The sequence below is a fragment of the Centropristis striata genome, chromosome 4 (assembly GCF_030273125.1).
Source record: "Centropristis striata isolate RG_2023a ecotype Rhode Island chromosome 4, C.striata_1.0, whole genome shotgun sequence".
Lineage (NCBI taxonomy): Eukaryota > Metazoa > Chordata > Actinopteri > Perciformes > Serranidae > Centropristis > Centropristis striata.
This window is the reverse complement of record NC_081520.1, coordinates 34,567,719-35,144,434: the sequence shown is the minus strand read 5'-3', so window position 1 is coordinate 35,144,434 and position 576,716 is coordinate 34,567,719. Positions and strand designations below refer to the sequence as shown.

The 576,716-nt window shown below is 39.0% G+C and overlaps 13 protein-coding genes across 14 annotated transcripts; 9 read left to right on the top strand and 4 right to left on the bottom strand.

Annotated features, from left to right (window-relative positions):
• The first annotated feature begins 12,915 nt into the window (after positions 1–12,915).
• Positions 12,916–102,631, top strand: kcnab1a (potassium voltage-gated channel subfamily A regulatory beta subunit 1a). Its single transcript, XM_059330788.1, has 14 exons — positions 12,916–13,651; positions 56,273–56,316; positions 72,385–72,422; positions 82,014–82,093; positions 83,170–83,214; positions 85,757–85,801; positions 88,715–88,758; positions 88,886–88,972; positions 92,320–92,405; positions 95,257–95,377; positions 95,666–95,760; positions 99,233–99,353; positions 99,892–99,980; positions 100,690–102,631. The coding sequence occupies exons 1-14, from the start codon at positions 13,443–13,445 to the stop codon at positions 100,777–100,779; spliced, it is 1,194 nt and encodes a 397-aa protein (XP_059186771.1). The 5' UTR covers positions 12,916–13,442; the 3' UTR covers positions 100,780–102,631.
• A 2,825-nt stretch (positions 102,632–105,456) lies between these two features.
• Positions 105,457–108,149, bottom strand: ssr3 (signal sequence receptor, gamma). The gene is made up of 5 exons (XM_059330770.1): positions 107,935–108,149; positions 107,351–107,477; positions 106,695–106,793; positions 106,367–106,498; positions 105,457–105,751 (listed from the first exon to the last, which is right to left on the bottom strand). The coding sequence occupies exons 1-5, from the start codon at positions 108,065–108,067 to the stop codon at positions 105,685–105,687; spliced, it is 558 nt and encodes a 185-aa protein (XP_059186753.1). The 5' UTR covers positions 108,068–108,149; the 3' UTR covers positions 105,457–105,684.
• Positions 108,150–138,475: 30,326 nt separating this feature from the next.
• On the top strand, positions 138,476–162,112 carry tiparp (TCDD-inducible poly(ADP-ribose) polymerase). 2 transcript variants are annotated; one of them, XM_059331865.1, is made up of 7 exons: positions 138,476–138,725; positions 139,777–140,826; positions 149,866–150,061; positions 150,538–150,725; positions 156,039–156,341; positions 158,087–158,344; positions 160,662–162,112. In XM_059331865.1, the coding sequence occupies exons 1-7, from the start codon at positions 138,655–138,657 to the stop codon at positions 160,849–160,851; spliced, it is 2,256 nt and encodes a 751-aa protein (XP_059187848.1). In that variant the 5' UTR covers positions 138,476–138,654; the 3' UTR covers positions 160,852–162,112. The 2 variants fall into 2 exon arrangements, with proteins under 2 accessions (XP_059187848.1, XP_059187849.1); XM_059331866.1 differs by lacking the exon at positions 138,476–138,725 and adding an exon at positions 138,838–139,416 and having other exon boundaries at positions 139,506–140,826.
• A 31,933-nt stretch (positions 162,113–194,045) lies between these two features.
• On the top strand, positions 194,046–283,750 carry lekr1 (leucine, glutamate and lysine rich 1). Its single transcript, XM_059332154.1, has 11 exons — positions 194,046–194,114; positions 197,391–197,494; positions 219,311–219,840; positions 233,221–233,298; positions 236,460–236,623; positions 244,100–244,181; positions 253,355–253,432; positions 256,869–257,072; positions 266,573–266,648; positions 270,802–270,966; positions 283,334–283,750. Exons 1-11 carry the CDS (start codon positions 194,111–194,113, stop codon positions 283,748–283,750), a joined length of 1,902 nt encoding a protein of 633 aa, XP_059188137.1. The 5' UTR covers positions 194,046–194,110.
• Positions 283,751–291,167: 7,417 nt separating this feature from the next.
• ccnl1a (cyclin L1a) lies at positions 291,168–301,421 on the top strand. The gene is made up of 10 exons (XM_059330808.1): positions 291,168–291,493; positions 291,725–291,799; positions 293,034–293,143; positions 295,148–295,268; positions 295,487–295,551; positions 297,945–298,044; positions 298,189–298,293; positions 298,828–299,078; positions 299,226–299,324; positions 299,507–301,421. The coding sequence occupies exons 1-10, from the start codon at positions 291,254–291,256 to the stop codon at positions 299,982–299,984; spliced, it is 1,644 nt and encodes a 547-aa protein (XP_059186791.1). The 5' UTR covers positions 291,168–291,253; the 3' UTR covers positions 299,985–301,421.
• A 4,023-nt stretch (positions 301,422–305,444) lies between these two features.
• Positions 305,445–422,639, bottom strand: veph1 (ventricular zone expressed PH domain-containing 1). Its single transcript, XM_059331038.1, has 15 exons — positions 422,532–422,639; positions 409,028–409,575; positions 407,800–408,018; positions 400,588–400,762; positions 370,851–371,014; positions 369,198–369,407; positions 358,340–358,560; positions 354,857–355,075; positions 353,222–353,586; positions 345,110–345,249; positions 344,633–344,767; positions 330,082–330,199; positions 313,332–313,468; positions 309,618–309,671; positions 305,445–308,836 (listed from the first exon to the last, which is right to left on the bottom strand). The coding sequence occupies exons 2-15, from the start codon at positions 409,163–409,165 to the stop codon at positions 308,654–308,656; spliced, it is 2,478 nt and encodes an 825-aa protein (XP_059187021.1). The 5' UTR covers positions 409,166–409,575; positions 422,532–422,639; the 3' UTR covers positions 305,445–308,653.
• Positions 382,007–392,423, top strand: ptx3a (pentraxin 3, long a). Its single transcript, XM_059331040.1, has 4 exons — positions 382,007–382,260; positions 385,442–385,601; positions 386,781–387,226; positions 390,432–392,423. The coding sequence occupies exons 1-4, from the start codon at positions 382,122–382,124 to the stop codon at positions 391,094–391,096; spliced, it is 1,410 nt and encodes a 469-aa protein (XP_059187023.1). The 5' UTR covers positions 382,007–382,121; the 3' UTR covers positions 391,097–392,423.
• A 2,365-nt stretch (positions 422,640–425,004) lies between the features above and the next one.
• On the top strand, positions 425,005–433,061 carry LOC131969436 (lysosomal amino acid transporter 1 homolog). Its single transcript, XM_059330434.1, has 8 exons — positions 425,005–425,156; positions 425,415–425,795; positions 425,890–426,019; positions 426,575–426,662; positions 428,094–428,203; positions 428,319–428,420; positions 429,078–429,263; positions 430,647–433,061. The coding sequence occupies exons 2-8, from the start codon at positions 425,593–425,595 to the stop codon at positions 430,761–430,763; spliced, it is 936 nt and encodes a 311-aa protein (XP_059186417.1). The 5' UTR covers positions 425,005–425,156; positions 425,415–425,592; the 3' UTR covers positions 430,764–433,061.
• A 1,122-nt stretch (positions 433,062–434,183) lies between these two features.
• Positions 434,184–463,507, top strand: golim4a (golgi integral membrane protein 4a). The gene is made up of 16 exons (XM_059331867.1): positions 434,184–434,826; positions 447,467–447,541; positions 449,079–449,128; positions 449,316–449,369; positions 449,562–449,712; positions 450,072–450,154; positions 451,604–451,687; positions 453,997–454,218; positions 454,318–454,596; positions 455,571–455,857; positions 456,623–456,696; positions 457,907–457,974; positions 458,966–459,175; positions 460,097–460,165; positions 460,625–460,714; positions 462,325–463,507. The coding sequence occupies exons 1-16, from the start codon at positions 434,640–434,642 to the stop codon at positions 462,478–462,480; spliced, it is 2,139 nt and encodes a 712-aa protein (XP_059187850.1). The 5' UTR covers positions 434,184–434,639; the 3' UTR covers positions 462,481–463,507.
• A 4,001-nt stretch (positions 463,508–467,508) lies between these two features.
• Positions 467,509–475,042, bottom strand: LOC131970493 (uncharacterized). The gene is made up of 7 exons (XM_059331894.1): positions 474,904–475,042; positions 473,679–473,811; positions 471,564–471,657; positions 470,848–470,984; positions 468,937–469,079; positions 468,181–468,378; positions 467,509–468,060 (listed from the first exon to the last, which is right to left on the bottom strand). Exons 1-7 carry the CDS (start codon positions 474,912–474,914, stop codon positions 467,943–467,945), a joined length of 834 nt encoding a protein of 277 aa, XP_059187877.1. The 5' UTR covers positions 474,915–475,042; the 3' UTR covers positions 467,509–467,942.
• Positions 475,043–478,528: 3,486 nt separating this feature from the next.
• On the bottom strand, positions 478,529–503,162 carry serpini1 (serpin peptidase inhibitor, clade I (neuroserpin), member 1). The gene is made up of 9 exons (XM_059332055.1): positions 503,061–503,162; positions 489,380–489,671; positions 487,627–487,857; positions 487,193–487,387; positions 484,092–484,296; positions 482,955–483,052; positions 481,370–481,456; positions 480,599–480,688; positions 478,529–479,445 (listed from the first exon to the last, which is right to left on the bottom strand). The coding sequence occupies exons 2-9, from the start codon at positions 489,648–489,650 to the stop codon at positions 479,369–479,371; spliced, it is 1,254 nt and encodes a 417-aa protein (XP_059188038.1). The 5' UTR covers positions 489,651–489,671; positions 503,061–503,162; the 3' UTR covers positions 478,529–479,368.
• Positions 503,163–504,692: 1,530 nt separating this feature from the next.
• LOC131970551 (programmed cell death protein 10-like) lies at positions 504,693–515,158 on the top strand. The gene is made up of 8 exons (XM_059331972.1): positions 504,693–505,038; positions 508,032–508,225; positions 510,300–510,353; positions 510,537–510,654; positions 511,557–511,683; positions 513,180–513,258; positions 513,349–513,431; positions 513,861–515,158. The coding sequence occupies exons 2-8, from the start codon at positions 508,136–508,138 to the stop codon at positions 513,940–513,942; spliced, it is 633 nt and encodes a 210-aa protein (XP_059187955.1). The 5' UTR covers positions 504,693–505,038; positions 508,032–508,135; the 3' UTR covers positions 513,943–515,158.
• A 5,340-nt stretch (positions 515,159–520,498) lies between these two features.
• On the top strand, positions 520,499–556,512 carry LOC131970732 (WD repeat-containing protein 49-like). The gene is made up of 17 exons (XM_059332152.1): positions 520,499–520,583; positions 521,534–521,842; positions 525,282–525,455; positions 525,825–525,908; positions 526,287–526,379; positions 526,531–526,702; positions 530,936–531,103; positions 531,492–531,640; positions 532,233–532,466; positions 533,292–533,456; positions 536,835–536,950; positions 540,141–540,271; positions 546,637–546,762; positions 546,900–547,013; positions 549,303–549,493; positions 553,063–553,260; positions 554,657–556,512. The coding sequence occupies exons 1-17, from the start codon at positions 520,503–520,505 to the stop codon at positions 554,807–554,809; spliced, it is 2,658 nt and encodes an 885-aa protein (XP_059188135.1). The 5' UTR covers positions 520,499–520,502; the 3' UTR covers positions 554,810–556,512.
• Positions 556,513–576,716: the final 20,204 nt, after the last annotated feature.

Genomic DNA, 576,716 nt, shown 5'->3' with positions numbered 1-576,716 from the left:
GGCAATCAATATGTAACTGCTTACTTATTAATTTGACTCTTGAACTGTACCTGCTGAAGTGTTAAATTCAGATGAACTTTTATGATTATAGAATGATTAGTGCAGTGCTTTCAAATCCGGCCTGGTCGCAAAATGGCTAATTACTTGGCTTCTCGTATTGTGGCTTACAGCTTTCTTTAAAATTGCTCATCCAAACAACTTCATACTGTGCTTCCTTGGATCTTTTAGAAATACACCTGCCATAACACAGTGACGTTCCCTAGCAATGCCTTATTCAGTTCTAACAGCTAACAGGACAGAACAAACTCATCATGATCCAGTGATCATTTCAAAATTTACATTGCTTGGAATGTCTTCATCACATACTTTTAGGCGGCAGTTAATCTGGGTCCCTGGCAAAATACTACAGTGTGGCCTTAAGATGCATGTCATCCCCTCTCTCTCCCCCCTTTCTTTTCCATCTACTGTCTTATCAGATAAAAGCATCACCACCACAACACAAAAAACTCAATACAGTAAGTAGCGTTTTTTGTGTGTAATAAATGTGTTCAGTAGATCTCAAGAGCTTGCACTCAATTCTGCGCGTGAAGTCGATCGGATGAGCGGTTGCACAGTGAGTGGAGGTGACTTGTTGTGGTCGTGATATATAGAAGGTCATGATAGTTTGACCCTCCATATCTTCACCAGCTGTCTCAAGTCTCATTACTAGCTGTAATCTATCATCCTCTGAGAACAGTGACTGCCTCTAAATGGATACACTTGGGATTACGACCCAGTGGTGACCTGCCTGTGTGTGTTGTGTGTGTGTGTGTTAATTCCTAGAACCAAAAGCACTGCAAATCTCACACATAGGTCCTGCTCCTAAGGTACTTCACCGAGTTTCTGAGTCAGTTGTATCTGTGTTTCTATATTTGTAAAGCACTATACTATATATAATATAATTTTGAGAGTCATGGATATGTCTACAAGTTATTAGAGAGCTGTTTTGTTTTGGCATGCTTTTAATTTTTTACTAGAGAATTGCAAAACAAAAACTTAATTATAAGCTCAACTAAAGGTGAGCTTAATTTGGACAGTAATTAAGTCAAGTCATGTACTGTAGTAATTAATGAGCACTCTGTTGCATAAGCCCTCTTGGTCTCGAGGAGATGCGGTTTAATTTCCAGGGGTAATTTTGTCGATGCTTTGAGTGGAGGTGGCAGCTGCAGAAGCTCTGGCATCTTTCCACTGCACACCTCAGTGCTCAGCCACTGGATAATGGAAACTCTGGCTTTTATGCAAAGCTGAGTGGGGATGTTTTCATGAGAATTGTTCTTGTGCTCATTTGCCACTGCTGAAGAGTGAACTAACCCAGTTTACTACACCTTCATATTTATAAAATAGACTTTTATCTTTCCTTTTTGTGCTGACACGAACAAATTATGATAATTTTAAAAACATAGAAGACGTTTAAGTTTCATGAGGGGATCTTTAAATGGACAGTTCAAAATCAAAAATACATATTTAACTCGTAGTGCTATTTATTGTTAATATTAATGTTTTAGAGTTGGAGGACCATAAAGTTGTCTGACTTCTCTCCACTAAAATGGATCTATGCACTTTGCTTGTGGTCCTCAAAGCGCCAATAAAATACAGTTAAAAACTTAACAGCAATGTCTTTATAGAAATCATGACCGGTTTACTCAATATAATCCATGGACCTTGTTGGTAGCAGTTTCCTGTAGTAATTATTTTTCATCAAACTCCACCTGCCAACTGTATCACCATGCAAAAAGAAGCATGCATTAACTCAAGGACGAAAGGCGTGAGCTCATAACTACAACATTGATGACCTAGCTAGCACAAGGTCAGCTTGCAGTATCAAATTATTGGTTCGAATTTTATTGCACACTGATACAGAACATAGTTCCTACCAGGTGGCAACCTCCAGGTCTGAGCAGGGAGGCAAACCAGGAAGTGCCTTAAGCTGCATTCTTCCGAAAATTCCAGCAGGGGGCGCTAAGTTTGGCTGCAGAAAATATCTGTCCATTCATTTCAATGCAAAATGAGAAAACTTCTCACTTGATTTATTACCTCAGAATTTTTTTTTAGGACAACACTATGGTCTCAATTGCTAGTAAAAAATCTTCTTCAAGACAATATGATGTTAATAGTTCTAATAATGGCCACATTTAGAAGAAAATAGAAGATAAAGAATTGTATGATTTGGGGCGTGGCTACCTTTGATTGACAGGTGGCTAACAGGGTGAGCTGTCATCAGGAGAGAAGGAGAACAATGCATACCCATGGCAACTTGTCAATAAAGTTTTATATAACATTATATATATATAAAAAAGGACGTTTACCGGTTTGATCTCATAACTCTGACCCTTTTCACTATATTTTTTACTTAATGACAGTTTATTTGAACGTTTTGTTCATTAAAATGTCTTGTTCAGCGTTTGGTTGGACTAACAGACACTCCAAGGAGTCGCTGTTCTTTTTTCTGAGGTCAGTAACAAACATTTTGTTTTTGTTTTTTGCTAGCCAAAACTAACATCCCAGTTAATGCTCCAGTTACTGCTAACATGAATTAGCAGTGACTTCTCTCTGTCAGGTTGAGGTGTAGAGAGGCATGTAGTCGGTGTCGTCAGATCCCTCTCGCTCCTCCACAGTCCAAATATGGTCTGCTCCCTGTATCGGAAACAAGATGGCGATGAGTGTAACGCTGAACTTGATGCTTCCAACGGGCAGTTCACAGACCAATGGGTGATGTCACAAAACTGCCCACAACAAGATCTGTGGATTATCATGAGAAGCAAGAAGTTGAGCCCATGATATTCGGGGAGCGGCAGACACTTGATATCTTCACTTTGCAACTCACAGCACAACAATTTGGATTGATTAAAGCACCACATGCATTTTTTTGATTTTGGGGTGAACTGTCCTTTTAACTGCAGATGTTTGACTTTTAGTGATCAAAACTCTATCAACTTTGTCCCCCAATCTTTCACTTGCACATGACAAACTATAGCGGTTGATGTATTTCCACAGGGACGTACAATAATTGCCTTGTGGTGGCCCATAAAACGGATTGGGTTGCAATAATAAAAGATTTATTAACAAAAACAAAACAATTAAGGCAACTAAAATGCAATTACAAAGCTCAGAGATTGGTCATTAAAATCACATTACAATCCATCTTAAGCTTGCATGTGCTTCCCCTGAAAACATGCTCCGTCACAGTGAGGGGATGAATGAGGGGATTCTCATTTGAGACTTGGCACAGTCACGTCTTCACGGCATGGTCCTTTATTGACATGTGGATGACCTTAGGGTCAAGACTCATCACTGTAATAAGTTTATGGCTGCTGTATCCTTGACCCATGGTCGACCCTTGCTTTAGTGTGTAACCCCTCAGACGACATAAAAGAGCCAGGCATAAATCCCCAGGAGTAATAGCACATTCAGTGTGTACATGCATTTCAAGCGTATTACGCAGAATGCTCTATTAATATTACATAACTGCACAGGAGATGAAATCATTCTCCAATTCCAGTGACACATTTGAGCTCTCCCCAAGATGATTTTCAATGTTTAATATTTCTAATATAGCAATATGCTGATGCTCGTAGTGTAAATTTGCCATATTCATATTTTAAAGTAGTTCCCATAATTCATTTTTAATGAATTCTGCGGAATATTTCATCTTTAATAATGTTTGCACAGGGATTGAGGAGATAAACAATGTCACTTAATCAGAAATAGACCTATCATGTTGTGAGTTAAGTCCTGGATGTCTGAAACATAGACTGCATACAATATGGATGTAGTCTACATGACGTCACCCATAGGTTTCTGAAGAGCGAACGTGAAGCTTAATGTGGTGGCTCTGGCGGTCACCATCTTGGTAATGCCTGACTCCACCTTATACTGGCCAATTCAAAAATAGGCAAAGAGGTGAAGCAGAAATTAGCTATTGAGACCAAAGCCGTTTTTTGTACCAGGCTGTAAAAATGTTTATTTCTGCTGTAACGTTATGCATTTTAACCATGGCCATCGATGGGGACTGACTCTCTCTTGGATCCAGTCTCAAGTGGCCCTTTGAGGTATTGCAGTTTTTAGCACTTTTGCATTGGCTTCATTTTTCAGCCCCAAAGGTTGACACTCCTACCATTAATCAAATTTTACCTCTAGAAAAAAGAAAATGCTGTTATATTGTGTGATATATATTCTAAACACAATTAACATAAAATCTAACATGTAAGCTGCCTTATGGTTGCTTGAATGAGCCCTGAGCTTTGGAAGTGATCAGAGTGCGACCACTTCATGCTCATGCTGAGAGCGACATCAGTGACAGGGGTGAAATTGAAATGCTGCTTTTATTTATTATAATGGAACTAATGAAGCATTTATGCGCTCCTTCTTTCTTTGTCATTCTGCCCTTTGACCTGTGGCCTCAGTCATGGCTGGAAGGATTTACTGATAGTGTGACCCTGTTTAATATATGTGTGCGTTTCATGAGAAGTCACTTTAAAATGACAGACTGAATTGTTCTTTTGCTCTCCATGAAGCCCTGCTGTAATTGTTTTCTCCATCTAAAGCCACTTAAATCAATCTGTTGCCTGTGAACCACATTAACAGCATTATTCACGTGTACTGGTCAGGAATAATTTGGATTTTTTTTCGGAGCAACAGACTGTTGAAATTCTTTGTTCTTCTTTGGAGGATACCCTCAGTCATTTCAGCAAGTGCCCTAAAACAGCATGTGTATGTTTCAAGCAGCAAAGAAGAAAATAAGTGAACCTTGTTTAAGTGCAACAGTCAGTTTCAGGAGGTGGGTGGACTGGGCAACAAAATGTCAGACTTTAAGTTAACATTTTGAAAACCAATTGTTTCCAGTACAGATAATTTTCCATTAATACTTTGCTTCTGGGTTTCATATATATACACAAAACCACACTGCTACTTTTAGGAAATGTGAAGTCACTTTACCTCTGCACTACAGACTTTTTTCAACTGTTATTTTTTTTTGCAATGTTATGAAAAGGCAGTGCGTACAACCTACTTCTAACACCTGGAGAAGCTTATTAAAGTACATGACTCTCCAAGGGGTGGCACTCTGAAAGTTTGTACATTAAAATAAGTTCTTGAACTGTTGGAGAAACAGGCTGAATCCCCAATAAGGGTCATGTTCAACTTCTCTTTTCCCTGAGTTGCAGACCAAGTCTTTTCTTCTCTTGTTTTGCTTACTGTACACTTTTGGTAGGAATATGAGGACAAATGCAAAGTCAGGCTTGCTCTACAGCATCAAACATCACTGATAACAACTCCCCTACAGCTGCTACAAATGGTTCAGTCTGTGGCAGTGGGAACAGCTCAGTCCTATGGGCAGGAGATGAGGAGCTAACAGTCATAAGGAGGGCTGATGTCCCTGATGTTGGCCTGTCAACTTGCGTCATGGCACTCCAAGCAGAGCTACAAACAAGGGCACACGTATACAGTACGTACTGTACTCTGTGTGTCCGTTGCAGTACACATAAAAATCTAGTTTGGTGATAGTCAATGTGGACCTATACACGTCCTATGTAGTGATGTCCCTGTAATCATTTAATTAACATTTGACATGTATAAAGAAAGATTTTCCAAATATTTATTTTTTTGCAGTGTAATGGTGAATAACAAACACTTTTATAGCAAATGCATGAAGGTCTTATTTATACAGTCGATTTTTTTAGGCTGACATCAGCAGTATGTTACATCTAAAAGTGATGTGCAGCATTGTGCTGCAAAACAAACATGTGCAGACAATAATTAGAATAATCAACATTTTTTTGCACAGCACACATTGATTGTAACAAAAGTAGCAGGCGTCCTTTTGATATGATTCTTTTTTTGCAGTTTAAATTTACTAGTCTGTGTTTTATGAACATTCCTTAAAAACCTTAAGTTTTAGTTTTTTTCCTAGGAATTGTTGTGTTGCTTGTTTCAAACAACACCTCACCAGTATGCAAATTGGTTGTTTTTATGCTTTTGTGGTTTCATAAGCGTGTCATGTATGTACGTGTTTGTTTTGTGCACTCTGTATCCTTTGCTTAGCAACTTAAAAAGTGCAAACGTCATTTTTATCACAGAAATGATATCCTCAAACACAGTTCATCACTGTCCAAAATTCTGCACATGCATACAAACATACATGCACACACTGTGTGGGGCGTCTCATGGGGATTTCAATGTAGTGTGTGGGCTTTTGCTGACAAAGCTCATGACCCAGCATGCAGTAAATCACACATACACACACACAGGTGCAAAAGTAGGACACAGTCACTGCCTTACGCTCAGAGTTATGAGTGTGTCATCACTTGCTGCTTGCGGGGCAGCTGCTGGGAAAACAAAAACAAAACGTAGATGATACTCATAAAAATGGTGAAAGGAGCTGCAAATATGTGCAACCTGACTAATAGATCATAGAAAAGGGGACGTTTTCTGAACCCACAAGATTTCATTTTTAGACACAACCAGTCACTGTAATGGTCGGTCAGTTGGTTAATTTCTAAACATTTCACACAGATCTGTGCACAGACCGTTATGGGCCACAGCTGCACAGACTTTCATCAGACTGACTGCTGCATCAGTTTAACTTGGCTGGAAGAGCAGAGACAGAAATCCCAGGCTATATATCTGTGGTGTATCATGCATCATGTGTTGTGTGTCTCTCCCTCTGAAGTGCACACATATACATAGATACATCATTAATCTGTAAATCAGACCCATGGTTTTGTGTTGGAGATTTCAGACGACAGAACAGCTATCAGTCACATTTAAATGCTGACTAATGATGTACTCTATTATTGGTCGGCATACACTGCAGAACTTCTTTTCACCCATTTAATGTTTCTCTGCATGTAGCTGACCGTTTCCTACACTTAACCTAAACATTGGACTTAAAGAATATAACGTTTCTTTGTGTAATTATTAGGGTTGCAAAATTCCGGGAATTTTCTAAGTTGGAAACTTTCCATGGGAATTAACAGGAATTTATGGTATTTGACGGGATACAGAAATGGAGATTTACAAAATTGAAGGCTCGCCCTTAACATGAAACTTAAATATAGTTGAGGAAAATATATTTTAGCATAATCTTGACTAAAAAAACAGATTTCATGCAAGTACACTTATATCTGCTATTCCTCAATCACATGCACAAAGCAGACTGCTGACTGCAGAGCTGATGAGGCCACGCCCCCTACTGAGGCCACGCCCCCTACATGCATTGTGAATTCCACCATCATGTTCAATAGGGCCTTTTTGGAGGGAGAGGGCATCTCTTCATTTTTTTCATTTAACATTTTGAATTGGACTTTTTGGGGATTTTCGGAAGGGGCATTTTACTTAATTTTTGAATGGGTGGGGTTGGGAGGGATGGGTAAATAAATCTGTTGAAATGTCAGTTTTTTTTAAAATTTGGAATATTTCCAAAGTTCCCCAGCTTAACTTCCCATGGAAAGTTTCTGGTAAAATTTACTGGGATTTTTCCACCCCCTACACTATTACTACATTCCTGTAGCTTAATTGTAACAAATATGGCTGGAAGTCACCAATGTCAAAATAGATAGAAATGCAGTAAAATGAAGTGGTCATATTGTTTAGTCACAGTCAAGAGAAATTGAACCAGACACCATGCTTAGGGGTGGAACAGTATTGTGTATATTATTTACAACAAATTGCGTGACAGTTTACTTCAGGCGATAAGACTACTGCAGCCAGAAAGTTTTTTCAATTGCAATAGAGCCCAAGGAAAAGAGTATAAACTGTACACTGAGCGACACCTCACAACATTGGAGACGATGCAGTAGCTGCTGCAGAATACAAGCAAGCGACAAGACTTACAGTACGCAACACTCACCAGTGATTAAAAGAGCAGCAGAGCTGCTGTCACACACATTAATATTCTCCTCAATAAATACAGTTTATCAGTAGCTCTCTGAGTGCACATTTTCCTCTCATCTCAGAGCTGCAGAGAAGCTGTAAAACTTCCAATAAAACATGAATGCCTGTATTGATTTCTGCTAAATTGTAGCCTCTTTTATTGGGCAACAGAGCAATAAATGTGTGCTGTTTCAGATAATTTAATAGAACTTACTACCTGTATGTGTCCATGTGCAGTGTTCATGTGAGTGTGTTTTTTTCCTGTGTTGCTTGTTAGGAATATTGATTTATGCTGTTACACACTACTCCTGTCAGATGTGTTCCAGTCATTGATTGTGTGCATATGTGATGAAAATGTAGGCCTATTTTAAACTGTCTACAACCACACTAGCAGCTCTGTTAGGACGTGCTCAGGCACAACAGTGCACAAGCTGAATGTTAACATGAACTGATTTATTCACTATGATAATGACATATTGAACTCTATAATTTTAATTGTTTAGCCACCATGTTGTTAGCATGCTAATGTTTTTTAGACGATATCCAACACTTAACTGCTTAGATCCACAGAGTCACTTAGCTCCTCTTATACATTGACAGGAAGTTAAGCACTCTGCAGTTCATTTGCAGTATTTGTATATTGTGAGTGAGAATGTGTTGCTCTGGCGTGAGATGAGCACAATGGCGACAGTTTCATAGGATTGCGCCAGCTTGTTGCTCCACTTCTCAAATTGCCTGCACCTATCCGACCTCCCAGCTCACCTCTCACAATTTTCACATTTTGCACACATACATACAAGAATTATGCAAAAACTACTGTATTTGCAAAGTTAAAACACTTTTCCATAATTCCCTTCCTGTACATACAACTCCCACGGGCAGCTACAAGTCAAAGCCAACAGAAAGTACAGCAGAGGCTCATGGGAAAGTCTTAAGTTTAGCAGGTATTTGATCGTGAACCAAAGTATGGGGGGGAAAAAAGGATTTCATGATGGTGCAAGATGAGAAGTCTTGAGACCACCACAGTTATTACCGTCCATCCCAAGGGGAACGTGTGGACCAATTTCACTTAAATCTATCCAGTAAGTTGAGACATGTCACTTAAAACCACAAATGTAACCTTTACTGTGGCGCTGTGGGAAAACTCAGGGGATTTCAAGGATCAGAAGGATTAATCTTTGAGGTAGTCCATGCAGCAGTTATATTTCAGTGTGGACCAGAGGCTGACTAACCAACACTGTCATGCCTGGAGCCAAGTCGTGAACCTGGCTGAAAAAAGGTGCTGTGAGAGGAATGCAGCATGTCTTTCTGGTGTTTCTCTCACTCTTTTCAGTGACCCTGATTCATTAACTATCGGGTTACAGCTGTGCATAATCATCACATCTAGGACTGAGGCTGAGCTGGTCATTGAAGGTCGCAAGAGTGATTCACAGTTTAAATATCAAATTTGAAACTTGTACTTTGACACATATTTCTTATGTTAATTACAAGACAAAAAAACATGCACATGCTAGTAAGCTTTAACAGTGGTGAATGGCACCTCCATTAGGCGAAAGAGGATTTAAAGCAGCTCCAATTCCATGTGGTTAGTTGGAAATCTGCTGTTCTCCTGTGAAGTGGAACGCAATCGATCCAGAATGAGCTGCTGAAGAATGGCTTACCTATTAGGTGTGAAATTGATATGAGGCTGTGAACATCTTCTCAATAAGGGGGGGAAGATTGGACAGGAAGATTTGGGATGACATGAAGAGTTCATTTCTAAAGGGCTGAAATTGGTTAAAAAATGCTGTAATATGATTTGGCCTTGTTGAAAACAGAGGAAACACATTACACATTACATGCACACATACACATTAAATGACATAATATCACATTTACTGTCTTATATTTATTTTCATAAATTATGTTTTTCTTTTTTGTGCAAGCTACAGAATATCACTGAAGTGTTGCGTTGTTTTGATAACTAAACGAGTCACATGTTATTTTAATTGTGTAATACATCAATATCAATCAAGCTGAAGTTGCTTATGTTTAGAATGACTTGTTTGTTTTTGCACATCAACTCTTCAAATTAATTCTGAGAAAAGATGGAGTAGTTTGAAGATGAGAAGGGGTTCAGATGGATTGATTAAAAGGCTGATTGCACAATGCTATTGAAATGTAATCCATGAAATACTGCAGTTTAAAACAATGGACTATACCCAGTTCAGTCACAGTCAGACATAATGAATTGCCTCAGTTCTGGCTGTTGACCTAGACAAGGTCAGTTTAGCAGGAGGAGCTTCAGTAATGGGGTTAGTAGCATGGAAGAATTTATCATGTCATGTTTATAGACTGCAGACATACATTTCTAATACCGGCAACAGTTATTATATATCTGAACACCTGTTACATCTACAGCCTGTCTGATTTGAACTCTGCTTATTAATTGATGAGACAGCCAACTGCCCCAAATGGGGATAAAAATAATTCATTTGTTAGTATAAAAATACATATCCTGAAGTAGGGCTGGGCAATATGGACCAAAAGTCATATCCTGATATATTTAGGCTGAATATCAATATACGATATATATCCTGATATTTTTATCGCAAAGTGAGAGCAAATGTTCAGTCAAAGTCAAAGCAAAATATGACATGTCACGACTAGTTTTATTGAAACCATTTATTTAATTGAACATAAATACTGTATAACAACAGGAGTACCTTTAAAAACAAAATCAAAGCTCCATAAAGTGCACATTTAAGTAAAATGTTTTTATCTTAAATTAAAAAAAAGCCTATGAATAAAACAGGCCAATCATTGATCTGAAATAAATATTTTTATATGGAAAAATAATAACGAACATTACAAAAGAACTAAATATGATCAACCCTAGTAAGGGCAGCATTTATATATAAAGAAAAAAAAATCGAACTATATTGACATATGGTCTAATTCCATATCACATTTAAAAATATCGATATATTTTTTATATATGGCCCAGCCCTACCTTGAAGTAAAGTATCATATGAACACTCTAAACATAATCAGAAGTGTTTGGCACTGATCTTCTCCTGTGTGTCTGGAAAACCAACTTAATGAACAGAACATGTGACTCACATTTTGTTTGTGTGCTCACTGACGTGCTGAAGGGATCATATATTATTTCAATGTAGAAATATAGTGGACTAACAAACCCTTGTATTTTACTCTGTGCCTCCCACCTCGACTTTAGCTGCTGATTTTGAAATCAGACTGATGGCATGCATGTTTCTGCTACATTTCTGTTTAGAACCACATTCCCTTGCTTTAGATTTTTTTAAATACACTCTTTAATGTGTGTGCGTTAACATTAGACCTTCATCAGTTGCTGCAGTAAAAGCACTTTCTGACACGCAAGCAGACCAAAACAGTACACATACATAATACATACTGTATTTAGATTTTCTACTGTGTATTTGTCCAAATAATGATATGCTCCGTTTCTTCTGTCCAAACACTTGCATATGTAAGCACTGCAGTGCTGACATTTAAACCACATGTGCTCATCCAGTGCACACACACACACACACACACACACACACACACACACACACACACAAAAGAGACACTGTTGAGAGACCCCGCAGCAAAATGCTCCATTTACCTCCGCTTGACACCCCTTATAGAATTACTGGAAAGCACACAAAATAAACACCTTACTCTAAATACACACACACACACACACACACATACACACACACATTCATATGCAGGCAGACACTTGGATGTGCTGCTGTAGTCAAACACAGAATGAATTAATTCTCTTCGCAGCTCTGTTACGCCTCAGCCTGCTGTTTTTAGTCGTTTTCCTGCTCGTGATTCCAATCTCTGCACACCTCCCCCATCTCGTCCATCCTTCCTCCTCTTGTTAGCTTTGACTTGTAGCTGCCTGTGGGGTTTGTATGTATAGTGATGCGAGGGGATTTGGGGAAAAAATGTTTTACTTGTCAGCAAATATGTTTCTGACTTGCACATACCATAGTTTTTGCATAATGCTTGTATGTGTGTGTACAAATTATGACTTGAAATTCAATTTACCAATTACACTATGCTGCCTTTGAATATATATAGTGAACCAAAAGGTGGCTCAGTTGAAGGACACAGAGCTAACAGATATTTGTTCCTTTTGTATGGTCTTGGAAATAGAGAGAAAATGGGAAAAAATGAATACTATAGAGAAAATGTGCAGAGGGAATAAAGGTTAAACGCTCTGCTGCATTGAAATTACTTGAAAGGAAGAGAAGAAGAAATCTTCAAAGATGGGTGACAGGTGAGAATCGAGAGTGAGAGGGTGAGTGAGACAGGTAGAGTGGGAGCTAAAGAGAGAGAGAGAGAGAGAGAGAGTGGGAGTGAGAGAGAGAGAGAGAGAGAGAGAGAGAGTGTTGCGCTACATGCCTCTCAGTTCCCTGAAGGTGCGCTGTCGGCAAAGTAGCTGCCCTGCTGAGAAAAACAAAAACAGCAGAAAGAAGGAAAGAAGAGTGGAGCCTCCAAATATTAGATAGAGAGCAAATATCAGGGAGATGGAGAAGGGGAGCAGAGTGAAAGAAGAAGAAACTGGGGCACAAGCATATTAGTGACACGCATTAACATCGGCAGGCAGGAGGAGCAAGGGAGCGCTGAAGAGAGCGAAGAGGAGGGAGGAGATCAAGAGCGAGGAGAGGAGGAGAAGAAGAAGTGACAAGACAGGGGGAAAAGTGCTGATGGCAGAAGTGTGATGGTGCACCCTGCCAGGACCTGAGCGACTCTCCACCTTGCTTCCTCCTTCCTCTCTGCCTAGTCTCCTTATCCGTTCTCTGACCCGGTCCCCTCCTCCTTCACTCTCCTCTCCCCTCCTCTCTCTCTCTCACGCTATTGCTGTCTCCCTCTCTTCCCACAGGCAGACCAGAGAGAGTGGAGCGCCTGGGTCGCATCTCCGTCTCTCTCTCTCTCTCTCTCTCTCTCTCTCTCTCTCTCTCTCTCTCTCTCTCTCGTTCTGTGCCACCCCTCTGCACTCTCCCCAGCTCCTCTGCTTGTCATTCTGCAGCTGAAACGGTGTTAGAGAAATCCCCGTGCTCGGCATCAGAGGCAGGACACAGGAGCAGGGAAGACCGTGGGGGAATAAATTGGGGGATCCCTCAAAGAACTGACAAGTATTTTGTTCTTTTTGTGCTTTTGATGATTGACCTGTTCTGCTGCCTCTCTTCTGCGAGGAAAGACTTTAAATGGAAGACTTGATGTGAGAGAAAAAAAAACACAGTAAGAGCTTTTGCAGCTTTTTTTTGCCTCACAGAGCAAAGTGATGCAAATGGAGACACAGCATTTGGAAGTGAGCAACTGAAGACTTAATCTCTAGGAAAAGGAACTGAAAAAGGAACAGGAGCACTTGAACACAGATGAGACGCTGAATCAAGAGATTTTAAAACCAAACGCTTTTTGAGACTTCAGGCTTCTCTGCAAGTCTCCACTCCTCCTGTCCCATCTGCACTTTTCCTCCACGTCTCGAGCTCTGCTCCCTCGACTGAAGCTCAGCCATGCAGGTGTCCATCGCCTGCACGGACCACAACCTGAAGAGGGGGAATGGGGACCACAGCAAGCAGAGCGCCACCAGCCCCAACGTGGTGAACCAAGCCAGGGCCAAGTTCCGCACCGTGGCCATCATCGCTCGCAGCTTCGGCTCCTTCACTCCACGGCACATTTCACTCAAGGAGTCAACGGGGAAACACACAGGCATGAAGTACAGGTGTGTGTGTCAGAGTTAGGAGTGTGTATAAGGAGACTTTAATTTGTGTTTGTTGAAAAAAGCTTATTTGTTTATTAAATTAGTTTTTTCCTGCACATGTTTATGTGTGTGTGTGTGTGCTACCACGCTACTCATGTTTCTGTCTATATTTCTTTTCTCGCTCACTTCACCTCCGCTGCTACAGCTTCATTATTCTTTCATTATGCTGCTCAATATTTCATTAGAATTGAGTGGTCCACACACTTGTAATTTTGAATGCAACTTAAGTCCTTTGTTGTGCACTTCACTTTCTGAAAAGTTTCAAAGTTGGGGTTTAAAATCTTGTGAAAAAGTACAAGATACCTAGAAAGACCCTTTGATTGGTGGCAATCATTTATTGTTATTCATCAACTATTAGTGGAATGGGATCAAATAATCAAATTCAAATTAAAACCTCAGCATCAAAGAAATATCAGTATCAATATCTTGAAACTATTGCTGACCCCTGCTTATGTTGAACTCACATAAATTTGTAGTTCTTTAAATCTTTTTTTGTAAATGAGCATAATGTATGTCCAAAACTCAAAGAGTTTCAGTTTATTATGAGAACAGCAGGGGAATCTCCATATTTGAAAGTTGAAAACAGCATTTTTCTGCCATTGTTTCATGAAAAGTGACTTAAACGATTAATTGATTACGAAAATGTTTTGTAATTATTTCTCTTCTGGTGGGGTAATCTATAAGTAGTCTAATCATTGCAGCTGTGTAAATGAGAAAACTGCTTTAAATCACAACCAACTGCCCAGCTGAAAGACTGACAGAATTCCCTTTTTCTGCCTTCAAGTCCCGACTCAGTGCTGACGTCATATTGTGGCATTTCATGAAGCCGCTCTTGCCAGCACCATCTGAAGCTCCTTCTGCCAAGCCTGCAGTATGTTTTCACTGAGCTTTTGCTCCACATTTGAAATTTGATCGTTAGTCTCTCCAGACTTATCAGCAAGTCGTACAGAAGCAGCTCATTCACTTTGACTGTCACAAGCAAAACCTGACAGCGTCTACGAATAAATGCTACCTGTAGTGAGCTTACTGACACTTCCTGCAGGTTCTTTGTCTGTTCTGTCTGTCACTATGTCTCCTCTCTCCTTCCAGCTTTTCTCCAAACAGTTAATTTACACGTTCTCACATGCTGGCTGTCTCGCACAAATCTTAAACCTTGCTCCTTCTTTTTCTGTCTCGCTCACAAATGCTCAAATTCTAATGCTTTCTTTCACACGCCATGAATGGAAGAGGACTCTTCTGCTTTGCTCCCACACACCTAAACACTTTTTTTCTCCTAACACTCTCTCTCTCTCTCTCTCTCTCTCTCTCTCTCTCTCTCTCTCTCTCTCTCTCTCTCTCTTGCTGTGGTTTGGTGAGACAGGCAGCTCTGCAGTGTGGGCAGAGTGTCTGAGTCGGATTTGACCTCAGCAGCGCTGTTGCTCAGCTGACTTGTGTGTTTGACTCTCATGGCCTCGGGCTGTGAATCTTACGTAAAATATGGTGCCATTACTTTCTTTTCAAGCTCTGCAGATCACTGCGAAATCAGACTTGTGCGTGTTTGTGTGTGTGTGAAGAATTGTCTTGTGTGTGCGCTAGCAAAGAGACAGTGACAGATTGCAGGCTGGAAGCAGCACTAAGTATCCAGCACTGCTGTATTTTGTGGTGGTAATTTTCTAATGAATAAAAAACCTTTATAAAAACTCAACCAGACAACAGTTTTGCTTCTGTTTTAGTTTTTTTTTTTTTGAGGGCTTGCATGTGTCGTAGCTGATGGCAAATAAAATGTTCTGCAGACCGCTCTCTCAGAGAATGAGGCTGCTTATCTTGCTATGCATATGATAAAATAGCTTAATGATACAAACGTTTTTTTTACAAATATTTTGTTTTTTTCCTCTTATTAGAAGATGTGACTTTCACATGTTTTTCCACCTTTTTTCTGAAACAAATTTGAAAAAAATGCTGAGTGTAAGCATCTCTCTCTTAAAATATACCCCATGATAGATAAGATATCAGAGGCATAATTTAATTTAGTGTTATTGATCTGAATTTCTTCTGCTTTAGTAATACATTGTGTTAAAATGTTATTGACTTCTCACAGTGCATACAGTTTCCTCAATGTATTCTACTGCTGTATGTGTTGTGCTATAAATGGAAATGTAAGTGTTTTTCACTACTGAATTGTTGAACAGGACAGCAGTGAAGAAAATGAGGCATTAAATGTGTTCTATGATGATTAAAACAGCTGAGTGGTATAGCAATGTTTTATCAAGTGTTACTCATTTTAGCTTGAACACCTGGCTATGGTTATCATAACACTGTTCCAGCTGAATAGAAAACTGTCTTGGACTCCGTTTTGAAACTGGACTTACATTACATATTGTCCAGACGGTGAACTTGTCTAGACAATATGTAATGTAAGTGGGCTGTGATGTGGTTTCACCAGTAATGAGAGCTGGGAGACAGTTGAGCAGCGTACAGCTCATGGCTCGGTGCCATGACAGCCCAGAAAGGTGGGGGGCAGCGGGTAAACATGCCTGGACCAAAAGTGAAATTTACAGAGCAACACCTGGCAGGCGACACTGAGCTGAAAGCAAATAATTCTGCTTGGAAAACAAATGATTCAGTTCTGTTGAGCGAGAGGAATCCAAAAAAGTTGTTTTTTAGGTCCGATCTCAAACTTCACAGTTTTGTTTTACGTAATGGACCACAGAAAGATGTTAATAACATAAAAACCTGAAAGCTTTAAATGAAGGTGGAGCACACACTGCTGGATGTGTATCTCTATACCTGGATGACCTTCTGCCAATATTGTTGTATTGATTTGTCAGCGCTGCTGGGAAGAAGATTGATCAGGCTTCATGGAGTGAACATTAGAGGCTCAAACTATGTTTTTTGAAGATGAATACCTGAGATGACTGAGATGACTGACAGGCATGTGTCTGTAGCTGAGAAATCTCCTGACACCTCTCAATGAGGTGTGATTGTTCAGAGTATTGACCGGTATGCTTTAAAAACAGACATGATGGTAACGCTTCTGGTACTACAGCCTTTAAAAAAAAACACACCTTAATCACAGACTATCACGTGAAAGTTGTACGAAATAACTGAGGAGAGGAAAAAACATTTTAATATCCTGGAAAACAAGGAATATGTGGTGAAGATGTTGAGTTTCTGCCTGATCTTATTGCCAACAGATTGTGTTTGTATCTGTAGAAGTTATTGGGTCGAGAAGTAACATGCCAGAAGCCTGAAAAAGACTTGACATATGCCATTTTGTGCTGAGTGCAGTGATGTTGTTAAGATGTAGGTTCGGGAACCAAAAACTCCTTAGTACACACCCTAGAAATAAAAAAACAACATAACAAAAATAACAACAACAACAGATGAATTAAAACATTTGTATTTTCTAACTTCTCCTAAAGAGGAGATTCTCCAATGTTGAGCAATTGGGTCAAATAACTTCATCATTTTACAGATGATTTGATGGATAGTAGAGATAAACAGAACACATGCAAGTCTCAGAATTATTCGACTTGAAGGTCTGGCTGTTCAAGGTGCGCTGTACTATTAATGCCATTGTATATGTCTCATCTGTGATGTAGGAGTAAACAGGGAGGTATGCAGAGACTGACAGCCACTTACAGGGTGTACAGTTGTGCGTGCCAGGATTTGTAGTGTTAGTCATATATTCATGGGCGCAAATGGGCCCAATACGTCAGGCAGCAATAAAGAATGTTTATAATACATATCTCTCTGTGCTGCTGTTGGCTGTCGTTGGCCACATGTTGACAATCCAGATTTATATTTAGGTTCATAAAATGCTCCAGAATTAGCGCGTATGTAGGCTAATACTGCAGATATTGTAATCTTCCATTGACCGATGACATGAGTTAACGTTATAAGTAACTATCAACCTTAGCCACTTTTGGTGAAGATATTTCCATAGTGTTGGGGGCAGAGTTATGATAAGGAAGCTCCAGTGTTTCATATAATTTTTTTATTACGATTTTTAAAATAGGTTTCCACCAAAATCTCAGATTCTACTTTACCTGGACTTTAAGTTCTTATTATTTATTGTCTTCATTCTGTAAACTACAGAAATAAATGTATTGGGTGATCGATTGAATAGTTGTTGAGTGTGAGCAGAATTACAGCTGTTAAAATATACATAAGCATACATACACACACACACACACACTTCCTCTATAGGATTCCACTCCATATGCCAGTGCAGTCTTCCTGTCAGTTTGTCATTAAAAGTTCAGTAGGCAGAGGATAGTGAAAATTGCTTCTGACAATAGATGAGGATGGGCTAGAGTTTCTGCTCACAGCTCTATAGGAACAATGGGAGGAAAGATGGAGAGAGACGAAAAGAGAGAGATGACGAGACAATACCTGTGTGTGTATGTGTGTGTGCTAATCACTCAGTGCTGCATTGTCTCCTGCTGACAGTAATTCTTTGGGAGGGACAGTCGTACCCCCCCCCCTCCCTTTCTGTCTCTGTTTCTTTTTGGTTTCAGGAAGTGAACTCGAGGTTGTACTAACCATCTGCTCTGGCACGGAGTTGTAGGTGAAAGCATGACAAGTGAGGGACAAGAGAGGACGTGATGCTTCTCAGTGTGTACCTGTGTGTGCACTTAAATTCATGTGCTTCTTACAGCACGGACACACATGAAAGATTTTTAACTGAAAATAAAATGTATTAACTCTGATGTTCTGCTGAGTCAATACACATTTTTTTTAACCGCATCAACACATTTAAGTACTTTTTTTACTCAACTTATTTACTGATGTAGTTTTTTTTTTTTTTTACTGGTGCACTATTCCAGTTTGACTGAGCAGAAATCATTTAAATTTTAATAAGTCCTGACCACAGCAGAGCAGCAGAGTGGGAGCAGGCTCGGTTGGTGCATGTGTGGCAGGGTGGGGGTGGTGGATGTACCGCTGTACATCTGAATACAGTGATAAAATGCTGGATTATGGCAGATTTATGCTCCCACTCTTTGCACATCTGACAGTACAGCAGAAACAAAAGGTTCTTTGGGCTGTTTTCTGAGTCTGTTCCAAAAAAGTGCCAGGTCTTCTATCCTCACTCTGATGCACTGTGTGGAGAGCTTATTCAATTGATAACGATTTCCTGTACTTTCAGACTGGGTAAACAACATTTGCATCAGTCAATCAGTCCGACAGGTGAAAGGAGATATGCAGAAGGGAGAGCAGGAGCGTGTTTAGATGACTCTCCTGAAAGGATTCAACCCCCCTGGCTGTGGTGTGACGACTCTGTGCAGTATGTAGTTGTATAGATTGAGCCACCAGGGTGCCACTTGCTCCCAGTGTCCCCTTCACTGCAATACGGTGTGTTGTGATAACAAGCTCTGAATCTGTCAGAGTTCCTAGCTTGGCAGCATTTGAAATGAGCGGAGAGAGTTTGTTGGATTTAGATTTCTGTGCATGTTTCCTGCACACACACACACACACACACACACACACACACACACACACACACAGAGGGATAGCGTGTGTGTCAGAGACAGAAGCGTACGGATGAAAAAGGGAGAGCAGGAGGTATAATTGATAGATGCAAGCATTAGAACGCATGAGGCTGTGCCTGATTTAATATCAGATCTATTAATAAACCACCATTGAGTGTGTGTGTATGTGTGGCACACCCCACTAAAATCTATGAAGCTTTAAAATGTTTTATTTAGCTGCATACGTGCCTTGGCCTCTAACAGGCTTCATTTTAAGTGAACCTCATCCATTCTCTGACCTTTCTGTTCTCACTCACATCAGCTCCAATCAGGTGGCAATCTTGCAACCCTCTGGTCTTTTGATGGCTTCAGGGATTCCAGAGTTGCCAGCAGCCAAGACTTCCTTTTGCATTTGCCAGTTGTTGTTTACAGTCCGATTAGCAACTTGAGATGAGAATAAAGTTGGAGTTGAGATACGTTTACAACCAGATTGTTTTAAAAGTTGCTGGTTTAGTAAGTAGTGGTAACTGCCTCTTTTGCTCTCCACACAAACTGTACCTAAAGTCACCCAAAGCCCAAATGTGATTGGTCAATACTCCTCTGACTGAATGGACTACAAACGGAAACCACAACATTTTCAACACCAAAACCTGGCTCGTTGCATACTGCATAAGCATTAAGCTTTATAATTATCTGTGTGGATGTACAGGTGTAAACAGTGGAGGCTACTCTGCGTTGTGTGAGTGACGAAGCCCAGACCGGATCTCTTTTGGAGGCGATCTCCATATATTTTGACAGCTGACAGATACAGAAAACAACATAATCTCCAGTCAGTCCTGCCCTCAACTTCAGCTCCTATGCAAAGGTATAGAAAGTATATTATAGAATAATTAAGTTTAACCGTCAATTAAGGTTAGCGAACATACATTGCAGCTTACCTCTCCCATGAACACAGTGACAAAAGGGGAGAGGTCAGAGCGACAGCCCAAATATATATATACAGTAGATGGACACAAAAAAATAAAGTGGGTTACAGGAGCTTAATGTAAAACATTCCACAGGCAGACTCAGGAGGATAACATGTCAGGTAAGAACTATATATACAGATTTTGGGTAATTATAATACAATGAATCACAACTAAATATTTAACTCTCTTATTTGCATTACTTCTATACAATAAGCCTTGTTACATGGGGTCGTATATAACACTGTTTTCTGTTATGCTGATGCTGAGATTTAGTTTCAGTGAGAAAGGGAGCAGATGTGGGAGATGGGAGACGTTTAATGGGTGACAGCAGCCAAGGCCAGAGATTAGTGACTGTTAAAGACACGAACCAATCATCACAGGATTATAATCACATACTCACAAAGTGGTTTTTATTTTGCATTTTTAAAATATTATAAAAACTACTTTTGATGGCAGGGAAAAATAGAGCCTAAAGATGTTAATCTCTGATGTGTCCATATGTGGGGAAGAGAAAAGAGGAAAAGCTCATCCCTGATGACATTTCAACATGTGTTGCATGACGATTTTATGAATACTGGGCCAGCAAAAACTGGGCTTTTGCATGAGCCAACTCACAAACTGCTAATTTGGCAGAAGAAGGCCAGTGTCAGCTCAGCTACTGTATGTGGCCAGCTGAGAGCTTGCACAGCATAGTGGTGTGAAAGGCCAGATTAGCAACTGCTGTAAAAGTGTCCGTGTGATGTGCCATCCTATGGAGGAGGTGTGAAGGTGCTCTTTGTGTGTACGTGACAGACCTTAATGTTTTAGTTGTTATTAGCAATGATTTTTCTGTAACGTATGAAAACACTGACACTGTGAGTCCCTGTGTCCATGTGTGTTTGTGCTATAGAAAGATGGCAGCTGTTCATTTCCACGTAGTCAACACGAAAACAAATAATATATGAAGGAAAAAAAGGATAAAATGAGAGATGATAATGAATAAAGGAAGGAATCTTTTGTGCCTGCTGGTTGCGCTCCAAACCACCACACAACAAATGCTCAGCGGCCCTAACCAACGCATTATCTCTGCTTGTTGCTATGGTAATCATGTCCTTGGCTCTGTAGTGCCATCATTCAATTTGGAACACTTTAAAACACACACACACACACACACACACACACACACACACACACACACACATACACACACAAAACAACAAACACATTTAAGTATGACTTTAAGCCACTGGGAGTAAACTAAAAAGGCAACTCAACTAAAGAGTGTCAGGAATAAAGGGAATATGATGTGAAGCGATGACAGCAGACAGAGTTAAACACTAAGGGTATATCGTGAATGCATGAACATATTGATATTAGTTTTGATTTTGAGCATAGTAGACAGAATAGTTTTTATTGTCAAGATTTTGTCTAAATTTGGGGTTATTTTAAGTGGAAATAATGATCTAAAAAATGTAAATATGTAAAAAAAAATGTTTTTCTTCTGTAGCTGTGTAACACAACTTCAAGAAAAAAAAAACATTTAAACCACTGAGACTTTTAATAAAAACAATGTTTTTTAAAGAGAAATTTAAGAGAAGGGTTGCTTTCACATATAAAGTCTGGTGGACTGATGGGTGCGATTCAGTGGTGAAGCTGCAACTCCTAGCACTCCTGTAGCACTTAGCGATAACAGTTGGCTCTTAAAAAGTTATGTACTGGGTTCCTGTGGTCTGAGGCTTGTACCACTAGGTTGAATGCAATTATTGTAAGTCGCTTTGGACAAAAGCGTCAGCCAAATGACATGTAATGTAATGCAACATTGTCATTGTCAGTCAAACATTTTTCATTTGCTTTGCTTTGCTTTCACACTGTGCTTTATCAAGCACACCAAGCATTGTAAACAAATCATGCTGTCAAATCACGTCACGTTGTCCTTGGTCTATTAGACAGAATATCTGACGGAAAGAGCTGCCACTTTTTCAAAGCAAGTCACAGATTTCAATGTATTGTTGGCGGACCTTTTTCACTGTTATGCGGCATTGATCACCACCATTCTGTCACTAAATAGTTTGAAGACTTTTGTGTGTCGCCACAAGCAACTGTGTTATGTGATCGTCTGACCATATTTGGATGAGGACCTTTACTTCACCATTAGACCATTTTTCATTCATTCAGTCATTTTTCAGCCTGCTACTACCTTGCCTGATGTTGATTCTCAAGTATTCGCCCAAGAATGTGCTGTGATTTGGTTCGCTTCCTTCCTTTGATTCAAACTGCATTCTCACATGCAGTGAAAATCCTGGTGCCCTTGGAAGTGAACCTAGACCCCTGTTTTTTAGGAGCAAAGTTCGGTTCTTTGGTCTGTACCAGGGTAGGTGTTAATGCCTCCAAAATGTAAAATCACTAGGGTCCAGTTTGGTTTACAACTGTATGCACTTTTCTCATTCAAAACATGCACTAGGAAATGTATGTGAATGTATGTGGGAATATGGGAGGGTAGAGAGGGGGGCTGTCTGTGAATGTCTGTGAATAGCTGGACAAGTATGTTTTATTTTGTCTTGTATTATGTTAGAACTCCATTTGCCTTTATTTATTCATTTTTAATTTATAAGCACCAAGAGGACTGCCATCCAATTTCGTTTGTATTTTTGTGCAATGACAATAAAGAATTCTATTCTGTTCTATTCTATTCTATTCTATTCTATTCTATTCTATTCTATGCCCACAAAGACAGAAGACAGATGGAGACGTTTTCTCTCCTGGTTCTTTTTATAAATCTCAATCATTGTGGGACTTAGTGCAGCTGCACTCATTTCCACTCCCACAGGTAGCTATTAAAGGATGTCAAATCGCCCTGAAGCATATTGACACTTGTGGCTGCTCCACCACTCATTAGACCTGTCAATGAGAAATACAGCAAATTTTCAATTTGTGGGGCAGCTGTGGCTCAGTTGGTAGAGCAGTTGTCTACTGATCGGAAGGTTGGTGGTTCGATCCCTGACTGTGGCAGCCTAAATGTCGAAATATCTTGAGCAAGATACTGAATCCCAAATGGCTCCCGATGCTGCGTTCATTGGTGTGTGAATGCATTCCCAATGGTAGCAGGTGGCACCAGTGTGCCCTGGTAGCCTCGGCCATCAGTAAGAATGTGTTTGTGAACGGGTGAATGAGCGTAGTGTGTAGTTTAAAGCGATTTGGATAAAAGTGCTATATAAGTGCACTCCATTTATGTTTGGCACCAGTTAGGGTTAGGGTCAATTTGACCTTTTAGACGATGATTCATGTCAGTTTTGGATTTAAGTAGTGAAGGCTTTGCCATTGTTAAACTATTTAGCCTTGATTCGTAAAGATCAACAGATCATTGGCTTTATGTCCTGAAAACGGGCATTTATTTTTTAAATTCTTCTACATGATAAGCTACATATTATTCAGTTATATTATAACTTAATGTACCATACGAAGGCTGTCTCCATCAAAGACATTTTTCCCAGCTGAAAAGACTTGGACTCTTTTGTAAAAGTCCAGCTAGTAGTGCTTGAGATCACTTTGGAGGCTCAGTATATTTTTCTCCTGAGATGCTTTGGTTCCACCTGGTTGCTATGATACAAAATATCTGCAGAAGTAAAAAGGGCTGGAACAAGGTAGAGTACATTTCTCTGTTTTGTTTTGATGGCTGTACATTTGTCCTGCCTGAGGTGGCGTATGGTATTTGCATATAACCCACTAATTCTGTTCATGACACATTTGTTGTTTATCTCAAGGAGGCAAACTGTCGCTACAGTGGTGACTTCAGGTAAAGAGGAGGATTTTCCAGTTCTGTTTCTCCTTCGTCATAGACTCCGGCGGCGGCCTTGGTGTCTGGAAAAGTGCAGCTGCAGACTGCTGTGTCATCTTTGAAGTGTTTTATTTCTTTCTGACATGCACACGTAGTCCATGGTTAAGAAAAGGAAAACTTGGAGAATTGCTGACCTTGCTTTTGATTTCAACGGTCAAAATAGAAATGATTATAATTAAACGACAGGAGTATGATCAATAATTGATTCTTAGCACTGATGTTGCAGATTATCACTAATAGGGGAATGGTGGCTCAGATATAAATGAAATGAATGATTAAATTCATTAATGTTATATAATTTCCTTGATATATACCAGTTTATGTAGGAAAAGGCGTACCCACGGTTTCTGCATGTGCGCATACATTTGGCCCCATCGCTGTGGAGGCCTTAAGGCCTTTGACACTCTGTTCATGCTGAGAAACACACGCAGGTATTGTTGTCCCTCAGAGTGAGACATGGATGGTAAGGGCAGGGAATCACAGCACAAACAGTGTCTCAAATCCATGAATGATTACACTAGTTAATCCCCACAGGGTCCTATTAGATTGAACTGTGGGCAGAAAAACAAACTGTGATTCTCTGTCAGTTTTTCTGTGAACTGTTGCTGTGCCCTTGGGCGTCCTGAATACACTCCGATACTGATAGTAATATTAATTATAGTGACAGGTCTGCAGCTGAAACCAGCTTCAAGTAAAAACCTTTTATCTGCCTGTGGCAGCAATTGATAAGACTAATAGCTCTCTGTGCATAGATGAATAAAATATGTCACTTGTTCCGTGGTAGCTGACTGTGAATTTACAGTCTGCTTGTTCCCTAGTTAGGAATGTGAAATAAAGATATAATAATAGGACAGTCGATCATGTTATGGTTGTTCTCGTTGTTGTTACTGCTGTTCTGATTTGATCCCAAAAGCACCATACAGCTTTCTCTGACTTAAGGATAATGGGGTCTACCTCATTCAAACGCTTCAAGTGTTTTCGTCACTCACTTTCGCTTTTTAATTAAAAGAAGTGCCAGGAAGGCTTGTCAGGTTCGTTCCATGGTGTGGCAGGAGAGTGATTCAAACAGGGCTGAGAGCCAAAAACTGACAGCAAGCATCAGCACAGACTCATGTTGGATTTTACTGCTAATGTTGTTCCCCTCTCCCTCCGAACTGAAGAAAGTTCATCAGTGGTTTAACTTTTTTACTCGCCCTTACCGTGTTATTAAGTGCTTCCCACCATGTTGGTCCTTTAAAAGTGCAGTCCTTTCTCCCAAAAAGAATCTGTCCTCCCAAAAGCCTTTTAAAGTTGGTAATTAATCCTTCATCACTGAAACAGTGTCACTGTAAACACACAGGCTTCCTAGCAATTATCACAAACAAGTTTTTTTTTCTTTCCAGTAATTGTTGAAAGAATCTATTTTCAGTGTGTTCTGTTCTTTGTTGTTGTACAACACAACATTTTGCTCATGGTTTTGTTTCTTGCTAGCAGCCCACCAGCAGCAGGATATTCCTTAAAGTGAAGCAGATGTGACAAACTGGGCTGCAGTGGGGGCAATATCATTTGCGAAAGGAAACATTCTACCCATATATCAAGATGAAATATGATGAATAAATGTCTTTCCCTGTAGATTAGCATGTATGGATAATCAGTAGGGCTGATCTGCTCTTCACTGGATGCCAGTTTGAGATTATGGGACTGCAGTATAGAGCGCGTGCCAAGAAAGCAGATAGTTTCTATGCAAACTGAGCTGAAATGCCTTAATCGGTGTCATTATCAGCCTGTTAATCTTTGGAGTTGGCTCCGGGGATCTACAGCAAAAAGTCAACTTTGTTCTCCTTTCTCTTCCATTGATGATTCCAAAACACAGAGCAACTACGCACACAACACAACCCCCTCAGTCAGTATGTCTACCTCCATGCACAAGTTTTTTGCTCTTATTTTGAAAAAGACATCGCTGATAAAAATGAGTATTCCCCAGATATGTTTACATGCTTGTGCTAACACAGCTTCCGTCTCTCATTCCTTCAACCACATTCTTTAAAAGGTCAGCACTGTGATATTAGTGCATATCCAAAAAAAACGTATTTCCTAATGCCGACGACCAAACCTTCTTTTGGGCATGCATCTCTACCCCAGCCTTGAAAACTGTTGGCTAGTCGGTTTGTGTGAGTAAGTTAGTAAGTAAAGTTTATTTATGGAGCACTTTTCACTGATAAAATCACAAAGTGCTTTACAGGAAAAAAAAAATAGGATAGGAGAACATGAGGCAATTAAAACACAATGAAACATAAAATTATAAATGCAAGCTGGTTATCCAAATGCTTGTCTAGTGTGAGCTAATAGTAAACAGGCAAGAGGTCGTGTGTCGCAAATCTTTCTGATACTCCATGTTAGCAAAACAGAGAGTTTACAATTTGCTCCAACTTGGTTCCCAAGTGCAAGGATCAGAACGTAAAGTGTTATCCAATTGATGTAAATATTGGCGTAACTCAATTTTGCCGCTGTGTTTTCAACATGATGATAGAAACAATAAAGAAAAATGTAGATAATAGACATTTTTTATATTGTTTTGATGACATTAATTGTCATATTGCCGAGCCTGAGTGATATGCTGTTTACACGACCTGTGTGCAAATTCAGATATTGTCATGTTCTGAGTGCTGGTGGAAAACTAGTTTGCATGTGTACAGTTAATATATTTTTAAATGTGATATCGATATAGTTAAAAAAAAAGTTATTTCTTTATATATAAATGCTGCCCTTACTAGGGTTTGTCATATGTAGTTCTTTTGTAATGCTCGTTATTCTTTTATCCTATAAATATATTTATTTCAGAAAAAGATTGGCCTATTTTACTTCATAGGCTATTTTTATTTAAGATATTTCAAATGTAAAATTTATGGAGCTTTGAATTTGAAAAAAAGGTACTCCTGTTGTTATACATTATTTATTCTTAAATAAACAGTTTCAATCAAACTACTTGTGACGTCATATTTGGCTTTTACTTTGACTGAACATTTGCTCTCACTTTGCGATAAAAAAATCAGGATTATATCATATATCGATATTCAGCCTAAATACATCAGGATATGACTTTTGGTCCATATCGCCCAGCCCTATGTACAGTCATCCTTGTTTAGAGGTAACAGTCCTCACACCCCAATGTTGTTGAAAATGCAGGCCCATCAGACAGACTGCTGCTGTCTGTATAACAACTGATAACCTCAGGGCCCCTGTCTCTCACACACTAGCTCTCCTGACAGCTCTTTTACTGGATTTACAAGGATCCACTCTTCCTCTGTCCAACAAAAGGTGCAGGGCAGCTGGCGTACAGAAGATATTTGTACAGCTGCAGCTCGTAGGTCTGTTCCTTCCAGGAGTTTTCTCCTGTTATACTCTTTTGTATGCGAGTTAATGAAAGCGATTACATCTTCAGTAGTCAGAAGAAGGAGTTCTTTGTGGACCCTTGTATTTGTAGCTGATTTTTCCCTGTTCAAGCCTTCCTCTCTTTCAGTCTCTCTTGCAAATTCACAAATTGGAGTTAAAAAAACGTTGATATTCTTAGGATTTTGTTGTACTCACCTCGTTGAAATTCTGCAGGTGTGAACTGTGAGGAAGCAAAGATCATAACAACCTCTGAGGACCTAACTGCGTTGTAATTTGATACGACATAACTCTGCTTTGATCTCTGGCATATTGCAAGAGAAATATTAATATCCATCTTGGTAAGGATGTACATGGCAGCTATACGGATCTATTTCTCTCCTCTACATCATTGTTTAACAGGGGAGACATTTTGCTGATCTGGTGAAGGTGGAATTGCATTGAATTACTGTCAGAATGTTGCACAGAAAGGATTTAGAGAGGTGAAAAGAGGATGGAGAGATGAGAGAAGTTGTCAGAAGAAATATTAATTGGTTTTATTCATTTTTTACTGACTTTGATGTCAATGTCAGCTTGTTTGTGTGCCTGCCCCTAATGTGCGGATAATACAAGTACATGATTCTGCCAGTACTTTATGTAGTGTGTGGATGTGGATTGCTCATTCCTCAATGTCTGTATGAAGTATGACCCACACACACACACACACACTCACACACTCACTCACACACACACACACACACACACACACACACACACACACACACACACACACACACTTCCTTCCCTAACAGATGTTCTTTTAAAATGTGTTCTTTCTCCCTCCGATTAAACCCCTCTAGTCTTTCTTTTTCTGTATTTCTCTCTTTCCTTTTTTAAATTTCTCTCACTTTCTCTCCCCCTTCCTCCCTCCTCCGCAGACAGCAGTGGCATACTAAACGATGTGAGGAATATGTGTTGCTGTGCGGCGTCTGCTGAGCTCAGTGCCTTTGATCCATGTCGTAATCAAAATCACCTAACTGTGCCCCCGAGGCTGATGTCATGTTTTCTGCATGGTGGGCTGACTTTAACATACTGTATGCACTAACACATAGAATACACCTACACATTACATTTACATTTTACACATTCAGCTGAACCGGTAAGCCTTTTATATTTGGCTCACTGAAACACACCAAAACACTTTCTCGTGGAAGATCTCACTGTAAAGAAGAGCTGCAACAAATTATCATTTAAACATTAATCAGTCAACAAAACATATTCTACAACTACTTTGGTAATCCAGTAATCATTAAAGTTATTTTTCAAGCAAAAATGCAAAACTTTTCCATTTTTCCATTGTTGAGGCTTTGCTTCAGCCTGTTCAAAAATGTCAATCTAGGTTGCGTGTACAGGCAGCGAAAAACAAACTATATTTTCGAATTTCATCGCCCGCTGTAATGCGGCGGCCTCCATCTTGCTGATGTAGTAGTGATTGAAAGCCAAGCAAAGTTTAAAAAGCGGATTCCCGCGTTTGGAACAAGCAGTGGACATTCTCCCAGGAGAGGTGGGTTGGCGTCCCGTGTGAAAATAAAAGTAACCCTTTTTCTTAACTTAAGTTACGTTCTTTACGTAAGTTACGTGAATCATGTTTTTTAACATAAATTGCGGTAATCATGTGACCCTTGTAACTACATCACTTCCGGCACTTACGTACATTTATTTACTGCTTAAACTGTCTTTTATAACGCCTTACCAGAAGTTTTTTGCCCTAAACCTAGGTCAGTGGTTTTATAACATAAATCCACAGAAACCACAGTCTTTTTTACAACCGCGGACCGTATGTGTGTTTTATTTTTAGAATGCGCCGTTGTACATCGAGCCCGATATGTGCCCTAATTTGTGTTACTGACACACGACCTCTTCTGCCGTTTATGTTGGATAACTTGTTGTTTGCTTAGTAGCGCAGGGTGCTTGAGGCACAGGGGCTCCGCACAACAAACAGTCAGGAACCCACACCAAAACAATCTAGACTGAAAAATAGCTTGACAGATGAAGTATGTATTTGTATACTTTAAACTGTTCCTTTAACCAATGTGATTACTGGGTACATTAGACCATGTGGCCGAAGCTTGGGGACGGAGGGAGACAACCCTCTGAACCCCATGCCTTCTCAGGTTTTTTTTTTACTTACTGTGGCCTTGTATTCCACTGCAATGTATAATTCATGCACCTCTATGGAATCAGCACAATCATGACTAGAAGTTGGAACAACTCAAAAAGATATTTTGTGCAGTATTCCACACTTCTAATGCCAAAAAAGCAGAAGTTGAATTTCTCTGATTTAAAAAAGGAGTTTGTACATGCTATACATATTGAACTATTTGCATCTTCTCTCCTCTCGGCTCTGTGTAAACAGCCTGCAGTTATGTCTGATTTTCAGTCCTGTCACCATTCGTCTCGGCAAAATCAATCATGCCATCACAATGTCGCTTTTTGACGGAATCTAGTTATTCCAAACAGTTAATTTTCTGCGACGATTTAAATGTAACATGTACAATAGAGTGATTTTGGCAAAAATATCACTTTTTCATTTTAAGCTTATTTTTTGCTTATTATGATACATTCAAGGACTGTCAAAAAGTTCAATATGATGAACAGCTGTGTTGGTGAGTGAGGGGATTAGGTGACTAGAAAAAGGCAGGTACACATCAAGGGCAACTATGAGGCAGGTGGTGAATCAGGAAAAGGTTAATGACGAGAAAAACAGGAAAATGTGCAAAATTGACTAAACATAATTAGGCGTTAAATAAACAACAACAAATAAAGTAAATTGGTGTCCAAACATCTGACAGACCTGGGGTCAGTGGCTGCTGGCTGGTTAGTGTCTATCCAAGAAAGGGAAGGAGCTTGAACCTATATTGGACGAGTCACGTAATAGTCGCCGCCCTGCATTTGAAATTGCCCTCTCACTCTTATATCTGCATGTGTGGTGATGGTGTGGGGGAAGAGAGACCGTGTGTGTGTGTGTGTGTGTGTGTGTGTGTGTGTGTGTGTGTATCCATACGAAGGGCATATAATTGACTTCTGTCTCCATGGAGATGTGAATGAGTGCTGCAGTTGTGTGGGTTTGTCTAATGTGTTTGTTAGATTTGACTTAGTGGAGGTTTTGTGGCTCTTTTTCGGTTTTTGGTTTGTGCAAACTGTGGTCCAACAATGTGGTGTTGAAATGAAGCATCATGTGGATATTTCCCTATTTCGTATATGAAGATGTACATCCAGGAAGTTCTGATTCTTGCACTGGCGTGAATCACGTTATCTGTTTAAAGCTGAGATCAGTTTCTCACTTGGCCAGTCTTTTTGTTCTGGTCTCTCTCTCTCTCTCTCTCTCTCTCTCTCTCTCTCTCTCTCTCTCTCTCTCTCTCTCTCAGAAACACACACATTCAGGCATAAACACACTCATAAGCACACATCAGGAAATCCTACCATCACATGCCTTTGCAAACACGCATAACATATGAGCACACACACCCTGTAAACACACTCTCTTGCAGTATCCAGATCGATAAGAGTGAGTCTTGAAGGGAGCACAGATGAATTAAAAGGTGTGTGTGTGTATGTGTGTCTCTGTTTGTGTGTGTGTGCCTGTGTGTGTGTGCCTGCCTGTGTGCCTGCGTGTGTGTGTGCCTGCGTGTGTGTGTGTGTGTGTGTGTGTGTGTGTGTGTGTGTGTGTGTGGTGTTAAAGGCAGTGAGTGAACAAAGACGAGGTGTGTGATGAGTGAAGCAGGATGAGATGAAGTGTGTGAAGAATGCAGAGAGGTAAGAGAAGAGATGCTGATAGAAAGCCCCTCGGCTAATTGTTTAATACGACTAAAATGGATTTGTTCTTCTTCTTCTGCACTTTTTTTCACATCTACGTTTGTAAAACACCAAAGCGAACACAGTAAAATCTACCTGAGGAGAGCCTTGAACTCTTATGTTCACTGTGCTCGTCCTCATACAGGAATCAGTTGTTACTTTAAACCTGCTGTAACACACACGGCATTATTATAAAGCACTTCTTAGTACCTGTCCATTAAAGATAATGGGTGTTCCTTCAAATGTCCATTAAGTCTCCTGATCTTAGGAAAGTGGGGATCTTAATCTCATTTATTCCAAGCTGAAAACTTACATCTGTCATTAGTGAAGAAAAGTAATGTGGAAACTTACTCCTGGCCTTGTTTATGGACTTGAAACTGATAAGAACACTGGCAAGGTGGATGAACTGACTCCATAAATTCATTATTGTAATAAAGAAGCATGAGGCTTGTGTTTCAGCGGTCTTGGTTTCACTTTATGGCTGCTTGTGGATTCTTCTGGATTCAGCTTACATTTGCAAACTCTTAACCTGTAAGGCTTTGTTAGCTATCAGTTTCATATGACCCTGTCCCCTTTATGCACTTCTTATTTGTAACAGCAAATACATTTTTCAAAGAGCGTAATAACATCTGAGTTACATTTACTATAAATATAATGAGAGCATGTTATAAATTAACAGTATGCTAAGTTTAATGTTGAAACTGAACTTATCGGGACAATTAATCAACGTTTCATATATGGCTGGGCGGTATATCGGTATTACGAGTTATACCCATATATTTTAGAAAGAGATATGTAATTGAGACAATACCGCCATACTGATATATAATACCTTTTGATGTTGCCTTAACTTATGACCTCTATTTTTTACGGGATATGAGTTTTGGTCCATATCGGCCAGCCCTAGTTTCATATAATATCTCACAAAAACGGACTGTTCTTTTTAAACTTGTGAAACAGTGGCTATTTTCAATACGGGGCAAACTTTGTGAAATTACCTGGTAAGGCTAACTTACAAGATCTCCAACCGAAACGACAGAATAGACCCTTTGTCAGTACCACCCATAATGACACATATAAGCATTTGTCAAAGGTGGCTTGCAGTACTGCAGAGTTCTAAAAATAGCACACGTGTCAATATACATATATGTATGGTTCCCAGTTGTAAAAAAGGCTGCAGTTTCGGTGAATTTATGCTAAACCACTGAGGTTAAGGGCAAAAAACTGCCTGGTTAGGTGTTATAAAAATAAATAAAACGTTAATGCCGGAAGTGAAGTAGTTACGAGGCTGACGTGACTACCGGAAGTTACGCAAAAAAATGTTCACTTTTATTTTCACAAGGGGAAATGACCCCGTTCTCCTGTATGGAAGTCTGTTGTTTGTTTGACCCATCGACCTCCACTTCCTTCAGCCCTGGTCCGCAGTCTGCCATTTAAACTCTGCGTTGCCGTCAGTAACTACTACAACATCAGAAAGATGGCGGCAGAGGACAGTCGAACACTGCCGTATTTTGCTGCCTGTACAAACGCCATAAATCGACGTTTTTGAGGGGAGACCAGTCGGGGCTAACGCACCAAAACTACTTTGTTAAAGGTGCAGTGTTTGATTCTGGAAAGAGGATAGTTGATTGTTGGCTCATCCAGGGAATAAGCCTCCTGAATAACAGACTGAGCTGCACTTACATAACTTAAAAAAACAAAGTGGACTTTTGGGTTTCAACGGCACACAAACATCTCCTGGATGCAAATACTTTCATTCATCTCAACCTCCTTTCTGTGTGGACTTTATCACCTTTATACTACTGTTCTATACTTAAGAAGAATATAATTCAACTTTATTCTTCTTACCAGGGCTGTAACAATAACAACATGGCAGTCACGTGACGCTACTGTTATGATGAGGTCTTCTCCATCATCAACTCAGTTTTGATTGTCGGGTCAAATATCCTGTTTCTCCGGTTAGCAATGCATTTAGCTTTTACGTTCACGCCCAGTCAGAAACACAGCCTCTGATTGAGAGATTAAACCCAAGGGTTGGCAGGTGGCGGGGGCATTCGTGGTTAACAGCAAAGCCGCAAGGCAACGTTGACTTTTCACTGGGGTGAGAATAAACTCCATATCAACACAGCCCTAGTTCTAACAGGGCAGCAGTGTGGCCACTCTGGTACACTTTGCTAATTGCAGCTTCAGTGAATGACCCCTTTTCCTTCTCATGCTCCTGTAATTATCCCCATTTCCTCATTTCTATTCCCTTTTTACCCTGTTCCCTATTGCTATCATCAGGGGCTGATGTGTGAGTGTGGACTTTATGGTGTAATGTGTGTTGGTGTGTATAAAGTTGTTCTGTTTCCGGAGCCGCTGTATAATTTTGAAAATGCTCACATTTTTGGATGAGAGAGCGAGAAACCAGAGAAGCAAAGAGGTCAACAGAGACCCAATAGAGATTAAATTTTTAATGATGTGATTTTGCTTGCGATTTTTTTTTTTTTAAGTTTCTGGGTTTATTATAGTTTAGCCAGCCAGCACCGTATTAATTGCTTTATATCACTTAGCAAGCACTTTTTTAACTGAAGCCTAATTTATCATGTTTAGTCCTTAAACAGCTGACAAACACACCAAGGGACTTCTGATACATAAACCTTGAGTACATTCATGCCCGTATCTCTGTCTGATCCATATTCACTGCAATTAACCTGTGACACTCACTGGGAAGCAGCAGGTGCAGTCTGCTCAGTGGAAAAAGTAAAAAAAATGAACTTCAGCCATGAGATGGTGAATAATTGAAGCAATAAAATAAAAAGTGGGATCCACTGTGTAAAGCTGTCATGAAAGACAGAGCTGTTGACCTGATATATTTTGATACATGGCGATAATGTGTGACTTAATTAGAGTATTACTCCATTTTGTAGACATATTCAAGTGAAATTGATGATAGTAGCTTATTATAGAAAATAAAACTAGGACAAAGGTAAGAAGTCATCTATTCTCTGTCACTTGTTTTATAAAACTGATCACTAAAACAAATGTAAAAATGCCAAACTACACAAAAGTGTGCTCATGAAGAAAAAGTTGGTGCACTTTGGCTGACGCCAAGTGAATAAACAGCAAACTGATACATTTTTCCACCAACACAACAACTTTTTCTGGAAAACTAAACCCTTACAAGGTGCAGTACAGCAGTAATACAATAACTCTGAAAAATGAACAGCTTCAGCACCCCTGATTTCCTGCAAATCCCACACTTCTACCCGGGGATCATGATTCGCTGTGATAATGAAACCTGAGCAAGTCTCTTTAGATCAGATTCTGTGATGATGATGATGAAGCTGAACAGTCCATACAGCGTGCTTTTCTTTGATAGAGTGTATAAGAGCCTTTTATTCTTGTCTTCCTGTAAGCTGCTGTTCACACATTTTCTGTAAACGAAAGAAAATAAGAACGAATATTTCTGTGATGGATAAACCCTGGAAACAGTCCAAACAAGAGAGAGGAGGAGAGAGTTTTTAAGGTGACGGCATATATCATATAGGTGGATGGAGAGTTGGGATGCTGCAGTGTGGTGCACGGCCGAGTGAGCAGCAGTGCTGTGCTGTGAATAATGCAGGATGGAGTAATCAAGCAAGATTTACTTAGTGTGTTTATAGGCCAGCTCCACATGTATGTTTTTTTTTTTAAACATAGCTTTTATATGCATTTTGGCCTTTCACCCACACGCAATCAGCATTTTAAGTCACTGACAAAGAAGTCTCAAGATTTCAGAAACTCTGTTTTCAGGACACAGGAAATGTAGTTATGTGCTTGTATGTATGCCAATGTGTGCAGGTCCTCTTTTGCCACAAATGAGGCAACATTTAGTGCATTGGTGGAAGTGGCCAAAAAAATGCCGTTTCTAAAACAGACTTTTTGCTAGAGGTAGGAATCACCAGAGGCCCCACGATACGATTTTATACTTGATACTTGAGTCATGATGCAATAATATTGCGATTTTCAGCCAAATTGAACTGAACTGATATCAAACATTTATGGAGGACAACAATTACAGCATTTTCGCAAACTCTCCTCAACTTTAAGCTTCACTGCTCTGAATTGTATTGAATGAAACATAAAGAAGCCTAAATTTGCAGCGTTATTTTGACAACTTTCTGTTTTGACAACACGATATCCTGATGCACATGGTGCTTATAGATTCCTTAGATCTTTTAGTTCCATATGATACCATTAAAGTACTTGGCGGCTAAATTGATATAATATTGACATGCAAAATATCACGATACTATACTGTATGGATTTCCCCCCCACATCTACTTTTTACATTTTTAAACATCTTTACACATACGTAAATGTACAGTTACTCTTTCACTTTATTAATGAACAGAGGCGTCATAATGCACTACGGAGTGACAGGTAACTTTCTGGTAATAGCATTTTTTTCAAGTTGTGATGGCCAATGTTATTTTCTTATACATACATGGCTTTAGGGTTAGGGTTATATCCCCACCTGACGGTTTGGCATGCTCTTTAAAGCATTTTTTATTTAAATATGTTTATTTTTCTTTTGATGACGGAGGAGGAAAACCCTGCCATTGTACGTGTGGACTCGGTCAGGCTCGCCCACATAATGGCGAATATTTGGTAAAAAATGAAAAATGGTTATAATTGCTTATGAGCATCATTAATACTGCCCTCAATGAGCCCCAGAAAACTTTCCCCTCCCCTGCAGCATGCAAATACTGTTGTGGTTGCATAACATTTTCTTGTGAGACGTCTTTCAGCGTAGAGCCGCTAGATTTCTAAACCTACAAATGTATTTTAAATCCAACTGTAGTTCAGCAAAGGTCACCTTGTTACAATTCATTCAAGATTTGCTTCGTTTCATTAACCTTCATTTATCTTACAATTGAATCAAAGAGCTGGAGACGTTTGTTGATCCCTGAAGGGATTTAGTTGTCACACAGCAGGCAGGACGCCGGGGCTGGATTCAGTTGCTTTGATTAGCGGTTCAGTCTAAATGTCAAACAGTCACCTTGTTCTATTGTAACCAACAGTATAAGAGTGTTATGAATTAAAATAGATACATTAAAAGCAAGTCGGTGCTTTGTGTTTGAAACAAGGAAGAAAGAAAGAAAGAAAGAAAGAAAGAAAGAAAGAAAGAAAGAAAGAGAATACTTAGTGGCCTATGTTCGACATGCCAAAATTGAAGAGACAATGTCCAGCACAGAAAAACACAAAAAGACTGCAAGAGTGTGAACCCTGCCCCCCTCTGCTCTTTGAAAGGCTGCAGCTGCTTTTTCCTTCATGCAAACAGAAACTCTCTCTCCTTCTCACTGTCTCTTTGTCCTCAACACTGATTTATCGAGCCTTAATTTGCTCCTGGCAGGACATTTAAAACATCACTTCGTTTTTATATGATTATTGAAAATCCATCCTTAAAAAAAGGAAAGGTAGCTCATTTTATTGTAGCTTTGTTAAGTGTCATTAAATAGCACTATAAAACAAAACTGTAATAACAACCATAAAGCAGCAAAAAGTAATAATAAGCTGGAGATTCAGCAGAGCCTGGGCTTGTAAATCTCACTTTTTACGGTCCGCGGCAGTTTCATGACATTTATTAAACTGTTCATTTCAACTGTGTGTGGTTTACAGTGTGTGTGGGACATGTGTATTTGTATCGGCACCTGTATCCGTGTAGATGGTGTGTGTGTGTGTGTGTGTCTGTGTGTGTGTGTGTGTGTGTGTGTGTGTGTGTGTGTGTATGTGTGTGCGTGCATGTGCAGCGGAGTCTATAAAGCAGTAATTTAGTGAGTCTCCATCGGAGCGTTTCTGGTTCTGTAGGATTTATTGATCGTGTCCCACACACTGCAGCTCCCCAACATACACCCTGATGGGCAGAAAAAACTGCTGGCTCCGACTTTTCTTTGCATCCCACAAGAAAATTTAATTTAATCTCTCGGGTGTGTGTCAATACTACTGTTTGTTGTGTTGGAAGCAAGTTTGTATGCTGGTGAGAAGTGTTCTCACTACGTACAACCTCCTAACGTGCATGCATCTGCGTTTGTATGTCTGTGTTTGTGTTGTGTGTGTGCATGCATCTATGAATATGTATGTGTGTGTGTGCATTTGGATATGTTTCAGAATGCATGTGTCAAAGGTTTTCCAGTTCAGTTACAGATTTACACATGAAAAGTCCCGTAAACGCTCTCACAGCCTATCAGACTGAGTAGATTCTGCTTTAATCTGAACAAAAGATTGGAAGTAAACACTGTGTGTGTCTGTGTGTGTGTGTGTGCGTGTGCGTGTGCGTGTGTGTGTGTGTGTGTGTGTGTGTGTGTGTGCGTGCACGCTTCAACAACAACAGTGTCAGTGTGTCTTTAGGGAGGAGGAAGCTTTTAATGAAATAACAAACATTACTATATATTTCTGGGAAAAGTACTGAGGGAAATGGAGATCTAATTACCTTAAAGTCATGCTTACTTCAAAATAAAACATTTGTTTACCTCCCCATAACAAATAGTTATTTTTTTTGTTGAATTCAGTATATAAAGCACCACTAACACTGTAAGGTGGGGTGGGATTCACCAGAGGACCCCAGATAAAATTATTTTTTCACAATACTTAAGTTATGATGCGATTATATTGCAAATTTAAACACTTTGTGTTCTCATGAGTATAACTATAGGCCTATATATTGCAATTTACCTCAATTTATTACCTTTTCAACTGCATAAAGGAAAACTTTGTCTTAATGCATTTTATCCAATAAGTAAAAGTTTTTTAGTTTATTCAACTTACTTCAATCAGCTTTATTTGCAGCAAAATGGGATTGTCAAGTTTACTATCTGACTGACATCATCAAAAAAACTTGCCATAAGTGTTACATGCAAAATGTTTGTATTACAGTCTACATAGTTGAACTAAACTGAATTCAAGCGTGTGGACAAATGTACAGCTATTTGACCAATGCCACTACTGTAACTTATCCTGTCCCTTTTAACAGCTGGGGTATTGTAGTTAAATCAAAATCAAAATAAAACATCTCAACTACCAACTACTAACCATTTAGTGAACTAAAATACAATGCATTTTATTATTTTAGTACCAAAAAGTTTGTATTTTCAATATGAATAATTCATATCATAAAATATCAATACTAGGAAACCTTGTATTGATACAATTTTGCCAGGCAGAATATCGCAGCTGTATCTAGTTTTCTCCCACCCATACACTAAAAACACTCACATCAGATACTGGCGGCTAATTAGCTCCAAAGCTTGTGCAGGATAGAGTAATAACAAACTTGCATGATAACCTGCTTCAAAATGTCCATGCAACCAACTGTGATTTGGTTTATTGTGAGAGAAAATGTAATTACATCGACCTAAAACATATGTTTTCTGAGAATGTTATTCATTGCCATATGTTTCTACAGCTAGAAGGAAATGGATGCTGCAAAACATTAGGAAATTAATTGAATGCAACACGCAATCTGAACCGATGCCCGTATTCAGCTCTTTCTCTTGAGTTGCATGAAGACCAGAGAAGGTAAATTATAACAATGAGAGAAGACAAGTCCATCATGCTTTTGTAAAGCCAATTGGACTGAATGCACTGTTCTTAAAGCTGCAGAATGAAAGGCTCAAACTCAGTGTGAGTCCATCTGACCTTTTGGTGAAAAGTGGTTTGAACTTCTCACTATTGCTCTCTTTTTTATCATTTGTTACACAACAGTTTCTGTCACTTTTTATGTGAAAAACAGAGTGCGACATAATGAACCGTGTGACCTTACATCCATATTTTAATGATGATTTTCTTTCTCTACAATGTTCAGCTGCACTCCACCTTCCAGTGTGGCCGTTCAGGACAGCTATAAAAATGTTTTTATCACTGCTCGTTCTGATTAACTTAATGTGATACATTAGTGTCTGAGTGCTACACAGTGTGCATGACTTTTGTTTACTACTTTTAGACCTTTATTTATAAGATTGCCAGTGGTTCTTTATGTTTGCATAAGTCCTTTTTTTGACTAATATTGTAATCACTCTATATACGGGAGAACAGACTACTGTAATTATAGTAATTCACATTTGATGCTCTGGTAACAGCACAGTTGCAGCACTGTTTAAAGCCTCACTTATGCTTTCTGCATGGATGGACGCACAAATATGAGCTGATGTGCAATTACGATGAGGAAAAATGTGGATCTTTTACACTCTGGTTTCTCTTAGCCGCCACGAGCAGCTCCTAATGTTCTTTATTTTCTGCACCCATCCATCACCATGTAGCTAGAAAATATCTGATGCACGAAGACAGGAGAAAACCAGCCCCACAGGACATCTGCAAAGGGTCACACCATGGCTGATGGTGTGACGTCACAGCCATGGGGACACTGGTGACCCTCGCGAATGGAAAACAATATTCTTCGCCTTGCACATAAGTAGCTTATCATACATCCACATATATTATTCCTGCAGTGAATTACAGAGATGATGAGACTATTTCGGTGTTATTATTATTCTATAATGATGATGGTATTCGTTCTCTGAGGAGAACTTTACTCCTTTTCTGAAAAGTGGCTGCTGGAAGCTTCATAACTACCTCTCATTTTCTTAGTAATAGCATTATTTAAAAAAAAAAAAATTTTTTTAGATCTAGCCAAATGCTCTTGGTGATTCAGGCACAAGTTTTCCTCTTCTGCAGTTTGAATCTGAACAAACCAATCACAAAAATATAAGAGTAAAAACCAACAGACCGAATGTTTGGTAGGAATAACACCAACAATAAATACACAGGAGAATACTTATAAATGTACACTTTTTTTTTTTTACATGTTTTTTTTGTAATAACTGCAACAATGGAGCCACACATTGTGATCTATTTGCTTTCTTCTTTTAGTAACACAGTTCCACCCCTGCATATTGAAGCAAACTACTGCATGCTATGCTTTCCTTAACCAATGAAATCTTTTAATTTATTGAATGTTAATTGATGCACTAAGACATTCCTGGTGGACTTTCCCATCTATTCATGTAACGACTTGCTAGTTTGTGCTTCTCTAATGTGATGGCCATGACCCAGTAGATGAAAGGAATGCTTATCGGTTTAAATTATTAATTAGAAGCCCAGTCTCATTGTCAGATAGTCATTGGATCGACATTGTTTCTGCGCTATAGGCTGCATAAATTAGACCACTTGAATGGGAGGGAATGTCAGGTGGTCTGATCGTATCTCCCAATATTAATCTCAGACTCACTGAGTATTATACACACTAATCCCTGTGATGATGATGTAGCCTGTGCATCAAATGATTCCTAATAGACTTGTCAGATATTGTGAGTGTTTTGCTTATGAACAGTATGCATCAATGTATTACCACAGCTCTCATTCAATTTCTATATGTGAATATATTCATTTTTAATGGAAAGAAGGGTTTGTGTCCCATGCTGCTGAGAAAATACTTGAATCAATAGTGCTAATTAATTATTTCTAATAATATCTTCAGTAAATCAGAAAGAACCCAGATTGTAAGAATTTACAATATTATTCAGAAAAGCAATTCATTTTATATAGTAGGTGATGTTTCTTTTGCAATTTAAATCTTGTGAAATTAAATGATGCAGTGAAAGATGCATACGCCGTGAACAGAATTGTTGTTTTTAAATATAATTAGTTTGTGATCTCATCTCAAAATTATGTTTTGTGGTAGCCATGACAAGTGATAAGAAGAGAAGAAACGGGTGACACAAACAAGTTTGTGCATGAATATGTGTGAATGTGTCTTACAGTGTATGTGTGTGTCCACACATCAATCTGCTTTATTAATTGATGTCTTAATTAGTGAATTTAATGACCCATCAGGATAAGTTGAACATGTGATGGACAGAAACATGAGCAGAATCACAGCTATCTGTCTTTTTATTACTTGTTAGTCTGTGTGCTTGTTTATTGATCCACCCATTCATGCTGGGAAATTAATTAAATGTTATTTTCAATTACAGTTTTGGCCTTAAAGGATTATGAAAACAAAATAATCGAGATAAAGCAATTATTGTGCTCTACCATGCATTATAGATCAAATGTCTGGAACAGACAGTCTTGCTGAATTATGGACAGCATTATAGTAACTTGTTCAACTGTCTCAGAAGTGATTTGTATAAGTCAGTACACATTGAGAGGAACAATTTAATGGTGATTAGGTCACATGAGGTGTACCATGCTATAAGCAAACTGCCATATTACTGCAGTCTGATTGATAGTATGCATTTTGTGGTTTGATAGAGGAAGAGAACAAGTGGAGAAGTGTTTGTTTCATGCAAATTTATTCCATCTGATGTTCTTGGACTCATCTCTGCCATGCTTACAGAAGATAAATCAATTGTGACAGAGACTGGACACTACATGTCATGGCACGGTGCCAGCTATTTTGGACACACACAGATGAAACATATATGTGTCAGGTGTACTCAAACTGGTCAGACTGGCCACAGCCTATATGGTCAGACTGTCATAGCTGAATGAAGTGGTCAGTGTGTTGTCAGCATATCAATATCTTACTCAAATGTACAGTAGACGCAAAGTCTGTTCCTCAAAATACACACATACCTAAGTATCTGTGTGCTGAGTTTACCAATGCATGCTGTGGAGAATTACTTAAGAAAGGCATACTAACATTTATGATAGCTCCTCTCCTTGCTTTTTGCTTTACTGGCTTTATAATTCATGGCTTGTTACCAAAACCAATGTTGTCTGTTCTATTATATATATATATATATATATATATATATATAGGGAAAAAATGTTGGCTTCTACCTCACTTAACATATTCATTCATTCATTCGGCTGGAGCCGATCCCAGCTGACATTGGGTGAGAGGCGGGGTACACCCAGGACAGGTTGTCAGACTGTCACAGGGCAGACAATCAGGCTCTCATTCACTCCTACGGGCAATTTAGAGTCACCAATTAGACCTAAGTGCATGTTTTTGTAGCCCACACTGACACAGGGGAACATGCAAACTCCACACATAAGGGCCACAGGCCGGAGTTGAACCAGCAACCCTCTTGCTGTGAGGCACTTAACATTAACATAGGTTTAATATATGATCTAATAGTCTTGTGACGAGACCACTTGTATCCAGTATCCCTGAGTTGGCTGCTGTCTCAGTTTGTCTAACTTCCATCTGTCCCTGGCCGGCTCTCTGTAGCACAGCACAAGAAAATAAATCAACCTTGTGTTCCCCTTTATAAAAACAGAGATGCTGCTCAGGTGGCAACAGTAAGCAGACAGATTTTTGGACATCAGACAGAAAATTCTGCTGAGTCTGATTTCAGGGCCATTGGCCTGGCACGCTCCGCTGTCTTTCAGTCTAATCTGTGAATTATAATCATGCACAATGCAAAGTCAGCACTGTAAGAGGCTGAACTTTCAGTTTGTATTAATGTGACAGCTTCATTCACTGCTACGAGTCTTTGAAAATGAATGAAAGTGTCTCCTCCTGAGTGTGAATGTGTTTGACAGATCTATGTGTAAAGACGGACCTTTGACAATACTTTTATGTCCTCTTTTACATTTCATTTCGTATCACAGCATTTAAAGTTGTTTTCTTCCCAGCAGTTTATTCATTCCTCATTTGGCTTCAGGGAGCTGCTGACAGAAAGACAAACTAATCCCTATTTAAACTGGATTAGAGTCTGCTAATAGTGGATGTTGCAAGTGGCATCTTTAACTTTAATCCATTGTGAATCTGATGTGGCTGTAAAGTATAAAATCCAGAACAGCCTACTTGTGCTCAGCCAACAAATAACTGCTAAAGCCAGACTAATTTGGCCTGACATGTAAGGTAATACTACATTATGTTTTTTGTCATCCAGCAGATTGTCTGACCAGCTGCTTGTGTAAGTAGAAGTGCAGATCAGCGTGTCTTCCATCCGGGCTTAGAGCTTTATCCTGATTCTCTGGAGTTTCACACGTAATATGTGAAAAAATTACATTACAGGTCCTCTCCTGGTAAAATGAATCCCGGCTGAATAGAGATATAAATCCTCACTGCAAAATGCAAGGTCGTGAAATCAATAACACTGGAGTGCTCACAAATAGGTATGGTCCACACATCTGCTTGTTGTACATTTTATAGATACATTGCTCTAATATACATACATACACACACACACACACACACACACAAACACACACATACACACTCACAGTGAGTTATGTGTCGAGTTAAATGGCTAGACAAATGAACCTGAGACCTGAAGTGACATTTTGTGTGTTGGTGCCCACATATATCTGTGTAGACACAAACACATGGTAGGTTATTTTATATTCATACCACAAACAGTATGCGCCCGTTGGTAAATAGACACTGGCCTGTTTATGAGTATACACACGTGCTATGAAAACCCTGAAGACTTCCTGAAAAACAAAGTAAAAGCAGCAACAAAACAGCGCCTCTCTGTAATTATAAAGTTAGTCTATTAAGTTTTATCTATCCATTTTTCTTGTAATGATGCTGAAAATGCAGGATTTGGGAGTAGATAGTTATCCCAGTGTGAAGCTCCTCACTCGTAATGAAACAAGATGAAAACATATTTATACCTTGTGGCGTCACATAGCCATGGGCATTAACACTTTACATAATCTCTTTAAATTGGTTTTCAGTCGTAGAGGAGGTCTACTGTACGGTAAAAAGACATCCATCTCTCCATCCTTCTTTCTTAATTCCTTCCTCCCTCTTTTTTGGGAAGCAAGCCAAACTGAAACGCAGATACGCACTACAAGTGTATGAACTTCAAGCTGTGTGTGTGTGTGTGTGTGTGTGTGTTCAGTCTTTGCCAAGGGAGGGAATCTCTAAGAATCTCATTTGGTGTTTGTTTTGTTTTGCCTTGGGGCTCTGAGTCTTCTAGGTTCGGGGAAATAAACCAGAGCTAGCTGTTCTTACACACTATGAAGAATGCATTGATTTTTCTTTCTTATCAAATAAAGAGCAACAAACAATGTTGCAGCGATCTGAAACAGTGTTTTGTTGAGCAATGCGTGAGATTGATCCACTTGCTGCTGGTGTCTTGCAATATTAACACGTTCAGAAGGGAAATGGTGAATCTGTGCCACTGTCGTTTTAAAAAGTTGACCCCAGAGTGCTATCATTTCCACATCTTTGATTTCAACAAAATTCTACACAACAGCTGTCATCACAGACAGAAGCAGTCCATGCAGCAAATGCAATACGTGCCGGTTCTTTTAAAACAATACTGTAAGGAAAAAAAGTTTCTTCCACCATTACTTCTCCTTTGTCAGCATTTCCTCCACAGTGTCCTTAGTTTGCACTTGGAAGTTGCTGCAGCTCCTCACAACAATATCATAATCTTCTGCCCCTCAACTATACAGTGTTTGGCAATTGTTTGAATTGCATTGGATTTCCAACAGCACCTCTGGAAATGGAAGGTAAATTGATTTGTGTGAGAGGCAGGTGGGGCACTGTTTTAGCCACAAGGAATAGTGAAGGGAGAGAAAGTAATAGGACAAAAGATGACAGAATTACCTTACCGTCTGCCAAAAAGGATTGTGTCGTGTTATAGATCTTGCTTTGTGGAAATTGGTTGTCCTTCCTTGGATGCACTGGCTTTACATAGCCTTGGAAACCAGTTAGTTTCTGTTGCTGAACAGCAAGGCCACTTGACAACAAATAGATCAGAGACTTTGGCAGAATGATTCAGGCCTGAAATGTGAAGATCCTTTGCCCACGCAGCCACTCTGAGTCACTGCAGGCACATATGGGGTTGTGCTTGGCTTTGTCCTTCTGTAACAACTCAACTGTGCACACAATTACTGGTATGTATTCATACATACATACATACATACATACATGATTGCATCTGATTTGTCTTAAACACAGTATAAACATCCACTCAGCCTCTCATCAGTGCCTTTCTCCTTATAAAGCACTACAAGAACACCATTGCACATGTACAAATTCATCTCGAGCTTGTCTCTGTGAGCGTGACGCTAATTGTAGGCAATTTGCATTCTGAGTACCTAACTTAATGCAAATTTGCCTCAGGAGAAAAAATCAAGAGGTATGTGTGTATTTTACATAACAAGGGGACCACCATGACAGCAAACCTGAAAAGGTTGGAAGTGGCTACAGTGCATAGTCATATATTATAGCTCCTGGTAATGTGATTTTACTGTGGGGGTTGTACCACACAAGGCTCTTTATTATTTTTCCAACTTTATATAGAGGACTGAGTGTCCAAGCTTGCCTCTATTGAATACAATTGCAGTTCTCTCTAAAAGCGGTTTGAGATAAATTACTAAAAACATATCAGAGATAGTATCAATGATGTCATCGTTCAATTACTACAACTCTTTTTTTACACTATTTTTTACACTATTAAAAATGATTGTCTGGACCCAAGGAAGACTAGCTGTCGTCTTGGCGTCAGCTAATGGGGATCCTTTTAAATGAACAAATAAACAAATGAGTCTCAGCCATGTGGATGCGATCAAAACCTCATCAGACTTGTAATTTATTACCATTATATCATCATTTTGCATTTGTTAAAATTATTGAGAGTTTGTATTTAGATTTCCAGGACAGAAACATATGAAGAAAAATTTTCATACTGCCGGTTGTAGCAGCAGGCTGCATGCAGCATAGTCAATTTTTAGATACTGGAAGGCTACAAATTAACATGTATGAATTTAAACAAAAATAGTATGTATGTATATATGTATGGGTTGTTGGAACATTGCATTAGTATATTGCAGAAAACCAAGAGTTACATGAAGCAGTTTGAATATGAGTCTTTCTATTTCTATCAGGTGGTTTATTGTTTCCTCATGAGAGCAGGACGTGATCTCAATATGCGTGTGTTAATAAATGTACTTTATACTAACTGCATTCAGCTGTTGCATACACCAAGGGTACAAATAATGTACAGCAATGCATGTTTGCATCATCCAGTGCTGAATCCAGCACATGTGTGTACTGAGGGACTGCCACAAATCTCTCCGTACTCACAATTACTGCTCTCGTCACAGTATGTATTGCAGCTGCAACTGCGAAGGTGTCAAAAGACTGATTGGCTGAAAGTGTGCTTCCTACTGGTCCCCATTGGCGGTGTTATCTCGCCTTGCCTTGCAAGGTGACAGCTTTTATATTACTCTCATACACAGGCTGCTGCATTACTGTGCCTGGATGCAGGCTTTGAGAGCTGCCCCCCCTTCACTTCTTCACACACCCCCTCCCACTCAGAGCTCAGCGCTTGATAGGCATGAAATAGCCCCACTGCTGAGATTGCTCTGTAGTTGACAGAAACAGTTGAGCTCATATGGACGTACAGGTACAGACACACACAGGCACAACATGCAAGCGGGTGCAGATGCCTGTACAGCTGAGCTGCACCCACCATATACACAAATGTATTCATGTATTTATGTATGCATGACTGCGTACAGTAAGCACATTCACACTACCACACGCACATACAGATTGCTTTCAAAAGACACTTTCCAAGAATTTGATTTTAGAGTTTTTCTTAAGAACTTTAAAGGCACTGTCTTTTTAGCAATAGGTAAAAGCTGAATGGATGTGATCTGGAGCTACAGCCTGCACAATATTACACATGAGATAGCATGATGGATATGAGTAGGGAACATTCACTGTGTTCTGTTGGTTTGTAGCCATTTTGCTCAGATGTTTCTCAAAAGTGGAGTGGAGTTATCCTATAATTTTCATAATGTCAACAAATGTTGAATAATATCCTGAAAAGACCAAAACCAACAATAAATCGATCTCTGACTTTCTAAGTCATTTTATAAAACAGCTGGGCGTTGGCATTTTTACAGCCTGTCATGTCCTCTCCTCTCTGCTCTGTGTAAACAGCCTTCTGTCATGTCTGATTTTCAGTGAGTAACTGTCATGTGAACGTTTGTCTCGGCAAAATCAATCATGGCTTCATAGTCAATCATAGAATTTAATATTTTTTTTAGCAATATCTGGTTAGGGCAAACGGTTACGTTTTAAATGAGACATGTAGAATAAAGTGATTTTGACATAAATATCACAATTTTTACCTTCTTTTTGGTTACTTTTTCATATGGTAACTTTTGTAATCTATGATCTGTTCAACGACTGTTGGACAATTCAAATTAGGATGACAATGCCTGTTTTTACAGTTTCTTTCTACGATAAACTGTATTCTTGGTGGTGTTTTCAGTTCAGAGGGTTGAAGCCCATTGAGAAGGATGGCATTCACAGTTGCTTTTGATGTGTAATAGTGAAACAGAATCAGGAAAAGGACGGTGTAAGGTCATAAACGGCAGGAAACCAGGTGAGAAACAGCCGGTGAAGTGAGAGCAGGGAGTGTCGGCTCATCTCCATCTCTCTCCATCTCTTTATCTCTCCATCTCAGTTTCGATGCTAAGTATGAGTGTGATTAATTGATGTTTTTTTCTCTCTCTCGCTGTCTCACTTTGTTGCTGAAGGCAACTTCATCAATCTAAATTTTCAACCCTAATTATAATTAAATCTTTATCATAATCACCATATACACAAACCCAGTTTCCCCCTGGAACAAGTGCTTTTTCTCATCCGTGGCTCCACTTTATCACAGTCTTGTTTGTCTTTTTCTCACCCTTTGATTTTTCTTCTTCCCTTTTTTAAATTTTTCCATCTGACCAAGACATTTGGATTAAACTTTGCACATCTTACACGACTTGACATTTGTGACATTCCATCAGAGGATTCAGAATCTTTGTTTTCTCATCTGAATTTTATTGATGTGGTTGGCTAAAGTGTCTCATAGTTTAAATCTCAGCAGATCTGTGTCAGCCCTTTAGCTTTTTTTAAACCCACCATTGCAACTCTCTCCCTCTCTTAATTACTCAGTCAATTAGATATGGAGAGATAATTAGTCCGCACAGTGTGATGATTATCTACAGATGGCTCTCTTTCCTCTCAACTCAACTCATTAGCATTGCAGCCTTTTAACCAATTGAAGATTTTATGCAAATATATTTTTACAACTGGCTGTTACTGATTATGAATCTGTATTTCAGATTCTCTCCCCCCCCCCAAATTACAGTTATACAAGCTAATAGGCCAATAGAATATAATGACTTTGTACTGTACGTCTCTTCTTCTCTACATCCCTGTCACATGAGCAGACCTCTAACAGGACTTGGCCCACTTATTCCCTGATGATGTAAACTCAGCAAATGTGTCGAGGAGTTGGAAGAATCTGAGGTTGAAGATGTTCAAAGGAGAACACAAGAAAAAACACATCAGCAGCAGCTATGAGACAGAAAGTGAAAAGAGGTTTTTGACAAGTTTTTGCCAAACTGCTGTGTAATTCAGACGCGTTGACAGTCCTTCAGAGCTGAATATGTGATTGATGATGATGGATGAGCACGGTGGACTGAGTTTTCATGTTTACTGTAAAAGATGACGGCATACAAGTGGGAATGAAAGTGGGGTGAGATGATGATGACGATATTGTTGGTCTGTGTGAGAAGAGGAGAGGGATACACACGTTAACTACAATGTCAGTAGATGCTTTTGGCTAAATCGTAAAAACTGCATGTTTTCGTTTTTTGCAGATAAAACCAAACTTGGTTAATACTGGGGATGAAACAGTTTGTGTATTCATGCTGAACTGTCATGTTACAGGGTTCACAGTTATATGATGCAGATACAGTATGAAGCTTGTAATTTGGAAGTTCGCAAAGCAAAAGTTCTGGCGGGACTTTTTTAGCTTTACGTTGTTTGCAATATTTGCTGATCTTAGCCCAAACTGCAGTGAGTACAAATTCAGTGTTGGAGCTGGAAGACCTGGTCAGCTACAACAACAACAACGACAGTCGGTCTGCATACACCCACCAGCCACTTCATTAGCTGAAGAGTGTGCCTAATAAAGCGGTCGTTGTGGTCTTCTGCTGCTGCTGTAGCTCATCTGCTTCAATGTTGGACGTGTTGTGCGTTCAGAGATGCTCTTCTGCAGACCTTGGTTGTAACAAGTGGTTATTAGAATTACTGATGACTTTCTACCATCTCCAACCAGTCTGCCCATTCTCCTCTGACCTCTGGCATCAACAAGGCATTTTGGCTCAATGGATATTTTCTCTTTTTCAGACAATTCTCTTTAAACCCTAGAGATGGTTGTTAGATCAGCAGTTTGGGAAAATACTCAGACCAACAACCATGCCACATTCAAAGTCACTTAAATCACCTTTCTTCCTCATTCTGATGCTCACTTTGAACTCCAGCAGCTCATATTCACCATGTCTACATGCCTGAATGCATTGAGTTGCTGCCATGTGATTGGCTGATAAGATATTTATGTTAACGAGCACTTGAACAGGTCTATATAAAAAAGTGGTCAGTGAGTCTACAGTCATGGATTTTTTTAAAAAGTATTTCTTGATAATGATTTTGGTTATTATCAAGAAAACCATGGACAATGGCTAGATATCAGCTCTTAAATTAAACTCTTATGAGCAATGTTTGTTTTTATCATTATATTTGTATTTGTTAACAAATGTACCTTTAGTTGTACCAGACATTAAATTAACAAGAAATTGAAAAAAATAATAATCTAATCATTTTTTCCATGACTGTATGTGAAGATGATGGAAACAAGAAGGAGAGAAAATAATAGACACTAAGATGGCAATAAAAAGGGATGAATATAAAGACAATGCAGAGATACAGAAGAAAAAGAAAGTGGGGACAGAGAAACACTAGGAGAGGCAGAGAATGACAGAGTTATGATGACAGTGGTGAAAGAAACGTGAGGCACAGCGCTCTAACTGCTGTGTTTAATACCAGATCTTGGGTGATTATTACTATAACATTGTAACCTACTTTATCTGGAGCTCAGGTGGCCTTAGGCACACACTCCTGCTTTCTGTTTCTGCCCCCCCTCCATCTCATTCACTGTCTCTGAAACACACACACACACACACACACACACACACACACACACACACACACACGCAGACAGAGTCTCAACAGAGAAGTGTGTCAGGCAGTCTCTTGTGGCCCATAACTGTTTCTCAGTATCATAAACAGCAATTCAGTGTTCATTTTCAAATTGGTCACAAAAGTGAAACCAGTCCCTCTGGAAGGCATTCACAAAAGCATTAAAGGAAAAGTACACCCAGAAATAAAACAATTTACGGGCAGCCAAGTCAGCACTTATTTCTGTACTGTATTAACTTTTATCACACTAAAGTGGTCAGGGCTATATTATCATAACGTGCATATAAAATTAAAATAAATAGTATTTTTATACCTTACAAAGTGCTTCACCATTACAAATAAAGTAATTTTAGCACAAATAAAACCAAAACGAAAGGAATTGATTACAAAGGAAACATCAAATTGCTCTCAAGAAACACATCAATGAATGTGTATGTCTCAAAGATCACAGCTAAGTCATTTCACTAAGAGAAAACAATTTGTTTCTATAAGTGTAAAGTCTTGAGAGTCTAGAGAGAAAATGGTCTCGAGATCAGATGAAAAAACTAAAGTTACACTCTCAATCATAACCAAGATGCCAAAATGAAGTTATCACTCAGTGGCCCTCATTTATCAAACGAACAGAAACGAGCACAGATCTGAGCGTATATTTCGTCTTATGGCAGAGTTCACGTATGATTTATCAAACGTTCGTATCTCGCTAATCACATCGGAAGAATGAATAGCTGTTGATAAAGATAAAGATAGCCTTGGTCCTGGTGGTTGCCTGGTTTACTGGGCCTGGTGGATGGTGGCTGCTGCTGTCAGGGCCTAGGCCTTTTTAATCAGATATTGATAAACTGATAAATGATATAGCCTAAACATGCTTTGTTTTGTCACCATTAAAAAACAAAACACGTCAGAGTTTTATCAGCTCCAGGCATCGATACAATAGTCTCAGATCAATTCTCTGACTCAGACGTGTGGACTTCATGATGACTCAAATTTGCCCACACAAGCCCAGACCAGACGTGAGATCTGATCGTACCTTCCACTCACCTCCAAATTGATAAATGCCGAGCCTTGTACAGAAATGATCGTACACCCACTTTACACTCACTTTACACTCACTTCTGTCGTACGCTCATTTGATAACCAGTCACAGTCTTGTAAATCACCCTAATTAATATTTTTAGCAATTAATCTCATGATTTTAAATAATGAGGAAAAAGGCCCATTTGTCTCCGCAACTCTAACCAGCCGTTTGCCAAATTTAGACGCTATGCTCTAACCGTAAATTCTTGGGCCATAACAGACAACTATTTTCTAAAAAAACTAATCTTAAGTGATAAGCCGACTTGAAGCATAACCTGTTTTCTTGTCTTCCTGAATACTGAGCAGCTCGCCCTGCTACTGTAGTGGAGGAGGTAATGGGCCAATTTGTGACAGATCCATAGTGATGACTGTTGACATGCGGGAGAGAGAGAGAGAGAGAGAGAAAGAAAGAGAGAGTTTTGGCAGATGAAGAGAGAAGATAATATTGCCATAGTACCAGGGATATTAGAGAAAGTCATCACTGTCCATCACCAGGCAAATGAAGACATGTTTAAGTGGAGATGAATAGCCTCATTGGTGGCGAAGGCTTGTTATGGTGGATCTGTTTAGAAAAGCATCTACAGGGGGTTCATATTTCAATAAATATTTGATGGGCGAGGACGGCTGTATAAGTGTGTGTGTGTGTGTGTGTGTGTGTGTTTGGTGGGGGGGAGTTTGCTTATTTATGTGTGGCTGTAAGCATTTGCATATCTATGAAGAGCCATTTGAAAAGGCTTTTAAATGAGGGAGAAGATCGCTTTCTCACTCCATCTCCCCACTGGGGAAATCTTATGTTCTTATTCTCTGCATCACTCTCTCCATCACATCTATTATCCTCTCCACTGCTGTTCTTTCATCCATCTCGCAATCCATCTCCGTGAAAGCTGAACGGGGCGGACGCGTTGTGTACGTTCAGCAGTATCCGAGCCAACTGAGCTGATCTGAGAAAAGTTATTTGTTGCCTTTATTATCAGTCAATATAAGTCAAACAGTTAGCGAAAGAAAGTATAAATGCATGGTAGCCAGAAATGTAGCCAACCACCGCTCCATTTGCACAAAAGTTCTCTGTGTGAATGGATTGTTGGTTGTCATATCACTCATCTTAGTGTGCAGTTTTTGGCTTTGACAGGTGCTCTGTCTGTGCTCCGCTCTGGCTCTGACCAAGCTTTTCTCTTTAGGCTTGAAATAGAGGTCTCCTGTATTGTAATCATTCATGGCCGTGGCCAGGGAACAGCGACATCATCATTAATCGCCTGCAGGGCATCCAGTGCCTGACTCAGCGCCTCAAGTCCACATGATCCAAATTCAAAAGATTGCCCTGACTATAGGCAGGAATGTACTTTAAACTTTAGAAAAAATGTCTGTATGGTTTTTTGTGCAAGAAAAGCAACCTTGCATAACTTTTATTTGTGTTATTTTTGTAACCTGCTCGCTCCTGTTTAGGGTCACTGAGGGCTGGAGCCTGCAAATATTTGGTGAAAGATTTCAGCTGAGCACAGGGTTTCAGTCACACATTCACTCCTGTAAACGGTGAACTGTTTTTATCTTGGACTGTGGAAGGAGACTTGTGCAAACATGTGAAGAACAAGCTAATTACATGCAGAAATCCAGGCCCATGTTAATGGCATAAAGCACTTATGTATACTGGTGCATCTCAATAAATTAGAATATCATAGAAAAGTTACTTTATGTCAGTAATTCAATTCAAAAAGTGGAAATAACACATTATATAGATCCATTACACACAGAATGAAACAGCTTTTATGCTGGGCCCTGGAAGTAATAACACTGAACTGTGAACTGCTTTAACCATATTTATTGTATAAATGTGTATTAACCTTTGTGAAAATTTTCAATAAAGTATATTTTCAAAGAAGTAATAAAAAAAGCAAACTAGATGCGCTGAACTTGAAGACAAGTCATCTGTTGGTGATGTTTCCGAAAAGTTACTCCTGTTATTTGTAGTTCAAGAGCACCTTGTCTAAAATGTTCAGTGCCCTTTATGGATATGTTGTAGGTTACAGAGGATTTAATGCATCATCCATAATCGATTCGATGAGGGTGGCTTTATTTTTATGCCCAATTAACTATTCTGATATTGAAGGTTGCTGAAGGATGCAAAGCAGAACTAAAGTGTTTTTGACAGGTGAGCAAAAATGAAAGATTGCTGACAGCTGTGAATAATGTAGTCTTCAATCGATACACAAGGCTGAGCCTGTAAATCTAATGCTTGTAATGAGGTCATGCATGTGTTACATTAGAATAGAGTTTGCAAAGGCATTTTCCATTGTTTTATGTTGAGGGCAGAACCCTATCTTCAGGGGCTTATAGTGAGTTATTGGATCTGGTGTTTTGAGGAAATCATTGTTGTTTCAGGAATAAAGCTAGGAAGAACAATCTGTACTGTAGCCCACGAGACTAGAGACACAATTATGTTTAGTTTTCTGCATTTCATTTGGATAAAAATAACATTTTCTGCGTGATGTTGTCCTGTTTTACTTGTTTTATGAGTTGTGACATAAGTTTATCACCCATTTTATTCAAGGTGTATGCAGTGTGGAACACTGAAGGTCCCTTTTTCTCTCTCCACAAAAAATTATGACGTGGATTTTAATTGAGATCAATTCTCAAGTTTCCTTTCTAAATAAGGTTCCCGAGCAAGTCTGAAAGTGCAGACCTAACATATTCAAAACTGTGCCACCTGTACTGCCTACAAGCTAAAGAATTGGAGCAGTGGTTTTAGCATTGCACCTGCCCAGAACTTAAAAAGCTGTTCTCGTGTGTGTCCGTGTGTCCTGTAACATCGGTTTAGTCATCAGTCCATAGACGCTCTCACAGGAAGCTGACATGACAGGACAATAACTGTTCCTCATGCTTGATTGCACATGGCGGGGATCTGTCAGTCCACAGCAGTGGAACCGACAGGAAGGACCTCTGCTGTATTACTGTAACCTGAGAGTGAAAGTATGCCTTTCCCATTGTTAAGTCAAGCATTTTTCAGCACATTGTTTTGTGTTTTTTGTTCACTCTCTCTGCTGTCTCCGGCATAACTTTTCTAGATACAGTAGGGATCTGTTTTTAGCAAAAAAAAAAAAAGGCTCTGTAAACTCCCCTGTATGCTCCCTGTCTAGCACCAAACAACAGATAGAAAAAGTTAGCAACTAGCTGACGAACACAGCTGAGTACGTAGCAGCTGCAGAGCAAACACTTCCCTCAGGAGTTGGTGGAGACCAAAACAGAACAAGAAGGAGAAGGATGGTGTTGGGTTAGGGTTATCAATCCAACAAGTTCTCCAACATAAATGGCAGAAGAGGTTGTGTGTCAGTACCACAAATTACGGCACGTAGGTAGGCACGTATCGCGGCTCGTGTTTCACAGCACATAATGCAATGGGGCACTCCTCGCGGGCTCGTGGTACAGTGGCGCATTCTAAAAGTAGCACACACGTACAGTCTGCAGTTGTAAAAAAGACTCCAGTTTCTGTGGATTTATGTTGTAAAACCATTGACTTTAGGTTTAGAGCAAAAAACTTCTGTTAAGGCGTAATCAAAGACAGTTTAAACAGTAAATAAATGTATGTAAATGCTTATGCAAGTTATGGTCAAAAACATGATTCACGTAACTTACGTAAAGAAAAATCATTTATTTTTGTTTTCACACAGGATGCGAACCCCACTCTCCTGGGTAAAAGTCTGCTGCTTGTTTGATCCATCCACCTCCCCAACCTCCAACTAAACATGGGAATCCACCCTTTTAAACTTAGCTTGGCTGTCAATCACTACTACGTCAGCCAGATGTAATATGTAAACATGTTGATTTTACTTAAACCCTCCCTTTCATATTTTACACATTACAGTAGTACAAGTGTCGAAGCTTGCATACAGAGTGCAGGATTAAAGTAATCATTTGATACCAGTCCTAAATTCGGGCTACCAGTTTCTACTCAACCCTATTATTGGTCTTCATGAGGTTGACAGAAACTTCACATGAATGTTAATGTCGGTCCCTGTCAGTTAGATGTGTAATGGACATAATGATAATAATACAAGCAAAAGACAGAAAAAAAACACACACTGGTATTAACTACAATAATCATTATTTATTTATTCATTCTAGAGGGGTTCCTTGGCTGAACAGGGTTAAACAGGGTGATTACCTGAGTCAGTGTCGTCAGCATGTCCTGGATTTTTTTAATGAGGTTGCAAAGGCACATTTGCATTTATAGGAGGACAGACTAAATAATGTGTATATTAAGGGACACATCTATATACTGAGGATACCAAATAATGTTCAGCAAAGAGTGTGCATGGTGTTAATTACACAGCTAATGAGGCTATTAGCAAGCTAATAACATGCAATCGATATCTGTAGTACACACACACACACACACACACACACACACGCACATGCACGCACACACACTTCATCTCCATCCAGGAGTACACAAGTTGTAACTTTCTCATTCATTAATATTTTTCACTACTGCAAGCACTGTCAATTAGTGTTTTCCATTATGTCCGTTCAGTGGTCTTCATTAGTCTCTTCCTTCTCGTCCTGTTTCTGTGTTTGTTCTCCTCCCGGCTGACTGCAAAGTCACATTAAAGGGCCGATAAGCATTTCATTCCACTCTGGCGATTCCTCCTATATACGTACACACACATTTATACATAATAGCAGGCTGATGATGCCAGAGCGTCTACCTAGAGGTCTGGGAAAGTGAAATTCAATTTCCTGTAGTGGAGAAAGAACTGTCAAGCTGTCATGTGATTAACTGAAGCAAAGCCACATCCAGCCTCTTGTTAAAATGAGACACCTGTTTGTTATTCACTTGGCATCAGCCTCCTTTATGTCATGGAGCAAACACGTTTTTAATCTTTGGAATTGAAATTGAAATGTCTGACAAAATATAACCTGTAACATGACTAAGTTAGAGTTGCTAATGTGTTAAAGACAAATAGCTGATTCTTTATCTTTTCAAACCATCCATGAACATAATCTAAAACCAGCATTGCAGAGTCTCTGTTTGAAATACAACAAGATTTTTGCATGTACATGAGATGTGATTCCCTTTTTTCTGTTTTTTTTTGTTTGTTTTAGGAACCTTGGGAAGTCGGGACTCAGAGTATCTTGCTTAGGACTGGGTGAGTAGACTCGGCTTCACTATCCATAATGCATTTCTCCTTCAGGTCTTACAAAGCAAACAACACCATTAACATGGACGAAACTAATAATATAACACCACAACAGAAAGCACCTTTTATTAAAAAAATCAGTTTCTATTGTGTTCTGTAGAATACTTGTAGTGATAGATGAGATTTAATTGAGTTAAGACTTCAGTTCAGTCTAAGCAACATCGACATTTAATTCACATATGGGCTGGGAATTAAACTATTTAGTTCAGTCTGTTTTCTTATTAAACCAACAAATCTACTGTGGTGGTATATTTTCCCCGACATGGTTCATACGTTCACACACACACACACACACACACACACACACACACACACACACACACAACGTCCAATCAGTTCAATTAGGTGGTATTCTTACAGAGTTTGTAGTATAGTCCTGCGTGTGTGTGTGCGCGCGCGTGTGTGTGTGTGTGTGTGTGTGTGTGTGTGTGTGTGGGTTGTTATAAATTCTTCACTTACAGGAGGGTCAAACTCACCTCCATTTCAGCTTCAATATATAGCATGAGAGTGGGTAGATGGTAACACACACACAGCGTACCTATATCTGTCACCATGGAGAGCTCTTTAACAACAACAGAGGTTGTGTGCGTGTGCATGTGTGTGTTTACTTGTTCCTGCTCTCTTGGACAGAGTTAGAAAGTTAAATAGAAGCTGGGAGGATAAACGCTACTGTACACCTTAGCGCTGGGCGATATATCGTTATAAAAAATATATGAGTATACTTTTCAATGTGATATTGAATTAGACCATATCACATATATCGATATAGTTCTCAATATGTTTCTTTCTTTATATATAAATGCTGCCCTTACTAGGTTTTGTCATATTTTTTATATTTATTCTTTTCTCTTATAAAAATATTTATTTCAGAAAAAGATTGGCCTATTTTATTTCATAGGCTATTTTTATTTAATAATTTTTTTTATTTAAATGTGCACTTCATGGAGCTTTGATTTTAAAAAAGGTACTCCTGTTGTTATACAGTATTTATGTTGACTTAAATAAACGCTTTCAATAAAACTACTTTTGACATATTTGGCTTTGACTTTGACTGAACATTTGCTCTCACTTTGCGATAAAAATATGGGGATATATATCATATATCGATATTCAGCCTAAATATATCGTGATGACTTTTGGTCCATACCGCCCAGCCCTAGTACACCTGTATCTGTATAAATTCACTCTATGAAGGCTTGCAGTATTATAAAGGTAATGTTTCTGCAAATGTACCTTTGTATACAATTTGCAAATTGTGATGAATCCATAATCATTGTTTTCACTATTAATTCACTTCACGGTCTCTACAATCTCTCAAAGTAGAATAATGACAGGATACAGAGCTTTAAACTGAACATCTCAGAAAACTTTTTGTGTGTGTTGGAATGTTTCTCTGAAAAGATGGTTTATTCATGACAGTCAGACCAAAACACACTTGAATTGCTGATTAACTCCTCAGAATCATGTTGGACACAGAGAAAGGAAACACAATCTGGTGAAATAAATCTGACGAGAAAGGCTGCTTTTACATTAAGTCATGTGTTACGACAATTCGGTAGAAAATTTGGTCACATTGTTTCCTGCAAGAAGTGGCACAAGACAAAGTCATTCCTTCTTTTGTTGTCAAGCTGAAATTAATCAAACTGCCTTTAAGAGCAGTAGGAAATGTCCCTCTGATGGCAAGTAATAAGTGTGAAATATAAAGTCTACTTGTGCTTCATTTGGGGGCTTAAAGTTCATGACATGAACATGACGACACACAAATTGACCATTTATATCAGTGATATTCCTACACTGCCACACAACCCTGAGCTAAAACTTCACCTCGCCTAATTTTGTGTGAATGTAGATGAACATTGATTGATTGAACATCACTCAACAGTGATGATTTTCTGAATAATTTAGTATTGTAACAATGTGTGAACTCATTCAGGAAAAGAAAAAGTTTTAAAATTGTAATTAGTTTGTTTCTCAAATCTTCAGGATAAGTAATCTCAGTTGTTGTGAAGCAACATGATTTTAGGTTCCTGGCAATCAGAATACAGAATGAAATTTGTGGTTAATTGTTGATTTAGACAGAGAGAAAATATAAACCATCACCATCTCCATTTCACAAAAATGTAAATATTTATTCATTCGTTTATTCCCAATCCAATTTCTCATGAACTGAAATGGCACACACACTTTCAATTAGCTGCTCTCTGATATCATTCATAAATAAATCATGTATCTTCTTGAGAGTCCACTCCACTTCTATGAAATCCCATGTAGTTGTTAGAGAAGGAAATAGGAGTCTGGCTCCACCAAGATTACTTAAATTATTTAAACCAGTCGAGTCCTTACAGATTTCTAAATTTTTACACGCATTTTTATAGAATTGTTTTCACTTTAATAGGATCACAACTGTGAAATGTAAAGAGGTACTGTTAGTTCAACACTGCCACACCTGCAGGATCCTCTGGATTAGCCCACGTGACGTTAGAAATTAGATATCAATACAACCACAGTGCTTTTATTTTGAAGGCACTACTACTTTACTATATCTGCCTGCATCATAGACTGTATATAAATAATGGACGTAGTCACCGTGACGTCACCCACTGGTTTGTGGACTGCTCGTTGGAAGCCTCGAGTTCAGCGTTACACTCGTCGCCATCTTGCGTCCCCATCTTGTTTCCGATACGCGGAGCAGACCATATTTGGACTGTGTGTCTTTTTGGTACTTTATATCAACTTTATATGAATTACGACACGCTCGTTACTATTTACCATTTGTTTTTCATTTTACGGTTCCACCTGTTATTTCTTGTCACTACCTTTCAAAATTAAAGAACCCGTTTCACACTGGACGGCACCTTTCAAAATAAAAGCATCACAACATTGTAAAATACCTAAAAAATTTTCAAACATGAAAAACAAGCTGTATAATACAAAAACACCAATAGGAACCTTGCTAAAGGATAATTACAGTTGTGTTTAAAATAAATGGAAAAGTGATATAGTGATTGGAGTCTTTTACTTTAGATTACTGTATTTTATAAAGTGATTAAATTAATATTGAGCAGAATTTAGTTCAGAGTTTTGGTTCGGCCCCAGCAACCTTCATGGTATTAGTCATGTGGCATTGTGGCCCCTTGGGAAAATGAATTGCCCACCCCTGCTTTGTTTGTTGTACTTCTGCTGACTAAGCCTGCATGGATTTTCAACTTGGCCGACCATGACGTTGTTTTCTTGGTTACAGTTGTCATCAGCTGCAGCTCCTCCTTTACCAGTTAACTCAACTAAATCACCACTTTTGGCACAAGATACCTGCTGTTCTAACGTTGTGATTCATGCATAAATAACACAGTGGTTGATTCCTGTTTTTAATACAACTTGGACAGGCCTGACCTGATTGGCATTTTAAAGTCCCCTGCCACTCAAAAATGTGTTTTGCTTATTAATATTTGACCTTCACACAATGTATGTGCATATGAGAGTGACACTGCTGTTTAACATTCATCTGCTGAAGTGGGAACGTTCGCTTGTTTTATTTAACGAGGTAGAAGGAGTAGATGCACTTTCAGAAGTTTGAAGTGGTTGTTTGAAACTATAATTGTAATTCAATGCAGTGATTTGCCCAGTAGCACTTTAATCAAATCAAAATCAAAAAATCAAAATTACTTAATATATCCCCGAGGGTAAATTCAGTTAGTCTGGTAACTTTGGAAGTCTACTCCTTTGCTCCTACAGTCTGATGGCTGTAGGAGCAAAGGATCTTTTGAATCTCTCCGTCCTGCAACAGAAAGAGAGAGGAGCCGTCCACTGCTGTTTTTTTGGTCCATAAAGGTTTTGTGTAGCGGCTGATCTGGGTATTTCAGGATGGACTCCAACATCTTGACAGGTCATCTCTCCACCACCTCCTCCAGTGTGTCCAACCTGGCTCCAAGCCTTCATCTCTGTGTCTGATGCTGCCTCCCCAGTAGACTGCAGCATAAAACAACACACTACCACCACAGACTGATGAAACATCTGCAGCATCTTACTACAGAGGTCAAGAGATCTGAGCTTCCTTAAGAAAAAGAGGCGGCTCTGTAGAGTGTCTGTCTTTAGGGACCAGTCCAACTTATTATCCAGCTATACACCTAGATACTTATAATTAGTATTAGCTGAAGGGGGGGCTTGAACCTGCAGAAATCTATGATCCTTTTTTCTTTGAGGTGTTCAGTAGAAGATAGTTCTTGTGACTCCAGTCACTGAAGGCTTTTATCAGATCCCTATATTCAGATTCCTGTCCATTTATATGAGTTTATTCTTATCTTTCAGCGCCAGGTCACTAAGAGCCTGTTCATAAAAGAGTATTTACATCAGTGAGGGTGAACCGAACGGATTTTCCCTGCTGTCATTGGTAGATTACATACAAAGAAGCCTTTTGGTGCCATGAAGAACTTTTGTTTTTTCAGGGTGTAATGTCTGGCTCTCAGGCCGGCTCTAAGCGCTGTTGCCCCAGGTGGCTCGCGGTAGACTGAGAGGTCTGACTCAAACTGGCTGAGCTGCGCAGTGCAGAAAAGGTCAGCAGAATGCCAGCTGCCTGCCACATGCTGCGCCTGGGGCGGACATGATGCTGGCAGGGGAGAGCAGGAAGCGAGGGGGCACAGAGCAGGATGCTAAATGGTGTTTTACTGTTTAACTTGAAGGAACAGTGGCGAGACAGACGAGAACGGAGTGTGTGCACATGTGCATATATACAGTACCTTACTGAGTGCAGCAGGCGTAAAATGAATAACGCACACATTCAATCATGTTAAATAGTGATTGAGTCATTTGTCTCCATTTGTCGCTGGTTGTGTGAACCGCAGCCAGGAGGAGATGTAACTGTCGCCCAAGTCACACAAGAGCCATTCTGCAAATGCATGATGATGCCCCGAGAGAAGCGTCGTCTCACCAGCACTGGCTTCATTTACATAATGGTTTATAATCGGTCAGAGACCTCTTTTTCACACAAATTCATCATTCCTTGCTGTTCAGACTTCCTGCACGCTATTTATACACTTCATAGAAGGGAAGAAGCTGTTTCAGAGCTGTAACCAAGTCAAGTTTGTATATCAAAACATGAGATTCAAACAGATAGTTTTGTTTGTCCAAATTCCTAAAAATGTATTTTGGAGCGGTATTATCTTAGCTGGCTGCATTTTCAGCAGCACTGTGACTTCAGACCCAAGGCTGCTTTTAAAACTCTGAAACTTGGCCAGAAACCAGGATGTGTTTTACATGAAAACCCCAAAAGTTATGTAACAGTAAAGTAGCAGACTAACCTTGATATGGAGTGGCTGGCTTACATCTACTCCACTTTGTTGCTACGAGGGAAAGTGATTAATGATTGCTGCAGGATTTAGGATGCAGTGCTGAAGTGCAGTCCTGCTGAAACTCTGACTTTTATTGAAGGCATGTATGTGAGTCATTGTGTGTATAGGTAGTAATGTAAATTGAATCTTATATGTATGTTTTTTCCAGTTTTTTTTTTAAAGTTTGCAAAAAGTTACAGTTCTGTGTATGAAACGAACCCTTATGTTTAATTAGCTGCACAATGTGAAAACATAGAAGGCAGCCGTCAGCTGACTAACCTTTTATAAAACTCTACTTGAAGGAATTATCATATTCATAGTTATAGCTTTCTTCTATCAACTTTTCTCTGTTTATTTAAAATTCAAATTGAGTTTGAGCACAAGATCTTTCTTTCTTTTCTGTCAATTATAATGTTCAGCGTACCGGATAATTTTCTACTCTAGATTTATTCTGCATCCCTTTTTAAAAAGAGAGAAATAAAATCACACTCACCACCATATTTAACTCACATATTTATACACACAATAAATGAGGAATTAATCGCAGTATTAATTCAAGATTCTGGGAGGATTTAAAGCGGTTTTCTTATTGATGCTGATTCTTTGTGTTGGGTTCATTTGCTGTGTGCTAATGTACGTATGAGAGAATGTGAACAGGCAGATAAATTAGTATTCCTCGCACAGCCTCATTATCCCAGGGACAAGACGGAGGGAGGGGTGATGGGATGTGAACAGGAAAAATTAAGAGCAAAGATGTGACTCCTGTCCCGACCGTCTCCACCTCTTACACTCTTTCTCTCTCCCCTCCATTGTTGTCAAAACTTCTTCAAGATGAATAAATTCTTCTCTTTTTTTCAGACTTACACTCTTTGCACTTTTTCTCCCATGTTTCCCAACTCTTTCTCCACTGTGTTTTTTTCTCTCTATCCCTCTGAGGATTGTTCTCTCAGGGCCCAGCTGCTGGTGAACAGTTTGTTATTTGGTTAAAGAGGTTGAATAGAGGTTAACTCTGTGCTCAGGCTCACACACACACACACACACACACACACACACACACAGTTTGTTGTCCAGTAGGCCAAAAAAAGACTTTTGACATTTACAGATGATATACATGTGACAATGGTGATTTATTATTGACAGATAAAGTCTATATCCTCTCAAAACTCTTCCAAACATATCACAATGAAAATGAATAAACAATTAACAGAGGATTGTGCCTGAAAACATAATAATTCCAACTTTATGGGAAACTGTGTATATCTATATATATAATTAGTTATTTTTAAAAAAATCATATAGCAGAAAATAATAAGTGTTTATTAACTATACAGCAGCCTTGTATAATAGCACAGTAATATAATTATAAGTACCTCTCTGTCTATTTGTCTGGCAGCAGTCCAGATTGAGAAACTTTTCACATATTTACTGTGAAAATGACTCTACTAGGACAGTACCTGTTCAATACGTGTCTGTTATGGATGGGCCGATTGCTGCTTGCAGCTTTCCTGAAAATCGCTGATCCAAACAACTTCGACACTGCGCTTCTTTTGGTCCTGAGCAATACGCCTGTTATGACATAGCTGTGTCTCCTACTAATGTTAGAGTACACATGCTAACAACCATGGAAGGATTACTGATGGAGCACCTGGACCAGAGCTTTTGTTTAAAGTGACACTTTCTTTTGTTTGAAGTGACTTTCCGAAGTGACTTTTTACAGTGACATTTTAACCACAAAGTAACACAAACGACTGCTAAGAAATCCAAACTGCAAAAAGATGCAAACAGAGAGAAGAGACACAAGAAAGGCCTCCACAGTGTGTAAATCAAACACTGACTTGGTGTTTAAAGATTAGACAGCTTAATGTAGACCTGGTTTGAGTCTGAGTGGCTTAGAGGAGGGTTACTGGGCCTTTGACATGTTACTGTAGTGCCCAGGGTCACATAGTCTCATCATCCGACCAAGCTAACAGCTAGCTAACATTTCAGTTCATTTAAAGGTTGAAATGTTTGAGTCTGCTGCAATGGAACATCTCCAGTTTCACTTCTCTGGGTGCTCTGGGTGCTCAGCAATAAGCCCGGCAAGTGTGACTTTCATCGGATGAATGACAGATAGGTTCCTGCTAAAATTCAATCTCTTGTTTATTATCATAACAGCCATATTTTCAGAAATATTTCCACTCCACTAACATTGGAAATATAATACATTCCAGCAGAATATAATTTAATCAGTTCAATTTCCATGAATCTGAAATGGTCACATTCTGTGTAAAGATGTCTCTCTTTCTCCAGTGTAAAACACTATCAACATTTAATGGAAACTGAATTGATTTATAAAAAAACTGATTATCTCAGGAGAGAGGCCTGGGCGGCGGATTAATTGATAATTGAAGTGACGTAGTGAAGTCATTGTGAGCTCTCAGCTGTCGGTCTGCTGCAGGAGATAACTCACTATCTCTTCATTTACTGATAAAGGACTGACTAAGGGGTCTAACAGTGGTCAGTGATTCAATATTTTTGATGCGGAGTGAAAATATCAATACATACACTGTAAAAAAATCTGTTTAATTTTCGCTAAAATGCCAGCAGCTGTGGTTGCCAGAACTTCACCGTAAAAAATACGGTGAGTGGGTTTTCTACTTTAAATTTAAATGTAAATATCAGCAAAAACTGTAATAATCCCATTGTTTTCAGGGTAATTGTGTCCTTGTGCAATTATGGCATTTCTCCTTTAATTTTACATAAAAATGTGTGTTTCATTCAATTTTTTCATTTTACGCCCTATTTCTGATGCAATTTGACACAGTTGCACTGTAATTTCTACAATTGTTTTACAGTGTATCTTTAAAACATCCCTTTATTTTGATGTTTTTGATAGTTTTTAATTTTAATGTCTATAAAAGCAGTATGAAAATGTTCAAATCATATTTTAATTGCTTTTTGTGCTGTAATTGCAGCTCATAATATTGGATCCAAACAGTCGAGATAAAGTTGTGTTATATTGTGATCAAATTTGTTATTTACATCCCTAAGACTGACCACAGGGAGGTCTGCTGTGGCCTCACTGTGCTGTCAACACACACACACACACACACACACACACACACATACACACACACACACTGGTTCCAATGACTCTAATTGGTTGGAAAAAACAACAACTAGTGTTTGTGTGTGTTCAAATGTGCAAACCCATTTTAATTGGCTGACAAAACAGAAAAAAGTCGATGCAGAAGTTCACAATCAGCATTATCTGGACCATCAGCAATTCTGTGTGAACCCACAACTTCCTTCCACATTCGCCACATGCTGTCCAGGTCCGTTCTCGTGCCTGAATGGTTGCTGCACTGCTGCAGCTATAGATTGATGAATTCTAAAATGCTTCTCCCAGAAAACCCTGCAGTGTAGAAAAGACAAGGTAAAAGGATGGACCTTGGTGTGTTGTCACTCTTGTGCTTTTGCAGCAGAGATACAGAGTACTATATTCTCTTTGTGTCTACTTCTGCAGCACTTGCCTCCCTCTCATCTGTTCTCTACTTTCTCTTGAACTTTAACATCATCTGTTAAAATCTGAGGCTGTGTGGCTCAGCATCTAAATGCCATTACATGTCCTTGCAGTACAAAGGAGAGCAGACAACCATAGCCATGTATCACTTTTCACTTCACTGTCTTTACTCTAATTAAAGTGAAAATCCAAGTTGATCTAATGTGTGCCTTGACACATAGCTGCCTGCAGCTAAAGTAGAAAGTCATAGACGGATGCGTCAAAGAAGCTATGACTTTTACTTTGACTTTAAGCATGCTGAAAAGTGACGTAGGCTACATAACTTTAGTTAATCCATGATCTTTAACCACGTGTTCATTGTGTTTAAAACTGCGTCATAGTTTGACTAGTAGAGCTACACAGTGACACCAAGAGGTCCTGCTCATGTCTCTGTATGTGATGGGCATGGTGAAATGTAACTCAAGTACTGTACTTGAGTATTTCCACATATGTAACTTAAAACTTCTACTCCACTTCATTTAAGGGGCAAATTTTGAACTTTTCACTGCATTACATTTAGCTAACAGCTTTAGTTACTTTTCAGGTTGAGCTTTAACATAAAAAAACATGATCAATTCAAAATGAAACCAAATAAAAGTATATTAAGTAGTTAAAATGAGCCCTAACTGGATGACAGTAAAATGATGCTTGCATAAATGCATCAAAAATAATATTCAAATAATATATTTGGACTATATATCACAATCTTGCATGAATTGTACTTTTACTTACAATACTTCAAGTACATTTTGATGCTGAAACTTTTGTACTTTTACTGAAGTAAGTTTTGAGTGCAGGACTTTTACTTGTAGTGGAGTCATTCCCCAGTGTGCTCTTAGTACTTTTACTGCAGTAAAGGATCTGAATACTTCTTCCATCACTGGGGATGGGTTAAAATGACAATGCTTTGTGATTTTCAGTCCGGCTGTGATGACATCAGTTCATCATAGGTAACAATGTGCAGCGTGTGGACACGACTAGCTGTAAACTATGTTGCAACTCAATGCAAAAGCCTCTCAACAAATCCTGACGCTTATTATCAGTTTCCGTTGACACGTCCTTCGAAAGATGTCGATGAAACTTTGATCATTTGTGAGGCTGCACTTTGTGGTGCTGTTTTCAAAAGCACTCTATTATGTCAACCGGGTGAGAAAATAACAGAAACATATTTCTGTGCTTCTTGTTTTGTTGCTTTTTGTAATGTTTTGTCCACCCAGGTAGGCCGCGGCTGAAAGAGTAGACAAGACAGAAACAGGAGGAGATATAGGAGTGTAGATGAAGGCGATGTGGAATTGTTTAGAAGAAATCAATATAACTTGAGGAGGCAGTGGAGGAGACAAGGGTGTGCAGCAGAACTGAAAATAGGTGCAAAATAGGATGAGACGCTTTTTCTCTGTGTTTGTCTTCTGAAACACAAAGTGCCATGAAGGACCTTCAAACTCTAACCAGCTAAGGCCGTTTGCTCTGATCCTTTCAAAACAAAAAAGAGTCCTGTTAGAAAACTTTATGGGATTTAAAGGAGTTTCTGCACAACAAAACACATTTCAGATGCTTCAACTACAATGATAGTGGGGACACATAGGCTTCTGCATAACTAAAATCTCCTCTCTCAGTTTTCCCCATGTTTCCCGCCTGATTTCATGCTGTCAGCAAACAGATGCAGAAACAATTATTAAATAAATGATTAATTCATTGAGATATATAATTCATTAATGATTTATTTTTAGCTCCCTAAAAAGTTTAAAAAGTACCGGTACAACTTTAAACTGTCTCCTCCTGTCTTTCATTTGGTTAAGCATACTTTGCAGGCACAACTAGCTCAGAGATGTACTGTGCCTTTTTATTGGAGCTGGAAATTAATCCAAGAAAAAAAATATGACTCAGCCTTTCTATCTGTAGGCAGACGAGCTGAAAAATGCTGAAAAGAGAGTTAGGAGGTCAGTTAAACTGAGACACCAGAGAGAAATGTTTCATCTAAATGTGTGCCATCTATCATGCTGCCAGCACACAGACTGGATTCAACACTGAAGAATCAGGTTAAAAGGATTCACACAAGGATGAAAAAAATAAATGACACCTTGCCAAATCTACAACTCTATCTCATCATTCTCTCACTCCTCATTCCCTCATTTTATTTTACCTTCACTGCTTCTCTCCTACTTCTCTGGCTTGTATAGTTGGGCTCATGACAGTTTTGTCTTGTTTCTTCAGACCTTTCAGTTGACGTGCTTGGCATCTGTGGGTGCAGGTCAGAAACATCACTATAATGTGAAAATAAGAAAGTATAGAAATGTAGCAAAGACAGATATCAAGTGAGTGAAAAGCTTGAGGACAGTGAACATGGATGCATTACAGAATGGGCCTAAAGTACCTGGCCTTCACCTGCACAGTGTCACTTGAAGAGACACATACCGACCTTAAAGATTCAACGACTACAGAGAGGCTCAGAGCAACTGTAAAGTCGTACAGTAAATAAAAAAAGGGGCAAAGCAACAACAAAGATATACCAAAAGATACAAAATGACACAGACATTGCTTGCTTTACATACAAAGAGATGTAAAGCAACAGCAAAAGATACAGAATGCCTAAAAAAAGAGACACAAAGATACACAAAAGAGACACAAAACAACCATGAAGATACACAAAAGACAACAAAAGATACAAAATGACCACAGAGAGACACAAAAGGACTACAAAGAGAAACAGTATGACTACAAAGAGACACAAAACAACCATGAAGATACACAAAAGACAACAAAAAGATACAAAATGACCACGGAGAGACACAAAAGGACTATAAAGAGTAACATTATTACTACAAATAGATGCAAAATCATTTAAAAGAGGCTCAGAACAACTCAAAGAGACAGAAAATGGCCACAAACAGAAAATCACAAAACATAAATAACAACCAAAGACACACAAAACAACGACACCTACAAAAAAGACAAACCACCAGAGTCTGTGTTGCCTATATGTAGGTAAGCTGGTCGGCCTTTTCATTGTGTTAAAATTCCACTTTCAAGTGGACAGTCAAGTGATTATAAATGTGAGTCAAGACAAACAACAACTTCCTGATAGATCTTTGTACAGATTATATAAATGTTACAGACTCACTCAGCCACTTTGTCAGGAGTTGCTTTGAGGTCGTCTTTTGACTTCAGCTTTTAGAAATGAAACTCCAAGGTCATTAGATTTACTGTTGTTGCATAGCAACATAAAATTCCACTTCTGGCACCTTCCATCAGCAGCTGCCCCTAAAATAAATAAAAAGAGCTATTTGTCATTCATTCAAACTCTGTAGAATCTATAAGAGCAGAGGCCTTGACATTAAATCTCTGCAGGGAGTTGATCCCGTGCTGAGCCTCCCGCTCACAAACAAAGCTCAGAGCTAAACTGGACATTGTTAGCTGTGATTATAATTTCACCACAGAGCTTAAAGGGCTTCTTATACAAGGACACATACAAAGGCAAACTCTGCATGCATGTGTGTATGAGAGTTAGCACACAAACATCATGCACAAACTGTATAATGAGGGAAATCTCTAATGACTGTAGTGCAGGTGAGGTTGAGGCTAAAGGAGGTTGCCATCGTTACTTGTCTTAACAATGTCTAAAAGCAACTTTTCCCACCAGTGGTTATGGCTATTTCACCCAACATCTCTGATTAGGATTCTGCTGATGCTGCATGTTGAGAACTGCAGCTTTCTGCTCCTTATTAAGTTTAGATAATGTCATTATGCACCAACAAATCCAATTTATCCGCAGGGTGTCATCTGTAAGTTAAACCTCGGCGGAGTTGATGCTATTGCAATGTATGGAGTAATGAGCTCCACTGTATCATAATATCCTGTCTGTTGAAATGAGCAGCTGGTTAAGTGCCGTTTCATCTTCGCCCATCTCGCATCAACTGTTTCCTACCAGTCGAGCAGTGGAGGTCAACGGAGTCAAAGGAAGAATTGTCTTTTCATTTGGTGTGAAATTGTGGGCACTGGGGCACAGGGTGAGTGTAAAGAATTGAGATGAAACAGAGAGCAGAAGGAGCAGTATTATTGCCTGAAGGAAATTAATAAATATCCCAAAAATAATACATAGAGAATACATAATTAGCTGGAAGAGTTGCATTGTTCTCCTCTTCACTATTCTAATGGAAGGCGGGCTGAAAGGCTTAAGTAATGTTTATGCCCAGTGTGACAGGGCTCTCGATTCAAATTTAAACAATAGATAAAGATTACTTACAGCATTAGGGCCAATATTGCTAACTGATATCAGGATTTTTACGGTCATATTTATGTCATCAAGTATTCTGGGTATAAAACTTTTTCTTCCAATGTACACTCGCCAGCCCTGTATCAGCAAGCAGGGTGTATCTAATAAAGTGGCAGTGTGGCCTTCTGCTGCTGCTGTAGCCCATCTGCTTCAAGGTTGGACCTCTGGCATCAACAAGGCATTTTGGCTCACTGCATGTTTTCAGTTTTCGCAGATAAAACCAAACATGGTTAATACTGGGGATTGAACGGTTTGTGTATTCATGCTGAACTGTCATGTTACAGGGGTCACTGTTCAATGATGTAGAGACAGTATGGAGCTTGTAATCTGGAACCGAAGTTCGCAAGCAAAAGTTCTGGCAGAACATCTTTAGCTTTACACCATTTCAATCTGTGGTAAGCACAAATTCAGTGGTGGAGCTGGAAGACCTGGGGCCTCATGTGTCAACGCTGCGTACGGACAAAAACATTGCGTAGCTGTTTTTCCCGTACACGCCATGCATGAAAAGTGAGAATGTGCGGAACGCTGCGTCTTTTATGCTCTATTTAAAATGTGTTTAATATCAAAACTTAAACTTCACACAACTGGCTTTGTGTTTACAGTTCATAGCCCTCGGACAATGGAGGAAAAATGCCGTTCTCCACCCTCAATAACCTGTTCTAAATATGAGGGGATCGATTATTTTTTTCCATCCATTATAATATTTTATATTTCACCTGCGTACTGCTGCTTACTTGTGCAATAATAGTATGTTGATATCTATATTGTATATTTTTCTTCAGTCTATATATTTTGCTAATTCCACTATTGTTATAGACATATATACCGAATTTCCCTCCAGGGATCAATAAAGTACTTCTGATTCTGATTAATATAGAGCGCCTGCCTTAATCACTGTGTCAAAGTCCCGATCACCGATTGTTTCCCCTTTGGTTTAACAAGGAGATGTTAACGCTGCAGGTGTACAGCGATCCATAACGCACAGATCCCAGCTCAGTTCCACACTGATTGGGATGTATCACTGAAAGGTGCAGAACCTGGCATACGCACAGTTTGATACATGTGGAGGTGAGTTTGTACATACTTTTCTAGGTTTGGGAGTACGCCATCTTTCAGTATGAAAGCTGCGTATTCTTTGATACATGAGGCCCCAGGTCAGCTACAACAACAATAGTCGGTCTACAGACCCTCACCGGCCACTTCATTAGCTGAAGAGTGTGGCCAGTGTGGTCTTCTGCTGCTGCTGTAGCTCATCTGCTTCAGGTTGGGCGTGTTGTGCGTTCAGAGATGCTCTTCTGCAGACCTTGGTTGTAACGAGTGGTTATTAGAGTTACTGATGACTTTTTTTTATCATCTCCAACCAATCTGCCCATTCTCCTCTGACCTCTGGCATCAACAAGGCATTTTAGCTCACTGGATATTTTCTCTTTTTCTGACCATTCTCTGTAAACCCTAGAGATGGTTGTAAGTAAATCTGCAGTTTCTGACACCAACAACCATGCCATGTTCAAAGTCACATTAAATTACCTTTCTTCCTCATTCTGATGCTCCCTTTGAACTTCAGCAGCTCGTCTTCACCGTGTCTACATGCCTGAATGCATTGAGTTGCTGCCATGTTATGATTAGATATTTGCATTAACGAGCAGTTGAACAGGCGTACATAATGAAATGGCTGGCGAGTGTATTCATGCAGGTGTATTTCAGTTAATTTTGTCAGTTATTAATCTTGCTTGGATCAAGTTTGACTTCAGACATTTGTAGAACAATAACAGTATAAGTTCATAGAACTACTTAATTGATGATGATGAATTTAAAGCAGTACTGATAATGATAATAACAATAGAAAATGCCAAATGTTCTTAGGACAGTTAAAGTGGCAGTCGTAATACAAATATTCACAGAAGTTGAATTAGCAACTTGGGGGGAAAACGTTGAAGATTTTAGGCACATCTTTGTTGATGAAAATCGCCACATTTTCCTTGAAGTGCAAGCACAGAGTTTTATTATCAGTTATTCTATATCTTATTATGTAGGTTTAATGGCTGATGTATTGTTATCAGATTTTCTTTCAAACTTCCAGTACCTGTCAGGCTTTAATATATTGTATAGATAAAGTCTGATATACTGTAACTGCAATACCATGAAAAGGTCATAAAATGTAAAATAGCAATGTACTTAATTTTCATGTGGAGAACAATGTCATTGGTCCTCCCTTGCCAAATTTCACTGCAACACTGGCCTCCTCACATCTTGTCAGGCAGCCACACAGACACACATGAGCCACGCAGCGTTTACAGGTTTGCACCACACTTTTTTTCTGACACAAAAAGGTCTTCCTCCCTCTCACTGTCTGGGACAGTTTTAGAAAGCTAAAAGCTGTTTTGACATAATCTGAATGGAAAGCATTTCCTGCCACAACAAAGCTGCATAATTCAGAGCGGGAGTGTGAGGAGGATTTAGTGTCTCCTCTGGTCGGGGTGGCTTAGCCTTTTGTCTGGCGAATCAACATTGTTTGCAGAGCAATCAGGAGCATGTAGTCATATATTTGCACGTGCACATTAGCATACAAGGTGAGGACCATAAGGTCTTCCAAATATGCACGACGGTCCAAAACACAAACACCTGTGAAGACAGAAAGTGCAAACAGGCGCTCACTCAAGATGATCCTTCAGTATTGAGCTGCAGCTCCAAACAGGACAGATTTTTCTTGTGGTAACTTGACAGCCTCCCTTGACTAGTAACACAGCCCCGGGATTAATAGTGTTTACATCAGGATGTCAAACACACACACACACACACACACGCACACACACACACACACACACACACACACACACGTAGTAATGTTTTCTAATGATGAAATCTCTCTCTGTTCCTTGCAGGTACATGGGTGACATTTGGAGGACAGATAACAGACGAGGTAAGAAACATTTTTGGATTATCTTACATCTACATTTAATCTTAATGGACTTGATTGATTGATTTTGGTGTGTTGTATAAGTGATGAGTATGAATATGAGTGAGTGAATCTATTTGATATAAACCTGTGTGCCTGATGCCATGTCAGCCAGTGTTCTGTGCTGAAAACACTGCGGTAGGTGTTTGGTATCATCATAAATAAAAATACTCTGCTATGATCAAATTTAGTTTAACATGGTTTTCTTACTGCCGCCATAGAATGTAGGGAAGTGTAAAGAGATCTCCCCCTTCAGTGTGAAATCACCTTAATGGACCATAAACAACACAGGATATGTAATTTGATATATAAGATGCTCGTTGTGCAGTTGACTTTGTAAGAACTTTAGCTGTTGAAAACATCTGGTTTCAGGCCCACTGTCTTTGTACCGTTTGATTTGGACTTTATATAAAATTGTCTTGCTTGATGATGGAGTTTAAGTAAGGCACTAGGCATGATTCCACTGAGTACTTTCTGAGTACTTTTTGGAAAGTGTTTTGGCTACGCCCACTAGTTAGTTCCCTTTGACCTCTGCTTCCATACAGGTACTTTTGTAGCGGCTAACCAACAGTTCGAATGTGACAATAGACAATATTTAACGACTCTAGCGACTATTTTCAAAAGCGCATCGAGCAACAAATATAGCAACTTTTTCTGGTGTTATTGGAGACTCGTTCATTGTTACTACTCTTCTTAACGAGTCGCGCCGTCCCAAAGCACTCACAAGTGGCCCAGTCCTCCCGCAGCCTCTCCCAGCTGCTGCAGTCAGCAGAGCAGGAGCAGTTAAGTCCTCAGTGTCCAGTTTGCACCAGTCTGCAAATGAAACACGCATGCCGAAATCGCCGACTCAACCATATCCAATCAGCGTCGACTAGTTGATAGCGGCTTAGAAAAGTAGCTACCCGAGGCAGGTACTTTCTGAGCCGCTAACCGGTGAAGTTGGGCGATCTTGGGCCGATCCTCTCTCCCAAGCCACACCCATAGCTGCTCACTAGAGGGAAAAGTACCTAATGGAAAGGCGCCTACTGTTTTCGTGATGAAAGTCCAACACTTTTGACAGACAGTCCCAAGAGACAAATGTCACTCTAACACTGATGAACAAGCAATACCTCAGAAATGTCACTCCAGAAACCTTACACTAATGACCATTTATGGCAAAAACGTGGCTGCATTCAAATTCAGAAGTGACTGACCTTTGAAAATGGAGCCTGCAGGCCAAAAAAAGTTGGCTGAACATTTGGGGATCCGTGTCCAACCATAGCCAGTTAGATTGTTGTGTCCACTCTGTATGCAAGCTGCAATTTTTAGTTTGACTCAACAAAAAAAAAACAAATAAACAATAAGGAATGATTAGTTCAGCCACGTTTTTAGTCGTCTGTCTCCCAGTCCTATGTCAGGGAACATACACACACAGCTGTTGTCAGGCGACCTTGATCAGACCATTGGCTGGCTGACAAAGTTGTAATAGCTACTGTCTGGATCTTAATTTTTTTTCTTGCTCCCTCACATGTTCTAATGAAAGCAGCTGGACAACCTTCAGAAAAGACTTTAGGTGTGATGATTCAGATGATGATGACTGACTCAAATAGGACAGAAAAAGGGCGCACTGCGGGTCAACACATTGTGTCTACGTGTTCATACTTAAATTCCCTTTTACACTCATGTTAATGAACTCTAACATGCGCTGATGTTGCTGCTGGGGTCTTGGCCATGGTCATCACACACACAGATACACACATGTATGCGCACACTTAGAGTGACACTTAGGGGAAGAGAACAAAGCTCACTCCAGGGGACACAGAAACACTAAGCTTATGTAACACTATTATTTTTTGCACCTTAAGGCTTAGTGCCATCATCTCACATGGTATGCTCGAAGCTTTGTGCCCCTCTACTTTCCATTATTGTGAATGTCCCCACTTCAATGACACTGGTATCAGTCAGACACAGTCAACAGGCTGAACAGCAGAGATTCACACGGGAAAGGCTGTTTGACTCAGATAAAATCTGTTTTTAAATATTAGGTTGTTGACTCAGTTCTGGAGCCAATGTTCAAACTCTCAGTAGCTCTCAAACTCTCAACTCAACAGTACATTTTTGCCATCGACAATAAGCAGTAAACAATGCTAGTGCTGTAGACAGAGAGTCTCCATGGAGTGACCATAAAGCAGCCTCCATCATCACACAAAATGCTGTGGGGTTAAAAAGTCCTCTGCTGCCCTGAGTGCCCCCTGTTCAATGTCATTGTAATCAAAAGCACCAAAAATATACAACATGTCCTCAGCAGAGTCCAGTGTCCCTGTCCTCATTAAGAAATGCACAACAACTCTGGCACACAAACACACTTACGACTTTAATCTGTGTCAGTGCTGCAGAAATAGGCACAAACACACATTCAAACACTGAACAAAAGTCTAATCTTTTTCCTTACTTAATTGTATCATGTACAGTATAACCGTGCATTAAAGAAAGCTTATTAAATCCAACCAATGGATGTATTAATATATAATACTAATAGCCAGAAAGACCTTTCATATGGACAGTCAGACATATACATCAGCACATTAATTATTTTCAAAAAAGACAAAAACCACTTCAAGCGAGTGTAAAAACTTTTATGCGCATTTTCGAAAGTTGTTTTGAATTTTGGAGTTTCCATCATGCTTTTCTTCAAAATAGGCATCGAAATTTGTTGATGGAAACGGAGCTACTGTTACCTTTATATCTGCTCAGTCTGGCCATTCTCCTCTGACCTCTGGCATCAACAGGGCATTTTCACTTAACTCACCTTTCTTCCCTATTCTGATGCTTGGTTTGAACAGCAGATCTTCATTACCATATCTACATGCTTAAATGCATTGAGTTGCTGCCATGTAATTGACTAATTAGATACTTGTGTTAATGAGCAGTTGAACCGGCGTACCTTATAATTTGCCACATATACATGCCTTTAACAAAGCTATTAGTGACGGCTAATAAAGTATATCCCATCAAAGTACTACTAAGTTTGTTTTACTGCAGTCTGCGCAGCAACACATTCCCAGACAGACAGCTCACAAAAGTGATGGTGGGCTGCAAGTTAACATTGCTTACTCACTCAAAGAAGCCAAAAGTGGATCCATAAATCATAAAGTGAATTTTAAGAAAGTGTGTCTTGTCGATTTTGAACTTTGATGTAGGGAGTGTGGAGGGGAGGAGGCAGTGCAGCCATAAAATCATTTCAAGGCTGTGTGGGTAGTATGTGGGAGGCTACCAGGGCCTTGATTCTGGGGTTGTGAGAGAGAAAGCCTTTTTTTCTCAGCACGTCTGTTCTATGTATGGAAATCAAATTCTCCTGCACCTTTTGTGCCCCCAGAAACAAAACAAAGACAGAAGCCTGAAGCGTAGCCACCCATGTATTCCTGCAACTTCACAGTGACTCAGTGTTTTTCTGACGCCGAGGGTGGAAGCGCATGAGTGTATGTTTGTGTGCTGAAGACCGATTGTCTCTGCAGTTTGTCCTTCATTTACAACAAATGGCCGCACCATTTGAAGGCTATTAGTCACGTTTGTTTCATCCAAAATGGCCAGACGTCAGAAATCTGTGAAAGCGACGATGCCTCATCGTCTACATGAACTTCCTGACCTTGTGAATGTCACTATGACAGTGACTGACCTTTTAGCGTCTCATGAGACTCTTTATGAATGAGCAATCAGCAAAGGCCAAACAGTCACCCTCCAAAAACTGACTCTATCACTCGTCTGCCTGTGATTATCCGTCTCTTCTTCTGTCTTCAGCATGTTTATCACCTTACCTTATCTTCGCTGCAAAAAGTTTATCACCCACTGTGATCTGACCTGACGTTTCTCTGCTTCAGAGATTGTCTCCTATATGTGCACCATAGACTGTATAAATAATGGACGTAGTGAACGTGACGTCACCCATTGGTTTGTGGACTGCCCGTTTGACGCATCGAGTTCAGTGTTTCACTCGTCGCCATCATGTGTCACCATCTTGTTTCCGAAAACTGGGAGCAAACCGTATTTGGACTGTGGAGGAGCGAGAGGGATCTGACTGAGTAGCGAGGACACTACTCGCCTCTCTACCCCAGCAACCTGAAGTCGCTGCTAATTCATTCAGTTAGCATTAACTGGGATGTTCATTTTGGCTAGCAAAAAACTAAAACAAAATGTTCGTTATTTACCTCAGAAAACTGAACAGTGACTCCTTGGAGTGTCTGTTAGTCCAACCAAACGCTGAACAAGACATTTTTACTGAAGAACAAAACATTCACATAAGCTGTCATTAAGTGAATATACAGTGAAAGGGTCAGAGTTATGAGACCAAACCGGTAAACGTCCTTTTTTTATATGTATATAACGTCATATATAACTTTATTGACACGTTGCCGTGGATACGCTTTGTTCTGCTTCTCTCCTGATGATGGCTCGTCTTGTTAGTGACCTGTCAATCAAAGGTAGCCACGCCCCAAATCATACAATTCTTTATCTTCTATTTCCTTCTAATTGGGGCCATTATTTACACTATTAACATCAAATTGTCTTGAAGACGATTTTTTACTAGCGATTGAGACCATAGTCTTTGTCCTTAAAATAAATAAATTCTGAGGTACTAAATCAAGTGAGAAGTTTTCCCATTTTGTGTTGAAATGAATAGACCAAAAACGTTTGCAGCCGCCGTCAGCGCCCCCTACTGGAATTTTTGGTAGAATGCAGCTTTAGACACTTTGCCTCCCAGCTCAGACCCGGAGGTTGCCGCTTGTTGTGCACTCAACAGAGATCAGCTAGACAAAGAACACATGGTCCATTTTCTCTGTCATCCCTCTTTTTTTCCCCAGTTTTCTCTCTCCTTAACTGACCCCTACTTTCTTTAACTTCTCCATTATCCGTCTTTGTCTTCTCATTCTGCTCTGTTTGCCTTAATGGCAGTCTGGGGCTTACAGGCTGAATGAGCCATTTTTTCTTTTTTAGAAAATGTGGCCACTGTTCTCTCTGTCCTTCACTTTGCTGCCTGACTGCCCATTCAACCTTCTCTGAAAGCAGTGGATTTGCATCTGATAATGATGTGGTTTTTAAAGATGAATGCATCCTCAGATATACCGGAGATGGTACTGGTTAAACTGAGCTAGAAAACATTAAAATATCATTAGTTTTCTTTCGCATACCCCACATGGGAGCAGTTTTCTGGCTGCAATAATGGTTTGAATATACTTTTTAACACCTATTTTTACTGACTTGCCATCCCTTTATTCTTTTATTTTAGTATATATTTTTTAATCAGCAATGGTTCTGTCTTTATTTTATTTATGTTATTGCATCATTTTTCTCTGCCTTTGTTTCATTACATCGATCTAAAATCTCAGTATACGTCATTTTATTGTGTTGCTTTATTTCTGTACTATCATTCGACCAAGCACTGTCTTTAAAGACACTAATTAAATAAAATGTATTATTATTGTATTATTATCACACATAGGCTTGGACTGTTGCCCAGTCTGCAGAAGGTGGAGACAAATTCTCAGAGGAGAGATTATCTAATTCTTCTAGAAACAACACCTCCGCTGTCTGCCGCCACTGAAACAGCAACACACACACACACACACACACACACACACACACACACACAGACACACACACACACACACACACACACACACACACACACACACAAACACACACACACACACACACACACACACACACACACAACCCATACACAAAGGCAGTCAACCAGATTTCGTGCACAAATGTAAACACAAACACACAAGCACCACGTGTGCAAACACACCCTTCTGTTCACACACAAACTCAACCGATGCGCACACATAACTCCACAGGGAGAGGATGGCAAATTCACTTTAAAGTCCCCATGTAATAAAACTCACCACAGGGACAATTGGATTACGGTTGGATGATTTATGGTCACCATGTCTGCAAAAAATATACACGAATATCTGCACATATGCTCACACTTATATATAAAGCATGAGCACTTATTAACTGAAGAGGAATCCGTTGACACTACCATACATCATGGAGTCACAGATAATTACACTGTGATCCCACTTCAAGTCTGTACTCCAGCAGACTTAGAGTACAAGCTCTGTTTGAGTATGTGAGTTCAGGCAGGCTACTTGAGTGCTGCAGCATACTCACACAGGACATAATGTACGGCGCTCTGCTCACTGCAGCATATACACTACCCAACACATCCTTTGCAGTAGGGCACTGTGGTTAAACCTTTGTGCTCAGCTGACTCGTGCCTGAGATCAGAATGAGTTGATACGATCTTATAGTGTTAAGTGTTTATACTTGTTCTGAATGGCTACACTTCAGTCAATTGAAAAAGCAATCATCATAAAAAGAGGGAGAGCACAATATCAATATGGGATAGTTCACCACCAAAACTTTCTTTCTCTTACTTGTCATGCTACTTATCAAACTAAATGTGTTTTGTGTGAATTGCAGACTGTTGGAAATACAGTCATGGAGAAAAAATATTAGACCACTCCTTTTCTCAATTTCTTGTTCATTTGAATGCCTGGTACAACTAAAGGTACAGTTGTTTGGACAAATATAATGATAACAATTAAAAAAAGCTCATAAGAGTTTAATTTAAGAACTGATATCTAGCCATTTACTGTGGTTTTCTTGATAAGAACCAAAATCATTATCAAGAAAATCATGGAAAATGTCAAGATATCAGCTCTTAAATTAAACTCATGAGCTATTTTTTGTTGTTATCATTGTATTTGTCCAAACAAATGTACCTTTAGTTGTATACCAGGAATTAAAAAGAACATGACTGTATGAGCCGTGGAGATGTTTGCCTTCTCTCGAATATAATGAAACGAGAAAGCACTTGACTTGTGGTGCTCAAAGGTAATCCACAAGCCTTGTTGTGAGCTGGAATCGTTTTCTTGCTTCCCATCTCCACAGCCATGTTAATGTTACACTTAATGCACTCTTCCTTCTGTGTGGTTATATGGTTGGCAGGTGTGTTTCAGTAGAAAGAAATTGAAACTGCACACAACAAGATCTGTGTACTATCTTGAATATCCGGATCATAATTTCTGCCATCTAGTTTTATTATATTAGAGATATACATTCGTATCTATGGTGGATATCTCCAACATCAGTCAACTCTCTCCAAAACAATCCGGATTGAAAGCAGGTAGAGGAAAAATATGTATTTTTGATTTGGAAGTGAACTGTCCCTTTAAATGCACACAGAAAAAGTGACAGAAATAGATGTGTAAAGAATAAAAAAAAGAAGTGCTGAAGAGAGAATCTGAAACCTTGGTTTACTTTCTCACCTCCACACAGCTGACCAATCACAGCGAGAAGTGGGTGTAAATGTCACTTCTGACAAAGTACAACTTAAGTTCTTCCGTGGCAGAAGTTATTAAAATCACTCCCCAGTCCCTGTTGTGCTGACTCCTGTAGTATCCCTGTGAGGAGTGACAAGAACGGAAGTAAATACTGTACATATTCTGCACTCACATAATGATTTATTCAACATTCTCGTCATTTTGTTTGATGACTTTCTCGATGAATGACACCATGCTTGCATTCATGGTTGTGCTTTTTCAGAGTTGTTTGGCTTGGATCTCTGTCTTTTGTCCCTTCACTTGTGGCTATAGACTTTGCACTGTTGGTGTGGTCTGTATTGAATGAAGTCGCTGTCTTGATTGTCTTGCATAAACATGACATACAGTTAAACAGTGCTCATGCTGAGGATTGCCTCAGGCTGAAATGCATCAGCAATGATATTTTAATAAAACATGAAGCTGCAATGCTTTGATGGTCGGCCCCATTCTTGTGAATTGTAATTTAGGCTTTCCTTGAGGAATTATTTTCAAATTTGACACAAACGTCTACTAAGGGAGGTTTAACAACCCAAAGTTTAGTCGGTTTCAATCAAACTCTGGTGCAGTTAGATCCTTGTTAGGATTAATTTGGTCGATAGTGAACGCTCCAATCGTAGTCTTGTGTGGACCAAAACAACGAGTCCAAGACCACTTGCCAGATGGGGTCTTGATCTCGGTCCCTTTCCAATGTTCATTTTTTTAGGTTTTATTTTAGGTTTTATTTTATTTGCACAGTTAGAATTACATAAAATGACAAAAATAACATATAATGTAAAGTGCAGGGAGAGGCAGACAACCCAGTTAATTGGTTCAACCCAGTTACTTAATCTGAAATTAGTTCTCAATTCAAACAAAACCAAAGACTTGATATTCTCAAGAGCCAGGCATATTGCAGATGATGGTCTACATATTACCACTTTAACAGGTCACAGCATTGAAAGGGTTTCACAATACAAATATCTGGGTGTCTGGTTAGATCAAAATCTCACATTCACATGTCTTATTGACATACTTGAAAGTAAATTAAAACAAAAAAAGGGTTACTTATACAGAAACAAGACAAACCTCCCTCTGTTCTGTAGGATTGTTCATGCTGTCTTTTTATCAGTTCTGGATTATTCTGATGTTATCTATAGAGAAGCTTCTGCCTCCAATCTCACCTCGCTGGACTCTGGTTATCACTCTGCACGCCGATTCATCACTGGTGACAGTTACTCTACCCATCATTGCATTCTATACAACAAGATGGGATGGGCACCTTTATCTGTGAGACGAGACATGCATTGGTTCCTCTTCATTTATAAAGTCTTGATAGGCGACGTGCCACCATACCTCAGCACTTTATTAAACTGGTCACATAGTAATTATCCAACATGCCCTAGCGATTGCTTAATGAGGTCTGCAAATGAGTCCTACCTGGATGTGCCTAAATGCAGCTAAAAACAAAAGGCGATCGCTCTTTTGCAGTGGCTGCCCCTAATCTGTGGAACAGTTTACCGCTGCATATCCGGTCGTCACAGACTTTGGACAATTTTAAATTTTCTCTTAAGACTCATTTTTTCTCCAAGGTTTTCAAACCTGCGTGAGAAGAAAGTTGTTTCTGTGTGCTGTATTGTACATCTCATTTCATATATTATTAGATGAAATTGTCTTTTATTTTTATTTGTGAGTTTATTGTTATTCAATTATGTATCTTGTGTTGGATTGGATTTTTTGTTGTTATTCAGTTATGTAAAGCTCTTTGGTCAACCTTGGTTGTATATAAGGTGCTCTACAAATAAACGTGACCTTGACCTTGACCTTGAATGTTCCCCGGACAAATACTGAAAAAAAAATGCTTTCAGTGTCTCTGCTGCATCTACCTGGAACATCTGACAACATTCAGTCAAACTCAACACAATTATAACTATGGGCCAGTTTAAAACTATGATAACCAATAACTCTGCCTTTCACTGTAATTGTTTTTAATATTTTCAAGTGTTTTGTCTGTTGTTGTTTATTCTTCATTGTGTTTTCTCTGTACTCTCGACATCATATTGATATGCCAGAATGCTATTTCATGAATGCTTCCTTTGAAAGGTGTCTAAAAGTAGAGTTTCAGCCCACTGACCTTGTTTGTATGTGTGTGTGTGTGTGTGTGTGTGTGTGTGTGTGTGTGTGGGTTTGTGTCCTGACCTCTTGCCAGATTGCAGAGCAGCTAATGACGATTGCCTATGAGAGTGGAGTCAACCTGTTCGACACAGCTGAGGTCTACGCAGGCGGCAGGTGGGTGTTGAACAAACCTCTCCGTTTGTTTTCAGTTCATTTGAGCTCATAACAGCTTATTCATGTTGGGATGTGATCAGGTGCAGACGTCTGGCCCCGCTGTGGCTACGAGAAGCGTTTTATATTATTCATGTCTAGCCAGAAGCTTTCATACACAAAGAGTCTAATTTGTTCCACTCATTTAGTGATGCGATAAACAACCAGCAGGTCTGGAGTGTCACACAATTTGCAATTAGACATGACTTGAGAAAAAAGTTTTCACATTATAAATGATTTTAAATTAATTGGACCTAAAGAAAATCACTGCTGTTAATATGAATCTGAGATTATTATGATAGACTATTATCCTCTTTTGCTCTTAATAAGCTGAACCTGTGCCTTTGGATATTGTTTAAATATGAAGGAAAATGTAAAATATTCATTTTTATGCAGAGTCTTAGGTTAATCTTTAGGATTAAAGGGATGTTTGTCTTGGAACAAAGTGCGTTCTGCTCTGAAAGCTTACGCTGGGAACTAATTACCAGCATCAGATGTTTATTATTTATTATTCATTCTAACAGTCTGAGTCTGATGCAAACATGAGGAAAATCCTGCAAAACACGTTTTTAGCCTGTACCGGCTTTATCAGGGCAATATATTTCATTATTATTTTAACTCATAGCAAGTTTAAATTTGGAGAAATCCACAGTGACAATATTTTGAAAAATTTGAAAAAATAAAATTAACAGTCCAGTAATATTGGGGTTTTGTCTTTTTACTGTGAAAACAACACAACAAGAATGATTGCCTTTAGCTGTATCATAATCTATCAGAATATATAAAAAATGATATGCAATAAAACACACATTCTGTCATAAAATGCTATAGGATGGCACTTAATATTAAATGTTTTAACGTCTTTGCAAATGTACCATCTAACTGCCTCTTTATGGACAAAGTGCCTCGCCATCTTTTTAATGCACAGGAGGGTTGTTTGGTGTGGCGACAATAAATTGCGGCAGTTGATATTGTGGAGGAAGCGTTTATGAATTCAAACTGCAGTTTAATAACGCCAACTCATTTCTGTTGCCTTGCAGGGCCGAAGTCATTCTAGGAAACATCATCAAGAAGAAATGCTGGAGGTAATGGAGACGTAAATGTGTGTGATAGCTTCATCATTGTTATGAGAGACAAAGATGGAGAAGGACGATTTGTGTGTGTGCATGTAGCAAGAGGCAGTGATAGTGTGTGTGAGGCATGTGTGACAGGAGATGGGAATGAGAGATTTATTTTTCTTGGGTGTGTGCAAACACATGTTGTAAGTGATGTTTGATATATCTGGATCTGAACTGATCTATGCCTTTTTTTTAGGTTTTTGGTTTCATTTCTTTCAATCAGACCACATTCCTAAGTATATCAACACATATGCATTGCATTGCATCACAGTACAGCAGCTTGAAACAGTTATTGTATAAAAATCTACCTGCAGGCATTTTCAGTTTCCACAAATCTCAAATATTCCCTTTGAGTTATTTAAACATACTCAGTCTTTCCCTTTTATTATTGATCAACTTTGTAGGAAAGAGGGAACCCAGACTTACAGTCACATCAAAGGAAGTAACCGATAGTAAGAGTGCGTAACAATAACATCAGCCTCTCTGTGAACAATGAGCTGCTTCTCTCTTCTCAATGTATTGTTACATGTCATTGTGCAGTTTAAAGTATTAATCATGAAGGTTTTTATTTAAATAAATCTATCATCGAATGGTGATTGAACCTAGAGCCTATTGATAAAAGCAGAATGGGGTGTGTGCTGCGACATTCTCTGGAAAAATTACAGACAGATTCACTCTTCAACTCACTCATGTGTGAATCGGTGTACTGACTAGTAGTGATGACTACAGATAATGAAACTTCGAAAACAAATCTAAAGAAAGAAGAGACAAGTTTCAATTGACTGACATCCACAGACCACTGTTTGGATCCAAGTAAAAGTACTCATTATGCAAAATGACCCCACACAGATTGTTTAATATATTCTAAATATATTATTAGATATTTTTTAATGATGTATTTATGTAAGCAACGTTTTAATTTTTTAAAGATAGGGCTAATTTTGGTAATAAATATAGGCCTGCTGTTATGAGTCTAATCACTTTAAGTTGATCATGTTTTTCATGCAAACTCTCGACCTGAACAGTAACTAGCTGTCAGCAAAATGTCGTGGAGTTACATGAAATGAAAATGGAAAACTCAAGTAAAGTAAACGTACCTCAAAATTGTACTTACAATACTTGAGTGAATGTACTTACATTCCACACTGCAAAAAAAGAAAAGTTGGGTGAACTCAAAATTTCAAGGCAACAAACTTCGATAAAATTTTAAGTTGGACAATTAAACTAAATATTTTAAGTTTTGTTTTTGAGTTTGCTCAACTCTGAATTCATATTTTTGTCAGATAACTTATAATTTTACATTGTAATAACTTTTAATCCTTACTTCTGCAATGTGCTGAATTGGCACGATTGTAACGCCGCTATGAAATGTCAGCTAATGTTGCTACCACAATTTTGAGTTAGCATTGATACGCTAATGGCTACTATTGGAGCTGTAACAAGCAGCGCCGCTAGCATCAGTTAGCCGCTAGCATCAGTTAGCTGCTAGCTTTCGCTAATGACCGAATTTCACCGCTTTCCCACATTTCACAACAAAGAAATAAGAGTTAGCAGAACTATTGTCCCTTGTTGTGAATCCCAACTTAAAGATATAAGTAACAACAACTCACCAACTTGTTTCTGAGCATACAACTGGCTTCATTTGTTGTGCTAACTTACATTATTGCCCTAAATGTCAATAATTTATATTTCCAAGTTTTACCAACTTAAATCACTGTTTTAGGCCAAAAAATACAAGTTGGCTTTTTTGCAGTGCACCACTGTTTAAAGGTCTACAACTGGACCAAGTAATGGTTTGACCCATGACTGATACCTGATAAATGAATGAGAATAACACCAGTAAGAGGTTTGATGTTGGTGCAGTAAAGACATCATGAACTTGACATTTCAATTATGAGTTTACAGTGTGAAGATTCATTATCATATGATCATATGATGATCCATTTCTTACTACTAGCTTGTATTTTATTGGAAATGTAAGTAAGTAAGCAGTAAGCTGCTTGTATTTTTTTATATTTTTAACTCAAAATGACGTTCTTCAGGTGTCACATACACAGCATGTACTGATTTGTCACATGTGACTCAAGTCGCTGTTGGAAACGTCCACATTTAATTACTATTTAACCATCATTTGATGAAAAATAGAAAGAGTTTATCCTTTAATGCGATGGGTACAGAATTGCCAGCTTAGTTTCGTGATGCTGAAGAATGTGTGGAGAGGTTTAATGACTTAACAGAGCACCTGATGTGTAATGACAGGGTGTCATCAAAGTCTCTCAAGCGAAATGTGGGCAGCATACTCACACACACACACACACACACACACGCACACACACACAGTCTGAGGAAAGAGAAACGTTCACTCACAATAAACTGCTTTAGACTGGACATGAATTTCCCTCAGTGAGAACAGCTGATTATGGTTTAAAGTCCACGCTGGGAATACACTGAGCAAGTACAAAGTGTTATGTGTCACTCACTTTCTGTATCTTTCTCTGCATTTTCTCAGGCGATCCAGTTTGGTCATCACAACTAAACTCTACTGGGGAGGAAAGTAAGTACGAATCTCTGAACTGTTATTTTCTACCTCAGGGCAGATTGTGAAAAGTTTGTTTTTTTAATGTGTATTTATGTAGGAAATCTCTTTGAGATCATGATCTGTGTCACAAGATCTCAAGATTTCTTTATTTGTCCCCCTTGGGTAATTTGTCTTGGACATAAAGCTTTCCACATAATAATACAGCAGTATGTTAATAGACGTGATATAGTATGACCCGTCATGAGTTTAGGGGATTCACTGAAAAATAGCTGAGAGCGTTTTTTCTATTCAGGCATCTTTTCTGTATCTAATTGGAGCCCTAGAGCATCTACCTGATGGGAGCAGTATGTATTCTGAATACAGGACATGGGAGGAGTCCACAGCAGTTTTCTTAGCCTGTTTAACAATTTTCTTCTCAAAGAGCATTTGGAGGAAAGGATGCTCCCTCACTCCATTACTTTCATTGCTGTGTGGACCAGTCTTTTGATTCTAACATAACTAAGGCATATATACAATCATGTAAAAAAGTATTCTTCAATTTCTTGTTCATTTTAATATCTGATACAGCTAAAGGTACCTTTGTTTGGGCAAATGTAATGAGAACAACAAAAATAGCTCATAAGAGTTTAATTTAAGACATTTTCCATGGTTTTCTTGATAATAACCAAAATCATTATCAAGAAAACCATGGAAAATGTCTCGATATCATAAAATGAACAAGAAATTGAAGAAAACAATGGTCTAATATTTTTTCCATGACTGTATTACCAAACCACACTGAAATTCTATATTGTAATATGATAAACACAACTATAGGATAAAATAACATTATCATCCTCTGTCCAACACTAAACACCCTGAGTCTGCAAAAAGCATAGATGCTGTTGGATCCTGATGCATATAGAATTCACATGAACATTTCAAGATGGAATATTATTGTACACCCAAGCATTTGTAAGAATCCCTGGGTAATACAGGCTTTATGGACCAATATTGGATTGGATCATTATACAAACTTTTTTTAACCTCCAAACTATAGTAAGAAATGTCTGTAAATTAAAGTCCCAAAATGGCAGTATACCATCAGAAAACAGGACAGTGCAAGTGTTAGGATTGGGACTTTAGACTCAGGTCATGTCTGGTTCACTTGTACTTGCTGGGTCCTGTTTGTCAAAAATGAGTTATACCACCTGATGACATATTAGAGTATTTAAAGTAGAACTGAAGTCTACAAAACAGCCTGGTGTTGATGGTTTACAAGGTGTTGCAAAAGAAACTAGTTTAGTCTCTATAGGCAAACTGATAAGAATCTATCCATCTATGTTAAATCAAGAGAGTCCAGGGGGGAGAGGAGGAATGATTTTCCAGAGACAGAACAACACAGTTGCCCATAAAGTTGGAAAAAATTTTTTTTTTTACCTTTTTATATGAAATGATTGTGACAATGTGATTTATTCTTGGTAGATAAAGTGTATATCCTCTCAAAACGGTATTAATTAATATCTTCCAAACATATCACAATGAAAGTGAAACCATAATTAACATAGGATTGTGTCTGAAAACAAAATTATTCCAACTTTATGGGCGACCGTGTATATGTGAATCAAGATAAGACAGACCTAAGACAAATCTACACATTAATAAAGCATGCCATTGCAACAAAAATACTAATACTAATAATAATAAAATAAAATAAAAAATAATAAAAATACTAATATAGAAAGTAAAACTTCAAAACCAAAAACAAAGGATGTTGGCACTACAAATACAATATTTCTCTTTCACAATTTTCACGTGCTATGTGCAGCTGTATTTCAAAGACAAAATAAGTTCCGACTCCCAACACTAAAGTTTTTATCTGTAACAGCCATATCACATACAGTGACCAACTGAACAACCTTTAAAAAATCTGCTGAGTCTGGAAAAAGAGACAGGGGGGATAAAGAATTCAGTTTTGTAACACACACTCTTGGCAGACAGTCCAACTGGCTCTGGCGATAAGGATGAAGTTATCCCTGAGCACTCGTTCATCTCCGTGAGGTAGTTCAGTCCTCCACCTCTCTCCTCCAGAATTTGGATGCATGATGATGCTGAACAGTTGAACGTGCACTGACTCATTTACATAAAACTGACTAATACACACATTCTCACAGCATCAGCCAGGGTGAAAAAGAGATTTCAAATGACTTTGTCTGCTTGATTAAGTGCCATAAAGTTCAGATAATATTAAGTTAGTTATCAAAGTTAGTTAAGCCACTTTCATATGACTTGTACCACTAAGTTTTGGCACACATACAGTCATTGAAAAATTATTAGACCACCCTTAACCATTTCCCATGGTTTTCTTGATAATGATTTTGGTTATTATCAAGAAAACCATGGAAAATGTCTAGATATCAGCTCTTAAATTAAACTCTTATGAGCTATTGTTGTTGTTATCATTATATCTGTCCATACAAATGCACCTTTTGTTGTAGCAGGCATTAAAATTAGAAATTGAAGAAAATAATGGTCTAATATTTTTTTCGATGACTGAATGTGTGTCTTTGTTGTTTGTTGATTTCTTATAGTTCTATTTTATTTTATTATTCTATTTTTTATTATCCTAATCTGTTCTACACTGTACTTGAGCTGCTGCAGCACCCCTAATTTCCCCATTGGGACCAATAAAGGGATATATTTTCTTATTTTAATGCACTGGCAGCCACAGACACACAAAAATAAATAGTCCATACACCCACTCATACTGTCATTTACATTGTTAGTGACATGACACATTAAAAGAATGAGGTGACAACATCACAATAACAACTTTTTACAGCTTTGTTTGTTGGATAAAATGAACACACAGACCAAAGACCAAAAGTGCATTAATGGCTGAAAACGATTTACAGTGTAGCTCATTGTTGGTGTTTTTTGTTCCATCAGAGCAGAGACAGAGAGAGGACTGTCCAGGAAACACATTATTGAAGGTGAGACATGCAAACACACTGACACACACACACAAAACAGCAACTTTTTCTCCTACAACAAACCTTAAATAAAAGTCAGTTGTCTCCCACTGCACCCTCTCAGCCTTTACATCTCTCTGTCTCTTAGGTCTAAAAGGCTCTCTACAAAGGATGCAGCTGGAATATGTTGATGTAGTTTTTGCCAACCGCCCTGACAGCAATACTCCCATGGAGGGTGAGTCAGCCAATCAGCATTCAACTTCATACCCAAGTAACCAATCATGTCCTTTGTGTTTTTCTATCCTTTGTCTCGAGGTCAAAGTGTCTGAGTTTGTCATGTAGATGTGATTTGTTTTGCATCTTATGATTCAGGATATTGAGTTTGTTGTTTTGCAGCAGTATTTACAGTTTTTAATAAAGTTTTGAGTGACTTGAGTTGCTGATATAGTTTTCTGGCTAAAGGGCAACTGTGTGCTTGCAAGAAAAAGTCGTAAAATAACAAAATTGCTTGGCCTGAAACACAACGTTTGAATTTTTCATCCTCAATGTCTGTACTGTGTCGTTCTCAGAGAATATATTTCTATATATGACTGCTGATGTTAGAGCTGTTTCATGTCCCTGTTATATATATATAATAAAAATCTATGTTTCAGTGTTCTTCAGTATAGCTAAAGTGAAGCCGGCAGTCCTCTATGACTCATTATCAAGAAGTTGCTAATTGACATGTATATTAGTTGTGCATTGGTTCCTCATTATAACACACTTTATAACACACTTTATTTAAACTCGCGAGGCACTGAGGTTTCCCTCATTTACAGTGACGATGAGTACATTTACAGACAGTACAGGAATACAAATTCAAAATACAGATAATAGACAAGCAAACAAACTCAAGAAGTCTGGTGGCTTTGAAGAGAGCACAGATAATGTATTGAGCACCCCGTCAGAAAGGTGGAAATCTTCTAAATAATATAACTGATATTGATTTCTTTGGGCCTTCTTGTTAGGTGTCTAAAATATGTTTTGCTGCTGCCCCCGTCCAATATCAATATCCTTGCTGCTTCTCCAAACTTAGGGAGCACGAAGCCAACAATAGATTGATAATACACTGACTGTGGATAAGTACAACCCACTTTATAAAATCCAAATGACCCCTTTAACACGATTTTCTAGGAAAATTGATTATGATTCTTCAAAATCAAATCAAAGCCAAATGACTCAATAAGGTGTAACAGAGATTATACATTATCCATATTCTACTGATAATGTATATAATTGACAAGTGAAGTAATTAGAGTTTTATGTTTTAATTGATATGACAGTTTCCATATGATTATCAGTGTTAAAGCAGTTCATTTTTCACAATAAAGGCTGTTGCCTGGCAGTTCTAACAATACTGTGATATTGTGCAATCTCTGTAAAATTACAATTTAGTGCAGCAGTGTAGGATTTAATACTACACACACACACACACACACACACACACACACACACACACACCTTGATTTTACATTTTTCCCACTCTTGCTTCTTTATAGATTTCTACTTCCCTGCTAACTCAGCCTAATGTTTCTCACCATCTGCACTTACTGTTAATTTCCTATCCAATTCCTTCTGCAGTTCTGATCTATCATTCTTCCTTCCTGAAACTTGTTTTCCACTCCCTATTCTTCTTCTTCTCTCTCTTTTTATATTGGCCGGAAATTGAGGCAAGTAGCATTTTAATGTGGGCACAGTGTGCACAATCACAGCGTGTTGCTGGAGAGGAGTGGAGAGGAAAGCAGGAGACAGGAAAGAGGCAGAATTGTTGACTTTGTTTAATACTATGTTATTTCCCTCGACAGGATGGTATTTAGGAAGATTCAGGTTGTTCACTGTTGTTTACCAAGCTGAAGGGAAAATAAAAAGTCAAGTCTTTTAAGGACTCTTGGAGATTTCTTATTTACCTTCTCTTCCTTCTATTTTTTTTTCTTTCTGTTTGTGATTCTGTTGCTTTTTTTTCTGTCAATGTTTTTTTTTTCCGACCTCCTTATTCCTCATTTTCTGTCGTCTTGCCAAGAGCCAGTTAAGCTGAGTGCAGTACAAGAGTCCTGCCACAGTCGGGGCTTGCAGTGTAATTGGAGTGAGTGCAGGGCGATGATGAATAACCCTAATGACAGTCCTAATCTCAGTTTTTGTTGGCCCTGACCGCCGTTGGCTCGTGCAGTCGGCGGTGTCGGAGCTAATTGCGTCATTAAAAATGTGTGATCAGAAGGGCTTTCGTATGTGAGCTTGTTAGTTTGTTGTTAGAGACGGGTGATGAGCCATAAGCAGGTAAGAGAGACTCGAGGAGGCAGGTGGCCTCAGAGGACTTTTTTTTACTTTATCAGTGCATCACAAAACTGGAGCAAAATGAAAAAGGTTTGTGCACTCACAAGGCCAAACATGGCATTGTCTCTTGGCTAAAGTCGATTCAGAATATGATGGCTGCCTCTGGGCAAGTTGCTTCAAGCCTGATGTTCTTTATCTTCATATTTTATGATTAAGCACTTTCTCAAATACTTCCTCTTTTAGTGCCTGCTCTGTTTTCTACTTTGTATATAGTCATGGAAAAAATATTAGACCACCCTTGTTTTCTTTTATGTCTTGTTCATTTTAATGCCTGGCACAACTAAAGGTACATTTGTATGGACAAATATAATGCAATTTTATATGGTTTTCTTGATAATGATTTTGGTTATTATAAAGAAAACCATGGAAAATGGCTAGATATCAATTGAACACTTATGAGCTATTTTGTTGTTATCATTATATTTGTCCAAACAAATGTACATTTAGTTGTACCAGACATTACAATTAAACAAGAAATTAAAGAAAACGATGCTTTAATATTTTTAATATTTTTTTTCCATGACTGTAAATGTGAATTTCATGCTCAAGTGTTTTAGGATTCACTTCATTCATACCCTTTTTTTTTTTTTTTTTACAGTCTATGATCATACCATGATCTAAAGGACTCTGTGATTTTTTAAATGTCATGCAGTTACTTTAAATTAATACTAATTAATGTAATTAATACTGCAAGGTTGTAACTCCATCTGCTGAGTAAGACTGAAGTTCCCTGGTGGCTTTTTTCAGGTAGTTGGGTTGGTTACAATTGACGAATTGATTGTAATTTCAGACCACACATAATAGTCTCTCCCACATCTATTCATTAAGCCCTAATTAAATCTTTTTCATTTTTTAAATGAATGCTTTACCTGTACTGATAATGGCTTTAATTTCCCTGAATCGTGGCAACAACTGCTTCAAGAGAAAGAGGAAAACACGCTGAGAAATATTTTTGTCTTGGCACACAACAAGGTTTTTACTGTGTGACTCTTCAGAGTCTCAGGAGTCAGCCGTTTATGTTGAATGAATTTTGAAAGTGTTTAGTGTTGATCCAGCAGGGACGGATGTGTTCAGTTTGTTTAGAGAGCAGAACTGAATGTGGCGAGAAGAGCATGTTACACACTGGTGTTTTGTCTGTTACCAGCACTGTACAGGGTGGAAACGATCATTAAATGGATCACTGATGATGTGGGCATGTCTGTATCTCTGCAGAGATTGTTCGGGCCATGACCTACGTGATCAACCAAGGCATGGCCATGTACTGGGGGACGTCCCGGTGGACGGCCATGGAGATCATGGTGAGCTGCACGGAGCTTTTAGTGTCATTTCTGTGTCATTTTAACTCAAGAAGTCGCATCAAAATATACTTAAAGTTTGAAAAGTAAAAGTAATCATTCTGCAGAATGGCCCATTTCAGAAAATTTTCATTATTTTAATTATTGTATATACTGCTGGTTAGTTTAATCTATAATAATAAATTATTTTTAGTTGAATTTATTTTGTATTAATAACTTGAATCTGCAAAGGAACTAAATGTATTTAATAATTATAGTGGAGTGAAATGTTAGGAATTTCCCTTTGAGATGTAGTCAAGTAGAAGTCTAAACAAGAATAAAATTAAAATATTCAAGTAAAAGTACATCAAAATGATATTTAAGTGCAGCGCATAAGTAAATGAGCTTAGTTACATTCCAGCACTGTTAACATAAATACACTTAATTAACAATTTATGTGTTTAATCAGTATTTAATGATAGCAGTAGTATTCTGTGTCTTATAAATGGACCTGCACTACGCTCATTCACCCATTCACACACACATTCATACTGGTGGCAGAGGTTACCCTAAACGGTGCCACCTGCCACCATTGGGAATTCACTCTCACACTGATGAACGCAGCATCAGGAGCAAGTATCTTGCCCAATTATACTTCTGCCATGGTAAGGGATTGAACCACCAACCCTCCAATTGGTGGGCAACCCGCTCTACCAACTGAGCCACAGCCACCGCATAAATGCTAATGCAAATGACTACAACTACTAATATTTTCAAACATAAGTCATAAACAACTGTGAGGTACATATTTTACATTTCCAATGATTGCTCTGTACTTTCAATGTAAATAAAGTGCCCCCCCCCACAGAGATCTAGGAATGTCACCAAATCCTAGAAATGCCCTGAATTTTGATTATTAATTATTTTCATAACTTTTTTTCAGTGGAAAAAAGGGTGAATTAATTAAAGTGGATCATTGAGTTTCTCAGTAAACTTTTCCTACAAGTATTCAAGGAAGGTTGGACCCTGGCTTAGTAAATAAGTACAGAAAGTTCCTAAAGAACACATATAGAGAGCAGAATTAGTGTTAACTTCATTTCACTTTAAATTAATACCTATAATTGAGTTGCTGTACTGCACTCTTAAACCTGCCTGAGCTGCAGAGAAGTAAGGAATGAAATTAATTTGTTTTTGTGATTCGGTGTCTGGGGAAAGTTTCACGCTGCTTTGGCAGATTAGATTTCATATCCCACTGACTAGAGGAACAGAGGATAGACCCTTAGCTTGGCACAATCTCTGATTAAAACCTTGTATTTGCCCTCAAAGGAATACTGATTCAATGATGCATAGAAGAAACTCTCCAGAAGCTATTGCTATAACGGTTATGTTCTATATCTTGACTTTATCAGGGCCTCATATTTTTGTACCACCTTGGAAACATTGCTCATGCAGAAGGAATAAAAAACGATAAAACAGATACAGTCATAGAAAAAAAAATGCTTTCTTGTTTATTTTAATGCCTGGTACAACTAAAGGTACATTTGTTAGGACAAATATAATGATAACAACAACAATAGCTCATAATAGTTTAATTTAAGAGCTGATATCTAGACATTTTCCATGATTTGATCTTGATAATGATTTTGGTTATTATCAAGAAAACCATGGAAAATGGCTAGATATCAGCTCTTAAATCAAACTCTTGTGAACTATTTTTGTTGTTATCATTATATTTGCCCAAACAAATGTACCTTTAGTTGTACCGGGCATTAAAATGAACAAGAAATTGAAGAAAACAATGGTCTAATAATTTTTTCCATGACTGTAATTGCACTGTGTGAAAGTCTGACGAAAACATTTTTCCTCCTATAGCTCCTGTTCCAACTTTCACTACAGTAATGAAGATATACAGGGAGCATGAAGCCACATTATAAAACGAACACATGCCTAAAGTGACATTTAAGGACCTGACACCCATTCTCTCCTTTCTCTGATCTCTTTCTCCCCCTCCCTCTCCCTCCAAGTGCAGCGCCATGTGTTGACATCCTCTCGCTGTGATCACGGTGAAAAGGAGCAGATATCTTTGTAGAACACAAGCCCACATGAAAGCTGTGTAATTTAGATAACATCAATAATGAAGGGGGGGTGAACATCTTCTCAGTGTACGTGACAAGGCGGCAGTACAGTATACACACAGACACACACATACACACAAACGTTACATGCACACACACACACACACACACACACACACACACACACACACACACATTACATGCACACACAGGCTCGAGGCACATGTCATGGGTACAGAAGGGCAACGTGTAATTTGTAAGCTGAGTGATTGCGTTGCTCCAACATTATCCTTGCATTACGCTGAACATTCCAGCCTCTTTTCCTGCTCTCTCGTGCTGACATGTGTTTCACAGCAGGAGTCCTGCAAAATAAAAGAGTGGGGAGTGTTTAAAAAAGCAGAAAAGCCAAATATATCTATGCGTTTCCTTTGGCGTTCTTGAAGGACACATGGAAATCCAGATAAGACGCTATAGGAGGACATTTGAATATGACGCCTTGGAGAGTTGTAATATGGAATATTGATTAGGTGACTTACTGTGAGCTGTGCTTTTGAATTTGTGCCATGCTCCTACAAGCTGATTAACACCCTCCCTCTCTCAGAGTTTAACCCATCACTTTGTACAGCTCCTAACTTCTGCTCTAGCCTTCCGCGTCCCATTTTTTCATTCTTTTAATCTCTGCAAAAGAGAAAAACAAATGTTAATGTGGCACAAGGATGATGCTGCAGTGAAATCCAGCATCATATCAGCCATTCGTTCATTCTCCTTTTCTTTGTCCTCCTTTTTTTTATAATTTCTAGGAGGCGTATTCTGTGGCAAGGCAGTTTAATCTGATCCCTCCGGTGTGTGAGCAGGCAGAGTATCATCTCTTCCAGAGGGAGAAAGTAGAAGTGCAGCTGCCCGAACTTTACCACAAGATAGGCAAGTATTGTGTGTGTGTGTGTGTGTGTGTGTGTGTTAGCACAAACATCCTATGGACAAAACATTTTCCGTTTGTCATAGATGAGTAAAAATACAGGAATTTATTAAACACATGAATAAACATTGTTGCTCATTCTCTCTGAGTTGTAATCACTCACTTTTTTTTTTATCTTCTCATACATTTTCACCTTCCTGGCACTGTTCTCACACATTTTTTCACACCTCTTCCGTCGACACGTCTTACTAAACCTCCTCACGTTCAACTCCCTATGGTCTCCATGGTGACAGGAGTCGGAGCGATGACATGGTCACCGCTGGCGTGCGGCATCATCACAGGAAAATATGAAAACGGCATTCCTGAATCTTCCAGGGCTTCCATGAAGGTGGGCAAGCTCAACATCATGATTTTGTTCTTTATGTTCGGAGTGCGTTTGAAGTGACAGCTTTGATCCATAAAAGATTAAATTCTTTGAATATACTTTAATTACTGTCAGTGTCAGGGAGGGATATTAAAAAATGAGACCTGAGATGAGTTCATTAAGAATTCTTGGTAACTATCCTTTTTCTCCTGAAGCTTTTTTGTCTGTTTGTGTTTATCTTCACAGATCATCAGTGCTAAGATAGAACCACACTAGGCAGAGTTTTGTAACCTTGTGGTTTATAGCAGCGGTCCCATAGATATATTCTTATATTTGTCACAGTATCACTGCAAACATCTCCGTTTTACCTTATAGCTTGAGCCTTTAAAGTCTTGTTTTCAACAAGTAAAAACATCTTCCAGTGCAGTAAGAATATTTATAGTTTTTCCAACAATTAATAAATTATTTTGTTTTAATGTTTTTTATAAAATCAAGTTGTTACCTGCCTCTTCTTCCTTGGCTCAGAATACACGCACTTATTACTTGAAACAATTCTCACTGTTCCTGCAGATTTTTCAACTGGTTTTAAGAAAAACATTATTTGAATTAGAGAAAAAATAACAATTAGCAATAATGAATTAGAAATGAAAGAGAATCGAATATTCAACTTTGCCACTTCTTAAAGCTTCTAAAAATCCTTTCAAAGAGCAGGGACCTGTAACTCAGTAGAGTGTGTGTTTCCCCTCTCTTTTCCTCCTTTGATGTCATTCTACAGCTGCTCTAACAAGTAATGAAGGCAATAAAAGCCCTAACAATAATCTTTAAAAACAGTCCTTCTGAGAGGACAAACTCAATGTGACAAGGATTTGCAAATAGGCATTGCTCAGATTTAGGGTTCACAAGCCAAAAAAGTTTGGGAACCACAAAAAGTAAAAAATCTTTTGGTTTCTTGTGAAACCAGCCTGGACTGATGGGAGGATGAGCAAGCGCACACATTTCTGTGGCCTCGAGCTGCAGCACTGCAGGTTTTTTTTAACGTCAGCAGAGTGTCTCCAGTTCACTCTCCAAAATACTTTGAATTAATAGAAAAGAACTGCAGAGCAACTTACAATAGTCAGCGGACAGTCTTGCTCATCACTGATGCATGAAGGCCCATTAAAGAATGAACCTGAAGACGAGTTGTGTGTGACAGTCAGCAGCAGGTGCAGCAGAGCTCAGGAGGACAATGGAGGTCAAAACAACAGCCTGGTCTGATAAGATACATTAAATGAAATGGAAATTTGTCCTCGGCACTCTGGCAACACAACGTAAACAGGCAGCAAAGGGCGGCAGAAATAAAATACATTTTTAAAAGCAGCAGTGCCCGTGGACTGTGTGTGTGGGGGAGGTGTTGTGTCTGTTTTGGATGACCATAGCAGATTAGTTTTTGTGAGCATTGTCCCTGGCTAGTGGGACCTTGAGTCTCCTGGAATGAGTGGTGAGGAGGACGGGCGGGGTCATCAGGGTCTGCAGTTGCAGTTGTTTATTTCCAAAATAATTGCAAGAATTGTTGACCCAGCTGACCACCTGGCTCAGCTTGTTTCTGCGTCTCTAGTGTTAGTGACCTGTAGAGCACAGTCGGCATGTGTTTGCTGGCGCTGTAGTCCCTCAGTCTCCTGAGGAGAAAGAGCCGCTGCCTTGCCTGTAATGTGAATGTAGATAAAACTACACGGCCCATGCCAAAGCATGAACTGTGGAATGAGATGGTTAATATCCAGGAGATATCTAAATGGCAGTTCTCTTCACTACATTGTCTGGCAACAAGCTAAGAGATTTGGGTCAGATTTGCCCCTCCCAACAATCGCAGAGGTGGTCCCGGTCCGAGGTTAGCCTCAACAGATTATCTGCTCAGATGATACTATGTGCTGTATGTTGAAGGGTTTCTAGGCAGTGATATGAGATACTTAAAAGTCCTGTAGTGTGAAACGAACAGCAATAAAATATTGAGCAGAAACCCACAATAGTCAATGAGATATGTGAAGCATCACCGCTGGGAGGTGTTGGTTGATTGATATAATCGGGCGATATTTGCCTATCAAAGACATATTGTATAAGTTTTAATGTATCCGATTTGTGCCATTTTGAAAACTTTTTTAACATAATATATTGTGCAGAAAAATGCTGCTGGGTGTGATGTTTTTAATTATTTTTTAAATAGCCAGCAATTGACTGGCAGTGAACAGTAATGATGTTTATTTAGCTATTTATTTTGTTTCTATTTATTCTTTATTTTTTCAGTTCATAGAATCGGCTGACACTGTAAAACATTGTTTGTCAAATGTATAATAACATATAACAATGTTAAATATTATTTAATAAAGTTTTATTAAAGTAGCTCTCTGGGGACATTTGCAGAGTTATGTAAAAATCACTGCACATCCACATAAAAAGGGTCTATTTTCATTCCAGATCCAGCTATATTGGCCCCCATTATTGATGTAAAAATATAATATAATATAAAAAACAGTGTAAAAGTGAAGGTTTTACAGGAGGTTATGAAACAGACTCCAATTAATTCTGCAACAGGGAGACAGGATGAAAAGTCTGAAAGTAATTAAACACAACTTTATTGTCATATTATCCATCTGCATGTCCTTGGAATATGTATAAGAAACAGAGCATTACAAGTTAATCAAGTTTAAAAAATATATATAATCAGATAATTCATTCACTATTCATATATCGAGTACTTACAGCCTTGACCTTTTGACTTTTCTCTCCTCTATTAATTCACCTGTTCCCTTACTCTCTCCCTCCGAATACACCTCTGTCTCTACCCTAATCCAGTGATTCCCAACCGGGGGGTCCCGACCCGGCCCAGGGGGGCGCCAAAGATCCACGGGGGGTCGCGAAGCCCTCTTGATTTTAAGGGGTGTAATACATCTAAAGTGTTAAATATAGATGAGTCAGCATTTAATTCATTCGTGGGACAAAAACAACTAAATAAGGGCTACATTAAACAATTTTTCAATTATTTAAATAGAAAAATCGCTATAGAAAAGTTTAAAAATAAAGGCTATATTGCGATAATAAGGACATGTGTAACATCCCCCCTGCAGTATACACAGGTAACCTCACCTAGCGATAACTTCACCTAGCGGTAACCTCACCTAGCGGTAACCTCACCTAGAGGTAACCTCACCTAGAGGTAACCTCACCTAGCGGTAACCTCACCTAACAACAGAAACACAGAGCTAATGGAAAAATGGTGAAGCATCAGGGAGACGAAAATGCTGAATATCTCAAAAAGAAAAAGAGAGGGTACCATGAAAGTCACGTTGAGTTCGGCTTCATGGAAGCAATGGACAATGGGGGGGTCGCCAAAGTTTACAATGGTAAAAATGTGGGTCCCTCAAGAAAAAGGTTGGGAACCACTGTCCTAATCTATCTTGTCATAACCTCTCCTGCCCTTCCACCCTCACTCATTTAATCTCTATCCTCACCTCTCTCCCGACAGTCGTATCAGTGGTTGAAGGAGAAAATCGTAAGTGAGGATGGAAGGAAGCAACAAGCAAAGCTGAAGGAGCTGAACCACATTGCAGAGAAGCTGGGCTGCACTCTGCCTCAACTGGCTGTGGGTAAGACTTCACCTTCTTAGAGCAAACACCGTGGAAGCAGCCTGAAGCAAGGCTTTGAAAAATACAACTGCTCAGGGCTGCCAGACAGGAGCCTTTTTTTTTTTGCAAGCAAGATGTGACCAAATTCACATCACCCTTTTACACAACGTCTGTGTTTGTTTATTGTCTCGTGGGTTTGATTTCCCCCGCAGCTTCCCACTGACACAGACTTTTCAAATCTATTTTTGCTTTGAGCTGCATCATTTTGCATAGATAAAGTATCTAAGCTGCCTGGAAGGTACAAGTAAATGCATTCAAAGATTTAAAAATCTGTTGTGTACTTTTGGAAGAAATGGCTGGCAGTAAAGTCACATTTACGACTGGTAGGAAATGGACTAAAACAAACAAAATACTTTGTGATAAATTGTTATATACATCCATGAAGAGCAAACAGAGGACAAGAGCAAAAGCTTTTTTCTGGTGTGGTGTAAGACAAAAATAAGCAGCAGTGTGCCATCAAGTGGGCTCTTTGTGAACATCAATCTCTCTTTCTCTCCAGCGTGGTGTCTAAGAAATGAAGGAGTGAGCTCAGTTCTTCTGGGAACATCCAACCCTGAACAGCTCACTGAGAACCTCGGGGCCATACAGGTGGGAACATGCATACACACACAGCTGATTTTACCTGTGTGTCTCAGCTGTATCTCGTGCTATCCTCTTGCTAGATTCATTTCTGATCAAACAGTTCCCTGTATTTTAATTTTATCAGTGGCGGAAAGTAACACATTTACTCTGTACTTTAGTACAATTTTGAGGTACTTGTATTTTACTTCAGTATTTTAATTTTATGTGACTTTTCACTTCGACTCCAATAATTTTCTAGGCAAATATTGTACTTTTTGCTTCATTACATTTAGCTGAAACCTTTGGTTACTTTACAGGTCGAGATTTAACATGAAACATATAATTTATTTAAAGTCATTAGACATTTTTTTGAATTAAATCTTATAACAGTATATTAAGTAATTAAATTAGCCCTGTCTTTACAAAATGAAAACACTGCGTGCTAACATAAAAGCATCAATAAAAATAGAGTACTTTTACTTTTGATACGTTAAGTACATTTTGATGCTGATACTTTTGTACTTTTACTTCAGTAAGTTTTGAATGCAGGACTTTTACTTGTAGTGGAGTAATTTCACAGTGTTGTATTAGTACTTTTACTTAACTAAGGGATCTGAATACTTATTCCACCACTGACTTTTATTTCCAAGTTTATGTACTTTTTCCCCTTTTGCCTCGCTGTATTTCTCACTTCCTCCCTGCCAACCGAATTAAGTTTCTCGTCTCTTTTGCCCAGGTCCTTCCTAAGATGACGTCCCATGTGGTGTCTGAAATCGACCACATCCTGGGCAACAGACCATACAGTAAGAAAGACTACCGCTCTTAGGCCAGGCTGGTGGACTTAGCGAGAGGTCAGTCTACCTCCCCACCTTCCTACTTAACCATACTGCTACCACGGACGCACCGTTTAATGTTTAAGTCCACGGTTCTCTCCTTCGGGCCCCACTCAGCTCCAGCACACTTCAGCCTGGAACAGCCCAGCATTGTCCTGCTCAGATCAGTTCTACCAGGTTCATCTCAGGTTCAGTCCAGCTCAGCCAAGAGACGCTTAACAAACTTAGCTTTTCGCAGCCTCAAACGCAACTTAGTCCATGTGAGTGAATCCTCCTTCTCCCTTTCAGTGTCGATCCATTCAGATATTACTATGCAGAGCTTAGTCTTACCCATGCCCATATAGAGCTCAGTTCAGATCCTCCCAGGTGGCTTCTAATAGTTTGTGATACACACATTCACATTATGATTTAAGCAGTACAAAATGAAAAGCACTGCAGCAGTATTTCGAGTAAAAGTGCCTTGCTCAGGGGCACCTTGATAGCGGTTATTGAGTGAAACGCTTATGTTAGTTACTCACTTTTCCTTCCCACATCCTCCCGATGACTCAGACCCTCAGGTCTCGAGCCTTGCTTCTCTAATGTCCAGACTTCCACCCACAACTAATTTAATTTGAGCACAAAAATTCATACTGAGCACATATTTTATTCATGAGAATTGCCGAACCACAAGCTGAATACATCAATACAAGCACCTTAGGCTTAGAAATTAGATGTACCCAAGGAAAGTAGACATGAAGAACCTTCAGTTGCATGAACATCCCCAGTCAGTTAGTCAGTGCTTTCATTAAATTGCTATGCAGTGCAGCAAACAAAACAAAAGAGCGCAATACTTTCACCTCTTCTGTGTGAAAGGTGCACGCTCGTGAAATATGAGGTTTAACAAAGACGGCACTCATACTTCTTCTTCCTCTTAAAAAAAAGCTTTATGAATGAGGCCTCAACACACTAGTTCCCTACTAGCTTGATGAGCTTTAAACTACCTACCAAATGTACTCAGTCCTATATCCAATATAGCACAGAATCATATTCAGTAGATACTAAAGGCTGCAAACCGCGAGTATATTAACCAACAGGTGCATGTTTCTCCTGCTATAGTGTGCCTCTCTTTACTTTTTTCTACAAAGCACATAACGAAACAACAGAAAGGAGTTTGATCAAAAGTACCGCAAGCTTGTCTACCACCCCGACCACCTGTAAAGCAAAGGATTGTGGAGCATCAGTTTCAGTGGGACTCAGTTAGAATGAAGCATGTCGCCCCCGTGTGGTGTTTTTCAGGAACTGCTGCTCTGCTTCAGTAGATTATACTGAGAGAAGAAGAAGAAGAAGAAGAAGTGGACTACTTTTCTCTCCATTTGCATTCATTATGGAGACATTTGACTCTTTTTTTGCCTGTGAACTGAACCCGCATTGCTGATTTCCTCAACAAAACCTTCTGGAAAAAGGACTTAAGCAAATGATTAATATATGGAATAAAAGGATGTCTGGCCTCCTGGCTGGTCATTGTTTTAATAACTGCAAAAACAGCTTGTTAATGGCACAAAGAGGCATATATGTATATAAGTATTTGGGATGTGGCAAAGATTACAATATTTATTCTAGAGTAGATAATAGATAGAACTTTATTTTGACATTTTGAGATATTGTTTTAAAAATTACTGGGATGTTACATGTACTGTAAATACAATGTTAAGGCATACCTTGTAACATAAGCAAAACCATGAAGAAGCCTTTCATGCATATGAGGACTTCACAGTACTGTACACGGCTATTATATATAAATAAGATGTATATAGAATTATTTTGTTGCTCCTCTGTAGAATCATTGCATCAGTCACTCTTCTTCCTGCTCCAGTCTGACTTTACACTGTCTCACAATTCATTTCTAGCTCCTGAACAATATTCCTCAAGTCCATTTTTCTTTGTTATTGCATTGTGAAGTTAGATAATGGAATCTGTATTAATAATGGCATTATTTAAAGGAGCTCCTGTTCAAACTAAATCATCATCTCTGACCAGATGGCTCAGCTCTCCATGCGTTGTTGTTCTGGTTCTTTTTCATCTGGAAAACAAGCCATCACAGACATCAGCAGAAACGTTGGCCGGGTTCCAGTTGAGCCGCTGTCTTGTCCTTGGTGTACATTTGTTGACTTGTAGCACAAACACTTTTAATCATTGGTAATTTCAGAACAAAGCATCAATGAGCAGTGGAGTCTGACGTTGGATAATGGGTATTGTGACTATTAGTGTGGTAAATACAAAGCAGTCTGACCTGACCTTCTCATCATTTTAATGCAAACAACCAGCAATTTACCAACAACGAAAAATATTTTTCCCTTATAAAACACATTACTTACAGCCATTTGACTCCAGAGTACAGGTGCATCTCAATAAATGATCATGGAAAAGTCCATTTCCAGTAGTTCAAGTCAAATAGCCTCAACCAAATATTTAGTGCACATAGATGGATCTACTTTTCAGAGGCCAATATTTCCATATTACTTTTTAAAATTGGTCTTTTGTAATATTCAAACTTTTTTGAGACACTGAATTGTATGTCTTCATTAAATGTAAGCCATAATCATTATAATTAGAAGAAATGAAATTAACTAATACATGAAATGTTTAATTCTGTGTGTAATGGATCTATATAATGTGTTATTTCGGATTACTGACATAAATAAACTTTTCTATGACATTCTAATTTATTGAGATGCACCTGTGTCAGCTTTTCATGTCATTTACTTGGTGTAAGTTGTGTACGAAGATGAATTTTTAGTTTGGTTGCAAGTCAACAAGCTGCCTCTCAGTTAGAGTCAGTGACCATGTCAGCCTGCCGGTATGTGTGTGTGTGTGTGTGTGTGTGTGTGTGTGGACACTTCTCCACCCGACAGAGTGCCTTGACAGGAAAAAAAAAAATATTCAGGGATGTCTTTCATTACAAGTTGTTAAATGGTGTTTGGATGCTGTCCTACAAGCAAAGTGTGAGTCAATATGTACGCAGATTCTTATATTAATCGATTTCCTAATCAACAGTATGTGTACCTCAATTGGACTAAAAAAACAGTAAAGACTCTAAACTTTAAAGTTTTTGTCGGGATGTTTGGGCCTTAGGGTTTCAAGGTATGACAATTGACAGTTATTATGCCTATAACTTAAGATTTTGATTGCAAAGTGCTTTAAAATATATATAAATTGTCTTCATTTTTTTCTTAATGGGATAATGCCAACCAACGAGTTCTTTATCAGAGTCTCCTGAAGCAACTGTCCGAAACAGAGGACATATTGACCTTCCTGTGGTCCATTTATTCCTGATAATGGACACCTTGTCCAGCATTATACCTATCATGTTATTTGCTAATTTGCAATACTGAAAAAAAGGTAATAATTCTTACACATACCTCCTGTTTTCAAGTTTGTTAGAAAAAAAAAACGTAATTTGGTTTTCGGTCCTTAATGATGATAATTCTAAGAATTGTGTAGTCATGTACCGTGATATTTTCTGAAACGATTATATATCGTGAATACCTCAAAGAGTTGCAACCCTATCTGTAATTATCATCCTCCTCTCCTAAGTCCTGCCCTGCAGTTTGTCACAGTGTACAACAATGACTTGCTTCCATCTTGGCCTTTATTTAGGATGTTTCCCTCAAAGTAATCCCACTGGAACAGTTGAGTGACAGAAAGGTAAACCTAATTGTCTTTAATATGGTTTTGCTGGTGCAGCACTAACTTGTCATTTACTTCATGAAGCATCAGTTTGTTTTCAGAAAAAAAAAATGCTTTTCCAGCTAGCTAGTAAAACAATGTTCTTATGGGTCCCAATGTGAGCTGTTGAGCAATTTCACACTCTGGAAAACAGGTCTGAAGGCCAAAATGGAGCATAGTTAAAAACAGTTACACCGTGGCTAAATATTCAACTGATTCCTGCAATGTGACACAGAATTTGACTCACTATTTCCCGTTCTGCTACGAAGCCAGCCGAGATCAATTCTCATTAAAGTTTAAAGTAATCTGTTCTATGGGTCAGTGTTGTTTTCTACAACATGTACATTTGTGGATGGAAAAGACTTGACATCGAGTTTGATTATTTTATGTTAAGGTGACATGCAAACCATCAGTGTATCATTTCTCTCCTGAGCAGTGTTTTCTCTGTAAATAGTCTATATGAAAGTGTGATTCTAAATAAATGCATTGCCAATGGAAACATCAGTGCCTCACTTTTTTAACAATATACAGGTGCATTTCTATAAATTAGAATATAATGGAAAATTCCATTTCCAATAGTTCAAGTCAAATATCCCAAACCAAGTATTGAGTGCCTATAGATGGACATACTTTTCAGAGGCCCACATTTACATATTAAACATACTTAAAAATACTTTAAATTGGTCTTTTGTAATTTAATCTTTTTCAGACACTGATTTTAGGTCTTCATTAAAAGTAAGCCATAATCATTATAATTAGAAGAAATTAAGACATGAAATGTTTCATTCTGTATGTAATGGACCTATATGTCATCTCCACCTTTTTAATTGAATTACTGACATAAATAAACTTTTCTATGATATTCTAATTGCACCTGTAGTTTAAAACAGGTGATTTTATTTTTAAAAAATGTTGAATAGTTTATTCTCAAAGAGCTCTGAAGCAGATTGAAAGTGAACATAAGACAAGTATACCTGGTTGCTTTATTTGTTACAAAAAACAGAAGACAGACCTGGAGAAACACCCTCCAGACATTTGATCATGAATTTCATGAAGTTGAAATGTGGTATGTCGATCCCTTAAACCCCATCCTAACTTAAGTGAAACACAATATAGTGTATACCCATCTTTAACCCTCTGCCTCCCCTCCTACCCAAGCCCACCCTCCATCCTTTCAGCTTTTATTCCCATTTTCACTTGGATCCTGTGGACAGCAGAGCGATGAGTCCTGAGGACGCACTGATGGACAGAATGTAGTTGCTGGAGGAAAAGTAGGTTAAGGCAAAAACAAGTAACGTCAAAGAAAAAATGTAACCTTTTTGAGTTCAGATTTGAAAGGAATTTGTGTGGAAATGTGCACAATCTGCCTTAAGACAGACGTCCAATAAAGATGAGTGCTTGAAGACAAAGTATGTGTAAAGCTTCCAAGACCAAATGTTATGAGTGCCGATGACACGTGCAGTGTGATTAACCCTTAATAGGGCACTCATTGAAATACTTGGAAATTCCAAATTTCAACCCTAGAGAATATTACATACTGCCAGAATGTGTTAAAAAAAACAAAAAAAAAAAACATACGGAAATAATATTGAGAAAAATGTTTACAAGATTAAAGTGGCAAATCTATGAGAAAAAAATGTGCAGATTTATGAGATTTAAAGTGGTGAATCTGGGAGAAAAAAGCTTTTTTCCCACTTTTTTCTCGTAAATCTGCGACTTTTTTCGCAAAGATTTGCCACTTTAAATCTCTTAAATCTGCGACTTTTTTTCTTGTAGATTTGCCACTTTAATCTAGTAAATTTGCAACTTTTTTCTCGAAATATTAGCTGAAGTTACCAAATATAGTTCTTTGCCTGATAAAGGGTTAAAGGATACACGGTGGGGTTGAAGTTCTTCAGCAAGAAGAAGGAGGCGACGATGACGAGCACCAGGAACAGAGTGTTGTTGTAGAAGATGGAGAAGGTGGTGGCCTCGTAGTCGGCGACCTCATTCTTCTTCCACAGGATCCTAAATAAACAGTAAAAACCTTTATGATCTTGTAAAAATACAGTACATCATGCATTTATTCTTACACTAAACTACATTCATGCTTCATGCACATTTATGTTCCGACATAATACAATGAAAATCTTTAAATTTGCTAAAGCTAATTGTGAAACGACAAATGAAAACATCCAGCACACTATCTGTATTCATGTTTCACCTCTCATCTTTCTCCTTGCGGGACATCTTGCGGTTGTCTGCCTCAGACAACTTCCTGGTTACTTCTTTGGAAACAGCATCCTCACGTTTCTGGGCAACTCTGAGGGATGAAGAGACAAAATATTTAGTGCAAACATCCAGGAAAAACACACTCTCTCCGCTCAGCTTTCACATTAGTAATGTGGTTCTGTACCCGAGTACACTTGTACCATCACCTATGTTGTCGCTACAGCGACATTAAGTAATATCTATGAAACTCTACTTGACGACTGCTAAACAAGGTGAATAGTAGTGCACTTCTGTGTTTTGTACAGCAAAGAAGAAACTGGACATTGGGGTCCCTAATGTGAAAGCCTCCTTAGTATCCATGAAAGATTTGAGTACACTACCACAGAGCAGTTAAATAGTAAACAGAAATTGACTGATAAGAAGGAAGATAAAGTGACTTAGGCAAATAAGAAACCCCCCCAATCATTGTTTTATATGATATATTGTCTACCATCTGTATTGACAGTATTGAATGGTAGGGTACACTAGATAATTACTTTGTTTCACAGGTTCCCTAATAAGTGCTGTATTCTGTCAAATTGTTCAAATTACCAGCAGCGTGACAGTAATGTGCATGCACAGGAAAGAGAAACTGTAAAACCTTCTTACTTGTGTTTGAGAACAAACTTGACGTTCTTGTAGGCAAACGCCACCAGGTAGGTGCTGACCAGAGTCATCACACCGTACAACACTGCTGACTGGACCAGGTCCATGTGCCAAATCCTCCAAAACAGCCCTAGAAAGAAAGAAAGAAAGAAAGAAAGAAAGAAAGAAAGAAAGAAAGTCAATATGGGGCGAAACATTTTAAATGATCGAGTAGGTAAGTACACATTTATGATGGCTCAATGCATGTTAAAAACCAGGTGTAACTAAACTGTATACAGAGTAACTTAAAGACTGGGAGTGCATCCTTGGTTATTTTGTTTATTAGACATACTTTAAAAGGACACAACTATACGTTTATTACTACATACCTACAATATTAAAGTTAGCAAAGACAGTAGCCTACTTTAGCATAACCACAGTCAGTCTTACTGATAATATTTTAATTAAAGCTCTTCGATCTTTAAAAGTATATGCTGTATTCTCGTTAATTCAGGTTACTGTTGACAAACACATCATTAATTCAGTTTTCTGCTCCAGTAAATGACTGTTAGCTGAGCTAGCAGTTAGCATCATTCTCTGGTACTCACAGATGGGGATGGCAGAAACGATGAGTGCGTTTCCGTAAAACAGCGCGGTGGACTTGGCCGAAAGGTTTCTGCTGAAGTCCTGGAGGAGAAGGTCTTCCTCTGACTGCTGCTTGCTGCTGCCTTTGGGTGCCATGTCTGCAGATTGAACCGGTGTGTGTGCCGCTCAGCTCTGGACACAAGAGGACTGACACGTCGGAGTATTGAGGAGAAGAGGGACGCGTCAGCATAAGGCCGGAAACCAAACACACCGGCTCTCTTCTTCTTAGTTTCGGCCGCTTCAGATTGTTGCTGCCCCCCACAGGAACACAGAGACACTGCAGCTGTTCCGCCCCACAATTCCTCAAACTCGTGGTTATATAGCCTACAGTCATGGAAAAAAAACTATTAGACCACCCTTGTTTTCCTTAATTTGCTTGTAATCCTGAATAAAATCAGATGGATTAAGTGTATGTTTTTGTTGTGTCGTGGTGTCTTTATGTATCCTGTGTCTATGTGTGTCTATGTGTCTGTAGCCTATATATGTTCGAAGTACATGTGCAGGCTGCAAAAAGAAATTTCCTGAAAAGGACAATAAAGTATCTGTCTGGACAAATATAATGATAACAACAAAAATAGCTCATGAGAGTTAAATTTAAGAGCTTATATCTAGCCATTTTCCTTGATTTTCTTGATAGTGATTTTGGTTATTATCAAGTTGTTTTTTCTTTTGTTCATTATATTTGTCCAAAAAAATGTACCTTTAGTTGTACCAGGCATTAAAATGAACAAAAAAAATTAAGGAGAAAAAGGATGGTCTAATATTTTTTGCAATGAGTGTATTTAGGATTTTAGCAGTGGTGGAAAGTAACTTAGTAAATTTTAAGTATTATACTTAAGTAAAATTTTGAAGTACTTGTACTTTATTTGAGTATTTCCATTATTTATGTAACTTTATACTTCTACTTCACTGCATTTTGAGGCAAATATTGTACTTTTTACTCCACTACATTTAGCTGACAGCTTTAGAGATTTAACATGAAAAACATGATCAATTTAAAATGATTCAGTATTGTTTTATGCTGCAGTCTGCTGGGGAGGCAGCATCAGACACAGAGATACAAGGTGGTTGGACAGACTGGTCTAAAGAGTTGGTTCTGTGGTTTGAGCCAGGTTGGACCCACTGGAGGAGGTGGTGGAGAGATGCACTGTCAAGATGTTCCAGGCCACCTGAAATACCCGGATCATCCACTACACAAAACCTTTATGGACCAAAAAAACAGCGGTGGACGGATCCTCTCTCTCCGTTGCAGGACAGAGAGATACAAAAGACCCTTCGCTCCTACAGCCATCAAGCTGTGTCATTCTTTCAAAGCTAACAGGCTAACTGAATTTGCCCTCAGGGATAAATACATTAATTTTGAATTTAATTAGAATTTTTATAAATTAAACCACATGAAAATATATAAAGTCATTAAAATGAGCCCTACATTGACAGCAGTAAAATGCTGCTTACATGAATTCATCACTAATAATAATCCAATAATATATTAAGAATATATAAAAAAGTCTGAGTGGGTTCGTTCTGCATTACGAGTACTTTTACTGCTAACTAAATTTTGATGCTGATACTTTTGTACTTCTATTTAAGTAAGTTTTGAATTACTTTTACTTGTAGTGGAGTCATTTCACAGTGTGGTATTAGTACTTTTACTTAAACACTGAAAACTTTTTCCACCACTGGATGCTAGGTTATGCTAAATATGTTGCTGACTTTTTTTTAACCAAAGAATTAGACTGTGACTGACACACACGCAACCCCCTAAGACTGCTTCCACAGGAAGACATACACAGAACTAATAAATTAAAGCTATTTATTGAAATTTCCCCAATTAACTTGCAAATATACATAATTAGAATCATTTTTTTAAAGATGCTATTATTGTCCTACTTGTATTTATGCCATATTTTACTTTTCTTTTTTAAAAATACGTTTATATATATAAAAATGTGCTACAGATATTGATATTGTAACATAGACTGTAGCTTGTAATTTTAATATAACCAATGTTTAAGAGCTTGAATTTCCTCACTATTGCTTCATTACCTAACTAAATAAATACACTACAGCATAAGCTGGACTTCTAACTCCAACATGCACAATGCATCAGACTATTAAACTGGTTATTATAATCTGCAAACATCACTTTCAAAGGAAAAAGATCAAATGAGCTGTTCCTCTTTTCTGCAGAGTTCTTACTTCTCCATGAACCATGCTCACTGCCCACCACATCCTGTAACGTTACAGTCACATCAGCACATTTTGATCATGCCATGCCCTGGTCTTTATTATTTTAATAAAATAAATACCTTTCCGGGTAGAACAGAAATTTCCTCTCCTTCCTTTTTAAAGCTCTACCTCCATCTTCCTCTTTGGAAATGTTACCATTTATTCAATACATTTTATTGAAATCAAACCCCCAAAGCCAAATACTGTCATGTTAAAAATCATATCTTCCTGATGGTTTGAAGAATAAAATGTTCTACTAGTGCTGCTACAGAAGAGTGCAGAGTTCAAATACTTGCAGGATTCCCATTTTGCCCACTAGAGGTCAACATCTCCATGTCTGTACATGTCAGTTTAGATATCCAGCTGATTCACACTTCCTGAGGGACTGGAGTGCAACAGCAGGTCTTAAATCACAAGTATTACAAACAACCAAGCTGTAAGATCATGGCCTTCTAGTTTTTATAGTGTCAGAGAAAAGTACTTATTTTGTGTTTTAGAGAGGTGGATATTATTCAGGAGGGAGAGATTAGACTTACTTCTTGAGAAAATGAGGAAAGGTTTGGACGGACTGGAGAGAGTTTTGGAGACTAAAAGGATGAGCAAAGAATACCTCCCTCAAAAACAACAAAATCTTCATGAGCAGGTAAGTAAATAATACTTCTGTCCAGCCCACAGGCCCACATACCTCCTGCAATCAAGTGCACATATTCAAGAAGCTATTTAAAGCTCCTCCTCCTCCACACACACAAATCATCATCTGACAAACATGCCACAGTCTATGGTGTGCATGAGAGTGTGACCACGCAGCTACAGATGCACAACCCATTAGTGGAGGCATGAGCATCTGTAAAAGTCCCCCCTCTCTTCCTTATCTTGTCCTCCGAGCCCGTCACATGCATGCCTCTGGAGACATTTTAGGACGGCGGAAAAACAGATATTTCGGCCTGCTGTTGCTGCCACGGCAGTGCTTAACCCCCCGCTGAGCTGTTCTCTTTCTTTTTCTGTGTTTGCAGAAGCAAGCAGCATGTGCGTGTGACTGAGTGCGTGGGTTTGTGTGGGTTTGTATGCGTTTGTGTGCATGTGTGTTAGAATGCAATGCAGACAGGCAGGTTTGCGTGATGTCCCTGTCTTTAAATGAGGATAGAGCTTAGGGATTAACCGTGCACTTCAGGGGTGCAGGAAGGAGGCAAAGAGGAGGAGAGGGAGGGTGGAGGTGACGCCAAAAGGCCTGCCAACACAATGCCAGGCAAGGCTGGTGATCTCCCTCTCTCTCCCTCTCTCTCTCTGTCTCTCTTTCTCCCTGAAGTGTAAGTGTGTATGTTTGTGCCAGATTACTTTGGCTTTGGTGGTACCACAGACATAACCACAGGGGCAAACACACATACTGACCAGCCAACAGGGAATAAGGACACACACACACACACACACACACACACACACACACACACACATCCTTGTACTTCTATCTTTGTGAGGACCCTCATTGGAATAGTGAATTTGCTAGCCCCTTACCCTAACCCTTAACCTAACCTTCACCATCACAGCTAATTGCCCAACCCTAACCCTAACATAAACCTAATTTTAACGTTAACCCTAAAACAAAGTCTGAACCCTCAAACAAGCCTTTAAAGGCCAAAAATGTCCTCACTTTGCAAAAATGTCCTCACTCTGTTGGTTAAAAACTTGTTCCGGTCCTCACTATGTCGAAAGTACAAGAACACACACACACACACACACACACACACACACACACACACACACACACTGGCACACAGTGGACTTCTCCAGGGCACTGTGCCTGGCAGTGCTGGTATGTTTAAGCTCACTCTGATCGTACCCTGAGGAGCAGTTATGACAGATCACCTATCATAGTGACAAATTCTTTCTGAGTTATCTTCTCTCACTTGCCCAAAGCTAAGCTCTGAGAGCCCTACATCTCTTACATCTGCATGCCACAACATTGTATGTGTGTGTGTGTGTGTGTGTGTGTGAAAATGATACTGTGTAAAGATAACACTATTGTGCCATCGGCTTTCCGAAGCTATGACATCAACATGACTTTCTCACCACATGCTATTTATTTATCAGCGTTTATATTTCTACATCTTCAAATAGCCGAGGCTTTCTGAAGCACAAGAAGACAGAGTAGAGTTGATGAGGTGAGTGTGATATTCATTTAAATAATAAAAAAAAGAGTCTTATTGGATTTAAAAAAGAATCTAAAACAGAACTAAGTAATATTCCAGTGTTGGATTTTATGGAAGTCCCCCACTGCTGCAAAAATAATTCACAAATGGTATAAAGTATGACTGAGGAGGCGTGTGGTGACCCAACATCCTCTGGCTTCTGATGGTTAAAAAAAGGAACTACATTTAATAATCTTTATCACTGACATGTGGCATGAGTTCTTAAGTTGGAGGGCTCGGAGAGGGAGTTTATAGACTTTTTCCTTTTCCTCAAAAACCTTTGGTTTCTCAATTTCCTTTCTGAGATGATTCCAAAAGAATGGCAGCACAGCTTTACTCTGCTTACTACAGCTGAAAAGAGGCCTATGTTTTGAGCTTTTGTCGACAGTGAAATGTCATAATATACACAATAACTTCTCCAGTGTCTTTTCAAATAACGTTTATCTCGTAAAAATATACTATTTTTAGTCAAACAGTCACACCAAATGTGTTTTTAGTGCATTAAGGGCTAGTCAGGTCATCTTTATAGCACTTTAAACACAGCAGATATTATCCAGTCAGCATTGCAGAGTTAGCAATAAACAGAAATAAAACACACAAAGCTAAAAACAAAAGCCATGCACTTTTCAAGCACACTTAAAATCATGCTTTGTTGCATAAAAGAATAACTACGGTTTAAAGTGAGCTGGTAAAGGTCCAGCCAAACCTGAAAGTGACCAAATTTCAAGGAAAAATCAACTGAATAAACTTGACAAACAAATTTGCATCATGGACCAATAGCAGAGCGCCCTGACAGTGCTGACCTTTGAACGCAGAGCAGAAGAGTCCAAAATGAAGGACGCTGTTGTTAACTGTGCTGCACCATTCGTTTTTATTTAACCTCCTCAGTTAGTATGAGTATCAACCGAACAGACTGTGTTGAAGAAGTGAACATAGCCACAGTGACATCAATGACATCATTGGCCTATGGATTATTGTTTTGAATCCTCAAGTTTGGCAGTTTGGTACGTCACCATCATTGTTTTTTTAAACCAGAAGTGACCATATTTGGACAAGACGACGGAACTTGGGAGGAGGATGCTAAGTTAGAAGCTAATGCTAGCATTAGCTTGATAGCATGGTTAGCAGGGTGCATCCATTTTCCAAATGGACAGCTGACGCCTGAGAGCGTGTCTTAGAACAACCAAATGCCAACAAGACATTTTTAGGCAACCAAAACAGGCCTTTTGTTCCGTTTCAGGCCCATGGTTGTGTATTGTGGCACCAAAAGCTTTAGCCCAGTGGGCCTGGTCCTCAGAGTATGACATGTGGTGCTCTGCCTCTTGTGGTGGAACTAGTGAAAACACACACGCAAACTGAATCATAATAAATAAATTATATTCATACGTGTCAAAGTACATAAGTGCCATAAAATTAAATGTATAATGGCTGCTGTTAGCTAATGCATATTTTTTTCCTTCAGTTTTTCGTTTAAGAATGAGGCTGCACTTCTGAGAGTTCAACTGTGTTTACACCTGCAAAAAAAAGCACCAGTTTGTCATGATCAGCCATGCTTTTCTGTTTGACGTTGTGCACCTGCAATGCATTGAGCTCAGAATTTGAAACGCAAGGTAGCATATGAGTTCAGTCAGTAACTGAACAATAGCTAGCTAGCAGCAGAGCTTTTTTCCTCAAAGCCAGGGAGCACTGAGCTTCACAAAGCACATGAAATAGATTTAAAAAATTTGAGAGTGCTGGCTAGCTGTAGCATGTTGCTGGCATGTTTGCATGTTTTCTGTTAGCCCACCAACTATGGAGGTGTGGCAGGGTCTTAATGGTTAGTTTCAGTTGTGCTTAAAGTTTTGACACAAAGAAGTTAATTTATCTTGCTGCCTTACTAGATGTGGCGTATGCTTCGGTTCAATGTTGCCCTGTTTTTGACAGGGGAAAGAACAATTACCCAAATTACTCAAATTATGTTAGGCCTTACTTTCAAAACAAACAAACAAACAAACAGCTCCTGGTTGCTTAATTGTTTTAGAGATTATCACAATTACGCAACAAGAGGTAGAACGTCACCTTAAAACCTTAGTTAAACCTTAAACCTTTTTGTAAATAGTTGATAAATAGGTCATCATAAGATTGTTTTACCTGTTCGTCGACTTCGTCTGGTCTCTTTGCACTTTATTTGTTTATTTAGAGGTGGAGAGCATGTATTTTTATTTTAACCTGTCTTCCCTAAATTCAAGATCTGCCATGTTTTCACCATTTTTAAGAAGACCACAGTGGAAATGGGACAGTTCAGGCAGTCTTATATTTACTCACAGACAGTTGTGTTATTATGTGGATGTTAAGTTGTGTTGTGTTATAGAGCAGAAGGAGGACATTTGTAAGGGATAGAACATTGCTTACTTTCACCTTTGTTTCACTCAGCGTCACCTCTCAAGCCTGTGATACGATGATATCAAACATGACAACAATATCCTTGAGTCAGGGTGAGAGATGAATGAAGAGACTGAACGGATTAGAGGAGGAAAGAGCAGGCAGACAGAAGCACCTGTGTGATGGCACTGAAGGCGCCGTGCAACTGTTTCAGGGTCTGGTGACATCTCTTCTGTCATATCTTGCTTTCATTTAGGAAAGGATAGCATTCCACCATGGGAAAAAAATACACCCAGCCCCTCCACCCCCACCTCCACCTCCTCCTCCACCTCCACCCATAACCCTTCGACAGACATTTGCTCAAATGGTTGCATGTGCTTCTCCACTCCTATCTCGTTTGTGTCCGGTGATTTATGTCCCCCCTTTGGCTAAAAGGCATGAAGGAGAATGTGATATGGTAGAGGTGGATGGTGGTTTGATGGAGGTGAGGGGTGGGGATCCCTCAGAGAGATGAAGGGAGCAAAAGGAGTGAAATATTTGTCTTTTCAAAGGATGCCAGACATGTGTTTACACTTTATGCCCACTTTCACCATAAATAGTTTCCTCACCCTCAGGGTTGTGTGCTTGCACATGAACCTGCATGCGAGCACATGATTGTGTGTGTCTGTGTGTGTGCCTCTGTGTGTGTGTGTGTGTGTGTGTGTGTGTGTGAGAGAGAGAGAGAGACCCTAGAGACCAAAACTTAAACTTTGTTCTATTTTCTCCGTTCCCTTTCCTCATCATTGACAGGGGAATGTGTTGGAGTTAAAAGGAGCAATAAAATGTGTGCATGCCAAGCAAACAAGCAAAAAAAATCCATAACCATCAAAATTACTTTTTTATGGCGGATATATATGGTGTAGTATTCTTTGTGACCGGATGTCTTAAATGGCTTCATAATATTGAAGCCTATTTCTGGAGAACTTAGAGTGAAACACCACAAACTAGAGGTTAAATCATTTACACATTTTAAGGGAAAAAAACTTGACTTTATGTTGTTTCTGTTGATTTTTTCCCCCTTTAGCAGTGTGGTTGTGTTTCTCAGCTGATGATGACGTCCGTAATGAGTGAGTCATGCTGTAGGTGAGGAGGTGTAGCTGCACTCAGATAAACATTACTTATCAGGTCAGCTAGACCCAGGCGCTGAGATTCTTAACTATCCGGACTGCGATGACACAGGCTCAGCCTCCCCTGGTAGAGTTATGGTGACCCTTTAGGCTTAGCTCGGTCCCAAAACAAATGCGGTTATGTGGTTCATTCTTTCACTCCAGCAAACCACAGATTTCACTGTGTGCTCATTGAGAAACCCATTGATAAGATTGTAGTGCTCTGTTTTAACATGTAGATACAGACAGTGTGCACTGTGGGCATGGGTGTCTATTTGCAAGGCTGTTGGCTCTTGAAGGAATTACGTGGGAATTTATATCCTTTGACAAATCTAATGATCAGAACGCTGTGCAAAGGACATTGTGTGTGTGTGTGTGTGTGTGTGTGCGCTAGACATGAAGGCTAACCTGCTGCCAACTTGGCTTGTCTAAGAAGCAGAGAGAGAGCAGAAGATGTTGACATTTTGGCAGTGGAGAGAAGCTGCTGTTCCATCTGCATCTGAAAGGTCACTGCGGTGTGTTTTGGAGCACAGTATGTGTGTGATTTTGTGTGTGTGTGTGTGTGTGTGTGTGTGTCCTTGTGCCTGCCAAAAGCAATGTGTTCAATGTGTGTGTCTTTCTCATCAATTCTGTGTGAAAAGAGCAGAGGAGAGCTATAAACAAAGATGCTGGATGTGTTGGGCATTGCACAAACAGAATAGTAGGAGTCCACCCCCGCCTCCGCCTCACAAACACACACATACATTCGTAAACACACACATGCTTGCTTTGAAGATGTTTATAGGAACTATTTAGGAACAAACATTAGGCAGTTTCAGTTAAAAGAATACTCCTTACCAACTGAGTTAAATTATGTTAATTACGATCAGTTTATTCTTTGTACAGAGTATCGAGATGCCTCGCCGTCTTTAACTAACTAATGCCTGAAATAAAGAGGAGAAACTAATTGCGGACAATGACTGCTTGCACTAAGAGCATGAAATGAAGATGTTTTTGTGCAATGAATAACACAAACAATTGTGAGGGTGACTCTTGGTGAGTTGTATCAAACAACAGCACAAACCTGCAGTAATGATGTGCTGGAAATTCTCATGTTGAAAATAAAGTGGTTCAACTGTCACCTTGTGTGCCTGAGGATGTTGACGAGAGGTTTTGGCAGTTAATCCGTTGTTGTGGAAGCAGCTGCAAGGAGCTACAGCCAAAATATGTTCAGTGCCTGCGATAGTTGCGACCTAAGTCGGCTCTGGTGTCTGGTCAACTAAGTACTGAGTACGGCCCACCCGGTGGTTACAGGGCACTTGTGATCCACACACAGAGTGCTGTGAGCCTCGGATTCACAAAGAACAATTCAGATTCCATCGTGGTCATGTAACCACGGAGCAGCTGCTCACAGTCTCGGAGATAATACATGAATAATGAGAGCTTAGCTAATTGTGTCCGCACATTTTATAGATTTGGAAAAGGTGTGTGGCGTGTGGGGAGCCAAGAGTTTAGCCAGTCTTTATGCACTTTGTGTGAGAGCTGCATTCTTGGCATTAAGTCAAGCTCTTTTAAGCTGGGTGTCAGATGTGCTGTTTATGATGTTCATGGAAGAGATGTCAAGGTGCCAGAAAGGTCTGGAGAGTGTCCAGTCTAGTGACATTAAAGTGGCGTCTCTGTTGTTTGCAGATGATATTGTCCTTTTGCTCTCATGGGATGCTACGGTGGACACATTTGCAGTTTGTTTTTTTTGTCAAACTGATTCTTTGCTGAAACAGGTGTGGCTAGTTGGGGGCTGACCCAAAATGAGGGAGTAGTGGTAAAAAGTGACTGAATGGTAGTTAGTTATCTGTATACCCTACACAGAATAAGGATCTCAGTGAATTAACAGACGAGTGGCAGCGGTGGGATTGTTTGACTGTGTGTGCACACACAGCTGTGCAGCTGCATACATCCTGCACATATGTATATACAAACACATGCCTCTGTGAACATCCCTGGTGTGTTTGTTGGATGTGTACAACACACCATATGGGCAGCATGAGTGATCAGACGGTGCGGTTGGAGAACATGTGTGAGATAACAGAAGGAATTCCTCTTGGATATACTGCATGTCTGACCTACTCCATATAAAAACCAGGATCAAAGCTCTAGGACTGCTGCTGCTGCAGACTGTCTGGTTCTAGTACATAAACTTATCACCAGAGATGGATTTAGAGTGTTAAGCTGAAATTATTATTTCTGCATCTGAGAGTGTATGTGTGTACAGAAATCTGTGTATCTTCAATTTGTTGTGACAAATTTCAATTTCTGGACACTGAACACATGTGGCTTATATTGTGAAATAGAACTGTCTGGCTGTAACTATGTGACGCTGCAACATGGAACATCACAACAAACATCAATGTGCTGCAACTCCTGGCTTACAATAACGTAGGTTATACACAAATTATTATTATTATTATTATTATTATTATAGTGCATAACTTTTGGTAGGCATAAGTACGAACAGTGAATGAATACAGCCTGATGCAAAAATATATAACACATATTAGTTGTAAGAGAGCAAAAAATATTGCCCTTAATGAGAAGAACTAATTCATGATCAGGATTTAGTCAGACAAACTTTTTCCAACTCGCTTTCTGCTCATTATCTCTGGACAAAGCAGGTTTACTCTTTACGCTCTGCGGAATATTTTGCTTAAAGTGAATAAATAATCTAACTAAAGCTTTTTAGATTGTGTTACAGTTTTTAAGCATTCGTTAAAAATATATCAATTATTCAAAACTTTTATGACAAAATGTAATAGTCATCATTACAATTCCTTTAGGTAATTACATTATCTCAAAGTGGTTATGAGTCACTTGAGTCACACAAACATTGCTTTTAACAGATTATGTCACTCGATTTAATAATGATTATTTTTTAAATAATTACATTAATTTAATGCAGCATATTTATAACGAAAATGGAAATTATTCTGTGTAAAAAACGAAATAAATCCTGTTTTTTCTTTTCTTTGTGTTCTGCTTACTGAACTCTTGTGGTGTTTAGCTCAGTTCTGCATCTGTCAGGTTGTCTCTGTCTCAATCCACACAAAGTTAAAGATATTCCCTGCCAATGACGTCCTCGTCCTATGACATGCAACTGTCATGCATGTGTATCTGTGTGTTCGCATGTTAAACACCACCTATGGCTACTGCGTGTGTGTGTCAAGAAGGAATTGTGTGCTGAGGCCACTGATGGCATGGTAATAAAAAACATATTTGCATGATAGTCTGCCTGTATGCATGTAAGGCTGTGAATATGGAAGTACTTTGTTTGCTGGTGTGCGTGCCACTTTGATCATATGTTCAAGGTGCATGTGTGAATTAATGTCCAATTCCCTGTGAGAGGTTGACACACTCGCATGAGAGAGTGTAAATGTGTCTGTGTGTCTGTGTGTGTGGTTGTGTGCTACTGGGTGAGGCAGGGGCCAAGGTCTTATGAGAAGAGTGCTGTTCGTGTTGGCATGTTGGGGGGGAGAGGGGAATAAACGTGTTAGTGAATGGGATGCTAAATGAGGAGTGGACGAGGTGGGCAGGAAATGTGTGAGAGCTAGTGTGTGTGTTTACATGTGTGAACCGCTGTCCTAATGAAATGTGAAAGCCCTCCAAGTCACCTCTGCCCTCCCCCCCGCTGCACTGAATCCCATCAGCCCCTCGCTCCCCTTCTGTCTCTCTCACACACAACAACACATACCGCACACACACTCTGTTATTCCCTCTTTCACACACATAAACAGACGTGCGTGCACAGCTCGTGTTAACATGGAAGCGTTAGCGTGGAAAGAGGTCTTCTCTCTGTCTTCTCTATCCTGTGAGACGAGGCTCTCCCTGGGCATGTTGAGAGTACAGCTGGCAGTCCGGGAGCCTCTAGACACACACACACACACACACACATACATGCATGCAGACAGAGGCACGCTAGGCAGTAGGTCATGAAGCCGCTGGCGTGAAGGATAGACGGGTCTGACACCAGAAAAGCAGACAGCCTCGCTGACATGCACTGGGGAGCATTACGAAGATAACAATGGCGTGTTTCACTGTGACTCCGTGTGTGTGTGTGTGTGTGTGTGTGTGTGTGTGTGTGGATAGGTTCAGGCAATATTGTATGACAGCAGCATGCAGCAGAGTGTGTATGTGTGAGAGTATAAAAAAACATTTAAACACCACCTTGCTGGTGTTTGTGTAAATGAAAATGTAACATTTTTCACCCTTTTGCCTAAATTATTCCACATGTTGATGCAGTGTGCATACTTTGCTTTAACCCTCTCAAATACAAACGCAAAAATAGTATTTAGAGAACTTTACACTCCAGCAACCCCAACTACCCTAGGACCTGCAGTCTTTTAGCACAATATCATGTATGCAGCAGTCAAAAGCCTTTTAAGACACCTTTTTAAGGGCTTTTATCTTAAATAGAATCTGAAGGAAACATTAAACAGCCAAGTTACCAAACCACGGTGGTGGAAAGTAACTAAGTACATTTACTCAAGTACTGTACTTAATTATCATTTTGAGGTACTTGTGCTTTACTTGAGTATTCCCATTTTATGTAACATTATATTTCTAACTGAACATTTTTAGTCAAATATTGTATTTTTACTCCACTACATTTAGCTGACAGCTCTAGTAACTTTTCACATCAATATTTAACATAAAAAACATGATACATCTAAAGTGATTAGACATTAAAAAAAAAAACACTGATAACAGTACATTAAGTAGTTTAAATGAGACCTATCTGGACAACAAGAAAATGCTGCTCACATAAGTGCATCAATAATAACAATCCAATAATATATTTGGTATATATAAAACATCCTACATAACGAGTACTTTTACTTTTGTTACTTTAAGTACATTTTGAGGGTAATACTTTTGTACTTTCACCTCAGTAAGTTTTAAATGCAGGACTTTTACTTGTAGTGGACTAATTTCACAGTTTGGTATTAGTACTTTTACTTAAGTAAAGGATCGGAATACTTCTTCCACCACTGCCAGACTAACCTTAACATTATTAGCAGTAATGAAATCTTCCATATAGTTGTCATTACAGACTACAAAATCAGTTAACAGCTAGAAATGCTTTTTTCTACTTTTATCAGAAATCAAGGACATTTTGTTTAGTGGAACATTTAGTGGAAACCACAATGTGAAATTTCATGCATGCTATCGTTTGTATTCCTGTGAATTAAGGTGTGCCCTATAGAGCAATGATGGTGAAGAACCGTGTGAAGAAAACAGGAACAGTGAGTAATCTGTTCTTTATTACTTCTAGTGAAGTCTTTATAAATTGGTTTCCTGGCACTCCCCTGAACATTCCCAGGATGTTCTGTGACATTTTGGTGAATGCTGGTGGTTGGATCCCGTGCTGTGGGCCCATTGAGAGTGTATATGTGTGTGTGTGTGTTTTTCTATAGATGACTTGTGTGGGATGGTCAGGCAGGATAAGACTTTTCGTTCACAAGAAAACGCAAATGTTTTTACACATGGCTTTATCTCCCACACGTAGGCGGCATAGACACACAGCACACTTGCAGCTGTGTTCCAGATGGGTCAGTGGTCCTCCAGTGAATCACACAATCTCTATGACTTAACTGTTGCACAAAGCCAGTAGCAAGCAGCACATTTTCCATATTACCACCTCCTCCCACTGCTGCGTCAACTCCCACCCCCGTCTGTATTTCGCTTTCCCCTCTCAAGTTTATTTTCCTCTATCTGCTCAACTACTTTCACTGTGCACCTCTGTCTCACTTTTTCTGGTTTCTGATATACATGAGAGATATGTCCATTGTGGTTCACTCCATATAATGTGTCCTTGTTTGTTATTTGACTCCCTTTTTAAGGGAATAATACTTTGACATTTCGGAAAATACACTCTCACGTTGTTGCCATGAGTTAGAGGATATCATGGATACCACTCTCATATATGTCTGTCAAATATGAAACTGAAGGTTCAAAAGTAAAAAGTTCAAAGGTAACAAAATCTGCCTAGGAGCCCCTATAAACTAGAACCCGACAGATATATCGGTTGACAGATATTATCTGCTGATATTGGCCTATCAAAGGTATCAGTGTCGTTGGATATGCTGTCTGATATATGTGCCTTTGGGAAAACTTTCTTTACACAATATATTATGCAGAAAATGTTGCTCGGTGCGATTTAGAAATATTGTTAGATATTCATTTAAAACAAAAAATATATATTTTAATAGTCAGCAATTGACTGAAACTGAAGAGTAATGATGTTCATTTAGCTATTTATTTTATTCCTATTTATTATTTATTTTCTCAGTTATCATTTAGAGAATTGGCTGACAATAAAACATATTTTGTATAATGTATAATAGTATGATATTATTTAATAAAGTTTATTTTTGAAAAAGCAGCTCTCTGGGTACATTTGCTGAGTGGTGAAAAATCTGTGCACAATTCACATAAAAAGGCTCTATTTTCATTCCAGCTAAAAAAATTAGTTATTGGCCACCATATCCGTTATCGATTATTTTTTTCCCATTAAAATCAGTATTGGCATTGGCCATAAGAATCCCATATCAGACGGGCTCTACTCTAAACCTCATTAATTAACGTGTAGTAGTAGTAGTAGTAGTTTATACAATATACAATCCAGTCAACAACCAATACAAACAGTCCAGATGGCATAAGCAAAGTCTTTTAGAGTGAGAGTTAAGTAATGACTAGCATTACACTTAAATTACCCCAACAATAGACACACATCTCCTTTTAATCCACCTTTTAGCTTTTTATATACAGTAAATGTAAAAACAATCTCTCAATTCATATTTACACTCATTTATTGAAACGGATGAATACACAGTCATCTTGTGTATTTAAATAGTAAAAATAACTTATTGGCAAGGCAAGTTTATTTTTATAGCACCTTTCAACAACAGGGCAATTCAAAGTGCTTTAACCAAAATGTTAAAAACATTTAAAAGACACATATATAAAATGACATTCAAATATAAAAATGTAAGACTAAAATATAAAAGTGCTTTCAAATATACTATTTTAAAAATTGAAAGCGAGCTGATATTTAAAAAAAAAATTGAATATAAAATTCTTCTAGTCCCTTCTTCTATTCTCTGCAGGACTATTGCTTAGCCAGGTGCAGTGACTTCCTGTTGTGTCCACTGGAACACGGCAACCTCACAATGACGATGTGACTCCAGGAAGTCACAGGTCCTCGGAAAGAAATAGTCCCACACATAGCTCCCCAAATATCCTCAATTGTTGCTTTTACACTTCTTGTTTAATGCACAGAAATGAGAGTGGTATCTGTTTTCTCATCTAACTCTCAATAAGAAAGTAAACAAGCATATTCCCCAAAACTAGCCCTTTAATTCACATGTGAGAGCAGAAAGAAACAATCCAACTGGTCCCAATTAGTACTGTGTATAAATTCTGGGAAGACTGAATCGGCTCATACCCGCATGTTTAGACTACAGACTAGCAGTGTGTGTGTATGTGTGTTTAAGACTGTTTTGTATGTTACTTAACAGAGTCACTCAGATCTCTGATTCTGACACTATCTCTTCATTCTGTCCCCCATGCCGCAGGTGTATGAAAGCAACAGGCCAGGAGGTGGAGCTAAAGTCTTCATATCTCTCTACTAGGAGCACAAATGAGTGTATTAATAAAGTAATGGCTGGTGGCTCCCTGCTGAGAAACTGCCTGGTGTTTTGTTTCCCTTTGAGAGGAGGTTACAGGGTCAGAGAGAGAGCTGGTCTGATCAGAGTCTTGCTCAAGGACACTTCAGCAGCAGGGAGTGTGTTTATCCTCAGAAGGTCATGAACTGTAGATGGAGGACAACTTGTTGTTCATTATACCACCCTGGTTCATACGCTTCCTGGACTGTGTGTCATAAAAAGAAGATTTACCCTCTGCTTTTTCTCTCCGCTGTTTTACTCCCCTTCCGATTCCTCTGCTCCTCTCGTGCCACTCTGCCCTTTTGTCAGGAAATGAGGTGATTGACTCCATTTCAATCCACGCTGCAACACAAAGGCGACTGCTGTGCACACGCTTCCTGTGGAGAAGGTTCAGGGGATAAAGTTCACCCTCTTTGTGAGTCAGTTGTCCTACAACCCACACACAAACACACCAGTGGGTACACACATGTGTGTTCAGCATCCAAAAAAAACACAAACACACACAAGCCGTTCACATTTAGTTCCAAATTGTTTAATTTAAGAGCTGATATCTAGACATTTTCCATGGTTTTCTTGATAATAACCAAAATCATTATCAAGAAAACCATGGAAAATGTCTAGATCTTAAATTAAACTCTTATGAGCTCCTTTTGTTATCATTATATTTGTCCAAACAAATGTACCTTTAGTTGTACCAGGCATTAAAATGAACAAGTTTGAAAACAAGGGTGGTCTAAGAAGGCTTGTTTTCATGACTGTATCATATCTGCAGCTTTATTGCATAACTTCCATACTGCGGTTGCCATGCAAGCAGGAACACATACAGAACAATGTACAGAACAATGTGTGTGTGTGTGTGTGTGTGTGTGTGTGTGTGTGTGTGTTTGTGTCAGAGAGAGAAGGAAGCAATAACTGAATACTCCGTCCTGGCAACAAGCTGTTTTCCTGTCAACATTGCTGTATCTGTGCACAAATGTGAGTGTGTGTATGTGGGACCATTCTGCTTAAACTGTTTTTCCAGTCAGGAAATGGTGGAGTGTCATTCTTTCTATCATCCTCCACCACTCCTTCAGTCAATATACTTGAAAACTTAACACTACCCCATGGCCCTCTAGCGCTCTTTCTCATGTTTTTTTTCTGTCTCCCTCTTCATTCCTCTGATGTCTTTGTATACTTGTCATTTTCGAGTGATGGATGGTCAGTGAGGGAGGAGGACAAGGAAACATAATATGACAGGATAAGTAGAAGAAAGGGCTATCACAGATCAGTGAGAGAGGGAGAGATGGATGAGACAGACACAAGAGGAGAGTTTGGGAAATGGAAAAGGGGAACTTGGTATTTTTCAACCTGGACCCTATTTGCACATGATTTTGTGTCTCAGTGACTAATGGGGACAACAGTTTTTGAAATTGTTCCAACACTGAGTGAGAGCGATGCAGACGGCAGCTGCAAAATGAGCTGCAAGGGGAGTTCTGCACAATCAGTGTTACATTATATCCACTAAAAATGCTTGTTTTTGTCACTAACGGGCTCAGATTGAACATTATGGAAAGGACCCTACAGAGAAATGAAGGTTATGCTTTACCTTTTGCTTTATCTGGTCTGTTTGTTATTATGTCTAAGTTAGCAGCAGCAGGATTTGCCAACTGCAGTGCTCTTGCTCAATACTGGACCAATTTTACAAAAATTGCTTTACATGTTAATCACTTCAACACAAGACATGGGAAAATAGATGCCGATGTTCATTGAGAATGTAAATTTCACTTTATTCAGCACAGTGGACTAAGAGATATTTTGTGTGAAAAGTTGATATTTTGGTCAAAGAGGAAGTGTCCAGAATAAAAAGGAATCATCCTCTTTTTTAGCTTCAATGTGCTTGTAAATTTAATTCTGCAAATTGTGACCTGTTGATGGCACTAGAAGAAACGTCAGAAAGTCATCAAAATTTTATCATTCCTGCTGAGGGGACCTTGCATATTCACATTAAACTTGGTGGTTACTGGGCCGTTGGTATTTGAGACTTAAGTATTGATCAGGACAGATGAAAACGGTCAGTAGGTCCACAAAATCATTGAGAATCAATCTTTGGGGCCTGCAGATACTGTCTGTATTTCATGGAAATCTTGCTCTTTTGAACAGATGGACTCAACGATTGACACTGAAAACCAGGGGCCCACAGCCAGCAATCAGGATCAATATTAAGATTCTGAGGAGAACATGATCATGTCTGATGGAGAAAAAAAGGCTAGATATGATTAAAAACACATTCAAGTTCCTCTTTCTAAGATGGATGAAACTTGTCTCATAGCTAAGGCAGATATTCCTGTATTTCTCCATAATGTTATCTGCATCCACATACTGAGTAATATGTGGCTGATTATGCAATTTAACAGACGTCCAACATCTTGTCAAATGCCACCACTAGTACCATTTATAGAGATGCAAGCAAAGCAACCTTTGCCACTTCCTGAGCAAAAAGAGATCTTTTATGTCCTCTTTTCTGTCAGTTTCCTCGGACCTCAAGTTTCTGTGGCTAAGACCTGCACGCCAGGGGCGGTACTGGTCACCATGGCAATAATGGCACCACTTGGTCGAGTTCATTCCCTGGTCAACCAGCATAACAGTGTCTCAGACACAGCAGTGTAGGCTGACTTCAGGCTACTGACTATAAAAACTGACTTTAGTTTTATGTCCTCAAATGTATTTTGAGAAAAAGAGATTCATAGCATTTTACCAAGTGAGCTGAGGCTGTTGTGAGTGAATAACAGAATAAGATCCAAGATAATCTAATTCAAAGCAACTTATCAGAAAGGCAGCATCAAGAAAACCATGGAAAATGGCCAGATATCAGCTCTTAAATTAAACTCTTATGAGCCATTTTTGTTGTTATCATTATATTTGTCCAGAGAAATGTACCTTTAGTTGTAGCAGGCATTAAATGAACAATAAATTATCAAAATCATAAAAATCAATAAGTAAGTCAGTTTAAAAAATAAATTGTTTCTATAGTTTATTTATAACACTGAGATAACATTAATACAGCTACAAAGTGAGCTTGTATAACATGGGACCAAAACAGGTACTGAGAATGAAAACAAAAACACCCCCCCCCCCCCCCCCCCCCCCCCCCCCCCCACACGCACACACACACACACACACGCACACCACACCACCACACACCCAACACACACAAACACTCACCGCTCACTCACGCACTGCCAGCAACAATACAGCAGGACAGTCATTTGCTTCAAAACTGATTAGAGAGAGAGAGAGAGAGAGAGAGAGAGAGAGAGAGAGAGAGGGAGAGGGAGAGAGGGAAAGAGAGAGAGAGAGAGAGAGAGAGAGAGAGAGAGAGAGAGAGAGAAACACAGTGCAGCGTGTGACGGAGAAAGGAAAACAGCAGATCACACCACTCTGAGGGATTGTGACGCTCGGGTCAAAGTTAAACTTGGGACATCAGCTGAGGAGGGAAAGGGAAAGGCAACACGTACGCTCTTGTAAACAGAAACCTAAAGGAATCATTAACTAGCTTTGAATAAAAACAGAGAATCTAACCTAAAACACAGAGCTACACAGAGACCACACACAAACTGTAACAGATTATTGATGGCACAACAGGGTACAGAAATAGAGATGCAGCAGATAATGATGCTGCCGCTGCCGCTGATGCGGATGTTCCCTGTAAATAATAACACTTATATTTAACTGAGAGAGGGGAGCTGAAGATATAGAGGAGGAGGACGAGGGAGGTATCTGAAGCATTCCTCCACTCCAAACCTGCTGGGCTTGTTTCTGGGTCATTAAAATTCCTCCTCTCCTCTCCTCTCCTCTCCTCTCCTCTCCTCTCCTCTCCTCTCCTCTCCTCTCCTCTCCTCACTTCTCCTCTCTGAAGCCACAGTTTCTGCCCCAAGCGACATGTTGGCTCATGTCCACCTGCTCGGCCTCGCCTCCTCTCCTCCACATTCACTCTCTCTCTGTTATCTCCCTGCTGCAGAGCACACTGCTCTCCCTGTGAGTCTGGAAGACAAATTTCTCTAGAAGTTTTCTCTCCTTCTGGCTGCCTTGTGTTTCCCTCTCCTTTCACTCCTTTCCAACTTTTTTTCTTCTTCTTTTAAACTCACCTTCCTCTCCCTCCTGTCAGTTCCCTCTCTGTCCACTGAAGTGTGTGAGGCGGTATTCTCTGGAGTGTCACTTCTGCTCAAATCTGAGATGATGAAGCAAACAAAGTAAACGTCAAACCTGCCCAGACTCCTTACCACTTGTTTGAGTATCCCCTGCCAACAACAACAACCACAACAAAAACAGCCATGACCTGACTAAAATATGTACAGGCAACCTGAGCTCCCGAGCACTTCCAAATGTCACCTACACAACAGAAAATTACAACAACAAAAATTTGGAAAACAACTTTGTGCTAGGGAAGCATGTTGAAATGAAGTTGGCAAATGGCATCAGTATCGGATGCCTATTGTACATGTTACAGGATTACCATCAGTCTGTTGAGAGTGAGACACAACATGACCTTTCATTTGTATCAATACAGAGAAGAACCGTAAAGCCTAAAGTCATGGCAACTTCCACTCATTAAATGGATATTTATATACAGTATGTATGACACATTTAGGTCTAACTGCAAGCAAGATATAGCAAGTTTTTTTATTTTTTTATTTCGCTTTCATAATGCAATGATGTGCAAATCCTTTGCAACCTACATTTAGTTGAATACAATACAAAGACAAGATGCTACAATTGGGAAACTTTTGTTTTCTGTAATTTTATACACTCATTCTGAATTATAAGCATTCTGTTTTTATTTTAACTCTTGTTCAGAACTGCTTTTAATGTATGACCATTGTTGTTGGTTTTAATTGTTTGTTTTTATATTTAACTGCATTTTAACAGTTTTAACTGTAAAGCGTCTTTGTGTACCCTGAAAAGCGCTCTATAACTATTATGATTATGATTATTCACAGCATCCCAATTTTTGGGAGAATTGAGGTTGTTCCTTAGTTAAGCTGGCAGGATATGTACCAATAGGCCTACCCTTAACAAGCCTGGCAGTTGAAGGAGTGTTTTTAACTATCATAGACTGTATATGGACTGCCTGCCAAAATTAAAGTCAAAACATCCAGATCGCCCCCTGGTGGCTTGCTGCAGTGGTCAGTCGTAGCCGACGTCTTGAGTCAAAGTCATAAAGAATGAAACACATTAAAAAATAATTGTTAAAAAATAACTAACTGCTCCGGTCAGTGGATAAAAACGGTCAGCTAATGTGTGGTCGTGGCACGATGACCTTGTTAATTGATCACAGTTTACTATTCCATGAAATGTCAAATTAACCAGTGTTCCCTGGAGCCAACCAAACTTCTAATAGGTCACTCAGTATGAGTCACACAGGACAGCATGACCTGCATGTAAACATGCAGAGAATACATCGAAACATACATGATCAAAACATTATATTCAAATCATGTATGTTACTAATGATTCACATCTTATTTGTATTTTTCTTTTATTGTAGGAAAGGTTCAAAATTTGGGGGAAATTGCTTTCCCCAAATGCTATTTGCATGACATGAAGCGACATCCAGCAGTCTGTTAGCTTGCATGGCTAGCTTAGTTTACTTTATATTGTGTTAATATGTGTTATTAAGTGAGGCTTTAAGTTTCTGGTCAGGGTATTTTGCTGACTCTTGGCAGGAAAATGAGTAAGCATATTTCCCAGAATGTTGAGCTATTCCTTCAAAACATTTATCTTCTCAAAAATCATCAGTCAGGCTCAGTCATAGACTGTATATAGAAATAAACAACAAAGTACATTTTTAACATTTCCCAAAGATAGGGGTCTGTAAATTGTAAATTTGTCATTATCAAACTGATATATTCAGGTGTTTTCTGATTTGGTTTCAATTCGTTATTTGATGCTATTAAAATAGGTGTAACATTACCATTGACAGTTGTGATAGATTTCCAGATATCCGGGATATTTTAACCATCCAGCTAGGCACCCGTAATTATTAATAAGTGTTAGCATGCAAGCCAGGCCAATCTTTTGTGATATATGAGCATGGAAATCAATGAGGCCAAGTGCAAGAGGCGTACTATCCAATAAAACTCAACAATAACAACATGTGTACTTTGTGATTCAGTTAATTTAGTCAATTCAAAAAGGCAGTTTTTTCTTAAAATGTCCATTTCATTTTTGTCTCATCAATGAAAATCATCAACCCAAAATCCCAATGTTAGTTAATACATTGCACAGCACTCATGTGACTGTTAAAGAGACAAAACTTCCCTCTAAATTTTATCCCATTTAATCCCAAAACTGACCACTACTCTCTTGATGAATGGCAGGCACACCAGACTTGCTGACCCACAGCACACATGAACAACCACACACAAGCTCACACTCCCTCCCGGGCTAATCCCCCCCCCACCCTCAAGAGCCAGAGCCTGCCTTTGATCAACATACATTGTCAAGGCACACTAGGTGACCTGTGTGTGTGGTAGAGAGAGAGAGAGAGGGACAGAAGTTTGGTGGGGGTGGGAGGTCCTAACCTGAAGTGCCGGATATTGTTGCGCTACTTCCTGCCCTCTAAGCCCTGACCCGGGGAAGCATGGCCAAAGAGCCTTTTGTTTAGCTGACCCTCAACCTCTCCTCTGCCCCTCCTCGTCTCCCTCTCCCCCTCTTTCTTTCTTCTTGACCTTTTTCCTTCTCTCCTTGAACCTCAAACATACACTAATGCCAAACTCTTGGAATTGATCATCAAAGAGACCACCAGAGCACAAGCTCACACAAACACACACACACACACACACACACACACACACAAACACACACACACACACACACACACACACACACACACACACACAAACTCTCTCCCTCTCACACACATGCATTCCTGTTATGTTGCCATAGCAGCAGAGATCTCTGATACCAAGCTTTGAACCTGTATGCGAGTAGGTCATTCTCACCTTTAGGGGTCCATTCAGACAGATCAGATGCGACACTGAGACGGTTCCTTCTAAAGGTTAATGTATGGTTAGAAGCTTTAAAAGCCTTAAGAAAAGCTAATGCATTATACACAGTGACATGGTGGTGAAGAAAACTGGTGAATAAACTCGTCAAGGAATAGCACTAGTGGGAATCTGTCTGTTGATTTGTCCACCACTTTGATCAAGACCGATATATCTCACCAACTATATGATGGATTACAGACATTCACAGTGGAACGAGGACAAATCATAACAATCCTCTGACTTTTTGTCTAGCACCATCATCAGGTCAAATGTTGTTTTGTCAAATACTTTAATTTATGACAATATTCCTGCAAGAAATAATGAGATTTACATCGGCCTTAGCTGTACTCTACTGTGCAGCTCATAATGAAATAGCATGGAAACCGGGACTACCTAGTAATTTTTCCATTTATCGTAATCGTATGATATAACCATGAATGACACACTGCCATTATTTATGGTGAGGTGTTGCAATCAGGTCAGTTTTTCCCTTAAAATCTAAATGTATTTTGATGTACTTCTTAAAAAATAATTTTGTTTCATAATGCTATGGTTAAGGAATGGCTAGGTTTAGGTGCAAACAGTACTTGGTTAGGTTTAGGAAAAGATTGTGGTTTTGGTTAAAATTATCAATTGTATGTCAAAACAAAAAACATTAATGGCAGAGTGTGTTATTTCAGCACAATGGGCTTTTGTTTTCATCAGAAAAATGACATTTTGATGCAATGGGATATTTTTTCAAGTCAGAATGCTGACGTTAGCATTAACTCATAGCACCGCTGTGCCTCAGTCTTGCTGAACCTGATGTAGTTGTTGTGACAAGTAACATTAATTCATAGCCTATATTTAAAACTGAGGCAGACACATGTGCAGATCTTTCCTACAATGTTCCTACACAGCATACTTATTTTCCAGCCCACATCTCAACAACATAAAGCCCTAATACTCATGCTAATACACGTTACTCAGCTGTAAGAGTGTAGGAGAGCACGTAGCTCAACGTGTAAGAAAGTTAATGTCTGCAATTTGATGCGCTGGCACGTGTGAAGACTACACATGCAGGAATGTATGTTCAAAACCAATCTCACGCGTACACATACATACACTGAATGCAGTTGGTATGTCAGGACTTCACTCACGGCTAGCGTGCTTGTCATATCTCTACTAGTTATTTCGGGTAACATACTGTTGTCAGAGAGAGAGACAAATTTACAGGTAGCCTGACTGGTTAGATCACAAAGAGAATGACGTGTTGTATTTCAGAGCAAGAGGATAACGAGAGTGTGTGTCTGCGTGTGTGTGTGTAAAAAAAAGCTGTATGCGACTGATCCCGAGGTGTGTTGAAAGAAAGGTTCAATAGATGTGAGAAATTCTTTGTGCCACACCATACTGCAGCGGTGAGGGGAGCCTCATAATGGGTTAGCACCACCACAGTGTTCCCTCCAGCACTTCAGACCATTAACATCCTGTTCATCCATTTTTGTCACCAGGTTACATAATTTCATTGACTATTTTAAAATTTTCCCCTTTATGCCTTTTAAAAAACCAACATTGTCTCTCAAAAGTAGATTTTGCTACTCATTAAAATGCAAGTAAATCTAACAGACTGCAAATAGTATCTTTCTCTCTGGTGTTTCCTGTTGGGTTTTTTGTTTTTTTTGCATGAGTGCAATTGTAACACAATACACAAAGAGAAGACTCAAAACCATTTCAACTATTTTAGTCCCACATCACCTCAAATACCTCTGGGTGTGTTCACATATCAAAGCTGCCCTGCAAAAAAAAAACATGTTTTTTTTCTGTGCCATCTTTCATCATTTGAGGAAGAATGTACAGCAACATGTGAACATAAAGTAGGAGGAGATAGACAATGCACAATCAGGTTTATCTGGGTACATGCAGGCTGCAGGTAGCGTATTAGTCATTTGTCTGTAAAAGGCTGTTTGCGTTCAAAGCTCATTAATTCAGATTGTTTGACAGTTTGTTGACTGTGTAGATGCAGGTGTGAGGTTGCACTGCTGGATATACAAAGCAGGTGTTTAGATTTCAGTGAACCCATGACCTAGAAATGTACAAAACTGATTTGAAGCAAAATATGTAGGCATGTTTTAATGTTCTGATAAGCTGTACTCTTTTGTCTTAAAGGGATAGTTTCGATTTATTGATTTGGGGTCGTTTATTCACAGTAACAGTATTACCTACACCTCATACAAACCCACCTGAAAAAAATCTGAACTATCCCTTTAATGTCTCTTTGACTTATCTTTCCTCTTCTTCTTGGTACCACACACAATTTTCCATGTGCTGTGTCCTATTTCTAGCTCGATTAGAAGAATGGGAAAAAGCTTAATCATTAAAAAAAGATATATAACCACCCCTCATTCAGCAGTATTGACAGTACTTTCCCAGTATTAATGTGACTATGTCAAACGCCTCATTTACTCCTTTATTTTCATGGTGTCTCACCTCTTACACAAAACAATTAGTCATAAAAAAAAACGGTCTTGGCACAGCTCAAAGGTGGTATAAGACGCACACAGAACCAGTTTCAATGTGAAAGAATGGAACAAGCTGTATCTCTGAGTCACAAAATAAAGCACCTGCTATGGGCGTTGGAAGTTACACATATCTGGAACTTTAGTCATATAAAGTCAATAGTCTCGGGTCATTCACACTGCTTTCTGTTATTCCTATCAGTGAAGGCTACCAGTGGCCAGTGGCGGGGAAAGTATTCAGATAATTTAGTTATTACTTAACTTAAAAGGTTATTTACTCCATTATGTTCTGCATTCAAAATGTTACATCAGAAAAGGTTAAGAACAATTAGAAACTTAAAGTACTCAGTGTGCAGAGTGGTGCATAGTGTGTATAGTGGTGTAAATTCTAGACATTTACCCATTTAAAATTCACATGAAAGAGACATAATGACTGGCCATAATGACGATAATTATACAGCAAGACTTTCATCGTTGTTTATGGCACCCATGGGTTCCACTGCCAATCCAACACCAATTACCACAATAAAATGTATTTTTATGTTTCCACGCTGTGGAGCCGTTTCGTGCTTAAAACAGGCGTGTCAAGGCTGAAGGCCTGTCCCTAGTGTTAACTGATCTGCCTCCAGTATGGTGTCATGCGAGCAGATAAGAGTCAGTGGGTGGGGGCCGAAACGCGGCACCTTTACCGTTTCCAAAGACCCACCCTAATGCCCTTTCATGTGTTTTTGGATTGTAGAGTTAGATTACTTAGAGTCCTTTTTCATTTGGGACTAAACATGATTGTTTAAAAGCACACATGGGTTTAAGTTCCTCCTGCAACCTGTTTTGAGTCGACCTTTGACCTCCTTTTTTTGAAGAAGACAAGTGGGCAGAAATGTACCCACAGGGAACGATGATGCATCAGCACAAGTGCATTTTTTCTCCAAGTTCGAGCATGATCCTGTATTCAAGAGTTTATATGAGTTTGGCCTAATAAATGCTCAAATTATACTGTTAGAACAGATACTGACACAGTCTATGAAAAACGATGTTATTTTTAATCCCTAATGATACGACAATAGTACTTCTGTAAAGTTTTTTCAGGCTTTTACACTTCATATCAGCACTCATTCCCAGATGTATGAAAGGATCATCACAGTACTTGTTGTTTCATGTATTGAGATCACTCACTGACTTTTGTAAGACAACAAGCGAGCTGGAGTTGGCAGACAGGTATCTCTTTTACAGGGCGTCCTCTGAGACAAGTCAAAACTTGAACAATAGGACGTCGTTATGCATGTCAGCCGAGGAGGAATGCTGGAGATCCGTCGGTATGCAACCAGGCAATTACTCTCATATACGTCAGCTCTCCCATGTCTTCAGCAGCAAGCCTGTAATTTCCCAATTACTAACCCTCATTGGACCTGCTTTGACGGCATTGGTGTTTGTCTGGAAGATGGTTGCACATGTTTCTGTTAATCTCTGACCTCTTGAACTGCAGCCTGTGGCCTGTCCATGGAAAATTCAATCATTTAAAGACTTTGCAGGGATCCGTTAGTGGTTTGTGGGTTTGCATGTAAATAGCAGCGGTGCATTATCAGGAGTTGCCCTTTTTACCTTTGTTGTTAAAGTTCAGGCGGTTAATGGGGGAGATGGGAAAAGATACACTTTAAACAGCGTTGAGGGGGTGATTAATAGGTAATTAATCTCATGAATAACATATTCAATTTGGTGTTTCCTCCATAGTGGCTCCCACAGGGATACTGAGAGGGAAATGAGGGTGACTTTAATTTCCTGTTATTTCGCTTTCTAGAACAATAGAATAAAGTACAAGACTGAATGTTTCATCTGACTGTTATCTCTCGTTCTTTCAGAGACATAGTCTACACTAAACCATAATGGGTTAAAGGTTTAAATTGAGTATTTAGGTGCACAGGTTCTTATGCAAACTAGTTCTAGAAAATCTGCATCTAATTCCTGGTTCCTTATGACAGGCTTCTCTTTAAGGCCAATCATCTGATATGTAGAGGTATTTGGAAACAGCTTTCATGAACTTTTAACTCTGGCCACACCAGGCATATTACTTAATATATAATCTGACGTGTGCAACTACGTGGCAAGCATGCATTTTGTTGCATGCAGGCCAGCCCTTCGGAGAAATCCTCTCTTTGGAAACCGTTTGGTTGAGCAGGCTTGTCTGCACACAACGAAACTTACGCCGGAAGGCACAGCAGGTTCCTAAAAAACTACTTCTGGTAAAACAGGGAGGAGAGGGAAGCTGACTCAACATACAGTCAGTAAACATCACACTCCCATATGGAAATGTGACGGATAAGCTGCACAGGACAGCACTCTGGCTTTCTACAGTGAATACATTATGAAAATGAAAATAAACTATAGATAGTAGCATAAGAAAATGACTCACTCTCTTCAGCTTTTGGTGTAATTATGATTATGTCTCAACAAGTTTCATGTTTAGTTTCATGTAAAACGATCTGCTGTAAACCATCCAAATGTTTCCAATGCAGTTTCACTTCTTCACAAGACCTGTCATGAGAGGAGTGATAATCATCTTTAACCGAGACTTAATTAACAAAATATTTGAGTTGGCAAATTTCTTGTGTGCACAAATAATTTCATGTTTGAGACATATTATTACACAGTATTTTGCGTAAAGTCTGTGTGTTTATTAGCCTGTCACAGACATATCGGTACTTAGGTTTGATAAGTTTGAATCTGCTGTGAGGCCCAAAAACCCCGAAAAGGTCCTAAAAACCAGGTGCACTAATTTGTGTTGGAAATTTGATTAATAAACGATTTCTTTTGGAATCTGCACCTCTAAAGTAATCGACTACAAAGGGTCTCGCATTATTACCAAATCGCACAATCCTGTCTTCACCATAAGACCCTATTTCCTTCTAGTTGGCCCACATTATGCATGTTCCTTATTCAATTTCTATTTAATCAGACTGCATCAAACTAAAAGTACTGGTTCAATTTACATGTAGGAGTAATGGTTGTGTGGTGTTATGTGTTTGGTGTTTTTAGGTTCTTTGTGTGAACTTTTCTTTTACTCGGTGACAGTGTGCATAAACAAAGAGAGGTCAGTAGGGGCCCAATAATTTAAAAAAAAAATGAATCTGAAAGAACATTGTAGTGATACACGTGTAGTTTACCGACCTAAATAAATACCTGTGTGACTGATGGTAGGAGTAGTTGTATTCTGATGGATTACTACCTTTACTTTTATAAAATGATCTAAGTTCTTCTTGAGCCCCTCCTGCTGGTCTGCCTTAATTATGTTTTTTTCCCCCAATTTTCTTTATTACAAAAAAGAGGGATAACAATCAATATTCAGCATACATCCAGGGGTTAAGGGGTCATAATTATACTAGGAAAAGAAAATATTCAATGATAAATTTACATATATCAGGAGTATTTTTTTTATGACAAATAGTTTGTATAGTTGCATTTCATTAATAATAAAAATATTTTTGTTGTTAATTATTTGACAAATGTTTTCTGTTATAGGTATTTACTTTTGTGAATGTGGCATTTCACAAGATAATAAAATATTTATAATATAATACTGTTAAAAGTTTGTGTCTGTATAGTTCTGAAAATGTATGGAAATGTTACAGAATAAATTGATTGGTTAAATAATGTATTCTATTCTATTTTTGTTTTAATTGTTAATACTTTTTATATTTCTACCTATATATATTGTAAATTGTTAATACTTTATTTTATTTTTTACTTGTTTATTTGCTTATATTTCTAGTTTATACTGCTGTTTACTATTGATTGTTTTTTGCTACCCACTTTGCTGCTGTACCACTTGAAATGTCCCTGTTGTGGGACTGATAAAGGAAATCTTAATCTTAATCTAAATGTACAGGTGCATCTCAATAAATTGGAATATCATGGAAAAGTCCATTTCTAGTAGTTCAAGTCAAATAGCCTCAACCAAGTATTGAGTGCATGTAGATGGACATACTTTTCAGAGGCCAATATTTCCATATTAAACATACTTTTTAAAATTGGTCTTTTGTAATATTACATTTTTTGAGACACTGAATTTTAGGTCTTCATTAAATGTAAGCCATTATCATTATAATTAGAAGAAATTAAATAAATTAAGACGTGAAATGTTTCATTCTGTGTGTAATGGATCAATATAATGTGTTATTTCCACTTTTTGAATTTAATTACTGACATAAATACACTTTTCTATGATATTCTAATTCATTGAGATGCACTTGTATTGATACTTTTAAAACAACTTTATTGAACATTTTCACAAAGGTTAATACACAGTTATACAATAAATATATTTAAACCTCTGAAGTCCAAAAGATTTTGGTTCAAATTTGTCAACTTCCTGCATTCGTTTCTGTCTCTGTTCAGCATCTTTCAGTCTGTCCTTACATCATATGCATGGCTCCTTTTTCTCCACACAAACTTGACTCAGTCAGATTTTTCTTCTTTTTTAAATTAAAAGTATCAAAACTGCCAGGAACCCAAAATACAAACAAAAGACACAGGTTTACATGGAAATGTACCTCTTTTTAAAAACTATTTATACACACAAAAACAGCATAAAAAACAAATAATAAAACTATAAAAAATTATTTTTGCATGTTAATTAAAAAAATAGTAATCCATTGTAGAAAGGAAAATTCAAATTTCAAAAATGGTCTATAAACATAAATTGCACACTGTGTGAAAGCCCCTATGATTGCACTTTTAACTAGCATTTTCACCTTGTCTACATATGATAATAATAATAATAATAATAATAATAATAATAATAATAATAATAATAACCAATATGTGCTGTGTGTGAGTCTGAGTGTGTGTTTGTGTGCATGCATGACTAAATGCGTGTGTGTGCATGTTTGTGTATGTATACTTACAGATGTGTATGTGGGGGAGGGAGGGGTGGGTTTCGTCATTTTTATTGTCTGTTTTTATTCTTATTTTTTGTAAAGCACTTTGTGTTGCATTTTTATGTATGAAAAGCGCTATATAAATAACGTTTGATTTGATTTGATGATGATATAGGCTATAAATAAAGTTATTACAGTATAAAACATGCGAAATAGATGGACTCCAGAGGGTTAAAGCAGTTCACAGTTCAGTGTTATTACTTCCGGGGCCCAGCATAAAGGCCCCCGAGGGTCCACACACCCCCATGCAGCTTCTTCCGATCACCACCAGACGACTCTCTCCCTCTCTCTCTCCCTCCCTCCCTCCCCCTCGCTGTGGAGCGGAGCTCCGCCTGTGACCAGGTTACGGGGCGGGGCCAGGCTGTGCGGAGCCGGGAGGCAGGCAGAAGCATCTCTCGCCACAGCTGTGCCTCTTCTCTCTTTGTCGGTCTCTGCTCCTCTCCTGCGCTTTTCTATCCGGCAGAAGGATACAAAGAGAGGGACAGACAGGCAGTATGAAATAAAGACAGAGCATGAGAGCGGCGGGGGCAGCAGAGGGACACGAGAAACCTGACCGGACTACGGTCTAGTCCAGACACGGATACTATTATCGCCAGACTGGATACGGAGCTCCGCCGATGTACGCACTGGATTTTACCCACCAAAGAGTGTCGAGACCAGGGGGAGAGGGGCGGACTTTGTCGCGCAGGTAGGGTTTTGTCGTCTCGTTGTTAAATTTAGAGAGGGTGTTCGTGTTTTTTTTTCTTCTCTAAACCGTCTACGGGAAAGCTGCGCTATAACAAATCACCCTGCCTGCCTACTGCAGTGCTACACTGCTCGGGTTTTAAAAGCTGTTTAACTCCGCAGCCTGCACGGCTTCAGGTCGCTGAAGAAGTGTTTGCTAACCAGGGGAAAGCTTGCTGTAGCTACACGGTGAAATAAAGCTCCTGGTCCGGTTTATCTTTTGTCGCTGCTTCGCCGCAGTGCCTTGTGTGTGTATGTGTGTGTGTGTGTATGTGCGTCCGCTGTTGCCTACGTGCAAACTTGCTCGGGCAACGATGTGTACGGCACGTAGACGGCAGGGGCTGCGTATCGGACTCCCGTGATCAAAATACATAGTCCCGGGAGAGAGAGAGGTTTTGTTACAGTGGTGATTTTATCGCTCCTGTTTGGAGACGCAGCTGTAATTGCAGGCATGACGTTAGTGAGAAACCAAAGACACCAGGCGAACCACACTGACCGATTAAATATTCTCATTTTTAAAAAAAATAAAAAATAATCTGAAACTGGTGACTCTGTGCCCAAGTTCCCCACAGCAGGATTAGATAATATTTTTCCGCTTCAGTAGCTGGCTGCAAGGAGCTGCTTCTCTCCTTCTTAATCGTCTGTAACATTCATATGTGGGTTTAAAATAAAAACTGTGTCAGCTGGTCATTAGTGTGGCTGTTGCTGTGTTTCCCCCGTTAATCATTATTAATTATTCCTGCAGGGACATTACGGGATCAAACTAGCCAGTAGTTTTTGTCGGAGAGGTTAAACAGGTTTCGTTTCAGCAGTCATATAGAGGAAGCTTTTCTTTTCCAGGAAAGGAAAGATGAGTTTTCACACTTATTTTTTTACAGCATAATAGCTCGTCCAAGCAACCTATTAATCATCGCTTTATGCGCCAGGATGACTTCACCTTGGAAACTAAGATTATAGGATTATAGCTGTTATCTTTGATGACTACCTCTTTCTCTCTCTCTTTCCTTTTCTCTCAGGACTATCGGGGTTGCGGAGGGGGCCATGGATAAAACTTTGCACATTCTCCAGAAATCCGCAGACGGTGTACCGACTGGGATCTCCCTGGATATGAGTTTAAATATGGACGAAGGGGAAGATTTCACGGAACAGCAGATCGTGGGGCTCCCGGACAAAATCCCTCTGGTGAAACCTTATTTTAAAAAGAAGCAGAGGAAATTGGACGCCAAATGTCTCCACCGCGCCTTGGAAGACCCGATCCTGACCACTCTACTGAGCACGGATACGTTGGTGTCCGGGGATGGGGTGTTTGTTCCCCGGAACCAGCCGGGCCGGACACCGGGTAACCTGTGCGCAGCGGGCGTGGTTAAACAGAACTGTATGGGCCAGGTGTGTCTCAAAGACCCGGGAGCTGCTGACACCACAGCCGGGGCTGTGGTACCGGTGCTGATGGCCAGGGACGGTGATGTGGAAATAGCCGATACTACTGCGGAGCTGGAGGAAACTGAGCGGCGAGGGGAACGGCCCAAGATCACGGATCCTACCCCCGACAGCCGTTGCTTTCAGCCGAAACCTGGCCTCAGGGCGGCCGGGAGCACAGTGACAATAACGCCCCCCGGCAGGGATATACCTCCCACAGTTGCACCCCAGGCTCCTCACCAGGAGGGGAGCATCAAAAGCAATGACCTCTTAACCTCTGGGGCTAAAATCCTTTCAGTCAAAGACTGCACAGGCGTCCAGGACCCCCTTCCCCTCCTCCTGCAGCCCGACAAAGGAGTGCTATTTCAGGATAAAAGTGAAGAGGCCTCCCTGGACCTGGTTTTTGAGCTGCTCACCCAGCTCCAGTATCACACACACCAGTCAGACTCAGTGGACATTTGTGTGGATTTCCTCCAAGGACAGTGTGTATATGGCAATGACTGTGCCCACCACCACACTGTCCTGCCCTACCACTGGCAGATCCGCAGGAGCAGTAATCAGACGTGGCAGAGCATAGCAGACGACTCCCAGGAACAGCTGGAGAGACTGTACTGTAACCCGGACAATGAGCAAGTCAGGCTCAAGTTTCAGTAAGTATCCTTCTGTAGTATATAATGCAACCTGCAGGCTGTGTTATTTTATATTGTGTTTATATGATGTCCCCTGGTTAGACACATGATCTGACTGTGTGGAGGGAAGCAGTGACAGAGTATTTCTGTTTTGGATCTGTAACTGTGTGCAATGAGTCAATTCACTTTCAATTCAATCAATTCAAAACAGGAACTGAGAACATAGTTTGTGCACATGTGGAACATTTAAGTCTCGTCTGGACTAAGACAGATAGACCATTAATAACATTGTAGCAGTTTCCAGCAAAAAATCCTCTCACAGGATCAATAAAGTTAGTACATTGCACGTACAGCAGTATCCTGTGGTGGCGTAAGTACTGCTGAAAAGGGTACTGGTTGGTAATTTAGTAAGTACATTGTTGCCATGTCACAAGTACCTATGAATTAACAAATATTTGACATTTGTGACATGGCAACAATGGTGCAGTAAGCTGATAGGCTGCTTGTGAATGATAAGCACTTCTGGTTCAGCGTGTTGGAAACAGTAGACTTTGGCCTGAGCTTCCTCTTTGGTTTCACCACCGGTGACAAACTGAAGTTTTGGCTCTACGGTATATATATATATATATATATATATAGTGTGTGTGTGTGTGTGTGTCTTTGTCTTGTGGACTGCAGCCAAGTGAATGTGCATGTTTTGGTGTTATTTCCACATTTCTTTATACCGTCAGTGTGGCTTATTGTTGCGTGTGTGAAACTGTGTATCGGCCCCCTTCGTGTGTGTGTTTTGGCCTTCACGTGGCTTCTCGTTAATGTGTAACCGACATGCATCTTTATTTGAACTATCATATCAGCTATCGTGCCCTTGTGTAGTCACGGCACTCCATCTCCCAGCCCTGATATTGGTTATCTATTTCCTCCTGTATTCTTTCCCTGCTCCCGAAAACCTGCCCTGTGATTGGCTGGAGCCTCATCCAAACTAGACTTTACAGCACTCATAGCAGAAAGCTGTGAACTTCCATGACCCCCAGTTGCCTTGTGCGGTCACTGACACAGACGCACTTGGCAGCTTCTCTCCCTCCCTCGGTCATAGACATGCACACCACTGTGTACACACACACACACACACACACACTGCTGCTTGGCACGCAGGCGCTCACACGAATCGGCTGCACAGAGAAGCTCAGTGGCTTGCAGTGCTCACACGCACGCCTTTTAGCAGACAGAGATAAACCTCTCTTTCACTCTCTCACACACACACATAGATACACACACATGCAAGCACTTGGCAGGCCCCAGTGGGGTGACATAAAGGAGCATGCACCGCTTCCTGTGAAACTGTATGCAGGCGCATTCACACATGAGCACTCACGCACAATGAGTGAGTCTACATGGACATCCTATTCTAAACAAAGGTTGCTTATTGTGTTTATATTCCAGTTTACTATATTAAAGTATCCCCTCCAAAGTAGCCAACCATGATAAAGTCCAATCCCACAGCCCTATCAGTGCCAGCAAGCTGTTCTTTTTTCTTGTGTCAGACATATTTTCCTCTGTACCGCTCGGGGCTGCTGCTAATGATTATTTCCATTTACAATATTCCGCCAAATATCTTCTTTATCGTGTTTTTCACAATGACAGTTTCTCAAACCCCAGTGCGATGTCTTCTAATGTCTGATTAAGTCTAACTGACTACAACTTTTATTATCAATTACTCTGCGGACTATTTTCTCAAAAATAAGTGAAGAATGCCCACTGCCATTTCTGAAAGTCCAACATGATGTCTTTGAATGTGTTTTTGCTCAGTTCAAAATCCAAAGAGATTCAGTTTAACATGATATAAAGCAAAAAAAGCAGGAAATCTCAATATTTGAGAGGCTTAAAAGTGTATTTTCTGCTATAAAAACATACAATTAGTGATGAATAGATCATGAAAATTGCCGCCAATTGTTTTTACGTCTTATCAAAATTAATCAAATAGATATCAGCCTATTGTTTCAGTAAAACTTTTTTTTTTTAGTTAATAATATAATAATAATATTTATTTATATAGCACGGAGCAGGAACAATCACAAGACAAGTTATAATTATATTTCAGTTTGAGAAAGCGTACATTGCGAAGCAGTTGAACTGTCATTTTTTATCCCAAAATCAGCAAACACACACAGCCAGTGTTTGATTAAGGTGTAGCCACATCTTCAAGGCAACCACCACATATTTTAAGGTCCCCTGAAGGATGATCTCATAATTTAATCAGGAAATTTAAACACTGTATCGGCACATTATTGTCTGACTCGGGTTAAAAGTGCAGACTGTGTAAACACAGTCAATGACACGGCATTATGTCTTTATACCCTCAAACTATCAACCACATCATCAGGTCTTTCATGATTAACTGAGCCCTTTGAGCGGCCATGTGTGTTTGTCTTTGTTTATGTCTGTGTGGACACTAAAACACACACTCAGGTTTGCGTGTGTGCACAGAGATTTGTATGTGTCTGTGTGTTTTGACTTGTTGACTCATGTTTTCAACTGAAACTCTATGCAAAGTGCATATTGCTCCACAAACAGGATATGCACCTGGTGGTGTCAACCCAAATTCTTCAGAGGCCTTTTGAGTGTGTGTTACACTCTCACTCAGTCAGACAGGACCATCTGGCTTCCTCTGTGGACTGAAACTCCTCGAGGAACTAGAAGAATAATTCGGCATATATTTGTTGTCATTATAATGATAATGATTATTTTCCTCTTGACACATTTTGGGTTTGTGGTTTATCACACAAGCTATTAGAGTTGTTTCTTTTGATTTTCTATGTAATATTTTACATCAGTCAAGTTCTCTAATATCTAATTTTTCGAAATCTCTTGACACACTGTGTTACAAGCTAGATAATTATACCATTCCAGGCAGTGTCAACACATTTTAAATCTCTCCTGTAAGGCCTGTAACATCCTCATCATGGCTTTTCTTTATCATAAGCCTCCTTGTTGCTTCTTCTGGAGTGCATTTCTCCTTATTTACCCTGACCCTTGAAACTGGTTTGACTGTTTAAGAATGGTAGAGTGAAAACATAACGCTAAACATTTGACATGACGTAAAACCCTTTTCATTCCTGACACACGTGAATTCTCTGACACACACAACACTCCCGTGTTTGTAGGTTTTTGTGTCTTTAAGCATTCGTCCACAGTAAGTGAGCTAATTTCTGCTTGTGTAGTGTTGTTTTTTATCTATCTAAAAAGTGTTGTCTTCCTCTAATCCAGTGCTTACGTACACCACAGGTAAGGGCTTAAAAAAGGTGGTTGGGCTGCCTCGTTGTTAGATCAGTTGTTTGGGTGATATGTTGACACTGGGTAAACTCAGCATTAGTTTGTGGCTCTCAAGGGCCAATCAGGTGACGGAAAAGTTGGTAAACTACGCAGCGTTCATTCTGTTCTTGTTATTCAACGATCAGTTCAGTCATTTACCCGAAGCTTTGTGTTGTCCTGGGTGTGTGTGAGCGCTCTTTTGATACTGTTCTTTAGAGACGCAACCCAGCCTGTCTTTTCATGCACGCAACTACACACACACACACAGGGCGAAGGCATCACCGTGGTTACCAGAGCCAAATGATAACATCGTTAGTGATCTAAAGAGCAGCAGATGACTTAACAAGCTCTACTGTCGGTATGGCAACACAGGCCTGTTTTGCCATCTGCCATCATGTGTGTGTGTGTGTGTGTGTGTGTGTGTGTGTGCGAGTGAGGAAGACAGGGAGTGGACAGAAAAGAAAACGTATGAGCATTCTGTGTGTCTGCATCTGATTATGTACTGTGCAGACCTATTGTAGCGTATGTGGCTGTGTGTTCCGCACTGAGCTATTCCCATGTGTGTATGATCCATAGCACAGGTTAATCCCATCCATATGATAAGCAGGAATGGAAGTCGGGCTAATCCGCCTTCGTCATGAACTCAGCAGTAAGGAGGAATGTCACAGTCATCTCTTCTAAAAGTTATACTGTGATAATCTTCGGCTGTACACTTACTTGTTAACAGATTTATGCTGTGCTGTAGTGTGTCCATGTGTATGTGTGAGAGACAGAGAAAATACGAAAATCTGCGCTTTTATTCCTCCTCGGTTTATTAGAGTAGTTATTAGAGTATTACGTGATGATTTTTGTTTACAGGAAATACTAATTCTGAACCAAATTTCCTATAATTACACCAATTTCCTGTTATGTCCTTGTAAAAGAGACTTGAAAGAAATCTTTCAGATGTTTGTGTAACCATGACAAAGAACACATTTGACACATACAGGGTTTGTCTTCAAATTTTGGAAAATGCTCAATTTTAAGGTTAGGAATATGCTTGAATTTATATATACTCTTCGAAAATATGCTCTATTTCCAACATAATCTAGTGTTTCATCGACACAATGACTCATTTAAACCAAAAGTCTTTTCATATTTGAAATTACACAAACCTGTCGCCCGCCATATTTGTTTGTTGTCTCCTGGTGTCTCACACCAGACGACCTAAGCCAGCTAATAACTGGATAAGTCTAGTTGATCCCTTGTTCTGGAAATTTGCAAGCATTAACTAATCATGATCATAACATACAGTCAGAGTTAGTAAAATAAACAAAGTTTTGATATACACAAATACATTTATAGTAATAATTTAGATGTGATGATAAAGGCTTTGAGACTTTTTTGCTGAGGTACGATTTAAAGTGTTTGACAAGTGCTTTGAATTTTACTCTTCAAAGGCCGTATGAACCGCGTATGTGTGTGTGTGTGTGTGTGTGTGTGTGTGAGAGAGAGAGAATGATTGAGAGAAACTCTTTTGTCAGCCAGGTGATAAAAGCCCTGCTTGTCATTAACTGACATAAAGAGTCACCGAGTACCAAGGGCAGAGCGACCTGACACCAGGGTGTGTGTGCTTGTGTAGGGGGGTGTGTGTGTGTGTGTGTGTTTATATCGTGAGGGATTCCATGTTACCTCATTGTGTCACAAAGCAAAGAAAATCAAGGGTAGTTGTGTCTATGAGAGCTTGTTTGCGTGTGGTGATTGTGCGTGTGTGAAAAGAGGCGGTGTCAAGATAATCAGACTGTGTGTGTGTGTGTGTGTGTGTGTGTGTGTGTGTGTGTGTAACGTGTCAGACAACCCATGCCATGAATCAGTCGGGCGAGGTCTGGGTCGCTCTGCCTCTTATTACTCAGAGTCTGCCTTCATCCCTCCATCTTTTTTTCCCCTTCTCCAGTTCTTTTTCTGATTTCCTCAGTGGATCTTCCGTCCTGTTAATTCCCTTTCTCTCACCTCTCTTTTACTCCCTATCTTTCTGTCTTTATATCTCTTTTTCGCTCCTCTATTGTCCCTTGGGGGCCTTAAAGAGGTGTAAGAGATGTGGATCGGCACTCAAGCAGTATCCTCTTCTCTTTTTCTAGTGTCACTAAGTGTTATTTTTAATGTCATTCTCCATTATCGTACCCGTGGTTCTTTCACGTTTTGTACCCTGGGAAGAGTTTTAGAATTTCAAAGAGAAGGTTAAAGGACTGAGAGAGAGGACACTCTGAACTATGAGCTTAATGATGTGCTGTAGAGGAGGATGGAGACACACTCTAGCTGGAACAATCCAGGACATGCCGGAGACGAGGGTGTACATTTTTTCCTGTTCTCTTTGCGGGATTAACTTCATGTTGTTCACGGCAGCAGTAAGTAAGTTAATGAAGCACATTTGGATAGATAACTGGAAAGTGAATCGCTCTGACATGAGGAAATAACACCAACCCATGACATCAAGGTTGTGTGTGTGAGAGAGAGAAGCTTTCGTCAGCAGATTTGGTTGACTGACTGACTTATCAAGGCGTGACTGGATGAAGTTTTGCGCGTGTGTACATGAATCTTTCGAAAGAATGTGTGTGTGTGTGTGTGTGTGTGTGTGTGTACATGAGTGGCTGACTGAGCTCTCATGTTTTTTTTTCCTCCCTAGCCTGTGACGTTCACAATAGCATGACTGATGCTGGTATGCGGGTCCTTGTGTGTGCAGCCGTGAGAAAGTTTCAAGGTGTCTGTGTATGTGTGTGTGTGCTAAGGGCAGTGCGGGGGATTAACAGCCATTTTGACAGTGCAGTGAGTTTCCTTAACCTTTATTTATCCAGGGAAAGGTTTTGCTGATCACGCTTTCTATTCTCTCCAGCAACACTGCTTCCACATTCAGCACTGATCCACACATTCACACTTGGAGGAGCTGCCCGCTACAAGAACAGTATAGAGCAGGTTTTGGTGCATTTCCAGCACCACATGCTTTGCTCAAGGACCTTCTTCTTCCACCTTTAGCATACAAGCACCCCTCCCTAGTCAGCAGTTAGGTTTTCCATTCAAATGTCTTTTTTTTCTCCTCGTAAAAGTCAAACACGCTGCTCTTTCAATTTGCATTTTCAGTTGACTTTCGTGTGTGCGTACCTTTGCACAAACTTGGAGCAGCTCGACATTTCAAGCATGGTCTTGAAAATGTTGAACTTGCCAGAGTGGGCGTGCCCCGCGTCTCTTTCCAACTTTTGATTGGCCTCCACTTTGAAAGCACCGAATCTCAGTGCACTTAATTTAACCGGTGGAATTTTATTTTTAGAACAGCACAAACTAGTCTGGGAGCGAGGGAGGGGAAATGACTCTGTAAAAGGCTTTGAAAACCATTGACTGACCTCTATGGAAACCTCTTCCTCTAAGTGTGTGTGTATGTGTGTGTGTGTGTGTGTGTGTCTGTATGTGTGATAGAGACGAAGGTAATCAGTGAGGTGGGGACGCAACCTCAATCTCTTGTCATCATAACATACCGTTGCAGGCAGAAACTGTTCTGTACTGAGAGACAGGCCGTAAAAGAGAGAGAGAGAGAGAGAAGGAAGTGCAGGTGCATCTTTCTCTGTCAGACACAAAGTGCAGAGAACAGAGATGTGCGGAGAGACAGAAAGAAGCAGTGAAACAGGGAACAGAGATACGGGAGCAGAGAGATGACAGAACAAATTGAGAATGAATTAAGAGAACAAAGTGAGCACACTGACCAGAGGTGAAGTAAAGGATGTGCTGTTTTCACACTTAATTTGTTTCTGCTGCATTTTCAGTTTCCTGCCTTTCACATCCTTTATGTATCCCTGTCTCTTCTCATATTGCCTATTTCTATCAGTCTTTTTATTTCCTTTCTCCGTTCTAGCTCCACCTTTGATATTCAAATGTAATTTTCTTTCGCATGAAACAGAAACCTGCCTTTTAGTTATTTGAATGCTCTAATGCACTTCAGAAATGAATAACTTGTTGACATCTGTGTTATGTATCAACCTTGTCTTCCTGGTAATCTGGTGATTACTGAGTCACTCCTCAGTTACTGTTTTTGTTTCTGCACATGCTCATCAGATTGATCTTTGTTTCACTTCCTCTTATAAAGATGCAGTCACAGTGTGACTTAGCAGAAACACAGACTGTAAATATAGCGCATTTGTATCAGTTTGCTTTAGGAGAATGACTCAGCCTTATCACGTTCCTGACAGAAACTGGTGTGTGTTTGGTGTGTGTGTGTGTGTGTGTGTGTGTGTGCCTGTAACCCCAGTGACCAGTAATTGCACTCACAGTACATGAAACGGAATACTTATATGCAGTAAACCCCATTATAATATGAGGTTTCACTTCTCAAAGCTGTTGAAGTTATAACTCAGCAGGTCCACACACTCCGCTTCTGTGTTTTAGATAGGAAACATCTATTTCATGTGCTTTATGTAGTACAAACCTTAGGCACAGAAATTACCAGAACACGACCCCTGATTTACACACACACACGCACACACACACACACACACACATTTCCAGACAGACACACTCACCGATGTCTAACCTTTGACATGACATCCAATTAGTTCCTCGGCAAAAATCAATGAGCCCATTAACACTGTCAGGCTGTGCGTTTGAAATGTTTGCATGTGTGTGTAGTGTGCATGCATATGTGCATGGCTGTGTGTGCATGTGTGTGTGTCTGCCTCTCTGTCTGGCTGCAGTCCATGGCATAGCGTGCCAGTCTGTGATGCCCACATTTATGTGAGTGGTATGTCTGACCCAGAAAGGATTTGCCAGAGGCTCTATGGAAGACTGATGTAGAGAGACTGATGCACACACACACACACACACAAACACACACACACACATGCATAATGGGGGTTTGACCCACGCTCGTCGAGACAGAGTGGGGTTAAGGGAGGTTGTATGTGCATGATAATGTCATGTGTTTCCACCACTTATTTACTTAGCAGATGCTAACACAACATTAGCTTCACCGTAATCATTGTTCTCTCAGCAGAACCAGCTAGATGGCTTCTCAAGAATTACAAAAATGAGAGGCAAACGAGTAAATATCTAGCTCAACATTTTGGGAAATATGCTCAGTAATTTTTTCTTGCTGAGAGATTAGAAGAATGATGCCACTCACATGTCTGTATGCTAAAATATGAAGCTAGAGCAAGCTAGCTTAGTTTAGGACTGAAAAGCTAAACTCAGCTAGCCATGAAAGCTAACAGCTGGTGGTAGCTTCATATTTACCGGACAGATACAAAAGTATTATCAGTCTTTTTTTATCTAATTCTCTGCAAAAATGCGAATTTGCACATTTCCCCAATTTGTCGAACCATCATGCTACATATTGAAATTGCACAATAGTCCTGCCAGTCCTCATTCTGGTTTTAATATTGACAGGATGTCCTGGAATAATATGTGAATCATAAGTCACATTAATGATCTCAGTGTGTGTAAATATATTGTTTTGATCATGTACATCTTGTTTCCATCTCTTCTTTGCATGTTTACATATGACATGTAGGCAGTGTGACTCATACTGAGTGAGCAATTATAGGTTTGGTTGGCCCCAGGGCACTCGTGGTTAAATTAACGTTTCATGGAATAGTAAACTGTGACCATTTAACAAGGTCACCATGCCACAGCCGCATGTTAGCCAGCCGTGCCAATGTACGTTATGTTTTTGTACACTGACCGGAGCAGTTAGTTATTTTTCTAAACTGTGATTTTAACTTTGTGTTTCAGGGGTCGTGTGTTTTCCCTAGACTTTGGGGCAATGCGAGTGTGTGACCTGGAATTTGACCGTGTCCGACGACTGACCTCTCCCGCCAGCCCTCTACCCACGCCCACGCCCACGACGAACCCAAACCCCACCCCCAGCTGTCACACAGTGTGGAAATACTACTGCAGAGACAACTTTGGCTGGAGGGAATACTCTGAGGTGAGCCACTCGGTCTAATTATGTGTGTGTTTGTTTGCGTGTATGCTCTATGAACATGAGGCCAGACGCATTAACTCTGCCCACACTGATCGATCGTCTAACCGATGTGATGGGATCAATTTAGACACACACACATACACACCTAAACACCCCCTTGTGGCGCAGCTGTCCCCAGACAATTGCAATTTATTTCACCAAATCAGTAAAGATTGACTGTTTTCTATCTTTGCATAAATATGAGTTGCCTCATGATGATGTTGTTATCAGCTTGTTATCTGAACGTTGCACCACACTTGACTGGAAATTCTCTCATAACCTTCCTCCTTCCAGGGTTGAAGTCAACTGTATAAAATGATAATATATATATATATATATACATATATATATATTGAGTCTCATCTCTTCCATGTGTCCTTGTCATCCTCTTCCTTTTCTACTTTTCTTCTTCCTCTTCCACCTCTTCTTCTCCTCCACAGCCGGTTGTGAAGCTCATAGAGGAGGCGAGTTCGAGGGGTCTTAAAGAGGTGCGATTCATTACGCTCCAGAACCAGTATATCCTCAACATCAGGGAGGGCTTCCAGCAGAACGCCGTCTTCGGGTTCAGGCGTCAGATCAAGAAGCGGCCAATGTTCATGTCCTCCGTAATGCTTACACCCCACCTACAGTAAGTAGAGACATTTATTGGTTAAATTTTCCCTTAATGCTCCTAAAATAAGGAGCTAAAGATATATTACCTGGATTTTACTGCGTCTCTTGGGATGGCAATGTCTGCCTGTTGATCAGTCCACTATCAGCCAACTGTTGGATGGGTTGTGATGACATTTTGTAGAAACTTTCATGTCCCTCTCAGAGTGAATTGTAATGACATTGGATTTAGATAAATTTGTTCAATAGTTTGGTTTGTAACCAGATACCTGCTGAACAGTTTGTTGCAAGGTTAGCATGCTAACATGGTAAGCGTGGCAAACAACCTTCAAAACATCATCATGCTACCGTTGTTGTTGTTGCGTGCATGTTAGCATTAGACGTTAGGCTCTAGACTCTGACTTGTTTGTGTCTTGTGTCTTTTGGTAGTCAGGAGCTACTTGGATGCAAAAACAGTATATTTGCAGCATTTTAACAAGGAATCACAATATGGACTTTTTTTCAACAAATATCGATAACTGCTAAGATACCCGCCAACAAGGAGCTTATTACCTGTAGTCTATGCACACTTGAGGGTAAGAAAGGGTCAAATTTAGTGAAATGGATGATTTACAGGTGCATCTCAATACATTAGAATATGATGAAGTCCATTTCCAGTGGTTCAAGTCAAATAGCCCCAACCAAGTATTGAGTGCATATAGATGGACGTACTTTTCAGAGGCCAACATTTCCATATAAAAATTGGTATTTTGTAACATTCAATTATTTTGGAGACACTGAATTTTAGGTCTTAATTAAATATAAGCTGTAATCATTATCATTAGAAGGAATTAAATAAATTAAGACATGAAATGTTTCATTCTGTGTGTAATGGATCTATATAATGTGTTATTTCCACTTTTTTAATTGAATAACCGACATAAATAAACTTTCTATGATATTCTAATTTATTGAGAGGCACCTGTAATATTCCATAGCTCTGACCTAACAAAATATAACAATTCTGACACTTCAAATGTCCATTTGTTTGTCAAGTATAATCAGAAACTTCACAAACATAAATCATTTTGCTGAATAATTCAAATGAAATACTTGGACATAATCTATTAAACCAGACATTTAAGTGTATTAAAATACCACTGACTAGCCACCGCGACCTGCTCTTATCAGTGTGTCAATGCTATTCTTAAGTCAGTGAAGGCAATTTGGCTTCTGTCTTATTTTTCAGCTATGATTTCATTTTGGGATTAATAATTTAGCATCAAGGTTCAGTGTCGGGAACAGTCAGTCCTTAGTTAATTTTAACTAATTAAATTAGTTATCACCTGATTGATAGTTTTCTAAATACTCGAGCTAAGTTGATGTGCATTTTGCTGAAAATGATTAATGTTGGACTCAAGTGAGAGGCGTATTTCTGATGATATGGTCCACTTCCTTTCTTATTATCCCAGTGTTGGTGTCACAAATAACGTACATCACATATTTTCCTTCTCACCAAATTGACCCGTCTTGAACAGTTTTGCCTATTTACCGCCTCTGTTACTACCTCCAAAGGCGATACAGAGCGGAGATCACTTGGTCCCCCCCCATTATGCTTCTGTGGCATTGAGCTTGATGACAAAATGTCCCAAAGGCGTCAATATCACAGTTTGAAAGGGCAGTCTGAACAAGCCTACTGTCTCTATCTGTCACCGCCAACCTCCTTTTCTATTGAAACCTCTGGCAGAGCCTCACTGAGCTGATCGTTTAGCAGATCCCAACCTTGTTAGAGAACATTTTGTACTCTTGATATGAGGCCACATTAAGTATTAGAACAAAGTCCCCATTTTACATAAAGTTCTTGGCAACACATGCACAGTAACACACAAAAGGTTGGCACTTCAGTATGTAATACACCATCTCCCTGCGGCTCTCTGTGTTCTGGGAGTGTCCTGAGTCCCTGTTTGGAGACAGTGAGGAACATAGAGCTCTGTACACAATGCTAATGTCACACTTAGGGCAACACTTTAATAGCATCTGAACACCACATTAACCTTTAATACATTTCCCTACTGTTGCACAGTGATGGCCTCATCTGAACCTGAACACATTTTTACTTCCAGACTGCTTAGTCAGGAGCCATTTGGGGTTAGTTTTTGACATGCAGGGGTAGTCTGATAGACTTCAAGTCACACTAAACTAGCCTATTTTTTAATACCTACTTATCATACTTGCTTATGGTTATTTGTAACAGCTTCACATGGGACAGGAACAGATGTCTCAGCGGTCAAAGTCTATGTTTGTTGGAGCCATCGATCAACTGACTGACAACCTCTGGACTTTTGCACTCCAAATACATCACTTGACTTCCAGAAAATTACGCTAAAGGGGCACCCTGTGTGATAGAAAGTGGCACTATGAGTTGGGAATATGAATGTTTAGGAAACTCATGTGAACACTAGATTTTTGGGAACTCAAACAGAGTCACTGGGACACAGGAGCTGTGCAGAGTGAAGTGGGCCTGAATCAGACAGATGGAAAATTAGATAACGAGGCGAATGAGAACAGATGAGGTGAGAGGTACAGAGAAGGAAGAGCGAACACATAAAGAAAGAGTGAAAGAAGATTTGAGATATATCCACAGAAGTAGTTTAAACTGGTGTTAAATCTTATTAATTCAGTAAACGAGATGAGATCTGTTCACTTTCTTCTCCAGGAAATAAGCAGATTTCAGGAATTTTCATCTCTCAGCTGCCACCTAATAGCAGTGAAGTGATTCGTCTTTCCGCACTCGCCTCAGTGATATACCCGAAACAAGTGATACCAGATTGGAAACAAGTGGAGTCATCTCACCCCATTTGCAGAATTTTTCACTTCCTTTTGCCGGAACAGGCTGCCGTAGAGGTGTCCTGCCAGTGTCCCGCACAGAGTGAACGCTAGTACGTGCTGTTCCTGCAGGGCCTTGGCAGTGGAGAGGAGATAAAATGGAGAGAAATGAGATGGAGGAATGAGGGAGACGGAAGAGGAATGAAGGGAGAAAGAGACAGCGAGTTGGTGAGATAGAGAGCACAGGCAGAGGAAGTGAGAGCGGTCTAAATGGTTTCCAGACTGGGTGCACAGCAAAGTGGAGCTGCTGAGTGAAGGAGTGTGAAATGTGACTGTGGGGAGCTGGAATTTGGATCGTGGGATTTGTTCCTGGGACTTTTCATCTGTTTGTTGTGTGTTCGTGCATGCTTCGATTAACCACGTTGCGGGAACACAAATGTGATCACACAGTCACAATATGGGAACAGAAAGCAGAAAATTATTCAAATCATAGCGTTAGCACTTGTGTTTTGGTTATTATTTCCAGGGGAATTGATGCAGTGTCTTCCCAAGTGACTGTGTGTGAGGAACAATCTGTGCTAGGCTTAGAGGTTGAGGTCATTAGCTTGATTGGCACTCTCCCTTGCTCCCTCCCTCTCTCTCCTTCTGTCATCTCTCTCTCCTGATGATGTTATTTCTAGCCATCTCCTTCCTCCCCAGTTATCTACCCTAATCCGTCTCTTTTTCACTCCTTTTCTCCCGTCTACCCCATCACTCTCTTGTTATCTGTCCCTTTTCATTTCACACTTGTTTTCTGCAGCAGGCTGTGCTGTGATCTCTTCAAAGCACACGGGGGAATAGAAACATTGATTGCGGGGAGAGATCGAGACCGGACAGACATGATAAGAGAGAGAGAGAGAAAGAAAAGATGAGAAAAACTGTCACACTGACTCCCACTAATCACACTCTCTTGATGACAAACACACACACACACACACAGACTCTCTTATGGCTGATCGGGCTAACAGCATTTAGACTTAGAGAGCGATAACTTGACAGCCAAACCACTGGTATTGACTCAAATGCCAGACAAAATAGCTTTTTTTGTCATTTCCATGACAGCTCCGAAAGTGGCTTTTTAAAAAAAAATTCTTCCTTCTCTTGTTCTCCTTCCTGTCTCTCCCTCACTCTGCCTCCCTGTTGTCTTGTTTGGCGACTGGGTTTCATTTTCGAGCGGCCCTGCTGTTTTGTTTGGTCGGTGACGGCTGAGGGCTGCTGTGGAGCTGCTCGGCAGCGCAGTGATGTCATTGTTGACAGTTGGTGGAATATGATTTTGGAAGCAAAGGCGAGTCGGTTCGTCGCAGCAGACTTCGGTTTTGTTTTACATCAGGATGTAGCTTTGATTGGAAACACATGGGAATGAAGCTGTAGGAAGGAGGAGAGATAGGTAGCAGGCTGTGATGCATGGCCTGGGGTTGGTTAGTTAAAGTCTGAGCTTTTTAATAACGTAACATTTAAAATGAAGCACCAAAGCAAACTCTTTTACCCCGATAAAGACATTAAAAATGTTGTTTTTATAAAAAATATGACTGCAACTTTCACTGATGTGCATCATCATTTCATATGCAGAAGGAGTGGTTTATATAGTACACACACACACACACACACATATATACATATATATATATATACACATACATATATATATGTATTTAATGTATTTATTAGAATGTATGTCACTGTTTGCATTGATCATTTATTTATATTATTATTATTATTGTTGTTATTATTATATTTAGGGAAACTATCCCAACTGATCTTAGGGTCAGTGCTACAGTAGTTAAAAAAATACAAAAAACCAACAAGCTAATAACAATGTTGACTGTTGGGAACAGAGTAAATGCCTTGTAGGCAGAGCCTAGTTTAATGGCTGTATTCCAATCTATGTAATTTGCCATTAATTATAGGGAGATAAAAAATAATCATAGTCATATCTTTATACAGATAGCAGTTATCAAGGCAAAGTTACAAATTGCTTTACATAAAATAAAAATATATATATAAGTTAAAAAAATATAATTTTTTTTTATCACTTAAATTTTTATTGGGTCCTTACAAATAATGGCATACAATACAAAGGTAATAAAGTAAATACTAAACATATTACCTATCACATAAGCACAAGGACACACACACACACACACACACACACACGCACACACCCTCACCAGACAGTATTACTCAAATAGAGTACGATCAGAAATCCCTTTGCAAAAAATATATGAAGGGAAATTGAAATAGATAAATTTCAAAATAAATGTTGACCCCTAAAATAAGGACTTACCGTAGTTCAAAAAACTATAAAAGCATAGCTGAATAGTGTAAATATTCTGCATATTTTTTATATGTATGTGTACTTTGATTGTGATATGTCTGTGTCGCAATGTAGAAAAAACTAAACCAAGTAGCCATCATATGATTTAAATCTCATTTGTAATTGTACTTTTTGTTGCTAACCAAATATCTATCACCTTTTCTTTCTCTCTAGGACTTTGGGCGGCCTCTCTTCAACTCCACTCAACTGTTCCTCCTCCTCCTCATCTTCCTCGTCCATGGATCTCTCCGTGTCCCATCCCCTCTCACCGACCACCACCAACCCTCCCAGCCTTTTTCCGGAAACGTGGTTGCCCATGGCGATGAGCCAGGACTTCCTGCAGGTGCCGGTCTCGCGTGAAGACCGCAGCTACCGGACAGTGTACAGCCTTTTCCACAAGACGGTGTCGGAGACCAAGTTCAGGATCCTCAAGATCCAGCGTGTGCAGAACCCCTTTCTCTGGGAGAAGTACAAGAGGTGAGCCAAGGAGCTGCAGAGCATTTTTTACTTTTTCAAGCACTTCCGCGTTGCTGGAGATATGATCTGTTAATCTAACCAGAGAATCAAGAATCATTTCCAATAACCAGTACCCATGACACCATCTTTAGAAATGACAGAAATGCATCCTCATGGGTTTTTTTACAAACCCTGCAGCTGTGGCAAATTTTAACTTTGACACATTTGTGGTTGTTTTTATTGAATGTTACTCTGCTGAAATTATCACCAGCTACTATGGAATGGAAGTGAAATGATTTTAAAGGGACATTTCAGCAAAGTTTATCAATCTAGATTGTTTTGGTGTAAGAGTCTTGGAGATACCAGCTGAAGAGATGTCTGCTTTCTCTTGAACATATTTGAACTATGTGGCAGTTTTTTCTTGTGGTGCTCAACATGCCAAAAAAACATTTGAGAAACTGAACAGCAGTGTCTCGCTTCAGAAACCATATGAGCAGTTTCATGTAGAAAAAAAAGGAAATAAAAGAGTTCCCACATGACATTTAAAAGATGTGGATTTAGTATTCAGTTTGATAGTTTCACAGTCATGAGACCTCAGATTGTATTTCGGAAAAAACAGATATAATTCTTTCATTTATGTGTTTATTATTAACTCAAAGTGGTGCTAAAGTTGTATCCAGATAGTAGTGAAGTGTGGGTTCTGTTGCGTTAACATATTTGGTTCCTCTTTTGTCCTAGTTTCACATATTTTGCTTGTATTGTGTTGAACTTTCTATATCCAGAGTTCTGTGTTATATTTCAGACACAGCTGCATATTTACTGCACACATGAACAAAAACATTTCTTGAAAACAAATACCCTGGGTGAATGAGAAACAAGTGAGACAGAGAGAGAGAGAGAGAGAGAGAAAAAAAGAAAATAGGGCAAATGAGACCAGCTGTGTGTCTTCGTGAGAACGAGCTGGCGGTGGTGTGTGAGTGCAGCGGATGGAGAGATGTTTGGTGATGATGGTGTTCCTGTTGCAACGCAGTGGTTAGAGCAGGGCTGGCTCTATCAGCTGTGACAGTTAAACTCTCCCACACTGACTGGTACCACACGGTTTCACAATGACTGACAGCATGTGTGTTTGTGTGCGTGTCTGAAAGTAATGCCCCCCACCCCCCCCTCTGAATGTCAGTTGATTTCCTCTTCCCACACTTGAGTTTTGACGGGGGAAGCCATAACTGCTTGTTTGCATGTCTCTGTGTGTGTGCTTTGGCTGGCTGTTGATTTTAAAGTTGAGCAGCTTGATCCTGAAATTGGTTATTAGGAAACTGAAGTTGGTGTTTGTGCGTGCAGTGTCTGTCTGTGACGGGTCACAAGCTGCGCAGTCGCGGGAGGTCATGCCCGGGTCACAGCCTCGCTGGCTCGAAGCGCTTTCACCTCCGCATGCCTGATTGATCGGCTCACATCAAACGAGCTGCCTGTGTGTGTGTGTGTGTGTGTGTGTGTGTGTGTGTGTGTGTGTGTGTGCGTGTTGCTCAAGAAAGGGATTAGGCCCAATGTTCTTAGCCTGTTTAGAGCAAACACGGCTGTGATCACAACTTCAGCACAAAAACGGCAGGACGGCTCCCAGCTGGTTATTAATTCATCACCTGAGCGATGATCTGTCTTGGTGCATCAGCCTCGTAGAGAATAAAGAGTTCACAATTTGTTTATTATTTTATTATATTTTGTGTAGTTCTAAACACTTAAACTAATCTTTATGTCTGTCTCTGCTCCAACAGGAAGAAGGAGTACATGTCCCGGCGTATGTCAGAGATGGACCGGCTGCTGAGCGAGCGCCACCTCTTCCACGGCACCTCAGCCGACGTAGTGGAGGGCATCTGCAAGCACAACTTCGACCCCCGAGTCTGCGGCAAACACGCTACCATGTTTGGCCAGGGCTCCTACTTTGCCCGCAAGGCTGTCTACTCCCACAACTTCTCCAAGCGCTCGCCCAAAGGAGTCCACTGCATGTTTCTGGCCAAAGTCCTTACTGGCAGGTGTGTGTGGGCGCAGTTGTTAACAAGTGGATTTTTTTTTAAAAAGTGTTTTTGATTAGGGATGGAATTTTTTCATGTCTGCAATGCAAAGAAGCTTCTTAGGAGATATTGCTTATATTTTTTACAGCAATATTTGCTATTTTATATCGCAGTATATAATAAATGGTATTATAATACATTTCTACAACATTAAATTATATAATAAAATACGTTTTGTCTAGTTTAACGCTAATGCCCTGTATTCAACTTTTTTTTAAATTAAAAATCAGTGTACTTCATCATATTTATGCAAAATCCTATAAATCCAATATTGCCATAAAGCAATCCTGCACATTGATTTTCAACATTGCCAGCAATAACCTAATGCAACCAGAAATTTCTCTCTATAAACAAGCTAAAATAATTTATGATGTTCCACATTGTTTGACAATTGGTGCTTTCACCAAATATTTACATAATGGGATTTTGGATAAATAATTATTAGTAATATAATAAATAAGTTGGTAGAGGCAAATAATATAGATGCTAGCAATGACATCACTTTAATGTAATGCAGCCTTTAAAACCAGGAGGACCAACAGTTATACCATATTATGATATTAAAAAGGTGATATTTAGTGTCATATTACAATATCAAGATAATGAATTTTAATCAAAATTTTCTCCTAATATATTTATTGTAATATTAAGCATCAGAATTTCGTAATATTTGCAGCACAATATATATTTTCCTCAGGGCATCAAGCTTTGATGTGTTAGCTCGAAGTGACATATTTGATGAATGCTAAATTGAAGCTTTATTTATCCCGATGTCACATGTTTTGGTGTCCCTAAATGAGCTGTTAGGTGGGTTTAATAATTACATACCTTTGCATGAACAACATCCCGCTCACTATCTCGCTCTCAGTGCTTTGAACATACATTTACAGAGCACGTCAGCATTCATTTGGGTCATGGAAATGCGGAGGTTCTTTTCCATAAACCATCATTCAGTCATGCTTTGCGTCACGCTTTTCCCATTCCTTTAAAATGGAAGTCAAATCTAGAGCCACACATGTAAAACAGCTGATTTGGCTGAAGCCATCTTATCTCACCAGCTTTGTTATGGTGCAGCAGACAGTCTGCAGAACAACCAGACCACACATAATCCCTCCTTCAACACACCAAACCCGGTTCAGTGTGTTCCACGGCACAGACGGAGACATTGCTTCCAGGCGTGAGCCGAGATATAGCCCAATAAAGAAGATATCTGTACGGTGTGGTTAACTCTCCTGTCTGGAAGCGTATCTGCCACACAGACAGTTTAACGTCTCAGCTCCCCCCACTTAGTCTGTAGCTGAAAATGTTCTTATTTTAATATGTTTTATTTATGACCTCAGAGAAAGTAGAACAAAGATTGATGGATTACGGGTCTTTAGAGTTTGACATGAATATTTAAGAGAGGAAAAACAAACTGGTTACAATGTGCTGGCTCATTTCATATACTTAGTACATTTATTTAATGCACTTACGGAATATGCTTATATTATTTAAGATGCCCTTAAACACACACAGAGGAGCAGCAGTCTTGTAATCATTAAATTTATAAGAGTTTTCTTTTTAGATGGTAAATTATTCTTCTGTGACTCCAGACTTGCAGAACTGAATGGAAAACTGTTGTATAATACAGTTTTTAAGTGTTATTTTTTCAAGATTTGGTTTGGAATATAATTAAAATTGAATATACTCCTTGAAAAATGCCAGATTTGTAACATATATCTATCTAACTATCTATCTAACATCTATGGTTTTATCTACACAATCACTCACGTAAGCCAAAAATATTTTAAATCAACGAACCCTCTACTTGCTTTCCCTCGATAAATCCTCTGCTGTTACTCTTGAAACCAGCAAGCACTAAATAATCATGATCACAACATACAATCAAGTATCAAAAATCTCATATTAAATTCAAATGTTCAATTATTATTTGTTATTTAATAGTTGTTTTTTGTTGTTGTACTGTACGGTAACCTTGAGTGATAAGAAAGGTGCCTATAAATAAAATTGATTATTATTATTATTATTATTATTATTATTATTAATAATAAAAGTGCCTGAAAAGTGCTTGAATTTTACTCTTAAAAAGCTGCACAAACCTTCAGTTAGAACGCTGTCAGGAAACATTATTTTGGTTATTTAAAGAGCAATGACATCTAATTTAATGTGATCAAGAAGTAAAATAATTTGATATACTTTGTATGAATGTATTTCTTTTTGGGACCAGGTGTAGGAACTGTGATCACTAACCTCGCTCCTCTTTCTTATGTTTACACAGATTTACTGTAGGAAATCCCTCCATGCGGCGACCTCCACCCATCAACCTCCGCGACCCCTCCAGTGACCTTTATGACTCCTGTGTGGACAACTGGGTGGACCCCCAGATCTATGTCATCTTCAATGATGACCAGAGCTACCCGTACTTTATCATTCACTACGAGGAGGTACCCGGCACTGTCGCCGTCTAAGCCCTGGATCAGACCTACGCCCGTCTGTGTTTGCAAATACTTAACTCACAGTTTGTTTTAGTCTGTGAAGGTGCCAGATGGGTGGAGTTTGTCACTGAAGATGAAAAGGAACTGTTTAGACCAATAACAAGCTGAAAATTAGAGTACTTTGCGAGAGATGTTGCTCTAACAGAATCAGTTTGCCAGGCTAAATGTCACCCATCTGCAGCTCTTAACAGGTTATAACAAACATGTATGCAAATACTCAATGATTTTTCTCTGCCGTCAACTGGATCCAACCAGACTGGACTGCAGTAAGGAACAGCAGACCGGATCTGGACCGGATTAAACTGGACAAAACTGGACTAGCACAGGACGACACCTGTTTCATCCAGTGTTCAGAGGTGGATGATAACTGACAACAGCTGCAACAGCAACTGACTTGACTGGACTCATGTACCACACTTTGCTATCTAGTATGAACAGGAGCCTAGTGATGATCACAAACAGGATTTTATCTACCTTAGCGATCTGGAGCAGATGCAGGAAAAAACCAAACCTAGTCCTCTTATTGTTTTGACTTAGTTGTATGGATGTAAATTAACTCCACATCAGGACATAAGGCTGTAGTAGACAGTTAGCGTCCTGCCAGTACTGTGAATGACCAACTGGCCGTATTATTCTGAGGAAGCAGCAACCAACCAATCAGACGCTTCCATAGAGAAACTATGGCGACACTGATCCCCGTCATTCTCTTACAAAAATCATTGTGAGTGTTTACCCAGCCTCCGGCCCTTACGTTTTTGTTTTTTTTTGTTTGTTTTTTCAAGTCTATGTGCTGCGTGTTTGAATCTTTTAATTTAGTGGAAATGAATCTTGTGGCCTCTTCAAACAGACAACGGACGTGAGTTTCAGTGGGACTTTTGCAAACGGACATGCACAGGAAAAAAAACCTCCCGGCAGAGGTTTTTGGAAGCCAGTGCTGTGCCCGGTTGGCGTTTTTGCCTTTGCGCCAACCACTTCAGTTCCTCGTGGGGGACTGAAGAGTGTACAGTTTCATGCTGAGACTCGGCAGCGCTGTAGCGTCAACAAACACCCCTCTGAAACTCATCTCTCTTGGACCGCTCTCTCGCTCTGAGACAGTAGACATGTTTTATTGAGACAGACTGTACAGATGTTCTCTTTGTTTATATTTGAACTGTGTGCCTTTTGTTCATAAAATTTTTTATTTATGTTAGTTTAATGTAACATTGATTAAATAAAGAATCTAAAAGAAAAAAATGACCAATCTGTGAATTTGTGCTTTTTATTCAAATAATGTTGAGTCACATTTATTAGTAATGTAGCGGTGATGAAGTCCCTCCTGGACATTCCTGTAAACCAATCAGAACTCTCGATATGGAGAGTATGGAAAATGTTTAGTTTCAATCGCTTTTTTATACTCCTTGAATTTTTTTTTTACTTTTGACAAAAATGGTGTTTCATCTTCACAAATGTGAACGTGAACCAAAAATACTTTCATATTTAAAATAAACTATCCCGGCGTCATGTTAGTTTTTTAAAATTATTTTTTCATCAAATGCTTGGTACAGACATAAAGTGTATACATGAATACAATTAATTTTAGTTTCTAACATTTTATGAACTTTGTCGTATTAGTTTGTTGTCTCCTGGTTTCTCACACCAGATGTGGAGTTGGCATGGTGTTAATGTGTCATTTTCAAGGTTTGAAAGACACTTGGATTTGAATATGGTGCTTGAAACTGCTTGAAATTTAGGCTATATAGGATAATACTGAGAAAAATATATTAAAAAAAAACGTTTAAGTTTAATTCCTCACCCTTTTTCTTCATTTTGGTTGTTTAAGGCACATTAACATATAATTTAATGTGATTAAGAAGTTAAATAATCACTGTATACAGTCATTGAAAAAAATATTTGACCATTGTTTTCTTCAATTTTTTGTTAATTTTAATGCCTGGTACAACTAAAGGTACATTTGTTTGGACAAATATAATGATAACAACAAAAATAGCTCATAAGAGCTTAATTTAATAGATGATATCTAGCCATTTTCCATGGTTTTCTTGAAAATAACCCAAATCAGAAAAACATGGAAAATGGCTAGATATCAGCTCTCAACTCTTATGAGCTATTTTTGTTGTTATCATTAACATCATTGTCCAAACAAATGTACCTTTAGTTGCACCAGGCATTGAAATGAACATGAAATTAGAGAAAACAAGGGTGGTCTAATACATTTTTTTCCATGACTGGTATACAGTAATGGAATAAAATTATTACTGTAACTGTATTTTAGTTGAGCTGGAAAAAGTATAAAATGCTTGAAATGTACTTGAATTTAGTCTGGATAAGGTGTAGCAACCCTGCAAGTAGTTGTCATCTAATTCCTTGCTGAGGGCTCGATGAGGAGATTGATGTGACTCACGACAAAACAAAAAAAGGCTGTTTACCGGATTGTGGAGTAAAAAGCCTTAAAGTACTTCCGGCCCGTACAATATGCAGCCAGAGAAGCATTTCTGCTGACTGTAGCTGTCAGCCATATGCCGTCGGCTGCACCGCTGGTCTCAATAAGAGCTACGTGATATTTCACAGTCAGCGGCTTTGAGGAGTTCATCAGATTATTTGTTCTTGTCAGGGTCCAGTGGTATTAAAGTCAGAAAAGAATTCTCCCTTGCTCAGCCCTCCCTCTGTCTGCCACCTCCCCGGGCTCTCCTTCCCCCCACATCCCCAGCAGTGTATTATCTGAGCGCCATGTCTAATGCAGTCCAGAGGGAGGCTGGCGGAGGTAGCTGTCTGTCCCAGCCCAGAGACAGCACACATGGGGCACAGCAGAACAACTCACCAGCCCTCCTCCTCCTCCTCCTCCTCCTCCTCCTCCTCCTCCTCCTCCTCCTCGCAGCTCATTCACTTCTCATTTCTCAGACAAACTTCTCCCTCCTGCCGTATCTTTAACCTCATCTCTTGCCTTTCTATCCCTAATCCTTTTATCTAACCTCCCTTTCTCTCGAATTGGCTTGTTCTCATTTGCAGCATTTTTGTTTCCAAAGCCAAATCTACCATTGTGGACAATTAGGTGAGGTCCTCACTGCTTAATTATTTTGTATTGCTTTCCTGTCTATTTCTGGACTAATGGAAAAATAAGTTGACAGCTAGCCTGACAAAGGTAATGAAATCTGCCTACCAGAAACTCTAAAACTTGCTAATTAACATGATGTATCACATTTGTTTAATTTGTCCAATTACCAAAGTAGATAAACAACTGAAGTTGCCACAAAATCAGAAAAGTATATAATACATATATATATATATATATATATATATACATACATATTTTTTTATTTTTAATTGCTTTGCTACTATTAATAATATCAAATTTGAATATTGTAATATTTTAAATCCACACTTTTAAAACAGTATTGGTACCTTCGTCCATACTTCTGCCCGCCTTATGAACAACAATTTGTGTTGATATAGGGAGTTATATGCGGGACAATTTTTTGTCCGGACTCAGTGACTGCCTGAAGTCTCTGCTGCTTCTCCTGGGGAAAAAAATAGTCCATAATCCCTGAAAATCCATTTTATAACCCAAATTATTGTTCAACTATTCCTTTAAATGTACACATAAAATTTAATGGTGTGTTTATTTTCTAAGCTTATTCCAATATTAGTAGAGTCTGTGTTTAAATTTGACTTGTTAACAAAACAAATAAAACATGGAAAAAATCCGATAATAATTTAAAAATGTCATATTTTTGTTGTCTGGTTAAAATTATGTGAGAGTAGCGGGGGAGTGTGTGTCCGGGGACTCATGACTTCATTCAATCTAGAATCTTGGCTTCGGCCCTTTCTAAATCATTCACATGGTTTAAAGCAGTGGCTTTAAATCTTTTGGGCCTTGTAAGCCTTTAAATTAAAACAGTGTCTCCCCATGTGAAGTGTGAGCAATAAAACAAAAAAACTGATTTCAAAAATGTTTTTTGTGTAGCTACACAGGGAAAAAAAGTGGAATTTAAACCAAAACCGGCATCCCAATGATTGACAGCCTAGCTAAATTATCTTTATGTGTAACTCCTCATCCATCAGCACATTTTTCTGTGCTCCTCTTCACTCCCACTTCCTTCCTCTCTCTGCACCCCTCTGCCTGCTTTTGGTTGCTCCCTCATTCCCGCTCTGTGCTCGTCCTCGGGTCACCGTGTCGTGTAAGGCTCTCGTGCTGAGCTTCGCTTTTTGGCAGAGGAGAGGGGAACGAGGGAGATAGAGAGAAGGGAGGGGAGGGGGGATGGAGAGGGATAGAGAGGGAGGAGGAGGAGTTATTTTGCTCTCTTCGTGCCTTCTCGCTGAGCTGCGTGCCTGTCTGCTCTTCTCGTGTGCATGCAAGATCGCGCAGGTTGCCCTCTATTTGCCCCCATCCCTCTCTATCTCCCAGTCTCTCTCTCTTCCCTAGCTTCCCTCTCTTAATCCCTCTTACAGCCTTTCGTTCTCTTTCCACTTTTTTTTGTCAATCTCCTTTTCCAACCTGCCCCCTCTCATCAGCTCTTAGCAGCTTAAAATCCTTTTGCCCTTACATCTTAATGATTCTGCCCTTCTCTCTCTCTCTCTCTCTCTTTCTCTCTTTGTCTCTGTCTCTCTCCCTCTCTCGGTCTCTGTCTCTGTGTGAGTCATGCAGCGGGCACTGGCTGGGTTTGTTTGCCTGACTGCCCTCCAGGAATTGCTGCTGGCACACAGAAAGCACTACTCTGTAGACCTGCTGGCTGGGGTTAGAAGAGGAGGAGAAGATGTGGAGGGAGGATGGAGGGGATGAGAGGAAGAGAAGAGATGAGGGAGACAAGGGAAGGACAGGGGGAGCGATAAAATTTAAAAGAGGGACAGAGGAGAGATGTGGCTGCGGAGAGAACGACTGTGTGTGTGTGAGAGAAAGATAAAGGCATGCAGAGAGAGTGAAGTATAGCCTTCATAAGAGCAACGACAGAACTTTGAATTATTCAAAGGAGTCAAGATTATTGTGTGATGTTTGATGCAGTCCCACAGAGACCATTTGGGTGTGTGGATGTGTGTTTTTTACTTCTTATGTTGCAGCATCTGAAGAATGACTGGTAGCTTCTAAAACAGATTCCAAATCATTTTGAATGCATTTATAATTCATCTGGGTCTCATTGTACATTAAGTTCAAATGTGCACCTACACATACAAACACACTCATCAGTTTGAATCAGGCTTATTAAACTTCCCAGTCTAAATTATTCAGTGTGTAAAAAGACATTTTCTTGGTAGAGAAATGAGACAGTTAAACACTCCCACACTGATTTGTAACATGCAGTTTTGCAATGATTGAGCATTTGCAAAATTGCCTTTGCTGATTTTTTTCCATTTTCTTTTTCAATCAAGGGTTGTAATAGACTTGTAGTGTTATTTTCACTTCTAATAGACAATGCTGTTACCAAAAAAGCAGCAGAACATCACCCCTGTTAATCTGCAGGACATATTATCTCTGCACATGAGACACAGCCACCTGGTGACTCACTGAGAGGTGACCTCTAGGTCCACACGGCTGAATTTCACTGCTAAAATCGTCTAAGTTAAACAATTCACCTGAGGTGAATCATTCAGTATTTATAATCCAGCGATGATGCAATTTTAAATGTCACATTGTGTGAGTAAGTGTCTCATTTTGAAGCTGTTTTTATCACAGGAAATGACACAACTTTTTAGAAGGTTTATTAAAAAATATATTTTGTTTTTTTAATATCATGCAATTGTTTTTTTTATAGTTTTAAACGCTCTTCTCTACTGCTCTGCTTTGCTCTGCTACACCAAAACTTTCCCTCCACACACACATACACACACACACAGGTTTCATTCTGCAGCGCCATAAGTTTCCGGCTTAAGCTTTCTCATATTGCTCTAATATCTCTGTCAGTCACACACATGCCGGCATGCATGCAGACACGCACGCAGGAGCTTGCATACATGTGTTTATTTTTCAGACTCGCACTCACACAGACACATGTATCTGGAAATGTCTAAGCTTTGGTACGTATTAACCCAATATCTCGTTGCTCTCCTCTCACACGCATGCACAGATAAACATACTGACATGCATGCACATATGTATGCACAAAGATACACACACACTTCCTGCATTAAGCCCAGGTCCATATTGCTCCAACGATGCCCAGCTGCAACCAATGAACATTCCAGTTGCTTTTTTTTTTCTCTCTCCCTCCCTCTCTATCATTTCAAATTTCAGCTCTAAGCCTTTAAGAGAGCCAGCAGCCAAATATGGTCAGGCTTGTGTCATGAACTTTGTGCGACCTTCTAAAGCAGCATAGAGATCGTGACCTTTAAGACCTTGCCTGAGGCTGAGCTTTAGGCACCGTTCTGTGTGACCACGGAAAGAGTCAGACGTGCGTGAGCGTTTGTCGTGGGTAAGAGAGAGACAGAGTTCATGACCTGTGACTTATTAAATATCTCTGACCGTTTAGTGGCTCACTTTTACTGTTTCTGCACCCTCGCTTTATGGCTTCATAATTATCTCCAGCACTTGTTTTTGTGTTCTTGTTTTTTTTCCGCTTCCTTTTTATTGCTTCCTCTTAATGCTGTAAATGATTTAGGAAACAGAACTGTACAGTATAAAGTGGTAATTCCTTTCAGCCGCTGAGTTTTATTTCTAAACAGGTAGTGCAACCTGGCAACTACCTGATGTATATACAGTATTCATCTGTCTTCTCTCATTAGATTTGGTGGGGTTGTGAAGAGAGAAGATCAAAAATTTCCCAAAGCTTTGATGGGGCTACATCTTGTTTTACCACCTGAAAACACACAAAAACACAGCAGGTAACATCAGTGCTTGTTGTGCCATGATGTGGCCTGAGGTGGATACTGAAATCATAACCAAACTCCTCCGAGCCACATTAAGTTTTTCAGGGCATTTCCTGCTCAGATTGTGGCAAACAATGTCATGATGAGATGTGGAAGTACCAAACACGTGCAGGTAACAAAAGAAAAGTCCACCTGTGTCCAAAACAAAAGCCTCTCACTGTGTTTGAGCTGAGCAGGTACAAAATGAAGGCCCTCTTTCTCTGGGTCCAACTCCCTATTCCTTCCTATCTCTTTCTCTATATTCTCTCATCTATCTCTCCGGCTGTGCTCCACCAGTGCTGCTGTCATCTCCTGTTTATATAATTGGGGTTCAGAGGACTTGAGTCCAGCAGGGAGGAGGGGACAGGAGACAGAGATGAGGAGGAGGAGGAGGCAGAGAGACAAAGGGACTTCAGGAACAGGCCTATCAGGAGCCTGAACAGGCAGGAATATGCCAGGCCCCGGTCTTCGTACTTGGTTAAATGAATTATCCAGATTAAAATGTTGACATGAGTCTGGATTTTTTGGTTCTTCGAAGCTGTTTTAATTTATATCTGGAACTGTTGTCAGAGCAACAAGTCCTAAAGCCCAAACCTGTAAAAGAGCAGGTTGATTAACAGTTAGCTGGATCCTGATACATGAAGTCAAGGTTTCCTTCTTTCATTCACTATGAAAGTGTGAGTGTTGGTGTAATGATAATTTGAAATGAGAACATCCAGGTCATTGTAAACTCACCAGGATCTGTAATTATCACAATTTAATTGTCACAATGAAAATGTTCCTGTTCTTACAAATGATGAAACTAATAAAAAAATAATACAAGTTTGTAAACAAATAAAATATGAATCACAAAAATGTATAAGCTCAGCAACAAGATTCTAACAGTTAAAAAGACCAGTAGAGCGAGATCATTTAACTTAACATTAAAATAGGAATGTATTATTTTAACACTAAAATGTATTAGAACTCACTCACTCTGAATTGTTTATGAAATTAAAGCTGCTTTTACAAGATATGAGCAAGGTTTAATTTTCACAAGAGGCTTATGATTATCACTTAAAAGTGTCTTTCTAGTCCATGGGGAGGACCTCAGCAATCATCACTGATTAAACTTTTTAACAGTGATCAAAGTGTGGAAAATATTGTGGAGAACAATGAAGAACAAAATGACACTAAAAATTCAGGAACACATAAAACAAGATTATTAATTAATATATTTTATTTCAAAATAATGATTTACAATAAAAAGTGTTAGTTAGCCTGATAGTTGTTTTTTCGACTGAACTGCATTTAAAGACCAGACACTGATCTGCACTACTAGGGAGTCTGCAGTGTTAAAAAGGATTCTTGGTGCCCTGGTATACAGTCCTGGTAAGTCCACCAGTTAATATAAGTCACAGCTTTATAGCTTTGCTTGCAATATAGTCCACAGTATGGACATATTATAGGATTAAGAAAAAATAAATCACACTCACAGGGAAATGTAATTGCTAATCTCTGGTAGCTTGGTAAAATTACATAAATTCAACATTTCTGTTGGCTCGATGTATAAATGTTGAGCTGACGTGATAGGATGGTCTTACCAGGCTAAATCTCTGGCCCCTGCTCTTAAAATGTGATGCTAGATTAAATGTAGCGTGTGAGTCTGTCAGTTATAATTCTAGCAAGTACCCATTTCTGCTGTGTCTCAGCAAGAATTTGCTCCATTAACCAGAAACATGAAGACTTATCTAAAGAACTTGCTTTTTAACAGGCCAATTACTGAGCCTGGTTTTGCCACATTTGCTTTAGTGTGTGTGCGTGTGACTGATTAAGTGTTTTACGCAGGAAGACCACTTCTCTGAATGTGGAGGCAGACTTGACAACACCAGCACCTTGGCTGTTTTGTTATCCGAGTGGAGGGTGAACTAAACACGCATTTGTTTAATAGAAATGTATAACTGATGTTGTAAGACTCTAGAAACAACACCATTTGAGGTCACTTAGGTGCTACAACACAAGGAGGAAACTGAATCGATTTCAGCTTTATTCTGCTGGCTGTTAGAAAGAATGCAGTTTTAAGTAGCTTCACTTTTCAGACCAGGAGGTTGCCCCTTGGTCTAAGTTGGCCTGTGGTGAACAACTGCTAACTGTAAAATGTTTGTTAGCAGATGTCTTCTCTTCCGTCTCCAAAGAGGGAGTTCAAATAAGCAATTGTTGGCAACGTGTCAGTTGGGATTACCGCCAGCCCCCCACGAACCTCTAAAGGATAAGCGAGTAAGCTAATGTTAGACTTGGATGGGTAAAAGGCTCCTCGGTGCAAATTGAGATCCTTGTATCATGTTTGGATACATTAATGTGCAGCAGTGCAGTGGATGGTAACTCCCATTTTCAGCTCTTTAATTCAATGGGAACATAGGTTGAATTATATATATAATTTATATATATTTAAATATCTGAAAACTTCAGTGTGTGTTATTCAATCAATCAATCAGAATTTATTTGTAAGCACTTTTCATACAAGAGAAATGTAACACAAAGTGTTTCACATAAAAAAGGGAAAAAAATAAAAAATAAAGCATAGAAACAAATTTATTTGTAAGCACTTTTCATACAAAAGAAATGTAACACAAAGTGCTTCACATAAAAAAGGGGAAAAAATAAAAATAAAGCATAGAAACAAGCTAACAACCTCCACCCATCCCCAACCCTTCACCCCAACACCCTTCGCCCAGCATCAGTTCTCCACCCCTGACCCTCCATCCCATCCATCCCACTATAAACAAAGCACAAACTGAGGAAGCGCCATCTCAACGTCGAGCAGTGAGGAAACACTGGAGGCAGGTTAGAAATGAATTAGATAAAATTAATAAAAAATAAAGTAAGGTACAATAAAATAAAAAACAAAAGTAAATAATAATAATAATAATAAAAACTAAAATAATACAATAATAATAAAAAATAATAATGAATAAAAAAATAAAAAAGTAAAGCATGATTAAATATATATATATATATATATATATATATATATATATATATATGTATATATATATATATATATATATATATATATATATATATATATATATATATATATATATATATATATATATAGACTCATAAATAGTAGCAAATAAATAAATAAAAGAGAAGATGTTGTAACACTAAGATGCATGAGTAGAAAAATAGCATTCGTCATGACGATGTATACCTGAGGGCTCCTCAGCAGCCAAGCTGTACGATGTGACAAATGTTGAAATATTAAATGTAATGCTTCCAAATGATGACATGTATTCAGAAAAGCTGAATGATTCTGTGGCAACTCTAGCGGGATGTTTCGCTCACTTAGCCCATCTATATATACATATAGAATAAACGGGTCTGCATCCTCAGATGGCTTTCTGTTTGGCGTATCAATATAGTTTGAAGAGGCAATTAAATGCGTAGAAAATATGTTGTTGCCGCTCCTAAGATAGCAGCATTCCTTTCTCTATCTAGCAAAGTACTCTTTCTCAAATGCGTGAGAATCGGGTGGCTTCTTCTCACACCAGCCGAACCATGTATAATGTGGCCTTTCAAGGAAGAAGACAGGAATGATGGCTTCTAATCAAGGTTAATTCAGGAGCCTTCCACTTATTCCCACAAGGTTCCGTGTAAAAGTCCATGGATGCACATGTATGTGTGTGTATCTATGTATGTTCATGTGCATCTGTCTGACTGTGTGTCTGTTTGGAGTTCAAAAGGTTAATTGTGCCATATGGAGCGTGCGTGCATGCAGCCTCATGTATGCCAGTGTGCATGCAAACCAAGCTCGTCTGTGCTGAGTTCAAAAGGTTAGCCGTGCCACAGGGCTGTGGATCCTGCCTTAATAATTGAGGCTTAACAAGCACATGTTAAAACATCATGATCCCCTCTCTCAGTCAGTCATGGCTCAGACATGAGAGCAGCTTGTTTGTCCAAATTCAATTATTCACCAGTTCGCATGCCCAATGTGAACCCATTCTCCTCTCATTCGCCTCAGGCTCCCACTTCAGTGGTTATCACTTAATTTTTATGTATTTGTTTTTGTTTTTTTAATATTGTTATGTACAGTAGGAGGAACATACCTGCCCACTCACCTATTAGTCACCAGCAATCTCTCTCTTTTACAGGGAAGTGTGATATTTCTCTCAGTCATACTAAAAAAACTTGGAAGCTGATATTATGAATATTATACATTTTGTATCTGCGAGACAAATCGTGCTTTCCAACAGGAACACAGACGTATTCACAGCTTTATTTTGTCAAGAAAAAGCAGCAGTAAAGTCAATCTTTTGCTATAGTAGTTGCTATAAAGACATAAAAAAAAAACCTGCCAGTTTAGAAAGAAAAATGATGGATGCTTATCGTGATGATTTTTATATCATTGCATTTAATATGTAATTGATCTTGTTGGATTCTTTACCTTTCTTGATTTATAGCATATCTTTGTGAATATAAAATATACCATGCTTCATTAAATTTACTGAAAATGTACTTTTGTTATTAGGGCTAAATGTTTTGATAACTTAATTTGAATGGATAGTTTGGATTTAAAAAAATGTTTTCTAGGCTCTCATCACAGCTATCAGACTCTATTGACAAAAGCACGAGAGTTGCTGGTCAGTCGGTTAGTTTGTTTGTGTTATTAAGTTATTTAATTGTTATTAGTGTTTTTAAAGAGCTAGTTTGGATTAATCAAAGCCAGACAATAATACAACAAACTAACCGATCAAGGCAGCAATAGAACAAGAATTCCCATGTTCTGTGAAGTAAAATTATTGTTTTTGTCAATGAAGTCTGATGGCTTTGGCCAAGGTATATTACAGCTTAATTCCCCCCTGTGTAAACATTAACAGGACTGTTTGATGCAAGGTAAAATAGTGAAAATATTCTAATTCACCTCTTCAAATCCTACCTTTCTCTGTGACAGTAAACTAGTAGAAGTAATCTGACTCCATTGGGTAATTGGGTTATCTGACTAATTATTATTATTATGCAACTATGATGGAAAATACTTTTAAAGTGGCCTGCCCAACCCTGGGTGTTATTTAAATGAACATCATGTTGCCTCTTCCTTGAGTATTGGTGTGTGTGTGTGTGTGAGTGTGTGTGGGCAGTGCAAACAGGCACACACACAATGCAAATGTTCAGCACAGCTGGCAACACCTCAGCTCTGTGAGGCTCATGCACTGTGCCAGTGCTCATTCCCATGGCAACATTATCAAAAGTTCAGCAGCCATGTGGCAGCTGTCTTACGTGTTCCAGTGAAATGGCCATTCAAATGTTGATTTGAATAAATATGCTCATCCTATCCATTCAAATTGTAATGTGTGGAGCTGTGGTTGAGAACAGAGTGTGCAGAGAGGAACAGCATGCAACAGAGGAGAGCAGCCTGGTCTCTCTGGGTGTTCAGTAAAGCCTACATCTGGGGATTTAGACTCAGGGAGGAGTGGAAGGAGGGAGGAGGCAGGAAGGGTGAGGGCCAGCAGGGGCTCATTTCCAGTGTATACAGGTGGAATTAATGGGAAGCAACAGGAAAAGACTGAATGTGTGCACACCTCCCTAAGGCCTCAAGGATTATAGCTGGAGCACACACACAGGCTTTTCACAAATACTCACTCAGTCCTGCAAATCTTATCGTTACTCGGTCTCTCTCACATGCTCATATATGGGCAATCGAGTTCACTTGGTTTTGCATCTCTCACACCTAGATCACTCCAAATCCTCTCCACTCCTTATTAACTCACGTGTTAATAACTCAGGCGTGTGCACAGCTTTAACAATTAGACTGTAGGCTGACTAAGTTCTAGCAGTTGCCAAATGACAAACTAGCGATGAATCAGCACACCCATCCTATTTTCCAGCTCTGTACTGCAGTGTTTCTTAATATAATGGGCTGGGACTTAAAAATGTGTCTGGCCGCTCCCGACATGATAAATGAACTTGCATGTCTTGTTCATCCATCCAAGCCTGCAATTGAGGCTAAATGTGTTGGAGCCTATTCCTGTCCCCCCAAATGGAACAGAAGCTGCTCTGCTCCATGCAGGAACCACTCTGTCCACACCGGTGATTTCATTTAAAAAGGCAGATATTATTACAACTAAACTCTGTGTGGTTTATATATAAATTCAGTATCAAGTAACGTCTCTCTTGTACAGTACATCTATCTTTGGGAAGCTTCCTGTTTCCTTAATACCATACAGGCTCCGTGTCATGTTATACTACCTCAATCCACCAGCCAAGGGAAGTTATTATGTGCTGATTACAGCCAATAATCAGATAATAGTTTGATTAAAGAATTTAAATGGTTCACAGTGAGTCAGTCAGCCTAGTTCACATATAAATTGTAGCACTGCTGTTTATGTGTTTTAATAGGCACAATATAAATAACATGTACCTGCTGCGTTATTACAGATGCCACTGCAGTTCCGAACAATTTGCGATTCTAGGATTGATCAGCAGATTGCCTTATCACCTTTCAAGAAGCTAGCAAAACGCAACTGGAGCATTCGTAAGAAGTTGTTTATTAACTGCATGAGACCTTGCGTAATTATAAGTTAACCCTAACACTATAGTCAGTTAGATGTTAGTTTAGCTTACTAACCAACAATATTTAACAATTTCCCACCAATCCACACTAGATTGAACAAAAGAGTAGTTTCACCACTGCACAGCAGGGTGTTGAACATGCAGTCCCACGTTTGATAGCCCCATGACTCTCAACCAAAGCTAACAAGCCAATTGATAAAATATCCCTCCATACGCTTTTTAAGGTTAACGTTAAGCCAGAAGGACGTAGAGCCAGAAGGACGTAAGGCACGGCCCTGACCGATCATAGTGTCATAGAGCGGGTCTTGTTTGGAACTACGGTGGAGTGGGATCCATGGTAACAAGTTCCTGCTACATTAGCATTAGCTAATCTGGTAAAAAAAAATACAAACAAAAGCAATGGCAGAATATTATTTCTAAATATCAACTCGCATCACAGCAGCAGCTTCTGTCACAAATGTATCAATAGACTTTGAAGGGCTGTTGTCCAGAATCACCATTGAAACAATTAAGAAATTCTCACTGGGCAAGTTATCATTGATCTAATTATTACTGGAGATTGCTCACGTGTAATCAACGGGATAGTCGTAATGATAAAAGGCTGGAAGATATGCCTGATGTGATGTAGATAGCATTTATACTTGAACTACATTTTTCTGTTAATGTTATCATCTAAACTGAGCTATTCTTAGGCCAGGTATATGTCACCATAAAACCAATGTTTACTTCCTTTTTATTTGTCTCTCTTTCTCTCCCCATGTCCCCGTCTGCTGCTGAACCCTGAGGCCAAATGATGCAATAATAGGTTACAGCGAGGGAAGGGAATGTGCGATGGTGACAAACAGGAGGGAGAGCAAAGTCATCTTATCAAAACCATTTTGTTTGCCATCATCATAGGCCAGTGTCTAGGTATAAAATGGAAAACAGCTCTGCCTGTCATAGAAAAAAAATCCCGATAGTGCAGGAAGCCTCATGCCGAAAAAAAATAACGAACCATCGGAAAGAGAGTAGGGAAAAAAGGAATAAAGAAAGAAAAAGGCACCATTTCCTGCCCTATAGGGAGTATGCTGGAGGAAGTGGGCATCATTGTGGGAGTAGGAGGGGTGTTGGAGAGTGTGTGAGGCATGCGTACGTGCTGCGTGGTGTGTGAGCTTTGGTGGAGGTGGGGACGAAAAGAACAGGATGCACGGCCCTTGAGGAATGTGTACAGCCTGGTGGCACGTCTGTGAAACTCATCCCTCCCTCTTCTGCACCACTTTCTTCTCTCCCTTCTTTCCTCACCCCCCCAGTCTCCTCTGTGCCGTCCCTTCCCTCGCTGTATGGGACAGCAGTCACACAGGCAGCGAGAGGGGGAGATCTGTAAACTGAGATAGCGAGGGGAATTAAAGGAGAGAGGACGAGTATGAAAGAGACCGGTGACGGCAGAGGGGAGAGAAAGGGCCTTTGGGATCTGGGACATAAAAAAAAAAGGTCAGAGAGATTGTCTTTGAAGTGAGCATGATAGATAGAGAGAGACTGAGACAACTGCAGTGAATGAGACACGATCCCATTATCACTTTTTTCGCCCTACAACCCCCCTGCAACAACTCCAAAGCCCAGAATTTCCTGCTATACGTCACATCTTGCTGCCGTAGCATGAGTCACAAACTCAAGGGAGACCTGCGAATGACTCCAGCTTGCAGCTCACGACTTCAAAAGGTTGCAGTGGTGACCTTTGTGTCACATCTCTCCATCTCTCCTACACCTGCAGACGCTGCACAATCCCCTAAAAGTGGGAAAAGTCGCCTCTCGCCTGACTTCTGATTGTATCGTTTACCTTGCACCTGCGCTTTTACTTCCTACCTCACTCTTATGTATCAGGCCGGATCTTGTTTTTTTGTTTTTTTATGACAAGTAGCCTTGGGCATGTTCCCTTCACATCCATTTCATCCGCATTCTTTTCCCATGTAAAAACTCTGCCTCCTCCTTTTTGCTCTCCTGCACCCCTTCCCCTCCTCTTCCTTATGCCCCCAAAAAACAGCTGCTCTCCATTCGTCCTGATTATCTTGGAGACCAGAACAGAACAGACCATGTAACAGAACAGCACAGACTGCACTTTATTTACTGTGCTGCATGCTGCTTAGCTCTGGCTGGCTAACTAGCCACAGCAGGCCTGCATTCCAGCCTTCTGCAGTCAGCCTGCAAACTCTGTACCCTACTTTGCAATTTGTAGCTCAAGTGACTCACCTTTCATGTATCCTTCCAATGCTGTAATGAGCTGGATGGTTGCATTTATAGCCAAATTACCTACTGACCTACAGAACAACATTATAATATACAATGACTGGCAAAGAGATGCTGGTCAAGCTTAATTCTTAAAGTGCTCATTTCCTTATGTACAAATCTGTCCTAAAATATCATATTGTTGCCCTATGAGTGACACCTGAATCACATGTTATGATTATAGTGTTCTTGTGTGAAAATTGCTACTTTACTCATCAACAATGTGACTCACTGTACAGTATGACTCACATGTCCTTGTGTTGTACGAACGGCTGCGTCATCAGTTTTAGTGTAAAAGGGTCCCCCTTTTTTCACAGACAGTATCTGTCAAGATGGTATTTTCTTTCATTTTTTTAACCATATCATTCATGTAGATTGCCAATTGTTAATTGTAAAAAAGAAAAAGCTAATTGTACTATGAAAGTGATCTTTTACCTCTTTGGTATATATAGGTGATCATCCATTTTTGTCTTAATGGTTTTCTCTGTGCTACAGTAGATCTCCTTCTCCACTTATGTCTTTAACTGATCGCTCAGAGATGGTTCCACCTGTAAAACTTTGAAGTCAGGCAGTGTGGCAAGGAAAGTCTGCATAAGTATGAAGTTACAGGTTTGATCTTTGATGTCAGCTTAAGCTGCAACAGTGCACTGCCATTGTTCCGATGTCCAAATAGTATGAAGAAGTGATGTTTTTGATATGTGTCAAGGGAAACACGTTTTTTTTTTTCTTACAGTTTACAATTGCAGTTTTGAACACATGGTTAACATTGCACAGTTTTATTAGGTTTAAGAAACACAACTAAGTGGTTATGTTTAGTAAAAGATCCTGGTTTGGGTTAAAATATGTTCTTTCATGATGTAAATAAGACCCTAGTTACACTTGGTTATAAAGTGCGTCTTGGGTGATTAGATCACAAGAAACAAGCAACAATACGCATTGTGATCGGATCACTCAAACCATTTGTCGAGGTAGTCTAGAACAAATTTGGCCTCATATATTTTGTAGTGTAAATGCCGATGTGTCGTGATGCTTCCATGACAAGGACGTTACAGGAAAATATGTTATCAATGCAGGCTGTATGGTGGTTGTTTTGTTGACAAAGAGAGTTCCAAAGGCAGAAAAAATGGAGGGGAGCAGTGATATACGTGGTTGGGGTGCAAGTTAAACCAGATGTCTAATCTCGTTTTCAGCAGAAAATTCAGTCGGAAGAAAACTTCACGACTCATACTGTATCTGGGCCATTTACGAGGGTAATGCTAGCAAGATAGCACTCCTTGCTCAGACAATAATTAGGACTTTTTTAAGTATTGTATTTAATATATCAAAACAAATGTAATCTGTAAGACAACATGTTTCCCTCAAAACATAATTGACATTGCAGTTTTGTTGTATGAGACCACCATTTTGTATAGACGATGAAAAGGAGACAATTTCTCTTCATTTAATGACATTCCTCAACCAAAAAATCAATCAAATTGAAAATAATCAACAAATTAATCAATACTGAGAATATGACCGCCTTGTAAGTGCTTTAAATGTAAAGAAAGCACTTCTTCGCTGGGTTTCTCAGTGTTGGCTGAAAACAAGAGGCTGTGCCTGTTCCTGAGAGAAGGCCTGTAATGCTCTGACAGCCTGGATCTGTCATCTGTCTGTGGTGTAGCTGAGTAAATCTTTGTTGTTATTTCTTTTCTCTCGTAACCTTGACAACAAGCCTTGGGGGCGTAATGGTCCCCAATCATCTGATATTGTTTTGGCAGTCAGAATGTCCTGCCTGATTGAACCGCGCGCACACACACACACACACACACACACACACACACACACACACACACACACACAATCACACACACACACTGTAGTTTGACCAGGTGCTAGGAGGGAGGGGGTGCAGGCGGTTACAGGATATTGGTGGGTCAGGGCCACAGTGTCTGGTACTCTGGGAAGTATCGTACACACACCCTAAACAAGGGAGATGGAGAGAGAGAAATACCAGACCTCAGGAACAGATCGCTGTATTCAGAGGGGACGTGGTTACCTGTTCTGCTCAGTTTCTATTCCAAACTCTCAGAGCTGTTCTGTTGTGCTGGATGGTGGGTGTTTCAGGTCATTTTCACTGACTCAGTCTTAAGCTGTTTGTACTCACAAGCCAACTGATGTTTACTGCCAAACACAGCTGCTCGGTTAGATGGAGATTGTGTGGTACGATGTGAAGCAGCATGAAGGGCAGGATATACATTATCATCACTGTATTGACTGTTCGTCTCCAAAGGCAAAATATCTTTGAAAAATATTGCTGGCATTACACGACAATGAAGCAGAATTTTTTTTTAAAACCGTCACTGTCATAGCTGATACTACGCTTTTTATGTTAATGAGAATAACTAGTCAAATGTGTCTGTCAGTGTCTGTTTTGGAGGTTTTGTTAGAATAGACTGCTTATAATAAAGCCCAAAAATGGCAAAAAAAAAAAAAAAAAAGCTTTGTAGCAACTGTTCTGTAGATAATCCTGACCTTTGACCTTTTGGGGATTCTTAACGCAAGTTTTTAAAGCAAGAATTTGACATTTTCGTAAATATCATTATGAGAAGATCAAGACAACTATCACAAGGGTCCAGTAGATACAACCTTGACTCCAAACAGTGGACTTTCACCCAGGAGAACAGGGTTTGTGTCCTGCGTGAAAACAAAAGTAAAATACTTTTTACGTAATTTGGGTTTTTTACATAACTTCCCTGGCTCACATCACCCTCTAACTGCTTTACTTCAGGCATTTACGTACATTTACAGTTTAAACTGTCTACTAACCAGGAAGTTTTTTTGCCCTAAACCCTAAATTCACAGAAACTGCAGCCTTTTTTACAAACGCGAACTGTACGTGTATGTGTACATGTGTGCTATTCTTTGAACCATCAGTGGTAATGTGAGCTGGGAAATGCTCATTTTTACAAACGCTCATATGTGTCGTTATGTGTGGCATTGACAAACGGCCTATTCTGTTGTTAAGGATGGAGATCTTGTTGGTAAAAACAGAATTCATCAAATTCAGAATTCCCAGTTTTAGCATTAGATATCTTGTGTTTATACTGTAGTCTATTGAATGCAGGTCGCAAAAAAATAGTAAAACATTTTGTTCTGTTTTTATTCTTTTTTTCACAGCATCACAACTTTATGGAATTAGTATTTCTGCAGGAAAATGAATAAGTGTATTTCTCACGATGTTGAACTATTCCTGATGATCAAATAATTCCCCTAAGCCAAAACATGATTTAAAAAAAGAATCTGGCCTCCAAACTGGACCCTAATGTTGCACTCAGTTTAGCGGTTCAACATTTCCTGAGAACACAAAGATGAGAAACATTTTTCCTCTTCCCTCCCTATAGACATATCAGCACGATCAGCCTACGTTTGCTGCTTGACAGGTGAAAGCAGGTGGGAGAGCCGTGGGTGTCGTTCACTCGAGAGGTGAGATGAAAAGCCCAGGACGATGTCATTCTCCGTCCTCCCTCTGTTCCGATTTCTGCTCCTGCGTTGGTGTGGAGTCCGCTCTCGGCTCCAAGGGCAAACAAAAAGAGAAAATGCAGCAGGTTGTCAAGGCAACACGGCAGCCACACACACACACGCGCACAGGGACACATACATACAGGTGATGTATGTAGCCTGCTGAGACGTGCGCGGCGAATACGTCACCCTAGTTCTGTTTGCAGCGTGAGTGCTTGTAGGCTGGAGCTGAGGAACCTTTCACGACTTCAGCTGATGAGTGGGAATCTGGAGTTGGCAGCATGTCACAAGCTTTATTTATATGACACTGTATCTTCTGTCTCACAGCTAGTGTCCTATTATATCACAGAATTTTGAAATGATGTATTAGATGAGAAAATCACACCCTCAAATTGAATTTTTATTGAGATCATATTGATGCAACTTTGTATGTTTCCCATGGGTTCTCCCACATCGTGCTGTGAGATTTTTTTAATGTGGGATTGTGTGAACTTTTCATCCAAACGGTGCTTTGTATTTCTAAAAAAACAAGACATTTATCATCATGTTGCTCCTCCTCTTAACCCCTAAAGAACGTGGCTTTGATAATCTCTCATCTCTTCTTCTCTTTTTCATGTGTCATTCATGTGTTGTCCCCCCCCCCGCCCCCCCGAGAGCACTGCGATAGTTTTAATGGCTGGGCGTGCCTGCGCTTCACATGCAAATGTGGGAAAAGTAACGACCAGGCAAAATCAAGAGAAAGATTCAAAACAAATGCCTAATTAGTAGCTGGGGATTCAAATGGAGCCAACAACACCACAGCCAATATAGCAAACAATTTTGAGAAGGGGAGTCGCGAGAGGCAGAGTGATATAAATGTCAGGTTTTAAAGATGTGTTAATGTGCACTTTGTGGTACAGAGAGAGCATTCATGGTTGGCTTTAGGGGGTTTTGCATGTTTGTGCGTGTGAAAGCGAGTGTGCACATCTGTGCAAGTGTGTGTATGTCAGCCCTTTTCTAATGTGTGTCTAGCTATGTGTTAATTAACTACGATATGCAGCGAGCATTACTGAAGGGGAAAATGGATCTGGAACAGCTCAAATGCAAACACCTTGCTCAACCATGCAAAAGATCAGACTGACACTGTCAAGTTCAGCTTTCGCTGGCAGATTTAATGATCAAAGGATTATAATCTGATTTTGGATCGCGGCCTGGGATGAATCAAGGATTAATTTAGCAGATGTTAACTACGAAGAATGGATTAGGCAGGTATAGAAAGGCAAATACAGAGAAACCGGGGAATGAAATCCACCCTGAACATATTTGCTTACGAGGACAGCAATTCGTCTTTTTCTCGCCTTCCAAGCTTTTCCTTACTGTATTTAAGAGAGGAAATGCTACGCCTGAATGTTGGCCGCCCCACCAACAGGCAACAACAGACAAAACAATATGAGTAGCAAAATTAAAATGGATAACTCTGTATATAAGCAGGCCGCCAAATCCCTGTACGCCCTCCAAGATCCCAATCCTAATAAACTCTCCCCTGGTCTCTGCCAAGTCTAATTTGTTCACTCTGCTTGTGTTTCTACACGGAGCGATCTTGATTAAGACACACACCCCTCCAAAGGCCAGACCAACTCCTTATCTCACAGCAAGGAAGTGAGGAAGGAACCATCAACACTGACACAAAGGGTGGGCCACTTGTGATGTGAGTCGGTCATGTTTTGGTTCGTGCATTTTTCCATTAGCTATTGGGTCTAGAATATAAGTTATTGTAATGGCCCGAGGGGCTGCCCAGACTTTTTTGTTTTGTTTAGGTTTTTTTTATCTGAGAATTACAACATGGATACAAAGCATGTGGTGAGAGAAGGATCTCCTAAGGAATGATGCTACGTGCAAGGAGCAAACAACTAATGTTATACCACTATTTCTAGATCAGACCTCAAGACACACGAACACCAAACAAAAAACACATTATAAAAAATACACATACAAGTACTGCATGATTTTGATTATTTTTGTGTATTTTGTGTGATTGATACCACTCTCATATCTGGCCATTATGTGAAGTAACAGCCTGCCCAGGAGATGGTATGGTTAGCTTAGCTTAGCGTAGCTTAGTTTAGCATAAAGACTAAATGCCTGGGAAAACAGCTAACCCGACTGTGCAAAGGTAGATGTCTATCAGAATTTTAAAGATAATTTAAAGGCCCCTTTTAGAACTTTAACTGTTTTACACTTTAGTTTTTATCCAAGCTTAATCATACTCTGAGTGTGCTAAGCTTAGCTGAGATTACTTTATTAGTCCCACAATTGGGAAATTTAACCCATCATTTTTTACACACCAGTGAACACACCATGCTAAGCAGCAGTACATTTCTGTCCTGGTTATGTTTTCATATTTCAAGGCAAGATAACAGAGTGGTATTGATTCTCTTATCTAACTTGCAGCAAGTGAGCGAATAAATGTTTCCCAAATGTCAAATTGTTCCTATAATTCTGGTTTCTTCCTGGTTTCATAATGTATGCGTGTGATAGGGAGGAACAATTAAAAGGTCATTAAAAAAAGATAGCGTATGAATTAAATAGGAGTCAAGGTGAGAAGAGCAATAGAGTGTGAATGACATAAGAACAGGTGAGAGCTGAGGACAATGCGGCAGGTGTTAAAGAATGACAAGTGAAAGAGAAGACATTGAGGAAGACGTGGGAAAGGGGATGTAAAAATAAGGGTAAGACAAGTGGTGCTCCTGTGTTGCACTCCTCTCCCCTACAGCAGGGGTGGTCCTCTGGCTAGATAACCCCAGCCAGACAGCCGTGGGTGATAGAGATCAGATTGAGATGACAGACTGGAGTGCTGCCCAGAAACACACACACACACACACACACACACACACACACACACACAGACAGACACACACACACACACACAAAGTAATGAGGAGGAAATTAAAAAGGCATTCTGTAGAAAGAAAAGAAGAAAAAAATCAGCATTCTTTGTTGTTTGTCTTTCACAGGAGGAGAAAAAGAAGTGAGTGAAAACAGAAGGCTGGAAGTTCTTTGTTCTGTCAAACAAACACATCAACTTCCCAGAACTGTCTACATGTGTGCTTATATACTGTTTCACTGCACTCTAAATGTCCTTTTGTTTATCCTCAATCTATCTTTTACAGCTGCTTATCCTTTATCATAAAAGAAAAAAAAATTTTTTTCCTGCTACATGAATATGGTTCTGCCTCTATTTACATCTCAGAGTGGAAAGAAGCAGGTATTCAGAAGTTGTGTTATAGAAAGGTTAAAAATGTGGGTTGATCTTTGGCACAGTTGTAGACTGGTTTGGGTCTAACAGATCTAGACTGCTTTGTTTTCCTTGGGGAGTTCTGATCAGGAAGAGTAAAATATTTATTGTGTTGTACCCCAGGGTTCAGTCCTGGGACCCTCTTTTTTTCATCTATAGACATTGCATCTGTTTCTATATCTCTTACTCGATCTTTGCCCAGTTGGTGATCATGTGAATTGTATTTCAGAAAAAACGCAGACTTTCACCTAGTAGAACGGGGTTCTTGTCCCATGTGAAAACAAAAGTAAACAATTTTTTTTCGTAACTTACGTTTTTTACGTGACTTACAGTAGTCACGTCACTCTCGTAACTACTTAATTTCTGGCATCCTTATGTACATTTATTGACTGTTTAAACTGTCTTTTATAACGCCTAACCAGGAAATATTTTGCCCTAAACCTAGGTCAGTGGTTTTGTAGCATAAATTCTCAGGAACTGCAGCCTTTTTACAACCGCAAACCGTACATGTATGTATAATGACGTGCATGCTATTTTTAGAATGCTCCGCTGTACCGCAAGCCACTTTTGACAAACACTCATATGTGTTGTTGTGGGTGGTATTGACAAATGGTCTATTCTGCCGTTTAGGTTGGAGATCTTGTTGATTTTATAGCAACAAAACTGCCACCATTTGCAATTTGTGTATAAACAGGGCTCTTGTTAAACCGGCTCCAGATGTTCAGATTCGACAACTATAGCCTTGATGACATATCTCTGCTTCAGTTGCAGCATTTGATGTTTCATTATCATTAAAGCAAAGCACACCACATTTACCAGAGATCCTTCAGAAACCCACAGTTAACACCAAAGCAGATTTCCACCATGTGTGCAGTAGCATGTGTGTCCACGGACGACAGGTGCCCTTTGTTTGATGATCCATCACAGTAGTCTAATGTCTTGTCATTGCCTCACTGATGTTATTCATGCTGGAACTTTGTGATACCTCGGGGATTCATGAACTGCCGATCCTGCTGACAGAGTGAAAACGTGCAGCTCAGGATGGAATTTACGAGCAGGTGATAAGCGTGTAGATACTCCTTTTTTCCCCACTTAACTCCACCTTTCCGTGAGGATATGTGTTTGCATATGTGTGTGTGTGTGTGTGTGTGTGTGTGTGTGTGTGAGAGCCTCTATCCCAGAGGTCATTGTCTCTGGGTCCAGACGGCTCCGACGGCTCTCAGTGTGGCTTCACTAATCTGCCGTAATTATGTCTCACAGCCAGCTCACTCACAGTCACACACATACATTGACTCCTTGTCTCCTTGACTATTTTTTTCCTCCTCTCTTTCTCAGGAGACCAGAGTCGCCTCAGGATGGCTCTCAGTGCGTGTGTGTGTGTGTGTGTGTGTATGTATGACATGGTGTTACCCATGCGATGGGGCTGCTACCCTGCTGACACACAGCTCAATGGACTCCCTTCACAGCTTCAGGGAGAGAAAAGAGACGCAAGAGCCTTCGTGACTTGCTGCATAGTGAAAGGGGTTTCCAATTCAAGAGTCATCCGCTGCACGCATCACACACATCTCCCTCGTCCTGCCACTGTGACGCATATCTTCCTTGTGTTTCATCAGTCGTCATGCCTCAGGGTGTGTGGTGACGCAGAGGCAGTGTGGGCTTCCTAAATCCAGACTACCTGACCAGGTTCATGCAAGTTCACTTTAAGGAAAGCCCTCGCTATCAAAGAAAAAAGAGTATTACTAAAGTATTACATGAAATTGATTGTTGTTGTAAAGATATAGATGTTTGTTGTAAACATTAATATACAATGATCCAATGATTACTCTAAAAGAGTAATTGCAGTTTATAGCAAGTCATAATTTTGTAAATTTGGCCAGTTATGGGTTATAAAAAAGCCAAATTATTACTGAGATATTGAAATTCAGCAACTAAAACATTGAGGTCAAGTAGGGAGAGAAACATGAGCAGTCAGACACAAAATTACTTTGGTTAGTGCAATATTATCATAACTAATAGGAAATATGGGCAGACACATAAAAGTGAGAACTGAGAACTATTCTATGAAATCAGATTAATAAAGCCAGATGACTACACACACTTACATTTAGGCCTTTGTGTTTCTCAGGAACAAATGTCATCAATAAAAGCCTTTCATCCTTTCCGGTCTTGTGCTTTTCAATCCATTTGCTGCAATGACAGCCCACGGACTTGATCTCTTGTTCTGTTTCCCCCAGGTGTGGTTCTAGATCGTTGTCTCTCCATGTTAGTGCCTGCTTTCTGATTAATTACCTTCGCCAAGGAGGATATGTTTTCAGTGCTGTTTCTGTTTCTCTGTCAGTAGGATTACAGAAAAAAATACTGTCAATTTCAAATATATGAAACTGGAGTGTAGCATTGACCAAGGAAGAACCTATTCAATTTTGGAATAGATCCGAATTATAGGGTGGATACAAAAATTGTTTTTCACTTTCGTTTTCGTTTCGTTTCGTGAGATTGCGTATTTGTGCTGTATTCATGTGGTGTTGGAATAATCGGGGAAAAAATCTGGTCATATTTCATGGCATCATATCCATGGTCTTCATGGACAGGATGTCAAGGCGCAGCCAGGAGGAGGAAGGGATCCGGTTTGGTGACCTTAGAATTGCATATCTGCTTTTTGCAGATGATGTGGTTCTTTTGGCTTCATTAGACCGGGACCTCCAGCACTCATTGGGGCGGTTTGCAGCCGAATGAAAAGCGGTTGGGATGAGAGTCAGCACCTCCAAGTTTGAGGCCATGGTTCTCTGCCGGAAAACGGTGGGAAGACATGGTACTGCCTCAAGCGAAGGAGTTCAAGTTTCTCTGGGTCTTGTTCACGAGTGAGGGTAGAATGGAGTGTGAGATGGACAGACGGTTTGGTGCAGCGTCAGCATTGATGCGGGCGTTGTACTGGACTGTTGTGGTGAAGAAGGAGCTGAGCCTGAAGGCAAAGCTTTCAATTTACCGGTCCTTCTACGTTCCAACCCTCACCTATGGTCATGAGCTTTGGGTAGTGACCGAAAAAACAAGATGGCAGATGCAAGCGGCTGAAATGAGTTTCCTCTGTAGGGTGGCTGGGCTCAGCCTTAGAGATAGGGTGAGAAGCTCAGACATCTGGAGGGAGCTCGAAGTAGAGCCGCTGCTCCTTGGCATCGAAAGGAATCAGCTGAGGTGGTTTGGGCATCTGGTAAGGATCCTCCCGGGCGCCTCCCGTTAGAGGTGTTCCGGGCACGTCCAACTGGTAGGAGGCCCCGGGGAAGACCCAGAAGACGGTGGAGAGATTATATCTCTTGCCTGGCCTGGGAACGCCTCGGGGTCCCCCAGGAGGAGCTGGACGTTGTGGCTGGGGAGAGGGACGCCTGGAAGGCCCTGCTTAGCCTGCTGCCCCCACGCCCCGGCCCCGGATAAGCGGAGGGAAATGGATGGATGGATGGATGGATATTTCATGGCTCACCTGATCTGTTTCCTTCACTCTTTGTTGTCACAGAAACAGCTATCACTGTGTTGTCTAAAGGCTTTTGAGTACCATTGTAACTTATTTTGCTTTCTGAGTGTGCCCACCTCTTCTTCCTTTACTAATTTGAAGTTTTAGGATGATAATGTCTGGCTGGTAGATTCCGAGGAGGAATCACAGGCAGCAGCGGATGAATGTGTTTAGTTTGTTGAGTATATAGGGGGAAATTTCCATGTTTCAGCATCATACAGAATAAGATAGAATGCTACATGAATAGGTTGTATTCATTATTTTCCGAAACTTTTCTTTCTCTCGTCTTTTCCTCTGATAAGCACTCGCTATACCATTCTAAATTATCCTACAGTTTTAACACGATAGTAAGAAAATATCATCAGACTAAAAAGATGACCATGAATTCATTTTATGCTGAACAGCTGAACCTGCAATTTCCATTCTCATTGTTTTCACAAAACACTCTAAAACCACTCCCAATGCTTAACCATGAGCATGACTTGTGAGCACAAATAAAATGTTTATCTTTGGTTTTGCCACCAAAACAAACATTTTTCATAGTACAATAAATCTAAAACTAGAAAATAGAGTGACACTACCACAAGGACAAAAACTGTAATCATCTTAAAGTATGTACATTCACATTTGTCTGCCACTTTTCACACAATTGCTCGGCACAAAGAAAAACAGCTATGATACAAACACCCTTAAAGGAGAACACACAGGATAGTTTGCTCTGTAGAGCATTAAAATAATGCTTAAAGTAAATATAAACCTTAATTAAGTCATTTTTTATTCAGTTATCAGTATTTTCACATTAGATTCTGCACTACTATTCTGCTCAATGTCAATCACCTGACACTTATAGAAAGAAATCAAAGTCTCCTCCAGGAAAGAATCTCTCAAAAACACATCTTTTCATTAAAGTTTGTAAAAATGCAGAGCAGTGAGTTTTTTATTCCGAGGAAATTATCTGGTAGCTATGTGGCATAAACAAGGAAATGAAAAGCAATATAATTTTATTTGACAGAATGGGAACATGCAGATAAGGGAACAGAACATAAAATGAACCCTTGTTTAGGTGAACAATCTAAAAATAATTAATTGAATTTGTTTGAACAATTAGTTAGAAGCTGAACCTTCTGAAATTACATGCTATCACTATAATGAAGAGTTACAACTTTAATGTAGAGCTACAATTCATAATTGTGGTTGGAAGTCATTTATATTGCAGCTATGTATGTTGAAGTGAACTCTATTTAACCCCGTGACAGCGTTAATTTATTTAGAAGGCAGCTTGGCCTTACAGGACAAACCTGTTCCTTTTCAAAGAAACTTTGTGGCCCATGTGTCAGTGTGTGTGAACCCCACTGAGCTGATTAAACTGTTAATATTGCTGTCTTCCTCTCTACAAAACCTCAAACCTCACAAGATATTGCATGCTCAGTGGCTGAAACACACAGCCCTGCACAAACACACACACACACACACACACACACACACACACACACACACACACAAAGCCTCGTAAAGCTTTTCTGACTAAATGCGTGCCTGGCTGCTTGCTTAAACACACACACTCACACACAGACGTACACACACACGGCTGCAGCACAGCACTCTTATTTAAACTGATGTGAGTGCTGTCACGACATCCGACTAGTCCTATTTGTTCCACAGAAGCCTTGGCGTGAGAGAGCAGGGTCACCCCACTGGCTCTCATGCAAATCCATTCAGCACACACGCGCACACACACACACACACACACACACACACACACACACACACACACACACACACACAGACGCATGCACACACTTAATAGTCCTGCAGATAAGCAAAAAGACAGAGAGAGAGACAGACAGACAGGCAAGCAGAGAGCCATGTAGAGATTCAAGCAGAGAGAAAGAGAGGAGTGGACAGGAAAACCCTTGGACAGAGAGACAAAAAAACTGAAGAACAGACATGCAAATCATAATAAAACATAATGAAACTCACGTCCAGATGGACGTTTTCATGTCTAAAGTAATCAATTGTTTCTCAGCATTTTAAAGTCCCGAACTAAGTCACTAACTAGTGGCCCCAACTGGTAACGAGGTATCTGTTTAAATTTAAGAACATAGCAATAACGTGTAACTTTTTCTACTGAGTGATTGGTGCAGGTGGAGGGTGTATCCGATCAGCCATCATTGATGGTCGTTCAGGGTGTAGTGGAAACCAACTAGTACGTACAATGCGCCATCCAAACACGCCTGAAGGCAACAATGTTTATAGCTAGGGCGTTCCCGGTGGCACACCTGGTAGAGTGCGTACCATAGGGGCATTGTCCTCGTAATCGGGCGGCCCGGGTTCGAATCCGACTCGGAGCCCTTTCCTGCATGTCTTCCCCTCTGTCTCCCCCTTCACTCGGTCGGTCAATCAATCAATAAATATATATAGATAAATAAAATTTATAATAAATAAAGCTGTTCTTCATGGACATACTTGTAAAAAAATAAATACAATCTATGAAGCTGTCCCTGGTGATGAAGTAACAGACGGACTTGAATTAGCAAATTTTCTATCCAGTCAGTTTCGTCTTGAATCTACCAAAAGTGTCATTCATGCCGTGGTTTCCTAGGTATGGGTGAAAAAACAAACCTGGTTCGTCTCTTCTGCTAAAAATGAACAAATCACCAACTGGACAAGACACAATAATTCAACTATTAGGATGTACAATAAATACAATGAAAATCCAAATTTTAGACAATCTCTGTGTTAGACTAGCTTATACACATGATTAGAAAAAACTGAAAAAAGAGAAATTCATAGAAAAGTTCAGATCCTGCTGAATTTCTCACATTTGCACAATTTGCTAAGTGTAACAAACAAGAATAAATCTCATACTAACACTACGATGTCAGCTGAGCTAACATCGTAATGTCTGCTGGTGAGCTGGGCTGAATGACTTCTGCTACAAGGGATTCATTTCTAATGCCTTGTTGGCGTTGCTCATCATAGGACCGCTTTTAAATATTTCTAAAATATACTTCCTCAAATAGTAATTATAAAATATTACTCATACTTCTTAATTGCTTATAAATATAAATGCATAAAAAAACAAAGCAACTGAGTTGGGAACTTGTAACAACTGTAACATGGACGTCAAGGCATCCATTTCCTAAATATTTGGGGCAGTCTGTTGCCTAGAGGCTAATTTTGCCTGTAACTGGAGGGTCACTGGTTTGAATCCCGGGTCTCAAGTGCCCTTGAGCCAGACACATGACCCCCCCACCCCCACCCCACCCCACTAGTGTGCTGTCCACTGGTAAGCATGGTGTGTTCACTGGTGTGTCAAAAAAGGATGGCTTGAATTTTTGAATTTCCTCATTGTGAGTCTAAACTACTTACTTAAAACCATGTCACTTAAAAAGTATGTTCCCATACAACAAAACTGCATTCTCAACTTTTTTTTTGTTATAGTTGCAGTTTTAAACACATAGGTAGCATTTTTATTTGAAACTAGGTTCAGGCAAAAACCACAACCCACATGGTTAGGTTTAGTAAAAGATCCTGGTTTTTGGTGAAAATCAGAATGTTTGATCCATAAATAACTGTGCTTTTTTTTGTTTGACCCCACAGACATCCACAGACTGAAACAAACAAACAAACAAACAAACAAACAAACAAACAAACAAACACACACACACACAAAAAACAGGCAGATCAACCATAGACTAGACTATTTTATTTTTTAATATAAAAATATGACACTGAACTTTGCTATCTTCTGTCATGGAAGTGTTATCTGATAGCAGACATGATTATTGCAAAATAGTTTTGAGAGTTTTCAGTCTTTTGCTCTCATTCTTAATTTAGAAGAGTGTAGCTCATTACATATGAGATGAAATATTAGGACAATGACAAATTGCCTGGCATGTGTCAAATTAGTTTTCTTTTCTCTGCTAACAAAGGAAAGAAAAAAAGGCCCAATGAGTGGCTGGCATACCGGAATCAGGGGCTACACACAATGACGCATCAGAACAGGTGGAAAGACTCGGACGGGGCTGGTGGAGTGAAACATCGCGTGCACAAGAGGACCATTTGGTGCCACCCAAAGAAATACCAAGAAAAGCAGCTCACATCCAACAAGCAGAGTGAATGAGTGGGATGGGCTATTTGGGTTAACTGGGTGAGTGAGTGTAGAGGAGCTTATGTCATAAAAGTTATATCATAATACAGAAAAAAAGAAAGAAAGAAAGACCTTTTAATTTCACAGTGTATGTGTCCTGAGTGCCTTTCTGTCTCACCAGTTTCATAATTCTCCTCTTCCATTGTCAGTCACAGTTTTGTGTGTGTGGAGTGCTGGTCCTGCAGTATTTTGTGGGGATTTTGGTGAGTTAAACCTGCATGGTTGGCCATCGGATTTGTCCCGCATAGCCTAGCCCAAATATGTCAAGCGTGACAATATTAGTCATTTCATGCCAAAAAAAGAATAGTGGGTCATATTCACCCCTCCTCCCCCTCTGAAATCCGTGCATGCACACACAGAGACACACATACACACTTTCGCCTGTCGCCCCTCCCCCTCCTTCTCCTTCCTCTCTCTCTCTCGCTCTTACACACACGCACGCAAGCACACACTCAGCATGCTTCATTATACACTTGCCCACACAGCATAGCGTGCCGGAAACAGACTCAATAGATGCCAAGCTCCCGGTCCCTGCAGGCTCAGTGCCCCTAAAACACTGGATGCACCTTCCTAAATTAGGTTAATTTGCTTTTGCCACAGAGACTGCCCAAAATATAGTCTGGTGATTCAACAAACAATTATGACAGAAAATTAATTAGATTTTTTTATTAATTTTTTGGGAGAAATTCCAGCTCTTATTAACTATTAACCTGTCTGGGTTCAATAATCAGACAAGCAAAAGTGAAACAGATATGAGCTATATTAAAATGATGATAATCAAGACAATCAAAATGTTATGGTAACACTGATTGAGTCAAAGTCACAAGATGTAATCAGACAATTCCGAAACGAGGCTTGATTTAAAAAAAAAAAAAAGATTTCACTGTTTGATATAATACAAAAAGAGTTTAGATACACTTCATAAATGACAAAATAATTGTGATCCAGTTATATTACTTTTTGATGTGATGCTGCATCAAATGAAGGCTTCTAACTCCTTCTTTCCATGTCCTTGCCATGGGGTTATTTGAGGATATGACCCGTTTCAGAGAGCGAGTGAGACAGAAAAAGAAGGGAGGGGGGTGTACAGAGAGATTGCTTGCCTTCTTTCTCCCCTCTTTGGCACAGTAGGGTGCGAGGTTTGATTATTGTCTTTGCCTCAGTACAACATTTTTTTCCCTTTTTGTCACGTTCACCAATTCTTTCTGCTCTGGAGGCAGATAAACAAGCACGGAAGGTAGGCTAGACTTGAGTGGGCGAGTGCAATTTGCATCAGAGCGACTGAGTCTGCACGATTCATTGACGGGTCTCGAAATAGCATGAACATGCATCACAAATGAAATCATCGCAAAGACGCATCTCTCCCTCTCAGTTAGGGTGGGGGACTTTAGCACAGATTAAGATACAGGTTTGCTTTGGTCAGCCAGAGAAAAATAAGGGCAATTTTATCACATAAAAATGCAAAAATATCTGTCTGAAGACATTTGTAAGCCACATATTACTATGAAAAGATTGGTCCTGTAAAAGCCCCTGCGGGAATGTCTGGCCGTTATTTCAAATTACTTCTGAGGCAATGAATTAAATGCACACAACCCAAACAGCTCATGGAGTGTGTGACCTATGCATGCAAGCTGCCAGAGCTTAGCTAATGTGACTTAAAGGCTTTGTCTGTGTTTTGTGCTTCTTCATTCTTTATTTTTTACACACAAAAAAATAACTAAGTGTACTCTAAAGGTAAGTTATTCTTAAGAAATATATCAGAGCCTGCTTTTCTGCGTTCTTCTAGGGACTCTCTGACATTTTGGGAACTATACTTGTCAGCTTTTTACCTGGAGTCACATCATGGATGTATTGCATAATCATCGTCCTGTATCTTAATGACTTCCCTCTTCTCATTCCTTAACTCTGTTGTCATATAGCCACAGGAATGCCACTGTATCATTCATGTCAGCCAGGGCCATTCCTGTCATGTGAAGTTTCCAGCTGACAAAGCATAAAATTGAAATTGAAGTGATAGTGTTTCCATCCTCTGAGACTGACGGAGGTTAAGGTGGGTTGTGGTTATGGTAAACTTGCTCAAGAGACTAAAGATTATCTTTTCAGGGAATATTGGAGCATTTCCCTTTGTAATTGGAGCCAATTATACACCCAACCAATGCTCTTAACCCTTAATAGGGCACTCATTGAAACACTTGCAAATTCCAAATTTCAACCCTAGAGAATATTGGAGGATATTATATACTGCCAGAATGTGTAAAAAAAAAAACATACGGACCCAGGGGAGGGGGGTAATATTTTGAGAAAAAAGTTTATAAGATTAAAGTGGCAAATCTACGAGAAAATTTTCTCGTAGAGAAATCTACGTAGAGAAAATCTACGAGAAGATTTATGAGATTTGAAATGGTGAATCTTCGAGAAAAAATTTGCTGGAGAAAAAAAATGCTTTTTTTCCTCCTCTTTTTTCTTGTAAATCTGTGACTTTTTTCATGCAGATTTGCCACTTTAAATCTCTTAAATCTGCGACTTTTTTTCTTGTAGATTTGCCACTTTAATCTAGTAAATTTGCAACTTTTTTCTCGAAAACCCCCCGGGGTTTGTATTTTTATTTTTATTCATTCTTGGCCCTAATATGCCGTCATAGTCAAGTTCTCCTTGTACAAGTAATTGAAGAATAACACGACTGTTTCTTTTAGATTTTTTTCCTAATTTTTCATTTTTACATTGGAGGTCAAGGTCAATAAAGTTAAAATTATATTATTATCATACTGATTGGTCAAATGTGGTGTCACCGTGACGAAGCCTGATCTTTGCTGATTAGCTGGAAGAAATCCATGTGGTTCTACGACCTCACAGAGAAACATGGGAGAGACATTTTGATATCCACTGAAGTTACCAAATATAGTTCTTCGCCCAATAAAGGGTTAATAAATACATTTATTGTGCCTTTATTCTGATAGGGAAATACACTTCCTGTGCTGACTCTCAGTAACCTGCTTGATGGTCATTGGACGTTCTACCGCTCTGCGTGGCTACGTGGCAAGTCTGCGTCGTAGTCATAGCAACATGCAAAGCATGGCTCACACCAGGAAGAAAATCAGTCAAACTTTTTAGTATTTTGTGATTATTTTTGCTGTTATTCCGCAAGGGGCTGTAAAATATGGGTAGGTAAAGGTTTGTTCTGTTTACAAGTCGATACAAATGAAATTAAAAAGCTCTATTTTTGTTTGCATGAAGTGGTAAACGCCATATCAAGCGAGAGACCGCAGTGATTTGTTGACAGTTTAGCTCAATTAAGTGTTAGCTAAACTAAGTTGCGCAGTTTTTGAGAGTAGCGTCATATCAGTGCTGTTCGACTCAGTTTATTTTATTTAGTCGTTTCACGCACGGTTCGTACCTCATTTGATAAATAATAAAGTAGAGTTTATATTAGATACTGTTTACTATGCCTGCATCTAAGATATTCAACGTTACATTTCGTCACACTGTTAAAATAATCGCCTAACTCATTTTTACAAGTTCTGGAGGAAACACAAAAAACTTCACCAAAAGTGTAACGTATGACATTTATTGATCATTTCACTCAAAAAGGACGTAATAAAGGATGGCTATTGGCATAGTAATAACACTGTGTGTAAATTATGCAACTTAAGAGAAATAAATGACTTAGGCAATTTTTTTAACATGCCTTTGTGACTTAAGCAAGATATGGTAACACTTTATTTTGAAGGTGTCTACATAAGAGTCACACAAGCCTGTCAGAAACATGACATGAAAATATGAGCATTAATGTTACTTCAAAGTGTCATAAATGTTTATGACACATCCCATGTCATGTTTATGACACGCTCATGTCACTCTTATTTAGACACCTTCAAAATAAAGTGTTACCATATCTTGATTAAGTCACAAAGGCATGTTCAAAAAATTGCCTAAATCACATTTTATTTTGACTTAGGCACAATAAATCCTCTTAAGTTACACACTTGACATAGGCCATTATCTTAAAGGGATAAAATCACATGATCTGATCAACTGAGGATGTAGGCGATTTTACCATAGGTGGCCGGCATCATGAGGAGATGATTTAGGCAAAAAATCCCAATTTTGACAAAAAATGACTATTATTATGCGATTATTTTAACAGTGTGACGATTTAGGATACAATGCACATTGCAAGTGAACTACTAATAGTCAGGACCAAACTACTGTCATTCTTAATAACAAGTTTAATTATTTAACTTAATTGTTTGATCTACTATACTTAGTAATGTTATATCAACTTAAAACTGCTTTGATTATGTGTAAACTATTTTCTGACTTCTTTCCATTACCCAAACAAAATTTTGGTCAGAAAGGGCTACAGTAGCTCAGGCTGTGGTGACTTTGTACTTGCTGGACTTGGATCGGCCTGGTAACCAAACAAAGTGTGGACTGGTAGCTGGAGAGCTGCCTGGGAACATTGGCAGTGGCAAGCACCGAATTCCTAACACAACTGCATGTTTGTATTTTGGGTTTATATGTGTTTGTGTAAAATAACAATAGGTTGAAAAAAAAGAATTTCTCTGACAATTTATAAAGTAATTCCTGTTTAGTTGTTAGATACCATTACTACAGAACATCCAGCTGCGAGGCTCCTTAAATAAACAATTATCTTGTGGATCAATGAAATCAAATTATTTCAACTCCATCTGCTTCCTTCAGGATGTGGTGGGTGGGGACATTTCTTCATCTTGTCCCCTCCCAAGTAGCCAAATGCTTTTTGCCCCTCAGTGCTTGTCTTTGTGCTCATGCCGAACTGTTGGCCCTCATGAGTTTATGTGTTCGTGCATGTTTCCTCTCACGACTTAGGCATGCGTCCATGCAGAATAGATGAGTTTATGAACAGCTTGCCTCTCTCACATTAGACTGATTAATAGTTCAATCAGGGCTAAAACGGACAAAATGTCACGGGGGAACAGTTGTCATGCAAAATCAGCCCTTTATATCTGCGTCCATCTAAAAGGATAGGCCTGCTTAATGCTGTCACAGGGCGTTACTAATTCATCTGTGTTGTGTGAGCCAGAGATTGAGGATCGCTGCCGTGTTTTAAATGCAGAGCCTAGAGACAGTGGGGGGGCAATCAGGCTATTAGCGTGCATGAGCATGAAGCCTGCTCTTTGACTGGGCAGGGTTTGTGTGTCTGCACTGGTGTGTGAGTGTGAGGGAGTTAAACCTGTCTGTCTTTGCATGACTTCTTAGATTGAATATAGCTGGATGTGTGTCTGTATGTGTGCATTGTGCTTGTGGCCAAATCCTTGTGTGTTTGTGCTGTACATTTTTATGCGTGTCCTCTCACTCTATTTCCCTCTGATGGTCTGCGAGGGCATTTAGTGTCTGGCATGCAGCTTTGCACAGGGGACCATCTGATAGGAGTGACCCCTGGCCCTAAGTTAGCCAGAGGTATTTAATCTGAGGTCAAGTGTTGAGTTAGCGTGATGCTTTTCCCTCGCTAATGGTGAACTGATAGATAAATGGCCTGAAAGCATGCACACATAGAGAGACAGACAGAGGCTGGGTTAGGCTTACACTGTTCTCCTCGCACGACCTCCTGCTCCCATGGCCACAATGACTGTTTCTCAGTGGCCACATTACACAACTTGGGAAAGCTGGACTTTCCTTGGTTTGCAACTAAAAAACTGAGAACACAGTGTACACAATTTTTCTTTTTTGATCCATTTGACCCATTTTGTGGATTTTCCCCACACTTGAAGTTTGAATCACTCTTTGTCAAAACTTGTGTTTCCCCGTGATGGAGGACAGGCAAATGTATAGCTGTGAAGTCAAATACCTTTAGCTGTGAAATGCTATAATCTACAGTCTATAAGCTTATGGCCATAAGCTTGACTGATTAATCTATTGAATAGAGTGTATGGCAAATGGGTTTAATATGGTGGACATCACGCTAAGGGATTTACCCTTACATTAACCTCAAAGACTAAGTGCTATTCATCACTTTAAAAGTACCAACCACTTTTATCCTGAAAAGAGTAATCAATTTTTCTCGGAAATACTGGGTAGATCACAGCAGGGTCGTTAAGAGGCAATGAGTGGAGTTAGAAAATAAAGACATTGTAGCCCGCGGAAAATGGAATACTTTTCAAATGCCATAACTGTCATTAAGCCATCACTGCTTACAGTCCCTAATGTGTTTGTAAGGATAAATACTTTAATATTAGTGTTTTAATTATAGAGTGATCAGTAGTTTTTTTTTCTTTTCTTTATGCTACTACTGATGATTGATTGATTATTATTACTTTAAAAAAACAATAGGAAAGATTAATCAGTATTATTAAAAATAATTGTTAGTTGCAGCCATAGTTTGCAACCCCAATGAACATTCATAACACACACTGTATACCATTTCCAGCACTATAGCTAACTCTGCTTCTTGTTTCCAGGAGACGAGGAGAGATCTATGGAGGCGGAGAAGGAGGGGGAGACGGAAATGAAGATTGTTCTTCACTGTCCTCCGATATACCCACTGCCTGAAGAGATAAAAAAGGTAGGCAGTGATTCAAAAATCATGTTCCTGAAAACCACTGGCAGGTACCTTGCAGGATTTTTTATTTGAAGTTATATGTGAACACCAAAAATCTCTTCTCGGGGGAACGTATATGAAATCATTTTCAGCACACACATACACTCAGTCTGGGACCATACTGTACATGTTACATTTCAAAGCAGCATGTTGATGAAAGACCATATTGACACAAAATATGTTATTAACAAATGTGACTTTTTTTTTTTTTTTTTACAGCCTAGAAATACAAATGTATGTGACATACTGATGAGTGTTTCAACACTGCTATCTCTCCATATGCTGCAGTAATCCATATGATTTGAATAAGAAATGGGACAATGTCTCCTCTTTTAATCTTCCATCTGTTTTAAGATAAAGCACTTAGGAAGTAACATGGCAATGATGGCGTGTTGCTTTATATCCTTGTCAATGTCAGGTGGCAGTTACATATTCCCCATATGATATGCCATATGGTATGAATATAAATTAGCAGGGAATATCCTGTGCTTTAAACAGAAGGCACATAAAGTCTCCTACCAGATCTAGCAGTGTAATCTTTGTTTGTCTAAGGAAATTATTTTCTCCAAAGACAATGTTTTCCAGAAATTATCTTAACTTCCTAACTTTTTTTTTCTCTTATGTACATATTTAATATTTTTACATATACCCTTACATTAAAAATGTACTGAGCACACATGGCACGTACAAGCAAAGTGTTTTGACTAGGACAGTGTTGTAACCAGTGGTTTTACTTCCCTTTGTGACTGTCAAAAAACAAGTTGAGTGATCCTCAGCAAAGTCAATTCAGTTCCTGTCTGTGGGAAATCCAGCCAACGTAGTGTCATTTCTACTTACAAATGTAGCTTTAAATCATCTCTCCAAAGAGAACAACTGGATGTTTATGATTATAACACAAATCACAACTTGCGACCAGACTCGATAACATAGCCCTCTTCTGCACAGTAATTGCCATTAGCAGCATCACTAATTTAAAACCTGATGGCCTATGCATCTTTTAAATTGGTTAGGTCGAAATTACATTGGAGTGTCACATTAGTAATCGAGACATATGGATTGTCAATTTATTTTGATATCTCCATATTAGTATTTATCATAGATGGTCCACCAGCCAACATTGATCTGGCTCATTTTGATTGTGCAACAGCAATTATGTAATTAGCAGAACTGTGAAAATGACCCGAGTATCTGAAAGTGTATTTTGAAAGCTCACAATAGAGTAGTGAATGAGTGAATGAGTGAATGAGTGAATGAGTGAATAAGTGAATAAGTGAATAAGTGAATGAGTGAATGAGTGAATGAGTGACGGACACAGCCAAAGTTACTGTATTTTTGGAACTAATACTTCCACAGTGGAGCCAATTTTTTTTTAAAATTAATTTTAATAATGTGTGTTGCTCCTGCATATTCAGGATGTAGATAAGCCAGCATGTTGCAAAATCAGCAATAATAATATTTTAACATTTATTAACATTTATCACATTTCTCATATGATGTGGTTGTTAACAATCTGTCTCATCATCCCATTCAATGTCTGTGCCCAGTTATATAACTAATAGAAGGGATGGCTACAAAAATAAAACCAAATTTGTAATAAACTGGAATTATCCATAAACATGTTTATTTGTTGTACATTATCAGTCACATTTGTTTTATATGATCAGTGTAACACAGCAGACATAGAGTGTATAGTTGTAAGATTAGCCAATGGATCTATGATGCTGCTGTCTGTCCCTCTGTGCTCTGCCCTCTCTTCCAGTCCCTCTCAGTTCCTCTGTCTGTTGCTCTCGAGTAATTTCTGGAATTTCTCATTGAGGGCAGTATGTCTGTGAACAATACACACCCTGGTATTATGTGAGAGTGGCCTTTCCATGCCCATGTACAGACAAACACCCCCCACCCCCCCTCTCCAGCCTCCCCCGAAAGTCTCCTACATACATCTATGCATGCACAGTGTACACATACACACAAACACACACACACACATACACACACACACACAGGCTATTCTCCTGTCCAGCCATTTGTCGATCTATCTTTCTGCCTGCTGCACCATGGCCAACACACTCAAATGGGAATCCATTTTATTTATTGATTTCTGTGGTGGGCATCCATCTCTCCCCAGTGTGTGTGTGCATCCGTTTCAGTGCTTTATGATTTGTCACAAGGGGCATGTGATAATCAGACACAGAGCAAAGGGAAGCGAGAAAGACACAATAACAAAGAATGAGAGCAGGAGGGAGAGACTGACGTTTTGATCATAGCCCATCTGGTTCAGTCTCAGGACCTACCTCCCTCACTCCTTTTTTCCCTACCCCTGTCATCTACTCAGATTCCAATAGGTCCGTAAAATAGAGGATGTTCTAGGCTTAGCCCACCGCTGAGTACACTTCAGCACCATTTATTGGAGGAGGCTTAGGTGGCTGGGGGCAAGCGGAGAACAAAAAACAACAGAGGCAGTGTGCGTTGCAATCGCAAAGCTGTGGGCAGCACCATGTGCGCTAGTCGGCGTGGGAGGCAAAGAGGAGGTGGTGTACTAACAGGCCCATTTAAGTGCTGTTAATCCTGGTGTGCTGGGAGAGGGCTGGCACCAAGGTTTAATGGTGGGCTGCTGAGAAGGAGAGCGCTGCGGTTACACACAAACACCATGCCTCCCACCCACACACCCGGGCACAGAAACACACATACTTGCACTGAACTTTCATGTCGACAGTATGTTTATCGTGTGCATACAAACACAGGGATGCAACTTAATTACAGCGACACACACATGAATACACCTACTCAAACATACAGTAAAGTCAACAATGTTAGACAGGGCATGACACTACAGACGACCAACGTGGGTTTCCTTTTAATGTGGGTTTTCTCCCACATTAAAAAGGAAAATATGTAAGTTGGATGGATTGAAAACTTGTAATTTTCTGTTGGATATCTTTGTTGGACATGCAGTGGTCCAGTCTGTCCATGGCATCTCCCTGTCTTCTGTCCAGTGCATGATGGGAAATTACTAAAGAGAATTAAGCTGGATAATTCATAACTCACCACTCTTGAAATGTGTTTGTCAAGTGACAGTGCCATCCATTGTTTTGCATTTTCTCTGAACTTTTCAAAATTGGAACGTCTCTAGACCAACAATCTGTGCTGCTCTTATAAAAGCGTACATTTCCACAACTCCCAGCTACCTAATGAAAAACCTTTTAATAAGCAATCTTAAACAGGGGGAGATCAGTATGACGTCAGAGTAGATAATTACAGTGGTAAAGGAAAAATGTAGCATAACAGCACATTAAAGGGCTGGGGCTATATGTCAGTGATAGCGAAATGAGCATTTCATTTAGTTTAGTGTTCTGCTGGACACATTACATGATGATGACCCCATTTCTAAGTAACCTCAAGCATTTGACTACTGGTAGAAAGCTATTGGTTGCATGGCAAGTCTGTCATCAATGCTAGTGCTCCTGGGTATAGTTAGTGATTTCAGTGGAAATCTCATGACTGCATATTTTCTGTGTGACACTAAATCATATGCTAACTCCCTGAAAGGGCACTCATCATGTCATCAAAACATGAGCACCTCTGAAAACCAACTACTCTCTGCCACCATAACAGTTTTTACAAGGGAACTGAAAATAATCTATGTGGTATTATATTTTATTATAAATATGCTGAGAATGCATGGTGCTTCTTAGTTTCACCCTGTGCCATGTGAGTACAGTCACACTTCCCCTCAATCCTGTCTTTGTCTTTCACAAAAGCACATTAACACTTATTATTCAGGTACCAGAGTGTTACTCCCCCCTTTCACTGATGGTCTTAGTTAAAAAATCAACTCATACCTGCTTCTCTGAGCATGTGGTCAGACTAAAAATAGCACTGCATTAAAATAAATGCAAGGGGCTGCGTTGGCGTGTTGCTACAGGTGCCAGCGAAAAGATGAAATATGATCCAGAAAGTCCAATTTGATTAAAACATCAATTCATTTGAAGGTGGTATGATACTGCGACAGCAATGTTACCATTGCAATAATCATATTGTTTTCTCTTTTGCCAACCACAAGGTAGAAAGTAGAATATGCTGTTCCTGATACCTGGATTTTGTGCTTGCACTTATTTGATTGGCCAGCACCGAGTGCTACTGGGTGACGTGCTGTGTGCTGGACATATTTTGTGGGAGCCCTCTGCGTCAGGACCCATGCCATGGTAATGCAATGACACAGTGCTACTGTCAGTCTGAACACATAATAAGCCTTTGTCTATTGCCACCACCAAAACAAAGCTGTTTCACTGTTTCTTTACTTGGCAGAAATGTTCTCAAAGTTGTCAAACTGACACATTTAACTTTTCCAGTCAGTGTTCTAGTCCAAATGTGGCTCAAGGATTAGTTGTTGTCAGTGCAGCGCTGAGCAGAGTACAGCACAGCCTTTTTACGCAGCAGCTGAGCACCTCTTGTTCTCCACGAGGCACTGATACTACATATTCACTTCTCAAGTGTCACACACAGAGGGCCTCGAACACACAGTGTAACAGAACAAGACGTTCACCTCCAAGAGAGAGGGAAGCACAGGGAGAAGGAGACAGGGAGAAGAAGCAAGAAAAGCAAGTAGAGAAAGATGGAGACAAGAGGGACAATACTCCCTGTTAACTTCTCAAATGTTGTGGTCTGTGAAGAGCTTGGAAACACAATGTAACAGGACAAGACGTTCGCTTTAGAGATAATTAGAAAGCGAGTGGAGAGCAAGGGAGGCAGAGAGAGAACGGGGAGCATCCCAGTGTGTGTGCAGGAGAGATAAGTGATTTTTCTGACAATCAATGAAAAGAATAAGACAAGAAAGACACTTTCAGTCATACACACACATACACAGAGATACACATGCAAGCACACAAACACATCCAGCTTCTTTCTTTATACTTTTTTTTTCTTGTTTTCCTTTTTTAACACTAAACATACAAATTACCAAGACAACGTGAGATTTTAGACAAAACATTGCTACTTTAAAAGAGCTGTTTTTCTACCCCTCTCCACACACACACACACACACACACACACGCACACACACACACTGCACGTCATGGCATGTGTTCATTCGCTGTCTGACTCGAGTTTCATTCATAATTGAGGAGGTGCTGGGTTTTGTGAGCCTGTGCATTCACATTATAGTGAATTTCCTTCTATCCCTACTACACTGTCTCAGCAGCATGGTACTTTTTTCTGCCATCTACTTCTCTTACTATATACAGAGCAGTCATGTATGCGTAGCTCATTGAAAGTATATGGACAGCTGACAGAGTGGAGACATTGGTTGTTTCACGATAGGGGTTGCAGAGATTGGCAGATCGTTGTATTGCAAAATAAAGCAGCAGAAAATAGACAGCATTTGGTTGTGGTAACATGCAAGTGAAATGCTAACTTTATGCTACCTTTGTATGCATACAGCTGTGTATGTGTGAGACGCACAATGGAAAACACAGCTGAAATGATTTGGTGAAAACAAGCATTTGAGATGTGGTTTAGGCTGTTCTTAGAGGGTGCATTGTGTAACAACAGTATAAGAACTCATTAAGAATGTAATAGAAACATATTAATTGTGTTGTACTTAAACAATACATGCGGATATGACAGTGGTGTGGCATACACCTGTTACATCAGTGAGAAGAGGAAGTCCAGTTTGATTTAAACATCCATTAACTTAAAGCCAAAACAAAATATCATGGCAGAAATCCTCATATTCTCTTTAAATGATCATGAAGTGGAAAGATAGAATATGCTGTTCATGTTACCTGGATGTGGTGTCTGCACTTGTTTGATTGTCCCACACAGTGCACTGCTGGGTGATGTTGTGTAGGGTTGCTGGACAATCCTGCAATTTTCTCTGGGAGCCCTCTGCGTCAGGACCCCTGCTGTGTTAATTCAATGACACAGTGCTATTGTTGGTCTGAACACAGCATAAGCCTTTGTGCCACCACAGAAACTCAAAGCACACAGTTTCACTCCTTCCTTACATGGAAGGATTTTTTTCTCAGTTAAATGTTTACCACTCCATCCCACCTGACTGGTATAATAAATGTAACAGTCACAGTTCCACATGTAGGATATCTGGTGTGCAGATACAGACCTGCTGGTGTGATCGCTGTGATCATGTGATCAGAGTCCATGCTTTGGTCACACTGCCCTCTGTATGTTGACAGGACAAATACAAAAGGGACCAGGCCTCAATCGTCTTTATTACAAGTTTGAAGTTTGAGTTTTGTTCAGTCTAAAGAGCCTCTGCGCCTCCTTATCCAACTGCTTCAACGCTCCTGAAGTTTGTTGTTATTAACTTGAGTTTCTAATTCTTTTAACTTGCTGAGCCTCTTTGTGTTATCTTTCTTTTTACAAGGAGGTAAAAAAGTCTACTTGATTCAAACTGCCTTATTCTGCCTTACTGTTTTTTTTTGTTTGTTTTTTTTGTTTTGTACTGTTTTATCATCCTTTAAAACTCTTTTAGCTGCAATTGTATGAAATTATACTAAACAACTTGTATAAGTAATTGTCCACTCACTGGAGTGAATCAGTTCCTTTTAATAAAGGCCTATATTATCTCAAAGAAGAACACAATAATATTGCAGTAGCAGCAGGGCAGCAATGTATAGAAAGCTGAGACGTTTTCATGTAGTCTGCAGTCTAATGTCTGGTACAACTAAAGGTACATTTGTTTTGAAAAAAAATAATGATAACAAAAAAATATTTCATAAGAGTTTAATTTAAGTCTAGTCTAGTCTTATATCTAGACATTTTCCATGGTTTTCTTGATAATAACCAAAATCATTATCAAGAAAACCATGGAAAATGACTAGATATCAGCTCTTAAATTGTACTCTTATGAGCTATTTTTGTTGTTATCATTATATTTGTCCAAACAAATGTACCTTAGAGACATTAGAGAAAACAAGGGTGGTCTAATAATTTTTTCCATGACTGTATATACAGTAGTTAAACTAAAAATACTCAATGCGGGTGTGTTTGATGACGAACTCTTTTTTCCCTCTCACTAAATCCTGGCATCTGATTCTAAACACATCTTCTCTCCCTGTTTATCTGTTTCAACACAAAGGCGTAAATCCAAGTCCTGAATGCCGTGTCTTTCCGTGCCTCCCACTGTTGACTGTCCAACCAAGTGCTCTAAACTTCATGCTCTCCTTCTCCCTCCCTCCATCTATCCATTTTTAATGTGAGCATGGCAAAGTCTTTGAGAGGAAAAGAGGAGAGCAGAGATGAGCCACACGTCCCAATGAGCTACACCGTGCTACACATCTCTCCTTTTCTCTTCTCTCTCTGTCTGATTGTCTCACTTTCTTTACCTCAGTTCTCCTTTCCTTGAATAATGGATAGTTTAAAACCAGACACACTCCTCCCATTTTTTCGTCTTGATCCTTCTCCTCAGTAAGACCTCAGGAGGTCGCTGGATAATGGTAGCACATGTGTTGTCTGTTCGATCTAATCAGTGTATCTCAGACTTGCTCCCTTACTGCTCCTCCCTCTTCATTGTCTTCTTCACCTTTTCTGCCCTTTTTCAGTCTGTTTTCTTCAATCTGGCCGAAGAGAGAGAGAGAGAGAGAGAGAGAGATTAAGAGAGAGAAAGAGAGGGGGGGAGGTTTCATCAGGTGAATGCTGATCTGCAGTAATGACTGAGAGACAGCGGGGGGATTATTGTGCAATACTGTCACGGGTGTTGTCTGGAGCCTGGAAATACAAAGTGACAATATTGCATGATAATCCAAGGGTCACTACAAGGTCACCATTGCTTTTATGAAGCAGTTGCCATGCCAGCCACTGTGGCAGTTGTTATTGAAGAATACACATTAATCAAGTGCTCAGACAGTCAATCCCTAAACACAAAAATCCCAGTTATTGTCAGTGTTTATAACCCAACATCCACATAGTGCCTCTGGTTACAACAGAAAAGTATGTACTGCACAAAATGATAAGTGGAAGGTTTACAGAGATACTGAGAGAAATTCACTGTCAAAAGAGAAATCATTTTCTCATTGATAGTAGCCTCAATGGCCCATTATTCACCATATTCACAAAGATGTTTTGTGTTTTCAGCAACTGGTACAAATATCACTTTCTTTACTACCACTTTTACTGTTATTTTTATTTCATACTATCATTCTCACTGTCATGGTTACAGCTTTCACAACTTATTCAAAGCTGAATGCAGCTTGTGGGTGCTGTTAAAGGAATACTTTAACACCCCCAAAAGGATCATTTGTATATGAGTTACTCACCCTGTGTTACCTTGAATAGAAAAAAACTTTGTGTTTCTCCCCTGCCTTCATGTGATGAATCAAAGAACAGAGAAAATTCATGTGCATTTTCCGTAAAAATATACCATTTAAAACCCTTTCATATCCCGCACTTGCACAGGTAAGAAGTGCACACTTGTGAATCTTGTTTTTAAAAAAAAATATTTTAGCAATTAGATTAGAGATTATATCAGCTTTTGATTTTTTTGTTTGGGAAGTTGCAACAAAACATCTTGACAAAATGAGACTTTGAATATACTGCGCAGGTTGTGTGAGTCTGTAAATATTTTTTAAACAATTCAGCTGTTGTTAAATATGGCTCCCATTTACGTTTTGGAATAATTGTTTACTGTTGTACGCAAAAAAAAAAGTATTCTATACAAATTCAAGGTGGTGAGTTATTGATATACAAATGACTTAAAAAGTAATTTAAGAAATCCTCAATTATTGAGGTAAAATTTGAGGCAAAGTGGGACCAACAGAAAGACAAGATACCCCACTTACAGAAGGATCATGCCTAACAGTGCAAGAGTAAACGTAAAATTTAATTTAACTACTTTGCTCCGGAGGTGGCCCCTGTGACGTAAACTTGAGTAAAGTCAAACTGAATTAGATCTTCTGTGTTTTACTGATTCATAAACGACTTTGCATAATGTACTTCAGCACAGATTTAAACACTGCAGGCCACAGCACTTGTTTTCTCTTTCTTAAGAGGGTTAAATGAGGTTGCATTTAGCTTCGCTCCACTGACTGTCATCTAGTCAGACAGAATGTCATTCCATCTGGTTTCGACTGCAAATGAAGAACACTAAAGTAGGATACATTTTAAGAATATATGGGTAAATTGACAAACTACATCAAAAGGAAACAGAACACAGACAGGCAGACACGCATACACATTTCAGCCGGTGTTACCTCCTCTGGCCTCTCCTGGCTTACTGTGCCGTGCCATGTCGTGCCTAGCCGTGTGTTGTGATGCGTGGTCTAGTGGGGCTAACGGAAGCACATGTGTTGTCTGCTAACTCTGATTAATGTAACAGACTATACTCCCCCTTCCCTCTCTGGCTTATTTTTTTTTCGCTGGCCGCCCCTCTGTCCTGGCTTCACCTCTTATATGTATGTCTGCACTCAGTCTGCGTTCAAAACCCGGGCCCAGAGAAAGCAAGAGTCATTAATTTATAATACAGTGCTTCTCCTCTCGTGTTGGTATAGCATATAGTGCATTGGAGTCTATAAAGTGAACAATGCAAGTTAAAATGGTACCATAGTTTCAGGACTCATGAAAGTTCAAGTTGCTGGCACTGAAGGGTCAAAGTAGCTTCTTTATTGTTATTCCTGTTATTATTACATTTCCAGCCAACATTGTTTTTGCTGGTGATTCAAAAGCAATTTAAGAATATAAACCATAAGTCAATTGACAATCCTTTGTAAATTTAGGTATGACTTTTTTGTTTATAAATCTATACATTGATAAATTGCAAGGGCACAGACCTTAACCAATGCATGCCCTATCTTGCACTATTCTGACTTGAGGGGGCATTCACACAAATCTTTCCAATCTGGAGCTCATTTTTCTGATTATTCAAAACAACATGCAAGCAGCACAAATGGACTCAATGTTAACAAAAGCGAAACATAGTTATCGTATCTGCACCATGATTGTGATCTGCTCCCAAATTTTCAGTTTTATGAAAATTGGGCCTGTAGTTTCTCTGTAATCCTGCTGACAGACAAACAGAACCAAACTGAAAACGTGAACTCCTTGGCAGAGGTAAATATATGTATATTTCAGAGTTTGCAGTAGTTATGCAATTAGGTACGAGTGGGAAATATATGATTACCCTAACCCTGCTACACTAACCAGCACTAATAGTCATTTGATCGAAGGTGATTGGCTTAACAGTTATAATGTAAAGTATGTTGTGTTGTATTTGGGAGATTAATGGGAGAGTAATTTAAAATCTTCCCATTTTTTTCAGCTCAGCTATCACCATCATGTTCAATATTACCTTTTTTTTGCTCCAAACAAGCTAATGTTAGTGAAGGTAATGTTAGTTGTCAGTTAGCTATGTGGCTGTTATGGTAGTTAGTAGGTGTGAATATTTTGTAACAGCTAATCTCTAAGCTTGTTTTTGTAAATCTCCACTTTGTATACAAGAATTATAGCAACCAGAAAAAAAAGTTTTTGTCTGCAGAAGAATAAAATTGAAATTAATTGGGTGTTTTACAGTCTAATGCACATTTCATGGCTCCACATTATCCCGACACTAGAGCAGTTTAAAAAAAGATTGTTAAGATAGTGGAGATGTGCTGACGACTGTGAAAAGCTACCTGGCTGCAGTCACCAGTCAGTTCTGCAGACGAGCTCAACGAACTTTACGCAAACACATTAAGACAAGTATGCTGATTGGTTAACTCCCACATGACCGAACCCCCCACCCACACACACACACACACACACACAGAACAAAACGGACACAGCCAGTCTTCTGCATGCTGCTCCTCAGGCTAGTTGTTTGTTGTTATGTGTGCCGTGCCGTGCCATGCCGTGCTGTGCCTCACCCTGTGTTTGGATGTGATGTGATGCATGGCCAAGTGCCGGTCGAGGCAGCCATAGGTGATTCTTTCCCTGCCACTGCCCTTTCCCTGCTTCCACGCAAAGGAGCAAGTGAGGTAGGCGGCCAGGCAGACGGGGGAAGGAAAGGCAAGGGAAGAAAGGATAATGTAACGGGAGGACAGCCAGTCAGCCGACGAACATATAAACCTGGATTATACGGGGGGGTATAAGCCCTCACGTTATTATAGTCCCAAATTCTTATTACTACCCCCATGCCTCAATCAGCCCTCTGACACATGGGTCAGTCAAATCCCTCCTTCCTGCACTTTGTCTGCTCTGCTGACTTTGTCCTGACTTTCTTGTGACTGTTGCTGATCATTTCAACCTCTGCTGTCTGCATGCACACATCTGTCATGTGTGTGCGAGTGATTGTCTGTGGATTCCTATCCGCTACTCATCCACACACAACCCAGAAACTGGTCATCTCAAACACTTTGATTCATCCACTCTACAGTACAGTAAGGCCCTGATCTGTCTGCCCCCTCCCTTCTCTCCTCTCTGCTACTCGCACGCCTCTGCCCCCCCTCTTGCACTTCCCTCTATCCCTTGTGACCGCTACTACCCCTCCCTTTTCCCTCCTCCACACACACCCAGTTACACACATACACACCCAGATAAACAGACATAGAAACATATTCATTCACAAAGACACGCACACCGTGCCATGGTCAAGGAGCTTACACACGTACACACAATATTCACACACATGCCCACATCTACACTCATGCTCTGGCTCATAAACACACACTTGTCATGTGATGTGTGGTGCGCCATGGGGTCCAGATGAGTGGAATCTCAGTGTTGGCTCTCGCTACACTGAGCACCACAGGAGGTCTTTATCGTCGCAAAAATCAACAAAGCCACAGTCACGAAGCGCCGTCTCGATCACACACACAAACACGAGCACACGCACATGTGCACACATATTATCTGCGCACATGCGTCCAGGCATATTCATGCACACACCAGCAACACACAAAAAAGCCCCCCCCCCGCCCCAAAAAAAAGTGCTCACATGAACACACAAAGTGACAAAAGCTCACAAAAACATTCTCGTTTTGACACGCAACGACAAGAGCACAGCTGGACAATGTTTTCAGTGGGACACGTACACACACACTTCACAAGCTCTCACGCACTGTCACAGTCCAAAAAAGAAAATAATTTAGGAAAATTAGGGGAAAAAAACAAGATAAGTCCCTCAACTACTTAATCCCTTCTTAAATGCTTGCGTGATCTATCGTGTCTGTGATTTCACAGACAGACAGAGAGAGAAGCGGGATGAAGTGCCAGCTAAGCAGATGGAAAGGAGAATGCATTTGTTAGATTGAAAGAGGGAGAGAGAAAGAATTTGAAAGAGAAAGAGTTTAGATGGATCCAGGTATGATGTGAGGCAGCACTCCTGCCTTTGTTATTTCCTCTCTAAATCCGCCACCCATCATCATATCACTTGATTAAACCTAATCCTAATGCCTCTAATCCTCTGGGCACCCAAAAAAATGCCTAAGTGCCTTGTAGTCCTCCATAACATCTCTCAGCAGAATTCAGTCTTTGCTGAATTTTGCCTCTGTACAGTATTTCTGTGACTTTGTTGGCAAGCGTGGGTTGTAGTTTTTCGAGCCTCCCCGCTTTCAAAATTACACAAGGGTATTCAGTTTTTTCAAGTACTGAGGATTAGAGAAAATAAATTGTTTAGGCTGTCTGTTTGTGAAGATCTGTTGGGGCCTGCTGTCTACAACACTCTGTTTGTGCTGGCTTTGTATAGACTGTCTCTCCTTTAGTAAAAGCCTACTTATCTGATAAATGCAATTATCAGACTATTTTTTTTGTCAGATTTCAGCCTATTTGCAAGAATAAATGTTGGCATTGTATTTTTTTCTCTTTTTTACAAACCACAGATATGTAAACATGCAACCTGTTCTTATTGTGATGCAGGACGACTGCAAACAACAAATGTGACGATCGCTCTCTTAAACACATTGTTTAAACACTTTAAAAACACTTTGGTTTAAACTGAATCCCCAATTAAAGTTCCTGGGATGGTTGGTGCTGTCAACCATTGTGCCACCCACGTCTTTTAACATCAAGAAGCATTTCAGATAAAAGTAACTGTGGTTTGCAAAAACGTAAAATGCCTTTTTTTGCTGGGTGACTTGGCTTAATGTTAAGGATCGGCTAATTTATTGACTGATGTGTTGGCCATTAAGTACAAAGACACTGTAGTACAGAAGCAAAAGATATGTGATGAGGTGGCGCTCGGCCGGGAAAACTATTTCCAGAGTGGCACCAACTTTTCGGTGGTCTCGAACCTTGAACCATTTACATCAGGGGCTGGGGCGGGATTATTGTGACCAACAAAACAAACTACATCGTGTTTCATTTATTTTATTTTGTTTGTTTAACTGCAATGTGATCAATGCAGGCTAGCATTAGCGGGCTAGCTTTAGCTTACAACAAAGGCTAACATTAACATCTTATGTTCAGTGTTAAGTAAGTAATAGCTGTCCACAGCATTCAAGACAAGCAGCACAAAGGTGTTGTACCAGTCGTGGTTGGATGCCAATAGGCTTGCAAAGTCAAGAACACCATTTGTAAAGAGACAATGTAGTCCGCCATTGTTGTTATTATGCTTACATAGAGCAGAAACATATACAGTGACCTATTGATGTGGCTCTCTAGCCCGGTGAAAAGCAAACAGGTTCCTTAGAAGCTTCGCAAGTTAAACCAACAGCAAACCAGCACCGGCACCAGTCCAGCACTAGAACTAGGCTCGCGTTGGTTGAAAAGGCGTCAAGGAAACTTAGGCCTTGTAAGAAGGTCAGTAGTAACCAAAATATACAAAGTTAGAGGAGCTGCTTTATTCGGAAAAGTGAGAAAGTGTAATCTGCTGAAACAATAAAAATCACTCAATCCTAGTTGTTTTTGGTCCCTTTAAGGGCCTCCTTTTGTTGTCAAGAAATAAAAGTAACTTTGCTGATAATATACCTCTATAGCTTCTCAATAATGTCTGTACTTCATAATATCCTTTAAACAACGTTTTACTTGAATTCATTTGGATGAGGGAACTGCGTGCTTTCATGTGTGGCCACTCATATACAGGTACATGGTTGCTACATTGTGTTTGCACAGTGCATGTTTGTGTGTGTATGTGGCTGCATCAGTTTTCAGTCATGGAATGCAATATTTTGGGCTGTGTATGAATATGCATGCATGCATGTGTGTCCAGTGCCTCTGTGTGTAGCATAAAAGGTCCGTGTTCGTGACAGTGACCCACCTCTGGTGTTTTGATGAGACAGATGGGTCACGGCAGCTGTAGCTGAGGAGGCGGAGGTGGACGAGAGAGAGGAGCAGGAAGATGAGGAGGGGGGGGCGGTTATTCAGGAAGAGCAGCAGGAGGACAAAGAAGGACAAAGAGGAGGAAAAAGGATGCAAGGAGGAGATGATATCAGGGGATAAGATAAACGAGGAGTGCAGAGGTGGCGTGAACGTATAAAGAGAAGTTGGGATAAAATGAGATCTTTGTGTCATGTGTCTTGTCTGCGTCTCCACCCTTCAGTACATGAGACAATGAGCGCAGACATTTGCACACAGACACACACGCAGACAGTCAGGGAGTTAAAAAGGCATCACGTAAATTAATTATGTTTCTCATCTTGGCAAGACACCAGCCACCCACTGAATGCCCCCACCCTGTCGCCCCCACCTGCGCCACTCCACCCCTCCTAAATGTTTCACATCAGGCGAGAGGTAATAGCCCCATGTTTAATTGATGGAGCATGGAGGCTTTGTGGCGATAACATGGTCTGTTGAGGAGGTCCAAGTCCCAAAACACGGACACACACTCACACATGGAGCAGTCTTGGTACCTGTTTGGTGTAGACACATACTGGAGGTTCAGTTGGTGGATGATTCAGCTCTGGAGCTTAGTGGTTAATGACTGATTACTAAGACTGCTGCAGTACATCACTGATGTACCCTGAGGCATTATGCATGTTTTGCCTAGTTACATACAGCATGTTGACTTTATCATAAACTTGTTTGTAAAAGATATTCATTAACTCTATGTATAATAGAATAACCATTACTAGATTAATTCAACTGATGTGCTGTGAGTATATAAGCTGTTGGGAAATTTATTTGTTAAAATTTGTTTTAAACCGTTTTTTGGCAACAGTCCAGCATGCTAATGGAGTCAATCAAGAGACAGAATGAAAGACAGATAAGAGAGACACAAGGGGAGCCATAGAAGTGTTGTGCACACTGGAGGACAAAGAGGTTTTGTGTGTAGAAGAGAAGCATATATTGGCTGCTGGCATGAAACATTTAAAGGACAACAAGACCTTTTTCCTCCTCTCGCTCATCCCTTTTTCTCCTTTTCTATCACTTCCATGTTTCATTCAAACTATCCTCGTGTCTTTTTTCTCCTCTCAGGTATTTTTTACCAGGCATGTGTGGTAGTAGCCGTGCGTGTGTGTCTGTTTGTGTGAGCGTGTGGAGGGGTTTGTTTTGTGGTTTGAGTGCTAAGTGAACGTGTCAGTGCCCAGGGCAAGGGGTCCCCCCCAGGGGCTGAACTCAGTCACGGGAGCACACAACCCACTGGTGGCACAGACATTCTGCCCTCAGGGTGTGTGTGTGTGGGTGTGTGTGTGTGTGTGTGTGTGTGTGTGTATATGTGTGTGTGTTTATGTGTGTGAGCAATTGTGTGAGTTTCCTGTCTGTCTGAAGATACTTATGTGAGTAAATTTGCCTTTGTATGCGTCTGTCTACGTCTGTGTCTTTTGTGTGTGCCCGTGCACATGTTTGTGCTTGTATCAGTGTGGGTTTTAATGCGTGTATCTGTTTGTGTGTATTTGGATATTTTGTGTGTGTTTCTGTTTGTGCCTTTCATCTGCCCCTTTACGTGTGCAAAATGTGCTTTTGACTGTGTTTGTGTTGGATTGAGTGTTGGAATGAGTGCAAGAAAGCTTGCCTCTTTGTGTGTGTGTGTGTGTGTGTGTGTGTGTGTGTGTGTGTGAGTGTGTGCGTGTGTGTGTGTGTGCGTGTGTTTCAAGCCATAGCTAAGGCACGATTCAGCCCTCAGGTCACTTTAACATTGTGTATTGCCCCCTTGTTGTCTGTCTTCATGACTACATCACTTGCATAAAGAGCACACACACCCACCCACTCACTCACCCACCCACCCACCCACCCACACACACACACACACACACACACACACACACACACACACACACACACACAAATTTACATGCATAAGCATTTTTGGATAGAATTCAACCCCCTTTCACAAACCCAGTCACACAAACACACACACACACTTAGTAGTTTTTGCTGTATCTATGCCTGCAGGAACCATGAGGACATCTGCACAGTAAACACTAAAACCCCCTGAGCCCCAGTCCCAAATATTGCTCACACTTGCACGCACTTACTCTCCCTGGCTCTCTCTGTCTGTTTCTCTCTCTCACTCATACTCACACACATACATGCTCGCACTGCAAACAGATAATAGCCGATATTCTCCAGAGTGCATTCTGTAGCAACAAAATGTAATACATTGTTGTGTTGTGGATATTTTTCTCCCTGCACCCACACTAATACACTCCCTCCTCTCTGTCCCATTCTTCTTCTCTCCATCTCGAGACCTTCATCAGGGAAAACGTCTGACACAGGAGAATCCAACACCTTGCAGGGAGATCCATTAGAAACGCTTTATTGTACAAGTATCCAAATACATAACTCAGTGAAGAGCACGAAACAGTACAAAAACAACAAAAAATCTAATCTCATGCATTTTCTTTCCTTGTTTCTTCCTTGGACTAAAGAAGAAGTGAAGAACAAAGAGAACACTATTAAATAAATACATTACATTCAGATGTGTCAAATAGGTGGAGGGTAAGAAGTTTTCTGCACTTTTTCTTGTCCAGTACTGAAGGTTCTGTGATTGCATTTCTTGATGTGCGCACTTAGTTGACTAAGTAATTTAAATGTTGCTAGCCTTGTAGCATATATGTACCATATGCTCCAGACTAACCACCTCACGTTCTATGAATCAATAAAGTGGGCTGACACCAGCTAGCTCAATGAATCAGACTTGCACCCTTGATACTAATAATATAAGCAATGGCAAGACTCTTCTTAAACTTAAATCCTTGCTGGTGTTTCATTAAATATTATTGAATGAATTGCCATGACATTTGGTACGGGTGTCCATGTGCCCCTCAGGATAAATTGCTATCACTTCGCTGTTGCTAGACTCTTCATCTTAGCACCATCATCAAGTTAAATGGTCTTTGTCTAATACTTTGGTTTCTGACCAAATTCCAGCAAAACTACTGACATTCACATCAGCTTCAGCTGTACCTTGCACACTAATTAGAAAATGTGGGAATGCTAAGCAAAGAGGGTAAAAATGGTAAACATTACTGCTGACATTGCTCTGGGCCCCTTCAAATCAAATCAAATCAAGCTTTATTTATATAGTACTTTTCATACAAATGCAACACAAAATGCTTTTAAAAAAAAAGAAAGAATAAAAACAGACAATAAAAATGACAAAACCCACCCCTCCCATCCCCACATAAACATCTGTATGTACACCTACACATACATCCACACACACGCACATAGACAGACACACACACACACACACACACACACACACACACTAAGACTCACACACAGCACATATTGATTGACAGTGTAGAGATATGGCAAGGCACCGAGGATCCAGATGAGGAAAAAAAGCCTTGTTATTATTTGCTTGCAGTGGATCTAAGTTTGTGCAGCCTTCTCCTTTTGTACCTCAGAGTGTACTCTGAGCACAGTGCTCTTCTAAAGTGTTATTCTGGCTGTCTTTCTGTCTGTCATGGCTGCTAGAAGACAGACTCTCGCTGTCCTGAAGACATGTGGCAGACATAATCTGCACCTTGACCTTGACATGGATAGACAAGATGCTAACACAAAGCAAGACGGTAGGTGGGAACAGAGAGAGAAAATAAGTTGTGGCTGATGGGAGACTGAGAGACAGAAGCTCTATCTTCTTAAATGCATCACTTGTCAATCATTTGTCACGTCAAAAGCACTTTCAAGTGTTGCTGTGTATTTTGTCTGTCTGTCTCGTCTGCCACCCTGTCAGTCTTTTCTCCTTCTCTCTCAGTGTTAGGAAGAAAGAAACGAGAGAGGCAGAGATGGAAGAATTCATACAATGAAATCAAATTCAGTGCCTTTTAGGAAAAAGAATTTCAAGCAGTGACTGGCATTTAAAAAAAAAATCTATCTCTGTCCTTCAACTTGGATGTCTTTCTAAGAGTTTAGACTCTTAACATTTGTTGTTGATTTGTTTTAGTTGTAGATCCCCACAAAGGACAAGACAGTGGAACTACCAAACACACTTTGAAAGACATCTTAGTATAGATTTCAGTCTTCAGCCTAGCTTTTATTCTTATTTTAATGTAAATTATGTTGATTTGAATATAACAAAATAGTCCTAAAATTTGCATTTGCATTCCTAGATTTAGAAGGCATATTTGTTTTCTTCCATTCTGTAGATAGAAATTGACCTACTTTGCATTTCATTTTCAGCAGTATTTTAACATTTGAATAGAAAGACATACATATATGCAAACAGTAAACACCATAGGTTTGACCCTGCTTTGGATTTTAACTGTTTATCATTGTTTATTCCTCTCTCTTTTAAAGCCCAGACACACCAACCTGACATCTGAGAACTAACAGTAAAAAAGGCTAACTGTTGCATCTCCTCACATTCTGTCTGGGCCAGAAGGTTACCTAAACACACCGCAATGACTACAACCAACAGCCAACTAGCATGTACGTTTTCGAGCCTGCATGAGAGGAAATACCTCTCCACAACAGCAGGTAGAGGTACTTTGTATTCAAAGTAAAAAAAGAAAGAAAGAAAGAAAAAAATTCAAAAAGGGAAACTCTTTGTAGGCCAACCCGGAAGTTACCATTGCCATGGGGCCTATTGAGAAATGGAATTTTTACTTTGGATTTTGGATTATTGCAGAAAAGAAAAGAAAAATAAACACCACTTTTATTATGTTTGAAGCGTTAATGCAGCTGACAGAAGTAAAAGGCTAACATTATGCTACTAACTACACCACGGTTGCATGACTTCACTACCGTTATGCATCAGACGATCTCCGACAAGCTAACCAGCAGTTTTGACAAGCCACTGAAACTGTAGCCTAAGAAATTGTTTATTATGCTAATCTACAATCTACAAGAGTTTGCAAGAGCACTGAAAAACATGACTAGAGGCTGTGAGGTGGACTAAAGAGAGAGTTGTGGTTCATGTCCAGCATGATGACTTTAATGTTTAAAACCACTGTAGTCTCATTTAGCCACTTGTTAGTAACTGCCTTTTAAAGGACACGTAAAAACTTCCAAATTCACAAGTTGGGCTAACGTGTTTTATGTCGTACAACAAAACACGAACATCTCTTAAGCTGGTGTTAACCACAGATCTTTTTTCAGACATCTAACCACCAACCCATTCAAAATCTTCATTGAGTTTGAGACGATAGACCCCAGGGTGCTAAAATGCTAACTTACCATCCGTGTCCTCTTGACCTTAGTTTTTTGCTTGCTTTCCTCACTTCCGTTTCTTTTCTCGTGCACTGCAAAACACTGCCCACTGACCACCCAAGATTGACAGATGGCAGGCCATCAGCCTGTTGTGTCAGGGCCTTTTTCCTCTTACAAGGATAACTTAAACAGGAAGAGTGTAATTAAACGCTCCAAAAAACAATCAATCTATGGTGCTGTGGGCCTGGGGGGGCAGAGAGAAAAGGTCATGGGGTCACCAAAACAAATAAGTAAGTAAGTTAGTTTAAGCATGAATGTGTGTTTAAGAGCTGTCTTTATTAGAAAATGCCAGGTCTGTTGTGAGTAAATCAATAGGTTTTTATCCTCTTTCTACACCAAAGTACACACCACTTCTGTTATTAGTTTTTGAGACATTTTAGTCACACTCAAAACAAGTGGATGACCAAATGGACAAAGGCAATCATACGGCCTCTGAACCTCATCAGCAGTTATTAAATAATCTATTCGGTTCCCCGTTGTCTTCCCAAGAATGCTGGCTTTGTTTGCTTGTTTCTTTCACCTCGTTTACATCATGTAGTAGTCTATTTGGATCTTTCTGACATGAGAGCTGTCAGCATGCCATCCAAATATCAGCTGCCGCTCTGCCACGTATCATCATGAAGATGAAAGCTCGGGGATGTGATCTTATCCCTCATAAGCCTGAAAGAAGTGACAACAGCTTGGAGAGAATAAACTGACATTCATAGAGAAAGGAAGATAATTTTGGGAGATGTTTTTTCTAACAGACAGCAGTAAAAACAATATCTGAAGCAGGGATTAGAGTATCTGTGTTCCTCTGCTTTGAAGTGCTGACAGATAAAAAGATGTTTTTGACACCGGCGGTTGCAACAGATTTTTATGGATAACGGAGCCTGTAGTTGTCAGTCTAAATGTTTTTATAGACAGCTTTGATACTTGAGTTGTAAAGGCCCCATACAATAAACCAGAAGTGAATGCTATTTCTAGTTACACTCTCAGTTTTATTCCCTGATAAAATTCAAGATAGCTGTTATGATATTTACCTGACACACCTTAAAATCCTCATAATACTTACCTAAAGATATTATCATTTGATTTAATTGTTAATATATTTTTCTAGGGAAACACTCACCATTGTGTCTCATCAGAGCAGCGTATAAGCTGTACGGTACATATATTCGTGTTTAACGTTTTGTGTCCAGGTAATGCTTATTCCAAACAGTCTTTACCATTCAAACTAACAAAACAAACAAAACTAAACTGTCATCACAAACAAAGGGTATTTTATTAATCAGAGCATCCACAATATTTACTCAGAATCAGTAGGGATTTAAAAAGGTTGAGAACCACTGTCCTAGAATAAGGGATGTTTTTCCGTACATATATGAAACATAATCAAAAGATAAATCCAACTCATGACAAAACTACGAGCACTGAATGAAATAGAAACCAAACACATAATCAGAGATAATTGTGTCTATTTTCATCAGCTACTGTAGCCTGCCTCAATTGCCTCAATAGCATGAATAGAAAACATATTTTCTCAATCCTGTTTTAACTACGACAAATGACTAGCGGGTTTACAGTGGGCAGGGATCAATTTGAAAAAGTTTTGAATCTGATATCAGTTGTGAAGCTGTTTGCTTATGCTTAATAAAATCTGATCAAGCACAACTGATCAAGCACATTTTTGCCTTGCATTACTTGCTTGAATAAGGCCACTTGACAAGTATTCCAGGAAAGCCAGATTTGCTAATGGTTGTGCTCAGTATCTGTGTCTATGTGATTGGTAGTAAAATACAAAAGATAGCTGGAATCAAGTAGCAAATAAACATTTTTAAAACTTACCACATCATCCCATGGTTTTGCATAGTTTTGTCCAAGCCAAGCAAGTCATTTGTTGTTGTATCTCTGTACAGTACTGACAATGAGTCATAGAGCTCTTGGTGCCAGAACATGGTGACAATAAGTTGTTACTCCATTTCTAATTATTGGTTACGTCAGGAGAATATCAACACTGATAGGGTTTCCTGACACACAATTTGCTTTTGCTGAAGTTGAAATATAATTTCATACTGCCACATATTACCGTTGCTCTTGATAATTTGCATTAATTTGAGTCTTTATGTAAAAAAATTCGCTTTGCATTTGGTCTGAATGTATCACCAATAAATAATACCAAACAATGTGATTTGAAAACAAGTTTTCAGGGGGTTGCAGTTGTACTTTTATTGTCACTTTAAAATAGTATTCTTATAATCATTTCCTGTATTTTCCCCTTAGATGGAGCACAGCGAGACAGTCTGTCGTTACTGCGGTGTAAGCTACCTCATTTACCACGAGTTCCATCAGCTCCACACCCGATTGGTTCAGATGGAGGAAGAGCTCCAGGAGCTGAGAGAGACCATCCAGAGAGAGAAGGCCCAACGAGAAGCACTGGAGCTGGGCAGGCTGGAGTGGGAGAGGGCAGTGCACCTGGAGGCACTGAGGCAGGCAGAGGAGAAAGAGAAAACCGTAAGAGAAGACATAGAAGAGAGGAATAAAGACACAGAGAGAGCTCTGAAAGACGAGTATGAAAAAAAAATTGAGAAGATGAGGCAAGAAATCAAAGATGAGTATCAGAAAATAAGCAAAGAAAAAGAGAGACAAGTGAGAAGAGAGCTGGGAGACTTGGAGGCGGAGACACTGAGGAAGCAGCGAGAAGAGCTGGAGAGGAGGGCCGAGGGGAGAGAGAAAGTTCTGAGTGACGCACTTCAAAAGGCCAATAAAAATTTAGACGAGCTGAGAAAATACTTCCAACAGCTGAAAGAGAGGTGAGGTTTATGTGTGTTTGTCTGTGCTTCCCGTTCCTGGTGTGAAATGATCTCTAATGCCAGGCTTCATGTGGGCAATTATCCTGTGAGTCATGCTCTTAGCACAAAAACACACAAACACACTCAGACAAATCATGTATGCCACTCGCTGTTGTGTATGTGCATCTCTGGTACAGACCTTGTTGTATAATTATATATTCCAATATCAACTTCAACACATCATTCAATAACTAGAAAAGCAAACAGAAATATGAGGCTTGGCAAAACATCTTAAGGAAGTGAGGGTTTTTTTTCAGGAAAGTTGCACTGATTAAATCCCAAGTGATTCAATTCGATTTCCGTGAACTGAGACTGTTTTACAATACGTTATTAGGTTTGTTTACTGGAATTGTCTTGCTCAACAACAAAACATTCCTCCTGTTGTAAGCAGGGTCTGGCTTAATATGGGGGAAAATAATGTGTTTGTGAACACAGTGTTTGATAAACATCCTCCTCATTTTATCAGAGAATGTCTTTGTTGGTAAAAAACGTAGCAAAAATAGACCACGTTGCTGCGTTTCACTTCGACTCAGTGTCCAGAAATGATACATGAGGGGGCAGACTTTTGTTTCAGGATGTGTGGAGGTGTTAGGTTGACAAAAGATAACCCTGGCAGTTTCACAATGAAGCAAGAAAGAATATATTGTGGGCTGATGCAAATGTATTTAAGCAAAACTCTACATGCTGGGCTTGAAAATGATTTACTCACTCCTACCCTCATACAATGGGACAGGACTCCATGATATAAGTACAGAATAAAAATGTTTTTGTGACTGAACATAACTTGTCTCCTATTCCGTGGCAATGTATTAACCTCTTAAATTAAATGCACCTCAAGTATACTCATAATAGTGGCCGCCTGGGAGAGGTCTTGGATGGCACCATGTGCAATGCATCCCAGTTGTTGTTTCACCTGCAGGGCAATAGGTAACTGCAGCTGTCAGTGGTGAAACTGCTCTTTAAGAAACTGCAATTTTTTTTTACTATCTACAGATTGCTATGTAGTATAACCAGCCTCAAGACTGCAAACTTCACACTGTTCAGTCCACACCAGGGATGGGCAACTTAAATGCTGGAGGGGGCCACAATTTTTCATGGACACTACCACAGGGCCACATATAGGACCGTGCACTTAACCAGATATGATGAAACTGCAATTTTAAAGATGTTAACAGTGCAGTAACTTAACATATTTCATGCTCAAATGCATGTATAACAGTATAAATAAGAAAACAAATGGTTTAAAGCAAATAAAAAATAACCACTTACTGTGATTTTTTTCCAATGCAAGAACAGCAGACCAACATTAATTGCAAGAAGTAATTTTGTGCATTTTGACACTGCACTTTGCATGTAGTTGTACTAAGGGCCACTTCAAGTGAGGGTGCGGGCCGTATGTGGCCCCCGGGCCTCCAGTTGCCCATCCCTGGTCTACACGGTTAAATGTACACCTGTGAACAGATTTAGAGGCTCATTCGGATCCAACCTCGCAGCACCTGCAGATGGTCACCAGTGTTACCATTAAAGTAACACGTGAGCATAGACTGTAAAAAACGTGAGACATGTTGGCAGTCACTGTTATGCAGATATTTCAACATCCTTTCAACTTAATGTGTGAATCATCAAAGAAAACTTTGTTTTCCAAAAGACATACTTGACCAATACAAAATAGTCGAGCATTATTATAGGAAATAACCTTAGATATCCAGTATTTGGGATGTCCCGTAAGTCTCAGACCCTCAGCATTAAAGAGGATATTCACATAAAAATTAAACAGTCACAGAAGCGGAAATTGAATGACTATTTTCTGCATTCACAGTGCTGTTAATACGCCTGAATCGTCAGAGCTGTGTGGTATGTTATGATTTAAAAATAATGGGTGCAGCTCTTTCCTTTTCTATTCATTACTATGTCATCATTCACTGCTATTTCTCTCCCCACCTACACATGTTCTGTATCTCAGCTGAATAGAACAAGTTCAGTCATGTTCTCTGGGGGCTGTACAAAGCTATTCAAGGGAATGCACTAAGTGTAGACCAAAAACAGTCTCATAAATAGGTGTTATATCATTGGTATCTATTTTTGTGAACACTTATTAACGTCAGAGCTTACTTTTATAGCAAATGCACAAAAGAACTATACCGCATGTATTGTCAAAATGTAAGTAATTGGGAAGAATTTACACTTTATTTATTCTTTACATTTTGTGTGTACTAGTGTTTGTATTGTGCAGTTGAATTAGGAAGGTGATGGTAGAGGTATTGTTGTGTTTTTGCCACTAAGTACAGCCAATTTTAGTGAGAGTTCAAGTCATGTATCTATCAGTACATATCCAGTTACACTTTTATAAAACATGCATGTAGGTTTACAATTGAAAAAGAAATTTAAGGTTGCTGAGGATTAACAATGAATGCACCATAACTACTGCCAGCAGATAGACTGAATGACACACTTTTAGCAGGCAGGCTAACTCAGCATTGACCAGAAAGCAAAAGTGTTGTTATATAGTGCCGTTGCATATTTTGCAAATTGCATGTGTGTTGTGAACTTGAAAAAAAAGATAAAAGAGAGATTATTGGTAACATTTCTAAATATAAAGGCATATAACCTATAATAATAATTGTATATAAATAAATTGGATTTCCCATCCCAAATTTGGTGCACACTCATTTAGTTGGGAAAAGGCATCTCCTGGTTTTATGCCAGTGAGACCCATGCAAATTGTTGAATCTTACCATCGCTAGTGTGTGTGAGTGTATATGTGTGTTTGTGCAGCTACCCACATTAAGTGACATATGGTGTGCAAACTCACACATGCACACAGGTGGTGAAGATTCCTATTCCTCACATCAGCTTTTATAATGTTGGTAATCAAATAGCAGGTGTCTGTAATCAAACAGCCATCAAAGGCTTAGTTAAGTTTCTCGGGTAATATGTATGAAATGTTTGCATGCCATGACTCATGGGAATGCTGAGGATAGCTGAAAACTTCTAAAGACTGTCCTGTTGACATACAAAACAATGACATCAATCTGAATCCCTAGTCACACAAGTGTATGCAACCATGCACGCACACCTGCAGCTTCACTTTGTTTTGTTATTCTGTAACTCTATGCCTTGTCTTAACTTCAGAGCTTACAAAGATAGACACAGGTCATCCACATACTTACGTTTCATACACTGTTTAGATTTAAAAAGAAAATAATAATTTGGATTGGATTCTGTACCCATGAGTTTTTCTTAACTCGTGTTTATTCCTTTCTCCTGTAGTTATTAGTGCTAGGATAATAAATCAGCTGGGCTGAAGCACAATAAACAATCTTGTAGAGAAGTGAGGAGAGGTTGCTGGTATGTAGGCCAGGAGAGCTAATTATGAGAAAGAGGGGCAGGTGTGAGTACAGGACGGCATCAGAGCTGTGTCCTAAATAACTATATTTAATGAATAGTGCATTATATGTGCCATTTTATTGGCATGCTCGTATTCTTAGCAGTACTCGTAGTACTCATCATTTTACATAATCACTGACAGATGTTGCACGATGGTAATTTTCACATCTGACATCATGTGGTGCACTACATTGTGGCACTGTTGGCAGAAAGAGTTTTTGTTCCATTGTAGAATATTTGAGGGAACTGTACCGTTGATACATTTTAGACTCAAATAAAATATGATATGAATTATTTAGGAAGTAGGTAGTGATTTTGGTCACAGCCAGTGTCTATGGCATGAACACTAATTTCGGCTAACAAATGAAATGACTTACTGATGGAGTTGCCTACACGATACAAAATGTTGATGATTCATTTATGTCTGAAATCTTGATTTACTGCTCAGTACAAAGCAAACTTTTGAACACAAATAAGTGTTGAGTCTTGTTGTTTCATTTGTGTTGTTGTCTTGTATTTATTGTTGTTCGTTTGTTTTTAAATGTTCATCTTTTATTTTGTGTTCAAATAAATTCTCAAAAAAAACCTACTAATTGTCTATTATATAGGAAGCAAGTGAATGAGTGAATGAGGGAGTGATTTTTGTGGACACCTGGAGAAGTTAGGTGCCAACAAATACATTGGTAGCCGTGGATATGTTGGGAAATTTAGAAGAAGAAATTACAGTCCAAAAATTTCAGAGCCAGGCTTAAGCATTTGGTATGGATTAGTTCATAGTGGGCATTTGGCTTTGATTCTCTGCAGTGTTTGTGTGGCCACAGCCGGTATGCTCATATGGCTAGCTGGGTTTCAGGTTGTCCGTATGTTGTTATGTGTATGGTAGCCTGGTGGGCCAATCCAATATCTGCTCTAATGTAAGCTGATTATCTCTCACATACACTGCCTCCTCATTGAGCCAAAAACACACGCAGATACACACAAACAAACACGTCGTACACACAGTTGTGCTCTGGAGCCTTGGGGCCAAGCGTGGGTCAGGAGGTCAAGGTTCAGTCAGATAATGATGCACGACAGAGTGATGTGTGAGAGGCCAGCATGGACTGACAGCAGTTGATTATCTCCCCTGCTCTTTTGTCTTTCTATCTTTTTAAAAAAATCTCTATCTGTTGCTTTATCCATCTGCTTTTTATCAGCCTTAACTATCTGTATGTATATTCTAATGTTCATTTTATTTCAAATAGGAAAGAGTTATTTTGTCATTTTGAGTCTCATAATTATAAACTAATTTGCTTTATACTTTCTTTCACTCTTTTCTTTTTCTCTCTGTCGATCCCTAAACACTCACACCAGAAATTTGCCAGTACAATTGTACGGCATCACCCACACAGGTGGTAATGAACCGATTAAAAGGCAAAAGAGAGAAACTGAGAAAGATAGCATGCGAGTGGGAGTTAATGAGGATGTTCTGAATGGCTGGCTACACAGCAGGAGTGTGACTCTGTTGTTATGTGAGATGCGTTTATGATTGACAGCCCTCCCCTCCCTTTCTGAGAGACTTAATACAGCTTTTGTTGGGAGATTATGTAATTTGCCATAAAAGGACAATAGATTTTTCACAGGAATGGACAGAAAGGTTTCTAGCCTGCAGGGAACTTGGTTTTTCCAATACTCTTTCTGGACTTTTTCCAGTTTTTCAGGGATCCTATTACTGACCTCCACCCGCACATGCAACTACAACAAAACCCACACATACAGGTTCTTCCTATATCTGACTTAGGTGTTTGATCCAGTGTTGGTCTGGCAGGATGAGAGAAGTGCTTGAGGTGTGTGTGGGTGAGTGTAGTGGGAGAGCCTGACTGATAGCTCGATAAGAACACACATACAAACCAAACCTGATTTAAATGTCACCTGTCAGACAGCTTGTGTGTTCATGACATGAGGGTTTGAGAGTGTGTGTGCGTGTGCATGGCAGGTGTATGACAGAAGAAAACAAGGTGAGAAGGGTAGTCATGTGCAGAGTGCAATTAAACCTGATTTTTAAATGCCACCTGCTCAACAAGTTCAAACACAGATGAGCAGGAGATATTTTGATCTGCTGTTGGGAGAGAGAGAAGAGAAATAGACATGTTCACGTCATATTATACTTACTTTCCTTACCATTCCATGACTTGTAAATACTGTTCATGTCAACATCTCCAAGTAGTGATTTTGACTTTGATTGGCATTCAACTTGACGCCAAAGTTTCTTAAAGGCAAATAGACAAGAATGTCTCACATTGTCCATCAATCAAGATAAGTACACTTCACTGAGATAGTAATGGAGCAAACTATTAGATGCAAAACTGCCTATAGGCTATAAACAGATTAATTATTACTATAGTGACAGTTTGGAGCAAATTACTGAAATGTATTCAAAAATATAAATGATAAACACATCTGTAACATATGATGTGTCTCGCTATTTTCGTCAGGCTTTGGCAGCAGCAGTTTTTTAAGGGGATAGTGCACCCCTTAATAAAAAAGTATTTTTCTTTCTATTATCTGTAGTGCTATTTCTAAATGTAGATTGTTTTGGAGATATCAGCTATAAAGATGTCCACCTTCTTGTGAATATAATGGAACTACATGACACTTTGCTTGAGGTCCTAAAAATACAGTGTAAGAACTCAACAGCAAAGTTTATTTCCAGAAATAATCAGTTGTGAGCAGTTCTATGCCGGAAGTATTTCCTTTATACCAAACTACAGTATAGTAAGGAAGTTTGGAACTACTCCTCTACAAGAGGCTTTTCATGACAGTCCAAGATGTAAATGTTATTGGCATCCTCCATGTTTGAGCTGTAATGTTAGCTTGCTCATCTGAGCTAATTAGCCCCTTTTGTACGGTGTTACAGTAAAACACTTTGATTGATAAATAGCACTCCTGGTAAGAGAAAAAACATATGACTTCCCCTTTAAGATAAGCTTTGGCTAGACCAGGAACCAGACCATTACACTAATCTAACTGACTGATGATGAAGCCATTAAAGAGTTATAGGTGAGCTGTAGACTTAAGGTGACTTTAGGTCAGTCTATGACTACTCCCAGATTCCTGTGCAATGCACCACCCTTTACTTTATTACTTTATTCTGTCATCCAGCTTGCGCACGTCTTATTACAGAACAGATATGCATTTTAATCAATACAGGACTGACGTTGCTGCTGTCACACTGATGATTTGCTGCTCTTGCTGCACCTGTTATTTCAGAGTGTCATTTAATCAACATTTTATATTATATGCTATGCACCATTTTCAAGTTGTTCCTACAGGCTGTGTACATTAATTAGACTGCCACTCAAATCACTTTTTGCCCACTCAGCGAACAAAAGCTGTTTACTTGCTCATAAACTTTAAAAGCTGAATTTAAGAAGATTCTGTTCTCGATTCATTATGGGTAAAATGCCATCCAACGCCTAACTCTGCACTTGGGGTTTTTTCAGAAGCCCACATTCTGTACTCTTTCTCTTTCTATCTCTCTATTTAGATGAGTTATTGGGTAATGTCAGTTTCTTTAAGATGAACTACCCCTTAAAGACACTACACCTTGGTAAAAGACACTAATAAACAAGTATGAATAGACTGAGCTGATCTAACTGAAGACAGGTTGAAACATATCATGTAACTTGTGCGCATGCTTATGGTGTTGAGAGAAGTGTCTGGGAATTTAATATGCTCTGTTTGCTTCTCCTTGGCTGGCTGGTCTCAGTCTTGATCCCAACAGTGAGTCTGGGCGTGAGTCTGTGTGACTGTGTGCGTGTCGGTAATATATTTGCATTCGTGTGAGCGTGTGTGTATCCGTGCATGTGCCTGCACACACTTGTATACACCTGCAGTGGCTAGGATAGTCACTCTTGTGCATGGCAACAAAAATTATACTTGGCAGTTATGAAGAATGAATCATAAAAATGTGTGAAAGCAGAAACACACACACACACACACACACACACACCTGGGGCTGGATGGTAAAAGTGATAAGGAGACTTGCAGGTGGGAGAGTGGGAGTGAAGTAGAGACAAATGATGGATGACAAATAGAAAGGCATCCATTTGTAACAAGGAAGTACTTTATGGCAAATTAGTTATGAACTCATGTGGTTTTATTTCTCTTTACTCTGGTTTCCACTGGCAACCACGGAAAACAATACACAAATCACTATTCTCTCTCTCTCTCTCTCTCTCTCTCTCTCTCTCTCTCTCTCTCTCTCTCTCTCTCTCTCTCTGTCTCTCTGTCTCTCTCTCTCTGTGTGTGTGTTGGGTAATATGTCAAGTCTACTATGTGCGAAGTCAAACAGCCCTCAAAGCCAACATGTGAGGTATTAGCACAGATCCAACTTCAAGTTCACATTACCACATCAAACAGACAGACTGACACACACACACACACACACACACACACACACACACACACGCATATTTTATCCGCATTGGAGGGGAACTCTCGCTGGTAGAATATGACCTCTATCAGCTCCAATGGTGGCTCAACTTTCCTGTGGCGCTCATGACAACAAGATAAACAAAACAACAATATTAATGTGTCAATGAACACACACACACACACACACACACACACACACACACACACACACATACATACAATATGACAAAGTTTATTTGGTAATCAACAATAACATGTTGGAGCAGTAGCATAGCAACCCACACATACAAATGAAACACAGAGACACATTGCTTTTCTGAATTTGGTTTTTAAATTGACAAGCTGGAGGACAAATTAATTCTCACATCCTTGGAGTTCATTCAGTTAGCCATAATATGATATCATTGTTTGTTCTTGTAGTTGGTGTGTGTGCCTGTGTGCCTGTGTGCTGTTTTGATGATCACAATCATTGTTATGGCATCCCTGACATGGTTACCAGATAACTTGAAAACAAAATATATACAGACAGGTGTCCAACTACACAGAACATTTGCTGTAAATGATTACGGGTAATTGACTGATCTAATTAAGGTTTCATCGGAGCATTTAAACCAGCCCAAAATATATTTTAATTTAAAAAACATTAAAACTGTACATACACAGTGTTCGTTGGCTGTTATATTCGTGCTCCCTTTTGGTCACAGTAAAATGGCTTTTAGCTTTGAATGTCCTGCTACTGTGTTGATCAAAACACTCTTTTAACTCACACACATGCGCACACACAGTGGGTGAACAGATGACTCTTTGATATGGGTAAGCTTTTCATGTCACTTCTAATGATGATAGGAAATGCCAGCACAAACTCACGTGAATATGTGACCACATTTACACTGACATCATGCACTCATAAGTTAACAGATCCATATCAAATTCACCCTGACCAAAGGCAAAAGGCCTGGAACAGTTGAAGCTTGACAGTCATTTCAAGGTAAATATCAGTTCACAGCATTAATGTGTGTCCACTGTTGAGAGATGGTCTCTTGTGGCTGAGAAAAGGAATTACATCAAATTGATTTTGGCAGTTTGTTTTGAAAGCACTGCTGATGATTTCCCACAGTGGTTGTGCTTCTAGAAAAATAATAACAGATGAAGCAGCAACATATTGTTGTATACAAAGATACTAACAATGTAAGCAGTAAAACACCAAAAACAAAAATTTTAGATCCAGTAAAGCAAATAAGGGCCTTAAAGCTATTATTTTTTTAGATGTTGGTTAATTTGCATAATTGGATATGAAGGGAAAGGATGTCCAAAAGTTAAGGGTCAGCAATACTAAAATTGCAATCACCCTTGAGTTTGAGCCCAGTACTAAAACTACAGGATAAACAGACATGCAGAACAGAACATTTTGTACACAGTGTGGGGCAGAAAATAAGCCTACTGGCTTTGTAACGTTGACCTTCAGTCCAAATCTCTGAAAATACGAAGGAGCACGAAACTGGTAAACTCTTTGACACGTACACGCCCCAGAAGGGAAAACATTTGACTCGGTAGGTCACGCTAACACGGTGGCTGGCAGATCAGTGTTGTTGACGTGTGTGTGTGTGTTGTCTGTGTGTGTGTGTGTGTGTGTGTGTGTGTGTGTGTGTGTGAGTGTGTGACATGTCCTGATGAGGCAGTTGATTTGGGCTGCTGGTAGGGGGTACTCTAATCTGGCACGCACTCACTGGCACTGCTCTACCTAGTTATTCCACTGACAGCCACTGCCCTGGGAACAGGAGCTCAAACTCACGCACACAGAGCACACACAGATTCATATAAAGAATACACACACACAAAATTTACACACACATTCATGCAAACACACACACGCACGCACGCACCCCTCTCGAGGCAATGTTCTTTCTGATCTCGCTTTGGGACTGGTGGGGACAGATGGGTGAACAGTGGGAGTCTGGGCTGCCATCACTCGAAAAGCAAAGGCATGCACGCACAAATACACACATTTCTCACACACACACACACACACACACACACAAATGGATACAAACAGACACAGGATCACAGGATCACCCTGACTTGGTCAGAAAGTGGCAAACATATAAACAGACAGGCTAAAATGCTCACGGAAAAGTCTAAACTCGCTCTGTCTCAATCACACACTCACACACACACACACACACACACACGCACACACAGGGACGCATGCATTAGCTAAGCCACAACCACACACATACTTATTTATGTGTAAACACGCGCTCATTCACACGCACAGAAAGGATTACTAGAAACATGCCCACTTGTTCACCCAACATTGCTCTCAGCCGTCCCTCTGTACGTCCCCCTACCAGACGAAGTTTATCACACAGATAGAGGGAAAACATGCATTGTTTTTATTTGACGTTGATTTAACCAAGATGGTCTCTTGCAAATAAGAATCTTTTGAAGTACAGGCCCAAATAGCTTCATAAATGCATGACATGCCTGACCACATTTATAGAGAAAGAAAACCTTGCATTGAAACAATTGACTAAAATAAGCTTTTGCTTACACACACATACAAAATGTTGTATTTCATGGATCAAAATGGGAACAGAACACAGAATGAAGAAAGACAGTCCCCTGTGCATGGATGATTGTTCTTGACCTTTGGAAACAATATGTGGTTAAGGTCATCTCAGCTGAAAGGCCCACTTACTGATGATGCTGAGCTTTTAGCTGTATCTTAATTCAGTGATGTCATCACATGACCTAAATTTGAACTCTTGGTCAGGTGATATGTATTGTACAGTATATATTAATTAAAATCTTAGAATAATTAATAAATGCACATTTGAGCTTATTTTAGCATATAAATGTGATTTTCTTTCTTAGTTTTGATTATTTGTCATTAAAAAGTAACATGCTTCTGTTGTAGCTCATCGGTAAGTTTATGATTTTTGTTTTAATATGTAATCAGAGTGACATTTCTTAGCCTATTTGGTTTTCATATTAGTAGATTTTTTTCCTAACTGTAATTTTTTTGCATACTGTCTATGTGTCAAAATGAATGATAAGTGATTTGTTTGCTGGTTAACAGTCATAGGGCACTACCCAAAGGTACACACTGTCTGCAGATCAATATCTCTAACACCCATTTTACAATAGTCACACCCAATACAACATGAAGGAACAGTGCGTTCCTTTACTAGTGGATATAAATCATCAGTGAAGGGTGTTATTGTGTAATTATAGGTTGCATACCTGTTATAAAATGTGTACTGGACACTATGTACTGGGTCACTTACCATTGATGTTCCTTTCATTGTTATATAAACAATGGCGTGTTGGTCTGTACTTAAAGATAATTCTGCTGTTTGTCTTACCGGATATTTTCATCGTTTATGGTCTCTGAATGACTTGCAGAAAGCAGAAAACCCCCTGGCAGGAACAGTGCAACTCATTCAAATTATACACTTTCTTGATTAAACTTTAGTGGTCATGATTATTACCTGTCTGGTTTTAGTCTCTGTTTGTCTCGTCTGCTTCTTGTAATACTTAGTGCTCATGATGTTTATTCCTCTCTCTGGCTGTCTGTCTGGCTGTCACTGCTTATTTGTGGTGTTTTAGGAAAGAACAGGATGTGTTGTCTCTGTTGTTAGGTGTCCAGGTCACACAATCTCACTGTTTATGTGTCTGGTTTGATTGCGGGAATCTGTCTGTCAGATTTGATTGCTCCTGCCTGGAAACAATCAAGTTAAAAGGCAATGCAGAGTAAAGGGCTTGTCCCAATACCTATGCTTGCAGTATTTGCAAGTGGTCAACAGTACTTTATGAAGTTTAACTTATTCATGTCGGTAGATTATTATTGGTCTTAAAACTATTTTATGGCCATATTACCACCAGCAACTGGACTTTGTTGATCAGTAGACAGTCATGAATTATGGGAAATTCTTAGCTCTGAAAACTGCTCTGATGAGTGTTAGGGCTGTATATTGGCAATAATCTGGCATAAGAGGTATTATGTAGCCAGGCTGTCCATCTGTCCTATTCTCATGAACACAGTATGTCAGGAATCCCATCTGAGGCATTTCTTCAAAATTGAACTAACGTCCACTCAAGATGAACTGATTCGATTTTGGAGGTCGAAGGTCAAGGTCACTGTGACCTCACAAAACACATTTTAATCCATAACTCAAGCATCCTACGCTAATTATGGAACAATTTCACATGGATAGATAGGATGGAATGATAAAGTGATGACATTTTATGTCCAAGAGGTCAAAGGTCAATTTCACTGTGACATCATAATGTTATGCAAAAGCACTTTTCCGGCCATTATTCAACACCCCCACTCAAGAAAACAGAAGGGGGACATTGTCACCATAATTTACATCTGGCTGGATACTGAATTGGTGACATTAATTTTAGGAGCCCAATAACTGTGATAGAATATCATGGAAAAGTCGATTTCCAGTAGTTCAAGTCAAATAGCCCCTACCAAGTATTGAGTGCATATAGATGGACATACTTTTCAGAGGCCAACATTTCCATATTAAACATACTTTTTAAAATTGGTCTTTTTTGAGACACTGAATTTTAGGTCTTCATTAAATGTAAGCCATAATCATTATAATTTGAAGAAATTAACTAAATTAAGACATGAAATGTTTGTTTTGTATGTAATGGATATATATATATATATATATATATATATATAATGTGTTATTTCCATGTTTTTGAATAAGTAACCTTTTCTTTGACATTCTCATTTATTGAGATGCACGTGTAGATTTTCTGTGCTGCCCAAAAAAAAAACACTTATTAAGTCTTCACTACATACAACTCCAATTCCAAAAAAGCTGGGATGCTATATAAAAAACTAAATTAAAACTGAAACTTAGGATTAGTGTATAAATATTATATGTATATATTATATATATTTTTTTTTTTCACAGCGTCCCAGCTTTTTTGAAACGTGGTTGTATTTTATATGAGTCTTTACAGACATTGATATAAACTGCAACTTGACTGGATGATGAAGTGTGGGTTAAGTGTACTGTGTGTTGGCCAGAGTTGCCCACTACCTTGCGACTCATAAATATTCCCTTCAGTGCACAGGACTTCATGTGTGGGTAATTGATATAAGGACAGACCATCAAGTCTGTATCTCCAAGCTTCTCTTAAGATTTGTAGCACTTTGACAGTTATTCACTTACTTTCTTCTTTTTATCTCTATTTTGCACTTAATCCTTTTAATTTTTCCCTTTATGCATTGCTGACTCTGCTCATTTTCAAATAATAATTCATTATGTATTAAAGTATCTGGGGAAGCCCATCTCTTTATATCAATTACCTCTGAGGTACATTTTAATTTTTCATCTCATTCCTTTTCATCACGATCATCCTCTGCCCTCTATCATTAAAGTTGCATCATCTATAAGCTCATTTTACCCCATGGGAGTACAGTGGCATTACGTTAGGCTTAGGTTCTCTAATGAGTGAATATTGCTCATGGCTCTTCACCCTCATTCCTCTCACCCTCATTCTCTTCCTTGGCAGGCTGGCAGTTGCGGCTTCCATGAAGGAGGAGGCAGAGAAGTTACTCGGAAAAGAGAAGCAGCAAAATGAAATTCACAGGTAAGGAAACAACCAGAGAGTGAGAGGAGACTATGGCAGGATGGAGATGAAAAACAAAAAAAAAAACAGATAAAAAAAATATTGCTCTGCATCACCCTGATTGGCTGTCAGTTCCTGACCAGATGCATGGCAGGAAGGCTCGGGCAGATGGGAACCAACTGTGTGAGATGAGGGAAAACAATAAAAGAAGGAATGGAAAAACAGAGAAGAGAAAGTTAATTCCGCTGACCCACTGGTTATTTCCTGGAAATAAAGAGAGAGATTGAAAGAGACGTGACAGGAGAGGAGCAGAGAAGAGAGCTGGAGGTGAAGAAAGTGGGAGGCAAGGAGAAGTCAGGTGGGAAAAATGCTTTTCAATTAGTCTGCTGACATTGAAAACTGTTAAATGAGTAAACTATCGGATGAGGAAACGCAAGCAGTCTGTTTCTCTCTCTCTATCTGTTTTTCACTATCTTAGCCTTATCACCGTTGACAGATCTGGCTCATATCTGTTCCTCCATTTGGTGCTGTCAGCCTTATGATTTATGTCATCTGACATTATAAAACTGGCTCTCGTGACAAGCAGTGCCCGTGCTCTCCTCCACTCTGCACGCACTCACACACACACACCCACACACACACACCACAGAGAAGCTCAGAGTCTCCCCTCTCATCCCGCCTCGTATAAGACTCCTTTCATTTTTGATCACCTTAAGCCACAAACCCTGAATAAGAAAAACAACAACCACTCAACCCCGCTGAGCTCTCAAAAACTGTCACGTCACTTGCACGCAAGACCCAGCCATGTTCATGACGTTTGTCTGTGAGTATACAGGCTTGTGTGTGTTTTTGCGGCTGGTGTGTGTAACTGCATGTGTGCCCCCTGTGCCAGGGAAGTATCCTTGTGCTTCACGTGAGTCCCTGCTCACCCACCTTGGTGTGTGTGTGTGTATGTGTGTAAGGAAATAGGAAACTGTTCAGTGTGCTCATGCTCACATGTTCCTTCAAAAGTGTTCTTGGAATAACAGAATGTTCTATTCCAGCACTCGTTTTCCACGTCCGCGCTTTGCATGAGTTTGTGACTTGATTGAGCATGTGTGTGGGTGTGTGTGTGTGCACATATGTGTGTGTGACTTTGTGAGCTGAGCTAGTGATCTTTCATGTTGCTCAAAGTGCTTTTCATCTGAACATATTTCTTTGAGAGTGGGAGAGATGGAGGAGAGAGAGAGGGAGAGGGAGAGTGCTGTAAAACATGGCTGTGCCCTTTTTTAAGGACATGGTAGTTACATCAGTCCTCAGTTCCCCTATATCTCTTACATTCACCTTTTTTATTCTTCTCTTTCTCTCCATTATTTATCTATTCCTCTTTCTACCTGACATTCATTCTCTGTGTCTGTAGAAGCCTATAAATGACAAAATATACGAGTTTATAAAAATCTAATCTAATCTGCATTATTAGAGCATTCAACCAAAAAATTTGTTCGTGCAGAATTAGATGGACAAAATCGTAACATCCAAAATGTTTTTGAAATTGGGGTTGTAATTATTTATTATTAGTCAGCCTCACTTTGAATGCAAGCCTAAACAGTTTGAAGAGTCATCCTGTTCGACCCCTCTGTCCAATTTCAAAATAAAAGCTGGTACACTGGTATTTTTAAACTATATTATTTGTATTTGTCCATGTATGTATTTTTCAGATCAATCAATCAGATTGTGTTGACAATTAATTAATTAAGTCAGATTTCATATGTTGGCAATCAATTCATTTCAAGGCAGAGGATCGTTTTGGGACAGATTCTCTCAAAAGTAGTCTTAAAGGAAAACTTTCACCAATTTCCAATCGACTATGCATCATTTCAGTTTAGGTATTATGTACAGATAGAGGGTGTTTGGCGTCTATTTAGGTTCTATTGCCAGGGCCTGGAGCTCCCTGCTCATTTACTGGCAAACATCTGCTGGAAAGCACCAAACAAGTTGCCTGCAACATCTGGTATCATGGACAATGCCGGTTGAAAATTGGTAAAGTTTAATTTTAGTCATTGGTACCACTTCTAGCTTGATTTGCATCCCTTTTTAATTGGCTACATCTTTAAAGCCTGGCTATTGGCTTAACATTGCCATAGTCAAAAAGTCTCTTTTTGGGGGGTGATTTTGCCATTAATTACAAGAAATAATAATGAATACATAATTTACAGTCATGGAAAAAAAAAATATTAGACCTTTGTTTTCTTCAATAATAACCAAAATCATTATCAGGAAAACCGTGGAAAATGGCTATATCAGCTCTTAAATTAAACTATAATGAGCTATTTTTGTTGTTATCATTATATTTGTCCAAATAAATGTACTTTTAGTTGTACCAGGCATGAAAATGAACAAGAAAACAAGGGTGGTCTAATCATTTTTCCATGACTGTATAGTTGAAAGGCAGACATTTAGGAAGAGATAGAGACAACATGTAACATAGGATCAGGACTACACACTCAAAACTACACTCTCAGGAATCAAAGCCTGGCAACACTAAATGTTGACTTGCAGCCTTGAATAGAACTTGAATTTGTTCTGTGCTCACACAATTATTGTGTCACCGTTTATATACTTTCATACACTTCCATATATCTGTCTCACACATTTAAATGTCACAAAAGTAATTTGAGGTCAGTTATTGTCCAGTAGACCAGACAGTAGCAACTGGTCAAAGTTCTTTACAAGACGGAGACAAAAGTGTAAAAAAACTCTCAATCTTCTCAGGGAGTATTGTCACAGAACGTACTGTGTGCTCTTTTTCAGAAATGCTCTGCTTGAAAAGCCCACAGTTACACACACATTCACACCAGGGAGCAGTGCCCACAGTCCTCTGCTCTTACACACAAATAAAGTCCACTGGAGCATTCAGGGATTAAGAGTCAAAGTATTTGCTAAGGAGGGAGAGAGAGATCCCCACCAGTTTGAGATTCCAACTATAGTCTTTCTGAACCACATCTTTAATGCTTTAAAGTTTTATTCACACACGTGTCACTCTAACAGCACTTCTTAACAGCCACCTAGGTAGCTATTCACAGTAATATCGTATGTGACAGCTCCCATGGCATGTTTCGACATTCTAGCTGTCTGTCACATAGCAAGTATTGTCAATTTATTGAGACAAAATACTGAATCACTCTCTTCTCTCTGTGTGTCAGAGGAGTGTGTGTGCAGCAGCAGCAGGCCCTGCGAGCCACTCTCTCTGTTCTTCGATCCTCCGGCAGTGAGCTCACAGATGTACAGGGTTTCCTCAGCCAGCTGCTGAGGGCATGGCAGGCCTTCAAATCTCAGATACTGCAGCACACCACACAGGTGTTCTCAGGTAAGACACACAAACACACATGACCCAAGCTTCACATGTTAAGAAAGTATAAACAGACAGAGAGAGAAATGGAAAAGTATGTATGAGGGTAATTGATAGGACAGAGAGTGTATATTAATACAGAGCTGGAGTGGACATGAAAGAGAAATGTTGGGAAAAAAAGGAGGAAAGAGCAAATAATCTCTCAGCAGGAGTAAATATTATTTTAACTGCAGTGTGGACTTGTTTAGTTCTAAGGGCAGGACCCACAGTGGATAACTATAATGTGTGTGTGTAAATGTGTGTTTACAGTCCCTACACAAGCTCTTGTAACCTTGAAAGAGAATTTAGGCAGGAAGGAATGTGTTCATACTGTAAGTGTGTAAATGCTGTGAACTGATGAAACTGTTATGGTTAATTTAAAAAAAAAAAAAGAAACAAGATGAGTAGAATGCAGGATGTGTGTGTGTGTTCATCGCTGACAGTAAAGAGCTAACCTCCGGCTCACCTCATGGGTGGGTCTTTCTCTCTGTCGCACGTTCCAAAGAGCTGCCAAGTGTGTGTGTGTGTGTGTGTGTGTGTGCGTGTGTGTGTGTTGGAGAGGGAGGGAACAAGAGAGAATTTGATAGAGGAAGAGGAAGAAAAAGAAAGCAGTCTGCTGTTTGTATTGATGCCGTGTGAGTATGTGTTTGTTCAGTGACGTGAGCACGAAAGGCAGCTGCTGCACGAACCAACACATGCAATAAAATACACACCCAGGAATGCACACAGACACACATGTTTACAGAAACCTATATCTTTTTCCAAACAAATCTACACACTCAGACCCGCATGCCCAGGAACTAGAATTAGGGTTAACTTCATAATTTATATTGTATACTGTGCTTTGGTCTTCATTAAAGGGGACATAGAGTACATGCCAATTTTCAGGTTCATACTTGTATTTTCACATTTTTGCGTGCTTTAATGTTAAAAACACACATTATTTTTCCCAAACTGTCTGTCTGAATATGCCTGTATGCTCCCTCTGTCAGGAATGCTCTGTCACTTTAAGCCCTTTCCTAAAAAGTGCCCAGTCTGCTCTGATTGTCCCCACACTTCCTGTCTTATAATCATCGTTTGTGTTTATTTTGTCTGATTTAACCAAAAAAAGAAACTTTTCAGCAGCATGTGGTTTGCAAATCTGTATCAGATCATTTCAGTGACCAAAGTACAACAACTGCAATCAGTTTGAACTTCTGTCCTGTGTGTTTACAGGTCACAATACCACAAATCAGGTGATGATAAATACAAGACACAACACATGAAAATAAATACAATAAAGAGAAATGGCCATCATACATTTACCCATACATACATTTACAAGCCCAAGGTGATGTCCTAATGCTCGTTTTGTCCGATTTACAATCCAAGTTATTCTATTTATGATCAAATAAGACAAAGAAAACCAGCCAATTCTCCTACCTGAGAATAAAGAAGCAGACCTATGTAAATCTTTTGTAATAATTATATCAAAAGCAAAACTGAATAGTGACAACATTAAATATTTAATGCTGAAGTAGGCAGGGTTTTTTTTGTGTAATTGGTCAAAAATGCCATAATAACATTTTCAGCTTAATGCAGTTCAATGGGTCCAAGAGAACTCGGTTTTCACAAAACTGGCTACCCAGCTTTACCTTGGTTTGTTAAAACACAGAACCTGCAGAATGTGCTTGTGTGAAAACCTTTGGGCCCCGTCTGACTGAGTTGCAGAACTCTACAATGCACACACCTTAGCCAGTCACCTGTACATGACTCCAAGCTGATATGGGCGTTAGCTAGCAATTAAACTGTGCTACCTGTCTATCAGCGTTCTGTGGTTAGCATCAAACAGCAGAAGAAAAGAGAAGGAGAGAGGGGGAAAAAAAAGACAGAGAGAAACATAAGGAGGTTGCTTAATGTGAACAGATGAATGTGGTTTATGGTTAGGTGGAGAAGAAGAGGGAGGAGACGAGAGAACAACCTCAAGGGATGTGGAATTTTACAGAGAACAAGACAAAGACAAGCACTGAGAGCAGAGTGAGATGAAAACATAATTGATTTCTGTTCACTTAGTGCAGATGTCAGCGGCTGACTTGTACAACTTGATTTGAAGGTGATGGACAGAGACTTTGGGAGAGTGTGGGAGTTTTGTGTGTAAAAGAGGATAGATGGTTGTCAGGGAAATCAAGGTGAAAGGCCATGACTAAGTCTGACTAAGTGTTTATGAATGTGTGTGTGTGTGTGTGTGTGTGTGTGTGTGTGTGTGTGTGTGTGTGTGTGTGTGCGTGTGTCGGTGTGTCTGTGTGTGTGTGTGTGTGTGTGTGTGTGTGTGTGTGTGTGTGTGTGTGTGTGTCGGTCTGTGTGTGTGTGTGCGTGTGTGTATGACCGATCCTTGAACCGAAGCCATCTGCCAACACCCTGGGCTATCCTTAGACTATATGGTATCTAATTCCCTGGAAGCCAACTTTGTATGTGTGTGTGTTGATAGTGACAACAGCAATATAAAAACATCAAATATGTTCTCAGCAAAGAGTTTTCCTTTCCATCACCTCCACGTCCAGCATTCCACGTCTCTCTGTGAGCCCTGTGGTATACTATGACGCTACTATGTCATATTATACTGTTGTCAAGAGTGCTAATGTTCATGTAAGAAATGTATCTGTTGTAACATGCAAAAATCATTGAAAGATTTATGGACTGCTTCAAAAACTAGAAGGGCACTCAGAGAGCGCAGACCTCCACAGAGGCCAGTGTTGCATTCACATGCTCCCCAGGTGGTCCCATTTCCCTGAGCTGGGTAGTCGCCCCGACTTTGTTTTGTGCATGAGCTTTGAGTTGTACTGTCAAAACAACATGGACGCTGCAAAGAAGATTTGTTGTATTTTTTTCAGACCATTTAAAGAACAAATTGATAGCTGTTTCCATTATTTGGGTGACTAGGGGAAAGGAAACACATCCGGTGATCCATAAAATATGATGGGGATATCATTTTTTCAGTTATTCTTATACCACATGAATGCAGCACAAATGCCCTATCTCGCAATGTTAACAAAAGTGTAAGTTAATTCAAGGTAGGGCTGGGCGATATGGACCAAAAGTCATATCCCGATATATTTAGGCTGAATATCGATATACGATATATATCCCGATATTTTTTAGCGCAAAGTGAGAGCAAACGTCAAAACCAATTGTGACATATCACAAGTAGTTTTATTGAAACTGTTTATTTAAGTGAACATAAATAGTGTATAACAACAGTAGTACCTTTCCTTTTTTTAAAATCAAAGCTCCATAAAGTGCGCATTTAAATTAAAAAATAAATCTTAGATAAAAATAGCCTATGAAATAAAATAGGCCAATCTTTTTCTGAAATAAATATATTTATATGAGAAAAGAATAACCAACATTACAAAATAACTAAATATGACATACCATTTATATCAATCAATCAATCAACACTTTATTTCGGACACAGGGGCGGTCCATATAACAATAGAATAAAACACAATGATAAAAAAAATAAAAAATAAAATAAAATAAAATAAAGATAAAATATATAAAGAAAGAAAAAAAGATCCGGTCCAAAATGTATCGGCTTCTTCTTTGGCCCACACAACGTCCTTCCGCCATGTTTTGTGGATCGAAATCAAAATCAGTCGAGTAGATTTTCAATCAAAGTCCTTAGCAGAGGTATTAACCTGACCCTCAGCATGAGAAATTAACTGATTCCCTGACATAAGCCTCAACTGGAGTGCAGTTTAAGTATTGCTAAAATTAGTTGCTGTTACCTGGCATTAGAAACACATTTTTGTTGTTAGTTTGGCACCACTTAGTAAGTTTTTGGTAGGACAAATATTAAATTCCATTATATTCCAGTTGTAATAGCTGCACCCCTCCTGGTCCCTGCACTCCCATGGCTTTTTTCCATGCTGCTGCGGTTTAGAAGTTGGTATTGGTTTTATTACGCATAGTAAACTAGGCAGACATCCAAAAATGTTTGTGGTACCCAACCACTCTACGAATGTGATATTATGGTTTTGACTCTCATTAGAATTCCAAGGCTCATTAGAATTCAAGGTCCTGTTTGTGTGTTAATAGATAACAGTGAAGGTAACTGTAATGAACCCTGTAGTGCCACAGTGTGCTGTAGATTAGTTACTTACAGTTAGCTGCTTATACAGTACATTGCCTCATACAGTGTGAATCCAAGCATAACTGGAGGCGCCGGGTGTGTCTGTGTGTGCTTTTGTTGGTTTGTGTGAATTTGTGACCAATTAGTGTGAATTGCGAATCATTTCATGTTGAAATTAGTTAATTAGTTACAGTCTTTGTTACTGCAGAAAATAATATATTGAGTGAAAAATCTCACCAGCTGTGTGGTACAGAGTTAATACAGTTTGGTATTTTTCATTAGTTTTTCTTTTTCTTTTTTTTTCCAATTCAATTTAGTTTCAGTTCCGACAGTGGGTTTCATCATTTCAGTTTAGTTCTTACTGTTTAAAAATGTTAGGTTTTAGTCAAGTTTTTAATACCTCCAGTATTTCAGTTTTTTTTATATGTAATATGGATGAATTTTCCAGCAGACATATTTTATCATTTCAGAACAGGTGTTACAATAAAAACACAACACTTAGTGAAGGCACCCAGCTTAGACATTCCATTCTTAATAAACATTTTGTGACTGTGGTTAACTCCTGGACAGTCAGCTTATTTTATTACTATATAATGCACAGAAATCTGTCCAGTTATGTTGATGTTGTTGTGATTTGCTGGAAAAAAAAGTTGTGCGATTTTCTCTTATTTTACTGCAAACCTTCCCAGGGTTTTTATGATATTTGAGTTAAAAATGATTTTTATGAGGACCGGTCAATAGTAAAATGGAGACACATACTCGTAGTTGTAACACTTTTCCATAGGGTTAATAGCAGTGTACTGTGATAGACATGTACTTTAACTGCAGCTCTGCAAACAACCTGCCCAGTAACAATACTGTAAAATTGTTACAGTACCTTGGTGGCCAGCTGCCAGTAAGTTACTATCATATTTACAGCCACACTGTGTGTGTGTGTGTGTGTGTGTGTGTGTGTGTAAGCACTGAGACACATGATAGAAGCACTGTAGAGAAAGTCAGACATGTTGCTTTGCTTTCATTGCAGAGTCTTCTGCTCCATCTAGTATTTATACAACTATTTCTGTGTGTCTGTTACTGTGTGTATTTTTGTGCTGCTGTGTGTCTTCTACTGCAAGTGCTTCTTTGTGTGTTCTGTGTAGCTGTGTGTGTGTGTGTGTGTGTGTGTGTGTGTGTGTGTGTATGTGTGTGTGCATGCTTTACCCTGGCGGACCTTGTCATGTCACAGTGACCAGAAAGCAATTATCAGTGTATTGCCGCTTTGAGGAGGACCTCCTACACTGCCCTCTTCCTGCTGAGAGAGAAAGAGGGAGGAGAGAGAGAGAGAAAAACAAGCCACAGAAACAGAGGAAGAGGATGGAATAGATGAAGAAAGGCTGAATGGATAGAGTTTGTGTAGAGAAAGATGAAGAAGAGAAAAACAATGAGAGAGAGAGCGAGGAAAACAAAGAGGGAGCGGAGCAGAATGTCAGGCTGACATTGCTGCATCAGTTTGAGAGCTGTCCAGAGTCATAGTCACTGTGCCCTGCTCCTCTGCACTGAAGGACCCTCACAGACATCTCTCTCAATATACAGTAGACACACACACACACACACACACACACACAAATACAAACACTTCTATGACACACTCCACTACCCATATTGCAAGCCTGTCGGCCATGCAAACAGCCAGTCAGACACCCACACAAAGCCTTTGTCTCTTGGCTTTTTTGGCAGTTTTTTTTCTTTGTAAAACAGCAATGCACAAAATACTTAAACTAATGTTAAAATACAGTCATGGAAAAAATGATTAGACCATCCTTGTTTTCTTTAATTTCTTGCTTCATTTTAATGCCTGGTACAACTAAAGGTACATTTGTTTGGACAAATAAAATGATAAGAACAAAAAAAGCTCATAAAAGTTTCATTTAAGAGCTGATATCTAGACATTTCAATGGTTTTCTTGATAATAACCAAAATCATTCTCAAGAAGACCATGGAAAATGTCTAGATATCAGCTCTGGGATTAAACTCTTATGAGCTATTTTTGTTGTTATCATTATATTTGTCCAAACAAATGTGCCTTTAGTTGTACCAGGCATTAAAATTAACAATACATTGAAGAAAACAAGGGTGGTCTAATCATTTTTTCCATGACTGTATATATATAATTTTTATCTTGACTAAGATTTTCCAAAAAAAAATCTTTTACAAATAAGTCATAGAGTGGTATTGAATGGGTATATATTGTATTAGCTGGTGAAAAAAAACAGACTTTTTGTATCTCGCTTCTCCTCGAAGACAACAGCCAACATGCAAATATTTGTACTAAAGACAGTTATGTATGTGCAAAACAACGTGGTGTTTCTCGAAAACGGTGGCGTGTCTTTGGTTATTCACTATTCAGACTGAGATCTTAAGTGCTTTTCTCTTGCGTGATATCCACTCCTGCCTGGAGCTGCAGTAAGTCCAGTGCTCCAGTCTGACAAGTTGCTGGCCTGACATAAGGCCTAAATATTGCAGTAAAACATTTCTTCCAGGTCTGTTTTTTAATAAATGCATTCACCGGCCTGGAAACCTGTTATGTAAATTTGAATTTTCAGGGCAAAATGACACTCTGGACCTTTGAAAGATCACAGCAGGCTCAGAATCAAGCAAGTGGAAATTAGCGGTATATATAGCTGACAAACATGCTTCCTCAAAGTATCTTCAAAATTCAAAAAAGAATTCATGCAACCATCACCGTCCAGGTGAAAATAGACCGAAGTGTAGAAACAGTAGTCATACAGCAGCTACTTTGTTTCAGACACACAACAACAAAGACTGCCAGACTGTGGTGTACAGTTTCATGGTTTCCCTTGAGCACAAACTCCCTCTTACTCCCTTCTTCTCAACACACTCCCCTCCTTCTGCTCTCCCCGTCTTTCTCATTTTCAACTGCTTCCTTGTGTATCAATTTCCCACCTCGGTTTTCTTTTCAGTCCGACTGTATTTCTCACTCTTCCGTCTCACCTCCTGACTGAGGTACTCTCATGTTTCTGTCTGGAACCTTTGTCTTTCTTTTGTTCCTCCTTCTCCTCCACCTCTTGTAGTGTTCCTCCAATCGTGTCAGTCTTATAGATAGATTCATTTGGTGTAGTGTGTCCTCCATTGCTCAAGTGTGAAGTAACAGAGTGATAGACTGTACCTGTCTGTCTCTCTCTGTAAATCATAAAGTGTTACAGCCTCTGGTGACAAGCCTGGCTTTGAGCCAGCATTATACGGAGGCAATCTTTTGTCAGCTTTTACAGCATCTTCATTGTGTCAAATAAACTGAAACCTGTGTGTGTGTGTGTGTGTGTGTGTGTGTGCGCGCGCGTCAACAGTGCTGACGGAGGAGCTCAAGCATTCCAGAGTGGAGTTACAGAAAACGAGAGAAGAGAAAGAGCGCCTAACTCAGCAGGTGATGTAAGTGTCTGCAGAATGTGGTGAAACACACAAAGTCACACACATACTGTATATTAAAAACATGCACATTCACAGATGGGGACGCAGGTGGATTTTGGTATGTGGAAAATGCCGGGTGAGGAACAGGTCACCATAGGGCTTGGCTTTTTGTATAATTTTCCTTTACCAATCAAAACCTTCTGAACAGCCACTTTGGCACCGCCCAAACCAGGAAATGCTCACGTTCCACATACCGGGCCTGTTAAGCTGCAACTACAGAGGATTTGACTTGTATACACTCATACAAAGGTCTAGTCAGGGGTTTAGGAATTCAGAAAAAATATGCCCCTGTGGCTTTTGAAAATATGCTGATGACGGAGCTCTATCAGTTCAGACATTTTGCAGCTCATGTGACATTTTTTTGCCCTTTTTAGTTCAACCTGCAGACACAAATACACACACACACACACACACACAAACACACACAAAAACTGCACAAGCACATACTGCATAAATGCACCTAGAGATTCAGTAAATCGCATAAATCAGGGGTTTTCAAACATTTAAATTCTCATAAGCCTTCGTATTTGCATGGCTCTATGCCAATGCTGGTAATTGTATTGGTTAGCTGCCAGGCCAACAGGACCTCTCCCCAGGCCAATTTTTTTTTAATTCCAAAGTTTTTGTGTTTTTTTAATCTAAAGTCTTTGAATGAGGCAGGTTTCTTTGGTTAGTTCACATGTCTCTTAAAACAGCAGGTCAGTAGAGTGTCTGTTATCTAAACTGCCAAAGTGTCTAAACAGGTAAAGTGAAGATTACGTTGTCAGAGGCCGACCAGTTACAAACAGGTTTGGGAGTAAATTATGTGCTGACAAATGTAGTGTTTTTAGCAGAGCTAACAGAGAGTATTTGGTTAAAAACCGACTGATGATGCTGTTTGCCCCCCTGATTGTTCTCTGTGAAGTTTCATGGAATTGATTATATAATAAGTTATATTGCCCTGGTCTCGTTTTATGTGGAGCGAGCACTGTGCCAGACTCTGTATTTCAAAAAAGCCTTTTAAATGCTACATTGCTTACATTGCTCAACAACCAGTCATGTGCTAGCTTAGAAGACAACTTGGCCTTGTGTGCTTAGATTATATGTCATGCAGTCAACACACCAGTCATAATTTAGTTTTTAATGAAAACTTGATCCTTGGCATTTGTTCCTTCTGTTCTTAACCACTGTTTTGAAAAAATGTTATACCTGTAAGAACAGCCGAACCAGCTTTAAAATGTTGTATTTGTTGTCTAGTGGAACTTATTTTTTGCCAATGTGTACACTACACTGGGTTACATGGATTTCAAGAAAAACAATGCTAGATATTTAAAGAAACTTTAGAGATTTTAAAGCTAAAGTTGAGAAAAGAATTTGGTGTGTTGGTAAAGTGAGTATTTGTTTTTAATGTATTTATTACGAAATACCAAAATGAATAACACTCCCATCAGCCTCAGCTGTGTTTATTATTAGCTGATTAAACTCCAAGAATTGTGTTATAGTGAAGTTTTTTTTACAAGAATGTTTTTAATCTTGGGTTAGTGAACTCATTCATCTTATTAGAAAAAAAAATCAACCACTTCAAAAGTGCACACACAAATAAAAACACACACATGAGCAAACCCCCCATTAACACACACATCCCCCTACACACAAAGGGAGTAAATGTTAAATGTTGCTTTTATCTGATAATCAGAACATTAAAGGACTACTTGACCTGACAGACTGCAGATGAAGCACTCATTTGCTCACCAATATTTCCTCCTTCTCCCTCTAGAACCTCCTCATCAGTCTCTCTTTCTCTCCCCCAAATGTTTTTGTCATAAATCTTCATTTTTGACCTTTAAAAATTACTGGTTTTACTCTGGTTTTGCTCTCTTTTTTATCGGTTTCAACGTGGGAATGACTATCTTATGCAGTGTGCAGTGGTGGAGTAGAATTTATTTCTGTGATAATGGCATTTTGATGAGATAGTTAAAGTTCCCACATCACCATTACCATTGAGTACAGAGTATCAAGATAATGTTACTTGATAAAAATAAAAACAGTTGGTTATCTCTCCAGTTATCTCACCAAACTGGTTCAAGGAAAAGATCGGCGCTCAGCCAAATCCCTCTTTTACTCTCAGAGTTACTATTGACCCCTTGGCCTCTGCGCTGCCACGCAAATTGTACAGGCCACTGTGTGCATGTATGAAACACAAATTGGTCTGTGTGTGTGTGTGTGTGTGTGTGTGTGTGTGTGTGTGTGTGTGTGTGTGTGTGTGTTTGTGTGTGGAATGTGCATGTCCATCCAATACAGGGATCAGGGCTGAGACAGGGAGGATGGAGGGGATGTTTGCAGTCGCACGCGACCCACCCAGACATGTGGACATATGCTATAGGGAGAATCTGCCTTAAGGCATGTTGCATGATGAGGTGTGTGTGTGGAGGGGGAGGAGGAGGAGGAGGAGAAGACATGTGTACTCAAGACTGTGTGTGTGTGTGTGTGTGTGTGTGTGTGTGTGTGTTTGTGTGTGTGTGTGTGTGTGTGTGTGTTCGTGTGTGTGTATGTGTGTGTGTGTGTGTGTGTGTGTGTGTGTGTGTGTGTGTGAGAAGGTTTTGCAGAGGGAAAACAGGGTCTTACATTTATCTTAGCAGCTCAACTCTGCTGTCTAATGTATAAACAGCAACACTGTGTAAAACAGTTAACCTTAAGTATAGGCCTTTTGATTTTAATTTTGCCAGATGCAGACAAAGAGTTATCTTGATTACTTTCATGTTTTCCAAATTATAATATTAATTAATTAGTTATTGATTAATTAAGAAATCTGATTTCAACTTTTTTTCATTAGGTTAAACTGTTGAAATGCAGTTTTAATTGCAGGCATGTCAGTTTCATTTATATTGAATTAAGTTACAATTTAGTCACAGCAAGTTTGAGTCAGAGGCAGTTTTACAACATAACACCCTTAATATCTGGAGAGAAGAAGCAATACTGTGAGGAACATAATTACAATTTGAGGTACAACTCCATAAAAGGTGAAGAATAAAGTACAGGATAATATTAAGGAAGTGAGGTATAATAAGTTAAAGTTTCAGGAAAAAGTAAAATTACGACAGTCACTAAATGCCGTGAGGAGGAAGTTTTCAAATCACAGATAAAGCAGAAAACTATAAAAATAATAGTTACAAGTACAAGTCTTGCTTAAGTACACAGTTGCCCATAAAGTTGGAATAAAATACAGTATATTTTACCTCTTTCCATGAAATGATTGTGATATTGTGATTTATTCTTGACGGATAAAGTGTATATCTTCTCCAAGCTGTATTAATGAATCTCTTCCAAACATATCACAATGAAAATGAAACCACAATTACCAGAAGATTGTGTCTAAAAACAAAATTATTCCTAATTTATGGGCGCCCGTGTATTTTCAAAATGTGCCACAAAAGTGAAAGTATTCAACACAGAATAATGGCTAATCTTTACTATATATATACTGTTGGGTAGTTTAAGCAAAAAAATATATTAAAAAAGATATATTATATTGTATTATAACTAGTAACTATTACTTTCAAATAGATGTTGTGATGTAAAAGCATGAATTCGCATGGAAGGAAATACTCTACTCCAATGATTTCTCCTCCGTTCTATGTGTGGCAGACAGCCAGGCGAGGTCTAGACTGAGACGTCCAGATGGGATGTCTGAGTTGATTGGCTAACTCTCCTTTCACTGTCCAGTTGATCCTGATTGGTCGCCTGTTCAAACACCCTCTTGCACAGCCTCTGTGTGTGTGTATGTGTGTCCGTCTGTGTACCTGTCCATCATATCAGCTCCAGAGCTCCACAAACGCTCGAGATCCAAGAACAAAAAGTACCAGTTTGTTTGTGTGTGCAAGCGGTGTTGCCATGACAACTGCCCAACCTTTGACCCCCACTTCCATCAAACCTCAGCGTTCCGCACCTGTTGCGTTTCTGTGGCGCCAGACCCGTTGCCCTGGAAACGCACATACACACATAATTCAGGGTCGGTCTAAGGACAGCGAACGGCTGTGGAATCCTTCTGATCCTAGCATGCAATCTGATAAGCATGCCAGAGAGACACTCAAGGGCAGCTTGTTTTGTCATGACTATTAACACACACACACACATGCACATATTCTCATACACGCTTCAGGATATTTTAGCTCGTTTTCTATTTTGATATGCCCCTGAATGTTTCTGTATTCACAATATTGGTACATGGACTTCTTTGACATTCGCATAGCATTACTGGTTTTGGTTTTTGTTGGATGTAACCATCACCTCTTGTTACCCGACTTATAATTCACACTATTGGCCAATCAACAAGTCTGTAGACGTGATGGGCAGTTACCAGTGGTGGAAAAAATATTCAGATCCCTTACTTAAGTAAAAGTACTAATACCACTCTGCAGTTACTGCAATTACTCCACTGAAAGTAAAAGTCCTGCATTACAAATTTCTTCTGTAAAAGTACAAAAGTAGCAGCGTCAAAATATACTTAAAGTATCAAAAGTAAAAATACTCATTATGCAGAATGGCCCCACTCAGACTGTATATGTAGTCTTAATATATTTTTAGATTACTTTATTGATGCACTTCTGTAAGCAGCATTTTCATTTTGTAAAGACAGGGCTCATTTTAACTACTTAATATATATACAGCCATGGAAAAAATTATTAGACCTTTGTTTTCTTCAATTTTTTGTTCATTTTAATGCCTGGTACAACTTCAGGTACATTTGTTTGGACAAATGTAATGATAACAACAAAAATGGCTCATAAGAGTTCAATTTAAGAGCTGATATCTAGACATTTCCCATGGTTTTCTTGATATTAACCAAAATGAATTATCAAGAAAACCATGGAAACTGTCTAGATATCAGCTCTTAAATTAAACTCGTATGAGCTATTTTTGTTGTTATCATTATATTTGACCAAACAAAATGTACCTTTAGTTGTACCAGGCATTAAATTAACAAGAAATTGAAGAAAACAGGGTGGTCTAATATTTTTTTCAATGACTGTATATGAAGTTTAATTTAAAAAATATGTCAAATCACTTTAAATTGATTCAAAAAAATTATGTTTATTTTTGACCTGAAAAGTAACTAAAGCTGTCAGCTAAATGTCGTGGAGTAAAAGTACATTTGCATGCAAAATGTAGTAAAGTAGAAGTAAAGGTCACATAAAATGAAAATGCTCAAGTAAAGCACACATACTTCAAAATTGTACTCAAGTACAGTACTTGAGTAAATGTACTTAGTTACATTCCACTACTGGCAGTTCCACTATGCACTTTGCCTGAGGGGATTTTGACAGCATTTGTCAAAACAGGATAACAGAGAGAGTCACTAACCCCTTCTTGTATCATCTGGATGACATGTACGTCAGAGGTGTTTGGGAAGCTTCCTGCTGCGCTCTGATTGGCAGGAGACGTTTAGCTCATCTTTTCATCAGAGGATGAACACATGGATCATCCAACACAGACGCAGGCCAGGTTGAAAGGATGGATTAGAGGGAAGAGAGGGATAGATGAAAGACAGGATGGATGCACCGAGCAAGGGAGGAGAGATGAAAGAGTGGATGATGGAATGAGTGAAGGTCAAGAGAGAAAGAGCAAAGGATTGATGTGATTGATGTGATACAGCTTGTTTTCATAAGGCTGATGCACGCTGGATGCTTAGTGTGTGTGCACAAATGTGTGTGTGTGTGTGTGTGTGTGTGTGCACCGCGTGTCTCTGAGCCTGTGTGACTGCTGGCAGTAAAATAACTATTGATCCCAGGGTGTATCCAAGGACCTAATTTCACACAGGTTCTTGCTCTGCCTGACACACACACACACACACACACACACACACACCTCACCTCAGTCTCTGTTTATCTCATATAAGATAAAATCAGTCACAGCCCTTCAGGAAGGAGGACGTTTTTTTTCTTTCCTCTTTCTTTCTCAGGTTAAAAAGAAAAAAGCCTCTTGTTTCTCTCTCTCTCTTTCCCTCTGGGCTCTGTTATCATGTGAGCACATGCCGCAAAAGAAATGGTATTTTCCTGAAATGCAGAGAGGTTTTTCCCTCTCATGTGGCTGTTTGGTATTTTGGTGACTTGCCATACACCACAGTGGGAGGAGATTCTCAGCAGGGTGTTCCTGCTACTTTACAATTTTAGTGTCAAGATGCACCATGTTTTTTTGGCGTCTGCCACCCGTCTGCTTGGACTGTGCTCAGTTTTCTTCACTTTAATTTTGTGGAGGCACACCCCACATGTTTTGCTTGTCTGTTTTGCTTTTATGATACATTTTTGTGACAGGCTGACACATCTAATTACACAAAAATATAAACTTTCATTATGATTATGGCCGAGAAGGTAGGGTGAAGATTAATGTTTGATGCTTATCAGCAGCTGTCATCCACAACAGCTGATTAACTCTCTTTACAGCAGCTGAAGGCAGCCTGTAATTTGAGTGACACGCGTTGTCAAGCTATGATTATGCATAGCCGATCCGCTGCGTTTAAATTACTAAATCTTATGCAACCAGCAAACTTCTTCACCCCCTAAACATATTCTCTGGTTTCGTTTTAAATTACTTTCTGACAGAATTTCTAAGTTTATGCAGACCAAGTTATTACAAGTGAAGACAGTGATGTTTTCAGGCCACATTTCCATAGAAATTCAAAAGACTGAAACCCCTCAGGTACCCTAATGCCATGATTGATGAACACGCCCACTGAAAATGTATGATAATAGATTCTTCTTAATCTCACCTTGTTTTAATGTGCACACACTGGGTACATCACATGCCTGCAGCCACAAAAATACCCAAAGTGCTCCACCACTCCTTCAGTGCACTTGACTGCACTTTGAACCCTGCACCTTACAGTAATTCACAAAACACTACCTCCTGTTTTACATTTCTCTGTCTCTCCACTCCCTTTTCACCTCCGAAAAAAGGCAGGGAACAGGAAACCAGCAGATAAAGAATAGTGGAAACAGCAGCTGGGAGTCAGATATCAAGTCATCTCTGAACATGAAGACAGAAAGAGGGCCGAGACAGAGCAAGACGAGGGACAGCGGGCTGTAAAGTACGAACAGTATGCTGCAGCTAAACAGGCAGAAAGTAGGAGCACTCAGGGGCCTGCTCTAAATCACCAGTAGCTATGACAGCACGGGAGGAAGAGAGGGTTACAAACAGAGCAAAAGAGCAGGAGGGAGGGGGGGGGAGAGAGAGAGAGGGAAAGAGAGAGGGAGAGATAGAGAGATAGAGAGAGAGAGAGAGAGAGAGAGAGAGAGGGAGAGAGGAAATGGGATGAGAGGAACAAAGAGAGGGAGGCTGATAACTGCTGCCAGACAGTTGTGAGTGTATTACTCTGATTGTGGTTGTGTGTATCTGGGCCTGCATCTCTGTCTGGGCTTCTGTCTGTCTGTGGCTCACATGCTGTCACTGTGAAATTATGAAAATATTGCTATATATATAAATATATGGATAAAAAAATACTCCCAAATATTATTATGTCATTATATGTGGCATCCAGCAACAAGATACGTAGTTATATGCCTACTGGTGTATCGTATGATATGATAAATGATGAGCTGTTCTGGCTGTTTTACCAAATCCACTTTATTTGTATTTTTTCTTGTTTTTTTATTCCATCATTTAATTAGTGCAAAAACATAATAATAATCACTTTACAGGCACAATAATGATAGGAATGAGGGACAAAAATACCCAAGAACAGACAAAGATAACAAGGTGACCTACTTGATTATACATATCTAAAAAAAAAAAAATGAAATACCATCTTACCATCAGTTACTGTAACTTAAATTGGTGTTTAATTAGTCAGTTAATTAAATTAATTACCAAGTGTATAAGAGGGAAAATGTTAATATGGCACACCTGTTAATTTGTATAAATGTGAGTGTGAGTGTGTGAGTGTGTGTGTGTGTGTGTGTGTGTGTGTGTGTGTGTGTGTGTGTGTGTGTGTGTGTGTGTAATATATGGGAATGATAATGTCATAGGAGAAATAAATAATAAAATAAATACATGAATAAATAAATCAATTTGATAATAAAATAAAATAATAATAATAATAATAATAATAAAAATATATACAAATAAATAAACAAATAGATAGATAGTTTGTGTTGCATAGTTTATAAATAGGAGATGCTGGTACTGAATTCACTTCAGTGAAATGTACAAATAATTCCAAACAGTTGCCCGAAAAGTCTGTAGTAGACTGGCAGTGAAAACAGGCTGTCTGCCTGTGAGCTTAGACGTGCGAGCCCTCTCACTCTGTATCCTCATTGCGTGTGGCTGCAAGGTCACAGGGCTAGACAGCCAGCTACACACACACATACACACACACAAACACATTAACTGATCATGCCGCCACAGGGGATTAGGCTGGGAAGCCGACAGGGTTAGGAGGGATGGGGTAAAGTCTTTGTGTGTGTGTGTGTGTGTGTGTGTGTGTGTGTGTGTGTGTGTGTGTGTGTGTGTGCGTGCGTGCGTGCGTGCGTGCGTGCGTGTGTGTGTGTGTGTGTGTGTGTGTGTGTCTGTGTGTGTGCCACAGGAGGCGGCAGTACCACATACTGTCATGGCATGCAGAATTAGAATTAAAACTGATTTTCAATTTACTTTTTCAAGAGCGAGGCAGCAGCTGCACATAGAGGAAGAGGTGATTTTAAAAACATAGCTGCACACATGCACATGCCTTGTTAACTTTTAAAAACAACAAAAAATGTAAATGACTTAAAGGAAGCTGCTCTGCCATAAAATGACAACCAATATAATTTTTTAAGCCAAAAGAGTTGTGATGTACAGGAAGCTTTCTCGAACTTTTGCTGATCCCAGAGGGAGAAAAAAAAGCTTCTTCCACATAGAGATTCAAGCGTAGGAGTACACAGAATAGCAGTTGTATGGATTTGTTATCTTGCTCAAGTACTTTTCAATGTCACATGAAATTGTGAAAACATACTCAGGGGGTAAATATGTTTCCATCTGCCTGAATGTGAAATGTGGGTACAATTAAAGTTAGTTTCATTTTAGGGAAAGAGGAAACAATGACTTTATTTTCTGCTATGTCAGTTGACATTGGTCATAAATTTACCGGCTCAAAAAGTGAGCGACCATGCACTTTGTCTCCCCAGAGAGCAGAGGAGACTGAGCGAGGAGCAGCTGTCCCAACAGAAAGACTCTGAGAACGAGCACAGAGAGAAACTACTCAGGTAAACTGAGCTCTCCTCTCCTCTCTCTTTTTCTCTGCACTTGTGCTGCATCTCGTGATAAATTCCCATCCCTTCCCTTCTCCAACTTTCCCACAATCCCTGTACTCATCCCACTCATTGTCCTCCAAATCAGCCTCTTCCTGTGCTTCATTTCTCCATCTCCTTCCTCCCAGAGAGAGGTGGGGATATTAGTGTCAGCTGAGATCTGCTCTTGGATCAGTTGAGGAGATCTTAGGCTCCATAAAGTGCCAGTGACACAGCGGAGAGTCTCGTGTGAGGCTGGCGCAACAGATGGAAGCACTCCTTAGTTGGCGTGGAGTCATGTTTCTCACACACACACACACACACACACACACACACACACAAACACGCACAAAGGCACGCACATATTGTAGATATGCAGAGGCTTTTCTATTGGAGTTTATCACACTGATACGCATGCAGACACATGTGTGCACACACCCAACCCACATGTGTACACCCACAGACAGACATATACACACAGAGCCTCTCATCTTTCCGTGCAGGCGTTAGATGTATGTGGGGTGTGTATTTTTTCACATGGTATCTGCTGGTATTCTTTTTCTAAGCCACTGGCAGCCTGGTGTGTTCAATTACACTGTCGATTTATTTCCCTTCCCACACAGCGGTCTCTGATCTCACCCTCTGGCTCCTATACAGCTCAACATATGATAGCACTCCACTGGGAGGGGGGCTTGGAGGCTATTTCAGAAGGGATGGGAGGTTGGGGGGAGGGAACACACACCCCCAAAGCTCAGAGGAAATGTAACAGGAGACAACAATTCAACAAATTGTCCAAGATTGGACACCATGGGTGCCTAATGATAATGTTTATCTGGTCAACAAGCTTTGTTTCCCGCAGAGAAATCAATAAGTATACATGCTTTCTAGTAGTTGCTGCTTTTATGTTGAATGGGTTGTGAATCTGTCCAGTTTCACTTTGTTCAAATAGTTTTTTTTTGTGATTGTCCCTGTAGTTTTTATTCATATGTCAACCGAAAAACAGATACAAATTGCCAGAACTCTGACTGTCAACATGCTGGCACGCTGCTGTATTTGTTTAAACTAATTGTCGTTTCTGTTGCCAACCTTTCGTCAGAGTAAAGAGGAGTGATGAGATGAGAAAACACTTCTTCCTGTGTTTGATACTACACACTGTAACTGCTCTTCCTCTTTTTGTCAGTCCATCTTTCTTTACTTGGACCCTCTTTCAAAAACATTTCATCCCACTCGTTTGTCTCCTGATGAAGGGAAAATGTGTGAAAAGATGCACTTATATTGCACAAATACTGGCATATGCTGTATGTACAAGTGTCTATTCTTGTCTTCTTTAAGGATGTACCTGAATTCAAGTACGTTATAAATAATGCTACGGAAATGGATATTTCTTTTACCCTAAATTGCTTGTTATTATTTTGGGAAAATGAGGTATAAGTGACAAGTCAATTGATATCTTTGCGGATGGCCACAAGTAAAAAAAAACAACAACAAAAACTCATTCTCTTTACAACATGGGACTTTGATTTCACTAACTAGTCGTTTAATTAGGCGTGTTTCGACTGAGTACTTTCTGGAAAGTGGCTGAGTGTTTTGGCTCCGCCCACTAGTTAGTTCCCCTCGGCCTCTGTTCCCATACTTTTGTAGCGGCTAACCAACGGAGTTCAAATGTGACAACAGACCGACGTGGCAAGCAGTGTTGCCAACTTAGCAACATAGTCGCTATATTTAGCGACTATTCAGACAACCTCTAGTGACTCTCTTTTTTTAAAAGCGACTAGCAAAAAAATCTAGTGACTTTTCCTGGTGTTATTGGAGACACTGTCCCAAAGCACTCACAAGTGGCCCAGTCCTCCCGCAGCAGTCTCTTCCAGCTGCAGTCAGCAGAGCAGGAGCTGTTAACCCCTCAGCGCTCAGTTTGCACCAGTCTGCAAATTAATCACAGATGTGCAAAATCACTGCTCAGTATGCCGCTAACCGGTGAAGTTGGGCGGATCCTCCCTCCCAAGTCACACCCTGCTCACTAGAGGGAAAAGTACCTAGTGGAAACACGCCTATTTACTTCACATTATTGAAAAATGGAGCACTGCTTTGTCACTTTTTAACCCACCGGGGGCAACTGTGGGTTGTAAGTTGACCCGCACATAACTAGTTCTAAGCTGTTAGTCAGCGAAACTTTCACAAGGAGGAGGAAGGATCTTCGTGTAGCGGGACAAAAGACTGGTGTGGCAGCATGTTGATTGTTTATTATTATTTATTATTGATTGCAACCAAGTGTAGAACTTTTATTTTTTTAGCTGTAGACAATGTGTTAATTTCCCATTTAAAAAAAAAATCTAGATATAAATACGTGGTCGCTCATAAATTTTAAATAATTTTGTTTTCCGACACAATCCTCTGTTAATTGTAGTTTCATTTTCATTGTGATATGTTTGGAAGAGATTGGTAAATTGTGTTTTGAGAAGATATACACTTTATCTGTCAAGAATAAATCACATTTTCACAATCATGTCATGGAATTATCCATATTATTCCAACTTTATGAGTAACCGTGTATATAATTAAGATTTTCCCCTTTAACTGAAGGACTTTATTTCCTAACTGTAGTTAGTACATTTCTATTGTAAATAGTTGATTTTTCCAATGCAAAACAGAATATTTGCATCTTTAAAACATCTTTTTGTAGTTTCTGTTTGTTCAGTTACTGTCAGAAGATTACTTCACTGATTGGCTCATCAAGCTGTTTGGAAAGTTTTTCCTTTGTGTTTTAGTACAAAAACAAACAAACAGAAAGGGTGTTTGACTTACGGGTTTGACCCAGTTTAGATGTGTTTGTGTGTGTGTGTCAACCAGTAGACTATAAGGAGCCTGATAAGGTTGAAGAACAAACAGCTTCTCTCTTATGTAACAGACTTGCTCTGACGCTTACACTCACCTGTTGACCTGTCAGTTTAGAGTTACTTTGTGCCTGCAGGGGAGTGTCTTCACATGGTTGTTCATGCACACACATGTCTTACTGTATATACAGTCATGAAAATTTTTTAGACCACCCTTATTTTCTTCAATTTTTTTTTTAATTTTAATGTCTGGTATAACTAAAGGTACATTTGTTTGGACAAATATAATGATAACAACAAAAACAGCTCATAATGGTTTAATCTAAGAGCTGATATCTAGACATTTTCCATGGTTTTGCTCTTATGAGCTATTTTTGTTGTTATCAAAGGTGTATTTGTCCAAACAAATGCACCTTTAGTTGTACCAGGCATTACAATGAACAAGAAATTGAAGAAAACAATGATCGAATATTTTTTTCCATGACTGTACATGCAGATGAAGAAATGTTCCCTCTATTACCATTACAGTATGGACAGTAGCTGTTGGTGTTTGTGCTCAACTTCTGCATCTTTTTCAACAGGTTAAAAGAGGAGTTGGAGGAGAAAAACAAGATGTGGTTGTCATGCCGAGAAAGGTGTGATGCCATACAGGAGCAGCTGTTGTCATGGCGGCAGAAAGAGGGACAGATGAGCCGGAAGTACTGTGCAGCTGAAGAGGAAGTGACACGACTGGGAGAATCTCTGAAGAAGGCCCAGCAGGAAACAAGAGAGCTGAGGAGAGAAAGGTCACGATTGTGTCACCATATTCTATTCTATTCACAAGTATTTTATTCATCTGATCCTGATTCAAATTGGCTGCTATTTGTTGACCAATTACAGCTCACTGGGAGCCGGCTTCAGTGCACAGCTGCGTTCTGCTTTTCTTAACAGTGACATCACAACCACAGACTGGTTGCTGTGCTAGATCCCTGGTTGGGAAACAGACTGTTTTGTTCTAATGTTAAATATTTACAACCCTTTTGTGTCTGAAAGGACATGCAGTGAGTACAGGCAGGAATCCAGTGCAAGACCAAGGGCCTAGGTCTTTCTCAGAGTACAGAGTGGATCTAATAGAGTGCTGGGAGCTGTGCCCAGTCTCTTATGTAAAGTGTTACCTCTCCCTGTGTGGCCGGTTCACACTGTCCAGCACGCTGCTCAATAACCTTGCATTTATGGGTGTTTGTCCATGTCAGTACTTTATCTAGTTGTTCTTATGGACTACATGTCCCTGATTGCACTGTTTGTAGACAGACAGACAGATCTAAAAGCTCAGGAGTGTAACATCGTGCTGCATTAACCCTTTAAGTCAAATTGTAGTTTAAATTTACATTCAGATGGGATCAAAACAACATTATCTTCATCATCTTATACTTTTTAAGAGAAGAAAAAAGCTGTTTTAGCTTGGTGAAACTATAGTTTTCAGATGATCAAATGAAGTTTAAAAGCCTGCAGCTTTAATTATATTTTCCACCAGAAGGTATACCTACAGTCATGGAATTATTTTTTAGATCAACCTTGTTTTCTCTAATTTATTCTTCATTCTAATGCCTGGTAAAACTAAAGGTACATTTGTATTGACAAATATAATGATAACAACAAAAATATCTCGTAAGAGTTTAATTTAAGAGCTGAAGTCTAGCCATTTTCCATAGTTTACTTGATAATAACCAAAATCATGATCAAGAAAACCATGGAAAATGGCTAGATATCAGCTCCTAAATTGAACTCGTATGAGCTATTTTGGTTTTTATCATTGTAGTCCTGAACTCAAAGCTTGCCTAAGTAAAAAATACAAAGTATCAGTATCAAAAAGTACTCATTAAGCAGAATAGCCACAGTCAGTTTGTTTTATATATTCCAAATATATTATTGGATTATTATTATTGATGCATTTATGTAAGCAGCGTTTTTAATTTTCTCAATGTAGGGCTCATTTTAACTACTTAAGACATTGTTATGAGGTTTAATTTAAGATTTAAAAAAAGTCTAATCACTTTAAACGCATTTTGTTTTTTACGTTAGTATAAAGTTACATAAAATGAAAATACTCAAGTACACACTATACTTAAGTACAGTACTTCAGTACATGTACTGAGTTAGATTCCATCACTGCTCACTACTGGGAAAGAGACGTTTGTTGGCTGAGCAACTATTGAAGAAAAGGGAGAAAAAAAAATGTCATGACCATTTGGTTGTGCTTGTATATCCTATATAATCTTATAAGGGTCATTGTTTTTAATATACTGGATTATGGGGTATTCTTTGAGAGCCTATGAAAGTAAAACCCATGTAAGACATGAAATAAGTGTTTCCTCTGTGTGTCTCTCCAAGCAGGGCAGAGGAATTTGACTCCATGTTAAAGGTCAGAGGTCACAGTGCTGTCCCATAAACCTACAAATCTGTCGAGAAATCATCTCTCCTGCGCTGCAGTACATTGGAAGGAGTAGACTGACTGTAGCACCAACCTGAATCCCAGAAGAAAAACAGTTTCAACCTCTGACACCGGACAATAAAACTGCTATCCTCTCAGACATAAAAATGCTGCTACAAATCCTAAGAATACTTTGAACAACCAGTGAGCTCTGTTCACCAGGTCTGCTTATTCATGTTCAAATACTCAGGCCAATAGTCTCCACCGGTGAGTTATAAAGTTTATGGCTTCAAAGACTATATATAATATAGATAATTTAGGACAGTGCTGCAGCCTATGACCGATAGGAAATACTCCTTGCTTTATCTTTCGTAAGAGGGTTTTCTTTTCTTTTTTTCGCAGGATGTAAAGTAAGTTCATAACGTATATCTTTTCTGGTCAACTCTTTACTTTCTAAAGTTCCCCTATTGTCTTGTAAAGTCAAACTCACCATCCCGAGTCCTTTCTATCCTGTTGGCAAGGTGAAAAGAAATTAAATGAAAGTTGTGATGATGAGTAGGAAGTACAGGTCATTTGTGAAAACGTCCTTTGTTTGAATTATTCTATTAAGCTGTCGGTTCAAAGAGAGTGAAAGCAATAGTTTTATGAGCCCACAGAATCCAAGCAAATCACAGAAGTATAAGAATAACCTCCACATATTTGAATGCTAAAACTCAGCAGTGGACTTGAAAGTGAAAGCTTCCCCCTCAAGGCTGAAGTATTTTAATTTTTCCAGTTGATCTCATTATATGAATAAATATCAGCTGTTCGGCGGGACACAAAGAGACACCCAAGCCTGTTTCTCTGTGATGTCCTCGGCTGAACTGTCTGTTGGTCAGTGTGTGTGTGTGTGTGTGTGTGTGTGTGTGTGTGTGTATGTGCATGCGTGCGTGTGTGTCTAAATGTTCTTTCTTCAGATGTCCAGAGAGGAAACTGCTCGATCACTGACTTGTCTGTACTCACTTCATGTCTCAACCACAAGTATTCACACATATGTACACGCACACACATTCCAAAACTTTTTTTTTTGCGCTCGTTATGAAGAGATTTGACCACTTCCACTGACCTCCAGTGACCCACGAAATGTCCCCTTGATTAGTCTTTCTTACACAGTTATACGCTAATTTATGCTACATTTCTACACTTATATGCTCCTGTGTTTCCTCTTACCAAACCCCTTCTAACCTCTGTAATCTCATTCACACACATCCCCAAACACACCCAACCTCTGTGCCACCCTGTCACTGCACATCACTCTGTGTCAACCCTTCTGTTGCAAGATCTTACCAGAAACAATCATCATCTTTCCACCCCCAGATATGATATTATTAATCATTAGAATTCTATAAAAATCATCGTATATACACGGTTGCCCATAAAGTTGGAATCATTTTGTTTTCAGACACAATCCTCTGTTAATTGTGCTTTCATTTTCATTGTGAGAGATTGATTAATAAAGTTTTAAGAAGATATAGACTTTATCTGTCAAGAATAAATCACATTGTCACAATCATTTCATTGAAAGAGGTAACAAATATTTTATTCCAACTTTATTAGCAACCATGCATTTTTCTATGTCATTTATCTTGAAATGGTGAACCACTAGTGACCTAACTGCATTGCGACAATATGCGACAAGTCATTTTGATGACACTGATCACTCTGACCCTTGGACATGGGAGCAAAGCTGTAGTGAAGCACAAAGGCTTTAGCATACATGTTTTATATTGACAGTTATGTACTTTGTTAGGAGAAAACAACTGTATTGTGATATAAATTGTTATGGAGATAAGAAATGACCAGTGTTGGGGGTAACGCGTTGCTTTGTAAAGCATTAAAGTACTCAGATTACTTATAACAACTTGTTGTAACAAGAAACGTAATGCGTTATCTTTTGTTATCAATTAATTACAGCAACTAAATCATTCACATTTTATTTATATAGCACCTTTCAAACAAATCCAATGTAATTCAAAGTGCTTTACAGTTTGAAAAAAACAACAACAACAACAACTTAGAATATTTAAGAAAAGGACACAGAGACCAATGTACACTTAGTAATAAAATATGAGTAGGTAAAATTATAAAATATTATATATATATATATATATATATATATATATATATATATATAAACAATATATATATATAAACAAATAAAAGCCGATAAATAGAACAAGTTAGTCTTTACTATGTTAAGGCTGTTTTTGTGCTTCAGCAAAACTAGCACAGGTGTAAATAAAGCAGACAGTCATCCGCTGTAATGTTTAACTTTAACAGAGATAACTGTAGAGCAGCAAGTGAACACTAACTTATCGTTGGCACTAAAAGAGATCAGATATATACTGGGTTCTAACCTAGTCTGGTTTAAATCATGTTCACGTTAGATTGTGGCAGATCATTTTTTGTATGTTGTGGTCATGGATTGTATGATCAATATATACATAAATACATCAAATGAAATGTTATGCTTTCCATGTTTTCTTTTGGTAAGAGTTGGTAGTGTGGGTATTTCTTTACAATAAAAAGTGACAACACACCAAATAGCATATTTATAAAGCATTTAAATAGGTAACTTTGAAAGTACTTTTTTAGTTACTTTCAACTAAGAGTAACTTAGTAAAGTAACTAGTTACTATTCTGGCCAGTAACCTAGTAAAGTAACTAGTTAGTCTTGAAAGTAACTTTCCCCAACGCTGGAAATTACCTATATCAGGATCGAAGATTTTCACCCTATCCCCCAGCCCTATTCAATGGCCAGTTATGAGCAAAATCTGTACTCCAAATCTGATGTTTCTTAAATGAGTGGCAGTTGTATAATATAATTAAATCAAAGCCAATTACTGTGAGTGAGAAGTGTCACTCACATACACTAACACAATCACAGTGTCCCTTGTTGTTGACGTGGACATAGCGGTTATGAATCTGGTAATGTGGAGCAGTGCAGATGTTGATGAAAAGCAGTTGTGAAGTGACAGTGAAAAGACAAGTTTAGTAACCAGCAGACAGTGGTCTCCCCAGGGCAGAGTGGTGGGATTGTGGGATGGGAAGAAAGTGAAGGAAAGACATATGAGTGGAGAGGGATGAAGGAGGGAATAGAGGGAAGCAAAGAGAAAGTAATGATGGACAGGGAGGGGGATAGAGAGAAGCATGAGAGGAGGGAGGGAAGGAAGGAAGGAAGAGAAAGGGGTCTGAGAAAAGAAAGTGGGAGGCAGGGTCTGAGGGCTTGTTGTAGGGAGGAGGGATGAAGACCGTGACTGTGGTCGCAGTGGTTACTTCACACACTGTCTGGCTCTTGCATGCACACAGTCCGGGTCACAGGGGCCGCACACGATCTACACACACACATGAAACATGACAGCTCGCCCTTGATTCCGTATAACTGACACAAAGTTAAAAGCAGAGAGACAGAGCGAGAAAGGCAAAGGGGAGGGAGAGGGAGAAAGAAGAGGGAAAGTGGCAGAAAGTGGAGAGAGTAAAAGATTTAAAAGTCAAGAGAGGTCAGGAGTATCTGTGCGGTTCCTCATCCATCTGTTAAATGTGAGAGAACTTGTTTCAAGTGGTTTCAAGCAGCGGAGGAATGTTTTCGTGACAGAAATTATGATCCCAAAAACTCTGTCGCTATACAGAGAAGTGGTTTAATGCCTTAGGCTTTACACAATTAGCCCAATAAAAGACTTTAAGAGATTAATGCCATCTATAAGATGCTTCCTCCTATGTTTATTGCTCTCTTACAGCTCTTGTTTCGCTCCTTTTGTTAATGTTTTTTCACCCAGAGTGGAAAGTATTATATCATCCTTGTCTGGGTCTTTTATTGTGGCTCTCAGTCCTTGTTATTCACTTGTCATAAATTGCCATTCGCTGTAAATTCATATGTCAATTTTTTACAGGGCAGTCCTTTCCTGCTTTGAAAGCGTGGGTGAGTGTGAGAAGATTTTTGACTTTGAAATCTTAATCATCTTTCCAGGTGGAGAGTTATGTCCCTGAAAAAAGCATAGAGGATATATGAAATGATGTCAGCGGAGATGCCTGTTCTCTGTTGATCTGCTTTGTTGATTCATACACAATAAAAACTATTTAAAATTGCCCTTGAGATTGGCTGTAAAAATCGGATATGATTTGGAGTAGAGTCAGCCTTCTTTGTGTGCGTGTGCACATGGAGATTGTATCAGCATAAAGTGGAAAATGGAATGTGCCTTTTGATGAGGTAGCAGCCGCTCACACTCACACACACACACACACACACACACACACACTGCACACAAATACACACTCGCCTGTCCTTAAAAGCAGCCTGGCGTGTGAGTGAATGAGAGAGTGCTCCCAGATTTTCCCATCATTCCTCCCTGTAATCCCCCCAGACCTCCTTCTGAGGGCTGAATTTGCACGCTCATGCTCCCCGGGGGGGCGCACACACGCACAGACACACATGCCAACACACACACACACACACACACACACACACACACACACACACACACACACACACACATGCACATACAGGCTTAAAGTTGATTTAAAAACTTCTACCTTTGCAGGGGTCTACTTTTTTTGATAATCAGAGAGCCAGAATTATATCCGACAGTGGGATACAAACACGCAAGCACTCATGCATCAGCAGTTTGCTACATATTAAAAAAGGCTTCAGCTTTCAAAAATAAAATAAAAAATAAAATCCTCATTTCCAGTGTTTTTTCACCAGCTGAAACTGAAAAACCCCTGAGGAGAACAGTTGACATTGTCTCAGTAGAAATGTCCTAAGTCAATCCTGGGCTGGCCAAAGGACTTAAAAAGTAAATTTGCAAAAATAGATAAATCCATTCCTAAAATGAAAAGTATTAGATTCATTTAACCTTCAGTGCACGCTAAAAATACATGATTTAGGAAAATTTAAAAAAAGATCTATATCTCACTCAAACAAAAACATGAAAACATGAAACATGTTTTTGCAAATGAACTCTTCACTTGAACCGAGTATAATAGTGTGCATGCCACATAATTCCAAAACCTGTCTATCAGAATTGTTCTTACAAGGGTGGGTAGTTTCATATTGCGTGCTTAACAGCAACAGCGTCTTTTTTAAAGCTAATATCTCGTCTGTGATTCCCATCTTTTAACAAGGCTGGGACACATTTAAATGAGCTTCAGGAGTCAGATCTTGGCATCAAACTTGCAACTCTTGGGGAGCATTCATGCATGGCTGGCTGTCTGCATCTATTTTTGTGCTTCTGTGTGTGTGTGTCTGTGTGTGTGTGTGTGTGTGTGTGTGTGTGTGTGTGTGTCTGTGTGTCTGTGTGTCTGTGTCTGTGTGTGTGTCTGTGTGTGGTGAGTAGGCTGATGTGATTAGCCAGAACCAGTGGAGTGAATAATATTGTGTCTGCCCCGACGAGGAAGAGATGGAATGTAGCTGCTGCTCCTTATTATACTGTAGATCATCCACTTCACTATCAGATATACACAGAGTCAAGTGTACACACACAGACATCACCTCACACACTTTTCCTATACACGTACACAAAGTGCTGAAAGGCAGTGGCTGTGTCACACAGGGATTTGTTTGTCTATTGAAATGTTTTACAGCCATTTTGGATGTGTGTGCCTATTCTTTAAGAGCTCCCTCAAAGAGTCTATTGTGCTAGCTTTATCCATAAAAAATATTGGTAGTAAACGCAGTTCCTTAACTTGTCTCTGCCTGGATTAAGATCCATGCTGCTTTATATTTTATCCACTGGACCAACTGCTGAAATTACATTTTATTTAGACAGAAGATCAACAAATCGATGAAATTTACCACAGATATTTCAATTCCAACTCACAGATGTGTCTTTCCCTTCCTCAGCTTGCTCTCTCTGTTTCCCCAGAGACTGTTGGGAGTGTTCTTGTTAAATATTCTTTATGCAACCTGACATGCTGAGAGGATCATCAAAAAAGAAGCATGTGTAAATATTATCAGAGCTTTTTGGATCGTGACAGATATAGATGTGATGTTGGCTTACTTACTTATCTATTCAACTGCAGAAAGTGCTGCACTGAAAAAATGGTTAATGCAATGTTGTGCGTGTGTGTGTGTGAGAGAGAGAGAGAGAGAGAGAGAGCATTTACACTTACTTCACTCACTGTCTGAAAGCTAAAATTTTATGTCTGCCTATGTCGCTGCATAATATTCTGGAACCTGGTCTCACAGGAATCCTTGGAATAGCCACGGATTCGCTTAACTCAAAATCCGTGGAATAGCCACGGAATCACTCAAATTTCCGTGAAACTGACACAGATTTCACTACAATGCTAATGACAGTCATATCCCGTGGCTATTCCATGGATATTTGTTCCTATTGGTTTGTTCCAAGTCACGTGACTTTCAAGGTCCCGGCGGTCAGAACAAAAAACATGGCGGACGGTTCTCTCATTTTTAGTCAAAAAAATCAATATTTTGACTTAGTTTCTGTATAAAAATGGATTTTGACCACATTTCTAGCGAGAAATATATCTTTTATTTTCTAAATATTCCCTCAGTGAATGTACATAATCACTTTGTATGTTGGAATAGCCACGGGATATGACTGTCATTAACTTGCATTGTAGCGAAATCCGTGTCAGTTTCACGGAAATTTGAGTGATTCTGTGGCTATTCCACGGATTTTGAGTTAAGCGAATCCGTGGCTATTTCACGGATTCCTGTGAGACCATGTTGATATTCTGTGTGCAAGTCTCTGATTTTGTAGTCCTACTCTGTTGTGTTGTAGTGTTTTTTATTTGTATTTCCTCTATCTGTAAGAGTCTTTGTAAAACTCCAGAAGCCAAAGCAGCCAGTGACTGTGAACAAGTTATTTGGTCTCATATGGGAATCTTAAGGCATTAACAGCAGAGCGGTAATGGTTTTAGAAGCAGATGGAAGACTGTTGTTGGCAGCTGCTGTGCCATGTAAGGGAATTACTTATTTGGTCCTAGGGCGGTTGCTATTTGTACATGGTTTCAGATGTTTCTGTTGACCTGATGCTACATTTATCTTGTCATCACACTGTGGATGCTTGATGTTGTCAAGCATCTTCAGACTGCATTCTTTGCATTTCCTTGTTCTCGTTCAAATATGGTCATTTCTGGTTCCAAAACAACAACTGGGAATGGCCATAGGCTTCAAAACTCTTCTCCACAAACCAATGATTGATGTCACGGTGGCTACATCCACTTCTTTTATACAGTCTGTGAATGCTGTCAGATTTAGTTTAAGTTAGTAGTTAAAGGTACAGTATTAAGAGGAAATTGAAGTTATAAGTACAAGACATTATTTTCATTACAAAACAAGATATTATCTTGATGACTGAATGCTGCAGTATGCAACTAAGTACATTTACTCAAGTACTGTACTGTACAATTTTTAGGTACTTGTACTTTACTTGAGTATTTCCATTTTATGTAACTTTTTACTTCTACTCCAGCCAGTTTAAGTTACTTTACAGGTTGAGATTTAACATAAAGTATGTAATCAATTTAAAGTGATTAGACTTTTTTTAATTACATCTTAAAGAGTATATTAAGTTATTTAATTAGCCCTGTCTTTACACTGCTTACATAAAAGCATTAATACAAATAATGTCAAAATATATTTAGAATATATAAAACAGTCTGGGTCCATCATTCGAGTACTTTTACTTGAAGTACATTTTGATGCTGATACTTTTGTACTTAATTAAGTTTTGAATGCAGGACTTTTACTTGTAGTGAAGTAATTTCACAGTGTTGTATTAGTACTTTTACTTAAGTAAGGGATCTGAATACTTCTTCCACCACTGACAGTATGTATGTTGTAAGTAAAGTTTTCCTTGTGTGTGTTTACAGAGAGATATTGATAGAGTCCCACACCAGATCTCTGACCAAGATGGAGAAGGGCTATAAAGAGCAAATGTCCTCAAAGGTAATTATTTTTCATTATTAACAATAACTCTATTACTACTGATTACTAAGCACATTGACAAACAAACTCAATAAGTACGTCCTAGTTGCAGGATCAGGATGTGTGCTGCTTTATTCTATGAATCGGTAACAGCCATATCGGCCAGAAATGTCCCTTGTGCTTCTTTAAAACACTGAAACACCACTGTGAGCAAGTAAGCAGCCGTTCAGCATACAGTCATGGAATTATTAGACCACTGGTTTCTTCAATTTGTTGGTTTTCATTCATGGGAAATGTCTAGATATTAGCTCTTAAATTAAAATCTTATGAGCTGTTTTTGTTGTTATCATTATATATATTTTGTGAAGAAATCAGACTAGAAGATAAAATATTCTTATTCTGAGAATATGACTGACTATATACATCACTTATATATAGCTGATATCTAGCCATTTTCCATGATTTTACTGATAATGATTTTGGTTATTATCAAGAAAACCATGGAAAATGTCTAAATATCAGCTCTTAAATTAAACTCTTGAGAGCTATTTTTGTTGTTATCATTATATTTGTCCAAACAAATGTACTTTTAGTTGTACCGGGCATTAAAATGAACAAGAAATTGAAGAAAACAAGGGTGGCCTAATAATAATTTTACTGTATTTCGATCACCTGCTTATTTTCATTGAGTCCAAAAATTAGAGGAATAATACACTATGTAGCTCGAAAAAAATGAAACATGACCCAGACATCCTTATAATTACATAAATGTTTTACCAGTGTAGTTGAATTGTCTAGTGTAACTGGATATTGGTTATATGGTCTATAGATGCAATGTTTTAATTATGTTTGATGAACTCAAACAAATCCAAACATTGCTCTTACGTTTAATGACTGTGGGTGTATCAGTTTATGACTGGCAGACATTTAGCTCCAGTCTGTTCAAGTAAATAGGCGCTAGGACGCCATCCAAGCCATTGTCACAGTTCAGAGGAGTTTAACAGGGAGGATCCTGACACACAATGTGGATAAGATTATGAGGCTCCAAGACCACCAGTCTGTTTGACACCAGATAAACTGAATACACAACCACACACACACACACACACACACACACACACACACACACACAAACAGTCTGTGTTTTATTAGGCAAACAGTGTAGTAGTGTCTCTTACACTGTCTGCCTTTCTGTCTGTCTGTCTCTCTGAGGTTTATTTGAAAGTCACAACAAATAGGACATTTCAAAAAGAAAAGCATTAAATCACTTTAGTCTTGCGTTTGTTTCTGTCTCTTTTGTACATTTTTTTTTTTACAAATTCTTTTAAGGATTAGAAAAACATTTTTTTTTGTACATTAAAAAGAGCACAGTGTCTTTGCTTAAGAAGGAGCAGGCTATTACTAGTTTTAAAATTGTAAACCATGATAAAAAAATGTTGAGGCTGAGGACCATTCGTCCAGTTGTCATGTTATAAGCAAAAGAATCAAACAGAATCCGTTGCATGCAATATTTGCAATAATATTCGTAACAGGGTTGGAAATTAACTTTTTATCAATCTACCAGCCACTCAATAGATTAACATTGTTATTATTATATGGCACAAAATATATGTAATACATACTGTACTGTTGACCTAACGGTACAATATTGCTCTGTAATTTATTTACTTTTTGTTTTAACTTACTAGTGCATTGCTGTTCAAAAATATGCCTGTTCAGAATGGGCCAACTGCTCAGTCTCCAGTATTGTTGATTACAGTTTACCAAGAACTGCTCCTCCAAACAAATTTGACATTGCATATCCTGGGCATTTTACCTGTTGTGACATAGTTGCGTCCACTCAATGCTAGGGTTTACAATGCAATGTAACATCCCTGATTTCTCTTTTTTCATTTGTTCTTGAATGTACAAGGGACGGAGAACAAGCTACTCAGCATGCTGTTTGGCGGTGTAACCAATAAGATAGACTCATATGACCATTTGTGAAAATTACCCATAAGAGCAGTTTGCGGTACAGAGCGTTCTAAAAATAACGCACTTGTCGTTATACATACTTGTGCAGTTCATAGTTGTGAAAAAAGGCTGCAGTTTCGTTAAATTTAGGCTATAAAAATCACTGAACTAGGTTTAGGGCAAAAAGCTTCCTGGTAAGGGGTTATAAAAGACAGTTTAAACAGTCAATAAATGTATGTAAATACTGGAAGTGAAATAGTTAAGTAAAAATGTGATGCAGGAAGCGTGAGGCACGGAAGTTCAGTGATGTTTAAATCATATAGTTTACTTTGTTTTTCACATGCGACACAAACCCCGTTCTCCTGGCTCATAGTTCTGGGTTTGTTCTGCCCATCCAACACCTCGCCCACCTGCTCCGAGTGTGACTTCTGGGTTTTATTCTACGCATCTCCGGCAGTCATAATTACTTTGCCGCTAGAGGGCAGGGGAGGAGAGTCAAAAATGTAAAAATGGGTTGTGTTTTGAGACCTATAGGGTCTTATTTGAGAGGAAGCTAGTCTCCATTTTTATTATCTGCACACTACAATGTTGGTAATCTATGATACTAGTAGGCCTAAACTGTCAATACAGTATATGGTTCTCTTAAGATACGGGTTAAAAATCTTTTGTGTTCTGAACGATGTGTCAGTTGGCACATACAGTACTTGATTAAAACCACTTATGAAATTCTGCTGAAGAAACACATTAAACCTCACATATTGCATCACATTAACCAACCGTGACATCCAGAAGTTTTGTAACAGTCATCAAAGAAAAACTATGTAACAGAACAGATATTATATATGGTTTATTATATTCCATTCATTTCTATTCTATTCTATTCCTGAGCCCCAGAAGTGGTAAACGTGTAGCTAAAAGTGTCAGATGCAGCTGACAGATGAGCACACACTAAAACGTGTGTATGTTCAAGGTAAAGAGTAATGTAACTACAAGGACGGTTCCCACACACACGTCCCTACAGCTTATTGTTCATTATGGTCTTCCTGGCTTATACCCATTGATGGGAAGTGGTCACTTTTTAAATACAAATGGCAGCTGTGTACACACACACACAGGCACAGACACACACACTTACACACAAAAGGATATACACACACAAACCATCCATGGTCCTCACACGTACACTCACCCAGCAAAGAGGAAGTGGTGTTTTCTCATTTCATCCATCACACGCAATCTTAGTCTCTTATACAGTCTCTCAAGCCACAAGCATAACACACACGCACACACAGGCTCCAAAATACACATTTTCACACGACAATCTCTTTTTTTTTCCCTCTGACAACCTCATCCACTGTTTCTCTTTTTTCACACTTGCATGCACAAATGCACACAGGCGCACACACACACACAGATAAACACACAAACCCACAATGATCCCAGCCCGTGGCACAGACGCTCAGTTTGTCTGATCTTCCAGAAAACAAGGTAGCCTTGACCAAGCCAGGCTAAAAATATGTCACATGAAACTTCTGCCCCACTCTTCCAAGAGCCAAATCTGGTGTTTTATGTCCCAGACAATTCAATTTCTGACTGCCAGAGTATGATGACAAGGCCAGTCACACAGCTGTCATTCTCACACTCTGTGACAAAGCTTTGCATAACCCTACTCGCCCGTATATATTATGAAAAGGCTTAAGACACTGTTTCTATTTAGAGCTTGCCCAGTAAAAAATATATATACATAACGCGACATGAAACAGTAACAATATCTTTTAAAGGTTAGAGACTGTGGGTAGGACAGCATTGATGCACTGATGGGTTTTAAAGAGTTAGAAAACAATGCAAAATGTTTTCATAATTTCATCTTTTGACAGCTACAAAATCTTCAAAAGGTTTTCTTTAGACACATTTTCAAGTTTTGAGTGTTTTGTACCCAGCAGTTTGATACACTGTCTCCTCATGTCTGTCTCTGCACTTCTTGTTAGACTCTGTGACAAAGCTTTGTGTGACCTCCCTACTTCCTGTTTATATCATGAAGAAATCAACACTTCACAGTCTCTTTTAGGATTCTCAATGAGAGACAGGCCTTAGGATGTGGGCTAGACAGAACGTCTTCTTATCATACTCTCTCTCTCTCTACATATGTATATATACACTTTTCATTGTTTTATTCATGCTTAAACTGGTGTATTCTTTCTCTTTGTCCTTGGTTTTGTAGCTGGCTGTAGCCCTGGAAGAGCAGAGAACCCAGAATGCATTGCACCTGAGGGAGCAGATGGAGGAGCTCCGCAGGGACCTGGAGTTAGAGCTTACTATTGACAGGGAGAAGAACCGACTGTTGCTTCTACAGTACCAGCAAGACAGCACACAGCTTCAGCAGAAGGTGCATACCTGTTAATAGAAAATTAAAATGACCACTGAACATAACACAGTACTACATTACAGCAAATATTATTTTAATGCATTTGTAATAGGCCATTTTCCGTTCTGTTCTCTCCATCTTTCCTTTCCTATCCCCCTTCCTCTTTACACATCTTTCATTCATCATATTTCCTGAAGAAATCAGACTAGAAGATAAATTATTCTTATTCTGGGAATATGACTGATTGGTATGACTGGTTTTATTGGTAATGATTTTGGTTATTATCAAGAAAACCATGGAAAATGTCTAAATATCAGCTCTTAAATTAAACTCTTGTGAGCTATTTTTGTTGTTATCATTATATTTGTCCAAACAAATGTCCCTTTAGTTGTACCAGGCATTAAAATGAACAAAAAACTGAAGAAAACAAGAGTGGTCTAATAATTTTTTCCATGACTGTAGATTGTTCTTGAGCTGCCTTTTTAACAGATTTTTTTCTTGGTTTCTCCATCTTTCTTCTCCTTTGGTTCTCCTCTGTGACTTCTTGCCTTCCAGGAATTGAAGACCAAAATTCCTGCATGTAATACTTGTCCGATCAGTCAATGCTCCTCTATGTTTTCTGTTAATATTGCATATATGTCATTAAATCACTTCCATGCCTTCCATGGAAACACCATTATGAACACACACTCTACAGACTGATGACACACACACACACACACACACACACACACACACACACATTCATACACACACGCATGCATGCAAACAGACAGTGTGGTAAACAGTGTGGTTAGTCTCTGCGTGTAGCGAGGGGATAAAGAAGGAAGAAAGACACACACAGAGACATTAAATCCAGACAGTGGGGGTGAGACAACAGAAAACAATGACACATTAGGTGACCTGGCTTCCTACTGTTGCCCACATACTGAAATATATATCCACCCACAGCATAGCCACTAACAGTATGAGCAACAACTAAAGCACAAGTAAGTTTTAATGCACTGAAGAGTACTAATATGGCATGAAGTGACAGTTGATGAGTTTCCACAGTGTGGTTAAATTAAGAATTCCACCTTAATCCCCACTTTGTATATTCCCTTCCCACCCACGTCCTCTGCAAAATCTAGATGACGTAAAAGGAAAGACGTTGCACACCAACCTGTGATACAGAACCCCTTTAAAGTCCACTTTGTCAGGTACACCTGTTCAACTGCTTGTTAATGCAAATATGGCAGCAGCTCAATGCATTTAGGCCTGTAGACACGGTGAAGACGAGCCGCTGAACTTCAAAGTGAGCATCAGAATGAGGAGTAAAGGTGATTTAACCCTCAATGGTACGCATTATGATGCCAGTTAGGAAAAATGAGGGCAACACCGTACCATAGAGGTTTAAGGGACTCTAAACGTTGTTGGTGCCAGACAAGCTGGTCTGAGTATTTCACAAACTGCAGATGGACACCTTGATTTCCCTGTAGTCTTTGCAGCAGCTTTGGGTGAGTCAGTGTCAACAAAATGCTGAAGCATAATTTCTTTCATGTGCAGATTATGAGATAATGGGCCCCTGGGCACCAACCCACAACCTGTCCTACATAGGAGCAAGCTTTTTTGTGTCTCTTTGTCATTGTTTCCAATCTCTCTGTGGTTTTGCGTCTCTCTAACAGAGAGCAAAACGTCAGACTATATCACAAATGAGTTATAGTCTGGAGACCACCTATTCATTTTTCCGTAGAGCAGGCGTGGGTTACGATCGTCCAGAGCCGTTTATTTGGTGATATGAATGTCATATCATAACCCCTTAGCTTAGCCTCTAACGGGGCTAGTTGGTAGATTAGGCTTTTGCCAAATCCTGTTGGAAGCAGTGAAAAAGGAGCGTAAAGCCAAACGTTGTTCTTCTTTTAAACTTTCGCTCTAAACTATCTAGAACACTGTCTACAGCTAGATCCAAAGAGGGCTTTAGGTAAGAAAGCTTTTAGTTATGCCGCCCCTTTATCATGGAACAAATTGCAAAAGGACTTGAAACTGTCTGAACTGATCATAATCGGTGAATTTAAATCGATTCTAAAGGACAAAGAAATCGCTTCCCTTGGTCAGTGTGACTGCTCCTTATAAGTCGGCTACTGAGGCTCCTTCAGTGATGTTGTGATGGCTGTATTTGTATTTAATTGTTTATGATAACTGTGTTCAAATGTTGTAACTTGTCTCTTTTTATACTGCTTTCTAGGCCAGGTCTCTCTTGGAAAATTGATTTTTTAAATCTCAATGAGACTTTTACCTGGTTAATTAAAGGATATACAGTATATGACACTTTGGGCCCATGGGCTAGTGCCTGGTAGGCCCGTTCAGTCATCCATCCATGATTTCTTATGATATTTTAAATGTGGCGATGAATGAAATTTATGAATGAATGTGCAAAGAGAAAATCCAAAGCCATTTTCTAGTATAAAAAATATAAAATAGAAGTATTCACATATTGGAATCATTTTTTTTCAGCTGGAGGAGAGAGAGCAGGTGCTACAAGGACTGCAGGACAAGCTGCAGGAGGAGAGGAGGAGCAGGGTGGAGGAGAGGAGGTGGAGAGAAGAGGAGATACACCAGGAGCAACAACAGGAGGCGCTCCAGCTGAGCCAAGCTAAAGCTGGGCTACAACTGGTGACTGAGAGGAATGCTGAGCTTCAAGAGGAGGTGTGTGTGTGTGTGTGTGTGTGTGTGTGTCATTGTCTGTGCATGTGTGTTGCTAATGTTTTTACACTGTATGTTGTTCAGTTGTCTTCACAAATAGACAGAAAAAAAGTGCATGTGAAAACAAAGAGAAATTTGCGTTTGATTTATATATTCTGCTGGTGAGCTTCTGTGCCAACACTATTCAAACAGAGCTGGATTAAATTTAGTAAGTGTGTGTTTTTGTGAGTGTGGTCACGGCAAAAGGAAGTGAGTGAGAGAACTGAAATGGAGAGAGAGAGAGAGATAGAGACAGACAGAGTTAATATTTGCTTTGGCAGCAGAGTGCGCAGTGATGGATTTCTGTGCCAGCAACATCCAAACGGAGTGGAAATAAATTGTGAAACAGAAAGTGAAAGGCGAGAGGCAGCACATAGGGGGAAGCAGGATGAGACGTACATATGAAGAGCCTGAAGGAAGGAAGGAATGATGGAAGTGTGTGAGGGAGTGAATGACAGAGGGAGGAGGCCAATTATAAACAACAAAGACGGGACAGGAAGGAGAGCGCCCTGAAGTGATGAGCAAGAGTGGCTTCTCTAGACATTTTTTGTGTATGTATACCTCATGTCTTTATATATATGTGTGTGTGTGTTAATACATGGCCACCTGTCTCCACTGTAGCAGTCACAACACATCTCAGCTGTCTGACCACTAACACACTCACAGTCACATACACAAACACACACAATCTCACACATGTGAACATACGTTTTGTCTTTTAGCTCTTGAATTTCCATTTATTATAAATAATAGTTGCTCATAAGTGCAACCCTCTGGCTAAAGGAGGCCCTCAAAAGCATTTTTGCGACCCTCAAACATGACATGAAATAAATGGATTGTATTACTGTTACTATTACTACTGTGCTATTTGATTTTATCGACCAGCATCAATTCTACCATCATTAGTCACAGACTGTAGCGTTAGTGCTATTATTGTTGTCATCTCTCTGTCTCTCACTCACACTCTAGCTACACTATTCTACTATGTTGATCTGTTCTGTATAAACGGCATCTATTGCATGTCTGTCCATCCAAGAAGGGGGATCACTCCTCTGTAGCTTTCCCTGAGGTTTCTTCCTTTCTTTTTTCACTATTAAAGGTTTTTTTAGGAGTGTTCCTTCCCTGTACAGTCTGTAACACTCTTTGAGGCCAATCTGGGATTCTGGGCTATAGAAAATACAATTGAATTGAATTGAATTGAATTGAATTGAATTGAATTGAATTGAATTGAATTGAATTGAATTGAATTGAATTGAATTGAGTTCAGTTCAATTCAATTCAATTGAGCTGAAATTAATTTAATTATGAATAAAATGTATTTTATTTGATATCCAAAATACTAGCTTTAAAAACTTAAAACTAAAACTGTGACCCCAACATTATACACACTTTGAGCTAGGGTGACAGCAAATCTTCTAACATTTTTAACAATACAGTAGTATGTACAGGTGCATCTCAGTGCATTACAAATAGCCCTAACCAAGTATTGAGTGCATATAGATGGACATATTTTTTGAGACACTGAATTTTAGGTCTTCATTAAATGTAAGCCATAATCATTATAATTAGAAATTAAATACATTTAGACATGAAATGTTTAATTATTGTTAAATGTGTGTAATGGATCTATATAATGTGTTATTTCCACTTTTTGAACTGAATTACTGACATAAATAAACTTTTCTATGATATTCAAATTTATCAAGATGCACCTGTATACTGTCCATTGTGTGCCACAACAGAGATTAATTGAAGGCTGCAAACAGCGGGTCTTTCTATCAGTGTATATAGGATTAATTCATACAGGATAGGATGATTCATCTAAGGTGGCTGATGAGCCTAAGCCGGTCAATATCACAGAAAACCTATTAATCACACTGAGAGAAGGCATCCGTTCTAAGTCTAAAAAGGTCACTAAGTCAAGTCAGTGCCTCCTCTCCTCTTCTCAGCACTCCTTCATCACCTCCTGTCCTCCCCTCCTCCTCACTCTCTCATCCAGCTCAGCATTGTCCTGCTGCAGTCCGACAGCCCTCTAACAGCCCTCTCTTTTTGTTCACACACTGTCACTTTAACCGCCTCCCACCTCTCAGAGTGCCTGTCCAGATAGGTTCAGCCAGTTCAAGGTGCCCTGATGCCAATTTCACAGCTGACATGCTCTTTTATGTTATTCCTGGACCTTCAGCACAGCAGCTCCTTCCCCCCACCACCTCTTTCTCTCTGTTCTTTCTCATCTAATTTAAAGGGGACATTTTTTACTGTGCTGTGTCTGTAGTTTTAGAGCAGATCAATCAGTATAATCCCCTTAGATGACCTTTGATTCTTTTTCTTTCTTTCTTTCTTTTTTTCTTTCTTTCTTTCTTTCTTTCTTTCTTTCTTTCTTTCTTTCTTTCTTTCTTTCTGTCTTTCTAGCCTTTTAAGACCGTTCTTCAGTTTTCTCTCTAATGATCTCTCTCAGTTCTTATTTAATTCAAACCCAAGCTTCTATCATCCTGCTCTTTGGAGAGGTTTTATTGATCTTTGGATGTTTGTATGTGTGTGCTGGTAAGAGATAATCAGGTTTTGATCATGACCTTGTGATATCGCTCTGTTGCCAAGTTACTGTTGCAATGTCGAGGCATTTTCATCATTAGACACTGGAGCTTTTGAGTGACCTTTCACCTAGTCAGTTTTCAAGAAGAGAAAACAGAGATCAGCTGATCGCTTCTGAAATAGGCTACTTTTACGTTGTTTATCACTAGCACAATGTGCATTCACACACTAAAATAATAATAATTATGTATCACGTTCTCCCAAAGAACCAGCTGTTATAGTTTCACTTGACTGAAATAAACTTCCACCTGAATTACATTCCCTGCTGAAATAAGGAGCATATATAAAGTCACAAGCAGAGGTCCCCATCATGTACAGTCAAGACTGACACGGCTTCAAATCACAATAATAGTGTTACTGTTAATATTAATTGAAAATGAGAACTTGTGAAGTTATGACTTCACTGCTGATATTTAGTTATTACATGAAGAGTAGACCTGAGGGCTTTGGTACGGAGGAGGCTCAACATAGCCAGGCTCTGTGTTCATGTTCCGGCTCAACAAAACCTTTAGCCCCGCTCAGAGTTAACTGGTGTTATTTTCCGGTTATTGTCCGGCTCTGAGGGATTTATTATGATTTTAATGTGTGTGAGGTTGTCGCTGCAGCTGCTGCCCGTTCATCACTATGCTGACGAATTGCTAGTGACAACATGTTGCCATGGTGATATGATAAACAACGTAAAAGTACTTCGGAAGTGGCTGGCAGCACCAGGGATCCGGTAGTCTACCACTACCCGGTCCACCAGTACCCGGTCCACCACTACCCGGTCTACCACTACCCGGCACTGTCTGTAACATGTGGTCAGATAGCCTTCCCAAACGTCTGGCTCCCCCGCCGCCATAGACTGTATATAAATAATGGACTTAGTCACCATGATGTCACCCATTGGTTTGTGGACTGCCCGTTGGAAGCATCGAGTTTAGCGTTAGACTCATCGTCATCTTGTGTCGCCATCTTGTTTCCGATACGGGGAGCAGACCATATTTGGACTGTGGAGGAGCGAGAGGGATCTGACGACACTGACTACAGCCTCTCTACACCTCAACCTGACTGAGAGAAGCCGCTGTTAATTCATGCTAGCATTAACTGGGATGTTAGTTTTGGCTAGCAAAAAACAAAAACAAAATGTTTGTTACTGACCTCAGAAAAATGAACAGCGACTCCTTGGAGTGTCTGTTAGTCCAACCAAACACTGAACAAGACATTTTTACTGAACAAAACGTTCAAATAACTGTCATTAATTGAAAATAAAGTGTGAAAGGGTCAAAGTTATGAGACCAAACTGGTAAACTCCCTTTTTTATATCTATATAATATTAATATAACTTTATTGACACGTTGCTGTGGATACACATTGTTCTTCTTCTCTACTGATGATGGCTCGCCTTGTTAGTAACCTGTCAATCAAAGGTAGCCACGCCCAAGGTTAAGTGTTTCTTGCTGACAGCAAATTTTTTTAATTTAATTGTATCCATAATAAATCTGAATGGGGAAATAACAGATCATGAAAAGAGAAAAAGCTTCTAGAACCATTTTCTTTACATTATTATAAATGTAGAAAGATGTTTGTGGTGTTCATACCAGCAATAAAACAGATTTTTAACTCAATGGCGAATCAGAAGATAAATAAAATATAAAACTTGCGAGTGACACACTAAAATATCTACAACAAATACTAACCATAGAATCAAATAAAATCGAATCGTTCTTACACTGTATCGAATCGGTTTGTAATAAAAGTATATCGTTTTTGAATCGTATCGTAACCTGTGTATCTAGATGTGAATCGAATCGTTTATCACAGACAGATGTGCAACCCTAATGTTTTTTTAATTGTTGTTTTTTTCCCTAATCTCAGTGCTGCAGTGTTTTGCTAAAAACTTTTGCAGTTTATCTCTGTAGTGTCAACATTGCTTTATAACCCACGCCCCAATAGTCTGGTAGTGCCCCATCCAGCCTGAATCTCTCTCCTCCCTCATTTGTTTTGTTTTGTCTCTCTGCCACTCCCAAACTCTTTCTTTCATTCTTTCTTTATGTTGTTTATGTTGTCTGTCCCTCTCACTCTCCCCCCACTCTGTCTCGTCTCATCTCCCTCCCCCTCCTCTCCCTCTTTGGCTTTGTTGCAGATGGACCAGGACAGGAGGAAAAGGTCACTGTGTCTGGGGGAAAAGACGCCTGACCTTTAACCTCCGACTAACAGCACACAGAGCACACGACACGGAAGGTCAAAAAGTAGTGTTTGTGTGTGTATTACACATTGTGTTTTAGCTGCATTTTGGTGTGCTAGTCCCTTTTAAAGCATCTTTGCATACTGTACATGTTAATTAGGGTCTTAGACTGTGTTTTCTGTGTGTGTGTGTGTGTGTGTGTGTGTGTGTGTGTGTGTGTGTGTGTAGCTGCTGGAATGTGGTTTACAGTGTTAGATTAAAAGCAGGGGCTCTGTGGGTCTGCGTGTGACTTCCATCTAATAGCCCTGTAATCCTGCTCTCACTAGGAGCCCCTAATGATGGCTGCTTCTCTCTACAGCTAGACTGGCATGCAAGACATCACACACACATATGCACACACACACACACACACACAGGATCTAACACATGCCTGCATATAAACAGGGAGGAAGGAGACTTACACTCCAAGTTTTTGCATACACACACAGAAAGGAAGTGGCAAAACATGTGTGTGCAAACTGTCACACAATATTTGCAAAACAATGGCAAATTGTGTGACACACTGACTGCACATGGAACATGGATGTAAGGCGTATAGGCACCTAATAACATGTACACGTATGTTTACAATTACAGACACATGAAACTGTACGCAAAATATGAGCATAAGAAGAGAGTATACACACATTTACTATATGTATTTCATCTTTGGGGGTTTTCCTCGCTGAACAGTGACAGTTTGGACATACAATCATGGAAAAAATTATTAGACCACCCTTGTTTTCTCTAATATCTTGTTCATTTTGATGTCTGGTACAACTAGAGGTACATGTGTTTCGACAAATATAATGATAACAACAAAAATAGCTCATATGAGTTTAATTTAAGAGCTGATATCTAGACATTTTCCATTGTTTTCTAGATAATGATTTTGGTTATTATCAAGAAAACAATGGAAAATTGCATTTTTCCATGACTGTACATGCACTAAGATGGTATGGCAGTCTGTGGCCATACTGACAGGTTAAGGACTGAAGTGCCCTTGAGCAAGGCACTTAACCAACCCGGGCGCAGTAATTTGCAGCCCCTTGCGTGGTGTGTTCACTTGTATGTTAAAAAAAAGAAAAAAGGATGGGTTAAATGCAGGGGTTGAATTTCCTTATTGTGGGATTATTCAAATGGATAAATCTTAAATAAAACTTAAAGTATATATAGACAGACAACACATCCCGTGCATACAGTGTTTTAGCACCTAGCAGTAGAGAGATAGATACTAACTGTATTTTAGAAACACACACACATAAGCCCCTCAGGCAACATATGTTTCATATCATCTGTTAACCTATAATCATTCTGCATGACAGCAACAGGGAGCTGTTCACACAGTGTCACATATCAGACCAGGACCAAATTACTGGTGAAACTGATTGACTGGTGAATGCTGAATATCTGTCTAGACAGAATATTAAAAATTCTCAAATTATCATGCCACATGCTGTGTTTAATCATCAGATTCTCATAAGCATAAAACCATATTTTCCTGTATGTTGGTTTATTCATCTGGTAATTTAGGTTGAATCAATCAAGGGTCAGCCTCGAAGTTCATTGGATTAGAAGATTAACATGTTGAAAGAAATGACACATTCTGCCTCTTATACATGAGAAGTTCATGTAATAATTTCTGTCATTATCTATTGCTGATGAAAGCCTCTGCATTTGCAATATAACTAACTGGCTGTCTTTTGTGTAATTCCCGGGGAAAATCACAAGCAGCACGCAGTTAGTAGTTTTTCCATCATACAGTAGTGGGTGGTCCACCAGAGAGGGTGGGCGGAGCTAACCCACCAGACTGGCTTTTCAGCAGGAGGGGGGGCACTGACGGCGGCTGCAAAAGCATTTCTGTCCATTAACTTCAATACAAAATGAGAAAACTTCTCACTTGATTTATTACCTCAGATATTTTTTTTAGGACAACACTATAGTCTCAATGACTAGTAAAAAGTCTTCTTCAAGACAATTTGATGTTAATAGTTCTAATAATGGCCCCATTTAGAAGAAAATAAAAGATAAAGAATCGTATGATTTCGGGCGTGGCTACCTTTGATTGACAGGTGACTAACAAGGCGAGCCGTCATCAGCAGAAAAGCAGAACAATGAGTATCCACGGCAACGTGTCAATAAAGTTATATATAACGTTATATAGATATAAATAAGGATGTTTACCGGTTTGGTCTTATAACTTTGACCCTTTCACTGTATTTTCACTTAGTGACAGTTTATTTGAACGTTTTGTTCAGTAAAAATGTCTTGTTCAGAATTTGGTTGGACTAACAGACATTCCAAGGCTGTTCATTGGTAAGTAACATACATTTTGTTTTTGTTTTTTGCTAGCCAAAATGAACATCCCAGTTAATGCTCCAGTTGATGCTAACATGAATTAGCAGCTGCTTTGCTCAGTCAGGTTGCCTGTGTAAAGAGGCATGTAGTCAGTGTTGTCAGATCCCTCTCGCTCCTCCACAGTCCAAATATGGTCTGCTCCCCGTATTGGAAACAAGATGGCGACACAAGATAGCGACAAGTGTAACGCTGAACTTGATGCTTCCAACGGGCAGTCCACAGACCAATGGGTGACGTCACGGTCACTACGTCCATTATTTATACAGTCTGTGGTGTGAAGTGTTACAGAACAGTTACAGTGACCGAACAAAGAAAGAAAAGATCAATAACTACAGATAATGAAACTTCAAAAACAAGAGAAAGTGATGTCCAAAAATGTTAAAGATTTGAGATTTTTAGACTGGCTACACCAGAACCACAGAAATGTCAGCCAGCCAAATCGTCATCAAAAGATAGCCGATGTCTTCTGAGATTACCATTATTCTTGCTAAGCAGCAGCCACAATGTTGTTTAGTTTAATTTATAAAAACAACATATGTTCCCAATCTGAGAGCCAGTGACTTAGGATTTACATGGTGTAAATTACATTGGGAGTCCATGCAGGCTGCCAAAAGGAATCTGACGGAATTATTTTCAGTGTGTGTTAAATTCAAGTATTTAAGATTGTCACACGAGCGTTTTAGGATGCATACAACACGTGTCTGTTATCAAACAGCAGATGGTCGAAATGACGTAAAGCATTCAAATGGCACGTGCTTGTAATTAAATGAGCCAGTGAGCAGTGTTTATGGCTGTGCGCCATATTGGTAGGAAATGCATGTAAAGTGATGAGAAAGCTATGCAGGGCCTTGTGAGAACATTTTTTTATATCTAACTTGGCTTGGGATTTGAAGTGAGCAGCTTTCCTTTTTCTGTCTGGCTTTCACATAACGATAGCGTGGTTTGTTTTAATCAGATTTGATTCAGTGAGAGAGGCTCTATTACTCAGTAGATCTAAAGATGTAAACAGTATAATTTACTACATGTTAACCTCCCATCACCAACTATTTTAAGTTGTTACGTTTTGTAATTCCAGAAGGAAACACACATTAGATTATGAATCTGCATCCACATGAAAATGTATTTATGTATCTTTGTCTGTAGCTTGTTTGTCAGTATTTTATCCTGTGCTGTACATGCTGTTAATACTGGATCGCTGTGACTGTGTCAGGGTAGCTTGCCTGTGTGGGTCTCGTTGACCGAGTCTCTTTGATTATGTCAGGTTCTCAATGTCAGGTAGCTGCTCAGAATAACCACATTTATCTGCTTTGTCCAAGTTTTTGTCTCTTACTCACTCAGTCTCATATTTAGTCTTGAGTAGTAGTATTGTCACAAATTGTTTTAATAGTTAAACAAATGAGATAGAACTCTCTTCAAAGCTTCCAGAAACATTTGACAATAACAGTCACTTTACCTGTTACCTTTGCCTCCATCAGTTGGTGTTGTGTTGCAGTGGTAGAGCAGCTACTCCTGTTCTGCAAGGTAAAGTTAGTGGTTTTGTCAAAGGAGTCTGGTGGCTTTGAAGAGAGCATAGATGGATAAAATGGCTTTAGTTTCATTGGAAAGGGCTGTTTGACAGCAAGGAGAAAACATTATAAATAAAGTGTACACTTAAACTGATATAGATATTTTTAAATTGGCTTAAATGCATTTAGCTGCTGCCCCCATCCTCAGTGGTATATTGTTGAGCTACTGTAACAGTACTCCTGCGAACCACCATCTAGTGTAAATCACACACTAGCTTTATTTGGGAAATAAGCATAAAAGTTTTTATGCTCTCTTGAGGTGGTTTTTGTCTTTTTCGAAAAATAGTTAATACGTTCTGATGAAGTGAACATTTAACTCATGAGTGATCAGCTGTTTCCGCTCTGCCCGTCAAGACAAATGGAAAATTAAAAGTCCTGAAGAGATTTTCTCTTGTAAGTGGCCAAAGTTGTCCAATTAGCAACCTTTTTTGGTGGTTGTTTTTTCTCTCTTGCACAATCTCTACTTCTTCTACTGATTACTGACGGATTAGCCTACAGCAATACATTACACTGCCACCTTCTGACGAAAGTATGGTTATGCAGCTTTGTTTATTTGCTCTAGACTTCTTGATGAAAATGTCGCTAATTCACATTTTCTTTAAAACAACATTTCAAAATTCCGCTTCAAAAAATTTGCTTCGGCTTTGATGGAAACACAGCTACTGACTAGGAATAAGCAAAGTAAATATATTCTCATCTCACTCTCAGAAAGAATGTGAATATGCTTTTTTTCCCAAAAACATTGAACTTTGTCTTTAATCTGGAAATCGATTGAATTATTCTTTTTTTGGCTTGAAGAGAAAGGAGATATTGCTTCAAGATTCAATACTCATTTTATTTTCGGACAGTACAAGGCGACTCATAAATGTATACATCAGATTTTGTAAAAGGGCTTCACAAGCTGAAACACTACCTCTTGTTCTACTCTCTCTCTCTTACTATCCTCCAGGTGGCGTTACTCCAGGAGACAGTGAGAAGGGAGTGTGAGGAGAGGGAGGGCCTGACTGCTGCTCTGTCTCAAGCTCAAGATGAGCTTATTGGACTGCAATCCCTAGTGTCTCATCAGGGCTCCTCCAGGTCTCTCCACCCCATGGAGAGACACACTCCCCCAGGGAACAACCATTTCCATCTCCATAGTCAAAGCCGGGTACCTCTTGCTCGCTCTTTGAACTCCCCAAACACCCTGCGACCCTCCCCTAGCTGCACAGACAAAGACAGAGCCCGGGGCACAGATGGAGGAGGAGCAGGGAGGAGTTTTGAGTCTTGGAATCGTGGTAGAGAAAAAAGACGTGAGGGGACACTGCCCAGACTGAGTGAAGTCCAACATAAGGTCAGTTTAGGGATAGAGAGGAAGAAGAGCCTATAAAAAGTATTCTGAATAAAGGACCGTATGTGTATTAAACAGTAAATGCACCTGCTCAAAATAAACAAACTGAGTTTAAGTGTTGTCTTAAAATATTCCTCCTTTAGTCATTTAATAGTCTTTTCATTCTAATCATGCTATTTTAATAGTACTTTTATTGTTCCCTCAAAATTGAATAATGAATCCAATTTAGTCAAATATCCCTCTAATTACCTACTACAAAATTCACACACACACACACACACACACACACACACACACACACACTCTCTACTTTATACACAAGACACAACTACTGAGTTCTGTTCGTACAGCAGTAAACTCCCTGGACACACACTCTTTGACAGACATGCACTTGTTTTCTCACAAACTGCCTCACGCAGTCTCAGTGGCACGCACAGGATTTCACAGACAAACACCCACGCACGCACATAGTACACACACACACACACACACACACACACACACTCGTACCCACAGACACATGCAAGCCTGTCACAAGGGCAGGGCTGAAGGAGCATGACAGCGTGTCCCTTGCCACCCGTGGACACAAACAAAAGGCAGCCAAACACAAAAGAAAGTGTAAGGCAAGCACCCCCAGACACACACACACACGCACACACACACACGTGCACACACAACAATTACCCAGCCCTCACCCCTCAGGCATTGTGTGTTATTGACATCATTCACTCTGTGCAAGGTCTTTCCATCCCTTCCTCCCTCTCTCTCTTCCTCTCCCTCTCTACATTTGGGATGAATTGGCATGATGGGAGAAATGCGTGAAGTGTGTGTGGCATGGAACTCATTTCCCTGCTTGCTGGCACACATGGAAAGCTTTTAGTTAGACTTCCCCGCGTCCCTTTCTTCCAACCCATCTGTGAGACAATACATGTGCACGCCGTTCGCACAAAAAGGTGGGACGGTAATGATTTTATCCTGCCAACGTTTCCTGTTTGCCAAAACACACACATATGGTTTATCTGCTAAGCATCTCGGTCCGTGCGGAGAGGACGTTCTGAAATATCAAACAATGAACATTCTGTGCCATTAAAACTTCATTTTCTACCTTCTCTGTTTTGTCAGTTGGTGTAACTAATGTTTTTTCCTGAAGTTGACAGTCACGATTTCTCGATAAAGGAATGTATTTGGGTTTTAATTAATGTGATAAATTAAAGAGATTTTAAAGTCAATCTTACTCCACAATTAACAATCCCCAGCTGCCTTTCAGTGAAAAACAAAACATTCTGTTTATGTGACAAAGGTAGTATTTTCTTTTGTTCTTTGCAGCTGACTTCTTGTTGCCTTCCTGTGTTTGAGTGTGTGATTGTGTGTGGCCTTGTGTGTGTTTACTTATTGCATGAGACTTTGCCATGTGCGTGTGTCTCCAGTGAGTGATTATTTCCGTCCTAACACCATCATCGCTCACTTTTTGCTATCAAGTAATGTCACAGAAGGGCCCCACTGTAGGGTTGGTTATTTTTCTAATACTAGTGCCAGTTTCTGTATCAAAATTATTCTGCTCTCATTACTTCGCTCTATGAATACGAAGTGAATTATTCTACTAAACCCTGTATGCAAAACAAAAAGAGCTTGACAATTCATTCTTGACTTCGAAACCAGCAGATGACAAAACAGTCTCAACTCAAGGTGCACTTACTGGCTCATTCTGAGGCTTCTGACCACACCACATGGTCTTCATCAGCAGAGGAAGTTATCTCAATTGTTGTTGAACTGTAGATGTTTAGACTTTGGCTTAATTTAGCTTAAGAGTTCATTCTTGACTTGGTCAACAACCAAAATAAGTAAGTTTACTTTTTTCACTTCAATTTTAAATAAGGAAGCGTTATCAAAAAGCTCAGTTGGTAGAGAGGTCGTCTTCTGATCGGAAGGTTGGTGGTTCGATCCCCGACCATGGCAGCCTACATGTCGAAGTATCCTTGAGCAAGATACTGAACCCCAAATTGCTCCCGATGCTGAGTTCATCTGTGTGTGAATGAATTCCCAATGGTGGCAGGTGGCACCAGTGTGCCCTGGTAGCCTCGGCCACCAGTATGAATGTGTGTGTGGACGGGTGAATGAGTGTAGTGTGTAGTGTAAAGCGCTTTGGATAAAAGCACTCTATAAGTGCACCCCGTTTACCATTTTCGCAGCAAACTTTTTTGCAAGTCATAGAAAGAAAAGCACAGGTTGAATTAACATTAAAGCTGCATTCACACCAAATCAGGTGTTGTGACGAGAATGCCATTCCTCCCAATTATTTGAAAGCTTTTAGGGTGCAGCAGTGGGGACATACATGTGCATCTCAATGAATTAGAATATGATAGAAAGTTTATTTATGTCAGTAAATCAATTCAATTAAAAAAATTATATATATCCATTACACACTGAATTAAACATTTCATGTCTGAATGTATTTAATTTATTCTAATTATAATGATTATGGCTTACATTTAATGAGGACCTAAAATTCAATGTCTTAAAAAAATGTAGTATTACAAAAGACCAAGTTAAAAAAGTATGCTTAATATGGAAATGTTGGACTCTGAAAAATATGTCCATCTATATGCACTCAATACTTGGTTGGGGCTATTTGACTTGAACTACTGGAAATTGACTTTTCCATCATATTCTAATGTATTGAGATGCACCTTTAAGTGGATCCACAGAATAAAAGCAACCCATGTCATCGACATCATGTTGCGGTGGCTGGTCATGGAACTGCAATTAGCCTGGAAGACACCCACATGAAGAAGAACCTTGCTTACTATTTAGCATTGTAGCATTACTGTGTTTAATGAGCAAATGTAAAGATTAAATCCAAGAAGCTTTGGTTTGTGCCCACTTCTTCTTCATATCTTTAGTTGCTTAAAGCTAGTTGGCAAATCGCTTTGAGGTGCATTACCACCACTAATGGGCCATTTAAGTGAAACTCCCACACCGCTGCACAACCATGTACAAATTGCCACAGCACCCTATTTGGTGTGAATGCAGCCTAATGATGGCCTAATTCTGCTTACTGCTTCAGTTCCAGGACTCTACTATTGTGCATACTGTCTCACTGTCACACTGACAACATTAATGTTACTATTTACACCTCTGCTTTTCCTGCTTTGACAAGACGTCTGCCGTAAAAAGGGTCTCCAGACATACGCTGACCTTTTGACAACACTCCCTGCACATGCACTTCTGACTGATGGCCTTTCCTTTTTCCCTGCTAAACTTCCTCCCACCGTGACCTGCATGTCTGCTGTGCATTTGAAGAGATAACCTCTTCCTATGCCAGTCAGAGGCATTAACACACTCCACCCAACGATGCACACTCCCTATCTTTGACACACTCACTGTGTATGCTCTGACCACACACACTTTCTGTCTCCCTCAAAACACAAATAACCCTCTCTCTGTGTGTCTCTAGCACACACACACACACACACACACGCACACACACGCACACACACACACACACACACACACAAACCTGTCTCTTTGTCAATATTCTTTTAATCTCTTTTGCCTTCTTTTATTACTCAACCCCTCTGACCCTGTTGCTAAAAAGGAGTCCGCTCTCAGCCTCTCCTCCTCATTTTTCTGTGGCTTCACTTCATTTTTGATCTCTCTTTTCTACTCCCCCCTGCTCTTTCACTGGAGCGTTTTCCTTTGCTCATGCCCCTTGCTTTGTAGCCCTTGACCTGGTGTCCTTCCTGACTTGTGTGTGTGTGTGTGTGTGTGTGTGTGTGTGTGTTTGATAAAGAGACGTATGTGTGTGAGAGATCTGGCCTGAATGGATACAACTCCTTGAAACACTTCTTATGTCCTGATGTGTAACATACAGCATAAAGGCCCATTACATTGACATGAATGATCGCTCTTAAACATTCAAATGTAATCACCCTTAACAAATGCCCCCACACACAAACATCCATACACACACACACACATGCCTTGCACACACATTTTGAGTGTGATCTCCTCACAGTAATTATCATAGCAGGGCAGGCATGCACACGTGTCCCTGGGGAATCTGTGCAAGTTGCTCGTAAACACACACGCCACTGCAGGGAGTGGCGTGTGTGTATAACTAAGCCCTTGTTCGTCACTGGGCGTCCCTGAACGCCTCTCTCCTGCGTCGTTATGGTCGTTCCGGAATTCTGCCGTCCCGTGAGCCCTCCCACACCCTATAATTAGTGTCACCTGGGCAACCGGAGAAAGAATGCTCAGTATTCTTGTCGTCGTGGTAACTGCGCAAGTGTGGGGGCCGGAGGTGCTGGTTGTAGGTGTTGGTTAATGACGGGGACAATGAGACCTCAGTCTACCACCTCATGTGCTGTATTAGGGAAACTGAGGTAGGTAAATCCGTGTGTGTGTGGATATCTGTCTGTCCCTCACACAGAGCCTCAGACCGGTTATGAAAGTCAACCCTTATGCCATGTTTACACAATTACAGCTATTGCTTACAATAGCTTTAGACGCACACATGCAAACACATATAACCTCAGGAAATAACCAACCATGGCAGGATTAAACTGTAAGTGGAACCTAGGGCAATAATTTGCTCTTGGTTTCCTACTGACCACCACCTCCCCCCACCACCCTTTTTCTTCCCTCTGTGAATTGTTGACGTCGTCCCCATGTACACTGCACACAGAAGCTTCACTATATTTATTGACCCAGTAAAAAAACAGAGCTTATGTTGTTGGAAAACTACCCTGTCCCAGGATTGCTGTCTGTCAATTTGTGGGAATTTGATTAAAATCAACTGTATTGCACCATGTGAGCATAATATAAACCAGTACATTGGGTCACAAGATAAATCTGAGATGTCATATGACATATTGTTTAGTAATAAATTTTAATTTTTCAGACTTTGATCTTTTTTAGTGGTAATTTATCATTATTAGTTTTTACTGCAACACATATTCAAGTTATACAATCTGAGAGGGCGAAATTACTGTGATGAGAAGTTGCAAGTCCACACTGCCTAATATAAAGCAGTTTCAAACGAATCTCGGAAACCAATGTAATTAATTAAGATCTTAAGACTAGGTTTTGACTTTGAGCCTTTCTACAAGACAGGGCCTCAAGATGAAGTTGCCTAATAATGCTGGATAAGTCACAGCTGATGTAATACTTTAGTGGTTCAAATTCCAATTAATCCAATCATTAAATACCAAATGACTTGCAGTAAAACTTGAGTTTTGGGGCCCTGTGCAAGCCAGTTGTTCACTTTGCCAACAAACCTGCAAAAATGGTGAACCAGCAATAAAATGTTTGTGAATGTAGACACACCATTCACAGACAAATACCTTGGACACACAAACAGCTGTAGTATAGGCCCATAAGTCACTTGTTGGCAGTAAAACTGTGCCACACACTGCAGCATGAGTTCGGTGGTGGGGATTCAGTACAAGGTCAGTGTACAAGTCCTCACAGGACACTTCTTTACTTGGGGTGCCCGATTTTCAGAAAATCTCATCTGGTGGGCCTCTAGTTCTCTCTGCTGACCAATTTTAGCTATTGCAGGGCTTCAGGCTACAAAATCCAATTCTGGGGGCTGGGTAGTGAGTGAACACAATGTTCCCTGGACTAACTGCTTATTAAAAAGCGTCACGTTTTTTGACACAATAAATGCCAGTGTCTTAAAATGTTGAAAGTTCATTAATTGTCTTAAATAATGTTTGCCCTGCAATCCCTACCTGGGTTACTGTATCCTTAAATATTAAATCATAAAGTAGTTATCAATGACTTCCTGTACACTGTGCGTCAATGAGTCTATCAGTAATTTCATCATGATATGCCAAGTTGCGGCTATGACTTCTTTTTTCTTGTAAGTGGCGGATGGATATGTTCCATAGGTGAGAAGTCCGGACTTTCCCGTAAAGTACGTCACAGTAACCGTTAGTGGTGAGTCGCCTCCCTTTGTTGCCTTCGGGTGATGTCGGAAACACACATACACATTTACAATAATAATGAACATATTTAATGAGATGTTTGTATTACCAAAATGTGATGCGAAATTTAAGGAGCTAAATTATTTGACTAATATGTGGCTTTCATTCATTGTAGTTAAAACTAGTTGACAGTATTGATTGATATGTTATTCTATAGTTAGTTTTATAGAGTTTCTCATGGTGTCTCCTCTATGGCTGCAGGATTAGGGGGTCTGGGAAGTTTTTTAAACAGCTATTATGTTTATGTATTTCTCATCCAAAGAAACTTGATATTAGAAAACTGAGCTCACGTAGGGCCACTGAAGGAGGCATGAGATAATACACTATTTGTAATAAGGAATACACTGGAGCCATTATTGTATCTAACGGCAAGTGATCTGTTTATTAACTAATTATTCGTATGGATAACAAAACCCAAACCCTATTTATTTTTTTTAACTTATATGACATTTACATATATTACTGTACAAATGCACCTGACTGCCTTTTTGCACTTCTGGTTAGATGCTAAACTGCATTTCGTTGTATAAGTACCTGTACTCTGTGCAATGACAATAAAGCTGAAACTAATCTAATCTTACGGCACTCTGTAGACAGGTAAAGTAAGGGAACAAAAAAATAGAAAGAGTAAATACCAATTGATGAACAGAGATAGTTTTCCTACATGTTCATGTTCAAGTCATTTTTTGCCAAAATTGTTTGTTTTTTTGCCTAAATCATCTCCTCATGACGCCGGCCACCTATGGTAAAATCGGCTACATCCTCAGTTGATCAGATCATGTGATTTTACCCCTTTAAGATCATCACTACTTTGACAATTTGCCACATTCATAGGCATCAGATAAGAACCCAGCAAAGAAGAGCTAGAGGGAGATTTTTTTAGTTATCAGTTTAGTTTGTCAGTGTTTTATTGTTGACACTAATATTGGTACACTATACTTTACACTTTACTCTCAGGTGCTCTCTACATAAGAGTGACATGAGCGTGTTATAAACATGACATGGGATGTGTCTTGAACATTAATGACACTTTGAAGTAACATTAATGCTCATGATACTTGTCATGTCATGTTTCTGACAGGCTTGTGTGACTCTTAAGTAGACACCTTCAAAATAAAGTGTTACCATATCTTGCTTAAGTCACAAAGGCATGTTCAAAAAAATTGCCTAACTTCTCTTAAATTACATAATTTACACAGTGTTATTACAATGCCAATAGCCATCCTTTGTTACACCCTTTTTGAGTGAAATGATCAATAAATGTCATATGTTACACTCCTGGTGAAGTTTTTTGTGTTTCCTGCAAAACTTGAAAAAATGAGTTTGGCGATTATTTTAACTGGGTGACGATTTGTGGACATTTTTAAGAAAGTCGTGTAGGTCTGTTCAACGCTACACTTAGAGGGACTAGTTTATCACCGCGGATGTGCACGAACGTTTGCGTCTTAGATGTCGGTGACGTCACGTACTGTGTCAGTCTCCCTGCTCCGCCGTCGTCCCGTCGAGGCAGCTGAGCAGCAACTGATCACCGATAATCGCCGATTTTCGGGTGAAGATGGCCGCAGGTCCTCTCTCTGTTTCTTCCAACGCATCCACAAACAACGATGGCATTCTCATTGGTGACAAAGTTTACTCGGAAGTGTACCTTACGATCGACAACTCGCTCATACCGGAGGAAAGGCTCTCTCCGACGCCTTCAATGCTCGACGGCCTCGACCTGAACACAGAGACCGACCTTCGCATCCTGGGCTGCGAGCTGCTCCAGTCGGCGGGTATTCTTCTCCGCTTACCCCAGGTAAACTATACTGGATATAATGACTATATCATATGGTGTGTGTTTCAATAACAATGAGTAATGGTTGGTAGTATTTTTCGGGTCTAAACAAGTCACGGCCTGGTTGTTAGCTGTTTGCTAATGTTAGCTTGTTGGCGTGGTGTAGCTAAAATGGCGGCGATCCATTGTGCAAGGTTAGGCCAGCTTAGGAGAGACAAAGTACAAACGGCATCCCTGTGTTTTCGTCGACAGGTGGCCATGGCAACGGGGCAGGTGCTGTTTCATCGCTTTTTCTACTCCAAGTCCTTCGTCAAGCACAGTTTTGAGGTAAGTCCGGTCAAGTTTATGGCTCATTGTCACTCGGTAATTTCAGCACAGCATAACGTTATGGTTACGTTCGTGGCGGCCATATTGTCGATACCTTGTGGCAGTTTTTTCTAAGTGCTGTAAGACAAAGACAGGACTTAATGAAGATCAACAGGAATGGATCAAACACTCAACGTAGCTACAGTAACAACATGGAGTCAAATTTAAAAAAAATATTACTTTTCTCCAATAATGCTACATAGTATGTGCACTTTGCATACAGTCTTAAAAACTTTCCTAGATTCAAATCGTCACCCTGTTAAAACAATCGCCTAACTCATTTTTTAAAGTTTTGCTGGAAACACAAAAAACTTAACCAAAAGTGTAACATGTGGCATTATATGTGACTTAAGCAAGATATGGTAACACTTTATTTTGAAGGTGTCTATGTAAGAGTCACACAAGCATGTCAGAATCATGACAAGTATCATGAGCATTAAAGTTACTTTAAAGTGTCATTAATGTTCATGACACATCCCATGTCATGTTTATGACACGCTCATGTCACTCTTATGTAGACTCCTTCAAAATAAAGTGCTACCATGTCTTGCGTAAGTCACAAAGGCATGTTCAACATTTTATTTTGACTTAGACATAATAAATCCGCTTAAGTCACACACTTGACATAGGCCATTATCTTAAAGGGGTAAAATCACATGATCTGATCAACTGAGGATGTAGGCGATTTTACCATAGGTGGCCGGCATCATGAGGCGGTGATTTAGGCAAAAAAACAAAACAATTTTGACAAAAATGACATGGGCGATTATTTTAACAGTGTGACTACATGCACCTTGCATACAGTCTTAAAACTTTTCTAGATTCAAACGCTGGTTGGCCTGTTGATGTGATTTTATTCCTTTTTGCCATTGTATCAGTTATCTATGTGCAACCTAACTTGAACTTAGAACTGTAAAGTATAGTATTACTAATACATGTTTGATTATAAGATTAGCAAACACTTGCTGCTTTCTGGAAAATGCACAAACAATATAATTATTTGATAGTGCTTCATATCAGTCCTGCTGTGTCTTCTCCGACAATCACACAATTCTTCGAGGGAAATTAAAATGGTAGCTAGCATAGCATATGGTCTCTTAGTTGTATGTTTTGTTATATCTACTGGTCACGTGTGGACACTCCATCTCTGGATGCATGTTCTTCAAACTTGTTGCTTCAATTATCTTCCCTCCAGATTGTTGCTATGGCTTGTATCAACTTGGCCTCCAAGATTGAGGAAGCACCAAGGCGAATACGAGATGTCATCAATGTTTTCCACCACCTGAGACAGATCAGAGGCAAAAAGTAAGTACCGACATTGAATGCAGTATTCTCTTTTGAGAAACAATAACATTTTTGTTACCCAGAACATATTTCATTGCATTGCCTTTTGGTTTTATCCAATATAATGTTGTATGATGTTGACCTGTTTTTTTGCTGTGAAAGTGCTCTTCTGTTTATTCATGTGCTCTAAACCATTTTAAAACTTTTCAGTTTCCGCTTCACTGGTAGTTTCAGAAGTGTAATTGTCTACATATAACATCTGAGTTTGACATTACACTGAAACTGATATCTCAACAAACTCACTTTAAAAATTGGCCTGCTTTTTAAGCATTTTAAGACGAGGCACCACTGCTTAATATGCGTGTGCCTTTGTCTTCATAGAAATCTGTTCATGTCAATACTATAGATCTTGGCATTAACTTGGCTTCTTTTTTCCCTTGCAACCAACTAACAGCGACCAGCTACATTTACCAAAGCCTGGGTGATGTGGAATGGTACGTAAGATGAAGCAGTCGGCATGACAACCATGATGCAAGGGGGTCACTCCTCCCCCAGGGCCACCTCACCCCCTCCTGTGGGAGACGCCCGTGGTCTGAGCCACCGCGGGGCACTGGGATCGGGGATGACAGGTTGGCCGAAGGTCCTTGGCCCCCGGGGCACCTTGAGGACTCCTGTGGTTCAATCTTAAGCTTTGGGTTTCTGTCCGTCAGTCTACGGACCATTGGGTAATGTAGTCTCCTTCATTGACTGCTCCTCACTATGTATTTTGTTTGTGCTTCAAAAGTAAAATCCCATTCACCTACTGTTACCCATGGCTTTAATTGAAATATCACTTTGTTTGTCGAAGTTAGAGTAAATAAATGGATACTTGTGGTCCATGCAGGGTATGTTTAACGGTTAGTGCATGCATTGTCGCTTGAATAATTTGGCATTAAACTTAGTAAACGTGAATTAGCATTTAAGTAAGTGTAACAGTTACCATGATGCACCGGTAACAAATCTGTTTGGATGTGGATTGGACTCTGAAGGGTCATGTTTAGTAATGGGCATCACGCTGCTGATTTTTTATCATGCATGTGGTTTGTAGCATGACAGTATTCACATTTTAAGTTTCTGTTACTGGAGACATCAAAACAATAGATTTGGATTTTAACTTGATTGTTCGTTCTGAAAAGATACCTAAATACTACTTTGAGTGTTGGAGTTGTTAAAGGGATGTCAGTCTGTTTTTTTTCTCCCAAATTTTGTTTATTCTGTTGATGTGATATAGATTGTCTCTCATAATACTACATAAAGAGGCAGCTGATTCATTATACAAGGCTTGTGCCGCATGTGAAGTTATAGATCCAAATACATATTTTAATCCAAGTTTTGGATTTTAGAAAAGTGAGGCATTATAATGTTCTTCTAAAACTGGCATTTGTAGATCTATTTGAAATTAGCTGTTATGTTCAGCCTGCAGATATATTTCTAGGTTGGTACAGTATACGGTTTGTTGTGATTGTGAAATGTCACTGGACACAAAACTGTATTTTTATGACATTTTCTTATTTGAGCCTGCATACCCTGCTGTACTATTGACAAAGGTTAGTGGTTTTGGTTAGTTAACCAAGTCTTTATTATACAGACCTAAACAGTGGCATTGGAAGAGGAGAGCGTGATTCATGACATCTCATTATAGCAGTTTTTCTCTTTTATTTGCATTTACGTTCGAAGGATGAAATGCTTTGCATGTTGAGGTAGTTATGTGAATTATGGTCTGAGTGATATTTCTGTTAAAGCTGTGACACAGGGTGAATGAGGTTGAGGACTGTCTACAAATCCCATATGCTTTCACTGGAACCACAGGAGTCTACAAACCCCAGCAAACTGTCAGGCATGCAAACAGTTAAACCCGTTGCTTTTGAGTTGGTTGAAACGGGAAAAAAGAAAAAGAGTGCAAGATATCAAAAGGGCACTTTCTTTTTATTACTTCTTTTCCGATGGGGGGAAACATTATTTTATTTTGATTCCTTTATAAACCAGGACTCCAAGTTCATTGATACTTGATCAGAACTACATAAATACCAAAAACCAAGTCATCAAAGCAGAACGGCGCGTCCTGAAGGAGCTGGGCTTCTGTGTGCATGTCAAGCATCCTCACAAGGTGAGTTTAAGACACACTCATAACTATATAGATTGTGAATTTGCATTGTAGTTTAGCTATTGCAGCTTCAAGTTTGTGCCTCCATGCTGATGCAACCACACAGGAAGCAGCTTTAGCAGACAACTCTCACTTCTCAGAATAGGCTGGAGCTTGAACACCAACAGACCTGGAGATGTAACTGTGTGTTTTTCTTACATACAGTTATTTTATGATTACAGATTATCGTCATGTACCTTCAAGTCCTGGAATGTGAGAAGAACCAGACACTGGTCCAGACCGCCTGGTAAGTTCCTTTCTCGTTCTCCACTTACCTCCCCCACAGCAGCAACCTGTGTCATGTCTGCAAGAAGTGCCACCAGACCTGGGCTAAAAAATGAAGTTGAACGAGTTTCAAATGGTTGCATCACTTCAAGAGCTCTTGATTTATCTGCTAGGATCTTGAGATTTACCCATATGTGGAAACAACACCTGTCAGATAAGTGATATTCAAGAGTGCTCCTCATGTCTTTAAGCACAAATTTGAAAACGATTCAACAACCATTTTACCCAGGTCTGATCTCGACGTTCCCTCACTCCATTTGAATCCTTCCACCTCTATTTTTTTCTGATGGAGCAATTTGTTTTATTGCAAACCTGTTGCGTGTCTCACTCTCTTGTCTGCCCTTACATGGCTTTGCTGTAAAGTCTGTTTGATTTGCGGTGCCCAGGGAACTTGGTTTAACTTTGTCCTTTCTCTCTACTCTTTGATTAAAGGGTAGTCCATGCTGGTAAGTCACATAAAGAACCTCTGAACTCTGCCTCCTCCAACCACATGACCTCAGGAAGCTCCCCCCATTGGCTGGCTGCCCCTCTCCAGACAGCCAATCCCAATGCCGAGATTCACTGAAGGGGGCGGGCGGGCCTTTCCCAACAGCCAACATCATCTTGTTTACTCTTTGGTGTCCAAAAGGATTTGTATTTTTGGTCTTGCTACAAAGGTTTTAACTGTAATACCCAGTTTTACTTAGTAGCTACAAACACATTTATTTTCTGACTTTTTTTTCCTAGTTTACTTGCATCTAGCAATGAAGTAAACTTAGCCACAACAGAATTTTTTTTGACCAGTGTACCTGCCTATTTTTTAAATATATTTACAGTAGTATACTGTGTCCTGTACCCAACTGACGTGGTGTTCAGACATGTGTCTGTCTTACAGGCTGATCCAGTTCTCAGGTTTTGCCTCCAAGGACCTGTCTCACCCAGCAGTCAAAGTCCAGCGGCCATGTGTTATCTATAGTAGCGTTGGCATAGCATTTCACACAGACCTGACAAAGTGCAGGTCAGGTCATTTGATGAAGGCAGGTTAGACTGGAAGTAATCCCTGTGTGGCAGGTTTTCATTAAGTCCTTGTGGCAAACTTCCAGTAAGGCAGTTCATATCATTTGAATGGTGGCAAGTGACACAAAGTGTAAGTGTGACCACCGTAGAAAGAACATTTCACTGCTGTAGCTGTAGTATTCTTGCCTGGTTGTAGTTCCTCCTTAATGATCTGAATGAGATCAGTGTCGAGGTAGTTTGTCGGGGTTTTACCATCATGTTCCTGTTATCACTCGTTTTTTTTTGTCTTGAGGACTTCTATGTTTCTTAAGGACATAGATGCTCACACCACCCTGTACTTGCCTGATTCACATCCTGGCCATCTTGTCTCTCCTAATGCTCTTCCAACGGCTAATCTAATTTACTCATTGTCCCAGACAACCCACTCACACAATCTGTTCTGTAGTACAGAAATTTCACTCAGCCTAAGTAGTGAGGCTTAGATTGCCTACTAATGTCTTTTTAGATCAATAATAGAGGTATGGAGTTGCAGATGAATGCATCTGTAGGACAAATCTGTGGTCTCATGGGCGATGTTTCAAATCACAGCTGGAAATGGGTTCTGTTTTGCAGTTGAACTTTTCTATCTGTCAGAATATTAAACCAGTGTTGCATCATTTAACAACAACATGAACAACATGCCACTGACTCCCAAATTCCAGCTGTTGTGCATGCCATCATACATGCTATTTCTCCCAATTTCCTCGGATTAATCAATCTGAAAGTGGCAACTGCATTCTTGATGAATGTGTTGTGTCATTATACCTGCATGTGCCCCGTCCCCCACCTTCCCACCCCCCATCCTCTTACAAGGCATGTGTCATTTTCTCAATCATTCATTAGTCTTAATCTAGTTACTTTAAGGTCATAATGTGGCAAAATGGTCTTGGCAGGTCTTCAGTAGATTATTTCCCATTTGTGTCTTCATGCTTTACCTGTGACATGCAGCACCCCCATGGATGCCCCAGAGAGAAATGGACAAAGTTAAATTTTACAGATCAAAATGCATATTGTACTGTAGTACTGTGTAACATGAAAATGTAATGATTAGTGTTAATGCTTGTTTAGAGGTCACTTCTGGATGATGATTTCTTATTTGTAACAATTTCATAGTAAGAAATCTAAATCTTAATCAGAATATAAATATAAAGCCCTGATAAGAGGTTGGCACTACAGACGAGAGGTTGCAGGTTATTGATCTAGGGTAACAATTTATGGTTATAGCTGTGGCACGTCCTAGCAAATGTGGGTATGGATGAGAGGTGGCTTTGTGTAGAGAAGATGCTATGTTTTTGTTCCTATGTGTTTTTGCCTCTATAGGAACTACATGAATGATACCCTTAGGACAAACGTGTTTGTGAGATTCCAAGCTGAGACTATCGCCTGTGCCTGCATATTCCTTGCTGCCCGAGCCCTGCAGGTAAAAGCAAAGATTTACCTGAAAACATTGCCACAAATGCTTAATTACACTAAATGGCGTCACATAAAATCATCTATGGCTATACAAATATAACTGAATTGCTTCCTTCAAAATTTTCTAACACTTTGTGAATGTTTTCCCAAGATACCCCTGCCATCCAGACCTCATTGGTACCTGCTGTTTGGAGCCAGTGAGGATGACGTTAAAGAGGTCTGCATCACCACCCTCAAACTCTACACCAGGAAGAAGGTAGGCTGTTTGTGGAACACAGTATGTTACGGCTTATTGACATCATTACTGCACCAAGTGAAAATCATGCCACGCTGGCGTGCATTTCTATTGTCAGTTTAAGTGTGTTAGAGTCGGGCCGAAGTGTGCCCGACCGGCCGCAAAGTGGTTTACTGTGATCTTGCCCACCACAGCCATGATGACCTCCCTTCTCCTCCTCAATCAGTAGTACACTAATCTCTCTTTTGTTCCTATTTGTACTATCAGATATCTGCTTCATTTTACAGTTTTTTCTGTTCGCTTTTGGCTGAACCGGAGTCGTGTTTAGCTATTGCCAAAACCCACATTTTCTAGATTTTTGCTGTTTCACAATAATAACAGGGAGGAAAAGTACAACCACAAACCGCCACAGTTGGATTGTAGACTTTTCGTCTGTATGCTATAGGGGGAAACTGTCTGTCACACCAAACCTATTAGCAGCAGCGTGATGCCTGTTGACAGTCACCAGTACTCAGTGTTGTCTCTGTGTAAACTGACTGTGTGATTCTTCCCCAGCCGAACTATGACCAGCTGGAGAAGGAGGTGGAGCGGAGGAAGGTGTTCTTGGCAGAGGCCAAGCTGAAAGCTAAAGGCCTTAACCCTGATGGCACCCCTGCACTGACCACATTGGGTGGCTTTTCACCTGCTTCCAAGCCCTGCTCCCCTGTGGTCAAGCTGGAAGAGAAGTCTCCAAACCCCCAGACCCTCAAACAAGTTAAGAAGGAGCCAGATAGCCGGACTCAGGTCAACAAGAGTCCACACAATGGGTGAGGAAAGAAACACATTTTACACCACATTTCGCCTCCATTAGGTTTTTATTTTGATTCATAATAAGAGCTTATCCTAACTACTACAACTGTGTTTATGTATGTCTGTTAAATTCATTAAGCCTAATCTTTTTTTCTTTTTCCCAGTTTAAGAAAAGAGCCAAAGATCGGGAGAAATAGCAGAAGTGGAAGTCGATCTCGTTCAAGAACGCGCTCCCGGTCTAGATCTCGCTCCCCTCGCAGACAGTAAGATCCCTTAAAATATGTAAAGACATTCTTAGTTTACTGGTCAGAGTAACTGACCGGTGACAGGTAACTTTTATGATAGTTTAATTGTAAATTGTTAACATTCTGAATGTGCCATTTTTTATTTTTGTTTAACTAGCTGAATGTATTCCTCATCTTCCTCTTCTCTTCTGTCTTCACAGTTACAACAGCAGACGCAGTCGCTCAGGGACCTACAGTTCTCGCTCACGTTCTCGCTCTCACAGTCGCAGTCCATCGCCTCGGCGACATCCGCCCTCGCCCCTTCTCCCGCACCTCAAATCCAAGACCAGCCACCACGGCAATAGTGACTCCAAGACCAGCGGACGCCACAGCAACAGCGGGGGCGGTGGATCAGGTCACAAGAGGAAGCGCACACGTTCTCGGTCGCGGTCCCGCACTCCAGTCAAAGTAGACCGGGACCGGGACAGAGAGAGGGAACGGGACAGAGACAGAGACCGCAGTTCCTTTGACCTTTCATCAAAGAAACACAAACATGAGCGAGGAGGTGGCCATCGAGCCGACAGGAGAGAGAGGGAGAGGTCTCGGTCCTATGACAGGGACAGAGACAGGGAGCGTAGCCACAAGAGCAAACACCACGGCAGTAGTGGGCACTCAGGACATAGCCGTCACCGTCGCTGAGGCAGGTTAACTCTAGGACGGATAGTCACTGAAGTGTTTTCAGTATACTCGAAACAAAATCAGATTTGGCATGTTCTCCAAATACAGTTGATTATCAGCAAACATCAGTGACTCCTGGTCTGTTAATTTAATGAAGTCATGTTTGCAGACACGTCTTCAAATACATCAAAAGGTTAAAAAAAACAATAAAATGAATAAATCAAAAATCAATAAAAAGGTTAAAAACAATTCTACTACAACTATTATGAAAGTAAACCAAATATCTGCACCCTGCCACCTCTCCAATTACATGTCTTGGAGGGTTTTTGACCAAGAACTTGAAAATATGTCAGCACACACGGCAGATGCAGCACCTCTGCTATGGTCGAGAGAACTTGCCTAGTTTGGTTTAATTTTGGGTATATTGGCAGTCTAACACCAACCTTGTTGGGATTCTGGGTTTCTCATATGCATGCTGAAATTGACTAAAATATATAATTTACAGGAATGTTGATTCCCATCAACTTTTTATTTTTAAATAGGAAAATATTTAGGTTTTTTTTTTTTTTTTTAATGAAATTTTTGTCCAAAAATGTAACTGGTAAAACGCCTTGACATAGGAGGCTTTCATGGAAACTGTTAAAATTGCTTGAATAGCTTCTGCATGTACAAATGACTCGGAGGTAGAATATTCTTTGCTTTGACTTGTCAACACAACAGCGCACCTGTAGCTGATATTTGGCAGAGGTGGTTGATGTTGTGTTGTTATAGATTGAATGTGTGCATCTGAGGAACCCAGGCTGCAGCAGTATCTACCAGCATTAAGTGGACTGTTTGTAGGTTTACTAGCCTTGTTTTGCATCCAGGTCAGACATGAATAGCGGTTGAGGGAAGGCACCAATGCAGTGTGACATCAGTCTCAGACCTGTCGTCCTCTCCACCTATAGGTTTTTCTTCATTTTCCCATGATACCTCCACCCCACACACCACCATTTCTCTAGCCTACCCATATGCTCTTAGTTTTACATGTAAAGTTATGGACTTTGGGAAAATGAAACTTATTTACAGTGTAAAGATGGATTGATATCTGCTGACAAAATGTGAACGCTTTGATTTATAAAAGCGAACAGCTCAGTGGAAGGGTTGATTGAATATATGTAAAATAAAAGCTGTCATTCAGGAAAGATCAATATGTTTGCACATTAAGGGACTGGTGGGCGAGTGGTTTTTGTTTCCTTTTTCCTTTTTTTTGGACAAATGTATGTTGCTAAAGCTGTGTTTTGTACAGTTGAAAAAAAGCTGGTAATAGACTTTGTGTTTTTCATTTTTTTATTTTACAGCAGGGGATGCAGACTTGATTTCAAAAATTTTAGGGTTGTCAATTTGTAACACTGGTTTTTAGTCTGCACGTGTTCATGTCCAATTTTTATTCAATAATAAATGAGTTATGCCACTGAACTGTATGGTCTTCATTGAACCGCTGTCTGCTGTAATTAAATGGATCCAATTGAACATAATCTTTGATGGGAGGAGAGTTTCTTGATCTGGTTTGACTTCAGTGATTCATTTAGCTGGCTCATAAATATTATCACCAAATGGCAGGGTTACAGACCTAAACCCTCATCTCAAGATCCTTTACGAACAGAGGCAAAGCTAAAAACACTTGATTTATATTAATGCTGAGTATTGCAGGGGGTTATGTGTGTTATGACAACCAGAGGGTGCTGTTGGCTTTACTAGTACAAACACTTATGTCTTCATGCAGACTTGCCATATTTGGAATGGACTTTTAAGACAACTCAATAGTCATATTTTCACCAGGCAATGGTTTAGGTAGCATATCCAGTTTTACAATTGTCTGCTAAGTTTCTGTTTAATTTTTTCATATTTTATCATGTCACTGGCACACAGTAAGGGATTACACCTGCCGGGAAGCCCGAGGACATGGCACATGCACACTGACAGCATTGTCTGATTTTTTTTTTTTTTTTTTTTACAAATTGTGCAACAGGAAGCAACTCAACACTGCCAAAGCATTGGGTAACACTTCTTTGATGTGTGTTAAAGCACTGTGTCATCTGGCTGTTGGTCTGATAGATGTGTACATGTTTCCTGAGCTGTTAAAGGATCAAATACACCACTGAGGCAAACAACCCTTGTCTTAAAGTCATTCAGTGTACTCTGTCTGAGACCTCACCTGTCAAATCCGGTACAGTGACAAACCAACTCAATATCAGCCCCCAGTGCAGATATATATTTTAACTTGATTCAATATTATTCTTGTGTTATGATGTTAGTCTCCATAGTAGCATTTCATTCTAGTAAGACCATTTTGCCTCACTGTACAAAAATGACATGCTGAAACTGACTGCTGAGGGCTAAATACAGAGGACAAATTCACTGCTTGCTGTTTCAACTCTAATCATTTCTCAAAACAAAACCAAATCTGTGCCACAAATCGTTTCAACCCAAAAAAGTGCTGCAGCAACTCATGGATATCATACACTCACACAATCGATACTTATGGCCAGAACGTCCATAATTCTTGACACTGATTTACTCTTGAAAGCTTGTGGTTGAGTTGGTCTGTCTTTTTTCCATTCATGCGCGACAAAACTGTTTCTTGAAGTGCTTTTGAATGCTTTAAATGGGAACATAATGGAAGTTTTGGAATGTCAAGTTATCAGCTCTGCCAACCACGGCTCAGCTGACGTGTGAAACTGGTTTTTGGACCACAATGGTCATGACAGACTGACTGCAAGAGAGAGAGATCCAATCTACAGGGTTAGGAGTTAGAGAAAGCTCTTTGGATTGCAAACAGTCCCAAAATACACGCATGGAGGAAAGAATGCTGGGGTCTAATTGGTGTGCATATGGAATAATTTTAGTATCCTGCTGCCAGTGTTTATGTGTGTGCATCCTCGCAGGAGAGCAGTGAAGCAACAGATAGGCCAGGCTTAGTGAGAGTGTCAACTGGTTAAATTAGCTAAAGATGGTCTTGTACAGAAACAATCCTTACTCTGTTATAATCCATTTCTTGTGAAGCTCCAGGAAACCATTATTCCATTTATTTAATTATCTTATTTGTGTATATTTTGACCAAAACCAAACCCAGGAGTGGAAAGACAGACAGACTTGAGAAATTTCACTGGTAAAGATTTATTGTACAATTCTGTCAGGAAAATAAACAGAAGAAGGCAGTGTCAGACATGCAAGAGGTGCAACAACCAATTATATAATCCACAACAATACCAGTTTAACTGTCTAATAAAATACAACATTCATGTGTTTGCAGTATGAAGTCATAGTAATATCAAAACAATGGAAGAGGGAAAGGGAAGACACAGAAGCGACATTCATTGTTTCAGTAATCCTTACAGACATGACTGAAATGTTACAGTAGCGCATGTAAAAAATAAATATTGACCTTGTATCAAAAATCAAACAAAATCAAATGTTTAATAAAATTTAGCAACACTAAAATTAAAAAAGCCTTTCCTATGATTCTTTACACAAGGCTGATATTTATGCTCAAAAATCCTTTTATACATTCAGAAACTTTAACACTCATCTTCACATATACAGTGTGTGATTGCTGAAATATACAGCATAATTTCCACCCTAAAAGATCTGCTTTCTAAACTCTAAATGTAATCTCATTGTGCTTTTAAGTAGTAAAAGTAATAGCTCACTCATCTCCAGTGTCATATAATAGATAGATAGTTACTTCTCGACAACTTTGACATTCATATGATCAGACATTCACTTCAAACATCAAGAAATCAACACTGAACAACTGAAAAAAAAGTCAGCTATGGTATGTTTCAGCAAAGGGTAGAGCACTTTCTGTAATTCACACACAAGAGGTGCTTGCACATTTGCAGCTACAGTCAAGTTAAGTAATATGTGTGTATTGCATAGTTCAGCACAAATACTGTTATTTGTTCCAGGATGCTGAACTGCTCATATAGGTGGAGTTTGCTACAAGATAAATGCCAAAACTCGTCAGTTATCAAGTGTTTGATCCATGTGTATGTAAATCTGTGAATGACAACATCTGACTAACCATCATGAAGGGTTAAACCTGACACAGTTTGTTTGCTTTGGTACAAATATATATATGATATGTGTTAAAAGAGGGGACAGCTTGATTTTGATGCATTGAAAACATCAAACTACATGAGTCTGCATCCAGCCTGCTAGTGGCACTGTTAGGCTGTACTTAAGCACTACAGTGCTATGAGCTAAATGCTATCGGCAGCATACTAACACGTACAGAATGACAATGCTAATGTGCTGGTGTTAAAGGACTAGTGTGTGAGGTTGCACATTGCAACCAGCTGAATACCCCCCCTCTGCAACCTTTGATCATCAGCTACATTAGAGCATGAATTTGAAGTCAACAATAGCTCTATACAATCAAGTGCAATTAATAATATGTATATATCAAATAATTTTGAATGATTTCAGCGGTCAAGTCCGTCTGTTTAATGGATTGAACTTTTTTGAGGGGGTCATTTTTGGACATCCCATAATATGGTGTTTTTATTGCAAATTTTGGACAAGCTTTACTACCAAATGTATCAACAGATTATAATTTACCCATTTCAGGCATTTTAAAATTTGATCATTAAAAAAAAATTTTTTTTTTGAGGGGGTCATTTTTGGACATCCCATAATATGATGGGGTTTTTTCTATTCTTGCATTTTTAGGCATTGAAGATGTTTGATAATTTTTGACAAAAATTGATTGTATCAACAGATATTCTGTTGATACATGTGGTAGTTTAAAATTTCAGATGATTTCAGTGGTCCAGTCTGTCTGTTTAATGGCTTGCAACCATAAACCTTTCTGTTTAGCTTCAAAGGGTGTTTTTGACGAAAATAATCAATATGAATGAACGGCAGTTTTTTTTTTTTCATTTTTTCTGTTCTGACATCAGATGGCACAGTTGTGTGTCCGTTTTCCTCCAAGTTTTTTGCCACCAGTCTGCGCACGCAACTGCCAGTGATGTAGCCGTGACGTTGACTCCAAATTGGTCTATAGTTGTTGAGCTATTTCAGTCTGGACCAAACAACAGACAGACTGACATCGAAATCCCTGTAGCCCTATTAGCTACACCACTAGAAAAGATGTTTCACAGAATTATGTTGCATTTTAGAAAAGCATGTATTTCTGTTATTGCAGGAAATCCCCTTGTCATTGGGGTGCATAGCCAGCTGTGCATGTTGGTAATGAATCTGAAGGAAAGAGGGAATGGAATGTGAACGAGAGGGATGATATAAATAACATAATGTGTAAGCAGATACAGGTCGGCTCTTGGGTTTAGGCTCTAGGACAAAGTACGACAAAAAAGTAGCTCATCTTAGGCATTTTTAAATATTAGGAACACTGCATTTTATATATATTAAGCCATAAAATCATGTGATACCAGAGAGGAGAGCACTGCTTCCACCTGTGGGCACACACACACACACACACATACACACACACACACCTCACATGTGGATCCAGATATAGATCAAAATCAGACATCATAGAAAATAATTGATTTGTCACGGCCGACCATGGATGTTAGTCTGAAGCAGGCAGATCAGAGCTTAACTGGATCAAGACATGTTTGTCATCTCCATCCTGGTTAGTGAGTAACATAAGGGAGTTATAATGCTCCACATATATGTACTGCCACAGGCTGGGGTCTTTCTTCTTTTATAAGGATGTAAAAACTGGGACTGTCTCAGTCCACTGAAATCAGAGAGAGAGAAAAAAACTGGAGCTCAAATGCTCACAGTCAGATGCTCAGTTACACTTCATCCAATCTCACAGTTTAAACACAAGACTACAAAACAGAAAAGCTTTTAAACTATGACCTTTGGAAAGGATCTGTTTTAAAATAATGTAGCTGGAGATAGCTGCATATCACCTTCAGTCTCTTACTGTTTCAACAAAACCTTTCGCTGAATCATCGATCAGGATTAAATCAGTATGACTGTACTGGCACAGTTTCTAAATCCACACGGAAACCACTAATTTACATCAATGTTTTCATAGAAACCTGTGGTCTAACTCTCACTATTAAGCAACAGTTGAGCTGACACTGATCCTCGTCAAACATGGAGTGAATTGTTGTAGACAATTCTTTTGGGAAAGCCAAAAATAACCCGGTCCATACGGTACCGAGATTGCAAAAGAACAGAAATCTGATCACTGTGCTAACTGCGAGGGGGGGTTGCTTTATAAGTCACTTTAGTACAAGAGCAGAAAACAGAAAATAGGGTTTAAGTGTTTTCTTCAAACAATGTGCTCTTATATGTTGAAGGAAGCACTTCTGATCTTTAAAGAACTCAATTTGAGCTGTTGCCAGAGAAAAAAAGTTTTGTTAGTGATAAAAATTACAGTAGTATAAATCAAAAATATACAATCAAAAATACAAGATACAAATTATTATCAAACACTGGATTGAATATGTACATTCATATTCCATATGGACACTAAATGTATATTAAAGGAATAGTTCCACATTCTAGGAAACATGCTTTCTCGCTAAGAGTTAGATGAGAAGATCAGTAAAGAGTTAGATGAGAAGATCAGTGGTTCAGTCAACATCACCCACACATAGCCCCAAAAAAACCACAAGATATCTTTTACTTTGGTTGTCGTACGATAAAAAAAACAAAAAAACCACAAGTTGCTGACAAGTAAGATTTAGAGATGATTAGATTTGGAGGGATTTTGTTACTGTTGGACTGAGCCATGCTAGCAGGGTCCACTCATATTCCAGCTTTTATCAAGCGGCAATCCCCAGGTCTGAAAAGTGAAGCCAATGCAAAAGTGCTTTAAACTTGAATTATTTCTAATGGCCAGTAGGGGGCTGTATAAATAAGTTAAACTGTATAGAATGAGAAAAAGACCCTATTTCCCACTTGTTTTATTATGTCAGTAAATTCCCACAATATGGTGTTTTTTTCACTATTTTTGGACAAACTACTCTACCACATGTATCAACAGACTATATTTGATCCATTTCTAGAATTTTAGGCATTTTAGAATTTGACAATTTTTGACAAAAATCGACATACTATAGTATGTATATATGGTGTTTCATTTCTGGCCATATTATGCTCTAATATTTATCAACAGACTATAATTGACATTTAGACATTTTAAAACCAAACCACTTTTGATAAAAACCATCTATACTATACTATACTATACTATATTAATATGACTTTTTTCGTGGAGGGTCATTTTTGGACATCCCAAAATATTGTGTTTTCCCATCATTTCTGGCCATATTATTCTCTAAAATGTGCCAACAGATTATAATTGAACCAATTTAGGCATTTACAGTCTACCTCATGAGTGATGGCCATTCACAGTGTTTCAGTTTATGAAAGTTACTTGTAACATTTTGGTCGCCTCAACATGTGCATGTGCATTTGTGCAACTCACTTACCAAGCTAGGTAGCTAACACTAGCTGATAATAATAATAATAATATGCTCACTTCAAGCTACAAAAACAGAGATGGCAATGGCCGAAGTGCCAGACTCAGGGCTTCAAATTGGTGGTTCACAAACCAATGTGTCAAGTCAATTTTATTTATATAGCCCCAAATCACAAATCACAGATTTGCCTCAAAGGAGCTCTGGGAGGGGCACAGCAGCAGGTGATGAAGCGCCACCATTGGCCAGTAGTGATGGTGAGTGTAGAGTGGACCAGGAGAGGAGCATTCCCATCTGGGGCTGGAGAAGATCCACGGCAGTGAGACGTCCTGGTGGCTACATCCCCTCTTTTTATACAGTCTGTTGCCTTCATGCTAAAGTGAGCTAACTGTCGTCTGACTGCAGCTTCACATTTAGTGTACAGAGAGTCGTGCATGAGAGTTGTATTAATCATCTCATCTAACTCTTGGAAAGAAAGTGAAAAAGCATGTAAGCACGTTTCCCCAAAAGTTGAACTATTCCTTTAAGGCTAAATTATACTCTCTCTCACAGACACACACATTATTCCAGTACTGAATGCCCTTCCCATCTGCTGTCCATTAGGCCCCTCTTCCCATCTTTCCTCCTTTAAAGAGAAACTGTTCAGTCTCATTATTGCTTCAAGTCCTTATGAGGTCTGTGCTTCTATGAAGTCTTTATTGCTAAATACTACTCTGGCCTCAAATACATCTCAATCATGCATCATTAAACCCAGAAAATCCCAAGTTTTCACAGATGCTGGTTTCGTTTGGCTGTCGAAGCTGTCATAGAAGGGAGTCAAAATTTGCATTCTGTCTCATCCAGTAAATTGAAGATCATGTGTAATTTCACATTTTAACACTTGTGTAATGTAACATTAATTTATGGTCCACGATTGTAGATGCATCAGTAAATCCATGGTGTAACAGTCAGTAACAGTAACATTGATTATCCTGGCTGGATACACCCCAGACAGTCTCTTATTGCTGGTTTATTTAACATATTTTTTAATCTAAAAGTACTGCATAAAAGGTATTTCTTTGATTGTTTTTTAATATTAGTGTATACCACCAATTACAGATACATAGTTAGGCTACTGGCAGTGGATGTTGTGTGTTTTTGAGTATAGATGAACAAAATATTACTTGGTGTATGTTTGTATGTGGATGTATTGTCCGCAGTTTGCACATATACAGTATGTGTCCTTATACATTTACTGTGTTGGTCTCACAGGTAGGTGGTAGCCTCTCTGTTCTCCCTCTCTCTGGCCTGAGCCACGGCCACGTTGATGCACTGCAGCCACTCCTCAGCATGTTTCTCATCTTGAGCTTTCAGCACGTACGTCTTACTGTCTGTGAAGATCTCAAAGGCCCGCGGCAGGCCTCTGTCACGCCGCTTCTTAGCTACCACCTATGGAGAAAAAAAAAGAAACTCACACTTAAACATCTGTCTTATGCAGTGGTGGAAAAAGTATTCAGTCCTAATTGAAAAAAGTCCTAATACCACACTGTGAAATTACTCAACTACAAGAAAAAAATCCTGCGTTCCAAACTTACTGAAGTAAAAGTACAAAAGTATCAGCATCAAAATGTACTTAATGTGTCAAAAGTAAAAGTACTTGTTATGCAAAATGAACCAACTTACAGTATTATATTCTACATATTCCAAATATATTATTGGATTATTATTGATGCATTTATGTAAGCAGTGTAGTCAAGGTAGGGCTCATTTCAACTGCTTGGTATACTGTTATGAGGTTTAAAAATGTTTTATATGTTACATCTCGACCAGAAAATTAACTAAAGCTGTATGCTAAATGTAGTGGAGTAAAAAGTACAATGTTTGCCTTGAAATGCAGTGGAGTAAAAGTATTAAGTTACATAAAATGGAAATACGAAAATTGTACTTAAGTACAGTACTTGAGTAAATGTACCTAGTTACATTCCACCACTGGTCTTATGTGATTTGGCTCCATACAGCCACTTTCCTTCTTCCTTTACAGCAATTCATGTATTCATTGTCCAGCTGTAATTGTATTCGGGGATGTGATCTGCTTCCTTAAATCACAAATGCTTTGATTGTGGAGGATTTAGACCAGCCACACATCAGATGATCATAATGGCTTTAAAATGACAACAATGGAACCTTCTTTAAAACCTGAAAGAGAGATGATCGCAACATAACTTCTCACCTTGACACTCTGCACCTTGCTCAGCTCAATAGGGATGTCATCCAGCTCATCTTTCTGTGAGGAGGACAGACAGTGAAAGAAGTTTAAAAAAATATCATCATCATTTTTCATCAGCTTTTGAACCAGAGAGTTAATGCAGTCTCCAGAAAGGGAATCGTGTATACTAAAGGTAACTGTTCTGTGCATTAGTGAAAGACTATGCTTGAGTAAGTAGTAACGCCATTCTGTAAAATGTCTCAAGAAAAATTCCTGCATATTGCTTAAAGTCACAAAGGGTAGGATATGTATACTATATATTTCCAATTTATACAATCATACAAAATCAACCCCCTTCAATAATCAGTTATTTTCTCTATTCTTTTCATTTTGCTGAATTCAGGACATTTTTAGGTGTGTAGCCCAGAATGAATGGCTGGACACCATAACAGAGTGACCAGATGCCAGATCGTAATCTCACATCAAAGTGGAAGATACAACAATAGAAGATACAGTGCAGGAAAAAAATTGCAAATCTATAGGGAGGCAGTGGACAAAGCTCGTTCCAAAATGAGAGTAGGCAAACTTTGAATGTTGTGTTTACAAACTACAACAGACAAATCCTGCTCATTGTGCGTTTAAGTCAAAATATGCAGCATTTTAATTATGTTATTGGTTTAGGTGAAGCAAATTTGAGCTATTCATATACTGTTGGGTAGTTCATCCTATAAAAATGAATCATAATTTCATAAATTAATCCTCTTTTTTGTTTTGTTAATCTGCTTAAAATTAGATAATAAAGCTGTAATATGAATATAGCACAATTAAAAATGACCTCAAAATTGATTCGAAAACTCAACCTAATTTTTGTGTGATGACAGGTTTTGCCAGTAAAATAAATGCATTAAGAAACCAATCTTCAACCACATTTAAAAGGCCTTGTTCATTTTAACCATACCAGTACTTCGTGTCACCACAATGTCAGATGCAGTTTCCTAATTTCAGCAACATAATACAGTGTTGCAGTGTTCCAGTCCCCTCAGAACAAATCATTCACAGGAGGAACAATTACATTATTGTTCTGTTCTTTCTCCAGGACAGGAAATGAAACCCTGTGTAATTTTTGAACGTGTGTGTTTGTCAGTACAAGGAGGTGCAGTTGTGTGTGTGTGTTGCATCATAGCTGTGCCTCCTTACTTCATCATTAGTTATGTGGTTCTAACCACATAACCAGAGCTAGCTGTAACAATCATGGCAACTGCCCACATCCTTTCTGTGGTGTGTGTGTGTGTGTGTGTGTGTGTGTGTGTGTGTGTTAAATATATTCACAGTTCTACCTCCGGGCTGGCTGTACTGAGGGTCTGAGTGATGTTTCCCACAATGGACTTATGTCAGTGGATATATATGTAGTGTGTAATATATATTTATACTATTGTAAAAAAATTCATATTTGTACTCATTGTTGGGGAATTTCTACTGACTGACTGACTGACTGACTTACTGACTTACTTACTTACTTACTGACTTACTTACTTACTTACTTACAATGTCCTGTCCACGATGTGCATGTTTGCTCTTTGTGTTTCTTCTGCTCTACTTTCCTGAAAATTGTTCATCTCAGAGCAAGTGAACGCCTCATAACTAAGCAGCAAGTGTTTAATAAGTCTGCTGCTTCATGAACACTTTCAGTAACAACCATAAAGTTGCAGTTTACATCCATGTCTGTCCAGACTGTTACTGTCAAAACAGAGGATAATGTTTCAAATCTGGATGTTGCTGCAAAGAAGCTACATGCTTCATACTCATCCTCAACTCGGCAGCTCAGAGGATCTGTACAATCACCACAGTTTTAATATGGATACAGAATTAGTGACACTAATTCAGTATCCAGGCAAATGTTTCTCCTTCTGTTCTGTTAAGATGTTGAATAATGGCCAGAAAAGTGTTTGCAGTATTATGTCATCGTATTGCAGTTGACCTTTGACCTTTTGGATATAAAACAACATCACTTCATTATTTAATCCTATTACACATTTGTGTGACATTTTGTGGGATTTTTTGAGTCTAAGCAGTTCATCCTTGAGTCCAATTGGAAGAAATTCCCTCAAGGCAACCCTGAGATATTGTGTTAATGAGATTGGGACGGATGCATGGACAACACAAAAACATACCGCCTTCAGCTACATCTGCCACTGGCACATGGGCATAAAAATAAACATTAATATGAACTATAATGGGTTATCTAACACAAACAGGATTTTGGTGTCCTAACAGTGACATAAATAGAAACTAATGGCTGCCGCAAAGGTAGGAAAATGACATTCAGTGGATTTGAGCAGCAAAAACAAAAGATTATGCCTTTACATGGACTTTTCACATATTTTTACTGTATTCCTGCCTGTTATTTATCTGGTCCCAATTAATGCAGATATATAACATTTATTGGAGGATACACTGGGCTATAAGCTATAATGCAGAGAAAATAAGGACACTTCGTTTTTAGAATATCTAATGCACCTGGCAAATGCTCATGGAAATAAATACAATAAGTGAGATATAATAGTGAGCTTTGTGTGGTTTTTGGGAATGTTTTAAACCTCTCAGTGTGTCAAGGCTGCTGGACCGTTCACTGTGCAGGAAACAACTTTTTTTTGGTTCTTAATCAGACTTCCCATTTGGGGATAAAAGGTCTTTCACAACATACCAACAACCTCCAGAACATGCTGGCAAAGAAGGACCGAGCTCCGAGAACAAAGACACAAAACCTTTCCAGTTTGTGGCTGCTGCAAAGAGAGGAATCCATTACCATCTGGATAGCAGCACAAAGACTATTGTTAGAAGTAAAAAAACAAAAGAGAGAGAAAGAGAGCTCAGCTCTACTTCTGCATTTCAACCCTGAGAGAATATCTCAGTGTTTCCAGATATTCGTCTGTGATGTCGTGCCTCGCACTAGTTTTTGGGAGCTGATTGTATAAACATGTCTAAAGATCCAGAGGACACCCAATCTCCTGTTGGCTGAGAAAATTATTTCAATTATAATTAATTGTTTCACTCTTGTAGATGACTGCCACAAACCTGGATATGAGCACGAATACACACAGGTGTAGTAACATTTCCTAGTAAATCAGATTTTCTCATGAACTGAAATGACAGTCAATATTTTTTTCTTTCATCAGCTGGAAAAAATTAAACTTGACCTTATTTTTTAGCAAACTTTATCACACCTGTTTTGATTCAACAAACTTTTCCTTCACACAGTAACTCTCTGACCACTGACCTCAGCCTTTGTTTGACCTTACAGTAAGTCACCAGCAAACACGGGAAAGTGGGAGGAAAAATTGTGTTGTTGCAACCCGTAGGGACACCTTCGCGTTCGTTTTCCACTCATTCATATCATACGGGGCATTACCTTCTGCTCTGTGTTTGCTACTTGTGCGTAATGATATCTGCTTTGAGTTATAGTGGGTGAAAGTGACTCATGTTGTTGCAGCATCATGATTTGGCCTTGGGAGTCCCCCAAGAGTCCGTACCAGGGCCAAGATTTGTTACGGTCGGATTCAGCGGATGCTCCTGAGGGACAGCTGAGCTTATCACGAGATGAGATTTCCACTGTTTCATACAGAGTTTCATCATGATTCAAATGACACGTAACCAGGAAACATTAATGAAGATTTTCTGAGTGAGAGGCCAGAGACAGTGTGCATTTATGAGTTAGGGGGCTTCATTTTGGCTACGTACTGATTTGCCTCTCCGGAAGAGTAGCTGGTTGCCTGCCAAGGTGAAGTAGCGGGTTTTCCAGCGCTTGATGAACTTCCAGCGGACCTGCTTCTCCTTCAGCTTCCCCTCGATCAGAGGCTGTCCCTCCTGGTTCACAACTAGAGGGCCACACAAACACAACGACAGACAGAAAGAGATAAAGGAAAAAGAGAAAAAAAAGATGAGACAAAGAGAAATAAAAATATATTGCTTTTTCTTTACTTTGCATTACATCTGACCATCAATCGATTCATCTGAAAGATTTGCCGCTATGATGCATTCATGAACTGTTGAGAGAGTTTGACATCTGAGATTTGAATCGGCTTTTGAACAGAACTGTGTTCAGGAGCTATGTTGCAAGAAAATCCACCCCAAACTGTAAACAATATGTAAAACTAGTGGTTGTGAAATAAATGATGTGGCAGGTTTTGCAACCGACCACCAAGTTCAGCAGCAAGTTTCAAGAAACCACAAGTTGATTTTTATACCACCTGGCAGGCCGGATCCAACCATCTGCAGTGATGTGAGTGTTATGATCAGGAGTTTTGGGGAGTGACCAAAATAACGAGATAGTGAATACAATCTGCTGATATGTGTTCCTCCATAGGGTGGCTGGGCTCAGCCTAAGAGACATGCAATGTAAAAATGTCAAATTGCAACAGAAATAGATATCTAAAATTGTATATCACCGTAGTAGACACATTGTATTACCATAAATCATGAAACAGTAAAACTTTAATTTTAATTGTCATAAAATATAGATAGATAATAATTACCTAAAAAAAACAAAAACATTTTGGTAAAATTAATGAAGAAATGTCACAAGCACTGGATAATTCTGTCTAAATGACAGATTTTGCTGATGTCTGCATTTCACTTTACAGTAAAAAAAAAAAAACCTTTCACCATACAGCAGACGTGTACCATAATGATATATTCTCACTGTATTTTTTATTTTTTTTACAGTGTGGTGAGGAGCTCAGACACGTTGGAGTAGATATGCTGCTCCTTTGCATAGCCAGTTAAGGTTGTGTTGGCCTCCAATCAGAATGCCCCCTGTTGGAGGTTTTCCCGGCACCTCTAACTGGTAAGAGGCCCCAGGTGGACTCAGAAAATGCTGGAGAGAATATGTATATTTCAGGGAAATATATATATTGCTTAGCCTCAGATAAGCAGAGGAAAAATTGATGGACGAATGAATGGGTTTTCTCCCCAGTATTTTAGTTTATAGTAATCTTACAATTTTTAAGGCTGTAACGTTAGACCATATGAGAACTTTGTAATTTCCTAAAAAAAACTGTCTCTTTTGAACCAAAAAGAAAGCTTTGTCTGGAGGAAAAAAATTCAGTAGAGGTGGACAACTTATCTTATTTTCATGGAGTTTAATGTGACTACTTCCTGTCCCATCTGCAAACAGAAAGATGTCCTACTCAAGTAAAAAAAACCCATCTCAGCAGCATTACTCTACTAACCAGGAGAGACTCCACTTTGAAGTGTATAGTTTACATTTAGTCTTTATTAATAAAAGAAAAACAAAAAGTGTTTAATTGCACCCCTCTATGATTAAACATCCTGATTAACGGCCTGCAGGTGATTTATGCTTGACACTGCTGCTATTGGGAAATTAATGGATGGCTGACTGCAAGATATGGAGTATTAATTCCCCAAAACTTATAAGGGCTGGCATTAACATAAACTATATACAACACAAAAGATATGGTTCATTTAAGCAAGAGAGACCCTGAACACATTATTTGTAGATGTTAGTTAATGCACCAAATGTAGTGAACTCTGCAGATCTCAGTGAGACCACCCAGCTGATCAGAGAACTTGCATCATTAACCCTGCTCTGTTCTCAATTTCCTTTACGTTTATGTTTTCCTGTTTCTGTATTTCTTGGTTGTCATGTTTTACAACCTCAGAGCACTTTGCAATTAATTTGCATGAAATTGTGGGATACAAACAAACTTGAACTTATCAACTTCCAGTCAACATTAATAGGTTGTTTAGTTCAGTTCAGTTTTAATTAACAAAAGCATTTTCTCTCGTGTGTGTGATCTCATGAGTCCGGACTGGTGTGATTAGAAACACTCACCTACATCGTGTGTGTGTGTGTGTGTGTGTGTGTGTGTGTGTGTGTGTGTGTGTGTGTGCGTGCGTGTGTATAAATAGCATGCATCAGTATATGGTTTTGTGTTTATGTATATGGATGCCTGAATACAACTCACCATTTGTTTTGACCAACATGAGAAATCACTCAAAACTGATCACAATCTAATTTTTAGCAACTGACTGTGTGATTGTGTGTTTTGAGAGACTGTGATCTCCAGACCAGAACACTGAGATATTTTTGCTCGTTCAGGTTCGGTGCCAGTAAACCAGGACTGAGATGACAGATGTTGACCACCAAACAGAGCCACTCTTTGTATTCACTATGATGAGTAAAGCAGTCAGGAGATTATTGCAATCTGATTGGAGAGTGTGTCAATGTGTGGGCATGCTGGAAAGATGATTCACAGAGGTGCCTGATGCCAAGCAAGAAGGTCACCTGTTTTACATCAGTAAGAATCAAATACCTTTCAGGTTTTACGCATGGCCAAGCTAAATACATTTATATACATTATTTCAGGGTCTGAGAACTTTTTATGGGCATTTAATTGCAGGCTTTGTCATTTTAGAGACAAAATGTTAAAGGAATTACTTAAAAAATAGTATATTCACTCATAATAATTATAACTGCGGTTTTGCACATTTCACAATGCATCTTTTTTCTTGAACATCTGTATTCAACTGGCACCCTCTGGGTCAACTCCAGCCCAGTGGTCAGTTCTATCTACAAATAATTACAATTCAAAACTTGAAAAAAACCCCCAAACAAATCATACAAATACTTGACATTTTGCCACAAGAAATCCTTCAAACTAGCCGAGTCCTCCTGTGGTGTCAGTAACAGCTAATCACAGTATGCATAATTAATGAAAGAAGCCATCGTTTGCATGCTGTTGAATGGAGAACACTGAATGGATGTGGTGGATAAGTTAAACAGTTGATTGATGATGGTGAAGGGTATCTCAGTAAGAGTTGTCAGAATTGTCGAATAAATTTGCTTCATCATGTGTTTACTTTTGTGGCCACAGCACAGATTCTGTTGCATTTGGCCTAATTACTTAAAAAGCCTATTTATGTTCTTTATGTGCGATGTAGCAAAATTAAAGTTTTGAAAATGTGGTGCATTGTGTGTTGTGGTTAGTGTACATACATAATAATAATAATAATAACTCTGGAATAGCTCCTGCCCCTTAGCTTTCAGAAATTGTGGCCCCTGAATAATATATTAAGAAAGCTCTGTTTTAAAGGATCAGTTAACCCATATTTAATGAAATTTCACACTTAGTTCTTGTGATATCCAGCTGCTAACCCAAAGTTAAATATCACTACAAGCAAATGAGACATTTTTATGTTTAATTTTATTGAATCGAGTTATAACTAAAAATGAACTCCTTGATGTGTGTTTTATCTTGTGATAAATTTTAGACTTAAATTTTGCTTTATTTCAGAGAAATAATGATGTAAAAATTGCAGTTACTAAAAAATCGAACTCAAAACCAAAGCAGTCCACAGTAAGTTCACTTTGACTGTGATACAGTGCAGCCTTGAATTTCTTCATTGTGTTGAATAGTGAGGACAAGAATAATAGAAATTATAAGTTTATTTAAATTTATATAAATTATTATCTAGATAGTGATTAAGTAAAAAAGTGAGATAAAATTATATTAAGACTAAAATATAACATTACTTTTCATATTAGGTCTAAAATACACACATCTTTAAAAAAAGAGAGAGTTGTTAAACACTTTTAAATAAATTTATAACAAAATCAATTTGAGAATGTTTATTCACTGAAAACTAAATATAAAAGCTGAAAGAAGACAACAACATTATAGTTACTGCACTCTGTTTGTGCATTACTATTAGAACCTTTTACAGCAATGCAAAACCAGAGTGCAGTAACTACATTTTTAGGACAAAGGTCAAATAAATCGTCATGATTTTTTTTTTTTTTTTAGCACAAATATTACATTATCAATACATGTAGCAATAAGTGTCATATCACTACGTATAACCAATTTGGCTTGTCAGTTAAAAAAACACTAAAAAACTTTAAAGCAGTTTTTCTGTTTCATCCTTTGCGGAGTTACTGCAGTTCCACTTTGTCGGGCAGAGTTGTGACAGTAGTAGAAGGATGAGTGTTTAGTATTTGTATGCCATATTGATGATTCACTGGGATGTCAATCATCTGAGTCAAACATTTTTATTATTTCAAAATTATCAGTCTGTGTATGTCCTCACACATTGACTTCCTATCAGCCTGTTTAGACAGAAACACTGCTCATATACGACTGGACATGCTCTCACCATTATTGTGTTTGGACCTGTCTGCATCACCTAATAAATATTTAAGTTGCATGAATCATTGTGCCTCGTGCCGTCTCTTTGCTTTGATGCAGACACCTGGAAAGTGATCCCTGGATTTGTTGTCGGCCTCAGGCAAATACTGTAGGTCACAACACCTCGTCTGAGACACGCTGACGTCAAAACACAACGAGACAAGGTCAGAAAACACACACTGAGTCACAAACATGCTGAATATAGGGGATGATCAGTGATCAGTGAGCACTACATCTGATCAGGTCCCAGTGGGTTGTCATTACACTGCAAAAAATAAAAGTTGGGTGAACTCAAAATTTCAAGGCAACAAACTTCGATAAAATTTCAAGTTGGACAATTAAACTAAATATTTTAAGTTTTGTTTTTGAGTTTGCTCAACTCTGAATTCAGATTTTTGTCAACTCAACTGTAAGTTGTACTCATTTTTAACCTTACTTCTGCGAACTTCTGCAATGTGCTCAATTGGCACGATTGTAACGCCGCTATGAAATGTCAGCTAATGTTGCCACCACAATGTTGAGTTAGCATTGATACGCTAATGGCTACTCTTGTAGCTGTAACAAGCAGCGCAGCTAGCATCAGTTAGCCGCTAGCATCAGTTAGCTGCTATCTTTCGCTAATGACCGAATTTCGAAAGAAATAAGAGTTAGCAGAACTATTGTCCCTTGTTGTGAACCCCAACTTAAAGATATAAGTAACAACAACTCACAAACTTGTTTTTGAGCATACAACTGGCTTCCTTTGTTGAGCTAACTTACATTATTGCCCTAAATGTCAATAATTTATATTTCCAAGTTTTACCAACTTGCATCACTGTTTTAGGCCAAAAAATACAAGTTGGCTTTTTTGCAGTGTAGAGGTCACCAGGGGCCCCATGATACGATTTTATCCAGATACTTGAGTCACGACATGATTTTATTGCTATTGCAAACATCTGCGATATGGTGAGTATTGCGATACAATATATTGAGATTTTACTGTTTAACTGCATTTTGTGTCCATAAAATTAAATTTAATCAAGAATTGTTTTGTCAAATAAGAGAAAATTCTTAGTTGATTCATCTGACTTCAGTCTTTTTATTTCTCCACAATGAGAGTCAAACCCACATATTGACTAACACAATTTTCAGTCAAACTGAACTGATATCAAACATGTATGGATGACAATAACTGCGTCAATTTCTTAAACTTTCCTAAACTTTAAGCTTCACTGCTCTGAATTTATTTGAATGAAACATTAAAACCTAACTTTGCAGTGTTATTTCGACACCTTCCCAACACGATATCCCAGCACACATGGTGCCTATAGATTCCTTAGATCTTCCAGTTTCATGATACCAGTAAAAAAAAGTTGAAAATGCTGAACGCTAAATATAGATACTTGGCAGTCATGAATCAAGATATAGTGCCGCGCAAAAATTTCACAATACTATGCTGTTTCTTTTTTCTTTCTTTTTTCCCCCACCTCTGGTTGTCATTAAGTTTCTGCTGCATTCATGATTCTATTTACAACAACACAGTTTAGGTTTAAATCGGAATCTGAAAAAAGGTCTCTGCTGCTGGCTGTTGTGTTATACTTTGAGCTACATGGAAGTGACTGACGGGATTTCAAAACGCTGACAGGAGTCAAGTGTCCAATCCAAACCATTAGCAGAAACAGATGTCCTTCCAAACAACCCTAATGACGCCCCCAGGTCCAATTATTAAAAAAACTAAATGTCTGTATTTGTCAGTGCGTTTGCCTTGCATTTGTGATTAATGTGTGTGGTTTGGTGTTTGTGTTTTTTGGCTTGAAGACGACGACATCAGGATGAGGTGTGAGGAGAACAGGGAAGTGTATCCTGAAATAAACCTATGGGTTTTTAAACCACAGCTGACAGTGCACCTCTTCACCCTTGTTAAGCATCAGTGTTAGGAAAAAAATGTGGCTCTAAAAAAGTAACCAACCCCTCCCGTGTTAAATGTCAAATTTTTCCTTTGAGAGTGATAGAACTTCATTAGTGGAAAAAATGCCAAGTCATCACTAAGGGGAAAACTGCTTCTTGTAACATGTCTTGCTTTGCAAAAACATGTTACAGAATACAAAAACAGTGTTGTATAACTTAGTTTGACTGTAAAGAGCATAAAAACTGTTGCTTTTTTACCTCAAATGATTGCGACAATGTGATTTATTCTTGACGACTAAAGTGAATGTCTTCTCAAAACTAATCAATCTCTTCCAAACATATCACAATGAAAATGAAACCATAATTGACAGAGGATTGTGTTTGCAAACAAAATTATTCCAACTTTATACAATATATACAACAGGGTATATATCTCCACAAAGAAGTGAAACGTCGTGCGTTTCCATTAGATACTTTTCCCTCAAGTGCGCCGCTATGGGTGTGGCTTGGGAGAGATCCGCCCAACTTCACCGGTTAGCGGCTCAGGTAGCAGCTACTGAGCAGCTACCGATTTTGTGCATGCATGAATCATTTGCAGACTGGAGCAAACTGGACGCTGAGGGATTAACAGCTCCTGCTCTGGTGACTGCAGCTGGGAGAGACCGCTGCGGGAGAACAGAGCCGCTTGTAAGTGCTTTGGGACGGCGCTACTTGTTTAGAAGAGTAGGAACGAGTCTCCAAAAACACCAGAAAAAGTCGTTAGATTTGTCGCTAGAGGGGTCTGAATAGTCCCTAAATATAGCAACAAAGTCCCTAGGTTGGCATCAATGCTTGCTGTGTCAGTCTGTTGTCACATTTGAACTCCGTTGGTTAGCCACTACAAAAGTACTCAGTCAAAACACGCCTTATGTTCATAAATTACGCCAACACTCTGACCACTCCCTGAACCAAAAAGGCTTCAAATGTCATCAATGACGTCACTCGCCCTTAAAGAAACAAGCCTTGATACACGCTTCATAAAAGACTTGCTGGATTTTTCGGCACACGCTCTGAAGCCTCGGCACAGTCCGTCCCATCACTGGTACACATATGGTACTGTACATCTACAATTATGTTATTAGATAGATATCACAGTTACGATTGAAAAGAGAAAAGAGATGGAACATTTGATTAGATCAACATCATAAAATTATTATACTTTCTTCACAATAACAAGGTATTAGTGAACATGTTTCCTTATGGCCGCAGCCCAGCCTGAGGATATTACCAGAATATGTAACAGCACCCTTGAGAAACACTGTCTTAAATCATTTAAGCACATTTCTCTAACCCCCAGAAGCTCCATCTGTGGTAATGACACTCACTTTAACTTTGGCACCGCATGATGAACGTTTCTGTCTTTAGTCAGGGAGTCTCCTGAATTTGCAACATAATTCCTGGAGGTGAGAGGTTCTGTCCAGCATGTCTTCACTGATTGATGGTAAAATGATGGAAAGTCTTGCTTGGGGTTTTTCATCCAATTTTTTTTTGCAAATAGGGGATCTGTCTTCCAGACGTGAGTGAATGTGTGTTCAAGTCCACATGTAGAGGCATGAGGGAGGGGATGTATGCACACATTTTAAAGTGTGTGTATATTTCTGAGTGACAATTACAACTATCCTCTCTTTTGGTTTCACAAAAAATAGTTACCTCTGTGGTAATTTTGGTGACATTACATCCGGTACGTGTTGAACCTGCGTAGCTTATTCTGGCATGTCCACACACACACACACACACACACACACACACACACACACACACACACACACACACACACACACACATTCTTGTACTTCTATCATTGTGAGGGCCCTCATTGGAATAGTGAATTTTTCATTAGTTTTAGTTTTCATTTTGTTGTGAATTTTTGTTTTCAAATTCAGTTAGTTTTAATTAGTTTTCAGAGTGAGTTTGCTAGTTTTACTTTAGTTTTTATTAGTTTTAGTTTTTTGTCATGGGGTGTTTGTTGGGTGGGAGATTAAAAGAGATCACAGTAAATTTTGCCTTTATTTCCTTAGTCTTATCCATCTTCATTATGTATGAAAAAAGTTGACAAAGACGAAAACGAAGGACATTTTCATTATAATATTAGTTCGTTTTGTAACCACACAATACAGTTTCAGTTAATTATCATTATCATGTAACCTTAACCCTTAAAACAAAGTCTGAAATCTCAAAAAAGCCTTTAAAGAAGTGAGGCCTGGCCGAAATGTCCTCACTTTGCAAAAATGTCACACACACACACACACACACACACACACACACACATGTGTCTGACCTCATCCTACCTATCTTTACACAGTATTGGGTAGACAGATAGACATGTATTACTAACCACTAGCACTAGCGCCCAAGTTTTATTGAGAACTGGGAGTTGTGGGTAGTGGATTTTTATCGGGAGATAGCAGGTCAACAATAAATGCCAAATAGATTTGGTGGACATCATCTCAAAGCTCAGCTCAGCTCGACACTGTGTGTCAAGTTGTTCTGGTCAAAAATCTTTGATTGGGTTGATAGATATTCAAATAAAATAGCCGAAAATAGCACATTTTAATGCAACTATGAGGTTTTTACCTCAAAGCATGTACATGTTGAACCTACATACCTTATTCTGGCATGTACATGCACACACACACACACGCACACACACACACACACACACACACACACACACACACACACACACACACTCTGCTCATTACCGCTCACTTCAAAGGCATTCCAGTAGTTAAACTCAACAGTATATCATAAAGCATCATGGAGTTGCAGAAACTACCGGTTCCACTTTGGCCTTCACAATGGAAAACACTTCACCTTTCTCTCTTTTTTCTCTCCTTTACCATTAAAAACATGAGACCAGCTCCTTGCTTGTGTGTGTAACCCTCTATAGTAATAATCACAGCAAGCCACTCAAGCTAAGTCAGCAAGTTTTTACTATGGTAAAGCAATATAAAGCTTTATAAAATAAAACTTTTTGGCTGGTGACAGCTGGTAATGTGAATAGCATACACACATAGTAAATACGTGAAGTGTTATAGGGTGAATTCTTTTTTATGAAAATAAAAAAAGTGAAAATGTTCCAAATCCAAAATTGGACTGAATTCAAGCTGTTCAGTGAGATCAGATGAGTCATCACTGTCATTCACTGTAACCTGCCCTAATGTACTGGATGTAGCTGGACAGATTTCAGCTGGACGCGTAAGAAACTTTCCAGTGGATAGTTTTGGTTTGTTTTCTTAATTATTTCCATTGTGGTGAAAGACCAGAATGTTTTGCAATGGATGCAGGCGGGGTGGTATGATCACTTATCTAAAGTATAGAAGTTTTTTTTCACAGAAGTATTTTTTTTCTCCTCTAAACTAGAAACAGCTTTCCTGTAAATCCCTTGCCTGGGTTCAGACCTAAATCTGTCCACTCCACCGAGTTGACTGAGGCATCATGAGATGGTTAAAAAAGCAATTGATCCATTGAGTGCCACTGGGAACTAAGTTGCTGTCATGATGCTGTTACACTGTGTGCTGAAACCAAGGAGAAGTACAATGGAGACTGCTAGAGACAAGACAGATGCTGCTATTCGAGGCTGTCATGTTATCTGGTGTGTCTTATCAATATCGCAAAACATCTTAGTTGTTTTTTACTCTTAAGACCCTGGCAAATCAGTAAATTGGCATGGCTGCAAAACTTAAAATGACGTTAGAAAATCAAATCCCCTACAGTTTACTGACTGCAAAGGTGCCTCAATTAGTTGTATTATGTTATCTGTACTGCAAAGCAAAAATGGGCTCCAATTTTCAGTTTTTCTTATATAAAAATAAATAAATTCTCTAATACATTTTTTGAGTCAGTGTATTAAAATAATCTATGAGGTTCTGAAAGGGGGTTCCCAGTGGGTTATCTACCTTCATTTCTACATTTCCAGGCAGATTCTTAGTTACATATCATCAATTATTGAGAAAAATATAAACTTGATCCAGGTTTCAAATGTCTCAAAAGCAGCTACAGCCAAATTCTGGATTTAAACTAGAACTACTACTACAGTTGTATGCCTCCACCAACCAGTGAAGCTGCAGTTTGCATCCCTGAAGCTACATATTCTCAAACATGGATGCTTCACACGCTTTGTGAACACACACCTTTACAATCACATCATTGATTGGTGTCACCAAGTCAGTATCCAAATATATCCCTGCCATGTCGGACACCTTTGTTAGCACTTATCATTACACTACTCACCACAGCTTTTATAGAGTCAAATCTCAATCTGTATTTATATTTTTCATTTAAACTACTACTATTTATATTTAGACCTTTTCCTTCCATGTTTGCTGCTGTGACAAGTGAATTTCCCCGTTGTGGGGTCAATAAAGTATTATCTAATCTAATCTAAAATATTTTCCATTTTCCATGGTTTCCTTGACAATAACCAAAATCATTATCAAGAAAACAATGGGAAATGTCTAGATATCAGCTCTTAAATTAAACTCTTATGAGCTATTTTGGTTGTTATCATTATATTTGCCCAAAAAAATGTACCTTTAGTTGTACCAGGCATTAGAATTAACAATACATTGAAGAAAAAAAGAGTGGTCTAATATTTTTTTCCATGACTGTATGGTCACCATTTCCCTTCTGTCCCTGAGTTATGGGATTGAATAATGTCCAGAAAAGTGTTTGGCTGAACATTCTGATTCTTTTTGATACAAAACTCCATCACTAATGGCCAAAAACAGATTAATTTTTTTAGGTCACAGTGATGTTGATCTTTGACCTCCATAATCTAATCAGTTCAAATTTGAAGAAATTCCCTTAAGGCGTTCCTGAGATAATGCATTGACAAGAAGGGGACAGATGGATAGATGGACGTATGATCGTACAGATGGGCAAAACATATTGTCTTCATGTCGGCCATCACAAGTGCAAAGGCATAACATTATTAATACCCAGGATCTATTTTAATATTTTAAAACTTGTTCTGCACAATAAAGACTACATAGACGTAATATACTGTATCATTGCTTTGCTCAAAATGTTACGTAGCCTCTTTTCTTCAGTTGTGTAGCTGCCTGTTGACAGCTGACTAATGATCAGCAGCAGATAGTGTTGGTTCAGGCCACTGAGTTCATGTGAGTGACACAAAAATGTCAGGCCTCAGGTGGTAAAGGTCACAGAGGGGTCACGTATTTCACACAGTATGCTGTTTGAATACAATGCAGGGATAGATTTATAGTCATGTTGCAAACATTTCTTGGTCCAGTAAGTGCACATTACATGTACATATCAGGACTTCTGTTACATCCACTGACTGCCAAGTAGCATGAAGCGACTCCAAGTCCTCATTTCTCTAAATCACATCACACATACTCAAGTGCACCAGTATGTGCTGACTGTATGTATTCACACACAAGTCATTGATGCTCAATTGCCTTGGAATGTGTTCATTTCCTGTTTCAGTAAAAACTCAAATCAAAGGCTTAAGCTGCATGCTGCAGTGGACAGCTGACCGTGTTGTGTGTCACCTTAACAGACAGTGATGTTTTTAACTGCTTTAATGATATTGATCTCAGCTCTGCACTTACAGGAGCTGTGTTTGGGTCTGTCTTTAGTTACAGACACATTGTACATGTAAAAGTGTCTCTGTTCTGTTTTGTTTTTACCTTATTTTTTTAAATTATTATACAATACAATAATAATTGTGACATGCTGTTTACATCCGACCACATTAGGCCTATATTAGGACCTCTGTATTTTTTCTATATAATATATGTCATATACCACTTGTTCTATACTGTGTATATCACTGCATATATTTAAATATATTTATTTATTGATGTTCATACTACTACATGCAACAACTTATTTAACTTATTTAACATGCTAAAATATATTTCCTCCAATGTGCAATATCTGTAAAATGCAAAGTTCTTTCAGGAAAACAAACACAAAATATATATATTAATATTAATAATAAATGCCAGATAGGAGAAATGTATGTATAGAATGTGTATAGAATGTATGTATGTATGTGTCTTATTTTTCATATTCTTACTCTGTCTTCTATATCTGTGTGTCTGTATCTTATGCTGCTGTGACAACTAAATTTCCCCACTGTGGGATAAATAAAGTCATATCTTATCTTATCTTAACACCTAAAGACTTCCTCCAATTAAAAATCTACGTTTTTCACCTTATGTCCATATGGTGGTTTTAATATGCTACAAGATTTTATGAGAGAAATTAGCAGTCAAGGCCATGGCTGAGCATCTCTGCCATCGAACCATATTGTACCAGAAGCATGGATTCAATATTTTAGATACATATGGAACATATATTTCACATATGGAGGCAATCCCATCAACTTCAGGTGGGGACTGGGGATGGGTGTTTGGAATTAACCTGCCAACTCAATTATCTCTAACTTTAACAATTAATTAATCGATTACTCCCTATGTTTTTACACATACTCTAGTATGTGTAAAACATGCATGCATGGATAAAATAAAAGATATATACAGTGCTATGCAAAAGCCTGTTTTGATAACGGATGCTTTTACTTTGAAAGGTCGAAGAGACTTCCTGTCTTCCGATCATAAAACTGATTCAACTTAGATTATACTGTCAAGATAACGTCAAGGAGTTCAATGTTTTATGTTTTAGCCCCCGAAGACGCATAAGGTTAGATTTCACAGTAATCTTGCATATTTAAATTTGTTTTGGATGAACAACTTTAGGATCAAATTAAACCTAGTAATTCATGCTAGCAAGGTTTGATACAGTAAGCTCGTTTTGCTAAAATTAATACTCTTGTATTTCTGTTTGTCTTATAATTGTTATTGCAACTTTCAGTTTGAAAACCAACTTAATTCTCAGCTTGGCTTGGGACTATACATATCATTATCATAGCGCTACAGTGAAACAGTGAAGCCATGTGTAGCTATGTATCATTATTTTGCAAGATCAGTTTCATTGTTTTAAAAATGTTGGCAGGGACGTATATACTTACGTCATAACAATGTGAACACATTGTACCATCATAGTCATATGTCATTCACCAGTGCCATGCACAACAAAACAGGTCCCTTTAATTGTCATTGAAGTAGGATCGAGACTGTTCAGTTAGTTACGATGAGGAGCATGTTTTTACCAGACAGACATGCAGAGCAGGAGAGCCATCCAAGGACACAAGGACACAAAAGCTTCAGTAAACACATGTATCCACATGCACACACGCTTTCAATCACACGATCCCAGTGGGAAAGTACTCTGGTAATGTAGAGAGACTGGCAGGAATCTAAAAGGTAATCATCCGTTCCTTGCAGTCATTCAGCTGGCTCAGTGATTACACTGGTTTGTTGTGAGCAGTAGAGCTGAAAGAATGGCTTTCATTTAGCGTTTGTACTGTTTGGATTGCAGGCTGACGTGTGTGTGTGTGTGTGTGTGTGTGTGTGTGTGTGCACGGGTGTGTTTACTCCTGTGCATGTGTGTGTTTGTGTATTCGAAGAAATGGCTGATGACAAGACAATGACATGGAAGAAAGAGAAAATGAGAAGCTGTGATCCCAGCTTAATGACAGCTTCCATATCAATGAACCAAAGGAAAAGTTATTCCAAAATCACTCATCCCTCACTAAATCATCTTGTAATTTGAATACTGATGACTTCAGAACCACTTCCAAGTGAATCAGACTGTGCGGTGTTGTTTCCAAGCGCTCAAAGTGCTTTCTGATTACTCCTTTCTACCTGTTTCCTAAGCACCTAGTTCAGCAACTCATCTAACTAATAAACTGCATAAATAATGGACATCGTCACCGTGACGACACCCATTGGTTTGTGGACTGCCTGTTTGAGGCATCGAGTTCGGCGTTACACTCGTCGCTATCTTGTGTCGCAATTTTGTTTCCAGAAAAAGGGAGCAGACCATATTTAGACTGTGGAGGAGCAAGAGGGATCTGACGACACTGACTACCTCTAGCCATTTTCCATGGTTTTCTTGATAATGATTTTGGTTATTATCAAGAAAGCCATTGAAATGTCTAGATATCAGCTCTTGAATTAAACTCTTATGAGCTGTTTTTGTTGTTGTCATCATAATTGTTCAGACAAATATACCTTTAATTGTACCAGCCATTAAAATAAACAAGAAGTTGAAGAAAACAATGGTCTAATAATTTTTTCCATGACTGTATTTTTGTATCATCAATATATTTTAAATTAACCAAAACTCACCTAGCCCCAGTTGCCTCTCATTATTATGACATAAAACCTGTGAGATACTGATGTGGTAATCATCTACACTCTGAACTTCTACCTTTCAAAGCACATAAACATAAATAAACTCACACACATGCTCACACTAAACTTTTACTGCACCCCATATGCCTGTTTCCTCCCACCGGAAAACAACTTCCTGGCTTTAGCTTTCTAAATACCTGCTGGCTTATTATTAGCTGCCATCAAACAGCAGAGCCTGAAAACACCATGTTGGTTTACAGCTACTCACTCATTTTCACTTTCTCAGAAGCCAGTTCCTTTTATTCATACCTAATCTCCTGTTCCTCTTCTCAGAGAGCTCTTCTAACTGCTCTTATATAACTAATAACTGCTCCCATGGGAGACAAAGATGTGCATGTAGATTTAAAGCCTGTTTAGCAAACGGACACATTTGCTCTCCTAAGGCTAAACTGTCACTCATCGATTTATAGACTCTGTAAACTCACCTTCTCCTCACTCATCTACACACACCTTGTTTGTGCCTTCTTTGTTTTTCACAGTGGAGAAACAAGTGAGAAGAAACAGGGATCTAGCTCTGATAAGTTCTGTTGTATGGGACAGGTGTATAAAAGAGCAGTTTTTGTTTTTAAATGCTTTTGCTTCTATTATGTATTTGCATTTTAAGAAATTGCATAATATAATAATAATAATAATAATACTAATAATGCTACTACTACTACTACTACTACTAATAATAATAATAATAATAATAATAATAATTCTGGAGTTACACGGTATAACAAAAAAATGTAGGTAGAAGGTAGAAAATTAAAATAAAAAGTGAATTTAAATATTTTTGTTTTTTAAGGTACTTTTTAAATACACAGTCACCCACTACTTTGGAATAATATTTTTTTTTACCTCTTACCATTAAATGATTGTGACAATGTGATTTATTCTTGATGAAAATGTTTATTTTCTCAAAATTTTGTTAATCAATCTCTTCCAAACATATCACAATGGAAATTAAACCACACTTAACAGAGGATTATGTCTGAAAAAACTAAAATCTCCAGTTTGTAGAGTTTTTGGGTAGATGGACAGAAAGCACAGTAATAAACACAGTAATCTAAATGTAATTTAAGTGATTTTATTCCAAGTCTGACTTCATCAGGACTCGTTGAAAGGGCTCGCTGGTCCAAAGTAAACTATTCATGAGTGAATCATGATGGCACTGACTGACTGATTACAGTGACCCTTCACGTCAGAATGGCAGCTATTAAGTAAGAGCTGCTCTTCGCTCCATTTTGCTCGACTGTTCTGGGAAAAGATGATCCCCTTGGAGGCATTTTGAGTGAAAACATCCCATGGAGCTTCTCTCTGTGATGGTTTTACCATCAGTCACTAACATAACTGCGCCAAAGAAAGCTGGTGACATTAGTGAAAACAGGAAAAAATGTAAAAAATCACATCCCACTTTACTTGCTTTGTTCAGAAAAGACACAAAGGGGCAGGAGCAATTTAGGGGAAACCGCAGAGAAATGTAGTCTGTCAAAGTGAGTAATTTGAGGGTAATATTTTAGAGAATGAGGCGGAGTGGGTCAATTTATCACATTCTTTCCCTGTATGTTCCCTCTTTGAATCACTTTTCCAAAAATCTTTTTGATCATGAATTAGTTGATTTGTTTGCTTAGTTAAATCATCGGCGCATTCATCATCATAAATTCACAACTTATTCATTCAGTCATGGAAAAAAATATTAGACAACCCTTGTTTTCTCTAATTTCTTGTTCATTGTAATACATGGTACAACTAAAGGTACATTTGTTTGGAACGATATAATGATAACAACAAAAATAGTTCATAAGAGTTTTATTTAAGAGCTGATATCTAGCCATTTTCCATGGTTTTCTTGATAATGATTTTGGTTATTATCAAGAAAACCATGGAAAATGGCTAGATGTCAGCTCTTGAATTAAACTCTTATGAGCATTTTTTGTTATCATTATATTTGTCCAAACAAATGTACCTTTAGTTGTACCAGGCATTAAAATTAACAATAAACTGAAGAAAACAATGGTCTAATAATTTTTCCATGACTGTTTGTGTACTAAAATCTGAGTTTGTGTGTGTGTGTGTGTGACTCAGTACCTGTGGCCTTCTCCGGGTTGTTACACATGAAGCAAAGCCAACCTCCCTCCTCTTCACTGTAGCCAAACAGGTCAAAGAAACGCACCTCCTCCAGCTGAATCTGGAGACTATCGAGGTCCTGAAGACAGAAGGAATGAAAACAGGTGATTTATTAAATGTCCTGTAACTCTATTTGAACTTTGGTATTTGCACTCGGTGTGTCTTTATTGATACTGACAATAGACTTATTTCACAGGAGACATTTGTCACTGTTGCACAAAAGCACAAGTGTAAATAATAAAATCAATGATGGCTGAATTCCATTTAGTTGCTCCAGTTTCAGGGTCGATACAAATGTCTGCAGTCAGATCGATTCCAATTATATTGCTTTGTATTTTGTCCGCATTTGCACAGTGCAGATGTAGCTGACAGCAGGAATTCATTATTAGTATATTTGAAAGCTGTATACCACTAAATAGCCATCTTCGAAGATTTTCTTTAATGGCTTCATACAGCAACTCAACATCAATGCGACACGACACAGTGGTGTGTATGGAAACAGTGCTGCTTTGGTCCACAGGTGGCACCAAAATCAAGTTCTTGGAGTTGCTTTAAATTCATTCGTTGCTTTTTTCCCCTTTTCTTTTTACAATCAGCACCACTTTAGAAGTGTGATATGATGGATAGATGCAAAAAAAACAAAGCCGATTTTTTTTTTGAGGAACAAACTATTGTTTCAACAACTGTTTCAACAACTGTTAAAACAACGATAAAACAAACGTTTCTGTGACACAAAATACTCTCAAGAGAAAGTAAAAAATGGGAAAATGAAATTTGAATTCATAGGAACACACACACACACACACACACACACACACACACACACACACACACACGAGTACATACATACAAATGATAAGTGACCCTCGACTCTAAGAGGTACTTAAGACCTTGACATTCCTGGTATGCTGTGCAAATATGCCCCAATGTGTGTGTGTGTGTGTGTGTGTGTGTGTGTGTGTGTGTGTGTGTGTGTCAGTATAAAAAGTAATAGAAACCAATATAAATCCCTAAAGAGCCCCTGCACATGGTAAGAGTTATACTTCATCTGAAATACACACAAACACACTTCAGTGACAGTTGAGATAATACATATTTATCTTCAGCTGGTTCGGAGAAAACAGGAACATTTAAGGAGATGATGGATTACTGTCATACTGTCATCAGTCTTCATGACAAAGAAGCAGGAATTCCCCTGTGTGCGTGTGTGTGTGTGTGTGTGTGTGTGTGTGTTCATACTGTACTTATGTGTGTTATCTGTGCTCTTTAACCTAGTCTCTCTATAATGAATTCACAGTTTAAACCTACGGACTACCGACCTGGCTCTACTTCATCATTTATCTGATCTCTGAAGCCATTTTCTTATGATCCATTTAAGAACAAGATAAGTTTTTGTCACCGCGACTAAAATTAAAGGGCTCAGAGGGAGCTGGATTTGAAGGAGTATAAGAAAAACAGGTAGCTGTAAAGGCTGAGCTAGGAGTGTGTTTGACCTTTCAACCTCTGCCCCTTCAGCCAGTCCTTGATGTTAATGAGCAAGGATGTAAATGTGAAAGCTGTTTTTTATGTGTGTATTCCCCTCTGGACCACTGAACCCACGTTTCAACAAGCACTCACACGCACAAACAGCACCGTCCACAAACAAGCACATGTGTGACTGATAGAGTGGCAGAGCATTTAGATTCATCCATACATCACAGACTTTCTTTGTGTTGTTACAACTTAAATAATTGAGGTGAAAGGGCTTTGCCTGCGGATACAGATAAACCAGGACCATGTGTGGCTGTGGGTTTACACGAACATGGACACAGGAGACACATGCTGTAACTGGGAGAAATCCTGATCATAAATACTGAAAAATCCAGACAGAGACATGAATGAACGTGGAAGTAGAAGAGAGACTGGATAGAGAAAACAAGAGGAAGAAGTACAACACTTAAGTAGCAAGTCTGAGGTACTTTAATTGATTAATGCTATGCTACTTTATCCTTCTTCCTTTACCTGCTACATTTGTCTGAAAGCTGTAGCTACTAGTGCCCGTAGGAGGTATGTATTCATATAGTGGGAGATTAAGTAGATTTTTCAAAACTAAATCTCCGCTTAGCATGCTAATCGCGAATAACAGATTTTGCACATTACATGCAGACCACTACAACATCTGCAACTCCATAAAACACTTACGTACTTTTCATAAGGTACGCACACCATCCAGCACATACACATTGAACATTGATATTCGCTGGAAACTTTTTGAATATTATTGGAAAATCGAACCTTGTAGCGCACTTTAAAACTCCGAAAGATAGGTACTAAACAGACTTACAGATGAGATGAGTCAAGGGTGGAAATCCAGAGCGAATTGTGTTACTGACCAGGTGTAGTGTCTAGTCATTTGAAATGTAAAGAAACTAAAGCTGTCGGCTAAATGTAAAAAGTGCAATATTTGCCTAAAAATGTAGTGAAGTTGAAGTACAAAATTACATAAAATGGAAATACTAAAGTAAAGTACACATACCCCAAAACTTGCGTAAGTACAGTACTTGAGTAAATGTACTTAGTTACATTCCACCACAGGTAATATGGTAATAGCGTCATTCAATTGAGTCAATGAAATAAATTGTTGTGTGTAGACAGTTTGTTAGTGTCACAGTGTTGATTTATAGCTTTTTTCTGTGAGAGTGGAGCAGGTGAACCAAACCAGTAAACCCGTGGACTGGACTGAAACTAACTATAAAGCTCTGTAAAGCCAAGAGGAAAAAGGTTCATCTCTAAGAATGTCACATCTTCACATGTCTTGTTATTAAATAAATATCAGTTATAGCTGCTATAAGTAAAGGATCTGAATATTTTCTCCACTGATCATTTTAGGCATGACAAGTTGAATCCAGGATACGGATTTAAGGAAATAATGCTACACAGATAAAAGCTGTTAAAGTCAAACTGTGCCTGGAAAAACTGCCAATGTAGCCATTTGAGGCTAATAAACAGGAATTGCTCCTGACATTTACTCATTGAACAATCTTGAACTTTCTTCATTCCAACCAGTTTTGGCTTCCAGAAGAGACAATAAAAAAGAGTATTTTTCTGTATCAGACAATGCTTTTCATGCCTGAACAAATGCCAAGGTAATTAAAATAGCTTAAACATTGTTTACTGATTACAAAGCAAGGCTGATCTGAATCATGTTTTCTCTAAAAAGCAACAAACAAAAGACAGAAGCGGAAAGATGCTGGAAACAGACTGTGAGTCAGAAGTTGAGCAACAATCAGTGAACGCTGCTGCAAATGAATCAGTAAATGAAATGAGTCAGATAGCACATGACATGTGCATTTGCTTCCTGAGTCCATTAACCCTTTATCAGGCAAAGAACTATATTTGGTAACTTCAGTGGATATCAAAATAGGGTCCTAATGTCTCTCTGTTTGGTCGTAGAACCACATGGATTTCTTCCAGCTAATCAGCAAAGATCAGGCTACGTCACAGACATCTGACCAATCAGTATGATAATAATATAATAATTTTAACTTTATTGACCTGGACCTCCAATGTTAAAATGAAAAATTTTGAAAAAAAATCTGCAAGAAACAGTCATACAAACAGAGTTATTCTTCAGTGACTTGTACGAGGAGAACTTGACTATGACGGCATATTAGGGCAAAGTATGAATGAAAATAATAGTAATATTTTGAGAAAAAAAGTTGCAAATTACTTACTAGATTAAAGTGGCAAATCTACACGAAAATAAGTCGCAGATTTAAAAGATTTAAAGTAGCAAATCTGTGCAAAAAAAATCACAGATTTATGAGAAAAAAGTGGGAAAAAACTACTTTTTTCTTGCAGATTCACCACTTTAAATCTCATAAATTTGCACATTTTTTCTCATAGATTTGCCACATTAATCTCGTAAACTTTTTTCTCAAAATATTACCCCCCTCCCCCGGGTCTGTATGTTTGTTTGTTTTTTTTTACACATTCTGACAGTATGTAATATCCTCCAATATTCTCGAGGGAAACTTGGAATTTGGAAGTATTTCAATGAGTGCCCTATTAAGGGTTAACAAATGTGTAGCTGACAGGCCATGATGCATAGAGTAAATTATTTGTATATGGTTTGAATGAGCCTTTGGCATAAACCTGATGTGTTTATAGTGACAAATGTGCAGCCGGGCAACAGGCTGATGAGGACAAACAAAACCCCATATTTGATCCATCAGGACCAGAGAGGTGGATTCAATAAAGAGATGAAGAAACAATGGCTGGATTATATCATATATCTATCCTCATGTAACCCTCTCTACCCTTTAAATAAGCCCCCTGTCTCTCCTTCCACACCGACCCCCCTCTGTCTATTTGTAGATCATCATTATAATTTGATCAAGATGCAAGATTGTAACTACAACTGCACTCGATCTGCAAAATATGTGCAAAACAAAAGCTGTTTTGTTCTGTTTTAAAATGCAGTTTTTATGAAGTAAGAGAAAAAAGTCGGTCAGCAGGTGAGATAGTCCCTGTAGTTTCACCTACTCGTGTAACTTTTTCCACCTATTTTAAACATCAAAGTCTGTTTAGTACCACTTGCAGCCTTTTGTGGCTCCAGAGAGAGCTTTGAAATTCACAGTGTGAGTTGGGGCTGAATTCTTCAAGTTTTAAAAGTGAAAACATTTATATATATATTTATATATCTGGTGGAATGGAAAAAGAAAGAACTGAGCCTTTGGGTCACCACCATCAAACAATAGCATATACTGCTTAGAGCATTCAGATGATTTTTTTATGCTGGTGTCGCCATGTTGGCCAGTTTCTAATCCTTGGCACACTTTGCTCAAAGTGTTCCCACACAGACAAGGTCTTCAGCATTTTGTCTTCCCTGTAACAGCCAAGGTGAACTGAAGCATGATGTATAATGTTGAGTAAGACAATCAAACGCCCAAGATGAGATGTATATATCCACATAAACAGTGCAATTAATATGTATAAAAACAGTTCAAGAATGTGTTAAACATATTTTGCACTTAGGCTTATTATTTTTAATTTTTATAATAGCCTACATTAAGCACAATAAATACATAATTCTGATATCTTTAAACCTACCCAAACTAATACCCAGATAGTCAAATATTCGGGTCCAGCTCGAGAAGAATCCTTTATTAATGTATTAATTTACTTAAGATATGGCACATCATTGATTTAAAGTTCAAAAACTGCATGTCTAAAGTCAGTGAGACTAGTCTGGTTGATGAACTTATAACTATAACTTTCCATGGAAAGTTAAGGTGGGTAAAAAAATAAAATGAAACCCCCAAAAATTTGCCATTCAAAATGTTAAATGAAAAGAGCACCCCTCCCTCCTACATGCAAATGTTGAATTGAACATGTGATCGAGGAATGCACAGTGCATGAAGGGGGCGTGGCCTCGATGAGGGGCGTGGCCTCTTGCATGAAATCTGGTTGTTTTAGTCAAGATTATGCCTAAATATAATATAAAATATAAGTTCACTGTTGAGGGCCAACCTTTAATTTGGTAAATTCCTGGTTTATTCCCATTTATTCCCAAAAAGTCTGGTTAATTCCCATAAATTCCTGTCAATTCCCATGGAGAGTTTCAAAATTGCCAGAACTTTGCAACCCAACTTATAAATTATTCTGAACCAGGAGACGAAGGACAAGAAGTGATAAGGAGTCAGGAGCAGAGAGGAGACTTAATGAGATGAGACAGGACAGCACGAGACAAAAGGAGAGGACAGTTAGAGGGACAAGAGAACAGAGAAGCTTTTTTTTTTTTTTTAGGTTTTTCCAAATAAACTAGAAAGGACAGTGGGAGGTGGAGGCAGGAAGAGGAGTAGAGAGGGGAGTGTGAGCCAGGAGAAAGGTGAGTGGATGAGAAGTGGGAGTGCTGCAGAGGGGAGTGGATGAAAGCAGAAAACAAGGCAGAGGCTTATTTCTGTCTCTCTTGACGCTCATCCTCAGGTCTGTCTGGGCATAAATATAAATGCATGATGTCCTGGTATTAGAAGCTGTTTCAAACAGTCAACAGTTCTCATATGTAAACCAGATCCTGTAAGTCCTTTTGCTCCTTCAGCTCCTGCTCTCTTCTTCATCCTGCCTCTTTTTTGTCTTTCCTTCCCCAAATATGTTTATCTAATCCCAGTCTCAGCTTTTCTTTAAGCTTCACTCTATCTCTTGGTATTCTGCCTCTCTCCTTCATCCTTTCCCTTCAATAAACCATATCTCCACCAAAGCTGTATCAACAAACGCTCTAACTCTGAGCAAAACAAAGACAAATGGTGAAACAATACTTGTAGAATATCTCTGTTCTCAGGCTTCCACTTTGCTCAGTCTGCCATCATATCTCATGCCATGTCTTCCCTCTTTTCCTCTTTCTCTTCCTCTTTTCTCTTGCCACATCCTCTGTGAAACTCACTCCACAATTTCTTATTGTATTCTACATCTTCACCATCGTTCCCCTTCCCTACCTCAGTCTGCATGTTCACATCTTCTTCCTCCATCACTGTTTAATCTCTCCACATGTCATATTTCTCAACTTTTGCTTTTTCTTTCATCTCCTTTAACCATTTGTTTTACTCTTAAAAGATATAATGTGCAACTTTTCCCCATTAAAATGTCTAAAAAACGACTTGACTTGTGTTATATTTAGTTGAGCTGTGTACTTGCATTATCCCAAATGATGCCAATTTTCAAACCCAGAGAAATTAGTAATTTTAACAAACATTAATAATTAATAAATATTCCCTTTGCACATGCATCAGCAGTGTGACTGTCTGCAAGAGGCCATCAGAAATTGACTTTCCCCCCCAGTTTTAAGCAAACAGTTAATAGATCTTTGTTATTTTAAACCAAATCTTTTAACTAGATGAAGGATTTAAGTCATCAGACATTTAGATTTTAAGTTATCAGAGAATCAAGCTTAGTGGCTGCTTGACTTGCAGCCACTCTGGAACATCCTGTGTCCGCTAAACAGCATCAGAAAAACACTGACGATTAACATGACACTGCTTTATTCAATGTTTTTTTGTTTATTTGTTTTTACCAATTTTGATCATCTGGTTCATTTGTTTTTCCAACAAGTTCTCCAACCTAAACGACAGAAGAGGCCGTGTGTCAATACCAGAAATTGCTGCACGTATCTACTTTTGGCATTCTAAAATATGCACACACGTTTCACACTCGCGGTTATAAAAAAGGCTGTTGTTTCTGCAGTTTACAGCAAAAACTTCCTAAATATAAAAGTCAGTTTAAACTGTAAATAAATGTACGTAAATGCAACATAAGGGTCACGTGACTACAGCAAATTACATAAAAAACATAAGTTATGTTCAAACGTTCATGTCACTTACATAAACAACAAACTTAAGTTAAAAATCATTTACTTTTGTTTTCACACGGGACGCGACATCACTCTCCTGGGTGAAAGTCCGCTGTTTGTTCGACCCATCCAGCACCCCAACCTCTTACCTAAGGCTGAAATCCACCTTTTTAACTTTGCTTGGCTGTCAATCACTACTACGTCAGCAAGATGGCGGCGGACGCATTACATTGGACGGTGAAATAAGTAAATATACAGGTGCATCTCAATAAATTAGAATATCATAGAAAAGTTTATTTAGGTCAGTTATTTTAATTCAAACAGTGATAATAACACATTATATAGATTCATTACACACAGAATGAAACATTTCATGTCTTAACCCATTGAAGTCTGGAAAGCGGATACGTCGTTTTGTAGTATTTGTATAAGCTCTCAAATACTTTTGGAATTTCATTTCTACCTGCTACAGAGGCTGAAAAATCTATTATTTTGTAGAAGCGTTGACACTTCTGTTGAATTTCCAGAAAAACTTCAGGTTTTAGGGGCTTATTTTAAAATCGCCCAGAGGTTTTACAGGCGTTTTAGACGTCAATGGGTTAATTCATTTAATTTCTTCTAATTATAATTATTATGGCTTACATTTAATGAAAATTCAGTGTCTATTACAAAAGACCAATTTTAAAAAGTATGTTTAATATGGAAATGTTGGCCTCTTAAAAGTATGACCATCTATATGACTCAATACTTGATTGGGGCTGTTTGACTTGAACTACTGGAAATTTACTTTTCCATCATATTTTAATGTATTGAGATGCACCTGTAGCTCGTTTTTTTGGTTCCTGTACACACGACCTTTACTGACACTTTTGAGGGGAGAACAGGCTGGTTTCTCAGTGGAGGAGACCTCTTCAGCTCTGAAAGATGAATAGTTGGGATAAACTGACTGTAACCACAGTAATGGTGTTAAAGACAATCACCCCCATGATCCCACACTACTTCAAGACCTCATCAAACTCTGTCTTTTGTTATTGTTTTGATTAGGAGACCCCTAGCGGCATAAAATCACACTTCTCTTCAATCTCCACTTTACTCCCTTATATTGATGTATGTCTGTTGTGACGAAGGCAATGATGGTTCAGCTCTCCAGTTACATGGTGTTCATTTATATATTTCTTGGCCCCTGAACGACCCTTCAACTCCTTTTACTACTTCCATTATTTAAACTCAGAGTTACTGTATCATTCTAAACCTTTTCCTCCTGAGTATCTCACATTGGTCCTTTTCTGCTCATCCTTAAAGCCCTTACTTCCTTCCATCCCTCTCCTCTTTGCTCACATCAGCTTTCTATTATCTCCGTGTCATAAAGCACTAAACTGAGTTGTCAGAGGCCTTAAATAACTCCCTCTTAAACCTCTGAAGCCTCATAAAGCCCTATATTCTCCTTATAAATCTCCCTGTCAGTACAGATATAATCGATAACCTTTTCTGTCTCATATATGTAATAGCTTTCTTCCCTTTCACATCTCTTCTCTCCTCGTCCTTCACTACATGTGTTTCTGATTGTATGACAGGAGTGAAGCTGTACGACTAATAGGGAGGGGAAAAAAGCAAAGAGGAAATGCGGAGCATATGGATGGAGGGAAAGGTTGCGGCCTTCTTCTTCCCTCTCTGCTGTTAAACCTCTTCTTCTCCTCTCTGTTGTTTTTCTTGGTCCTCAAAGGACAATCAAACGAAATTCAAGAGGCATCAAAAGTCTATCATTCTGTTAGTTTACCCAGTGGATCTGGCAGGTCCGTTGGCTTGGTATCAGCGCCAGAACTCAACTTATTAAGGCGTTCAGGTAGTTGCCAAACATCAGGAATCCATACAGTTTTTAATGTTCTGCTCTGATCATTTGTAGCAGTAAGCCAATGTGTGTGAAGCTACTGTAAAACATCCACCACTTCCTGCTGTAATGTTTCACACTAGCTTCAATATATCTTAATCAGCTCCACAGATATCAGCTGAAGAGGCAATGAAGCCTCAAAGATTCTTCCCAAAAGCAATAACCACCCTGGCCTGAACTCTCATGCATTGATTTCATACAGTCCCTGACAAAAGTCTTGTCGCTTGGGTTCAAGTTGACCTTAAGTGCCCCTCAAATATATTTCTAATCATTTTTTTTTTACAAGAAATGGCTAATTTCAATCCCGACAGCTTTTGAAATAATATTTTGGTGCCAAACGAAACTGTTGAAAAGCATTCTAAAATTCACAGCTTGGTAAAGCCCACTGCGTCAGTTTTTGCAAAGACAAAAGTCTTGTCGCCTTGTCATATGATGCACCCAAACCTGGATTATAGCCTCAACTGTGATCAATAATGAATCAGTCAATTAGTGGATGTGTATAAAAAGAACCCCAGCACACCAGACCTTCACATCAACTGCAACTTGACCTCTGACAACATGCCTAAGATTCACCCTGAGACCAAAGCGTTGATTATCAAGAGGCTGAAGACCAGATCCACTGCTGAGGTGGCTGACACTTTCAATGTGTCTCAGCGTGAAGTGCAAAGAATAAGAAAAAGATTAGAAGAGACTGGAGATGTTTTTGACAAGCCCAGGTCCGGCAGACCCCGCAAGACAACTGCTCGAGAGGACCATTTGTTGGCGTGAAAATCCAAGGCCAGCCCCTTTTCCACTGCAGCAGAGCTCCACCAGGCCTGGTCACCTCAAGTCAACAAGAACAGTTTGTAGAAATGTCCTCCATGGTCGAATCAGTGCCCAGAAACCAGCACTAAACAAAAGGCAATAAAAAAAATCTGTGGCATTTGCCAAGGCCCACAGCCTGCTGAAAGGATGGACGTTGGAAAAGTGGACGAAGGTGGATTTCTCAGATGAATCTTCGGTTGAATTACATCACAGCCGCCATAAATATTGCAGGAGACCTACTGGAGCCCACATGTATCCGAGATTCATCCAGAAAACAGTTAAGTTTGGTGGCGGAAAAATCATGGTCTGGGGTTCCATCCAATATGGGGGGTGTGCGAGAGATTTGCAGGGTGGAAGGCAGTATCAATAGCCTTAAATATCAAGAAGTATTAGCTACCTCTTACATTCCCAATCATAAAAGGGGTCAAATTTTGCAGCAGGATGGTGCTCCATCGCATACTTCCATCTCTACATCAAAGTTCCTCAAGGCAATGAAGATCAAGGTGCTCCAGGACTGGCCAGCCCAGTCACTAGACATGAACATCATTGAGCATATCTGGGGTAGAATGAAAGAGGAAGCATAGAAGACAAAACCCAAGAATCTTGATGAACTCTGGGAGGCATGGAAGACTGCTTTCTTTGCTATTCCTGATGACTTCATCAATAAATTGTATTAATCATTGTCGAACCGCATGGATGCAGTCCTTCAAGCTCATGGAAGTCATACAAGATATTAAACATGGATCTCACAGCATCACTACTTAATTCACTGATGTTATGCAACATATTTTTGTATTTGAAGTAAATTATTTGTTCAATTTTCACATTACTTTCTGTAGGCGACAAAACTTTTGTCTTGCCAAAATCTGACCTTTCTGTGTTCATTAAGTGGTCAATCTTTCTTCAGTGAAGCAAATTTATTTTAGTATATTAAACATAATTTGGGAGGGTTTTAGCTTTCATATGAGCCATTTCTAAAACCAATGGATTCATTAAAAGTCAGGTTATAAACTGTTGTTTCTACAAAATAGATAAGCGACAAGACTTTTGTCAGGGACTGTACATGGACACAAGGACTCTCTTACTGTGCAATATTTTTTCAATGTAGAATGGCAACGTACAATATCTGTCCTATGATGTGCAATATATTTATGGGTAACACTGTATATAGATTCATATCTGCTTTGGCAAATTGAAGACTGTGCACCTCACCTCCCTTTATTGCCCATATTCATATTATATTGTATATATTTCCTTTACATTTACTTGCCTATGTTTATATTGTATATTTTATATGTATTTTATTTACTGTTGCACTGCTTTTTGGAGTCAGCTTTTTTTATCTCATTGTACATGCGTATAATGACAATAAAGGCATTCTATTCTATTCTATAAGATCAACAAATTGGTAGACCAATTTTAAAAAGTGTGTTTAATATGGAAATGTTGGCTTCTTAAAAGTATGACCATCTATATGACTCAATACTTGATTGGGGCTATTTGACTTGAACTACTGGAAGTTGACTTTTCCATCATATTTTAATGTATTGAGATGCACCTGTAGCTCGTTCTTTGGTTCCTGTACACACAACCTTTACTGACACTTTTGAGGGGAGAACAGGCTGGTTTCTCAGAGGTATAATGACAATAAAGGCATTCTATTCTATTCTATTCTATTCTATTCTATTCTATAAGATCAACAAATTTGTAGGAAAATGCGGCTTTGTTTCATGTATCATAACAATGGTTTGGATATCTGCAGTCGTAGGTCCTTGGTGTGATTGTCTGTTTCTATATGTCAGCCCTGCGATAATCTGGCAACTTGTCCAGGGTACCCCGACTTTCGCCCAATGTCAGCTGGGATCGGCTCCAGCGACCCGCAACCCGAATGCGGATAATCGGTTAATGGTAATGAATAATGAGAACAAACTACTCCCACATACTGGTATGAAGAGTTTTTTTCTCTTATGCAGGCACAGAATGATGTGATGCAGGTTGGCTGTTCGTAGCCTCTAAACAATTTTCATACTGCATTTGTGCAAAAGTGCTGAAAAAGTGGTGTAACGAGCCCTGCTGTCATTTCGTACTAGGACATTCATACTGATTCTGCAATAGCGTCATATTGGCTTCCATTCACATTGTAATCCGGCATCACTGAAGAAAGTTGGAGGAGACAGTAGTGGCGTTGTTTTGCTTCTCACTTTAGAGATTCTACAGAATCAAACAAAGTTGTTCTGCATTTTGCTGAACATGATTCAATTACTGTTGGACTCAAGTGAGAGGCCTGTTTCTGATGATACGGTCTTCTTCTTTTCTTATTGCTCAAATAACGTACGTCACGTATTGTCTGTCTCAACGGCTCCACTGGTTCACATTAGTGCTCTTATTTATTTTATCTTAATACTGATTATTTCACTGTATTTATTGTGGATGATATAGAAGAGCATACCTTCAAAAGTTGTTTTGCACAAATTTGCAATTTAATAAGTCATAATAAGGCCTCTACCCTGCTTGCTACATTGACTTATTTTATTTTGATATTATTATATTTTTAAATACCTGCAGGAAAAAGGTATTTATTTTTTTGTGATGTTTATATTAAAAAAAACTTTCTGGGTTATAATGTTAATCAATTTGGTCTCGTTTTATACATTTATAAACTTTAGAACGATAAATACTGAGTCATATTGAATATCAACATAACGCAAAAATATATTGTGATATCAAATTTAGGCCATATTGCCCAGCGTTAACATTGATCCAGTCTCGCCATTGTAACGCCTCTGTTATTACCTCCAAAGGCGGTACAGAGCCGGGATTACTTGGTACCCCCATTATGCCTCTGGCACGTTCAGATTGAAGGCGAAACGAGGCAAAAATAAAACAGCTTGAAACAGCAGTCGAAAAAAAGCGTCTTTTCAGGTGTGTTCAAGTGCAACTTTTCCACCCAGCCATGAGCGACGTGAGGAAACACATCAACCTTCATCTTAACTAATGAGCTTTAGAGGTGCAGATAGATGACTTTTGTTATCTTTGGACAGAGCCAGGCTAGCTGCTTTCCTTGTTTACAGTCTTTATGCTCAGGCAAGCGGCTGATTCACTATATTTTTCCCATAAATTTCTTCTTATCTTACTCTCCAGCAAGTAAACAAGCAGATTTTAAAATGTCAAACTAATCCTTTAAAGTATGAGCGATCCAGTTGGGGCCGGTTGAGAACAGCAGGAAGCATATTTTACTGGTGGCTGAGCAGGTAAATCAGAGTTTTACTGCGACTGATACAGTGAAAACTGTAAAGTTTACAACCATGTTTGAACTGTTGAATGTCTCACAGCACGAGTCGTTCTGCCTTGCAGCGGTGGAATGCAACTAAGTACTTTATCTTTGGTAGAAATATGAGGTACTTCTGCTTACATTTTTTACTGCAATACATTTATCTGACAACTTTAGTTAGTGGTTACTTTCCGAATTAAGATTGTTGAATAACCCTAACCCTAACCACAACACAAAAACATGTTTTATTTATTTTGTTATAAAAATGTAGCCACCAAAACAGTTTAAACTATAACTATTTTGATCACTTTCCATTCACAACTTCTCAAATGTGTGGCTTCTCTTTGTTTTTTCTTTTAATTAATTGAATAATTTGAATATAAAAACATTTATGGTTGGACAAAACAAGCATTGTGAATGTGTCACTTTAGATTTTGGGTAGTTGTGATGTTTTTTCTCACTATTATCTGAATTTTAATAAAACAAACAATCAATTGATGAATAATTTGATCCAATCATTAAACATTGGTTATATTCCTTTATACAAAATAGTTAAAAATAAACTTTAATATAATATAATAATATATTTAACAGCCACAAGGGACATTTTTCTGTATTACATACTTTCACTTTGAACGCATTATCGTCATTATATGTACATACTTTAATGTACAGCAAGTAAACATTTCAATGCAGGACTTTTACTGCTAACTGAGTATTTACAGTGTGGTGTTAGTACTTTTACTTAAGGAACTGATCTGAATACTTCACCACTGCTGCCCTGTACAGTTTGGTGTGTGTGTTTATGAATAACTGTGTATGTTCAGGCTCCATATGGTAACCATAGCTGGTCCATCTCATAGCAGCCACAACACACATTTAGCGAAAGACAAACCACAGCTGTATTTTCTTTGTGACTCTAACTGTTTCCTCGCCACCACTTAGCTCGTCACATTATGAAGGGGCAGCACGGGGAACACACACACACACACACACACACAGACATGATTGAGATGAGGAGTCGGGGTGAGCAGGGGTCTTGTATACAGAACTGTCCATTTAGTGCATTCCATATTTAAACAAAGTGGATTTTGAACTTTGACACTTCCCAATGTTGGAGTTTCAGGGATTTTTTTCCACTACGGATGACTTCATCCCCTCAGCTATAGAGACAGATCAGACGCACACACTCACATAAACACACAATGACACTGTGGTCCAGTACCTTCCTGTGTGGGGTGGTGTGCTGTGTCATAGCCATGGTGAAGCTGTGAGCTCCTTTTAGCTGCGTCTTCTCCCAAAGGGAGGCAAGCCTTTGGACACATTCGTCCCCGGAGCAGAGAGGGACACTGGACTTACTCTGGACAAAAGAGAGAGAAAAGAGAACAGCAGGGAAAACAAAAAAAATACATAAAACATAGGCATGGTTTGGACGGAGACAGAAGAAAAGTGACTAGGAAACTACTCCTGTTTCAATTTTACACTCAAACAGATGCAACCATTCCAAGAAAAATTCCTCAACTGTAAATCTCTTCATATATTCTCGAATATGACGAGGGGGTTTCAGAATCAACATATAATTTAAAACCTATATTTTTTGTTTTACTGCAAAATGAAAAGAAGCACAAGAACTGCAAAAAAATGTAGCTCTGCAATGTAATACAACCTAAGTGAGCAAACGAGAAGCACATTTTCTGTGCACCTGTAGCTGCAGCAGCATGATGTGTATCCACAGATGCGGCTGTCGGCTGGTCAGCTTGAAGGAGGACTTGGCGTACAGACAGTAGTGGCCCTTAAGAGGACAGGAGAAGGACAGCTTTGCCACACAGCCTCGATGTGAATCTGTCACACAAACACAGACACACAAACACATAAAAATGGCAAAATCCTTAATATTTAGCAGATGCTAGAATTGAAATCCCCAAGCTAAAGCAGAGTCAGTCAGCTCTTCCCTGTCCCCTGCACATATGGACTTGTGTAACCTTGGAAACATATTTACAGAGTGATTCATAGCATGCGAGGACACCACGGCTCGTAATCATCAGAAAACGTCTTCGCACCAGCACCAGCACCTCCCACGAACTCCCACCTCTCAGCCAGAGACAGTTTCTGTGCTTCACATGGAAATCATTTGGTAGATCAAAATTAAATAACAGTCTCTTTTTGGAGTGCTTCACTTTAGTATTTCATTTTTATTTTATGCCATAAAGATAGAGTAAAATAAGATCATTGTTTTCGCTGTATCATAAGCATGTAAAAATGGATTTCATGCAGCACAGTTGGGTTTGATTTAACTAATAAAGGTCGGTCAGACTAGTTCTGGGCAATATGGCCAATATCTTCTAACCTGATATAGCTAAATTCATATCTCTAACGATATAGATTTCTTGTAATTCAATAATAAAAAGTCTCTATGAAATAACCAAATGGTCACATACTGATGCTTGGACAGAAAACCCATTTTAATGCACAGAAACCCATTTAGCATGTGTTTGGTACTTGCAGGGCTGCCTGAGGAACACTGAAAGAGGAGGTCGGGATGGATGAAGGGTCGAACAAACACAGGACTCTCACCCGGGAGACTACTGTTTGATTCCCAAGTGTAACTTTTTTCTTTACCCAAACCAGGATCTTTTCCTAACCTCAACCAAGTAGTTTTTCTTATCTTAACATAACCAAGTAGTTATTAGGGCCTCGGGGCAATCGCCCCGAGCACTGGTCCCATACAGCAATAGCTGTAGGGACCAGTGCTCGGGGCAAAGCACTACTGTTATACTGTGGATTTCTTCTTCTTCCTCTTCCGGACGCAATTTCGTCCCGCTACTAGTCCTACAACTTAAAGAGTTGCAGGACAAATTATATATCAAAACGTGCGGTTTGAATCGGGATCGGTGTGCTATTACTTTTCTCTACAGAATACGAATTTTGCATTGAAATGAATGGGACGGCCGACAAAAAATGAGCGAAAAAGAACAATAATTGGAGATTTTAAACGTCTACTTCTCCGGCATTATTTCACCTAGAGACTCCATTTAAACTTTAAACAGTAGACACAAGTCTTGTGTATCCATGTATTAATCCACGTTTCGATAGGTCATATAGTTTTTTATCAATCCCTGTTCAATGACCATGATCATTTTTGGAGAAATTCTGAGATTATAATGGGTGTGTATTGCACGGAATGCTCGTGTCACAGTGTGTGACATCATCGCCAGAGTGTAGAGGGAGAGAAAAAACTCAAAAAATAAATTTGAAAACTGCCCTCCAGGCCGCAAATTCCACTCTACAGAAATTATTTATACATAGAAATGTAGGGAAATTTGTCTTCTCCCTCACAATCCTCTGGTAACGGTGTCAGAGTTATAACTTGGGCGTACGACGCACAGATGCGCCATCAACACCACCAACAGCCTCGTTGGCTCCCATATTAAAAACGCAGGAAGATTTCGGAAAAAGTGAGATTTTAAAGTTTATTTAGATCGCTCTAACAAAGCTATTTTTTCATTTTTCTTTAAAAAAAAAACATATGTAGACGTTCAGGAAGAACTCAGGACGCTCAAAGTGAAATCGGATCAATGATAGGTATTATGGTTTTGCCAAAAATGCTTTCTGTTCAAGGCCAGAAATTCCAGTCCACCTCTGGACCTCTGTTCACCTCTGGCTGCTGTCACTGTCAGGTGCCAGTTAATTCTGTTGATTGCTTTGATCTGATTGCCTTTGATCTTTGATGTGATTACAGTTACAGATACGCACACACACATGCGCGTAAGCGCTCACACTCCTCACACATGCATACACATGCTTCAAACACACATGCGCGCGCGCACACACAGGTAACTTTATGTGATTTTAATTACACACACACACACACACACACACACACACACACAGGTAACTTTATGCGATTTTCGCTACACACACACACACACACACACACACACACACACACATTTTGAGGTTAAAGCGCATAGTTTGAAATCTCTGAAGAGTCTCATCATAGTGTACACACACCGGCAGTAGCCCCCGTGGCCCTTTCAAAATTTCCCTAGAGGAAATTTTCTAGTTCATAATGTTAACCATGAGACAAATGTGTTGAGTTGGGAGTGAGAACTGGTTTAATAGCATGTCATAAAATAAGTGGTGGGATGTAACTAAGTACATTTACTCAAGCACTGTACTTAAGTACAATTTTGAGGTACTTGGACTTTACTTGAATATTTTCATTTTATGTAACTTTATAATTCCATTTCACTACATTTTTAGCCAAATATCATCCTTTTTACTCCACTACATTTAGCTGCCAGCTTTAGTTACTTTCAGGTAAAATGAGCCCTGTCTTACATAAATGCATTGATACAGATAATCTAATATTATTCATTTATATTTATTATTTATTATTATTATTTCATTTCAATAAGTGTTGACTGCAGAACTTTTACTTGTAGTGGAGCCATTTCACAACGTGGTATTCGTACATTTACTTAAGTAAGACATCTGAATACTTTTTCCACCACTGCATAAAACTGTCCATCAATCAGTCCACCCTATACATGTTGGTTTTGTATGGATTAAATACATTAATTTTAGAGGTTTTGGTAAGTAGTTTACTTTGGAGATAAACATTTTTTTTCACTGTTTTAGCTAAGCTAACCATCTGGTGCCTTATATTTACTATACAAACCTGAGAAAGGTATTAATCTCGTCATCTACAGCCAATTTCCTAAATTGGTTAAAGGAATCAAACATCCTTTAGTTCTAATCAGAACATTAAAATAAAAATTAAAAATATGTTGGGTAACTCCTACAAGTTTTAGTAATAAAGTGAAACTAACTATGCTTCAGGTGTGCTCACGATAGTTTGTTAGTGGGGTTAAACTCAAATGCCTTAAAATATAAAAACCAAGGTTATCCCAATTCATAGGAGACATTATGAGAGAGAAAAGTCTGAAACTACATGTGTGTCTGTTTACCCTGCTTCACTCTTTAGCACGTGAGTTTGTATGCAATAGTCGGTGATGCTGTATATTTTTGGTGTCAACGTGTCTGTGTGTGTGTGTGTGTGTCTGTAGATGTTTGGATTGAGAATACATGTGCACGTGCACTCTTCTGTGTAATCCTCTTCCCCTGAGAAGGCGGATCAGCAGCTCATGCATGGGTCAGCCAGCAGCCTGATGACATCATCCAGCTGAGACCACCTGTGACATCATATCCTAAGTGCTGTGGGGTAGATTGTCATTAACAGACTTAATACTAAAAAGAGCAAATGAAAAGCTTCCATTATGGACGGAAAAAAGAATGTGTCTACGTGCGTGTGCTGAATAATTGTATGTTTGCTGTTATGGTTATTAAACACAAGGGGTGGACCCAAGAGCACGACTCAGAACACAGTTGAACAGTGGACAAGGTGATTTATTGTCTCCTTGCAGTTCGGCTTTGTGTGTTGTCTTCCAGGTTACAGTTAAGGTGACTACTGACTGAAGTTCCTTACAAATCGACAGTATAAATTTCTGGAGATGGGTTGAGACAAGGCGGCAACGTTTCGGGTCTGCGCAGTGATGCAAACCAGGAAGTGCCTTAAGCTGCATTCTACCGAAAATTCCAACAAGGGGTGCTGACGGCGGCTGCAGAAAGATTTCTGTCCATTTATTTCAATACAAAAAGAGAAAACTTCTTACTTGATTTATTACCTCAGAATTCTTTTAGGACAACACTATGGTTAACAATCTTCTTCAAGACAATTTGATGTTATTAGTGTAAATAATGGCCCCATTTAGATAGATTATATATATATACATATATGTATATATATATAAAGGACGTTAAGTGGTTTGTTCTCATAACTTTGACCCTTTCATACTGTATTTCACTTAATGTGTCTTGTTCAGCGATTGGTTGGACTAACAGACACTCCAAGGAGTCACTGTTTATTTTTCTGAGGTAAATAACATATATTTTGTTTTTGTTTTTTGCTAGCAAAAATGAACATCCCAGTTAATGCTCCAGTTAATGCTAACATGAATTAGCAGTGACTTCTCTCAGTCAGGTTGAGGTGTAGAGAGGCTGTAGTCAGTGGTCAGATCCCTCTCCTCCTCCACAGTCCAAATATGGTCTGCTCCCCGTATCGGAAACAAGATGGCAACATAAGATGGTGACGAGTGTAGCGATAAACTCGGTGCTTCCAACGAGCATCGCCTACGTCCATTATTTATACAGTCTATGTAGCTACCTGGGCTCGGAGAATGAAATTGGGATCTAACAGGTTAGAGTCAGAGCCTGAATCAACCAGGGCCTCTAGTTTAAAAAAAAAAATACAGGCATTAATATGGATGCGTTTACGGGGCAACAGAGGAACCACAGTGCTACTCACCAGAACCCCGGCTGCGAGTATGGGATGAGGATCACCTGTGGCTACCTGTGCAGGGAAAGCCACAGCCACCAGACTCACACAGAACAGACAGGGGAGAGAAACATGAGGAGCAAACAGACAGGGAATGAACAAACAACAGATATAAGGAGGAAGGGAGGGCTGCCATGAACTGAATCATGACACTTACATTCATTTTCAGATTTGACCAATTAACCAGAGGCCAAAGGAGGAGTATGTTATTTTTTGTCTTGTTTCCTGTTTAACTTGTGTGCACATGTGTGTATGTGTGTGTCTGTGAGTGTGTGCGTGTGTGACTCCTGGCTGCCTCTTAGTTAAAATGACATTAAGGCCAAAGGAGAAGCAATAACATCCCCTCCTGTCAATCAAAATATCATCACCTCTCGAGTTGGGCTTGAGTCTGGTGCTGTGTGTGTGTGTGTGTTTGTGTGTGTGTGTGTGTGTGTGTGTGTGTGTGTGTGTGTGTGTGTGTGTGTTCTTAATATGTTCAAAAGACTCAATCCCTGCCTCATAGGTGTGGCTCACCGCTGCAGATGGCTCTGACAAAGGACTGCACTGTCCAATCGAATAGTTATATACAACTATTTATTTAGTATATGTATATTGGAATATATAAAGTGTGAACTGATGTGTGTAGTTGATTGTGTGCACAGAGGTCTGGTTGCTCTTACTCCTTTATGTATTTTATGTCTACTTTAAGTCAGTTTATCTTCTTAAATGTATCTGATGTATCAAATGCATATTTTATGTTTGTGTCTGTTGAATTATGCTAATTTTCTGGCTCATACTTGTATTTTATGAATTGAAAAGTAAAGCTTGTAAACATGTTACAAACTATCTTTTTCTCATACTGCCCACAGCTGCTGCACCTCTATTCCTCTGTCTCAGCATCTTTGTACTGTCGTCATAACAGCTGGAGGAATGACAGTAACAGAGAATGGCTGCATATTTTACTGTGAAAAAATCACAAATAAAAGCTTTCAAATTGTGTTTAAATACACAATCAGACAATGTTCCAGTGGGAATGTGATACGAAGTTACGGAGAAATAACAACATCAGTATCCAAGATAACAGGTTTCCCTGACGTTAGCATGTAGCTACATGTAGCAGTGTGTGTAATGTAAACACTGCAGTAATGTGCCTTGAAAATGGAGCATTCAAAACTATTAGAAACCTGAAGTTTCAACTCAAAGGGATTACTTTAACATACATTTACCACATTATCATTATCTACATCTTTGGGCTTGTTTAATATAAACATCCAACACTGTTACATTATATATATATATATATATATATATATAATATTTATATGTGTGTGTGTGTGTGTGTGTGTGTGTGTGTGTGTGTATGAAGGAAAATAAGAACAAGCATAATAAGTTGTATCACTTCAGGAGGGGCTGTATTAAGTTTTATAAAATTCAGCTTCAGTATGGGGAAGGTGATAACATGTGCTGCTACAGTACAAGATGACAATTAATTCAAGTTAAGCAAATCAAATTGAAAAATTGAAAATAAGCAAAGATCATAAGACATGAATGAAAATAAGGGATCAAATCGCTGAATATGAGACGAATTAGAGGGGAAATGTGAAAATGGATTACAAAGTTTGAGAGAGTGGATTAGATTAGTTTTGGAGACGTAAGAGGTTTCTCCTTTCATTGTTTTTTCACATGAACTGCTTGACCCCACTGTTTTTAGTCAGCACGTACTGCTTGAACTAAGCTTTGAAAGCAAGCAAGCGTGCACGCACACACACACACACACACACACACACACACACACACACACACACACTGCACCCATATATTCAGTACATACTATATATGTATGCATAACATTCATCTGTTTCTACTTAAACCTGACTATGTTATATCCATTTAACTGAATTTAATAATCTTTCCCACTTCAAAACAATTCCCTGCCTCTATACCTTCATTAATTTTTCCATTAACAAATTAGCTCCGTGACATTTTGTCCTATAGAGTTTGGGTCATGGTTTTTATATAATAGTACAATGTTTCCCTTCAGATTAAGAACAAGAACAAGTTCACTGAAGTCTGCAGCTGGTCTGGCAATAGTTTCTCCTGTCCCATGAAAAGGCCAACACCAACAATAAATTGATCAGATTCAATGAGCCCTTTAAGATTACACCATTTTGAATTTGAATAGGCGATATTAGATATCAACCTAAATGTTCTCATACATTGTGGTTTGCATATAATGTTGGCATATGGATGAAGTCAATGAATGCAGGGCTCTATTGGCAACATTTTCTAGAAATTGGCAACCATTTTTCTTGAGCATTGGTTGCCACTGATTGCTTTTAATCATGCGCACACATGGCATCTGTTAAGGAGACAAAGAGGAGGCAATTTAAGCTTCTTGACTGTGAGGTGAAATGTTCCACTAACCAACACCAACATCACAAAGAAATGTGCAAATTAATTAAACTGAGAAAGAAGGAAAACTATCCTGCCATCTTTTTTACAAATTACACTGCAAAGCAACTTACTGTACACCTCGATAAGTGACACACCAAGTTCACAAGTTCAAGCTAGCACACTGCAACACTTACTAAAATTGCTCTAATAAAGATTTTATTCTTATAGGTCACATTTTCATTATTAAGATGCCGTATAACTGAATGGTATCTTAATTACTCAAAATATTAGTTAAACGGCAACCATATTTTCAGTTTTGGCAACCAAACGCTGGTGCCAGTTAGCATATCAAAGACAAGATCGAGTGCTCAAATTGGACTAGTAGTCCAGCGGGAGATAATTAATAAATAAAGTGTGTAAAAAAAATATTTTATGAGCTCCTCAGTACCTAAACTGCCAAATTGCAGGAGCTCATAACAGAGATATTCCACAGGAAAATCTTCCTCCTCACCAGCAGGGCTGATTGTGCTCAATAACTGGAAACACAGCTCTTAGCACATAACAGATACGATATACAATATAAGATATCTGTCCAGAGGGGATATTAATTATAGGACAAGTGTAACTAACTCTGGCATAGACAGAGAAAAATCACACTCATATGCCCTCTGGATGGGATTAAAATCACTAATCAGCACATGCAATATTAAAAGAAAACTATTCCCTCTGGAGAGCTAAACAGCTGTGTGATTGGTGCTGAGTGTGTGTGCACTGTGTGTGTGTACGCGAGATAAGAGGGAAGGAGAGAGGAGAAGAGGGGGTGTGTTCATACCACATCATTAATCAACCCCAGCCACCACGTCTGACTGTAATCTCATTCAGGTTCAGCAGGTTACACAAACCTCCCCTCTGCTTCTCTCCGTGCACTGCACACTTTTCATCTCTGCCGACTGCAAAAGCCAATAACCCTGCCATCAAATTATCTCTCGTTCTGATCTCAAAGAGAGCATGCAGTGACGAAGCCGTTTGTCATGTTCACATTACCTTCTATCACACACTGCTCTGGTATGGGGATCTGCTGCACCATGTCTCTACAGAACTCTCTGATCGCCTCCATATTGTCTCTTAAATGGACGAGGAGTCTGTCAGCGTCCTCCTGCTCCTCCTTCTCTCTGCTTTGACCTTTCTCAGCCTCTTTGACCCCTCTGTCCAAGGCAGCGGTGACGGGCATCGAGCCGTCACCCATCAGCTTCCTCTCAGCAGGCGATGCTTCCTGGTTTTCTGAGTGTGAGTTCACCAATGTGTTGGAGAAGATACTGTCAGGGCTCGGCTCCAAGGCCTCACCGTCCTCCCCCGTGTCTGAGTTGATGGAGCGTGAGCGCACAGCGTGGAGGGCCAGGCTCTTTGACCTAAGACAGGACAGGAAACTAGAATTACCGCCTCACAGTTGTACGCTGCAGCAAACCAGTCAAGTTGCACTTTTCTGCATGGCCTTCCAGACTCATTTAATATGTAGTGAAGCCTATGAAAGAATTTAATAAAAAGGTATTAAGTATATTTTCTGGCAAAAAGGAAGTCACAATATTAACCATCTGAACCCTGGATTGAAATGTATTTCTTATTTAAAATATCCCCAAAAATTCTAAAAACAGGCAAAGTCACTTTATTCCATATGTTTCTTTTTTTTTTTAAATAAACCATTTGGAATGTCTAGATCCTGTTAAAAACATTAAATGCTGTGTTCCTCAGTGACACTGTGATGCCTAGATTGATTTTGCTGAGACAAATGGTCAAATGCCAATATTCACTGAAAATTAGACAGAACTGCAGGCTGTTTACACAGAGCTGAGAGGAGAGGACAGGGGAGGTTACAAGTAGAGGTTGTAAAAATGCAAATATTTTATATATAGGTATAGCATCTGAAGACCCATTTAAAAAATATTTGTGACACTCGTGGGCACTCAGAATAGTATTGTTAATCTAAATTCCATTTTAGTCAAATTAAAAGAATATATATATATATATATATATATATATATATATATATCAGAGAAATTTAACTTTTAGTAACTTTTTTTTCACTTTTTCATGATTCATGTCATTATAACAGTGTTATATTGGTCCAAAGACATTGGGTTGAGTTGTTCCCACTTCTAGCCATGATTGTGATGATTCCATAGAGGTGTAGGATGTTTATATTGCAATGAAATACAAGGCCACAGTGAATAAAATGTAAAAAGAGCAAAAAACGCACTGAAACGACTTGGGGTTCAGAGGGTTAATAACAAGGATTTCCTGAAAGGTCCATATAGTACCTTTAGTTGTTTATATGTAAACAGCCTTTGAATCAAAGCTGAAGGGCAGCACTGTCATTGTAAACACAAATCTCTATCATAAAATCAACTCATTAAACTAAAATGTAAATATATCTAACATGCTTGAGCCCTCACAATATGAACTTTTTTCAAACTTTTTTAATCAGCAGTATGACTGTTTATTGGTTTTCTTCACTGAACAGATACAGAGTAATGTCTTCCTGGCTCAATGTATCTTTTGTTAATGAGACCATAAATCAATAAAATCCATCTGGCTCCAAAGTGTCAGTGATAACAGTCTATTCTTCATAAAAATGAATTCTTACTACCCAGTCATAGCCATGTCGTATACATACAAACAGACCTGTTAAATCTCATTTCTCGTCTCTCCTCCCTGACAGCTTGGCTCAGGCTGTAGCGCCGCTGGGGGGCCGGAGAGTCCTCCCCCACCTCCTCCTCTCCCCCCTCCTCTCCCATTTTCTCCTCGAAGGCCTGAATTTTCACTTGCAGCCGCGGCTCTGCCCCCCTACCTCCCCCCACTGCGATAGTTGCACAGGGAGACGGCGGGCACGCCTCGTCCACCCTGTAAAACACACACATTAACACACAGAGGGGAAAGGGTTGGATTGATTGTGGTGGGCACGTGAGACGAAGCCGGACAGACACATTTGGATGGATTTCAGTAGCTCCCCCCCTCCCCTTCTGGCTCGCCTGCCTGTAGTTCTCGCTTTCTCACGATGACTGGCTCTATTTCTGTGTCTCTCACTCCACATGTCCCCCTGTCTCCCTCTTTCTCTGGCCACATCTCAACTTCTCCTCTCCCTCTTTGGCTTTGTTTTTCTTTGTCCCCTCTCTATGGTGCCCGTCTCCTTTCTTTTGCTTTCCAGGCAAACTAATTATTCCCTCCATCTCTCTCTCTCTCTTTCTTTCTCTCCCTATTTTCTCCACCAGTGGCCTTTATAACTTCATTAAACAGTCCACTTGTTTGCTGAAAGAGGACTTTCAACTGCTTGGTTTTTGTTTTTCTTCTGTCTTCACCCCCTGCTCTTTCACTAATAAACCTTCCTCGCAATCCCTCGTTCCCTCTATCTTTCTTCTACAAGACCCCAAGCAAAGTCTTTGGAAGCCTCCCATCCTGCACACGTTGTTCTTATTTCGGAGAGAGCTGTGCGTGTCATTCCCACACTGCAGCCAGATGAATCCCAGTCAAATTCTGCACATTGACACAGAAACACATGCACACACCCACACGCTCATGCAAACAAATGCACATGCTGTCCTCAAATGTGGCCCGTGCATACTGTATTCTGAAGCCTGTTTCATGAAAAAAATAGCAATTATATGAAAGAAGTCACTGGAGGACAGACTTGGACATAAAGAATCACTGAGAAAAATATTTTAATGGTCTACAAGTAATAGCAAATATTTTCGGTTTTACTAGTACAAATGAATTGAATGCGTGGGTGAAGTATGTGTTTTATCTTGGTTTTTGGGCAAGTTCCAAACAAGTTTTAAAACTCTTGACTTCTCTCTGTGACACGCAGATAAATCAGGCACATTTTTAGTCAAATACCCCATGGTTTTAACAGGAATCATTATTTAGAGGGCTTTATCAATATTGATTTCATTATCAATTTTGCTCCTCAACCCAGTTATTTACAAATAGAATACTCTATCCTGTGTCATTTATCAACACCCTTTAAAGCCCATTAAAAAAGAATGAATGAGAAAATAAGAAATAATCAATTTCAGTTTTTTCAAATTGTGCTTAGTCAGAACTGTGTGCAGATCAGTGGTGGAATAAGTATTCAGATCTCTTACTTAAGTAAAAGTACTGATACCACACTTTGAAATTATTCCACTACAAGTTAAAGTCCTGCATCCATATTTAACTTAAGTAAAAGTACAAAAGTATCAGTATTAAAAGTAAAACTTTTCCCTATGCAGAGTGATCCCTCTTAGATTTTTTTTTATATATTCCAAATATATTATTAGATTATTAATATTGATAGATTTATTAATGACATCAAGGTCAAGCTCATTTAATTACTTAATACACTTTTATGTTGTTTAATTCATAAACCTGTGTTATCATTTTAAATTGATATATTTCTTTGTGTGAAGTCTCAACCTGAAAAGTAACTAAAGCTGTCAGCTAAATGTAGTGGAGTAAAAAGTATAATATTTGCCTCACAATGTAGTGGAGTAGAAGTATAAAGTTACATAAAATGGAAATACCCAAGTAAAGTACAAGTACCTCGAAATTGTATTTAAGTACAGTGAGTAAATGTACTTAGTTACATTCCACCAATGGTGCCGATTGATCACATCTGATTAAACAGAAACAAACAGCCAAACAAATGCTGATTACTAAAGTGAAAAACCTCTTTTACCAATTTCAAACCACTGACAAGAGCACAGACTGAACAAAAAACAGGCAAACACATCAGTGTTAGTAAGAAGCTGGTTAGGAAAACAGGTTTTCAGTGCCTCTAAATGATGGAAGGAAGTAGCAGTCAACACCTGTAGCTTTTGTAATTTTAATTGACTTTTTCAGAGTTTTGTGAGCAAAAAGTAAACTGCATGACATTAGAAATTGGACAAGACCCAATAAAATTTTGTTCACATTTACACTGAATCTCTTTTGGTCTGGAACGACTTGTTGTGGGACTGTAGTTCGTTATGGGAAGGTGTGGCTCAGGACGAACAGCATTCACCCCCCCAGAGAGTGCTGAAGTGTCCTTGAGCAAGAAACTGAACCCCAAGAAGGTCCTAATGAGCAGGATAGCACATAGCCTCTGTAATCAGTGTACAATTGTGTGTTGGAAGAGTGAATGTTGGCACTTTGACAAGAAAAGCTTGTCCAAAACTACTGGCCTGATTTTCATGAAAATAGACAGAAGACAAATGATTTTTCACTGCTGTAAAACAAGCAACAAACATCGAAACAATCCTATTTTCTTTTTGTTTGTGAACACACAGATTTATTGAGACATTATTTTGTCTGGTGTTGTTCACTTCAGCATTGTTAAATCCAAAAACAGTATTATGGAACATATTCATGAATGCACTTATTCACTTTCTTGACAAAGGTTAGATAGGAAGATGAATAGCACTCTCATGTTTGTAGGTGTGGAACTACAGCAGCCAGCTAGCTTAGCTTAGCACAAAGACTGAAAAGTATGCTGGCCCTGAGACCTCACAGCGCTGCAGCTTAAGAAAACACATGCAAATACACAAAAAACAAGCAAATTGAGAAAACATCTTCATCCATTTGACAACACAAGCGCAACATTTAGAAAATGTACTGCAAAGACCACAACACAACACAATAAGAAAATACCACAACAGAAATGTTTCCAGAGTTCAAAACGATCATATCGTGCTAACCTTAACTGGCGATCAATAGCATGCTAGTGTTAGCGGCCAGCAAGACCAAGACCAACCCGGTGCCGTTGAGAGAGACCAACTAAAAAGTGTATCATTTATTTATTTGATTTGTTTAACTGCAATGTGATTGATACGGGCAAGTGGGCTAATGCTATCACATTATAAAATGAAAATATCATCATAATGAGATAACGTGATTATATCATATGCGTGTCCAGGCATGTGCATCACTTTTTAGTGTCCTCTGGAAACACTTCTGTTGTGTTGTGGTCTTTGCATCGCTTTTTCTAAATGCTGCGCTTGTGTTGACAAATTGATGAAGATGTTTTCTCAATTTGCTTGTGTTTTGTATGTTTGCATGTGTTTTCTACACCATAGAAAAGAGATGAAATGGACTCGCCTGAAAAAAAATGCAAAACAGGATGAAAACACAGCCTGTGAATGTGTGTCTTCTGACCTGCAGTGCATGGCCGTGCTCTCCTCCAGTCTCCTCCCCAGCAGTCGGGCTATAGCGGTGAACGAGTTGCTCATCCTGTAGATGTCTTTACCGCAGCCTCCCAGTAGAGACGGGTGTCGGTCGGTCAGAGCTCTGATCTCCAGCAGCAGTGTGTGGTGAAAGCTGTGCTCCATGCTGCCCAGACAGGACACCAGGTAGACCAACGAGCTGTGAGCATGAGTCTGGAGAAAGGAGACAACACGGAGACAAAGAGAAGATGTTAAAATTATAATATCTGGTGTTCTGACCCATGCTGGTACCAAACATAAAATTACACAAAGAAATAAGAAAAGAAAGAATAACATTGTCTTGTTTTTTTATGAAAAACTAACTGAAAATGTTGTGTTATAGGACAGCTTGAAAATATTGTGTCACTTCATGTGTTTTGGTAAAAAAGAGAGTGTATTTTATTTAATTCGACACATACTGGTTTGACACTTCCAAGTATTTTGCGGGGGGGGGTGTAAGTTATTTTGTTTCTAAATCACAACAAACAATAATAAATACAAACACATGCTCTGGGCAAACTTAGAAAATATAAAACAGCATTACTTTCCCATTGGGCTTTGTAATAACACATGCAAACACATTTTCTTCATTCTCAGCCTGCTTTTGGTGTAATATGTATCCAGAGCATATGTACCCTTAGACACAGATTAGGTTTGACACAGAGCCTGTTTAACGAATATTTGTTGTAGGTGCAATATCATAATAAATATAGCCCTAATTTAATCACTTATCAACTCCTTAATGGTCTGACGGCCCACTGACAGGCCCGACTGACTTTCTGCGTTTCAGAGGCTGTATTGGGCTCAAGTTTTAATGACAGAGTGAAGATAATAATCACATGAAACTAGAAGAAAATGGGTCAAAGTCAAAGTCAAATTTTATTTCTACAGCGTATTTACAAATGGCTGAGTTGCATAAAAGTGCTTCACATAAAAGTGCATATAGTGCAATAAAATACAAGATTGACAAAGGTAAAAAAGAAACAAAAAGGGTTAAAAGACATTGTCTGCAAGAGTTAAAATGAAATAAAAAAGAAGGGATAACTGAAAGGAAACTGATGGATTACAAGGGGACACTATTCCCTAGCACTTGCAAGAGGAAGACATTAATTGAAGGCAAGAGAAAAGAGGTGGGTCTTCAAGTGAGACTTAAAAGTTTTAGGGTTTTATGGGCACCCACAAGTCTCTCTTTTACAGACATGCCCACTTTATGCTAATCCCATGCAGTTTGGGGCAAAAACCTTGCAGTTTTAGTGTTACTGTGTGTGTTATTTCCCCCTATTTTATTTTAATATTTCTGCAGACTGGGGTCCCTAAACAGTCTTGGAATTGCATAAATTGGGTATGACTGGAAAGCCGAGACTCTTGTGGAATCAATGAGCCCAATTGTAAAACGTCTTCATGGATTTGGTCTTGACACAGCTGAAAATGTAAGCATTGTATGTATCTGAAATCCATACAGTGGCAAGAAAAAGTAGGTAAACCCTTTGAAATAATGTAGCTCTACATAATAATGTAACTCAGTCAAAGTATCTCTACACCCACTCAAATCTTGTTTAATTGATTAGCTCTTGATGGAGTCATTAGCCAAACGGTTCACTTACTTTTTCCACCAGCACTATGAATGTTTCATGGATGTGTCCAATAAAGACATGAAATATTATAATTGTTTGTGTGGTATTACACAGGTTCCCAGCTTGTGGTATCAACCACAATAACCGGTCTATTGACTATTTAAACATCAGTGTTTTATCCTCATTATTTAACAAGAAACAGACAAGATTTTAAGTGGTGTCAACCAGTGGACACATGAATTATTGTGTTAAGCAGATGAACAAATGTGACATGTTTCTGTAAAAGCACTCTTGCTGTGTTTCAGGGAAGAACCAAAGCCTACAAAACCTCGATTTGTGTATAAAAACTACAACAGGATTTACAACTTCTACTCTTAAAATTGCTGAGTGCTTGAACTGAAAAAAGAGAGACCTTCCTTCTGTCCTCTGACGAAGAGACAAACTGATTGATTGATGAAGAGACAGAAAGACGGACAGAGCCAACCAGGGCTCAGAGCTCAGGCACACCTTGTAACGAGGAGAGAAGAATGCAGTTACTGCACAGTTTGGGCATGTTTCACAAGCCCTCTCTGACGCGGATGCTTAAACTACCAGATAAGGTAGAACTTCACTTTCTACTGTAACGACATGCCAAGCAGGTATTTAGGAGTTTTTGAGCCTGGAGAGTGGACTGACGGTATAAATACTTTACTCGGGTGTGCACATAGACTGTATAAAATGTGTGTATGTGTATAAAATACTGTGCACTACTTCTGCAGACGGTTCAAGCTTTTATCGTTGAGATGATTCTATTTTTTAAGGACTCACTACAATACTTCCAAACATTACAGCATGAGCAGAACTTACATCATTTACAGTTTACAAGTGAGACATTTTACAGTAATACTATTAAAAGCCTGCCAGGTCAAATGAAGCCATTTCCAATCATCAAACACCACTGATCGTGTTTAATTGTCTGGAAAAAAGCTCTTGGCCTTGATTTGATGTCCATGAGTCACGACCCAATTATTATGTAAAAACCTGCAAAGGATCACAATAACAGGAAGTTTAGAAAAAAAACAGTTGTATTTAATTACATCTTTTAATGCTCTCCAAAAAAGCAATAGATACTCCTCCAGAGTGCTGATCTGACAGGACGGACACAGATCTGTAGAAAGAAATCAGTTCTGTGCACACACACACACACACACACACACACACACACACACACACACACACACACATACACACACACCCTCTGAGAAAGACACAACTTGGCAAATTCACTTTTATCAGTTCATTATCATAATTCAAACAACACTGGAAGCCAATCTCCTCTGGCGGTAGCACATGTGTTTATGTGCAGGAGATATCTGTTTAAAAACTTCATTTAATAAATGAATGATTCAGAGTTTTCGCAAAAGAAAACACTGCTTTGGTCCAGCAGTAAGCCAGATCCTTTCACTGCCCACCAACCTGTTTTCTCTTTCTTTCCTTGTTTGCTCGGTCGCTTAGTTTCCCATGACTGTCCATCAGCGCACTGATCTCTCAGCTTTATATGGAGCTGCAATCACACTAACAAGCCCCCTGCAGATACTGCGGTGGACATGAATGTCCCAGAGTGTATTAATTATTTACCACAATTAGTATCAAAAGAGGGATGATTTAGCCTTTAAAATCTGAAAATGTCTATCTGAATAGAGTAAGAGTATTGGCAAAGTAAAACATCACACTTCCCTTCACATAGGAATAATGAGTTGCTCATGTGTTGTTCAATCTTGTCTCAAGATCAGTTTGAGCTTCTTTTGTTTCTGAATTACTTCACATAAGGGACCCTTGGGAGCAATTGATAAGTTAAAAAGAGACAAGACATCACCAAGACAAAGGAGGTTGAGTTGAGAAAACCATTTGAGCAATACTTGAGAAATGGGATAAACTGAGGAGATCTCATAATTGTATGCCCCTGATCCTGATCTCAACTCTGTCTCGGTTATATGGATGGAAAATTCTCCTTCAAAATATCCAAGACATAATTAAGGGTCCCTTAGGAGAAGTAATTCAGAAACAAATTATCACAGAATTATACGAATTTGAGAAGCTCAAACTGATCTCAAAAGACAAGATTGAACAACACACGAGCAACTCATTTTTTCCTATTGGTTATTTAAACTTGATGTTGACAATTATTTGACCACTTTAATATGTTAACAAGGAAAAGAAGATAAGTTATTTTAGTCAATTCAACTGCATTCTTACTTTATGTCCTACTGGATGCTTTACTTTAATTCTTTTGTACTAGTACTAGTGTCTCCACTAGTGTCTCTAAAATGTTTTACTAAAGGGCTCCAATTACATTTGTACCTTTTGTTTTTTAAATGAATGTTTTTCCTCGAGTTATCATGTCATGCTGTCTCTCGTTGCCAGTCATTCACAACTTCAACCTTTTTGCCTTGTAACCTGAAAGCCCTTGTCAGAGGTTTTCTATTTTTTATGAGCTATGAGTGAAGATTTATTTTTACCTTGTCATTATTTGGGGTAGCTTTTATAGGCCTGAAGAGGTCAGACTGCCCAGTATTTCACAAAGTACTGGATAATAATAATCATCTTCCACCTAAACTGAGTCACCACTAAAACAGCAACATCCGTCTGATGCATTCTTAGTTATTTACATTTTGTCAAAGATAATAATTTAATAGTTAAATTGTGTCCTTATTAGGCTGTATAAGGCTGTATATTTGTGGGGATGTTGCGGTTGACTGCATGATATTGAAAGACTAATGCAGTATAATGCAAAGCAACATAAAATCAACACAAACTAAGGTTAAAGTTATGCATCAAAGCCCCTAGTTTATGGTTAGCTATAAATAACAGGGTTAAAAAAAAGTTAATTCTGCACAAAACTTCAATAATGGGATGCAATCCGCTTCCTGCTTCAAAACTTTTTGTTGTTTTTTCGTCCCGTCCACCTCCCGTGCAGCTATAAATCACATTGCTACATCACCAGCCAAAAAATGTTGCTGATTAATGTGTCTATAGTGAAAAGAAAAAGTATGTGAACCCTTTGAAATAAGGTAATTTTATGCATTAATTTGTCATAAAACGGATTAGATCTGCATATAAGTCCCAAGTATAGACAAACACGATGTGCTTAACCTAATACCACACAAACAATTATAATATTTCATGTCTTTATAGGACACATGCATAAAACATTTAAAGTGCTGGTGGAAAAAGTAAGTGAACCCTTCGGCTAAGGACTCCATCAAGAGCTAATCAATGAAACAAGATTTGAGCTACTTTGACTGAGTTATATTATTATTACTATTAGGTTATGTAGGGCTATGTAATTTCAAAGCCTTCACTTACTTTTTCTTGCCATTGTATGGATTTCAGATACGTAGAATGCTTACATTTTCAGCTGGCAACTGAAGAAAGTCACAAACTGGCAGCAGGTGAATGGGCTGAACACTGGCCATAGAATTCAATCAACACATTTCTAGAACAGCATACAGCTAAAAAAAAATTATGTTAGTTTTTAAAAAGTAAGATTTACAACAGGACTGTTATGTTTGACAGAGTTACAGTGTAGAGGGGTTTTCTTTCTCAGTGTAACATGATTAATGTGATATATGATGAGCTAACACACAGTAAGTGCAGAAACACTATAGACTGACTCTCTTAATGGGGTAAAAGAAGCCAGAAAGAGTGTTGTGCAATCCTGTTACACAAGTGTGTGTGTGTGTGTGTTTGTGTGTGTGTGTGTGTGTGTGTGTGTGTGGCACAAACCCACAGGAGGTACTCTCCACTGCCATCACCAGGAGGCCTCTGCAGAGGCATTTCCCAGAAAACATGGGTTATTTTCCAAATGGTTCCAATGTGAAGAAAGACAGGACGCTGAGGTCCGACCAACTGTGTGCATGCTTGTGTGTATTTGTGTCTGTGCTGGGTTGGCACATTTCTCGACGAGAAGATTGAGGAGGAAAGGTTGCCCTCGGGTTATAGAAAACTGTATTATGGTTTCCAGCTTAATGATCTCTGCGTTTGTGACAGTCCTGCCATATTTCCCCCTTTTGTTAATTTGACCAAATTGTCGTAAAACTGCCTGAAAATGGACCCAGAGGAAAAGAGTGGGTGGGGGCCCTCACCCTGTCCTGCTGTCACCTTTATCACTGCACACACACACACACACACACACACACACACACACACACACACACACACACACACACACACATGCACGCATTACAGTCTGACTTCATCCGACCTATCATTACACAGTATTGGGTAGACAGCCATGTATTACTTACCACGTCAGCTGACGAATGGCAGTGGATGTTTAGGGGGAGATAGCAGGTCAACAATAAATGTCACATAGAAATGGTGGACATCATCAGAAAGCTGGGGATCTGGAGATTAATGTGAGCAGCATTGTGTGTCAAGTTGTTTTGGTGAAAAATATTTGATTGATATTCAAATACAATAGCCTAAAATAGCACATTTTAATGCAACTATGAGGTTATTGCCCTAAACTGCATGTTATCAGCATGCCTATAACTAGGCATGTATGTAAAGAGGAGACCTGTGGGAACCCAGAGAGCCCATTTTAATTCAGAGATCATGACGTCAGAGGTTACATGACTGCTTTGAAAAAAATCGCCATGTTACGCCAAAAACAGCCCAACTTTGCAGCATTATTTCGCCAACTTCCCAACATGATATCCAGACAGGTTTGGTACCAATGGATTATAGTTTTTACAGAGATCTCCAGTATATACTTAAAACTGAGCCCGCTACAGCCTCTGAAAAAAAAAGGCAAAAATTCCAATGACCAGCCAGCAGTCTTAAAAAATGCATTGGAAGATGCAAACCACTGCCAACTACTAACAAAATTGCATGTATTTCCTCTCGAAGTTGACCTCATATGAGGCTAATGTCATGAATGCTTACCCAATGTGCCTGTCACTGCTGTGGTGTGTGAAATATATGTGGATTATACACTATCCACTATCTGGTGTATGTCTTGTATTGACCTTTGTATTGCCCTGAGTCTTTTGCCCTGGGTTCCTAAGCATCCACTGTGTTGCTATATACAACAGACCGTAGGTGTTTTAAAGCCTGGCCAACAGAAGGATCTACTCCAAAGCACTTTCAGATGGGAATGAAAGGTAATATAAACAGAAGAATTAGGAGTGTTAATAGAAACCATCAGATGAACAATACTAAGATTCTACAGCCACGATAGTGCCTGTACCTCACAATGACAATGGTAACATGTTGATGTTTAACAGGTTAAGTGTGTAAACATGCTAACATTTGCTAATTAGCACTAAACACAACGTACAACTGAAGCTGAAGGGAGTGTCATTAGTTTTGCAGGTATTTGATCATAAACCAAAGTATGAAACAAATAAGAACTTTGATCTGATGATGAGGAGAATGTGAATGTCGGCATTTTATTTAAAGCCAAAAATGTGCCCAATGGCGCAGTGTGGAGCCCAATTTCATGGCGAGCCATCCAATAAACCCTGTTCAGACGCCTAACATGTGTCTTGGGTGATTGGATGACAATTGGACACCTCTAAGTACGTTGGTTCACACCTAAGATCTTTGACACACTTGTATTATATCTCTACGGGCAGAGGACGCCAGTTGAGTACAGGCGGCCCTTCAATGTGGCCCAGGACACATTCGCATACACACACTGCTAAAAGAATGTGTCCATATGCAGCCCAGACCACCTCTGAATGTGATCTAAGAAATTCGATCTCAGTGTCAATCTCACAATGCATCTTGGGTATATTCACAGCTGCACTAAGAGCTGTCCACTGGTGATGGGATCACCCACGATGCATGTTAATGGCAGGTCCGAAAACGGCCATAGAGCCACACTGCTGTCTGAAATCTCTGTTTTTTCTTCTCCAAGGGTGTCAGGCAGTTGACACTTGACGACTGACCTTCCACTGTGTGTATGTGAGTGTCTGAGACAGCTCAGCCTTTAGCTATCCTCCCTCTCCAGCCCATCAGGCAGCGGCAATGCCACCTTGCAGTTTGCTCCAGTTGCTTGGCTAATTAACCTGTAATCAGCAGCTCATGTGTTTTCCCAAAGGCCAATCACAGTCAACTAATGGCTCAAAAACCGCTTTTTACGTCAAAAGAAGTGCCATTAGAGGGAAATGAGCAGCCAAGTCTGCAGGGCAGCCAAATGTTTAACTCGGGAGTTGGCCAAAATGAGGCTCATGGGACAAATTTAACAAACTCTGAAACACATTCTGATGAGCCTATTGTAAGTCTTCCAAAAATGTATATTAGCTTTAGTAGTAGTATATTGAAAAATGAATATCTTCTGTATTAAATTTGTACATAATACCACAAAGTTCTGCTACATAAGTGCAGCTAAGGGTTTCCCGTCTTGAAGAATAAGAAGTAATACAACTTTTATTTTACTTTTCTCAAAACATGTATAAAGAAGTACCTTTCCTGCAGTGACTAATCCCCTAATAATTGTGTCATGCTTGCACCATTAGGCTGACAGGACTGCTCTTTAACTGTTCTTTCAAATTAGATTTTTTTTTTCTCTCCCCACCAGGACAGCACTTTGTTGTGTTTCTTCTTCTCTATTCAGCTGTAGAGAGACAAGAGTCTGCGTGTGTTTGTTTAGGACAGACACTTCGGATGCAGTGTAAAACCTCCGGATGTGCCCGGGCTGTCCGGTGGGTGAGTGTGTGTTTTATACTTGGCAAAACAACAGAGAACGAGTCATGTGAGAGAGCAGCCAGTTCCTCCCTACCCATTGAAATAATCACTGCTGCCTGTTTCAGAGTGTGTCAATACCCACTGCTAGGCATACTTAAGGTGCATTAATAGTATTTTTACAGGAATTTGAGTATTTTTGCAGCCTGCCCCTCTCTACTACAAACAGCCGTTTACTGCAAAAAAATCTAACAACACGCACCACCTGTGTGTGACAGCTAATGTGTCGTTCACAGTACACAGCCTTAGCCCTGATTTTCTATTCGCCAACAGTTCTTGGAGTTCCCCGACAAAAGCCCCAGATCAGAGACAAATCGACGCTGGCTCTGGACTCACAAATTGGCTCTCAAGCAATATGTGTAAACTGTTCAAAGACGCAAGCTGAGAGGCTGCCCAATGCATTGCAGACACGTTCCAGATATCTCACAGGCTAAATATCTGGAGTCCAGATACAGCCAATGAGAGAGCAAGACATGGTTTGAGGGAGAACCTGGGGTTAGGGCCGCCTGTAACAAAAAACGTAACTGTATGTGCTGCTTTTGAAACAAGGACCAAAGGTTGTTTTTTTTACACCAAGAGGAAACTGGCTATAAAAAGTAAAGACATGTGGAAAGAGGCTATTTTGTGAACATGTGTGCCAGTGAAAACATCAACAAAGATGATTACTGTTTTCGTGACAAAATGTAGTTTGGAGACCAGACTTAGTCATCGGGGATTCCTCATAGTGAAAGATCTTTTAGTTTGTGAGTCCCTGTGGCCAGTCAGTAATGTCGTGTGAAAACCACTTCAAAACAGCAAGTCATGTAGTGTGAGATAGGCATAAGAAGTTCTGAGGAAGACTGATTTCAAGGACGTCATTTGCTTCTTATTTCCTTCAGACAATTTCTTTTTTCTCTTGTCTCTTTATGTTCTTTAACTGGAGCTTACAGGAATAATTGCAAATTCTCCTTTAAAGAAATGCTTTGAAATAGTAAGACATTTTTGGAAATGCACATTAAATTTCTCTTAGAGAGTTAGATGAGAACATTGATTCCACTTTGTACAGAAAATATCTACAACCTCGATTCCAAAGAAGTTTGGATGCTGCGTTAAGAATGCATCAAATTCACAATTCAGTACAAAGATGATTAGTTTTTAACATATTTATGTTGTGTTTTTACAGTTTTCAGTTCAATATACATCACAAAGGATTAGTCAGTGATTGCATTCTGTTTTATTTAACTTTAGACACCATCCCAACTTTTGTTGTAGCTGAAGCCTACAGCTTAGCTTAGCACATAAGGTGCAAACAGCAGGAAACAGATAGCATGGCTCTGTCTAAAGGTAGCAGAATCTTCCTACCAGCACCTTTAAAGTTCACTGATTATCATGTTATATCTCTTTTGCTTAATCCATCCAACAGGGGTCGTCAACTACATTCGTCCAAGGGACAGACTTTTTCTAAACAGACACTGTGGGGGCTGAACTTTTAATATGAAAAAAAGATATATAATGTACTTATGCCTAGTTAGACTATCATTGTTTGATATTTTGACTTTCTTATTAAATGAATGCTATTTTTTTGCCTATATCAGTGTCAACAGACTCCGGATAAACATTGGAAATCCAGAATGATAACCAGATACTTAACTAGAAAATGCTGTTAGACTTCCGCTAAGGAGGCAGTTCACTGAGGAGTGACAGTGATAAACTCAAACGTCATTGTAAATATGCTAAATACAAGAACGCATGTTTTTCCTCCTCACATTAGACTATTTTTCTGCGTGCCGGGCTGGAAGCTTTAACTTGATGATCGCTGCCATACAAATATAAATATACAAACATAAAAGTGTAAGATGCACAGTTTGCCATTTTATTGGAGGTATTACTTGGCTGTGAACTAGGCCTGTCATGATAACACATTTTTTAGGATGATATATTTTCCCAGAAACTGTCACGATAAACTATAGTAATGATGTATCGGTGTGGTTTTAGTTTTATAACGATATCAGAGCATAATAAGTACATCCTTTTCCACAGCAATGAATTTTTTAATCTCGAGAATATAAAACATTGGAACTGAAATGTGGAAAAGAAATATTAAAATATCCTACATAAATAAAACATAAATAAATAAACTACAACCAAAACAAATAAAATAGACTTTCAGGCTCTGTTAACAAAACATTGCAATGAGATAATCATTATGTATTATATTATTTGATTATTAAAATAACATATAAGCAGCTGGAGTGGCTGCTTGGGAAATATCGCTTTTTTGCAATTTGTACTGCCTGTCAAACATTTGCAGCATTACTTTAAACACAAGCACAAAAAGTCACACATGTAAACATTATATTGAGTCCAGGAAAAAAATATCACGTCCATTTTTATATATCGAAGGATAAGTCGATATAGTAATTATTGTGACAGGCTTAGTGTGAACTGTGAATTCCTGGAGTCTACTCAAATACACACTTCTTGTTGAGAAAACTTGTTAATGTGTGTGTTTTGATTGTGCGTGTGTACCTCACTGATGATTCCCACGGCTCCATGGATTTTGGCCACGTGACCCAGGAGAGCAGGGCACTGTTGTCCCACAATCCTCAGCGTCGGCAGAAAGCTGACCAGTGAGGACGGGCTGGCTGCTGACACATCCACAAGCGCGCCCAGTAGGGCCTCGGTAATGGATTGGTCTCCTAGGTAACTGACTAGTGTGGGCACCTGTGGGCTCAACATCTGTTCGGGTGAGAAGGAGAGAAAGCATTATTCATTAGTTCTGGTAATCGCAGTAATCTTGTTACCGTTTTGGCACCAACACTCGATACTAAACAGAGGCTGGATGAGTCTTTAATGACAGAGGTGAGAGGATTGACCCGGGAGCGAGATGACCAGACTGCTGACTAATAATAATAACAAAAGCTTGACCGTAGGACAGTCTGGACAGAATGAGTTCCTGCTCATTATCTGGACTGGTCTGGGTGCACCAGACTGGACTGGCTCAGACTAACAGCGCCCACCATCACCGGCCCTCCTACTGCTACTCTATGAGTCACTTGTTCTGGTTAATCATATTAATATCAAACATGTGGGGTTTTTTTTTACAGGAGAAAAACATAAGTTATAACTATCATATTAGACATGTTTAATATGTTAAATATTGCATCAGTTCCCGTACAGGAATATTAGGATGCAGAAAATTTTGTAACATAAATCCTCTGTGTGTCTGTGTGTGGGGGGTTGGGATTAGAATAACTCCAGATGCTGCTTTGCTTTCTCCGGTGCGTGTACGTGCAGAACGTGTGAGTGAGTCTATCTGTGTTTTACCACCATGTGCATGGTTGCTGGTATGTGGTACTTTTCCATCGTGTTTGAATATCAGTTGCTCTGCTTTGAAAGATGCAGGATTAAGGGAATTCCTACAGAGAAATGTCTGCCCCCCATGCACTGCTCCATTTCCCCACTAACTATGTTCCTGTGGCTTTTTTCAATATTTCAACATGAGCTCATTACAGGAAATGATGAAGTTGAGTGGTAAGAGGTCTGATTAAGCTTGACTCATGGGCATAAATGCTACAAAAAATGCTTCATGTAAACTGAAGCCAAGTTAAATGTAAATGTTTGCCATGGCCACAGAGACTCAGTTCTGATTTAGCTGGATAGTGCTTTACTTTCAGAAACTCATTATCTTTATATTATAGAATATAATACAGCTGGAAGGCTGCTTGTTTAAGGTGTTACTAGGCTTCTGAAACAATTATTTCAAGGCTGAAAAATGTAATGACGACAAAAGGTATTTTAAAAATATGGCAAAATATAATACAGGGTATACACAGAAATACTTAAGTTGAATTTAATACCTTTTAATACCTTTTTTAATACCAACACGACATTGATCTTTGCAAAAACTCCTGAACCTCAGCTCGCAATGTTGATGCACACTGAGTTTGCTGTCTTTGGCTCCCGTTGCGGTCTTTTGGAGAGGGCTGCCTTGTTTTTGGCTAATTTCATTTACTACCTTTTAATACCCTGCGGCAACCCTGTATTATCTATTTTGATCACTGGGAAAGAGACAGTGGTACATGTTGGATAATTCACTTCAGCCCATGCAGTTATAAAAACTTGTCTGTCTTGTGCTTTATTTCTAATAAAACTACATAAAAAAAACTCATAAACACTCACAAGTGGATGTTGCTCAGCAACAATCTGAATGAGTCTGATCAGGTGTTGCTGCTCCGGAGATTCCAGCTGTGACATCATCGCAGTGAGGTTGCCTAGGTGACAGTGGATGGTGTCTGGTTGTCTGGGGTAAACTGAAGGTAACACCCGTAACAGCATGTGGTTACCTGCCAGAGAGAGAGACAGAGAGAGCAAACTGTCAATAAACTTCATAGACAAATACAAACTTTGTGATCACCATTTCCACATTATATGTTTTTGGAGGAAACTTTCGTATTTCTAGTAACTTAGTTATAATAACACCCCTTTTTACTGAGTTCACACTGCAAGAACTAGATTCTGTCGTAGTTCTAGAAACGATGTTATCACAAACTTTTTCAGCTCCAATTTTGCACCACAAAAGGAACCAAGAGTGACGTAGGTGTACAGTAATTGGTTCCACAAATCTAAGTGTACGTTAATTGTTTGAACAAAGCCAGCGACCGCCATTTTTTGAAAGCCTGTTAGTCATGTAAACAACTGACACCATAAAGCACAAACAACCACTAGTAACAAAAAAAGTGAAACAAATACAAATGGGCAGACAGTGAAGTCCAGGCTTGACTAAACATAGATGTCACTCAGGAAATGCAATGTGATATCAACTCATAAACCGCCAGCCGGCTTAAGTGAAGAACATCTATCTGTATAATGCAAAATGTAGCATTCATTGCAGGACTGTTTTATTAGACTGCATTGGTTTTTAATTGGTGTACCTAATAAATTGGTGACTTACTCCATCTGACTTCTTGTTATTGATGTTGCCGCATTCCCAGATCTCCAAGATGAACTTGGTGACTTTACATTATTGATACATTACCAAGAGAACTGAAGGCCAAAACTATGAAGATCAGACCCAAGTCACATCAAACCTTTAAGCTGTTTGTGGTGTTTTACAGTAACAATATGCATATTTGCTGTAAATGTTATTTTCCTCAGAAAATGATCCCCCATCATGATACAACATCTGTGTTCAGTAAATAAAACTGTCTCCATTTGTAGCGTTAGTATTTTTTCAATGAAGCTGATGCAGGAAAAAGAAAGTCAGTGCTGACGCACAACTGGACATAAAGGCATTTGTAAAAATCAGCACGCAACCCAACAAAACCCACGGCATTACCCAACAGCCTTTGACTCACGTATGAAACATCTTTAAATGATTCACATAACTGAACAAAGACCCTTGTTTTCAAATGGTAGCATCATTAGTGGTGACATTTCAAGGTTTTAAACAATGGCTTCTGTGTCCCTGAGTGAACCAAATGACAGGAGATATTGTAGATTTATACTTAACTATAATAACAGTTTGGAACCTAATATAACAAATGTATAGAAAAAAAAGATGCACCGAGGATAAATGGTGTTGATGTTTGGGGATTTGTTCCAATACTTTATCTAATTTACAGGACTGATGGAAAAACTGAAAGAAAGATGGTCTGAGAGAACTGTTAAACAACAGATTGATGTCTAATGAGAAGTAATGAATGGAGTGTGGATAATCAGACACAGCGAAAAACAGAAGCACTGTCCTAAACCCAAACGGCACAAGTTCTCCTACTTCATGGAGAAGGGAAACAAGAGGTCAAAATTGCCAGGTTTTATTTTTATGAACAGCGCACCTGCTTAAAACAAAATGAAGCTGTCCTGGTGCAGCAAAAATATTCTCCCTATTCCAAGCATTGAAGGCCCGGATACACCAGTGTCAGGCCATTGGTGAGCATCGGTGGCTCTAGAAATGTGTCCTGCACCTTTGGTACAAGTCGGACCCTTGGCTGCATCTTACTGGCTGATTGAGCATGTTGAATTGGTGGGGGAACCCGTCAGTGAGAGAAATCGCTCTGACTGTCCGTTCAACTTAAATGAATCAGGGTCAGAAAAGAGAAATTAAGCTTTGAAAAGGCCTCCAGTAGAGGTTTAAGGGGACATATTATAAAAAAAAACTCACTTATTATCGTTTGTTCACACACAGTTGGGTATCTGGAGCGCTTATTAACCCACAAATCCACAATATTTTGGAATATACCTCTCCCTTTTGAGTGTCCCCACCCATGGCTTAAGAAGATGTGCCATAATTTTAGCAGACTTAACTTTTTTTGGGAGGGGGCATAGAGAGACAGGTGCCATAATGGAGCGTATCAGGTAGCTGGTGAATAAAGGTAAATTTAGACAGACAGTGCAAGAAAAATGAAAGCATGTCAACATGTCATACTAGAAACCATAGCTAGAAACCCAAGTATGACCCTGAAATGAAGTATGAAGTATCTCCCTTCCTTTAAAACAGGTTAATTAAAACCAAAAACATTAAGCTCATGAAAGAAAAAGTCACCAAAATCATTAGTATTCATAATCTGAGAACCATGACTGTTTGCACAAACTTTAGAGGCAATCCATCCAATGCTTGCTGAGATATTTTAGTGTGGACTAAAGCAGTGAACCGATGAACCGAGTGACATAGTGATCCTGAGAGCCATGCCACTGTAAATTTTGATTCAAACAGTAAATCTTGAAGCAAAAATTACAGTATTTCTCATATTTATTTATCATGAACATCTGGTCCATAATAATTCAAACAGCTAGTAGCTCATGTGGTAAACTTTTGTCATATTCAATAGTCTTACTGCAGCAACCTAACTTAATAAATGGTTTCACTCAACAGGTGATTCACATCAATAAATCACTTTAATCACAGGCTTTATCCTGTAACAGACAACAGAGAGGACTGCCTGTTCTGTACTGTTCTGTGCGGAGGCAGAGAGGGAAAAGGAGTGCATATAAATATTTAGAAGATGGCCGCTGGCTCTTGCTATGTCCCTTTCTCTTCCCTTTAATCATAGATTATATCGTATTACTTCACACGAACACATCTCTACACTTAGGACACAAATCACCATAAAAAGAGACATAGAGAACCTGTACAGAGACAGAGAGCTGGCAATAACCATAAAGTTGGGGTTGTAGCATTTACAGGTCTGTTCAGAGGAATGTTAAAAGGCAGGAGGAGATGAGAGTCACAGGATTTATAGAGTGGACCTGTTAGAGCACACTCATCCACATCTAAACACACAGACAGTACATGTGAGACATAAATATGCTTTTGATAAGGATAAGGAAGAAACCTGCCAACTCGAGCATCTCTAACGTTAACGATCAATTCATCGATTAATCTCTATCTTATCTTCACAGTAATCTTCATATTTAAATGTGTTTTCTGTTTAAATAAGTTTTGGATCAAATTAAACCTCGTAATTCATGCTAGCAAGGTTTGATACAGTAAGCTAGTTTTGCTCAAATTAATACTCTTGTATTTCTGTGTGTTTTATAATTGTCATGCACATTTCAGTTTGCAAACTGTAGCTTTATCCAACTTAATTCTCATCTTATTGGCTTATTCACTGTTGCAGAACTGAACGCTCTGCCGTGTTTCTGTTCAGTCAGTACTGGTACGCAGTCATAGATAAAATTAAAATAAAAAAATACACAGATCGATTAAAAATTGCTCGTGATCGACAAAATTCTTAAAGACCATTAATCGATCATCAACTAATTTTTCCCATCCTTACTTTTGATTACTGATCAAATAAACATACTGACCCATATTTTATTTTGATAAACCTCCTTACAGCTTCCTCTGTGTGTGTGTGTGTGTGTGTGTGTGTGTGTGTGTGTGTGTGTGTGTATGCGTGTGTGTGTGTGCGCGCGCGCGCAGTATCTGACCTTCATTCCTTCATTCCAGCATACACCCAACCCATCATCATGACTTACAAATCTCAATAAAATATCCTGTAATGACCTTTGGTTCTTTAGCACACAAAGGCGACATTTTCTCAGACATTTTTCCAAGAACACTGAGAACGGATCTTTCAAACTATTGTTAACTTTATGTGAGGAGGCAGGAGACATGATGGCTTTCTTTTGCTGTGCTGTTTTTCCAAATGTCACATTAGAATCCCAAGGTGAGTCACAAAGAGACATTTACCAATTCTGGAGAGACACTTTAATACAGCAATTGGCTATATTTTTACATAAGAGGACCCTAAAACAGTCTGAGTCATGGGGAAATGATTTTTAGTAACTTTGCTGTGATATGGCTGAAGTAAGAAGCCATTCAATCCAACAGCAATGGCAAAATCATAAATTGAAGGTGTCACTAACCGTGCTGGGATCGGTTCATCTAAATCAAAATAACTTTCCACACAACACATTTTTGGACCCAAAAGTCTATAACCCCAAGTGGATCAAGATACTTTTAAACTGGGATAAGGGATTGCACATATATGAGTGAAGAGCCAAAATAAGGTGTTTCATATTTCCCTAAAGCCCAGCCATATTTCCTACAGTATATAAAAATGGCTTTATGAAATGTAATAACAATAATAACTGAAAAGGTGAAAGAAATGTGTCTTTTCTGGCATGTTATAAATGCTAAAGATGTGTGTGTTGCAGCTATGAAGCAATTGGTTGTTTGGACAAGGATATAATTCATATATATTATTTTCTCAAGTAGTTATTCATTATTCAGTCTCCAGCAAATTGTGATCATAAGTACCAAGGAACAATACATGTTACATTTTCCAGTGTCAAATTTTTGTCAAATCATTAGTCAATAATGAGTCCACATGTTAACATAAGCACTAAGCTTGTTAGCATGTTAACATTTCGTGATAAGCACTTAACACAAAGTACAACGGAAGCTGATTGCGACGTTCTCAGTTTTGCAGGTATTTGGTCATAAATGAAAAAAAAAAAAACTAGATGGTGGCGCTAGATCAAAAGTCAGGGAATCCTCAAACTCTATCAACTCAATTTTGCTTGTTAAAAAGTGAATAAGCTGGGTGCAAAATAAGGTGCAAGGGACACAAGGGTTCTTTAAGTAACTAAGTAAGCCAATCAGAGTGTCACCTCCTGTTCCCTTTAAATGTCAGGTGTGCCTGCAAATTGGAGAAGCAAGTGTTTCTGTTAACTGCATATGAACCAATGCATCAATGACCTACTGAACTGTGTATGAATGTTGTGCACCCACCATTTTCCATGGTTTTCTTGATAATAACCAAAATCATTACCAAGAAAACCATGGAAAATGGCTAGATATCAGCTCTAAAATTAAACTCTTATGAACAATTTTTGTTGTTATCATTATATTTGTCCAAACAAATGTACATTTAGTTGTACCAGGCATTAAAATGAACAAGAGATTGGAGAAAACAAGGGTGGTCTCATAATTCTATGACTATATGTTGCCGCATTTTGCAATCTGAATATTTCACCATTTAAATAGCAGGAAAATGCTGCACCAATGACTTTAGACCATTTTTTAGCTGCCAATGGCACGACTGCTTTCTGTTCCCTCTAGATAACAACAGCACATTTTAAACAACACTCATCTTAAGTACATCTGCTTAATATAACGTCAGAGCTGGTCGTGAAAATGCATCAGTGTGAAACTCAACGACAGTTGCACCCTACACTTTATGCCAGGTGTTTTCTGTCTATAGACCAAACAATTAATCGACTATATTTCAGCTTTATGTTGGACAAAGACAGGAATATTCCATTAATATCCCGCAATGCACATGACCTGCCAAAAGACAGTGGAATCTTATGCAAGGGAGGTTATTGTACAGAACAAAAATGCAGAGCTCAGCACAAATGCTCTTCAGGGGGATGATTTTGGATAGCTGTACAGCTTAAATGTGTTTTCTGTAGCTTCCAACACTCATTTTGTGTATGCATGCCCTGAAAGCCGTAAATCACATGGCTCGGGTAACCTCAGGTGGGCGAGGGAGAGGGAGAGACTGTCAATTCAAAAAATAGACAGGATTCAAATGTCTCCCAAAAAGCCCATATCTGTGAGATTCTGTGCATTTTTCTTGCATAAGGGAATCTCCCCCCTTGCAAGCCAAGTATTCAGCACCATATGAAATGAAACTGCTCAGCTCTCTGGAAAGGATCCAGTTACCAGACTGCAAAAAGACATGTAAGGGTTTTCATCACGTGCACACATGACTCAAAGTATTTCATGCATAAAACTATTTTATATCTAAATCATAAAGTGAAAACCATAACAACAGACCAGATGTTTGCCAGAGTAATTCACAGACACTCCACAGTCTCTCCTGCAAGGTTTAAACTCCATGACCATCCTCCCCTTTCACCTAGATAACTTCACCCGTACAGACTCTGCCTGTGTGCGAAAGACAAAATGTTCTGTCCATTCTAAATTGGACTTCCTCTTTGTCCTTTTTCCAAAGGATACAAGAAGCATCAGTCACTCTTTCAGACTACGAGTCCCTAACAGACTTATCAGTCAGCACAGCTTCCACTAATTGCTGAGTCAGCAGAAATAAAGAGCAGCTGGAGGTCTAGTTGACACATCTGCAGGCTTAACATCGTATCATATGAGTGTACAGTCATTTCAATAAGTCAGACTTAAACACAAAAGTGGAATATTTGTCATGCAAAAGCAATTTCTGAACTGATGCAGATATGGTATCATCTGAAAATACTGAGTTGAGTTTAAGAAAGTCTGCCGTCATGGTTACAAACAAGGAGATGAGAGGCAATTCCAGTTCTCCTTTCTGAAGTAAAATATTTGGCCATTGATCCATCACAGGTTTTGACCACAGAATATATAAAATAAGTGGACCTAGACTGTGATGTCATCCATTAGTTTGTGGACTCCCATTTTGAAGCCTTTTCGTTGTCGCCATCTTGGTTTTTTGGAACCACATGTAACCATATTTGGATGAGAGGGTGCTGCAGTGAGAAGTAGGGTAATTTTCTCTTTATCAGACTTCTTAAAGCTACCAGTGGAGTCGCCCCCTGCTGGTCATTAGAAAGAATACAGGTGTAAAGTACTTCCGCATTAGCTACACTTTTCAGCCACTCATTTATACAATCTATTGATCCACCTACATTGACAAAACTTTTCAATAAACTTGTAATTCTGAGCTGTTAAAACATATTTTTTATGGTGTAATTTTTCTCCAGAAGACAATCTCACCTCGAAACTCACTGCCTTGCCCTTTTAGGTGAGGTAAAAATGCTTTTCCTCTCATCTCACTGACGTAATGCTCTAAAATATCAGTCTAGTGTTAAAAAAGCATTAAATACAGTATCTTGTAACACTAGATGTGAGATTGCTTTTTATCTTTGTGTCCTGTGCTATAACTAGAAAAGGGTAATACTGTAAACATATACTACTGTATCTCTCCTAACCTCTTCATCAATCTGTTTCCACATTTATCTGTGTCTGTATTAACTTTGTGTTGCAATATGCAGCTCTCCCTGTGGTGCTGTTAAAACATGCTGCTTTATGTTGTATTGTGATACAATCTGCACTGGAGCCAACTGATTTCTCATATAAAAATATCATAGATGAAGGTTTGGAGTCGTGTAGGGTAACTACACATCTGATCTTATAAAATACACCCTGCCCTGGAAAATGGCACTTTATTATGAACACATAACACAAATGTGCATAACGTACATGCACACATACTGAAGTGATTTCATTACTGGTCTGTTAGAGAAACGTGTATGTTGTGTTTCCAGCTGGCTTCATTCGCATATCAGGTATAATCCAAAACATGGAAACATTTACATCGCACACATGCACACACAAGTTTGTTTTGTCTTTTTCAATTTCTCTTCAGGCATATACTTTCTGTCTACCTCTAAATATGATAAGACATTATACCCTTATTAGCTTAATACCTTCAATCCACACCGGCCATGCTCATACTGGCAGAGATCACAACTACTTAAGCTGTTATTAAATTACACAAGTTCAATTCTTTCAGTTATAAATGTTTCATTTCCAATTCACTTAACCATTTGTTCAGCATTAATGTTAAGCTGTGTTCCCTTCTGAGCCACAGTCTTCAATGTGGTATCAATTGAAAAATAAGAATCCATGCTTTCATGAGCTTTTCAGTGCTTGTTATGAGTTTTGAGTTATGAGAATATTGAATCTTTTTTTAAGTTGTGGCCTATGAAGATGAAGAATGACTGAACAGTGTGATGAACATTGTACCCAGGAAATGGATCTTATTGTCAGGGGCAACAGGGCAGACATAAACATGATGGCCATTGTGGAAGAAAAGTAACTGATTTTCACTCCCCACCTGGGCTCAAAGTCTGTTGTACCTGTAACCAGTGGTGGAAGAAGTATTCAGACCCCTCAGAGTAAAAGTACTAATACCACACTGCAGAATTACTCCACTACAAGTAAAAGTCCTGCATTCAAAACTTACTTACTACAGTAAAAATACAAAGGTATCAGCATCAAATAAAGTATCAAAAGTAGAAGTACTCGTTATGTTTTATATATTCTGAATATATTATTACATTTTTTGTATTGATTCATTTATGTAAGCAGCATTTTAATTTTTTAGAAACAGGGCTCATTTAAACTACTTAATTTACATTTACATTTAGTCATTAAGCAGACGCTTTTATCTAAAGCAACTTACAGAAAAAGGGAAACAATCAAGGTATAGTGTGATAAGAGTCATTAGTGCAGCAATAAGTGCTAGTGACGATTCTTTAAGGAGTAGAGATAAGGTACTCTCACTTAATATACTGTTGTGTGGTTTTATTTGTAATGTATCATTTTAAATTCATCATGTTTTTTATGTTAAATGTTCACCTGAAAAGAACAATATTTGCCTCAAAATGTAGTGTAGAGTTTAAATTTAAAGTGACATAAAATGGAAATCTTCAAGTAAAGTACACATACCTCAAAATTGAGTAAATGTACTTAGTTACATTTCACCACTGCCTGTAGCCACACCCAACAGTGATGTCACAGTGCACCGACACACCCTGGAGTACACTTCTACAATATAAAGTCTTTACAAGCCAAAATGTTAATCTATAAACATAAATTGAAGACAAACAGCTTTTTCCCCTCTTTGCCTGGTCCAAACAAATCACTGACGCTGATGATAAAAAACATAAAACACTTCAATGTTTTTTCCCATATAGAACCTATACCATAGAGCAGAAGTCTAAACAACAAAACCATCAAATGCACACCTAAACAGGTGCACATGAATATGAGATACTGTATCATTAAGTGTTAAATTCCACACTTTCTCTTAAACACGGCATCTTAAATGAACTGGCAACAGGTTCTAACCAATATTGTGTTTTATAAAGTGGTAATAGAGAGCTAAATGAAGCAGCCTTTGGCTATAAACCCCCCTCTCTCTGTGCAGCTGTCTGAATGAAAAGGCTGTTCCACGCAGATAACAAGTGAACAAGTGTGCGTTTCAGTAGGTATCTGAGCGAGAGAAAAAACAGAAACAATGAAAGAGACACACAGGCAGACAGAAAGATGGAGGGAGGGAGGGGGGAGCAGGATGAGAGTGGGAGAAGGGGCAAATCCAGATATCCCATGAGGAAGTCATTATTTCCATCCCCCTGAAAACACACACAAATATATACCTTCACAACGCACCAACATACAGTATATACACATAAATATGCACATACACACATGGTGAGGCTGACAAATAAATAAATAAATAAACAGAGCGAAGCAGGAGAACAATAAACCCATTTAGAAACCCCTGATGTCTGGGTTCCATTCAAACACACACACACACACACACACACACACACACACACACACACACACACACACACACACACACACACACACACACACACACACACACACTCTCTCTCTCTCTCTGCATGGGGCAGAATCAGGAAAGTTTGTGTTTTCTGCTTCCTCCCCCTTCCATTACCTCCCCCTTCTCTCTTTCTGCTTCTCTCTGTGAGTCGCAGGGCTGCAGTTATATCTGATTACGACATACAGGCTACCTCCAACGACGCATTACTCACCGCCTCGCTTGCAGGCCGGAGCAGCGCTTTTACATTTCTATACTTGTGAGAGCCAAAAGTTTTCACAATGATAGAAATTTGGAGAAATTCTTGAAAATTTCATAATTTCCTCAAAGGAATGTCCCTACGTGTTTTACCAAATAATCTTGTGTAATAACGGGCTTTAAGGTTTAAATTATAGCGTGGATCACAGAAAATTTGCAGTAAGAGCTCGGGTTTATAGTTGAGATTTGTATAAGGATAGCAAGGGTTGAAGAATATTTCGAAAATTGAAAGTAAGTGTTGAGATTTGGGGCCTGTTTTAAAAAAGAAAACATAATTTTAGGGGCCACTTCAGATGGATTGCTATGGCACCTAAAACAGGCTCCAATACCTCTCCTCCACAGGAGCAAGATATACAGAATCTATGTTTAGCCTCTTTTTATTTTTGTTTGGTGTCTCTGTGGTTCGTGTCTCTTTGTGGTCAGTTTCAGTCTCTTTGTAGATGCTTTGTGTAACTTTCTGTCTCTTTATGGTTGTTTTATGACTCTTCATAGTTGCCGTGATCCATTTTGTGTTTCTTTGCAGCTGGTTTGCGTCTCTTTATGGACATTTTGAGTCTCCTCCTGGTTGGTTAATGTCTCTTTGAGTGACATTTTGGCCAGGGGGCCCTCTGACACTTTGGGCCTGTGTGTGATAGGCTCGTTCTGTAATCCATTCATCACCATCGCTAAAAAGATAAGAAATGGGCCAAGAATCTCAAGAAGTCTCACGATCAGACTGATCGGAAAACTGAATTGAAAGAGAGTTACTATTATAAAGATGCACTCATTTTGGGTTGACCTAAAAAGAATAGTCTGGCAATAAAGTTGCAATAAACCAAATATAAATCCTTTAAGAGTAAGAATGCAGGGCTGAGGGTTAAGATCTGCAGGTTAAGCGTATAGATGTAAACAGGAAATTAATGTAAAGTTCTCATAAGTACTGTATAATTTCAATGTGTGTGTGTGTGTGTGTGTGTGTGTGTAGCAAGCAGCCCCTCTCTCTGGTTGAAGTACTCTACACTGCCAGGCTTCCTGCCAAAGGATTGCTCAGCATTTAACGAGAGAGAGAGAGAGAGAAAGAGAGAGAGAGAAAGAGAGAGAGAGAGAGAGAGAGAGAGAGAGAGAGAGAGAGAAGGGGAGGTGGGGAGTCATTAGGGAGGAGGGACAAATACTGTATGAGAGAGTGAGGGGTTGAAAAAGAGAGTGGTAGACCTTCAGCTCTGTAGAGCAGCACAGACAAACAAAACACACACATCCAACTTGAACATACACATACAGACAAGCAGGTAGGCAGAGGAGCAGACCTGAAACTTAACACACTCATTCAACTCTCACACACTCAGTCAACAGCAGCAGCAGCAGCATGTTCCGGTGGAGGCTCCCCCAGGCAGTGTGTGTGCTGTCAGCGTGTGTGTGTCTGGTTCTCGCATATGAGGATGATTTTGAGGTCAACTACGCTGACACCTACTACAACGAAATCACAGACGGAGATACACCAGAACGTAAGTGTTAAACTGTGAGTGCACCGGTGTGATTTATCGGATTAAGATTCTCAGATGGACGTGGTTGCATTTTAATTAAATTCTGGGGCGTGAAATTGATTTCTTGTAGGATTCATGCACGGGGATGTATGAAAGGTGAGCTCAGGACTTGATCTCTGTCATTATTGACTGCAGTGGGACATTTTACATGCTCCTTAGACTGAAAGTGGCATTTATACTGTATGAGTAGAGCCTTAAAACTCTTAAAAAGTGGTTATCACAATATTTATCAGTATGCTTTAGGAATTTAGCAACGATTATATTAACATAGGCTGTCAGAGAGCATGAAAACAAATAGGGGAAGGGTTAATAAAGGGACAGTTGGGTTATAGTCTAACCACCTGACAGGTTGCAGAAAAAGACAGAGAAAGAGGCTTAGATGGTTGATTTCTTCAATATTTTTATATTTTATGGTCTAAAAAAGCAGCTTTATATACATAGAATCAGACAGAGAGATGTGAAAGTGAGTACCACAGTACTGTAGAGTACACAGACTGTTGGCATAGACAGAGTTGGCATATGAGACGAGAAACATCAAAGAATATGCTGAGCCAGAAAAGCAGAGAGCTTTTTTTTTCTGTTGCCGATCCAGGACCAACACATATTACAGCATGAATGACTGGTCACCAATCACAGAAAGACAAACACTACAGCATGTCATTATGAAATTCTTTTTCTCGGCTGTTTTGGAAAGAGTCACTGTGTTTTCAAGTGTGCACATGAAAGGGAAATTGTGTTTACTTGTGTGCGTCAATGAGCCTCTCGCATCCGTGCATTTTTGCATTTGTTTGTTGTTTTAAAACTGGCAGGAGGTATAATGGCAGCACCAGCAATTACCGGAAGGAAACTTTTCTTCTGGGCACAGCCTGCCATGTGATTAAACCCGATTGAAGTGAAAAATGAGAAAGGCTTGAAACAAATGGCTGAGAATAGTAAAACAGGACAACGTGAAATATAGCACTGCCTGCCAAAATGAGAAAAAGCACTGCTGGAGTATGGAGAAAATCATGTGAGTTAAATACAGTGTGTGTGTGTGTGTGTGTGTGTGTGTGCAGGTGTGTGAGGTGGGGGGAGAGAGGCCTGTAGGAAGTGACAGATCACTGCGTCTGACCTGCTCGTATCTCTGAGTGGAATTTAAATTAATGAGGGCAACGTGAGAGAGGTCATGACACGGTTCACTTTAAAAATGAATGACAGGCTAAAACATGCAGCAGATAAGTAAACCCAGACTGCTGGCAGAAGGAGGGGACAGGTTGCACTTTCTATTTGTTTGATTTACATGTACATATGCAGTGTGTGTGTACGTATTGATTCATTCCAACAATTGCTTCTTCATATCCATTTGAAAAGTCACATAAATAAGTGTAATTATTATTTAAGAATAAGTTAAAATCAATGTAATGATTAAAACTAAACAGGCAGTAATCTCTCTTAAAAAAAGTAGTAATCATTCCAAATAAGAGGTAAAAGCAGTAGAAGAATTTACTTTAAAAGCCTTCAGTCGGTCATTAGTGCCAAAAGGTTAAAGGGTCCAAGCTAATATCTGAGGTCATGTTACACTGTACTTACTCCTAGATCCATCAAACCCTTCATGGACCTGTGACGGACCTGTGCTTTTAGTTTCAGAGGCAGCAGAGTGCATGAACTCTCTAGTCTAATTGACTTTGAACCTGGGGGACAGGCAGCCAAAACAAATCCTGCCTCCCTGTGATAAAGCCCCCCGAGAATAAGTCTGCAGGTATAAACAGAGTTTGAGAGACTCAAACGTTAATCAGAACAGTGTGTCTGACACATGTTCTCACTCCACTTGCTTGCTTGCTTGTGCGTTATCTCTCCCCGACCCTCAGCGGCTTTTTTCTTTCCATTTCGGCATAAGAGAAACGTTCCTTTTCCTTCCTCCAGATGATCTTTCAGGAAGTGGTTTATGAGTCAATTGTGTGTTGTCTTTCTCACGCTGTTATCTTCCCCCTGAACCGCATCACTTCCTCTTTTGCTCCAACCTTTTCTCTTCTTTTTACCTGCCTATAGTATTAAAATCATATTTTCAGATTATGAGACAATGAGCCCAACCATCCTTCCTACAGAAGCAGCACAAACTAAGTTGTTTAGGCGCTTGTTGTAGTTATTTTGTGTCTCTTTTTGGTTGTTTTGCTCCTTTTCACAGTCATTGTGAGTGTATTTGTGGAGGTTTTCGTCTTTTCGTAATCTCTTCCTCACTGATTTGTGTCTCTTTGAGTGACATTTCGAGGGGGCCCCTGACACTTTGGACCCCTGGGCCTGTTTGCGGTAGGCCCATCCTGTAATCCATCCACGGTTCAACTATCTATCTCTGTGACTAAATAAGACATCCTCATCCTGCAGCTTTCACAATTTTCTGCTCTTCTAGCAGACTTAAAAAAAATGTCTGTCCTTCTACTTACAACTGTGGCCCTGAAGCTACAGTTAAAGCCGCAGAGATCATAGTTCGTTCGACTCAGCACATCTGACAAAAGTTAAAGATATTTACTGCTTGCTCCCTCTGAAGCCTCACCTGTCCAAGCATCTGGTAAAGAACTACACAGTAACACTGCGGGACAAATACAGTTTGCCCACAGGTCTCGTTTTCACAGACAAGAATACAAAGACAATGACAGAGGAGGAGTTTAAATCCTAGACATTTATGGAAGAACAGTCCTTCTATCTCTATCCACAGGGGGGCAGGGGAGAGGGAAGACCTCCTGCACATACGCTTCAATTACCAGGGTCTCTGCAGAGTTCAACACGTCAAATTAAGACTTTTTAAGACTTTTTTAAGACCATAATGAATAAAATTTAAGACCAATTTCACATCCATACTGGCAAAAAAAAGTACAAAAGACATGAAGGAACATCGAAGGCCTGGAATTACTTGCAAAGTAATTATGTTTTGTAATTATGTTTTAGCATCCTCAAAAATCGAAACATTTAAAAGGCGTATTTAAGACATTTTATGAAATTTTAAGAGAATTTTTAACATTTTAAGGCCTTTAATTAAACTTATTGAGTTTAAGACGTTTTAGGACCTTTTAAGACCCTGCGGAGACCCTGATAATTATCCAATTATTTAATCTCCTGTCAGATATCTAAATTTTTCTCTCCCCCTGTTTACCATCCCTCTATCCAGCCACAGCAAGTTCATCCCCGTGCAATTCTCCAGACCTGACCAAATGGGACAAGATGTTCTCCATGCTGGAGAACAGTCAGATGAGGGAGAACATGTTACTTCAGTATGCAGATGACATCATCAAGGTGGAGATGGGGTCCCTGCGTGGAGAAATGCTCAGGTGAGTTGGACAAAGGGATCAGTGGTCTGAATCATTAGGCTCTCAACTGAGGAATGAGTGCTCATGATAGTTACACAAGTTAAGGGTCAGGATTGAAACTTAATAAGAGACAGAACAAAACATTCTCAGATACACAGAAAATAAAAGGTAAAAGGAGTAAAAAAGAAAAGTAAAAAGTAAAGAAGTAAAAAGGAGTGGTGAGATAGACAGCATTACATGAAAGCAAGTCTATAAAAGTGGGTTTTAAGAAGTGATTTAAAAGAAGTTAATGACTCTGCGCGCCTTATCTCCTCGGACAGCTCGTTTCAAAGTCGAGGCGCTCTGGTGGAGAAAGCCCGGTCACCTTTGGATTTTAGTTTTGACTTTGGAACGGTCAAAAGGGCGCCACCCGAGAATCTAATGACGTGAATCAGCTCATATGGAGTTAGTAATTCTGTTAAATAACTAGGAGTCAGACCTAAAAGAGCTTTAAAAGTGATCAGTAAAATCTTAAAATCAATCCTAAAACGGACAGGGAGCCAGTGCAAAGAAGCTAAAATCGGGGTGATGTGATGTCATCTGTTAAAACTGGTAAGAAGCCGAGCTGCTGCGTTCTGAACCAGTTCTGAACTTAATTTTAATTTAACAATTTAGAGGATTACTACATTGGTGATCAAAGTCTACAACCTTTAAGGGCAGATAGATTTATTGTCCCTGGTCCATGGAGGTAGTTAGGCCTAGGGCTGCAACTAAGGTTAATTTTCATTATCATTATTGATTATCATTATTGATTATTATTATTATTATAATTAGTCCATTCATCATTTGGTCTGCACAAATATTTTATTTTAACATCATAGAAGACCAAGAAAACAAGCAAATATTCAAATTTCAAAAGCTGGAACTGATTTTTCCCCTTATAAATGAGTTCAACAATCAAATAAAAAATTAATTATCAAAATAGTTGCTAATTATTTTCCTTTTATGTCAATTAAGGAATTGCTACCTTGCCATATCGCTTCAGCTCAGTTTAAGAGCAGTATCCTAATTTAATCAGGTTATTTTGAATTTCAATGGTTTTATGAGTGAATTGAGATCCAAGATTGGTTTCATTCTGGTGCTAAAGGAACCCTGGCTGCTGAGGTTTGAGGTGCCTCAGTGGAAAAGGTTGACATTCTTTACACTGGTCCTTCTGGTCAGGTTTGTAGCCCAGTATGGTGGCTCCTGTGGGGTTGCAGTGGAGACAGCAGGAAGAAGGATGGCCTTGCAGCTGGAGGGCCGACTGAGAGAAACCTTGGAGCGCCTCAGATCCAGAGATCAGACTTCTGCTTCTGCCGCCGCTGGGAATTCTGTCGGGAATTCCAACCACCTGGAGACGATGCTGCAGCAGCTCCTCTCTGCGTCACGAGCACAAGCTTCCCGACTCTCCAAACTGGAGACCAATTGCTTCAGCAGCCCGGGAGCAGGGCTGAGGATGAATACAAAGACTGCATCCCAGCTTCCAGAAGCTGCAGGGGCAGGGCCCCGGGAGCAAGAGGTCACATCACATGAGGTGGCTCTAGAAGGAGTGCTGGCTGCGCTGCAACAGACGAGGACGGAGCTGGGGGAGGTGCTGAGGTCATCGAGGCAAAGATACCTACCCGCAGGTGAGATATCCATCTTACCATCGGCAGTGTGTGTCTGTTATTACCTCTTGCATTCTGTTTCTTTGTATTTGTCTTCACCTTTTTCGACAGTCTCACCCAAACATCCTTCCACCTTCAATTTTTTTTTCCTGCATTGACACATTCAGGTCACGCTTCAAGTTAAAGAATGAACCCCCCTCCTCTGAACGTCCAACAACTAATCATGCAGCTTGTGTTTGTCTCAATTATCTCTTCCACTTTTTCTGTCTGTCTCCAGGCGAGTTGTCCTCCTCAAGTAGCAACCTATCCTTTTCTCTTCACTAACTAATATTAGTCTGAGTCCATACAGTCAAGTCAAACATGGAGAAATCGGGCCAGTGGGCAGGTATGGGCTCAGATGTGTAATGTTCACTTATTGCCTCTTATTTCTGTTTGTTTAACATTTATTATAAACACATTTTTGGTGAGTCATCACACGAGAAAAAAAAAATCTGGGTCAAACTCTCACCTCAGGCAGAGTCCATCAATCTAAACCTTTGCCTTCAGCTATTTTCATTGATTTCCATCATTTTTAAAGACTTATAAGAAAGATAATAATGGAAGCCAATAAATGCATGAAAAAAGACAAGGATAATACAGAACTTTTACTGCACTGACAGAACACAAATTATTCCTAGGTTCAAGACGCTACATATGGATGTATGCTACATACACTCGCTAATAATAATGTAACTTTAGAGATTAAGTGACTAAGTGTGAGTAAGTAACCTTGGAGCTGGTTTAGTACCACTTAATTTCCTAGAACTAATCAAATAAAAACTGCAAAAACAACTGGATATGTTATATGGCTCAACTAATGTATGCACACACACACACACACACACACCCACACACACACACACACACACACACACACACACACACACCTCTACAGTCCAGAAATGTAAATCCAGCCTACATATAGAGCCGAGGGAGGTGAAATCGTTAGCTGGTCATCGCAAAAACCACATGAAAGCACCCTGGGAAAGCAGAACCAGATGGAAATGATCATGAACGCACTCACACACATACACACAGTCAGCATGTTCACAATGGGTTTTTTTCAAAATACTTTTTTGAGTGGCAGAAACTTGAGACAAATGAAACATCATTATTTACTATCCAAGAGAGTTTTAAAGAGAGAAAGAGACAAATGGTGATGAAAAATGATGATGAGAGAACAATAGAAAAGAGAGCAAAGAACACAAAATACGGGATGCAGGCTTGGATGAGAAGCAAGAGCTTTCAACATCATGAATTCAACACGTCTAATGGTTGCACAAACACACACTCACATCTGCTAAACCTCCAACAGAGCTCAGAAGATTACAAAAAAAAGCATTGACACTGCATCATGTAATATAGAATAAATTGCCTGGACTCACTCAAAGGGAGAAGCATACATACCACACACAGTTTCTCCCTGGGTTTTTGCATACCAACAGATAAACTAACAAAAGTGAGTTTTTATAATGCAGAGTGAGTTTGGAAGGAGTGTTTGAGGGTTTGTTTGAATTATTATAAGGAGAGAGGAACAGAACAAACCAATGAACCAGACGACCCAGAGAGGGAAGTGACTGTGTGTTTGTGTGTGAAAAAAAACTCCCATGATTCATGATCTACTCACCTGATCGTGAACTAAACGTTGACTTATTTCCCTATCTAATTAGAGCTGCCACTAAAGATTATTTTATTAACTATTTTAATCTTGATTAATTGATTGTTTTGTCAGTAAAATGTCAGAAAATAGCCTAAATACAAGTCTTGTACAGTATAATTTGTGCCTTTTATCCAGCCTAACCGTCCAAAAATCCAGTTTATTGTCATGTATGAAAGGGAAAAAGATTAAATTCTCACAGCATGAAACCAGAGTTTGGCTTTTTTGCCAAATCATTATCTGAGTAATAGATAAATGAATTGCTGCAGCTCTATATTTAATACTGAGAGTGCACAGCTTTACAAGCACCTAAAATCCATTGCATTTTATCCATATTATATAGCAACATTTCCCAATAAAATGCATGAATGGGTTTCAGAACAAAGGTCTGATCCTCCCATAAAACACAGACTCTAGTTAGCATTAGCTTGCTGTAGCTTTAAAGTGGCTTTCAATGAAGTACAGAATCTGCTTCCCACCCAACAGCCAAACAAGGAAAAATGAAAAAAAAAACTGAGGACATTCAGCACAAGTCAACATGTGTTTTATGTCTCTTTGTCACTTTCTCTGTAAAGCTCTTTGTTTCAGTTGTGCTGTGTTTATGGTGTCACATACATAAAAGTTCATTTGACATCTGCATAATGGACGGGGTCAAATTAATAGCAATGTATTTTAGCTTTTAAATATGACCAATAATTAACTTACTAGTGCTAACTTAGAGTGCTGTTTTTTTTCTGTTGTTGGTGTGCTCATATAAAATGCTTTAAACTTTCAGTGATCATTTGGACACATGGCTTGCTTTATTTGAAAAATCTTGAAGACATCATAGTCAGGGGCAAATATGGTTCAACCCTAAAAAAAAATTCTAACAAAAGGTTTCTCAGTGGTTTACAGTAGTATCAGATGTACTTAAAAACATACTAAAAGTTTGCCAAATTTTGAATCCAAGAAATGTCCCATTGCCAAAATGGCGATCGCCAAGTCTTTAAAATGACCATTACTCCTATTTGTATTCCTCCTAGACCAGAAAGCTGGTGCCTGATACATGTTTTGGTCATGTAATATTCTAATAAACATATCTGCATGATAGATAAGTGATTACAAGTACAACTGTACATTAAAGCAATTGGTTACAAGCATGTTTATGCAAAAATAAGTACAATTTCCCTTAAGTAATTGCATATTTCTCCTTTGTTATATCGCTTTGCCTCGTGTTGGTGGCTTCCCATCTTGGACACCATCTTGAAAATTATATCTTTCTAGTGGTCAGAGTTTGGTAAACTTTTAGTATGTTATTAAGGACATTTAATACTACATAAAACAGCAGAGAAACATTTTGTTTGAATTTTTTTTGGGTTAGGTGTTTTTTTTTATATATTCACCCGCCTATCAAGAAACTGTTTAAGACTGGCAAAGATTGAGAATTAGACTTGAAATGATATCTATTGAGCTGTCTGTGAACTGTGATTCAAGTAAAATCAATCAAAAAAGAATTCATGCTGAACACTATTACGTCTTCTTGCCGTTTAGGTTGTGAGATGGCGCTTCTCTTCCCCATGCGTTCCCGCCGCATCTACACCTCCGTCATCCCAGATGTCCCTCTCTCCATCTCCTCCTTCACCGTCTGCATGTGGGTGAAGCCGACCGTTGTCACCAACAAAACCGTGCTGTTCTCCTACGGAAACCGCCGCAACCCGTACGAAATCCAGCTGCTGCTCGGTCAAACCTCTGCGCTCTTCACCATCGGAGGAGAGGCTCACCTGGTGGAGGCCCGGGGTGTGGTGAGCCCCGGAGGCACATCAGACTGGATCCACTTGTGCGGGACGTGGTCGTCCGAGCAGGGCCTGGCGTCGCTGTGGGCAGGTGGGAAAAAGGTGGCCGGCACACCCGGAGTTGCCGAGGGACACGTCTTACCCGACGGAGGCTCACTCCAGCTGGGGCAGGAGAGGAACGGCTGCTGCCCCGTGTCTCCAAGCAGCGGGAGCGGAGTGGCAGGGTTCGAGGGAGGGTTCGATCCCAAGATGGCGTTCGTGGGGAAGATGACAGGAGTGAACATGTGGGACAGGGTGCTGTCAGGGGAGGAGATCTCCAAGCTGGCTTTGAGGGAGGGTCAGGGCTGTGATCAGCGGGGGAACATAGTGGCGTGGGGAGTGACGGAGATGGTGCCACACGGAGGCGCTCAGTTCATCAACTAACAGATTCCTCGCGGTGGAAATTTGCATCATCATCATTATCATCGTCGTCGTCATCATCTTTGTGATTATCAGCAACATCGTAATAAGCTTTCACGCTGAAACTGAAGAGAGCAACTTACAGCTGCTTTTATCATCTTTGTCCCTATAGTTAAACGTTTTCATTATAACATCATCGTTATTTTATTCATCATCTCCATCGTTATCGTCATGAAAATTTATGCTGCAATGAACTTTACTGGACATGTTCAAATGAGAGAAAGCCAATGCTGTGAGAGACTGAAGTTTATTTTTTTTATGTAACTTTTTGATCCGAGGCCATAAGACACACACAAGCATGTGCACGCACAGGTACATGTGCACGCACACACAATCGCACACACATACACTTACATTCAGCTTAGAAAACTTGTATTGTAGCAGGAGAAGTGCTGCATTTACCAAAGACTCAATTAGACTGCAAGAAAGACAAAGAGTCTATTGTTAGAGTGAACGGGTTCTGAGCCAGTAAACAGAGTAATCACCAGACAGCCATGCACGAGAGGAAAATGAGAGGTCGCAGACAATTACAAGAGATTATCTTGCAACCGTAGAGTGGTGCAGTTTTTAGAATTATCCTGCATTTTCTGTCCTATCTAGATTTGTGCAGAGAGAGATAGTGCCGTTTATCGATTATCAATACAAAACCCACAAAACAGGTCTTGTAGGTACAATGGCTCAATGTTGGAAATGGACTGTCATCTATCCCCTTTACAACTGAAAGCTAATTATCATACTAATGTGTTAATAATGTGTTGACATGTGTGACTGAAAACTGCTGTACTTACTTTCATCTCAAGCATGGAAAACCAGCAACTCTGCAATCAGCTTCAAACTAAATCATTCTAGCAACATATTATTTCATTCACATAATTTTCTTACAATTTTTTTGGAAAGACTTCCTTTGCATTTCCAAACGTGTACTTATCGACGTGTTTACATTCATATGAGTTATATTATTCCTGTTCTGCTTTGTTTTTTTTGTCAGTAGTTCTCGTTTACTTTTAGGGTAATATATGTGTGCCTTTTTTGATACTGCATAAAGTAATAGGAATAAGACTGTTATATTTGTAATGTGAAATGTGACATTGTTTTTTTGAATTTGATGAAAGAAACTGAGGACAATGTTTACACAATCTAATCTGTTATGAACTAAGTTGCCTTGTATTATACTGTAAATTGCTTTGTTGTTCTCATGAAAAGGTGAATCTGAATGTATTTTGTACATAAATATATTTTGCATAACATGACTGGATGAATGGAGAGTGAGGTATGAATAAACATTTCAAGTTATAATATATTCCCTTGCTGGATGAGCAGTGTTTTTTCTGTCAAGATCTTATCAAGCACATATTTGACCTTTAGGTCTGCTTATGGCTTACAGGTAGACTGCACTTTTCGACTTGCATTCATGCCACACACTCATATTATTGCAACTACACTGCAAAATGCACATTTCACACTGGCATCTGCTAAAATATATGGAGACTAACATTTAAATTTAAGAACTCTACGTTTAAGCCCCATAGCAGGAACAAGCTGAACTTAAAGTTTTAATATGGAACATTTGCATATTAAAAAAAACTCTGGACCTACAATATGTTATGCATGTATTTTGTAGAGTTGTGTACTTACATTATCCCAAAATGTTTCCAACAATGTTTAAACCCACAGGAATCTGTTTTCTTTTTTTAATTCAAGGTAACAGTGCGTTTCATTTGGTCGCCTATCAATGGTGTCTGTAGCCTTTACTCCCTATAGGCATTCTAACTTCAGGTGAAGAGACCTTAGATATTATTGATATTGATATTTTAACATCAACCTCACAATATCAACAAGTCCGTCTTTACAAATATACTTAAATACATATTATATAAGGCAAAGAAATGCACTAGATCAACATATATACAGTCATGGAAAAAAATATATTAGACCACCATTGTTTTCTGGTAATCCACGGCCTATTTAGCAAAAACAAATCTTTCTCAATATTGGATGGGAACGTGACAAGGGAAGGCTCCTTGAGCCTTGAGAAAGGCTGTTTCATTTTCCTCTACATTTTTTCATACAGTCATGGAAAAAAATATTAGACCAACATTTTTCTTAAATTTCTTGTTCATTTTAATGCCTTTAATTTGTTAGGATAAATAAACAAAAATAGCTCATAAGAGTTTAATTTAAGATCTGATGTCTAGACAATGTCCATGGTTTTCTTGATAATGATTTTGGTTATTATTAAGAAAACCATGGAAAATGGCTAGATATTTTTCCATGACTGTATAATAAAAAAAATGTAGAGGAAAAATGAAACAGCCTTTCTCCAGGAGCCTTCCCTTGTCATGTTTCCATCCAATATTGAGAAAGATTTGTTTTTGCTACATAGACCGTGGATTACCATTTGTAACAAAAATAATTTTGTGGGTCAAATTGCTAAATTTGCATTTGTCTCTATAAATAATGTAACAAGTAAAAGTCCAATTTCTCAAAGGAGTAGTTGTGCAAAGTTTGAACCAAACACATAATGATATACAGGACATGCAGTATAAATTCAAAACATATGCCATTAAAATACTATATACTCTCCATCTGATGAAAATAATCTGATAGTTACACTCAAAATAAATTGGCAATTGCAGACAAAAGAATGGAAGTTGTTTTGCAGCTCACACATTCTTACAGTTTACTGAGACACATCCTGCTACGTGCCCATTAGTGAAATATAACAGGTTTCTCCTGCAGCTACAACCTCTGCATACTCTCTGTACTGTTTCTGTAACTGTGACCTCTTATGAAACAGGTGGAAAAGGTCACCTTTCACACTAATTCCCATCCAGCCCACCAGCTCTAAACTTTCCACACTCTGCCTTCTCTTAACCTTAAAAGCTAGAGTACAGTAACTACACATGTTTCGCAGCAGGGGAGCCAGAAAAGACATATAAATTTGACAGATGACACATTCCAAACTTCAGTGTTACCTTAAGATCAGGTTTTACTTTGAGAAGGAAGGAACTCTTGGCTCTAAAATCCTTATGGGGCCAAAGCAATGCCATATGTTGCTGTGTGCAGGTACCACTGTGAGTGAGTTTGTATATGTGTGTGTGTGTGACATCTGATAATGACCAAGTCCTGTTGGGGCTTACTGTAGCAGGCTATAAAACTTCTGGACTGTGTCCTGCTGCTGGCTTCCTGTAACTAGTAAACACGCACACACATCCTCATAAAGCTTGCTGCACACTGAACTGACAGATATATGATAGAAAAAAAGTACAAAATATAGCCATCTCACATGCCAACAAGGTATTAAGGTATACAAGGGCATTTATTAATCCCAAGGGTAAGATTTTCAATACCATCAAAAATACAGATGCTCCTCTTTGGTGGTGAAATGTAGGCCTGTCATGATAATTACTGTTTAATTCAATATATTTAATAAATGTAATATAATTGAATTACTAATATAGTACGAATTGCCACTCAAGCAGTTTATATGTTATTTTAATAATTGAATAATATAATACATAATGATTATATCTCATTGCAATGTTTTGTTAGCAGAGCCTGAAAGTCTTTTTTATTTGTTTTGGTTGTAGTTTATTTATTTATGTTTTATTTATCTAGGATAATTTAATATTTATTTTCCACATTTCAATTCCAATGTTTAATATTCCTTGAAATTTAAAAATGTATTGCTGTGGAAAAGGATGTACATTTTTTTTTTTGCTCTAATATCATTATAAAACTATAACGACATTGATACAATGATACTATCGTTTATCATGATAGTTTCTGGAAAATATATCGTCCTAAAAAATGTGTTATTGTGACAGGCCTAGTGAAATGCTATATTGAAGTGATATATTGTAGTGCACAGGCATCGTTTTCTATACCCACTTTAAAGGACTGTGTCGGCGGCTGCTTTGATGCAGTTTACTGGCTAGCTAGCTAGCTAGCAACTTGTCCGTCTCAACAGCTGTTGTCTGCACTCCACCCAAAAATGTAGTCTCCTGGCAGCGGGGAGTTGAGGGACCGTTAGATCCAGCGCTGCCGTGGGCCACTAGCCCATTATTGGTTTCATTCTGTTACCAGCGTTGGATGAAAAGTTAGCTAAATAGTTAGCTAGCTTTGCCCAGCAAGGTTGTCACTCATCTGACGATAGCATTATGCTTTCCTACGCTGTGACAAGAGTATGCAGATGAAGCATCGAGTTGTTAAATTTTACTCTTTAGTGGAAGGCTAATTAGCTACTTAGCTTACTTATTTCTCCATGCTGTTCATGCTACACTGAATGAAGGCGTGTAGTAATGGGGGTTTTGGGGAGCAGTGGCTTCCTCCTTGCCCGTTCAATATTTTTCGTATGGTAGACTCATAAACAGAGAAACCAGTTTCAATGATTTCTTCTTTAACTGTTACTCTCAGATTCTTTTTTTACCTTTCTGAGAATTTTGCTTTTTTGCGTTTGGAGTCAACTTGGCTGGGCGCCCACTTCTCAGTAGCGTAGCCACAATATCGTCTCCGTCTGTGGACAATTTGTCTAACTGAAGACATGAAATAATATTATTGTTTGTGGGGGTTAGGATTAAGCATATTGTGTTTTTCTATACCTGGGATGATATAGATGCAGATCCGATCACATTTTATGACAAATTAATGCAGAAAACTAGGTAAATTCAAAGGGTTCACATACTTTTACTTGCCACTGTATGTTGGTATGAAAATTAGATATTGCCCAAGCCTCTACCAACACACTGGCCTCCACAGATCAAAGAGAAATTAATGAAATTAGTAAAAACCTGCATGTGGCGACCTCAGGCTTCAGTAAAAAATCTACAGTATAAACACACGAATGCACAGTCCATCCATCCTGCTAGCTTGTGCAACCAACTCATCACACCCCCATCATCAACATCACCCGAAGACCATTACATCAGCGCACTTCCTGAAGAGAGGGGCTGCTGGGAAAAAGAGAGGTCATCTGTTATTGCTTCCACCAGCTACGTGCGTATACGTGTGTGTGTGTGTGTGTGTGTGTGTGTGTGTGCGTGCGCACGGTTCGGCACATGTTTGTAGTCCCGTGTTTATGTTGTGTTGTGTTTATGTTGAGGTTTCAGAGGGGAGGAGAGAAGCAGAGGCTTGTTAAAGAGGCAACATGAGGTTGAAATGTTCACAGCACAGTAGATGAGTCTCAGCAGTGGGTTGCAGTGGGGGGTAAAAACTTTAAACTGCCGAGGCTGTGTTAAAAATTGCCCAAGGAAACATAAATCTGAACTCGCTTTAAAAAAGCCCTTAAGCAAGCCTTGTTCCCTTTCATCCACTCTCAGTGTGTGCGTGTTATACTTCACCACCCCCTGTCAAGCTGGATCTCAGCCACTGGAAGCTTTACTGGTTATTTGCATATAACTTTCTATCTATTCCATCTTTTTTCTCCTCTTGCACTCTTTATTTCTCTCACAGCTCACAACCAGGCCAGGTGTCGCTGTGCGTTATTGACACAAGTGTCCCAAACTGTTATATTATGTGATGCCTTTTGGGAGATCATAAATCTATTGGAAAGAAATTTCAGGGTATCTCCCCTGAGCCGCTGACAATTAGATATGTGATACATGCATGTGGACTCCAAAGTCAAACACATTAAAAGTTTTGGCCTTTTCTATTTACTTCTCGTTTCTATCAAATGAAGTGAGTTTGACTTTGGCGTAACACCGAGTGCTCTTTACATTACTCAGATGGCCAAGAAGTTGGAAAGGTGGATCAAACAATATCAGCAACTCAAAACTGACTCTTTTTTTCATTTCTGTTGTGAAATGTGAGTTACCAATGGTTGGTTTTTACTCACTTTAAGTTTTTACTGCTGTCTGTTTTTGGCCTAGTATAAAAAGTCCTGGTTAAATAATGGTTCAATTTAAAAATTACCACAGTTTAATCGTAAATGAGGTTAACTTTTAACTAAAAATAATAATTTTTAAGCTTCAATAACTTTTTAAAGGTGCCCTATGGAGATTTAATGTAAACAACACACTTTCATACAAATACATTTCTTTGAAAAAATATGCTGTGTATGCTTGAAGCAAACATTCAAATATATTTCTATTTATTCCCTTTTTTTTTTTAATTATTTTAAATTTTTGCAAGCTTGCAGTCTTATTCTTCCTTCTCTTGTAGGCACATTGCTATGTTTCCCTGCCATCACCACCAATAACAGTCATTGCATTTCTGGCTTCAACAATAAACCATGTTGGCATGTTTTAAAGCACAGCACCCGGATAAAAAAAACAGTCCCTTTAAGTCTCATGTTGCCTGTCTCATCAGAAAAATACCTGACTTCTGTTTTCCCATTGGCAGGACCGCTGGGTATCTCTATTCTCAGCCCCAGTTTTATGAACCAAAGGTGTAAAGTGTCTTTTCAAGTATTAAACACTCTAAGGCCAAACCCTGGCTAAACTTCATTTGTTAAATAAGCCAGACAACAGAGAGCTAAGCTGTTTCATGTGCTGAGCTGCTGGCAGAAAATGTGCTCGGTGGGTGCATCAGTGTGGTGCTGAGTGAACTGATTAGCACCACGTGATTTATGTGTGTGTGTATGTGTGTGTGTATGTGTGTATGAGGTGTTAGTTCAGCACGTTGCCAAAATCGTTGAATGATTCACATAGAAAAACACACCTGTACATGCTCACTGCACCACACAACATCATGTTCACATTAATTGAGCTAAATTATTTATAGGGAATGTAAATTGTTCTCTATTAACTGGACCCCTGCATGGCAACCCCCTCGTATTAATGGAGCGTGTGTGTGTGTTTGTGTGTGTGTGTGTGTGTGTGTGTGTGTGTGTGTGTGTGTGTGTGTGTGTGTGTGTGAGTGTGTGTGTGTGTGTGTGTGTGTGTGTACAGGCCTGAGGGGTAAACAGATCTCTGCTAACTACGACACTTTAGACACCTACACCACACTAATGAGCTTGAAAACGGGCTAAAAAGTTCAGAAAAAAAGGTTTCAGGGAGTAGATTTCTTTAACTGTCCAGAGGTCAGCTTGGTTACCCTCTTTGACCTTAACTGCTAAAAGGGGAAGAAAATACTGATCAGATCAATGATGGAGGACCATCTACCTCACAGTCCTGGAGAATTTTCAGAGCACATTAAGAGGATACTTGCACCCACTCACATACTGAAGCTATAGATTCATATTGTTTGGTTATTTAATTAATTTAAATGGGAAAGCATATTTGCTTTTCTTCAGTTGTTTGGAATTTAATTCCTCATGGGGTTGAATACACCAAAGATCTGTGTATGAGATAAATAAGCTTGTGTTTTGTTATTCCATTCTTTTATTTGTACATTTTTGAGTTATGATATTTGAAGTTAGATAATTAAGTGAATTAATTTCACTGAATAAGTACATATTTTGATACAGTGTATTGAGGGCATGAGTGCATTTTAAATTTGTGGATTTAACGTTGCTGCTTGATTTCTGGTAAAGTAATTGCTTTTAATTCAGCTCCTCTGCTTGCTATCTGGTGTTGCTATATTTTGCTACCTTTTCTTAAGTCTATTGAGCTGTCTTTTGTATAGTGGTGAATTGGAGGCGTATAGCACTCCTGTAGCGGTTACAGTTGGCTCTTAAAAGTTATGTACTTACTTGATTGCTGTGGTCTAATGCTTGTACCATCAGGTTGAATGCACTCAATTTAAGGATAAATAAAGACATGTAATGCAATGTAATGTAATGATACATTTAACTTCAAGAGTGTGAAGAATGTGTTTTATGTCTGGAACAGGCTTGTTTGTTTATTGTTTGAAAATTGCATACCGTCACTTTAAGAGAGTGCACCTTTTTGTAATCTGCTTTGTAAAAAACATAAGAACTGAGAAGGCAGTGGAGCCTAGACTAGCTGTGGAGTCACATGGTTTTCATGGCGTGTCCCGTTTAGTTTATAATATCCAACAAGAGGATTCTGTGCATTAACCTGCTTGTGACACATGAGGAATAAATTAATAAATGTTGTTTTTCTAACCATACAACTGAAGTCAAGTACATTTTTAAAAACTATTTATTTGGAACATGTGTAGCCATAACCACTAGATAAGTCACTTTCTGCAGTGACAATCTGTGTAAATTGCAAAATCAACGTGAGATAAGCAAAAAGGTTGCATCATTGTGTGGACAAGATTTAAAAACATATGTTTATATAGCTAAAAGAAACCAACCTGCTTAATGTGTATTGATCAAAAAGTAGATAAAACAGGAGACAGTTTAAAAAATTAATTACGTCATGTATTCACAAGTAGCACAGAGACAAAAACCAAGACAAACCTACAACATGGAACATCAGCTGCACTTTCCTCTCCACAATAACTGCTTCTTGCGTATGAATTTCCATGTTGCATCAAAGGACCATCAGGGAGAAGATGATTTATAACAGCTGTTATTTACCATCGTTATTATCCTCAACAAGCTGGCAATCATTAAAAAGCACTCACTGCACCCATGATAGGATAAAACTGCGGTTTGCTACTAAAACTGCAGATTACAACAGTAATTCTTTTTTCCACTCCAGTTAACCAGCTGATCCCATTGTTGCAGGTCTGCTAACAGCCCTCACAGTAAGAGAGTATCAGAACTACTTCTACAAACCAAACCCACATGTCAACATCTGAATAAATACAGCAACACCTAAGATGCTCTTAAATCATTTTACTGCAAAGCTCTCTCTCTCTCTCTCTACAAAGACACGAACCTGGTCTCACAGGAATCCGTGAAATAGCCACGGATTCACTTAACTCAAATTTCCGTGAAACTGACACGGATTTCGCTACAATGCACATTAATGACAGTCATATCCCGTGGCTATTCGTGTTCCAAGTCACGTGACTTTCAAGGTCCCGGCGGTCAGAACAAAAAACATGGACAGTTCTCACATTTTTAGTGAAAAAAATCAATATTTTGACTTAGTTTCTGCATAAAAATGGATTTTGATCACATTTCTAGCGAGAAATATATGTTTTATTTTCTAAATATTCACACAGTGAATGTACATAATCACTTAGTATGTTTGAATAGCCACGGGATATGACTGTCATTAACTTGCATTGTAGCAAAATCCGTGTCAGTTTCACGGAAATTTGAGTGATTCCTTGGCTATTCCACGGATTTTGAGCTAAGCAAATCCGTGGCTATTTCACGGATTTCTGTGAGACCATGTTGCTCTCCCACACACACACACACACACACACACACACACACACACACACACACATTTCCTAAGTGTGTAAGAAGATCTGTATCTATCTGGGGCAGCCGGGAGCTGTATTGCATCGCATTCAGTACGAAACAGTAAAACTCACTTTCCATTTTTAAAAGAAACATCAAGTAGAGTGTGATGTTAAAATATGATCATGCAGATGTATTTGTGGTGCATACGTGTTAACATAAGCATCCCCTCATGTGTATGTGTGTGTCTTACCTCCCAGCACACTGAGCGTTATGGCCTCTGTGTGTTCAGCCAGTAGATCAGCCTTGGCGATAGCAGCCAGGGAGAGATAACTGGACATGTTCCTGCTCAGCTCCCTGTTCCCTCGCTGCAGGAACCGCACCGCTACCGGGACCGCCAGCACCATGACTGAGGGACAACTGTAGTTCTGAGGGGACAAGAGAAGAGATGAGGTTGAGAAGACAGAGGGAAAAGGAAGGAGACACAGTGGCAAACACATTTTTATTCTGCTTGATGGAGCTCCAGCTCTTTCTAGTCCTGGGTTTGCAAAGCAACCATAGATAAAAGGAACATCCTTCCCTTACGTTGCTGGCCTTTCTTTTTCATTATCAACAATGGCTCAGAAGCACAGGTGTCTGATGAAAGCAATAAAAGTGTGATGTTATCACTCAATACTCCAGACAGTGTGACCTGAAAATGTCCTCACTGCTGTGAGATATGAATTAAATAGAGTTTTAGCCATCTTAAGCCCAATCGACACATAGTTTCTTGTAAATAACTTGGATAACACATGCACTACATTCAGGAACATTTTGTGCATTTCAACACATGCCATGGCAATGCAAAAAAAATAGATAGGGCAAGGGATGCTCCAAGAGATGGTGGTAATGGATGCATAAAACTCAACAGAAGAAGAAGAAAAAGCTAGGGCAAGGCTGCATACCTGTACGCAGCAAAATATGTCTTATTTTCAGGAACATTGCTGACAAGGAGCTTTTATTTGCAATGTATTTAATAATCAACATGTTTGGAAGACGACAAGTAATAAACGTGTTTCCACAGAGTACTTTTTGGAAAGCAGCAGTGTTTTGGCTCCGCCCACTAGTTAGTTCCCCTCAGCCTCTGTTCCCATACAGGTACTTTTGTAGCGGCTAACCAAAGGAGTTTGAATGTGACGTAAATAGTTCTGTGACACTTATGTAATTATTCAGCGACAATTTTGACCGTGACGTCAGTGAAGCGAGGCTGACAACAGACTGACGCGGCAAGTCCAAACAGTCGAGACATCAACATGGAAGGAGAGGACATGGTTTCTGTGTTACACTGAAAATCCACCAGGCACATCCGCGGAACGTTGCATGAGCGTTGTGTATTTGGTCCGTCCTCCACATGGCGTCAACACCAACCGGGATCAATTAAAAAGCGGCACGTCTTGCGTGCACCACAGTGTTTACCTTTCATACGATGGTGTTTACCTTTCGTCCAACAGTGTTTACTTGCTGATTTGATCGTTTTCCTCGATATTTGCTCTTCAACCATGGGTAAGTAGGCTTTGTAGTTAAATGTCTTTTGTGGTTTTTTTGTGTGATTTAACTTGTGTTTGTTGTTTCATAATATCTCGTCGTCCATCTCTCCTTGTGACCTGCCTCCAACTGACTTCTGGCCACAGGTTGTGACGAAATGTTGATCTAGCGATGTGAAATATGACCCGGAGTCTGCTCATGGTGTTTTATTTTGAAAAACGACCAGATTCGCTCTGCAATTTATGTCTGACTTCTTGTCAGAACGATCCGCTGTCTGTCCAGCTAGTCGCGCTACTCGCGTGGAGCGTCAAAAATAGAAAAGACGTGTAATTAACGTGTAGCTGAGTGTCGAAGCGCGTCTGTGACTCGTCTGAAACTGAGCACTACGGAGCCGGTGGAAAGTACCTCCCTTGGGTAGGTACTTTCTGAGCCGCTACCTGAGCCGCTTACCGGTGAAGTTGGGCGGATCTTGAGCGGATAATCTCTGACAAGCCACACCCATAGTGGCTCACTAGAAGGAAAAGTACCTAATGGAAATGCACCTAATGTTTTAATGAAATCATTCATTCAGCATTTTCTCTAAAATGTTATTAGTTTATTAGGTAAGAAACTGACTGGTACTGGATAACGATCCCTGCTCCCATTCCCACACGACCCCATTGTTAGTATGCCTTTCTTAAGTTATTCTCCACAGCATCCATTGGTAAACTCAGCACACTTGATATTTAGATATGTGTGTATTTTGAGGAACAGACTTTGCGTCTACTGTACATTTGAGTAAGATATTGATATGCTGACAACACACTGACCACTTCAGCTATGACAGTCTGACCAGTTTGACTATATCTGACATGTTTCATCTTTGTATGACACATTGACTATGTATGTGCAATGTTCAGCAACCTGCAAATGTTCAAGAATAGCTGGCACAGTGCCATGACAACCATATATAAGTGTCCAGTCTCTGTCACAATTTATTCATCTTCTGTAGCATGGCAGAGATGAGTCCGAAGTCTGATGGAATAACTGTGCATTAAACAAACACTTCTCCACTTCTTCTCTTCCTCTATCAAACCACAAAATGCATACTATCACCCATGCAGGAAAAGTTCCTGAACATCTCAGGGATAGACTGCATGTGTGAAAGATAAAAAGTAGCAGCTATAAGTAGCATTTTCCTCAGGCAGTACAATGAGTTTCCAGAAAGATTAAAAACCGCCTTTGAGGCAGATAAAAATCAACCACAAGTGATTCAAGAACGGAGGGGAGGGAAGTGTTTGAGGTTGCAGGCACATGCAGGAGTTTGTCCCTGTGAGCATTATAAGAGAAGAAAGAATGGGGAAGGGGATTTGAAATGCACTAGCACCCTCAACAGGACAGACTGAGATCAAGTCTGTTTGAACATTTACATCTGTTTGTGTGTGACAAAGCCTCGATGGAGAAAAAAGGGGCCGCCAAAAGAGATCAGAGCCGAGCCAGCCCCCCAAGGCTACTATCCTTCTAGAGGAGGTGGAGGAGAGAGTCCCTCTGCTTTTAAGCCTGTTAGCTGTGGAGGTCTGATGGGAGAAGTAGGCAATATTTAGATTTACATCTGTAAGACTCTCAGTAGTGATTACATAAAGTGTTTTCGCTCCTTTGGATATGTTTTATGATGTATTAATAATCTGCAATTTTCACTGCACCCCCCGGACGTTATAATTTATCCTCATGTACCCATTTTCAGACTAACCCTTCCTCATCTACTGTTAGTTCGAAATACCCAGAATGCTTTTTAAAGTGATGCTCACTGTTCAGGTTTTAAAGAGGTCAAACATTTTATGGTTTTTCCTGTCTGTCACACCTCTATTCCACCACCAGATGGCAGTGCAGACAATGTATCCAGAAAAATGCCAATCTTTATGCATATTCCATTCAATCTACTTCACATTACATTCATTTTAAGGGGCCCTAATTTTAATATAAATATATGTTGTACAGTGCATTTTTTGCCCAGGTTGCTTATATATGAATGAACATATTTATTTCTCTCTCTCTCTCTCTCTCTCTCTCTCTCTCTCTCTCTCTCTCTCTCTCTCTCTCTCTCTCTCTCTCTCTCTCTCTCTCTCTCTCTCTCTCTCTCTCTCTCTCTCTCTCTCTCATTCATCCTTTAGGAAGAGTCACTGTAATGCTAAGTACAGCACATTTCAAGAAGCCCATAAAAGATTTAAAAAAGCACTGTAGATGCCGGCATAAGCCATAATTCTGTGTGCATGTGTTGCACAAAAGCCGTTTCTTCCTGCCGTCTGTTGCTTACTTGCTGCTCCTCTCTGTGGGAGTTTCAGCGGAAGGGTAAGAAGATTGTTTGTGCATCTGATTGAGAATGACAGGAAGACAAAAGGAGAAGAAGAGATCAGAGACGAGATAAAGATAGTCAGAGGTGCGACGGGGGAACTAGGTAGAATGAAATCAGGAGGAAAACAGATTGGGAGAGACGGAAAGAAATATTGGAGGGAGGGAAGTGCTTTCCTGAAAACTGTTGGAGTTAAGACATCAGAGCCTGGAGCAGCTGTCACGGCTGTCAGAACTTTTAGTCTCACCTCTACGCATGTGTGAGTGTGTGCGTGCCTTTTCCTCATGTATCAGTCTCATTAAGGAGGTATTAAGCGCATTCCCGAAGGAAATGGAGGGAGAGAGAGAAGGTGAGAGAGAGAAGGTGACAGAGAGAGAGAGAGTCCTTCTGCTTTAAGCCTTTTAGCTACAGAGGTCTGATCGGGAAAGTAGGCAAGATTTACATTTACATTTTAAAAGACCCTCAGCAGTGATTACATAAAGCATATTTGCACTTACAGCAAAATCCCACCTATGAATATGTTGCATGAATTCATACTTGTGTATCCACTTTCCTTCAGCCCTCCTCGTCTACTTTAACCCTTTATGGTACGGTGCAGCCCTCAGGCAACATACCCATTTTTGGCCTGACAAATGTCTACAATGCATGTTTTTGAGTAATGCAATAGTTTTAGAAAGAGGGAAGAGTATAGGGAACCACTAGCAATGCTTTAATATGTCACATGATTTCCAGGAGGCCAAAAAAAAACTTTTTTGCAGACTTTTCCAAAGGAAACAGCTTTGCCATTTTGCACCACAAAAAAATCACTCAAAGCATAATTTTCTGGCTCTTTTCCATCCGGAAAAAATATATTCCTACTGTTGGTGAGTAAACCTTAATTTTTATTAATTTTTCATACATACAGACTGTTCAAGACATTCATTTCAATGGGTCGTTGGTTCAATGGTACAGTGTTGCCTACAGGCAACATTCAGACAAGAAACCGGTTAAAAAAAGTTCCTTTTATAATGTTTTTAAATTTAAAATGTTTTGTATTGTACCCTGCTGAAGCTACTGAATCTTTTACACATGTTTATTAAATAAATTATGTAAAAAATATTATTATTTTTCACTTGCACCGTTATGGTACAATGTTGCATACGGGCAACAACCCCAAAAACTTCCAAAATAAAAAAGAAATTATAAAAGTTCTTCAGATTATGTTTATTTAGTCTTTTTTAAGACAAAAAAAACCACTCCAAACATTTTTTTCCTAACTGGCATCATAAAACTTACAATAAAGGATTAACTTCAGAAAGCCTTTGAACCTGATGTTTAGTAAAAACTATCTACTGATGTTCAGTAAATAGTTTTACGTGCAACTTATGATTTGCTTGTTAGCTGCACCATTAAATCAAAACACCACCAAACAATAAAGTTAAATAAAATGTCTTGATTTAGACAAGTGGTTTCCAACCTGGGAAGATAATTGATGAGACACAAAAGAAGAAATATAATGTTTTTCTGCTCGAATTTGGAATATTTCTGCAACATTTGTGTTTTTCCACTGAGATACTTGATAGTTTTACCTTGTCATGCTTCTAACAGTTTTACAAAAGAAGAAATTTAAGGATAAAATCACTCATTTGTTGAACACATAGACATTTTTCCTGCATTAGAAATGCTTTTTTTAATTATTATCACTGTGGTTAAGGAGGTGGAACACCTGTCTGCAGTCAGAACGCCGTGGTTTGATCCCTGGACCCTGCTGTCTACATGTCAAAGTGTCCTTGGGGAAGATAATGAACCCCAAATTGCTCCTGAGCATGTGCCATCGGTGTGTGTGTATGAATATTATTTGCTCCTAATGAGCAAGGCAGCGTATGAATGTGTGTGACTGGGTGACTGCTGGCTTGAGTTGTAAAGCCCTTCAAGGTAAAACTAAAATATAAATATTGTCCATTTATCATTATTACTATATTTTTAAGCACATTTTGCCAATGCAACAATTTAAATGCAGGACTTTTATCTTGTAATGGAGTATATTTACATGGTGCATTATTGCTATTTTTACTAAAGTAAATCTGAAAACTTCCTCCACCAACCCGCATCTACCTCTAGATCATTACTGTTGACAGCGGACATTTGTGGCAGTTAAACAATGTGCTTTGGTATGTTGTGCGTGCCTGAATAGCTAACTTCATCGTTCTGCAAGATCTGCACTGATACATATCTGTGTCCATTTTTAAGTAAATCTACAGTAAATGTCCCAGTCCAGATGTGGGTAAAATCTAAAAAACCTGCTTTTAAATGTTCTTCTGGTTGCAAGAAACAAAAAAGGTTGGGAACTGGAGTGTATTTCTTCCATTAACGGTTGTCGATCAAATCTCACATATTTTTTTTTGTTTTTTTTGTTTTCATTTTGCACAATAATAAGAAAAAAAGAAAAGGATAAAGAAATAACAACAAAAAGAAGGTGCAAGGTAGCGGCAAGAAACCCCAAAGGGCTATACAGGGCCTCTACCTATATTAAAATTCACAAGTTAAATTAAAAACAAATAACTATGAAATAGACAAAAATAATTATAATTACAAATACAAATAAAGCAAAATTATAATAATATTAAAAGTAAAATTGAAAAGTGTAAAAACGTGTGTGTTTGCCTGCGTGCGTGTGCACACGTGTCTGTGTATGAGTGTGTGTGTGTACTACTTAGTGACCTGAGCAATCAGAGCCACTAAACTGCTCTTGTATGTGTTCAGAGAGGAAAACTGTATTGAACTTGATCATTCCAGAGTATTGTACCTCTGTATTTTAAGGAAAATTGACCAAGGCTAGTACGATAGTGAGGAGGATGAAATCTTGTCAGTTGAGTTGACATGGAAATATTCACTGAAAGCTTTAGGAATGGAATTTGGAACATACACACTGTCAGATGTGATCAGGTTCATTCTTATGTGACAATGTCAGCTAATGGTGGTCAGATGATGTTACCATGTCCAAAATCAAATGCCTTAAAGAGAACAGTTATTTATCGTGGTATCAGCTATTCGAATAATTGCCCACTGAATATACGTGAACTGAATAGTAAAGTATCTTTTAATTATTACTTGAGAATGCACTATTTAAATTTGTGAGTAGTGAATTAACATATTTACTGTATGAAAGTGAGAATTAATGCAATAGATATGAATGTAATAACTTATTCGGAATTATTTCTGATGACGTATATAATAATGTCTACAATGTTTAATTGTTAAGTGATTTTTGTTTTGTCTTGTGGACCCCAGGAAGACTAGCTCGTCCCACTTTTGGTGACAGCTAATGGGGATCTTTCTAACAATAAACAATACACATATACTTAAAGAAAAAAATGCATATTTGGTATACATTGATCTGAAAACATAAACAGTGCTATGGCGTGTAATAAAAAATACAAAAATCTATTGGCTGCTGTATTAATCAAACTTGTGCCAATCTTGCTTTTACACCACGTGAGTGCACTTGACTGGCATGTGTAAAGGTATGTACTGTATGTGCCTCAAGCAAAACAAATAGAGAAATACTTCTCTACTACCAAACAATATCTGGTGTGTGTATGCAAGTGTGTGTGTGTGTGTGTGTGTGTGTACCTGCAGGATGCAGCTGGTGATGTCGGAGGCTATCTTGGCGTGCGGCGTGTCCTCTGTGTTTTCACCTTGCGGGGTGAGGTTATGTTCGAGACACGACTCCCACAGCCCCACCAGCGCCGTGCTGTGCTGCTCGATGGAGCCCGTCTCCCTAATGGCCGTGGTGATGCGCGTTATGCAAATCTCCACCACCGCCTGGTCATTGTCGTTGGTCAAATAGTCCTGTCAGCCAGCACACGGTGAGAGGAAATATAATTAAGGATACAGTGATAAATGAAGGACAAAAAAGATGAATTATGGATAAGAACATGAATAATTAATTAAACTGACATTGGCTCTAGGGCTGGGCGATATATTGATATAAAAGATATATTGGTAACGCTTTATAATAAGGTCCTTAATAACCATTAATTAACAAAAAATAAGGCATTGTTCTTGCTTTAGATCCGGTAGATGCAAAAAGCATAGTTAACTATATAGTTAACTTATAATAGATGAGCAATAAAGTATATTTTAATATCAATAAGCGAACAAAATAAGATTAATAAAGGCATGGCAAAGACATAATGGGTGGGTCATGGGTGTTTGTACTGCCATTATTAACACTTATATAAGCTTATAAACACACAATAATGTTTATAAGCATCTTTTAAGGACTTACAAGGGCCTTTTACTTGTTAATTAATGGTTATTACAAGGACCTTAATATAAAGCGTTACCGATAAATTGATATATTTTTCAATATGATATTGAATTAGACCATGTCGCATATATTGATATAGTTCAATTTTTTTTCTTTCTTTATATATAAAAGCTGCCCTAACTAGGGTTTGTCATATTTAGTTATTTTGTAATGTTCGTTATTCTTTTCTCTTATAAATATATTAATTTCAGAAAAAGATTGGCCTATTTTATTTCATAGCCTATTTTTATTTAAGATATTTTTATTTCAATGTGCACTTTATGGAGCTTTGTTTTTTTAAGAAGAGATCCTCCTGTTGTTATACAGTATTTATTTCCACTTAAATAATCGGTTTCAATAAAACTACTTGTGACATATTGGGCTTTGACTTTAATTGAACATTTGCTCTCACTTTGCGATAAAAATATAGGGATATATATCATATATCGATATTCAGCCTAAATATATCGGGATATGACTTTTGATCCATATCGCTCAGCCCTAATTGGCCCTGTAATATTTGTAATATTCATCTGTGTGCCGACTGACCTGTGAACAAGAGATGGCCTTGATCTGGTCCAGAGCCTGGGACAGACAGGCTTCGATCTCTGTGTCCTCCAGAGAAAACAGATCCCCTGCTCTGGACAGATCCCTCTGCCCCAGCACCTGGCTGAACAGCTGGTGCATCCTGGTTCTGGTTTAGGACTCCTTACAGACCAGTTTGGGACTGGTGTTGCCCAGTTTAAGATCCCTTAATTGAGAATGAATATGTCCCTGACATAACGCTCAAGTTTTAGGGGTCCATTTAGAGAGTCTACACAGTCCTCTGCATTGTGTTCCCAAATGAGTAAAAATATATTTTAAAACGACAGATACTGCATTCTGGGTCCTGAGAAGTATTAGAGAATATTACTAATATTTCAAATTTTTATAACTGCATGATTTTTTGTTAAAAATCCTCTTCTGTACAGTCAAAGATCAGGTTTGTTGGACAAGAGTCGACGAGTTTGACCCGATGTTTTTCTGGGTCTGCCTCAGGCCTGTTACCATGGAGACAAGGCATATTCTGGAGATGGCAGACTGTGTACAGCAGCGTCCTGAAGGAGAGAGGAGGGAAAAGAGAGACGGAGAGGACGATTAAATTAGCTAAAGAGAACTAAATGCTGACATATTCATTTTGTGTACACATATGAATATTCTGGCAGGAAATAGATTGAGCAGCTGAGAAAAATATATCTGGAGCCAGTAAGAAAAGCTGGAGAGGCTTAGTTAGGGATTTTTTTCTTTTTCTTAGATATTTCTATTTCTATTTTAAGAAATAGACTTGGACAACTTGGACAACCAACACATTAACTGAAGTGGACATGATTCAATATTAAAGGAGTAGTTCAACATTTTTTGGAAATATACTTATACGCTTTCCTCTCAAAAGTGAGAAGATTAATGCCACTCTCATGTCCGTGCATTTAATATGAAGCTACCAGAGGTGAATGGGACTAAGTACACTTACTCAAGTGCCGTACTTAAGTTCAATTTTGAGGTATGTGTACTTTACTTGAGTATTTGGATTTCATGTGACTTTATACTTCTACTCCAGTACATTTATCTGACAGCTTTAGTTACTTTTCAGGTCAAGATTTGACATAAAAAAAAGATACATTTAAAATGATTTGACTTTTTATTTTTATTTTATTAAACATCATAATAGTATATTACGTAGTTCAAATGAGCCCTGTCTTTACATGATTAAAATATTGTTTACATAAATGCATCAATCCAAATAATCTAATAATATCTCCATAATATATATTTAAGATTTATTCATCTTGTATGGTGCTTAACTTTTGTGGAACATACCAACTATTGTATGGAAATAATCTGCACAGACTCCAGTTCAAAATGAGACTCTATTCAGATCCCTTACTTAAGTAAAAGTACTAATACCACACTGTGAAATTACTCCACTACAAGTAAAAGTCCTGCATTCAAAACTTACTTAAGTATCAGCATCAAAGTACTCATTATGCAGACGGTTTCATATATTCCACAGATATTACTAGATTATTAATATTAATGCATTTATGTAAGCATACTTTTAATTTTCTCAAGTTAGGGCTCATTTTAACTAAATATACTTCTACTATGTGTTTTTTTAATTTAAAATAATAATTTCTATATTGATCATGTTTTCTATCTTAAATCTTGACCAGGCAACGACCTCCGGGTCTGAGCAGGGAGGCAAACCAGGAAGTGCCTTAAGCTGCATTCTACCAAAAATTCCAGCAGGGAGTGCTGATGGCAGTTGCAGAAGCATTTCGGTCTATTCATTTTAATACAAAATGAGAAAACTTCTCACTTGATTTATTACCTCAGAATTTTTTTTAGAACAGCATTATAGTCTCAATCGCTAGTAAAAAATCTTCTTCGAGACAATTTGATGTTAATAGTTCAAATAATGGCCCCATTTAGAAGAAAATAGAAGATAAAGAATCATATGACTTCAGGTGTGGCTACCTTTTGATTGACAGGTGGCTAACAAGGCGAGCCGTCATCAGGAGAGAAGCAGAACAATGCGTATCCACGGCAACGTGTCAATAAAGTTCATTAAAATGTCAATGGGTGACATCACGGTCACTACTTCCATTATTCATGCAGTCAATCATCTTGACCTGTAAAGTAACTGCAGCTGACAGCTAAATATAGTGGAGCAAAAAGGACAACATTTGCCTCTAAATGTAGTGGAGTAGAAGTATAAAGTGAAATGGAAATACTCAAGTAAAGTATAAGTACCTCAAAATTGTACTTAAGTACAGTACTTGAGTAAATGTACTTAGTTACATTAAACCACTGGCATAAAGCTATAAATGTGCACAAAAAAGTATAAGGCTGATGGGTCCAGTAGAATGTGAGATTAACTGCGATAGACACACATACGCGGCTTACGGTATACCTGGCCGTTGTATCGCTGGTGGTGCTTTAGTTTTAGACAGGCTGCATGTGAAAATAACACTCCATAACAATATTAGAATCCTAAAAATATCTGCTGGAACACTACCGCCCTCCTCCCTCGTCCACGCCTCCTACAGCTTCCACTCCCTGTGTTTTCTTCTCTACAGGTGCAGCAAGTGGAAGTTAATGTGTGAATGATGTGAACTAAATGACTCCTTGGTAATGTGTGACATATCTGCTACAACATCATACATACCTACCAAAACGCACACACATATTCCCACACAAAACACACATGCATGCATGCACTCTGGGAATGTGTGACTACAGATTCCACTTGGCAGAGGTGTTTGCTTAAACTGTGCAGCCTGAGTGACATTTTTGGGAACCGTCTGTGGTAGGAGTTGTATTGTTTTGTTTAGTCCAGTGCATATTCTACACTGTGCTGGGTTCAAATTAAACATGACAAAAGGCCGAAACAAGAAAATGTCTAAACACATAAAATTGATCATGTTTTATGTTAAACCTCAACCTGAAAAGTAGCTAAAGCTATCAGATAAATGTAGTGGAGTAAAAATTACAATATTTGCCTCTAAAAAGTAGTGAAGCAGAAGTATAAAGTTAAATAAAATGGAAATACTCAAGTAAAGTACAAGTACCTCAAAACTGTACTTAAGTAAAGTACCTGAGTAAATGTACTAAGTAACAATCAACCACTGCAAATAATATATCATTTTATATATTCCTAATATCCTTTTCAGTATTTATTACAATACAATAGTTCATAATGACAGAATAGTTCAGTGAGAATAAATAGTGCTTTCTGCCTTAGAGCATTATGAATGGAGTCAGAGTTGTGGGAAGTCAGAAGCAGTGTTAACCATTATCACTGTTTCTGGCAACCTCAATTAAACATTAAACACTATGAGGGCCACCGGAAAGGCAGAGGAGGGAGTTTTACACACACACATACAAAAACACACATGCACAATGTGTGTACATCTGGTTCTAAAAGTGTGTTATATCTCTGGTTTAAAACAATTAACCCTTAATAGGGCACTCATTGAAATACTTGCAAATTCCAAATTCCAACCCTAGAGAATATTGGAGGATATTACATACTGCTAGAATGTGTAAAAAAAACATACAAAAATAAAATTTGGAGAAAAAAGTTTACGAGATTAAAGTGGCTAATCTACGAGAAAAAATGCGTAGATTTATGAGATTTAAAGTGTTGAATTTGGGGGGGACAAGCTGCTTTTTTCCCACTTTTTTCCCGTAAATCCGCAACTTTTTTCATGCAGATTTGCCACTTTAAATCTCTTAAATCTGCTACTTTTTTTCTTGTAGATTTGCCACTTTAATCTAGTAAATTTGCAACTTTTTTCTCGAAATATTACCTGAAGTTACCAAATATAGTTATTTGCCTGATAAAGGGTTAAAAACAATGTCTGTCCTCCCACATAAAAATCTAAACACATACACACACACTGCAAGTCCTATGCCTCTATAGAAATATTTTCTGAAACACACACACACTCTCTTCAAAGCAGCCACCCAGTGTGTCGGCTGCCTCCTTTCAGAGGATGAGCAGCTATAAGCATATGTATCTGTGTCATTGTCTGCTTTCTGCACTCGCTTTTCTCTACGATCAGACGTCATCTCATCCTCACAACATTTCTACTGGAAGTCATGTTGGAGCGAGCCGAGCTCGACTGAAAGAAGCCACAAAGCGAAGCACTTAGGAGACCGTTGCCTCTCCTGCCAAGCTGGTGATGACCATGGAAACCCGCCCATTGCCAGGATACCACATCAGGAATTCTTATTGGTCCGAGCCAGGCTGCTGGGACCACAAAAACAAAACAACCCCATAAACAGAGCAAAGGGATTTATCTCTCTCTCACACACACACACACACACACACACACACACACACACACACACACACACACACACACACACACACACACCTATTATCTATGTTGTGCAGAGCAACAGTCAGAGCTGTTTCTGTGTATGGTTGCAGCTGTCATCAATTGCCTGCAATATGTTTTGTACATACTGTGTATCTAGATACTGTGTATTACAAAATGCATGACTGGATGATAATTCAACATGATAATCTTTCATCTTTCATTTTGATCAAATTATATATCAAGTTTTCATGATATACAATCACATATTGTGATTCCATGTCTAAATGGAAAATAAAAAGCACATACTATCTCAAATGTTTGTGCAATTTAAGTTGTTTTCATGCACTGGTCAATTTGGAGGTTTTGGGCTATTTTTCTCCCGTAACATGTCGTCTTTCAGAATAGTGGAATTAAAACATCCAAAACAAACATTCAGGCGTAAATTTTTACTATATTTGAGCCATGTTCACTTGTAGATTTCTCCTAAATATGCTAAAAGTCAGAGGTATATGCGTGTGGTGTGGCATGCAGTAGTCTAAACCTCGTCATCACAGGCATCATGAGAAGGCTCCTGCTCTCCTGCAGAGTATTATGTATTTTATATGTTTTATTGTTGCTATGAATTACATTCATATTCAAATAGTAATTATCATTAAGAATGTACGAAATCTTTAAAGGCTGTTTTCTCAAAATTAGTTTTTTCTCATGCTCTGAGCCAGAAAACTCAACTTCAGCTCCACTTAGAGACACCAAAGTTACCAATTTCCATCTCTAAAAAACTTTGATACAATAGAAATAATAACTACAAATAATAACTGAAATTTGCTTTATCCAGTGTTCAGATTTGTGTCCTGGAAATATATGCAAATGAGTGTATATTTATGAGTTCATGCTTCATTTGCATATCTAAACATAACCTTTCAGAAAACTTGTAATAAAAAAAAATAATGTCTTCATGTAAAAAGCAAACTAGGGACGTTTCATGGTGATATCTATAAGTTAAAAATGACTCTTTTCACCTGTAGTGTCTCACCATAATGGAGTATAATCATAATCAGCACACTTTACATGACAACACAGTCCAATGACATTAACAAACTGGACTCCAAACTTGCAACTTTGCCGTCACAAGCTTCTCCAATCTTTAAGTTCCATAACAAATACAATACAAGGAAAATTATGTGTAAAGGTCCACTTGGAAATGTTCATTAAAATAAATCGTTCAACTCCTGCATGTGAGAATTCTGCTTACGGGAGAACTCCAGTGTAGTTAAATTACACTGTTGTCTTAATCTGATTACTCTCTATTAAATTTACAGTTGGAGTTTATAGTTGGGCATTTTATTTATTTTTTCTCTATAGTTGAACTTGGAATTGTTATGTTCATTTTGCACACATGTTCAGAATTTATCAAGAATTTTTTTTTCTCTCAAAAAAGTATTTAATAGACAAAATAGGCTTTACCATGTGGTTATCACATATAGACTATCTATTCCTTTAGTTACCAGAAATTGGGATATTAAAGCTAGTTTATGAGTTATAGGGATATAAAAAATTACATATATCGGGATTGTAGATTTTGGCCACTTCACTTAGCCCAAGATCCTGAGTTTATTAAATACAGCTAGCTAAAACTAAAACGCCATTTAATACAACAGTCTTGCAATAAATTCAACATTTATTAAGGTACTGCTCAGTTTTTGTTAAAAACAAAGATATTCAGATTCAACTTTATGGCTATTTTGGAGGGTGCAGTTGCAAGTGTACTGTATTCACTGAAGAGGTGGAAAATAGAAAGAAAGAAAGAAAGAAAGAAAGAAAGAAAGAAAGAAAGAAAGAAAGAAAGAAAGAAAGAAAGAAAGAAAGAAAGAGATGGAGAGGATCAGAGAGAGACAACAGAGGCATACAACAAGAAAAGAAACACCAGGAGAAGCAGAGGAATGAGAGTTGGACACACACACACACCCACACACACACACACACACACACACACCCACACACACACACACACACACAAACACACACACACACACACACACACACGCACACACACGCACACACACACACACACACACACACACACTCACTCAGAGTGAAAGAGAAAGGCAGAGAGCAGTAGAGGAGCTGACAGAGACAGAGAACCAGAGAGAGGAAGCCAGAGGTGGATAATGTTTCGCTGTCCTGAATTCCCTGTGTAACCTGCAGACAGCTCACACACTGAGCTTCCATTATTCTACCTGAATACCACACACACACACACACACACACACAGACATACACACGGACACACACACATATATACAGATGCCTTGCTCCCACTCTTTTCACTCGCCAACTGTTTATTTACTGTATCATTTCCGGCTCATACTATGTCACAGCCTGCCTCAGTGACCGAGCACCAATGTGTGTGTGTGTGTGTGTGTGTGTGTGTGTGTGTGAGGAATTTTGGTTCTTAAACTATCAGCTAGTTACTATTAATCACCGTCACAGCTATGGCTCAGCAAGCTCAGGAATGCAGCCTTTGCACACACACACACACACACACACACACACAGACACACACACACACTAAAGGACAGCTCCAGCAGCTTGTTTCCACCTGTATTTTGTGATACACACTTAAATGTAAATGCTTCATAAATAACTGTTGCGTTGCGTTTTTCATTTTCTTCTTGATTTGTGTTGTACCTCTACAAGTTTTCCCAGTGACATTTAACTAGATGTAAAGCTCTAGCAGGCACCCACATGTTGCAGGAGAGCTGCGACTGGGCCACTGGGTGAGGGGTGACAGGGGGTGCATGCTGGGGGGCCGCTGAGAGGGTTCGGGGCTATGTGAGGACAATGTGACCAAAGGGCCTCCCTCTCTCTTTCCTCCACCGCTGCCACTACTGTCTTCACTCACTACTCTGAGAGAGTGAGAGAGAAAACACTGGCTCTTTTGTATGACCTATAAGACAGACCTCCCTCCCCCTTGCCCCCCCCCCCTCTCTGCTCAGTCGGCCCTGTCCTTCTGTGTAATGTGCACCTGCTCGGCCTGCAAGACATCTCACACACACACACACACACACACACACAAATACTTTAGAAAGGAGCTGAGTGAAGGGGAGAGACGGAAGAAAAAAGCCCTGCATTCCTGTTTTTTCTCTACATTGCTGCTTCATATCTGAGTATGTTTCATTCACTCTTTATTTATGCACATAATTATGATGTGGATTTGAGAGGGGAGCAGCTTTCAACCATGTGGGAAAGTTGCTCTTCAAAAAGACATTTGAAGTTCCTCATCTCACAACATTAAACAGATAAAGATGCCTAACTGGCCATCATTCTGCAGTCAGGAACCATTTGACAAGACATCCTCCAGAGTTTCACTCATCATGTTTACTTACTGAGGCTACAGGGTGGTACTGTATGGTTGCAAATCTATACTCTCAAGATGCTGTATTAACTTGTTTTATAGCCTTTAACCATCTGTTTATATACAAACAAGACTCGTGTTTTAAAATGGCACGGAAATAACCCTTTGTCAGGAGAATACTGGGTGCAGAACTCTGCTTATGGCACTTGTTGCAGGGTGTCAAGAAATCTGCAGGGTGTCCTGAGAATTGAGGCCTACTTAGTTAACTAAAGGGGTCATACAACATATTGTGTTCATTTTCAGGTTCATACTTGTATTTTGGGTTTCTAGAACATGCTTTAATGTTCAAAAACACATATTTTTTATCTTCTATTTGTGATGGAACATCTGTATTGACAATGTGTACTGTCAAAAAAGCTATATAACACACTCAAGTTAAGGGAAATACCCAAAAGCATGACACAGGCTGTTTAAAGCATTACATAGTGTGTGCAGCAACACTTCTGTATGGCTTGCTTCTCTATTAAAAGTGCTTACTAAAATAACCTTCTTCTTAATTAGCCACTGTGAGAGCTAAAACATGTACAAGTTCATTTGGTTTGATGATGGTTTTCAAAATGTATTAATATGTTAATTATTTTCTCAATACATTGATTCATTGTTTAGGGTATAAAAGCATCCCAGTCCACAATTGTGTCCCCAAATAATTTCATTGAGGATCTTCAGGGATGAGAATTGATGAGATTTTATTGATGCCATTATCAATTTTGCTCATCGGTCCAGTTCTATATTGATTGTCGTATTATTTCCTAATTAATTTTCTTTAGTGTTTAAAAACTACGTCTACACGGGTTTTCAGCAATAATGCAACTTTTTTAGTATTTCTTGAAATTTTTTTTTTTTTTTTAAATAATAATTAAAAAAAAATTTAAAAAAAAAAAAAAATATATATATATATATATATATATATAATATACATATAATGACAACAACAAAAACAGCTCATAAGAGTTGCTGATATCTAGATATTTATCATGGTTTGTTTTCTTGATAGAAAACCAAAATCATTATCAAGAAAACCATGGAAAATGTCTAGATATCAGCTCTTAAATTAAACTCTTATGAGCCATTTTTGTTGTTTACATTATATTTGTCCAAACAAATGTACCTTTAGTTGTACCAAGCAAATGAACAATAAATTAAAGAAAACAAGGGAGGTCTAATCATTTTTTCCATTACTGTATGCTTTTAAGCCTGTGTTGCGCAGAAAAGTTGTTTCATATCACTGGTGTTTTGTCCCTTGAGTGAAATGATAATTTTACAGACATTACCTCCAGCAGTATTGTCATCTTTATTAATTATGATGCCATTCTTTGGAACATTTCTTCCTCTTTGCCAAGACTCCTTCTTGTTGCTGCTGTGGCAGTACATTCTCACATAGCTTTTGTTGTAGCAGGAAGTAAGACTCCACAGGGGCAGGGTGTGCTTATTGGATAGTTGGTAAATTGTCTGCTGATCGCTTCCTGTTACTGTGGAGCAGTGGTGGAATGTAACTAGCTACATTTACTCAAGTACTGTACTTAAGTACAACTTTGAGATACTTGTACTTTACTTGAGTATTTCCATTCATGCAACTTTATACTTCTACTCCACTACATTTTGAGGCAAATATTGTACCTTTGAAGTACTCTTTAACTTTATAAATTAAACCACAAAACAGTATATTAAGTCATCAAAAATAGCCATATCGGACAACATTACAATGCTGCTTACATAAATGCATCAATAATAATAATCCGATAATATATTTGGAATATATATCACAATCTGAGTGGGTCCACTCATAAGGAGTACTTTTACTTTTTGATACTTTAAGTACATTTTGATGCTGATACTTTCATACTTTTATTTGAGTAAGTTTTGAATGCAGGACTTTTACTTGTAGTGGAGTAAATTGTCAGAAAAACCATGTCAGCATCAATAAAAAGAAACTGATCACCTCAGAAGCAGTGGTGGGAATAACAGAGTAACTCACGATAACAATGGTATCACAGCAATACAGCAATACAGCAATTCTGCGATACTCAATACATTGCAAGACAATAATCTGCGATACACTACAATAGCTGTGTTCATGAATAAGAAAAAATGTCCCTAGAAGGCAAAAAGCAGGAATTATGTATTCACTGCACTGTGGTGTCAGTTATGGGAAGGTGTAAAAAATATAGTAAAAACAGAATGCAGCGGTTTGCAAATATTTGATACAGTAGGAAGTAAAGCTGGGCAACTGAGCAAAAATTAGTCGTCACTGACATTCAGAACCTCTAGCCTTCGTAATCTTGCCCATGACGATTATTTTAGTCACGTGTAGTCATGTCCAATCTGTGACATGGAAGCAACATGGAGAAAAAATTAAAACACCGAGCCAAATAAGCAATTTGGGTGGCTTATACCCAAGAAAAATGCCATGTCTGTCGTTTGGACGCATCTTGGCTTTAGGGAAGATGACACAGAAAAAAAGAAGTCAAATGTAAACACACTGTGATTGCAAAACATGCAAGTTATTTATTATCTACTGTTTGAGAGAAGGTGATTTCTACTCGAAATATTCAATAAATAACCACCAAATAGTAAATCTGTTTGTTCCTTAATTTGTTTGAAATCACAAGATATGCACTCGTTTAGTAGAAAAAATATCCCAGTATGTTTACAGTAGAGACCATATCAGTGAACTATGAGGACAAAAAACAAAATAAACGTTCATTAATCGTAATCAAGGTTAAATGTACAAGTAATGACGATATTGATTTGAGGTTATATTGCCCAGCCCTAGTCAGAAAATAAGATTAGCATTAGATTTTTTGTTAAAAATTATAGATATTTGCTGACGGTGTATTGATAATCTCTCACATAAGGAGCAATATGTGATTTTCTTGCATCAATATTTTGTCTCTACTCAGAGATGTACGGTTCAGATGGATCAGACAATTTGGAACTGGTTCTCAACCGGAACAGGTTCTCGTCTGCCATCCCTAAGAATCTTATTACCTTATCTCATTAGACACACTGCATCTCCTATCATATCATCCTGTCACATCCTGAGCAGAGAGCCATTGTCCATACTAATGGTAGGAATAAAGGCTGGTTACGTTGGTAGTTATTCCTGATAACTGGGCCAATCAGTTATGTAACTGATGCCATGAATTTCATGAATAAGTCACAAAGAAACGATTCCCTGAAGACTCGTCTGGAAATAGGTCCACACTGCCGCAGAGTTAAGACTTCTTGAAAGATAGACCCGCGAGGTTTAGCATCTGAACATAATGTAGGAGTGAACTGTATTGTATGTGTGCGGGACAAAAGGGAAAGTTCTCCATTATTTATGCCCTGCAGTTATGCAGCTGTGGAGCAACGATTGGGAATTACAGTATGACAGAAGCTGGAGAAAATAGCTACTGTAAAAACACACTGAAGCCACTGAGAGATAAAGAAAGACAGAATGAGAAATATGGAGCGACGGAGGGAGAAAACAGAGACGGAGCATTGAGTGGAGCGGATATCTCACTTTCTCTCTTGAGAGTGGTCACTGTGGCTGATAAGAGAAAGCAGAAACAGACCGCAAGAACACTTAATGTGACACTTATGGATATCACACTGCCTCCTGCAGAAAGAGCAGATATGTTATGCATACCAAAGAGATAAGTTAAAACGTTTCTGTGTGCACATTTGATCCTGTTGATGGACTAATCGATGTCTCGTTCCACTTCTTTTACTAAGTGCTATTACTGAAATGCTACAGTGAAAGAATGAGACATAATTTATAGAGGATTTCTTAATAAATTCTCAGCTTTAACCCCGATTGGTCACACAAAAATGCCTTTTGGGACCCACTGTGCTGGACTCCAAGGTGAAATTAATTTGAGCCCCAGACAGAGAAAAACATTCATACTAAAAGAAGATCCTCTTCCCTACAGACTGATTTGAACTGGCTTCACTATGAATTTGTGGATGTGTGTGTGTGTGTGTGTGTGAGCATAACTGTGTCAAATGGCATTGAATCCAACCTAAAGTGTGGAAAGGAAGGGGGGTTCCTCTCAAGTTTGGCTCTGCTGCGCTGTGAGACTCACAGGCGCTGAGAGGATTTCCACAGCAGAGAGAAGTGCTGTTTGGAGTAGTGCATTACCGCCACACTCAGCCAACTAACATACACGCACAATTTCTAAACCATTCATTATTCATCGCTCCCCGCTGCCTCCAGCAGCCCAAAACTCAGAGCCTGGCGTTGTGAGCTGAACGGAAGCATGTTCTGGTTTCAGCTTTTACGGGTCTGACCCAGGAATACGGACTTAAAGGCATAAATTCAGTGCATAAAAATATCAGGCGTTCATACTTAATAGTGAGCTGCTTTCAAATATCCTCAATACATGCTTAATATGTTTCTAAGTTTAGAAACCTCTTTCAGAACTTGCACCTTCCACATTATTTAGATTTCCCTGCTTCCTGAGTGAGTAAGTGGATTGGATTGGTCATTCAGCCTGTGATGCATTACAGCTTTTTACATGCTGGCTGCGTATTCTGGAAAACACTGTCCTAATACATCAAGTTGTTTGCTAAAAATATGCAAACTCATTTGGTGTACACATCAACTAAATGCCATCGGCACAATAAAATGCAAAGTGCTGAAAAATTACTCCACGAAACCCAGATAGAAAACTCATCATTCCTAGATAACATATTGTGTCAAACCAAGAAAAGTACATGCATATAATAGCTCCAAATGACAGGATAAAATACAATTATTTTGATTTGTAGTCCAGAGGAACAAGTGAACAAATATTGGCTCAAATGTGCTTCCATGTTTCTGCCCTGCACTGGGATAAACTGCAAGCCTCCACTGAGAACATGACGGATTTGCCAGGAAAGAAAATGAATGAAAGCGTGAATGAATGGACTGCAAGCTGCTGTTTGAATGAAGTGGAAAAGGTTTGGAAGTAGAGTAAATTCTTAGGTGAAGGGAGAATTTAACAGGTGTCTACAGTATTAATACATCATTGTCCTTCCTGCGTGGGACATCAACATCTGTCTGTGTCTTTGACCTTGAGGAGTCTCCTCTGTATTCACACACACACACACACACACACAAAAGTGGAGCAACAGTAGATTTCGACTAGGACAGAGAGCAATAAGAGAGAAAAAAATGCACAGAATAAATGTGAGTAATGCAACTGAACTTGCCTTTCAAGCTCTCGGGACACATTCCTCTGTATTTACACCGAAACAGAGAGAGAGAGAGAGAGAGAGAGAGAGAGAGAGAGAGAGTACATGGAAGTAAACCAAGTGTAAAAGTAGTACTCCATGATTCCAAAAGGTTTCCAGCAAAGCCTAAAATATTCGATATAAAGTGCAATGTGTGTCTGTATCGCACTTTTAATCTCACCTCTTCTGTTTGAATTGGGTGATGTGCACAGCCTGCAAATACAACGTCAGCATATGCAATAATTAACAAGTATTTAACCCTACATTGCATTCAGTGCCTATAGCAACATCCTGACGACAACAGCTTTCCAATCCACCTGCTCCCCTGTCTGTCTATTACTATTTACATTTAGCAAATAAAAAGGTATTTGATGCACGATTAGGAGAGTCAGTGGCACATCGGTGCTTTCACCTCCTCCAGTCAACTTTCCCGACATCAAGGAATGTGGGTGGCATTCATGCCTTTAGCCCGGCAACGCGTTTTTTCAGTCTCTATTGACAGAATGTCAATGCAACAAGAAAAAAAAACCTAAAAGCCCGGTTCGGTTCCTAACAGCTACAGCGTCGGACAGCTTACCTGCTCCGTGCAGGACGAGGACGCACGGACAGTGAATGCGGAGCTCCGTTCGGTACCTTCAAACCTCGGTCCGAAGCGGCACATAGCAACACATATTACCCCTGCACAGCTTCAAGTTCCCCCCGCAGAGAAAGCCGAGCATTCATCCTGGTCGGCCACCAGGGGAAAGCGCGCCATCGTGCGGCCGAAGATATATAAAGCGCGGCGCAACAGGTGAATGGAGGGAGGGATGGGTTTGGGATGATGCGTTCAAAAGCTCTCAGGAAATATGGAATGTTCGGTAACATGGCATTTGTGGCACGTTAAAGTAGCTCATCATGGATTTTCATCAACCGAGTACGATTAGTCAGATGTCACTGCACATTATGACTAAGTCACGTGGCTTTAAACTGCACTAAGACTTAAAGTCACCGCATTTGGTTAGGATTAATGTTTTTGTGAAGAGATTACCAGACACATTTGATCTCTAACAAGTTTTTAGTTTCTGTAACTAACTCAACCATGACAGCAGTTTAGTGTTAACAGATTTCAAAAAATGTTTTATTACAGGGGGAATTTTGCTCTTGTTTTCACCAACTAATCCTTGAAATTACGATCTAATCACTATGGGAGTTTACAGGCCTTTTTATTTAGTCGATTTATGCCTTGAAGGCAGCATCGTGGCACAGAGCACGAGATTGAGAGAGGAGCAGTTGAGGCCTAATGACTTAATGGCTGCACTCCAAACCAAAGTTATCCCTAATCCCTTTTTCCCTGTTCAGACATACTATTTACTCGAGTGCCATAATGAGTCTGGCGGCTGGCAGCAACAATTTAGGATATATATACATTTATCAGATAACAGTCTGGCCCAAAAAATTACTGTATGTTTTAAACATAGCCTAATATTGTTGCTATTATTGTAACTAGTAGTAGTATTAATAGTAGTAGTAGTAGTAGTAGTAGTAGTAGTGAATATCATCACACTGTTAAGATAATCACCTAAGTCATTTTTTGTCAAAATTGTATTTTTTGCCTAAATCATCCCATGACGCCGGCCACTATGGTAAAATCCCCTACACCCTCAGTTGATCAGATCATGTGATTTTACCCCTTTAAGATAATGGCCTATGTCAAGTGTGTGACTTAAGCAGATTTATTAAGCCTAAATCCAAATAAAATGTGACTTAGGCAATTTTTTGAACATGCCTTTGTGACTTAAGCAAGATATGGTAACACTTTATTTTGAAGGTGTCTACATAAGAGTGACAAGAGCGTGTCATAAACATGACATGGGATGTGTCATGAACATTAATGACACTTTAAAGTAACTTTAATGCTCATGATACTTGTCATGTCATGTTTCTGACAGGCTTGTGTGACTCTTATGTAGACACCTTCAAAATAAAGTGTTACCATATCTTGCTTAAATCACAAAGGCATGTTCAAAAAAATTGCTGAAGTCATTTATTTCTCTTAAGTTACATAATGTACACACACTGTTATTACTATAACAATAGCCATCCTTTGTTGCATCCTTTTTGAGTGAAATGATCAATAAATGTCGTATGTTACACTTTTGGTGAATTTTTTTGTGTTTTCTGCAAAACTTGAAAAAAATGAGTTAGGCGATTATTTTAACACTGTGACGATCTATTAGTTTAAGCAATTACAGTAGTAGGATTGTTTAAATAAATTATATTACTTAAGTAGGCTATATCTCAATAATGCTATTATAATAATAATAATAATAATAATAATAATAATAATAATAACATTGAAGGAATAAAAAAGAATTGAAAAAATCCCATAGTTTGTGTCAATTTATTATAATCGATTTTTCTATTTATTTTGTTTTACTCTCTCAAATTTGCATTTATAATGGGTCCATGTGATCAGTAGGTGGGGGTATTTTCCCAGTCATCATCCATATGAAGTGAAGCTGGAAAACGTGAGTAGTTTCCGCCGCGTCAAGGCAACAGAAGTTGTGTGGGTTCTTTCGCCTTCAAAGTAAAAGCGCAGCATTTGCCACTTTAAAGGGGCAACTTATGTGAGGTTGGTACCTTATTTATACAGTCTATGGTTGGTACACATTAGCACAGTGATTGGGGGGGGGTGACCCCTAGGGGGTCGAAATACCAAGTATTGTGCAGATATGTCCCAGCCTATAGATAGAGATCATTGCAAAAAAATGAAAAAAATAAATAACAGCATAATCATTTTAATATATTTTTCAATGTAGATGAGAATAGTGATGCAAACAAAACAGTGCAGCCCTAGCTTTACATCTCTATTTTATTTGTATGATCGTTGCTAGTATCTGGTTAAATAAGACACTACGTTTTATAGTAAAACATTATTAATTGCAAACAAATCATGAGATGTGCTCCTTTATCCATTTGATCATCAGTATAGAATAACTGTCCTAAAGGATATTATTTTGAAAATTCTCACAGGATGTTGTGATGTCATTCAGGATGTCTTGTCACTTGGGGACCACCGGCGATGGATAACATCAAGCTAGGAGCTAACCTATAATGTTCTTTAAAGACCACACACATCGCTTGCAGAAACGTGTGAGGATGTGGGAGAAGCTTACACAGAACCACAAACACTCTGCAATCTTTACCGAGTTCATTTTGTTAGGTAAGCGGTTACCGGAAGCTGGTTTTAGCCTCCTTTGTTAGCAGCATCTCATCCCCAAGTATGCAAATTAGCCTTAACAATGAAAATAACAGTGTGTAAAACTAACGAAAATCAAGCTGAAACTGGCTCTAATTAAGCAAACATCAAACACGTGGGAGGATTTCCTGGAATATAGGCGCAATTTTTAATTTGGGATTATCCTAAAGCAGTTTTAACACTTCTCACTTGTTATGGTTTTTGTTGATTTTTCTCTTGCAGACTCATCAAATGACAACAAGCCTTTACACATCTATTTTATGAGGTAGGTAGGTGTGCAGGACCTGCTTTAGGTTTAGGTGTTGTTGCCAGAATAAACACACATCTACTCACAATCTGGAAGCAGGAGGAGGAGGAGGACAGGTCCTGCAGCTGAGGGGCAGGTAACCGGCATCTCGCCATGGCCACTGCACGCTTCCCCGGCAAGAGTGTGGACGTGGCTACCGCCAACTGGACAGCTCCGGCACTAGGCCGGCCCGTGTGTGTCAACGGGACACCGTGGATCCTTTACCTGCTGGAGGAGTGTGTGGACAATGTGTGGGAGTACTGCAGCGTGGTGATAGGACTCATATCCATGTTCTGCTTCCTGCTGTCCACTCTGCCGTAAGTAGCAGAACAACTCTGATTTACAGCATCATTAAACTAGTGTTACACAGTGTTCTGGTAATAAAATCTATCCATCTATCTATTTATCTAGGCAGGTCTATGAGGCCTATCGGAACGGTAAAGTGGAGGAGGCCATGTCTTTTGGCTTTCTTTTCTTCCTCTTCAGTGGAGACTTGACCAGCTTTGCAGGCTGCTACCTCACCAGCCAGCTGCCTATTCAGGTAAACACACAAACTCATACATCTTCTGTGTGTGTGTGTGTGTGTGTGTGTCTGTGTGTGTCTGTGTGTGTCTGTGTGTCTGTGTGTCTGTGAACTCCATCCCAGTGTTTGTAGTCCCTTGCAGATTTGAGTTGAAGTAATATTTAATTTACTTTCTGTCCCCGAAGTTGGTGAGCTAATACATTTCAGACTCGCTGTGCTCAGACCTCCTTATTGCTGCAGGCTTTTGGACATATCCATGTTTGTACTGCTAACAATCAAAGTCAAATTCACTGTCAGTTCACTTATTCAAAAAGCTAGAACTCATATAGTACTATAACATTTACTATTTTAGATATAAGAACATTTTAAAGGCAAAAGATCGTTTGGGATTCTTGAAGATTCTAGATTTGTACTGTTTGGTTACCAACCTTTTCCCCAGATTTCATAGACCTGTCTCTAATAGAGAACCGCTAAACAGTGCACTCATCTATTCACCAGCAAATGTTTTAAGTTAAATTGTAAAAAATCTTTTTAATTTATATTTAATGTCTGTTTTCCATGTCCCTCTCTCAGGTAGTCACAGTTGTGTTCTACATCTTCACAGACCTGATCCTCATATCCCAGTTTCTCTACTATAAGATCAAGAACAGTTCCAGCAGAAGTAAGCCCTGATATTGTCTCTGCTTTTGATTTCATATGGAGCTTGCATGTCACGCTCGTGTGAGTAAACAATATTGTGACCCTCCAGATTAATGAAAAGCATAACTACGAGTACAAGTATTTCCTGCTTTTGAGTCAATAAATTCTGAATCTGAACTGCATGACAGACAGACAGCCACCTGCTGACTTAGAGATAACAGACACAGTTCCAGTTGTTATGTGCTTGTGAGTGGTAACCACCAAAGCCTAAAAGTGCATGACTGGCTAATGACTCATGCTGATACTTATCCATGGCTGCTGCTGCCCTGCATATATACAGTTGGTATGTTTGTTTTGAGGTATACAGTCTTTGTGACTGGCTAACAAAATCATGCCTCTTGCACTTGCCCTCTGAACCCACAGCCCATAAGCAAGTTTAAATAGGCATGTTTAATTTCATAATAAAGAAAGAAATCACCAAAATTAAACCATTTATCATAGCAGAAAAACAGCAGAAATTATCATCTCATGTCCAATGGTCCTTCAACACATCATGTGACGAATGCTTCTGTCAAGAAAAAGCATAAAATATATTTTATTATTCTATATGTCTCATTTAAAATTATCTCAGAAACAAACCTTTTGCACTAACCAGATCCTGAAAAATCCATAACAAATGATCCTCAGCTCAACTGGGAAGCCATTATCGACTCGGCCATGACCAGCAGTCACGTCCCAAGAATATTGAAGATTACTGATAACATTTGTGGCCACTTGGAAAAATGTTGTACAGGTGCATCTCAATAAACTAAAATATTATAGAAAAGTTTATTTATGTCAGAATTTCAATTCAAAAAGTGGAAATAACACATTTTATAGATCCATTACACACAGAATGAAACATTTCATGTCCTAATGTATTTAATTTCTTCTAATTATAATGATCATGGCTTACATTTAATAGAGACCTAAAATTCAGCCTCTCAAAAAATGTTAATATTACAAAAGACCATTTGATAAAAAGTATCTTTTATATGGAAATGTTGGCCTCTGAAAAGTCTGTCTATTTATATGCACTCAGTGCTTGGTTGAGGCTATTTGACTTGAACTACTGGAAATGGACTTTTCCATGATATTCTAATGTACTGAGATGCACCTGTGTGTGTGTATATATAGATTACGTTTTTTCAAGCCATAATTGTATTATTTCCATAAAGGTGCAGGATTCATATTCAAAAATGTGGCCACAGTGGCCGGTGGAAAAAGTGAACTGAAACTGCTTGTGGTTCAGAGGACTATTGTCAAACAACAGACACTATACCTGTGTCTTTTCCCTGTTGTTTCCCAAGGAAAAGACACTATGTATAGGACTGTGTGCAGCTCATGTTGAGGGGATTATTTGCCTTCATGTCTTCACTGGCACTTTTGTTTTGTCTTTGTGTGACTGCTCTAGAGAGCCCCGTGTTGAAGTGGCTGTGCTTCATGTGGTGTGGTGCTGCTACTTTAGTTCTCCTGGCTTTGCCCAAACTCATCATAGACAATAGTGCAACTTTAGACACCCAGGTAGGTAGATTGTGTACTTTGTGTACTTTTATTCCCTTTTGACTATATATTTTAATGTACTGTTTCTTGTGTTTGCAACAGTTTGAGCCCTTCACCTTCTCTCATCTTTTACCAGAGTCCAACTACCTCTAAATCAGTGGAAATCACTGGCTATATATGTGGATACCTGGCTTCTATCTTCTACCTCAGCTCCCGTTTTCCTCAGCTCTATAAAAATGTAAGTGGCCTTTTTTATTTCTTGTGATTCAGCTGAAATGTTGTTGTTTGGTTTGCATGTAAGCAGTGCCATCCTGATGGGAGATCTTGGACGGCTTTCTAAGGGTCTCATCCCAGGGGCTCCATGGAAAACTGCACTTATTATTTATCAGTTAGCCATGAATAGGGACTGTTTAAAGAGGGAGGTGGGATTTGTGTGTTTGTGTGTGTGTGTCAAAATAAGAAGCAGACGTCAAAGACAATGGTACTGTTGTGCTGGAGAAACACCCTGGCTCGACTGTAGCTATTAATCACCAGAGGGGATCGTCTCAATATGCTGCTTGGCCAGAGAAACCTCTGAAATGATTTACAATTGTCAGGAAAATTGTGTGTGTGTGTGTGTGTGTGTGTGTGTGTGTGTGTGTGTGTGTGTGTGTGTGTGTGTGTGTGTGTGTGTGTGTGTGTGTGTGTGTGTGTGTGTGTGTGTGTGTGTGTGTGTGTGTATATGCTCCCAGTCAGATTTGCCCCCTGGATATTCCTACATGTTCAAGCATGCTTGTTTCTGCAGCAGAAAGCCCAAATCATATTATTCAGTTAGTCACCCAGTTTAATGTTTGGTTACATTCCATGTAGTAATTTATGGTGCACTCATTTTCAGTATTACTCTTATTTATTCCAGTTCCAGCGACAGTCCACAGAGGGCACCTCTTACCTGTTGTTTGCCCTGGCCATGATGGGCAATGGGACGTATGGGTTGAGTGTCATTGTGGTCCTGCCTGCACTGAAGGAGTCCAAACGGAACTTCATCATCAAACATCTGGCCTGGCTCATCGGCAGCCTGGGAGTCCTCATACTTGACTTCTTTGTATCCTTTAAATCACAACTTGACTGTATAAAGTCTGTCATATATTGACTGATGATATCTGCATGTGAAAAAACCTGAGTCTTTTATTAGGTCCACCATCTAAACCCCAAGCAGTTTCAGGGAATGTTTTTTTTATTTTAATTTAATTTTTTTATACTATTATTCAAATATTTTTATTGGCTTTTTATGCTGAAAACACATACAACACAATCAACAAGACCGCAAACAGCAGTCACAAAATATATGGAAAATAAAGCCACAACAATAACATAAACATATACGTATAAAAAAAGAAAATGTATAATAATAATGATAATAATAACAATAATAAAAATAACAAAACAAAAATAAATAAATAATAAAAATAAAGAGTACAAATTCTAACCCATTACAGAGATTGTGAGTCAATTAAGTAGTAGTCTCAATGTCCCTAGCCGGGAATTCCAAATTGAATCAGGGAATGTTTATATTCCCGTCACATTTTACTCCCTGCGGCCTCGATTTTCACTGCAATATTCAAGTCCTGCACCTCTATGGAATCTCTTTCAATCATGACTAGAAGTTTAGGAAAAATCAAAAATGTATTTTGTTCCATATATCTTAAAAAAATAAATAAACAACATTGCTTTGATGACTTATTTTACAAAAATAAAATAAAACAGAATCTATATACGCAACATTTTTCCATGTGTTAGTATTATTTTGGGAAAAAGAGGTCTCAACATACGATATATATTGAACTACAGTCATGGAGACCACCTTCGTTTTCTCTAATTTCTTGTTCATTTTAATGACTGGTACAACTAAAGGTACATTTGTTTGGACAAATATAGTGATAACAACAAAAATAGCTCATCAGAGTTTAATTTAAGAGCTGATATCTAGACATTTTACATGGTTTTCTTGATAATGATTTTGGTTATTATCAATTTCCATGACTGTGCATTTTTTACAACCTGCCCTCTCCTCTCCTCGCTGCAGCAGTTGAGTCAAAGTTGCACTGAATTTTTGTCACACAACTGTAGCTGAGTCATTTGTGGCTTTACAATGCACTGAAGAGGGCCAAATTTAATGTGTTTTACAGGATCTAGTTATTGCACAATCTTAAACGAGACGTGTCAAAGTCAGTTTGATGAAATACCCCTATTTTTGGATTTGGCTCAGATTTCCTGACAGAACATCTGCAGATCATTTCTATGCTTACAGTTTCTTGCTATGATTAATGTGGTAATTTTGTAGTCATTTCTTCTTCTTTTTTTTAACAAAACGCCTTCAGACCAGCCAGTGGTTTGTGAGGTTTAGATTGTTAAATCGTCACTAATTCCATTTAAAAGAAGATAATTTTATCTCCTAATGTTTCCGTTTGTGCCTTAACCTAATAAGGTGACAACCCAGTTCATCATGTACAGGAACAACCGCTCTTCTAAAAGCAGCACACTGCTTAGAGTCCCAGAGGTGGAGCCTTTACTGTGTGAGGAAGAGGAACTGTCAGTGTTATAGTCACAGAATGCACACCAGCGTGGACCATGCAGTCAAGAATGGACCGCTCAGTCCAAAGGTTTGCTTTTGATCATTCTGTGGAACAACTTCAGAGAACAGAGACATTTCAGAAGCATTGTAGAAGCCACTAGCAGCCAAATTCCAGTACACCTCTATGGTCTTATTTTCTGCTTTTCAGATAACAAACATGATCAACTCTTGTTTGGTTTATTGTGGTAATAGGACGGGAAAAGCTACAGAAAAGAAGCCAACACATTTTTCTTAACACCTGGGATCCAGTTAATTAAATACCACTTTGAAAACGTCTGTCACTTTTGGCGAGTTAGCTTCAATAAAATCTTTTCCTACTATCATTTTTGATACACCTTCCCACTGGGATAACTTGATTTTGTTTTGGATGGAATAACTGTATTTTTTATTGGCCACTGGGGACCAAACACGCCCAGAGGAGAAGGCATAATGCCAGACATCTCTTCTCAAGTGCAAGCTTTATGGAAAAATGAAGTGCCTGTTATATTTACAGTTTTGACAGGGTATATTCGGCTTTAGAGGATTACAATATTATACTATGATGCATGGTATGGGGTTTAAGTTTCATTACCTGGTTTGGTATTAGAGTGCCATAAAATATATAGTATGCATGAGCACAATAATAGAGGAATCAACACTAATGTGTTTGTTTTCATGTGAAGTTGATTTCCCTGGTTTTTCATTTACAGATGGTTAACTGTTGCAAACAGGAAATTCTCGTAAGCTAAACATTTAAACACTCGATCATAGTATTTATGACGATGATGTTCAAATGACTACAGGTGTATAAACTGCCTCATTTCTATTACAAATGAGATGTTGCATTTCCGAGCTCTCTGCTGTCCTGAAGAAACGTGTTGTCTGTGCCTTTTTTTAAATGAAATACTGTCTTAATATAAAATGCACTGTAGATCCATTTCAAAACAAAATATTTTAAAATTAAATTTAGATTTCTTAACTATTGACAGTGATTTCCTTACGCCACTGTTTTTCCTAGAAAATGCAGCAAAGCTTTTTCTTTTCTTACCTTTTTTTTATATTCTAAAATATGATCCGTGTCACTTAGTATTGTGAGCAGTTCAAATGTCTTGTAAGAGCACCCTCTTCAGTAACTTCCTCATGACGTACAAAAGCATTGATTAAAGAAGACGTAACCGCTCGATAATGTTCTCAGATGGATCTCAAAATGGGAACATTAATGAGATGTTATTGAAGACTTGTTGAAGTAATGAGGCTCAAAATTAGTTAGCACCTTTTAAGATGTGTCTTATATTCTGTCAGCTCTCTTTAAAGCAGAGAAGATGCTCTTGTCAAGTCACGTTTATTTTTGGAACACTTTTTATTAGCTTTATTACGGTTGTTTACAGAGTAACATAGATGACGACAAAGCAGAGCAAAAATAAAACAGAACAAATAGTCTTATTGATGACAAGCACTTCAAGTTTTTGGACATTCATTTAGATCATCAGCAAAACAAAACGCTCATTAATGTTGTGCCAAATGCTGTCTCTCTCTCTCTCTCTCTCTCACACACAGACACACACACACACACACACACACACACACACACAGTACGTGTGTGCTGCTGTCATCTGGCCATCTTCATAACTTCAGATTTCTCTACCTCATTATTATAATGTGGACATGATTTATTTTTCTCTATGTGTAAGAAGAGCTGGCTTGTAATGGGAGCACAGAGGAAATGGTCTGTCTCTACACGAAGGGAAAAACTAATCAAGCATGCATTGCATATAAAAATGTGAAAAACACAATTCATTTGGTAGCATTCAAACGACAATGTTGTCAGTCATTCAGTGTTCGTTGGTCACTGTCATCACAATAACGCGAAAAACACGACTGGCTGTTATTTCAGCCAGTCAGCTGATGCAATCAATGTGGAATTATGTACATATTGTGATATTTCTTCTGAGTTTGTTTTCTGAAAAGTACATTTATTTGCAAATATATGCAACTATATTAACTTTTTTTTATAGATTCAGTTTTTGCAAATTGTTTTTCACGCTTTGATCCCTTTTCAATTTCTTCTAAATAAGTCACATATACCTTTTCAATCTAGCACAAAAGCTACATATTTATTGTATAGGTATTACTGTATAATGTAGAACATGTAGTATTTATAATAGTTCTTACTTTAATGGTGACACTGTTGCTATGATGTATTTATTTACTGACAATGTCTTCTGATATTAACTGTTGTAAAACCACTATGTATGGTAATAACTTGAATAAACTGCAATATACCGTAAATTGTCAGTTCACATGTTTGTCTATGTTGTTACAATGAGAAGGGAAACTGTGACACATTTCTTTAATAAACTATATGAGCGCAATAACTAATTTTCTATGGATATTAATCATGTGAATGCAGGCTCTGTTCTGTCATGGCATGAGAAGCAACTTTTACACTGCTGATAGGAATTAATCACCCACAGACCATTTCCTCAGTTTGACAGATGTGCAAGTAATTTCTACACTTTACCATGTTAAAAGCAGTGGGGAAAAAAGTATTCAGATCTCTTACTTAGGTAAAGTACTAATAACACACAGAAATCACTCCACTGCAAGTAAATGTCCTGAATTCAAAACTTAAAGCAGCATCAAAATGTACTTAAGGTATCCAAAGTAAAAGCACTCACGCAGAATATATATATATATATATATATATATGTAAACCAAATACATTTTTGGAATTATTATTATAATGCATTTTATTTTTCTCGAGGTAAGGCTCATTTACCTAGGTACTTAATATACTGTTATGTGGTTTAATTAAAAACCTTCCTATGTTTCTTATGATAACTCTGGAACTGAAAAGTAACTAAAGCTGTCATATAGTGGAGTAAGAAGTACAATAATTGCCTCAAAATGTAGGGGAGTAGAAGTATAAACTTACATAAAAATGGAAACACTCACGAAAAAATTGTACTTATGTACAGTAAATGATCAAAAGTTAATATTAAAGGTAAACCAATGCCATAATTTTAGTATTAAATTTCAATGTAATTTAAATTGCATTAATCAAAACATTAATTCATAGTTATTTTGTTTTAAAATATGTACTGGGGGGTCTTGGCTTGAAATCACTATTATATGACTCAAAGCTACAGTATAAGTATAAGCTACAGTATATTGAGATCTGATCACAGAGCATTTGCACGGTGTCCTAAGATGTTATAATAGGATTACAACAGGTCTCTGTAAGGGGGAAACTACAAATCTCCAATCCCTCCACTCTGACATGCATAGCTGCTTTTTGATCGAGCTCTCTGGCGACCAATTGATAAAAATCTACCCCTCTGAGGGCGGGCATAGGGAAATTTATTATTTTTTCGGAGGAGGGACTTCCTTCACAGTTGTACTAGGATGGCAGGCAGCAGCTGGGCTGACACGTAACTAAAGTTAAAGGTGCTATGGAGGCCTCGTCGGGGACCTAAAGGTTTTAATTTCCACATACGCTTTTTTTTTTAACCGCGTCGGAAAAGTTACCGTCTGCAAAGAGGAAACGGAGACGCAAGCGGGAGTCGCCAGCCTCGGTTTGCTCTGCATTTCAGCAGCGCAGAGTTTAAGTTTGACGTGAAGTTAAGCGAAAATCTGAGCGGCTACTTTGAAGTTACAGGGGAGAGTCTCGAGTGGATGTGGCTATGTTAAAATAATGTATACATCGGTAACTGTTAGTGCTTAACTCGTGTTTTTCGGCTCGGAAATGCTCGGGGAGTGAGGGGGAGGAGGGCTTCACAAGGAGGTAAAAAAGTTGAGTGGGGAAGTTTCCAAGCAGCAGAGACGGGGTTTTCTGGCGCAGACAGCGGGGAGGGGTGCGGGTCCAACATGGGAAGCGGGGTGTGCTCCCGGAGGCAGCGGAGGATCTTCCAGTGTCTCCTGCTGGTCACTGTGGTCTGCGGGGTGATGTACGGGGGGATGATATCGTATGAGATGCACAAACAGCTCCGGAGGACGGAGGCAATGGCACTGAAGTACCAGCAACATCAAGAGTCGCTCTCGGCTCAGCTCCAAGGTAAACACATTGACGTTGTTGTGATTTCAGGCTGCTCAGGTGGCATAGGTGAGCGCGAGAAGCCGCTCCCCTTAGAACAGGGGTCTGTAATTCAAATTACCTGGGAGCCGCTGGAGGCAGTATCTAAATGACCTAAAAAAGACAAAAAAAAAAAAAAAAAAAAAAAAAAAAGGCACGAAATGACAGAAAAAAACCTAAATTACTTATAAAGGACACACAATTACTTAAAAAAAAAAAAAAGACACAAAATGACCCAAAAATTACATAAAATTTCAAAAAAAAAAAAAAAAAAGACAATTATTACAAAATTACTAAAAAAACACACAATTACAAAAAAAGACACAAAATTACAAAAAAAAAAGACACAAAATTATTTTTTTAAAAAGACACAAAATTACCAAAAAACAGAGACACAAAAAGATAATAAACGGTTCCGGTAGCAGCCGCCTTTCTTTTTGTTAATGTCGTCATAGAAACAAGTGAAACAAAGCTCCAGCTTGGAATAAAGGAACGTTCCACACACAACAAGGTAAAGTGCAATTCATATAAAACTCACATTAAACTTTCATATCAAGGTGAGGGCCACAAAATATCGTCACGAGGGCCGCAATTGGCCCGCGGGCTGCGAGTTTGAGACCCATGCTTTAGAATGCTGTGAGTGTCACAGCATTAACAAAACTGCAATTTTATTTTTGTCCTGCTTGTTGTCAAAAGCTTAAACCTCGTAAAACACACTTGAGGATATGATACGATTTATTATGATCCAGAGTTCAGTTCGACATCAAGTTAACACCTCATCAAAGTCTAACCCTGTTAATGTCACCAAAATAAATAGTGGGTGGTCATAACATGCAATGACGGTGCGTATTTGTGCGTCAGATACAACAATTACTCCATTGAAACTGAATGCCATGAAAAATGGCCAAAATCTTCTACCCCGGTAAAGGTTATTTCGTATCTCAGTCACAATATATATCATGGGGTTTTTTTTGTATTGTATTATATGAATAGTCATTATGAACTAACCCCTACGATAAAGCCTATATTTGTATACTTCTGTGTGAATTCCATACTTGAATTCAAGTGAAAGGTACTCAGTATTGTCTAATTCTGAGTAAATTTAACAGTTTCATGTTAAATTATATAGAAAAATGTATACAGTTCTAGCCTTACACTAAAGACCTTCAAAATATTTTTCCTAAATTATTGCAGACCAGATTTTATGAGAAATTTGACTGAGTATGTGTCCGTTCTAAACTATTTAGATGATGCAGTTGTCTGTCACAATATGTCATTGTATGAGTTCATCATGATACAATTCCATTGATAGACAATATTCTTTTATCACAACTATCATTTTGAATTATCACCCAGTGTCAAGTCAAGGTTTTCTCCTGTCATATTAATCAAAAATAAGCAGTGGGTGGTGGTTTTATACAGTGTCAGGCATAGCTGAAAGTTTAAGCTGTTTAGAAATAAGTGCTAATTTGTGTAACAAATGCACAAATTACGACAGAAACTGTCTTCCATCTTACCCAACTGGACTGAACAAACAGTGATTTACCAAGAGCCTGCCTTTGACCTTTGACCCTGGGTAGCCTAATCCTGTGGTAAACCTGGTTAAGGTCTGAGCAGATGGGGCTATAAAGTTCAACAGAGTGTTCATTTGGCTGGACTAGCCCAAAGGCCTTTTGCATAGGCTTACTGTAAGACTGAAATCAGACCCCACACTAACCACAAGCTTGGTTTACTGCTGACTGGAGGCTATGATACACACATAAACACATGCATAAACACACACCTGGTTGTAGACACTATGTCCCCAGGCTCACCTGACCAGTATACATATTAGTATACCTTGAAGTCACGAGGTCACCCAGAACATCTGCTTCTGTCAGCAACAGCTGAACACCGTGACAAGAGGGTATGGTCACCTTGGTTTCAAGCAAAGTTGGTACAGTGTTACATATTAGATTGTTTTAAAAACCCTTTTTTTTTGAGGATTAGCTAGGTGAGTGCTGCACCATCCTGACGCTGCGTCTTCTCCACACACTGAAGACAGTATTGTTTGCAACACTTTTGATTTAGATTTAGCAATATTGCAGTATTTCAAGTTCCCCTCTCAACATTGTAGGCCCTAAACATGTATATTTCATACATTTCATTGAACGTTTTATTTGACTTGTACAAATAATTATTGTGTTTTTAAAAATGCTTTAGTACCATGTTAACATAAATTAATCATGTAAACAAAACTTATATTCAGTTGTTTTGTAGAAAAACATGTGAAAGATAAAGATTATTTTTATTAGAATTCAAATGGTATGGTGTAAAATGGCAGAAAATAATGATTAATTAAATAATTAAAAGTGGTCGCATGGCTGGAAACCAGACATCAGATTTTGGTCGTCATGACAGAAAAAATGGTTGCCATTATTAGTCACTTTGTATTTTGAGTAGTAAAGATTATGTCAGCTTAGTTATGAAAGCGTTATCAGAGTGGGTATTCCCAAGTGTTGCAGTGTCATTGAACTAGTGAGCTGGATGTGTTGCTCATTGAGGGGTATTGCGTATGTGCTTTGCATGCTTCTCTGTTTAGCTGAAGCCACAAACAAGCCCTTCTCAAACTACCTGCTTACAAGCAAAAACACGATCTGTTACGAAACCTGCGATTATCTGAGTGCCTGTTTGTTCTCTCTGACTGGCCCATTGATACGTTCAACTGACAGAGGGACAAATGAATGTTTATTACCATTGTATGTACACAAGGGGACACTGTAACTCATTCGATAATTCATTAGCACAAACTCAGAGTTTAACCCATGAGAAGGGTCAAATAAAATCCTCGTGGCTTGCTGAAGAGTAGACAACTCAAAAATATGTTAACGGGTGATGGGTGTGGGAGTTGAGGCGAAATGGACCAAAAGTCACAGGCTCAGTTGGTGGAGTTTTCGTCCAGTAACCGGAAGGTTGGTGGTTCGATGCCCGACCATGGCAGCTACATGTCGAAGTATCTTTGAGCAAGATACTGAACCCCAAATTACTCCCGATGCTGCGTTCATCAGTGTGTGAATGAATTCCCAATGGTGGTAGGTGGCACCAGTGTGCCCTGGTAGCCTCCGCCACCAGTATGAATGTGTGTGTGAATGAAGTGTGTAGCGCTATATAAATGCACCCCATTTACCATTTTTACCATATCCCGATATATTTAGGCTGAATATCGATATACGATATATATCCCTATATTTTTATAGCAAATGTTCGATCAAAGCCAAATATGACATGTCACAAGTAGTTTTATTCAAACTATTTATTTAAGTGAACATAAGTACAGTATAACAACAGGAGTATTTTTTTTTTATTAAAAATATCTTAAATAAAAATATCCTATGAAATAAAATAGCTAGGCCAATCTTTTTCTGAAATAAATATATTTGTATGATAAGATAATAATGAACATTACAAAGAACTAAATATGACAAACCTATATCGATATATGTGATATGGTTCCATGTCACATTAAAAAATATATCGATATATCATTTATAGCGATGTATCGCCCAGCCCTATGGGAGTTCCCATAATCTTTTCTGCGCTCCCAACCAGACTGAATATTTGGGCCTGAGACTTAACAGTTAGGCTTCCAAACCAGCTGGTGATAACGTAAAATTGACCATAGCGTTTATTAATTTGCTTCACTATTGTCTCTAAAGCAAAGCGACTTAATGCACCAACTGTACAGAGTTGTCAATTAGTTTAATATAGGACTAGGAAAAACAGAAAACACTCACAACTGAGAAGCTACTTTGGAATGTATAGTATTTAGTTACTTGAAATGTACAGAAATGAATAGATAATCAACAATCAATGCTGTCTTTTAATATTCCAAAGAATCATGTGTTTTAGGTTTAGATAGAGGAGTGACCAGTCTGTTTGCATTAGGATTAGAGGTTTTTCTTTTGTAGTATTCCTGGCTGAACTACAAAATATAATGAGATAATTACATATAGTAGTAAATATATCTTGGCTGAGTCACCAGCTATTTATTTACAGCTATGAAACGTTATGACTGCCAGTAAAAACTGCAGCATTCACATTTGAAAATCAGTACATATAGACTAATATATTTGCTTAATGTCTGTAGAAAAATGTCACACATTCATAGTAGTAGACCGACAGCATGCCTCCCTGTATTACTAGCAGAATGTTTGTATTAAAAGCTGAACTTTCAGCTTCTTGCGTGCCCTGCTCTACCAAAGATTAAACTGCCTATCCTCCAGTAACCTCACAGATTTACTGCCTCCATATAAACACTGCTGTGCTGACAGGATGTGAGGTTTTGTGTCATGCCATTATGCCATGCCATTAACAGCTGGGCGGAGAGCTCGCTCCTACAAGGCTCCATCTCTTCAGGGCGAGTTTTGTGCCCACAAATAGTGTGTCAGGGTTTAAGCCCAGACTGTGGACCTGTTATTTAATGCAGCCTTTGATCCACCTACCCAGCAGCCATCTCTTCCTCTCGTCCACAGCTCGGTCCAGCAGACCTGTCATGAAGTTGCCCTTAAGCTCCTAACTATCACATTTGTAAAAGTATATGCAAACACGTGCATGTTGGACTGTTTGTTCTCTTGTCATGTGAGGTACTCTGTGAGAAATAGAGCTGGGCGATATGGCCACAATCTTATCATTTCATATCATGATAACAATATCAAAATATAGCATGTTTTCTTATAATACAATTAATATAAAGTCTCAATGTACATAGTAAAGCCTCTATACTCCATGTGAGCAAAACAGCACCTCTATGGTTTACTCTCGCTGTGCCCCCTTGTGCAAGATTCTCAAAATAAAGTGTTGCCAATTTATGTAAATATTGTTGTAACTCAGTTCAGCAGTCTGTTTTTTTACTTTGCAATGAAGATATATATATACAATTTATATATAATAGACATTTTATATATTGTTTAGTTAAAAAGTAAACCTGACTTGATTACTATAACAATACACTTCATGGAAAAATTATTAGACCACCCTTTTTCTTCAATGTCTTCTCATCCGACCTCTACCCCAGATGTGTAATTTTTACCTCCATTGCATTTCATACTTTTTGTTTTTGTTCAAAGATAGTTGGGTGGGGGCTGACACTTGTCCTACATTTATTTTTAAGACAATAGAACAAACCACAGCAGTGTACAAATCCCACCTCAGTTAAATATCTGTTTCTTCAAGGTCTTTTAGTCAGTTTCAGGTCAACATTATACAAATGGCTCCTATATCCATATAGTCTCCACAAAAAGGGAGCATGGCAGTATAATGTGACGCTCTGAATGAAGTGAGTATTGCTTAACTCCATCTGTACCTCTCAACTTGTACACCACACCTTTTCCTTTCATTGTGAAGCAATGGATCATGGAGTCGATCACAAGGCCCCCGCCACTTGATATCCATGGCTGACTGTTGATTGCTGTTTTTGTGTCCCATATTTAGAAGTGGGCCATAGCCTGGGGGCTGTGAGCCAGCCGTATTGATTCACTGTATCCCACGACAACCACAGCCTGGCAGTTGTCAGTCATTTAGAAGGATCAACTGGCACTTTGTGGTTCTGCATGCACTCTGACAAATGTGTCACTGTGATTTAGCACCCATTCACTCCGCCCCCCCACACACAGACGCATCATTTGCAACACATTAATCAAATGGAATAATTGCAGCCGTCTCTTAATGAGTGTTGTAATATTTTTTACATCACCCACACTGTTGACGCCCGCTGTTTATTCCGATGAGTGCTCTTGTCTCAACAATTGGAATAGTTTGCTTTTATCCATGAGGTAAAATAAATACGATTGTTCTGTGAGTTATAAATATATTTTCTCCCTATTTTTAACAAGAATGAAAAATGGGTTTCGCTGTTTTCATTCATAATATAAACTAGCAGTTCATATGAATATTAAAACTAAACCACTCTTAATTTTTTTGAATTTGTTACTGAGACTTCTGTGCTTCTGTTGTTGTGTCAGGGTTTCAAATGTCAGAAATCTTTCTGTCCTTTAACCTTTATATGGAATCCATTATTTGATTTGTGGAGGAACTGAGTTTGTAGCCTCAGCTGTGGAAACTCACTCCAACCCCAGGTCAATATAAAATATATAATATATCATCAATATCATGATTTATTTAACGGGAAATCTATCTGACTTTGTAAACATCATGCTTTTAAAAAATAATATGTTTTTTTTTCATTTGAAATATAATTATAACTCAAAGCAATTTTTAAAATAAATGTAAAATAGGGAGATAAATAAATGAATAAATAAATGAAATAAATTATACATGTGATATTTCACTTTCATTTAATTTGATAAATAATGTAATATATATAGAAATACATTTGAAAAAATAAATAATAATGAACAAACCTAATGAAAGTTAATTTTAATATATTCAATGTATATTAATTAATAAAAATAAAATTAGGCCAAAAGAAATTAGATTAAATATATTGAAGTGCACTGCCGCAACCTACTGAAAACTCCTCAACATTAACTAACCGCCCACTTTATTCAGTGAATTGTGTACCTAATAAAGTGGCGGTGTGGTCTTCTGCTCCTTCGAGGTTGGACCTGTTGTGTGTTCAGAGATGGTCTTCTGCAGACCTTGGTTGTAACGAGTGGTTATTTGAGTTACTGTTGCCTTTATTTCATCTCCAACCACTCTTGCCATTCTCCTCTGACCTCTGGCATCAACAGGGCATTTTGGCTCACTGGATATTTTCTTTTTTTTCCGACCATTCTCTAAACCATAGAGATGGTTGTTAGATCAGCAGTTTGTGAAATACTCAGAACAACAACCATGCCACGTTCAAATTCACTTAAATCACCTTTCTTCCTCATTCTGATGCTCGCTTTGAACTTCAGCAGCTCGTCTTCACCATGTCTACATGCCTAAATACACTGAGTTGCTGCGATGTGATTGGCTGATTAGATATTTGTGTTAAAGAGCAGTTGAGCGGCTGTGGCTCAGTTGGTAGAGTGGCCCCCCAACCGAAGCGTTGGTGGTTCGATCCCTGACCGTCGCAGCCTACATGCCAAAGTGTCCTTGAGCAAGATACTGAACCCCAAATTGCTCCAGATGCTGCGTTCATCGGTGTGTGAATGAATTCCCAATGGTGGCAGGTGGCACCGTTTAGGGTAGTCTCTGCCACCAGTATGAATGTGTGTGTGAAAGGGTGAATGAGCGCAGTCTGTAGTGTAAAGCGCTTTGAGTGGTCGCAAGTGGGTGAAAGTGAGGGCATTATTGCAAATGATGAATATTAATGTAATTGAAATTAACTCATGAAACTACAATGAGACACATAAGAACCAAGTCTGTGATTTAAATATATATACACACTGCATATTATGGAACATATGAGCTGTAGTGCATTGAAAGCTGTGAGGTAAACTTAAACAAATGGTGAAATATCTGGAAGGCTGGAAGGACTGCGCAAAAGATCTGCATTTATTTAAACACTTTGCTTCTGTGACATGATATATGATTCTGGGTCAGCTCATGTGTTGTGGCCCAGTTTGGGGCTTGACCTGGATGTAGACAGGATTGACTTGTGTGAGTCAGATTACCTGTTAAAGAAAGTAGTCATTACAGTGCACACAGCTCAGGTGTTCTGTAAGCTCTTTGATCACCCTGGAAAAAGTATACACAAACCATTCATACACCACAGTGTGCATATTGGATTAAGTTCAGATTAATCTCACTCCCTGCTTAAGTCAACTGGACTCCTGTTTTTTTTTGTGTGTGTGTGTGTGTGTGTGTGTGTGTGTGTACACACAATGGTGGGAGTGTGAGTACAAACAAACACTCTTCAAACAAAATCTTGGAGTGCATTTCCTTGTGTGATTGATAGTATTCACAGTGCACACACCAGCTGGGCCAAATCTGACCAATACAGTCTCCGTTCTCCAAATCCAAACCAGTAGGCCAGTAAAGGTCACCACCATAGAGAGCTCCCTTGTTCTTGCTCTGCCAATGCACTTTAACCACATCTTCAGGGAAATGCTTCATTTGTCTGAGGGAAAACCCTCAAACAATAAATGTTCGTTCCCATGCTCATTGAGGTTTGAACGAGATAAGGGTCGTTGTAAACTGAATCGTTGTGTGTTTGGAAGCTCGAGGGAATGTTGTTGCTGGTTTTTATCAATAGTAGTCTGTACTGCATTATAAATTCATTAATGGCTGGTGGATTTTGAAACACCTGCAAGCACTGATCTGTGCAGCTGAATAATTGTAGAAATATTACTGACATAAGCAAAGAGTTTGAATTATTCATGTAGTTTTTGGATTTTTTATGTTGTCCTATTGCAGTTGTTTATATTGCTATATTGCAAAGTAGCCTAAACAAGAAAAGAAGAAGAATATGGATATCATTTTACCTTGTCCTGTTAATGTTGGATAAAGGGTTGTTTGTGTGAGGCACATAGAGTTTTTATATAAAATGTACTAAGCAAATTATGACATTTCCTAGCAACTATTAGTGGATTTTAATAATTCAAATGCACATTCACTGACCTTTTTTTAGACTGTGGCCTCTTTGTGGCTGTTGCCCTGCTTGTCCATGTTGTCCCCAAGAGAGAGGGTGTGTGTGAAGCTGCCTCAACTGAAGCTGAGCTAAGTGCAACATGGCCTCATCTTTGGCACGTCTCACTGCTGAGAGGGAAGAGAGCCTCCGACAAGCAGAATAACACCTCCCTAATCTCATGTGTCTGGACATCCATCTGATCAAGCTCAGAGATGTTTGAAGACATTCATGCGCTCGATTCACGGCAAAAGAAATTATTTGGACATTTGTTTGAAGTTTGCTGGAATTCAGCCATTTTTACAATTATAGCCCTGAAGGTCACATGTTATTTCTGTCTCATGATTTGAAGTTATATAATTATGCATAGTCTTGTAAAACTTGTTTTTTAAAACACAGATACTAAGAAACACGAAATAAACAATTAAAACAAATAGGCTGGTATAAAAGTACTGGAGGAGCTTTTTGATATGATATTTAAAATTGAAGTCAGAAAGTTTTGGGCAGCTACATCTCAGTATCATCTGCATAACAATGACAATAATACCATGTTTGTGCATGATGTGGAGCAATATTACCCCTTTTCGTCCAAGACAGTTCCAGGGCCGGTTTGGAGCCGGTGCCTCAACTTGTTCCTCGCTTTTCTGCTGAAGAACCGGCTCTCAGCCAGGAAAACTGGTTCCAGAGCGGCACCAACTCTTTGCTGGTCTTGATCCACGAACTGCTTACGTCAGGGGCTGGGGGCGGTGTTATCTTGACCAACAAGACCAACTAAAATGTGTTATTGATTTTATTTTATTAGTTTCACTGCAATGTGATTGATACAGGCTAGCATTAGCGGGTTAGCGTTGGTGGGCTAGTGTTAGCAGGCTAGCGTTATCTTACAACAAAGTCCAACATTAACATCCTACTTTCAGTATTAATAAGAAAGTAGTTGTCATCCAAAACATTGAAGATAAGCAGCACAAATGTGTTGTACATGTCATGTTTGGATGCCAATGTAGGCTCACAAAGCCAGGAGCAACATTTTTAAAGAGACTATGTAGTCTGCTATTGTTGTTATTATACTTGCTGAGAGAGCGAAGATATATCCAGCTGTATACAGTGACGTAAAGACGTGGCTTTAGAACCTGAGGAAAAGCAAAAAGGTTCTGAGATGATTTGCAAGTTGAACCAACTCTGAACCAGCACCAGTCCAGCAAAAGAACTAGGTTTGCATTGGCCGAAAAGCGGTATAAGATGAAAATAAGATTAGTCCTAAAATTGAACCCTTGGGAACTCCACATTTTGTCAGCACTAAAGAGGAGACATTGTCACCAATTTAAAAAAATAAAAATCTAACAAACATGCTTAAAACCACAGCAAAGCTATTCTGCATGCAACAACCCACTGCTGAAATCTGTTTTTTTGCTATGATTTTTACGAAAACCCTTACAGCCTGACAGAACTCCCAGAAGCTGAAATTAAATTGGCTTTTGTAAGATTTTTGTCGTAAAAGGATGTTTGGAAACCAGTATCAGTAGATATGATGCAGGGCAGTTTTTTGGGAAGAGGCTAGACAGGCATTCTTGGAATACTGAGGGAAACAGCCGATAGAAAGGGGAAGTGTTCATTATGTCGAGCAAACTGCAGGCAACCACATTCCAAACATCTATTAAAAATGCTGAGGGCATTACATCAGCTGGGCTGAAGGAGGGTTTCAGATGAGGCACAGTGTCCACGAGTTTGTCAACAGAAACTGGGCTGGAAACAGGACGACTGGGGCAGGAAATGTCTGAGGGAAACAGGAGTGGAAATCTTGGACCTGATACCTTCCATCTAGCCAGTACAGTACTTATTAGTCACCTTAATACACCTTAATAATAGCAAGTCTGTTTTACTTTCTCTATTACAATGTGTCAGTGTCTCCTGTTTGTCCAGTGATCTTTACCCTGTTTGTGCCTTTCTCATTTGTGTGAACTTTCCTCTGTTTCACTCTCCATTTCTTTTCTTTTACTTGCTAATTCTCTATACCCATATATGATTCTCTCTCTTACATTCCTCTACCGTTCTCCTTCTCAGTTTTGTTATCCTAATGAAATTATTTAAAGATTGTGTGTGTAACAGTTTACCCTGGAAGCTGTTGAGTTGGCCCTCAGATGCCACATCATCAGTTAGACTGCCCAGCCCCCCAACCCAAGGCAGGAGAGTAAGAGAAAACATATAAAAGAAAGTGGAAGAAGAGATTTTTTTTTAAAAGCAGGGTGAGTCAGAGGCTGGCCCAAACCACAACAAGGGATTAGTGCCAGAATAGATTGTTTTTAAGTAGTGAATTTAGAGTCGTTCCATATTCTCATATGGATGTAGTGAGGTAATACAATGAATAGATTAACTGAGGCTAGGTGCACAGTGTTTATTACCAGAGTTGATAAGAGTTACAAATATTGTCGCATGACACTTCAAAGCAGTTACGCAATGCCTCACATAAAACAATAAACTGTTGAATGACTGTGTGAAAATAGTGTTCATGATGGTTAACATATTTCAGTTTAAATGTGAATGTGACTTAAATGTATAAAGTATAACTAGATTTTTACACATTTCTGATGATGTGCGATACAGAGTCCAACCGATATGGGATTTTTGAGACAGACAATTGACTTTGAGCATTTGTAAACTTAGAAATTTCACACAAATTGTCCACAAAAATCTTGGACAAATTAACTTTAAACATGTGTCACATGTTCCCTGACCAAGACAACATTTTTTCCTGTATCAGACCTTATCACTCACAGAGGGAAATTACACTAGAGCCTGACCGATATGGGATTTTTGAGACAGATGTCAATACTGATTCAGAGGGGGGAAATTCACTGATAAATGATATGGTGGTTGATATAGTAATTGTTTCAGCTTTTTTATGTGGATTGTGCACACATTTTTCACCACTCTGTAAAGGTACCCAGAGAGCTACTTTCTCAAACATAGAACTTTATTAAATATTATTTAACATTATAATACATTATACAAACAATGTATTACCTTGCCAGCCAATTCTATAAATAACTGAGAAAATAAAGAATAAATAGGAATAAAATAAATCTCCTAATAAACATCATTACTGTTCAGTTTCAGTCAATTGCTGACTATTTTAAAAATAACAACAAAGTAATTTATAGCTAACATCATTTCTATATCACGCCAAGCTAATTTTTTTTCATTACATCTTTTCATAACAACACATATCACACAGCATATACACTGATACCTTCATCTATGCCCACAGGTGAGCTTCCTGCACCCTCCAAACCTGCAGTCAGTTGGTTCTGGTGCATCAGCACAATAAAATGACAAGTTTTCACTTTTTTAAGACGTTGCAAGGCATAAAGCACAAAACGCTGAATGCTGTCTCAATGAAATATTTTTAAACATTAATCTTCCCAAATCTTTGTTCCTCTTTTGTTCCATCCTCCCTTCTGCCAGAATGTGCACAAACACATCCAACATCCTATGCAGTCTGTTTTTATAGATTGTTTATGCTCATGGGAGTTTTCCAGAGAGTTCACTCAGTAGATTGCCCATCACTGAGGCTTCATTTGAAAGACGGGTAGAGCAGATGAGTGCAGCAAGTTGACAAAAGAAGACATTGTTGCATTGTTTGTGTGTGAAACTATCAGTTGTATGAGCTTCAGAACACTGTTATCACGCTGTATTATCTCCATCCTGTGGTCTGCTGAGACAACAACCCCAATTCCCCCACAGGGATTATTTCCATGTCATTGGATTTAATCTTGAATCTGATGAAGATGGAAAATGGAGGGAATAAAAGGGTTAGTGAGAGTGTGTGGAGTTATGAGGAGGACAGCTGGAGAGATAAGAAGTGAATGTAAGGACTAAAGCAGGATCTCAGAATAAACATGCTGAAAAACTCTCCTTTAATCACCCGGACGCGGTCGAGTGCACATATTTGTATAAGCTTTCTTTTTGTTTAGTTTACCTTGCACCCGGTCCAAACAGAGTTCACTAAACCTTTGTTTTCTCTCTCCATCTCCTTCCCTTCATCTATCCCCCATCTCTGTTTTAAATGTTCAGTGGTGTACGAGCATCGCTCCAGGTTAGAGAAGTCTCTTCAGAAGGAGAGGTTAGAGCACAAAAAGGCCAAAGAAGGTGAGAAAAATAACATCTATGCTCAATTTTGAATATCGAGGTGTTTCTCTGTTAAAAGCATGTATACAAATATAGTCTGCAGTAAAATATACAATATTATTTTCAGTCTTGGATATTACTACGTAAGCAGGGCTGCACAGTTAATCCAAATTTTTATCAAAATTGCAATGTAGAATGTACGGAAGAGGATTGGGGCCAGGGAGGCGGAAAAAATAATGAGAGGATTTTTTTTTTTCATTATGAGTTATGATTATTGATTATTATGATTATCAGTTCGAGAAAAATGTTAAAGTGACGAGAATAAAGTTGAAATCCGATTTTGAGAAAAATGTCAAAATGACAAGAATAAAGTATAATAAAAAAGAATAAACTTTTTGTGTGTTTGATAAAGTTGGAGAGATATTCATAGATTTGTTGTACCTGTGTCAATAAGTCGTCAGAGGAACATTGTTTTCTATCCGGACAGTTAGATAGACTGCAAGCTATAACCTGATTTTCATCAATGTCATAAAATGAGCAATAAGCACAATATTTAAAGGTTTAGTAGAACTAAACCACCATACTAACTATTGTTTCGGCAAAAATCTGCTTTTATGTAATTTATGTGAATTTTTTAGACATACAGTCATGGAAAAAGTATTAAGCCACCCTTGTTTTCTTAAATTTCTTGTTCATTTTAATGCCTGATACAACTAAAGGTACATTTGTTTGGACAAATATAATGACAACAGCAAGAATAGCTCATAAAAGTTTAATTGCAGAGCTGATATCTAGACATTTTCCATGTTTTTTCTTGATAATGATTTTGGTTATTAAAAATGAACACGAAATTGAAGAAAACAATTGTCTAATAATTTTTTCCATGACTGTATATTAGACGTTTTGAGGAAAATCAGGTTGTAGCTTGCAGTCTACTTAACTCAAAAAGTTTACTTAATACTCGCCTTTTCAACCTTTTTCTCAACATTGTAATTCAACTTTTTTCACTACTTATTTCAACTTTATTCTCCTCATTTCGACTTTTTTCTCCAAGCGCATAATGAATTCTCTTTTTATCCTACCTGGCCCTAATCCTCTTCCGTAGGTATGAGAATGAGAATCTGACGCTCATTGGCTTTCACAATAAAGCGTCACGCAAATGTTTCACTCATCTCAAACTCAATTCGCACAGATGCATATTTATGTCTATTCCTGTTTGCATTGACTTTGTATGTAATTGTGAAAATATTCACTTAGCATTTGATCTGAACACACCTCAACTGTGCAGGTATTTTGCTAGATAATGAAGATAATGATGTGTAAGAGGACTGATTGAGGGACGTCATGTCATTTTTGCAAATGCAATGAATTATTAATAAAAATGTGGGGTTGTTTTAGGAGTTTCCAAGGCATCAGATTACTGTCAGCCTTGTTGTGTTGTCATTTTATCCATCAAATATAGTTAACTCTCAAGTTTACACACAATTTTCCATCACATTGATTAACTTCATCTAGTAAAAAAATAAGTCATCTTGACCTGTGCTGTTTCTTTTTCTAGATTATCTCGTTTATAAACTTGATGCACAACAGTCACTGAACAAGGAGAAGGTATTGTTGCAACATAATGACCATTCTGCTACGAGAAAAATATCTTTGGTTCCCTATTGTTTTTTGTCTTCTTGCATTGCTTTGTTTAATACTACTGCTACAACTGCCACCATCTATAATTCATCTTTTTACTATCATCTGTTGTCAATAATTGCTAAAGTATGACTTTCTTTTTATGCTCAAATAGCAAGACTCCGGCAGCAGACTAAATTCTCTACAAGTGCAACACCAGATGCTAAAGGTATAAATCATTATAATCCCCCCATTAACAAACATATTCTTACTGTGGGTTTCTTTTATTCCTGTCATTAACACAGACATCCTCATATTTAACCTTCTCTCTTGCACAAACACTCTCTCTGACCTGCATCCTTCCTCTCTTTGGAGAGTGTTTCAGTTTTACTTTGATGCAACAGTGTGCCTTCTCTGTCAGAACCAGCACGAGGACCTGAAGAAGCAGTATTATGATCTGATGGAGCAGCATCAAGTCCAGGGCGAGGACCACAACCGGGTGCTGGACGAGCACAAAGACCACTATGAGAAACTGAACCAAGCCAAAGACCTGGAAGTGTCCCACCTCAAAGGTACAGACAGTAATGCCACTTTCTTTAGTGTTTCCTTCAATAAACATTCTTCCTTTGTCTCCATCTTCTGACTCAATTAAATACTGCATGTCTGAAGTAATATAAGTGCTTTATGTGTACACTTTTAGATCTCCACACAAGAAAAATGTTTTCTTGTATGATATCATTGTGTGTAGTTTTACCCGCCCTCTACTTAAAACAAAATGTCCATATTGCTGTAAGATGTTTACTCTGTGGTCATAGGCATAAAAAAACAAACATAAAAGTCCCAAGTGGTTCTAATTATGTGGAATGTTTTTCTTGCTTGGTGCATTTAGATGCGTGCTTTCTGTTGATGTGTTTGCTGTTTGTGATGGCAGATAATGTATATAACCTGAGAGAGGAAAATAAACAGCTGAGGAAGGCCCACCATGAAATCCACATACAACTACAAGATGCACAGGTGAGACTTAACCTGCTCTATTCAATCTTTGTTATACACAGTCGGTCGCCCATAAAGTTGGAATAACCTTTTTTTTTTTTACCTCTTCCATGAAATGATTGCGACAATGTGATTTTTTTTTTTGATAGATAAAGTGTATTTCTTCTCAAAACTTTATTAATCGATCTCTTCCAAACTTATCACAATGAAAACAAAACCACAATTAACAGAGGATTGTGTCTGAAAACTAAATTATTCCAACTATGGGCGACCATGTATATGTCTGTCAACTTTCTTTTAACTGCCATTACAGGGAAAAAACGGGAAAAACCCAGCAAAAACACAATATTCTGTCAATATGTATTCTATAATGGTTATGTTCCTCAAATTCAAAACTGATTCTTGTGTGGGAATGTTGTAGCATTCTATTTCAAACTTGGCCTCCAAGGTGCAAAAAAAAAAAACAATCAATACCTTCAACTGCGGGCTACAAGGTGGTGTAGTGGTTACTCTTGACTCACAGCAAGAGGGTCGCCAGTTCGACTCCGGCCTGCGGCTCTTCTGTAGGGAGATTGCATGTTCTCCACGTGTCAGTGTGAGTTCTCACCAGATACTCTTGGCTTCGTCCCACAGTCCAAAGACATGCAGCTTAGGTTTAATTGGTGACTTTAAATTGCCCGTAGGAGTGAATGACAGTGTGATTATCTGTCTCTGTGTCAGCTCTGTTATAGTCTGGCGACCTGTCCAGGGTGTACCCCGCCTCTCGCTGTCAGCTGAGATCAGCTGAAGCCCCGGTTAAGGGTAATGAATGAATGAATGAATGACTATCTTCAACAATGAGTGACTGAACACTGAAGGGTAAAAATAACCCTCACCCTTCAGTGTAACCAAGTCAAGACTATCCTCACAAGGCCAAGGCGGCCCCTATTAAAGCCGTAGGCCCTCCCACTAGGCTTAATATTTTCATTAGAAAATATATAATTGTGATAATTTCTACCTCTATAAAAGCATCTACAGCTTTCTAAGGCCAAATGTGCATACAACACAAATCTCCACATTTTAATAAACATTTTCCTTCCCTTAAATGTCAATAGGACTACCAACAAACAATTTGTTAAATGTGAAAACAAAATGTTTTCAAGAGTGCTCAGGTTCTCTTATTTTTTTCTTACCATAGAAATTGTTTTATTTGTATCCACAGATTTCTAAAACTCACCAAATTATAGAAGCAAAAATTTGAGGAAATTTGTTCATATATCGCTTCCTGCACGAGGCTCATTATGTGCTCTCTGCTTCTCTGAAATGGAAGAAATAAACTTGTCTGTAACTTGTGAAAATGTGCCAATAAAACAGGGAAAAACACTTGCATTTTTCTTAACTTTAAATAGAATGTTTTAGGAAGTTAAATTGAGCTCTTGCATGATGTAACGGTGGTTCATTTATGTGCTTTTATTGAACATGTGTGTCCAGGTTCAGCACCAGGACCTGAAGGTAGCCCACAGCAAGCTTGCACTGACACTGGAAGACCACAAGAGTGCGCTGGCTGCAGCTCAGGTAGGAAGCAGTGTCCAGATGCAGTCTCATTGTTTACTGGAGTCACTGAATACAAGAACTGATTAATGCTGGAAATATTTTGGTCACATATTTCTCTTCCCATCAAGCGTTGGAAATGATCAAAGTCTCCCGGAAAGATTCTGAAAGATTCTGTTGCATGGAAGGTTGCATTTTAATTGGACATGAAAATATTTACGCTGTGAAGCTACTATGGAGTTAAACAGCCAGGTGATGGGAACTCTGTCCCCGCTGTCAATAATCTGAATGAGCTGATGAAAGACACGGCCATACTTGAAAACTGAATTGCAAGTCCTGCTCTGCATTCCTCTCAGCTTTACTTTAACCTTTACTTTAACCTTTTCACTAAAGCAGAAAACAATGTTTCTTGCAGCAGACTGTATAATCCCCCAGTAGAGAAGAAAAAAAGATGCCCGAGGAGTTGCTTGGTTTTGGGATAATTAGATCAGATGTTTACTGTTTCTCCCTGAGACTGACCTTTGAAATGCCTGCATGGTTTATTGAATATACAGCCGCTCTGCTGATTGGTTTGAAATGCTTTCCTCCTCTCCGTCTGCATTAATAGATACTCTCTCACTCTCCTCTTTTCCTCTCTCTCTTTCTCTCTGTCCGTCTGAATTTGCTAATTTATTTTAAAGCCTGTCCTGCTTTCCATCAGTGCTTCTGGTTGGACGGGCACACACACATACACACACTTCACTCCAGGGGGTTTGGGTTAGTCAGGGCTGTCAGAGCAGTACATCTACAGCACGTTCCAGCCAATCAGCCAGAAAGATATAATGGAGGGAGTGGAGCGAGATAAAGAGAGAGGGGAGGAATTTAGCAAGAATTTTTAGAATTTAACCCTCTGGCTTGGTTACAAACTCTGCGTGTATGGATAAGGGATGGATCATTCTGTAATGGTATATGCGTCTAAACCAGATGGAAAAATGAAACGAAAGTCTGTATTGCCACAGGAAATGGAGAATGTAAAATATATATATATTTTTTTTTCTAAGTGCAGGTGAGTTAGTGGCTAAATTATGCTTTTGAAAAATGAAGGTATATCAGCTTATTATACATTAGGGCTGTTAATCATGGGTTTCATCATAACACAATATTAGATTGATTCATTGGATACAAAGTCTGCCGTGGTACGACTTCGATTCGGTTCAAGATCGATATGAGACGATATGATATGCCCATTTACCACAACCCGTCACATTTATATCAACTCACATAATAACAACTAGAACATGATTTGATCATTTTATTTCTGAGCTCTTCCAGATATTTAGATGAAGAACAATCCATTCATTTTTAATACAAAGAATAAAAATAGACCTTCTGTTCACTATAAAGTGCCACATTGCATTTAAGTGCAAGTGTTTTGTTATGGGCTGATTTAAAGAGCCTGTGATGATCTTTCAATTATAAAACATAGACCATTCCCAAGACAGGTTCTTTCTGTGTGCTCAAGTTTACTGAGAGCTGATATCATTATCAAGAAAACCATGGAAAATGTCTAGATATCAGCTCTTAAATCAAACTCTTATGAGCTGTTTTTGTTGTTATCATTATATCTGTCCAAAAAAATGTACTTTTAGTTGTACCAGGCATTAAAATGAACAAGAAATTGAAGAAAACAATGCTCTAATAATTTATCCATGACTGTATTTATTAAAGACGGCGATATGCATCGTTGCAGGTGGACCGTTCACAGATTAATCGAGATGTGTGTGTGTGTGTGTGTGTGTGTATATATATATATATATATATATATGTATATGTATATATATATATATATATATATATATATATATATATATATATATATATATATATATATATATATATATATATATATATATATATATATATATATTGATGTATCATTACACGCCTATTATACATTAGAGGACATTTCATTTGACACATTCTCATATTTACATTATGGGTAATTTCGCTAAAGTCTTGCAAGGCAGCATCGAACAGTTAACAATTTAGACATCTTTTGAAAATGGGAAACAAGGGTTTAGTAGAAAAGCGTTTAAATGTTTCAAAGTAAGGTACCATACCTTAAAGGTATTTAAGGCCTACAGAACATTAAAATAGCTGAAGAACATTTTTGTAAATATATAGTGGAGTAATGGCGTCCTGACTGGAGAATGAAGTCCCTCTGTTTGTTTTTGTAATCTGAGCTTTTCTGTTCTTTGTTGTAATAGCTGTTCAGACTGTGTGTGCATGTTATTGCATGCGAGTACCCTGTTGGTTTTCTGTCTTAACCCTCCTGTGTGTGTTGTTGTCTTTAGTTGCAGGTGGATGAATACAAACAGCTGAGGGAGTCCATGAACAGGCAGCCAAATGTGGGACAGCCTGTACAAAACGCTGCTCCTCATCAGCCCCAAGCAGCTGCCATAGCACCCGAGGCCCATGTTCCTGAAGCCCGACAGGCCGCAGTAGTGGAGGAGCCACACAAAGATGAACCTGCCCATCAGGACAATCAGCAGGACCACCGGGACACTGAGTCCAGGGTACTTGGGATTCTTTGTGACACGCCAAGACAAAAGGCATACTGTCAGTATAAAAAAAACACACAAATCTAACTGTTTCTCCTGTTGTTTTGTCCTCAGTTAGACCATCAAGAGCAAGAGCTGCATGCCCAGTCTGAGATCAAGTCCCACCCCACCGTGTCCCAGCACGCCTTGTCAGAAAAAGAGGAGGATGGAGAGGGTGAGGCTGAGAGGAGGAGGGAGCTGGCAGAGGAGGAGATGGCTCAAGCAGGACAGCCTCAGAAGCTGGAGGAGGACCCAGACCAAACGCAGGACGAGCAGCAGGAGGAAGAGGAGGAGCCAGAACAGGAACAGCCAGACGAGAACGCCCTGGACCATCAGAGACTCCAGCTACAACCGGTCAGAGCTGGTTTAGACGACTCAGTCTTATCTAAACAGGCTTAAAACGGGCTTTAAAGTAGGGCTGGACGATATGGACCAAAAGTTATATCCCGACATATTTAGGCTGAATATCGATAAACAATGTATATCCTGATATTTTTCTCGCAAAGTGAGAGCAAATGTTCAGTCAAAGCCAAATATGACATGTCACAAGTTTTATTGAAACCATTTTTGTAAGTGAACATAAATACTGTATAACAACCAGAGTACCTTTCTTTTTTTTTAAATCAAAGCTCCATAAAGTGCACATTTAAATAAAAAAATATCTTAAATAAAAATAGCCTATGAAATAGAATAGGTCAATCTTTTTCTGAAATAAATACATTTATGTGAGAAAAGAATAACGAACATTACAAAATAACTAAATATGACAAACCCTAGTAAGGGCAGCATTTATCTATAAAGAAAGAAACATTTTTTTACTATATCGATATATGAGATATGGTCTAATTCCATATCACATTTAAAAATATCTTTTATATCGATATATCGCCCAGCCCTACTTTAAAGTATTACTACTTTAGTGACTTTTATACATATGGTGTAGTTTTGTTTTTGTTTTTTTTCATAATGGTTTAAATTATTCCTGTGTCCTTGCCTTATCCGGGGCACAGCTACTGCTCAAATTAAAGCGATAATCATTTATCTTTAATCCCAGAGGAACTGGAATAAATTACAACCTTTCCTCAGTGTTTACTTCTTTGATTAATGCCAGATTGCTCATTATGTGTTGTACTCATAGTTTTACTCTGTAATTTTCATCTATTTCATCTACGCTGTCATTTTCACTCTCCCAAAGGATGAATTACACCGTACCTCCACCTTTTTATGTCTCAAATTAGCAGCATTTCCGTGAGTTTGCTTTGCTCTAATTTTTTTCCTTGCTCTTCATGTGGCTCCTTTTTTTTTGCATCCATTTGTCTTCCCATAAGGCTCCCCACCCGGAGCTGCCACAGAACGGCCAGCTGCAGCACGAGGCGCACGCCCAAGTGGAACGTGTGAAATCAGCCTACGAGCAGCAGCAGGAGCAGCAGCGCCTGGAGGCTCAGAGGGCCGAAGAGCGCAGGCAGATCCAGATGCGACAGGAGGCCATGCAGCTCCAGAGAGACAAGGTGCTGAGGGAGAGGGAGCAGAGGCTGAAACAGGAGCAGGAGAGAGAGCATCAGCACAACAAGGAGGCCGACAGACGGGAGCAGCTGATGAGAGAGGAGCACCAAAGGTCAGATTTCAAATCAGAGGTGGATTCAAACAAAATAAAAAGGTCAGGTGCAGGAGGAGTTTGCATATAAAACCATCAAATAAACTTCTATACTTACTGTAAACTCAGCAAATCTAGAAAAGCAGATTGATCACCTGAGAGAGATTTCTGCAAAGGAGGTAAATTCATCTCAAGTTGTCCTGTTCAAATACTTAAGAAATTTTGTGCATTTGGTTGTAATTTCTTAACGCTTGTCAAGTATTTACTTGACAAGAACAAAGTCAAATGAACCAACCCAAAACCTGTTGCCTTTTATCGTCGGTCTTGTTGCTACATCAGCTCAAAAAACTGCATAGAGACAGAGAATCAGCAGCTCAGTCAGCCATGCCTGTCAGCCATTTCCTTAATTATCTTTTTCTAAAGAAGTGTCAAAAGGAACACTTAATGAGACTGGCGCTGCATTGATTAACCTGAGCAATAATAAAATCTCCTTCCAGCAAAGTGGAAGTTGTAATTCAGCGTTTGCCACTCCACAAACTAATTATTCTCTGATCCTGGCAGTAACACATCCGTAGTCCAGGAGGAAACATTTGAAGCTTTGATTAAATTTGAGCAAAGACGAAATGTGCAGATGTGTCTGGAGCAGTTCACACAAACAATATACAGTATCTTATAAAGCTGAATATGTATTGTAAGACTCTGATACATATTTCTCTAGCTCTGTTTTATTGTAGTTCACATTGCCTGTGCTTTTCTGACCACCCTGTACTGTCATTTTGTCATTAGGAAGAGGACTGAGTATGAGAATATAGACAATGATATCGTTCATGGAGAAGAGGACCGACACATCGATGATGAAGGTGAGACAGCAAAAAAAAAAAAAGTCAGTTACTTAAAGGAATAGTTAGGAAAGTGGGGTTGTATCATAGACTGTATATCGATAATGGACAGTGACCATGACGTCACCCATTGGTTTGTGGACTGCCCGTTGGAAGCATCGAGTTGAGCGTTACACTCTTATGTCGCTATCTTGTGTCGCCATCTTGTGTCGCCATCTTGTTTCTGATATGGGGAGCCAACCATATTTGGAGGAGCGAGAGAGATCTGACCACACTGACTTTCTACACCTCAACCTGACTGAGCGAAGCCGCTGGTAATTCATTTTAGCATTAACTGGAGCATTAACTGGGATATTTAGTTTTGGCTAGCAAAAAACAAAAACAAAATGTATGTTACTGACCTCAGAAAACTGAACAGCGACTCCTTGGAGTGTCTGTTAGTCCAACCAAACTCTGAACAAGACATTTTTACTGAACAAAACGTGCAAATAAACTGTCATTAAGTGAAAATACAGTGAAAGGGTTAAAGTTATGAGACCAAACCAGTAAACATCCTTTTTTATATCTATGTAACGTTATATATAACTTTGTTGACACGTTGCCATGGATACGCATTGTTCTGCTTCTCTCCTGATGATGGCCCGCCTTGTTAGTGACCTGTCAATCAAAGGTAGCCACGCCCCAAACCATAGGATTCTTTATCTTCTATTTTCTTTGAAAATGGTGCCATTATTTGATTGTCTTGAAGAAGATTTTTTACAAGTGATTGAGACCATAGTGTTGTCCTAAAAAAGTAAAATATATATATATTTATATAGTCAGTCAGTCAGGCTTTGTAGGGCAGAGTAGTCCTAGCTTTGCCTTATATATAAAGGTATACCATTGACTTATCCTTCGAGTGACCAGAGCAGGCCATCCCACCCTCTAGTGTATATACCAGCTTCAGTTCCCCCATGTAAGCTTTCAGGGCTGTCTGGTAGCAAGGTAAAGCCGGGATAATAATCAAAATATAGCGTACACTTGAACTGAGATTGGCCTTTTTTAGCCAATATACATTTTCCTGCTTTGCTCCTTTGTATCTTATACAACCACACTTTCTGAATCCGAACTGTCCTTTTAAGAATCTTTTAATGCATAAAATATTTAGTGAATCATTTTTCCTCACTGTCTGATGGTTTCAGAAGAGTTCACAGTAGCAGTTGGTTCATATTTAGTGTTTGTGTGTTAACAGATGCTCACATGTTACACGAGGAGGAGGAAAATCAAGAAGTGGATAACAGAGTGCCATCACATCAGCAGGTGACTGTCTAGCCGTCCCAATCACTCCCATCTGTTAACGCACGTGTCCTCATCATCTGTCTATCCTTTCAGCTCATTCACTCACTTAACATTCACACCAGTGTATCATGTGTCATACGTCCATTCAGCCATCCGTCCACAAATCGATTCTTTCATCCTCCCTGCCCACTGTCCTCTGCCTGCATGCTCCTACCCGCTCTATCCATCTTCCACTTGTCAGTCAACCCAGTGATCTGTTTAAGCTTCTGAATACCAACAAGGCAATTAATACAACACTAGAGTCCTCTAACTGCCACAATCAGTTTCATCTACCAAACATATTCAGTTATAAATCCTCCACACTGCAGTTTTATTGCATACATTTGATCATATCTTTGCTCCTTTTCTCATATTAATGCATCATATATCTTAGGGCTGGGCAATATATCGATATAAAAAATATATTTATACAGAATATATATTAAAATATATTTTTTAAATGTGATATGAAATTAGACCATATCGCATATATCGATATAGTTCTATTTTTCTTTTCTTTCTTTATATATAAGTGCTGCCCTTACTTGGGGTTTGTCATATTTAGTTCTTTTGTAATGTTCGTTTTTCTTTTCTCATATAAATATATTTATTTCAGAAAAAGATTGCCCTTTTTGATTTTATAGGCGATTTTTATTTATTTATTTTATTTAAATGTGCACTTTATGCAGCTTTGATTTTTTTTTAAAGGTACTCCTGTTGTTATACAGTATTTATTTTCACTTAAATAAATAGTTTCAATAAAATTACTTCAGACATGTCATATTTGGCTTTGACTTTGACATTTTGATTTGAACATTTGCTCTCACCTTGTGATTAAAAACATCGGGATACATATTGTATATCGATATTCTGCCTAAATATATCAGGATATGACTTTTGGTCCATATCACCCAGCCCTAATATATCTTATGCAAATATTAACATATTTTTACTGTGATCTTTTCCTTTGTAGGGTGCCGGAGTTAGCGATCTGGACCCCGAGGACGACCCCAACAACCAAGGAGAGGACGAGTTCGAGGAGGCTGAGGACGACCGACCGCAGCACAGGGTCGCAGAAGAGGAGGAGGACGTGGTGGAGGAGGAAGAGGAGCCGCCAGCACAGGCTCAGCACAAAGACACACATCAAAACCCCGAACAGCCTGCTGTGGAGGAGGAACTGGTGGTGAGTAAGGTGCCTGAGGAGAAACGAGGCAGATAATGATGGTGAAATACACAGAAACTATAGCAAGAGGAAAGAATTCTGTGGAAGATTAGAGGAGACATCCGGAGAAGGATCTGCTTTAAGAAAATACACTGTCTTCCATTTTTATTTTCCACTATCTAGTGGATCTTTCCTTTGTCTCCTGGATCACAGATTACATGACAGAACAGTATGTCAGGTGGGGGAACTGTGTTTCTGGGACATTAATGAGCAGCACAGGGGCTCCACAAGGGACTGTTCTGGCTCCATTCCTGTTCACTCTGTACACAGCAGACTTCAAATACAACTCTGAGTCCTGCCACATCCAGAAGTACTCCGACGACACTGCTATTTTGGCGTGTATCAGGAATGGACAGGAATCTGAATATAGGGATCTGATAAAAGCCTTCAGTGACTGGAGTCACAAGAACTATCTTCTACTAAACACCTCAAAGACTAAGGACATTATCATAGATTTCCACAGGTTCAAGCCCCCTCTTCAGCCAGTGAATACCTGTGGGGTGGACATCGAGGTGGTGCCAAGTTATATGTATCTAGGTGTATACCTGGATAATAAGTTGGACTGGTCCCTAAACACAGACGCTCTCTACAAAAAGGGGCAGAGCAACCTCTGTTGACATCTGTAGTAAGATGCTGCAGATGTTTCATCAGTCTGTGGTGGTAGTGTGTTGTTTTATGCTGCAGTCTGCTGGGGAGGCAGCATCAGACACACGGATGAAGGTGGTTGGACAGACAGCCATCAGGCTCATTCTAACAGAGTTACCAGACTAACTGAATTTCCCCTCAGGGATAAATAAAGTAATTTAGATTTTGATGTTTTTGTTTGATTGATGTTAACATAGTGTTTTAACTTGTCTGTGTGTGTGATTTCTGTACATTCAGATGGCTGGAAACCCAGATCAACAGGAAGACACGCTGGATGACCAGTACCAGGAGGAGGTAGAGGATGAGGTGTGTAACTCTCATGTTTAGGTTTCTCATGCACATATATGCACATAAACATGTGCATCTCAATAAATTAGAATATGATGGAAAAGTTCATTTCCAGCAATTCAAGTCAAATAGCCCCAATCAAGTATTGAATGCATATAGATGAACATAATTTTCAGAGGCCAACATTTCCATATTAAACATACTTTTTAAAATTGGTCTTTTGTAATATTACATTTTTTTTGAGACACTGAATTTAAGGTCTTCAATAAATGTAAGCCATGATCATTATAATTAGAAGAAATTACATAAATTAAGATATATGTTTCTTTCTGTGTGTAATGGATCTATATAATGTGTTATTTCCACTTTATGAATTGAATTACTGACATGAATAAATTTTTTTATGATATTCTGATTTATTGAGATGCACCTGTATACACATGCATATGTAACAATCTCATTGTTGGCTTCCTAAAGGCCCAGGAGGACATAGCCGGCGGGCAGAAGAGAGAGGAGGAGGTAGAGGAGGAAGGAGAGGATCCATATAACGAGGAGAACATAGAACAGGTGGGTTCTTCTGCTGGGAAACGGAGGCAGAGGATCTCTAGTTCGTCCTCACGGCATCACATTTTAGTCCCTCAACCCTATCTGGTCACCAAGACTTCAGACATCACACCCTGACACAAAAAAAACACCTGTTGTACCTGTGTAGTAAAAAAATGTTGGTGTCCGGGTCGTAATATTTACACCAGTGACGTGTTGGCTGTATTGGTTGTGCAGGGATGAAGATGTGTGTGCACGCCTGTGTTTTGTCCCTGTAACTTGAACCTCGTCTGTGCACGACCGGGTAAATGAAGGAGATCAGGTGTTGAGGGTGTCGGGGTGTCGGGTCACCACCTGGGTCTGGTTCATTCAATTTGTCCGAAGAGGAAATCAGTTTGAATGGAGAATTTCACACACATTTTTATTTTTTATCACTATTAAATAATAAGTTAACATAGTATATTTACTTGTTTACATACTGTTGCAAAATGGCTATTGTACACTAGGTTGGTCTTGTTATTTCTAAGAGGTCATTTTAACAACTGATATAATCACCAGTGGTGAGTAATGGCCAAATTCCTTTTAACCACCATCCCAGTTTGCTTAAGTGTCAAAAGTGTCAAGATGTTTGACTCCCTACTACATTCTGTCCAACTGACCGTGACTTCTGATTGTCTGAGAGAGTGACATTAATTTATTTATAATCCCTAGTTTTCTGCCAGGAACCCTGTACAGTAAGGTCCTCAGTCCCCTCACTTCCCTAACTGACTTGTGTTTCATACTCTCACAGTCACCCAACGAGTCAACGTCCTTATGTTTCTCTGTAATTTGAGCTCAGTGGAGCTTTCACTTCATTCAGCTTCATTCATCCGCTGCTGCACAGTTGGTCTGACAGCACTGTTTCAGTTGAACCTTTGCGCAAGAGTCACTGCGTCCATTTATAATAGAATTAAAAATCCTGTGGTACGATCCTATAGACAGACCAGCAGGAGAAACATGCCATTCTCCTGTTATTGGGATGGAAATCAAAACAAGTTTTTGTCTTTTAGCAAATGGTTTATTTTTGGCAAAATTGTAAATGAGACATGTGGAATTAAGTGATTTAATGTAATACCGCTAATTTAGGCTTGGATTTGGTTATTGTTCTTTAATAGAAGGAAGCATGAAAATCCAACACAGTTTCTGGTTATATACAGTCATAGAAAAAAATATTAGACCATTGTTTTCTTTATTTTCTTTTTCATTTTAATGCCTGGTACAACTAAAGGTACATTTGTTTGGACAAATATAATGATAACAACAAGAAAAGCTCATAAGAGTTTAATTTAAGCCATTTCCATGGTTTTGATTATTATCATTAAGTTTTCAAAATAAAACATGCATTTCAAACCGGCCAGTGGGTAGTGGGGCTCAGACTTTGAGATGGAATGAAATCTGAAATGAGTGTAATGTAAAAATAGTCTGAGACTTCCAGTTAAACATTAATTCAAATAATACAATTGCACATTTGTTCAGTTGTGTCATAAATACCTCTACATTTCTGAAATGATCATTTTCAGTGGAAAAAGTACCCAATATTGGATGTTCATAAGATTTCATAGAATTAAACTTTCTTGTTGTGTGCTTGGCGCCAGGATGGAGTAAAAAACCATGAGGGACCACACCAGGACGGGGATCACAGGAAAGAGGCTGAGAATAATGAAGAAGAGAATTACGAGGAGGAAGAAGAGGAGGTAGAGGACGATATGGCTGGTCGGGACAAGGGAACCAATCGGAGGGCAGAGATGTAAGACGGACACAGACTTTGACTTGCAGTGCCTTTTCGGCTGCCTATAGAGCCTATCAGGTATTTCTTTCCCTTGTTTCCCAAAGGAATAAAACCAGCCATCCATTCGGAATTCCAATTAGAAAAATTGGGATATTAGCCTAGAAGATGGGATGGTTTTCCCAACTTTGTGGGGATGGAACTGAGCAGCTTACACTGAGGAAATGGACAGAATTTGTCAGGTGGAAGTGGGATGTATACTGTATTTTTTTTTTATTCATTGCTCTTCTGTCTACTCCGACGTCTGCCTGATTGCCTGCCTGCTTCTGTTTCTTAACAGCAGACAGGCAGAGAATGTATTTCTATCATGTGCTTTCTTTGAGTTTGTGTAAAGAAAGCAAAGATAAATTATGTTATTCTGATGTCCTCATGTTCAGGCCTTTATATGTATGTTTTATGCAAACCGTTTTTTTCTTTGTAGAGCTCAAATTTTAATTTACATCTTGCATTCCAATCAATCAAGTCGTTTTCTGTTATTTATTGTTGATTGTAACAACTTTGACAATCGTAAAAAATGGTGCAACATTTATTTTTCATTTGTGTCATGACGGCTTTTACCAACTATTCAAAGTGGATACACAGGAGGTTTTCCACTGGGTGTTTCTGCAAACGCCTGGCTAAAAGACATTTCAGGTGAAGCCGCTCTGTGCAGCTGAAAGTGTCACACTGACATGTGCCTTTCCATTATTGGGAACCTCTGATAGGTTTTAGTCATTTCACATTTGGGAAATCATTTCAACAGGACAGGAGAGATAGAATATTGCTCCAGCATGACCTTAAATGGTGGGCAATTTCATGTCGACTGCTGGTGTGAATTAAATTCACAAACGTAATGCAATTCACTGCAAAATCTTTAGTCTACTGTACAATGTATAGTAAAGCAAATGCTGAAAATTTTCCACCAGTTATATTTGATACAAAAAAGTGGGATTTTGATTGTATTGAACCAAGTTTGCCACCTTGAGTGTGTGTGGAATAAAGAGGTCAAAGGATTTCTGGTAATTGTGATGGTTTTGTTTGATACATCTCCACAGGAGGCTTTTCACCCTAGAAGAGGCTGAAGTTTGGCACAGAGGGCAAGGTTGTGTATGTGTTCATGCATGAACATTTTAATGTGCACTTGTTAGAAGCCCAATAGCTACATATTTCCTGCCAAGGGGTTTTCAATCAAAACGAAACAAAAGAGTTTCAGTTTGGTCCGATGTGGCCAGCAGCATCTGCAGTCACCTTCTTCCAGTTGGAATTCCTTCCATGTTCATCGCTCCCAACGTTTTTTACCAGGAGTTAAATTATCCGAAAAGGTCTCCTCTTCTCCAAAACAAATGGACCCAGCACAACTGTAAAAATAATGGACACAGTGATCGTGATGTCACCCATTGGTTTGTAGACTGCCCATTCGAGGCATCGAGTTCAGCGTTACACTCGTCGCCATCTTGTTTTCGGAAACTGGGAGCAGACCATATTCTGACTGTGGAAGAGCGAGAGGGATCTGACGACACTGACTACACGCCTCTCTACACCGGCAACCTGACTGAGCGAAGCCGCTGCTAATTCCTGTTAGCATTAACTGGAGCATTAACTGGGATGTTCATTTTGGCTAGCAAGAAACAAAAACAAAAAATGTACGTTACTTACCTAAGAAAAACGCTGAACAAGACATTTTTAAGGAACAAATATATATATATATATATATATATAATTTCACTGTATTTCACTACGTATATATAAGGATGTCTACCAGTTTGGTCTCATAACTTGTATATCTTTATTGGCACATTGCCTTGGATACGCAACCAATTAATCAAATTGTCTTGAAGAAGATTTTTTACTAGCGATTGAGACTTTTTACTAGCGATTGTTGTCCTGAAAAAAAATTCTGAGGTAATAAATCAAGTGAGAAGTTTTCTCATTTTGTATTGAAATTAATGGACCCAAATGTTTCTGCAGCCGTTGTCAGCGCCCCCTATTGGAATTTTTGGTAAAATGCAGCTTAAGGCTCCTCCTGGTTGGCTCACTGCTCAGACACAGAGGTTGCCGCCTGGGACGATTGGCAATTAAAACTGGTAAGAACACTGAATAAAGCAGCTTCTCGTTAAAATAATTCATTTTTTCTGATGTTTGGTGGACAGCTGCTTCTAAAGTTTGCTTACTAAAAACCTTAATGTGGTTTATTATATATTCAAAAACAACCAAGATCTAAAAAGTGTCTCATAAAATGTGGCTTAAAGCTGAAGAATTGGTCATTTTAATGCAGATGTTCCATATTATATCCTCTAATGTTTGTGCAGGAAGTAGAGCTTTCCTCAGAGATAAGAATCAGGCTGTGGTCTATTTTTACCTGTCCGTCCTGCCTCTGGGACAAATTCTGGAGGAAAAAAATAAAACTTGCCAGGGATGAGCAACATAATGTGGCACTTTGCTGAGAGCACAGGGCTGCAGAACAACACTGGAGGCAGGATGAATAAGGCTGTTTTTGAAGAGACCTTTCGTTTAGAGCAGTTCTTTTGAAAAACAGCAAGCTGGAGCAGTAGTGTACGTGCTTTAATGCTATGCACACTCTGTTTCAAGTTTCAAAAAGTTCAAATTGACTTCACATTTGGCCCCATTTGTAGCCATCCCCTGCTATATATTACTGGTGATGGCATGTCAAACCCAGACTGCTAGAATGCTACAACAGTATTCTTACGAATGCTCTCAGCTTTATAGTTTTGCATGAATATTTACTATAGAATGAGGAGCGCAGTCAGTTTGAGGAACCTCAGAGTTGGGCTGCTGTTTCTCAACTAAATTGCTGATAAGAACACTGAATGTGCAGCTTGCAGAGATCCATGAAGGATCCAGAGGAAGTTGTTCACTGCTGTTGTTGTCTTGTTGCCTGACACGACTAATAAAATTGATAGGTGGGCGCATTCTTGACTTGCAGCAAGCTCATAACTTGACTCGAGCTGTGTGCAATTCCTCTGTCAAGTCTATCTTCAAACAGAGACAAGATGATCATAAATATGTATCAAGCCGTGGGGGGGAATCATAAATATTCATTGTTGAGTTTACATGTCCTGGGCGCTCATTTGTTCACATCTGCACTGCGAGCCACGAACGTTCCAAAGTATAAATCCTCTCAACTGTTCTTTACCCTCTCCTCTGTGAGGTGAGGAGATTAGGTGTGAACTCGCTCACATGGGAAATGAACCGACAAATCAGGATGAAATGAAAATCAAACGAGAGGGGGTTGACTGAGAGAGGCAATTACCTCTAATGAACAACATTTGTCCCCGGCACACAGTCTCAATCAAATCATCCCTCCTCCTCTCACTCTATTTCTGCCCTTCCTCTCACTTCCTGTGCTTTCTCTCCATTTCCTCCCTCTCTATTTCCCTCTCCTCTTGCCTCTTTTTTTCCTGTCATCATCCCTCTGCTGTTGTGAGATTGTTGATCTCCCCAGAGGGACTGTGGGATGCTGGAGGAGTACTGGAGTAACAGGTGTCTCATTACTGTGCTAATAGCAGGCCACAGGGAGACGCACGCACACACACACACACACACACATGCCAAGCATACACATTTTCACAGTGACAAGCAATGGCAGAGATGATAAGTCCTCCACATGCCTCACTTTCTCGCACTCTCTCTCTCTCTCTCTCTCTCTCTCTCTCTCTCTCTCTCTCTCTCTCTCTCTCTCTCAGTCATCATTTCATGGGTGAATTACCAGGCATGAATAATTTTAACGTGTCGATGCCTAGAGCCGGAATCTATCTTGAGACGCATGCCCACACGACTGCCACCAATTCTCCAATCTTCCATTTAACACCAGTGCAAGATTTACTTGAAAGCTGAAGCTCCAAGCTATGAAAAGATTTTTTTTCCACCCACGATTTTTGGAAAAATCAACTCAAACTCCTCTCTATTTTACTGCCATACTGGAAGAGATGATAATGATGAAATGGGCCACAAAGATAATTGATGACATCTTGAAACCATCACTTGGAAGACAGCAACTTCTCTTTTTGACCTGGATCCTGTTTGCAGTACATGAGGATCCAGTGAGCTCATTATACTGTCTCTCTGCAGCAGTAATGATCTCAGTTCCATCTCTATCTCCACACACACATAACATGCAATTGCACAAACAATCTTCCACACTTAAACGAATCCCAATGAGGCATGTAACTGGCAGTTTGTGCCTGGCTGTATGCTTGTTAGAGAGATATCCGCTGCTTAAATTGTGTTTCTCCACATTACTGTGAGGGAAGAGAAAGCAAGCGTTGTTTTTGTGCGTGTGTCGCAGTTCATACTTGAGACACATGTACGTGCATGGGCGCTCACTTCAGGGCATGTGTGCCGGTATTCATACTTGTGTTCTGCGGCATCAGATAACAAAGTGTGTTTATGTTTCAGGTGCAGGCTGAAAATGAAACCATTATTAAAGAATACACCGCTGCAATGTATGAATAAATCAACTCCAACCAACAGGAGGGGGCAATATGTGCGTAACCCCTGCAACACTGCTTTATGTAAGACAGTATGGATGCATTTTTTTTTCTTTCATCCGAAGCACTTTACAAGGCCTAGACTACACATACTTTGAGTGGGAATTAAGTCCTGCCTATGTAAGTGCTTTGCAAGCTACAGAGGATTACTCTTTGTGTACATGTTTTGTGTGTCTGCTGCACACGGCCCACGGGTCATTACCCAGTCAGTCAGAGGACACAAGAGGCCATTATTCCGGGGAATCTGAACACTAAATGTTTGATAAGCCTTTAGAAAGCGGATGTCCTGTTTCTTTTCTCATATATGACAGTTGTATACTACAGACAGCGACATATTAAAAACTCAATAATCCATAAAATAGTCTACATTTTAGTTGACTTAAAAAAAGGAAAGTAATACAAAAATCTCCACTGTATGATTGGTGTGGTTTGTAGAAGATAAAGGAGTGAGGAGTGTGAATGTGTTGGCTCAGCAAAGTCCTGAAACACGGCGAGCTGGTGGAGATGAGTCATGTAGCGATCTGATTATTCTTCTTGTCTTTCCCTCCATCAGAGCCAAAGTTCGTCACAACCATTCAATCTCTGTACTGCACCACATTCATTTAAAATCTGAACACAAATGGATGCAAAACACAGGTAAAAGACTATAGTTTTTTCTATTTATTATCAAAATATGTGGATAGAGTGTATAAAAATAGTCTCAATTTTTGCTACATAAAAAGTATTTTGCATGGCCTTGGAGCACATTATCATTACATTTCCTGTGACAGCATTATTTTTCGGCAACACAATTTGTGTAAATACATTGATCAGCTCTATCGAACCTGTAGTGCAGCTTCAGAGTTTGCTGTAGAGTACTTTGCTTGAAGCCTTTTTATTGCTTCAAGTGTTGTAGGACTGGAAGATCTGACTCCATAGACGTCCATCCATGGAGAGAATGTCATAAAATGCTGCACATCCTGGTGGTTTCTGGGAACTGTAGTCTAGTGAGCAGAGAGTCTTCTGGCAGCTTGGGGATTCCATCCAGGATCTCTAACTTTGGCAAACAGAGGAAAACACTGTACAGAGAAAAAAAAAACAGAAAAAGGACAAGAACCTTTAATAAACACTGTCTCTTTTCCTTTTACTGTTGCTTGCTTTGATGGACTCTCTCTCCTTAACTGTCTTTGTCTCCTCACCGTGCACGGTAGTCCTGAGTGAAGGTCACTGGGTTGTGGGTCAGGTTGAGGGAGCGGAGCGGGCTGTTCCCCAGAGCTCCCAGTCCCCCCAGGGAGCCGATGGCATTCTCAGACAGACAGAGGTGCTCCACTGCTGGGAGCTTTGGCAGCTGACGGAGACACACCAGGTGGTTACGGTGCAGGTTTAGCATTCTGCACCTGCCCGAAGGAAACACAAATAGGACTTAGTTATCTTAGCTTTGGTGGTAATTGATGTGAAAAATAAGGTGTTAAAGGAAGAAAAATGCAAAAAAATAAATAAAAAAACATACAACATAATAATGCCATGTGGCAAAGGAAACAAAAGATAATCAGGATAACATAAACCAAACCCCAGATAAGCTGCTTGATAATAAGTCCTCATATCAGGAGTGATATACAGTCATGGAAAAAAATATTAGATCATTGTTTTCTTCAATTTCTTGTTTATTTTAATGCCTGGTACAACTAAAGGTACATTTGTTAGGACAAATATAATAATAACAACAAAAATAGCTCACAAGAGTTTAATTTAAAAGCTGATATCTAGATTTTTTCCATGGTTTTCTTGATAATAACCAAAATCATTATCATGAAATTGAAGAAAACAAGGGTGGTCTAATCATTATATCCATGACTGTAGGGACGTTTAACCAAATAGTTGCTCAAAACCTTGAAGCTGTTGTTTGTTCTTCAGGTGAGGGAGTTGTGGTGCAGTCTGGGTAGTGTGGTTCATACCTTGGCAGACGTATAGAACTTAGGTTTGTGAGGGAGTTGTCAACCAGCTGTAGTTTCTCCACGCGGATCAACCGGCAGAGGATCCGGAGGAAATTCTCTTGCTGGAAGGGGTCACCCAAGTCCTGGTAGGACAGATTTAACTCCTGAGGAGAGACGGGTGGTGAAATCTTGAAGGTCTTCATATCTCTAACACTCACTCTGTTTCTTGGTCTGTTTACTTTCATTCCACACCCAGATACCCCTCCTACCTGCAGTAACCCCTTTACTGCTGTTTCTATCACCTGACCTTCACTTCCCACATACCTGCTTCCAATTCCCTGAATTAGCCTAGCAGTATACAGGTGCATCGCAATAAATTAAAATATGATCGAAAAGTCAATTTCCAGTAGTTCAAGTCAAACAGCCCCAACCAAGTATTGAGTCATATAGATGGATATACATATTTTTCAGAGGCCAGCATTTCCATATTAAACATACTTTTTAAAATTGGTCTTTTGTAATATTCAATTTTTTTGAGACACTGAATTTTAGGTCTTCATCAAATGTAAGCCATCATCATTATAATTAGAAGAAATTAATTAAATTAAGACATGAAATGTTTCATTCTGTGTGTAATGGATCTATATGATGTGTTATTTCTACTTTTTAAATTTAATTACTAACATAAATAAACTTTTGTATGATATTCTAATTTATTGAGATGCACTTATATATACCGGCACAGGCAGCGTATCAACAATAGGCTCTTAGGCATAGATCAGCAAAACGGCCCACCACTGCCCCTAAATCCACAGACTATAGTTGTTTAGCTTTGTTTAGTCATTGTTTGTGTCTTTTGTAGTTGTAACAAATCACTCTGTGGTTTTGTGTCTCTTTGTATTTTTTTATGCTTCTTTGTGGTCATTTTGGTGTGTGTCTCTTCGTGTGACATTTTGCAGGTGAGGGCCGGACGAAGCCCTGGGCCTGTGCCCGTCAGGCACATTAGGTAACCCTTCCACGTATACCAGCCAGTTTCCATGCATGTCTTGCCAAATTGTCTAGTTTGCATTAGCATTTGCTTTCCAGACAATTGTTTCTACCTGTCTGAACGACTTGACTCGTCTGTTTTGACTGATTACCTGGTTTTGACCCAGTTTTGACTTTAGACCTCAGTAAAAAAAAAAATTTCATATGACTCTTAACTGTCTTTGTGGCATGCTTTTGGGTTCAAGCTCGTTGTGTTTCTGAGACATAATCTACCTCTTTCTCTTCTTTTTGCTCCTTCACTTCTCCCCTCCCTCCCTGAGTCTTGAGTCTTCTCCTGTGCTCTATCTTTAACATTACACACAGACACACACACACATTCTTGTACTTCTATCTTTGTGAGGGCCCTCATTGGAACAGTGAATTCCCTTGCAAGGTTATAATAGTTTTGGATTTTTCATTAGTTTTATTTTTAATTTTGTTGTGAATTTTTGTTTTCAAATTCAAATTTTTGGAGTTTGCTAGTTTTAGTTTAGTTTTTATTAGTTTTAGTGTTAGTTTTAGTTTTTTGTAATGGGGTATTTGTTGGGTGGGAGATTAAAAGAGGTCACAGTAAATTTTGCCTTATTTCCTTTCCGTCTTATTCATCTTCATTATGTATGAAAAAAAGTTGAAAAAGACGAAAATGAAGGACATTTTCACCATGATTTTAGTTAGTTTTGTAACCACACAATACAGTTTCAGTTAATTATCATTATCATGTAACCTTTAACCCTTAATATATAGTCTTAAATCTCAAAAAAGCCTTTAAAGAAGTGGGGACCGGCCAAAATGTCCTCACTTTGCAAAAATGTCCTCACTCTATTGGTTAAAAACGTGTTCTGGTCCTCACTATGTAGGAAGTACAAGAACACACACACACACACACACAAACGTTTGCTGACTTACCAGACAGTTTTCCCAATTCTCTTGCAGTCTATCCTCCCAACGTTGTCCTTCCTCCTCTCTCCTTCTTCTCCTCCCTCTCTCCAAACATACATCATCCCCCTCTCTCAGCAGCTCAAACAGCTCCTCGTCTGATGGCCCTTTAATGATAACATTGCAAAAAGAGTCGATAACAGTGTTCGCATCATTATCATCCATTAAGTGAAGAAAAAAGAGTTCTAACCCTGCTAACAGTTATCTGTTTGAATTATTTGTCACAATTTATGTCTTCATCTTTTTAGTTAAATGAAGCGCAAAAATAGAAGAGAAACTACAGCTTGAATTACTTCCTCTTTGAATGCTCGCATCATTTAAATTTAAGTAGGGGCCTGTGTAGAAACACATTTCAAAGTTAGATTCAGTAATGCAGGTCACTGCAGCATAAAACAAAATCCCACTTTCCAATGACTAGTTGAAATATTCTTTTTACTCCCACAAAAAGGAAACAGATACACTCAAAAGAAGAAGCCACAGAGCAGCAGTGCATGACTTAGAAAACTGTTCCCCCTTCTTTAATATCACAGGTAGTTCTTATATTACATCTTCCTTCCTTTTGTTTAGTTTAATCCAAAGTTATTGCAGAAAACAGAGCACAGTAAGGACTTCTATTGTGGCTTTGTGTATTTTGGGACTATGTGGTGCAAAGTTCACATTGTAGATTTTCTCAAAGCGATCCAGACCTTCTCTGACCCTGGGGCAGGTCAGCTGGTCACCCGTAACATCACACTGCTCCAGGCGATTCCACGACACAAACCGGAACCGATTTGATGGAAGCTGACAGAAAAAGAAGCAGGATGAGTGATGTTAGCACATGCCGGAGCGATCGGCAACACTTCTTGATCTGTAAATAGAAAGTGATCAGTTTCATTCTGGAGAGTCAGCTTTTTCAAAACCAACACGCAAATTTGTGAAATTGTGGGATGCATCAGCTCACCCAGTTTAATTCACATCTAATTATTACAGGCTATAATATCATATAGTATGTATATAGAGGGAACTTTGGCCGTTTCAGTGAAATACCGACGACACCAGTGCAAGGGAGAACAAGACAAGACACACTAAAGCTTAATCTACCGCATCTTCCCATTAGTGCAATATAAACTGTATCCCCTCAGCGTGCAGTTAGTATGTAGCCAAAATCAATGGGTCATTTTTAAGACCATTAAGCAACACTGCTACACGTGTTAACGAGGTGAAAGCTTTCAGATTTGACTCAAACTCCTTCAGATTGCACGATGGTCTACAAGACCCAATCATGTTTTATCATCTGATGATAGCAGCCCCCGCTTTTCTCTCTTATATGTCATCCTTTCCCTCATCACTCTTTCCTTTTTTGTCTGTACACAAATATTTTGCCATGTAGTTTTCAGGTATCAAATCACACTAGATGTTCAAATAGCAGAGCTAACTGCTACTTTCACACTCAGTAAAAGCAAGTGAATCTATTATATATCGATCTAAATATTTGAAAATCTTCATTTGTTTCAGCAATTTTGACCTCCAAGTGAACATTTTAGAGACAGAATAGTTTAACAAGATGTATAGTGTATTGTGCTTCTTCACTGTCATTATTTCAGAGGACTGGACAAACTCTTCTCCCTACATGACCTTTTCAAGCCCCTTACACTGGGCTTGTTCACCCTGACTTTGTCCTGCGTAACTTTAAACCTTCCTCTGTTACTCTAGACACAAGAATGACCCCGCTGCACTTGACCACCCCCCCTCATTGACCAGACACTGACAAAACAGCCCGCAGGTCACCTGCTCACAACATATAAAAAGTGCAGTAGATAAAAAAACTGTGAAGAAACAAACTTGACACCCTCTTCAGGGCAAATGTTGGGCAGGTGGTTAGTCAAATCACAGTCTAAATAAATAAAAAATGTTGATGATTCATCCACTCCACAATTGTATAATTGGTAATATATTAATATAAGAGACTATATTTTACGTTATACTTTAGGGCTGCAATTTAGGATTATTTTCCTTACAGACTAATCATAATTATAGGTTTCTCTAGTTCAAAGTAATGTCTTTAGATAGTTTTTTATATTCAGTGATTTTCAGTTAAAAATGATATAAAACACAAATCTCCATATTTGACAGGTTGAAAACAAAATTTTCTGTCATTTTTACATTCAAAATGACTATAATGACTAATCAGTAGTTTAATTAATTCTGTAGATTGAGCAGTCGATTAGTCTACCAACCTTGCAGCTATACATATTAAAGGAAACATCAATACAATGTCAGTGCTACCTGGTAGTTAAACCAACTCATACATTTTTAACCCATTTTGTGCAATAATGTTCTGTAGATGGCATTCTGCTTCAGGCCATTAAGAAATGAACCTTGCAGAGTCATCAGTACATATAGTATTTTTATAGTCCACATGGAACATAGGGAGGATTGGGTAAAAAGCTATTTTTCATCTTTCTTTATTCAAATAGTCAAGAGGGTGAAAAATCACTGTGCATAGCAATCGGGGCGGGATACCAGTGACCTGAGGGTAAAAGAGAGAGCACAGAGAACAGACTGAGAATGTTAGGTTCAGTTCACAGAGGGAGAAAGTGGAGAGAGAGGAAGGTTCAAATGCAAGGAGTGGAAGATGGAGGAGTGGAAAAATGAGGAGAAAAAGGGGGGACACAGGAGAGGTGAGAAGATGGAAGAGGCTGAGCTACAGTTGGAAGGGAGGGTAAGGAGCACAAATGCCTTGAGGAGAGTAGAGCAGCAACGAACGATTACTGAGTTATTGTGTGTGTGTGTGTGTGTGTGTGTGTGTGTGTGCCACTCACAGGTGTAGCTACAAGTCCAGAATCAGGACTCTGGTCCACAGAGAGAGGTGTGCGACGTGTAACCCCGAGGTCTGAGTACTGGGACGAGTGGGATTTGGGGAAACTGCCACTGAGAGTATTCACACCTGAAGAACTGAGAGAGAACAAGAAAGATGGGGTCATCCAGGACATGAACACATCTTTGAGCAGCTGTCTTTTCGTAATGTAAGCCCTGCTGTGTGCTGAAACCCTGACCACCGGCCGAGTGGTTAGAGTTACGGTGAACTGGGCCTGACAATGCAGATTAGGGCCCGTTGCCGTGGCAGCAGCGGACACCTGAGCAGGTGCTATGAGCTTATAATAGTCGCTGTATGCGGGGGATAGCTGGACACTGGCGCCTCTATACTGTTGACTGCTTGCTTACACAGTAATTATATGATCACCCTGTTAAAATAATCGCCTGACTCATTATTTCAAGTTTTGCAGGAAACACAAAAAACTTCACTGAAAGTGTAATATTTATTGATCATTTGACTCAAAAAGGATGTAACAAAGGATGGCTATTGGCATAGTTATAACACTGTGTGTAAATTATGTAACGTAAGAGAAATAAATGACTCAGGCAAATTTTTGAACATGTCTTTGTGACTTAAGCAAGATATGGTAACACTTTATTTTGAAGGTGTCTACATAAGAGTCACACAAGCCTGTCAGAAACATGACATGACAAGTATCATGAGCATTAATGTTACTTCAAAGTGTCATTAATGTATATGACACATCCCATGTCATGTTTATGACACGCTCATGTCACTCTTATGTAGACACCTTCAAAATAAAGTGTTGCCATATCTTGCTTAAGTCACAAAGGCATGTTCAAGAAATTGCCTAAGTCACATTTTATTTTGATTTAGGCATAATAAATCAACTTAAGTCACACACTTGACATAGGCCATTATCTTAAAGGGGTAAAATCACATGATCTGATCAACTGAGGGTGTAGGCGATTTTACCATAGGTGGCCGGCGTCATGGGATGATTTAGGTTAAAAAAAATATTTTGACAAAAAAATGACATAGGCGATTATTTTAACAGTGTGACGATATTCCAAATTATTGTTAGTTTGAGCTAACATTTGCTAGCTTGAGGTAAAGAGGGTGTAAAGGCAGTAATGCTGAGGTCAGACCCGGCCTCTGGTCTCTTTAGCCTCAATGTAAATAAATTGGTGAGCACACTGTTGGCTTACCTTTCTGACATGTCCCAATCGTGTTGTGGTAAATTCTCCTGGCCTTGTGAACGGCTCGGTTTAGCCTTGTAAAGCCGCAGCTGGTACCCATGGAGCCCGCTGGGTTTGTTAGTATTCACCGAAAGAAAGGTTACCGTCCTGTGCTGACTGCTCTGGCTCGGCCCGCTGCTGCTGCTGCTGCAGGTGAGACACCGACTGACCGCCGAGCTGCTGGCTGCCTGGCAACAGTGCTCAGGTGTATCACACACGCACGAGAGGTAACGAGGTAAACTGTCGCGAGGCACTGTTGCACACCTCAGCCTCTGTAGATTAAAGTGAAGCTGTATATTCAACTTTTAAGGGAACTCTGACAGCTCAAATAACCCGCCTTAAACAAAAAAAAAGTAAAAATGTAAAAAGTAATTATAAAAAGTGTTAGCACCAAAATAGTGCTTTAAACAACTTATGTGTGCATAAGAGTGACGTGACATCTGTCATGAATATAGGCTATGTATGTCATTTTTAATAGTCTTAGGGTTAGGGTGATGATTGATTTAAGTCATAAACATTCATAAAGATTTTATTTTCATGACAGGTGTCATACAGTCATGGGGGAAAAAAAATCAGACAATCCTTGTTTTCTTCAGTTTATTGTTCCTGCTACAACTAAAGGTACATTTGTTTGGAGAAATATAATGATAACAAAAATAGCTCATAAGAATTTAATTTAAGAGCTGATATCTAGACATTTCCATGGTTTTCTTGGTTATTGTCAAATAACCAGATTATCATATTATCAGCTATTTTTGTTGTTATCATTATATTTGTCTGAACAAATGTACCTTTAGTTGTACCAGTCAATAAAATGAACAAGAAATTGAAGAAAAAGGTTGTCTCATATTTTTTCCATGACTGTATGTGACATTGTACTACACTAGTGGCAGACCATTTCAAATGTGAGGGCCACATGCCAATTTTAGGGGAATCCAGCATTCTAGACCCTAGATTGTGTTGTCGTAGCAACAGGTGACTTCGAGAAATTTAAGAAGCACAAAATTACAAAGCAAGAAACAAAAAGATAACAAGAGACAGGATGTGAAAGGGGGCTAATTCACAGTTAAAATCAAACAGAGCAACAAAGTGACATGAGTGCAAAAGGTATTATGGCACATGTGCAAGATTGTATGTGCAAGAAATTCAGTTGGGTTAAATGGCTACATGTGCTGAGGTGTTGAAAGGTCTCAGCTTTCCAGTCATATAACAAATGTATACAAAACAAGTCTGTTCACGTACCCCAGTATGCAGAAATATATTTAAATTTTAGAAAAATGCAAAAAACAATAGTCATACTGCATGCAAGAAAGTGCATGTTTTGCCACAAACTGCATGGGATTTGCACAAATTGGTTAAAGGATAGACTTGTGTTTCCCTGTTAAACCCATTTTCATTCAGATTTCTTGAGGTCAAAGGTCAAGGGACCCTTTTGAATATAGCCATGCCAGTGTTTCCCTTGCCAAAATTCAGCCGAACTTAGGAGTGTTATTTAGGCCCCTAATATATACATATAATAATATGCTAAGTAACCATTTATATTCAGTATACATTTTTATTGACTTGCTGTGCTATCATCACAATTTCACACCCATAGTCCCAATAGCAGTGACACTCATACCTTATGTATGTATCTGTATGTATATTAAGCAGATACTCAACACTGAATAATATTCTCATGAGGAAAACAATTGTCACAATAAAAATAACTAAACACCCCCCTACACATTCAAAGTCAACACACCTATTGCTGTATGCAAAGCCCTGGCACATAATGCTAATATATTAGTAAATAAACCTTGATAATTGCATCCCCAACAGATGTTCCCTGCCAATATATGAGCGTTTGTGCTGACTAATAAACAAAAAGAAGCTTTGATATGACAGCCGCCATCCCTATCTTCAGTAGATGTTTTAGGAACAGCAATTATCCATGACATGACTGTCACACAAGATGAAAAAGATCATAAGAAAACAAAACAAGTGAAATATTTTAAAGGATTAAAAGCAAAGGCAGATATACACCACGGTTTACTCCTGGAAATGATAACTCAGGCTTCAAATTATCAGCAAAGGCAATAATAGCTCTGCTGAACACAAGTTAGTACAATGTCAGAGGAAATCATCTCCACAGTCCCCTGCAGTACCAGAGGTTTTCATTTACCTCTATGAAATATCTAATAGCTTTTTCATCTCTTCGGTGCACACAGTGTGTTTCAGCGGCGCAATATCTTAAACACAACGAGCTGCATTGTTGAGGAATGACAGCCCATGGGTGTAGGAAGTTATGATCTAAATTACTTTCACCAGCTGGTGTGATAGCTGTGCCTTATGTCTTCATTGTGTGCCACTAAAAATCTAAATCAACCTTATCGCTCACCTCTTCCCCATGAAAACATCCAGAGTGATGGAAAAAAACAACAACAACGACAACAACAACACACCCTCGTACTCCTATCTTTGTGAGGACCCTTCATTGACGTAATGCATTCTCTAGCCCCTTACCATTACAGTAACTATCACAACTAAATGCATACACTCAAAGATATTTTTGGTGTATATTGTAAGGTTGATTCATTTTAATGACATATGCTGTTTCTATCCAATTGATTTTAGTAATTCTAACATAAACCAAAAAATACAATTCATGTTATTATATGAAATTTAAAAAAAAACAAGATTAATAGACTATAAGAAATGTAACTACCACAAATATAATTTACATTAATACAGTTATATAATTGCTGTAATAAATGCTATGTGATAATTAAAGTAGTAGTAATAATAAAATAGAGTATGCTATTATGCCATGTATATTGCATTGTACATTACATTTATATTGCACACTATAGTTTACTGCACACTAATGTGCACATTAAGCCCACCAGTAAAAGCTACCGCATATCTGTTCTTTGTGATGCTTTTATTTACCCATAAGTTGCACCAGGACAGAATTTTTCCTGAATATAATGTCTTAAAATAAATGTTTGTGCATTATGAGCAGACTGACTCTTATTTTCTTAGATGCAGTCTTCCCTATTAAGGCACATTTATCAGAATCAACATGCAGGTCTCATTCGTCCTTGGTCACAGTATCCTTGCCTGGTCTAGAGATATGATCTGTTTTGTTGTTTGTGTGTGTGTGTGTGTGTGTGTGTGTGTGTGTGTGTGTGTGTGTGTGTGTGTGTGTGGTAGCTAGGTGATGCCACAGGCCTGAAACTACTCCAAGATGCCTTGGCAGGACATTGTCTGCCCTGGGAAGCTGAGTTACGGTCGAACAGCCAAGTTCTGGCCTAAGGTCGGCTGTTCAGCTGTAACAGCCTGATATTAAGACCATTATATATTCAAGCATCGAAGATATGATGCACTTCATTCCTAAAAAGGTTTCATAAACTCCTGAAGTATAGCATGTTTTTCAATCTCGCACAATCTTAAATTTAAAAAACCCGAAAGACGTATTATGTGTTAATTTATTGCTACTCTGAATGCTTTGGATGGCTCATGTAAGCTGCACTGTCCTTGAAAATACAGCTTACATTAAAAAAAATACCTTTAACCACATATTAACAGTCTCCATGCACAGAGAAGGACACACTTGTTTTTAATGGGAACACATTCATGTTTTTATTGAGTAAAAGACTGAATACAGCTGGTGTTACAGTTTCTCCCTGTATGTACATCCAAAACGGTGCAGCAGATCTTTTTCAGTGTGCCTGCATGCTCCAGTCGGTCTCTATAGCAACCCGCCTTAGTTACGCAGTTCCCTCTGCTCACCTGTGAGATGCCCAGCTGGGGCTTAATCAACCACTCAGATGTGATAAGGCATATTAGTTCATCAGCAGTTTAGCCATGTGCCTACAGTGTAAAAAATGACTTGAATACTGTCTGGAACGGATATATTACTAAGATTCATTGTATAGGGACAAAATGTTTGCACATGTTTATTCTGCAATAAATACTGAGTATATATATGTATATATAGAACACAATGTCAAATGTACAGGGATATAATTAAAGTGTGAAACTTACAGTGTGCACAAACTGTATCTGGAGTAAGAAAGAGTAAATATTTCTTGTAAGAAGTAGAGACAAAACTGTTTTTATGCATCCTGTGAGTGGGCGAGAGTGAGTACAAAGCTGCTGAACTTAAAGGGGTTGTGCGTGAATTACATATCATGTGTTCTTCCTTCCGATATACAAACCATCCTTTACCAGAGAATATGTACAACTTCCTCTTTCTGCTTGACTGTATCCAAGAGTTTAAAGCTTCCAGTATCAAAACACAATCACATTATATGTCATATTTCAATATATAATATATTGTATACTATTCAGTTTGTAGATTTTTTTTCAAGAGTATAAAACACAGCTGAAGATGGCGATAGAGGATAGGTAGCGTTTATGACGTCAGGATCTGATAGGCCTCACGCCGAGGTTACATGGAGTCGAAGTCTTGGTCGTTGGGCTCGATGACTTCAGGGGTCATGACCCTGCCCATGAAGAGGATGGACCCTGGGGGAGGAAGGGATAGGTTTCACATCAAATCAGCCCGATTTTAGCTTCTTTTCACTGCCTCCCTGTTCATTTTAGGATTGATTTTAAGATTTTACTGATCACTTTTAACTATTTATATGGCACTCCTGGGAATTGAAAATGTCAACCCTGAAGTATTATTGGAGGATATTACAAGACTTTTTGCAAAATGTTTCATTTTTATATTGCAAATCGAGGTCAATTGAGTCATTATAATTATTATATTTATTATAGTCTCTTTCCCACAGCAACCCTAAATAGACAATAACACATCATTTGCATCCATCACCACTTTATCTTTTACCTTTAAACTATTTATCATCTTTTTAGCCTACTTATTACATATGCGTAATGTCTGAATGTCTTTTTTAAAGCACCTTATATATGAGAAGCACACATAAATTTACTTTTTTATTAGAATGACAATAAAGGAAAGCTTGAATCTTGTGTGATTTACTGATTGGTCAGATGCCACAGTGTCACTATCTGTGATGTAGAAAACTATGTGGTTCTATGAGCTGTTATACATGTCCGCTCAAGTTACCAAATATGGATCTTTGTCTGATGAAGGGTTAAAGGTCTTTTAGGTCATGGCTCCTAGCTTTTTAACATAATTACTAACTCAATATGAGCCGACCAGTGTCCTTAGATTCTCGGGTGGCACCCTTCTTACCGTTCCAAAGTCAAAACTAAAAACGGAACAAGATCGGGCTTTCTCCGAGCTGTCCGAGGGGATAAGGCGCGCAGAGTCACTAACTTTTTTAAATCACTTCTTAAAACCCACTTTTATAGATTTTTTTTTGTAGATTCATGTAATGCTGTCTATCTCACCACTCGTTTTTACTTCTTCACTTTTTCCTTTTTTTTCCCTCCTTTTAACTTTTATTTTCTTTGTATCTGAGAATGTTTTGTGATTGTTCATGCTCTGTCTCTTATTGTTTTTCTTTCAATGTAAGAATTGTTTTTAGCTCATGGCATCATTCTCATTGTAATTAACTGCTCTCTGTCGAAGCACTTTGTAAACTACTGTTTTTAAAAGGTGCAATATAAATAAAGTTATTATTATAGACAGTCCGTTTTGAACACATACTGCATGTCAGACACTTATTTACATCCACAGACACACACGTACCTGTCCTCCGGTTCCTAATGACGAAGAAGAACGGGTGATCAGCCATGACCTGTGGGTACAGCACTAGAGTCCTGGTCAGGGCGATCATTCCTAAAAGAGAGAGAAAGAGGGAAACTACAGTTATTTTCTGACAAAAGGGGGCAGTGTTGAGTGAACCTGAAGTTGCATTCACATAAAGATAATGCTACGTACAGTCATGGAAAAAATTATAAGCCCACCCTTTTTCTTCAATTTCTTGTTCATTTCTTTACAAAGTACAGAAATTTAGAAAAGCCTCTGTAACATGGACATATGTAGACTGTAATTTTGTAATATACATGGTAATTGTATTTATGTTTATAATGTTTATAATAGTTATATATATAGTAATTTACAATATACATGTATAGGTATTCACAATGTAATATAAATTGTTTATAGTATATGTATATATATAATTATTTATAATATTTGTATGTGACTATATTGATTATTCATATATGTATGTATATACTGACCTGTTAAGGGGTAGGACTAGATACGTTTTTTCAATTTTTTTCAATTCAATCAATCAATCAATTCTAATGCCTGGTACAACTAACAAACTACATTTGTTTGGACAAATATAATGAACACAACAAAAATACCATAAAAAAGTTTTATTTAAGAGCTGATATCTAGCCATTTTCCATGGTTTTATTGATAATAACCAAAGTAATTTTCAGGACTGTATGTGGAAAGTTATGTTAATTATCAGTGAGATTCCAATGAAGAATATAAGATAAAGTCTACCTGACCCAACGGCTCCTTCTGCCCCCTCCTCGGTCACCTCCAGGTAAGCCTTCTGCACTGCCTTCCCAATGTACAAGTCTTTACCATCTGGTACACACACAGAGTCAAACAGATTATCACTCACACTGCATCAGAAACATATGGAAGAGGATTAGGGACAGGTGGGGGAAAAATAATGAGAGGAGGAAAAAAGTAAAGAGGAAATACAATGTTGAGGAAAAGAAGTTGAAATGTGGAGAATAAAGTCAAGTTTTTGAGTTCGGCAAGACTGCAAGCTACAACCTGATTTTCCTCAATATGTCTAATATATGGCTAAGAAATTCATATAAATTAAAAAAAAAACAGATTTTCCAATACCAAACAATAGTTGTGGTAGCCTACTACAAAGACTAACTCATTTATGTGTTGGGGGATTTTAGTTCTACTACACCTTTAAATATTGTGCTTATTGCTCATTTTATGACATTGATGAAAATCAGGTTGTAGCTTGCAGTCTACCTAACTGCTAGGATAGAAAACAATGTTCCTCTGAAGACTTATTGATACGGGAACAACCAATCTGTGAATATCTTTCCAACTTTACCAAACTCAAAAAGTTGACTTTAATATTGTAATTTCGACTTTTTTCTCGAGATCATATTTCAACCTTATTCTCGTAATTTTGACTTGTTTCTCGAACTGCATAATGAAAAAAATAACAATCCTGAAAAAAGAGGGACCAGGTAATTAGATCTCCATAAAGTTAAATACTGCCGAACAATAGTACACATATTGAGTATGCAGCCTTAAGAATGTGAAGATGGTGTGATGATGTTAATGTTACATTGAGAATGATGCTATCTTAGTCTGTGCATCAGCGAACTTAATCTTTAGAATAAAGCTCATGTAATTAAAGAGACACATATTAATGAATATATACCAGAACATGGGGTAACATCATGCAACTCTATTTGAAAAAAATGTGCAGACTGTAAATCCTTATGTGTTGATATAAACCCTTTGAAAATACCCTCCCTTATCTACCTACCTGCCAGAATAGACAATGTCCTCTGAGTACACGTTGAGCTAGTACAAGATGTGCTGAAGTCCAGTACAGCCTGCAGATTGTGTTTATATAATATAATGTTAGCTCCACCTGGCCAGTAAGAACAAGCTGTTCAGCATGAAGCATGAGACATTTTGTTTACTGAAGTTACATTTTTGTTTATAACGATGTTTTTTGGATAGACCCAGTTGTTCTCTATAAGGCTGTGAAGCGACTCATAAAGTGTAATTATAATTATTTTATTGATATTTATGCTACAGATCCAACATATTTATGTCTCTTTATTTCTCTGCCTCTATGTATATATCTGTCTCTCTCTCTGGATCTATTTTTACCAGATGATGTGACAGCTCTGACCTGCCCACTCAGTGCCAGTTACCTTGGTTACCTGAGAAAGTACTCGGAGGCAACTTCACTGCAGTCAAGAAGCAGAAATATTGAATACACTTTTCATGCCGAACCAGAGAGTTTGTCTCTCTTACCGTTTATGTCTACATGTATAGGTTTTATATAGTAATCTGTGTGTGCACTAAGTGTTACCTGTCATGGCGGAGAGATCGGCATCATTGGTGAAGATGTTCTTTATTCCTAGCTCCTGCAGAGTGCTCCTCAGGTCGATCTTCTGCTCCACTTTGAACCTAAATAATGCAGTCAGAATTATAGAAAGTCAGAAGTCACACGTTACTGGTCAGAAATAGTAACTTATCTTGTGACAAAAGATATTGCTTTAAATCATAACGTAGACATAAAATCCTTTGAGTATCTTACTGTATTTTGTCTTGTTTGCCTGGTACAACTAAAGGTACAATTGTTTGGACAGATATAATAACAACAACAATATCTCATAAGAGTTTAATTTAAGAGCTGATATCTAGACTTGTATAATGTGTTATAATGTACAACAATGCTAAATATTATTTAATAAAGATGTATCTTTGACAAAGTAGCTCTCTGGGTACATTTGCAGAGTGGTGTAAAATCGGTGCACAATCCACATAAAAAAGGTCTATTTTCATTCCTGCTCAAAAAATTAATATATTGGCCACAATATTGGTTATCGATTCATTTCCCCCTCTAAAATCAGTATTGGCATCGGTCCCAAAAATTAGTCTGGCTCTAGTTGTCAAAATATTACTTTTGTGCTTTTAAAGACCATTGTTTTCTTCAATTTCTTGCTCTTCATTTTAATACCTGGTACAACTAAAGGTCCATTTGTTTGGACAAATATAATGATAACAGCAAAAATAGCTCACAAGAGTTTATTAGCTGATATCTACCCATTTTCCACAGTTTTCTTGATAATAACCAATATCATCAGAAAACCATGGAAAATGGCTAGAGGCAGCTATTTTTTTTAGCTTTTTTTTGTTGTTATCATTATAGTTGTCCAAACAAAAGTACCTTTAGTTGAACCAGACATTAAAATGGACAAAATGTTAGAGAAAACAAGGGTGGTCTAATATTTTTTTTTTTTCCATGACTGTATTTGTGGCACTGTGAAAAATCAGTTTTAAGTGCATCAACACTAATACAGGAATCATACAGAGTTCCCATGAGTAAGGAGGACATTTATCAGAGGTGTAAGAAGTACTTATATCTTGTACGATAGCACAGTGGGGTCACACACAGAAGATATTGTATAGCAGCATGTGAGTTTTTGTGTTTGTTGTCTCTTGCCTGGGGAGGTAGACTTCCACCTTCTGCCGTTTGACATTGTTAGCCCACTCCTCCAGCAGTGGTGCTTTGATAATGGGCTCTAGGGAAGCCAGTGGCACCTCCTGCCGAGGGAGAACGATCATCATGGACATGTCCTCCCCTTCATAGGGCATCTCCAGCACCTGGTACACACCGCCAGCTTCCTGGGAGCCATCGCTGAACTCGCCTGGTGGGGAGGAAACAAATGCAGGCATTGAAAGATATCTGCACACACACATGTATGTATTGGTGCCTTCTGTAATGTGTTTGTGAACTTGGCTGCGGAGGAGCATAGATAGATGTGAGCATGTTAAAGCATATTGATCTGCTGTATTGATCACAGCGTGTGTGGTTATTTCCCTGATGCGCTAATTAAAAACCACTCACGCTTAACTTTAAAGGCTTTAGTTACACTTGGGAGTGAAAATGCATTGAATGTATGTAGCTCAGCAGGAAAGACTGTGTTTGTCAGCTCTTAATGCAATCTCCTTTCTTCACAAACATGCCACATTAAAAGTCACTTAAATCACATTTCCTTCCCATTCTGATGCTGATTTGAACTTCAGCAGGTCGTCTTCACCATGTACACACGCCATGAGTCGCTGCCATGTGATTGGCTGATTAGATATTTGTGTTAAGGAGCAGTTGAACAGGTGTACATAATAAAGTGGCCGGTGAGTGTATATATGGCTTGATAAATGGATATCTTCATAGTCTTGAGGTGGATCTTTAATAGACTTGGTCCTCTAATTAAATAAAATCCACAGATTAAAGTGCTAATCAAGAAAAGTCAACAAACATTTACTTAAATTAAGTGAGACAGAGTTTCTTAGTCGGGATGAGATAATCCTTTTATACCCAAAAGAAGTCCAACTAGATTTGGAATCTAAATATAAGATTATCTCACTTATTTAGTTATTTGCAATGTGAGATAGAGATCATAGAGCAATTAACACTGCCAGACTTTATCCCAGTCTTGGCAACCAATTTTCTTTTTGAAGTTGCTTTAAAGCGAAAATTACAACAGAAAGACCTTCATTAGCTTACATGTAGCGTTTTGTGTAGCGGCTGCTCATGCAGAGAGGCGATGTTGCAGCAGAGAGCTGGGTGTGGCTTTCCAAAACATTTTAACCAACATGATTGTGTTTCAAAATGAGAATGCAAACATGCAGACCTCTCCCGAAGGACCTGTCCCTGTTCTGCAGCACGCACATCCACACACAATGCTCACACACACACACACACACACACACGCACACACGCACACGGTTCACACAGATCTTCTTGATCCTGTGCGTGTGAGTCTGTGCACCCTGTGAACGTAGGTGTATTCAAGTGTGCAGTGTCATTACACACATACAGACTGCACCAAAATAACTCTAACACGCCAACTTTAGCAGCAGTGCAGTAAGATTCTGATATAACAGTCTTTGGCAGTACGTCAGACAAAATTGACTAGATGCAGAAAAGACAGACTGGAATCATTCAGATGTGACAGGGTCAGAGCCAACCTGCAGTCTCACAGTCGCGAAAAAACGCCAAATACACCAATATCTGACAGTATGATGCTCCAAGCTCAAACCAGTCAGATTATGACTTTGATAAAATAGCTTTAAAAGTGTATTAGGCCCAACTTCAACAGGAACTTTAACACAACACCAACTCAGACAGTATATTACATGTGCTGTTAGAGTAAATTTAGCATTTATAACAGTAATCCCAAAACATCATCATCAACAGTATTGGACATAAAAAGGTGAAAAAACCCACACAAAAAACAGCATAAAACCAATTTTCCTGTGTAAAATAATGTGGTATAATCTTTTAAAGGTATGTATTTCACAACTCTGTGCTGAATGATTTATGTGTTTTTTGTGTCATATTACCATTTTACAAATTGTAACTGCGTCCTTTAGCAATCTTACAAGATCACCTTCAAGATTGTTTCATTGTATGAGTCAGGTTGCTTTTAGCTGCTCTGCATGTTTGCATGTTTCAGAAAATGGCTAGTGAGTAAGCTTTGCTGTGTTTTGTCTGCTGTTTCCTGTTGCTATGCATGGCATATACACTGTCTTGAGGATGCTTATTTTGTTGCTTTTTCTGCCTTTATGGTGCCTTGTTGTCTTCTGTTTGTAAATTCTATCCATCAAATGAAAATTTGCCAGATTGCTAATAGTGGCTTATTAATAGAAATGCTAATTAATGCGTCTTTAGAAATTAATACATGAAATTAAATAATTTAAATAATTTATTGCACCAAATTTGAAAACATTGCAGTTCATCAAATAAAAATGTCCTGCTTTTTAAAACAGACTTAGTGAGCTGCAGCCTTCTATAAAATACTACAGTTGGTTTCAGTTGTTAAACCTCCTGAATGATTTGTTTTATTTGTTATAGACTAAAATTGTGTTGCAGTACATTTTTTTTATTTCTATTTCTAATACATTTTTCCCAAGTATTTTTATTTTATTTATCTATTTATCATATTTGTATGTTTTTCTATTTCTATTTGATATGAATTTACATTTTTATGTCTTATGTATGTTTGTGTCTTAAAATACAATTATGTACCATTTCAGTTACCAAAATCTGACATATGATGTCATATAATCTAATTAGAAGCAGATATTAATAAAACATCCCCCAGAGCACAGGTGTGTGAAGGGGGGGAGGCAAATGAAATGAAATAAAACACGAGTGGAACGACAGCTCTGTTTGTTCTACCTGCTGTCAGAGTAGATTTAGCCAAACCTAATATAGTACTACATGACTTAACACAGACTGTCACAGTGCCTCTAATATTGTATGACATTTACAAAAAAGCCTTCAAAACATACCACTAAATTAAACAGACATACCAGAGGAGTTTGTGCTAGTGAAGAACATTTTAGCAGCAGAGCTCACTGAGCAGAAAAGAGGAGCCTTTCTTGGGAATAACACTCCAAAAATGAATATTTCAGATCTAAGATTAACATTTTAAATAACCTCAGGAAATATGAGCTGGAATTCAAAGGCTCAGGAAAAAGAGCCACAAGTACAATTCTAAAGGCACGCACGCACAAACACACACAGCTCATCCCTACCATAGTAGAAGTCTCCCTGTTGGTACATCATGAGCGTCTGGACTTCAGAGCCGTCGTCTCTGCTGAAGGAGAAGGTTCTGGTGTTCTCTGGTCTGAACTGGTTTTTCCAGGAGCCCCTGAAGTAGACGGCGTTCACCAGGGTCAGGCGGGTCACGCTGCTGAAGTCTTCGGCTGATAGCAGCTCACGAATCTTACCTGGGGGGAGTGATTTGTTCAGCGTCTATATTAGTTTTCATTGCCCTGAGGACAGCGCTTGCTGTGATGCAGCTTTTGAAGTCATACACAAGTGTAAAGATAGAGATTTGTGCAACTGCCGGCTGTAAATATGTTAACTAAAATGATGTAACTCTATAGTATGCAGGAATTGTAGATGTAATTATGAGTATTATAATCCTCAATCTGTATCTTTGCCTGTCTTTCTCCCTCCAACTCACTTTCAGTATGATTTTCCACCCAGTTGTTGATCTGCTCGGCCACGGCTGCTGATTCGCTGAAGTCGACCGTTTCGACGTCAGCTCGGAAGTACTTCCTCATCAGATGCAAAAATTCAGGGTTAAAGGTGACCCCCTCCTGCAGGAAGAGGCTGTTGGCAAATCGGATCACATAGTGGGTGTCATCGTCCGACAGCGCCTCTGTCAGGTTCTGGAGCAAAGAGAACTCCATGCCTGGAGAACAGAGGGAGGCACACAAACATTCATACTGGAGGTGTGTACAGATCCATAGCGTTTCTCTTAAAGTAATAGAAAATTCTAATTGGTTACAAAAATACAAATAAATACGAAACTGGGGCCTTTACTAAAAGCAGCTGCATAGTATCTGTCATAAGACCACAACCGGAGTAAAACTGACGAGGAAGCTGACAAGCTGAAGCTTGTGTGTAAAATAAGTGGAGTGTATTTAACCCACTGAAACTAAGGTTTCTTTAAAGATTGCCAAAAACAAACTGTTTATTATTGAAAGAAACACTAAAAAATAGACATTATTGTTGAAATTTGAACTTTCCAACAGAACTTGAACGGATCAAGTAACCAAAATGAAACTCAAAATGCAATATTTCTGTCAAAATCACTTTATTCTAGTTGTTTGATTTAAAACATTGGCAAAAATAAACCATTTGAATAACCAGATCCTGTTAAAAGCATTAAATTCTCCGCTCATCTGCACTGTGAATCTGTGAAAATGTGACAAATATTATATTATTATATGATAATATTATATTATTATTATTATTATATTCCAACTTTATGGGTGACCGCGTGGTTTAAAATGCATAGCATGTAGAGGCCCAGTGACACTTGTGGGCACTATAAATAAATTCCAATTCATTCCAATTGTAAAAAAAATTATCGGAGAAATTCAACTTTTTCAATCTTTTTTAATGATTTATGCCACTCTAACTGTGTTATATTGGACAAAAGAGTTGTTCACACATGGCATCTGTTGTTTCATCTTGGACAATATGTATGACCAATTTATGCTTTGCCTAAAAAAATTACTTTTTTTATTACTATTTGGATTTACAATGTATGAAAAAAGACTTGAAAATGAATATTATGTATTCAACCTCATTATACTGTTAGCTAAGTTTTATATTCATAAATGCAAGGTTCTAAAAACCCAACCTGCTTTTTGTGCCTTCAAAAAAGAATTTGAACTTTACTTTAAAACGCTGTCCAACTCCCTCAAACAAAAAGCTGTAAAGACTGTAATTTTGTGTAGATTTAACATATTTACTGAATCTGTGTAAGTATTTAATTATAAATGCATATATATACTTTTTTTTTTTTTAACTGAATTTTTACATTCTTTATCAACCTTGGCTAAACCAACATAAAACCCTGGCTCTGCATATTTTTGTAACTGTTTAAAATGTCTGCCTTGTTTTATGTGTTTTGTATCATTTGTATAATGTAATCTTCAACAACAAAGATGGGGGAAACAAAAACAAAAAAAAAGAGTTCTTCACACTTCTAGCCATAATTGTGCTGTTTCCATTGAGGTGCAGGATTTATATATTTCAGTGAAATACAAGGCCTCAATAAAACAGCAAATCAAAAACATTCTGGAACAGGGTTAATAAATAATATAATATCAAATATGACTTTTTTTTTTTTACAGTGTGCTTGCCAATCAATTCATCTTTCACAATTTGGATCCAACCTGTGTTTTTGTGTGTGTGTGTCTCACCTGGCACCAGGTGGCTGAAGCCTACAGCCTGTCGTATCTCCTCCAGCGAGGCCCCCCTGGCTCCCAGCTCCACCATGCCCAGAGCCACGGCCACGCTCAGCGGGGAGAAAATGATGTTATCCTGATCCCCCGCCGCCTGCAGCCGTTGGTACAGTCTGACCGAGAACTCTGATGTAGTGTCCTCCGGAATGTCCGCCGCCCGGCAACCGTAGCGTGGCAACAGGATGGAGAGGAGGAGGATGAGGGGGGAGAAAACGTCCAGGATCAACATTGCAGCGCGGACCACAGAGAGCTGGAAAGAAGAAAAAAATATGAGAAATTTAATGTGAAAATGGAAAGAGAGAGGGAAGAGATTGGCGAGAAAGAGACAGAGAAGTAGAGAAGGGGGGGGGGTAAGAAACAGGAAATGAGTAATTGGAGAGATGGATGGGGCAGCCAAAAAGGTTTAGAAGTAAGGAAAACAGAGGAGGACGGGAGGAATTGAAGATGAAAGAGGGAAGATGATTTGGGGAGGGATGGAGCCAAAAGAAGAAAGAAGAGGATTGCAGAAAGGGGAGGTGGGGGGAAAGAGAGAGATAAAGGTGGAGAAGATTATTGCATAAGGGAGAAAAAGAGATGAAGGACAAGAGGATTTTGGAAGAGAGGGAGACGGAGATGAAAGCACAGAGAGAAAGGATGCGGGATGACGAAAAGAGAGCAGACAGAGGAGAGAGACGGGAAACATCTGTCAGTCAAACATCCTGCCAATTTAAATTGTGGAAAAGAATCACAAGAAAAACAGCCTGTAACAAAAACAGGTGAACGTATCAATCCAATTAACACTCTATACCTCTAATACAGACTATTAAATATGAAAAAAGTATAAAGAGGTACGGATTAGAGTGAACTTGCATGAAAGGGCAGTAGGTCAGGGAAGAGATAGCATGAAGAAAGGAAAGAAGGGGCAGAAACACAGACACGAGTTAGACGCAGTTGTGCACAGTTGCAGAAATAACAGACAGAAGGAGATGGAGAGAGGAGACGCAGTGAGATAGTATATAAACAACAAGAATGTGTGGTAACTACAGCTGTACTGCTGACTGCAGTCACTATTGCTGTTCAGAGCACATCTGCTAAATGAGCTCATACATATTTTATGGCCATTCTTATCATCTTGAGTTAAATCAGCTTCTTTCCTTCAGAATCTGCTTTGCTCTGTGTGTGTGTGTGTGTGTGTGTGTGTGTGTGTGTTTGAGCCTTTGAATGTGAATGGATGAGTTTCTGTCCGTCTGTACAGAATGACTGATTAGGAAGCGGCCTTTACCTCCCCCCTCATCCTCCATCCTTCCATGCCATCACATTTCTCGCCTTCTTTTTCATCTCCCTCTCGTCCGTATGTTATCTGTCTTCGCCAACCTCCTCCTCCGCTCTCACATCTCTCTACTTTCCCACCTTTTCCCATCTCTTTAACCCTCCCTTTATACCTTTTTAAATGACAAGGAATGTACACGCACACACTGCGCCATCTTTCTGGGGCTGTTGTTACCAGGCAACATTGTTTTCTGCTGCCCAAACAAACAAAAAAAAAAAGACAGAGTCAATGATATATAGCATAATCAGAGAGAGACAGAGAGTAGAGAAAGATATCGAGAGACAGCAATAAAGTGTGAAATAACAAATGGACATTTGTTTTGTTGTTTGTCTCTCTGCTGTGCTGTTGTCATTATACATTTTGTATAAAGGATTCAATTGGCAGTCCCATGCTGCGCTGGAATCTGCTGGCTGCTACTGTATGTGTGGGACGGCAGGTGACTGTGGTCACAATGTACCTGAGTGTCAACAACGACAACAATGGGGAGCAGCCACAGAATTAGCGACCTGTCCTGTCGTGCACTGTCCTTTCCTCTGCTGCGCTGTGGCATGTGACAAACAATGTTCCCTGCAAAACAAAGCCAGTCCAACCTGGACTGGGAGATGCTTTGATGTCACATGGTCTGATGATATTCAATATTTTTTCTTTTTGTCAACTAATTCCATGAAAAATACAACCAACAATGAACTGATCCTAGCATATCCTAGTATATAGCCAAAGCTTATAGACCTCTATTGTTGTCCAAAATATATTAAAATACATCAATAAGCAACACTGTTACACTAGGGGACATGTTCCCATAAACATGCACTGCCCGACCAATATGGGATTTTTGAGACCGATGCTGATTAAAAATGTAATAAGAGAAAAATTCCTCGCTAACCGATATGGTGGCCAATATAGTAATTCTTTGAGCTACAATGAAAATACAGGTGCCTCTGAATAAATTAGAATTTCACAGAAAAGTTTATTTATGTCAGTAATTCAATTCAAAAAGTGGAAATAACACATGATATAGATCCATTACAAACAGAATGAAACATTACATGTCTTAATATCTAATTTCTTCTATGTATAATGATTATGGAATCATTATGGCATTTAATGAAGGTCTTAAATTCTGTATCTTAAAAAAGTATGTTTAATGTGGAGATGTTGGCCTGAAAAGTCTGAAAAGTATGTCCATCTATATGACTCAATACCTGGTTGAGGCTATTTGACTTGAACTACTGGAAATAGACTCTTCCATCATATTGTAATGTATTGAGATGCACCTTTAGACCCTTTTTTTATGTGGATTGTGCACAGACATTTTCACCACTCTGCAAATGTACCCAGATGGCTTCTTTCTCAAACATTAAACGTTATTAAATAATATACATCGTCATCCAATTCTATAAATGATAACTGAGGAAATAAAGACTAAATAGGAATAAAATAAATAGCTAAATAAACATAATTACTGTTCAGTGTCAATCAATTGCTGACTATTAAAAAAAATAGCTAAAACCATTTCTAGATTACACCAAGCAACATTTTCTGCATTATACATTGTGTAAAAAAGTTTTCATAACACCACATATTGGAAAGCATATACATCCGATAACATCAGTCAACCGATATATCTGTCGGGGGTTCCAGTATTTCCTTTTTTCAACAACTACATTGTTCAGAATGCACTTTGATAAACCTGGCCACCTAAACACAACACATAAACTGTGGAAAAACTACTCCCATAAAGGAAGAAAGACATTGCGCACAACAACACGTCAATATAACACTAAGGCTGCGTTCAGACTGCAGGCGAATCTGATTCAAATCAGATTCCTACTCAAATCCGATTTTTAGGACTGACTGTCCACACTGTTTTTAGCAAGTGTCCAAATCGGATATGGCTCTGTTCAGACTGGGCCATATTATTGACTGATCTGACAGGTTGCCATAGTAACGGCGTCAGAGCGTCTGAACGCGGCCTATGTAATAATTGAGGCTTATGGATCGGATTATACTTTTTTTTCTTCCGTTAACCGATCCACTGATTTGGCCAATATCAGCCCAATATACTGAATATTGGATGGGCACATCCCTATACACCGCTCTCATGTGGTAAATACTCACTACAGCAGCCGATCTGTGGCTCCCAACAAATGCGCTACGATTTACCTTTAGGAAAGTATTTCTCTTTTTTTCAAAAATAAAATTATTCCTTTGTGAGTTTTCAAAAGAAACAGAGGAGCTTGAGATTGACGGTCATCTTCATTGTTGTTTTATTTCCAAGGCTGTCACGATTCTCCAAATCTACAATTTGATCTGACTTTTAACTTTTCCACAGCCTACAAACTGTAGCTTTTCCGTCAACAAAGAGTTCGTTGCTTACATACCTCACAGGTAAGCCAAACTATTGCCACACTGAGAATTTTCTCAGACTCTCCAGCCATAGCAAATCAAAAAGTGCTGCTGCAGACTTCTGGTGAGCCATGCTTTGTTATTTAAGTGTTTTATTTATTTATTTATTTTTATCTGGACGCATAAAAAAATAATGGGAGAATTGCAGATCCTACTTTTGATTTTGACAATTAAAATGAAAAGCTAATTTCGAACGATTTTCTTCATGTGATTTGTTACTAGTAAGAAACTATTCCTCTACAGTCTTATTCTTAAGTCAGTATCCCCTGCCAGCCCTGCCCCCATTTTACAATGAATTGCATCTAGGTCATAAGATTTAAAGTTTCATTCCTCCTTCTTTTGAAAAACACACACCGCCACACTTCCACTTCCTCTTTATGTCCTTCTAAACTGACAGTCAACATCTCATCTTGTTTGTTCTCCATCTGTAAGTACTCTGACAAACTGCTTTTGACAAGCATGGCACTGACCAAACTGCCAGATGGATTTGCATCAACTTGAGTCATCAAATTGAAATCCATTTCAGTTTACAGAGTTTCTTCACATGGAATGGAGTCCCACGAAACATTGCTGTTCCTGTACCCAAATTTGTGGATTTGTTGAGTTTTGCAAGATACTGCATGAATGCAATACGGTAGTTTTGGTCATATTTAAAAGGATAAGATTATCTTCTTCTCGTCTCTCCTGTTGTTGAATAAAGCTTAAAAAAAAAAGAGTCACTAGAGCAGCAAACGTGTATTAACTTCTTCTGAAAATAGTCCCCAACAAAAACTATTTACACCAGTTTGAGTAACGTTTGCTAAAAATAACAGTGCCCAGCTGACTTAATAAATGATTACATTACAGTTTAAGCTTTACATACCCTCTAGAAAAATAGCAAAAGCAACAAGATATTGGCTTTCTTTGAAGATTTCCAGCGATAGAATATTTGACCCTTGTCATCTGTTCCAGTGTCTTTTCCAAAAAAGAACATTCGAACATGTTTCTGAAACATGACACCGTTACTTCAGAACCATGGACAGCGCTGATTGTTGCTCATTGTCAAGAGATTTGTTTATTGGATTTTAACACTCAAGTTAGTTTGCTACATCGTTAGTTTGGCCGCCACATTATGTAGCTTTTTTGCTCAGCCAAAAAGCAGTTCAGGAATAAGGATGTATATTAGAACATGGCTTTGTAAGAAAAGAAAAAAACACCGTAGCCCAGCAACAGCAAGGTCAGAATGCCCCAAACTGTCCCTCATATTCCTGTTTCATATTATGGAGGAAGGGGAATAGTTTGCATTTTAGCAAAACACACTGTAAAAAAAATCTGAGAAATTTACGGTAAAATACCGGCAGAAAAATACAGCGACAATATACCAGACATAACAGTATGTTTTTGTTGTATGGTGAAAGGTTTTCTACTGTTAATTTATATGTAGACATCAGAAAATCTGTAATTTAGACAGAATAATCACAGTAAAAATGAAAGTTTTGTCGTGTTTGTATGTGTCTACTACATTGATACACACATTTAGATTTTATGGTCTATTACAGTTGCAATTTGACAGTGTTTTAACATCATTTCTACAAATATGTTTTTATATAATGCACCAATACATTCCCATCTGCATGGTGAAAAAAAAGCATAAATATGTAAAGCAGAATGGAAACCTGCATGTGAAGAAATTTTGACTGATGCATTTCTGGTTCTTTTTACAGGAGTTGTTGACAAAAAAATAAAATAAAGCAACAGCAGACTTGTTGTTCAATGTGCCCATTCATTGTGTCCAAAAAGGGAATTGTATTACGACAAATTAAATAAAGTCCTTTGGTAGAAATAACTGTCCTGCTATCTAATGAGTCATTCACTAGCAGAACGGTCAATCAATGTAGCAGGCACACAAGCCTTGGAAACAGCCTTGTTACGTTAATGACGCACAACTTTAAATAGAAAACAGAGAAATGAAATGACACCCGAAGGCATCACCCTGGTGTGATGCAGTTAATAAACTGTTAGTCACGTGTGCTCACCTGCTCTCACATGCCGTGCGTCAGACAGCGATGAGAGAGCGAGAGAGATCCAGAGGGAGTAAGAAAAGGCTGAGGGGAAGGAGGGGGCGGCTGGCAGAGATGTAAATGGAGGTAATGTTCCTGACCTTCTGAGCTGTGGGAGCTGAACTTTTCTAAGACAGACAGCCCTGCTTTCTGTAAGGAAAGACCCAGCCATACAGTTAAGCCAGGGAAAGTAGTGTGGAGCATCATTGTGTGTTCACCTGTGTGTGTCTACGTGCCAGTGTGCATGTGTGAGTGGATAATAACAGCATGGGTGGCTGGCTATTACTTGTAACGGTGACACCATTCTGACCTTTTGAGCTGTGGCACGTTGTCCGCGGCCATTGACGACCATGAGCCCGACTTTGGCACCGATCTACTCAGGTGGGGTTCCCAGGTAAGTTAGGGAAACCCAACACCCGGCTGTAAAATCCTCTCTTGTGACTAAAGAGAACTGAATATGTCAGAAAATATCTTGTGGTTTTAAGTTGCAAGAGTTAAATCCTGACAACTTGATTAATTCCGTGCAATTAAACTCAGTGGCCTTTAAAAGCAGCCTCTAATGTCTCTGTGTAATCCTAATTCTCAGACAGAATAAATCGGCAGTTGACATTTCCACAATTAAAAAGTGACGTCACCCAAATCCACAGCACGTATCTTAATCCTTACTGCCATTTAAACCCAACACCTTGAGACGGCATGCTTCAGAGGCCAGGGGAATTTATTAAACATGGACATCCTCATTCGCGGTTCAAATCCACAGGTGCGCGCACACGCACACACACACACACACACACACACACACACACACACACACACACGCACACACACACACACTTTGAAGTACACATTTCCACAAGCCAAGGTTACCAAGGCAACTGCAAGTGATGGACATTTTTCATTTTGCCAAGCTGACAGAGAGAATTTTTACCCTTTAAAGATATCTTCCTCCTTCCATATAGGCAGATAAACTCTCTTCCCCTTTTTTCACATAAAACTCAGCATTTTCTGTCTAACCCCTCTCTTTGCAAGAACTCTTCACACCAGCTCCAGTTCTGTCACTCAGTGCACCCTCTGACATTGTCTGCTACAAACACATACGCACACACACACACTCCCCAGACACACACGCGGTGCACTGACTGCACTCTGTAATTTTTGCGAAAACAAGGCAAGCTCTCGCTCTTCTTCTTTTCCTCTGGAAGCGATCAGAAACGGAGCTGCAGCAAAGTCCCCCAACAGCATCTCTCCCTCTTTAACCCACTTCTCTGCTCCAGCTCAAATCACTGCACACTGGTTCACTTAGGGCTCTAAGTACACTTCCAAACTGCCAAGCTCATAGGCCGCTTTGCCGAATTCCGTAAAAATGCTAACATCCCATTTCATGAAGGCCTGTCCCTTTTGGGAATAAACTGCAGAGTGATGTCTGTGATTATCTCTTGCCCCTGAAACAGCCTTGAGTTTGTGCGTTGGATGCTCTGGCACAATTTCACCATGAAGATGTTTAACTTATAAGGAGGCTTTGCAGTACAGAGATAATGGAATCTGATTATCAGTCATGAGTTTCAAGTTTTCCTTGAAGGCGCCACAGCGGTTTCTTTCTTTTCTATTGTTCTGTTGGAGTGAAATGCAAGAAGACTCATGAACGCTAACAGTTAAAATGATTCAACCTACATCATTAATCTTAGATCACTCATGTGTCTGAGTGTCTCACTCTTTCCCAGTTTTATTAGCTACCCGTCTCTCACCTATTGCTCACGCGCTGATGTGGAGACTCCCAAAGCGGCGAAGAAGATTTACACAGCGAGGCCGCAGTAAAGCCCACCACTGGGTTGAGCCTTTAACTCTATTGCAGTCTCAGAGAAAGGAAGCACTAAACTCCTGTGGTGGCCGGGGACTTCCATTACTGTGCCCAATAAAGTGGATACAATTCATCAATCAAGTTGTCTGTGCTGCTCTCGACCCTTATTTGCACGTACCATAGCCAAAAGGCAATGGCAACTAAATGGCCAAGTGGTTTTGGTAACATTTTGGGAAAAGGAATGCAACAGTTATACAGTCATGGAAAAAATGATTAGACCATGGTTTTCTTCAATTATTTTTTTTATTTTAATGCTTGGTACAACTAAAGGTACAAATATAATGATAACAACAAAAATAGTTCATATGAGTTTAATTCAAGAGCTGATATCTAGACATTTTCCATGGTTTTCTTGATAATAACTAATATCATTATCAAGAAAACCGTGGAAAATGGCTAGATATCAGCTGTTGAATTAAACTCATATGAGCTATTTTTGTTGTTATCATTATATTTGTCCAAACAAATGTACCTTTAGTTGTACAAGGTATTAAAATGAACAAGAAATTGAAGAGAACAAGGGTGGCCTAATATTTTTTCCATGACTGTATTTGTAGTTTATGTAGTTAATGATTGAGGCCAACTTATTGCTAAACTGATGGGATTTACCTGCGATGTCAAAGCACTCAGAAGGGGATAAATCTATTGTGTAGTTGTAATGGATGACACAATCCATTACAGCAAAAATGATTTTTTAAATTATAAGTAAATTATAATTATGAGCTATTCTGATTAAAAAAAATCCAATACTGTGCCTTTTTGAAGGTACGTTAACTGCCACTTCAACATCATTTCATCGAGGCTATAATATTTTACAATGTGCATATTCATCATTTAAAACAAAATCCTGTGAGGCTGAACATCTTCAAAAGCAGAATGAAACTGCTCCCTCAAAGCAACATATCCTACAACATGCTTACACAGGATATTTCATTTCATTATATTTTTATTATTTTAAATATTAAAAAAATGGACAGTGTCAGCAAGTAAACGTCAGTGATTTACTTATTTAAGTGTGAATCATCTTGAAAAATAAAGCTTAATTTTGCTGTTTTACATTGACATGGCTCTAATTCAGCAGTGAATCATTTAATTATTTACTTTTATACTTTGGCTTTTTCTGCTGTGAGGTGATACAGACACATGACACTCATTGCCCAGTTGGAAAAAAAAAGTTAGAAAACCAATCAAAAAGTAATCAAATGTAATAACTTACATTACTTTGATGACATAATTAAAAGTTACAATGCTTATTATATTCTTAACAGGGAAACTATTCATCTTTAACTATTACATTTCAAACAATGCCAGTTCCAGACAGACTGGACAGTCAGACACTGATATCATCACATAAAGTCTCTCATGCAACTTCAGGATTGGCTCATTTACGAATTTCCATTTGTTAAGTGGCCAATTCAATTAATTTAATTCCCTCATGCATAGGAAATTATAATCAAGTGTGAAATGTGTTAAAGATTACTATTTATTCCATAATTGAAAAGGCAACAAGAGAAGTAATACACAGGGTGGTGGAGAGAAAAACCCTGATTAATTCAACAGCTGAATAACCAGAATTATACAGTATTTCTTTTTACACTACAGTGTCACTGATGGAGCAGGAGCTGGAGACTGACCCAGTCATTGGTAGGCCAGGTTGTATCTGCAAATATTGGTCTGTCACAGACATATCAGTATCTACCAGTATTAGGGTATATTTTGTCTGGTATGTGCCTGTGTGAAAACTTTTTTAACAAAACATATAATACAGCAAACAGTGCTTGGATTGATTTAGGAATGGTGTTATCTATTAATTTCTATTTATTTCATATTAAAATGGTGAGCAAATGGTTGATACCGATCATACTCTACTGATGTTTATTTAGCAAGTTATTTTATTTTATTTCCCAATTTTCATTTCTAAAACTGATTGACAACGTAATATGTTAATGCACATGGTTGCCCATAAAATTGGAATAATTTTGTTTTCAGACACAATCCTCTGTTAATTATGGTTTCATTTTAATTGTGATATGTTGGGAAGAGATTGATTAATACAGTTTTGAGAATATATACACTTTATCTTTCAAAAATGTATCACATTGTCACAATTATTTCATGGAAAGAGGTAAAAAAAATATTTATGGGTGACCGTGTATACAGTCATGGAATTTTTTAGACCACCCTTGTATTCTTCAATTTCTTGCTAATTTTAATGGCTGGTACAACTTGATAATGATTTTGGTTATTATCAACAAAACCATAGAAAATGTCTAGATATCAGCACTTAAATTAAACTCTTATGAGCTAGTTTTGTTGTTATCATTTTATTTGTCCAAACAAATGTACCTTTAGTTGTACCAGTCATTAAAATGAACCAGAAACGGAAGAAAACAAGGGTGGTCTAATTTTTTTCCATGACTGTATATATAAAAATGTTAAATATTCTACTATATCTACTAAATGTTAATCTGTGAAGTATCCTCAGTAGGTTTCAGTCACAACCACAACATATTGAATACATGTGGTTTCTGGTGCTTGAAGTAGGTGTAGCAAAACATCATTACCACTTGTTAAACTTCCAGAAGCAACCCACTGACAAACAAATTCTACCCCTATAGTTTATATCCGTACCAGTGGCAGACAAAATGATCCAACTACAGCCCATCCTCAGCCCAGGACCATAGCTCATTCAGCCCCCTTGTTAGAAAATGACATAACGTGCTATGGAACCTGCCTGAAGTCCCAGGATGCTCACTGTACACTCCACAGAGGGCAAACAGAGGTTAACAACCCTTTATTAATCCCTGCTAACAGAGACACCCAGAGGGAGAGGCAGAGAGAGAGAGAGAGAGATAAAGAGGTATAAAGACAGTTTAATAGACTGAGGGAGAGAAGAAAAAGACGAGCAGAGACCAAAAGAACAACAAAAACAAGAAAGATGTGTTTAGGACATTAGCAAAAGAGAGACAGATAGACGGATACATTAAGTTCACCTAACAGCTGAATAGAGGCAGCTTTCCACGCAGATACCAGCTTTGACTCGGAGCCAATGATATCTAACGACCCCCTGCATAGCATAGCAAGATGGTTGACTGCTCCTCACTCTCTGCCAAGACACACTCAACAGCATCTCTTTTCTTTTTCTATATCAGAAAACACACACACACACACACACACACACACACACACACACACACCAGCAACCACGGCGCTGTGGGAGCGCAGTTAGGAGGTTTGAGCTGTAATTGGATCGGCCTCTATTTGGGGTCAGTGGTAAAAGTGAAAAGACTGGAGGCTTTTTCAAATGGACTAAAGACCGAGGAGACATCGGAGCACAGGAAAGGTCACTATCAAGTAGTCCTGTGGGGGAAACGTGTGCGTTAGTGTGTGTGTTTTTGGGTGTAACAGAGGTAAGAAAGGGAGACGAGGCAGGTGATGATGCTGAATATGAAGTGGTAGCCAGGTGAAGGGGCTGAAAGTGTGAGTGTTAATAAGGGTGTTTGACTCTCTCACAAACTGTGATTACCTGCCAGCGAACAGGTGTGAAAATTGAGAAGAGATTGAGAGAGACAATGATGGTGACAAGTAAGACAATTAGGAGAATAATTCAAAATTCAAATTGATTTTGTGTTTGAGACGAAGAGTTTGAGCGAGGAGGAAAATATGGGTATTACTAAATCACTTCAACCCTTTACTGTCCTCCTCGGAGATCTGTCTCCGTCTCTCATCATCCCTCCTCTGCACTCAGTCCACTCCCCTGTGCCACCAATAAATCGACAGATCGATGCCAGGGTACACGTGCATGCGTTTGTGTGTGTGTGTGTGTGTGTGTGTGTGTGTGTGTGTGTGTGTGTGTGCTTTTGAGCCAGAGTACTGATGTGTGCTGAACAGACACAAAGGTTTAAAAAAGGCTGCAAAATGTTCCTTAAATTTGTACAATCTTGTATAGAGTTCTGAGGAGGAATTCAATATTCACTATTTTCAAAAATTCTAAATGATGAACTGGTAATTTAGCATCTAAATGTATCAGATAATGTTCTATATATGTAGAATGTATCCAATGTTTTTTATGCCAGCGTGTATGTATTTAATGTCAGATATTAACCACACAGTTTGGTGCATTCTTTCAAAATAATTCCAATCTTTTGATTTCCTGTTTCACTCTCTCTAACTCCCTGATATAACTCCTGACCTCTTTCTCTCAGAGCCTCTTTCTACTCTCATCCTCCTATCTGGCCAGGTATAAACTAATCCCTTGTGTCTTTCCTGCAGCAGAATGTACGCAGGACAAACCTGCTGCCTGAGTGTGTGTGGTGGTGCAGGTGTCGGGCCTCGGTGTGTGTAAGTTTGTTTCAAAAGTGAAGGGACAGTGGAATAAATGAAGGACAAGAAAAATGCTGGAATTTAGTTTCACCCACCTTTCTATATCTTTTTAATTATATGCTGTAAATGTAAAATATAATTTAAACTGTCGGGCTACTTTTCAGTGTGTTTGAATTCTATTTCTGGAGGACAAATAAGCAGTTTTTCATGCTGATCTCTGCCAGCCTTTTGTTCTACTGCATTATCAGTAAATTCAAATTCAGTAACCATGGGCATAAATGTATTTCAGGACAAAGACAGATTAAATTAGATTTTTTTTTCTCACTTCATACTGCAGCAAATAGCGGGCTTGATTCAAGCCTGAGATGATGTATCAAGAGTCAACTGCGGTTTATTGCAAATTTCCTCTTATTCTCGCAGCAGAAAACTGAAAGACACATGTCAACACTCCTGCACACACACATGCAGACAGACAAGGTTATGCTTGGCAGTCACACATGATGTGCGTGTGTGTGTGTGTGCAGACCCAGTCAGCTGCTTTTCCCTTCCCTCATTTTGTTTCACTAGGCTGATTTGAAAGACATTTAATTATTGAAATGCAATTAATGCAGCGCTCGGTGGGAATAGGCAGGACACACACACACACACACACACACACACACTAACACCACAGGAGGGCACAGGGAGGAAACAGCAGGCTACATATCAGCAGAGATTAACCAGTAATTTAGATGCATGATGCATATGGATTAATGCATTGAGATTATGACTGAATAGTGAGCTGCCAGAACTATGGGCCTAAATGAGGATTTAGGAGGTCATCATCTTAGTTGCAGGGATAAAGAGATCATAGGTGGATTTAGAGAATGGGACATCATTAATATTGACCATGTGTTTTTCCTCACATGGTACCACTATGAGATTCCTACCTGAGGTGCAAAATATCATCTTTACACCACTAGTTATCATAAGATACATAATACATAATTATATTTTAGCTTTGAATTACAAGATATTATGATTCTCTCTATCAGATTTCTGGATCTGCATGAATTTTCACCAAAACCACCACACACACATACACAGACCAGACCTGCATGAAGGAATAACAAGTGGTGTGTGTGTGTGTGTGTGTGTGTGTGTGTGTGCGTGCGTAAGGGGTGGGGATAGGGTAGGACCAGGCTACTACAATCTGCCTCCTTAATTCACACACATTCACTCACTGCGCCTTTGCCTGTATTTCAAGGACAAGAACCACACTGCAATGCCTGAGCTTGTTTTACAGTGAGAGAAAAAAAAACCCAACAACAACAAAAACAAGCAATGCAATCATATATCACCGAGAAAAAATAAATAGCAGTGGGTGGTGGACACACGGCTTTAATCAATATAGGCTTGGAGAAATATGTTTGGCTCCAATGTGCGTCTCCACCCGCCCCCTTATTAAAAGCCTACACATGTTGATTATAGCATCATAATCCCTTTGTACAATACCAGAACATTTCTCATTACACCAACACATTCCTACACCTTCATACACAAATAATTCTATGGACAAACTCAGAAATAGCTATTCTTTTTTTTTTTTTTTTATCTTGCAAAGGCTAATCAGTTAAGATTTGTTATTATATCATGTCATTCAGGTAATCGGTTAAGGTTTTGTGACTGAACCAGTTGTAGGTTATTGCAGAAAACGGCTCTTACCGATAAACGGCGTTAGGTCGGGTGGATGGATTGATGAATGTGTGCGGTCTCTCTCTGCTGCTCTCCTCCAGCGCCGCAGCTCGCTGCTTGTTCATTTGCCGCAGACCCCGCCCCCTCCACCTCGATTGGTCCAATGAACTTCGACCAAAGAGTATCAACGTGAAATGAGATAATCACCCTCTCCTGCTTCCGTAGTTGCTTAAAGCGAACAATGTATTTCAGGGATGGGCAACTTAATTGCTGGAGGGGGCCACAATTTTTCATCGACACTACCACAGGGCCACATATAGGACCGTGCACAGATATGATGAAACATAATAAACAATATTTAATATGTTTACAATGCAGTACCTTAACATATTTCATGCTCAAATGCATGTATAACAGTATAAATAGGAATGCAAAAGGTTTGGAGCAAATAAAAAATAACCACTTACTGTGATTTCTTTTCTTTCTTTTTTTTAAGTGCAAGAACAGCAGACCGACATTAATTGCAAGAAGTAATTTTGTGCATTTTTACACTGCACTTTAAAGACTTCATGCTCAAATGCATGTAGTTGTACTGAGGGCCACTTAAAGTGAGGGTGCAGGCCTTATGCGGCCCCCGGGCCTCCAGTTGCCCATTCCTGATGTATTTAGCTGTTAAATCATTTTTTTCTACCCTCCTCAAGGCGGGTTCGGGTTTAACATATTCGTACCATCTTGTGAATTTATCAAACTTTTTTTTTTTTATTTCACCTGTCTGAGTTTGTATGCCCTCTAGTTTTATAACAGCCCGAAAATTAGCCTCATGCAACGGTCAGCATAGTTCCTTCTTGGCAGATGCACGGGTCTGTAGTAACATGCATTAAGCTTGACAAAACTATCCTTAAAACCCGTATCAGTTTTTTTTAAACTTAAATTTTTATTGAAATTTTTCAACTCCACATGTAAACATCAAAGTATACATAAAGATCCATGTATTACATTCTATGGGTGGAGCGGCTGAAAAAATCAGATACAACTGAAAAGAGAACAACAAAAAGAAAGAAAGTAAACAGTCATGGCTACATGTGTCCATTATTAAATTACACTGTATACAGATTTAAGAGAAAAGAATAAGAACAAGATACATTTCAAGTAGGCTATTCCCTACTTTCATTCTTCAAGAGATTCTACCAGACTAACTGAATTTCCCCTCGGGGATGAATAAAGTAATTTTGATTTGATTGATCACGTCCACTTCTCCCATTTAGTCAAAAAGATGTCCTTGCTACTGTTGTTTATGTGTAACGCCACCGAAAATAGTTGATATTGGTAGAGAACCATCTTGTCATACAGTCCAACAGTTAGTTTTGTGCGTTGCTGCCAAATAATTAGTAAATAAACGTAGTTTGCTGCTACTTTCACGCTAAATAAAACTTCTGCACACCATTGAAGACAGAGTCTTATATAGTGTGTGCTTTGGAAAAATGGAAAAGCGCTAAAATGCTAGTGCGTAGCTATTTCAACGAAAGAGTTAAGGGTTAGAATGCGCTTCCTGTACCTTTTGGGATTTGAAGTCCGCTAGGGTGGCCATTGCAATGACGAAGCATGACGAAGACCTACCGAAAGAACTACAACCAGCCTCTCCTGTGATACCAACGGACAGATCGCAACACCGCCCACCCTACCCGGCTCTGCTTCAGCTTTGTTAGGCAGAAAACTTCCTGAGTAAGACACAAACCAAAACAAAGGGCTTATTGGAGCAAACAACCGAAGCTACTCTCTCTCTGTTGGTGTTATATCTTTTATATTTCCGCTGTTTTATCACCAGATACTTAGCTCGCGATATAGTGCTAGTAAGCTAACGACGGAGTTGTTCACCTGCTCTAAACTGCTAATCTCATGTTAGCGCATTAACGTTACCTGTGCCTATTCATCGTTTGTTTATTAACATTATCCACCTCCTTGTAATCTTCGTTCCTCTTCTCTTCATTGACAACAGTTTTCTCCAATGGTAAGTGTCATACAGTAACGTTAACTGTGACCTCTCTCCACCACCGATATGGTTTTTTGGTTAGTTTAAGTCAGGGATGGGCAACTGGAGGCCCGGGGGCCCCATCCGGCCCGCACCCTCACTTGAAGTGGTCCTCAGTAAAACTACATGCATTTGAGCATGAAGTCTTAAAAGTGCAGTGTAAAAATGCACAAAATTACTACTTGTAATTAATGTTGGTCTGCTGTTCTTGCACTGAAAAAAAAAGAAAGAAATCACAGTAAGTGGTTATTTTTTATTTGCTTCAAACCTTTTGTGTACCTATTTATACTGTTATACATGCATTTGAGCATGCAATATGTTAAGTTACTGCACTGTAAACATATTTAAAATTGCAGTTTCATCATATCTGGTTAAGTGCACGGTCCTATATGTGGCCCTGTGGGAGTGTTGATGAAAAATTGTGGCCCCCTCCAGCATTTAAGTTGCCCATTCCTGGTTTAAGTGACCGGCTTGTTGAAAGACAGTAGTTTTTGCGCTGTAGCATCACCTCACATCACTGGTAAATTACCTGCCAACACATATTTCCTTATTATGTCCATAATCTTATCAGTAGCAGTGTGTAGTGTGTAATTCCAGTGTCATATAATGTAATTAATGCAATATAACTGGTAGCACAAATGACTCAAATAGTTGTCTGAAAGACGTTTGCCCTGACAGGCAATTTGACTTATTTTACCAGGTAAATCACAGGTGTAAGTAATAACATTAATTCATATTCTGTTGGATTTAGGTGGACCAGAATGCCAGAACCCAGTTGCAGGCACACCTAAAATGAATGCAGTCATTATGATTATTTGCCACACCTGTGTTTCATAAGTTGAAATGTCAGCCTGGAGAAAGTTTTATTATGAAGCATAGCTAGGAAATATGGGTCCTATATACGGTTAACCCTCCTGTCAAGTCTTCACAGTTTGTTCCCTTTATGAAAGAAATGTTGGCCTATGCTAAACATGAATTTAAGAGGTCTGAGCAGTTATGGTTTGATACAACAACATTTAATTAGATTTAATTTAGGAGTTATCAAAAATTGCACAAAGTTACCTTCCACTCTTAAAAACACACATGTTTTTGCACATGTACACAGATGTTAGATGTGAATCTATCCCCTTCTTGGGTCAAGGGAAAAATCAGTGTAGAATTAATATAAATTTGGGGACCTTCATCTGTAGATGATTTGAATTGTGTTGCTAGGAAACACCTTGGATCTGTGATTATTTTTTGTTCACACTCTCGGATCATAAAAGAAAGAGCGGACTCTCCCTCCAAAATAACGAAGAACTGAAAAACATCTGCCACTATTGACTGTGTTGAAATGAATTAATTTAAATTCAGATTGATTAAAGTAAAATTTTTGGTTAATCATCTCTAACATTATGCTTCTTTGTTTTACATTTGAAGCTTTTCTTGAGGTTTTTAAACAATGCTTTGAATGTTTATCATAATTTATGATGTCATCACACAAAAAAAATCTCAAACAAAATCCTCAATTTGAATAAAGTAAGTCATCTGATTAAAATATGACCTTTTTTGTATCAACTAGTAATTTACTATATTAGAATTAGAGGCAAAATAGATACATTAATAGATTACTGGCTAGATTAATTCACATACCTGGCACCCTTTGTGTGCATCAAGCAGGAGAGCAAACAGTTTTTTTAATAATTTGTAAATTTGGGAAAATATTTACATCTTATTTACACTACTTTTGAGATATGGGAAATGTTTGGAATCAAATTGAATCGAAAGCAAGCCTACACAACCACCAAAGGAATCTACTTCTACATGTATAATACTAATAATATTATTGTACATAAATCTTTATCTGCAGCTGTGCAGAAATCCATCTTTAAATGTTTATTTAGAATTTGATTGTCAACATTATGAATGAATCTTAGATACTGGGTCAAAGCCTACAGGAGGGCATTCTGTAACCATGTCTGTCGTTATCTCCCAGTGGTAGCTTTTTTTTTAATGTCTTTATGATCCTCCACTCATAATCCAGCTCATTTAGCTATTGATATTTTGAAACACTGCCACACTGGACCTGTTTATAACCTTAACGTTTGTTTAGTACTGGGTATCAAGGGGCAAAATAAATGCCATAAAAGTCCTCTTAGTTGCCGTTAAAAAAGGACTGTGATGTCACTATGAGGTCTTCACTTTGTGACTCACTGGATTCTTGAAAAGACACGACACATGCATGAAGAGAGACGTGGTATGTAAGTTAGTCCCTGCCCTATGATCTGTTGTATGATGACTACAATTGATAATAGCGTCAAATTAAATCCTGTTAAAGAGTCACAGGACAAAGCATGGCTGAGTAAGAACTGGTCCTGGAGGTGTTCAATAGAGACAGAGCGCAGGCCGATGAAAGAGGATATTATAGATCTTATTTTACCCACCGGGACTCACTGTTTTCTTATGACAAGATTGAGGAAGAAAAATTCTTGAATATTTCTGCCAATGTTCTATATTTACCACAGTGGTATTTTTATTGCAGCAATAATATTATAGAGAGGGTGTTCCTTATTCAGGTATGACTCATGCCAGTTTTGTCACCATTGCACTCAGTGGAATAGTAAAGCACACACCTCTTGGCAGTGTGGCTGTTATGTGATGATCATGTCTGTGACTGAAAGGCTTTCTGGGAAGTGGTGCACATGGGATTTTATGATATGTAATGGAAGGAGTGAAGCTGGTGCGTGTTTGGATTTGTTCTAAAATGGATTTTATGATTTTATTCCATCTTTGAAGAGCCTTATTTTCTGTCCCCTCTACTCAAGGCGAAAATATTTGAATACACCTCATTAAAGGTGTTCATTTGATTCCTGATTGTAACCAGTGTGCTTTAAAAAAATGTATTTTACCTTTTTTGTAATCCCCTACTCTGTCATTTCCATCCACCACCATCTGTCTCTCTGCTTGTTCACCTGTCCGGCCTTCTTCTTCAGGTCCTCATCTGCTCCCATTCTGTCAGCCTCTTTAAGTGATTGAATGAGGTGAAACTGGCATCAGTGGACAAGCACATACACAAAGGGCCATTGATTGGTCAAGGATGACCATGGAAGACATGAAGAATGAAGCAGACACCGCCTCAGTAGTCTCTATGGCTCTCTACACTGTGATGTTTCCTGTTTTTAACCAGGTAAGGGATGCAGAGAAAGACTTGTGGCGGTGGTTAACTTTAAATGGGATTCCAGGGTTTCCTCAAGGTTTTTAGAGATGCAAGTTACATTATTGCGCAACTGTTTGCATAAAACATAGTAGTTATGTCGGTCAAAGCGAGGGAGAGATCATCTAAAGCCATATAAGATTCGTAGCCAACTGTCTCATCAAATCAAAAGATCAAATCAAAATCAAAATTACTTTATTTATCTCTGAGGGAAAATTCAGTTAGTCTGTTAGCTCTGGAAGAATTACACAGCCTGATGGCTGTAGGAGGGAAGGATCTTTTGAATCTCTTCTCCGAGAGAGAGGAGCCATCCACTGCTGTTTTTTGGTCCATTGAGGTTTTGTGTTGTGGATGATCCGGTTATTTCAAGATGGCTTCGAACATTTTGACAGTGCATCTCTCCACCACCTCCTCCAGTGTGTCCAACCTGGCTCTAACCACAGAACCAGCTCTTTTGGCTAGTCTATATATAATACTTATACTAGTAATGTTAGGATACTATATTATATACAAGGAGCACACCTACAACAAGCATTCCTTTTCAAGTATTTATTTATACAGCAACCTATGCCCTTTAACCTAAAAATATGTGTGTGTGTGTGTGTGTGTGTGTGTGAGAAACGTGTATCTGGAGGAGTGTGCGCATTTGTGTGTGTGTGTGTGTAACGAAAATCACAAAGTCGTGTGTGTGTGTTTGTGTTTGTGAAGCATGTGTATCTGGAGGAGTGTGCGCGCTTACGCTCTTTGAGTTGCAGGACAAATTATATATCAAAACGTGCGGTTTTGCTCTGCTCTGATTGCCTTTGATCCTTTGATGCGATTTCAGTTACAGATACACACACGCACACACACACACACACACACACGTGTGCGTAAGCGCGCACACTCCTCCAGATACACATGCTTCACACACATACAAAGTGTGCCTCGAGTGTCTCAAAGAGTTGCAGGACTAGTAGCGGGACAAAATTGTGTCCGAAAGAGGAAGAAGAAAAAATCCACAGTATAACAATAGTGCTCAGGGCTTTGCCCCGTGGCCTTAATAAGAAAAACAGCAGATGTTGAAATTGAATGTTGGATGAAGAAATACTAATATCTCAGCCACTATTTCATGGATTGGCATGACATTTTGTGCACAGATTAATGGTCCCTAATGGATAAATCTTAATTAAAAAGATCATTCACCAACAGAATAGAAATATGTCAATACAGCTTGTACACACAGTCATCATCATCATCATGATCCTCATCATCATGCCTAGAAGATCAATCCTAGGCCAAATGAAGAAGTATTTCAAAGCAAAAAATGATATTACAGTAATGACTTCGGTGGTCCCTTGAATTTTCCCCTAGAGCCACTAAGACATGTACATGTAGCTTTGATTGAAATATCTATTGGATGGATTGTTGTCACATTGAGTAAAGATAATGTTTTCCAGAGGATAAATAGAAACTTTGATCACCTGACCATTCACCTAGCGCCATCATCAGGTCAAAATGTAACTTTATCCAGTACTTTGTTAGATTGAAAAATACCTACAAAACAAATGACATTCCCAACAGCTTCAGTTGTAATTTGTTGACCTAAATTAGGTCATAAAATACCTAAAAGATTTAAACTGCAGTTTCCACAAACATCTGACTACTGCACTTTTAGTATTTCTTTTGCGTTTGACATTTTTTTTTTAATGAAGCTTTATAGAAAATAGATGGTTAAAAGACACTTTATTTTAAAGCCACACATGTGTGAGTATGCTGTGTAAATATTGACAGACAGAACTTAAGTAGAGATGAGCTCTGTAATACCACAATATCAGCTCAGAGGAATGGAAAAGACTTCAATTCCACAGATGGACGGACTCAACAGCTTTTCACAACACAATAACACAGTGTCCTCTTTTGATATTGCAGGATGCCTGGCTTGTATGTACTTTCTGCAGAATTACATTTCAGGACAGAAGAGAGGCTCTGATAAGAGTTGTACGTGTGTGTGCTATAGTTTGTGTTACTGACTTATGTTTGTGTGTCTGTGTATTACAACTTACAGCTGGAGAAAGTCGACTTATCAGCAGCGCAGACCTTGAGAGCAGCCGTCATAAAGGTAAAAAGAAAACATTTATTTTGTTAGTTTGTTTAGGATGAACTGTCACCTTTCTTGTAATATTTGTGCTCACTTTTTTTAAACCTTTTAAACTATTTCAGACTATCATCTGTGTGCTGATTTTGTAGATTTTATACATTTAATGCAACAGAGGACCAAGACTGTATGTTTGTGTGTTTTAAGGCAGAGAAGGAGAACCCAGGCCTGACCCAGGACATTGTTTTGAAAATATTGGAGAAGAAGAAAGTTAAAATTGACTATAATGAGTCTCTACTTCGCATGGCTGCAGACGATGTGGAAGGTAGGATACTTGGTGAATGTTGCATGCAAAGAGAGGAGGGTGCAGTAGATTTACAGTAGGTCACTAATAAGAAAGGCATGGTCAACTTGAATATATATATATATATATATATATATATTCAAGTTGACCATGCCATGTGAATGAATGACATGAATATACTAAGTGCTGAGAGAATGAGAATGTATCTTTTCTATTTACTATTTATTGAGATGAGATGATAAGAATGTATCTTGTTATTTACTATTTATTATGCTTTTTTTTTTATGAGTCCAGTACCTGAGTGCATTGAATTTCGTTGTATTTCTGTGCAATGACAAATAAAATCTAATCTAATCTAATCTAATTCAATTTGAATATTCTCTCAGGACATGCAAAACACAGACTGTATTGCTTAAGGACGCTTCAGCAAGAAGGATGATTACCAACATACTATAGCTTCACTTGGGTTTCCGTTTTGCTCCAGCCCATTTTCCATTAGCCCAATTATCCACTGGGAGGAGCTGTTTCTCCACAAATCAAATGCTCTCCCCGTGCTCAAACGTTCCTTCGTTTTTGTCTGTAATTGAATTCCTGGTGCCATGTACAGTGATTGATGGTAGTAATGAATTCACACATGCACACACACACACACTTTGGATGAATTTTAAATGTACCTCCTGCATGGCACAGCCCAAGTTGTGCCTTAATCCTGCCTTCACTCAACAAACTAAACACTGTCACTTTAAAGTGTGTGCACACGCACATTCACACATGCACACTGTTAATTTTATACATTTTTCACTGTAGACCACAATTATTAATTGCTTAATTTCAATGCCCCCTGTAGCTATTTGTACATGTGTTTGACGTGCCCGTCAATGAGGAGTTCTTTGATCTGTATTTTTTCTTCTTCCTCTTCTCAGAATTTATGATTGACAGGCGAGAGCCAGAGTTCCAGGAGCTGAATGAGAGGGCCCGAGCTCTGAAACACATCCTCAGCACCATACCAGATGAGATCAATGACAGAGTAGGCTTCCTACAGACCATCAAGTAAGACAGCTCAGTGTGTGAATGTATGTGTGTGTGTTACATACACCAGGTTTAAGTCTTATTAAAAGTTTTTGTCTAACTTGTTTTATTAATTGTACACATTGCATCTCAAGAGAACTTGTGAAAACGAAATGGGATTCTAATCTTTTCTTTTCATGGTTAATCGTTTGGTGAGACTTAAGATGTGATACAGGGTTTGTCCTTGTGATAAAAACCAACCATAAAAGATTTATTGTGAACCAAATTTTGGATGAGGCACAATTGAGAACAAAGTCAAAGGAAAGACATTAAAGAGGGTGAACACATGAAAATTTGATCTATGTAGCGATTGGAACAAGCCAAATCTTTCAATTTTTTCTGGAGAGTTTCGAGGTTAGTCTGAATCATAAAAAAAAAAATACATTCTGCACACGTGGGTTAGTGCATATTTTGCTAACTAGAGTCTGAATTAAATGTATTTATTCATTTTCATTTCATCTAATGCAACTTAAAAGCTCCAATCCACAAACTGAAACACAAGATATGGTTTTCGATATGTGTGCAATATAAAGAACTAAAATATTTGTGTTCAAATTATAAGGTTAGTACAACGTGTGGAAGTTTGAAAACTGCTTTATTGGTTCTTTAAGGTTATGCTTGAAATCAGTTTGAACTTGAATTGTGTAAATCCAGAGATTGTCTGACATTTAATGGAATTAGCAGATTTTCATCCAACTGGTCAGTTGTGCTCAAGAAATGGTTAAAACATTCATATTACATTTATATAATCGTTGTACCCATAGTTAGCAACAGAAAATGTGAAAGTGAAATCAAGTGAGAAGATTTGCATGGATGATAATTTGTGACCTTGGGAACAGCAGTGTTACAAAGAAATGTCAACTCAAAGAGCCACTTAAGAGCTTTCAGCCCCATCTCACAGTCATCATCATCATCATCATCATCATCATCATCATCATCACATGATCCAAATTAAGAAATCAAGTCATGAAAAGATGCAACACAAACATACATAAAGGCTGAGTTTAGTATTAGACATTTCTGTGTACATTGTAGAATAGAAATGATAAAACTGTAATTTTTTTAGGCACCACACACACACACACACACACACACACACACACACACACACGTATATGTATTAAAGAGAGAAAGTGAAAGACGTTTCATTTACTTGGCCCACTTTGCCATTATTTTTGATCGAATTCAATACTCTTAGTGAGTCACTGCTTAAGTTACTTACCCAGCGGAGAGCTTAGAAATGAAATCAATTCAAAAGGAATGCTGAAAAATGGAAGTTATGAAACGGCAGATTTCAAGTGCATACGAGGCGAGAAAAAGTTGAATGTAAATGCACGCTCGTGAGAAAAGGGGAAGAAAGGCAGACAACGAGCAGGATCAAGGTACTCGAGTTATCATGGTATCACTGCTGACAAAAACAGACGGATTTTTAGATATTGTTTTTTTAACACGCTCTTATTTGTGTTTGCCATCCACAGGGACATTGCCAGCGCCATAAAGGAGCTACTAGACACAGTTAATACAGTGTTCAGTAAATACCAGTATCAGAATAGACGGGTAAGTAGATACATGAAGGAGACAAATGCATTCACACAAACCTTCTGTGATATAAGTGGAGCTGAAAGGCTGTCTGTATTTATTGGTTAGGCGCTGGAACAGCAAAAGAAAGAGTTTGTGAAATACTCCAAGAGCTTCAGCATCACTCTCAAAACCTACTTCAGAGATGGAAAGTATGACACTATTTCTAGTTTATTTTCTGTTTTAGCCGTTTTTATGTCTGTTTTTCATCCTTTTCTTGTCTCTTCACTCACTCGTTCAGCCTTTTTCTTTTTCACAAGCACACACACAAGCTACCAACACATTTAATATCTGAACATGCCACCACACCACACACACACACACACACACACACACTGTCAGCACCATGTAAATGGTTGTCGTTTGATCACAGGACCGCTTCTATCAAATCCACCATTGCTGAATAATTCCCTTGACCCATTTCCTGTGGATTCATGCTGGCTTGTATTCTCTGAAGCCTGACATTCTCCATTCCAGCCAGATCAAAGTGTTTCCTGGATCAATCCTAATATTGTTGCCATGGTTTCTTTGCTGTGTGATTGACACGTGTGTCCTTGTGTCTCTGTCACGGTTGTTTCCAGAGTGATAAACGTGTTTGTCAGCGCCAACCGGCTCACCCACCAAACCAACATGATACTGCGGGCCTTCAAGACTCTGGTGTAGCCTGAGAAGACACACACACACACACACACACACACACACACATGCACACACACAGCTTCTTATTAGAGAATAGGTGATATGAGGCTTTGTAATTTGTAAAGACATTTTATTATTTTTGGGTTGTATAATTTATAATGCTGTGGCTTTGAGGGGAGATCAGGTAGTTTGAGGTTCAAAGCAAATCAGGTTGACAGTAATTGCAGGGGATTTTAACTCTCTTTTATGTTGTTCTTTTATCAGATTCTTAAGTCGATATTTCTTCATTCCTTTATATATTTCCTTTTGTTCAGTATAGTTCTGAAAAAGTCTAGCAAAAAAAGTTTTGTCATTACACCAGTCAACATAATACAAAGAAGAGACTCAACAAAGAAACACATTCCCACATTTTTGCACTTGAACTATAATTTTATTATGTAAAACATAATCTTGATCTATACGGTGACATCATGTACTTGGCAGTAATATCCTGCCACTATCGGCTTACATTATATTCAACTTAAATATGTCAAGAAACCAAAGTCTGGAGAAATGTTTTGGACTTTGAAATGGAGACTGTGGCGGTATCCCAAAGTCAAGGATCCTTCCTTGGTAGGCTCCTTCCTTCAGAGTCGGGTCCTCCAGAGACGAGGCCAGAGTCCTTCCTTTCACTGGTGTAACGCACAAATGGAACAGCCTTCCGAGTGTGCAGCTGTGCGTAATTGCGTAATGGTGGACGGTCCTGCTTAAATTCAGCGATGCAATTTAAAAACCAGTTCACAACATGATCTGGCTTTGGCATCCGCACTCAGCCACATATTTGTGGAAGAAGATGCTTTAAGGTTGAATCTCCACTATTTAGCAAGTAAAAGCCAAAATGTGGATTAAACCAGGATATTTCACTGATCCTGGCTGAATTTGGTCGCTACTCAGTTTCATAAAAGCAGCGGCGCATAACTCACCATTGAGATGTGTTCTGTGATTTATTTATTTTTTTATAGTACAGTACAATAACAGTTATTTATTAATAATAATAAAGGATAGTAGCGGACTGTCGATCCCTGTTAACACAATAAACAAATGTATAACTTTCTGAATGGCATAGCAACGTATACTTTGCACATAGTACATCATTTGACGCATATATGACTTAACAATAACTTAAGCGACTGAGACGGCATCAATTAACTTTAACGGCAATGTATCAAGATGACGTTTATCCTCTTTTAGCTAAATATACTGTCATTTGTTTATGCATATGTTTTGCTCAACACAAGTTTTGTAAGTGATGTGATAACAAATATTTAGTGTAAACTGAAAATACTTGTCTTTTAAATTCATATTGCTCCACCGGTGTTGCCGTTTCTTCGCTTGCCATTTTTAAATCTCCCTGTAGACCGGTGTGTGCAAGGCATTATGGGTAGTCGGAGCGAACGGAGGATACACACATGCATCCTTGGAATTTGGGCAGAAGGACTCCGAAGGATCCTGGACATTGGGACAGTCCTTCGGCGGATGTCGATGACGGAGAATCCTTCAAATTCAGCCGTTTGAGGATCCCTCCTTGACTTTGGGATACAGCCAGTGTCCACTGTCTGCTTTCTGGACATTACCCAGCACATCATAAAAACAACCTGTCAAGGAAAATGGCTGTGCTGTCTTTCTTTTACTTTTAGTTACAGAAATATATGTGTAGTCTTCACATTTACCACCTACTAACAGTTGATAGTCCAATGGATAAAAATGTACAAATGCAGTATACCAAAAATACCAGGATGCAAGCCAGCATCCTTTTCTAGCTATTCTGACACACAATCCTCTGTGCAGCATGATTGAACAAGAAAGTCAAAGTTCAAGACACAATGTTATGACAAAGTAGTATGTTCCAGTTGTGTGCATACTTAATACAAAAGTACATGCTTTCATAGGGCAGCTGCAGTATTAAAGTAAAAAGAAAAAGTATGTAATTTTGAATGCAGCAAGAATCTACTTGTGACATAAGTTGTGAACAGTTTTTCTTCCCCTATGATTCAAAGAACTTTTACAGAACTGAAGAGGTAGATGTATTAAGTTTTCTGCAAAAAAAAAGAAAAAACAAATTTGTGTGAATTTATTTTTCTTTTATCCTTTATTTATGCAAAATGGAAATCCACCATGAAACTCTTTGAACATCACATTTTGTTTTATTGTTTGCTGGTGAAATTTTCTTTTTCTTTTTTCCCCTTTTAAATGTGGCTTGCATAACCAGAGATGGCATGAAACCACACTGAGTTATTTCCAGAAAAGCTATCTCATTGTTTGATCAGATATTTTTACAGAAATCCACCAGCATCTGTTTCAGTGTGAGATGCTTAACATCAAAAAGCAAATCCTTTGTTTTGGACTCCCAATTTGTTTAACAATCTCGATTGGGGAAGTGTGAGAGTGCAGCTGCCAGCAGCTGTGCTCAAACACAGGTCGGCTTGCAGATTTCATAATTTAAAAGTAGTAGAAGGTCATAACAAAAAACAGCATGGAGGGGGTCATGAGGGTAAAACAGAAGTTACACAACTTTAGCAATAATTCTTAGATTGACAAAGTGCAACACAGTGACTGAGGTTGGGTCATTCTTGTAACTTAGCTCAATTAAAAGATAAATTCAGTTTAAAGTTATCAGGCACCATGCTTCATTTCAGGCATAGAGCTATTTTAAATTCATAAAACGCTTGATTCAATATATTGTACACATTTCCGCCTTGACAACTCATTTGACTTTGCAGCTAAGCAGACCCAGGGACAGGCAATAATAACTATATAGAAAAAGCCATTCTTGTTGCTGATGGCCTCATTTGCCTTTGTACTGTAGGTCGTATAGAGGCATCAGTAATAAATTGAGACTGTTTCATAACTAATTAAAAACTCGTAGTTGGTTTACACGAACATACTGGACCATGAATGTATAATTTCTCTTTATGTCGGATTTTGATTTTATTTGACATTTACTTAAATTACATGAAGTAAGAATACAGACATGCATCCCAAAGAAACATCAAGGACAGAAACACAATAAAGTTACAATCATGATGTACAATAATCTAAGCATCCAATCCTAGGCTTGCACATTTTATAAAAGCATGTCTTTCTGTCTTTATAGCGGACATTCCTCAAACCAAATAAAAATACATTCCTCACAAGAGTCATAAAGAGTGTTTAAAAAGCATTTTCCTGTTTAACGGAAATTAAACAGTTCTGTCATATGAGAAAGATTTTCAAAAGTGGGTCTCTCTTCAGATATACATTGTTGTATGAAAGTGCTTCATTTCCTCCCGGTTGCCCTTGTGTTCTCTTTCTTCATATGCACCTCTTTCCTCCCAGTACTAAGATCCAAACCAATTTTTTCCCCATTCCAGCAACTTCATTCTTCTCCCTGTATAATAGTGGATTTTCCATGGTGGATTTGTGGTGGGCTATTTCAGGCTCTGTACTGGCTCCTACATGCACCACTGTAATCCAATTGTGATAGTGTTAATTTTTTAAAGCTTTATTATTGAAATTGCTGAGACCTAATTTTCTGATCCTGTCACCGTTGACGACCGCTGTAATCAGCTAATTCAAGTTATTCCAGGCCATTAAGTCATTCACAGGGATTGGTTGTGGTCACTGAAGCAGCAGGGAGGGACACGATCATATCTACGCTAGATATGTAGCTTTTGTGTGCATTCATGCTCGCAGTCGTACAGGCAATCTATTTGTCTGAGTTTTAAAAATCCCTAGGAGACTTTTTTCCCTCTGTTGTGTGTGTGTGTGTGTGTGTGTGTGTGCAGCTGCGAGTGACCCACAGGAAGTCCCCTCAAAGGCATTTGAATGGCACTATAAAACTGTGCTGGTGTGTGGTTTATTTTTGTTCAGGGCCAGGTTCACATCAGTACTGTTTTACTTCTTTCAATGCATGAGCACTTTTATGAGTGGCAGTAGAATACTAATGTTTTTGTGAATTGTGTTGCTGTAGCTATAGTGTATGTTTGTGTGTACGGGAAGAAGGGATAATTGTACTTTGTCCAGATTATCTTCTCTCCAGTGCCTAATCTGTGAATAGAAGTAACACACACACGCACACACACATTGTGTTACATACAGACGATAGGGCCTGGACTCACAAACACAACTCTTTTTGACTACTTGGTTGCCAGGAAACTTAGCCTGAGTCTTTGAGAGTGAGGGATAATAAAAGAAAAGAATTGTGTGTGTGTGTGTGTGTGTGTGTGTGTGTGTGTGGCCTCTGCCACTGTCTGGGCTACTGGGGGCAGTTAGTTAACTCTGTGGGTGCGTGTACTGCAGCCAGGGCTGTTTGCGTTGATTGCTTCTCAGACATTGCTGGCTTAGACAAACCTCTGGACACAAAGAATCTCCGACGGACAAGACCCAGCCAAGAGCCAAGGCAAGATGGACCAATCAGAAGCTGAGGGAATTGTTTGAAATGTCATACTTTTAAGAATGGTTGTTTCAGCACTTCAGATCATGGGGACTCTGGGACAGTTTTCTGTGGACTGAGAGGATGAATTGGTCGTCCTGGTAAGTTTGAATTTGCTATTAAGTGAGAAACTGTGTGTTCAGCTCTGCGATATGGACTTCATGATTAAAAAGTGTCTTGACTGAAGTGTGTGTACACATTGGCAGTCCTGGAAAAGGTACAGCTAACTTGACAGTGATGTTGCCAGGCCGAGAGCCTGTCATTATGCAGTTACAGCCTGGTGCTGAGATGGCTTTTTGGACAGTTTGTCTGCAGAGGATGATACTCTGTACAACTTTAATAAACCCCAGATAGAAATCCAGCAGTGACAGTTTGGAGAGAGGTGACTGGACCTGAAGGGGCCATCTAGGAAGAAGAGAGGCAGTGCTGGTAAGTGGATTTTATTTGCCAACCGATGTGACAGCACTGTACTATATTTTTTATCTATTTACCTTGTACATTTTATTCGATTAAAAGCAGTTCCATTAATAATCAGCATTAATATGTTAGATATGTTTTACATTTGTTCAGAAGGCAGTAAGTGCATTCGCCCAAAATATTGGCTTCTTTTTGTGTTTATTTTATGAATATAATGTCATAAAGACTGATGCCAGCTGCTCGCTACAGAACAAGTGCATGGTTGAATTACTTATTGGGCCCACTGGGAGCCCCCTAGCCTTAACCTACAAAATGTCAGTCATAGAGAAATGTACCAGGCTGGAGGAGACTTAAAATGACCACAAAGAAGCTTAAAACATAAACTAAGAGACCACAAAATAGCTCACAACTACTATCAAAGGGTCAAAACGATCATAAAGAGACAGCAAATAATAAAAATACGTTTGGAAAAAAAGACATGACACAACGGCTATTAAAGGGTCAAAACATTCAGAAAGAGACACAAAACAACTATAAAAATACACAAAATGACAGATTTTGAGATTCAAAATGGTGAAAAAGGGATACACGACCACAAAGAAACAAAAGAAAACCTACTACAATGTGCCACAATGACTAGAAAGAGATACAAAACAACTACAAAGAGACACACAATTACTACAAGACATACAAAACTACAGTAAGATGCATAATGACTTGAAAGTGGCATAAATCAACAATAAAAGAAGCCAAACAACTATAAAATCTTTCTGTCTTGGTTCTGTGTAGGAGAGGTGGTGGGGCCTTTTGCATGTCTGTGCCCAGGGGTGCATTGACTCATAATCTGCACATGGTGTGGATGTCTTTTCATTAATTGATGTAGCATATCTGTCGCAGTCTAATACTTGTTGTCAGTGTAAATGAAGAGGTGGAGAAACTATCATATCAAGATCATGGTGCAGTTAATCAGCATTGTAAAAAAGATAATAGCTGCAGCAAAGCATTGATTTTTGCTTTCATTACACACCCTGTCATCTAAATCACAGCTCAGTTTGATGCCACTTCCAATGAATTTGTCACATAAACGTTTATATCGGGCTGAAAATGAAACGGAGAGTGTTTGCTGTCTTCTTCCTCTTATGTTTCATAGATTGTTAAAAAGTAACTTTTTCATCATCTCACATTTCTCTTTCAGACATCAAACATGCTTTTAATCATCACACAGGCTAATTGAACAAATCATGCTCAGCTACCTGACTCCAGTATTTTATTTCACATTATCTGACATAACAGAGACTTGACATGCTTTGGCGACGTACCGCCTCCTCAAACAATCAACATTCGGGGACCTATTCACCCACCACTGAAAGAGATGAAGGACATTTCTGTTGAAAATGACAGGCCTTTGCACACATTTATAACAGACATGTTTAGGTAGAGTTAAAAGAGCCAACAAAAGAAGGCCGCTGCTACTTTGACTCTACTGTATGATTATGATGACATGACAACCCGCTGTGTAACAGATATAGAAGGTTACTAAGGGATTACTCAAGCTGGGAACGGAACATCTTGTTTTTGTCATGTAATACCTAGAAATTACGGGGAATCTATTTTTCCACTGTGTCTCTTCAGTGCAGCCTCACACACACACACACACATGCTTTACCTTTCTGACCTTGCCTGGCTTGTTGCTGATTGATTGACAGGAGCTGTAACCATGAGAACGAGGATGGAGGTGGCACAGCTTGAGAGCAGGATGAACACTGCGGACTACAGGAAGCTACAGGGCCTTTTCCTGGTGAGTGTATTTGACAGTTTATTAGTCGAGCCCCAGATAGTGCGTTGTAATAGTCTCGTATTTCAATGCCTTTAGATCACACAAGAAACACTTAGTGTCATCATTTCTACTATGTCTCTGTTTACCATGGGCAGATTTTAAAGCAATAGGCACACTGTCTATTATTTAATTTTTGTCTGTTTTTTTGCCCATTTTGTAGTTATTTTGTGACTCTTTGAGGTTGCTTTGCAACTCTTCGAAGCAATTATGGGTCAGTTTGTTGTTGTTTTGTGCCTCTTTATAGTCATTGTGAGTCATTTGGTGGTCTCCTTGTGTCTCTTTGATGTTTTGCATCTCTTTGTAGTCGTTTTTGTCTCTTTTGTAGTCTCTTTGTGATTTTTTAGCCATTTTATGACTGTTGCTGGCTGGTATATGTGTCACTTTGAGTGCTACTTTGCAGGTGAAGGCCAGTGGGTATCATTTGCCTGGTAGGCCAGTTCAGAAATCCATACATCCAACTACCAGTATCCCAACTCCAATATCCCTTTTTAATGTTAACGTTAGCACGTTAGCTCGCCTGCATCAATCACATTGCAGTTAAACAAATCAAATAAATGAATGATACATGTTTTCGTTGGTCTCTCTCAATGGCACCGAGTTGGACTTGTTGTTCAGATAACCCCGCCTCCAGCCCCTGACGTTAGCAGTTCGCGGTTCAAGACCAGCACAGAGTTGGTGCCGCTGTTAAACCAGAATCGGTTCTTTGGTGGTGGAAAACCAAACAACTGTTTTCAATTGGGCACTGGCCAGAAACCAGCCTGGAACCGGCTCTGGTTGAAAAGGGGTATAGGTCTCATTAGAAATGCTTTGGAAACCAGTGATGAAAACCAAAGTCTGCAGCACATTGAGTTTGAATGAAAAACAGACACTGTTGCATGCAGACGTTTTGCAATGTCTCCTGTCTCCTACAGGATTCCTCAGGTGCACCTCGCTCTTTATCCAGAACTGAATTCATCAATCTGGCTTGGTCATCAGTTGGTCGTGGCTCCAAGGAGGAATATGGCCTCCTGTTTGACAGCGTAGTTGTCACTCAGGAGCATCGCGGCCTCCTTCTGGACATCGACGCTGTGAAGGAAGAGGGACGTGTCGACTGGGGAGGCCTTTGTTCTTTTCTGCTACTGGAGCTTTCTGATAAAGTGAAGAACACCAAAACCTCCAGCGCACCTTGCTGGAAGCCACCACGGACTTTGACCTGTCCACATCGAGACCCTGTTCAAAAGGTAAACACTCCCTGCTGTCTTGTAGGCTAAACGGAAGAAGAGTAGGGGTGAGAACATGTTGCTTATTTTAAACATATGCATCAAAAACATTTTGACATTGACTGACTGGCGAGTCCAAAACTTTGCTGACATGGTGGAATTCCACATTATTAAACATTGTGTGAGGAAAAGTTCGAAAGTATTAGGGTCCTGCTCATCAAAATGGCACACCTCTTTTGAGATAAATGGCTCTGGACTCCTTTAAGTTTAACATCTATCAATTAATATGTAAATGAAGCGGCCGGTATAAAGTGCCTACTGCTGTGGATAAAGTGATGGCTCACCACTTTAATCTTTCAATCCTGAGAATGTCAAAATGTCAGAGTGTTGTGTAAGTTGTTTTCCAAATGGCTGGAAGGTTTTGACCCTTCTAGCTTAGATCAGTATTAAAGAGGCAGACAGAATAATGGGGCTTAGAGACTCTAATTTCAGTTAGAAACATTGTCAGTAGAGCGTGGCAGGGTAGTGAAAAATATACTTAAAAGCTGCACTCGTGCATAATTTTATATAATAAAAGATACAATGACTGCATAGTGTGAAAGGGATTGCTTGTTCCAACAGAAAATAACCACACGACTGTGAGACTGAAAGAACTAAAAGGAGTGAATATTATATAATGACTTAGTCATAAAATTAAGGCTTATGTTTCTTCATGTTTGATAAAATTGTAAAAAGGCAACTCTTTGCAAACATATTAGCCACAACAGCTTTAAAATATAATAATTAACTGTAATTCACAGTTAAAGTAGCAGTGTGTAGGTAAAGGGAGCTCTACTGGCAGAAATGAAATGAACATGTATAACTATCTTTTCATTATCGATAATCTCCTGAAACCAAGACTCTGTTTCCACTTTAAATTCGTCTTGGTCAATTTGATCACAAGTGGACAGATGAGACACATCTGCATTTACACCTGTGTGTATCATGCGTCTCCAGCTGGCCACTTGTGTTCAGATTCAACTACCTACAACATTTACATTTAGTCATTTAGCAGACGCTTTTATCCAAAGCGACTTACAGGATGAAAGGGGAACAATCAAGGTATAGTGCAATAAGAGCCATTAGTGCAGCAATAAGTGCTAGTGACAATTCGTTAAGGAGTTGAATTGTGGTGTGGTGCTAGGAGAGAAGGTACTCTCTGAAGAGCTGGGTCAGGAGTTTTTTAAAGATAGAGAGGGACGCCCCTGCTTTGGTAGGAACTGGTAGTGTGTTCCACCAACGGGGAACAAGAAATGCAAAAAGTTTGGATTGCCTTGGGCAGACAGGTGGCAGAGCCAGGCACCGTTCATTGGAAGAGCGCAACGGTCGTGAGGTAGCATATGCCTGTATCAGGGCGACACCTCCGCTGGAAGGTTATGTAGGTAGCAATTACGTTGGATAACAACAACAACAACTCGAGTCGCTAGGTGCTATCTTGCTAGCAATACCCTCGTAAATGGCCTCATAACTATATGATTCCTCTCCATTTTTTCGACCGTTGGGGCTCTGTCATCAAACGACCACCACACAGCCTGCATTGATAATGTATTTCCCTGTTATGTCTTTGCCGAGGACACATCACATTTAAACTATAATATATATGTGGTCAAATGCGTCCCAGACCACCTCGGCAAGTGGTTTGAGTGATCACAGTACGTCTTAGAGCCTGTTTACTCTTGTATTTAGGGCTGACCACTTGTGACCCAAGGAGCATTTTAAAACCAAGTGGGTCCTCTTTTGTGGAGCCCACAATGTTACATCACCTAGAACAGACAAACACAACACTGGCTCTAAAGAGGGCCTTTTCCATTTTTACAATACCTGAAGGACACAGTAGTTCTCTGGCACGTTTTGAATGGGAGGGGTGAGCAAAAGGGTATTCAGTTGGTTGCAATCCATAACCTCATTGCTATATGCCACTGAATCTTACAACCTGAAACTTTAAGTCCAGAAATCCTGCCCCACGTCCAATTTATTTAATGTTCTACAAGTTTTTGGTACTCCACATGTTTTGCCATACACAGGTTCCTTCTTTGGTCTTACTGAATAACTGACATATACTGGGGTTTCTATATTGTAGGCCTAATGGGAATCTACTGCCATGAACTCCCTTTAATGGGATCATTTTTGCCCCTTGCCATTTTAACTAAGATAACAATAATTATGTTATTAGTGGCTACACAGTGGTGTAGTGGTTAGCACTCCGGCTTGTGGCTCTTCTGTGTGGAGTTTGCATGTTCTCCCTGTGTCAGCATGGGTTCTCACCAGGTCCTCTGGCTTCCTCCTACAGTCCAAAGAGTCCATGCATGTTTAATTGGTGACTCTTAATTGCCCATAGGAGTGAATGAGAGCATGAATGGAACTGTGATCGTCTGAAGACCTGTCCAGGGTGTCCCCTGCCTCTCACCCAATGTCAGCTGGGATCAGCTCCAGCCCCCCATTCGTATAAGCGGTTAAGGATGACGGATGGATGGATGTTACAGCATCAGTGATACTAAAAAAATCATAGGAACTGATTTTGAAGTCTCACTGAAACAATCATTTCATTGGGGCAGGCTTGTTTGAAGAGTTGGCAAGACTTTTCATCACAGAGGCAGACACACAGACGTATCAAACTGAATGGCAATTTGCAGTAAATGTCACTCTTAAGAGAAGTATGATATTTTTTACAGCAATATACAACAGGTTTATGTCAGTGCTCCATTTGCTACATCTGAAAAAAAAAGTCATCGTACTCATCGTGCTTGTGACTCATCAGCCGTTGATAAATAGGTAATTAGAGTAATTAGAGATAAATGCATGACACGTTAATCTGAGAGATCATATAAAGGCTCCAGTTGGCTGTTGGAAAGTGACCCAGTCTGCAGTAATTACATTGGTAGTACATCTAAGCCCCGACCTCTATTCTGTAAGTATTAATAAACCTCTTCTTTCATTAAAGATATTCAATGTCTCTTTCTCATCATACACAGTCAGCTCAAGCCTTTTTTCTGCTGCTCTCAGTTCTTTTCTTCTTGAAGCTTGGCCAATAAAATGGCATCATTCATTAATCCTTTTGTTTTATTGGTTTCAGCACAGAAGAACGTGCTCAACTCACTTGTACTCACTTGCTTCCAATAAGAGGGAGATTTAGGGTGGCGCTCATGTTTGATGCAGTTATTCTAGCGTGGTTTTATGGCTAAAGATTAGCGAGAAAGGAAATACTTTAAACTGAGATATTTTAAGTCGGTAGACCCCATTTTACAAATTAATGTGTCATTAAAATGCCACAAGCTGCAGCACAAAGAGCTAAAGCTGTTCTGAAGGTCAGTTTTATAGAACTTTGCAGTAAGCAGAGAGTCTGCTGTCTGCTTTTTCCCAAGCAGCAGACTTGTCCAGGTTAAGTGTTGTTGTTTTGTGATGTCCTCTGGTCTCCCCTCAGGTGTTGTACCTGCAGAGCTCAGGTCAGTATCTGACCGTGAGTAAAGGAGGAACCGTGGGGATGCGGGACAGAGAGGACATGTCCCTCCTGCACACACATCGACTGCAAAACAGTACGGTCACACCCAAAGACCTCTGGGTCACAGACATGGTGCTGCTGCACAACATGCACAAGGTGACTTTGACTTTTTTTAATTTTTTAAATCACATAACAAAAAAAGTGAGTCAGTCAAATTATTGATTGGCGTCCTGGTTATCTTGGCACATTATGTTAGTCATAGTTTACACAACTGAGAAAATGTCATTGTAGGGATTATACCAGTTAATTATTGATACGTAGTCAGTGAGTTATTGTTGGTGACAGATATAATTCTGTTGCAAAACACACATGACTTTTTTTTTCCCAGTTATGCATTAATAACCAGTCAGGGAACTTGTTAAATTGTTACCACTGTATATTATATTGATGAACTGAACTGCTGTCTCTCTGTATGGCTCTCTGTTTCTAATAAACTCCTTTTTACACATTTTCCATCATTCTCAGATAGCCGTGTCTTTCACAAGTAAGGAGGTGTGTTTTTATGACATTCTGCCAAAACAAGACTTCGGCTGCAAGTATAAACTCCAGGTAACAGCTATAGCTCTAATCCTCCTCTGAAAAAACACCTTATTCCATTCTATCCAGTGCTTGAAGAAGTATTCATGTCTTGTAATTTCGTAAAAGTAGCAATAATACATCGTGAAAGTACTTGGTTACAAGTAGAAGTATGTTATTCAAAGGCATACCAAGTAAAAGTGCAAAAGTATAAGCATCTTTATGTACTTAAAGTACCAAAAGTTATAATACTCATTATATGGAATGGCTCATTCCAGATTCATATATATGACTGAATTATAACTAATGATGTGTTAATGTTTACATCACTTAATATAACAGCTGGAAAATGTGAAGCTTTCAATGGACATAAAATATAACATTGAACACAAAACTTATTTTATTCTCTAGGGTTTGACATTTACTCCCTGGTGTCTAGACTACTGGGTGGATCCCTTAAATCCAGACCAGGCTGTCCTCACCATAGGAGACATCGGAGGACAGGTAATACACAGAATAATAGACAGGGGGAGGCAGAACATTGTCAGCAGTCTTCATTTTTATTTTTCTGCATTATCTGTACTTGTTAATCACTCCGTTGTTTCATAACTGATTGTGTGTGTGTGTGTGTGTGTGTGTGTGTGTGTTATCCCAGGTCAGTGCTTTGTATTTTACCTCAGCTCAGATCTCTCTGTTTGAGAGACTCAGTCAGAGGACGGACTCAGATTCAGCAGGGATCATCCTGTGGGAGGAGCTGGTCAAAGGAAAGCATTGCTCCTGTTACACTGTGACACACCAAGCGCACACACCTGCCTGGGTTAGAAAAGGTAGGTAATTTAACCACACGCACAAAAAAAATTCTGTTGCTGTTATGAGAAAAAATCCCTCAGCCTCTTTTTTTATTAATCAACTTGTCCATATCCATATACAAGCAGTGTTTATTGTAGCTTTTTCCTTGTTTCCCTCACTCCTAATTGTCCTGTCCCAAATTCCAGTTTCCTTGTTTACACATTTATTATTTCATATTTTATATATACAGTCATGGAAAAAAATATTAGACCAGCCTTTTTCTTCAATTTCTTGTTCATTTTAATGTCTGGTACAACTACAGGTACATTTGTTTGGACAAATATAATGATAACAACAAAAATAGCTCATAAGAGTTTGATTTCAGAGCTGATATTCAGACATTTTCCTTGGTTTTATTGATAATGACCAAAATCATTATCAAGAGCTCTTAAACTATTAATTAATTTAAACTCTTATCAGCTATTTTTGTTATTATCATTATATGTGTCCAACAAATGTACCTTTAGTGGTATTAAAATGAACAATAAACTGAAGAAAACAAAGGTGTATATGAAAATGGCAGCAGAAAGTGCATACAGTTGTTGATTTGTTTCAACATGCCAGAAAGCTGCTACAACCTTGATTCCAGAAAAGTTCAGATGCAGAATTCAATGTGTATTATTACAAAAAAAAAAACCCATTAGTTTTCATTTTAAACATTAAGATTCTTGTCTGTGTACTGTAGGACGAAAGGGATTTGCATTCTATTTTTTATTTATACAACCTTCACAGCATCCCAGCTTCTCTGGAATCAGGGTTGTATTTTTTTAAAAATTGGTTTCCTGTTGGCTAATGGGACTCCAAGTTCTTGCAGTTTTTCATCCCTATAGTTGACTGTAGTCATCTGGAGCATCAGGCCAAAAATAGTTTTTATTACAACAGAATGACAAGCAAATATACAAAATAAGTGGCTCGGATGACAGAAGAATGAGAGAAAGGAGACAAATAACACACTCCGGGTGTCAGGGATACCTGACGCTCACAAACACACACCTTCACCTTGACACCTGGGATCAGAGCTGCTGTCTGAGCTCGCTTGCTCACTTTTTTCAGTATCACTACAATAACAGCTTATGCAACACCATGGAAACGCTTGGGTGTGTCTCTGTCACTGATGCACACACACACACACACACACACACACACACACACACACACACACACACACACGCTGATTCACTTTATAGTCTTGCATAGCCAGACTTTTGACTATTGGCATAAAGTCACGAGCTCGAGGTCTGGCCTCCTGAGACTCCCCGCTTCAGCTCAGCCTGGGTAACAAAGAGGTCACTTAGTTGTATCTGGATTGCATCATCCGCTCAGAGCCCCTCTGAAGAGTCATTGGGCTGTTTGATAATGATTCAGCCGAGGCAGCGCTCTGAGACTAGCTTGGCTGAGAAGGGAGATCCTGATAAAAGGGGGAAAACAAGAATAAAGTACATATAAATAAGCACAACAAATGGGAAAACAAAGGGAAAACAAAAAAGGGGGAAACAGAGGAGACAGTGCCAAAACATTAAAAGCACTGCTTAATTGATATTATGCAGGCTGTGTGTGTGCGCATGCATGCAAAACAACAAGAGAGGGTGTATACTGAGGTCTGCCGCGTGTGTGTGTGTATGTGCTTGGTGTTTTGGGAGAGTGTGAAAAAGGAAAAGAGGGAGTTTGTGTGACTGTATATGTGTGTTTGCATACCTCTGGGGTGCTGTTGCTCTTTCTTTTGAAGTTGCCCACCCTGCAGTATGAGTGGGCTGTGTACCATTAGACATGGCTGGTTATCCAGACCTCCAAACCTTCAGGCTCACGGGCCACCAGAGAGAGGGGGGGTGAGAAAAGGAGGAGGGCCGGGGTGGGGGACAGAGAGCAAAAGTGAGAGGAAATAAGGAGGAAATTGGGAAAGAAAGGAAGAGGAAGGAGAGCTGTAGGAGGTGTGTGTGAGAGAGAAATGCATTAACATATCTACATAATGTTATGATCAAAGAAATTAAAAGAACGTTAAGGATACATTTCAGCGTGTTGGTAAAATCTTCAGTGATTTGTCGCAGAACAAAAGGTTTGCTTTGATGTAGATACACGGTGACTCCTCTTTTAAATTCTTAACTCACAGCAATAAAAGTGTGGCATTACAAACAACACTGGCTCAAGCAGATGTTATGCATGTCTGTCTGCATCACAAATAGCCTGATTTGTGTGTGTCAGTGAAAGAGAGAAGGCCTCATTAATCAATGATGAGTCACACGCCGCTGTCTGGAAATCCACTGATCTTTTCATTCACAGGCGGGAGAAAAGACGTGGTGTATGAAATGTAATCAGACGTAATTATTTGCCCTAGCAATGCGGCTGATCTTTGACCTGCGACTGTCACATGCCATCTCACAACCAGCACTTATTTGTGCAGTATTTGAAAGCTAAGAAGCTTCTAATGGAGACGTGTGGCATCCAATTTAGCTGTTCTCAATCAAAGTGTTAATTGAGACAGATGGTGATGCAAGATCCATTACGTTTTCTGTAATACCAGTGAGCAAATCAAATCGGCCTAATTCTATGCTGTGCTGGATTGGTTGCTTTACTATACAACAGGGCTGCGGTCAATGCACATTTAGCACAAGTTTAGTTTCAGAGAGTGGGTGTCCTTCAGAGTTGTGATAGGGAAAGCATTTTGGCATCAGAAGGATGAAGTAACTAATGAACAGTGTGTCATCATCAAAACACGTTGCAATGTTTTACATTGAATTTGTTGGAGTTGAAACTAATTTATTCCCTCTGCTAGTAACTTCTGCCGTATTATTGCTCCACGGAGAGTTGCTGCTTAGATGCCGGTGGCCCTCATTTTATCATTGTTTTTTTATTTGTTTTGTCATAAAATGAGGGGTTGTAAAGAGGAAGTTAGGATTTAACTGTGCGGTTAACATTTTAATGAATTAGCCCAATTGTTCTTTGTCATATTGGGACTTTTCTCACTGCTCGATCATATTCCTCAAAGAGAAATCAGAAATACAAGTTAACCAGGTGATCTTTACTTTTAGAAGTAAAAATGTGTTTGTTTTACATTTTAAACAAGCTGTCTCACCACTGCTTGGTGCAATGCTGATGCATTATAAACTATATTACTATACTATAAACTTTATTCTTGACAGATAAAGTGTATATCTTCTCAAAACTTTATTAATCAAGCTCTTCCAAACATACAGGCATGAAAAAAATATCAGACCACCCTTTTTCTTCAATTTCTCGTTCTTTTTAATGCCTAGTACAACTATAGGTACATGTGTTTGGACAAATGTAATAATAAAAACCAAATATAGCTCATAAGAGTTTAATTTAAGAGCCTATGTCTAGACATTTTCCATGGTTTTCTTGATAATGACCAAAATTATTATCAAGAGCTCTTAAACTCTTAAGAGCTATTTTTGTTGTTATCATTATATTTGTCCAAACAAATGTATCTTTAGTTGTACCAGGCATTCAAATAAATAAGAAATTGAAGAAAACAAGGGTGGTCTAATAATTGTTTCCATGACTGTATCACAATGAAAATGAAACCACCAACCAATTAACAGAGGATTGTGTCTAAAAACAAAATAATAACAACCGTTTATATATTTCCAGCTATAATGACTATCAGCTGTAACAGCAACCTCCCAAAAAAACAATGAAACAAAGGAACTGTGAGGGCAATCAAAGGACAGATCTCTGCTGAAGCCCCTATCTCACAATGTTAAAAAAAATGGATAATGGATTTGCGTATCCTCCTCCAGATCCACTTCATAATTTAATAGGTTCTTACTTGACCCATGCTATACCCGACACCAACTTTAACAACATTGGGGGAGTAGTTTTAACTGTAATTAAAAGTAATAAACTATAGTCAAGTCAAGTCAAATCAAAGTTTATTTATAGAGCACATTTAAAAACAACTTCAGTTGACCAAAGTGCTGTACGGTTATTGAAATACAATAAAAATCATACACAAATATAGTAATAAATAAAAACAATAAAACAATAAAATGGTAATAAAAACTCTCAATCTAAAAACGGAGTTAGAGTTAGGAAATAAAGGAAAGGAAATAAAACAGACAAACAAACCATAACCAAAAATGAACCTCCTTGGCGGTGGTAAGACAAAAATGTCGACTAAAATTATGCAATTAAATTGTCTGTCTATATATCACAACTAATTTACTTTCACTCTGTCTGACTCTTTCCTACAGTACGTTACCTGGGCTCGCTGGAAGCCTTTGTGTCATGTAGCACCAGACCACAGAGCAGCATGGTGATCGGCTGGAGGGAAAAGGAAAGCAGGAGTCTCCGAGTCACTTCTTTCTTTACAAAGAGGGGTGTGTGGGACATGGACCACCACAGTGGACTTAATCTGATAGGTGGGAACCAATGTGTATTTAGACCTATGATTCTTGCTTACTAAGAATTCAATGCTCACTTTTTTTGCAACCAGTGGAGTGAAGGGCTTTGGAAAGAATGCAGGCCTAAGACACTTCTGCATTGCTTTTTAAAGCCCAGAGTTTGGTTTGTCCACCAAAGGCAGTTTAATTAATATAGCCTGAAATCATAACTTGCATGTTTATGTATTTTATGTGTTTTGTGCCTAGGTTGGTTGACATGGTTATAAATAACCTGTTTTATGTTACACAAAGGCATAAAAAACTATTAAATGCTTCATTGAACTTTTTTTTTAAACAGTATGGTTTCCTGTCATTAATTACAGTTTGCACCTTTGCTAATTGGGGACATTATGGTTCTTTGTTGTAGCCACAGCAGGTGTGGATTATCAGGTCTTGCTGTGGAACCCGTATGTGACCTCAGAGCCGGTCTGTGCGCTCAGCGGGCACACGAGCCCCGTCACCGCAGTCCGCTTCATGCAGACAAAGCAACAACTGCTCAGTTATTCCAAAGATAAGGTAGGAGTGTGTGACTCTGTGGGTAGCGCTCTGTTAGAAAAGATAATGTAATGATAAAGAGCCTTATAATGTAATATTGTAATATTCATTGTGATACCTTGCAATAATTACTGCAGAGGAAGGAGTCCGTGGAGCAGATGATTGGGAGCCTATTTCACCCTGTTGCCATTCTAAGAGCCACTTTAAACCCCTTTTTCTTTCCGATGCAAAGAGGATGTTGGTGCTTGTGCTGCTTTTCCTCTTTCCTCTTGTAGCCGTGTGCATGTTTGCCTTCACTGTGGCTTTTCTGAAGATAATGAATATTTTAGAAGTGATTTATGTTCCATCTGCCTTCTTGCTCAAACACCATCTGCCATTGCAAGAAACTCTGAAAGCTTTACCTTGGGTTCCTCTGGAAGAGCTCCTGGAACAGTGACACTCGTCTTGTTTTGTGCCGTAAAACAATATGGTAGAGTTCTCGTGAAATCTGACTCAGTGGCACATTGTGAACAGGCTGCTAGAGTAACCACTTTTCTTGGCAATTACTCTATTTCTTCTGTAATTATGATGATATCTTACCATAATAATTAGTTGATGTTTTTTTTCTTTCCAGGTCCTGTGTCTGTGGGATGTATCCCGTCAGCTGTGTGTCCACCGTCTGGTTGGTGTCTTCCCAAAGACACAGGAGGACACGCACACTCTCCTGTTTCTCCACGAGGAGCGGCAACTCTTCTTGCTTTCCTTCAACAGCCTGCTGCTCCTGCTGGAGACCACAGAGGAGGAGAAGAGGACCAGCAGCCATGAGCACCCTGTTACCTGTGTGCTGTTTAATAGTCTATTCAGACAGGTAGGCTGCTTAAATGGCTCCCCGAGGCTTCAATTCTTTGATTTAATTCTTTTGCACTGATGGCCTTCATCCAGAAACATATGAGAAGCAGTAGTTAGTAAAGTCATTCTCGACCTAGATGTCAAAAGCAACAGAACAGCTACTAAATGACAATTAAGGTGTTTGTTTTGACAGTTCTTTGTACCATTAAATGCAAAAGTATTAATGTTATAGTAATAGCTGGCTGTGTTTGTCTTCATTAAATGTTTGGGAATGCTGTCATGATGATGTTGGACCAGAACTGAATACATTTTGACAACAAGTTATTGTCAGAGGAGGAGATGTTTCACAGAGGAATAATGCTCTCTATCTTATTTAGATTCATGTGTCATTAAGATGATTTAGTGCATGTTTTGTTCCCTTTACCCAACTCCATGACAGCCGTACACAGCTGACATTAGTTTCTAACAGTGTGGGACCACACACACACACACACACACACACACACACACACACACACACACACACACACACACACACACACACACACACACAAACACAAAATAGCTAATGCATCCAATATGAACATCTCTCATTTTAAAAAGTGCACTCACTCTTGATTTTTTTCCTCCTTGCTTTTATTCCCACTTGACAGCAGCATTAGTCGCATATTTTCTTCAGTGGTGGCTTAGCACTAAAATAAAGTGTAACGAAGCGTGGAGAATTATTTGGCTTTGTGGGAGTCATTAAAGAATACATCAGCGGAACCTGCTTTTCTCACAGCAGAGAAAGGATCAAAATCTTTTTGATGATTGATATCCTCTCTCTCCCTCACTCTCTCTGCAGGTAGTCAGCAGCGACTCTGCCTCCTCTGTGATCTGCTGGCTGGCTGACACGGGCCAAAAGGTCAAGCAGTTCCACCGCTGCCATGGCAACGCTGAGATCTCCACCATGGCCCTGGATGGTACGCAGACCCGGCTGTTTACTGCAGGCACTGACGGAGAGGTCAAAGTAGGTGAACCCACACACACACACACACACACACACACACACACACACACACACTCGTTCAGCTGTGAACCACATAGCTGCAGGTCAATTCCTCATAGAGATGCAAACTCTGAAATGTTAAAACGACATGGAATAGAGTTTGACGACTAAATGTGGAGAGGAAGGTGAAGAAGTGGGCTGTTAGAAAACACACATTTATAACTACTCCTAAATTGTACCACTTCATTAATTTATAATGTAGCACTCTATGGGTGTCAGTTGGTCTGGCAAGCTTACAATCACACCAGCTGCATGTGTGTGCAGGGCACCATTGAAGTTTACTAGCATGTAGGGCGCCCTAGAGGGCTTTTTATTACATTTTATATACTATAAGGCAGGGCTGCCAAACTGATCCATGAGAGGACCTGTGTGGCTGCAGGTTTCCATTCCAACCATGCAGGAGCACACATGACTTAACTCATTGATGATGATATTTTAACCAATGTTAAAACGAGTGCTTGTCTTAGTCAACATGGCTGTTGCTAGTCTATCCACCAGTCTCACTTATCAATAACAAAAATATAGAGTAGTCCAACCAAACTGTTGCAATCACATTATTTTTAGCAATTTATTTTGTTTAACGCGATCATACAGGAAAAAATTATTAGAGCATTGTTTTCTTAAATGTATTGTTTATTTTAATGCCTGGTACATTTGTAGGTGTACATTTGTTTGAACAAATATGATGATAACAACAAATATAGCTCATAAGAGTTTGATTTAAGAGCTGATATCGAGACATTTTCCATGGTTTTCTTGAAAATAACCAAAATCATTTTTTGAGAAAATCATGGAAAATGTCTAGATATCAGCTCTTAAATCAAACTCTTATGAGCTATATTTGTTGTTATCATTATATTTGTCCAAACAAATGTACCTTTGGTTGTACCAGGCATTAAAATGGACATGATATTAGGGAAAATAAGGGTGGTCTAATATTTTTTTCCGTGACTGTATATTTGATCACATAAAACATTTCCAGGTTGAGGAAATCTTAACAAGACATATTGTTTATTATTCACCATAAATGCTTTTAATGAGCTGCTACATCATCATCAGTGATGTGGGTTTTGTGCCTTCTGACATATCAGCGGTAAACCTTTTTCTACTGGTGTGCCACTGCTGTTATGATTGGCATATTGCCATAAGTGCCAAGGTATTTTTCTCACCGTTGGCTACCTCCGGATCATCTGTAAAGACAATATTTGTTCGTCTTGATTACTGGAAATATATTTAACAATACATTCCAACATTTGCATAACTCTGCAGCAAGGGAAAGCTCCTCCATCTGCCAGGAGGGGGCACTGTACAACTTTCATACACAGCATTTACCTTTGTCTTTTTTTAAAGATAAGAAAAACAAACACAACACTTACAGCAGTATGTTTTGTAGAAATCAGAATATTTGCATCAAATTTACATATGTATCAGGGGTTGTACTGGTGTCACACTCTTATGCTGGTAACTGTAAAGCAAGAGTGGCAGCACCTGCCATTAGGAAATAGCAGGTGCCTTTAAAATGCATCAGTGTATAATGAGTGACTGTTTGTGAGGGCTGGCGTACATATAATCAACAGTGGCATGCCACTAAGGTCTCAGCATATGCCTCTAAAACAGAAGTGAGACAGAATGTGTTTGGTTATGCATGTTGACACCATGCATAGTGAGCGTTTTGCATTTCAGAAAGGATTTATAGCCCTCTCCTCTCTTTTTATTATGTGTGAGCACATGCACATATATGTGCCTTCTTTGGGCATGATGCTGTCTTGCACAGCCTTTTTATTTTGCTTTGAGTTTTAAATTTGGATCCAAAATTGGTATTTCAAACATGTGGTGCTCTGCGACTGTATTTGCACTCCACGTTCAAGCTCTGCATAATGACTCCATGCTCAGTGCAATTGTTCTCAACAGATGACTAAAATAATTATGCATATTATAATCAATATAATCAACCACATCAGCACTCTGACTCCATGAGCCCTTGTGAGGATGCAGCCATGTGCATCCTGTGCATGTGCAAGCAGTGTCAGGTATATACTCACAGTGCAATTTGATACAACTACACAAGTCATCCTCAGCAGAAGAAGCAGGCACCCCTCGGGCCAATTAGCAACAAGATGCATCATCTCTCCAATTTTCATCAACACCGAGCCCGTGGTGTAGCAGTTAGGGACATTCAGAAACTGAAAATTTGACCTTTTAATTACAGCGTTCCCATTGGGCCAATCAGTGTTTCTTTGCAGTGTGAAATTTTACCTGAGCTGTCGTGTTTGATGGATGTACAGTAGGATAGTGGTTTCATAGTTTGTATCCTCACATGGGCGGTCAAAACAACATTCTCATTAAACTTCACTTTTTGAAAAACAAGCAGTTGGACTTCTTTCAAAAGTGAATACAAACTGAAGTTGGCTTTTTGTTTTCCGGGCAGAAAAGTATTGGTAATGTTGGAGTTTACATAAGGCTGTGACATGTTTGTGTAGTGACATAAAGCTAAACATGAAGGTGACATCATGGTTGATGTCCTCTGTTGGCATTTGGGTGTGGTTTGAAATTAAACACACTAAATCAATGCCTTTTCAAAACAGGCTTGTTAGGAATCGGCCAAATCCCAGTAAAGTACACTCTGTTTCACAGGAAAAACACACTTAAAATACACTTAGCAATTTCCAATAGGCATATTATGGCAAACCTGCACAATTTTAAGTTGCAATGGCAGAGTGCCACTATCCCTATAGGCTATCCACTCCTGCTCTTTAAACTCAGGGAAGTTAAGAAGAGTTTGGTTGTCTGTTACTATATTTGGCATCCAGCATCAAAAGTGAACCGCAAGTCATGGCTATGGCTCAGAATCACAAATTAAATTCACTTAGTGGATGTATTAAATTCCAAATAGGCATATTTCAATAATAAAAAAATAATACAAATAGACATATAACAACCAAAACATTTTAAATATATTTAAAGTAAAATGTATAATCTTTGATTAAAAATAAAACAAAAAAAGGTCTCTTTTGTGTTAAAAGGTAGGGTTATTATTTAACAAAATGGTCTACTTTTGCATGTCTAACATTCATTTTACTGTGCAATTTAAGACACAAATTTTTTTTTTTGCATTCAAAAATACACCTCAATTCACCTTGACTCGGAGAAATACACTTGTTTATTTTATACAGTCTATGGTTTATTCTCCAAACTGTGTGGCGCTGTCGTGAAAGAATGAGGGGCCTGAAAATGCGGTCTTGAAACTTCAGCTCTCCTGCTGTGCAGGATTCCCCTATTGAGCCACGCTGCACGGGGAGGATATCTGTGACGGCCCTTTAACTGTTATTTGTGCTGCAGGTATGGGACTTTAATGGCCGCTGCCTCCACAGAATGAAGGCCAGCCTGGGTCAGGCTGTGGAGATCTCACAGGTCCTGCTGCTGAAGAGGAGTATACTGGTGATGGGCTGGGAAAGGTACTTTAGACATATACGTATATTTAAATACGTGTATTTAAATGTGATTATTATACTCACAGTATGCATCTTCTGTTTACCTCATTTAAATATTGAACACAACACAAAATGAGCTAAAATACTAAAAAAAATGTGTGCATATTTAAGATTTAAGTAAGGTGAATATCATGAGATTTGAAGCAGTAACACCATCATAGGCTCTGTATGTTTGCACATAGTGTATGGAAGAGACTGCACCTGTCAAAAACTCAGAATGTGTGAGTGTGAGTGTGTGTGTGTGTGTGTGTGTGTGTGTGCGTGTGTCCTCTCCTGCTCCCTCTGCCTGCCAAGGACTCAGAGCCAACCAGACATCTGGACTCTAAACGAGTATCGCTGCTTCATGTGTGTGTGTGTGTGTGTTTGTGTGTGTGTGTGTGTGTGAAACAGAGAGTGTGTTTCTTTTTATACCCATATTACATCTGCTCTTCATCTTCATCATCATCATTTCACACCCAGTGAGCTGAACCCAGCAGTGTGCTATCATCAAGTTATACGACTCCCTCTTTCTCTTTCTCTCTCTTCTTCTTCTTCACAAACACACACACACACACACACACACACACACACACACAGACACACACACACACACAGTCACACTGTGCTGCTCTCTGGGGTGTCACAGCGGTAAAGAGAACATAGACGACAGGTCGGCAGCAGTAAAAGAAAATACTGCCGTTATGACTTTCATCACTCATATAATTTCCAGTTTCTTCACATCCACCTAGACCACAGTTTAATCCATATAGTGCTGTGTCGCATGGCATCTTATTCAAGGTCCGCTTGCATTCTACCATCTCTAAAGGTTAAAATATCAACATGCCACTGATGCACATATTCTTCAGTTTGAAACAAAAGTGCGTCTTTTTTTACTTCATGTCTATTACCTGCACAACAAGAACAAGTAAAAGCAATAAATGTGTACTCATGACATACGGGATTAAAGAAGTAGAACTTATTGAATGTGTGATAAAAACCCTATTTCCTACATGTAGCACATGGAAAAATTCAACAAGTTCTCCAACCAAAACAACAGAATAGGTTGTGTGTCAGTACCACCCATTACGAGACGTATGTACGTATCCTGGCTCGCGTTTCGCAGCTTGTGGTACAGTGGCGTGTTCTAAAAATAGCACACATGTAGGGTTCAGGGTTGTAAAAAAGGCTGCTGTTTCTGTGGATTTATGTTATAAAACTACTGACCTAGGTTTAGGGCAAAATAACTCCTGCTAATGCGTTATAAAAGACAGTTAAACAGAAAATAAAAGTATGTAAATGCCGGAAGTGAAGTAGTTACAAGGGTCACTGTACCGCAAGTTACGGGGACGCGAACCCCGCTCTCCTTTGTTCGACCCAACCACCACCCCAACCTCCAATCAAGGCGGAAATCCGCCATTTTAACTTTGCTTCGCCGCCAGTCACTACTATGTCAGCGAGATGGCGGCTGACGCATTGCAGCGGTCGTGAAATATGTCAAAATCGTTCATATTTCGCTGCTTGTACACACAACCTATATTGACGTTTTTGAGCGGAGATCAGGCTGAAAAATACAACTTATATTACAATATTCTTACTCATTATGCCTCATTTAGAGATATATAACTATGAAAACAGCCTCTTCTACCACTACTGTGACTGCTATTACTATTGTTAGCACTACTTCTGCTACCACCACTACTATCACTGCTATTGCTCTAACTGCTACTGTTACTACTACTACTCCCACTACTGTATAACTATGAGTGCAGCTCCTTCTGCTACTGGTTCTACAACTACTGGTATTATCTCTACTGCGAGCACTATTTCTACTTTTAGTGTTGCTGCCCCTGCTACAGCTACTGCTACTATTGCTATACCATTACTCCTGCTGTAATTGAGTAAAGTTTATTTAGTATAGTGCCTTTCACAAAGCAAGTTCACACAGTGATCCACAAGAGTAAAACTTTTAAAAAATAAGACCATAAAATAAGTAAACAGTAAAAACAAACCAATAATAAAACATAAGCAAAAGCAGACCCTTAAAAACAACACAAAATTACAAACTCACACTCACATGATCTAAGCTAGCTATTAGCTATATATATGTCATCTTTTGATCACTAATTTAGCAAAAATAATAATAATCTCTAAAAAATACAATGAACATCAGGTAAGATACACAGTTTATATTGATTGCTGTAAATTTAGATGAGATGATAAAGGCTTTGAGCCTGGAAAGTTTTGGTTTCGGTACTTTGAATGTGCATGAAAGTGGCTACATTGTCCTTTAGGCTGTACTAACCCTGCATCACTGCTATTAGTACATCATCTTCCATTAGTACTATTACTGCTACTATCATCACCACTACTATTATTACATCTACTGCTACTACTATTACAGACGTCTCCTGCTAACATCACAATTACTGCCACTGTCATCACTACTAATATTACAGCTGCTGTTACTGGTGTTAGTGTAGTGTGTGTGTGTGTGTGTGTGTGTGTGTGTGTGTGTGTGTGCGTGTGCGTGTGAGTGTGTGTGTTAGGCCTGTCACAATAACACATTTTTAAGGACGATATATTTTCCCAAAAACTATCACAATAAACGATGTTTTAGTTTTATAACAATATCAAAGCATAATAAGTACATCCTTTTCCACGGCAATGAATTTTGAAATCTCGAGAATATTAAACATTGGAATTGAAATGTGGAAAAGAAATATTAAAATATCCTAGATAAATAAAACATAAATAGTTAAACTACAATCAAAACAAATAAAATAGACTTTCAGGCTCTGTTTACAAAAAAATTCACTGAGATAAACATTATGTATTATATTATTTCATTATTAAAATAACATATAAACAGCTGGAATGGCTGCTTCGGAAATATAGTTTTTTCGGCAAACTGTACCGCCTGTCAAATATTTGCAGCATTACTTTAAACACAACACAAAAAAGCACAAAAAGTCCTGCATGTAATCAACAATATATTGAGTCTAGAAAAAAACTATCGTGTCCATTTTTATATATCGAACGATAAGTCGATATAGTAATTATCGTGACAGGCCTAGTGTGTGTGTGTGTGTGTTTTTTATGTGTTCATTGACCAGGTTGTGCATCACCATGTCACCTTCTCATGTCTCCCCACCACCTTCTCTCTGTGTCTCTGTAGGATGGTAACAGTTTTCCGTCTGCATTCATTCTCACAGTCTTTTGTTGAGCCGTCAGACTGGAAGGGTGGCGCTCAGCACCGCAGTGACGTCCTCTGTGCCGCTTTTCTGCCTCAACACACTCTAGTCACAGGTTAGTGTATGCTTGTGGGGACCCACGACAACTAAAAAGGCAACTGGGTAACGCTTTATAATAAGGTCCTTAATAACCATTAATTAACAAGTAATAAGACATTGTTCTCGCTTTAGATCCGGTAGTTGCAAAAAGCATAGTTAACTTATAGTTAACTTATAATAGATGAGCAATAAAGTATATTTTAATATCAATAAGCAAACAAAATAAGATTAATAAAGGCATGGCAAAGACATAATGGGTGGGTCATGGGTGTTCGTAATGCCATTATTAACACTTATATAAGCTTATAAACACACAATAATGTTAATAAGCATCTTGTAAGGGCTTACAAGGGCCTTATTACTTGTTAATTAATGGTTATTACAAGGACCTTAATATAAAGCGTTACAGGCAACTGTAACCAACACATTTTATTAAGCGATTGACTTACTGTGAATGCTACATCAAGTTTTATTTGAACAGAAGTGTACACAGTGTCATGAGGTCCTGTATTTCTGTGCGTTCCCTTTCATGACTTAAATTAACAATGAGAGCTCATGCAGAGGAACAAGTGAGATTGGAAGAGAGGAAAAAACAAAGGCTAGGAAATAAAAAATGAATCTTATAAAAAAAAAAACTTTAGTGAAGCGAAAAAATAACTGGGAGAAGTAATCTGCTGATTAAAGTAAGTGGTGTTGTTATCAAGGACTCATGCTCCACACATCGCTCTCTGCTGAAAATAGCTCTGTGTTTTTATGTGTGTCTGTGCAGATGTGTAGGCAGGAAGAATTTTAATTTATTTCAGAATTGACAATCAAAAGTTTAACTGTGCTTATATATGTGTGCCTGCACAGCCTTGCATACCTATGAATGTAAACAATACATATTATAAATACAGTCAAATTAGACCATACAAGTAAAAAAAAAAAACAGGTATAGGTGATTTGAAAATGAACTAATTAGAAACATCTGGTGTTTTCAGGTCTGCCAGAACCTTTAAAGAGTTGTTCCTTGCTGCAAGTTGTTGGCCAAACTGCTGAAAGATTCATTGTTAAAAATGCTTTTTTGACAGTTTATTTCACAAATCACTATTTTATTCCTCATATGTTTCAAAGCTTTCTTTTTTCTCTATTCTGAGCTGACATTTGCCTCCACCACAGGCTGACACCTTTATATGCCAGAGCCCATTAATTGGCAAGTCCCGTTCTAATTAAATTCTTAATTAGAGCTGTGTTAAAGGCAGGTGAACTGGAAAGGTCAAGCAGTATATATGACTAAAACAAAGGCACATACTGTACTCCGCTCATTGGTAATATTTGTCTCATACGAGAGATATTTAAATATGTTTACAATAATATAATTACATACACTTCTTATTTGACTTATTCTTAGTCATTAATTGTACTACTTGTATTTTCAAATTTTAGTTTTTCTGTGTGAGGGAGGGATAAAACCGAAAGTGAGCACTACCCACAGAGATCATGGAGGGAAAATTACTTAGACCAACTATCTTCTTCTCCTCTTTTTATCTTTTTATTATGGCTGGGTACAGAACTTTCATACTTTAAGACACCGACCAAATTGCTCCAGTATGATCGAGTATCTACATGTCATTCAATACCAATTTTTAATACCTAAGTACTTGAGTAAATGTACTTAGTTACATTCCACCACTGCTGTATGTGTCATACTATTTTGAGAGGCTTGTCAAGAGAGTGCAAAGGGGATTGCAGAATACATTGAAGAAAATTATACAGAATTACCATCAATATGTCCAGGAAACTAATCAGTGCCTGGACTATGAAATGCAAAAGACTCACACATGTGAAATCAGTAGTAATCGTAAAATCGCACCTTATTAAAATGCAGAATCGCTGGGCGCCTCTGGCTAATGGAAGAGCAGATGAGGATTTTTTTCTCTTCTTCCAATCACTATATTTTTATTTCAAGTTCATACAAACTTTGGAACTTGTTTCCAAAGTTCTTGCACATGCATTATTTTTTGGAATAATTTTGTGGATCTTGGAAATCAACCCTGTGCCATTTCACCCCATTTTCCAAGCTGTCACATCGAACAACTCAAGACTGACAACCTCTAATAACCAAAGACTCAAAATCATTCACAAGTAACATTAAAAAATGAACATCTTATTAATATGTAAGCAGAATGACCTGGTCTTTGAAGGTCTTTAGCATGCACGGATGGAATACTTTAAAATACCAGCAAGACGCCTCGGCTCCCATCACATTCTTACATTTTTCTGCCTGAGGGATTGAACTGGCAAGCCTCCAGTCACTGGTCCACTTCTATAACCATCAAACTACAAACACTCTGCACCCAATTTGCCCGAGTATGCTCTTCAGTTTGTGAAGTTGTTTCACTTTGGCTCACGCACTGAAAGTTTAGTTTCAGCTTACTAGTCTGTGCAAGGAGAGTGCACACACAAACCAGACCTTCTCTGGCCTTCTGGGACACGTCGACCCCAGAGATAAGTATAGAGAGCGATAAAGAGAGGGATGGAGGTGGAAAGGTAGATAAGAGTGGGTGTTCTCGAAGCTGGAGGGAGAAATGGTTTGGAAGGAAATGAATAGCTGGAGCTGGAACAAAAGCACGATTCAGGAGCTACTCTGTGAACTTGGAAACTTCTTCAAAGTTCGCTCCCCAATTTCTTTGTCAGTGTTTTCAGCTCCTCTTCTCTCTGCCTGCTTCCTCTCTTTTTCCCTGTCTCTAACTGACACTCCCTGTTCACTTCTGTTTATTTTTTTAGCTCATCTCCCTAGTTAGCCTGCTGCATTTCTTCCCCCCACTCACTCACTCACACACACACACACAGCCCCACGCCGCACCCTCCACCTCCAATTTAATCCAAATGCCCAATTTAAATTATGTTTATTAGAGCTCTCTCAGTGGGAGTCAGGAGAAATGAGACATAGTACTTTCTGTCTTTCAAGCGTGTGTGTGTGTTTGTGTGTTTAGGCTGCAGGGGTTGGGGTTTGTATATGCTAGAAAGAGAAAGAACAAAATAATGAATGTAGGTGTGTTTAAAGGTGTGTTTATTTGCTCGGGTCTCTGAAATGTGACAGTGTGATTGCATTTCAGGCTTATACCAAGTCTCTGAATCCTTTTCTTAATAGTTGTTGCAGGAAATTGACAAAACAAAAGCTGTGATTGAATGTTATACAGTTTGCCAGCAAGAAATCCCCTTTTATCTGTGATTTATTTCTTTGACTCGGATGAATACAAATGATTCTTTAAAAAATGTTTTTTATTATTATTATGAGAAGGACTCTGCACTTTGGCTGAGTTTATGGTTTCCCAGGGAGACAAAAGATTAAACCAGTATGTTGTTCATGAAGTCTTTGTGGGTGTTAAACTTGTGACCTTGCAGGTTTGTAAGGTTCTTTTGTTGTCAGAAGTACTGGTTCATCCAAATCAACTCATCTCTTGTCCAAAAAAAAAATCATAAAATAGTGTAATTCATTCATAAATTCCTCCTACGCTTTAATATCCTGTGTCTCTCTCAGGCCTACAGGCAAATGTGGAAAAAAGCATGAATCACACACACACGTCTCGATTTCTTTCGTTTCCACACCTATCTATACTCGCACACTAAAGCAAAAGGTGGATGTGAACTCCCGCTTGGTGATTTTCTACATTAGCTATTTTCGCTAATTCTTTCTTCCTCAAATCCGCCGAGCACAAAGACTGCGTCTAAAAGCGATGACGCATTAGTTTCAGTTGCCAGCACATTTCTTCAGGGTTGCAGTGAGTAACGCTGTTTTCACATCAAAGCATGCGTACTGCCAAATTATGTGTTAGTTATGTGCCAAGTGAAAGCAGTGGTGGCGTCAAGGCCACCGGTGACAAAAGTCAATTTAAAGTTCTGTTGGACACACGTGTGTGTGTGTGTGTGTGTGTGTGTGTGAGGGTGATTGTGCGTGTTCATGCATCTGTTTGTTTGTGTCTCAAGTTGAATCAAGTTGCAGCAGGAGCATTTGGCTGACGTGGGACTGAAGCCTCCTCATCCATATTCAGAGTCTTTGCTGGGTTCCGCTTGGCTTCTCACACACAGACACTGTCAAACACACACACACACACACACACACACACACACACACAAACACACACATAAGCACACACACACACACACACACACACACACACAGCAGGGTACATGTACACAGGGGTCCTGTGTACCTCCCTCAGTCACAACCCCCCCCTCCCCCCTCCCTTTCCTCGGATCCCTTAATCCTCCATGGCTGAACACCTTCCAAGCGACCGAGGACCAACTCGTCTGAACTTTGATGGACAGCCAAAAATGTTTTAGAAATGGAAATGTGAACGTAGAAATCACAACTCTGAATGACAGCAATGACATCTTTTTTAAGCAGAGGTTGCTCTGATTTATATGTTCTGTATATATTTTAAATTCCTTTCTTGACAAGTTATTGAGTTAAAGGGGAAGTTATATAAATCCTTAGAGGTTTCAGAGGGAGCTGCGTGAAGTCGCTCGAGGCAGCGTTTGAAAAGGAAAAAATTAATTAAAAAATACAATGAACATGTGTGGAGTTGTTAGCTTAACCAAACTATGTGGCTTGCTTCTTATCTGTGATTCAAGATGCTTAGTTGCTACTGGCAAAACAATCTCTGACCTAACTGTCGGCAGTTGCATTGTGGGTAATGTAGGCGCCAGGTTTTGACAAGGAAGAAGAAAACATAGAAAAACATTCTTTGTTTAAGTTAAGTGTTATCACAGTGCAATGCTAAACTGATGGACTACTCTTTTAAAAGTAGGCTCTTCTACGTACTTTCATCTTTTTGTTCTCCTTTTAATGAACATTTATCCATGCGTTTACAGGCCTAAATTATATGCTATTCTGTGTATTTGTTTTATCTATAGACTGTATAAATATTGGACGTAGTGACCGTGACGTCACCCATTGGTTTGTGGACTGCCTGTTGGAGGCATCGAGTTCAGTGTTACACTTGTCGCCATCTTGCGTCGCCATCTTTTGTTGGATTCGGGGAGCAGACCATATTTGGACTGTTGAGGAGGGATATGTCGACACTGACTACACGCCTCTCTACACCGGTTGCATTACAGCTACGTTATATATAACTTTATTGACACGTTGCCGTGGATACGCATTGTTCTGCCTCTCTTCTGATGACGGCTCACCTTGTTAGCCACCTGTCAATCAAAGGTAGCCACGCCCCAAATCATATGATTCTTTATCTTCTATTTTCTTCTAAATGGGGCCATTATTTGAACTATTAACATAAAATTGTCTTGAAGAAGATTTTTTACTAGAGATTGAGACCATAGTGTTGTCCTAAAAAAATTCTGAGGTAATAAATCAAGTGAGAAGTTTTCTCATTTTGTATAAAAATTAATGGACCGAAATACTTCTGATTCTGACTTCTGACTTCTAATTTTAGGGTAGGTGCTTCATAGTTACTGTATTACCTACAGTAATTCAGATTCACCAAAGTCACACAATAACACAAACAAACTAACTGATCGAGGCAGCGGTAGACCAGCGACTCCTGTGTATTGCAATGTAAAATTACATTTTGGTGACATTGATTAGAGCACAGAACAGCCTCAGTTCCCTAAATGTACACTTAAAATGATTTTTTTTTAGGTGGTGAAAATATGTTTTGCGCCTGCCCCAGTCCACAGCAGTACAACCCCACTTCAATAAATCTTTAACATTGTGTGGATGATGTAGATAACTACACCCTCTCTATTTCTTTATCCTTCTATGTCTCTGTCACACACACACACACACACACACACACACACACACACACAAACACACACACACACACACACACACAGATATGGCATGATAAAAGTCACTTGAAATACAGACGCTGGCCCTGGGCTGCATGAATAATGCAGGCGAGCCACACTCTCATAAACTTTATACCTCCTATTGCTCACACATACACACCTCCCATAGCGAACACACTCCTCACATATCTCATTAAGTCCTGCTGTTCAATTGTCAAACCACCTGATGAGATCCCTGCCTCTTTTAATAAACACATTCACACACACATATTTTCCTATATATAATATAGATTATTTGAAAAGCACTTTCTCTTGAGGTGAATGTTGAGTGGTGGAGCAGATGGGAGCTGGGGACAGATGTTGAGCTTTATCATCTTTAAAGTGTTTTTTAGTGGCTGGCTTGCATGATTCAGCAGCACAAGAGAAAGTAAAAGGGTTGACTGAAAATTTGTATTATATTTCTTTGGAAAACGTCTCATTTTATGTCTGTTTTAATGGACTTGGTTCATCTAAATGTCTGTCAGTTTTTGCAGTGTATTTGTGATTTCAAAAATGCGAAAAAGCAATGTGCGAGTTTATCATAAGCTCTTGCACTTTGTTTCGTCCCGTGTCTGATGTGTGCAGGAAGCTATGATGGAGAGATTATAGTGTGGAACAACAGCACAGAGAAAGCTTTGAGAAAACTGCGGCCACATGCTGAACACAGAGAAGGCAAGGAGTCTCACTTTCACGCACAGATGCGACTAAATTCAGCAAACACTTTATTTTGCAATTGTTCCTTGCTTTTCTGTTTGTGATCCGTCTCTCTTTACTTATTTTTTATTCTTTGCTCGACTCTGATTTTCCAGATAATTTTCCAGATTCTCATCTTGGTGTGAATGGGAGAGAAGACTCTGATAACTCCATTGCCGTCACTAGATTGTTCTTCATACCAGGACGCACATCTGCGGCTACAGCTACAGGTGAAATATTGGAAAATAAACAGCAACACTATAGTCCTCATCATCTTTAGAGTGTGAGTTATTTTATCAGATCTCTTGTGTTTAGTCGTCTGTATGTGTGTGTGTGTGTGTGTGTGTGTGTGCGCGTGCATGCATATTTGTATCTGTCTTTCTGTAATATTGCATACTACTGGACCAATCAGCCTAATATTATTAGTACACATTTATAGCTATATGCTTCTTGTTGAGGTGATGAACTCAAATTTTGCACCTACTTGTGCATCTCTATAAATTGGAATATCATAGAAAAGTTTATTTATGTCAGTAATTCAATTCAAAAAGTGGAAATAACACATTCTATAGATCCATTACACACAGAATGAAATATTTCATGTCTTAATTTATCACCCCGCCTCTCGCCCGGAGACCCGATTGTGGATATGCAGTTATGGATAATGAATGAAAAATCCCAGCGATGGGCTAGCCCAAAGATAATCATTTGCGGGCAAAATTTTGGTCTTTGGCTCAAAAACTGTTATCCATTAAAAAGTTTGGTTTCGTTTGAACCCGTGAATCTGCAGAATAGTCTGCACATGTGGGATATGTGGCCATCCCGTGGGACAATACAAATCATGCGTGCGGGGGGAGTTTTAACTTTTCTGATTAAGCTAGTGCTAACCAGAAGGGTGAATTCAACAAATGAAGTTAAAAAGAATGAATCTTCCCATACATCTCCTGTAATTCAGTAACCAGCATATGTTAAAGTTTTATTGTAGTTCTTTCCAAATATTCACCTCTCTTTTCAATTTTCATTTCAGTAAGATTCAACTCTTCTTTGTTTGGGAGGTGAGAGGGAGATGCACTTACGAAGCCAATTACTCTTAAATCTGTTTTTTTTTTAGCTGACTCACATTATTGCTGAAATTGATTATTGCTAACATGTACTCTTGGCCAGAAAATACACTTATTAAACTTATGAAAGCCAAAAGCTTCAGAAACCAGGTGGTGATTCTACTTTTAGAGCTGAGGCTGAAGCCTGTTCTGCCGGTATATACTGCAACTTGAGTTAGTGATGTGAGATTCTTCTGATTTGAACAGTTACAGTTGATGCAAACACAGTGAAGTAACTTCAGAGAGTTGAAAGACTTCTACGATCAAAAGCCTTTCTTAAATGCCAAATATACTGCATATACAGCCTTGTTTTTCTTGTTGAAATAGACAGTTGCAATACATAAACGCACGCTTGTGTTTACACATTACAAAGACAGTAAGGCTTTGGGTATCTTACTTACTGTACAGTAGCTACACATCAATGATTGTTTGATGTGGTGAGTTTGCTTCAAGTTTCTCATTTTTAACTACTTTTCATATGCAGTAACTCAAGCTCTGAACTTTCTTTCTGTCTCTATTTTAACTACATCAGTGGTTGCTTGTTTTTTTTTACTCCAGTTTGATTTATTCCCAGTGTTATTCCTGCAGGAGCTGCTGCTTCGGCTAGCAGTAGCTAAAAAAAAAATCAGACCCTGGCCTTTTTGTCTGCTGCTCACACTGACTGACTGACTGACTGTGTGTGTGTGTGTGTGTGTGTGTGTGTGTGTGTTGTTGAGTCCTCGTCTACACTGCAAAAAAAACCAACTTGTGTTTTTTGGCCTAAAACAGGGATTTAAGTTGGTAAAACTTGGAAATATAAATTATTGACATTTAGGGCAATAATGTAAGTTAGCGCAACAAAGGAAGCCAGTTGTATGCTCAAAAACAAGTTTGTGAGTATACTTATATCTTTAAGTTGGGGTTCACAACAAGGGACAATAGTTCTGCTAACTCTTATTTCTTTGTTGTGAAATGCGGGAAAGCGGTGAAATTCGGTCATTAGCGAAAGCTAGCGGCTAACTGATGCTAGCTGCTAACTGATGCTAGTGGCGCTGCTTGTTACAGCTACAAGAGTAGCCATTAGTGTATCAATGCTAACTCAAAATTGTGGTTGCAACATTAGCTGACATGTCATAGCGACGTTACAATCGTGCCAATTCAGCACATTGTAGAAGTTAGCATGAGTAAGGATTAAAAGTTATTACAATGTAAAATTATAAGAATTCAGAGTTGAGCAAAGTCAAAAACAAAACTTAAAATATTTAGTTTAATTGTCCAACTTTAAATTTTATCGAAGTTTGTTGCCTTGAAATTTTGAGTTCACCCAACTTTTTTTGCAGCGTATAAGTAGTTACATGCATACCTATGAGGTTCAGGTGTCCTAGATCAGACCCATTTTTTTAAGGCAAAACCTTCTGTATATTCCCACATTTCCAACAGGTGGTGCAGACCTGGTATCAAGTGGAGGTTCGGGTGTGGTCAGACTCTGGAACACCGTCCACAGCTGTCTGGTGGGACAGTTCACAGCTCACAACAGGGATCTGGGCTCTATTGTTACGTCTGTTAGCCCCTGTGGAAAATATTTAGTCACAGCTGATAGGGAGGGAACAGTCAAGACTTGGGACATACAGGTAGGTGTTTAATGCAGACCAGTGGTGGAAGAAGTATTTAGATCCCTGTAGCACCCTACAATATAATAATTTCCAGATAATGTAATAACGCATGAAAATGTAATAAAACTTGCACTTAACTCGATCGAAAATGTAATAAAACCCAATAATGTAATTACTTCACCAATTATGTCAAAAAGTATCCTGACTTGACCTTGTAATAACATTTTTACCGATAATGTAATATCTTATTACATTTTCAGGAAGTTGTTGCTTGATTTGTTGGAAATCTGTGAAGAGGTACGTTTAGAACTGGAATTCTACCAGTCAGGATATTTTATTACATTGTTGGTGAAGTTATTACATTATTGGGTTTCATTGCATTTTTGATCGAGTTAAATCCAAATTTTATTACATTTTCAGGCGTTATTTCATTAGCAGGAAATTATTACATCGTAGGTTGCTGTAATCCCTTTCTTCAGTAAAAGTACTTATACCACGCTGGGAAATGACTCCACTACAAGTAAAAGTCCTGCATTCAAGACATATTTTAGTAAATTACAAAAGTATGCGCATCAAAATGTACTTATCAGTAAACTAAACGTATCATGAGTAAAAGTACACGTTATGCAGAACGTACAGACTCAGATTGTTTTATATATTCTGAATATATTATAGGATTATTTGTATTGATGCATTTATGTAAGCATCATTTTGATTTCCTCAAGATAGGGCTCATTTTAACTACTTAATATACTGTTATGAGGTTTAAAATTTAAAATAAAAATGTTTATGTCAAAAGTAACTAAAGCTGTCAGCTTAATGTAGTGGAGTAAAAAGTACAATATTTACCTTAAAATGTGTTGAAGTAGAATTATAAAGTTACATTAAATGGAAATACTCAAGTAAAGGACAAGTACCCCAAAATAAGTACAGTACTTAAGTAAATCTACTTAGTTACATTCCACAACTGATGCACACACATGAATATGAACTGCAGTGGATCACACTGAAAGTACATTTCACTGTGACATTTGTGTCTTCTGTAAAAAAAAAAAAAAAGAAGAGAGAGAGTGATGGAAAAAAAGACAGAGAGAAGGGTAGAGATCAAGAGACAGACTGTAGTAGACAATGAAGACAGACTGAACCTCCATATTTCCGTTGGATCAGGCATGTTGTTCACTCTTCAAAATGACAGACAGTGCTGTCATTTTGAAGCCTCGGTAGCTTGCTGTAGTACAAGCAGACCAGTCAATCATTTAGAAAATCTCCACTGATATATTAGCAGAAGGAGGCAATGTCCCCATCCCCTTTGGTATTTTATTTTCAATTTTGCAAGCAGTTTGACTGAAAAGGAGGAGTATTGTTTGCAATTTGCATCCCTTTTTGTTAACACTTTTTGACACTAAAATGTGTGTAAAAAGTCTAATTTACTGTGACACTTTTTGGCAAATCACCTTCCAGAAGTGAATTAATTAAATGAGTAATTTGAGCCAAGTTAGCTGATTAGAGATTCACTTAAGCACATGAACCCTTTACATGCATTGCTCATGTTTGGTAACTGAAGTTTCTGACACCTCACAGAGGCCCTTTGACTTTTTGACTCTTGATTATAAAGACTTGGATCGCGCCATCGGTGTAAGGCGTAGCTGCATCACTGTCATGCTCATAATCGCAGTAAAAGAACACCCTCTCGGGTATTATTGCCACAATATTCAGAGCTCAACTCTCTGTCACAGTTTATAAGAGGGGATGAATTCAGATGGGTGCGTCTCATTTGGCTTCCAGTTTAATTTATGGAGATTTATGTATATATGTAGCAGAGTTGAAGAAGTTGGACAAGCTCAGTGCTCTGGTAGAAATCCTGTCCTTTGGCAAGTTTGGAGCAGGCTTTGGAAATCAGCTGGATGACTAACATGATTGCACAGTATACAGTGGTGTGCTCTCAGACGCAACACTGTTGCAGTTCAGCAGCAGGTCTCGTCCCAACATGATGCAGTCGTTTGTGCTGGTTATTTTGCATATTGCACAACATGCAGAGTAAAGTTAATTATTTGTGTTGATTGCAATAAATGCACTGTGTTTGACTTACAGCAAAATCTTTCACTTAACCCTCCCCTGAATAGCGATTGTCCAAACAGGGATAAGCAACTGTAACTACAATACTTAAGACCCTTTCGACATCTTTAAACCCAGCTGCCCTCCAGCAGGTTAGGGGTAGGCCTTGGGTAAACTCTTTTGAGCCAAAGCTTATAACAGAGGAACTGTAAGGCAAAAATGCATGTATGAGGCTTCATTTGAAAGCGTGTCACTAAAACACAAAACTCATAACAATTATTATTTTTCTTTTCAAAGAATTCTGCCAATGCTGCCATTGAATGCTACAGTCATGAAAACAATTATTAGACCCTTGTTTTCTTTAATTTATTGTTCATTTTAATGCCTGGTACAACTAAAGGTGCAGTTGTTTTGTTTTGACAAATATAATGACAACAACAAAACTAGCTCGTAAGAGTTTAATTTAAGAGCTGATATCTCATGATTTTCCATGGTTTTCTTGAGAATAGTATTGGTTATTATGGTCTACCGGTGGTCTATGAATTTTTTCCATGACTGTATGTGCTGTGAAATACGAAAAGTTTCACAGACGCAGCAATAGGATTTAAGGGGGGCAAATGTTAGTGATATTACAATTATATAGGCTAAATTGAACAGTTGTGGAATAAATATGAAAGGATACTTCATACAATTAAAGGTCCTCCAAAGTAAAGGTCTGTAAGTATTATCAGCAAATTAAAAGGATCAAAAGTAAAAGTATTGATAGTGCAGTAAAATGTTTCCATCTATACATTTCTATGCGCATTTTATAGATTTGCATGAGAAAAGCTTCATGGAAACACCAAAGTTTGATAAAACGTTAAAGTGCTTATAAAAGTTTTTACATTCGCTTGAGGTGGTTTTTGTCTTTTTCGAAAAATAGTTAATGCGCTAAATGGGAGATGGAAACACTTTTTCCGAATAACTTCTGACAAAAGTAAGTTGATGCAGCTTTGTTCATTCAGTCTAAACTGGTTGATGAAAATATCCCCAATTCATATTTTCTTTAATACAACATTTGACATTTTTTACTTTGAATTCACTTTGACTTACTCTTTGATGAACATTACAGCTGCATTAACCTTTTGACTTGCATTGTAAGTCAAAAGGTTAACTGTACGGTTGCATTTTACTGCTGTGGATGTTTTAACTTCACTAAGGTAATTTAATCTACAGCAATGTATCATAAGTATTTTTGTTGCATCACTGTCCTGTAAGCAAGTATCTCTAAAAACTGTCAGAATAACAACCCTGTTTTCAGCATTTCCTGGCTGATCCAAGAGGGTTTTTACATATTTTATTTGCTGCTTAAGTAGCAGGAAAACACATAAAGGAACACTTCATCCTTCAGTTTTTATCGGAAAAAATCTAAATCAACACATCTGCCAGCAAGGGGATGAAACATTACTTTTCATTCCACCACTGAAATTGCAAATTGCATGTTTTTTTTCCACAGAAGAAGTAACCTCCTGCTTTCCTCTTCTATCCCTCAGCATTATTGTCTTGATCAGGATGACAGAATAACCAAAGAACCTCCAGAACTTCTGTGTAGTTTCCACCCACATCTCGATCGTGTAACCCACCTGGAGATGTGTCTCCATGGCGACAGACTCCTCCTTCTCTCTGCGTCATCGGACTGCAGCGTTGCTCTGAGCTACCTGCCTGGAGATACCGTTGGTCTGTTTGGACAGGTACACAAACACACACACACATACACACACACACGGGTCATTTAAGTACACTGCAGCAGCTTGAATTACATTACATAACCTGCATGTGTGAAACAAATTGTTTTGGATGGCAGAGGTATTGTTCAGCACCACACTGTCAAGGTGACGGCCTTAGATCCTGACGGTTGAAACGTACAGCAGTGCAGGCTGGCTCTGATAAAGACTTTACCTCCCACCTCCCACTCCGCAGCGTGCTGGTGGGTGGTAGCATCCAGTTGACGAAATGGATGTGAAACTCAGCATCAAGCCACAGTTGTGTGTGTGTGTGTGTGTGTATATGTGTGTATATATATGTGTGTGTGTGTGTGTGTGTGTGTATATGTGTGTGTGTGTGCGTGTGTGTGTGTGTGTGTGTGGTGTGTGTGTGTGCGTGTGTGTCAAATGAGGCCCATATTAAGTTAGCCTGCGGCGGTGTCTGCTGAGTGTTGCTTCATTCCAGTTTGCCTCAGGCTCACACAAACACACACACATGCCCACACACACACACTAGTATGAAAAACATTAATGTATACCAAAAGTCTTGTGCTGATTGGTGATGGAATCATACAATATAATGACAATTGAAGGGATAAGGGACCATTACTCAGACGCTGATATTAAGGCAATTTAAACAAACTTACTATCAGAGCTAATGTTTTAAAAAAAATAATTTATAGAATCTACTCGACTACTACTCGTTGGACTACACTGGCTATTTATGATGACACATAAAAACTTACCTATAAATAAAAATGTAAGTGAATGGTTTGTGGCTCCTCTTTTTGTTTTTGTGTGAATAGTTTGTTCAGTTGACCGATGGAATATTTAGCTGTTTTTACATTTTCAATAAATTATTAAAAATATTTAAATTTGACTATATGCTGTTTATTGGGTACACAAAAATATGGTTGCAATATCACGCTTGATACCATGTAGCTTATCATTTTAAAAATTAAATGAGATTCAGTAAAAATGCTGCATTCATGGCGCCCATGGAGTTAAAAGGTGTGCACAATAGGTGTGCTAAGCACTGAAATAATTGTCCCCCATCCTGATGAAAATGCCTATGGTGCAATGTGAGTAAACTTAAGGGTCCTAGTTTGGGGGTTTAGAAATATGGTCACCCTAAAGCAGTATATCCATATTTCGCATATCAGGTTATCAAAAATACACTGGTAATTATTATGAATGAAAAGAAGTTTTCCTACATTAAAGAGCTTCAGTTTGATGAGAGTTTCTCTGCTCTGAATCTTTAAGTTCCCAAATCCACACGACCCAGGCTGATCTGTGGATTCAAAGTCCCAATTTTTACCAGTCTCGTGCTGATCCCAAATGTCCTTGCTGTTTTGTCTTTCCTGCTGCTGCCTGTCATCCGCAGGAGGAGCAGTGGTGCTTGGAGAGACCTGGACCTCTGCACCCACAGCAGGAACCAGAGCGGAACCAGAAAGACCAGGGAGGGCAGGGAAGCATGAGGTCAACGCCAGCTCCCAGTGAGACACCCCCCGATCCTGGACCCGGCACCTCTGCATAGGGTGGAGATAAAAGATGAGGGAGAGGACGGCACAGGAGTAAAAAGAAAACATTTATTGAGGTGAAGAGTTGAGTCCATCTAAAGTGTTTTGTGCTGGTGTTATACAACTTTAGCTACATTTTTACAACTTTGTGTCACTGTCTGGTAAAGCTGCTCACAATTTAGAATCGTACTGTAGGGATTTAAGATGATCTGCTATGATTTTGAGTGGGATTTCAGAGAAACAACCAAAGCATTTTATCCTTCATTTTAAAGCATCTGCAAGAAGTTTAAACTGGTAATCAAACAGTCTCAAGTTAATACTATTTGACCTAGAAGATAAGCTATTTATATATAATTATTTTTAATGTCTGTCATTGGGTCAAAATCCCTGCAAGACTCAGATTGTTTAAAGGGCAGGGGCGAAAAAATAAAAAGGGCACAATCTGCACAACATGGGGCCCCACCAGCGTGCAAAAAGCTATGATGCAATAGTCCTCCTCCTTGATTACGATTAGCATTAAGTTAAAGGAGATCCAGATTAAAGTAATTAATGATATGGTACTGACAATTAAAACCATTGTACCAAACCATGTAGGGGGGTCCGAGGGCATGCCCCCCAGGAGAAAATTTGTACATTTTTATGTAAAATGCATCAATCTTGTGCACTTTGAGAGCTAAATGAGAGCAAACACCTCACATTCGTCATAATGACGCCAAAAGTAAAGCAACGCCTCTTTCGCATTCCCCGTTCGTCGGCTACCAAAGAGAGGAACTTCTGTACCTTATTAGCTAACCACAACATGTTTTTTCGGTTTGCCATATTCTTGCTAGAGGGCACATCATCATCATTTATTGTATGAAGGGGCACCCTAGAGGGCGCCCAGTCAATTTTTGCATGTGTAAAGCGCAGCCAATAAGGCACTTCCTCTCGTTTTCACCACTCTTGAGGGCACTTTAGCACGCTTTTTCAACCATGGAGGCATAAGGGGGCCCGGTCGCCCCCCTCCTGACCCCCTTGAGTCCGCCACTGACTGGGTTGGTGCTCATATAAAAACATTACCACATTTGTCCCCAAGGGGTGCCAAAAACAGCACACAATTAAAGTTCTTCCAGTTGCTGTAAGTAAAAAAGTGTTTGGCAATTTAATATATATATATAAATGTTTTAATGTCATAATAGTTGTATTAAGGGGAACTAAGCCATTGTCTATCATCTATTCAAAAGAGCACGAGTCAGAAAAACTACTGAAATTGCAGCTTTTCCCCATTTTATTTCAGTGCCTCAGGACAGTGTGGTGTGTAACAGTGAATAGTCACGGCTGCCTTTCACAACCACAAAGAATGAAATAGCATTTGTGATGCTCCCAATTCTGTGATTTTTACTCTAATGCTCCGAGAACAGAGAGAGACTGCGTTCAACATTATTTTTCAGGGGAATTAGAGTGTTCCTTATGAAAGTGATTGTGCTGCTTTAATATAAAAGTCAGTGAAAGTTGGCGGTCTTAACTAGAGTTCTCAAAGTCAGTCCTCCCATTCATTGCCAACGGAGTAGCTTCGGGCTGGTACATACATTTGACACCACACATTAGAGATTTTGATTTTTGATTTTTTTTTTTTTTAATCTGTTAGATAAATTTTAATGTCAGGAATACTGATGGAGCTGTTCTGGTGTGAATGTGAACTCATACATTTATAGTATTATGATTAATAAACTAAGCCATAAAGATGTCTCTGAGTGGACTATATTTATTCGACTGTGTTTATTGATCTTGTGTTTAATGGACAGCAGGTATCGTGAGAGGCAAAGTTAATGGTTAATTGACAAACAGCCATACAAAGGAGCACCCAGCTGTTTTGACTGGTCTATTTGTCTTCATACAGTTTTGCAGTTTCCATCTCTGGCTTCAGAGTACTTTTTCACAAACTTTGCTGTCATTTCATTCAAATTTTCTGAAGATCTGCACAAGAAAATGTGCAAAAAAAGATTATGCTGACTACCTGAGCTTTATGTTAAGACGAATGCAGTGGTGGAATATAACTTAGTACATTTACTCAAGTACTGTACTAAAGTACAATTCTGAGGTATTTGTACTTTACTTGAGTATTTACATTTTACGTAACTTTATACTTCTACTACACTACAATTTAAGCAAATATTGTACTTTTTGCTCAACTACATTTATCTGACAACTTTAGTTACTTTTCAGGTCGAGATTTAACATAAAAGCATTTAAAGTGATTAGACGTTTTCTTAAAATTGAACCTCATAGCAGTATATAAAGTAGTTAAAATGAGCCCTACCTTGAGAAAATTGAAATGCATCAATAATAATCCAATAATATATTTGGAATATGTAGAATATAACACTGTAACTTGGTCAATTCTGCATAACAAGTACTTTTACTTTTTATACTTTAAGTACATTTTGATGCTGATACTTTTGTACTTTTACTTTAGTAAGGTTTTATATGCAGGGCTTTTACTTGTAGTGGAGTAATTTCACAGTGTGGTATTAGTACTTTTACTTAAGTAAGGGATCTGAATACTATTTCCACTGAATGTATGCATGCTTCAATCTCTGTGCATGTGGCGATGTCCTCTGTCTAACTGCTGTGGTGCCTGTGTGATGGGCTGCAGGTGAGCTTGGCTGAGTGTCTGTGTGAGTGACTATTGTTCCCAGGAGCTGATTGGTTCCAGTTAGAAACTTAGGGATGCTTCTCTCAGCCCCAGCAGGCTCTCCTCTCACCACTTCTGGCCAGATTGCCAGCAAGGATGTTTTCTGTGTGAAATGTAATAGATCTGCCAATTTATGTAACAGGCTTGGTCCAGTAGTGGTGGGTATTACAGGTGCATTTAAAACAATTAGAATATCATAGAAAGTTTATTTATGTCTGTAATTCAATTCAAAAAGTGGAAATAACACATTATATAGATCCATTACACACAGAATGAAACATTTCATTTCTTAATTTATTTAATTTCTTCTAATTATAATGAATATGGCTTACATTTAATGAAGACCTAAAATTCAGTGTCTCAAAAAAAAAGATCAATTTTAAAAAGTATGTTTAATATGTAAATGTTTGCCTCTGAAAGTATGTCCATCTATATGCACTCAATACTTGGTTTGGCCTATTTGACTTGAACTACTAGAAATGGACTTCTCGATCATATTCTTATCTATTGAGATGCACTGAAATGTACTTTCACGTTCTTTTCTCCCATTTTCATTTAGGAGGTTCGGTTGTTTTACATATTTCAGTAGCCAAGTTTAGGTTTCTAAACTCAAGTTCCCTTTCGTTTAATGTTTTGCGTTTTGCTGTTAGCCTACCCTGAAGCTAATCGTTTTTTTTTAAATGTTGCGTTAGGGTTTCCCCCATGCCAGGTCCTAAATTTATGTATACAGTCTATGGTCATAACACTTCAGATTGCCTTTGTAAAGAATTAACAGATTTGGACATGTTATGGCATAAATAAGTGTAACATAACATGGAAAGTTAGAAAAGTAGATAAAAAGAAAGGCTTTTTTTGCTTTAAAATGAATGATGCTCCTCTATTTGTCTAGAGAAAGAGATAGATAGATAGAAAACCAGCTGGGCAGCCCAGTTTCTTGGATGAGAAACCCCAAAATGAAGATAGACAGCAAAGTGATCCCAGCTCTATCTGCCAACTTGACACCGAACATGCAGCACATCACACTGGACAAGGCTAATATGAGGTAACATGCTTGCAGTCAGCTTTAGCAGGTATAATGTTTACCATGTCCACAATCTTTAGTGTGTTTGCATGCTTTAATGTGCTAATTGACACAAAGTACAACTGAGTCTGCTGGTAGTGTCATCAGCTTTGCAGGTATGTGGTTATAAATCAGACTTTGGGACAGATTAAAGTTTTGATTTGATGACGGCTCAAGAAAAAGAGTGAGGAGATCACCAAAGTTATTACAATTAATCCTGAGGGGAACATGAGTGTCTAACACATTTCATTGTAATCATCCAATAGACATCTCACTTAAAATGTCATGTCATGGCGGTAGTGGAGGAAATGCCAGGAAATTACTTAGGTGATTAGGATACGCCTAAAGTTTGTGCCAGTACATCTGGTAGATATTTGTATATTCCATTTCAATAAGTAAAGAGGATAAGGAGATCACCAAAGTCCACTATAGTTGTTGAGATATTTCCATAGACCAAAGTGGTGGATTGACAGACTTGTATTGCAAAGAAAAAAACACAACATATTCTCATTAATGGTTGTATATCTGACAAAAACGTATAAAACGTTGCACGATTCCTGTGTTAAAATCGCTGTTTTAAACTTGTTTAGGTTGTGAACTGAACTACTTGGTTAGGTTTGTGTTGAAATAACTACTTCTGCAAGTAAATGCATGATTAGTTATGCAGGTGACATTAAACATGATGTATTTATGTACGTAAGTTAATTTACAGGTTAACTTGACAGTGAATGAGAACAGCAATAGCCTGACAAAATATCTCCCCAAGACTACCATCAGAATGAAATGCAGCTGTAATATTAAACTGTAATGATATGTAAAATCAAAGCTGTGTCAAGAGATGAGGCTCTAGGGAACGAGAAAAAAAGTCTGTCTTTAATTTGTACTTATGATTATAACCTAAGCCCACAAATATTAATTAAATGACCATAAAATACAAGCAATCAAAAGAATAATATAATATTAATGTATAGTGTAATAGTTTCTTCAGGATAATGAAAATGGTAAATGTAGAGAAGAAGGAGAATTTAAGTGTCTAAGTATGCTCAAGGGCAGGTCAAATGACAAAGGACTCCACTTTTGAAAAAAAAAAAAATTAAATAGCTAACTTTAGAAATGGCTGAAAAGTGTGAACTGGAGGAAAGGTGCCCACCAGGAGTCTACAGGGGGAATCTATACTGTGTGTGTGTGTGTGTGTGTGTGTGTGTGTGTGTGTGTGTGTGTGTGTGTGTGTGTGTGTGTATGTACTGTACTGAGCTCATCAGAAAAGTTAGTGTGGTTGATTTGGTGGAAGGTCCAATTGGCAAGTCTTCACTGGGCCGCCAGCCAGCTACTGGGCATGAGGTGAGGAGAGGGAATGGCCTCACTCCATCACCAGCTGAGTGTGAGTGTGTGTGTGTGTGTGTGTGTGTGTGTGTGTGTGTATGTGTGTTTGTTTGTGTGTGTGAGAGAGAGAAAGAGAGAGCATGTGTGTCTGTGTGTATGTGTGTGTGTGTGTGTGTGTGAATAGGTTCAGTCCATCAGAGCAGCCATTTACCGGTGAGTGAGAGCGTCAGGTCTGTTCCGCTCACTCCATCAGTGTGTGTGTGTGTGTGTTGGCGTGTGTGTATGGGCGTGCGTGTGTGTGTTTGTGAGCAATACAGGAGTCAGGGATATTGATGGGTCTGGGCGCTCAGTCTAATCTCTGCGGCAACACAAAGTACTCTGGTATCCACAGGAGAAATAAGACACGCTGCCCTCTGACACACACACACACACACACACACACACACACTTGGAAACTGCAAGAATTAATCGCTGCGTTTTTACACAGCCATAAAGATCACTTGAAATTATAACAAACTAGATTAAAAGAGTGAATATTGGGAACTCGTCTAATAACGAGGCTGTGAAATTTAGATGTCGGTAAATTTAGCACCAACTTTACACACACACACACACACACACACACACACACACACAATATGGAGGCGGAAAAGCAATTACGAGCAGGCAGGTTGATTTTGATTTTAATTGGAGCTCTTGCTGTGAGCTCCACCTGTTATCATCGACAGCCAACAAACATAAATGTGGAGTTGTCAATTCTGCAAAACTCTTCCGCTCGGTTTTATCGAAATTCCTGTGGCCTAATCACCTGTTCCTCCTCCAAGTTCTTGTTATTAATTGGTTGAACAGTTTTAGTATGAGAAGGTAATTGCCACTATTTAGTAAAATGTGCTTCATTATGATTATGATTTCTGCAAAAGTTATTACTAACTCTTTGATGCAACATTACGGATCCAGCCTTTCCGTTTTCATTTCGCTGCATATTGTCTTGCTTTCCTCTGTATCCGCCTCTACCTTCTTTTTATAGAGCTGTCACCTGCTGGGCTTAACCTTATTTTAGTAGAAATCATCTTTTACACTTCATCTTCATCTGTTTGTTAGTCTTAAGGTTTGATGTGTTGAATGCTTTTCATATAGAAAATTTTGCATCACTAGTCGTGTTTCCATCAACAAATTTTGAAGATTTGCATGAGAAAAGCTTGATGGAAACACCAAAATTTGCTAAATAGTTAATGCGCTATTTCAAATAAATTCTGACTTAAGAACAATTAGAAGTTGCCCAGTTGAATCCAATTTCTGAAGACTTCTCTCCATCTTCTCTTGTAAGTTGCCAAAGTTGGCTGATTAGCAACCTCTTTTTGTTTTTTTTCTTACTCGTGCAATCTTTTCTTCTACTGATTTCTGACGGATTAGCCTACTAACGTTACTAACAAAAGCCAAGACAAAAAATGTTGGAATAGAGCCGCAAACATTATTTTGAGTCTTACAATGAAGATCAAACAGCCTGCTAAGTCTAAATTACCCTAACAACCAAGAAATATCTAAAGCTGGTCCAGCTAGAGAAACTCAAAACTAGACTTGAATACGACAAAATTTGGAGGTTTAGGCACCGAGCCGCAGACCTTCGTAAGCCATGGTGCACATTTTAGTTGACCAAAATGTTAAATTGAAGAAAACAAATTGCTTTGGCCCTGCACTAATGATAAATAAAAAATAAAATGTAAAGACTTAATCGTTACATTTCGTATATATTTTTTTGTCACAACCACAGGGAGCCACTCCAGACACATGGCCCCGGAGCTGCTGGTTGCCTACCCCTGGCCTACAGCAACACATTGCACTGCCATCTTTGGCAGTGCAATGTGCCAGCTCAGCTTTGATTATTCACTTTAAACCAGTTGATGGAAACATCCCTAATTTGCGTTTTCTTTCATGCAAAATTTTCCTTCAAAAATTTGCTTCAACTTTAATGGAAACACGCTTACTGAGACCTTTTGAGGGGTTTCAGCTGTGCATATGAACAATAAACAGCTATTCAAAGATGTATTTATTAGCTGGAGATGTGTTTGATAGATTGCCATGATATTTGGTACAGACGTCCATGTTCTCCTCAGGAAAAATTGTTACACTTGGTTCATGCTCTGATTTTTCATCTAGCCATCAACAGGTGAAAGTTTTCATTTGTTTACCACTTGTGATCAAATGACTGCAAAATGAATGGTATTCCCATCAGCCTCATCTGTACTTTGTACTGTACTAACACAATACACATGGATTGTGAACATGGTAAACTTCATCTTTGCTTGTTTGCATTATTAGAGGGGAAAAAAATGAATTTTGTAGTCTTCACTTTTAACTCCCTGCCATACAAACAGTGTATTCTGTCAAACATGCTTGCCTGTTGATGAATTATTCCATGTAATTGTGCTTTTCCCCCCCTCTGTTAAAGTGGAGCTTGTCTGCTTCATTTTATGTGTGGTGCAAATTTACATACATGATCAATTTAATCATTAATTTCTTCTCCCTCGTCACTGTCATTATCCCCCCCTCCCCCCTCCCCCTAAACCCCAACACATCTCAGACTAATGATGGAATCTAATGATGGAGCTGGAGGTCATTATCATTAATGTAAGCTCTACAGCACACACACACACACACACACACACACACACACACCTCAGATAGTCAGAGCTACTTACACAAACACGTTTGCACACTTAAATATATGCGGTACATTACAACCACCTCCCGTTTCTTCTTCATCTACAATTCAAAGTATGTCCAGTGTGCAAATGACATCTTCCCCAAAAAATGCCCAATTAATTTAATTCACTGTGTGTCAAATACATGGGCAATGCACAACTGTTCTGTGTTGAAAGAGTGGAGTTAAATTGCCAGGAAGTGGGCTGATGATACTAGCCTGCCACTGCATGTCCCTGAGCCTATGGCAGTGTTAGCATTTCAAATTGAGTTACACGGTAAACAAGCAAAGCAGTGCGCGAGTGCTAACTCATCTGTTTATAGCAGGGCTTGTTTGTTCTCTTTATGTGGGTGTTTGGGTATAGATTTGTGAGTATGTGTGTATCTGCCTCTAATTCTTTGTTTTGGTAATATGAAAACAAATTGCATTCTTCTGTGTGTGTGTGTGTGTGTGTGTGTGTGTGTGTGTGTGTGTGAGTGTGTGAAGGTGTCTGTGTGTGCTTGTATTTTCCCCCGTCCCCTTTCCGAGGAGTTTGTCTATGGGGCTAAACACTCATCATGTAAATCAGCGAGCTATTAGGAGCTGGCTCCTCTTCCTCGGCTTTCTTATGAAGATGAATAAGAACCGAGGCTGTGATGAAGGAGAGAAGAGAGGAAATTAGATGAACTCTGTGATTAAAGTGCACTGCTGTACAGGGCCTCTCGGTGCAGCTAGTGTGCTTGTGTGTGTTTTCATCATTTGGATGCATTTCTGCTTGAGTTTATTCCTATTTAGTAGCCTGAGTTGTTTTTGCTCGTTTTTTAACGTGACATTCAAGTTGTGCAAATCACATCACACATGCGCACACGCTCTGTACACATTCCTGCAGCACATGCATGCATCTTCGTGATCATTCGGCTGTGTCTATATATCAAACACGTTCTTATAATCTGCGAAACTATTAAATTGCAATTCCGCAGTAGTGGAGTTTCTGCACATATTGCCTCCAGAGAATTAGGCCCACTTATTGGTGATTTTAACACATAATTGAGGTTATGGTTATTGCAAATATGCAGTATATTGTATGTGCATGCAGTATGTATACAATTTCATGCATGTTCCACACATTAATTGGCCTGAAGCGTGCAGGCTTGTAACATTGCCTTATCTGTTTGAATGCTGCATTAATCTCTGCTCACATACTCTATGTTTAAGATAGCTTCATTTGTATGTATGAGTTTGGTGGCAGGTGAATTAGTCTGCATGCATATTGCAGCCCAGGCTGCCTTATTGCAACATAATTACCATAAATCAAATTTACATTTGTCGTGTAATTTAGCACTCATCTTGGTGTTGCCTGGTTAATTTCAGCGTCCACCGCAAATAAGATTTATTGTCATATGGATTTATAACCGGAACACACACACACACATACACACATGTAGCTCCCACGCACATCTCAAGGGAGCTATCATAATACTGCGACAGTGTGTGAACATTTGACACTTAAGATACAGTATTTCACCCCTCAGCGTTTCACGCTCGCAACCACACGCTCTTTTACTCGTTGTCTCTTGTGTGATAACCACCCGATTTACTGAGAGCAAGTGTTATGACTCAGATATGTAGATAGTTGAGATGCACTGCAAGAACTCATCTGCAGGAAATATGTCACAACAACACTGCCAAACTTGAAATGTTGGTTGTGAAATGTTTCACAGAAGTGCCCCAAATTTTTTTTTAAACTTTTAATTTTCACGACAGAATCTAGAGACTTTAATTACCTCTGATGCATTATGTAGTATAAGTTCAGCATGGACTTTGAGTATTTAAATCATTCTGTGCTTTCACTGATTACCCAAAGTCCAGAGTCTTTGAGTTTCACCTACACCCTGAGGCTGGATAAAGATAACTCTTTCAGAGTAAGGCATGGTCCAAAAGCTCCACTTTGGAGCCAAAGCAACACAAGAACTGGAGCCAAAAATAAAGTGAGTGGGAGCAAGGTGGACAAATCCAGAAATAAAATATCATCTTTAAATAACTGCAGCCTTTCAAATACATCTGACAACAAATTAAAGGAAGACTTTGCACACTTTCTGATCATTTCTTTTCCATTGTTTGCTTTGATTGATTTATTCTAGGTATCTAAAGAGCACAAAGTGTTTCTTTTTTCTTTTTTTATGGGGCGGGCAGTGTGGCCTGTCAGTGATAGAAAACCAACACTGCTTGTTTGTTTTTGTAGTGCAGAGACCAGGGAGAAGAACTGATCGATCAAACTGTTAGAGCTAAAGTTAGGTATTTCTGCAAGCAAAACTTTTATATTCCAAGCAGTAGAAAAAGTAATTCATGTAGCTGTGGAAAGCTTTTAAAACTCTCTTGGATTCTGTCCATGATCATAAGAAGAGTCCATGTTGTGATGAATGAAAACCAAGACAGTTTTAGATGCAAAAGTAACAGCAGGCATGCCTCATCTTTTATGGTGCTTTGTTGCTTTCAATGTAACTTCATCATCTGTTTTCGGTGTATTTTTATCCAAACATTACACAGACTCTCAGATACACATATCTTGCTAATATCAGCTGTGAAGATTTTGTTGTTTTTAATAGTTTTAAATAGTTTCACAGTTGCAAACTAATAAGTAAATTAAAATAAATTGCCTTGTTCTATTTTTTAAAAACTTATTATCCTTAACCGCTAATCCACACTCGGGTCGCAGGGGGCTGGAGCCAATCCCAGCCCCATTGGGCGAGAGGCAGGGTACGCCCTGGACTATTGCAGGGCTGACACATGACATACAATCACGCTCTCATTAATACCTACTAGCAATTTAGAGTCACCAATTAAACCTAAGTGCATGTTTTTGGACTGTGGGAGGAAGCTGGAGGAGCCAGTGAGAACCCACGCTGACACAGGGAGAACATGCAAACTCCTCACAGAAGAGCAGCAGGCCAGAATTGAACTGGCGACCCTCTTGCTGTGAGGCAAGAGTGCTAACCACTAGACCACCATGTAGCACAACTATTATTATTATTATTACTATTATTATCATCATTATCGAAACAAAACTGAACATGGTCTACACTCGCAGATTATTGTACAGATGCTGGTGCCAAGAGTGAGAACTGAGTTAGGTAAGAAAGCTTTTAGTTACCCCCCTTTATCATGGAACATTTTTCAAAAGGAATTGAAATTGTCTGAATTGATCACAAATTGGTGAATTTAAATCGATTCTAAAGGACAAAGAAATCACTTCCATTGGTCGGTGTGACTGCTCCTTATAAGGCGGCTACTGAGGCTCCTTCAGTGATGTTGTGATGGCTGTATTTGTATGTAATTGTTTATGATAACTGTGTTTAAATGTTGTAACTTGTCTCTTTTTATGCTGCTTTCTTGGGCAGGTCTCTCTTGGAAAAGAGATTTTTTTAATCTCAATGAGACTTTTACCTGGTTAAATAAAGGGTATATATATATATATATCTACCAACTGAGCCACATCAGCAAAACACCAAAACATGAGTCTGAAGCTTGTGGATTGTAGGATCTGTAATTGTTTCGAAGCAACTGCATTGTTTCCTTCATTTATGGATTTGTTTTTACTTTTTGTTTGCTTGTACCTCCATCAGTAAACCTGTGTATCTGTGTGTCTGCTACCCACTTCTCTGTCTACTCTATTTGTTTTGTTTCTCAAAACAGGGGATTCAACACAGATTTTGGAATTAGTTTTTAATTGCATAATGATTACAGCTGCACTTGTAAAGATAGTGACAGGATATTTTATATTTTATAAGAGGGAAGAAGGGAGAGAGGAGGATTGTGAGGCTATTCAACCCTTTCTCACATGTTGTGTACTGTACAGGAACTACAGCATAATGAATGCCGATCGCAAAAATCAGGCTTTATGTGCTGTGTTATTTTACCCCTGAGAGGAAGAATGTGTGTGTGGGTGAGTGTGTCCATTCACGCACCATGTCGAGGACAGTAAATTAAGGCAGGACAGCATTTCAAAGGCTGGATCCCAAAACAAAAGATTTGATGAAAATAATCCATCAGTGTGCTATTAAACTGCACGTACTGTGTCCAATGTGTGTGTGTGCACAAGAAAATTTGGCTACATTTATATCCACTTGTTTTCTGTGTGTGTGTGTGTGTGTGTGTGGATTGAATCATTGCAGAAGGGACGTTTGACTTAGAGCAGGAAGATGCATACTATCAGAATGCAGAGCAGCAGTTTTAAACAGTCTTAATACTGAGAAGGGTGTAGGGCAATAAATTCACTTTGACACTGTGTGCTGCTTCCCTGGGGTAAAGCTGCTACTGATCAGCAGGTGCACACACACTTTGGTTGTAAATACCGATGCCCTCACTAGTCAAAACAAGTTTCTCTTCCACTTTTTCCACTCTCGTCTGCAGGAGAGGAGAGGAGAGGGCAGAGGAAAGGGATGTATGTAAGAGAGGACGGGTGTAGACTGGGAAAAAGTACTGGGGGGAATGGAAAAAAACGTAATGGGAATGAAACAAGTAAAGGAATAGCCGATGAGAGCGGAAACAAGAGGGCAAAGATGAGAGAAGATGAAAAGAAGAGAGGACAGAATCAGTTGCTGGAGAAAGCAGGAGGATGGGAGGTTAACTGGGTTGTGGAAATGGGGGAGATGGAGAGGTAAAGGAGGATGTGAGAGTGTATAGGTTAGACAGGAAGGGGCAAAAGAGAAATTTTCGATGAACAGCAAGAAAGATGAAGGAAGTGAGGCGAGGAAAGGAGGCAGGGGATGGGGGTGATGAAGAGACATGTTTCATGTCCTATCGAAGTTCATTAACCAGCCGCCAGTCACGCACTTCTGTGTTTTTATAGCACACACCAGGTGTCATGTGATCACCTTGCTTTATTGAAGAAGACATCTCATATCTTATTTCATGTTTCAGGCCTTACAAAATCTACATAAACTAATGACCTCCACATGAATATGCACATTAGATTATTCTTTTAATTATGAGTCTTACTATGTATGTGTGTGACTCATAGGAGTGCTATAAAAAAGAATATATCTGTAAAAATGATAAATAAATGTGGAAATATAAAGACAAAGAAAGATTCATCTTTATTCCGTTCTACCTTTCACAAGACACGGTTTTAAGCTTCTCATCTAACATGCAGAAACATTTTCAAACATTGTTACAGTTGGTACAATTGCCCCAACAGTTGTAGAAGATCTAAAATATAAAAGATTCAAAGTTACAAAAAAAAGTAAACAGTTGGTTTCGCCTTGAAGCAAGGGTTTGATGTTGGTATCTATCCTCAGATCAGTGAAACATCTAACATAACATTAATTCTGTCAACTCTCCAAATGTAAAGGTAGGGTGTGGTAGCGTGTACATATGAAGCTCTTCATAGTCTGTGCACACTCCCGCTCCACACACATAAGTAGTCAGCACTCAAATTTCCAGCAGTAAAGGTCCCGTGCCATCTATAGGCAGTTCAGAATGGAGAATGTGGCATAAATATTCATATATTATTACTATTCTGGTGCCATAGCTAGCTACTGCTCAGTTCTCCTTAAGGCCACAGTGAGCTCTTCAAAGCAAATGGATTCCTGAGTACTTTAACATATATTATAAAGCCCTGCATTTTAAAAAGCCTGTTATGTGTGTGTGTGTGTGTGTGCGTGCATGCACATTCTACATTGTCTTTTCTGAATGCTAAAAACCCTTTGACTGAACCACTTTAGTGTGGAAATCTATAGAATGGCGCATCTGAAATTGGAGAAACACGCCACCAAATACACACACGCATATGCACTTAAACTGCTCCAGGCTGGTGGCTTAACTCCTTTCATTTGCTATAGGCTCCCCTCCTTCCACAGCCGCTCACTTGTGTGTTAGCTCAGAACGTGGTGTGACAGTTTGGCCCCGTGGTCACATCCCCATAGCTGATATCCCCTAATAATCTCTCCCTCTTTCCATTCAGCTGCTAACTGGAAGCATGTGTGTGCCATGAAAGTATTATAGGTCCGCGCGTGTGTGTGTGTGTGTGTGTGTGTGTAGAGATAGAGATAAGCATGATGTGTGACGGAACGTAAGACAAATCACAAATACGCAGTATTCAAAGATTTTAGCCGGGATTTAAATTTTTTATGTGACTGAAATATTGAAGCCCTCCACCTGCCTGCAGCGTATATCTTCTCCAACCTCTCCTCACCTACTGTTCAAGCTTTTTTAAATTCTGGACAAGCTCTCAGATCTCTCTCTTTATATCTCTCTCACTTTCTTTCTTTCTTATCTCCTTCCTCCTGTGCCCTTACACTCTTCCATGTCCGCTTTCTCTCCCCCGTATCCTGTCTATCACTGCTGCCTTCCTCGGCTTAAGTAATCTCCCTCTATACAGTGTCTCACTCATTCTTTCTCATCTTCCATCCATCCTTTCCATCTACTCTCTGGCTGCTGCTTGTTTCATTCTCTCTGTTCCTATCAGTCCCCAACCTTCCCCCCCCTCTTTCTCTCTCCCCATGTCCGTGCATCTGTAGCCCTCTCTTTCTCTCTCTTTCTCTCTCCATCGCTCCCTCTTTCGCTGTCTGTTCTTCCATGAAATTAAAGCGCTCTAAGCTGCTGTTTAATCAGAGCCTGTTTGGGAAAGTGCTGCGATGACAGAAACTGTCCATCCCAAGTGCTGTGTCTATGTATGCATGTATGTACTGTTGATGTGTGTGTGTGTGTGTGTGTGTGTGTGTGTATGACCATAATTCTATATGATACAGAGAAAAGGTAGAAAGTTGAATGTTCCTGAATTTCTCCATGTGTTTTTGCACACACGTGTGTGCAAAGATGTGTTTGGATGGCCATTAATCCATAGATAATCAGTATTAGCAGGTGGTGTGGCCTGATACAGTGATGATTAACTAAAAATCTGGACTGTTTACTGTTGGGGGCTGGATAAATGAACACAGATCAACAAAGCTAATTAAATGCCATTTGCCATCAAAACAAAACAGTAGTTAATGCCTCAGTATTTTACATGGCACAGGTGGTAGAGGGAAGGCATGATTTAAGCCTGTTAGCTTGTGACGGGGATGACTTTACCGACTGAATGTATTATCTATCCACATCTGTGGTAATGTCACTAAGTGCTTAAAGGGCGTTTGACATTTAGAAGAAATACATTACACTTTATTGCAGAAAATTAAATTATACCACTCTCATGCTTGCGCATTTCATATAGAACTGGAGCCAAGAGGTGATTGGTTTAGCGTTGCATAGAGACTATGAGAATTTTGTAGCTTTGTGCACAATAGTTGGCACCTAGCAACGTCTAAAACACAGCAAAATGAAAAGAAAAGAGAAAATTCAGGCAGAGGACAGGGTCTCTGACACCACCACACACTTCTAGTGGGTCACAAGTGATGATTGACTGGGATTACTTTAGTTTGAGTCTATGATCGGCAGTGGTTTTTCAAGAAATAGCTGCATACTACACCTTTAAACAAATTAAATACAATATGTTAAACAGTTATCTTCAGGTTCATTGGTAGGTGGATTGATTGATTGTACTTTTGACAGATAAAGGCTAGCACTTTTACGGTGATATTGGCCTACTCCTCTAACCCTTGGTAAGAAAGCAAGTAAATGTGTTTCCTCAAATGTTAAACTACTTCTTCAACAGAATTCAGAAAGAAATATTTGAGATAAAACACTGAGCTAATGCTAATGCATATGCTAAACTTGTGCTATTTTAAATGGAAGTTGCTGTGATTAGTTGCAGTGCTGTGGCTTCAGGTTTGCGTTTTGAGCTGTGTGCTTGTAATGTTATTGCTTTTTGGGTGTGTACACAATCTGGATATCTCTCTCTGTCTGCAGTATTATATTTACAAGATCCCCTATTTACAAAACCCTCACACATTTCAGCTCTTATCAGTGTTAAAAAAAGTGAACAGTGCAAACTGCTAGATCCACATAAAACACAAACTGACAAACAGTCATATCAGATACAAATAAACAAACAGGCATTGGCCAGACACTGCTGCTGTGTGTATAGAGCTCACAGACACATAAGTTGACTCCAGAGCACACACACAAACTCACACAAATGGAACCTGATCTGGCAAAAATTTTGCCTCTGGGGTCAACGGCCAATGATTTGGGAATTCCAGTGTAGCCCGCAGATATATGGATGACAGATAACGGATGTCCAGGCCAAAACGTACCCTTCCGTACTCTGATCATTGTTTATAGTGCGATTAGCAGTTGGAAATGCGAGAATGGCATTTCGGCTAATCTCTGCAAACAGATATCCGCGTATGAGTGCAGATAAATTAAGAACAAAGCTAATAAACAGCTAATTTGTCATCAGATGATAGCTGATGTGTTCTAAGGTTGCATTTTGGAGACTATGTTTTGCTTTTTTTTTCTCTCCACATCCATTGTTTACATGATTAGTCAGTGCAACCATATGGAAACCAGAACAGATAGCAGAATGCAGATTCTGCATTCATATACAGATATCTGTTTATAGGTGTTGCTGAAGCATCGGAATAGACACCAAAGAAGAAGACATGATTGATTTCAACTGGTTTCTTGCTTCTCATGCACACATTTTGTGATTTTATTGGACTCGACACATGCTTGCCACACTGCTGCACTTTAGGCTTGTAAATTATGAATGTGTTTTTGACGAATGAGCGGGAAACAAATTACATGTCATTTGAGATATATTGTCCAAATCACATCTGCAGAAGTATCTGCTGAACATAGTGATCACTCCCCTCCTCAACCTGAATGTAGAAAATCACAATGATAGCTTTAGAGGCAACATTCACTCAGGCCATAGCTCTCATCACTGTGGTGCAATCAATCCAGGATGTGTTCCAAGCTCTAGATGGCAGTAGAGGTGCAGCTCACTGACAGACGGCTGTGACTGTGAGCGTGTACCTGCAAAAATCTGTTTGTGTTTGTGTGAGTGAGAGAAAGAGAGAGAGAGAGAGGGTGTGCAAGAGTGATCAAGCAGAAAAAAAAAATTCCAGCAGTGAAAGGTATTGGAGTTTTATTTTACCTGTGCTCCCACGCACATTGTTTTACAGACATTGGAGGGAAAATTGTCTATTCTAAATCTTGTTCGTGCCACCATTTGTCTCTATAATCCATGGCAGAACAATAGGCTGATGTGATCAAACAGTATCAGCTTGTTCCCTGGTTATTAAACGTCATGTCTGACCCAGATTCCTACGCAGCAGTTACTGTCACACTCGCTACCTTTCCTAGAGCTGGATATAATAGAATGGGGCAAAATAAATATAAAAGGAATGACACATAATTTTATTTCGAAGCAGCTTTAACAAGGCAAGTCAGTGCTGCTGTCAAACCTTCCACCCGAGCCAAAATTAGCAATTCATCTTCGTCCAGTAGAGCATTGAGGTTTACTGTATCCTCCAAAAACTGTATGTTTATTTTCTAGTCTTTCTACACACCTTTCTTTTCCTCTTTTCATCCAAATGCTTTGGATCTGCTTTGACAGTAGTTATGTCTTTCTTTTTTTCTTCAATGTCACTGTCCATCTGTTTATTATATTAATATCTGATGTGTCATCAGTTAAATTACTCACTACCATCAACCATCTGCATGGTAATATGGTAGGTGGGTTTAGTTTGTTTGAAAGAAAATAGTTTTTATGTGAAACTGCTCACAACAAGGTCTGTGGATTATCTTGGCTAACCATGTCATGATTTCTAGATAAAGGCTAAAGATTGAGTTTTTCAAATATAGTTTTCTGCTGCTTTGAGCACCACAAACTAAGTGCCATGTAGTTCCATTATATCTGAGAGCAAGCAGACATCTTTATGGCTGATATCTCCGGTGCTTGGCATCTCACACCGAAACAATCTACATAGAGTAATGGAAAAAATGATTAGACCACCTTTGTTTTCTTCAATTTTTTGTGGATTTTAATGCCTGGTACAACTAAATATACATTTGTTTGGATGAATATAATGATAACAAAAAATACCTCATAAGAGTTTAATTTAAGAGCTGATTTCTAGCCATTTTACATGGTTTTCTTGATAATGATTTTGGTTATTATCAAGAAAACCATGGAAAATGGCTAGATATCAGCTCTTAAATTAAACTCTTATGAGATATTTTTGTTGTGATCATTATATTTGTCCAAACAAATGCACCTTTAGTTGTACCAGGCATTAAAATTAACAAGAAATTGAGGAAACCAATGGTCTAATCATGTTTCCATGGATGTAGATGAATAGCACTACAGGTAAAAGAAAAAAATATTTATTTTTGATTTGTGGTTAACTGTTCCTCTGACGCTCACAAGTCAACGCATTCACAGCCCTCAGCGGGTGATACTGACGTACACAGAACTTGAACTTCAGTTGGGAACAGTGTGTCACTTTCGACTAGTTACATGCAAAGTGGCTTTCAAAATAAACTTTCCAGGAAATGGATAAATAAGGTTAGGGTAATAGAACAGGGTTGGGCTTGAAGCCACTACTTCTGCACTTAACCCTTTGACGCCTAAAACTTCCTGTAAAATCTCTGGGCGATTTAAAAATAAGCCCCTAAAACCTGAAGTTTTTCTGGAAATTCAACAGAAGTGTCAACGCTTCTACTAAATAATAGATTTTTCAGCCTCTGTAGCAGATAGAAATGAAATTCAATAAGCATTTGAGAGCTTATACAAATACTACAAAACGACATATCTGCTTTCCAGGCTTCAATGGGTTAATTACCAGATGAGGTTGTGCAGGAAAACTGGTCTCTTTCGTCAAAGTCTGAGTTTTGTTTGACCCATCCAGCTCCCCTTCTGCCTGTCCTTACCAGACCTTCACGCTATTTATATCGTGTCATTTAGTCTAAGTGTCTAGTGTCTATAATGGCTTTACATTACAGTTAATGTAAAGCCAAGTGCGTCTCATACACACACTAAAGGTGCCTTGTGTGTCCGTATCACACGCTTAGGGGTCGTGGGTATATCTATCTATATATATATATATATATATATATCTATATGAGTTGAGAATGAGATGGGACATTAGACTCATCTGAGCTTTGACTGATGGCCGTCGTCCACACATATGTACTTTGTATGTGTGCGGTTTTGTGTGTGACTGTCTGGGGGTGTGACACTTTAAACTGCTCCACTTGATGAAGAGCCACTCACATGCATTCCGCCGTTTCCCCCACCCTCTTCCTCCTTCATCGCTCACACTCATCCATCTCTCCCTCCTTTCTTCCCTCTCATACTCAACCTCTCAATTTCTCACTTGGCCTTTGTGTCCAGCCCTCTGGCCTCTCTCCCCTCCACCAGAGCTCTCATTACCTCTCTTTCTCAGTGACATCCATTGACCATCAATTCTTGACACCTCCATGTTCTCATCTCTCTCTTTTTTTCCCCCTTCATGCTTGATCTGCTACCTCTCTACGAAGCATCCACACCCCTTAGGTCATCTGGGACTGGCTTGTTGCGTGTCCCAAGAACCAGAACTAAGCGGGGTGAGGCAGCTTTCAGTTATTATGCTCCTCACCTGTGGAACAAACTACCTGTAGATCTGAGGTCTGCCCAAACGCTCAGCTCCTTTAATCCAATCCAATCCAATCCACTTTATTTATATAGCACAATTTTAACAAACACAAGGTTTCCAAAGTGCTGCACAAACAATAAATAGATAACACAACACAAAGAGATGTAGTAAACAATAGAACAGTAAGATGCAATAAGATAAAATAAATTAAAAATGGGATAAAAATAAATAAAATAAAATGTAAAATGTACTGCCCGCACAAAATAAAATATGCATGTATACAAATAAAAACAAAAAATCGTCAAATCATAAAATCAACATAAAATCAACATAAAATCAACACTCTACGTGGTGTTAAAAGCCAACGAGAAGAGGTGACTAAAAACACTATTGTTTACTTCAGCGTACTCTTAACTTTAACACTTACTACTCACTTGTACTCTACTGCCCTTACTTTTTAACTACACAATGTTTGACTTGTGCTTTTTATTATTTTATCTCTTTTCTTATCCTGCTGTATCTTATTTTATCTTATTTCTATTTTTATTTCTACTTCCCTGTTTTAATTGACTGTTTTTACTGTTTTCAATTGTGTCTTGCTGTTTTAATGTGTATGTAAAGCACTTTGAATTACCTTGTGTTGAATTGTGCTATACAAAGAAACTTGCCTTGCCTTGCCTTGCCTTCACTCATACTGTAACTGTCTTTATCGCTTACTCCCTATCACTACACTTTGGTTCTTCCTCTCCAATTTCCTACCCTTCAATCTATACAGTCACCTCTTCACTGTGTGTCGGTCAGGCTCTCTGTCAAATGCTCTTTTCCTCTGTTTTTCCCTCCATCTCTGCTGCTGTCTCCATGGTCCGTGGATTGTGCTTTGTCTGTGTTTTATTCCCATCTCTGTCCCTGATACATCCAGTGTCAATGTCAACCTTTTTATGGCTTTTAGATATATACAGCACATTAGTTAGCCTGCAGCAAATTTCATATATTTGACCATATTCTAGTTTTTGAAAGTCAACATCCATCTCTCATCTCTTTTTTCTTTCTTTATTGCTCTTTTTATTCAGTTAAATTTGTTTATCTTGTTTCCTTTCTTCTATGGCAGCAACACACATGTACAGTATACACACCAGCCAATCACACAGCCGTTGAGTGTTTCAGTTTGAAGTCTGGGGAGATTCGAGACATCATTAAGACAGTCAGCATACTGGACTCTTTTCATGATGTCAAGGACTTGGACAAGTATTCCTGTCCATGTTCTCGTCCCACTGTGGCCTATAGTTATGGCACTGAAACTCATTCTCTGCTCTCGCCACTCTACCCCCTCATCATATAGCTCAAATCTTTTTAGACTGGCATGTCCACTCAGTACCTCTGTTCACAGTCATGGCCAGAGAGAGGTTATTCAGCGAGAAGGATTCTCATTATTTTCAGTGGATGGGATCTGCTGTTGGACGTTTCTCATAGCACTGAGAGTAAATTATGGTTGTAGTTCTTGAAACATGGCTTGACAGTTTTCAATATCTCAGCTTCTTACAAAGGAACACTGCAGTGCTTGTGGGCTTTTTTTTCACAGCAACGATATCTGCTATAAGCAGAGTTTATCATAAAACAGAGGTTGCAGTCCCTATTTTTGATCACCTTAAACATGTTGAGAATTGGGGTACAATATTTCAATGAAAACTTGCATTTGACAAGCATAAGTCTCACTGAAATTAATTCTAATTTGATATTATTTTACATTCCTAAATTAACCCCTCATATAGTGTATTTATTGGAACTTGCCTCAAGAAAATACAGATGTGATCTAAATGAACACAGGTGTAATTGATAACATAAATAATGAGGTGAACTAGTTTCTGTTGTGCATGATGGCCCACTTCTGTGGCTTTCTGGGAAGCTGCATAAAGATTTGTCTAGCTTTCTATGCTACTTTATGTCAAAATGTCTGAATGAAGCCATCATTAAAAGTATGACTTGTCACATTTCCACATTAAAATGTCTATACATTATCCCAAATGTTTTCACCTAGAGAAATCTGTAAACCTAATTAAGGATGTAGTCCTTGTCATTTGGTCGCTAATGCCTATAAATTATAATTTAAGCCACAGTTTTAGGATATTCTTTAAGATCTTGGTTGTTTTTAACTATAACTGGATGAAGGATTTTATTGGACGTCTGGATCTTAACTTATAAAAAGAAACATGTCGAGCATATTTACACTGCATTTGACTGACATCTCCCTTATTTTCCTACTGCTCCTTTAAAGGTGGTACACACCCTTATCATTCTTAGTGGTAAGTTAACTTTGGTGATCTTGCTTAATTTTTTAAGCTTTTTAGCTTCCTAACTTCAACGTGAAATGTAATTAACCAGAATAACTGAAAACCCCTGTATAGGTTTTGAGATATCTGAATTGTCCTGAAGACAATTAATCAGCTCCATCTATTTCCGGAAACCTTTTCCCAGTTACTCTGGATAATCCATACTGTTTTAACTACACATACCTTACTGTCAACAGTTTCCTCAGTTACTATGTCTTCAGTAGAAAATTGCTGCAATGAAAACTATTTAGAGTGAGGTCCACAGATTACCCGTAGCATCTTGAATATTGTTTCTGGTGACCAATTTTTAAAATGTAAGTCATATTCAAATACACAACTCC

Coding starts and splice junctions, on each gene's coding strand:
- kcnab1a (XM_059330788.1), top strand. CDS start 13,443: ATGCAGGTGTCCATCGCCTGCACGGACCACAACCTGAAGAGGGGGAAT. Junction 56,317..72,384: donor AGTATCTTGCTTAGGACTGG/GTGAGTAGACTC, acceptor TGTTCCTTGCAG/GTACATGGGTGACATTTGGA. Junction 95,761..99,232: donor CTTCCAGGGCTTCCATGAAG/GTGGGCAAGCTC, acceptor CTCTCCCGACAG/TCGTATCAGTGGTTGAAGGA.
- ssr3 (XM_059330770.1), bottom strand. CDS start 108,067: ATGGCACCCAAAGGCAGCAGCAAGCAGCAGTCAGAGGAAGACCTTCTC. Junction 107,478..107,934: donor CGTTTCTGCCATCCCCATCT/GTGAGTACCAGA, acceptor CTTTCTTTCTAG/GGCTGTTTTGGAGGATTTGG. Junction 106,499..106,694: donor CGCAAGGAGAAAGATGAGAG/GTGAAACATGAA, acceptor CTGTTTATTTAG/GATCCTGTGGAAGAAGAATG.
- tiparp (XM_059331865.1), top strand. CDS start 138,655: ATGTACGCACTGGATTTTACCCACCAAAGAGTGTCGAGACCAGGGGGA. Junction 138,726..139,776: donor GGGCGGACTTTGTCGCGCAG/GTAGGGTTTTGT, acceptor CTTTTCTCTCAG/GACTATCGGGGTTGCGGAGG. Junction 150,726..156,038: donor ATGCTTACACCCCACCTACA/GTAAGTAGAGAC, acceptor CTTTCTCTCTAG/GACTTTGGGCGGCCTCTCTT.
- lekr1 (XM_059332154.1), top strand. Junction 197,495..219,310: donor TGCCTGAAGAGATAAAAAAG/GTAGGCAGTGAT, acceptor TTTTCCCCTTAG/ATGGAGCACAGCGAGACAGT. Junction 266,649..270,801: donor AAGAGCAAATGTCCTCAAAG/GTAATTATTTTT, acceptor TTGGTTTTGTAG/CTGGCTGTAGCCCTGGAAGA.
- ccnl1a (XM_059330808.1), top strand. CDS start 291,254: ATGGCCGCAGGTCCTCTCTCTGTTTCTTCCAACGCATCCACAAACAAC. Junction 293,144..295,147: donor AGACAGATCAGAGGCAAAAA/GTAAGTACCGAC, acceptor TTTATAAACCAG/GACTCCAAGTTCATTGATAC. Junction 298,294..298,827: donor AACTCTACACCAGGAAGAAG/GTAGGCTGTTTG, acceptor ATTCTTCCCCAG/CCGAACTATGACCAGCTGGA.
- ptx3a (XM_059331040.1), top strand. CDS start 382,122: ATGTTCCGGTGGAGGCTCCCCCAGGCAGTGTGTGTGCTGTCAGCGTGT. Junction 382,261..385,441: donor AGACGGAGATACACCAGAAC/GTAAGTGTTAAA, acceptor CCCTCTATCCAG/CCACAGCAAGTTCATCCCCG. Junction 387,227..390,431: donor GCAAAGATACCTACCCGCAG/GTGAGATATCCA, acceptor CTTGCCGTTTAG/GTTGTGAGATGGCGCTTCTC.
- veph1 (XM_059331038.1), bottom strand. CDS start 409,165: ATGCACCAGCTGTTCAGCCAGGTGCTGGGGCAGAGGGATCTGTCCAGA. Junction 400,763..407,799: donor TCACCAGCTGCATCCTGCAG/GTACACACACAC, acceptor TTGTCCCCTCAG/AACTACAGTTGTCCCTCAGT. Junction 308,837..309,617: donor GCAAGGTGCAGAGTGTCAAG/GTGAGAAGTTAT, acceptor TTTTCTCCATAG/GTGGTAGCTAAGAAGCGGCG.
- LOC131969436 (XM_059330434.1), top strand. CDS start 425,593: ATGGCCACTGCACGCTTCCCCGGCAAGAGTGTGGACGTGGCTACCGCC. Junction 428,421..429,077: donor TTCCTCAGCTCTATAAAAAT/GTAAGTGGCCTT, acceptor TATTTATTCCAG/TTCCAGCGACAGTCCACAGA. Junction 429,264..430,646: donor TCCTCATACTTGACTTCTTT/GTATCCTTTAAA, acceptor TAACCTAATAAG/GTGACAACCCAGTTCATCAT.
- golim4a (XM_059331867.1), top strand. CDS start 434,640: ATGGGAAGCGGGGTGTGCTCCCGGAGGCAGCGGAGGATCTTCCAGTGT. Junction 457,975..458,965: donor GAGTGCCATCACATCAGCAG/GTGACTGTCTAG, acceptor TTTCCTTTGTAG/GGTGCCGGAGTTAGCGATCT. Junction 459,176..460,096: donor CTGTGGAGGAGGAACTGGTG/GTGAGTAAGGTG, acceptor CTGTACATTCAG/ATGGCTGGAAACCCAGATCA.
- LOC131970493 (XM_059331894.1), bottom strand. Junction 471,658..473,678: donor CTGGACTTGTAGCTACACCT/GTGAGTGGCACA, acceptor TTTTTCTGTCAG/CTTCCATCAAATCGGTTCCG. Junction 469,080..470,847: donor AGAATTGGGAAAACTGTCTG/GTAAGTCAGCAA, acceptor GTCTCTCCTCAG/GAGTTAAATCTGTCCTACCA.
- serpini1 (XM_059332055.1), bottom strand. CDS start 489,650: ATGTTGATCCTGGACGTTTTCTCCCCCCTCATCCTCCTCCTCTCCATC. Junction 487,388..487,626: donor GGTGGAAAATCATACTGAAA/GTGAGTTGGAGG, acceptor CACTCCCCCCAG/GTAAGATTCGTGAGCTGCTA. Junction 480,689..481,369: donor AGAAGGAGCCGTTGGGTCAG/GTAGACTTTATC, acceptor TCTCTCTTTTAG/GAATGATCGCCCTGACCAGG.
- LOC131970551 (XM_059331972.1), top strand. CDS start 508,136: ATGACCATGGAAGACATGAAGAATGAAGCAGACACCGCCTCAGTAGTC. Junction 511,684..513,179: donor GGCTTCCTACAGACCATCAA/GTAAGACAGCTC, acceptor TGCCATCCACAG/GGACATTGCCAGCGCCATAA. Junction 513,432..513,860: donor ACCTACTTCAGAGATGGAAA/GTATGACACTAT, acceptor GGTTGTTTCCAG/AGTGATAAACGTGTTTGTCA.
- LOC131970732 (XM_059332152.1), top strand. CDS start 520,503: ATGAGAACGAGGATGGAGGTGGCACAGCTTGAGAGCAGGATGAACACT. Junction 525,456..525,824: donor TGCTGCACAACATGCACAAG/GTGACTTTGACT, acceptor CATCATTCTCAG/ATAGCCGTGTCTTTCACAAG. Junction 531,641..532,232: donor TCAGTTATTCCAAAGATAAG/GTAGGAGTGTGT, acceptor TTTTCTTTCCAG/GTCCTGTGTCTGTGGGATGT.